Consider the following 550060-nt stretch of genomic DNA (forward strand, 5'->3'; position numbering starts at 1 on the left):
CCTGTCTCGGCAGGGAGAGAGCTCATCCTCGTCGCCAACTATCTCTGAGACCATTTCACACATGAGGTTTTATGGCCTCTCCACTGGAAAACTTCTGTTACCTATTTTTAGTGCAACAAAGCCAGCCATTGTTTCTGTTGTCGGAACCCTCTGGAGGTTTTCCCCTCTCTGTCAAGGTCAATTTTGTGTACAGGGAAAAGAGGAATTTGGTACCATGCAGGGATTTTGGGTAAGACTGGAATGTGGCCATAAACCCTTTTCTGCGCTCCCCAAGGATGCCATCACTGTGAGAAAATATGCAAAGAGCACCAGGGAGATTGTGCTCAGCATGAGAGAATACGCTGTTTAAAAATGCTCCTCACATGCAGGGAAATGAGGTAAAGGAGGAATGGGATCTGTAAAACAACATAAACAAATCTGTGTCCAAAATAATTAAAAAAATTTATTGGAGATAAAAGGAAACCTTTCACAATTAAGGTCAGAACAGATGTGATCTGAACTTAACACCACTGAACAAATTTGCATTTATTACAGATAAGACTGTTCATTTACTAATTTATTCATTCCAACAGGACAGCAGATGTTCTTTAGGACTAGCTTCAGAAACACCATCGTAATTGTCCGATAATGTATGCATAATGAGGTTCAGCTTCTGGAAAGGCTTTGTGTTGCAGAATTTGGATAATGATTTCATCATCTAACATAATGAGAGAAAGCGAATATGAATAAAGGACTTACTTTTTTTGTATTGCTGAAAAATGTTAACACTTACACAACAGACACACAAACTTCACATGAAGGAAGTGAATGATCATATTCCAACATTTCAGTCAGGTCATGCACATTTGTTTTCATATATGATTTTTACACGTGGTTTTTGCTCATGCAGTTTAATTTTTAGACGTGACGTTTGCATATGAATTATACTTTTTCACATGCAATCACGTTATTATGATATTATATAATGTGCTTACTTGAGCTCATATGCGCAGGCTATAACATGTTGAAATGCATTTTTTTTCCAGATGATCATATATTAACAATTATTTACCGATATTCACTGAGCCTGAGCTGGATAATAGTCTTAGTATAAATACACTGGTGATTTTGTTTTAAATAAAAAAAAAAAAAGTATTAAAAAAAACATTTATTTCAAACGGTGGTGTAGTGGTTAGCGCTGTTGCCTCACAGCAACAAGGTCCTGGGTTCGAGCCCAGCGGCTGACAGGGGCCTTTCTGTGTGGAGTTTGCATGTTCTCCCCGTGTCTGCATGGGTTTCCTCTGGGTGCTCCGGTTTCCCCCACAGTCTAAGGCCCTGTCCACACGGCAACGGATTCAGGTGAATCTGATAAAATTGTTTATCGTTTCGGCCTGGCGTCCACACGGCACCGGCGTTTTGGGTGCCCCAAAACGAAATCTTTTGAGAACGGGTTCCAGAGTGGAAAAATCTGGCAACGGCCCCGTTGCGAAGTCGTCTGGATGAGTAGAACGGATTTGTTTACGATGACGTCACAACCACATGACTGTCAGTGCTTCACGCCGGGTAGAAGTGTAACAAACTCGATGCGAGTTGTCAACAAATCCTATAACTAGTCCAAACACTGCGGAAGCAGTAACCAAAACCGCGCACCGCCCGTGCACTTTCCAAAAACAAAACCAATCCCGCCAGCAAAAATAGGGAAAAAAAGGAGCGATCTCACCTCTTCAGATGTTGGTTTAAGTCCGACAATACATTCCTCAAAAAGGGCGTAGAAGAGCAAAGTAATCCATCAACGTGTAGCATTCAATTTACTCCGGACCATTAAAGAATTCTGGAGGATCTCAGAATGTTGGCGTACCGGCTTCCATCTACCCCCATTCATTCCTCTTTCCGCGTCTTTCGTTTTATGCTACTGATTAATAATCAAAACTTTATGTGGCTAATGCTACAGAAGAAGGGGTTTATGCGCATGCATCTACTTCTTCTTCTATTGTTCTGGTGTCTCCGATGGGACCATCTTACAGCGCACCTAGAGGTGTGGCAAGTGTATTGCATCGTTTTCAGCAAGCGTTGTGTTGCCATATGGACCTGAAATTTAACTGATCCGTTGCCCATGTGGACGCGATATTTAAAAAAAAAAAATCTCGTTGCCGTTGTCGTGTGGATGTAGCCTAAAGGCATGCAGGTTAGGTTAATTGGTGGCTCTAAATTGACCGTAGGTGTGAATGTGAGTGTGAATGGTTGTCTGTGTCTATGGCTACATCCACACGACAACGGCAACGAGATTTTTTTTTTTAAATATCGCGTCCACATAGGCAACGGATCAGTTACATTTCAGGTCCATATGGCAACACAACGCTTGCTGAGAACGATGCAATACACATGCCACACCTCTAGGTGCGCTGTAAGACGGTCCCATCGGAGACACCAGAACAATAGAAGAAGTAGACACATGCGCATAAACCCCTTCTTCTGTAGCATTAGCCACATAAAGTTTTGGTTATTAATCAGTAGCGTAAAACGAAAGACACGGAAAGAGGAATGAATGGGGGTAGATGGAAGCCGGTACGCCAACATTCTGAGATCCTCCAGAATTCTTTAATGGTCCGGAATAAATTGAATGCTACACGTTGATGGATTACTTTCTTCTACGCCCTTTTTGAGGAATGTATTGTCGGACTTAAACCAACATCTGAAGAGGTGAGATCGCTCCTTTTTTTCCCTATTTTTGCTGGCGGGATTGGTTTTGTTTTTAGAAAGCGCACGGGCGGTGCGCGGTTTTGGTTACTGCTTCCGCAGTGTTTGGACTAGTTATAGGATTTGTTGACAACTCGCATCGAGTTTGTTACACTTCTGCCCGGCGTGAAGCACTGACAGTCATGTGGTTGTGACGTCATCGTAAACAAATCCGTTCTACTCATCCAGACGACTTCGCAACGGGGCCGTTGCCAGATTTTTCCACTCTGGAACCCGTTCTCAAAAGATTTCGTTTTGGGGCACCCAAAACGCCGGTGCCGTGTGGACGCCAGGCCGAAACGATAAACAATTTTATCAGATTCACCTGAATCCGTTGCCGTGTGGGTATGTGTCAGCCCTGCTATAACCTGGCGACTTGTCCAGGGTGTACCCCGCCTTTTGCCCGTAGTCAGCTGGGATAGGCTCCAGCTTGCCTGCGACCCTGTAGGACAGGATAAGCAGCTACAGGTGATGGATGGATGGATGGACAGACTTATTTCAAACTTCAAAAGCGGCATGCAAATGTAGTAAAGGCACGGTGTAGACTTGTGTCACTTATCAATGCTGACTCACATAAAATACTTTGTTTTGAAATGGATAAAATAAATCACAATTCCGCCTGACCTTTGAATAGTTTTAAACCAAACTTCATAGCATCTTTAATGCTTTTAGGAACAGAATTTTCTTTCTTGATTTCTAATTCTTCCTTATGGTGACAAAGCGATTGGCTGCTATTTTGCCGAATCACTTGAGGTGATTATAGAAAATCACATGCGCTTGGTCGAGAGATTCGGACTATTTCTCGATAATCACCTGTGTATTTATATGAATATATAAATACATAATCACTTCTAAATATATGTGAAATGTATGTGATTTTTCTTTAAGTACATAGACTTTTAAAATGATTCACCTGGTCCTGGAATTTATATCCACAGTGCTATATGCATGTTTGATCATAAAAATGGCTTCATAAACAGATTGTAAGTTCAGCTGGCATGTGTGGGTGGAAGCTCAGCCCAGTGCCATTTGGTGTTTTTCTTTCTTAGTCGTCTTTTTTTTTTTTTAAATGTTTGGGTATATGATATCTTTATAATTTCCCCCTGCTGATTATTCATATGAAACATTGAGTTTCTGACTCCATGGTGGTTTTTACATGACTAATCAATGTCTATTTCAGTTGACATTTTGATGTCTATTTCAGTTCGCATCAAATCAGATATATCATTTTATCAAGTATTTAAAAGAGAAATAGCTAAAAGAATATTTTTTCCCCAATATCGCCTGTTCCACACTCCAGCCCAGTTGATGGCGGTAATGCACCTTTATGTTGGTTTGTCAACTGCCAAAAAACCCTAGAGAAGAAGAAAACGCCAGCGCGTTACTGAACCAACCGAGGACAACATAAAAACTCTACTCGAAAACAAACCCCCCAAAAATACAAAAAAAAAAAAAAGAAACAAAATATGCAATGAAAGTATTTGATGGTAAGAAGTATCTTTTTTTCAATAATTATTATTATTATTATTATTATTATTATAGCAGTTTCCACAAAATGCTACTGTCATTTCACCAGTTTGTTTATATTCTAAGCAGAAATGATTTTGTCGGATGTTTTGTACAAAGTTTTTATTTATCAAATTTGCAAAAAATACAAATAAAAATGTTCTGTTTCTCAAAATCCAGTGAATGTGGATAGAATAAAACAATTATTCCACTCAGTCTCATCGCACATGGCTTATAGCCAACTCGGCGCTACGTGCCTCATCAGCTATCAGCTCGTACGACTTGATTTCGTGGAATAACTTAAATAATGTGCTCCATGAACTTTTCTCTAAATAATGATTCTACACTGCATTGTTCTGCCTCAGACCACAGACTCCTACTGGATACACCTCAATCATTAGAATACAGTTTAAACTATAGTCATATAGTAAACAGTTCACCTTCCTGGACTAATTGTTACTCATAAACAAATACAATGTAAGGAACAAGCTCATTAAGCCACATAAATTTTACTGATAAGCAGTGGAGCGGAAGAGTACTCTGCTTCTATTGTTGCCCATTCTGTCAGTATATGCCAGTTAATTAAATCATTGAAAAGCAAACAAGACTGTAACCATCGCAACATGACAAAGGCCAAGGAACATGACTCAACATCAGTTGAAGTTACCCAAGGGCACGGTTATAATACTGAGTTTCTAGGTGATCTGACAGCTGTCTGTTGTTATCCTTGTGGTTTGCTGCACTGAGCTGGGTATCTTTAATTAACATCGGAGTTCTCTCTTTTCCAGGCAGCCATTTTGGAGATTTGTGGTTGCCAGGTGCCAGAGTAAGAGTGGAAACCAATTACTGCAGGTGTCTGGGCCTGTTATTCACTTCATTGCATTTAACAGTGTGGGAGATAGTGAGTATGAACAGAGAGGGAGTGTGTGTGTGTGTGTGTGTGTGGTGGTGGTGGGGGGTTAAATACCCTGGAGTAATTTTATGTCAATTAGTCTTCATGTGTTTGCATGAAGTTATAAAACCTTGCATGCTGATTTTTTTGATATCCCTTCATTTTCTTGTGTGTCTCAGCAAAACCAATCTGTGCTAATCATTGCCATTGTTTTCGATTCACATTGGCCGGCTCTGTTCAGATATCATTGTGGAGTCAGATTAAAATGCACTTGCCTGAATACCGTGTTGTCAGCTGAAAAAACTACAATCATTTATATGCAAAGGTTGCACAGGATGTTCACTGCAGACCCAGGCATTTATATTCAGATTCTCTTGTGTGTGCCATTTCTCTGTTCGTTTCAGTAAGACTTAAAGAGACATGGCTTCTTTTCTGCAGGTGACAACCCTTCAGAGCAGATTCAATAACAGTGAAATATTTACTTCCAGTCTTTCAGTGAAAACAATGGACATTCCGTGAATAAAATGATGAGGTGGAGGAGTGAAAGAGTAAGAAGACACACAGGTGATACATCAAGCCAATATGTCTATGTACACTGATTAGCCATAACATTAAAACTACTGACAGGTGAAGTGAATAACACTGAGTATCTCATTATCATGGGACTTGTCAAGGTCAAAGGGTGAGATATACACTACCGTTCAAAAGTTTGGGGTCACTTTGAAATGTCCTTATTTTTGAAAGAAAAGCACTGTTCTTTTCAATGAAGATCACTTTAAACCAGGGGTCACCAAACTTTTTTCTTTGGGGGCCATATTGTCGTTCCTGACTGTGATGGGGGGCCGGGGTCGGGTCAGCTATATAACATAGAATTGTATGACCCAGACAAATATGACCACCAGCAGGCCTCATTGTGTAGTAGAGATTACTAGCCTAGCACAGCCATCCCCACTACTATATCCCCACTACTATATCCCCACTACTATATCCCCACTACTATATCCACACTACTATATCCCCACTACTATATCCCCACCACTATATCCACACTACTATATCCACACTACTATATCCACACTTGATTCCTGGCACATATTTGTTTATCTTTACTAGTGGTTTGCAAAAGTAGTAATTGAGTCTTCACACCCTGTTTTAATTTGAAATACCACAGATATTCCATTTATTTATTTTCTAATAAAAATAACATCAAAGCTGTCAAGGTAAGAAACATCTGCCTAGCTGAGGTGATTGACACTGGCAAAGGTGAGTGGAAAATTATAAATTGTAAGTAGGCCTGTTGAGATTATTAATAATATTAATAATAATTGTGTGCAGCACTTAATAAAGGTCAAATAAATAGGCCTATAAAATAATACATTTAAAAAAAACAGTGAAATTATAATAATATGAGCAATAGATCAATAGATCACAGCAGTTGTGCTGTGTCCTGCACGTCATTGCTCTCATCCATGGCCAAAGCAAAAAACTAGAATTCTGACGCTCTCTCATTCGGCTGGTCATACACGTTGTCCCGCAAATCTTCGGTTTGCCTGGTCATAGTAGGTGCGGAGAGACTCACCGCGTTGAGCACATCCTTCTTGTCGGGACACACCTCCTTGGCCACAGCAAGCATGCATACTTTAACAAAGTCCCCATCAGTAAACGGCTTTCCATGGGTAGCTAGTAGGTGAGCTACCTTATAGCTAGCTTGGACAGCAGCCTGGTTGATTTGGGTTTGGCGAAGGAATACATTCTGTTGTGCAGCCAGTCCGCATTTCATCCTCCGAATCCTGTCTTCTCTTGTTTGCCCTCGCAAACTAGCATACTCTTTGTGGCGGGTTTCGTAGTGACGATGCAGATTATATTCTTTGAAAACCGACACACTTTCTTTACATACAAGACAAACTGCACGGTCCTTACACTGAACGAAAAAATAATCGGTGATCCACTGTTCTTTAAAAACTCTGCACTCTCTGTCAGCTTTTCGCTGACCGCTCGCCATTTTGCTGTCCTGAACACTGACAGTTCTCTGCGCGTGCGCTGCCTGTCACTGCTTGATCACGAGCATATGATGAAAATTCGGAAAATATGAATAGTTCATTTTATAACTAAATATCAATTTTAATTGATAAAATCAACAAAATACAAGATGCAGACATGTTGTTATTTGCCAAAAAGCAATTTAAAAAAATAGGCCATGACCACTTTTGGGGATTGCCTCATAAGGCCGGTTCAAGTGGTGGGGGGCAGAGGGGCTGGGGGGCTGGTCAAAGGGGGGTGGCGGGCCGGAGTTGGCCCGCGGGCCGTAGTTTGATGACCCCTGCTTTAAACTAATGAGAAATACACGCTATACGTTGCTAATGTGGTAAATGACTATTCTAGCTGCAAATGTCTGGTTTTTGGTGCAATATCTCCATAGGTGTATAGAGGCCCATTTCCAGCAACTCTCACTCCAGTGTTCTAATGGTACAATGTGTTTGCTCATTGCCTCAGAAGGCTAATGGATGATTAGAAAACCCTTGTACAATCATGTTAGCACAGCTGAAAACAGTTGAGCTCTTTAGAGAAGCTATAAAACTGACCTTCCTTTGAGCAGATTGACTTTCTGGAGCATCACATTTGTGGGGTCGATTAAATGCTCAAAATGGCCAGAAAAATGTCTTGACCATATTTTCTATTCATTTTACAACTTATGGTGGTAAATAAAAGTGTGACTTTTCATGGAAAACACAAAATTGTCTGGGTAACCCCAAACTTTTGAACGGTAGTGTATTAGGCAGCAAGAGAACAGTCAGTTCTCAAAGTTGATGTGTTGGAAGCAGGAAAAATGGGTAAGCGTAAGGATCTGATCGAGTTTGACAATGGCTAGATGACTGGGTCTGAGCATCTCATTGGTGGCACAAGGGGGATCTACAGTAAAGTAAATTTAATTTATAAAGCACATTTAAAATGGTTTACACTGACCAAAGTGCTGTACATAGGGTAGCTAGGAAATCAGAAGTAAAATGCATAAACAAACACAACACAAAAGAAAAGATTGACAGATAGACAAAGAGGCCAGAATTACACAAACAACAAATGAACAACAACATTGAATAACACCCACTACAAAAAGAACTAGGGAATGGACAGCTAAGAGGTTGCAAAAGCCAGTGAGTAGAGATGAGTTTTGAGTCTGGATTTAAAAGAGGAGATAGAGGGGGCGAATCTAATGTCTGGGGGCAAACAGTTCCACAGACTTGGAGCCGCTACTGCAAATGCCCTATCACCTTTTTGTTTAAGGCGAGTCCAGGCCACATAGAGGAGACCTTTATCAGCAGATCTAAGGGACCTAGGTAGGGACCTGTAGGGACCACCTACAATGGTGCTTGAAAGTTTGTGAACCCTTTAGAATTTTCTATATTGAAGCATAAATATGACCTAAAACATCATCAGATTTTCACACAAGTCCTGAAAGTAGATAAAGAGAACCCAGTTAAAAAAATTAGACAAAAATATTATACTTGGTAATTTATTTATTGAGGAAAATGATCCAATATTACATATCCGTGAGTGGCAAAAGTATGTGAACCTCTAGGATTAGTAGTTAATTTGAAGGTGAAATTAGAGGCAGGTGTTTTCAATCAATGGGATGACAATCAGGTGTGAGTGGGCACCCTATTTTATTTAAAGAACAGGGATCTATCAAAGTCTGAACTTCACAACACATGTTTGTGGAAGTGTATCATGGCACGAACAAAGGAGATTTCTGAGGACCTCAGAAAAAGCGTTGTTGATGCTCATCAGGCTGGAAAAGGTTACAAAACCATCTCTAAAGAGTTTTGACTCCACCAATCCACAGTCAGACAGATTGTGAACAAATGGAGGAAATTCAAGACCATTGTTACCCTCCCCAGGAGTGGTCGACCAACAAAGATCACTCCAAGAGCAAGGCGTGTAATAGTCGGCAAGGTCACAAAGGACCCCAGGGTAACTCTAAGCAACTGTGAAGGCCACTCTCACATTGGCTAATGTTCATGAGTCCACCATCAGGAGAACACTGAACAGCAATGGTGTGCATGACAGGGTTGCAAGGAGAAAGCCACTGCTCCTCAAAAAGAACATTGCTGCTCGTCTGCAGTTTACTAAAGATCACATGGACAAGCCAGAAGGCTATAGGAAAAATATTTTGTGGATGGATGAGACCAAAATATAACTTTTTGGTTTAAATGAGAAGTGTTATGTTTGGCGAAAGGAAAACACTGCATTCCAGCATAAGAACCTTATCCCATCTGTGAAACATGGTGGTGGTAGTATCATGGTTTGGGCCTGTTTTGCTGCATCTGGGCCAGGACGGCTTGCCATCATTGACGGAACAATTAATTCTGAATTATACCAGCCAACTCTAAAGGAAAATGTCAGGACATCTGTCCATGAACTGAACCTCAAGAGAAGGTGGGCCATGCAGCAAGACAACGACCCTAAACACACAAGTCGTTCTACCAAAGAATGGTTAAGGAAGAATAAAGTTAATGTTTTGGAATGGCCAAGTCAAAGTCCTGACCTTAATCCTATCAAAATGTTGTGGAAGGACCTGAAGTGAGCAGTTCATGTGAGGAAACCCACCAACATCCCAGAGTTGAAGCTGTTCTGTAGGGAGGAATGGGCTAAAATTCCTCCAAGCCGGTGTGCAGGACTGATCAACAGTTACCGGAAACGTTGCAGTTATTGCTGCACAAGGGGGTCACAGCAGATACTGAAAGCAAAGGTTCACATACTTTTGCCACTCACAGATATGTAATATTGGATCATTTTCCTCAATAAACAAATGACCAAGTATAATATTTTCGTCTCGTTTGTCTAACTGGGTTCTCTTTATCTACTTTTAGGACTTGTGTGAAAATCTGAGAATGTTTTAGGTCATATTTATGCAAAAATATCAAAAATTCTAAAGGGTTTACAAACTTTCAAGCACTACTTAGTGTACACATTATTAGGCAGGTGGTTTTAATGTTATGGCTGATTGGTATACATATCTATTTTCCATTAACATTTACATCATGTACACTTATGAGTACAAGTGCTGCTACTCTAATAATAATTCACTTGATTAAAAGTAGTGATAAAGAAAATTACTCAGTTCAGATTAAATATGTCATCTGGTGGAACAACCCCGTTTCCAAAAAAGTTGGGTCCCTGTGTAAAATGTAAATAAAAAAACAGAATATGATTATTTGCAAATCATGGAAACCCTATATTTCATTGTAAATAGCACAGAGACAACATATCAAATGTTGAAAGTGAGAAATTGTATAATTTTTTTGAAAAATATATGCTCATTTTGAATTTGATGTCAGCAACATGTTTCAAAAAAGTAGGGATGGGGCAACAAAAGACTGAAAAAGTTGTGTCATGCTAAAGAAAATTATTGTTAGAATATGAATCCATCCATTTTCTTGCTGTGAGGCAACAGTGCTGTCCACTGTACCACAGAGATTAGGTTAATTAGGCACACAACTAATTTGGTTAATTGGCAACAGGTCAGTAACATGATTGGGTATAAAAAGAGCATCCCAGAGAGGCGGAGTCTCTCAGAAGTAAAGATGGGGAGGGGTTCACCGCTCTGTGAAAGACTGCGTGGGCAAACAGTGCAACAATTTAAGAATAATGATGCTCAATGTAAAATTGCAAATAATTTGGGGATCACATCATCTATGGTACATAATATCATTAAAGATTCAGAGAATCTGGATAAATCTCTGTATGAAAGAGACAAGACTGAAAACCAACACTGGATTCTGTTGTGGAAATCACTCACGGGCTTAGGAACACTTCCAAAACCCACTGTCTGTGAACAGAGTTCATCACTGCAGCCACAAATGCAAGTTCAAATTCTACCATGCAAAGAAGAAACCATATATTAACAATATCCAGAAACACTATCCCTTTCTCTGGGTCCGAGCTCATTTACAATGGACTGAGGCAAAGTGGAAAACTGTCCTGTGGTCTGATGAATCAAAATTGGAAATTATTTTTGTAAATCATGGATGCTGCGTCATCTAAGCTAAAGAGGAGAGGGACCATCCAGCTTGTTATCAGTGCACAGTTCAAAAGTCAGCATCTGTGATAGTACGGGGTGTACTGGTGTGTGTGTGTGTATACACACACTTAGGTTTTGGAGCAACACGCATGTCTTTTTCAGGGAAGGCCTTGCTTATTTTAGCAACACAATGGCAAAACGCAGTGTGAACATATTAAAACTGCATGGCTCTGTATTAAAAGAGTCCAGCTGCTAAACTGGCCTGGCTGCAGTCCAAACCTGTCTCCCACGGAAAACATTTGCCGCATTATGAAGCTAAAAATACAACTACTCTGAACTGTTGAGAAACTGAAATCCTGTATCATCAAGAATGGGCCATTTCACTTTCAAAACTGCAGCAATTGGTCTCCTCAGTTCCCAAACATTTACAAAATGTTGTGAAAAGTAGAGGTGATGCAACACAGTGATAAACATGCCCCTGTCCCAACTTGGACAGGAATCAAATAAAAAATAAAATAAAATTCTCAGTTTCAACATTTGATATGTTGCCTTTGTATTATTTCCAATGAAGTACAGGGTTTCCATGATTTTGAAATCACATTCTGTTTTTAATTTATATTTTACAAAGCATCCCAACTTTTTTTGGAAAGTGTTCTTTTGTCTACCATTGACAGAATTAAGTAAGCTATGCTGAAGTGAGCACCACCATAATTATCAATAGTGAGGTAAAGGTAAAATTAGCTTGCTAGCTAAATTAGGCTACGTTTACATTACGTCGAATCAGCGGATCATCAGATTAATGTTCTTAAAATGATTCGCGTTTACACTAAAACCGTTAGCCGTGCACACAGCAACACCAATACACGGATACGCTCGGCTCCGCAGGCATCCTGCGCTCCAAATCACTCCGCCCTGAACAGCAAGTGCCCTCTGGAGGGTGCACACTCCGGCCCTGCGCAGCTCACACAGCGCGTGAGTGAAGTGAACAAGCTGTGATTCGGGACTGAGCCGCTGTGTGTGTGATCCCAGCGCATATCACTTACTACTTGCAAGTGGAAGGATGGCAAGCCTAAAGACAATCATAACTACACAATGGGCAGTATTTGCATCAGTATTTGCAGTATTTTCATACTTTTATACTCTTTAATGAAAGGTGATACAAGGCGGAAGTCCGCGCCGTTTTTCAGCAGTCGCGTCACATGACCAACGCCAGCGAATCAGGAAGGTGGATGTCACAGTGACGTTGTCCAATGAGACGCCAGCTAGAGCTCAGCACAGCGTATTCGCGTATTCTCAATGTTTACACAGCACCGGACCAGATACAATCTAGATTGAATACGTGGACGCTGGCGGATTCCCGTTTCCCGGCTTTTCCAGGTGGTTTAATGTAAACGGACAGTGCATCCGCGAAGAAAACGAGACAGATACGGTCTAATGTAAACGTAGCCTTAGCCAAATACTGTTTGGATTTTAATAGCTTGCGATGTTTGTTAGATAGCTAGGTAGCTCATGTCAATACATAGCTGTCTAACAATGATGGGCCCTATACATTATTCTAAGCTATAGGCCATAGCAGTACTTAGATAAGTTTTACCCACACAGGCTATCACTCCTGGACACTGAAGTGACAGCTGAAGTTTAATACAAGCTTTTATCATGTAAAACATCAAATGAACTGGCTAGCGAGTCGCACTCACTCAGCTAGCTAATGGTTTACCTTTACATGTTTACATAGTTGGATGTTGAGCTGTGAAATGCCAATGTCTCCATGGGTTTTCGTTCACATAATTTGTAGATCATTATCATGCTGTTTCCTTTAAAGCATTTCAAACAGAAGAAACCAGATAAACTGGTCCAGGGACGCTCATCTGTCTTCACTGTCTCAAATATTGCTGCTGCTGCTGCTGATGATGATGAAGCATTTGGCTCCTGAAATGTAGACTTTCAGCAGGAATCTGTTTTACTCTGAGTGGCTCTCGAAATTTGTACACACTGTCTTTTTACTCAGAAATGGAACAAAGTTGAATATTATAATTTAAAAAAGTCACTTTTTGCAGTGTTTTAACATTGTTGTCCTGTGTAATCTTTCATACTGATGTTTTAAACCTTTGTATGCTCTCCATTAACATCTATTCTGTACACATGAGCTGAATGAGGATAACTGAGCTGCTTCATTCTGCACCACTAACAGAGCGCCGGTTATGTTCGGCTGCTTACTCACTACATGGACGTGAACTTCAAGCTGCTAACATGACTGTAAGGTGTGTGACTCACAGAAGAAGGACAAAGCCATGCATTTGAAATAAAGAACCTGTGGAAAAAAGTGAGCAAGGCTAAATCACATCATAAGTCAGACTCCATATGACTAAGATATGCACCAGACATCAACTTTTTCAGTAATGACTGTAAATAGCAGCACAATTTTCTCTATTTTTTTTTCTGGCACACTGGAATTGTTCAAAGAATTATTGATTTGTGCTGCAGCCCAATTATTTTGCTGTTTTCACTGAATGTCAGTGCCATGAGTTCTATGACTTGTACTTTCTGTAATTCTGTGACTACATCACCAAGGTGATATGAAGGACATTTTGCTTCAGCATCCTATTTAAAGAAATACAGTACTATATACACCACTGTGATGCATTTTAAGTAGCACTGCCCTTTAGATTTTAATCTATACACTGTTAGAAATAGGGGTACATTAGGAGTTAATTTCTGTCCCCCAAGGTACAATCTACACTAATGTACCCCCTAGGACTCATTATTAGACCTCAAGGTAATCATGTGTACCTTTTTAGGACCGAAAAGGTACATATATGTTCTCAAGCAGTATATAAAGGTTACTAATAATATAACTAACAACCCCCCCCCCCCCCCCCCCCATCTGTCCCTCTGAGTTCCATGTCAATCCTGAGATTGAGATGTTGTCCTCTTCTGCTCCTCGGACCTGCCTGCCTGATCCATCCTGATGCCCTATGTCTGGCTGGAGTCTCATCATATCGCTCCTGTGGAGGACGGCCCCATATGGACAGTTGAAAGTCACACTTGGAAGATGCTCTGGACACTTACAGTAATGCTTTTATGGCTGAGGACTACAGTTGACTTGCTAACTTTAGGACTGCAGTTGTCATGAACAGTTTTGCACTCAAATTTCTATCAATGAAGAGTTATAACATCAACAAAACAGACTTCAGACTAACCTAACAGGTTAGGTTAATATGGGATGGCCTTGGGCTGAGGTGCCCTTGAGCGAGGCACCTAACTCCCAACTGCTCCCCGGGCGCTGTTAGGATGGCTGCCCACTGCTCTGGGTATGTGTGTGTGCTCATTGCTCACGTGTGTGTGTGTGTGTGTGTGTACATGTGTGTGTGTTCACTGCTTCAGATGGGTTAAATGCAGAGAGGAATTTCACAAGCGTGTGATGAATAAAGTTGTTGTTGTTGTTCTTCTTCTTCATGTTAAAACTGTTAAAAATTTTATAATCACATTGTTATCACCCAAATGAGGATGGGTTCCCTTTTGAGTCTGGTTCCTCTCGAGGTTTCTTCCTTATGTCATCTGAGGGAGTTTTTCCTTGCCGCTATCGGCACAGGCTTGTTCATTGGGGATAGATCAGGGATAAAATTAGCTCATGTTTAAAGTCATTAAAATTCTGTACAGCTGCTTTGCGACGATGTGTATTGTTAAAAGCGCTAGAAAAATAAACTTGACTTGACTTGACTAATAAGTACCTTTGAGGGTACTGCCCCAGTGACAAGCCTCTATACCCCTAAAGGTACAATAATATACTTTATTTTCTGAGAGTGTAGGCAGGTCTATGTGTGCTGTCATATAGTCTTTTCTTATATGAGGATTGGCTGAATATGTCCCATTTTAGTGCATTATTCCATGTATGAAACGAGAGAGAGAGAGATTATTTTAGCTGACACAGTTTCCTTTGTGCTGTGCAATTCTCTATAGTGTGATTTCCATTGATCCACAGTCAGAATGCAGAAAACCTGAATACACCATACCTCGAACCCTCGAGATCCACCACATTTCAAGACAAACGGTAAATATTTTGCCAAAAAGCCCAAGGTGGTGGAATGAACTTATTGAACTCCTGGATGTGCAGATGTGCAAAAAAAAAGTCACTTACTGCCTTCATATAAAGGCTGAAGACCCATTGCTTCAAGACAGAGCATTAATACTCATCTCATTATCTCTAGCCGCTTTATCCTGTTCTACAGGGTCGCAGGCAAGCTGGAGCCTATCCCAGCTGACTACGGGCAAAAGGCGGGGTACACCCTGGACAAGTCGCCAGGTCATCACAGGGCTGACACATAGACACAGACAACCATTCACACTCACATTCACACCTATGGTCAATTTAGAGTCACCAGTTAACCTAACCTGCATGTCTTTGGACTGTAGGGGAAACTGGAGCATCCGGAGGAAACCCACACGGACAACATGCAAACTCAACACAGAAAGGCCCACGGGGCTCGAACCCGGCCCTTCTTGCTGTGAGGCGACAGCGCTAACCACTACACCACCGTGCCGCCCCAGCATTAATACTGTTAATAATAATTAATACTAATCATAAACTTAAACGAAACTATTTTACATTTCTAAACACTGACTCCTATTTTAAGTGCTTTTACGACAAAACCAGAAGGATTTCTTTTCCAAATAGATGTTTTAGAAAGCATCTCTGTATTTCAGTGAGTCTGGCTGAAGTGTGTCCATACATATTCTAAATCTAGACATTATTTTCTGGGCTGATTTCACAGCCACCTGGCTGTGCACTTCTCAGTAATACGGCAGCTGAGAGCCGAGTGCATCAACCTCCCAATTCCTTTATTCACAGCAATTTCGGATTTTTTTTTTTTGGAGTGACCTTTTCTGGTGCTGCTGTTACTGCAAAGCATTCCAACTGCAATCAGCCTAAAGTCAAAGAGTGAGCCCATGGCAACTGTCGCTAAGAGGAAGTCCTAAGATGGACAGAAATATCAAAACCAAAGGCAGCAGAGCTAGGTTATTCAAAATCACATTACTCGATGTACACAGGAAGTCTAGTGGTGCTGCTGGTTAATGGACCAGTTGGTCGAGGAGCTTATGAGCAAAAAATGAAGAGAGAAACATACAGAAAAGCCAACTGGGTTGTTTTACTCATGTTGTAATTTATTTGCTTGTTTTCAGCATAACGTGAGTGTGAATGGTTGTTCATCTCTGTATTAGACCTGCGATAGACTGGCGACCTGCCCAGGATGTACCCCAAGTCTCGCCTGAAGTCAACTGGGATTGGCTCTAGCTTCCTCCTCGACCCTGACAGATAAGCAATAGATAATGGATGGATATTTTAAACATCCCTATGCCATAGTGGAGTTTGCATGTTCTCCCCGTGTCCACGTGGGTTTCCTCCGGGTGCTCCGGTTTCCCCCACAGTCCAAAGACATGCAGGTTAGGTTAACTGGTGACTCTAAATTGACCGTAGGTGTGAATGTGAGTGTGAATGGTTGTCTGTGTCTATGTGTCAGCCCTGTGATGACCTGGCGACTTGTCCAGGGTGTACCCCGCCTTTCGCCCGTAGTCAGCTGGGATAGGCTCCAGCTTGCCTGCGACCCTGTAGAACAGGATAAAGCGGCTAGAGATAATGAGATGAGATGAGCTCAAACAATGATGCCAGATCACATATGTTAATGCACTCTTTCTAATATGCTATCATTTAACAACTCATTCACAGGGACTTGTACGACAGATATTTCTTATAATATTTCTTATTCCTTAAGACTACGTATTATCAGATCCAAACAATATTTAACAAAAGACGTGCAATCACTGAGAGCGTGCTCAACTTGCTGACACTGGAAATTCATTATCCATCCATTATCCGTAACCGCTTATTCTGTGCAGGATTGCGGGCAAGCTGAAGCCTATCCCAGCTGACTATGAGTGAGAGGCGGGGTACACCCTGGACAAGTCACCAGATCATCACAGGGCTGGCACACAGAGATACACAACCATTCACACTCACATTCACACCTACGGTCAATTCAGAGCCACCAATTAACCTAACCTGCATGTCTTTGGACTGTGCGTGAAACTGGAGCACCTGGACGAAACCCACACAGACACAGGGAGAACATGCAAACATGCAAACTCCACACATGCAAACTCCCCCATCAGCCACTGGGCTCAAACCCAGAACCTTCTTGCTGTAAGGTGACAGTGCTAACCACTACACCACCGTGCCACCCTGAAATTCATTATATAAATGTTAAATAAATAGCTATAGTATCACAGTCTGGTCCAGTTCATCCATGCCTGAGTTTGTGGGACTTCCACGCCGGCTCCAGGTCGGATCCGGGACAGGAATTCAGTCCTGCCCTCTCCCATCAGCCAGGGCCTTCTTAAGAACTGTTTGGAGCTACTCCAATTGCCAGACTGTCTCTTGTAGACTTTCCTTATCTTGCTACAACCCTTTGGTATTGTGTCTTCTTGATTCCCCCTGCCTGACTTGTTCCTTGTTTTTTGTCTAGTCTTCTGTCCAGTGTTTTGCCCTTGTTTTACCTGCTTGTTCCTTTGGATTGTGTTTTTGCTTCCTCTGCCTGGATTTCCCTTGTCCCTGTGTTCTTGGATTTTTGTTAAGATTTTTCTGTCCTGTTTTTGTCCCTGACCGTGCTTACCTGCTCCTCTGCGTTTTTGACCTCCTGGAACCATTTTTTGACCACTGATTTTTGCCTGAGCCCTACTGTACCTCTGCCCTCTACTTCATTAAAGAAGCTTTTCTCTGTACACTGCCTGTCTTGAGTCTACTCTTGGGTCCTCACTTCACCTCAGCTTGCCATTTCTGATATATACCGTAGAATGAGTTTCCAGTGTCAGCAAGCTGTAACAGTCAGTAGGTTTTCCATGACAGGAGAGTCTATAGGACACAGGACTTTGCACTTTCCAGTTTCTCAGTAAGATTGTCTTCAAAAGAAAAAAAAACAGAGGCTGGTTAAGGAACAACTGTTTATAGCTGCTATAAAGTAGGTGATAGCAGGAAACGATGTTTCGAACACTAACTGTGACTATAAACAGCTAAAAGCATGCTGCGTTGATCCTCAGTCAATAAACAAAGGTAATTGTTGGCAAAATTGCTGCAATATACGAGGAATAAAACACTTCGTGTTGTACTGTTATTGAAAAATAATCACCTTCAGGGTGGTAAAACTCTTCCATTTTGGCCTGCAACACACCACCATGTCACTGAGTGATTTTTTAAAATTATTATACTAATAGCACATCCAGTTGTATTATATTCCTAATTTAATAGTTTTTATTATTCATGAGAGAGGGATTCTTAAAGGGTTCACTCCATTTTTAAGGATTCTAGCTTCCTAAAGGGCGTCGTGTTGGACCAGTGTCTGTTGTTGGATTGTACCTTCCTCTGCCTCAGCTCGAGTAGTTACCAGCTACACTCATCCAGGCGGTTGCTTTTTAACGTCCAGTGGATTTTGACAGATACACTGCATTGGGAAAACTGCATTTTCTTTCTATGCACTTTGGACATGGAATAATTTGCAGAAATAGATAAAATTAGACATATTTATATCCTAGGCTCCAACTTGCCTGTGACCCTGTACAGGATAAATGGTTACAGATAATGGATGGATGGATGTATATTTATATCCATATCATAAAGAATGTGCTGAATGTGACATTTGGTTGTTTTTCTTGAGAGGCCTTTGAGTTCACATAGTTGTTCTTTTGTGGGATTTGTATATCATGTTGTGTGTGATGGGCAGCACGGTGGTGTAGTGGTTAGCACTGTTGCCTCACAGCAAGAAGATCCTGGGTTTGAGCCCAGCGGCCAACGGGGGCCTTTCTGTGTGAAGTTTGCATGTTCTCCCCATGTCTGTGTGGGTTTCCTCCGGGTGCTCTGGTTTCCCCCACAGTCCAAAGATATGCAGGTTAAGCTAATTGATGGCTTGTGTCAGCCCTGCAATGATCTGGCGACTTGTCCAGGGTGTACCCCACCTCCCGCCCATAGTCAGCTGGGATAGGCTCCAGCTTGCCGGCGACCCTGCACAGGATAAGCGGTTACGGATAATGGATGGATGTTGTGGGTGTGGTATTTTATATTGGGGATGTTGTCTTTTAATATGTTCTGAGTTTGTATGGCTGCTGTCTTGGCCAGGTCTCTCTTATAAAAGATATTTTTGATCCCAGTGGGACTTTGCCAGAGGAACATTCTAAAAGGTTGTAGATTTAACCTCTTTTCTAAAATTGTTTACTCTACAAAATCCATCATTTAGGTTCAGATAAAAATGACTTCATCTCCTATCTTAAAGTGAATTTGTGCACTGTCATGGAATAAAGATTCAGTTCTCTGGAGTTATCGCCTTCATCGACTGGTCTTATTTTAGCTCCCTTGATCAATACGACCTAAAAAAGAAACTCACTTCATGTTGCAGCAGCCAGTTCAGCTCGAGCAGCATTTGTCTTTGTGCTGAATAATGCTGAGCACACTGTAGAGGAGAAAGATCTTGTTTAATCTTGGTTTTACACTGGTCAATACGGAACCGAGAACTTGGAGCAACTTAATTTACAGTCTGAGATTTACATCCTTTCTCATCTGTCTTGCTTAAAATTGAGTCTCAGTCTCACTGGCATTCAGTTTTTCTAGTCTGACTATTGGACTGTTTCTGTATTTTGCGTGTATGCACCAGTATATTAGATGTTTCTTACCATTCGTGAAAAGTACTAAAAGTACTATCAAGACTGTCTTAAGTTCTTAAGTGCCTTATAACCTAGTCTTCTTCTTCTTTTGGCTGGTCCTGATTAGGGGTCGCCACAGCGGATTTCGTCTCCATTGCGCCCTGTCTTCCGCATCCTTCTCTACCACACCTGCCACTTTCATGTCCTCTCTCACCACATCCATGTATCTCCTCTTTGGCCTTCCTCGTTTTCGTTTGCCTGGCAGCTCCATCCTCAACATTCTCCTTCCAACATGCTCTGCATCTCTTCTCAGGATGTGCCCATACCATCTCAGTCTCATCTCTCTTAGCTTAATTCCCAAGCTCTCCACATGTGCTGTCCCTCTGATGTGCTCGTTCCTTATCCTGTCCAACCTTGTCACTCCCATCGCAAACCTTAACATCCTCAACTCCGCCACCTCCAACTTACATCCATCTCCAATCCATACATCACAGCTGGTCTCACTACTGTCTTATACATCTTCCCTTTCACTTTTGCTGGGACTTTCCTATCACAAATGACTCCCAAAATCCTTCTCCAACTGCTCCACCCTGCCTGCACTCTCTTTCTCACCTCACTATCGCAGCCCCCATTTTCTTGCACAGTTGATACTTGAATTCACCAACTTTCTTTACATCTGCTCCTTGCATCTTCGCTACACTCTCATCCCCATTCTCACTGATGCACTTCCTTCTTTCCATCATACCTGCTAACTCTCTCGCTCTACCAGTCAATGTTCCCACATTCAGTGTTCCTACCCTCAATTCTAAGCTCCTTCCCTTCCATCTTTCACGCTCTCTCCTAACACGCCTCCCCCCTCTCTTTCTCCTTCTAGTCCTACACAGTAAAAATCATAGTGTCAATTTTACTCTTTAAGAGTTGAATTTAACTCTCTGTCAGATAACATTTGGTCCCACTCAAAATCAGTGTAAAATTTACTCTATAGCCAGTGTAAGATTTTTAGAGTTAATTTTACTCTATTTTGTGTCAAAATTAACAATGAGGTGTGTAAAAATATTTAACACTATAGATAGTGTAAGATTTTCAGAGTTAATCTGACTCTATATTGTATTTTCGCGGGGAATCATCACCCTGCAGAGTAGATTTTGTCGTTGTGTGCAAGTGGGAATTAACTCTCACTTTTGACACTACCATTTAGACGATTTTACTCTGCATAGTGTTATAACTACTCTATCCAGAGGAAAGTAGGTTTACACTGCAATATTGACACTCCATTTTTTACTGTGTAGGGGACTTTCCTATCATAAATGACTCCTGAAATCCTTCTCCAGCTGCTCCACCCTGCCTGTACTCTCTTATAACCTGGTGACTGCAGGTGGGCGGCACAGTAGTGTAAGTGGTTAGCACTGTCACCTCACTCACAGCAAGAAGGTTCTGGGTTCGAGCCCAGCAGCTGGTGAGGGCCTTTCTGTGTGGAGTTTATATGTTCTCCCCGTGTCTGTTCCTCCGGGTGCTCCAAAGGCATGCAGGTTAGGCTAATATTGGGCTGAGGTGAGCCTTGAGCGAGGCACCTAACTCCCAACTGCTCCCTGGGCGCTGTTACATGCCTGGGTTGACTACTGCAATGGCCTTTTCACAGGCCTGCCAAAAAAGACCATCAAACGACTTCAGGTGATTCAAAATGCAGCGGCTATATATAACATAGATCTTCGTTTTCCTTGTTAAATGTATAGTTACATGGTACTTGGTTAATTCATTGCAACTGATTGAACCAAATGATAAGACATAACTTGGTTTAAAATTTGGTCTCCCAGTGAAGCTGGTTTGGCATTGACTAGTGCCGCTTTTCCACTACAAACGCGGCTGAGTCGGGCTGAGCCGTGCCGTGCTGAGTCGGGCTGAGCGGGGCTGTTGGAGTTGCATTTCGACTACAACCGCGCTGAACCGTGCTGGCTGGAAGTGGGTGGACACATTGGGTGGAGTTAGCGAAAGTGGGTGGACGTCACGTGATGTCGTTAAGCGGCGCAAACAGTGACATCAGTGATCTTTTAAGCGGTAGTCTCACGACCCGAATAGTAAACAATAAACATGGAGGACATGGAGTCGTTAGTGTTGCTGGTCTTGGTGCTGTGGCTTGTTGTCACCGACAACGCCAACAGATACTGGCAAGAGCGTATAGATGAGGCGAGGCGCATAAGGCTTCATAATTCTCGTAATTCTCCTTCTTCCGGGTTTGCGGTGTTTACAGAGCCCAGCGTGCTTGCGGGGCGTGTGTGGGCATGTGAGGACACTCCTCCTCACCAATCAGTGCACAGGGGAGGGTCTCCTCATGCCCCTAGCCTCACTCGGCTCGGTTTGGCTCGCTTCAGCCCCACTCCAAAATGGTGCGAGTTTTAGGGGCTAAGCAGGGCTGAAGCGAGCTGAGTCGTGCTGTTTTTTGGTAGTCGAAACGCGAGCCGTGTCGGGCTGAAGTGAGCTGAAGCGAGCTGAAAAAGGGCCATAGGAGACCAAATCTGGCCACTGGGAGACCATCCCAGTAACTCTCTCTCTCTCATTATCTCTAGCCGCTTTATCCTTCTACAGGGTCGCAGGCAAGCTGGAGCCTATCCCAGCTGACTACGGGCGAAAGGCGGGGTACACCCTGGACAAGTCGCCAGGTCATCACAGGGCTGACACATAGACACAGACAACCATTTACACTCACATTCACACCTACGGTCAATTTAGAGTCACCAGTTAACCTAACCTGCATGTCTTTGGACTGTGGGGGAAACCGGAGCACCCGGAGAACATGCAAACTCCACACAGGGAGGCCCTCGCCGGCCACGGGGCTCGAACCCGAACCTTCTTGCTGTGAGGCGACAGCGCTAACCACTACACCATCGTGCCGCCCCCCATCCCAGTAACTATATTAAAAAATGCTCTGGATGCGACGCAGTAAGTTTGGACGAGGTCCCATTTCGAAAGGCTCTCAAAAGAGGCGTGTCCAGACAGAGTGCAAGTACACACCCAATCACACACCCAACGATTCTCTCTCTCTCTCTCTCTCTCACACACACGCACACACTCGCGCGCGCACCAGTAGTCAGTCCAGCACCGGAGCGTTTAACTACTTCACTCCATTTCAGACTTTACGCACCGAGTGCTCGCGTTTAAAGTTGTATAAAGGTTTTGTAGCGTTTGGAGCAGCTTTGTTGAAAATGTAATCTGAGCGTTAGGACCTTTAACTCGCCTTTTCCCCCCCGACTCCTTTTTGGGACGCGATGGAAAAAGCTGTCCGAGGATCGGTGTTTGTTCGCTGCAGCTCCTGAGCGCGGGATGAACGGGGTGCGGGCGGAGGACGCGGACGGTAGCGGCGGCGCGCAGGAGCGCTACGGCAGTGTGGCGTATGACACGGCGCTCAGCACGCTGCTGGCTGTGGCCGTGTACGTGGTGGTGAAGGGGAGCGTGGACGGGCTGCGACAGTGGCGCGCGCGCATCTCACTGCTGGTTGTGGGCTCCGGCCCGGTGGGACTGACGGCGGCGCTGGTCGCTGTCCGCAGCGGGAAGGTCCTGAAGCTCACCGTGCTGGACGAGCGCACACGCAGCGCGCTGCTCTGCCGGCCGCAGCAGATTGCCCTGGACCCCCGCAGCGTGCGCTTTCTGCTCAGTCTCGGCGTGGACTTCGACAACATGGAGGGCTGCTGGCACAACGAACACTTCTTTACGCGGATCGGTGTGTTTCAGGAGTACCTGCTCAGCGTGCTGGAGCAAAAGAAGCAGAAAGTCGACGTCAGAGTTCACTTGGGCACGAAGGTCAGTGAAGGCTTGCGCTCACAAAATAGATGATTCTTTATCACACAGGCGGCGTGGCCAGATGTTAACACGAAGAAACAGAGCAGGTGTGTCGCAAGACAGGTAGAAAACCAAGGGTCAGGACAGACGGGGCCAAAGAGAGCCCTCGTTAACAAATTTTCAGGAAAATTCTCGGTTATTACCACACATTGTAGTTCCTACACGGTGTTTATTTTGGGGTCCCTGGTAGAGCGAAGAAATATGTGCTAAATTTGTACATTCATTCATTCGTCTTCATTATCTGCTTCAATTTAGTGGATCTGTCCCTTATTCACGGTGGTGTAGTGGTTAGTGCTGTCGCCTCACAGTAAGAAGGTTCCGGGTTCGAGCCCCGGGGCCGGCGAGGGCCTTTCTGTGCGGAGTTTGCATGTTCTCCCCGTGTCCGCGTGGGTTTCCTCCGGGTGCTCCGGTTTCCCCCACAGTCCAAAGACATGCAGGTTACACTGTAAAAAATGTCCGTAGAATTAACAGTGAATTTATGTAAAATCATGACATAAAAAAACTGTAAATACAAAAACAATGAAGCAGTGTGTAATTTACATCAATATACTGTAAAACTCCTAACCAAATGCCACTGTTAATTTAACAGTAAGAATATGTTGAATTGATCATATTTTTTTGTATAATTTACAAATTGTTGTATTTTAAACACAGACAAACTGTAAGACTAAAACAGAATGTGATGGTTAAAATTACATCATTGCCCTGTTAAAAAAACAAAAACATGCCCACCATTGTGGCTCAGTCAACTAAGGTGTCATACAATGAATCTGGGGACCTGGGTTCAATTCTGACCTGAGGTCATTTCCTGATCCCTCCCTGTCTCTCTTTCCAGCTCATTTCCTGTCTCTGCACTGTCCTATCCAATAAAGGTGAAAAAAGCCCCAAAAAATTCTAAAAATATATATCTGTCTAGTAGATCATTGCTTGTAACCATCATTTTGAATCACTGTTTATTGTACAATGAATATCCGTAAAATTAACAGTTATGTACTGATTATTGTACATTGAATACCTGTAAAATTGAACATTTTCAAACTGTTGTTTTTACAAGTGTTGATATACCTTACTGTAAAGCCATATACACTGTCACTGTATTTTTTACGGTGAAAAAATGGCAACCACAGCTGCCAGTTTTTCACTGTAAATTTGACAAGATTTTTTTTTACAGTGTAGGTTAACTGGTGACTCTAAATTGACCGTAGGTGTGAATGTGAATGGTTGTTTGTGTCTATGTGTCAGCCCTGCGATGACCTGGGTGTACCCAGCCTTTCGCCCGTAGAAAGCTGAGGATAGGCTTCAGCTTGCCTGCGACCCTGTAGAACGGGATAAAGTGGCTAGAGATAATGAGATGAGATGAGACTATCCATCCGTTATCTGTAGCCGCTTATCCTGTTCTACAGGGTCACAGGCAAGCTGGAGCCTATCCCAGCTGACTATGGGTGAGAGACGGGGTACACCCTGGTCATCGCAGGGCTGACACATAGACACAAACAACCATTCACATTCACACCTACGGTCAATTTAGAGCCACCAGTTAACCAAACCTACATGTCTTTGGACTGTGGGGGAAACCGGAGCACCCGGAGGAAACCCACGCAGACACGGGGAGAACATGCAAACTCCACACAGAAAGGCCCTCGCTGGCTGCTGGGTTCAAACCCAGGACCTTCTTGCTGTGAGGAGACAGTGCTAACCACTACACTACCGTGCCGCAGTGTAAGACTACAATTATTATATTTTCATGATAATCATTTAAGTCTAACCATTGAAATAAGTCTTGTGACAAACACCACTGAGAGGTTAATTACTCCTAATCCTAATCCATTTAAATCATATCAGTGTTGATCTAAATCGTTGTCGCTCTGTAAGCAGTCAGTTGTATATTAGGAACCATGAAGCTGATACTAATGCAACATTATTTTTTGGTTTGCAGCTGTCATCATTTAATCCGTTTATTGCCACCACCTCCCACTGGCCTGCTTCCTTTTCTCTTACTTTTACTTCATCTTTCTCTTTTTACTTCCTAATAGTTACATTTCCTTCCTTTTGACAGGACAACGTACATTTGACATGTACATTCATTTCACACAGATTTGACAGATAATATACTAATGAGATAGGCTTGTGTGTGTGTGCATGCGCACGTGTGTGTCTTTTTGAGATAAGAACATCTGAGGTTTAAGGAAAGGCCCAACATTCGGGCATTTCACATTTTGTGGAGCAGTCATTGGCATTCCTGTCAGTGCCCCAGGCCCTGTGAAATTCTTACCTGTCATGTAGCTACACATCTGAGTGAGGTATTTCCTCATTGCACTGTTAGGCTTTTGATGTTTTAATGTAATTCTGGAAAAGGAACTGTGGTGAAAGGTGTGGTTTAAACCCCACAATAAAAATCAAATCAACTTTGCTTCACAAAGCAGTGAGCTGAATTAGCACGCATGCAGGTCTGTGGTGCGACATACAAGATCACTGTACAAAACCATTCAGCTGAAAGTAAAATAAGAAGCAAACGCCAGTTGTCAAAACACATGGTCATTTCGAGTGACAGATTAAGTAAAGGGCAGAGCAAAGGCCGCTCCTTTATGTAAACAGTGAGCAAAGCTGTCAGCAGCTATTACCCATTCGGCACAGATTTTACACACATAGTTCAAAGCAACGTCTTAAGAAAGTATTGGTCTTTGTTATGAATTCACATGTACTGCTGCTCAAATCACATGTAGTGTTGCAAGCTGATCATATCAGTCATTTGACATAAGTCAATCTCTTTCAGGTTTTACAGCAATCACCGAATTGCAATTATTTTATTTATATATCTGATCAGGATTAAGCATGGTGGTGTAGTGGTTAGCGCTGTCGGCTCACAGCAAGAAGGTCCTGGGTTTGAGCCCAGCAGCCAACGGGGGCCTTACTGTGTGGAGTTTGCATGTTCTCCCCGTGTCTGCGTGGGTTTCCTCGGGTGCTCCGGTTTCCCCCACAGTCCAAAGGCATGCAGGTTAGGCTAATTGGTGGCTCTAAATTGGCCGTAGGTGTGAGTGGTTGTTTGTCTCTATGTGTCAGCCCTGTGATGATCTGGCGATTTGTCCAGGGTGTACCCTGCCTCTCGCCCATAGTCAGCTGGGATAGGCTCCAGCTTGCCCGCGACCATGAACAGGATAAGCGGTTACGGATAATGGATGGATGGAGGATTAACTATTAGCTTTTACAATCCTTGTTCTATAGAAACATAAACTTTTTTTTTCCTCACTCGATAAACGTCTATGAATGAGACTAAGTGTTGACAAATGCCAATATTTAATAAATTACTACAGAATAGAGTATTTTAAAAAAAAGTTTTGGTTACAATATGTTATTTATTGTCAGTAAATGGTTTTTAAAGGGCTAGTCTTACGAAAATCACATCACCCCTGGAAATTCATCTCATCTCATTATTTCTAGCCGCTTTATCCTGTTCTACAGGGTCACAGGCAAGCTGGAGCCTATCCCAGCTGACTACGGGCGAAAGGCGGGGTACACCCTGGACAAGTCGCCAGGGCTGACACATATGGCCCTTTTCCACTACCCTTTTTCAGCTCACTTCAGCTCGCTTCAGCTCACTTCAGCCCGACACGGCTCGCGTTTCGACTACCAAAAACCAGCACGACTCAGCTCGTTTCAGCCCTGCTTAGCCCCTAAAACTCGCACCGTTTTGGAGTGGGGCTGAAGCGAGCCAAGCCGTGCCGAGTGAGGTTGGGGGCGTGAGCAGACACTCCCCTGTGCACTGATTGATGAGGAGGAGTGTCCTCACATGCCCACACACGCCCCGCGAGCGCGCTGGGATCTGTAAACACCGTAAACCCGGAAGAAGAAGAATTACGAATTACGAGAATTTCTGAAGCCTTATGCGCCTCGCTTCATCTATACGCTCTTGCCAGTATCTGTTCGCGTTGTCAGTGACAACAAGCCACAGCACCAAGACCAGCAACACTAACGACTCCATGTCCTCCATGTTTATTGTTTACTATTCGGGTCGTGAGACTACCGCTTAAAAGATCACTGATGTCACTGTTTGCGCTGCTTAACGACATCACCTGACGTCCACCCACTTTCGCTAACTCCACCCAATGTGTCCACCCACTTCCAGCCAGCACGGTTCAGCGCGGTTGTAGTCGAAATGCAACTCCAACAGCCCCGCTCAGCCCGACTCAGCCGCGTTTGTAGTGGAAAAGCGGCAATAGACAACCATTCACATTCACACCTACAGTGAGTCACCAGTTAACCTAACCTGTATGTCTTTGGACTGTGGGGGAAACCGGAGCACCCGGAGGAAACCCACGCGGACACGGGGAGAACATGCAAACTCCGCACAGAAAGGCCCTCGCCGGGGCTTGAACCCAGACCTTCTTGCTGTGAGGCGACAGCGCTAACCACTACACCACCGTGCCGCCCCGTGGAAATTATGCCTTATAAAACTAGACATGTTAAATAGTACCGAGATCATACTAATTCATTATTCTTAAATTCAAAATGTTTAAAATTCAGGGATATTATAGAATATAAAACTACCTTAATAATGTACAAAGTAAGGAATTATAAAGTACCAAGGAATATCCAAACAATGTTCTCGGATAGAGAGGGGGGCTATAATTTTAGGGGGAAATTGAAATTTAAAATTCGCAGTGCTAGGACAGCGTTAAAAATGTTTAGTATTTCTATTTGTGGCGGCACGGTGGTGTAGTGGTTAGCGCTGTCGCCTCACAGCAAGAAGGTCCGGGTTCGAGCCCCGTGGCCGGCGAGGACCTTTCTGTGCGGAGTTTGCATGTTCTCCCCGTGTCCGCGTGGGTTTCCTCCGGGTGCTCCGGTTTCCCCCACAGTCCAAAGACATGCAGGTTAGGTTAACTGGTGACTCTAAATTGACCGTAGGTGTGAGTGTGAATGGTTGTCTGTGTCTATGTGTCAGCCCTGTGATGACCTGGCGACTTGTCCAGGGTGAACCCCGCCTTTCGCCCATAGTCAGCTGGGATAGGCTCCAGCTTGCCTGCGACCCTGTAGAACAGGATAAAGCGGCTACAGATAATGAGATGAGATTTCTATTTGTGCAGTAAAGCTATGGAACAGTTTGAATGTGGAGCTCATGAAATGTACAACTATAAACCAGTTCAAAAAAAGGTATGGACCCTTTTCACGTGACGTCACGACAAACGCGGCCGCCATTTTGGACATGTACTACCAGTAGTTTACCACAGCCAGCATTGAGGAACGGCAGCAAAGAAAGTTTTTACTTTCAGCAAGATTTCCATCATGCCACTATATTGTTGTGCACCTGGATGTAATAACCATCAACAAACAAGGCAAGGTTTATCATTTTATCGGATCCCGACGGAGAAGATGGATAGCGGCCATTAACAGATTGGCAGCCCTCGGCATACCAACGCTTGTGTAGTGACCACTTTGTTGGAGGTAAGACGAATAAAATTAGCCAGAAAAGGCATTACATTGGTGTTAACATTCTGTGGCGGCGAGTGTGTAACCAAATAGGCTAAAATAACCCATTGTAACCTCTTTGTTCTTCTGTAGTAGCTATTGTTGACTAGCTAATGTCAACAAGTAGCTAGTATGTTACTGTAGCAATGTTTACGTTCAGTCATTTGGATGACTGTTAAAACCTTTCAGTCTCAAGTTTTTCCTTTACTGTATTTACTAGTTTACTGTAATTATGATCCGGCAGCTATTTACACCGGGTCCAGTATAAATAGCTGCCGGAGCCAACGTCCGAGGTTCCGGAGCGCGCTACGGCTTGCTCTCCCTCAAATTAAGCAGCGCGCGCCGGCTTGCTCCCGGAGTGCTCCGGCCGAGGTTCCGGAGCACACTCCGGCCGAGGTTGCCCTCAAATTAAGCAGCGCGCTCCGGCTTGCTCCTGGAGTGCTCCGGCCGAGGTTCCCCTCAAATTAAGCAGCGCGCGCCGGCTTGCTCCCGGAGTGCTCCGGCCGAGGTTCCGGAGCACACTCCGGCCGAGGTTGCCCTCAAATTAAGCAGCGCGCGCCGGCTTGCTCCCGGAGTGCTCCGACCGAGGTTCCGGAGCACACTCCGGCCGAGGTTGCCCTCAAATTAAGCAGCGCGCTCCGGCTTGCTCCGGAGCAAGCCGGAGCGTGCTCCGGAACCTCGGCCGGAGCACTCCTGGAGCAAGCCGGAGCGCGCTCCGGAACCTCGGACGTTGGCGTGTATGTGTATGGCATGGCGATGGGTTTTTAATGACATAGGTATGCAGATCATGTGGGCCGAAGTCAGGTAAAGACGAGGGCTTCGTGTACTTCCATACGTCAGTGAACAATCCTGGTGGAAGCAGGTAAACGTCGTTCTCTAAGCCTGCTAACCTCACTTTTTGCAAATATCTCTCGCCCTGTAAATGCCCTACGTCGCTGGATAGTGAAGGTGTTTTCTGCATCTCGCTCCTTTTTCTTTTATGTTTTTCGTTTGTCGCCTTCCTCGCATTCAAACTGATTCGAGCCGAAGTCCACTACATGTCCAAAATGGCGGTCGCGTTTACGAAGGTCACGTGACTGAAAAGGGTCTATAAGGAATAGATCTTTATGAGGTATAGGGAGGAGGAATTACAATAACATGCTATATATGTGTATATATGTGGGCATGGGTACATACGGATATATATATTATATAAAATGTGAGTATGTATGTGTATATATATGCATAATTGTATATAATATATAAGCATAATATGCATAATTATGATATGGGTGTCTGTGTACGTATGGATGTGTATAGTTATAGGTATGTGTATATATATGTATATATGTATATATGTACTGTATATATGTATTGTATGTGTGTATATATGCATAAGTATCTGTATATATGATTTGATTTGGTCGATATTATACCATGTCGGTATGTCTTGGTATGTTGGTATGTTTTCTTTTTTGTTTGCTGCTTTTGTTTTCTTTTGTATATATAGTTTATTATGGCAGAAAGTGACGTTTGATTAGCGGTGGTATAGAGGGTTAGGATTTGATAAGTTATTACTTCTTCCTAATCCTTTCCGAACATTACTATGTTATTGCCTTGTGGCTACGCTATTCTGTTTGTTTATGACGATGTTTTGATTATTGCATTTTTTTCATATCTTCTTTACTGTTTGGAATAAAGCAATCAATCAATCAATCAATCAATCAATAGTTTACTAAATTGTATTTTAATACAAGACCAGGAACATGTTCTGTTTAGCCCGTAAAGTTTGGCTCTTTGAGTTCGCCATTACACGAATGCATTCCTGGTAAGTTACTCAGTGCGTTTACATGCACATAGAGAAAATCGAATTTCTGCCGTAGCTCGACTGAAATCGAAGTTCTAAATGCCATGGAAACACCTTAGCTCGGCTGAAATTGAACCGAACTTGATTCCTCGCAATCGAGCTACACGACCTAGATTATGCGATTTTTGCCGAGCTACTTAGTGCATGTAAACCCTATCGAGATACCAGTGGCGGCTGCTGGTTTTTAAAACAGGGGAAGCCCATTTTACGCATTCATCGTAAAACCTGTAGGCCGGATATCAAAGCATAGAAAAGTGTGCCCCATTAGCACAGTGAACTAGACAACCCTACCTAGTTTCAGAAAGTATTTTTGCTTGTACATTTCATGTTATAGTCTGGCTTGCCAGGCTAGTGCCTCATATCCTTAATCAAAAATATCAAACATTCAAAAACCACTGGCTATTCAACGAAGAGCCTTGAACATCATACCCTGATATGCAACACAGGGTCTTTAACACAACACCCAGCTGTGCAACACATCCTTGAACATCTTCTGCAACACAGTCTGGAAATTCATAACCAGGTAGGCTATGCAACACACAGAACCTTGAATATTATACCCAGGTATAACCTATAACACAGAGCCCACCATTCTCTTAACATTACTGAACAATATACACACTTCAGATTCATGAACATTATATGATGCACACTATTTATACACAAATTCTGCCCTCCGCTCCTTTTCCAGAAAATGGTCTGTGACCCTGTCATACCAGCTGGTTGTGCTTTCCAGAGACTTCACCAATTTCTGTTAGCAGCTAGCACTGCAGATCCCAATAAGGCTCAAGCTAGCCTACAACCAGATTGAACTACAAATGAAATAAACGAGTGAATTCGCGAATGATCAAACTGATAGAATGGATGAAAGTTAACGGAGCACAACGAGTAATATTTACATTTATTTACAGAGTAATGTACAGAGACATCAATGAGAAGAACCGTTTATATGAAAAGAAATTCGGACAGCACTTTGGCACACGACTACACTTTCTCGACATCCGCTAGGGACTGATCATACTTCCGTGTTCCTCGCCGAAGTACCGCCCTCCTCATGTCTTTCAAACACCACCTCCAATAATCCTTTATCAGCCCAGCTTCTTGTCCCTCCCACTGTCTCGTTTAGTCCCAGAGAAGCCCGGCTTCCCTGGAAGTGACGATTTTGTTGATTTTAACCAATAACAGCTAGCCGAAATTGGCTGTTCAGAGCCGTCTCGTAGACTGCAACGGATATCCGGCTGCCAGTCAGTGTTGCCAGATACTGCTGACGTTTTCCATCCCAAAATATATTCAAAACCCGCCAAAATGCACTTAAAACCGCCCAATCTGGCAACACTGCTGCCAGTCCATAGAGCCCATTGAAATAAGAAAGGTTACAGCCTGGCAGCAAAGGTGATTCTCGTAGCGAACTGCAAGTTCGTCAGACATCACTCAAATAAGTTACAGGATAGTTATGAACATAAATACAATCTTGGGCATATATTATGTTATGCAAGTTATTGTTTTAATGAGAATTCAATGTCGTAGACGCCGCAGTTTGGGGAGAGAATTTTAGGGGAAGCTCGGCTTCCCTTGTTGTCTCTGAGAAATCGCCCCTGCGAGATACGTAGTCGAGCTGCTTACTTCAGCACTGCCCCTTCCGGAAGTGACGAGTGACGAGACCACAAGCGGGAAACACAACAGCCTCGGTCGGGGGAAAAAAAAAAACAGCCTTTGTCGGCATGACACTTCACCTTAACTGCCACTTTATTAGGAACACTTGTGTCTGGGCATGTACGCACCCATTTCCAATTAGTTGGTAAGTTATTAGCATGTTAGCAGGCTAACAGTTAATATGTTCACCATTACAGATCAACTTCAACTTAGTGGCCATTTTATTAGGAACACTTCTGTTCGTACATACAAACTACAAACACTCTTCTTGTGAACACGGAACTGATAACTTTGTTTATATACTCTTGAACAGTGTTGCCAGATTGGGTGGTTTTAAGTGCATTTTGGCAGGTTTTGAACATATTTTGGGCTGGAAAACGTCAGCAGTATCTGGCAACACTGCTCTTGAATAGCTCTTCTTCATGACGACAACCGGAAGTGTACCAACACAATGGGGCGTGTAGCGCCACCTGTGGCTCGGGTGCACAGTGTACCTCACAATAGCTCGATTTCCTTGTGTGCATGTAGGATTGGATTTCTCTGGCACCCCTGCTGGGACCCTTTGCTCGATTACCGACAGCAGCTCGATTTGGATGTGCATGTAAACGCACTGAGTGTTAATTCAAAGGAAGTGACGTCATACGCGCAACGCTTGAAAGTTCACAGCATTTCTGGCTTCGTCTGCTTTGCAAAATGTAGCATGTTTTTAACAATTTTTTATTCCAAAACAAAATTACAACCAAAGCATGTCTCCTAAGAGGTGTTTCATTCAAGGCTGTTCAAGTGTAGCTGATAAAAAAAGCGGAATTTTGATCCCTTATAGCCCAAAGTTGGCAGGACACTTACGGAATGAATGGGTTCGATTTGTACAGACAAAGAGAGGCAACTTCAAGCCGACAGGACGGTTTGGTGTCTGCTCCATACATTTTGAAAAAGATACATTTGTGAGGCAAATACACATAGAAGGATTTGCGCGACATCTGGTACACGGATCAGTTCCTACGATCTGGAAACAAAAGTCAGAAGCCACATCACAAAGAGCTCACCGCCGCAAAGGAAGTGTCAAGCTTATGTTTAGCCTGTTGCTTGAATTGATTAGTTGTTCTTAGTCAGATCAATAACGTTCTAAGGTAGTTTCTATGTGGCCAAATATAATACTTAGATAGACGAGACAATTACTGATCTAAAAGCAAACCAAAACATACTTATTCACTCTGAGTCACTTCTTCGTCCTTGTTGTCATAAAGTTGTGTAGAGAGCTTTACAAAAGAAGGCAGTTGCGCATATGAGGTCACACATGCAGCGCCGCTGACCCAAAAAAATCGCTGCGATGTAATGGCGGACAAGCTTTTCGTGATTTTTGGAACAGAATTCAGATGCAAAAATTTTCTTTTTCAAACCAATTTTTTTTTATTTATTGGTGAACTTTACAACCTATTTAAGCATATCACACACAGAAAACTTGGGATTTTATGATGGAATTTTCGTAAGACTAGCACTTTAAGTTTTTTTTTTAAATATGTATTTGTCTTTACTTTGGTTTTCTTCCAGTTTATAAGGCAAACACATTTCTAATTTGCGAACATGTTCATTACTGATAAACTTGGTGGTGTTGTGTGTATTATTCAGATTAAAGATCAACATTAGGAAGATTAAATCTATCAGATTCAATGCAAACAATCAAAATAACTTAAGCATAAACAATGAACAAATTGAAGAAGTTGATGAATTCCTATATCTTGGTGCTTCAATCAATAAAAATGGAGGTGCTGACAATGAAATAAAAACTAGAATTAATAAAGCCAAAATTATCTTCAGAACACTTAGGAAGGTTTGGAGCAGCTCAGCATTTCATCTAGAAACAAAGCTCAGAATATATAATGCTTGTGTAACATCAGTATTACTTTATGGTTCTGAGACTTGGAAAGTAACGAAAAGAGACGAGAACATATTAGATAACTTCCAAAATAAATATTTAAGGATAATTATCAAGATATTCTGGCCAACAGTTATAACCAACAATGAGCTTAGAGAAAGAACTGACACACTGAATATAAGCCGGATCATAAGACATAGAAGGTGGAAATGGATTGGTCACATACCAAGAGATAACGACAGAAACAAGAACCCTTCAGTCGCTCTTAGATGGACACCAGACGGTAAACGCAAATGAGGAAGACCAAAAGAGACATACAGTAGAGATGTACCATCGAGAAGGAAAGAAAATATCTTGGTTGGAATTCATGGAACAAAGTAGCCAGACAAGCATGCAACAGGGACGGGTGGATGGAAAACATCCAAAGACTAATGGCCCTTTTCTCTAACGGAGACACAGGGTAGAAGTGTGTATTATTACACAAGGGCAGCACAGTGATGTAGTGGTTCGCACTGTTGCCTCATAGCAAGAAGGTTCTGGGTTTGAGCCCAGTGGCTGACGGGGGGCCTTTCTGTGTAGAATTTTGCATGTTCTCCCCGTGTCTGCGTGGGTTTCCTCCGGGTGCTCCAGTTTCCCAGACAGTCCAAAGACATACGATTAGGTTAACATGGGGCGACCTTGGGCTGAAGTGCCCTTGAGCAAGGCACCTAGCCCCCAACTGCTCCCCAGGCGCTATAGCATAGCTGCCCACTGCTATGTGTATGTGCTCAGTGCTCACTTGGGTGTGTGCATGCATGTCTTCACTGTTGGGTTAAAGGAGAACTGAATGCAATTTTTTTATTATCAAAATTCTATTTATCTCATTTTATTAAATATAGGAATGCATTTTTGATAGCTATTTTGTCACTGCTATAGCGAGTTCTGAGTGTTTGAAATATGCTCTGTAATATGTCAGTCCATATGTCAAAGCAACGGCCGTAAACGAGATTCGTTGAGACCTGTGCGAGACATCATAGGACGGAAATAAAACGTACAGCGGAAATCAAACTGACAAACATCTGCCAACATTGTCAAAAGATGCGCGCGCCCTCTTTCGAATGCTGATGTAATCAAGCCGGAAGTTTTGTTTTGATAGCAATCAGGAAAGTTTGAAGAAAGTAGGCAGTAATCGTCATTTAAACTCGTTTTTGTCCAAGATTTCGTTTGGAAAACAGTTCATTTGGTGGAATAAACGTGACACAAGATGCCGAGGACACCTGGCTGACACTTCACGTTTCGAAGTCTCGCACAAGTCTCTTGAAGATCGTGCGGATAAGCCGTGGACCAAACGAACTACATTCAATATGGCTAAAAACCGAATAGGCCGATAAGTATAATATTTAATTGCAATTAGTTGCCAATACGAGTCACGTTATAAGGTTACTAAAACCGAAAACATAATTGAATAACACGTTAAGAAATAAAGCAAGTTTAAAAATGACTTCAGTTCTCCTTTAAATGCAGAGGACGAATTTCACTGTGCTTAAGTGTGCATGTGAAAAAATATTATTATTATTATTATTATTATTACAATACTGTTATCTTTTTTTACAGATTTGTTAAGCAAGGTGTTATGTAATGTGAGCACACCTTTCATCAACCAACAGGAATGTGAACAAAGTCCTGATCAAGCCTGATATTACATTTTATTGGGGCCCACGGCGTCCAGATACTGAGTGTGTTCACTGTCTACTCGTCACTTTATTTCAGAATGTGTTGACCAACTTATTTTCAGAATCTTTTTTTATCAATATTGAAAATTGCTAGTTTAGTTTTATTTGCGGCGGCACGGTGGTGTAGTGGTTAGCGCTGTCACCTCACAGCAAGAAGGTCCGGGTTCGAGCCCCGTGGCCGGCGAGGGCCTTTCTGTGTGGAGTTTGCATGTTCTCTCCGTGTCCGCGTGGGTTTCCTCCGGGTGCTCCGGTTTCCCCCACAGTCCAAAGACATGCAGGTTAGGTTAACTGGTGACTCTAAATTGACCGTAGGTGTGAATGTGAGTGTGAATGGTTGTTTGTCTCTACATGTCAGCCCTGTGATGACCTGGCGACTTGTCCAGGGTGTACCCCGCCTTTCGCCCGTAGTCAGCTGGGATAGGCTCCAGTTTGCCTGCGACCCTGTAGAAGGATAAAGCGGCTACAGATAATGAGATGATGAGATGAGTTTTATTTGCTAGATTAATTTAAATAACTTTAGTTTAATGACTACTTTATTTCACTCGTTCTTACTATCTAGCATGGTGAGGATCACCTAGATACTGTCTTGTACATGTCCACATGCATTTCAAAACCTTCCGGAAAATCACAAAGTGCAGTATGATGCAGTATTATTAATATATACCACTGTCACACAGTCATCTTTCTCTTTCTTCTTCTTGCCGTGTACACGTCAGACCACATGCACACCATATGGAGCTATCCTGCCCATTTTAACATTCTCATTCTCATTATCTCTAGCAGCTTTATCCTTCTACAGGGTCGCAGGCAAGCTGGAGCCTATCCCAGCTGACTACAGGCGAAAGGCGGGGTACACCCTGGACAAGTCGCCAGGTAATCACAGGGCCGACACATAGACACAGACAACCATTCACACTCACATTCACACCTATGGTCAATTTAGAGTCACCAGTTAACCTAACCTGCATGTCTTTGGACTGTGGGGGAAACCGGAGCACCCGGAGGAAACCCACGCGGACACAGGGAGAACATGCAAACTCCGCACAGAAAGGCCCTCGCCGGCCACGGGGCTCGAACCCAGGACCTTCTTGCTGTGAGGCGACAGCACTAACCACTACAACACTGTGCCACCCCATTTTAACATGAATAAGTACAAAAATAACTGTGGACTAAGGCTATGAACAATGTGTTAGGGGGAAAAATAAGCTAATTAAGAAACAATAAGCAAACTCAGTAACTGGTTTTGCTTGAGGTGGTTATAGGTGTGTCGTTCATGCAGGGCTTGCTAGTTCATAGACTACATTTTAACATGATGGCTAGCATTAATATGTCTGATATTACAGCTCCTGTTACTGTATGACAACTTGGAAAAGTTTTAAGCCTTAAACTGATGTGTTCTGTTTTATTATCACCTGTTTTCTAGTATTTATATTTTCCTTTTTCCACTGCCTAGAGGAGACGTGAATGTAAATGAAACTGAAACAGAGTAATCTGTTGATCCGCTGATTTACTGGAGGAATTTTCCTTTATTTATTTAAAACATTTTGAACAAATAAGGCCTGTAAACCTGGAGAGAGAGAGAGAGAGAGAGAGAGAAGAATGCAATTTGGAGTCTTGGAGACAGATATTAAATAGGAGATGAAACAATGTCCTGCAAGCTAATATTTGAACAGACTGTCAAAAATGGCAGACAGGTGAGTAAACAGTGGCTAAGCAGGGTCTGATAGTGTTACTCATTTCTGAGGAGAACATAGATAAGCATTCTAAATAGCTACATTTCTTTGGCTAAAATTGTTAGTGTCAGCTAATCCAGGGGTGATATCTAGTGTGGAAGGCAGAGAGTAGAGTAGACAGGGGCCCAGGCATGGCCTGGGGGAAAAACACTGTCCAGGTCAGGGGCCAAAAAAGTCCTACTGGTGCCCCTAAGCCAATGCCAATTAACTTTTCTTTCTTTTTTTAAAATTAAAACAGTGTTATTATGTTCCTATAATCTCATCTCATCTCATCTCATCTCATCTCATCTCATCTCATCTCATCTCATTATCTCTAGCCGCTTTATCCTGTTCTGCAGGGTCGCAGGAAAGCTGGAGCCTATCCCAGCTGACTACGGGCAAAAGGCGGGGTACACCCTGGACAAGTCGCCAGGTCATCACAGGGCTGATACATAGACACAGACAACCATTCACACTCACATTCACACCTACGGTCAATTTAGAGTCACCAGTTAACCTAACCTGCATGTCTTTGGACTGTGGGGGAAACCGGAACACCCGGAGGAAACCCACGCGGACACGGGGAGAACATGCAAACTCCACACAAAGAGGCCCTCGCTGGCCACTGGGCTCAAACCAGGACCTTCTTGCTGTGAGGCGACAGCGCTAACCACTACACCACCGTGCCGCCTGTTCCTATAATAATGGTATAAATTGAAAAACAAGCAGAGATATGAAGTGATTGTTTCGGCCATCATTCTGTTACATTCAACATGACACATAGAACCTGAGTCACTGACTGTATAACCACAGGATCTGAAATAAATTTGGAAGGTTATTGATGTGTGGGTCTGGATTTGTAACAATAAGCAGTCAGTTACGTCCTGCTCTGGGGCTTGATAAAGTTATGCAAAAATGAAACATAGATAACTATAAACCTATACTAAGTTTGTTGAACTAAAATGGGCCAAAGAAGGTTCAACATGTGGTCACTGCTGGCCATTGAGTTGGAGCTTGTTAAAGAACTGGACATTGAAGATTTGCTGGATGAGTTTGTGAGGTAAAATGGGTGTGTAATTTGTGTAGTATGGGTAAAATGAGTGTGTAATTTGTGTAGTATGGGTAAAATGGGTGTGTAGTGTGTGTAGTATGGGTAAAACGGGTGTGTAATGCACACTCTTTATTTGGTACGTGTTGCGTTGTGGAGTGGGGAGGTGTGGCTCCTTGTATTGGTTTGTACATGATGATGGGGTGGGGAGGTGGGTCTTGTATGAGTTCCTGCCTCGTGATTTATTAACCCATCTCTGGTTCTATATGAGCCTTTGCCCCTCAGGGACCATATTCCGCTCACCCATAAAAAGTTCTTTTTCCCTAGTGCCTGACAAATTAGACCCAACTCAAAGTACAAGAGATTAAAGATTAACATGGCTTTGATGCTTCTTGGCACATTTTTAAAAAAAGTAATAATCATGTCAGCATGACTCTCAGATCATTCCCTGGGATCAGGATAAGTTTCAGATGAAATGTTGCTTTGTGCTCTTTTTGTATTTTTGGATGCTTTCCCACCATCAAGGTAATAATTGGCTTTCATGCTGTGATGACTAAGAACAAAGTAACAAAACTGGATTAATGGTGGACTGAGAAATGGGATAAATGAAGGCAGAAGAGAAAGTGAAACTATTTCTCTCAGTGCGGATTTGGCCATCAGGACAGAATGATTGGCAGCTTCCAGGAAGAATTGGAGAAGCCATGGCCTAAAGGTTAGAGAAGCAGCTTTGGGACCAAAAAGGTCACCAGTTCAGTTCCCTAGACCAGCAGGAATGGCTGAAGTGCCCTTGAGCAAGGCTCCTCACCCCCAGCTGTTCCTCAGGCTGCTCTGGGTATCTTGTATGTCACTCTGGATAAGACTGTCTGATAAATGCCAATAGCTTGGTTGTTATGTGTTTCCCAAAATTACCAAAGGAGATAATTACAGTACTGTTTTTTTATTATTATTCCTTTGTGTTTTGAATGCTTCTGTAAAGTGCTTTAGGTTGAGTCGCATCTTAGAGCAAGGACTAGGACTAAAGTTAGGATCAGACTCTACACTATGCAATAACCGTTCAGTGACATTTTATTTTGTTATATTGTCAGCATTCATAATATTGGATGTACTGTATGCTGTCTTATAATCTAACTTATCTCCTCAAACACCATGTCACTATTTAATTCTTAAAATGCTGAGCTGTTAATATACTTATACATTGCCTTTGGATATATATATATATATATATATATATATATATATATATCCCAGCTGACGGCGGCACGGTGGTGTAGTGGTTAGCGCTGTCGCCTCACAGCAAGAAGGTCCTGGGTTCGAGCCCCGGGGCCGGCGAGGGCCTTTCTGTGCGGAGTTTGCATGTTCTCCCCGTGTCCGCGTGGGTTTCCTCCGGGTGCTCCGGTTTCCCCCACAGTCCAAAGACATGCAGGTTAGGTTAACTGGTGACTCTAAAATTGACCGTAGGTGTGAATGTGAGTGTGAATGGTTGTCTGTGTCTATGTGTCAGCCCTGTGATGACCTGGCGACTTGTCCAGGGTGTACCCCGCCTTTCGCCCATAGTCAGCTGGGATAGGCTCCAGCTTGCCTGCGACCCTGTAGAAGGATAAAGCGGCTAGAGATGATGAGATGAGATATATATATATATATATATATATATGTGTGTGTGTGTGTGTTATTTACCAGCTGGGAAGGTCCGTATTGTGAAATACCATGACCGAGGTCTTGAAAGTACTGAGCGAAGCCCTCTGGGCCGAGGTCAGTATTCAAGGCCGAGGTCACGGTATTTCACCATACGGACCGACCTTAAGCTGGTAAATAATATATTTATTTTTTTCTTTACCAAATTCTAACAGAAAACGAGAGCGCCCAAAAGGGAAAACCGAGCCGAGCTGCCATTTTGAATCCTCATTCACGGCTGTAATGCAAATGGCTTCCTCCTCGGTATACAAGTGCACTTCCATGGCAGGAAAAAAACTACATTTTGCTGCCTATGTAGTCCCCTATTTATACAAAATTGAGTCATTCAGGATTCAGCCATATTTTTGCTCGGCGTTAGCAAGTTAGAGGTTTTTAGCTTTCTCCTGAAATGTTTTCTTTTATTTCTTCTTCCTCAGGGTAGTAAAACTCGCTTTCGCTGTGAACACTGTCGTTATCACTGTCCATGATGTAAAATTAATGCTATTTTGAATCCTCATTCACAGCTGTAATGCAAATTGCTTCCTCCTCAGTATACAGGTGCACTTCCATGGCACGAAAAAACTACATTTTGCCGCCTATGTAGTCCCCTATTTATACAAATAGGAGTCATTCGGGATTCAGCCATGTTTTTGCTTGGCATTAGCAAGTTAGAGGTTTTTAGCTTTCTCCTGAAATGTTTTCTTTTATTTCTTCTTCCTCAGGGTAGTAAAACTCGCTTTCGCTGTGAAGACTGTCGTTATCACTGTCCATGATGTAAAATTAATGCTATTTTCCTGAGAAATGCTGGCAAAAATTTATAAGATTTTTGATAATCTTATAAATAAATCTTATTAAAAAAAAGATGAATGTTGACAAAAAATGCTACTATGTTTGTTGTTGTTGTGAACGAGTGAGTTGCCAGAGGTCTGTAACCGGGGTCCTTAACTGGGGTCCGTATCGTAGGATAAGAACCCGCTTGCCAGCCAATCAGAGTGCAGGATTTGATGGAAACCGGACTGCGAAAAAAATAATCTGTGTTATTCTATGCACATTCACTGGATATGAGCAATCACACACTCTGATTGGCTACTCTACTACAAGGATATCAGCTCATATACCGTGAGTAGAGTAAAACAAAATGGTGGAGCGTGTTGCTGAACCAACAGAAGATGAAATAAAAACTCTGGTCGAAAACAAAACCCCAAAAAATACAAAAAAGCAACAAAATATGGAATAACAGTATTTGATGGTAAGACCATATTTTTTATTTTTCAAAAATTATTATTAAAGCATTTTTCATAACTTGCTACTGTCATTTCACTGGTTTATTTACATTCTAAGCGAAAATGATTTTGTCAGACGTTTTGTATAAAGTTTCTATTTATCAAATTTGCAAAAAAATAAAAATGCTCTGTTTCTCAAAATCCAGTGAATGTGGATTGAATAAAATAGTTGTTCCACTCAATCTCATCATACATGGCTTATAGCCAACTTGGCGCTATGCACCTCATCAGCTATCAGCTCATGCATGACTCGATTTCGTGGAATAACTGTTAAATGTTATGGGGAAGTAGTTCATAGCTAGCAGTAGAAAACAGTGTTGCCCCAGGAACAAGATTATACAAGATCAGTAAAGACTTGAGCCTTGAGCACTAGAACTGTCTGGCATGCAGAGAAATAATGTCCTTTCAGAGAAATTTTGCAGATATAGAACACATGCGGAGAAGGGAATGCTCAAAGCATTTCACAGTGACCTCCGGAAATTGCTCCTTGCTCTTTCTTGCAGGAGGAACACCTGATGAATGTTCGAGCCTGGCTGTATTACTCATTTCATGTATGTTAGATGGAGAGTTCTGTCACAGCCGACATGGAGTGAAAATAATATGTTATCCACTTTAACCCTTTGATGCAAAACATATGCACACCCCTTCTAATGCACAACATGGGTCAAAAATGACCCGCATTCATTTTCCAGGTTATTTCATGCTGACTGAGTTTTTCTTTGCTCTATCTTTTGAAATCAATTTATTTTATGATTGAATATTCCAAGTATTATTTAAATATCTTGTTTTTAATTACCACAAATCATTAATTTAATTTTTTCTTTCCTACTTTATGAACAAAAATACTTTTTATATTACTATACATGGGTCATCCAAGTGCGATTTAAAATTACATGTCTTAATACTATAATAATAATTTGTTTCAAGTAATTACTTTAGCAGTGAATGGGGCCAGTTATTTATTTATTAACTATGTAGTTAGCTAAGCCAACTACAATAAAATTAGCTAACTAAAGTAGAATATGTCAACAGCTTGGTAGCTAATAGTAATTACTTGTAACTTTCTGACAAGTAATCTACTCACTCTCAAGGTAACCTAAACATAATCCATTTTTTTCTAAGGTAATGTTAGAACAATTGAAAAACATTACTTCCATGTATTAGATGGGCAAAGGGCGCTGTGCTGAGCTGTGAAATGTCTGACACAAGCACAATTCCCACCAAACGCTGTAGTAAATGCATGCGGGTCGGTTCTGACCCATGTGTGTAAACTTGATGTAGAATTACAAAAGCTGTGCTTGTTCATAACTTAAGAAAGGAAAAATAAAAATGATTTGTCTCATCTCATTATCTCTAGCCGCTTTATCCTTCTACAGGGTCGCAGGCAAGCTGGAGCCTATCCCAGCTGACTACGGGCGAAAGGTAGGGTACACCCTGGACAAGTCGCCAGGTCATCGCAGGGCTGACACATAGACAACCATTCACACTCAATTTAGAGTCACCAGTTAACCTAACCTGCATGTCTTTGGACTGTGGGGGAAACCGGAGCACCCGGAGGAAACCCACGCAGACAACATGCAAACTCCGCACAGAAAGGCCCTCGCCAGCCACGGGGCTCGAACCCGGACCTTCTTGCTGTGAGGCGACAGCGCTAACCACTACACCACCGTGATGATTTGTGCTAAACAAAAACAAGATATTTACTGCATATTTGGAAAAGTAAATGACAAAATGAATTTATTTCAAAAGTATATCATAGAAACACTCAGCCATACATGAAATAACCTGGAAAATGAATGCAGGTCGTTTTTGACCCATGTTGTGCATTAGAAGGGTAGTGATACAAAAAGGGTTTTTATTCAAAAAGTAAGGAAGGAAAAAATAAAATAAGGATGTCTGATGATCAAAAACAAGTTAATTGAGGAATACCTTGAATACTGAATGATGGAATTAATTTATTGCAAAGATATCGAAGATAAAAACTCAGCCGGGTCACTTTTGACCCATGTTTTGCATCAAAGGGTTAAAATGACAGAATTAAAATCACAGTATCGTGCAGTCTCATTAGCAGCACACTCGCAGCAGCTAGCATGGAGCTGGTTGGGATGGCCGTTATGTACAGGTGATTGTGCTCAGTAAAGCCTGCGTAATGGCACTGACGCAGGAACAAGGCAAGCAAGAGCAGTAAAGCCTTTTAATAGATTTGCTGTTCCCTTTTGGTATTTCTACCAGCCTACCAGCTTCTCTCTCTCTCTCTCTCTCTCTCTCTCTCTCTCTCTCTCTCTCTCTCTCTTTCTCTGTTATTTTGTTGGTTTCAGATCAGAGCTGTGACTGAGAGTTGACCTGCTGCTTTCCTTTCCTTCATCCTGTTCTTTTGTAAGGGCCAGTTGTTTTCATTGCCTGCTGTAAAGTCCTTGTTGCTGTCTGGAAATGAAAAAGCTTTTATTTTTAATCATGACAGATTTTGTTTGGGTTTCCTTCGTCTTCTTATCTCTAGCTCACTCTGCTGGATTACTGATCCAAAGCCTGTGGGGGGAAAATATTAAAGACCGTAATCTTTGAAAAAAGTTTTATTCCTTTTTCATACAAGTATCTTTTAATGCCAAGGTCACATGTTTATTAAACATAAAGCTAACAGTTTATTCATAAGTGGCTGAAGTGCTTGCATTTGGTCTGTCTGCTTTATGCAGCCTTAAAACGAATGTGTTGGAAATCAACACATCTTTTGTGCAAGTTTAATTTCAACAAGAGTTGTGTTATATTTCAGAAATGTTTAACACCAAAGTTTAATTTCAACAAGAGTTGTGTTATATTTCAGAAATGTTTAACACCAAAATTGCACAAATAACAAATAATGTGTTAAAATGAACAAAAGTTCTGTTCTCCCAATCTGGACATAGAGATGTGTTAAAAAACAACGCAAGTTGTGTTATTTTCAACACATGTGTTTTAAGAGTGTTGTGTTATTGTTGTTGTTGTTTTTGCCTCTGCTGGGCCCTACGAAGCGGGTTTTCTGGCTTACCAGGGTAACTTCGAGAGTAACTTGATCACGTGCAGCGTAACTTCCCGATTAACCCATACTACGAAAGTTGGCTATGTTCAAACCGAGGTATGCTGCCATGGCAATTTACGCTGCATCTCAAACCTGCTCGTCTCAGGTTATGTTCTTGGTTAACCCGAGGTTTCCGATTAACCACACCCTTTTTAAACACCACCTCTCCACCGACATTTCCTCTAGAGACAATGCCAGCGTACCTGGATGACCCGTGCGATATCGGAGCGCAGATTAGAGATGGGATTTATGGCTCTTTTAAGTCGTTCCCACGCTTTATTTTTTTATTCACCATGTCCCCTCTACGGCTCCGTAGGGGGGGACCGAACAAGGTGAATTTAAATCTGGGTGGGACGAATCCCCCCCGTCCCCCCCTCTATCTGCGCCCATGCTTTGATGGGATCCACATCTTTGTGATCCGGTTCTTTGAAAAGAGCCGTTCAAAAGACTGGCTCATTTGGCTCTTTTTAAATATTTATTCAGTTTTAAGAAGACAGCGTCTAAAGAAGCCAGATCCCTCTGCTTAGACAGTGACAATATTTCTGGACATACCTTTTATATAAAGCAACCTAGACTTACATTATTGTAACCCCTAAACGCTCATAAATAACCATTAAAAAACAATGAGGGCTTCAATGAATGTCCATGCAGAACGGCTTTTCTGTAAAAAAAAAAGAACCCACTCAAGAACATAGTTATCAAGAACGCAAGAATATTTTATAGAAAAACACTTGTTTTACAAAAATATTTAAGTCTGAGATATAAAATAGATACAACTACAATAAATATAACACAAGAACATTTTAATAGAAAAAAAACTTATATTAAAAATATTGAAATTGTAACAAAAATAGATACAACTAAACAGTCAGATAAATAGATAAAGTTATAACAAGAACACAAGATTATTTTAATAGGAAAAAACAATTAATGCAAAAATATATTATTAGAAAAATAGATACAACTAGACAAACAGATAAATAAATAAAATACACAAAAATAGAACAAACAAAATGACGATAGAATAAATTAAATGAACGTCCATGCAAAGTAGTTTTCCCACAATATTATCATTAATATCACACAACTACATTATAAACTATATACAAAACAATTTGAACTATTAGGCAAACAGATAAAACTTGAATAAATAAAAGGCAAATGCTGTTTAGCCTACTTCTTGTCCTTGGGCAAAAGCTTTTCATCTGAAACACAGTACAGAAAAAGAACGACACACACACACACACACACACTTACCATTATGAATGATGTTTTTATATTTCATTTTCACCTGTTGCCAGGTGCGTTTGGCACTGCTGTTGCCTCTGAAATGTTCACAGGACATACACCAACTTAGTCAAAGGGACTGAACAGTCAGTCATCCTAATTCATGTGACTCTGTGCACAGATCAGCTTAAGTAGGCTACTCCATGAATTTACCATACCAAATTTTATTCAGGATTTTTCGGACATTAAACAAGCTATATATGACTGGGGCCACGTCGAAGGACCATTTTCTGTGACTTGTGATTGATCATGAAGCTTTCTCTCATCCTATACTTCTGTTCTGGAACATGTAGAAGGGAGAATGTACTTACGCATTTACCCGATCGGCAATTCGTTGCCAACATGCTTGCCGCTCCTTATTGGCAGCCGCTGTGTTAGATTTTGCTCTTAATGTTGTTTTGAACTCCTCGTAGCTTTGCATTATGACAGCGCATTCTTCCTCCGTGAAGTACGGCGACCGTGCCATTGTGAACAGTGGTGATTTGCGCTGATAACCTCCCCTTTAACGTGAATGCGCATTAACCCTGATTAGGTTAACACAGGTTCAACAAATCAACTTCATAACTGGCGTCGTAGTACCGTTTAACCCCAAACAAGATAACCAGGTTTTGTCAACCCCGGTTTAGCGGGGGAACCCTGGGTTACTTCTGGGTAGGTTAACCTCCGTTCGTAGTACAGGGCCCTGATGTGCTGAGGATCTCATATCCAATAAAACAAACTAGAATTGAGTCTGATTGAATTTAATGGCACTTGGCGTGACAGGATGTCAATCTGGTTCAGTGAGTAAGATGTTCTACACTGCAGAGAGAAGATCAGCTGCAAAACTGTACTCAATTAACAGTGGAGTCAGCAGTACAAAATGGATAAGTGAAGGTTAAAATGTCCACACTGGTTCTAGTCAAGTACCGTATGTAAAAGTACATCAATGATCTTAACTAATTTGTTTATTTGTAACTATTCACGCGACTCAGCTTGTTAGAAAAGATACAAAGGTTGAAGTTTAAGGGTGGGGTTAGGATTTGTACTTTTCCTTAAATCTTCATTTGTATAAAATAAACAAGGTTTAACTATGTTGCCTGTGTTCATACAAATTCAAACAAATTTTTAAAGTAACATCATGCACAAACAGCAAGTCAGACTAATAGACAGTATTTGCACAAAGGTTTGGTTGGGGCTTGTGTACAAATTGTTATGGTTTTAATTTAATATCGTTTTTAACAAAGTTCAAATGCACAGAAATCTGATGGAGTAAAACACAGGGAGTAAAATAGTACAATTAACAGTTGTTCCATGAAATCGAGTTGTACGTGAGCTGATGGCCGATGAGGCACGTAGCACCAAGTAGCCATGTACGACGAGATTGAGTGGCATAATTGTTTTATTCTATCCAGATTCACTGGGTTTTGAGAAACAGAGCATTTTTATTTTTTGCATATTTCAGTAAATAAAAACTTTTATACAAAACGTCCAACAAAATAATTTCCGCTTAGAATGTAAACAAACCGGCGAAATGACAGTAGTAATTTGTGAAAAATGCTATAATAATAATTCTTGAAAAATAAAAAAAGATGTTCTTACCATCAAATTCCATATTTTGTTGCTTTTTTGTATTTTTTGGGGGGGTTTGTTTTCGAGTAGAATTTTTATTTCGTCCTCGGTGGTTCAGCAACACGCTCCGCCATTTTGTTTTTCTCTACTCATGATATATGAGCTGATAGCCTAGTAATAGAGTAGCCAATCAGAGCACACGATTGTTCATATCCAGTGAATGTGGAGATAATAATTATTAATTATCCTAAGTACATTTCAAATACTTAATAATAATCTTAATTGTAGTATTATAATAATAATAATAATAATAATAATAATAATAATAAAATTGGCAGCATGGTGGTGTAGTGGTTAGCACTGTCACCTCACAGCAAGAAGGTCCTGGGTTCGAGCCCAGCGACCAGCGAAGGCCTTTCTGTGCAGAGTTTGCATGTTCTCCCCGTGTCCACGTAGGTTTGCTCCGGTTTCCCCCACAGTCCAAAGACATGCAGGTCAGGTTAACTGGTGACTCTAAATTGACTGTAGGTGTGAATGTGAGTGCTTGTGTGTCTCTGTGTCAGCCCTGCAATGATCTGGCGACTTGTCCAGGGTGTACCCCGCCTCTCGCCCATAGTCAGCTGGGATAGGCTCCAGCTTGCCTCGCCCCTGTAGACCAGGATAAGTGGCTACAGATAATGGATAGATGGATGGATAATTAAATGGTATTCGCATGTATATTGTATTATCATATTCAGGAAATTTGACATTTGTTGTCCATAAAATTCCCATGAAATTGGTTGTTTTTTATTTATTTACTTACTTATTTCATAAAACTAAGAAATTCTACTTCCAATGTTGATATGATAGGTGGAGAGATGTAGCTCTGCCTTAAAACCTGTTTAAACACCAAATGCATCATTGTTCTTAAAGATAAATCATATTGGTTCTGAAATGCTTATAAATCACTTTAAAAAGCTTCTTATAAAGCAGCTTGAGCTCTAATCCCTCAATCCCTCAGCAGGCACATACACATCAAACCCCAAAACACACTAAATGAAAACATCTGTCTTGCTCTGTCTTTAGTTCACAGATGAATATCTGAGGAGGATCCCCAGTGGTGAATGGCCTCGGGTTATTGTAGTGGCCGATGGCTCCTGTGGCGACTCCTGCTCTGTATTGGGAATCAGTTCGGAGTACATCGTAGAGTCCTGTCATGCATATGGAGCTAATGCCACGATAGAGAGACTGGACCAAAGACAGGTCAGTCATAAAGATGCTTAACTCATTAGTGATGGTGGATGCAGGGAAAGAATACACTGGTATAAGAAGCATAAACGTGATCTTTAGAGCCTGGTTTTTCAAAAGAGATCACCATGCTTTTTTAAAAGTTTTTTGTACCACATTTTAAAGAAATGGACTAACAATTTTACTAACAAGCACAGTAAAATTACATTAAGTATTTCCATGTGGCCTGTAATAATATCTGATTAGTTATTTGTTTCAACCTCTTCATGTTTTTGTACAATGATCTCCCTTCCTCTTGGATCAGTTTAACATTAGTGCATTATTATCATCATTATTTTAGCTTCGCAGCTGTTGGCTGGCCCTGCCATTTATTTAAACATGAATTCTGTGCAGGAGCTTGTGCTTATCTTGCAGTGTATCTGGAAGCTACTAGGGCTGTCACAAATGTGCCTTTTTTTTTTTTTACATATTACCAATGAAATTTCCACATCAAAGCTTCTGCTGAGACATCGTACATGATGAAAAACAAAGGCCTAGCAAAGGGAACAATCTGATATGAGATGAATGAACATAAGATATATCGTAGATGTAATTTTCTGTAGTTTGTTTATTCATTTCTGAAATCTTAGCGACCGCTCTGCATTTCCAGCAAAGCCACAGAGACGACAGACAACACATCATCGACTCATTTGATACCTTGCTGTTTATAACATCAAACCCGTCTGGCATTACTGGTGGCACTGGATCTTTGGACTCGTTGGGTCTTTGAATATTAGATGCCTAAAGGCTTTTTAGCCAGAAAACAACCTCAGTACACTCTCCAGCTGCTGCCAGTGAGCCAGAACTGACTGAGATATAAATAGAAGTTGATTAATAGTCATTGGCATACAGTGACACATAGGAAGAAGACAAGTTCAAGGAAAGGTCTGCGCTGGCCTTCATGTGCATACACTCCCACACGACGATACACACTGAATCTCTGGGAATTGGCTGGAACAAGTCTATTCAGTCAGTGTTTTGAAGGTTACAGTCTCTATATTGTTTAAACATTGTGTAACACTACATTTGATTTTACAAGAGATTGACTTGTGTGTGTATGCACATGAAGGGAGATTAGAGTTATCTGAGGCCAGAGACTCAACGTCTCATTTCCAAGTCTTCATTCCAGCTGAAATCATGATCATTTCCTTATGTGACCTCACTGGGTCGTACTGCACTGTGATTCTGTGAGTTAGTAATTGCTCATCAAATGGATTCTGCCTTGCATAGAAACCGTGATCCAGCACTCAGATCTCCAAGCCTCATTGCATCAGTGTAAACCACGACCAATTAAGGTGTGATTAAGTTAGGAAAGAGTAATGGCCCCTTGTTTAGACTACGCACAGCCTCTGCCAGAAATAGAAGAGACAAAGCTTGACCTTTCATTCATAATAAAAAACATTCTGTGCCATTTTCCTTTTCTTTCCAATTGTACGAATGCTGGTGAATCAATGTATGAAGCCATTTGTGATTTGATTTAAATTGCACTTACGTTATACTGACATGAAATGACATGTGGAGAACAAAGTACAGTACAGCGGAAAACATCGGACCATTTCTGTTGTCCTGAATTCACAAAATGCTTGTGAAGGAAGGAAAGGGCATATTTATTAAATGTTGGATTATTTCTGCTGGTTGGTAAGTTGTAGATTTTTGGGGTTTTTTTTTGTGGCAATAAGAAATGACAATACTGTATATTTTGCCTCTTCTCTATAGGTCCCCACACCAGAGATCAGGGCTCATAACCTGTACTTTGACCTGTCAGCATACGGCATTGACGCTGTTAAAGAACCTCGCAACTCATCAACCTCATCCAAGCCTGGTTTTCACCTCAAGATCTATGGAACATATCGGAACCGATACATGGCCCTCGCCTGCACGTCTGCAGACTCAAAAATGCTGCGTTTCCTGCGTCACACGGCCAACTCCTCAGTAATAAACCTATAAATAACACTCTGCTTCGGTTTCACAGGTTTTTAAAGCATCTTTTGCATGCCACAGGATTTCAGTTCAGTTTTTCCACTATTTCATGATTATGATATTAAAAAAAAAATCACATCTTCAGCCCCCAAACCATCCTCATCCCCTGTGCCACAAGTCACATTTTAGGGAAAAATCCATACTGAAATAAAGATCACTGTCTCAGTTAGGGGTGGTGTAAATTTTCAGATCCTTTACACATCAATATTATAGTCACAGTTATCCTAAAATATCTTTAGCTATGTACAGTATATTTGGATGGTATTACTGTATGTTACAACTTTGAGTGGGGAAATTCACATCTTTTACAGTGGCTAGTCTCTGTGATTTTATCTGTCTTGATGGATCAGCAATGCCAAGAATTCATCAATGGTCTGATCATTCCGGTCCAATCTGCATGCATCCAGAGTAAATACATCTGGCAGTCCTAAAATAATGGAACTGGAAAAGATTCAATTTAGTTGCTATGGATCAGATCACTTTGTCTCCATGCAGTCTATGAAAGAGCTGCTAAAAGGGAAAACAAAGAAAGAAAGAAAGAAAGAAAGAAAGAAAGAAAGAAAAGAAAGCCAATAAAAATAGTGTGATTTGCAGGCTGATTAAATTGGTATTTACAATTATTAAAACAAAACTTCTGTGTGTGAAAATATAAAACGAGTCCTTGTAACTAATAATAAATACCAATTTAATCAGCCTGCAAATCACACTGTTTTTATTGGCTTTCGTTTCTTTCTCCTTTTTTTTCCTTTTAGCAGCTCCTTCACAGACTGTATGGAGACGAAGTGATCTGATCCATAACAACTACAACTCCAATTCCAAAAAAGTTGGGACGCTTTGAAATTGTAAATAAAAATAGAATGTGAAGATTTGCAAATCATGGAAACCCTATATTTTGTTGAAAATAGTACAAAGACAACATGTCAGATGTTGAAACTGAGAAATTTGATTGTTTTTTTGAAAAATATATGCTCATTTTGAATTTGATGTCAGCAACACATTTCAAAAAAGTTGGGACGGGGCAACAAAAGACAGAAAAAGTTATGTAATGCTAAAAAACCCCAAAACTAATTTGATTAATTGGCAACAGGTCAGTAACATGATTGGGTATAAAAAGAGCATCCCAGAGAGGCGGAGTCTCTCAGAAGTAAAGATGGGGAGTGGTTCACCACTCTGAAAGACTGCATGGGCAAACAGTGCAACAATTTAACGTTGCTCAATGTAAAATTGCAAAGAATTTGGGGATAACATCATCTATGGTACATAATATCATTAAAAGATTCAGAGAATCTGGAGAAATCTCTGTATGCAAGAGACAAGGCTGAAAACTGACATTGGATGCCTGTGATCTTCAGGCCCTCAGGAGACACTGCATTAAAAGCAGACATGTGTCTGTAGTGGAAATCACTGTATGGGCTTCAGAAAACCATCGTCTGTGAAAACAGTTCATTACTGCATCCACAAATGCAAGTTAAAACCAAATATAAACAATATCCAGAAGCACCACCACCTGCTCTGGGCCCGAGCTCTTTTACAATGGACTGAGGCGAGGTAGAAAATTGTCCTGAGGTCTGACGAATCAAAAGTAGAAATCCTTTTTAGATATCATGGACACCACGTCCTCCAGGCTAAAGAGGAGAGGGACCATCTGGCTTGTTATCAGTGTGCAATTCAAAAGCCAGCGTCTGTGATGGTATGGGGGCATTAGTGCATATGACATGGGTAGCTTGTACACCTGGGAAGGCATCATTAATGCTGAATGATATATACATGTTTTAGAGCAATATGCTGCCATCCAGACAAAATCTTTTTCAGGGAAGGTCTTCCTTCTTTCAGCAAGACAATGCCAAACCGCTTTTTGCGCATATTAAAACTGCATGGCTCCATATTAAAAGAGTCTGGGTGCTAAACTGGCCTGCCTGCAGTCCAGACCTGTCTCCCATTTGAAATATTTGACGCATTATGAAGCACAAAATACGACAAAGGAGACCCCAAACTGTTGGGCAACTGAAATTGTATATCAGGCAAGAATGGGACAACAGTTCTCTTTCAAAACTACAGCAATTGGTCTCCTCAGTTCCCAAACAGCTACAGAGTGTTTTTAAAAGTAGAGGTGATGTGACACAGTGGTAAACATGCCCCTGTCCCAACTTTTTTGAAATGTGTTGCTGTCATCAAATTCAAAATGAGCATATATTTTTCACAAAACAATCAAATTTCTCAGTTTCAACATTTGATATGTTGTCTTTGTACTATTTTCAATGAAATATAGGGTGTCCATGATTTGCAAATTATCACATTCTGTTTTTATTTACAGTTTACACAATGTCCCAACTTTTTTGGAATTGGGGTTGTAGTTGCTATGGATCATATCACTTAGGCCCTGTCCACACGGCAACGGATTCAGGTGAATCTGATAAAATTGTTTATCGTTTCGGCGTTTTGGGTGCCCCAAAACGAAATCTTTTGAGAACGGGTTCCAGAGTGGAAAGATCTGGCAACGGCGCCGTTGCGAAGTCGTCTGGATGAGTAGAACGGATTTGTTTACGATGACGTCACAACCACATGTGCTTCACGCCGGGTAGAAGTGTAACGAACTCGATGCGAGTTGTCAACAAATCCTATAATTTGGTTCATGAAACGCGCTTACAAAATATTTTCACTGTGAATATTTATTGTGTAATGGTGCAAAGAGAGAGAGAGAGAGAGAGAGAATAGCCCTTAGGGCAGAGTCAATCCCGCCAGCAAAAATAGGGGAAAAAAAGGAGCGATCTCACCTCTTCAGATGTTGGTTTAAGTCCTACAATACATTCCTCAAAAAGGGCGTAGAAGAACAAATTAATCCATCAACGTGTAGCGTTCAATTTATTCCGGACCATTAAAGACGCCGCCTTCCGCGTAGAATCATACGTCATCCTCGCCGCCATATTGGATAGGTCAAAGTGGAGAATAAAGATGCCTCATTCATGTGCTGCGTTTAACTGTACCAACAGATTTGCCGTCCAAACGAGATCACATGGGATTACCTTTCACAGGTGAGACTGGAAAAATACTTTTCATTGTATTTGGTCATTATAATGTAATTTTACGAACAGATTTTTCTGACTGTGGCTAATATGAAGTCTCGCGCATAATAGTTTATGCGCATGCGTCCTTACTTCTTCTATTGTTCTGGTGTCTCAGATGGGACCGTCTTACAGCGCACCTAGAGGTGTGGCATGTGTATTGCATCGTTTTCAGCAAGTGTTGCGTTGCCATATGTACCTGATATTTTACTGATCCGTTGCCCATGTGGACGCGATTTTTTTTTTTTTTTAAATCTCGTTGCCGTTGTCGTGTGGATGTAGCCTTAGTCTCCATACAGTCTATGAATGAGCCGCTAAAAGGAAAGAAAGAAAGAAAGAAAGAAAGAAAGAAAGAAAAATAGTGTGATTTGCTGGCTGATTAAATTGCTATTTATAACTAGACAGGGACACTCTAACGAGTGCAAACCCCGCCTTTTCCCTATTAAAATACATTGGGCGAAAATTTCGAAGTTCTGCCATGACCTTGACCTTTGACCTCCAAAATTTAATGGTTTCCTTCCTGGGTGATTGGCAACACGTACAAAATTTGGTCCAAATCGATCCATTGGTTCTTGAGATATCTTGCAGACACACAGACAGACAGACAGATACACACACACACAGACTGACGCAGGTGAAAATAATAACCCCTCCGACTACTGTCGGCGGGGTTAATTAGTTACAAAGACTTGTTTTATATTTTCACACACAGAAGTTTTGTGTTAATAAAGTATTGATGTAATACTCTAATTATAACCATATTAGATACAAAATCTTAGCTTTAGAGGAACCGAAAGCTGCTTGAAAAAAAATGATAATAGATAATATTCCATATATTACCCTGAGAAAGTGATACAGTTTGAATGGGACTTATTTTATTATCGGCCTCGTTTGAGAAATTACAGACTGCATCAAATGTCAGATTTCCTTGTGCTCTATCCTGTACAGTAGGGATTTCAATTAAAAAAAAAAAAAGTCTGGTGCTTTGGTAAGGCATTTCTCACACATGGTCATCTGATCCTTCAGGTATCTGATGCAGAGAAAGAAAGCACGCTGAAAAAATGAGCCGCACCAAAGTAGAGAGAAGTGCAACGACTCCAGTTGTTGTGCATCAATTTGCTTGCAGTTATTTGATATTAACCTGCTACTTTTCTGTCTATTAGACATGTAGATTACAAGCTGCACAAGTTAGTATCTTTACAAATACTCGATGGCGGTTTAAATTTAAAGTGCAAGTCAGTTGCTTTCTCTCACTGCTGCTAAAGCATTGCTGAATGCAGCACTAACGGGGGAAAAACAGTTGGGGATGAGTCAATTGAGGACAAGAAGCAAGAACATTCCATCTTGCTGAGACAAGACACAGGTCCATAGGATACGCATTCATGGATGGAGTGTGTGTGGCTGCAGAACGAAAAGGAAGCAGAGAGTACAAAAGAACACAGGTCAGGGCTGTTTCACTCGAAAGAGTTGAAGGAAAAAATTGTAGAAGAGAAGTACTGAGGGAGAAGGAGAGAGAGAGATGGAGAGTGAGACAGTGTGAGGAGGTTTATTAAGACAGTGGCACCACAGTTCAAAGCCGATCGTGTGACAGAGTACGTCATTCAAAGAAACACATGCTGTTACCTGGTTACAGCAAGGGAGTGTGTGTGTGTGTGTGTGTGTGGAGGATAGGGAGCCGTTACTAAGACACCACAGGAGGATGACAGGGGCAATGATGTGACTTACTTCTTTATGTTGGCTCGTGTAAACATGGAGAAGTGTTTTTGGTTTATAGCTCAATAAACACAATCCAAGTTGATTTTTTTCTTCTAAATGTCCATATTTTACATGTTTACGCTTTCTACCGAACATCGGTGTCATTAGACCCTGTGAAGCCTGGAGGTTTTTGTTAACGAGACACACATTCACACACGTCTTTAATGATTTTCTCTCCAATGATTTTTCTTTCATCTCAGATAATGAAGAACATCTTTCACCAATCCTTTAACGCTTATAAGACAGATATTGAGCCCCGGGTGAGTGAGCTGACTCTGCACCGGATGCAGTGCAGCCGCAGGCTTTTCGAGATCATGCTGTCTCACCGACGCATCAGTGCAGCCTACATTGAGGGTGACAATGTGGCTGTCACCGTGGAGGGGGAGGCAGCCCGCATGCTAAACTTTGATACAGGTAAGTTTGTTTCCCGTTGTCCACTCAGATTCGGATCAACCTCTAACTGTAAAATATACTTCCAATTGCCAGATACACTACTACTGTCAGAAATACTGATTATCTGGCATATTTCCTTCTGTCTGTCAGATGTACACTATATGGCCATAAGTATTTGGACACCTCACCATCATACCCAATTGTGCTTGTTGAACATCCCACTCCAGATTTAGCCCCAGACATACTTAACAGGGCAGCGCAGTGGTGTAGTGGTTAGCACTGTCGCCTCACAGCAAGAATGTTCTGGGTTCAAGCCCAGTAGCTGACAGGGGCCTTTCTGTGCGGAGTTTGCATGTTCTACCCGTGTCTGCGTGGGTTTCCTCCAGATGCTCCGGTTTCCCCCACAGTCCAAAGACATGCAGGTTAGGTTGATTGGTGGCTTTAAATTGACCGTAGGTGTGAATGTGAATGGTTGTGTGTCTCTGTGTGTCAGCCCTGTGATGATCTGGCAACTTGTCCGGTTTCCCCCACAGTCCAAAGACATGCAGGTTAGGTTGATTGGTGACTCTAAATTGACCGTAGATGTGAATGTTTGTGTGTCTCTGTGTGTCAGCCCCGTGATGATCTGGCAACTTGTCCAGGGTGTGGAGTTTGCATGTTCTCCCCATGTCTGCGTGGGTTTCCTCCGGATGCTCCGGTTTCCCCCACAGTCCAAAGACATGCAGGTTAGGTTGATTGGTGGCTTTAAATTAACCGTAGGTGTGAATGTGAATGGTTGTGTGTCTCTGTGTGTCAGCCCCGTGATGATCTGGCAACTTGTCCAGGGTGTACCCCGCCTCTCACCCATAGTCAGCTGAGATCAGCTCCAGCTTGCCCCCGACCCTGTACAGAATAAGCGGCTACGGATAATGGATGGATGGATATACTTAACAGGGGCAGCACGGTGGTGTAGTGGCTAGCACTGTCACCTCACAGCAAGAAAGTTCTGGGTTTGAGCCCAGTGGCCGACTGGGGCCTTTCTGTGCGGAGTTTGCATGTTCTTCCCGTGTCTGCGTGGGTTTCCTCCGGGTGCTCCGGTTTCCCCCACAATTCAAAGACATGCAGGTTAGGCTGATTGGTGGCTCTAAATTGACCGTAGGTGTGAATGTGAGTGTGAATGGTTGTCTCTATGTGTCAGCCCTGCAATGATTTGGTGACTTGTCCAGGGTGTACCCTGCCTCTTGCCCATAGTCAGCTGGGATAGGCTTCAGCTTGCCTGCCACCCTGCACAGGATAAGCGGTTACGAATAATGGCTGGATGGATATACTTAACAGTTATTCCACAAAATCAAGTAATACATGAGCTGATAGCGGCTATAAGCCATGTACGACAAGCTTGAGTGGAATAACTGTTTTATTATATCCACATATAAGAATAATTCTTGAAAAATAAAAAAAATATATACATTCTTAGCATCAAATACTTTTATTCCATATTTTGTTGCTTTTTTGTATTTTTTGGGGTTTTGTTTTCGAGTAGAGTTTTATTTCGACACGCTCTGCTATTTTGTTTTTCTCTACTCACAGTATATGACCTGATATCCTAGTAGCAGAGTAGCCAATCAGAGCGCACGCGATTGCTCATATCCAGTGAATGTGGATAGAATAATGTCATATATATTACTAACTCTCAGATATGCAATCACATATGCTACTACATTTGCTACTACTAACCTTCAGATATATTACTAACTGGCACATATACATACTTCAGATGTAGTAATAACTTTCAGCTATATTACTAACTGTTAGATACAGTTATATTATATGTAGACTGTTACATATACTATTAACTTTGAGATATTATACTGTCACATATAATATATAAGAATATCAAAAATGTGTATGATGTTAGCACCCTGTATTATACACTTCATATCAGTTCAAGAAAGTAGTTAGGAATTAGGGCGGCACGGTGGTGTAGTGGTTAGCGCTGTCGCCTCACAGCAAGAAAGTCCTGGGTTCGAGCCCCGGGGCCGGCGAGGGCCTTTCTGTGCGGAGTTTGCATGTTCTCCCCGTGTCCGCGTGGGTTTCCTCCGGGTGCTCCGGTTTCCCCCACAGTCCAAAGACATGCAGGTTAGGTTAACTGGTGACTCTAAATTGACCGTAGGTGTGAATGTGAGTGTGAATGGTTGTCTGTGTCTATGTGTCAGCCCTGTGATGACCTGGCGACTTGTCCAGGGTGTACCCCGCCTTTCGCCCGTAGTCAGCTGGGATAGGCTCCAGCTTGCCTGCGACCCTATAGAAGGATAAAGCGGCTAGAGATAATGAGATGAGATGAGTTAGGAATTAAGTTGTTAGATGTGTTCAGTATTATGTACATACAGTGCAGTAGATGCTACCGAAATAAATGAGAAAGCTTTGTAGTACTGATAATCATGTCACAATGAAACAATGACTGGTGAATAAAATATGACAGACAACTTTCTACTTATGGACAGTACTGTGAGTATTTTTTTTTTTACTTATGTTAGGACAGTTCGTGTAACTAATGTTATTTTCTGAAAGGTTGCGGGGTGAACCTTGGCATGAGGGGCTTGGAGTCTTTGGGACTGTTTATCTACAGAACTGCCACTGCTCAGGATCAGAACGATGTGTTTGAAGCTCTTTCAGCCAAAATCCAGCACTCCAAACATGTGGCCGAGAGCTTCAGACAAACTGGATTGGCTGCAACGATGTTTGAATGAATGGATGTGTGAGATGTGCGAGAGTTAGATGCCGGGGAAACAGTGTTGTCTCTAAAAGCTTATCAATGTCATGGTTTAAGTGAAGTGTATTGTCATGCTTTCGTTGTAATAAGAATTGATGTAAGCGCTCAAAGGGAACCAAAGTTTGTGTAAAAGCTTTAGCTCTGTGAAGACTGAAGTGAAAATTTCCTTGCATTCAACAATAAGTGTGTTGTGTGGAACAGAAAAATATCTGTGGTATTAAAGTGGAGGATAATGTGATCTAAAACTTAATATTAAGTTTTAAACTTAAGTTCACACACACAGTACTTGACTGTATTTAGTACTAGGTACCACATCTTCTCAAATTGACCTTATGAATGTGTTTATTCTTTTTTTTTAATCACCATGCTGTTGATTGCACTGATGCTTGTAATTTCAAAGCTTGACGTTTTCAGATCTACACCATTTCAGCTCTGCTTTCTGCTTTCTATCATGATCACTCAGGCCAAAAATTAATCACATGAATTGGATCATAAATCAATCAGTAACTGAATTTCTGTTGGCTTGATATTGTACAGAAGTGCCTGGCAGATAGTTAAGAAACCACAAATGGATACATTTCCATTGTTTAGAATATTTTGTATGTATAAATTGGATCGTATAGATTTGTAATGTTTGTTAATAAAAATGAATCATGCATCTTGTATTCATGGGTGCAGTGTTTTTGGTTGGGGAGATGGAGAAAATTGGAGGTTAAAATGATGTTCGTAGTAAGCAGTAACATTTAACGTGATTATTTGAAAACGCTTAAAAGGTGCATTTGGTAAGATTTGTACATCAATAAATTATACATCTTTAATCAACTTTATTGTCCCCAAAAGGGGCGATTGAGGTGGGGTTTACATTAGACCGTATCAGCGGATCATCAGATTAACATTTTTAAAACGATTCGCGTGCACACAGCAACGCCAATACACGGATACGCTCGGCTCCGCAGGCATCCTGCGCTCCAAATCACTCCGCCCTGAACAGCGAGTGCCCTCTGGAGGGTGCGCACTCCGGCCCTGCGCAGCTCACAGAGCACGCGAGTGAAGTGCACAAGCAGTGATTTGGGACTGAGCCGCTGTGTGTGTGATCTCAGTGCATGTCGGGCATGCGCGTCACTTACCACTTGCAAGTGGAAGGATGGCAAGCCTAAAGACAATCATAACTACACAATGGGCAGTATTTGCATCAGTATTTGCAGTATTTTCATACTTTTATACTCTTTAATGAAAGGTGATACAAGGCAGAAGTCCGCGCCGTTTTTCAGCAGTCGCGTCACATGACCAACGCCAGCGAATCAGGAAGGTGGATGTCACAGTGACGTTGTCCAATGACGACGCCAGCTAGAGCTCAGTACAGCGTATCCGCGTATTCTCAATGTTTACACAGCACCGGACCAGACACGATCTGGATTGAATACGTGGACCCTGGCGGATTCCCGTTTCCCGGCGTTTCCAGGCGTTTTAATGTAAACGGACAGTGCATCCGCGAAGAAAATGAGACAGATACGGTCTAATGTAAACTTGGCCTGAGTGTGCAGCAAGACAACATAAACACATATAGACAACACATAACAGGACAGACCATAAAGTGCAATTGGTCATTAAAAAGTTAAAAGATTAAAAGAAAATTAAAAAAATCATAATAAAATAAAATCATCATCACACCATAAAATGCCATAAACAACACCAGAGATCAAGTCAAGTGATCAGTGAGGATCTGAGTTTAACAGGGAAATGGCACTGGGGACAAATGAAAATCTAAATCTGTTGGTTTTGACAGAGGGGAACCTCAAGCGTGAACCAGATGGAAGTAGCTGGAATTCAGAGTGGAGAAGGTGGGCAGTGACAGATAAAATAGACTCAGCCTTCCTCAAGGTGGCTTTCTTGTACAGGTCAGTGAGGCTGCTCTGCTGGGCACCTATGATTTTGCCACTGACCTTCACAATTTTGGCGAGGGAGTTTTTGGCTTTCGCACTGAGGTTATTAAACCAACAAGATATAGAAAATGATAAAACTGATTCAATGTAGGATCTATAAAAAAGAGTCATCATGGTTTTGTCAACATTGAATTTGGCTAGCTTAAGTAGACAAAAAAGACGTTGTTGGCTTTTTTTTTACATATGTGTTCTATGTTAATATTAAAATTTAACTTATTGTCAATCCAACTACCCAAGTACTTATAAGAGTCTACCACACCCACAGCCTGCCCCTTGATGATGGTGGTCAGAGCAGGGAGGGGGTTGCGCCTGAAGTCAATGACCATGTCCTTTGTTTTTGTGACATTCAAGTGAAGGTGAGAACTGTCGCACCAGGCAATAAAATCATCTAAAACTAGACCATGATCTATTTCATTTCCATGGAGAAGGCTAAGAATAATTGAATCATCTGCAAATTTCAGTATGTGTCGGTTTGCATACTGGCTACGACAGTCATCAGTATACAGGATGTAAAGCAGAGGAGACAAAACGCATCCTTGAGGTGATCCTGTAGAGGATGTCATTCTTTCAGAAAATACCCCATTTACCCTCACCTGCTGGGTTCTGTTAATTAAAAAGTCCAGAATCCACCCCACTAAGCCATGGTCCAACTTAAAATTGCTAATCAGCCTATCAACTAAAATATGTGGTAAAATAGTATTAAAAGCAGATGAGAAATCCACAAATAAAATCTTTGCATGTGTGTTGCTGCCCTCAAGATGTTTAAATAACATGTGTAGTAAAGTGGCAATGGCATCCTCTACCCCTCGTTTGGACCTGTAAGCAAACTGTAAAGGGTCCAGAAACCTCTCTGTGCCAAGTAAAATAAACCTTTTCATAAGTCTTTCAAAACACTTCATAACCAAGGAGGTCAGGGCGACTGGCCTAAAATCATTCAGGACCCTGGGGTGGTTGTGTTTAGCCACTGGGACAATGATGGAGTGTTTCCAGGTTTTGGGGACTCTCTGTTGACTAAGAGAGTCAATGGTTAAATGGGTGGAGCTGAATAACATTTGAATGACACCCCCTCCCAAAATCCCATGTACACAAAGCTCCACCCTGATAACTTATGGTAATTCAGCTATTACTCACTGAAAGTCAGATTACAACTCCATAAGCATATAATGTCTCAATGATTTAGGAGGACATAAAGGGGCATATCTATCAAATGACTGACAAAAGATCAATCCAAATATGCTGGCATTAGCATAACAGTGATGTGGTCAGAGGCGCTGATGTGGCAGAGGGAAAGGGCTTTGTAGGCTCCTCTCAGGGTGGTGTAAACTTGGTCCACTGTGTTGTTTCCCCATGTTGGAAAGTCTATGTGTTGATATGTCTTGGGAAACACACTCTTTAGATCTGCATGATTGAAATCACCAGCCAAGATGAGAAAAGCATCTGGGTGGGCTGTCTGCTGCTCACTGATGTGCTGATACAGTTCATTCAGTGCTTCACTCCTATTATTGAGGTATTTCACCCACGTGACCAAGTCATGTGATGCTGCCATTTTGGACGGCACGGCTCGAATCAGTTTGAATGCAAGGAAGGCGACAAACGAAAAACATAAAAGAAAAAGGAGCGAGATGCAGAAAACATCTTCACTATCCAGCGACGTAGGGCATTTACAGGGCGAGCAGAGGGAGAGGTATTTGCAAAAATTGAGGTTAGCAGGCTTAGAGAACGACGTTTACCTGCTTCCACCAGGATTGTTCACTGACGTACGGAAGTACACGAAGCCCTCGTCTTTACCTGACTTCGGCCCACATGATCTGTATACCTATGTCGTTAAAAACCCATCGCCATACACAGGTATTGATCTGAAAGCGTATAAGAGTTTGGATACCTACAAATATTTTGTGTCAGGCTGGGTAACGCCTACATCAGCGGGTCGTCCCTGGAGCCGGTGGTCGCCATCTTATTACAGCTAAGGTTTGTTCACATTTTCATTTACTTTCGGTCCTCAGGATAAACAAAATGTTATTAAATGTCATTGAAATAACTTCTTAGTCTGTTGAGACATGGCCCGTTATAAATTTGCTGTTACCAGGCAATGACCAAGAACTGTATTATTAGGGTCGGTGTAGTTGTAGCAGTGTACTAGCAGCTAGCTGTTAGCACTAGCTAATGTCAACAACAGTAGCTAGTATGTTACTGTAGCAATGTTTACGTTCAGTCATTTGGATGACTGTTAAAACCTTTCAGTCTCAAGTTTTTCCATTACTGGATTTACTAGTTTACTGAGCTAGCGCGCTCGGGCAAGCTGGGAGCTAGCGCGCGCTAGCCTGCCTACTGTTGTTGACATTAGCTAGCTTGACGTTCAAAATGGCGGACACCGGGGCGTCACGTGACCCTGTGACGTCAGGTGAAATACCTCAATAGAGTGCTTCGAGGTCAGCGCGAACCCAGCGGCAGCCATATTGGAAGTCAAAGGTCGCCTGGGTCAGGCTGTGTCGGTGCATTGTTGTTGTTCAGCGAAGCAAAAAGGGGTGACAATGCCGAATACGTGTGTCATTGTTGGCTGTAGTAGCCGGGGGGAAAAGGGTGGCAAAAGCTTCTACAGACTCCCTAAAGTCGTGACTAATCAGGGAATTGCAGCACAGGAGAAAAGCGAACGGAGGAGACGACAGTGGCTGGCTGCCATCAACCGCTCAAATTTAGGACAACTTGACTGTATCCGGATTTGTTCTGATCACTTTGTGACAGGTAGGTTAATATTGTCTTGAATTTCATAGTTACTAAAATAAATGTGATACAATATTATCTTTTCTATGTACTTTCAGCAATGATTAATGGATATATTTGTCACATTAGGTAGCTTATGTCTACTGCAGTGCATTGTTGCATCAAATGGCATTTAAGATCTAGGCCTAGTAATGTTTATGTACACATGCTGTTAGTACAAGTTACATACTAGGCCTACATTTTATTCACTGACTAAAATAATTGATAATAATTAGAATAGTTTTTCAAACATTATTCAGACAAAAATCTATCGTATGCTTCCATACTCTTGTAGTTCTGGAAATCCTTGAGTTCACAAAATGGACTTGGGTGAAACACTAGATAGTTCACAAGATCGATGTATGTCACATGTGGCAACAAGCTGGGGTCAGCTTTCCATTCCTTCTCACTAACAGTGTATGGATCTACATTCCCAATGAAACGTAACTTCTCAGCATAACGCTCCCGTGCCTGCTTATCTAAACTATCACAGTAGTGCTCCATCACTTCAGATGTCTAAATTCTTAAAAAATCCAAGCTTCTAAGCCCTCTAACGCGGAAACGAATCGGTGAATGTAAATAGCTGATGTGTACTCTATGAGCGCTCTGGAACGAGTGACTTCCAAGATGGCCTCGCAGACCGCAGTGTTACTATTTTTAGCATCATCTCGGAGCACTCTATAGTTATTGGAGCTCAGAGGGATGCAACGATTATAACGGCTGTAAATTCTCTCGGAAGATAGAATAGTCGGCACTTAATAACCATAAACTCCACTAACGGTGAACAGTGTTTGCAGACCACAGCAGCATCGCGACACCAGGCATCATTGATGTAAACACAGAGCTCCCCGCCGCAGGTTTTACCCTCTTCAATGAGATCTCTGTTTGCTCGATAGCATGTTAGCCGCTCGAGCTGAACGGCATGGTCCGGGACGTTGTTGTTGAGCCATGTTTCCGTAAACACAAACGTCTCTCACAGTCTTCTGAGTTGATCATAGTAGACGTATGTAGTCCAACTTATTGTCCAAAGAGCGCAAGTTAACCAGTACCATGGTGGGAATGGCCGGCTTGTGTGGGCTAGCCGCTAGCCTAGCTTGGATAGCACCCCGCTGACCCCTCTTTTGCTTCCTCAGGTTTTCAAAAAACTTTTCAGCTTCAGAATACACTTGAGACGATGGTTTAATTTATTTGTTAATTATTTCAACAATCTTCCACATCATTTGTACAAATGTCATATTGACAGCTACACCTTTAAAAAGTACAGGTTTAAAGCAATGCTTTTGATTATACTGCCACCTACTGACATACTTTAAAGTGCATTGCTTAGATTTAGTAAAGTGCATACCCAGCAGTGGGTATCCAAAACAGGAGCTTCTCCAGGCTTGAACCTTCATTTTCCTGATTAGATAAGGCACGATTTACAGGAAATTGCAAAACAGACTTAATTATATAAAGTCAGCCACAGATGCTAGGACTTTCCTCTAGAGAAACCTATGAAATCCTTAGAAACCATTGCGCAAACAATAATTAGTAATCTAGTTTAACATTATCAGTATAATTCCCATTAGTATCTTAATGCTTTTATTATTTGTTACACATTCTTTTTTTCACCTCATTATACCATCACTGTTACATTTATACTTATCAGGTAATCATATCATTTAATTCCTTCACTTTGTGTCAGATTTTTCCCCAATTAGTGTCATGGTATTGCTCAAGTTTCAAATATCTCTAATATTAAGTTTTTGGGGTTTTTTTGTATCTCAGGCTAGGAACTTTCCTTCTCTTTTATATTTAGTATTATAAGCTTAACAATATTTATATCAGGTGAAGAGCCATTTGTGGGAACTCTGATGTTAAACTATTATTATTATAACAATACAACAAGCAAGCCAGTTTCTTCCTTTTGAAATAAAAGGACAATTCTCAAATTTTGTTTCTTAAGCATTAAATAAAATAGCAGCCACTAATATACAGAATTGCTATCAGTGAATGGTGTCTAATGGTTTTAAAATGCACAACACACACCTTTTGGTTTAGTAGGCCTTTATTTCACAATCTCTCCAAATGTACAAAAACAAGATATGGTACAAAAAAAGCAAAGGGAAAGTCCTAAATCATTCACCAAACCCCCCTCCCCTTTTCCATCAGAAAGAAAATGTGACTGGACTTGGTCTCAAAACCAAAGTGCATCAGTTAGAGGTACAGCATGGGGGAAGCGAATTGATCTTAAATTTGACCATACTGTACCTGTTTGACATTATTTAAAAATCACACAAAGGCCTGGTCATGACAGCTTTCCACAGTGTCCCCAGAGCAGCTGGCCCAAGAGAGAGCCGACTTTATGTCAGAGCATTCGTTGTTCACTAAAGTTGGAATATAATTTATGTCCCCTACGTGACTCCCGTCAGATTGTTTGCCATTTGATGACTTATAACTCAGACTTCTTCTTCTTTGACTTCTTCTTCTCCTCATCCTCCTTTACCACCAGTGGGTTAGACGCCTCCTTCTTCAGATATGAAATGAAGTCGCTGACTTCACGACCTCCCTGAAAGCAAATAAATCAAGCTTGATTAACTTAAACCACACCTACCACAATTCTCAAATGTTCCTTGTGAATTCAACACTGTACTTGCTCAAAGAACAAACCTCATATCTCTTTGGACTCTCTTTCTGACCAGCTGGTGAGAAATAGATAGTGGGGAATCTGAAAAAGAAAAACATCAGAAAAGGTCACAAGCATGGAACAGAGTGTACACGGTCATAAACAGGGGTACAGTAGGCATCCATTTCTGTCCCACAAGGGTACAATCTACACTAAATGTACCCCCCAGGGTTTATTATTGGACCTCAAGGTAAATCTGTGTTCCTTTTAGGGCCAAAAGGGTACATACATGTTCCCAAGCAGTATACTTTAAAAAAAAGGGTGCAAACAAGTCCCTTAGAGGGTACTGCCCCAGTGACAAGTCATTGTACCCCTAAAGGTACAACACCACACTTTATTTTCCAAGAGTGTAGTGTTTCAGTGCAACATGGGTCTTCGTTCTGGAATTCTTAACTCCATGCCCGAGCTGCACAGTTTAAAGTTTTCCCTACTGCTGAGACACCAAAAGCAACTCATCAGCTAATTATTAAGTTCTTAAATGAGTTGGGCCAGGGGTTTGGAAATAGAAAATAAATAAAAATCAGACTGTGCAGGACAAGCACAAAAATCCCAAAGCCTACTGTACATACCCTCTGACTTCATATGGAGAGGGCACATCATTAGCTGTGGCATCCATCTTGGCAATAACAATGTTGGGATCATTGGAGAGCTGTAAAGTGATTATAGAAGGTGGTTAGGGTCAGGTCTTGATATTCAGATCCATGTTCCCCTGCCCCACCCCCCGTCCACATTATCATCTATTTAACCTAGGAGCCCAAGACATCTCACAGGGATGAGAATGAAAAATATTTTAAAAGTCTGAAAAAAGAAGGGGTTTGGAGGCCGCAGGCACCCAGCGGGCCCCAGGGGCAGAGCCCTGGTGGGGGCCCAGTGGGCGGGAGCTAATGATTTTTGGCTGTTTTTTTTTTTAACCCCAAAAACATTAATTTATCATCAGCAAAAAGTTGCAATTTATTTGGAAATAAATTCCCCTTCTTGGTGGACTACCAGGTGAAAATGATCAATATGGTACAAGAGACTTGTTTTTAACCAATTCACATTTGATGATTTCAAAAAAAAAAAAATAATAATCAATGCACCTTTTAATATAAACGAGCTCTACAGTATTATATTTCTGCATTTTTGCTATTCATGTATTTGAATACTCTAATCCTTTAAAATGAAGTGCAAACCAGAAAAAAGTTCGATCATATAATTCTCTTAAGGTTTCTTCTGATGTTATCATGGTAGCAGGAGGTCTTGCATATCAAGCAGGCAACATTCAACATCACTTCCCTTTCAACTGTTGTGTGTACTAACTAGGTTTTATCTGGACAGGATGTTGTGTAATGTAATGCATATACCATATGGTCAATCTAAAGATCGAGATGGTGATTTTGAATTAAAGAACAGGCATGTACAATGGGCATTACATATTGGAAATTTTTTTTTTTAAATCAAAAACTACAAGTTCATCTCAGCCTAAAAAATTTGGGCAGACGCTCCTACGTGGCACATCCCAGCAATTCCCCCCCATGAAATGAGCAATAAGGAGGAGAGTTATACATGGTATCATACCTAAAATTTTATCAGAAATATAGATATGATACTATGATTCTCCCCAACATGCTACATTAAATAAGCTAACCCCATTTATAAAAGATACACACTTACATATGGTATTTGAGATATATATTTTTCATACATTGTTACTTTACGGAAATCAATAAGTTTGGTCTTTTCATGACAGCCTGTCGTAGACCTAAATATAATGCACATGAAATGACACTCCTCACTTCAACATGTCTTTTACAATCATTTAAGCCACCATGGGCAATGCTGAAATCACTGTTGCAAACAGTACATCGCGCGAAACTGTCATTATTTTTGACCCTTATTAGACAGGGAGATTCTTTTGTGTAAATCTGAGGTGAAGTGGGTTTTGTATTTTTGTTTTTTGGGACGCGTGCTCTCTCTCTGCCATGATGATCCTGTAGGCTGCACTGACTCAACTGAAAACTTCGGTCCTCGAGAAAAGAGATAAAAGCCCGCCCACACTGAAAGCTGATTGGCTTATTTTGCTGAGTAAACCAATCAGGATGCTCTTTGTCTAGCATGCGCTACATGAACAGGCACACACACCTCTCGCGCTCCCTCGTGCACTCCGTCGTATGCGCACATTCTAAGATGCGCAATGCAGACATTAATGTTTCGTGTGCACGCTCTTGCTCCAGATTCCGGGAGATATTATCCAATTTGCGGGCATCAGAGAGCCACCATCAATATGCAGGTGTCTCCCGGAACTTCCGGGAGACTTGGGATGTCTGCGTTATAAAGTGACCACAGATCGTTAACCATACACCGCCCCCCGAAAACTTCTCAACAGATTTACATCGATCTCAAAAATGATCATTTTGACCTGAAAAAGTCGGAAATCCACCAACTAGCGGAAAATTCTCATCCCTGATCTCAGTGCCATTAGGTTTTTTTTTTGGTTTTAAATTCATTAGTTACCTGGTGAACAGTTAGCCTCAGTAAGCTATTATCCACCAGCATTTTTAACTTCTCTCCTATATTCAGTTTAATTAGCATTTCACTGATAACATTCTTTTCAGAAATCAGGAACATGCAGTTATATGGAACGCTTTTAGAAAAAGGATAATGGCTGAGTCATCTCTTACACAGGAGATATACTCATTCGTGTATATTAAACACACTTAACTAGCTAGCCTACCATGTTTTATTACATTAAATCAGCTACCAACTTGTTTCCCAGGCAACAAAAACACAAGCCTAAGAAGCACACTGGAGCTTTTTCTTTGCTGATGCACACGCTAATAAATTTATGATTTATTCACCCTGGTGTCACACTAGTAGTCTGCTGAAAAAGCCTAAAATAACCTTCACTTTAGAGAATACTAATGAGCAGCTCAACACTCACCTTCTCACCAAGTTCTTTGTATTTAGGTTCAAGGCTCTTGCAGTGGCCACACCAGGGTGCGTAGAACTCAATGAGAACATCCTTGTCCTCCTCATTCACAATGGACTCAAAGCTCTCAGCCACAACCACCTAAACAATGAACCAGGTTAGTGCGGAAGTGAAAAAACTGGAAACGTTAAACATTAAAATGAAGTTGGAAGGGGAATTTAATAACTGGCACACTCACTTTGACTGGGCCATCATTGCTCTCAGGAACAGGTTCAGATTTCAGGTAACGCTTCAGATTTCCATCAAAGTAATCTTGAAGGAATTTCTCCAAGGCCTTCCCATCACGGCTGCATTAAACATTCCCAATGCCTAATTAATATGCTACTATACATTGAGATCTTTACAAAACTGATAAGCAAAAAGTCTTTCCACTGATTTAAAGCATCAGACTGAAAGACTGGACAAAAGATGCAAATCGTTGTAACGAGAGAAACTGTTCAGACTGACTTAAGGTAAGGCAACAGATCATAAACCTTAGATTGCAGAATTTAGCAGGACTTACGTAAACTCCTCCTGCATGACATATTTATCGCCCTTGGCAGTTCGAATGCCAATGACCGGCAGCTCTCCACTGCTGGAGTCCAGACCGAGCTCAGACACATCATGGCTGAAGAGGTTTTTATTGGCCACTGCAAAGTTCAGAGTCTTTCCCTGATCCAGGAAACTCTTGGCCACCTTCATGACCCTGCATACAGAGTAAACGTCTGAGAATGATCTGACTGTGACCGACAGGCATAGAGGAGCCATTTGTTGCATTTTAAGACTTAACTGTATAATGGTAGCTAAAAATTATAGACTAGCCATTGATGCAAGATGCTATGGTAAACATGTCTATGTCAAGTCATGATTACACGTGACATTAAAGTGAACAGGAAGGTGTACCTGTTCCTCCAGTAGTTGGAACCTTTGGGGTTTTTCTCATAGTCCACATCGTAATAGGCTACCAACAGGTCTTTGCCTCTCAGCTGATCTTTGTTGTCATCAGTCATATGAGGGCATATACCAAAACTGCCACACACACACACACGTTAATTTAACAAAAAAAAAAAAGCTACAATTAATCAAATGTTCACATTAAAAATGATACTTACATATTGTCTTGAATGAACTTCTTGATCTTAGCGCTACTGAATTTCTCACTGAATTGAACACTGCCGTCTTCAAATTTGTTAGCAAGGTGAGGTGGGCGGAACAGGAGGACACCCCTGAAAAACAGGAACCGATCAGGAAACAAAAGCAGAATACAACAAAATACCAGTATGCCACCAGTTAAAGCAAACAAGTCACTGAAAAGTCTGAACGGTACATGAATGCTTTGTGAATATATTTAGACTCATCAAAAAGCAAAAGTGAAAGCAAACTGCAGCAAGAAAAACAAGGCCTACTTACTCCCCCTCAATGTTGTGCTTCTTTAGAATTGCGTCCACATTTGTGTGAGCAAAGCGGTACGATTCCCTTAGAGCATTGGCTGACTTCAGGAACTCGCTCTGCGCAGCACTTCCAGCATCAGCAAAGAATCCTTAAGACATGACCGTGTTTAAGCACTATTTCTCTTCAAACTCCAGAATACAATGTCTAATAAAAGTATAAATATACAACAGGTCAGAAGACATAAAAAAAAACCAAAAATATGCTCACCCACAACGCTGGCATCATGGTTTGCAATGAATTTCCCAAATTCCTCTTCGGATTTGAGCTCGACCGACGCTGGACCTGCCTGCTTTTTAAGGTGGCTCACAATCCCATCTAAGAAACAAAATCAAGAAATGGCATACAAGAGCTCAAAAATCAAAAGTATCTAGGTCACAGTCTCCACATAGCAGAGCTGTCAGCCCAACCCATTTCTTCTAACCACAAATCAAATCGGGGGAGTGAGTGGCTTCATATCTAGCAAGACCACTTTTTCAGGACAACTTTACAGCTCCTCATCCTGTATACCGAGTTCAAATAAGGAGCAATTATTACAGGTATGTTTAGAATACTAAAAGGAAAGCTACTCGCAGAGAATGATAGAAAAACAGACAAGACCAATAAAAAGATGAAACGTGAGTGTCATACCTGCACTTCTTGGACCATCATAGGCCCCAGATTCCTCTCCATCTCTGAAAATCTTCAAGGTTGGGTAGCCACTCACACCATACTTACTGCACACGTTGGAGTTGGCTGTACAGTCCACCTAATCAACGGCAGATAAGACAATACCAAGCTGATGTTACACTTCAGTGACCTCAGCTTAAAACTGGGTTTACACTGAAAGCAGTGCAGTACAAAGATCTTAAAGATATCTGATGGCAAAACGCAGATTAAAAAAAAAAAAAAAAATTATATACAAGTGATTCCACGCTTATGGGTACTGAAATGGGGACATGAACTTATTTTTAAAAATTCTCCTAAAACCATTTCTTTTTTTACCATCAGGTCACAAAACATGTAATCTTTAATGAATGATATGTTAAAAGATAACTTTAATTTTCTGAGATGTAATAAAAACATATTTATATGCCAAAGTCAGAACGTAACAGAAGTGTTGTGGACATATAGGCCGAATCCCATTTCACCCCTTGGACCAACCCCTTGGCCCTTCCCCTCCATTTTGCACGTTCACGTGAAGGGGTAGGGGTATCCCAATCCCAGTTAACGCGGAGGGGTAGGGCTTCTGTACCCCTCCAAACGGAGATTTTCCTGGAGCTGACTCCGAACGAAGGGGTTTGAGTGATTTCCCACAATGCCATGCGGATTTCAGAAAGATGGCGGTTCCCGCGGCGAAAGATTGCCATAAATGTATTTTCTCCATTATTTACGTGTTTTAAGTTGTTATCCAGAGGAAACACGCCGCTTGATTCGCTTTCGAGCTGAGAATGAGCAGCAATTTCTGAAATCCAAGCTGCTGCTAAAAAGCTTTGGGAGTGAGTATTGTTTTCGGTTGCTTGACTGCGTACGTTTTGTTCTGTTATTCTCGCTTTTATTGTTTACATGAGTGTTCTGACACCTCATTCTGTCGGATGTGGTGCACGAAGCGCCAAAGATATCCCATTCAGTGGTGTTAGTTAACAAATCACACCCTGCCAGCAGAGATTTCTGGTTCTGCCTCTGGCTCTGACTGTAGCGGCTGGTCGCAGCCAATGACGCATTTGGTCGCGTTTTGCTAACGTAAACGCTGACGGAGGTACGCGATGACGTATGCGATCGTTGAAGGGCTATCCCAATACGTAAGGGTTGAATTTCAAGCCCTATCCCTTGTAGCTCAGTTTCAAGGGGAAGGGCCAAGGGGAAGGGGGAGGGGTAGAAATTAGAATTGGGATTGGGCCATATATTCTCAATTTTAACAATGTAGAATTACTTTTTGAAACATAGGAAGGTGATGTTTTAGCAAATATAATTAATAAACATGTGTAGTAGAATAAACATACACATTCTTTCAATAAGATTAACATGGTATATAGCTAGATTGTAATTAATTTGTAACAGACGCGAGATGGACAATCGTAACAGAAGTAATGTAACAGACATCATTTTGGAACTCATAGGCTTGACTTTGGCATATAAATATGTTATTACATCTCAGAAAATTAAAGTTATCTTTTAACATATTCATTAAAGATTACATGGTTTGTGACCTGATGGTAAAAAAAGAAATGGTTTTAGGTGAACTTTTAAAAATAAGTTCATGTCCCCATTTCAGTACCCATAAGCGTGGAATCACTCATATTTTATATATATATATATATATATATATATATATATATATATATATATATATATATGGTGTAAAACCAATGAAGTGGACAAGTTTTACCTTGGCAAGTGGGACAATGCCTTTCAGGCGAGTAGCAGCTGCCTCATACTCTGGAGCAAGTTTCTTACAGTGACCACACCTAAAAGTGAAAATAATACAGGACTTATTGCTTTGTGGTGTTCAACATTTGTAAGTCAGTCACACTACACACAATTCATCATAGACTTGGATAAATCTACACAAAAAGTCTCCCAGACAAACACAGTAATCTTATTAGCTGTCCATATTCTGTGTTTAAGTGAAGAGTCTCTTCCAAACTTATAAGTTCTGTCGTCATCCTGCTGCACCACGAATTCTCAAATATGAGCAAATCAGAGACGGCCAACGAAACTTCACGGACCAATCACAGCGTTACAACATGAGGACGCCACGCCTCCAAACAGCTACTGTTGCCTCCCTCCGTGAAGTGGCAGTGAATTGCTAATTTCTAAACTTATTAGCTATATAGTGAAGAACAGTGCTGAACTTAGCAACTTTGCTAATATGTTCCACTTAAAAGTGCACAATTCATACCAGTATACAGCAAAATACTCAAACTATGAACCTAGTTAGCATTGATACGGATAATTTTAAACTAAGTTTATTTGTAATTTTATACCAAGTTAGCATATTAGGCCTGAAACGAGCAAATAAGAATGAAGTAAATCTGTGTAACAGTTAGCCCAATGCTAACCGGAAGTAACGTCAGCTAGGTATGCTAGCTAGTCATGGAGCAGCCTATTTATTGTAGCTAGATACAAATGTCTTATAATAAAATCACAGTTAAAACATAACCAGCCTTTAAGTAAGTCAATAATAGGTTTTAAAAGATGTTATTATTATTATTATGGAAAAAAAAAGTTATAGCTGGCTGACAAATGCTAAGCTAGCTAGCGCTATCAAACCATTCCATACAAGTGAAGAAGATAAACAGACTGACGGTCAAAAATATCAAGAAGTACCAAGACTGAAACCGAAAGCAAAGTTATAAAACAAAAGGCTTCAGGGATATTAATGTAGGCCTTAACATGGACGACGACATGTTTTGCTAAGTAACCGACGATGTGCATTGAATTAATTCGCTAAAGTTGACTTTAAAATGAAAGCATTTTAAATTACATTTTACAGACCTCACACACTTACCAGGGTGCAAAAAATTCAACAAGGATTAATTCGTGGTCTGTAATTCTGCTCTCAAAATCATCATCTGTAAACTCCAACACATCACTGGCGCGCGCGACTCCGGCCACAAAGGCGAAAAATAATAAAGGCAACATTATGAAAAATAGAAAGATTTAATAAGATTTTGGATTTGCGTTCGAGCCTGGAGAAAGAGATCCCGTGCACAGAACAGAAAGACACACAAGCAGTACAAATGTACGAACCCGGAGCTCCTCAAAGTAACCAGAGTGTGGCACATCACTATTGGACTGTCCTCCACATGACACTATCCCAACCAGCCAATCAGAGAAGCGCATTCAAACAGTTCCTTGTTAAAGAGTCCCTCCTTCTGTCAATAATATAGGCACAGGTTCCTGGTCCTGGACCCTCTTCCCTGCACATCCTTTATTTTATTTATTTATTGAATGAAGGTGAGCAGTAGCAAAACAGAATACATGTGCATCAATGAGAATGGTGATGAGAGTGTAGTGAAGATGCAAGGAGTAGATGTAAAGAAATTTGGTGAATTCAAGTACCTGGGGTCAACTCAACTCATCTCATCTCATTATCTGTAGCCGCTTTATCCTTCTACAGGGTTGCAGGCAAGCTGGAGCCTATCCCAGCTGACTACGGGCGAAAGGCAGGGTACACCCTGGACAAGTCGCCAGGTCATCACAGGGCTGACACACAGACAACCATTCACACTCACATTCACACCTACGGTCAATTTAGAGTCACCAGTTAACCTAACCTGCATGTCTTTGGACTGTGGGGGAAACCGGAGCACCTGGAGGAAACCCACGCGGACACGGGGAGAACATGCAAACTCCGCACAGAAAGGCCCTCGCTGGCCACGGGCTTCGAACCCGGACCTTCTTGCTGTGAGGCGACAGCACTAACCACTACACCACCGTGCCGCCCACCTGGGGTCATCTGTGCAGGAAAATGGGGGCTGCGATAGTGAGGTGAGGAAGAGAGTGCAGGCAGAGTGGAGCAGTTGGAGAAGGATTTCGGGAGTCATTTGTGATAGGAAAGTCCCAGCAAAAGTGAAAGGTAAGATGTATAAGACAGTAGTGAGACCAGCTGTGATGTATGGATTGGAGACCGTACCCTTAACGAAGAGACAGGAGGCAAAGTTGGAAGTGGCGGAGTTGAGGATGTTAAAAGGATAGTTCGGGATTTTTGACATGAATCTGTATGGCATCCCCATCAATATTGTCGTGCAAATACACTGACTTACCCCTGACAGCATCCTGTGAGTCCAGTTCTTGTCCAGTTTTGGTCCAGACGAAAGTAGTCCGGCAAGTTTGTTGGGGTCACGAAAGTAAAACGTTTTTCGTCTCAAAACAGTATGTGTTCAAAAGAGTGATATGTTTGCATCACAAAATCGTTGTCAAATAAAAAGTCAGACCTCGAAATCGCTTGGCACTATTTTCTCTCCCTTCTTATCACTGCGCGCTGCCGCCAGGTGACAGCCACGGCTGTTTCATTCATTGTTTCTAGTGATGGGAATTTCGGCTCTTTTTCGGGAGCCGGCTCTTTTGGCTCTTCTTACTATAAGGAGCCGGCTCTTTCGGCTCCCAAACGGCTCCTGAGATTTTATTTTTGATTTAATTGCTGCAATTAACTAGTTAATTAATTACATTATTATTTATATTTTATCAATAGGATGTTTTCCATTTTATTTTTTAGTTTTTGTAGCCATTGGAAAGCTTTGTAAAGTATAGCAGTGTAACAATGTTCTAGCTATAGAAATAAAACTTACTTACCAATTAATAAATTATTTTCTCACAAACATAATGCAAAACTGTGTTATATTACCAATATAAAATACACAGAAGACATCAACTGTTTATCCTTTATGGCTTTATTTCACACTCGACCTTGAACAAAATGCCACAAAATAAATTATGAAGTATAAATCAGGCCTAAGAAACTATGAAGCAAAGTTGGAAATTATTTTAACAAACACAGAACAATGTGCAACAAAATATGTGGCACCTTGAGCGCATGTAAAAAGAGAAAAAAGTGCCGCACTCTGCTCCACCAGTAATGAGAAGCTGCTGGAACAGCAAATATGCTCCTGTTATAATGACTGCTGTCTCGTTGTATACCGCAGATTAATCTGGCCATGCCAAGGCGGTTGCCGACTGAACCTGTCAATTTATGAGCGACAATTTATATCATGAGCTTTAGGAATTCACGGCAACAAAACAATGATCATGGTTGTCAAATAGACAATCATCCTTCAGCTGAGCTGAACTCTGTCTCTCTCTGTCTCTCTCTCTGTCTCTCTCTCTCTCTCTCTCTGAGGCACCTAAGGACAAAAAACTGATTCGGTTCCCCAACTTGGCTCCCACCGAAGAACCGGCTCCCGTCGTTCACTTCAAAGAGCCGGCTCTTTGAACCGGATCGTTCACGACCGACACATCACTACGTTGTTTACTGCTAGCAAAGTTAGCGACAACATGTCTGACTATGACGGTGAAATGTGTGCGGAGATTCAGCCACATCTTTGTTGCTACAGCCTGGATAGTCGCAAGTGCGCACCATTTTCACAAATATATTATTGTATAGGTTATAGAAGGTGATAAATTTGTCGCTGTTCTTGCTCTCAAATTAGCTTGTTAGCGCCGCTGATCTGAACTCCTAATCACTGCCAAACAATGGGAAAGGTGTTGATTCCTGCGCAGATGTCAACATGACAGCGCGCAGTGATACTGAGGGAGAGAAAATAGTGCCAAGCGATTTCGAGGTCTGACTTTTTATTTGACAACGGTTTTGTAATGCAAATATATCACTCTTTTGAACACATACTGTTTTGAGACGAAAAACGTTTTACTTTCGTGACCCCAAAAAACTTGCCGGACTACTTTCGTCTGGACCAAAACTGGACAAGAACTGGACTCACAGGATGCTGTCAGGGGTAAGTCAGTGTATTTGCACGACAATATTGATGGGGATGCCATACAGATTCATGTCAAAAATCCCGAACTATCCCTTAAAGGTTTGCGATGGGAGGTTGGACGGGATAAGGAACGAGCACATCAGAGGGACAGCACATGTGGAGAGCTTGGGAATTAAGCGAAGAGAGATGAGACTGAGATGGTATGGGCACATCCTGAGAAGAGATGCAGAGCATGTGGGAAGGAGAATGTTGAGGATGGAGCTGCCAGGAAAACGAAAACGAGGAAGGCCAAAGAGGAGATACATGGATGTGGTGAGAGAGGACATAAAGTGGCAGGTGTGGTAGAGAAGGATGCGGAAGACAGGGAGCAATGGAGACGAAAGATGCGCTGTGGCGACCCCTAATCAGGAGCAGCCAAAAGAAGAAGAGATTTATTGATTGATTGAATAACACTTTATTGAAAAAGTACAAAACCAATATAACAACATCATCATGTTATCCATCCATCCATCCATCCATCCATCCATCCATCCATCATCTGCAGCCACTTATTCTGTTCTACAGGGTCGCAGGCAAGCTGGAGCCTATCCCAGCTGACTATGGGCAAGAGGCAGGAGACACCCTGGACAAGTCGCCAGATTATCGCAGGTCTGACACATAAAGACAAACAATCATTCACATCTACAGTTAATTTAGAACCACCTGCATGTCTTTGGACTGCAGGGGAAACTGGAGCACCCGGAAGAAACCCACACAGACAACATGCAAACTCCACACAGAAAGGCCCTCACCAGCTGCTGGGCTCAAACACAGGACCTTCTTGCTGTGAGGCAACAGTGCTAACCACTACACCACCGTGCCACTGAAAACAATCATACGTAAAGAATCTTCGACCTGTATTGCATTAAAAAATATATCACATTATGTGATGTTTCACCTCATGAATTCGATTGTGTCTTTTTCTTCAAAATAAACACTTATTTCAATTTTGATTCTTGCAACACATTTCAAAAAAGTTGGGATGGTAAAGCATTTACCACTTTGTAATGTTGCCATCATGTTATCATTCTATACATATAGGGAAGAACAAAGAAATTATCAAAGGGAACAATCTGATAAAAATCTAGTACAAACAACTTATAATACAGAATTGAAAATAAATTATGTAGGAAGTGTTGTAGTTAAAGATGTACATGGATAGAAAGAAAAGAAGAAAAGTAAACAAGAAAGAAAAAAACTAATAATAATAATAATCCATCCATTATCTGTAACTGATTATCCTGTACAGGGTCACAGGCAAGCTGGAGCCTATTCCAGCTGACTATGGGCGAGAGGCAGGGTACACCCTGGACAAGTTGCCAGATTATCACACGGCTGACTCATAGAGACAAACAACCATTCACACCTACGGTCAATTTAGAGCCGCCAATTAACCTAACCTGCATGTCTTTAGACTGTGGGGGAAATCAGAGCACCCAGAGGAAACCCATGCAGACACGGGGAGAACATGCAAACTCCACACAGAAAGGCCCCTGTCAGCCACTGGGCTCGAACCTAGAACCTTCTTGCTGTGAGGCGACAGTGCTAACCACTACACCACGATAATAATGCAAACTAATTTAAAAATACATACAAGGGGAAATAATTTTATCTCAGTTACCTAATTCAGTTGGAAAATGTTTTAAAATATCATACAATCTTTCTGTTTTTGCTCCTTTTATAAATCTTTAAGGATCTTCAGTATAATTTTAACTAAATCAAGAACGAAACAAGGGTGGCACGGTGGTGTAGTGGTTAGCGCTGTTGCCTCACAGCAAGAAAGTCTGGGTTCGAGCCCCGTGGCCAGTGAGGGCCTTTCTGTGCAGAGTTTGCATGTTCTCCCTGTGTCTGTATTGGTTTCCTCCGGGTGCTCCGGTTTCCCCCACAGTCCAAAGACATGCAGGTTAGGTTAACTGGTGACTCTAAATTGACCGTGAATGGTTGTCTGTATCTATGTGTCAGCCCTGTGATAACCTGGCGACTTGTCCAGGGTGTACCCCGCCTTTCGCCTGTAGTCAGCTGGGATAGGCTCCAGGTTGCCTGCGACCCTGTAGAACAGGATAAAGCGGCTAGAGGAGATGAGATGAAGAAAGAAACAAATTTGGGGGATGATTTTAGGACTTTGTTCTTGTGTATAAAAACTTATCCAGGCATAGAATTATTTTACATTATAGAAAGTTCATCATGTTTGTTTTGCAAGATCATACCAAACGTTATATTGTCTCTCAAAACAGAATCTGGAAATGATGAGACTTCGTTTTAACCATTTGTGAATGTCAAGCCAAAATGTACTGTATGACACCACATGAGAAAAATATATGATCTGTATTTTCAATATCATTTTCACAAAATGAACATAAATTATCACCAAATGTTAAAACAGTCTAAATAATTTTTTAGAAGGACAAATGTCATTCATAATTTTAAAGCGTGTTTCCTTAGTTTTGGGGGTTATCAGGAATGTTAGATACATAGTTCTTAGTCCATTCTCTGCACATCCTAGTGCTTTCCTTGCTCTAACATTCAAGATTCAACTAATCACCTAATTAACAGCCCTTCTTGTGTGATTTGTTAGCCCAGAGAAAACACTATCATGTGAGAGACAATCACAGAGAGGTACTCCAGGACCAGGGTTGAAAATGTGTAACATAACACGGGTTGTCAAACTTTTTTGTGGCCCCAGGGACCCCCTTATGATCACAGTACAACAGGGTGAGAATGTAGCATCATTTTAATTTATTAAAGCAATTAGACCTTTTTGTTGTGGTTATATGACCATTAATATGATTTATACTTGTTTTTAGTTATCAGATTTTTGGAAGTCCTTCTTAATTTTAGGTAAACTAATAGTTGGGCTTACAGCTGTGATAACTACATACAGTGGTGCTTGAAAGTTTGTGAACCCTTTAGAATTCTGAATTATACCAGCGAATTCTAAAGGAAAGTGTCAGGACATCTGTTTCCTGTACATCTCCGTACGCTGTTCTGTATGGAAGAATGGACTAAAATTCCTCCAAGCCGGTGTGCAGGACTGATCAACAGTTACCAGAAACGTTTAGTTGCAGTTATTGCTGCACAAGGGGGTCACACCAGATACTGAAAGCAAAGGTTCACATACTTTTGCCACTCACAGATATGTAATATTGGATCATTTTCCTCAATAAATAAATGACCAAGTATAATATTTTTGTCTCATTTGTTTAACTGGGTCCTCTTTATCTACTTTTAGGACTTGTGTGAAAATCTGATGATGTCTCATCTCATCTCATTATCTCTAGCCGCTTTATCCTGTTCTACAGGGTCGCAGGCAAGCTGGAGCCTATCCCAGCTGACTACAGGCGAAAGGCGGGGTACACCCTGGACAAGTCGCCAGGTCATCACAGGGCTGACACATAGACACAGACAACCATTCACATTCACACCTACGGTCAATTTAGAGTCACCAGTTAACCTAACCTGCATGTCTTTGGACTGTGGGGGAAACCAGAGCACCCGGACAAAACCCACACGGACATGGGGAGAACATGCAAACTCCACACAGAAAGGCCCTCACCGGCCATGGGGCTCGAACCCGGACCTTCTTGCTGTGAGGCGACAGCACTAACCACTACACCACCGTGCCACCTATTATTATTATTATACAACCCCAAATCAGGAAAAAGTTGGGATGGTATGGAAAATGCAAATTAAAAAAATAAAGCAGTCATTTTTAAAATTACTTTGCCTTGTATTTCATTGCAGACTGTCTGAACCCAAGATATTTCATGTTGTTTCTGGTCAGCTTAATTTCATTTGTTTATATACAGCCATTCTTGTGTTTCAGACCTGCAACACATTCCAAAAACAGTTTGGACAGGGGTAATTTAGCACTAGTAATGAGGTAAAACAATTAAATAATGATGTGCTTTGAAGCTTATGCTTGTAATCATGATTTAGTATCCAGGAAAGGCCTAGTCTTTGAAGAGCAAAGATGGGTTGAGGATCTCCAGTTTGTCAACAAATGCATGAGAAAATAATTGAAATGTTTAAAAACAATGCTTCTCAAAAAAGATATGAAGGGATTTGGATATTTCACCCTCTTCTTTGCATAAAACAATGTGAGGAATCTGGAGGAATTTCAGTGCATGAAGGGCAAGGGCGCAAGCCTAAGCTGAACACCTGTGATCTCTGATCCCTCAGACGGCACTGCATCAAGGACCGTCATTCATCTATAGCTGATATAACTACATGGGTTCCGGACTGTTTTGGGAAACCTTTGTCAAGCACTTTACTGTGCAAAAAGGAAGTCATATATTAACTGTGTCCAGAAGTGCCGTCAACTTGTCTGGGCTCTGAGGCATCTTTGATGGACTACCCCACAGTGGAAATAGTAGAATCAGTATTCTAAGTCTTTTTTTTTGGTAATAAATAGATGTCATGTGCTCTGGGCCAAAGTGGAAAAGGACCATCCAGACTGTTGCCAGCAACAAGTTCAAAAGCCAGGGTGTGTCGTGGTATGGGGTTATGTCAGGGAACTTGGCAAAGGTAACTTCCACTTCTGTGATGGCGGTATTAATGCAGAAAAGTACATTCAGATTTTGGAGCAGCGTATACTGCCTTCAAGACAACATCTTTTCCAGGGATATTTCAACAAGACAATGCAAAACCACATCCTGCACACATTACAAAGGCATAGCTATGGAAGAAGAGGGTGTCTGTCCCCTCTTGCTTGGCAAGTTTGACAAATCAGAAGCTGCAATATCATTTCTGCCATAACCAGCACCCCCAGGGGCGAAAGTGCACAAAATTTGGCGTACATGTCAGGTGAGCTATGAAGAGTTTGCGTATGAAGTTTGATGACAATTGAGTAAATAGAAGATGAGATATAGATTTTTATACAGAATGTGTGGAGAATTTTGAAATGAAAAATATGACAACGATGATGTCATATTGTTGCACACCTTAAGACATGTTTACAGGATGAATGGGACAAAGCAACACCTGAAACGCTTCATCACTTGGTCTCTTCAGTCCCTAAACATCTTTTAAGTGTTGGGAGAAGGAATGGCAGTATTACAAAGTGGTAAATGCTTTACCATCCCAACTTTTTTGAAATGTGTTGCAAGAATCAAAATTGAAACAAGTGTTTATTTTGAAGAAAAAGACACAATCAAATTCATGAGGTGAAACATCACACAATGTGATATATTTTTTAATGCAATACAGGTCGAAGATTCTTTACAGATGATTGTTTTCAGTTTGGGGTGGCACGGTGGTGTAGTGGTTAGCACTGTCGCCTCACAGCAAGAAGGTTCTGGGTTCAAGCCCAGCAGCTGACGAGGGCCTTTCTGTGTGGAGTTTGCATGTACTCCCTGTGTCTGCGTGGGTTTCCTCTGGGCGCTCTGGTTTCCTCCAAAGACATGACCGTAGGTGTGAATGGTTGTTTGTGTCTATGTGTCAGCCCTGTGATGACCTGGGGACTTGTCCAGGGTGTACCCTGCCTCTTGCCCATAGTCAGCTGGGATAGGCTCCAGCTTGCCTGTGACCCTGTACAGGATAAGCAGCTACAGATAATGGATGGATATTTTCAGTTTTAATTTCAATTTCAACATACCATCCCAACTTTTTGCAATTTGGGGGTTTAATTTTTTTCCCTTCAGAAATCAATCAGTTCCTCAATTATCCTAATAACACAGAGTTAAATACTTTGAAAATACTTTGCCTAATTATTAGGTTAAGTATTTTCAAAGTATTTAAACTTGTGTTAATCCTCAGACACTCAGGGAATGATTGTTTTATTTGGCTCCATATACTGTAAGGTGTTATTTCTGGCGCCCACATAGACTTATTTGTAGTTCACAAATGTTTCAAAAAGGATTTTATTTTATTTTATTTTATTTTATTGGAGTTTTAACCGGTTGCAACAGCACCACCAGGGGTCGTAAATAAAACACAGAAAATAATAAGAATAAAGCCGTGGGCTAAGTCAGTTGTTTTAGCAATAACGCCACACCAGCAGGTGGTGCTAAATCATCACAATTCACCAGGTTTTCCCTGCAACTTCAATGAAATAAACGAATACACGTGTTAACAGGATCAAATGGAAATATTTTTCAGTTTTATTAATAGGCAAAGCAGGGCTTTCCAATGGGGTCGCGAGAGAAAGTCACAATATCCTTTTTTGTTTCATTCATTCATTCATTCATTCATTCATGTTAGAAATTAAGATTCAAAACTATCAAAAATAGATTTTATGTGGAGATATTTTGAAATATTGCTTGCAGTCACATTCAAACAAGCGACATTTAAATTAATAGGGTACATGTTATTTCCGTCTTCTCACTATCATGCCACTGTAGGCCTAAAAAAATGAAAAGAAAAAAGAGGATAAATTTCTCCATCCATATATTTCTGCTAGTGTTGGGTTTCAAATCATTCATTCATTATCTCTAGCTGCTTTATCCTTCTACAGGGTTGCAGGCAAGCTGGAGCCTATCCCAGCTGACTACGGGCGAAAGGCGGGGTACACCCTGGACAAGTCGCCAGGTCATCACAGGGCTGACACATAGACACAGACAACCATTCACACTCACACCTACGGTCAATTTAGAGTCACCAGTTAACCTAACCTGCATGTCTTTGGGGGAAACCGGAGCACCCGGAGGAAACCCACGCAGACAACATGCAAACTCCGCACAGAAAGGCCCTCGCCGACCCCGGGGCTCGAACCCAGGACCTTCTTGCTGTGAGGCGACAGCGCTAACCACTACACCACCGTGCCGCCCTTATAGTTATATATTCTAGACCATAATTGAATACTAACAGTGCCAGTTTTCCTATTTATGTTTAGTGTTTGATTTTTTAAACCTCTCAAACCTACTGAAAGCTCTGTTTGTGTATCAGAAAGTCTAGAATGTATTTGTATGCTTTAAGATTTCCTTTCACTGGAAACCTGTTCCAGCATGACAATGCCCCTGTGCACAACGCAAGCTCCATAAAGACATGATTTAACAGATTGGTGTAGAAGAACTCCAGTGGGCTGCATTGTAATTTAGAGCATGGATTAAAAAAATCACTTGGTAGGTCAAATTTGAACCTTTATCCCGGACCTTGAGATAGCTGTTTGGAGCCCATGTGTTAGATCATGTATCATAATTTCGACAATACTTTGTTCATAAGGTTGGTTTACCTGAAAAAAAGAGTTAGCTGTTGTATCACATAGAAGTGAACACCATTCCCTGCTACCTGTTTCTGATCCTATTGGCTCTTTAGTGTTTTAAACCTTGTACAGACATTTTTGTTGATCTCATTGATTAGGAACGTTCTTTCCCATTTAATGAAACCAGTTCAAATACTGTTGTATAGTGTTTTTTCTTTTAAATTTGAAGCAATCTTGTCAAAGATGTGCAGCAATTGAAATCAAGCAAAAACTGCACTGCACTTAGTCTTGTGTACAAGGTGTCACTCAGTGTTATTTGTTTTTTACAATGATAGATAGATAGATAGATAGATAGATAGATAGATAGATAGATAGATAGATTGATTGATTGATTGATTGATTGATTGATAGATTGATTGATCCCAAGCTGGGAAATTATCTCATCTCATCTCATTATCTCTAGCCGCTTTATCCTTCTACAGGGTCGCAGGCAAGCTGGAGCCTATCCCAGCTGACTACGGGCGAAAGGCGGGGTACACCCTGGACAAGTCGCCAGGTCATCACAGGGCTGACACATAGACACAGACAACCATTCACACTCACATTCACACCTACGGTCAATTTAGAGTCACCAGTTAACCTAACCTGCATGTCTTTGGACTGTGGGGAAAACCAGAGCACCCGGAGGAAACCCACGCGGCTGGGAAATTATATGAGAGATAATTAAAATTTGCACTTTTGTGCAGATTTACCACTTGAGCTAAAATGAGGATTTCCTCTCCAGCCAAGAGGCCCAAGCTTCCACCTGACCCAGGCAGTGTCAAACATGCAGCACTAGACTAGGAGACATTCATGAAGAAGAACCTGTATTTGATGTGGAACTAGAATGAGTATGAGCTGGTTGTCCAGCCCATGGACTTACTCTTCAAGTATTTTCATTAGGAGCTCCAGGTGCTCCAGGTCATGTATGATATGGGAGTAATGTGACTGGAATTTTACTGTGACTAGTCCAGCTGGTTCATTCTGGTTTCTAAGGAGGTTGGTTTGGTCCGGTTCTGTGTGAAGTTTAGAAAAGTTAATGTGCTGTCTAAATTTGACCCTTACCCAATGTCACACATTAATGAACTGCTTACTCGATTAGGTTCAGCTTGCTTTTATTCAGCATTGGATTTGGCAAAGAGATATTTGCTTATTCCCTTGACTCCAATGACCTTTTCCACTCCGTTTGGGTTATACCAATTTGCCACCCTTCCATTCAGCTTGATAGGCGCTCAGGCCACATTTCAAAAATGTGTTTGGGGTGGTGGTAGCTCAGTGGGTTAAGTCTCTGAGTTACTGTTTGGCAGGTCGGTGGTTCAAGCCCCAGGACGTCTTTGTTGTCCCCCTGGGCAAAGCCCTTAACCCTGTCAGTTTGACGGCATGGTGGTGTAGTGGATAGCACTGTGCCTCACAGCAGGAAGGCTGTGGGTTTGAGCCCAGTGACTGATGGGGGCCTTTCTGTGTGGAGTTTGCATGTTCTCCTCATGGCTGTGTGGGTTTCCTCCAGGTGCTCCGGTTTCCCCCCACAGTTTAAAGACATGCGGTTAGGTTAACATGAGGCAGCCTTGGCCTAAGGTTGGGCTAAAGTGCCCTTGAGCAAGGCATCTAACCCCCAATTGCTCCCCAGGCACTGTAGCATAGCTGCCCACTGCTCTGGGTATGTGCATGTTCTCATTGCTCACTTGTGTGTGCATGTGTGTGTTCACTGCTTCAGATGGGTTAAATGCAGAGGAGAAATTTCACTGTGCTTGAGTGTACATGTGACTAAAAAACTCACTGAATCACTCATAATCAAGTATATCTCACTGCCTATTTGGGTGATATTATTTACAGTAATGTGCAATGGCACATCCAACAACCTAAAGCTGTCCTGAGATTCTGGAGACTGGCAGGACTTACAGCAAACCCAAAGAAGTGTGCAGTTGGATGGGTGGAAGTATGGTGTCTGGGTTTTCACTTGGGCCATGGGCAGGTGTGTCTCCAAATTCATAACATTGATAGTGGCCTGTCTGAGACCAGCACTGCTCTTGCTCATGCCTGCCTACAATCTCCTTAAATTCCCTCATACCCACCATGGTATCATAGATACTGCAATATTTGCCTTTGGTTACATGAATTCATGAAATGGTTTAAGAGTATTAGACTCATATTAAGAAGGATATGAAATAACTGTTCTTTTTAAGAGGCATGCTGCATAGAATATATCCTAGTTCCCACTGTGCACCTGAATAGGCTTATCTGACTTAGCATCACACAGTGCCTTGGCCCATTACTCTCTGTAAAACAGCTGTAACTGAAACTTCCCTGAGTGAAACTGCTTCTCGAAAAAAGAGAGGGAGCCTGAGAATAGGCCTATTCAATGTCACCTTGGCAGCGGTGTGTGTGTGTGTGTGTGTGTGCAGGTTATGGAGAGCTCAAGGGAACTGTAACACAATAGAGGCAGATAAAGGCTATCTTTGGTCACATGACAGCTGAACTTTATCCTGTTCTAATTAGTGTTCAGCACTAGCATGTGCCTGAATTAGGCTCATAGACCTTAGAGTTTTAGCTTCATTTTCAAAACCCCTGCCAATCCACATACCCTGTTATCACAGTTCACATGTAGCCGTGGATAAATAAAAAGTACTCAAGACAACAATGTTAATCTGTCAATAAAGCGCTTTATGTAGTTTAGCATTTTCTTTCTGAAAACCCCCCCAAACATTGACATGATTCTCTACTGCTTAGAATTTGAACAATTCTCAAAGGTTATAATACTCTTATTGCAGCACGGTCAATATAAGAGACAGTGGTATGTTAAAGAATGGCAATGCCACATCAACACAATCATGTCATACAGTACATTCACTCCTGTTGTACAGAAGAGTGGAGCTGCAAAGACACAACACACTAAAAGCATGCTGTTTGGAATGGAGTATAGAGTACCATAATTATGAGGAAATAAGGGGATGAGGTTCAGTTTCCGTCTACTTCCTTATGCGAATAGGATCAGGGATCTTGATGTCTTGGCCTTTTTCTAGTTTCTTCTCACACTCAATTAGGTAGTTTACTCCATCGATAACCGTCTGGACCAGCTGGACCTAAACACGCACAAACACACATATATTTTCCCTGTCTGTTCTGTGTTGTAATAAACTGATACCAAATTATCAGAATACATGACTGACCTCTGACTGGCCAAGTCTGTCCAAGTTAGAAATATCAAAGGTGCTCCCCACGGCTGCTGTGTCAACTCCACCAGTGCCTCTTTTCTGCAGCCGTAAGTTATCAAGGATCTTGGGAAAGCGAGGGTCCTGTGTAGACAGAGAGAGTAGCACTCTAAAAAACTGAACATGGGGCTCCTGAGTGGCACAGCAGTAAAGCGTTTGCTTTAAAGGATCCTCCAACATTTATTTACAAGCTTATTTGAAGTAAAAGTAGTCACAGATTTCAAAAATCAAACTTTCATTTTCGGAGACCAAATAGTCATCTCATCTCATTATCTCTAGCCGCTTTATCCTGTTCTACAGGGTCGCAGGCAAGCTGGAGCCTATCCCAGCTGACTACAGGCGAAAGGCGGGGTACACCCTGGACAAGTCGCCAGGTCATCACAGGGCTGACACATAGACACAGACAACCATTCACACCTACGGTCAATTTAGAGTCACCAGTTAACCTAACCTGCATGTCTTTGGACTGTGGGGGAAACCAGAGCACCCAGAGGAAACCCACGCGGACAACATGCAAACTCCACATAGAAAGGCCCTCGCCGGCCACGGGGATCAAACCCGGACCTTCTTGCTGTGAGGCGACAGCGCTAACCGCTACACCACCGTGCCGCCTGAGACCAAATAGTGTTTGAGAAAAATTAATTTTCTTTAAAATGCCAGATGGGCTTCCTGCGGTGGTGACATGTGTGATGACGTATTGTTGTGGTCGCTTGGAGCAACTCAGCTGTTTATATTCTCTGTTTACATCGTAGTTCTGCTAGTTTTACGAGCATTTTTACTGAATTTATCAGTTTTTAAATAACTATGCCTCATTGTGTAGCAAATAAATGCCACAATGATGCTAAAAAGAAAGCACAAGCTGGAACCAGATTGCATTTCCACAGAGAAAATGTAAAGTGTGCTTGCTCAGCTGGAACACAGGGTCACCAACAGTAACTAAATCAGACATGAGACCTCACACTGCAAAATCTTTTTTTTTTTTACATGATCTACAGATAGTGTGTGTGTGTGGCAAAGTGTGTGTAGTGTGTATAGTGTGTGTAGTGTATATAGTGTCTCTGAGTGTAGTATGTGGTTGCGCGCTCTAAAATCTTGGTTTAAAATGGCTCAACTCGCAGCGTGACATGACACTTCACGGTCTAAAATCTCTGTTTTAAACCATGGCACACACTCTCTTTGTTAATCTACCCAGCACCATGTAGCTCATTTAAAAAAGATTTTGCAATGCAAAGCCTCATGTCTGGTCCAGTTTCTGTTGGTGACACTGCCACAGTTGAACAAGCACACTTTGCATTTTCTTTGTGGAAATGTAGTCTAGTTCCAGCTTGTGCTTTCTTTTTAGCATCACTGTGGCATTTATATGCTACACAATGAAGCAAACTTATTTATCCATCCATCCATCCATCCATTATCTGTAGCCACTTGTCCTGTCGTACAGGGTCTCAGGCAAGCTGGAGCCTATCCCAGTTGACTATGGGTGAGAGGCGGGGTACACCCTGGACAAGTCGCCAGGTCATCGCAGGGCTGACACATAGACACAGACAACCATTCACACCTACGGTCAATTTAGAGTCACCAGTTAGCCTAACCTGCATGTCTTTGGACTGTGGGGGAAACCGGAGCACCCGGAGGAAACCCACGCAGACACGGGGAGAACATGCAAACTCCGCACAGAAAGGCCCTCGTCGGCTGCTGGGCTCGAACCCAGGATCTTCTTGCTGTGAAGCGACAGTGCTAACCACTACACCACCATGCTGCCGCAAACTTATTTAAAAACTGATAAATTCTGTAAAAATACTTGTAAAACTAGCAAAACTATGATGTAAACGAAGAATATAAACAGCTGAGATGCTCCAAGCGACCACTACCTGACGTCATCATGTACGTCACCACTGCAGGAAGCCCATCTGGCATTTTAAAGAAAATTCATTTTTCTCGAACACTATTTGGTCTCCGAAAATGAAAATTTGATTTTTGAAATCTGTGACTACTTTTACTTAAAATAAGTTTGAGAATAAATCCACTGGAGGATCCCTTTAAATAGCAAGTCTGAATCTTGAAAATGCCACAGCCATGTATGATTATGGAACAAATAACAGAGAGCAAAACTGGCCATGCTCTCTAGGTGGGAGGGATGGAGTTACTCTCGCCCCTGTCAGTCAGGGGCTGTCTACCCTGTGACACAGCAAGAATACAGAGACTTGCTGTACATATCTTGGAGGAAGCACATGTTAGTGTTGGGAGTGTGATGGGGAGAGTTAACTAGTTGAACAGGAAATGGCAAGTTCCTGCAATAAATATCAGTCAGTATTTGTCTTACAGTATTTATATAAATTATTATTCTATCTACATTCACTGGATATGAGCAATCGCATGCTCTGATTAGCTACCCTACTACTAGGCTGTCAGTTCATATACTGTGAGTAAGGAAAAACAAAATGGTGGTATCAAGAATTTAAAAGAAACACTAAGAGCTAAAAGAATATTTGCCTCTTTCACATATCCCACAGTCCACTGCGGGGTAGGGAACTTCCTGTGGCCAGGTCCAGGCTGCTGATAACGGTATAAAAACCAATACTGGGCCATATAATCAGTTTCAGTGTTCAAATATTGGATGTTCAAATATCGGACGTTCAAATATTATTACAGGTTTACATGGTCTCACAGATTTTTTCAAGATTAATACTGATCAAAATGATTGCACATTTACAATTTATCAATGTAAATGTACACTGTTAATGTTGTTGGTCAGAATTATAGTGCTGAGTAATTGGAACATGTATTTCATGTAAACAATGCAGAGAGTGAAAGGGCTGTATGGGCGATAATATAAGGATGACCAATTAAAAGTTTCTGTGCTGATGAAAAATACCATGGAACCAGTAACTAAACATATAAAAGCTATCTAATAACATCACATTTCAGCTTGCATCCGATATTTGAACACTGAAACTGATTATATGGTCCAATATTGGTTTTTGTGCTGTTATCAGCAGCCTGGGCCTGGCCACCAGAAGTTCCCACCCGCACAGTGGCTTGTGGGATATGTGTAAGGGGCAAATAGTTTTTTTTTTGTCCCCCAATATCTCCTGTTCCACACTCTGGCCCAGTTGGTGGTGGTAATGCACCTTTAAGTTGGCTTCCCAACCGTCAAAACAACCTAAAGAAGAAGAACAACAAAATGGCGGCACGTGTTGCTGAACCAACCGAGGATGAAATAAAAACTCTACTTGAAAACAAAACCACAAAAAATCCAAACAAGCAATAAAATATGGAATAAAAGTATTTGGTGGTAAGAATGTATCTTTTTTTAATTTTTCAAGAATTATTATTATAGAATTTTCACAAATTGCTACTGTCATTTCGCCGGTTTGTTTACATTCTAAGCGGAAATGATTTTGTCGGATGTTTTGTATAAATTTTTTATTCATCAAATTTGCAAAAAATAAAAATAGAATGCCTTTATTGTCACTGTACAAATGTACAACGAAATTTAGTTAATCACAGGAGAGCAAAGCCGCTGCATACGTATGTATGCGTCGCCACTCATGGGCACTTCAGCCCAAGGCCGTCCCATAAAAATGCTCTGTTTCTCAAAATCCAGTGAATGTGGATGGAATAAAACAATTATTCCACTCAATCTCGTCGTACATGGCTTATACCTGCTATCAGCTCGTGTACGACTCGATTTTGTGGAATAACTGTTAAATCTGTATTAATTATATCTTATAGTCCTGATCATATCTAGTAAGTTTAAATGAGTGAGAAGCTGTGATAGTTTTGTTGTCATAATCACATTATAATCATTAAGTGAATCATCAAGTATTCATCACCTTGCTGAGGCGAGGCAGTTTAACATGGACGCCAGCGCGAAGACCTGTGCCCAGGTTAGAAGGGCAGGTGAGGATGTAACCCAGATGCTCATTCCACATGAACTCCCAGCCTTTCTCCTGAATCAGCTTTTCCACCTGAGCAGAGCAGACAGACACACAGAAACACACAATCACTTTGATGACTGGGCACATTTGAAAAAGCAAATGTCATGCAGATCTCCACAAATTTATGGTTCAGCACAAATTTTTTTTTCACCTACACCAGCAGTGTAATGTTTGCACATGCTAGGTTGAATTCATATTTTTTCATTCTGTGAAGATCTCATCTCATTATCTCTAGCCACTTTATCCTGTTCTACAGGGTCACAGGCAAGCTGGAGCCTATCCATAGACAACCATTCACACTCACATTCACACCTGTGGTCAATTTAGAGTCACCAGTTAACCTAACCTGCATGTCTTTGGACTGTGGGGGAAACCGGAGCACCCGGAGGAAACCCATGCGGACACGGGGAGAACATGCAAACTCCACACAGAAAGGCCCTTGCCGGCTGCTGGGTTCGAACCCGGAACCTTCTTGCTGTGAGGCGATAGCGCTAACCACTACACCACCGTGCCGCCCTTCTCTGAAGATATTTTAAGAAAAGCATAAAATGAAAAGACAAATGTAAAGAGTGACATTATTGTATTATTAAGGCGGCACGGTGGTGTAGTGGTTAGCACTGTCACCTCACAGCAAGAAGGTTCTGGGTTTGAGCCCAGCTGCCGGCGAGGGCCTTTCTGTGTGGAGTTTGCATGTTCTCCCCGTGTCTGCGTGGGTTGCCTCCAGGTGCTCCGGTTTCCCCCACAGTTCAAAGACATGCAGTTAGGTTAACATGGGGCGGCCTTGGGCTGAGGTGCCCTTGAGCAAGGTACCTGACCCCTGACTGCTCCCCAGGCGCTGTAGTGTGGCTGCCCACTGCTCTGGGTGTGTGTGTGTGTGTGTTCACTGCTTCAGATGGGTTAAATGCAGAGGATGAATCTCACGGTGCTTGAAGTGTGCATGTGACAAATAAAGGTTTCTTCTTCTCTTCTTCTACATTTATTTCTGAGTCAAAATGTATTTTTAAAGTTGTTAAGAAGAAGAAACCTTTATTTGTCACATGCACACTTTCAAGCACAGTGAAATTCATCCTCTGCATTTAACCCATCTGAAGCAGTGAACACATGCACACACACACCCAGAGCAGTGGGCAGCCACACCAGAGCACCCAGGGAGCAGTCAGGTACCTTGCTCAAGGGCACCTCAGCCCAAGGCCACCCCACATCAACCTAACTGCATGTCTTTGGATTGTGGGGGAAACCAGAGCACCCGGAGGAAACCCACACAGACACAAGGAGAACATGCAAACTCCACACAGAAAGGCCCTTGCCGGCTGCTGGGTTCGAACCCAGAACCTTCTTGCTGTGAGGCGACCATGCTAACCACTACACCACCGTACCGTCCACCGTGCCACCCACACGGCCACTCTGTTATTAATAATCAGAGGTGGTAAAATTACAAAAATTCTTTACTTAACTAAAAATCCAATTAATCTGAAAAACAGCTTCAGATTCTTCACTTTAAAGTAGAACAATATAAATCCTATATAAAGTATGAAACAATTGCTAATCTCTCAAGTTATCTAGCATGACAATAAATTTACTAATACAAACTAGCTGCATGCTAAGGGTTAGCTGTCACAATACAAGCTGCCATGATAAATACAAAGTGTACATAGCAACAGATAAATTAGAGATGGGTATTAGGTCTCTCATTCATGTGGTCACATCTTTAAAAATTTAAACTTCTTAGGAATTGAGATGTCTGGTGCTAAAAAGTCACCTTATTATTCTTTACATATACAGAAATGTAGTGAGTAGAAAGTCATGATCATTGTTTTAAAACGTGAGTAGAAATAATTTAAAAATCAAACATGCTGCAGACCAAAGATGGCTTAAAAATAATTAAATGAAATGTTTCAACATGAAAACAAAATACTGTAAACAGCAGTAAGCCGTAATAAATGAAATAAAGTCAGTATTTGGTGTGAGACAACACTTTGCTTTTAAAAAAAAATAGTAGTCTCAGGTACAATGAGTGCAGTTTTATAAGGAAGTGAGCTGTAGGTTTTACTGAGTAGCTTGCAGAACCAGCCACAGTTCTTCTGGACACTTTGACTGTCACACTCGCTTCTTAATTTTGCAGCAAAACCCAGCAGCCTTTATTATGTTTTCTTTTTTAATCTGAAAAGTGCTCTCTTGTGGAATATGCTGCTCAGATACAAACATTTTTTTCTGTAACAGTTAATTTTGTGCTGGAAAACGAACGTTTGGACTCTAAAATGTTTTTGTACTGACTGGATAATGTAGAAGTCATAAAATAGAAATCTATAACAAAGTTTGTATGAAAAAAAATAGGAGGCCTAAGACTTGCACAGTAGTCTGTGTGTGTGTATATATATATAAATATGAGAGAGAGAGACATCGAGATCCATTATCTGTAGCCACTTATCCTGTACAGGGTTATAGGCAAGCTGGAGCCTATCCCAGCTGACTATGGGCGAGAGGTGGGATACACCCTGGACAAGTCGGGGTGTGTGTGTATATATATATATACGTAGATATATATACACATACACACACAAACACACACAAACACACACATTTATATATATATATATATATATATATATATATATATATATATATATATATATATATATAATGTGTGTGTGTGTTTGTGTGTGTATGTGTGTGTGTATATATATATCTACGTATATATATATATATATATATATATATATATATATATATATATATATATATATATATATATATATACACACACCCCGACTTGTCTAGGGTGTATCCCGCCTCTCGCCCATAGTCAGCTGGGATAGGCTCCAGCTGGCCATATATATATGTAATGTGTGTGTGTGTGTATGTGTGTGTGTGTATATATATATATATATATATATATCTACGTGTGTGTATGTGTATATATATACAGTTAGGTCCATATATATTTGGACACTGACACAAATTTAGTTTTTTTTACCTGTTTACTGAAACATATTCAAGTTATAGTTATATAATGGACATGGACATAAAGTCCAGACTTTCAGCTTTCATTTGAGGGTATCCACATTAAAATCGGATGAAGGGTTTAGGAGTTTCAGCTCCTTAACATGTGCCACCCTGTTTTTAAAGGGACCAAAAGTAATTGGACAATTGACTCAAAGGCTATTTCATGGGCAGGTGTGGGCAATTCCTTCATTGTGTCATTCTCAATTAAGCAGATAAAAGGCCTGGAGTTGATTTGAGGTGTGGTGCTTGCATTTGGAAGATTTTGCTGGGAAGAAAACATGCGGTCAAAGGAGCTCTCCATGCAGGTGAAACAAGCCATCCTTAAGCTGCGAAAACAGAAAAAAACCCATCCGAGAAATTGCTACAATATTAGGAGTGGCAAAATCTACAGTCTGGTACATCCTGAGAAAGAAAGCAAGCACTGGTGAACTCATCAGTGCAAAAACACCTGGACACTCACAGAAGACAACAGTAGTGGATGATCGCAGAATAATTTCCATGGTGAAGAGAAACCCCTTCACAACAGCCAACCAAGTGAACAACACTCTCCAGGAGGTAGGCGTATCAATATCCAAATCTACCATAAAGAGAAGACTGTATGAAAGTAAATACAGAGGGTTCACTGCACGGTGCAAGCCACTCATAAGCCTCAAGAATAAAAAGGCTAGATTGGACTTTGCTAAAAAACATCTAAAAAAGCCAGCACAGTTCTGGAAGAACATTCCTTGGACAGATGAAACCAAGATCAACCTCTACCAGAATGATGGAAAGAAAAAAGTATGGCGAAGGCGTGGTACAGCTCATGATCCAACGCATACCACATCATCTGTAAAACACGGCGGAGGCAGTGTGATGGCTTGGGCATGCATGGCTGCCAGTGGCACTGGGTCACTAGTGTTTATTGATGATGTGACACAGGACAGAAGCAGCCGGATGAATTCTGAGGTATTCAGAGACATACTGTGTGCTCAAATCCAGCCAAACTGATTGGTCGGCGTTTCATAATACAGATGGACAATGACCCAAAACATAAAGCCAAAGCAACCCAGGAGTTTATTAAAGCAAAGAAGTGGAATATTCTTGAATGGCCAAGTCAGTCACCTGATCTCAACCCAATTGAGCATGCATTTCACTTGTTAAAGACTAAACTTCAGACAGAAAGACCCACAAACAAACAGCAACTGAAAATCGCTGCAGTAAAGGCCTGGCAGAGCATTAAAAAGGAGGAAAAACAGCGTCTGGTGATGTCCATGAGTTCAAGACTTCAGGCAGAAAAATTTTGCCTCTGTCCAAATATTTATGGACCTAACTGTGTATATATATATATATATATATATATATATATATATATATATATATATATATATATATATATATATATAAAATATGACAAGAGCTGCACCAGATGTTGTCTTCTGCTGTTGTAGCCCATCTGCCTCAGGGTTTGACATGTTCTGTGTTTTGAGATGCTTTTCTGTTCCACAGTGATTATTTGAGTTACCACAGCCTTCCTGTCAACTCTATCCAGTCCAGTCCTCTAATGTCTCTCATCAACAAGGCATTTCCACCCACAAAACTGCTGCTCCACTGGATGTGTTTTGTTGTTTGCATCATTTTCTCTAAACTCAAGAGACTGTTGTGTATGAATCCCAGGAGATCAGCAATTTCTGAAATACTCAAACCAATCCATCTGGCACCAGCAATCATTTCACGGTTAAAATCACTGAGATCACATTTTCCCTCCGTTCTGTTTGATCTGAACATTAACTTAAGCTCTTAACCTGTATCTGCATGATCTTTTTGCATTGCACTGCTGCTGCCTGACTGACTGACTCATCTCATCTCATTATCTCTAGCCGCTTTATCCTGTTCTACAGGGTCGCAGGCAAGCTGGAGCCTATCCCAGCTGACTACGGGCGAAAGGCGGGGTACACCCTGGACAAGTCGCCAGGTCATCACAGGGCTACAGTCATAATGTTAGTGATAAAAGCAAAGTCCCATAACAAATATCGCTATAAGTTTTCAAAAGTGTCACAAAAGCAGCTCAAAACAATTTTGGAAGATGTGGTCTGTCTAATTCGGAGTAAATAACAATCCTGCAGGACAGTTTATCTTACTGCTGTATGTATATTCACAAAAGGCTCCACACTGCTGTAAACACAGCTGAGTTACATGTTCCAGATTGCTGTTGAATAAATAATAGAAGCTTGTGTTCCGTCAGTGTGGTCAATGAGAGACGAGTGAACTCACCTCTTTGAGGCCTGTACAGAAACGCTCAAAGACCCTCTTCATATTGCCCCCTTTCTCCATGGAGATCACCCGAGTGTGGTCCTCTTCATTCACCCACACCAAGAATGTTTTCTCATTGTTATGCCTGTAAAAGAGCCACAGTATTAAAACCTACAGCTAATAATACTGTACAGCTGAATTAAAAAAAAAAATTTCAGTTGCAACCTGACTGTGCCCAAGAACTGACCTACAACATTTAAGAAGCTTTTTTTCCAGAAAGTCTGTGAAAAATGAAAAATATTTGAGAGTATTATACTAAGATTGTTGACCTTTAACCAAACTAGTAAGATGCTTATGCAAATGTGTGCTACAGACAAACCCAAACCACTTTTTTACTGATCTAGTAATCTTCTCTAAGTTCAAGATTTGACTTGAGCTAAATTAGGAGCCGGATGACAGGGAGTTGAAAGCTGTCTGCTCTGGAAGCCAGGAAGGCACAGTGAGAAAGAAAATCAATCAGGAAAGCTACTCAGACAAGGACGTGAGTGATCAATCTTGGATGAGTGTACAGAGGCTGGGCTTGGATGAGTGTACATAGTGTACATAGCTGGGCTCTGACATTCATCTCAAGACTGAGCAGTATTAGCAACTAAAGCATTATTTGTTCCAGCCCTTCAGCCTCCTGCTAAAATGCCTCTCTTACCAAATGCCTCTGGCATCAGGCCAATCCCGTGCCATTCCTGCACATGTCAGAAGGGGTGAAACTGGCTTATCAAACAGGAAATGATCCTGCAGGTCCAAACAGATGCGTATATAGAATGTTAATTTCATAGAACAGTATAATTATACATTATATAATTAACATGAGAAGAAAATATGGCAAAGTGCCCTAGCTTCCTGCGATGCAAACTTTAACTTTTAAAGGTCCCATGGCATGAAATTTTCACTTTCTGAGGTTTTTTAACATTAAAATGAGTTCCTCTGACCTTCTTAAGTCACCCCAGTGGCTAGAAATTTCATAATGTGTAAACCAAACTATGCCCAACATTTGAGAATGGCACGTCAAAACGGCGCGTTGATAAGCTCTTCCCTTTACTACGTCAGCAAGGGAGATGATCCCCACGCCCCCCCTCTGGATTCCCACCCACTGTATGGATTGCCCGCCCAGTTGTAGTGAGGAGACCATAGAGGACACAACATGGCATCACCTAAGCGAGCGAAACATGGAAATTGCGCTGTACATGGATGTGACAACACAGAAAAGAGTCTGTTTTTACTGCCGACGGGAGAACCCCTGAAGACGCAGTGGCTTAATTTTATTTACTTCAATAATACGCCGTCGAGTCTACCTAAGACGGTGTATGTTTGTCGGAAGCATTTTCCTGAGGAATGTTTCCACAACTTGGGACAGTACAGGGCAGGTTTTGCACATCAACTGTCACTGAAGCCTGGGTCCGTACCAAGCATCCCTGCCGCATCAGCCACAAACAGCGAACAAGTAAGTGTATAACTGTTAAGTCGTTTTGCCGTGTTTTAAAATCGGTGCCACGTTAGCCTTGCAATGGCTACATTAGCTGTGCAGCTAACCGCTTCCTGCAGTTAGCCAGGTACTCTGCGCTACAAAACCAAAAAGCATGCAGCATGCTCTGTTATAATAGCCAATCAAAACAGTTTTTACAAAGACACCCACATTCTTTTTTTTAAGTCACTCGTTCATTTTATTTGTTTGTTTGTTCAGTAAAAACCCAAACATTTGTTGAATTTATTTTATTTCCTCGCGTCGCACCTTAATGACGTCAGCGCGCGGTATTTTTCCCTTCGCGGTTTGTTCCTTCTCTCTCGCCATAGTAAGACACCCACATCCGCTTGTTCTGACCCACTGGAGGTAGCGTCACAGTGCTGTTAGCCAATCAGAGGTAGCACGTTTACATGTCATGAATATTAATGATAAGACCTGCCCCCACCCTCTACCCTTCCCCGCCTCCTGTTTCTCATTAGCAAAACAATGCACTGGGAAAAGCGCTGAAATGGGGCTTTCTCCCAGGAGGCTATATCTACGTGCCGAGGGTTCATTTCGAGAAAGGCTGCGGATATAACATCCGGAAACCTCCACGAGCCCGTTTAAAGCATCAACAAACCACCATGCCATGGGTCCTTTAAATGAAAGACATCAACAGCAGGTGCTGTGATGTAATAATTTATAACTGTCCTGAACATACAGTAACGTGATGATTATAAAGATTTGCGTAAAAGGTCAGATACACACGTCGATGAGCTGCTGCTGTTCCTGTTCGGTCATCTCAGTCAGACTGTAGTATTTGCCCGCCAGGCTACCCTGCAGGCCAGCGAGGGCATTGACCACCACCCGCTCCACCTCTCTGCGCTCAGCACGTGTGCAGGCAGGAGGCAAACTCAGACCTCGAATACTGCGGCCTGTCCGCACCCGTGACGACAACACATACTTCTCATCGAACATACCGCCTCGTATCTGAAAGGAAAACATATTCATTTTAAAAAACCCACTGCATTAGAGCGGGCATGACTGCAATGCATTTAATAGCAGTCTTATAAGGTATATAAGTAATGCAGAGTTGTGTACCAGGTATAAGATCATTGTCAGAAGTTTCTTATACAAAATGCTGGTACTGGAATTACAGTGGTATGCAAAAGTTTGGGCACCCCTGGCCAAAATTGCTGCTACTGTGAACAGTTAAGCAAGTTGAAGATGAAATGATCTCCAAAAGGCATAAAGTTAAAGATGACTCATTCCCTTTATATCTCAAGCAAAAACAATTTTTTATTTTCATCTTTTACATTTTCAAAATGACAAAAAAGGAAAAAGGACTGAAGCAAAAGTTTGGGCACCCTGCATGGTTAGTACCTAGTAACACCCCCTTTGGCAAGTATCACAACTTGTAAACACTTTTTGTAGTCAGCTAATAATCTTTCAGTTCTTACCTGGGGGATTTTCACACATTCGTCCTTGCAAAAGGCTTTCAGTTCTACAAGTTTTTTGGGCTGTCTTGCATGCACTGCTCTTTTGAGCTCTATCCACAGATTTACAATGATGTTTAGGTCAGGGGACTGTGAGGGCCAGGGCAAAACCTTCAGCTTGTGCCTCTTGAGGTATTCCATTGTAGATTTTGAGGTGTGTTTTGGATCATCATCTTATTGTAGGAACCATCCTCTTTTTAACTTCAACTTTTTTACAGATGGTGTGATGTTTGCTTCCAGAATTTGCTGGTATTTATTCAAATCCATACTTCCCTCGACCAATGAAATGTGCCCTGTGCCACTGGCTGCAACACAACCCCAAAGCATGATCGATCCACACCCATGCTTCAGAGTTGGAGAGGTGTTCTTTTCCTGGAATTTGGCACCCTTTTTTCTCCAAACATACCTTTGCACATTGTGGCCAAAAAGTTATATTTTGATTTCATCAGTCCACAGGACTTGTTTCCAAAATGCATCAGGCTTATTTAGATGTTCATTTGCAAACTTCAGACGCTGAATTTTGTGGCTAGGACGCAGGAACGGTTTTCTTCCGATGACTCTTCCATGAAGGTCATATTTGTTCAGGTGTCGCTGGATAGTAGAACAGTGCACCACCACTCCAGGGTCTGCTAAATCTTTCTGAAGGTCTTTTGCAGTCAAACAGGGGTTTTTATTTGCCTTTCTAGCAATCCAATGAGCAGTTCTTTCAGAAAGTTTTCTTCATCTTCCAGACCTCACCTTGATCTCCACTGTTTCTGTTAACTTCCATTTCTTGATAACATTACAATCTGAGGAAACGGCTACCTGAAAACACTTTGCTACGTTCTTGTAGCCTTCTCCTGCTTTGTGAGCATCAATTATTTTATTATTCAGAATGCTAGGGAGTTGCTTAGAGGAGCCCATGGCTGTTGATTTTAGGGACAAGTTTGAGGAGTCAGAGAATTTATACAGCTTTGAAATCTGCATCATCTGACCTTTCCTAACGAAGAATTTGAACAAGCCACAGCTCGATAAGCTAATTAAGGTCTGGAACCTTGGTAAAAGTTACCTGAGAACTCAAATGTATTGGGCTGCCCAAACTTTCACATGGTGTTCCTTTTCTTTTTTCACTCTCCAATTGTACAAAACAAAAATAATACACAAATCTTGCAGAAAACGCTGAAAAGAAATGTCATCTTTACCTTTATGCCTTTTGGTGATCAGTTCATCTTCTGCTCACTTAACTATTTACAATAACAGATATTTTCAGTAAGGGTGCCCAAACTTTTGCATGCCACTGTACAGTATGCAATTATTTGAGTTAAGGAAAAAGCAAGATATTAAAGGGCTGATGACACGAACATGACTCTATGCAATTTCTTAAATAAACTATACAACATGGCAAACATGTTAGATTTCTGTTATAATTACGTGAAAAGAAGCTGTTGTTACGCGAATATCCAACTTTTAATTGCACAGCGCAAGAAAACTGGGTCCGTGGCTCGTGGCAGTGCTGTGACGTCAGCGGAAGAACACGCTGCGGTTCACTGACTGTTCTACTCTGGTTCTACTCAGTGGAAATGGCGCATGAAAACGCCGGTGAACTCTCTAGTGCTAGCTCTTCCTCTTCTGGGAGTCTAGAATTGTGTTGATCTCTTCCGAATAGAATCTATGATAGCCTACCCTCTTTACCCTTTGCCTCTCGTTGCTAGGCGGCAGTTACATGAAAGCCACAAGCTTTCACAAGCAAATACATGACTGATATCACGCCGACTTTATGATTACATTTATGATTATCATGTAGAATCTATAGCTCTACGTACCTTTATCTTATGTCGTTTCACAACACATGTTCTGACAGGAGGACTGTCTTTGGATCCGGCATAGCTACTAGTAGACCCCCTCCAGAATACTGGCAGTGTTGCCAGATTGGGAGGTTTCCCGCCCAGTTGGGCAGTTTCAAGTGCATTTTGGTGGGTTTTGAACATATTTTGGGCTGGAAAACTTCAGCAGTATCTGGCAACAGATACTGCTGACGTTTTCTAGCCCAAAATATGTTCAAAACCCACCAAAATGCACTTGAAACCGCCCAACTGGGCAGGAAACCTCCCAATCTGGCAACACTGTGTAGGCACTGCTGATGGTAGTAACACACGTTTGTGCTGAACTGAACACCCAAGAGATTCTTTTAAACTGGGAAGGGTGTCAAAACAATCCAAATCGAAGTGTTCAGAGCACAGGACGGATGCTGGTGAGGGCTCCCACTTGTCACGAGTGCTCCTGACTTGCTTCACCTACTTCGCATGCAGCTCGGGATCTCTGGGAAACTTGAATAAACTTACCCCATTCTTATGGGTTTTGGAGCAAAAGCCGGCAACACAACGCGAAGGCATAATATATATATATATATATATATATATATATATATATATATATATATATATATATATATACGTGTATATATATATACATATATATATACGTATATATATGTATAATAATAATACTAAATAATGACAAACTGAACACCTGTCGCATCAACAACAAACTGGTAAGTTAGGACGAAGGTTCTTTCGCTGACGTCATATAGCTCCTCCTCCTGTTTCGTCTCCTGGGTGCTGCAGCCCTGTCAAATTTGCCCAAATAGCCGCGTTTTTTATCATAACTTGTAAAATAGGCGCCTTCGTGAATTAATATATGGATCATCGGGAATTACTTTTTATGTTATAAAACATCGCCAAAGATGTCAAAAACGTGTCATCAGCACTTTAATGCTTGTTATACTGTAGTTCCAAGTACCTTACTGGAATCCAGGTCAGTGGGATGTTTCATAGTGCGTGGGTCATAACCATTGTGTCTCTCTGTGATGACAGGATCAAAAATATCAGCAAACACCTGTCAGGAACAAAGATTTCTCAACTTACAAGAAGAAGCCTCAGCCTTTAAAAAAGCCTTTAATTTTTAATTTAATTTAATTTTTTTTAGTATTTTGGATATCTCTAGTCTCATATCATCACCATATGGACAGTACTGGGAGTTTTCTCCAGTGTTCTGCAGTATTTCTGGGGACATGGTGGTACTGTTCATATTTAATCCATCCATTCTGTAGCCGCTTACTCTGTACAGGGTCGCAGGCAAGCTGGAGCCTCTCCCAGCTGACTATGGGCGAGAGGCAGGGTACACCCTGGACAAGTCACCAGGTTATCGCAGGGTTGACACATAGAGACAAACAACCACTTGCACTCACATTCACACCTACGGTCAATTTAGAGCCACCAATTAGCCTAACCTGCATGTCTTTGGACTGTGGGGGAAACCGGAGCACCCGGAGGAAACCCACGCAGACACAGAGAGAACATGCAAACTCCACACAGAAAGGCCCTCATCAGCCGCTGGGCCTGAACCCAGAACCTTCTTGCTGTGAGGCGACAGTGCTAACCATTACACCATCGTGCCGCCAGTTTATATTTAATAATAATAATAATAATAATTTAAAAAAAACATCCAGTATAGGCCACACCTATTTATTCAAATACATAGATTTTGCCACTTTTACTACTTTCGATTATTACTTTATTATTATTATTATTATTATTATTATTATTATTATTATTACCTCGCCTGGGACGGAGTCCACCAGGGGGTGAGGTATTGTTTTCGTTTGGGTTTCTTTGTTTGTTTCTTTGTTTTTTTGTTAACGATATTACAGGAAAATGGCTGAATCAATCTTCATGAAACTTTCAGGATAGATGGGCATTGGTCTCAAATAGAACCTCCTCCAACATTTTGAGGGTCATCCAGTCAAGGTCACCAAAAAGGTCAAAATCGTTTTTGTTGTGGCTACTGCCTCATATAGCTCCTACATCATCAGGCTGTAAGAATGTAAGAGTGTAACAGTCGTGCACTGCGCATGCACATACACGTGTTGTGATTAAAATGTCCAGTGAGTGTATACAATTTGGTTCACTATTCGAAATAAATGGACTAGACTAAAGAAATCATTTTCAGACATGTTTATGCTTATTACAGAGGGAAAGTGCATTCCACTGAGCTCTAGCGCCGGGCCATTTCTGGGAAATAAGAGTTTGGGTCATGGTGACAGTGTGTGTGTGTCAGCCTCGTTCGGAGGTTTCAGTTTTGAAAACTGTAAGAGGTAAGAGTAGAATAATATAAAATACAGACACTTGGTATATTTTACTTCTGTGGTTTTTAAATGGTTCATTTTTGGATTATGCTTCATTTTTGTGGCTACTGCCTCATAGAGTAAATATATACGCTATATTTACTGTATGGACATGGGATCAGAAAACAATTTTATTCATAGGCAGTAGCCACATGTACCCATTGGGTACCTATTTTTTCATGATATCTTCCTTCATATTCATCCTAAGCGCTACCGGGCAAGGTTTGTTTTGCCTGGCAACACATTATTATTATTATTACTTTATTACTTTATTTATTACTATAGACTTGTACTACTTTTTATTTCTTCTTTAGAATCATTCACCCCCCAAAAACACCCAATCATTTTGGAATACTGTGCAACAAGAAAAAGAGATTTATTTTAATGGCTAAGGTGGTACAGTATTGTCTCAACCATGTGAACCATATTAGATTTGAAAATGCTCATTCTGATCCATTCATTACAGCATATTGTTTGATGCTACATGCAGTGATCTGAATAGCCTCTGACCTCATAGGACTCCTCATCTCCAGCCACCATGCCCACAGTCTTGATGAAGGGATGCCCAGGGTTGTCCACGCCCGTCTGAATAGCCTCATCCAGTGTGAAGCCATTTGGAGTGGCTTTGTCACACAGCTTGGCATATATAGCAGGTGTCAGTTGATTGGACATGCAGTTGTTGTGTTTTCGTAAATCTGGGTATTCCGCACTGTTTGAGAACAAAGACTACTGTTTTATGGAGACACAGCGTGTAGCCCTTACAGAAAACTTCACATGTGAAAAATGTGGAAAATTAATATAAGTTCTAAAAAATAGAACTTCACATTTTGGAATTCATGCATTTTTTTTCACATGTAGTGCATTTGCTTTGACTGACAAATGGGTGGCAGGATAGTGCAGCAGGTAGGGGAGAGCGGGGAGACTTGGGACACCTTCTGCGCGCTTCGACAGCGTATTGATACCGTTACTCCTGAGTGACGGTATCAATGCGCTGTCGAAGCGCGCAGAAGGTGTTAGTACGCCTGTCATTATAGTGCGGACTTTCCATAGCATAGAAAATCGCCACGTTTCAATTTGTGTAACTGAACTTTGTTTCATATCACTGGTCATATAAACCTATGTAAACAGCAAAAATGTGGAAGAGTTTGGTCGCATCTAACTACAGCCCCCAAAAATACCATTGGCCATGCTGAGCCTAGCTACATTGCTAACAGGAGTGACAGTGCGTCTGACTGACTGGGAGGTCGCGCAAAGCTCGGAGAGGTACGGGGCAGCTCGTCTCAATTCAGATAAGAGCATATTTCATTATGGAAGTACGGTGGACTGTTCCTTTAATGCTCATGCAGGTACACGGCCACATTTTAACAAACATTTTTAAACAATTTTATATTTGTAAACCACAAGAAAAAAAACCTGTAGCATGACGAACTGTCCCAACTCTCCCCATCTGGCCATTTTGAAAAAAAAAAATCATTAAATTTTTTCCCCCCAGAATTTAAGTTTAATAAATAATACTATATATGGTAACTCTAGGCTACATAATTTAGTTCCTAACAAATTCCCAACTCACCAGCATACATTACACCATAGAATGGAGGTGGATTAAAGTAGAAAATACTGTACATGTTTTGGTTGGCAAAAATATTGAACTGCACAGACCTTACTGCAGTGTCCAGCTTCATGGCTCCAAAGGAAGTAGATTACTCTAAGGGACAAGATTTAACTTCTGATGTGATCTAAAACCTGATTGTCTCATCTCATCTCATTATCTCTAGCCGCTTTATCCTTCTACAGGGTCGCAGACAAGCTGGAGCCTATCCCAGCTGACTACGGGCGAAAGGCGGGGTACACCCTGGACAAGTCGCCAGGTCATCACAGGGCTGACACATAGACACAGGCAACCATTCACACTCACATTCACACATACGGTCAATTTAGAGTCACCAGTTAACCTAACCTGCATGTCTTTGGACTGTGGGGGAAACCGGAGCACCCGGAGGAAACCCACGCGGACACGGGGACAACATGCAAACTCCACACAGAAAGGCCCTCGCCGGCCATGGGGCTCGAACCCAGACCTTCTTGCTGTGAGGCGACAGCGCTAACCACTACGCCACCGTGCCGCCCAAAACCTGATTGTTTGAAATTAATTTATGGGAATACAAACTGTCCCGAGTCTCCCCGCTCTCCCCTACTGTTGCTGCCTCAGAGCCCCAGGGTTATCAGTTCGATCCTGAGCTGGGGTTACTGTGTGTGTACTGCCTGTAACCTCCCAAAAAACATGCAAGTAATTCAGTTAAGCACATGTTGATTTTTCAAACAGAGGTTATGCAGTTTTATCAAGTGGTTTTCTCATGTGATTCGTTTACCATGTGTGGTTTGATACTGTTCACATGATGTCACATGTTTACTTGAAGGCACGTGCACAGTTTCAGGGCACAACATGGTACAATGCACCTTCACATATATACTCAAATATCACTCGTATAATCACATGCACATAAATATATGGCAGCTGGGTGTGGATGTGGAGTGGACAGAATAAAAATGGACAAATGTAAGCAATGTCGTGCAATTACCAGTCGTGAAAAAACATCATGTAAGGCGGTATTAAAATGCACTGTGGGTTTTTATGTGTCAGATGGATGCAGATTTTAGATTCAATCACTAATCACCACATATTGGTTTTGCCATTTTGATCCTATGGTGCAGTATGTAAGAATTCAGCACTACAGTGCAGTGGCATCTCCAGTGAATCGTGATAATCATTCTGTACTGCCTAATGAATCGATTTCTTTCCTACACACCTATCTATCTCATCGATGCTGCGCAATTACAGTTCATGCATGTGCCAGATAGAGACCCTGGTAGGCTTTTAATCCTGTTGTTGCTCCTGCAGATACAGCATTTCCTGCAGGAACAGTATGCATCTTATAAACAACTCGTTTATTATTATTTGTGTGTGCACCTGAAACCTGGCTATCCATCTTCCTCTATAATTCAGATCTGATATAAAGATGATGCAGATAATCAAGTGCACTGTTTATCTGGATGAGATGCATGAGGGGAAAGTGGACATACAGTAGGTACATGCATATAGGACTGGTGACATTGCTCAAGACATGGGATACGTCCCAAACCACATACTGCTGTGTCCAGTACACTAACTAGCACCTATTATATAAAATAGTGCACTGGCTTACTGGTTGGAATTTAAGACACAGTCATTAACAGAAGATATCTATTATTAAAGCTCACCTGGCTGGGTACCGTCTCCGGACCTGTGATCCTGCGCTCACATGCTCTCTGCTCAGATACAATCCTACACTGAGAGATCCAGCACCCACCAGAGACAGCAAACCCACACTCCTTCTGGAGGAGAGAATCCTTGCGAAGCTGCTTGCCATGATGATCCTGTGGCCTGTGCAAAGTGAAGCCGTGTGCAGGAGCAGGAGGAGGAGGAGGAGGAGGAGGAGGATGGATGATGAGACCTGCCAGTGGGTGAAAGGCTGAGATGAGATGCAGAAGAATGCAGAGCTCTGCTCAAACACTGTGATCAGACTCCCTCCCCCTAGTGGAGTATGTGCAATACAGCAACGTGAGGGAAATAAATCACACGACACAGAGGGGAAAAAAAACCCCCACTGTCCCCACCCTCATGTATTTCCTGCCTCATCGTCCTGCTGTAGTCAAATTATGGCATTTCTTTTGTTCACATTTATTCCACGAATAAATAAATAAATAGTGTTAGATGATGCATGTGGACTAAAATATCCAATCTTCATTAAAACTGCAAGTGTAACCTGTAATGATATGCCCACTTGTGGACACATGAGCAAGATGGGCCCTCTGCCAGGTCCCGTGAATGTGCATGCGCTCTGAGGTACTTTGACTTAGTTTCTCCATTTTGGCGATTTATTTTACTAAATATTTCAGGGACAAGTCGATGTTTCATGCATATCCCACTTACTCTAAAAGTAATTAATCAGCCAAGAAATGTTTGCGTTTCCAAAAGTCCTTCTGAAACAATATTCCAAACAATAAACAAACATGTTAGCATCATGCAAACTTCTTCTTTTTCTTTTGGCTGCTCCCGATTAGGAGTCGCCACAGCGGATCTTTCATCTCCATTGCTCCCTGTCTTCCGCATCCTTCTCTACCACACCTGCCACTTTCATGTCCTCTCTCACCACATCCATGTATCTCCTCTTTGGCCTTCCTCATTTTCGTGTAGCTCCATCCTCAACATTCTCCTTCCAACATGCTCTGCATCTCTTCTCAGGATGTGCCCATACCATCTCAGTCTCATCTCTCTTAGCTTAATTCCCAAGCTCTCCACATGTGCTGTCCCTCTGATGTGCTCGTTCCTTATCCTGTCCAACCTCCCATCGCAAACCTTAACATCCTCAACTCCACCACCTCCAACTTTGCCTCCTGTCTCTTCGTTAAGGGTACGGTCTCCAATCCATACATCACAGCAGGTCTCACTACTGTCTTATACATCTTACCTTTCACTTTTAACATGTGGATTGAAAGCATCATGCAAACTGAACCACATTATTAATGACATATCAGAAGTCCATATTTAACATTTAACACACAGAAAGTTTATACAGAATGTATGTGGACCATATAAATTGAGTAATTTTGGGTTTTAAATGACTACCATTAACTCGCTTCTTGTAGCTTATGTGAGGTCACTGCCATGTAGAGCATAGTTTTAACCCTCCCATTTCCAGGCTTGGAAAACAACCATTCACACCTATGAACAATTTAGAGTAGTCAGTTGCATGTCTTTGGACGAAACTAGGGTGGCACGGTGGTGTAGTGGTTAGCGCTGTCGCCTCACAGCAAGAAGGTCCGGGTTCAAGCCCCATGGCCGGCGAGGGCCTTTCTGTGTGGAGTTTGCATGTTCTCCCTGTGTCTGCATGGGTTTCCTCCGGGTGCTCCAGTTTCCCCCACAGTCCAAAGACATGCAGGTTAGGTTAACTGGTGACTCTAAATTGACTGTAGGTGTGAATGTGAATGGTTGTCTGTGTCTATGTGTCAGCCCTATGATGACCTGGCGACTTGTCCAGGGTGTACCCCGCCTTTCGCCCGTAGTCAGCTGGGATAGGCTCCAGCTTGCCTGCGACCCTGTAGAACAGGATAAAGCGGCTAGAGATAATGAGATGAGATGAGATGGATGAAACTGGAGCACCCGGAGAAAACCCACACAGACACATGCAAACTCCACACAGAAAGGCCCCCCAGTCACGAACCCAGAACCTTCTTGCTGTGAGGTGACAGTGCTAACCACTGCACCACCATGCTGCCCAAGTGACTACCATTAACTGTTTAACATTTATTATGTATTATTCCTGCTTGAAAAATCCAGCTATTGGGGTTCAGCGGGTTATAGGCCCTCGGTTGCCACTGTTGGACCCTTGATCAAGGCCCTTAGCCCTCTCAGCCGAAACACATTAACCCAACGTAGAGATGGAAAAAAAGATGTAAGAAGAAAACTCTGGTCAACTATCACTTGCCAGATGAGTCACAGTCTGAGCTGGTCTAACTGTCAACCATCTGCTGATAGACTCTTTTCCCAGCTTCCTTATTGCTTGACTAAACTGAGCAATAAATGATGTCGTACTAATGTAGCATTAGTAGTAGTGATCAGTGTTTTCTTTTCTTTCAGCATTTACACTAAATAAAGATTTCCTCCCAGTGTCACGTCCACACTTGTTTGCACTCGGAGTGCACAGTGGCACACCTCGGACTGCAACTCACATTCACACCATGCACATGCTTAATCAGACTTATCAATGCCAAGCATCTGTTCCTGATTACAGCGCAATCAAGGCCCGTACATATAAGAAAGACTCTCAGGTCACACAGACTTTGCGAAGTATACGATATGTTCCTTGTTTCCGATGTTACCAAGCCTTTTGACACACGTGCTGATTCTGCTTGTTCGACTTTGTGTTTTTGGAATTCTGTTTTTGATATGACCTCTGACGTCCTGTTTGTGCTTCACCTGATATTTTCCTGTCGCCGTTTATCCTCTTTGCCTCAGGCTTTGGTGTTGTTTAACGGCTTGCTTTGAATGAACACTTCCTGTAATTGCATCAGTCTATTGTCTACTCATGTGACAATGAGTTTAACCAGCTCTTATTATTTTTTTAGCAGCTGGTCTGAACAACTAAGAGTTTTCAACAGGACCTTTTAAAAATGTTAAATGTTAGCAAATATGCCTGAAACAACATTTAGACACATCAGGAGTCATAAGAAATAGTTGTCCACGTGCACATCAGATTAAAACTGAAGTCTGACCTGCAAACGTTATCAGAGAATAAACTCTATAACCATAGACCAGTTTAGATTAATGCCAAATATATGTATTTTTAAACTGTAGACCAAATTGAGGGAAATAAGATTTTCAGATTTACATAAGGCTTCTGTGATGGACAGCATTTTATTACAGGGTGTAAGTCTTTGCTTGGATTAAAGCAGGAAGTATGAATAGGCTAATCTGTTGATCAGTGTTCAAGTATCTGCAATACAGTGAGATCCTATTTCTATTTCTTTGTCAATGCATACAATAAAGTTAGGCTGAAAATGTATGAACCTAATATGCAGAAATCTTTTAACTGTTTAACTGGATGGCAAGTACAGTCCTGAGGAAAAGGCTGGAGAACTTCAGAATAGCTAAGCAGAAACCAGAACGGAAGAATCAACAATGCAATGTAACAATGAACATTTTGAAACAGAACAGTAAAGATTGCAATTTCGTAGAAACTAGCTATTCACTTACTGTCCGTGGAGGTGTGATCTGATACAGTAGGTGCTGATGAACAGGTATGAGCATGTGTACTTTCTCACTATCACAGTCTACAGTGACTCAGTAGTGTTTTAACCATTAATATGCCAACCCAGTTTAAAGTCAGGCTCTGACTGATGGCTGTCTTCATAAAGCATCATCCGCTTGTGATAGAATTTACAATACACTTTGACTTTATACAATAATAATAATAATAATAATAATAATAATAATAATAAGGAAATAATGCACCAATAGGATTTAGTCATATATGTCTGGGTTTTTTAACAAATAAAAAGACATTTAAAATTCCTCATTTCTTTCTCACAACTTTATCACTAGCATAGCCCCTTGATGGCCCAAATTTAGAGGTTTATCATGATATTTGCCTTGTGAAAGCCAATTATTATTAAGAAGGTTACTGTTTAAAAAAATATAACCTTTCTGATAAACACTATCACAGTTTATAGCAATTCAATAAATGAGCTACTGGATCATTGTGGCCCTTTCCTCCATCTTCATGGGTTTTTCTTCTGAGAAAAACAAAGACAAAGAAGGTCTTCAGTTTACTTCGTCAAAAGCACTTTTCATCACCCACGCTCACTCCCAACTGTTTCATCTGATTTGACTTTTAGTTTTCTCTGCTTTCATCCGAGAAAGCTGGTTAAAAAAAAAAAGTCTGTATTCTAATAGTGTTCCTATGAACGTTCTGTGTGAAGAGAAAATGCTGTTTTACTTCTTAATACTATTACATATATCCATATATTACCTGGTGTTTATATTATAAGCTTGATGTTATTCTTGTACAGTGGTGCTTGAAAGTTTGTGAACCCTTTTGAATTTTCTATATTTCTGCATAAATAGGACCTAAAACATCATCCGATTTTCACACAAGTGCTAAAAGTAGATAAAGAGAACCCAGTTAAACAAATGAGACAAAAATATTATACTTCCTCATTTATTTATTGAGGAAAATGATCCAATATTACATATCTGTGAGGGGCAAAAGTATGTGAACCTCTAGGATTAGCAGTTAATTTGAAGGTGAAATTAGAGTCAGGTGTTTTCAATCAATGGGATGACAATCAGGTGTGAGTGGGCACCCTGTTTTATTTAAAGAACAGGGATCTATCAAAGTCTGATCTTCACAACACATGTTTGTGGAAGTGGATCATGGCACAAACAAAGGAGATTTCTGAGGACTTCAGAAAAAGCGTTGTTGATGCTCATCAGGCTGGAAACGGTTACAAAACCATCTCTAAAGAGTTTGGACTCCACCAATCCACAGTCAGACAGATTGTGTACAAATGGAGGAAATTGAAGACCATTGTTACTCTCCCCAGGAGTGGTCAACCAACAAAGATCACTCCAAGAGCAAGGCGTGTAATAGTCAGCCAGGTCAGAGAGGACCCCAGGGTAACTTCTAAGCAACTGAAGGCCTCTCTCACATTGGCTAATGTTAATGTTCATGAGTCCACCATCAGGAGAACACTGAACAACAATGGTGTGCATGGCAGGGTTGCAAGGAGAAAGACACTGCTCTCCAAAAAGAACATTGCTGCTCGTCTGCAGTTTGTTAAAGATCACATGGACAAGCCAAAAGGCTATTGGAAAAATGTTTTGTGGACGGATGAGACCAAAATAGAACTTTCTGGTTTAAATGAGAAGCATTATGTTTGGAGAAAGGAAAACACTGCATTCCAGCATAAGAACCTTATCCCATCTGTGAAACATGGTGGTGGTAGTCTCATGGTTTGGGCCTGTTTTGCTGCATCTGGGCCAGGACGGCTTGCTATCATTGATGGAACAATGAGTTCTGAATTATACCAGTGAATTCTAAAGGAAAATGTCAGGACATCTGTCCATGAACTGAATCTCAAGAGAAGGTGGGTCATGCAGCAAGACAACGACCCTAAGTACACAAGTGGTTCTACCAAAGAATGGTTAAAGAAGAATAAAGTTAATGTTTTGGAATGGCCAAGTCAAAGTCCTGACCTTAATACAATGGAAATGTTGTGGAAGGACCTGAAGCGAGCAGTTCATGTGAGGAAACCCACCAACATCCCAGAAATGAAGCTGTTCTGTATGGAGGAATGGGCTAAAATTCCTCCAAGCCGGTGTGCAGGACTGATCAACAGTTACTGGAAACGTTTAGTTGCAGTTATTGCTGCACAAGGGAGTCACACCAGATACTGAAAGCAAAGGTTCACATACTTTTGACCCTCACAGATATGTAATATTGGATCATTTTCCTCAATAAATAAATGACCAAGTACAACCCAATTCCAAAAAAGTTGGGACAAAGTACAAATTGTAAATAAAAACAAAATGCAATGATGTGGAAGTTTCAAAATTACATATTTTATTCAGAATAGAACATAGATGACATATCAAATGGTTAAACTGAGAAAATGTATCATTTAAAGAGAAAAATTAGGTGATTTTAAATTTCATGACAACAACACATCTCAAAAAAGTTGGGACAAGGCCATGTTTACCACTGTGAGACATCCCCTTTTCTCTTTACAACAGTCTGTAAATGTCTGGGGACTGAGGAGACAAGTTGCTCAAGTTTAGGGATAGGAATGTTAACCCATTCTTGTCTAATGTAGGATTCTAGTTGCTCAACTGTCTTAGGTCTTTTTTGTCGTATCTTCCATTTTATGATGCGCCAAATGTTTTCTATGGGTGAAAGATCTGGACTGCAGGCTGGCCAGTTCAGTACCCGGACCCTTCTTCGACGCAGCCATGATGCTGTAATTGATGCAGTATGTAGTTTGGCATTGTCATGTTGGAAAATGCAAGGTCTTCCCTGAAAGAGACGTCATCTGGATGGGAGCATATGTTGCTCTAGAACCTGGATATACCTTTCAGCATTGATGGTGTCTTTCCAGATGTGTAAGCTGCCCATGCCACATGCACTAATGCGACCCCATACCATCAGAGATGCAGGCTTCTGAACTGAGTGCTGATAACAACTTGGGTCGTCCTTCTCCTCTTTAGTCCGAATGACACGGCGTCCCTGATTTCCATAAAGAACTTCACATTTTGATTCGTCTGACCACAGAACAGTTTTCCACTTTGCCACAGTCCATTTTAAATGAGCCTTGGCCCAGAGAAGACGTCTGCGCTTCTGGATCATGTTTAGATACGGCTTCTTCTTTGAACTATAGAGTTTTAGCTGGCAACGGCGGATGGCACGGTGAATTGTATTCACAGATAATGTTCTCTGGAAATATTCCTGAGCCCATTTTGTGATTTCCAATACAGAAGCATGCCTGTATGTGATGCAGTGCTGTCTAAGGGCCCGAAGATCACGGGCACCCAGTATGGTTTTCCGGCCTTGACCCTTACGCACAGAGATTCTTCCAGATTCTCTGAATCTTTTGATGATATTATGCACTGTAGATGATGATATGTTCAAACTCTTTGCAATTTTACACTGTCGAACTCCTTTCTGATATTGCTCCACTATTTGTCGGCGCAGAATTAGGGGGATTGGTGATCCTCTTCCCATCTTTACTTCTGAGAGCCGCTGCCACTCCAAGATGCTCTTTTTATACCCAGTCATGTTAATGACCTATTGCCAATTGACCTAATGAGTTGCAATTTGGTCCTCCAGCTGTTCCTTTTTTTGTACCTTTACCTTTTCCAGCCTCTTATTGCCCCTGTCCCAACTTTTTTTAGATGTGTCGCTGTCATGAAATTTCAAATGAGCCAATATTTGGCATGAAATTTCAAAATGTCTCACTTTCGACATTTGATATGTTGTCTATGTTCTATTGTGAATACAATATCAGTTTTTGAGATTTGTAAATTATTGCATTCCGTTTTTATTTACAATTTGTACTTTGTCCCAACTTTTTTGGAATCGTGGTTGTATTAATACTGGCCTCTTATTTATTTATGTATTTATTTATAACAATGTTTATACAGGAGACTCTCATCACTGTGGTGTTTTTCAGAGAGGTCCTGCACATATATAATCATAACTATCTAATAAACAAACTAGAGACCTGCTTTTTTGGAATCGGGGTTGTATGATATTTTTGTCTCGTTTGTTTAACTGGGTTCTCTTTATCTACTTTTAGGACTTGTGTGAAAATCTGATGATGTTTTAGGTCATATTTATGCAGAAATATAGAAAATTCAAAAGGGTTCACATACTTTCAAGCACCACTGTAACAGCGTGAGGATATATTTTTCAGTACAAATGACAGCACATTTCTGTAAGTTGCTCTGAAAAAGAATATCTTTTAGTCTAAATAATATAGTTTTGTATTTATGTCACTAGAGGATATGATTATTTGAACTGATTATTGATCTAACCAGCAAGCAATACTCATCTCATATTGTACATTGGGCACACTGTAAATTATAATTAGATCATTATATTAAATTATATATCATTTATTATGGGTGGTGTAGTGGTTAGCGCTGTCGCCTCACAGCAAGAAGGTCCGGGTTCGAGCCCCGTGGCCGGCGAGGGCCTTTCTGTGTGGAGTTTGCATGTTCTCCCTGTGTCTGCGTGGGTTTCCTCCGGGTGCTCTGGTTTCCCCCACAGTCCAAAGACATGTAGGTTAGGTTAACTGGTGACTCTAAATTGACCGTAGGTGTGAATGTGAGTGTGAATGGTTGTCTGTGTCTATGTGTCAGCCCTGTGATGACCTGGCGACTTGTCCAGGGTGTACCCCACCTTTCGCCCGTAGTCAGCTGGGATAGGCTCCAGCTTGCCTGCGACCCTGTAGAAGGATAAAGCGGCTAGAAATAATGAGATGAGATGAGATGATAAGCGATGCAAAGTTGTCCACGTTTTGTATTTTATAGTTTTTAAATGCATGTTTGTTTGAGAGCACATGCATCCTTTATTTTTCCACTGAAATGTGTGTCCTTTCATGCTTTTATAGCCAAATATGCCACTTAAAATTCTGTAGCTTTAAAAAGTCCACAGCTGTGCACACAGCGATAGATTGGTCAACGTGAACTCGACTACAGTCTACTTGTATAGAACAGTATTGGTATTGTATGGGTTAATACTTCAGTGCAGCTCCACATCATGAAGAAAAACGTCACAGTATAAGCAAAGGCAAATGCCATAATGATTTACTAGATGGCATTAGTTTTCTGAGAAATCTGAGATGGCTTATCTAAACAGACCAACTGCTATAAAACAAAGGCCACTAGGCCACTGTGCTTGACACACCCTTTCCAGTTCAAAAGTAAATATAAGTACTGGATATGCTGCACGTAGGCAGACGGAAGTATACAGTCACTGTGGACTGTACAGTAAACTACAATAATTAATGGTCAACATTATTTTTATGGAGTAAAATAATTAATACAGTTTTACTGAGTAAACAGATGAGTTGGATATGTTGAAAATCTAACTATGTAAATATGTAGTTACATATGTACCTCAAAAAAATTATATATATATATATATATATATATATATATATATATATATATATATATATATATATATATATATATATATATATATATATCGCTGTCGCCTCACAGCAAGAAGGTCCAGGTTTGAGCCCCGTGGTCGGCGAGGGCTTTTCTGTGCGGAGTTTGCATGTTCTCCCCGTGTCCGTGTGGGTTTCCTCCGGGTGCTCCGGTTTCCCCCACAGTCCAAAGACATGCAGGTTAGTTTAACTGGTGACTCTAAATTGACCGTAGGTGTGAATGGTTGTCTGTGTCTATGTGTCGGCCCTGTGATGACCTGGCGACTTGTCCAGGGTGTACCCCGCCTTTCATCCGTAGTCAGCTGGGATAGGCTCCAGCTTAAAAGCCCCTACTTAAAAAGAATAATCTAGATACTTCAGTATTAAACAACTACAGGCCAATATCAAATCTACCATTCATCGGGAAAATCCTTGAAAAAATTGTCTTCAATCAATTAACTGCCTTCTTGATATCAAACAGCTGTTTTGATAACTTTCAGTCAGGATTTCATGCCAATCATAGCACTGAAACAGCGCTGATTAAAGTTATAAATGATAGGGGGCGTCGTGGCTCAGGTGGTTGGGGCGTCATGCCGTGAATGCGGGCGACCCGGGTTCGATTCCGGCCCGAGGTCGTTTCCCGGTCCCTTCCCGTCTCTCTCTCCTGCTCGTTTCCTGTCTCTGCACTGTCCTGTCCAATAAAGGTGCAAAAAGCCCAAAAAAATATCTTAAAAAAAAAAAAAAAAGTTATAAATGATATACGTCTTAATACTGATGCAGGCAAAACATCGGTCCTGGTGTTAGCTTTTGATACTGTTGATCACAACATACTGCTATATCGACTTGAACACTGGGTTGGGTTGACTGGTAAAGTTATCAATTGGTTAAAATCATACTTAAAAGATAGAAGCTTCTTTGTTACCATGGGAAATTGTACCTCAACATCAATGTCCTTGACCTGTGGTGTCCCCCAGGGGTCGATTCTTGGACGATTACTATTCAACCTTTATATGCTCCCACTTGGGCAAATTATCAAGAACAACTCAATTTTGTATCACTGCTATGCAGATGACACCCAAATTTATTTTGCTCTATCACCTAATGATTATACCCCCCTTGAATGTCTCTACCAGTGTATCAACCAACTCAATAACTGGATGTCACAACATTTTCTTCAGCTGAACACAGATAAAACAGAAGTAATTCTATTTGGGAAAAAGATGAAAGACTCAGGATTACCACTATTCTTGACACAAAGGGGATTAAAACAAAAGAAATGGTTAAAAATCTTGGTGTTTTCATTGACAGCGAGCTAAACTTTGACAGTCACATGAAAGCAATCACTAAAAAGGCATTATATCACCTAAAAAACATTTCCAAACTAAGAGGACTTATGTCAAAAAATGATCTGGAAAAACTTATACATGCCTTCATCTCTAGTAGGGTTGATTACTGCAATGGCCTTTTCACAGGCCTGCCAAAAAAGACCATCAAACGACTTCAGCTGGTTCAAAATGCAGCGGCTAGGGTTCTCACACGAACAAAAAGAACAGAACACATTACTCCAATTCTAAGGTCCCTTCACTGGCTTCCAGTGAGCTACAGAATTGACTTTAAAGCATTGCTGAAGCAGCTTTTAGCTATGGAACCAACTGCCAGAGGACATCAAAAATGCTCCTGCTGTTGGCAGCTTCAAATCTAGATTAAAGACCTGTTAGGGTTTTGCTGGGATTCGAACCTGGTTCGTTGGTGTGATAATCCAGCAAACCCCCACTAGGCCACCAGGGGGATGACTCAAATGCAGAGGCGTGAGGCGGAAGTAGAAAAAGAATCAAAAGGTTTATTTAAACTATATACACTATATACAGGGCAAAACAAAAGACAAAAAAAAACCAAAGAGTATAATCCAAAAGAAAAGCAAAGTGCAAAAATTCAAAAGCTAAGAAGATCAAAAAACACAGTACAAAGGAAACTGGAGATAAACATAACAGCACAAAGACTCCGTGACAAGAGGACTGAACTCAGGGGTATAAATAGACAAACTAATTAAGGACACAGGTGAAGATAATTAGGCAATTAACACAAACACAAGACACAGGAACAGTGGCGGCCTCTAGAGGCCAAAATAAACACGACATGAAAAGGAAATAACAGCGGCCTCTAGAGGCCAAAACAGTCCTAGTCCTAACAGGACCCCCCCCTCTAGGAGCGTCTCCTGACGTTCCCAGGGCGATCCGGATGGGCTGAATGGAAGTCCCGACATAGTTCTTTATCAAGGACATCCCGAGCAGGAACCCAGCAGCGCTCCTCAGGACCATAGCCCTCCCAGTCCACCAGATATTGCAACCCGCCGCGGACCCGGCGGGAGTCAAGCAGGCGATTCACAGTGAACACAGTCTGCCCCTGGAAGATGCGGGGGGGTGGGGGGTTCCTAGGGGCAGGGGCATACGTAGACGTCAGTACGGGCCGTAACAGGGAAACATGGAAAGTGGGGTTGATCCTCAGAGTCCGGGGCAACTGGAGCCGGTAGGAGACAGGGTTCACCCTGCGCACCACCTTGAAGGGGCCAATGTAGCGAGGAGCAAGCTTGCGGTTCTCCACCCGCAGTGGAAGGTCCTTAGTGGACAGCCAAACACGCTGCCCAGGGCGGAAAGCGTGTGCAGGTCTTCTATGGCGGTTGGCCTGAGTCTGGTTGGTTCTGGAGGTCTGTATGAGGGTCTTCCTGACCTTGCTCCAGGTCTTGCGACACCGTCTCACATATTGGTTGACCGAGGGCACCCCCGCGTCCTCCTCCTGGTCCGGGAACAGAGGTGGCTGGAACCCGAATTGGCACTGGAATGGTGACAGCTTGGTGGCCGATGACTGCAGGGTGTTGTGGGCGTACTCTGCCCATGGCAGCCAGGTGCTCCACGATGTCGGGTTATCCATAGCCAGGCCTCGCAGGGTGGTTTCCAGGTCCTGGTTGAGCCTCTCCGTCTGACCATTGGACTGTGGGTGAAACCCAGAGGAGAGGCTGGCAGTGGCTCCGATGACCTTGCAGAACCCGTGCCACACTCGGGAGGAGAACTGGGGCCCTCGGTCTGAGACGATGTCCTGTGGAAGACCAAAGACTCGGAAGACATGATTAAACAAAAGTTTCGCAGTTTCAAGAGCAGAGGGGAGTTTGCACAGTGGTATGAAGCGGCAGGCCTTGGAGAATCTGTCAACTAAGACCAAAATGACCGTGTTACCTTGTGACTCAGGGAGACCCGTGATAAAGTCGACTGCCACGTGGGACCAGGGACGCCGGGGAATGGTCAGAGGATGCAGGAGACCCTGGGGACGCTGTCGTGGGTTCTTGGTTCTGGTGCAAACCTCACAGGACAGGACAAATGACCTTACTTCCTTCTCCATGTTAGGCCACCAGAAGCGTCTTTTCAGGAAGTCCAGGGTCCTCCGAGCTCCCGGGTGGGCGGTGAGAGGGGAAGAGTGACCCCACTGGAGAACCTTGGCCCGGGCTTGATGTGGGACGTACAAGAGGCCTGGTGGCCCCATCCCAGGACCGGGGTCCTGGCGTTGGGCTCGTCGGACAGCCTCCTCAATACCCCAGCGGACAGGGGCCACAATCCGGGACACAGGGATAATAGGCCCGACTTCATTCTCCCTGTTAGTGGCAGAGAACAGTCTGGACAGTGCGTCAGGTTTGGTGTTCTTGGAGCCGGGGCGGTATGAGAGGGTGAAGTCAAACCGACTGAAAAACAGGGCCCACCTAGCCTGTCGAGGGTTCAGTCTCTTGGCTTGCTGGAGGTACTCCAGGTTCTTGTGGTCAGTCCAAACCAGGAATGGATGTTGTGCTCCCTCCAGCCAGTGCCTCCACTCCTCAAGGGCCAGTTTGACCGCTAGCAGTTCTCGATCCCCCACATCGTACCGGGACTCAGCAGGACTCAGGCGGTGGGAGAAGTAAGCGCAGGGGTGCAGCTTTCCTTCCGAACGTTGAGAGAGCACCGCGCCGACACCACTGTCCGAGGCGTCCACCTCCACGATGAATGGTTGGGAGGTGTCCGGGAGAACCAGAATGGGTGCCGTGCAGAAGCGGTCCTTGAGGTCTTTGAACGCCTTTTCTGCCTGAGGAGACCAGCCATAAGATCCACCTGTCCCTTTGGTGAGGTCTGACATGGGTGCTGCCACAGAACTGAAGTTCCTGATGAACTTGCGGTAGAAGTTAGCGAATCCTAAGAACCGCTGAACCTCCTTAACGGACTTGGGAGTAGGCCAATCCCGGACGGCCAGGGTCTTGGCAGGGTCCATTTGGAGTTGGCCTGTCCGTACAATAAATCCCAGAAAGGAGACCTCGGGAACATGAAATTCGCATTTCTGGGCCTTGGCGAACAGATTGTTCTGTAGCAGCCTCTGGAGAACCTGGCGGACATGGTGGCGGTGCTCCTGCACGGTCTTGGAAAAGATAAGGATGTCGTCGAGGTAGACAAAAACGTATAGGTTAATCATGTCCCTTAAGACGTCGTTGATTAGGGCCTGAAAAACAGCTGGTGCGTTGGTGAGTCCGAAGGGCATCACCTGGTATTCGTAGTGCCCAGACGGGGTGTTAAAGGCAGTCTTCCACTCGTCTCCCTGTCGGATACGGATGAGGTGGTATGCGTTCCGTAGGTCCAACTTGGTGAAGACGGTGGCGCCTTGGAGCAGGTCGAAAGCTGTGGACATCAGCGGAAGGGGATATCGGTTGCGCACAGTGATCTTATTCAGGCCCCTGTAATCAATACATGGTCGGAGCCCCCCATCCTTCTTGCCGACAAAGAAGAAGCCGGCTCCAGCAGGTGAAGTGGAGGGTCGAATAAACCCAGAGACCAGGGCATCTTTGAGGTATTCCTCCATGGCCTTGCGTTCTGGCTGAGAGAGTGAAAACAGTCTGCCACGAGGAGGGGTAGTCCCAGGGAGCAAGTCGATGGCACAGTCGTAGGCCCGGTGCGGAGGAAGAACGGCGGCCCTGCTCTTGCTGAATACCTCCTTGAGATCCCAGTACTCTGTGGGAACTTGAGATAACTCGGTGAGATCAGGGGGCTCGGCAGGAGACACAGGAGAGCTAGAGAGCAGACAAGAGGCATGGCATGCAGGGCCCCATTCCACAACCTGGCTTGTTACCCAGTCTATGCGAGGGTTGTGGCGAGTAAGCCAAGGAAGGCCTAGAATAACTGGGAACTCAGGTGAAGGAATCAGGTGCAGGGATATTTCTTCCTTGTGACCTTGAGACTGGAGGAAAACTGGAGAAGTAACTTGGGTGACTCTTCCATCACCTAACGCTTGGCCATCGAGGGCAGACACAGACAGTGGGACTTCAAGAGGTGCAGTCGGAATATTGATGCTTTGGGCGAAGTGAATATCCATAAAGTTCCCAGCCGCCCCTGAGTCTATCAAAGCTTGACAAGAGTGGACAGACTCACCCCAGGAGATGGAGACCGGGATGTAGATTCCTTGGCCAGGGAGTCCGGGAGAGAGGGTAGGCCCCGTCACAACCCTCCCTCGGCTGGACGGGGCGGTCCTTTTCCCAAGAGTTCGGGACATGATGCTCGGAAGTGACCAGGCTTGCCACAGTAGATGCAGCACTTGTCCCTCCTTCTGCACTCCCTCTCAGATGCGGAGAGGCGAGTACGACCCACTTGCATGGGTTCTGGACAGTCACTGAAGGAGGTAGACGGTCTCCAGGTAGAGGTAGGGAGGCTGGGGGGGCTCAAGGCTTGGTGGCGTTCTCTCATCCTGTTGTCCAGACGAATAGCATGTGAGATGAGGGTTTCGAGGTCACTTGGGCATCCAATAGAGGCCAGACCGTCCTTGATGGGGTCAGACAGACCATGGTGGAAGGCTGACACCAGGGCAGTCTCGTTCCATCCACTTACTGCTGCGAGTGTTCGGAACGAGATGGCGTAATCTGCGACGCTTCCTCCTTGCCGGATGGACATGAGCTTTCGGGCTGCGTCGGTACTGATGTCTGCCTGATCGAAGACCCGAAGCATCTCTTCAGAAAACAGCTGGAAATCAAAGCACTCAGGTCCCTGTCTTTGCCAGATAGCAGTAGCCCAGGCTCGCGCCTTACCAGCTAATAAGGTGATCACAAAGGCAATCTTGCGGCGATCCGTAGTGTAGGTGGTAGGCTGAAGCTCAAAGGTGAGTTGACACTGGGTAAGGAACTCTCGGCACTCACTGTGCTTGCCGTCATACCTCTGTGGTGCAGGAAGGCTGGGTTCGCGAGGTGAAGAAGGCAGCATTGCAGGAGGCACTGGAGCAGGAGTGGGAGCTGGATCAGGAGCAGGAACTGGATCAGGAGCAGGAGATGCAGGCAGAGATGTCAGCTGTGCCAGGGTTTTCCCAATTTGCTGAAGCAGTTCCTCGTGGCGAGCGAGGGCCTCACGTTGGCTGGTGAGCGTACGTCCATGAGCGTCCATGGTCGCTCCGAAGCGTGTCAAAGCTGCCATAATTCCCTGAAGGTTGGCCGGGTAGACAGTTGAAGCAGCCTCTGCTGAGTCGGTCATGACGGAGTCTTTCTGTTAGGGTTTTGCTGGGATTCGAACCTGGTTCGTTGGTGTGATAATCCAGCAAACCCCCACTAGGCCACCAGGGGGATGACTCAAATGCAGAGGCGTGAGGCGGAAGTAGAAAAAGAATCAAAAGGTTTATTTAAACTATATACACTATATACAGGGCAAAACAAAAGACAAAAAAAACCAAAGAGTATAATCCAAAAGAAAAGCAAAGTGCAAAAATTCAAAAGCTAAGAAGATCAAAAAACACAGTACAAAGGAAACTGGAGATAAACATAACAGCACAAAGACTCCGTGACAAGAGGACTGAACTCAGGGGTATAAATAGACAAACTAATTAAGGACACAGGTGAAGATAATTAGGCAATTAACACAAACACAAGACACAGGAACAGTGGCGGCCTCTAGAGGCCAAAATAAACACGACATGAAAAGGAAATAACAGCGGCCTCTAGAGGCCAAAACAGTCCTAGTCCTAACAAGACCAAGCTGTTTTCAGATGCTTTCTGCTAAATTATTAATATTGTCATCTCTACATGTTTTAAACTCTTAACTTTTACAGTCTTTGCATGTTTTAAATTTTACTTAACTTTTATTCTATTTTATTCTGCTGTTTTTTTTACTGAACTTTTACTTCATTTTATTATTTTATTTCTACTATTGTTTAATTCTTATTATTTTTCTTCCCCATTTATTTTATGTAATTTTATTTTCTATTGTTTACTGTTTTGCTTTTACTTCTGTAAAGCACATTGAACTGCCACTGTGTATGAAATGTGCTATATAAATAAACTTGCCTTGCCTTGCCTTGCGACCCTGTAGAACAGGATAAAGCAGCTAGAGATAATGAAATGATATATATATATATATATATATATATATCATCTCATTATCTGTAGCCGCTTTATCCTTCTACAGGGTCGCAGGCAAGCTGGAGCCTATCCCAGCTGACTATGGGCGAAAGGCGGGGTACACCCTGGACAAGTCGCCAGGTCATCACAGGGCTGACACATAGACACAGACAACCATTCACACTCACATTCACACCTACGGTCAATTTAGAGTCACCAGTTAACCTAACCTGCATGTCTTTGGACTGTGGGGGAAACCGGAGCACCCGGAGGAAACCCACGCGGACACGGGGAGAACATGCAAACTCCGCACAGAAAGGCCCTCGCCGGCCCCGGGGCTCGAACCCAGGACCTTCTTGCTGTGAGGCAGCAGCGCTAACCACTACACCACTATATATATTTTATTAAGTAGGATAAACAATGTGTAGTAGATATGTAGTAAATTCATGCTCAAAACCAGGACTGCAAAAAAGCATTTTTGGGATCATTATGGAGGATTTAGAAGTTCCATCCATTATCTGTAACCACTTATCCTGTGCAGGATTGTGGGCAAGCTGGAGCCTATCCCAGCTGACTATGGGTGAGATGCAGGGTACACCCTGGACAAGTCAGCAGATCATCACAGGGCTGACACAGAGACAAACAAACATTCACACCTACGGTCAATTTAGAGCCACCAATTAACCTAACCTGCATGTTTTTGGAGGAAACCCACACAGACACAGGGAGAACATGCAAACTACACGCAGAAAGGCCCCTGTCAGCCACTGGGCTCAAACCCAGAACCTCCTTGCTGTGAGGCAACAGTGTTAACTATTACACCACCATGCCACATGGATTTTGACGTTTTGAAGCATAATTTCAGTCATCATTTTAAAATCGCTGTCTGACAAGAGAGCATGAAAAGAGTTCTCTAGGCTTAGCAGCCAAAAGTTTTTAGGTCAGTGCATCCATTCTCTCAGTGAAACAACAAATAAACAGCTGGAGCTCTTGAAGTGAGCAAATAGTCACCAAAACTGTCTTCAGGGAAACACATGGGTACATGTTTAATAGGTAGCTTAAAACAAACAAAAACCCTGCTCTGTTGAAGGCAGTAACATGGGTGGGGCCCATATTACTTCAGATCACCAGTCTAAAGGCACACCTTCTAAGTCAATGGTTTTTCTTTAGCTGTATTAATAAAAAAAAAACACTTCATGTCTTAAAGTAATGATGGGTGTCGTTTTTCTTCACTTAGTTGAGCGGTTCTTGACATGCGTGGAATGGGGTTATTTACTGTATTTTATTATGTACTATTTGCTGTTTGATCTCAGATGCATTAAGAAGGCAAGAAATTGCACTAATTAATTTTTGACGAGGCACAGCTGTTAATTGAAAAGCATTCCAGGTGACTACCTCATGAAGCTGGTTAAGATAAAGATGTTTAGGGTTTTTTTTAAAACACTTTTTTCTTTACCACATACTGTAATTCCCTATATATCCCAGATGTTATTTCATAGTTTTGATGTCTTCAGTATTGTTCTGCAATGTAGAAAATAGTCAGAATACAGAAAACCCTATGAATGAGTAGGTGTGTCCAAACTTTTGTCTGGTGCTGTAAATCTCAGACACGTTATGATAGTATTATGGAACTATCACTGGGAGTGTCCTTTTCAACTGTTCAATCCAGCTTGACCACAAAGGATTGTGTATCAACTTTTAGTGTACACAGACAGAAGAAGAGGGTTGTGTAAATTTGTAGAAAAGCAGGTCTGTTGAAGGTAAAGACAGAAGAAGAGGTAGCAAAATGCTGCTTCCTATTTAGGATTTTATACTGGCAGAGGCGATTCTAGAATCTGTTGTGGCCCCAAGCAAAAATTTCCAGGGGGCCCTTCTGACCAGTGTTCATCACCAATATGTTATAAATAATCTGACACCAACGAAAAATGTATGAAACCAAAGTTTTTTAAATTCCAAATGTGAAAATACAATGGTAAAGAACAATAAAAAAAAAAAAAAATAAATAACTAAATAACAACAAGGTTGTTACAGTACATTGTAAATAATTTGGCATCATATAAATATAAAATAAAAATATAAATAAAATAACTAACTTCAAAATAGCCTATATAAACTTAGTATAAAATATACATTGCACTGTAAATAACCCACATCAGTGCAGACTAAACTGTGCTGAAATGAACAAGTTTTCAAATCAGTAGAAAGCATCATGTACAGTACAACAATAAACAATGGAACAATAAAATGGTTTAAATAACTTGAAAAAAACCCATATAAACTTTGTACAAAATATAAATACGCAATTCTTTTCAGCACCTTGTACTGTAAGCACTGCCTCTAGAAATGCTGCTTACAGGCCTTGGATAGAGCAAATGCAGAAACTATTTCCTCCAGATCCAAAGCTCTTCACACACTGCGCTCTATAGTCATGAGAGCCAGCCCTGAAAGTCTCTCCTGTGACATGGTGGATCTGAGATAGGTCTTAATGAGTTTTAAGGAGGAGAAACGTCTCTCTCCAGAGGCAACATTGACCGGAACAGCAGTCATTTACTGTTAATGTTATGCTTATATCATTATCTGCTCCACTTACCACTGTCTTTCTTTCTTTTTTCTTCATTCTCTTTTTTCTTCCTCTTCTCACTACCAGATGGATAACTCCTCTTCATTTTCCCTCAGCTTCCTTTCCATTGCAGTCCGTTAACATCACACAGGTTAATGTGAGGTGGGATTGACGTGGGGCCCCGCTCGGGAGGTTTCCTACTGAGATGATGTCATTGCAAATCGCCCATTGTTTTTTATTTGATTTAACCTTTATTTTTAACAGGGAGGTTGGTTGAGAGCAAGCTGTCTTTTTCAATTCTCTCTGTCACTGTTTTTTCAAACATATATTTTTTTCAAATATATATATTTTTGAGACATTTTGGTACATAAAACAGCCCTCGGGCCCCGACTCTCAGGGGCCCCTGGGCCAGGGGGCCACAAGCAGTTGCCTGCCTTGCCTGTTCACAAGCTGCGCGCCTGTATACTGGATAATAAAAAGGTCCTCAGCTCGATCCTGAGCTCAAGTTATTGTGTGGAGTTGTGTGCGTGTTCTCCCTGTGTCCATGTGAGTTTCCTCCAAGTTGTCCGGTTTCCTCACAGAAACATGCTAGTACATGGATTTACTATGCTAAATCATTTCTAGATGTGAATAAGTGTGTGGATGGGAGTGGACACAATGTGCTTTGATGGACTGGTGTCCAATCCAGGGTGTATTCCCTGCCTCACACCCAGTGTTCCCATAAACTCCTGATCCACCACCACCATGACTAGAAGAAAGGGCTTCCTTAACACGACTGACTGACTGAATAAATGAATCAACTGTGTTGCACCCTCTGCTGGACATCCACGGTACTCCATGTTCCTTAGATAAGATAAGATAAGATAAGAATACCTTTATTATCCCACAATGGAAAATCTCCTGTACAGTGGATAGCAGCAGAAGAGGACATATCAAGCCACACAAGTGTGTGTGTGTGTATACACACACTGTCTCATTATCTCTAGCCGCTTTATCCTGTTCTACAGGGTCGCAGGCAAGCTGGAGCCTATCCCAGCTGACTACGGGCGAAAGGCGGGGTACACCCTGGACAAGTCACCAGGTCATCACAGGGCTGACACATAGACACAGACAACCATTCACACTCACATTCACACCTACGCTCAATTTAGAGTCACCAGTTAACCTAACCTGCATGTCTTTGGACTGTGGGGGGAAACCGGAGCACCCGGAGGAAACCCACGCGGACACGGGGAGAACATGCAAACTCCGCACAGAAAGGCCCTCGCCGGCCACGGGGCTCGAACCCGGACCTTCTTGCTGTGAGACGACAGCGCTAACCACTACACCACCGTGCCGCCTACACACACTGTATAACCTTTAAATATTTTTGTCATGAGCTCTTACTTAGATCATTATTTTACTGTAATTTTTTATCACCAATGTTATTTATGTCTGAACCATAGTTTGTATTACTATTTTTAGGCAAAATTGTTATTTTGTTCCAGTGTTACACTACATCTTGCACAATATTCCACAAGTCTATACAGTATGTAAAACATGTGCAAGACAACATTCCAATTTTATTTTCTACAGCATGATAAGATAAGGGGCGGCACGGTGGTGTAGTGGTTAGCGCTGTCGCCTCACAGCAAGAAGGTCCTGGGTTCGAGCCCCGGGGCCGGCGAGGGCCTTTCTGTGTGGAGTTTGCATGTTCTCCCCGTGTCCGCGTGGGTTTCCTCCGGGTGCTCCGGTTTCCCCCACAGTCCAAAGACATGCAGGTTAGGTTAACTGGTGACTCTAAATTGACCGTAGGTGTGAATGTGAATGGTTGTCTGTGTCTATGTGTCAGCCCTGTGATGACTTGGTGACTTGTCCAGGGTGTACCCCACCTTTCGCCCATAGTCAGCTGGGATAGGCTCCAGCTTGCCTGCGACCCTGTAGAAGGATAAAGCGGCTAGAGATAATGAGAAGATCTCATCTCATCTCATTATCTCTAGCCGCTTTATCCTTCTACAGGGTCGCAGGCAAGCTGGAGCCTATCCCAGCTGACTACGGGCGAAAGGCGGGGTACACCCTGGACAAGTCGCCAGGTCATCACAGGGCTGACACATAGACACAGACAACCATTCACACTCACACCTACAGTCAATTTAGAGTCACCAGTTAACCTAACCTGCATGTCTTTGGACTGTGGGGGAAACCGGAGCACCCGGAGGAAACCCACGCGGACACGGGGAGAACATGCAAACTCCACACAGAAAGGCCCTCGCCGGCCCCGGGGCTCGAACCCAGGACCTTCTTGCTGTGAGGCGACAGCGCTAACCACTACACCACCGTGCCGCCCTATAAGATAAGATAAGATAAGATAAAACTTTATTAATCCTGAGGAAAATTCTTGTGCCAGAAGTCGCTCTATAACAAAACACTATTGATTAAAATACAACAGTACAAGCTGGAGGGGGAAAAAATCATTTTCTAAATCAATGTCATGCATGCTTTCATAAACGCCAAAATAATTACCGGTCCACTCAGTCCCTAGAGGAAGCAGGAGATCATGTACTCCACCTTGTGTGTGTGTGTGTGTGTGTGTGTGTGTGTGTGTATCTTTCAAACACTAAAATGACACTGAAATGGGATGCTAAATCAATTATACCCATAACATTCCTGGGCCAGTCCTTCCTATATTCCATTTAGCCTCTTCATTTCAACATGGCCCTGAACATAATGCAATATTGAAAGCAGTGTGTTATTTCCCAATACTGTAGAGTTTTATAGATTTGGCTTATAAATTCGGAATGCATATAGAAAGCTCGGTTACTTATGCCTTGAAAGCACAGCTCATTACTAAATTCATTGACATGGATCAAATAAAATAGCATAGTTTCCTTCATATTGATTGGATTTTATAGATTTAAAAATGGTAAGCCTCTCCACCCATGAGCAGACACATACAGCTGTTTAAAAGCATCATACGTTCATAAGTATTTAATAATAATAATAATAATAATAATAATAATCATCACCATCATAATAGCAATAACAATAATAATAACAACAGCAACAATAATCATAATCACAGCAACAACAATAATAATAATTATTATTAATGGGTGACACGGTGGTGTAGTGATTAGCACGGTCACCTCACAGCAAGAAGGTTCTGGGTTCGAGCCCAGCGGCTGGTGGGGGCCTTTCTCTGTGGAGTTTGCATGTTCTCCCCGTGTCTGCATGGGTTTCCTCCGGGTGCTCCGGTTTCCCCCACAGTCCAAAGATATGCGGTTAGGCTAATATGGGACGGCCTTGGACTGAGGTGCCCTTGAATGAGGCACCACTCTCAACTGCTCCTCGGGCGCTGTTAGCATGGCTGCCCACTGCTCTGGGTATGTGTGTGCGCTCATTGCTCACGTGTGTGTGTTCACTGCTTCAGATGGGTTAAATGCAGAGAGGAATTTCACAAGTGTGTGATGAATAAAGTTGTGCTTTCTTTCTTTCTTTCTTTCTTTCTTTCTTTCTTTCTTTCTTTCTTTCTATTATTATAACAGTAACAGCAATAATAATAATAATAATAATAAATGTTTAATATTATTAATATTTATTAAATATATTATTACTTTTATCTGAACTTTTCACCACAGATGCACGTCCTGCAACTTTAAATGCTGCTTTCAGATGTGATTGGTTCATTGTTGCCATCCAATCAGAGTGCGGAAGTAATCCGACCAATCGCCTTAGCAGATTCTGCCACGTGGTTTCCGCATTCTCATTCCTGGTTACACGTGTTTGCTATAGAGGTATGTTTTCACCCGGTATTTCCAAACGCACTTAAAAACATCATCTGTATTATATTCACAGCATGTCATTTGTTACCAAGTTTTTATGAATATCCTCGATTTATTGTAATATTGTTTTTCAATTGTTTCTCAGTAAACTATCTATGTGCATGTAATTGACTGCTGGACACGATAGTCAGCCATTAGCTATAAAATCAGGATCAAGTTTCGAACCATTATTCATTGTCCTGATGTCCAAAACAAGCAGAAAGTAGCTGCCTGTCTTCAGACCTGTCTCCTTTTGCTTGGCCACAATGTTAAGGTTTATGATTATGTTCCACACTGGTAGCTAATATCACGTGAGCTCAGTGTTGGATAACAGTCTAGCCATCATGTTACATGTAATCTTAATCAAAGTATTCATTGCGACATGAAGAGATTCCAGCTTGTCATTGTCCTGTTTTCATTCATTTTTCTCACAGGTTTAGCTAAGTAAGAAATGTCAGCATTACAGCCTCTCAGTAACAGCATGGCTGCCCAGACTGGTTGTGGCATCAACACAGAGTCCTCTGCTCTGTATTAACAAAAACCTTCAGACAACGAAAAGCAAAGAAGAAAAAGAACAGCTTCATGGAATGCCAGAAAATCTGCCAGGCACTCAAACGAAAGTGGAATGAGGTGCTGGAAGACCACGTGTCCTCAGACTCCCCACTGGGAAGCGCACAGCCTTGGAAGGAAAAAAGGATCAAAACTCTTGGTAATACAAAAGAGTCCGAATGTGCAGGTTCACCCAGTGACACCTGGGAAGCGGACAGTGGTTTCTCATCAGAGAGCAGTCCTCCCACCAGTGGCCGGAGTTCTCCCTGCGTTGGGGTTCAGCCCTCCATGCTGCTGGCCATGGACTGTGAAATGGTAGGGACAGGTCCGAATGGACAGTTTAGTGAACTGGCCCGCTGTAGTCTGTTAAATTACTCTGGGACTGTGATCTATGACAAGTATGTCCTCCCTCGTCAGCCTGTCACGGACTACCGGACACCATGGAGTGGCATTAAAAAGGAGCACTTGATAAATGCTTTGCCCTATGAAGAAGCGAGAAAGGAGGTAGGGCAAAAGGGCACAATTTTCTTGTTGTTAAAAAGATTATATGGTGTAAATAATATATCTTTATTAACAGTGTAATAGAACAAACACATCATTACAAATTAACTGGCATCAAATCCAATGATAAAAGTGCAACAGGTTTCCAACAAGTCAACTTTTTTTGTTAAACAGTAGAGCCTATTCCCCACAGGTATCGGGCAATAAACCCAGAGCGGAAGAGTCCAACTTTCTATTTAATTTTATTGGGTTCAGTTCACAGGTTCTGATTGACTCCTGAGTAATCTGCAATAATGTCTGACATGCTGATAATAAATTCCATGCATTTTCAATGTACTGGGGCCGAATAACACCCCATAGGGCCTTATGCCCCACTTTCCCCTCCAAACATTTCTAACTTTTATGACTAACATTTCAGCGTATTATAATAATAGTTGTTACAATAAAAAATTTTTTAGTCTTTAATTAGGCACATTTCTAATTATTGATTCCTAATTATTGATTCATCATTATTAACTAAAATATTAACTCTGTGTCTCAGATTTTGCAGATCATTAATGGGAAGGTTATAATTGGTCATGCTCTGCATCACGACTTTGCGGTCCTGGGAATTAGCATACCACATCGCATGGTTAGGGACACTGCGTCTTCCCGTCTCCTGCGACAGCTGTATGGTGCTTCTGCAGGATGTCTGTCTCTAAAGAAATTGACCAGGAAGCTTCTCAAAAGGAGCATACAGGTATAGTTTATTCATCTTCTTTACTAAATGTTTCGAAAGACAATTACAAAATGCCATGAGAGAAAATTCCAGACTAATGTAAACATATGATAGATAGATTGAATAGTGTTAATTACACTACCGTTCAAAAGTTTGGGGTCACTTTGAAATGTCCTTATTTTTGAAAGAAAAGCACTGTTCTTTTCAATGAAGCTCACTTTAAACTAATCAGAAATCCACTCTATACATTGCTAATGTGGTAAATGACTATTCTAGCTGCAAATGTCTGGTTTTTGGTGCAATATCTCCATAGGTGTATAGAGGTCCATTTCCAGCAACTATCACTCCAGTGTTCTAATGGTACAATGTGTTTGCTCATTGCCTCAGAAGGCTAATGGATGATTAGAAAACCCTTGTACAATCATGTTAGCACAGCTGAAAACAGTTGAGCTCTTTAGAGAAGCTATAAAACTGACCTTCCTTTGAGCAGATTGAGTTTCTGGAGCATCACATTTGTGGGGTCGATTAAATGCTCAAAATGGCCAGAAAAATGTCTTGACTATATTTTCTATTCATTTTACAACTTCGTCATCGTCGTGGTGCGGGATGACTCAGGGGGGCTGAGCGTCCGTGGCCCGTCGCACAATATCCCTCCAGCTCTCTTTGTCTTTCACCGCGCGGGCAGCAGTCGAAAGCCCCATCCCGGTCAAAGCCACCACTCCATCCATCACTCACGTCTTTTGCCGGCCTCTTCGTCGCGTTCCGAAGATCATGCCAGTGATGAAATCGGCCACTATTCCCTCCGCTCTCATAACATGGCCAAAATACCGCAACTTCAGCTTGTCACAATACTTCATCAGATTCCAGCTGCCTCCAATCTGTTGCCTCACATAGATGTTCGATTTCTTCTCAGTCCAGCTAATCCTTAACATTCTGCGGTAAGACCAGTTCTTAAAAGCTTCGATTCTCTTCCGATCAGACTTTTTCAGCGCCCAAGACTCGGCCCCATAAGTGGCAATCGGAAACACCAGTGACCGGAGGAGGCATAGCTTTGTGCGTTGACAGATGTTCCTATCCGTCCATACAGGGGCCAGGCTGATAACTGCCGTCTTCGCAATCACAAGTTGCCGCCGTATCTCGGTTGTCTCATTGCTGTCAGGGTTGATCATCACTCCTAGGTAGTTAAAAGCCTCGATCTCTTCCACTACCTAGCCATCAACCACCAGCGTCTCCAGTACAAATCTGTTATCATCGTCAGTGCTCGCGTCCTTGCCGACCACCATCAATTTCGTCTTCTGCACGTTCAAGAACAGACCAGCTTTTTCACTGGCTTCCTTTACACGTCCCAGTAGTTGTTCCAGTTTGCGCATAGAGTTCGCCACCAGAGCCACGTCATCCGCATATCATAAGTTGGTGATACGCCTGCCTCCCACATAGATCTCGCCGGTGAAATCCTGCAATGCTTCGTGCATGATTCGCTCTGAGTACAAGTTAAAAAGGCCGGGCGACGCCACACAGCCTTGTCGAACGCCCTTTCCTATGGAGAACCAGTCTGAGAGACCATAGCTCGTCTGAACTGCAGCCAGCTGGTTTTTGTACAGTGAGCGTAGCAATTGTATCACGTGGCTAGGGAATCCCATCTCACACATTCCGGCCCATAGCCGCTCGTGTTCAACCATATCGAACGCTTTTTTGTAGTCATTAAAACAGATGTAGAGTTTTCGTCGACGCACACGATGTTTCTCAATCAATAACTTTAGACTAGCTATTTGATCCTGCGTGCCCCTCCCAGGTCTAAAGCCCACTTGTTCTTTGGACATCTCGCTTTCCATCTTCTGCATCAGGCGCGCCACCACAATCCTCAGCAGAACCTTACTCGCATGTGGTATCAAGGCAATTGTCCTGTTGTTTTCACACTTCAGCACGTTGCCCTTTTTTGGCAGCACCACGAACACTGACTTGGTCCAGTCTTCTGGCCATGTCCGTGTGTTCCAGATGCGCATGCACAGCTCATGCATGGCGCAAGCGACGCTATCTCCACCAGCTTTCAGCAATTCGGTGGGTATGTCATCTATTCCGGGGCATTTGCCAGACTTTAGGTGCTTCAATGCCTGTTCGACCTCGCTGAGGAGTGGAGGCGGCTCATCGGGTTGATCCGGGACCTCCGCGACAGTAGGGTCGTCAGTCTTTTTGTACAGGTTGAAACAGTATTCAGCCCAACGATCCTTGATGCCTTGTCCCTCAGAAATGACACATCCACTTTGGTCCTTCACAGCATCCACTCGGGGTCTGAATTTCTTTGTGATATTCTTCACTCCCTTGTACATGTTGCACGAGGCTGCAGTGGTAGCGTGGTTTTCGATCGCTTGACACTGGGCCTCGATATTTCGCTTTTTGTCCCGTTGCACGAGCCGTCGAACCTCACGATGACAATCCCGATACCGTTCTCATTTTACAACTTATGGTGGTAAATAAGTGTGACTTTTCATGGAAAACACAAAATTGTCTGGGTGACCCCAAACTTTTGAACGGTAGTGTAGGTCATTTTGTTTTGGGGCAGTTCTAGATAGATGCTATTTGGTCACAGCATTTACAATCTTTGCTGTCTCCTGAAGGATTTTTAGTGTGATTTTGGATAACACTCAGTGCTGGTGTTGTTTCTACACAATAAAGGCACTTGAAGGTAACTTCTTTCGTGTATGTGTATTTTTGGCTAGTTTTGAGGTTCAGACATCCACGACGGGAGGAAGCCTTCATGGTTGGTAGCTGTTGGGTGCTGAGAGTGGGGATTGCCCATGACTAATGTGGCACCCCATCAATATTTAACATTTATTCGCTGAAGGCAAGGTGAAGATCGATGAATAATAATCGAGACGAAGTCAAGAAAGACCTGTACAGACTAGCTAGGCAGAGAAACAGGGAAGCAAGGGATGTACAGCAGGTAAGAGTGATGAAAGATGTAAATGGAAATGTGCTGACAAACAAAGAGAGTGTATTAAGAAGGTGGAAAGAGTACTTTGAGGATTCATTAAATGAGGAGAATCCAAGAGAGAAAAGGTCAGATTCATTGGATACAGCAAATCAGGAAGCAGAGTTGGTTAGTAAGGATGAGGTGAGGGCAGCCATGAAAAGAATGAAGACTGGGAAAGCAATCGGACCAGATGGTATCCCAATTGAGGCTTGGAGATGTTTGGGTGAGACGGCCGTGGAGTTCCTAACGAGATTGTTTAATAAGATCCTAGAGAATGAGAAAATGCCGAATGAATGGAGAAGGTGTGCTAGTCCCAATATACGAGAATAAGGGAGATGTACAGAGCTGCAGTAATTACAGAGGAATAAAATTGATGAGCCACACCATGAAGCTATGGGAAAGGGTATTGGAGGCGAGATTGAGAAGAGAGGTAGCAATCTGTGAACAGCAGTACGGGTTTATGCCAAGGAAGAGCACGCTGGATGCAATTTTTGCTTTAAGAATGTTAATGGAGAAGTACAGGGAAGGCCAGAGAAAGCTACATTGTGTGTTTGTAAACCTGGAGAAGGCATACAATAGAGTGCCGAGAGATGAGTTATGGTATTGTATGAGAAAGAGTGGAGTGAATGAGAAGTATATTAGAGTGGTGCAAGACGTGTATGAGAACAGTGAAACAGCAGTGAGGTGTGCAGTTGGAACAACTGAATGGTTCAAGGTGAAGGTGGGACTCCGTCAAGGATCTGCTTTGAGTCCTTTTTTGTTTGCCATAGTGATGGATAGCTTGACGGACGAAATGAGGCAAGAGTCACCATGGAACATGATGTTTGCGGATGATATTGTGATATGTGGTGAAAGTAGAAAGGCGGTTGAGCTGGGTTGGGAGAGATGGCGGTATGCATTGGAACGAAGAGGAATGAAGGTGAGCAGGAGCAAAACAGAATACATGTGCATCAATGAGAATAGGGATGAGTGTAGTGAAGATGCAAGGAGTAGACATAAAGAAAGTTGGTGAATTCAAGTACCTGGGGTCAACTGTGCAGGAAAATGGGGGCTGCGATAGTGAGGTGAGAAAGAGAGTGCAGGCAGGGTGGAGTAGTTGGAGAAGGATTTCGGGAGTCATTTGTGATAGGAAAGTCCCAGCAAAAGTGAAAGGTAAGATGTATAAGAGAGTAGTGAGACCAGCTGTGATGTATGGATTGGAGACCGTACCCTTAACGAAGAGACAGGAGGCAAAGTTGGAGGTGGTGGAGTTGAGGATGTTAAGCTTTGCGATGGGAGTGACAAGGTTGGACAGGATAAGGAACGAGTACATCAGAGGGACAGCACATGTGGAGAGCTTGGGAATTAAGCTAAGAGAGATGAGACTGAGATGGTATGGGCACATCCTGAGAAGAGATGCAGAGCATGTGGGAAGGAGAATGTTGAGGATGGAGCTGCCAGGCAAACGAAAATGAGGAAGGCCAAAGAGGAGATACATGGATGTGGTGAGAGAGGACATGAAAGTGGCAGGTGTGGTAGAGAAGGATGTGGAAGACAGGGAGCAATGGACACGAAAGATCCGTTGTGGCGACCCCTAATCGGGACCAGCCAAAAGAAGAAAAAGAGCTGTCTCCTGGAGGATTTTTAGTGTGATTTTGGATAACACTCAATGCTGGTGTTGTTTCTACACAATAAAGGCACTTGAAGGTAACTTCTTTCGTGTATGTGTATTTTTGGCTACTTTTGAGGTTCAGACATCCATGACGGGAGGAAGCCTGCACGGTTGGTAGCTGTCGGGTGCTGAGGGTGGGAATTGCCCATGACTAATGTGGCACCCCATCAATATTTAACAATTATTCGCTGAAGGCAAGGTGAAGATTGATGAATAATAATTGAGACGAAGTCAAGGTTATTATTCACTGATATTCACTGAGCCTGATGCAGATAATTGTCTTAGTATAAATACATTGGTGATTATTTAAAAAAAATATATTTCAAACTTGAGCGGCACGGTGGTGTAGTGGTTAGCGCTGTCGCCTCACAGCAAGAAGGTCCGGGTTCGAGCCCCGTGGCTGGCGAGGGCCTTTCTGTGCGGAGTTTGCATGTTCTCCCCGTGTCCGCGTGGGTTTCCTCCGGGTGCTCCGGTTTCCCCCACAGTCCAAAGACATGCAGGTTAGGTTAACTGGTGACTCTAAATTGACCGTAGGTGTGAATGTGAGTGTGAATGGTTGTCTGTGTCTATGTGTCAGCCCTGTGATGACCTGGCGACTTGTCCAGGGTGTGCCCTGCCTTTCGCCCGTAGTCAGCTGGGATAGGCTCCAGCTTGCCTGCGACCCTGTAGAACAGGATAAAGCGGCTAGAGATATTTCAAACTTCAAAAGTGGCTTGTAAATGTAATAAAGGTGTGCGCAGACTTGTCACTTATCTATGCCGAGTTACATAAAACACTTTGTTTTGAAATAGATAAAATAAATCACAATTCCACCTTAGCTTTGAATAGTTTTAGACCAAACTTCTTTCATAATTTCTAATTCTTCCTCACTTACGGTGACGCAGCAATTGGCTGCCATTTTGCCGAGTCACTGGAGGTGATTATCGAGAAAGTGTTTGAATTTCTCAACCAATAAGTTTGCGCGATTTTCTATAATCACTTCTATATTTATACTAATGATCAATATTGACTGAAATGAAACATTTAATCAGTGTACAGTGTAAATGTTCAAACATTAATAAGAGACCAAGTACAATGTCTTTGTTCATTTGGGTTCTCTTTATATACTTTTAGGACTTCTAATGATGTTTTAGGTCATGTTTAAAATTCTAAAGGGTTCACAAACTTTCAATTACTACTGTACATGAAAATGTCATTCATGAATATAAATTGCTGCATGCAAATATTACCAAGAGGCTATTGCTTTAAAATATGCACATCTATATGGTATTTCTTGTTCATTCAGTTTGACAGGACTGGGCATTGCTCTGTAGAAGATGCTCTTGCTGCTCTGGACCTCTACAAGCTGGTGGAAGAGCGGTGGGAAAAATCTCTCCAACCTTACGCCCAAAATTCATATCCAGCCACTGAGTCGACGTCCTCTCTGGAGCACTACATGCAGGATGAATACTGGCCTGATAGTTTAACCGACTGCAATGAGTGAGAGACCTGTACGGCAGAGAAGCTCGGACTGAAACCTCACTGAACTTGCGTCGGTCTACTGTTTGGGCTGCTGACAGAATTTGTTGTTTTGAGAAATCTGTAGCAAACCTTGGGTATGTTTGAGTGATAGTACTATGGCCAACTTTACTTCACAGATATGGAGATATTAATCCTGTGGTTAAAGCAAGGAAGCGAGCAGCGTTAAAGTAATGACGTTCTTACAATTACTTCTAAACTACCTTATGCAGACTTGTTCTCATACAAAATCACAGGTTATTGTGATTTTAACTCACAAGTTTTGTAAAGATGCCTGAGAGTAACTACAGTGTAGCTCAGTCTGTGTATATTTATATAATTTATAGGTAATTGTGCAAAAACGTTGTAACCGTGGTTTATTAAAGATTACATCCTACTCGATTTTTTTTGTCTTACTCGTTTTCCTTTATTAAAGCAAAACTAATGTGTTGATAATTTCAAGTATATTAAATAAATTACTCACTATCCACTTTATTAGGAACACCGATACACCTGCACATTCATGCAGCGCTTCAGTTAATGTTCTCATCAAACATCAGAATGAAGGAAGTGTGTGATCTTTGTGACTTTGATCGTGACATGGATCAAATTAACTGAAGCGCTTGACCTGTATCTGCATGTTTGTTTGTTTGTTTGTTTTTCTCCCCCTGCCACATGATTGGCTGATTAGAAAACTGCATGAATGTACAGGTGTTCCTAATAAAGTGGATGGCAAGTATCGTGTGGCTCTATAGATCATGATGATGTGCATGCGGTATTTTCGATAAGCCTCGTTTTGTGAATGGATTTATAAAGTCTGTCAACTTTCCTTTAAACTCAACACCTATACACATTTAACGCTAGTCATGGGATGAGTCGAGGCTTGAGAAGTTTCTAGTCCTTTACAGAAACTACAGAATTTTTGCTCATGTAGGCTTTCCATAAGGAATAAACCATGAAGGGTGGGCGCTGTTATAGGAAAATAATCACTGTTGGTTATTATAAAGGGTTGGTGTGCTGTGGCTTGATATGAAGCAGAGTTACTGTTACCACCTCAAAGTGCATTATTTTCCCAAAGCAGCATGTCCTGAAGTGTTTGTCCTCTTATCCCATCGCAAATTAACAACAATCGCAAGTATTTTAATTAAGTATTAAATTTATTCATTTATATTTAGTGTCATAAAAGCTATAAACGGGCATGCCTTTGCCAAAACACAGCTTCTTGTGTTACAAAAAAAAAATCCCTTCTCTGTTGGAAAGCCTACAGACTCTTACAAAGTGCTGATGCTGGAGACTCCTTCAAGAAACGACTGATAAACATTTCCTCGTAGACAACTTTATCCTTTCCATAATTACACATATTTTTATTCCAATTATATTGAGCCATTGGTGCCATTCGTATCCCTGTGTGAGTTGTTACTGTAGACACAATAATCTATTAGAAAGAGAGTATTAATATAAACCTTGCAGTTGGAACCTGTTATAGAAAATTACTCAACACCTGGCGAATCAGAACAAAGCATTCAACAGCGCTGTGCATAAATATATGTGTTGGGTTCCTGAAACAATACAGTTCGGTTTTATTGTGTAAAGAGAGATGTGGCATGCTTTCTTAGGGTTTCTGTATAATCCCAGTTACAAGGGCCATATATTTTATTTGACCCTGTTGTAAATTTCCTTCCTTGACATAATTTCTGGCTGCAATTTTGCCTAAACTAGAAGAGTAAATGGTGAACCGTAAATAATCATGAACAATGATCAAAATCCCAAATATAAACCAAGGGAGAGTGAGATGGAATAAATCGTACACTGTAGTACTTACAGTAAGTGCACATCAAGATTTCATCACCCATCTAATGTTCTAATTTAGTTCTCATTCACCTTTGAGCCACAAGCTGGACGCTTTGCCATCTTGATCTGAGCTGGAATGGAATTATGACACAACACCCGATTGTTACACTTGTGTGAAATCCTTTTAACACCTTCACTGCAATAGTTGCAGAATACAACAATAGGTTAAGGATCTAAGCTCTAGTTGTTCAAAAGGGTTTCAATGAAGCAGCTTCGTTGACAGTGTTAAATGTTTTGTGGAGGCTCCAATGACATTAGAACCTGCACAGTGCACTTTTCCAGCTATTGGACACCCAAAAGGTGCAAAAGTGTCCTACACATGTCCTCCAGAGTTTTGGGCAGCACAGTGACCAGCATTGTCTTGCCAATACCATGCCTTAGGTACACAGACCCCCTCTTTGATAGGCTAAATCCTGGTTTAAAGGATTACAGCTCTATTCCTTCTTGCATCAGGGGGAAACATGCAGTGATGTGAGAAAGAATGGAATGGGTACTCTTGGCTATGGCAAACACAATACAGTTAATTTTCACTAGAGTTTATTATTGATGTGAGCTATTCTATGATCTGGTCTCGGCAGGTGCTTGAAAGTTTGTGAACCCTTTAGAATGTTCTATATTTCTGCATAAATATGACCTAAAACATCATCAGATTTTCACACAAGTCCTAAAAGTAGATAAAGAGAACCCAGTTAAACAAACGAGACAAAAATATTATACTTGGTCATTTATTTATTGAGGAAAATGATCTAATATTACATATCTGTGAGTGGCAAAAGTATGTGAACCTCTAGGATTAGCAGTTAATTTGAAGGTGAAATTAGAGTCAGGTGTTTTCAATCAGTGGGATGGCAATCAAGTGTGAGTGGGCACCCTGTTTTATTTAAAGAACAGGGATCTATCAAAGTCTGATCTTCACAACACATGTTTGTGGAAGTGTATCATAGCACAAACAAAGGAGATTTCTGAGGACCTCAGAAAAAGTGTTATTGATGCTCATCAGGCTAGAAAAGGTTACAAAACCATCTCTAAAGAGTTTGGACTCCACCAATCCACAGTCAGACAGGTTGTGTACAAATGGAGGAAATTCAAGACCATTGTTACCCTCCCCAGGAGTGGTTGACCAACAAAGATCACTCCAAGAGCAAGGTGTGCAATAGTCAGCGAGGTCACAGAGGACCCCAGGGTAACTTCTAAGCAACTGAAGGCCTCTTTCACATTGGCTAATGTTAATGTTCATGAGTCCACCATCAGGAGAACACTGAACAACAATGGTGTGCATGGCAGGGTTGCAAGGAGAAAGCCACTGCTCTCCAAAAAGAACATTGCCGCTCGTCTGCAGTTTGCTAAAGATCACATGGATAGGCCAGAAGGCTATTGGAAAAATGTTTTGTGGACGGATGAGACCAAAATAGAACTTTTTGGTTTAAATGAGAAGCGTTATGTTTGGAGAAAGGAAAACCCTGCATTCCAGCATAAGAACCTTATCCCATCTGTGAAACATGGTGGTGGTAGTCTCATGGTTTGGGCCTGTTTTGCTGCATCTGTGCGAGGACAGCTTGCTATCATTGATGGAATAATGAGTTCTGAATTATACCAGTGAATTCTAAAGGAAAATGTCAGGACATCTGTCCATGAACTGAATCGGGTCATGCAGCAAGACAACGACCCTAAGCACACAAGTTGCTCTACCAAAGAATGGTTAAAGAAGAATAAAGTTAATGTTTTGGAATGGCCACCCTTACAGAAAAAACACATGAATTTTCCATGTATTTCACCTGATCACGTTACCACATGTGATCACGTTACCACATGTGGTAACGTGGAATACATGGTATCAGATTTTGTAACGTGTTACCATATAGAGCACATGTGTAAAACATTCCCACATGTGATTCACATAAAATTCGGCCAAAACCACATGTTTCCCATGTGCAAAACACATTTCCACATAGTTCACATGTGAAAAATCACATGTGAAGTTCATGTGGTTTTTCTGTAAGGGCAAGTCAAAGTCCTGGCCTTAATCCAGTCGAAATGTTGTGGAAGGACCTGAAGCGAGCAGTTCATGTGAGGAAACCCACCAACATCCCAGAGTCGAAGCTGTTCTATACGGACGAATGGGCTAAAATTCCTCCAAGCCGGTGTGCAGGACTGATCAACAGTTACCGGAAACGTTTAGTTGCAGTTATTTCTGCACAAGGGGGTCATACCAGATACTGAAAGCAAAGATTCACATAATTTTGCCACTCACAGATATGTAATATTGGACCATTTTCCTCAATAAATAAATGACCAAGTATAATATTTTTGTTTCATTTGTGTAACTGGGTTCTCTTTATCTACTTTTAGGACTTGTGTGAAAATCTGATGATGTTTTAGGTCATATTTATGCAGAAATATAGAAAATTCTAAAGGGTTCACAAACTTTCAAGCACCACTGTATATACAGCATAGACAGACTACATGGTCAATTTAACACTTATTCCATGAAATCGAGTCATACATAAGCTGATAACTGACGAGGCATGTCGTGCTGAGTCAGCTATAAGCCATGTATGACAAATTGAGTGGAATAATTGTTTTATTCTATCCACATTCACTGGATTTTGAGAAACAGAGCATTTGTATTTTTATTTTTTTGCAAATTCAGTAAATTAAAACTTTATACAAAACATCCAACAAAATCATAACCACTACACCACCGTGCCACCCCTGTAATAATAATTCTTGAAAAATAAAAAAGATACGATCTTCCATCAAATACTTTCATTCCATATTTTGTTGCTTTTTTTTTTGTATTTTTTAGGGGTTTGTTTCCAAGTAGAGGCGGCACAGCGGTGTAGTGATTAGCACTGTCGCCTCACAGTAAGAAGGTTCTGGGTTTGAGCCCAGCGGCCAACGGGGGCCATTCTGTGTGGAGTTTGCATGTTCTCCCTGTGTCTGTGTGGGTTTCCTCCGGGTGCTCCAGTTTCCCCCACAGTCCAAAGACATGCACGTTAGGTTGACTGGTGGCTCTAAATTGACCATAGGTATGAATGGTTGTTTGTCTCTATGTGTCAGCCCTGTGATGATCTGGCGACTTGTCCAGGGTGTACCCCGCCTCTCGCCCAGTTAGCTGGGATAGGATCCAGCTTGCCCGCGACCCTGCACAGGATAAGCGGTAACGGATGGATGTTTTCATTTCGTCTTCGGTTGGTTCAGCAACACGCTCCGCCATTTTGTTTTTCTCTACTCACGGTATATGAACTGATAGCCAAGTAGTAGACAATCAGAGCATGCAATTCCTCATATCAGAATCAGAAATCAGAATCAGAAAAAGCTTTATTGCCAAGTAATTGTTGCAACTACAAGGAATTTGGCTTGGAGTTAAGGTGCTCAATAAATAAATGCTAAATAAAGACAGTCTATTCTAATAAAGGAGCTACATAAGAACAGTCTATTCTCATAAAGGAGCTACATAAGAACAGTCTATTCTAAGATATTAAGAAATAAGAACTAAATAAACAAGATAAAAATAAGATAAAATAAATACACAGCTGTGCAGGTAAACAAATTAGGTAAACAATCAGATAAAATAAACAAATATGCAAATCAGGTAAACAACTGGGGGCAGAGTAAATGGGGTCACTGGTCTTATTTATTGAGGTGGGGGGGCAAAGTGGGTCAGGAGTCTGAGGTATGGTACTGGCGGGGGGAGGGGGGGGGCAGAGAAAGTGGGGGTCACTAGTCATATTTATGAGGCCAGCAGCGGTAGGAAAGAAACTGTTTCTGTGGCGTGAGGTTTTGGTCTTGATGGACCGCAGCCTCCTGCCGGGGGGTGTCTCAAAGAGTTTATGTCTGGGGTGGGAGGGATCAGCCACAATCTTTCCTGCTCGCCTCAATATCCTGTGTCACATCCTATCCAGTGAATATGGATAGGATAAATATGGATATGCATACTCTATTATCAATAGTACAGAAGATAACCATTCATTCATTCATTCATTATCTCTAGCCGCTTTATCCTTCTACAGGGTCGCAGGCAAGCTGGAGCCTATCCCAGCTGACTACGGGCGAGAGGCGGGGTACACCCTGGACAAGTCGCCAGGTCATCACAGGGCTAACACATAGACACAGACAACCATTCACACTCACATTCACATCTACGGTCAATTTAGAGTCACCAGTTAACCTAACCTGCATGTCTTTGGACTGTGGGGGAAACCGGAGCACCCGGAGGAAACCCACGCGGACACGGGGAGAACAGAAGATAACCATTTATGATTAAATCTCACTGGTTGAGTAGCTCACCACTTATAATGCTCCTCAACTGGGAATGATAATTATCCTTTATGAAATCTAATTGAAGTAAATTTAATTGGGGGACTTGAAGTGGTACCTTCCAACACCAAAATCCAGAGTTCAATCCTTAAGGTTTGCATTTTATCCCTATATCGGTGTCATTTGGTTTCCTCCAACCTCCTAGTTTGCCACTAGATGTGAATGTGTGTTTGTAGTGCCCTGCTATAGACTGACGCCCCACTGAGCATGGGATCCACTGTGACCTTGACCAGCATAAAGTATTTTCTGAAGATGAATGAATGAGTTGATTCTGTATTAGCAAAAAAAGGGCAAAATCAAGCCTTGAAGCTTTTCTTGAAGCTTGAGGTTTTGGTAGTCACATTATGAATTGGGTACTATGAAGCCATCCTTGGTTCAATGTAATTGTGCAACTTATTCTTTAAACTTATGACTATTGGTCACTCATTCTTCTTTCCTCCAATTATTTTTGTTCTAATTAGCATAAAATCTGCTCCATGTAATCCTGTGTGACGGTATTCATCCAGAGGGAGGGGGTACCACTACAAATGGTTAAAAACAGCAATATCTCTCTTCACTACAGTGTTGGGGACAGACCCTTCAGCTGCACGGCATCGTGTGAAGTAAGTCAAGAGTAAACTTTGGCCTGGAACAAGCTTTTGCTTTGATGATAAAGTGTTTAGGTTTTGTGTGCTGCATTTTTCTGCCACATTGAATTGGGATTTCTTCTAATGACTTGAATAAGAAGCTGCTTGTCGCTGATGAGTGAGTCTTGGATGAGAGAAGGAATATTTGTTAATGCTACAACAGGTTGAGAATGATCAGTTTGGTTGTAAGATTTTATTTTTAATTATAGGGCATTGTAAATATTCTGAAGAAATTGAGAATCGCATTGAAAAAAGTTTGTATTTGAGACACATCAGGGTGAATATGTATCAATAATTTTTTTTGAGTGAGAAAAGTTAATCAGTCTGCATTCAGGTCATAAATGTATAGGAATATAAAGGTTTGATGTTTTTTAAGAATGTATACTGAAAAAATATTTTGGTAATAGGTACAATACGAGCAGTCTTAAAGTATTATCTTGGCACTATCTTGGCGCTACTTCCGATTTTCTCAAGATTGTACTGATCTTCTGGATCAATGGCTATTATTGTAAGTACATATGAATTTTTCTTTATTGTTCTTCGCTCTCCTTATACAACATAATAGACTGCATGATTAGAGATCATATTATGATGTATACAGCATTGTTGATCTAAAATGACTAAACGTGAGCTTGTTTTAGAAACCACTTCCTACTTCAGTCCCACCTAAATAAGCTCTTGGATTTCCATTGTATTCATGCAAACAATTTTTTAAAGATATTTTCAACGGTGTCCACTCATATGTTAAGTATAGTATAGTATAGTATAGTATAGTATAGTATAGTATAGTAAGGAGGTATTGCCAGCTCTGAATACCAGATTGAGACTGCTAGCTCTGACCTCTGGGAATAGTTTTAATTTTTTTAAACCAGGCTTTACTGAATTCATGTGAGCCAGCTTAGTGTTTCCACATAGTTCTACTCATTCTTTGGGCTTGTGCCTCAAGAAAACAAGGGCTTAGGATTAGTGTGTTTTTCAGAGCTGATATCTTTGTACAGGGTGGAACGTTCCGCATGGTGTCAGAGGAAGAGCAGACGCTCAGGGCCAAATTGGAACATCTCACAATCAAAGACCACGGGCCAGTGTTTGGACCTTGTGCCAAGCTCCCTGACCACACTGTGCAGAAGGTGTGTCTACAAACCCATGGCAGTGATTAAACCACTGCTGTCTGTATCAGTTATCTACATGAGATATATTATATTTTATTCTATCCACATTCAATGAATATGAGCAGTCACGTGCTCTGATTGGCTACTCTACCAATCTCTAGGATATCAGCTCATATACTGTGAGTAGAGAAAAACAAAATGGCAGCGCGTGTTGGTGAACCAACCGAGGATGAAATAAAAACTCCACTCAAAACCAAACCCCCCCCAAAATACAAAAAAAAGTAATAAAATATGGAATAAAAGTATTTGATGGTAAGAATGTATCTTTTTTTATTTTTCAAGAATTATCATAGCATTTTTCACAAATTGCTACTGTCATTTCGCCGGTTTGTTTACATTCTAAGCAGAAATGATTTTGTCAGATGTTTTGTATACATTTTTTATTTATCGAATTTGCAAAACATAAAAATAAAAATGCTCTGTTTCTCAAAATCCAGTGAATGTGGATGGAATAAAACAGTTTTTCCACCCATTCTCATCATACATGGCTTATAGCCAACTTGGCGCTACGCACCTCATCGGCTATCAGCTCATGTATGACTCGATTTCGTGGAATAACTGTTAAATGTCCATTGCAGCTGTTGCTTTGTATATGACTGTGGTATTTGCTGGTCATTGTAGGCTAAAGATGAACTGAATGAGACAGAGGAGAAAAAAGTGTCAGCAGTGAAGGAACTGAAAGACATCATTAAAGAGAAGGCAGACACCGGAGATGACTTGGTCAAAGTGGTGCAGGAAACGTTCATGGAGAAACCTGATGTTCTGTTTCTTAGGTTCATTCGGGCCAGAAAATATGATGTGAACAGGGCTTTTGAGCTTATGAAGGGTGAGATAACAATCCTAACTGTTCATGTAAAGGCCATATAACAGTCACAATCCAGGTGTTTATGCAGTATAGTCAGTAAAAGTGGAGCAAAAGCATACTGTGCTTCTTGAACGCACTTCCTGATCACATTGATAAATAGAACCTTTGGATTGTTTCAGGTTATGTGCGCTTCAGACGAGATTACCCTGAGCTCTTTGAGAACTTAAGCCCAGAGGCTGTACGCAGCACTATTGAAGCCGGTTACCCAGGGATCCTCTCTAGCAGAGACAAATATGGCCGTGTAGTGCTGCTTTTCAACATTGAGAACTGGGACTATGAAGAGATCACTTTTGATGAGGTGAGAATTAACTTGTAAGTTTCTCAATTTTAGGAAAAGGGGCGAGTATTAAAATGACTCAGCTTAAATGGTGTACATTTGTCATCTTCTTGTTCGGGCTTTATTATTGTTATGAAAGTGATATTGAAGACATATAAAACTATAGCTCTTTGCTGTAGATCATCAGGGCTTACTGTGTGATCCTGGAGAAGTTGCTAGAGAATGAGGAGACTCAGATCAATGGCTTCTGCATCATTGAAAACTTTAAAGGCTTCACCATGCACCAAGCATCTGGTATCAAGCCCACAGAACTAAAGAAAATGGTAGACATGTTGCAGGTAATTGCCAGAACATGCTACATTTTGTATTTACACCACTTCAGGAATCAAGTACTTTAAAATATTGTAGATCCATTTTATAAAACATATGCACATACCTCATTGCTCTACCTTTTTTCTGTTATGCACCCTTAAAGGAACAGTCCACCGTACTTCCATAATGAAATATGCTCTTATCTGAATTGAGATGAGCTGCTCCGTACCTCTCTGAGCTTTGCGCGACCTCCCAGTCAGTCAGACGCAGTCAGACGCGCTGTCACTCCTGTTAGCAATGTAGCTAGGCTCAGTATGGCCAATGGTATTTTTTGGGGCTGTAGTTAGATGCGACCAAACTCTTCCGCGTTTTTCCTGTTTACATAGGTTTATATGACCAGTGATATGAAACAAGTTCAGTTACACAAATTGAAACATAGCGATTTTCTATGCTATGGAAAGTCCGCACTATAATGACAGGCGTACTAACACCTTCTGCGTGCTTCAACAGCGCATTGATACGGAGCTGGCCGTGCCCGAAGAGGAGTGAAGGTATCAATGCGCTGTCGAAGCGCGCAGAAGGTGTTAGTACGCCTGTCATTATAGTGTGGACTTTCCATAGCATAGAAAATCGCTACGTTTCATTTTGTGTAACTGAACTTGTTTCATATCACTGGTCATATAAACCTATGTAAACAGGAAAAACGTGGAAGAGTTTGGTCGCATCTAACTACAGCCCCAAAAAATACCATTGGCCATACTGAGCCTAGCTACATTGCTAACAGGAGTGACAGCGCGTCTGACTGCGTCTGACTGACTGGGAGGTCGCGCAAAGCTCAGAGAGGTACGGAGCAGCTTGTCTCAATTCAGATAAGAGCATATTTCATCATGGAAGTACGGTGGACTGTTCCTTTAAGGACTTGCATATTAATCTTCAGAAGCATCCAAGTCTTAATTTGTAATGGAGTTCTGAGTTTACTTTTTTAGTTTGTTTTTCATTGATATGTTGGTGTACTTTCACTTTGGTAAATGGTTTCATATATTACTCACAATGCTGTTCAAATACCTTCTAATAGTGGTGCCAGTGAGATTTAACCCTTGCTTCATCTCTGCCTAAAGAGAGTGATGCATTAGCACTTACTCACTATAGTTCTGACCAGCATTCTCAACTTGTCATCTGTACACTCTGCTCAAACAGATCAGGTTTCAATGCTTCAATTTTCATGTTAAAGCTACACGGCTTTTCGATTTCATAAAATCGGTGAAATTTAGTTCCCTCTGAAATTTGGTCATTATGATATATGATTATTTCTGTAATATCTCAAAAACACAGGCCATTCTGTGGCTGGGAAGTTATTTAATGTGAGGGGATTCCCTAGCAAATAATGTGCATGAAATCGCTCGCTTCGTGCAGTCAAGCAGACAGAGGAAGTCCGTGTGCGCATGTGCAGGTTTACCTTCTTCTTCTTTTGGGTTTTACGGCAACTGGCATCCACAGTGTTGTATTACTGCCATCTACAGATTTACCTTTGACCGTGCACTGACAGTTACATCATTCTTTCACTAAATGAACAGCTGATCACACCGAGGTGCTCGATGACCGTCGATATTTATTAGTTTGGTCCTGCATTTCCTTTTCTTTGCAACATAATGTCTTTTCTTCTCGCTTTCCGTTACTGTAGTCGGTCTTTCACATTTCATTCGCACACTGTCCTCCATTTTTCTCTCCTGTTTCAAATTTGTATCCCACAATGCCTTGTGTGGATGGGGAAAACCCACCACATGATGCATGACGTAGTATCTTGAATTGGGTCATGGTGAAGCAAGAAAAAATAGCGGAGAATTTAGGGCCATGTGGCCCTAAATTCATTAATTGTTCAAAAAAAACCAAAACCCTGATAAAATTGGAATTCTGTGATTCGAATTCAGAAGCTTTCGGTCCACTAAACAAAAATAATTGGGTGTCAGAGAAAAATTCTTTTTATGACCTACACTTGAAAAATCTGAAAGGCAGTCTACTTTTAAAGGGAAAATTTAAGATTTTTAAACTTGGGCCCTATTTTCCCATCTTTTTGAATCCAGATTTTTACAAGGGACAAAAATGATTGGAATCAGTCCAGTATTGAGTTAGAATGCTATATGAGGAAGCCATAATGGTTAGAGAAGCAGCTTTGGGACCAAAAGGTCACTGGTTAGATTCCCTGGACCAGTAGGAATGGCTGAAGTGCCCTTGAGCGAGGCACCAATTGCTCCCCAGGCTGCTCTGGGTATGTTGTACATCACCCTGGAGAAGCGCGTTTGCTAAATGCTGTTAATGTAATGTAATGTAACTGGCAGCCACAAAATGGCTATACACTGTAATCCTATGGGGCAAACATCCGCATCAAAGTAAAGTGCTTGTTTTAACCACTGACAGGCTCATAATGTTATTATAAGTGTCTAATAACATGGAAAGGATACCTACAGAGATACACCTGTGTCTGTTTATCTCAGTAAATGTAAAGAAACTGTAGAAAATGACTGTTTCTATACTCATTGTTCTATCTTTCTTGTCTTCTGATCTCTGATACAGAACCCTATTCAGTGCCAATAGTCAATTTTCACACAGGGTTGTTTTTTGATGTCCATAAAAAGGATCCTTTCCATGTTGTCAGACACTTATAAGAACATTATGAGCCTGTCAATAGTGAAAATATGTGGTTTGCTTTGAAATGGATGTTTACCCCATAGTATTACATTGTATAGCTGTTTTGAGGTTGCCAGTTATAGTGTTCTAACTCGATACTGGAGAGATTTCAATTGTTTTTGTTCCTAGTAAAAATCTGGATGCCAAAAAATGGGAAAATAGGGCCCTGGTTAAAAAAACCTCACAAAGTTTCTCTATCACTGTCTGAGTCTCTGCTGCCATATAGCTGCATTGCATTCTGGAATTTTGAGTCCAGTGTGTGTGCTATCTCCACTGCAGTGGCATGGTGGCGCAGTGGTTAGCACTGTCACCACATAGCAAGAAGGTTCAAACCCCATGGCCGACAGGGGCCTTTCTGTGTGGAGTGTGCATGTGATCCCTGTGTCTGTTTCCCCTACAGTCCAAAGACATGCAGATTAGGTAAAATACCCAGCCACTGGGGGTACACAAGCCAGTGCCTACTTAGTGCCGGTCCCAAGCCCGGATACACTGGGGAGGGTTGTGTCAGGAAGGGCATCCGGTGTAAAATCTATGCCAAATCAAATATGTGGAACAGATCCGCTGTGGCGACCCCTAACAGGAGCAGCCACTACTTCAGTGTAACATCATTAATATGATGTTGCAATAGAAAATGAGTGAGAAAAGAAATGTGTGTGTGTTTTTTAAAGGACCTAACAGCAAAATCTGACTAGCAATGTCCCCCTGTGATGCCAATGTGCTATCTTCTCAAGGAATTAACTAAAATTGAGCACTAACCAACAAATTAACACCATAAATCACTAATTCCATCACAAATATTTCAATATAAATATATCTAATGTGTATCAGGGTGGAGTTTTCCATGAAATCAAGACTGAGCTTATGTTTGGTTTAGGAAAATAAGAAGTCATCGTCAAAAATTCAGAACTCTAATGCTACATCTCTTCCCTTGGCCAGGACTCTTTTCCTGCTCGCTTCAAAGCAGTGCATTTCATCCACCAGCCCTGGTATTTCACCACCACCTATAATGTGGTCAAACCATTGTTGAAGAGCAAACTCCTGGAGAGGGTGAGCACCTGAGGATCTCAACAAAAGCGCTCCTCTTAGTATAATAACATGGTGAAGATTGCATTGGAAAGGACATCTGATTCTGACTGAGCGTTTTACCTGTTTTATATGTCTGAAGGTGTTTGTCCATGGAGAGGAACTGGAGAGCTACTACAAGGAGTTTGATGCTGAAATCCTGCCTGCAGAGTTTGAAGGGAAGGGTCCCAGCTATGACGGCAAGGCGACAGCAGCAAAACTTTTCGACTGAAAAATACAACTGTCACGAAATACTTCTGTAGTCATTCTGTATGTTATAGAATTATAGCATACAGAATAAAGTGTGTGAAAATGTGTTTGTAAGTCATATCCAATGTAATTGGCCTGAGGGAATAAGGAAATTATGTAATATCTGTGCTGAGGAATTGCATCATTTAAAAGTACGGACAAAAAAAGTTTGAAAAGTTTAACATTTTTAATAATATACAGTATTTGTGTACCTGGTGTACACACCATTATTAAGTTACACTCACTAGCCACTTTATTAGGAACACCCATCCACCTACTGTTTTATGCAGTTATCTAAACAGCCAATCCCTTGACAGCAGCACAATGCATAAAATCATGCAGACACAAATCAAGAGCTTCAGTTCATGTTCACTTCAAACATCAGAACGGGAAAAATTGTGATCTCAAAGTGTGACTTTCACTGTCGCATGGGTGTTGGTTTGAGCCAGATGGACTGGTTTGAGTATTTCAGAAACTGCTGATCTCCTGGGGTTTTCACACACAACAGTCTCTAGAGTTTACACAGGATGGTGCGAAAAACAAAAAACATTGAGTAAGCGACAGTTCTGTGGGTGGAAACAAATGCCTTGTTGATAAGAAAGGTCAAAGGAAAATGGCCAGATTGGTTCGAGCTGCCAGAAAGGATATAGTAACCCATAGCAACTCTATAACTGTGGTGAACAGAAAAGCATCTCAGCATGCAACAGCAGAAGACCACATTGGGTTCCACTCCTGCCAGCCACGAACAGGAATCTTAGAATCAAGAACAAGTTCCTATTAAAGTGGCCGGTGAGTGTATATCATAGCATAATAAGCTATTAACAGTTCAAACTGCAAGAATATGTCGCTATATTTACATCAAAATCTGTGTATCAGTGTAAAGGACTCTGGATGGTCAAAGATGCTTGATGCATTTCACTATCCACTTAGTTTGATTTATCGCTGAATGATGTAGACTGTAATCATATTCAAGCACAAAAAAAAAGCCCTCTACTGTCATATGATACTTTTTGAACTGTCTTTTCTGGGTTTTAAATGTACATCAACACAAAATACTAACCCCATCCTATTATCCACTTCAGATTCTGAGTCAAAAAAGAATTCATCTTGCTCTATGTAAAGAATACAACACAACAAGGTGTGCCGTGATAGGAAAATAATCAACGAGACCGTCAATGACAACATAGCTCACTCCGGCCCTGTGTAGTTCAGAAGGAACGATCTAAAGTGGGCCACCTTGCATAATAAATTTTGCAAGCTATATACAGTGGTGCTTGAAAGTTTATGAACCCTTTAGAATTTTCTATATATCCATCCATCATCTGTAGCCGTTTATCCTGTTCTACAGGGTCGCAGGCAAGCTAGAGCCTATCCCAGCGGACGATGGACGAGAGGCGGGGTACACCCTGGACAATTCACCAGGTCATCGCAGGGCTGACACAGAGACAAACAATCATTCACACTCACATTCACACCGATGGTCAATTTAGAGCCACCAATCAGCCTAACCTGCATGTCTTTGGACTGTGAGGGAAACCGGAGCACCCGGAGGAAACCTATGCAGACACAAGGAGAACATGCAAACTCCACACAGAAAGGCCCTTGCCAGCCACTGGGCTCGAACCCAGGACCATCTTGCTGTGAGGCGACAGTGTTAAGCACTACACCACCGTCCCGCCCCCAGTTAAACAAATGAAACAAAAATATTATACTTCCTCATTTATTTATTGAGGAAAATGATCCAATACTACACATCTGTGAGTGGCAAAAGTATGTAAACCTCTAGGATTAGCAGTTAATTTGAAGGTGAAATTAGAGTCAGGTGTTTTCAATCAATGGGATGACAATCAGGTGTGAGTGGGCACCCTGTTTTATTTAAAGAACAGGGCTCTATCAAAGTCTGATCTTCACAACACATGTTTGTGGAAGTGTATCATAGCACAAACAAAGGAGATTTCTGAGGACCTCAAAAAAGGCATTGTTGATGTTCATCAGGCTGGAAAAGGTTACAAAACCATCTCTAATGAGTTTGGACTCCACCAATCCACAGTCAGACAGATTGTGTACAAATGGAGGAAATTCAAGACCATTGTTACCCTCCCCAGGATTGGTCAACCAACAAAGATCACTGCAAGAGCAAGGCGTGTAATAGTCGGCAAGGCCACAAAGGACCCCAGGGTAACTTCTAAGCAACTGAAGGCCTCTCTCACATTGGCTAATGTTAATGTTCATGAGTCCACCATCAGGAGAACACTGAACAACAATGGTGTGCATGGCAGGGTTGCAAGGAGAAAGCCACTGCTCTCCAAAAAGAACATTGCTGCTCATCTGCAGTTTGCTAAAGATCACGTGGACAAGCCAGGAGGCTATTGGAAAAATGTTTTGTGGACAGATGAGACCAAAATAGAACTTTTTGGTTTAAATGAGAAGCGTTATGGGGCGGCACGGTGGTGTAGTGGTTAGCGCTGTCGCCTCACAGCAAGAAGGTCCTGGGTTCGAGCCCCGGGGCCGGCGAGGGCCTTTCTGTGTGGAGTTTGCATGTTCTCCCCGTGTCCGCGTGGGTTTCCTCCGGGTGCTCCGGTTTCCCCCACAGTCCAAAGACATGCAGGTTAGGTTAACTGGTGACTCTAAATTGACCGTAGGTGTGAATGTGAGTGTGAATGGTTGTCTGTGTCTATGTGTCAGCCCTGTGATGACCTGGCGACTTGTCCAGGGTGTACCCCGCCTTTCGCCCGTAGTCAGCTGGGATAGGCTCCAGCTTGCCTGCGACCCTGTAGAAGGATAAAGCGGCTAGAGATAATGAGATGAGATGAGATGAGAAGCGTTATGTTTGGAGAAAGGAAAACACTGCATTCCAGCATAAGAACCTTATCCCATCTGTGAAACATGGTGGTGGTAGTATAATGGTTTGGGCCTGTTTTGCTGCATCTGGGCCAGGACGGCTTGCCATCATTGATGGAACAATGAATTCTGAATTATACCAGCGAATTCTAAAGGAAAATGTCAGGACATCTGTCCATGAACTGAATCTCAAGAGAAGGTGGGTCATGCAGCAAGACAACGACCCTAAGCACACAAGTCGTTCTACCAAAGAATGGTTAAAGAAGAATAAAGTTAATGTTTTGGAATGGCCAAGTCAAAGTCCTGACCTTAATCCAATCGAAATGTTGTGGAAGGACCTGACTCGAGCAGTTCATGTGAGGAAACCCACCAACATCCCAGAGTTGAAGCTGTTCTGTACAGAGGAATGGGCTAAAATTCCTCCAAGCCGGTGTGCAGGACTGATCAACAGTTACCGGAAACGTTTAGTTGCAGTTATTTCTGCACAAGGGGGTCACACCAGATACTGAAAGCAAAGGTTCACATACTTTTGCCACTCACAGATATGTAATATTGGATCATTTTCTTCAATAAATAAATGACCAAGTATAATATTTTTGTCTTATTTGTTTAACTGGGTTCTCTTTATCTACTTTTAGGACTTGTGTGAAAATCTGATGTTGTTTTAGGTCCCATTTATGCAGAAATATAGAAAATTCTAAAGGGTTCACAAACTTTCAAGCACCACTGTACACTATATACAAGCTATATATAGACACTATAGACACCCTAGGAATACCTACCTATTTGCCAGAAAGAATCCAAAATGGCAAGGAATTGACCGAGAAGAAGCGATTTTTGTTGAACTGCTCATTAAGGGTTAATTAGTCTATAATTTCATTAATAATTGTAATTAAGCAAATCTGGGTACAAGTTATATGCACCCTAGGCAGACCTACCTTTCTGCCAAAAAGAATAAAAATCAGTGAAGAATTGAGAGAGAAGTGATTTTCATGAAATGTGGATGACGACAGACAACACATGATGGTATAAGTTCATCGCCTGTCGGCTGGATGAACTAACAATGGGGCAATGTGATGAAACATGAGTTACTGTCACAATTCCAAGCTTAATTACTTTCCTATAGCACCAAGTCCTGAAGTGCAGTTCCACTTAAATATACCACAGAAATTTGCCAACCATAGCTGTTTTATTTATTCAAGCGTTTTTATTCAATTATAGTTACATTTAATGTTGTGGGAAGTGCACACTAAGTTTTTCTGTTATAAACTACAATACAGCAAAATTTCAACAGCACTTTGGTATTTTAAGTGAAATCCTTTACATTCAGCGTCAGCTAACAAAGGGTGACACTGTCTCACAGAGGAAAGCACACAACCTGAATTTTATCTCACAGAGATCTATCTTGCCATATCAGTTTCTCTTTTCCAGCCAGCAAACAGTGACTGCAGCAATCTCATTAGTATGTAAGACAGTAGGATAAACTAGTGGTCAGGGTGCAAACTCAATTCACCTTCAAATCCTCCAACCCATTTTTAGACAATGAAGTCACTGTGTAAATGTTTTCATCTTATTAACAAAAAATGAAGGATGCAATTTATTTTTTAATGCACTTATAGACTTATGCTCACTTCAGTACCAGAAACAAACTCATACAGTATACTTATGAGTATATGAGCCTTCTTAAGCCTATTGTATAGCTGTCCTTAGGGAACAAGTATTGTAGAGAAATTCTGTTAGTTACAGAGATACAGTATGTGTCTCCATGAGACCGTTTTTTGCTTTGTGTTCAGTATACACTCAGACAAGTGAGTCAGCTATCGAATGCATTTTAGTTGCACTTATGAGTGAAAAGAGGAGCATGCCTGTCCTGGACTTTGCTAAGCTTTGCCTTTGAGTTCTGTACAGTCCATGGCTTGGTGGTACTGCGGGTACTCCTTCTTCCTCTGGCAGATGGCATTAGCATAGCTGATGATGACTTTGTCCATCCAGGTAAGAGGCTGAGGGAAGAGCATGGTGCCTTCGAAGAAGCCCATGTGCCCTCCGTGCTGTGTCAGCACAAAGATTACGTTCTCTTTTTGTTCTATGGGGCTCAAAAGTGGTTTAGCATTAGTATGTGAATGCCAAATACTACATAAAATACTGCAATACTGTAGGTTTCTCTTTGATTAAAGAGGATATAATCACAGGTTTACAATTTATCCTCGATCCCAAAGTCCTTCCTGCCTTTCAGTTTGCTGCCAGAGACTCATCAAGACTCTATTAAGCCATTCAGCATGATCTGGAGATCAGTTCTCTTTCTAGCCAAAACAAGGGTTGCTGTGAGCATCACGGCTATCAGGACGGACGTAGGTGGACATGTGATTACAGATCCATATGGAGCCCCTGACAAAAGGCTAAACAAATGCATGCTGAATGAGAAATGAGAGCTGCACCATGACATTTGGCTCTATAGTGAAAAAACACACTCTGAAGCTCCATGTCTCAGCACCCAGTATGCACCAAGCAGATAAGATCCCATCCCATCCCATTATCTCTAGCCGCTTTATCCTGCTCTACAGGGTCGCAGGCAAGCTGGAGCCTATCCCAACTGACTACGGGCGAAAGGCGGGGTACACCCTGGACAAGTCGCCAGGTCATCACAGGGCTGACACATAGACACAGACAACCATTCACACTCACACCTACGGTCAATTTAGAGTCACCAGTTAACCTAACCTGCATGTCTTTGGACTGTGGGGGAAACCGGAGCACCCGGAGGAAACCCACGCGGACAACATGCAAACTCCACACAGAAAGGCCCTCGCTGGCCACGGGGCTCGAACCCGGACCTTCTTGCTGTGAGGCGACAGCGCTAACCACTACACCACGTGCCGCCAGCAGATAAGATAAAACTTTATTCATCCCGAAGGAAATTCTTGTGCCAGAAATCGCTCCATAACAATACAGTATGTTAGAATCCAACAATACAAGCTGAAAATACTGGACAAGAAATAAATGCCTAAAAAAAAACCCACAGTGCCTAATAGAACAACAGAAAAACAGAATATAAATACTGTAGATTACATAAGAGCTAAACTGTAAACTAAGATGAAAAAATAGGAGAGAATTAGATCTGAAAAGGTGCACTCTGGAGAAAAGGTGAATCCTTCATAGACATCATTGTCATCAGTACCTGCTGCTCAATAATTAGGATCTCTTCTCTGTTAAAGGATTATTCCATTATTTCTAAAGCTAACATCTGTCTACCAGATCTGATGAGCCATAATTTCTCTACACTTCCAGTACTGACCAAAAAAAAAAAAAAAACCTCCCTTATCCTCAAAACTCACTCATAATAAAAGTCTAAAGACAGATGTTGGGGTGTCAATAAATGTTTACACGAGAACTCATTTTTGTAGCATGCTTTCATGAATTCTTCAGCTGAAATTATTTATAAATCAGGCTCCAAATCAGCACCTGTGCTAATCTAAAAATAATCAGAGGAGCTCCATTTAAGCATGACACAGAAGACTTTATTTTACGGATAAAGCGGTCTTTTCTGCAAAAAATTTGCTTGTTCTCAGGAAATAAAAACTGCATGATGTCCATGAAAATGATCACCATTCCAGCCAATATAAACTGATTTGGGGTTTGTAAATACTTTAAGTCACAGTGCATTCCTGTGGGACATGCAGACAGGATATAATCTGATCTCGGGGCACACTGTGTCTGTACTGGCTGATAAGATCTGTTGTGGAGAAGGGAAGTGCGTACTATGTGTACCATCTAATAAATAATCACACGGGGCAAATGGATCGCATGGCCCTGAAATATTCAGCACCAGCGTCTGAGCACAGAGCTTCTGCAACACACACACACACACACACAGTTTACAGCCCGAGTTTGCTTTAATGGAGTGAGGGGGGAAAGGGCTGCAATACACTTTTTATCCTGTTACAGTGCTGACTGAAAGAAATATTCTGTGCTTTTGGAATTAGCCTTAACAACCAGAGCAATGATTACTTTCTGCATTCATGGACTTCGTCATCGGAATATACTGAATGTAATGTTTGCTTAAAAGTTATACGTTTTTATTTTTAAATATGAACGCTACAGGAGATACATATACCCTTTTCTTATTAAGTAATACATTTGTGGAAGCGTTACCTGCTAGGGAGTGAGGTATGGTCAGAAGAGACTCATGGACAAGTGGGTCATCTGATGAATTAATCATGAGAAGAGGAACATTAACCTGACAGGTGCAAGATAAATTACATAAGCATTATTATTATTGTGCCATTTACGTTACTTGCAATAATGTTAAGTATAACTACAATGATCTCTTTTTAATAATACATCTTACTTACATTGTGAATGTAATGGACACAGCTTTCCTTCTCATAGAACTCTTTTAAAGAATTATGACCGTGGAACTTTCTAAGGAAAAAGAAGTGAACAGATAGTAGCATACACAACTAACCCTTTTCCACCAACAGGGAATGGGTTCTATTCTAATTCGCACACCAAATTTTGAACCGTTCAGAGGATTTCAACCAAAAATTAACTGGGTCAGAACTTGAAAAGTTGGTTCCCAGCTGGAACCAAAACATAGATGATTTTTTCAGCGCAGCCCATGATATCAGTGGGCGTGTCATTCATTTGGAGAGGAAGCGGAGCGCAGCAATGGAGAACGCAACGGAAAAGGATACGGTACATCTTCAGAAAAAAATGGAGTGAAAACAAATATCTGCAATAACAGAAAAAAAGCTTTCAGGTAATCAATGTGCACCGCCATCTCGCTATTACTGTTTACTCCTGTTGTGAATTGTGCAACACCCTCTGTTCATGGCGCATCCTTGCTTACAATGGTTCCACTCAGAACTAGTGAAAAGGTGGGCTGGTTCACTAGCTGACACCAAGGTTCCAAGAATCCTGAACAGAACTGGTTCAAGAGCTCATTCCCTGTTGGTCAAAAAGGGGTAAACCTGAAAGTACACTATGGCTTGGTCAAAGCCATCAACACCTTTAGCAAATTTCAATGTCATCAAATGAGTTTTCCTTGTTCCAAATGCTTTAGTAAACCATTCCCTTACTGTAAAGCCGTTCTTGCCGAAGACTAACTTCAAATATTCTGTACAACTACAATTGACACTAACACACAAAACAACACCAATGAATTCAAAACACACTGAAAAACAAAGATTTGTAATTAAACTGGCTTTAATCAAATTGTACCTCATAATACAGTCATCAATCTGCATAAGCGATGTGGCCATGTAGAGACACTTTAAATCCCCAACGTCCAGTTTGCCAGACTGTTGTCCAAACAAGCTTTTTCTGCAAGTGAACACACTAACATTAGTTATTTTATAAACATTTTATTTCATTATTTTCCCGATACAATAAAGCATGACCACTTTAACAGCAGTAATAGTAGCAGACAAGAGAAGAAGAAACCTTTATTTGTCACATGCATACTTCAAGCACAGTGAAATTCATCCTCTGCATTTAACCCATCTGAAGCAGTGAACACACACACACACTAGAGCACCCAGGGTCGAGTACCTTGCTCAAGGGCACTTAAGCCCAAGGCCGCCCCACATTAACCTAACTGCATGTCTTTGGACTGTGGGGGAAACCAGAGCAAACCCACGCAGACAATACGCAAACTCCACAAAGAAAGGCCCTCGCCGGCCGCTGGGTTCGAACCCAGAACCTTCTTGCTGTGAGGCGACCGTGCTAACCACTACACCACCATGCCACCCAAGAGCAAAAACAAAAGGACAGAGCAGAAGATTTAAAAAATTACAGGGAATTATATGCAAGTAATTTGCACTCAATGGAAAAAAGAAAGAAAGAGATAAAGTTAAGTGAATAGAATCAGGTCAGCCTATCAACTCATGCACAAAATTTGATGTCAAATTGTTGAGAAGGATAGGTTCTCCACATAATCAACAAAGGGAAACCAGGTTCTGTTATGCTACATTACATTAATAGCATCTAGCAGACGCTCTTATCCAGAGAGACGTACAGCCTGAGGAGCAGTTGGGGGTTAGGGGCCTTGCTCAAGGGCACTTCAGCCATTCCTGCTGATCCAGGGAATCAAACCAGTGACTTTTTGATGGTCCCAAAGCTGCTTCTCTAATCATTAGGTCATGGCTTCCCCATGGCTTTTAGATATTTAAAGTGAACCATTCAGAGTGAATCTTAGTTTCTCCACTTGGAGACACATCAGGACTTCTTTGATCCATCATATAAAAGAAGGGGGACATGCAGCCTTCTATGTGATTAGGACTAAACAACATGCTAACAGTTACGCAAATCCTATAGCATTTGACTGATCTGAAGTGATGTTATGCTCTGTTAGAGGTACACCAAATACAGTATCGCCATATATGGATTAGGATATATTGTTTTGTTGCAGATATATGATTATACCTCAAATATTGAGGTCCAGAAATTATTTAATTAGTTACATGACCAGAACATTATGGCCCATTGTTGCTGGTGACTAGTGACCTCTCAGACAGCTGGCATCAGAAATTGAAGACATTTTTGACAATTTAGCTCAAGTAAAATAGAGATGATGAGTAACTGAAAAGTAGCAAAAACTGGTGGATGCAAATAGATGAGGAAGAAATGCAACTAAAGGGGTGCAGACACAGGAAGAGATGAGCAGCGATGTGGTGATCAGAGAGCATGGAATATCAAGGAAAATTGGCAACTTTTACGAATGACAGGTGAAATAACTCATGGCAACACAAAGTGGGCAGGTACTGAGTTAAACTAATCTCAACTTTGCAGTGACACGATTGAGGTAACTACCAATTAGAGCTCTGCACTCCCGCGGGAGTCCCGCGGGACCCGACGCAAAGCAGTGCGGCACGGGACAAATTTTGAAAGCTCATTGCGGGCGCGAGCGGGAGGGGGAGTGCACAATGCGGGCGCGGGCGGGAGAGGTGATAAGCTGCAGTCCCGCTAACTAAAAACGTGTTTAAAATAAAATTTATAAATTATTAATTTATGTCTATCGTATATAATTTGTGCTGGATATTTTATTTGGCATTAATAAAAACATTTTAAGATGCCTAAATTTGCGGATGTGGTCTAATCTCGCGTACGTTTCCGATTCCTTTCCGCTCTTCCGTGTTTGAGAGCTCTGATCATGGCAGAAGAGCAGAGCTCCTCTAGTGAAGCTCGCAGTGCTTCAGAAGTGCTGCTTTAAAAAGAGGTACATTCACCGTTAAAAAGTCAAGAGTATTAGTCCTAAGTATTAAAAAGTATTAAAAAAAGTATTAAAAAGTATTAACTAGCAGGGCCGGTTCTGCCCTAATCTGGACCCGGGTGCAACATTGCGCAACCCCCCCCAACACACACACACACACACACACACACACACACCAGTCTAAATCAGGACAACCATCACATAACTATAAACATTTTACATCAACTATTTTAACTAAATGGGCTATAATAAATAAGCCTGCAGCCACGGCGGGCTGCCTTAAAAAGTAACCATTCAATGACAACTGACAGCTTGTGCAGCCATGGCGGGCTGGCTTAAAAAGTAACCATCCCTGTGTCCTCGATTTCTTCTGTTCGTCTACTAAGTCAAGAAGTATATACTCGTTTTGCATTTTCTGCCTCCTTTTTTGTATTTTCGACCCTGCGTTTATTTTCTTTCCTTTTCTGAAAACCCGATTTGTGTCCAGACATTTTGTTCTGCTACCAGTGAACTAACTCGTCAGGTCTCGTCTCTCGAGCCCGCGATGATTCCCGTGGGAAGGGCAACAATTGATACATTTTTACAAACAACCAATAAACAGCCAATAGGGAGGTTGCAACGTTCAGGCTCTCCTTTGCTCAGAGACACTCAGTAATGCACTTATTCAGGAACAGAGAGAACTATTTTTTATTTTATCTTATTTTTTGGGGCCCCTCTCCACACCAGTGCAAATGCTACCGTTGCTACCCCTCCAGAACCGGCCCTGTTAACTAGTATTAAAAAGGACTGTGTATCGCACAGATTGTTCAATTTAAAGCTAGAAATAGACAGTGTATAATCTGAGGAGCTGGTTGTGGTTGCGCAGCACTTCATATGAGAGGAGAATGAAATCGCGGTTGGAATCATAACGCCACAGACTCGGAAGTGGGAGTGCGAGTGCGCAAAGCAAGAGCTGTCAATCAAAGCGAGAGCTGTCAATCATGAGTGCACGCAGCGCTCAACTTGGAATGTGTCAGCAGAATGTCAGAGTCGAAACAATAAACTTACAATAAATGAAGGATCGGTCAGTGGAGAGCTCAGCTAAGCTCAGCATGTTTAATTCCCCAAGGCAATGACAAGAACTTTCGTGAGAAATAACGCGAACGTCTGCATCATGCGGGATTTGCGGGTGGGAGCGGGACAAAATATGGCAGGCGCGGGCGGGAGCGGGACTGAAAATCATAATTCTTTGCGGGAGCGGGACTGCACAATGCGGGAGCGGGACTGAAAATTCTGTCCCGCGCAGACCTCTACTACCAATGGGAGCAAAGTATACCATTGACTGACAGATGATGCCAACACTGAGTTATACGTAATTATTCTATCCACATTCACTGCATATGAGCAATCGCATGCTCTGATTGGCTACTCTACTACTAGGATATCAGCTCATATACCATGAGTAGAGAAAAACAAAATGGTGGAGCATGTTGCTGAACCAACCGAGGACGAAATAAAAACTCCACTTGAAAACAAAACTCCAAAAATACAACCAAAAAAAAAAAAGCACCAAATATGGAACAAAAGTATTTGATGGTAAGAACGTCTCTGTTTTTATGTTACAAGAGTTATTATTATAGTATTTTTCACAAATTCAAAAAAACTCGGCACTACGCTCCTCTTCGGCTAACAGCTCATGTACGACTCGATTTCATGGAATAGCTGTTAAATAGCTGTTATAGCCAAAGTGATAACAGGAACTAACTTGTTTCATGGATGTTAGCCAACTTCAAATGTAAATGTAAACTGATAAAAAGAATGAAATGTCAGTCTTTATTAAATAAAACTAGTAAATGTTGTCAAATTACTGTGAAGTAAGAGGAATAAAACATTTTGCTATGACAGTACTATCTAATCAACTTTAGTGTGATAACAGTAACTCTGCTTCATGTCTGGCTGCATCATATTACGTCACTATTGATTATTTTTCTATAACGGCATGCTTGCTTGTATTTTATTCCTTATTTATTAATGCTTACTTGTGGGACAGGATGATCTTTTTCATATTGTCAGCCATGAAGAAGTTATAAAGTCTCCTGCATTGGTCCCACTGTAGAAATGTTTCATGGGCCCTGAAACAAACAAACAAACAAACAAACAAACAAACAAAACCAGAATGAAAATGTAAAATGAAAATTGATGAAAATAAAAGTCATATTGTTTCCTCAAACAGACAAACAATGGTGAATGCATTGTAAGCATTAAAACTGACCTCTGAGCACAATAGCCTTGACAGACACTGACACAGCACAGCACCTTGTCCTGATTGGCTTGGTTCTCTCCCAGAAATTTACACACGATGTTCCCACCTAGACTGAAGCCCACCACAATGAGCGAGGTCTGAGGGAATGTACGTCTGATGTAGCTCACCATGGCTGAAAACTCCCAGGTGCAGCCTGTAGCACAGAAATAGACTGATATATCCAAAAATGGGAATGACTTAGCTGTGTAAAAAAAAAAAAAGTGTTGATAATAGCTAGAATTTTCTTCTCTGTGTGATAACTATATATGGTAAAATAAATAAAGACTGCTAGTCCTATTACTAGAGTGTTGCATCACCAACTGCCCTAACATTTTGGACGATGGAACTGCATATCAAATAGCCAGGCACCCAGAAAAAGAATGCCAGTCCACCAACGTAATGATGAAATAGGTGTAAAATCTTTCCAAACAATCGTTTCCCATGGGAAGGTACTTCATTACACCAACAATGGTCTTACCATAGGTGAACATCCGTGGGGATGTGAGTTCAATGTTTGGCAAGGCCCCAAGGTGGTTAAGCACAGCACATCTGTAGCCCTGCTTCTGGGAGTAATCCACAAAGGTACGGATATAATGCTTCTCACTGTGGTTACCGATCCCTGGGCAGATCACCATGGTTATGTCATCTGTGAGAATACATCACACAAGTAGTTAGCCATGAACAGCACAGGTCCCTATTATGTTCCTCATTGTCTCTCTTAATACACCTGAACTTGATGATGGGCAGTTTATAGCCCTTAAAACCATGGACCAGTTTAAGTCAGTTTATATCAGTGAAATACACCAGGTTGAAAAATTTAAAGATTTACCACGACCTTCATATAAACTGTACAATCCAACAAATAATTAGTTATGCAAGTGTGTTATGTATTAGACATCTTATCTCATTATCTGTAGCCGCTTTATCCTGTTCTACAGGGTCGCAGGCAAGCTGGAGCCTATCCCAGCTGACTACGGGCGAAAGGCGGGGTACACCCTGGACAAGTCGCCAGATCATCACAGGGCTGACACATAGACACAGACAACCATTCACACCTACGGTCAATTTAGAGTCACCAGTTAACCTAACCTGCATGTCTTTGGACTGTGGGGGAAACCGGAGCACCCGGAGGAAACCCACACGGACACGGGGAGAACATGCAAACTCCGCACAGAAAGGCCCTCGCCGGCCATGGGGCTCGAACCCGGACCTTCTTGCTGTGAGGCGACAGCGCTAACCACTACACCACCGTGCCGCCCTGTATTAGACATATGTTGTTTTACTGTTTTTAGTGTTTAACTGAGCCTTGTGTAACCTCAGCAATTTTGCGATCATATTTGGTGCAAGAAAGATCAGTTCTCGCATTTCCTCAGTGGTTGTTGGCTTTTCACACTTCAGCAATGCACTGAGAATGGTATAATAAGGAAAATGGGCAGAATTGTGTCAAATCAGTGTGTAAAAATGTCATCTCAGAATGCACCACTTATCTAACTCTGCCTCAAATAGGTGACAACATGCAAAGAAAAGGAGGATAAGCTGGAAGGACCTGTGGGAGATGGAGGCAAGCAGAATTAGCTTTTTGCTCAGAGCAACATATGACGTCCTTCCTTCACCCAAAAACCTCCAGCAATGGCTGAACGAAGATCCATCCTGCCCACTATACTCAACTCCAGCTACCCTCAGACACATCCTCACTTGGTGTAAGGTGAGTCTCTCCCAAGGCAGGTACACATGGAGGCACAATGAAGTGCTGAAATGCCTGGCAACAGCGATTGAGACCAAGAGAACTGCTAACAATGCCCTGCCCCCCCCCCCCCCCGAGCTTTGAGCACAGTACCAAGGACACTATTTGTCTGAGAAGAAGAGGGGCAGAGAGGGCCTACTCCATTAACCAATGCTGGTCAGCTGGAAGGAGCCCAAGACTGGAAAGTGCAGGCTGATGTAGGCCAGTGGCTACATCACCATCACCACCCTAAGACCAGATCTGGTACTCTAGCCCAACACCCTGAGCATTGTCTACTTCAACGAGCTGACAGTACCCTGAGAGGATGCAGTTGATGAGGTGAATGAGAGGAAGAGGCTGTGGTATGTGGAGATGGCAGCTGAGGCAGAACAACAAGGCTGGAAAGCAAGAGTTTGGCCAGTGGAGGTTGGCTGTAGGAGCTTTATTACAACATCTACCATCAGGTTGCTCAAAGAGCTGGGAATTCAAGCACAAGCCCAGCGCCAGACAATAAAAGAAACATCAGGGACTGCAGAACGCTGCAGCCAGTGGTTGTGGATCAAAAGAAAGGACCCCATCTGAGCCCCAAGATGTTAGGGACACACACCCAGGTCTGATCAGCCTGTGGTAGGCCTGCCTTAGCAGAGGGTGTATTGTGATTAAAAGACCAAAACATCCAATGACACTATGGTGTACAACTGATGAGGTGTCCCTAACATCTTTTGGTGGTTACTAACATCTGTGAGTGGTTGGCATTTTAAAGTCAGTATAGTGTGGAGGGCTTCATACAAGGGACTATCAACATCTTGTCCTTAGTCTTAAAAAGACCGTTTTGGGTTAGCAGTGCAAAAGAGGAAAGCATGCCTACAGAGGGCTTAGGAGTAATTAGACCACTGAGGACTGCTTGGTCAGGTACATCCAGGTTCCTTTTGCATCATGCTTATGGGAGGATCAGAATTCATAGAGTCATTCTGTCTGAGGTGGAGAACATTGGTAGCAGTGTAATGGTGTGGAGGATGATTGCCTGGCATATACAGTATTCGCACCCCTGATACCCTGAATGGCACAACATATCTAAAAATTATTCTTAAGTTCAACCTTCCACAGTCTTGCACACCAAACCTCTAGCATTTGCTATAGAAACATAGCCAACAACTGCCAACTTTCACACAAAGAGGCATTTTGACCAGCATGGCAGATAGCCAACTATAGACCCCCTTAGCTCCTTGGCAAACACACATCTTGTTTAAATGTAAATCTTGCTCACTTCAAAAACTCAAGACTATACCTAAATCTGAAAGTGTATTGTGGTATTCAAACTTGTTTCAATGCTGGAAAAGTGCTGAATGAAGGTGTGCATATACCAAGCAAGGCAGAGAGTCAATCAGATTCTGAAGCTTGAAGACAGAAAAGTGTACAAAACATAAACACTATGTGACTTGTAGGCAGAGCATCTGTCGCTGAGAATAATCCCTTCATGGCTACAGGTTATTCACACTTAAATGGACATTTCCAGCATAATAATGCACCATGTCACAAGGGATGTATTGTTTGAAAATGTTTCCAGGAATACAACAGTGAATTTTCATCCACAGTCCCTGGATCTCAAGCCTATAATGTATCTTTGGAATGACATAAAAAAGGTCTATTCACAGCTAGACTGTGCAACTGTCTAATTTGCAGCAAGTGTGAAATGCGCAACATCTTTTCGAATCCCTGGTGAATTTATGTTCTTCTGAAGGCCAAAGGAGATTTAACACTCTATTGAATTGCCACACCTAATAAACTGCCATATTTTTGTATATTAGTAATGTTCGTACAGGCTCTTTTTATCTGAAATGAGGGAAAGGACTAGTGTGGACCACCAGGCATGATAAAATCTTAGCATTTTGCTGGTACCTTCACATACCCTCTGAATATTTGAGAATGTTAAAGCCATCCCTCAAGAATTACCATCAACTCAAAGCCTAGTCGATCTGCTCGACCTGATAATCTACAAGAACATTGGTATGCATTTGATACTATTTAAATAAATAAACTTACCACCCGTTACATGATCACCAAGTGGCTCAAAAAGGTCAAACGTGGCCATAGCCCCATCATGCATTGGAAGATACAAGCGCATGCCACAGGGCTGAGGACAGTCCACTCGGCCCATCTTTCCATACAGCGCAGTTTGAAAATGTCCACTCTTACCCCACAGTAGTGGTGGAACGTACCTGCAGATACATACATATATTATTGTAGATGTATGATGTATCAAATTGTAGGCCAGCTGCTAAAAGGTTGGCTAAAGACCGTGGAATTGATTTCATCTGATATCCTTTCCTTGCCCTAACTTCCTTTAAGGAAACTAGAGCAACTTAGTGGTTAAGTTTCTCCAGAATATCAACTAAACAACAAAGGATCGACTATGTATTGGATAAATATAAAAAAATGCATGCAAAGACTCACTCTTTGGTTAGAATGGAGCAGGATTTGAGCAGGTAGTGATTAAGAGGTGTATTCCGACAGGTGATTTTAGGGGCTGCTGAGGGACTTGTTAGGTTGAGGCAGCGCACTATGATGTACAGCACAGTAGCTACTGCAGCCAGCTTCATGCCATCAAAGACAGCTGGCATCTCTGGTCTGAGGGTCTGGGCATGTTGTTCCATATGGGTATTCATGATGAAACCAATAACCCTGTCAAACATATTAAAATTTTTTTCTTTGTTAGAGCTGACATTTGCCACTAAAGAACTTTTAAAAGTTTTGAAATTTACCTGATAGTTGCAAATATATTGCAGCTCCTCGGCTATACTTCTTAAGTGGTAATGCAAACCCCATTTCCAGAAAAGTTGGGATATTTTCCAAAATACCATGAAAACAAAAATCTGTGATTTGATAATTCACATGAACCTATGTTTCACTGACAAAATTACAAAGAAAAGATTTCCAATAGTTTTACTGACCAACTAATTGTATTTTGTAAATATAAATGAAGTTAGAAATTGATGCCTGCAACACAGAAAAAGTTGGGACAGAGACATTATTGCCATTGTATTACATCACCTTTCCTTGGGAACTGAACTGAGGATACTAATTGTTGCAGTTTTGCAGTTGGAATTTTTGTCCATTCTTGCCTTGATGGCAACATATGTCTCTCTAAAATCCCAATATACGTCTCCGCATCAATGGTACCTTCGCACACATGCAACTCACCCATGCCATGGGCACTGGTGCACCCCATATCATCACCAGAGATGCCCACAAGCACTGGTGACCAGCAGTTTTCTCCACCTACACAGATGGTCTGCGCCAGCTACTCAATCCCAGAAAAAAAAAAATGTAAAATTGCCTTTTGATGTTCAAGCAATTTATATCATCTCTGCTGCCCATAATTTGCTGCAAACCCAATTATTTCACCACGAAATTGTCTTCAATTCGGGTCATGACCGGAAGTGGCGCTATATTTGTTGATTGGTTCTTGCACTCTGATTGGCTGAGCTGGACCACATGACCAGAGCATAGTGTATGTAGTTATGTTACACCATGTAGTTATGTTACCATGCCAGGCAGCATACTACAGAGGGTAACTGAGAAAGCCAAGCACTAATACATCTGGAGGGAAATTTCATATAATTTCATACATTTCTGGATGCAGCAGTGGACAGTGTTAAGTGACAACGGTTTTCCAATGTACTCCCGAGCCCACGTGGCTATATTTATTACATTAGCATGATGGTTTCTCAGGCAGTGCCGCCTGAGGGCTCGAAGGTCACGCACATTCAACAGTGGTTTCCAACCTTGCCCTTTACACACTGAGATGTCTCTGAATCTTTTCACAATATTATGTACTGTAGATTTTGAAAGATTTAAATTCTCTGCAGTCTTGCATTGAGAAATGTTCTTTTTGAATTGGCGAACAATTCTCTCATGAATTTTGGCACAAAAGGTTGAGCCACGATCCATCCTTATTTGCAAAGACTGAGCCTTTGGTGCATGCTCCTTTTTTACCTTCACCTGTTACCAATTAACCTATTTATTGTGGAATCTTCCAAAATTATCTTACTTCAATATCCTAAACATTTCAGTCTCCCAACATTTTTTTTGTGTGTGTTACAGGCAACAAATTCTAACTTTGTTTAGATTTATAAAATACAATTAAATTGGTCACTGTGGGTGGTAAAAGAGAGCAACTGGACTTGCTTGAAGATTCCTGAAGACGTTTCACACAGCTGTTTTCAGTGTCTCACAAGAGGACAGAGAGAATCAGCATTCCATTGATCACCTTAACAGGCAATCCATTAATCACCCTAACGACTCTTGAGGCCGTTCACATCCAGCCCCCAGTGACCCACACCAACAGGATGACTCAACGACACCTTAGATGAGCTTTTCATCCATGAGAGGATAAATACCTGATACTCCCTACTAGTCAGACAGAACTGAAGAAGCCTTTCGGATGAGAGGTGAAATGTCTTCAAGAATCTTCAAGCAAGTCCAGTTGCTCTCTTTTACCACTCACAGTTACTATGACCTGGATGACTGAGAATCTTCACAGACAAATTAAATTGGTCAGTAAAACTATCGAAAATCTTTTCTTTGTACTTGAGTCAGTTAAATCAAGGTTCACATGAATTAACAAAATCACAGATTTTTGTTTTTATTGCATTTTGGAAAATATCCCAACATTTCTGGAAATGGGGTTTGTATTTAGTTCTGAAAAAGAATTGTGCTGACGATGTAATACCATATCCTGTAATACTTGCAAAGAAATATCAGTTGCTTGCTTGAGTTAAGAAGAAGAAGCCTTTATTTATCACATGTACACTCAAGCACAGTGAAATTCGTCCTCTGCATTTAACGCATCTGAAGCACTGAACACACACAACGTGAGCAATGAGCACACACACACAGAGCAGTGGGCAGCTATGCTACAGTGCCCAAGGAGCAGTTGGGGGTTAGGTGCCTTGCTCAAGGGCATTTCAGCCGAACCTCAGGCCATGGCTGTCCTATGTTAACCTAACCGCATGCCTTTGAACTATGCGGGAAACCGGAGCACCCAGAGGAAACCCATGCAGACATGGGGAGAACATGCAAACTCCACACAGAAAAGCCCCCATCGGCCGCTGGGCTCGAACCCAGAACCTTCTTGCTGTGACTACACCACTGTGCTGCCAAATCTCTCTTTTAATCCCTCATTGTCATCCTGAGGCTATATAAAGCTGATTTGTCTGCAACTAAATTTATTGAACCCTTTTTGATCCATCAAAGTGTCCTTAGAGACACTCATGGTAAAACTGCTAGATCTGACAAGTGCTATTAAAGAATGCTCATTTAGGCTTTTTCACGCTTTAAAAAAAAAGTTTAGAAATATACCTGATTCTTGCAGGTCCTCTGATTTTAGATCAATTTCTTAAATAAGCTCATTAAATCTGTCTTGAGTCCTCACTCTCATCCTGGAACGAGGCTATACAACTGCAACCATTTTATTTATCCCATTTTTAGTGAGTCAGGTTTGCTCTTCATGGGTCACCATGCTCTGCTGGTTAAGTCTGAGATATGCAGAAATGCAAACATAAATGGATGGTTTGTATAACTGATACTAAAAATGATTTAATCTCTAGTAGTTACACAGTTCAGACAGTCCCCCAGTGATGACACAGCTCTGAGTCGAGAAGTCTAGACAATTTGAGTACCAGACAGACATTCAAAATACTCTAACAGGGATTAAAGTAAATTAAAGAAGCAGTACGCACCGATTAGTGATCTCAGAGCTTCGTGTTGAGCCAGTACAGTCCTTGTCAAACTTTATTTTAATCACAGGACGCCTGCCTTGTCTTCAGTAACGCAGAGCATTAGGAAACTTCATCCTAACACACTGCTCGACTGCAGAGAGGCGTCCTCCGGTTGCTTAGCAACTGCCTGGCGTCTCTGATTGGAGCAGAGCGACTATAACGTTTTAAACAATGATTGGCTGGAGCCACAATGGCGGCCTGCTTCCCAGGTAAGTCCTGCAGGTTACAGGTGGTATAAATGATGACTTCCAGACAGGGCATTATACACTCATTGGCCAGTTTATTCGGTGAAGATCCATCCATCCATCCATCCAACTTAAACCCACCATACAGATGCACTTGGCGTGTTTACAGTTACTGACTGCAGCCTATTTGTTGCTATGCACAATATCTCCGACCTCCAACAATAAAAAGGGACGACTATGGCATGCATTAAATGATAGTGACCACAAGGGGGAGCCAAAGAGCTGAAATTGCTCCACGGCTATTTTGAACCTTCGCCATATGATGTAGGTTCACTTACCACTTCCTGATACAAGTTAAAAGGTCATCTGTAACTCCTCTCATTTGAAGTGTAAAATCAGCCCAACTCTTCACAATTTCCGGGGTTTTCTTTGCCAGAAAATCCTGGCTTATGAAAGGCTTATCAGTGCAATCCTTGATAACACAAGATCCAGCCCCAGGATGGATTTTCTTTTAGCCAGCATCCATTATATTATTAGACATGAAGAGGCTCCATTGGAGGACAATCACACTCACTTTATATTCAACCAAATCAAATGAGATTGCTAAATTGAATGAGGACGAGCATTTAAAAGACTCTCAGTCAGAGAGCCTGGAGTTACATTAATGACCTGCATTTTCTTTTGTTACAGACTTAATTTCATTATGCACTAAATTGTAGTGCAGCCGTGCATGCACATTATGTCTCTCCTTGCCTTGAATTGTTGTTGTGCGCAGAGTTAATGTGATTGTACTGCTTTAGTGTGCTATACATAGCTATTGCAGCCGTTGCACATGACTGCATCACAAGGATGCTGACACACAAATATTAAAGATTAGTAACTTTTTTAATTGAACAATTAACATGTGTACATATTCATCCATCCATTATTTGTAGCTGTAGCTGCTTATCCTGTTCTACAAGGTCGCAGACAACCTGGAGCCTATCCCAGCTGACTACGGGCGAGAGGCGGGGTACAGCCTGGACTAATCGCCAGGTTATTGCAGGGTTGACACATACTGTAGAGACACACAACCATTCACATTCACACCTACGGTCAATTTAGAGCCACCAATTAGCCTAACCTGCATGTCTTTGGACTGGGGGGAAACCGGAGCACCCAGAGGAAACCCACGCAGACACGGGGAGAACATGCAAACTCCACACAGAAAGGCCCTCGTCGGCCGCTGGGCTCGAACCCAGGACCTTCTTGCTGTGAGGCGACAGTGCTAGTGTACATATTCATCACACTTATACAGGACTTTGGTCACCCAGCACTCATTATATCCAAACCTTTAGAAATAAGTTTGCTGTAGTTTAATTGTAAAAGATCTGTTTTGCACCTACACTCTCAGAAAATAAAGTATATTATTGTACCTTTAGGGGTGCAATAGTTTGTCACTGGGGCAGTACCCTCTAAAGTATTTATTTGTACCCTTTATATACTGCTTGGGAACATATATGTCCCTTTTTGGCCCTAAAAGGTATACATAGTTACCTTGAGATCCAGTAATGAACCCTCGTGGATACATTAGCATAGATTCTACCATGAGGTACAGAAATGGATTCCTACAGTACCCCTGTTTCTGACAGTGTTTAGGAAAATAGTCCAACTCTCAAACTGTGTTTGATATAGGAACATGATTTGCACACAAATAATTTGTACTGCTGTTATTATGGTCCTCTGGTTCTTGCACAAGCCACTTTCTCTGTACAATATTGAAAATCCATTTGTCATGTGCATATGAGCGTGTGAATGTTTATGTTGGGGTTGGCACAGTGGTGTAGTGGTTAGTACTGTCACCTCACAGCAATAAGGTCCTGGATTTGAGCTCAGCGGCCAACAAGGGCCTTTCTGTGTGGAGTTTGCATGTTCTCCCCGTGTCCGCGTGGGTTTCCTCCGGGTGCTCTGTTTTCCCCCACAGTCCAAAGACATGCAGGTTAGGTTAACTGGTGACTCTAAATTGACCGTAGGTGTGAATGTGAGTGTGAATGGTTGTCTGTGTCTCAGCCCTGTGATGACCTGGCGACTTGTCCAGGGTGTACCCCGCCTTTCGCCCGTAGTCAGCTGGGATAGGCTCCAGCTTGCCTGCAACCCTGTAGAAGGATAAAGCGGCTAGAGATAATGAGATGAGATGAGTCCAAAGACATGCAGGTTAGGTTAACTGGTGACTCTAAATTGACCGTAGGTGTGAATGTGAGTGTGAATGGTTGTTTGTGTCTATATGTCAGCCCTGCGATGACCTGGCGACTTGTCCAGGGTGCACCCTGCCTCTCGCCCATAGTCCGCTGGGATAGGCTCCAGCTTGCCCGCGACTACAATAAGCGGCTACAGATGATGGATGGAATGTTTATGTTGACTATGTTTGATGTTGTGTTTGTTTGTTTTATCTGTAACCGCTTATCCCGTGCGGGATCGCGTGAGGCAAGCTGGAGCCTATCCCAGCTGACCATGGGCGAGAGGCAGGGCACACCCTGGACAAGTTGCCAGCTCATCGCATTGCTAACACACACATAGAGACACAAACAACCATTCACACTCACAGTCAATTTAGAGCCACCAATTAACTTAACCTGCATATCTTTGGACTGTGGGAGGAAACCCATGCAGACACATAGAGAACATGTAAACTCTGATGTTGTGTGATGGAGCCAAACACCAAGAAAAATCTTTATCTATCTGGCAGTGATGTGGCCGCTCTGACAGCTTCAGCCATCAAAGTCTCTAGGGAAGAATTACAGTAGTGGTTTCCTGTTGCATTCTACTGGATTATTATAGAGGTTTTCTCCTCTCAACCATTCTCACACACACACATACACACCTATAGACAATTTAGAGTAGCCAGTTAACCTAACCTGCATGTCTTTGGACTGTGGGGGAAACCAGAGCACCCAGAGGAAACCCACGCACACACAGGGAGAACATACAAACTCCACACAGAAAGGCCCTCGTCGGCCACTGGGCTTGAACCCAGGACCTTCTTGCTGTGAGGCGACAGTGCTAATCACTGCACCACCATGGCATCCCAAGAAAAATAGCACATTTTAATGTGAATGGTGAATATTCTTGATTAGGTATGGATTTTATTATTATTATGGACAATTTACAGTAGGGCAGCACGGTGGTGTAGTGGTTAGCGCTGTCGCCTCACAGCAAGAAGGTCCTGGGTTCGAGCCCCGGGGCCGGCGAGGGCCTTTCTGTGCGGAGTTTGCATGTTCTCCCCGTGTCCGCGTGGGTTTCCTCCGGGTGCTCCGGTTTCCCCCACAGTCCAAAGACATGCAGGTTAGGTTAACTGGTGACTCTAAATAGACCGTAGGTGTGAATGTGAGTGTGAATGGTTGTCTGTGTCTATGTGTCAGCCCTGTGATGACCTGGCGACTTGTCCAGGGTGTACCCTGCCTTTCGCCCATAGTCAGCTGGGATAGGCTCCAGCTTGCCTGCGACCCTGTAGAAGGATAAAGCGGCTAGAGATAATGAGATGAGATGAATTTACAGTAGAGTAGCCAGTTAACCTAACCGTATGCCTTTGGACTGTGGGGGAAACCAGAGCACCTGGAGGAAACCCACGCAGTACATATAAACTCCACGCAGAAAGGCCCTCACTGGTCACTGGACTTGAACCCAGAACCTTCTTGCACTGCACCACCATGTCGTCCCAAGAAAAATAACACATTTTAATGTGTATGGTAACTATAGTGACTCTTGATTAGGTATGGATTTTATTATTATGGACAATTTAGAGTAGCCAGTTAACCTAACAGTATGTCTTTGGACTGTGGGGAAACCAGAGCACCCGGAGGAAACCCATGCAGTACATATAAAATCCACGCAGAAAGGCCCTCACTTGAACCCAGAACCTTCTTGCACTGCACCACCATGCCGTCCCAAGAAAAACAACACATTTTAATGTGTATGGTGAATATAGTGACTCTTGATTAGGTATGGATTTTATTATTATTATGGACAATTTAGAGTAGCCAGTTAACCTAACCTGCATGCCTTTGGACTGTGGGGGAAACCAGAGCACCTGGAGGAAACCCACGCAGAACATATAAACTCCACACAGAAAGGCCCTCGTTTGAACCCAGAACCTTTTTGCATTGTACCACCATGCCGTCCCAAGAAAAATAACACATTTTAATGTGTATGGTGACTCTTGATTAGGTATGGATTTTATCATTATGGACAATTTAGAGTAGCCAGTCAACCTAACAGTATGTCTTTGGGGGAAACCAGAGCACCCGGAGGAAACCCACGCAGAACATATAAACTCCACACAGAAAGGCCCTTGCCGGTCACTGGACTCAAACCCAGAACCTTCACGGTGGTCTAGTGGTTAGCACGGTTGCCTCACAGCAAGAAAGTTCCGGGTTCGAACCCAGCGGCCGGCGAGGGCCTTTCTGTGTGGAGTTTGCATGGTCTCCCCGTGTCTGCGTGGGTTTCCTCCACAATCCAAAGACATATAGTTAGGTTGATGTGGGGCGGCCTTGGGCTGAGGTGCCCTTGAGCAAAATACCTGACCTCTGACTGCGCTCTGGTGTGGCTGCCCACTGCTCTGAGTGTGTACATGTGTTCACTGCTTCAGATGGGTTAAATACAGAGGATGAATTTCACTGTGCTTGAAGTGTGCATGTGACGAATAAAAGTTTCTTCTTCTTCAGTGCTAATCACTGCACCACCATGCCGTCTCAAGAAAAATAGCACATTTTAATGTGAATGGCGAATATTTATTATTATTATTACATATTTCACTGGCGGCACGGTGGTGTAGTGGTTAGCGCTGTTGCCTCACAGCAAGAAGGTTCTGGGTTCGAGCCCCATGGCCAGCGAGGGCCTTTCTGTGCGGGGTTTGCATGTTCTCCCCGTGTCCGCGTGGGTTTCCTCCGGGTGCTCCAGTTTCCCCCACAGTCCAAAGACATGCAGGTTAGGCTAACTGGTGACTCTAAATTGACCGTAGGTGTGGATGTGAGTGTGAATGGTTGTCATACCTGTCAACCCTCCCGTTTTTCCCGGGAAATCCCTTATTTTGACTTATTTCCCGCTGTCTTCCCGTTTTTTTATTTTCCCGAAAATATCCCGTATTTTCACATTATATAAAAGTCCCTTATTTTCACAATATAAAAAAGTCAGTAGCTCCAGAATTCATGACGCGCCTCTGACAGGAGTTTACAGCAGGAAGTCGGGCCATGAATTCACGTCCCCACCCTCTCAGGCATCAGTAATTACATAACTATGTCCGGAGGCGAGGCTGAACAAGTGATTAGGTCCAGTGTTGCCAGACTGGGCAGTTTCCCGCCCAAGTTAGGCGGTTTCAAGTGCATTTTGGCGGGTTTTGAACATATTTTGGGCTGGAAAACGTCAGCAGTATCTGGCAACACTGATTAGGTCTGAGGTGAAGATGGCGATGCTAATAGCTAAGAAAAACATTAGCCTCTCTTTCTTTGATGATTTCAACAAGTGCGTGGCTGGAATGTTCCCAGACTCTTCCATCGCAAAGAAATTTTCCATGGGGAAAACGAAAGCCTCCCAAATAATCAAAGGTAAGCTACACATGTTTACATTATGTATGTCCTGGCTAAGACCTCATAAATAGCCTAGTGTAAACTAATTGGTGTATTAACTGTTTTATCCACTCATTGTCTATTTTATTTTCTATCTGAAACTTACACATTTTAAATCACTCTTGGTTTAATATCTTATATTACTCTTTATCTATCTATCTATCTATCTATCTATCTATCTATAGTGTTCCGAGGCCATGCCTATGGTGAAACCATAATAAATTGCAATGGAATTGAATTTATTGACTGGTTATATAATGACCTTTCTTATTTTAACATAAGATACGTATTTTAGCCCTTAATTTGGGAAATAACTGGTACCACTGAAAGCAAATAAAAATAAATGTATAGTTTATTCACAAATGCACTCTATAAACCATAAGCATATTGAGTTTGGGTCTTGGCTATCACCAACATGCACCAGAGTACAGGAAATCACAAATACTAGATAGAAAATTGCCCCCCATTCAACTACACACCCACTTTTGGTGAAGGGTATGACTTTCCGAAATTTTCCCTTATTTTGAGTTAAAAATCTGGGAAATATCCCTTTTTTTCAAACCTCAAAGTTGACAGGTATGATGGTTGTCTGTGTCTATGTGTCAGCCCTGTGATGACCTGGCGACTTGTCCAGGGTGTACCCCGCCTTTCGCCCGTAGTCAGCTGGGATAGGCTCCAGCTTGCCTGCGACCCTGTAGAACAGAATAAAGCGGCTAGAGATAATGAGATGAGATGAGACATATTTCACTTGTTTTATTTACACTCCATGCATTGTGCTGCTGTTGCACCGCAGAGCTATTTTTCGACTGGTCACGCCCACGTGGGCGTGGTTACAATTTTAGAGCAGGGCGTGATTGGCTAAAAGGACAAGCACACGTGCGGAGCGCAAACAACACGGCCTGCCCCCTCGCGCTTTTTAATCTGGAGCGCAGGCGTGAAGATACCGAGCTTCACATCGACACCAGAGATAGTTAGAGAGGGACAACAAACAGCACCATGAGAACTTACCCGACCTTCTCACTTCCTTTAGCACTTTTCACCACTTGCTTTCTTTGTGTTTCTTTCTCTGCAGTGAGAGGTGAGTGCTTTTTATTCTGTGTGTGTGTGGAATTATGAGAGAGGTGTAGTGGAAGTGGAGTGTGTAAAGAGGCGAGGGAAACCCAGCAGCATGGTGTGAGTGATCAGTGGGCATGTTGGGAAAAATGCGCATTCTGTCAAACCATTAATTAAAGTGTGTTTGGGATGGGATCAGCACGTGGAAGCATGGATTTATCAACATTGGCTTGGGCCAACATGGAGCTTCTTCACTGCACACATTGCCAGAAATATTTTGAAAGGGACAGACACTGGACTGAAGCATTAATAACTTAAAACAAGGATCTGTTCAGCTTAAGAATAGTATAATCTGCTTTCTGTTAAATAATTAATATTCTTTTTTTTAATTATAATTTTTACTTTCTCTGCATGTTTTAAATTTACTTTAATTTTAACTCTTCTATTTTATTCTTTATTCTATTCTGCTGGTTTCTTTTTTTTTCTCCTCCTCCTATTTCTACTTTATTTTATTTCTACTATTGTTTAATTCTTATTATTTTCTTTTAATTCTTTTAATTAATTGTTTTAGAATAAAAAAAAAAATTATTTTATGTAATTTTATTTCTCCATTGTATACTGTTTTTGTTTTTACTTCTGTAAAGCACATTGAACTGCCATTGTGTATGAAATGTGCTATATAAATAAACTTGCCTTGCCTATAAAGCTTGGACCAAGCAGTCTGGTCCCTGGACAATGGTCTGCCTTTGAAGAAGAAGAAATAAAGGTTTCTTCTTCTTTTAAGGATTACAGAACTACAATGTCTCTTAGAAATGTCAAGTTTAGTGTCTAAACTCATCTCATCTCATCTCATTATCTCTAGCCGCTTTATCCTTCTACAGGGTCGCAGGCAAGCTGGAGCCTATCCCAGCTGACTACGGGCGAGAGGCGGGGTACACCCTGGACAAGTCGCCAGGTCATCACAGGGCTGACACATAGACACAGACAACCATTCACACTCACATTCACACCTACGGTCAATTTAGAGTCACCAGTTAACCTAACCTGCATGTCTTTGGACTGTGGGGGAAACCGGAGCACCCGGAGGAAACCCACGCGGACACGGGGAGAACATGCAAACTCCGCACAGAAAGGCCCTCGCCGGCCCCGGGGCTCGAACCCAGGACCTTCTTGCTGTGAGGCGACAGCGCTAACCACTACACCACCGTGCCGCCTAGTGTCTAAACTTAGAGTAAAAATTGGGCTTTTACTTTAGGAATAGGTCTTGCGTCTCTCTTGGAGCCAGGAAACGCTTCATGTCAGCAACCTTTCTTCCACTGCTTGATGGTGATGTACTGTACATGCATGCACCAGTTACATGTTTACGTTCTCTGGATACTGTATCATTGTGCTCTGAGGTTTGTCACTGGATGCAAGAATCTGACCCATCATTGCACTTTGTACAAAAAAGCTGAATGGTCATCCCTGTCTGTTAGAAGATTCACTCATTGGTTGACTTTTATTTATAAGGCTCTACTTGGTATGGTCCCATCCTGTCTTGGAAATTACTTTGTTAGGAATCATGGACATTATAGCCTACGATCCACTGGCTTTTTTTTATTCTGACTGTCCGTCGTGTCTTCACAGAACTGGGGAAAAGGCATTTCGCTTTGCTGCTCCCTCTGCATGGAACTTTCTGCAAGGTGAATTAAAATTGTCGGATTTGAGTCCTCTTGATAGCTTTGTTAGAATTCTTAAAACCTAAGGAACTCGAAAGCATTGGGCTTTGTCATTGTTTTTAATTCAGATGTTAAAATGTGGGGCGGCACGGTGGTGTAGTGGCTGGTGCTGTCAGGTCCGGGTTCGAGCCCCGTGGCTGGCGAGGGCCTTTCTGTGTGGAGTTTGCATGTTGTCCACGTGGGTTTCCTCCAGGTGCTCCGGTTTCCCCCAAAGACATGCAGGTTAGGTTAACTGGTGACTCTAAATTGACCGTAGGTATGAATGGCTGTCTGTGTCAGCCTTGTGATGACCTGGTGACTTGTCCAGGGTGTACCCTGCCTCTCGCTCGTAGTTAGCTGAGAGGCTCCAGCTTGCCTGCGACCCTGTAGAACAGGATAAAGCGGCTAGAGATGATGAGATGAGTATGATTGCTATTTGTATTATTGTTTGTACTATAAAATCTGCTGCCTCTTGGCCAGGTTGCTTTTGAAAAAGATATTTTATATCTCAATAAGCTTTACCTGGTTAAATAAAAAAAGTATCCTCTATTCTGTGAGCTCATAACATTTCAGGACTACTTAAAATGTCCATATAGATGCAAAGCCCTAGGTCAGACTTTGCATCATGTCCCTGATCCAGGGCTTTGCATCTATATGGATGTTTTTTAAACTCAGGAATCCACAGTCCTGATTTCCATTGAAATAGAAATTATCTTGAGGCATGGAGGACCATTACATGCTCTTTGGGCTGATGTGTAGGAGATGTTTGTGTAGGTTCTTTTTTCCAAACTTATTTAGGTCCAGTTTTGGGCTGCCAAGATTCAGGAAGTGATTCATTTTTGTAACTTTTAGAAGATTCAAATGACTGAACAGGACTTAAAGAAGGTGCAGAGTATGTGTCTTCGTTTTAAATGAATGTTTTCTCACTTCCTGTTCAGTGTTTTTTACATGATCTAGCTTTTCCATTTTCTTCAGTGTTGACTGAGGTCATCCGTTTGGAATCAGTTTGTGTTGTGTGGAATGAAGTGCCGTTATGCCTGAGGCCATGTCTTGGCTTAAATTTGTAGGTGTGGTTCAGAGACTAAAACACTGAGTCATTTCCAGTGGCGGTGGCCATCAAAACGTGTAGTGGAGCTCAAAGGCTCGACATTTCCTACCACTAATGACCAGTGCGGCAGAGCTTGCGTGTCCTTCCTACTAGCGTGGGCTGACTTTGCTTTGCAGATTTGGAGTTTTTGGCAAGTGCTGGCTCTTACAGCTGCATGTAGGTCTTGACTTAAAAATGTCTTCACAATAGCTGCCTTGGAGTTTTCTTTAGCACTGTGTTGCATTTATGGGATTTAGTGGGCACCCTTGTCCAGAGCAACTTGCATTTATCTCATGTATACATCTGGGCACTTGGGGGGTGGTCAAGGGCCTTGCTCAAGGACCCAGTAGTAGCAGCTTGGCTTTGCTAGAATTTGAACTTGCAACCTTCCAAATTGATGTCCAGTGTCTTAAGCACTGAGCTACCAGTGCCCACTCTTTTCACTTATGGTGAAAAGTCCTGTGCTGTGTGCCATGGCAGGCTGTGGATTTTTTTTTTTTCCCTGTCTCTTTTGTGCACATAGTTGAGGGAGGTGAAACGAACACAAACCTCTCCACTTAGTCAAGAGAGTGAAGTCTAAATATAGACCTAGTGACCATACAGCCTTTCACGCCTCTCTTTCGCAACCATTTCAAAACTGTTGTATGGCCTTTGCCATCTGGCAGAGGGGTCTTGTCCTTAGGGGATGACCTCATTTGTTCTGATGACTTCACTTCTAACGCCAAGCCCAATCAGACCATTTTTCTTCCTGATTAATTTTCTATAGTGCCTAATCAATGTTCCAGATTTAGCTTCAGCAACATGGCATTTCTCTTTCGAGCCCCCTCTATCTCAGTCTCTTGTCCCACTTTCCAATCTGCTGTACTGAATTTTTAAAAATGATTATTCCCATGCTCCAGATGCCTCACAAACTTTGGTGTTTTTATTTTGATTCTCTACTAACATGTCTTGTTTATTTTTAGTCTAGACAAGGTGGTGTATGAACGTGAGGTTATGTAAACTCCTGTACATGTGCCACAATAAGAGGAGTTGGTATCCCTACCAAAAAGGTTTCAGGTGCTGTGGTTTGTCAGAGCAGATAAATGTGCTGTTCAGAAGTTCTTGCTGAAGATGAAGTTTTGTGGCCTTTATCTCTGTAGCTTCTGTGCTTTTTATTTATTTATTTATTTATTTTTTTAAACTTGTTTCTACATGAACACTTTATACTTTGAATGTGTCGTGGTGCTGAAACTTAAAATGCCCCGGTGCTTTTAAGTTGCTCTGTGAGGTAAAGGGTGAGCTAGCTTGGGCAGTATGCTGTGACATTTCAGGATGTTGAGTGGTGTCAGAGGGGGACTGTCGGGGCCTTCAGAGAAGGCCCAAACATCAGTGTTTCAAATGTTATATTTAATTTTTTATAATTTCATTATAATTATTCTCTTCTAACTTAGCCTCATTTTCTATCAAACTTGCTTCAGAAATGAAAGGGTTACTGTCCTGAAAACATTAAAATCGAGTTATCCAATGAGTTATTTTTTGTCTCTAGGCTGAGAAGAGTTTAGAGTTGGCTCACTCGTTGGTTAGGACTTCATTGCTGGGTCAGAAGGCCATGGCAGTGTATGTTTATGTAGGAAGTGACAGCTGAATTAACCAATCAGATTTTGATTTATAGTGGTAGGGACCAAAAACTTATCGCCCTCAGCCTTCTTGAAGGCCAACACAAGCTTAACCGTGAATCCACACCATCAGTGCGGCAGTGAAGTTACCTTCCAGCCAGTGTAGCGTTCATCAGTAGTGCTGGTGAATGCTAATAAAGCGGTCAAGCCAGTGTTATCAAGAGCAAGTAGCACAGGCTAACAACCGAGAAACTAAGGCTACATCCACATGACAACGGCAACGAGATTTTATTTTAAAAAATATCGCGTCCGCATGGGCAACGAATCAGTAAAATATCAGGTACATATGGCAACGCAACGTTTGCTGAAAACGATGCAATACACATGCCACACCTCTATGTGCGCTGTAAGACGGTCCCATCGGAGACACCAGAACAATAGAAGTAGGACGCATGCGCATAAACTCCTTCTTCTACCCGGCGTGAAGCACTTAAAGGAACGAACAAACACGACAAGAAGAAGATGGCTGTGACTACGCGAGGAAATCGTGCCTTCTGTGTGTACAAATTAGTTTTATATAACTTAATTTTCTTATTGTGTGTGAACATTTTGAAAAGCATTTTTATATAATTTCATCTCATTATCTCTAGCCGCTTTATCCTTCTACAGGGTCGCAGGCAAGCTGGAGCCTATCCCAGCTGACTACGGGCGAAAGGCGGGGTACACCCTGGACAAGTCGCCAAGTCATCACAGGGCTGACACATAGACACAGACAACCATTCACACTCACATTCACACCTACGGTCTATTTAGAGTCACCAGTTAACCTAACCTGCATGTCTTTGGACTGTGGGGGGAAACCGGAGCTTTATATAATTTATATAACTTTTTTTTTTTTTTTTATATTGTGTGTGAACACTTTGAAAAGCAGTCTTATCCAATAAAAAAAAGAAACTCAAGAAATGGTTCAGTTACTTGTTTATTTAAAAGAAAAGCTGTATATAAAAGTGAATGCAATGCAGTGGTTCATACAAAACAGCGAGAGTGCTGCTTGTTCTAGTCATGTGGTTGTGACGTCATCGTAAACAAATCCGTTCTACTCATCCAGACGACTTCGCAACGGCGCCGTTGCCAGATTTTTCCACTCTGGAACCCGTTCTCGATTTGGGGCACCCAAAACGCCGTTGCCGTGTGGACGCCAGGCCGAAACGATAAACAATTTTATCAGATTCACCTGAATCCGTTGCCGTGTGGGCAGCCTCTAATGCCGCTTTTCCACTACAAACACGGCTGTGCCGTGCTGAGTCGGGCTGAGCGGGGCTGTTGGAGTTGCATTTCGACTACAACCGCGCTGAACCGTGCTGGCTGGAAGTGGGTGGACGTCACGTGATGTCGTTAAGCAGCACAAACAGTGACATCAGTGACCTTTTAAGCGGTAGTCTCACAACCCGAATAGTAAACAATAAACATGGAGGACATGGAGTCGTTAGTGTTGCTGGTCTTGGTGCTGTGGCTTGTCACCGACAACGCGAACAGATACTGGCAAGAGCATATAGATGAGGTGAGGTGCATAAGGCTTCAGAAATTCTCGTAATAAGTAATTCTTCTTCCGGGTTTGCGGTGTTTACAGATCCCAGCGTGCTCGCGGGGCGTGTGTGGGCATGTGAGGACACTCCTCCTCACCAATCAGTGCACAGGGGAGTGTCTGCTCACGCCCCCAGCCTCACTCGGCACGGTTTGGCTTGCTTCAGCCCCACTCCAAAACCGTGCGAGTTTTAGGGGCTAAGCAGGGCTGAAGCGAGCTGAGTCGTGCTGTTTTTTGGTAGTCGAAACGCGAGCCGTGTCGGGCTGAAGTGAGCTGAAAAAGGGTAGTGGAAAAGGGCCATAAGATTTCTGTCTCCAGACTCTTCTTCCATGCATGCTCGCCACAGCCCCCCCCCCCCCCCCCCCCCCACACACACACACACACACACAAGTATTCATTTCCCTGTGTAATTATTTAGTTACTTTTTAAAATCAACATCGTCAACTACACACAACGGAGCTACCTGGCACCCTGCCTCTAATCCCTTGCAACATCCTTTGCTTTTTTTGGTGTCTCGTTAATTTTTGGCTGAGCTGAAGTCCCAGCTCTGATAGTAACGGTTCACTACTGAGTGGTGTGTATGTGCATCTAAGCTACTGCACTGTTCAGCACATAGTTCTTTCAACATCAAAACTGATTAAGAATTCTGTTGAACACTTATAGTTACGGATGGAGGCATAAAGAGAACAAAACCTTCAAGCTAAATGTAGTTTCTTGAACTGTTTGTGCTACTGAAACTCCACTAAATCTGGTTCTTGCTCAACATGATGTCCAATGTGACGACAATTCTCAAACTAACTCAAGGGTTGAGGATAGAAACAAGGCCACCACTCACCACTTGACAATCTTAAGGGTCCTTGAAGGCTGAGCGGTTGTTTGGGCCAAACAAACCCCTCAATTATTCCAGTGTAACTTGTTTCTTCACTGTAGCATGCATCCTATTTCCTGTCTCTACTCTTGGCATGTTGGCAGCGTGTTCGGAAGGGTGTGCTCTTTCATTTTCAATGTGTGTATTGTTTATTCTGCGCTCCACAATCAGGTTTATATCTAATTTTTCTACTTGTTCCTAATACGACAGTGGAAGGTTTTCTGTCTGGCAAAGCCTGCATTGTGCATGACTGAAGACTACTTTGTAATTCTGATTCTGGTGAAAAGCTTTTGGACATTTTATTCGTTCTTTTAGGGGGAGTGCTGTTTCCTGCTTTATCAGGGTTTTGACGAGTCTGGAGCCTGTCTGAGGAACACTCCCTTCAAGGATGGGATGCAACACACACATTCTACAAGTGCCTTGTGTCCTTTTATTATATAACAGCATCAGAGCCTCTTATTGTTGGACTGCTGAGAAGAGACATTTTTGCCCACTGACTGGCACACGAATGTGCGTTAGTCGCTTGGGATATCTGAACACTACAGTGTAGAACAGCAAACTATGAATAAACCTCAGAAAAGACAAACCAAGGCAAAGACCTGTACAAATTCTGTCAGCTGTGTGAGGATTGTCTAGCAGATCTTGCTGGCAGGCAGTCTAAATATCTGGTAAAATACAAAAGAGGATATTTTTTACAAAGTAATAAAGTTGCTCTTTGTTTACTTGTATTTTTCCTGGCTTTTCCATCTGGAGTAACGATATTATGAGTCATATAGCGTGAGAGGGTTTCATAGCATAATTGTTCCTCAGCACAGTGAGAACATATTACTCATCTGGTCTATTTGTCCCTGATCTCCACTGAAGCCCCTTTTGTCCCGTTCTGTATCCAAGAAAGAAATGAACACACCTGTTGAATTCATACATGCGAGCTTGCCATTACTTGTATCCTGTAGCAAAAGTGTTTTACCATGTGGTATGCTTCAGGTGAAAAGAGAATTAACCAGGATTTTTTTTTCTTTTCTCCCTCTCTCTCGACTGACTGCAAGCTGATGGCATGCTGATTAAATGTTTCATCTAATCAAACAAATTTTACAGCTGATATGTTTGCTGTAATGCACTGCTGGTGCCTGTGGCTTTAAATGACAAGGGAAGCTTGTGTATGCAGTGAAGAAAATGAATGACTGACTGGGGAGGAAAAACGTATTAAAATTATATAAACACCTTGTAATTATTAGGCTACTTATATATAGTTATTTTTCCCAGACCTTGAATGTGTTTGATGTTTTCTGTGTTAACTGTAAAAGTATTAATTATTGATGAATGAATGCCATGTGGCGGCACGGTGGTGTAGTGGTTAGCGCTGTCGCCTCACAGCAAGAAGGTCCGGGTTCGAGCCCCGTGGCCGGCGAGGGCCTTTCTGTGTGGAGTTTGCATGTTCTCCCCGTGTCCGCGTGGGTTTCCTCCAGGTGCTCCAGTTTCCCCCACAGTCCAAAGACATGCAGGTTAGGTTAACTGGTGACTCTAAATTGACCGTAGGTGTGAGTGTGAATGGTTGTCTGTGTCTATGTGTCAGCCCTGTGATGACCTGGCGACTTGTCCAGGGTGTACCCCGCCTTTCACCCGTAGTCAGCTGGGATAGGCTCCAGCTTGCCTGCAACCCTGTAGAACAGGATAAAGCGGCTAGAGATAATGAGATGAATGCCTTGTGCTTCTTTGTTTAAGCAGTGGTGAAGGTATTAGAGCTGGGACTTGAGCTCAGCCAATACTTGGCCAGACACCAAAAAAGCAACAGGATGAAGGATTTTTGCAAGGGATTAGTGGCCGTTGTGTGTAGTTGACGATGTTGATTTTTAAAAGTAACTCAGTAAATTACATAGGGAAATTAATACTTAACTTGGAGTGAAGAATACTGTAGTGAGCATTCAAGATGTTTATTTGTCATATACACAATAAGACAGCGGTTTATTATTGGGTAATGAAATTCTTATTTTGCAGCTACCCGACCAAACTATGCTTACTAATATATAAAAAGAAATAAGTGCATATGCAATGCAAAATATAAAAGTAGAATGAAAATAAGTGGGGAAAATGTGTGGGAAAGAGTCTGGAGACAGAAATCTTAGTTTCTCGGTCATTAACCTGTACTACTTGCTCTTGATAGCACTGGCTTGACTGCTTTATTAGCATTCACTAACACTACTGATGAATGCTACACCGGCTGGAAGATGACTTCACTGCTGCACTGACGGCGCCGACTCATGGTTAAGCTTGTGTTGGCCTTCGAGAAGGCCGAGGGTGACTTACGTTTTTGGTCCCTCCCAATGGTTATTGGTTAATTCATTTGTCACTTCCTACATAAACATCATTGGCAGGACAGAAGGCCATGGCAGTGTAGGTTCTAACCAATGAGTGAGCAGCTCTAAACTCTCTTTTCAGCCTAGAGACAACAAACAAAAATATCTCCTTGAATAACTCGATTATGTTTTCAGGACAGTAACACTTTCATTTCTGAAGCAAATTTGATAGAAAATGAGGCCAAATTAGAAGAGAATAATTATAGTGAAATTATAAACGAAATTAAATAACACTTGGAAATGCTGCTGTTTGGGCTATAAATATAATTAGTAATGACTAAAATGAATTAAAGCAGGGGAAAAATAATTTTATCAAGCACAAAACTATCGATAAATCGTGACTTCTGGATCCCGGAAAAAGGCAGCCTTGCCTCAGGGCTAATCCAGCATGATGTCACTTGTGGAACCCTGGTTATCTGGGTCATTTTGGGTCATCTGACTTGGTGCTTTGTTTACTTGCTGAAATTGGATATTGTTGGAATCTTACAAAAATAATTATGGGAAAGCGCTGCATTGTTTGGATGTTCAAATCCATATACCAGGGGTTCCCAAACTTTTCCATGCCAAGGCCCCCCAAACAGCATTAGCTTCTGGCCGGGGACCCCCTTTGCAAACCCACAGACAGTGCTACAAAATATGTAAAGAAACATCAGCTTTTAGAATGTTTTACTTTTATTCAATAGTCAATAATTGTTACATTTGTTCAGTGTAAGAATATTATTAACTAACATGTTTTCAACACAAATATTTTCGCACTGAACAATAAACTGTAAAACCTCCTGTAGTACCTGATTCAACTCGTTATCCATCCTTTTTGCGACCAGTGCCTCGCGATGGAGCATGCAGTGTGTGGCCACTACATGCAGGGCCTTCTGCTTAATGAGAGCGGTCACTCCACTGATCTTCCCGGTCATTGCCGCGGCTCCGTCCGAACACACCCCCACACAACGGGTCCAGTCCAATCCGTTAGACTCGATGTAATCGTCCAAAACTTGAAAAATGTCTTTCCCAGTAGTTCTTCTTTCAAGTGCTTTACAAAATGGTATTTCCTCCACAGATCTTTCCTGTGAAATAAATCTGATGTACACAAGCAGTTGGGCCTCATTGGATAAATCTGTGCTCTCGTCCAGCTGAAGTGTGACGTATTCGCTGGCTCTCACCTGCTCCAACAGCTGAGCAGATACGTCTTGAGCCATGTCACCAATCCGTCGACTCACGGTGTTATCAGAGTGGGACAGCATTGTGTGTGTGGTGTGGTGTTTTTTGGCAGCATCCTCACCAAGCAATTCTCGGACAATGTCTTTGGTGGCTGGTAAAATCAAATCTTCTCCAATTGAGTGAGGTTTTTTAGCACGAGCAATGTGGTACGAGTCTAAAAATGATGCCTTCAGGGCCCGCTCGGGGACAGTAGCTTGCTGGGTGAATGCAGCAGATTGCCTGACCAAATGCTCTTCTTTGCATCTGAAGAAATCTACTGTTTTTTCGGCATCTGTCGGATGTTTTTGTACCAAGTGACGCTGAAGTTTCGAAGGTTTTAAGCACTCGTTTGACAGGGTCTCCAGACAGAGGACGCATTTCGGGCAATCATGGCCATTTTTCTGTATGGCTGTAAAGCCATACTTAATGTATGTTGCCTCATATTTTTGGATTTTAGTTGGCCAGGATTTCTTAGTTTTTTTTCGCAGCAGTGTCGTCCACAGCAGGGCTGTTGGTTTGTTCCTTCGGTTTCTTCAAAAACCTGTCCATTTTGCACTAGCAATACGCTAGCTTGAGGAGCAAAGCAGCTTGATAAATGGCGCAAACCGCAACGTCACAGGCAATTGGAGAGATGAGCATGGCAAACAACGTTTCGATATGTAGTATTATTAATAATATTTTATAATGATTAAAAAACTAATTACAATATATTTAATAATTTAAAAAAAAAATTTCCACTTTTTTTTTTTTTTTATCATCCCTCCAACTTTCTGAGGCCCCCCTAGCGCCCCCTGGCGGCCCCCACTTTGAAAACCACTGCCATATACAACCGGACATTTCAGTTTACGAATTTCCAAGAAATGACACTAATCTAAAGCGACAGTGGATGAAGTTTATGCAAATGAAGTGGGCAGATTTCGTGTCACCTACTAATAATAAATCTGATTCAAGTGTTCACCACCACCAGAACAACCGCATGGGAATTACTGGTGCAAAAAGAAACCCATTTATTTAATAAAGGACCTTTTGATCTGACATTTGGACAGTTTGTCGATTTCCTCTATCTGCACCAGACGCAGGATTATGAGCAACATTTACAGTAGTGCTTGAAAGTTTGTGAATCCTTTAGAATTTTCTATATTTCTGCATAAATATGACCTAAAACATCAGATTTTCACACAAGTCCTAAAAGTAGATAAAGAGAACCCAGTTAAACAAATGAGACAAAAATATTATACTTGGTCATTTATTTATTGAGGAAAATTAGCCAATATTGCATATCTGTGAGTGGCAAAAGTATGTGAACCTTTGCTTTCAGTATCTGGTGTGACCCTCTTGTGCAGCAATAACTGCAACTAAACGTTTGCGGTAACTGTTGACCAGTCCTGCACACCGGCTTGGAGGAATTTTAGCCCATTCCTCCGTACAGAACAGCTTCAACTCTGGGATGTTGGTGGGTTTCCTCACATGAACTGCTTGCTTCAGGTCCTTCCACAACATTTCCATTGGATTAAGGTCAGGACTTTGACTTGGCCATTCCAAAACATTAACTTTATTCTTCTTTAACCATTCTTTGGTAGAACGACTTGTGTGCTTAGTGTCGTTGTTTTGCTGCATGAACCACCTTCTCTTGAGATTCAGTTCATGGACAGATGTCCTGACATTTTCCTTTAGAATTCACTGGTATAATTCAGAATTCATTGTTCCATCAATGACGGCAAGCCGTCCTGGCCCAGATGCAGCAAAACAGGCCCAAACCATGATACTACCACCACCATGTTTCACAGATGGGATAAGGTTCTTATGCTGGAATGCAGTGTTTTCCTTTCTCCAAACGTAATGCTTCTCATTTAAACCAAAAAGTTCTATTTTGGTCTCATCTGTCCACAAAACACTTTTCCAATGGCCTTCTGGCTTGTCCATGTGATCTTTAACAAACTGCAGACGAGCAGCAATGTTCTTTTTGGAGAGCCGTGGCTTTCTCCTTGCAACCCTGCCATGCACATCATTGTTGTTCAGTGTTCTCCTGATGGTGGACTCATGAACATTAACATTAGCCAATGTGAGCGAGGCCTTCAGTTGCTTAGAAGTTACTCTGGGGTCCTTTGTGACCTTACCGACTATTACACGCCTTGCTCTTGGAGTGATCTTTGTTGGTGGACCACTCCTGGGGAGGGTAACAATGGTCTTGAATTTCCTCCATTTGTACGCAATCTGTCTGACTGTGGATTGGTGGAGTCCAAACTCTTTAGAGATGGTTTTGTAACCTTTTCCAGCCTGATGAGCAACAACGCTTTTTCTGAGGTCCTCAGAAATCTCCTTTGTTCGTGCCATGATACACTTCCACAAACATGTGTTGTGAAGATCAGACTTTGATAGATCCCTGTTCTTTAAATAAAACAGGGTGCCCACTCACACCTGATTGTCATCACATTGATTGATTGAAAACACCTGACTCTAATTTCACCTTCAAATTAACTGCTAATCCTAGAGGTTCACATACTTTTGCCACTCACAGATATGTAATATTGGATCACTTCCGTCAATAAATAAATGACCACGTATAATATTTTTGTCTCATTTGTTTAACTGGGTTCGCTTTATCTACTTTTAGGACTTGTGTGAAAATCTGATGTTTTAGGTCATATTTTTATGCAGAAATATAGAAAATTCTAAAGGGTTCACAAACTTTCAAGCACCACTGTACATGCTTGCGACATCCAATCTCATCATATCTGATGCACTTCAACAGGAAAAAAAAAATGCATGTGCGCAATCAATTATTAACTGAAACGTGTTAAATGCTCTCAGGTTGCAATATTGCAAGGCTCTGTTTTTATCTCCCCCCCCCCCCCCCCCCCCCCCCCACTGGCCGAAAGGCCTGAAGGGGGATTATGTCGTGGTAATGTTCGTCTGTCCCGGGAAGGGTGCTCACCTTCTGAAATCAACTCCTCTCTCAATTTTTAGAGGAATTTCATGAAGCTTGGCAGGATTCTTTGTTCTATGTCGGTAATACACATATTGTAATTTCGTTAAATTCGGTCACATTTTACCAGAGTTGTGGCACTTGATTAACAACCTTGTACTTTCATGAAGGTGTGCTTGCCTTCTGACATCAACTCCTCTCAATTTTTGGACGAATTTCTTGAAGCTTGGTAAAAGGCCTTGTTATATGACAGTAATACGCATATTGCGATTTAATTTCGTTTGTGAAAATTTTCCCAGAGTTTTGACCCTTGATTAAATAACTTGCACTTTGACAATTTCGAGTGTGTACATTCTTCTGAAATCGACTCCCCTCTCAATTTGTGGAGGAATTTCACCAAACTTGGCAAAAGGTTTTGTTATATGACAGTTATACGCATATTGAAATTTAACTTAATTTGGGCAAATTTTACCAGAGTTATGGCCTTGATTATTAATTAACTTGTACTTTGGCAATTTCATCAAGGTGTGCTTGCTTTCTGAAATCAACTTCCCTTACAATTTTTATCCCCTGCTGCCCGAAAGGCATGAAGAGGGGTTATGTTGTGGCGATATCCATCCCAGGAAGGGTGCTCACCTTCTGAAATCAACTCCTCTCAATTTTTGGAGGAATTTCATGAAACTTGACAGGATTCTTTTGTTATGTTGGTCATGCTCATATTGCAATTTCATTCAATTCGGTTACATTTTACTAGAGTTACGGCATAGTTGCCAGGGAGGGATATTGTGCTCTTGGAGCACTCTTGTTAGTTTTGTTCATGATGAAAGGTAACCACTGCATTCTGCACATCTCTATCTTTCCAATTCTTGTGCGCTACAGAGGAAGTCTGTCGTGACCTGGCAGTTTCTTGTCTTGAGGGCTCAAGGACTGTTTACTCCAGAATATCCTTGATGATCATCAGCCCCTTCATCCGACATTAAAAATCACCATCGGAATTCTCTCCAAAGCATGATTCCATATCGAGACTGGTCTAACCACTGCTGTGCACGGGAATGAAATTGATACCTGAATTGTTACATGTGTGACGTCACGCACCCCCTTCTGGCTTTTCCAGTTCAGACTTGGCAGATTCCGTGAAAATCGACTGATCTTATTGATTTTTTTTTTCCTATTATTTTATGGCCTTTGGGATCAGCTATGGTTCAAAAAACACATGGTCAGTCAACATAACGATTGTTGCTTTGTACAAGAAAAAATGTGGGGTTTAGAGGCATTCCTCTTTTACACTTTTTAAGTAAAAGAGGAATGGCATTTCCCTGCTTTTATCAAATCCATTATTAAATTGTGAATTACAACCAGTGTTCCTCATGTGCTTCCAGGAAGAGTTCTGTGAATACTATTGTTCTCAGGTCGGTCTGTCTTATTTACCTGCCTACCTTTTTAGAGAGTCTCAGGAGGTTCTCATGCCTATCCTATATGATAGTTTTTAATTCTTCTGAGGAATGATTTCATGTTATGGAGTCATGGGGGTTGAAATTCATCCTCCGCTCTTGGGTGTTGCAGTACATTCAGTTACTCCTAAACAGACTTTTAATGAATGATGGTTATTTCCAAGGCCATGCCATCCTTCCAGAGAGAATAACCTCCAAGGAATGCTGTGAGTCTGCAACGGAATGAGAAACTTAAGTCAACTGTAATTAAGCCTCCAATTATTTACAAATTATGACAGTTTAGGATGGATGTTACCTTGAAAAGAATTGGTGTATCAAGGCCTGGTATTTTGAGAGCGTGCCAAGGGAGGACAGGAAGATCTTCAGATGTTTCACATTCATGATAGATTTGTGGGAATGTAGCTTCTGCATTAAGGTGTCTAAATAGACCCACCTGTCCTTGACTGGAGAAAGATAAAGCATTTTGGTCAGAACCTCCCTGGAGCGTTTTTCATTTAATTGTAATATAATTAAATACACGTCTGGATTTTCTCAAAGGATAACACATCCAAGGAATATAAAATGAAACTTATTTTCTGGTGGAGAAAAACACATCTTGGAATACTGTTTGTCTCTAATACAACCCCAATTTCAAAAAAGTTGGGACAAAGTACAAATTGTAAATAAAAACGGAATGCAATTTACAAATCTCAAAAACTGATATTGTATTCACAATAGAACATAGACAACATATCAAATGTCGAAAGTGAGGCATTTTGAAATTTCATGCCAAATATTGGCTCATTTGAAATTTCATGACAGCAACACATCTCAAAGTTGGGACAGGGGCAATAAGAGGCTGGAAAAGTTAAAGGTACAAAAAAGGAACAGCTGGAGGACCAAATTGCAACTCATTAGGTCAATTGGCAATAGGTCATTAACATGACTGGGTATAAAAAGAGCATCTTGGAGTGGCAGCAGCTCTCAGAAGTAAAGATGGGAAGAGGATCACCAATCCCCCTAATTCTGCACCGACAAATAGTGGAGCAATATCAGAAAGGAGTTCGACAGTGTAAAATTGCAAAGAGTTTTTGAACATATCATCTACAGTGCATAATACAGGGATCCCAGACATCCACTATTTAGCGGAATTCCGCTATTTTCTAGTGAAAGTGTTGGGTTTGGTTTTTTTTTTTTTTTTTTTTTTTTTTAAATCTCTTGTATTTCCATTAAAAATATGTTTAAGTAAAATGACCAGCAGAATACATTCTGATTTTGGTTTGCTTGTTTAGCGATGTTTTCGTCAGCTTCGTTTGTTCTCGTTGACATTCGGGAACACTCGGAAGTTAAATTGATGTAAATACCGCGAGCAGTGTTGCCAGATTGCACGGTTCTCCGCCCAGTTGGGGGGTTTCAAGTGCATTTTGGCGGGTTTTGAACATATTTTGGGCTGGAAAACGTCAGGAGTATCTGGCAACACTGACCACGAGACTGTACGCGATAGAACAAGAAAACAATATGGCTGCGCCCATTTGGTAGAAAACATGTTTTAACTCCGTTCGTGCTTTTGTTTCTAATGCGTTGAACTTAATTCAGAGCACTGCAGGAACATCAGAAAAGCAGAAGGAAAGATCAGAGAAACAAAAGCAGAGCAAACTGGAGGAAAGACAGAATGCACCCCAGAAAAGAGCATTAAATTCCTTTGCAGTGAAACCTTTCAAAAAGAGAGGTTTAAATCAAATATCTCCAGTATTTGCTGTACATATGTATATACCTAATATTACTGAATCATTGATTTCTGCTCATATGCATGATTTTTGAAAAATGAATGTGGCTTATATTAGACTAGTTTTGACATTAGCTTGAAACAAAAATAAACAAATGAGATGAACTATGGATACTATTGTTATAACAAAATCAGTGGAATATTTAGGCAAGTATATTCTTCAAAGCTACATTTTCGTCATTATTATTATTTTTTTTGCCACTTATCATTGATTACAAAATATGGCATCAAATAGATACACATTATGGATACACAAATAGATACACAAATTCTGTTGCTTTTCTGTGTTAAATCTATGTAAAAAATGTGTTCTATAGCATCTTTAAATGTTAAAATCTCAACAGCTTCAGGCAGCCCCCTTGACCCCTGCTGATAGTTTCTCATCTCATTATCTCTAGCCGCTTTATCCCTCTACAGGGTCGCAGGCAAGCTGGAGCCTATCCCAGCTGACTACGGGCGAAAAGCGGGGTACACCCTGGACAAGTCGCCAGGTCATCACAGGGCTGACACATAGACACAGACAACCATTCACACTCATTCACACCTACGGTCAATTTAGAGTCACCAGTTAACCTAACCTGCATGTTTTTGGACTGTGGGGGAAACCGGAGCACCCGGAGGAAACCCACGTGGACACGGGGAGAACATGCAAACTCCGCACAGAAAGGCCCTTGCCGGCCATGGGGCTCGAACCCGGACCTTCTTGCTGTGAGGCGACAGCGCTAACCACTAGCCTACACCACCGTGCCGCCCGGTGATAGTTTCTTACATTCCTCTATTTTTTTTTTTCAATTACTGCTGGGATCCCTGATAATATCATCAAAAGCTTCGGAGAATCTGGAAGAATCTCTGTGCATAAGGGTCAAGGCCGGAAAACCATACTGGGTGCCCGTGATCTTCGGGCCCTTAGACAGCACTGCATCGCATACAGGCATGCTTCTGTATTGGAAGTCACAAAATGGGCTCAAGAATATTTCCAGAGAACATTATCTGTGAACACAACTCACCGTGCCATCCACCGTTGCCAGCTAAAACTCTAGTTCAAAGAAGAAGCCGTATCTAAACATGATCCAGAAGCGCAGACGTCTGCTCTGGGCCAAGGCTCATTTAAAATGGATTGAGGCAAAGTGGAAAACTGTTCTGTGGTCAGACGAATCAAAATGTAAAGTTCTTTATGGAAATCGTGGACGCTGTGTCATTCGGACTAAAGAGGAGAAGGACGACCCAAGTTGTTATCAGCACTCAGTTCAGAAGCCTGCATCTCTGATGGTTTGGGGTTGCATTAGTGCGTGTGGCATGGGCAGCTTACACATCTGGAAAGACACCATCAATGCTGAAAGGTATATCCAGGTTCTAGAGCAACATGTGCTCCCATCCAGACGATGTCTCTTTCAGGGAAGACCTTGCATTTTCCAACATGACAATGCCAAACCACATACTGCGTCAATTACAGCATCATGGCTGCGTAGAAGAAGGGTCCGGGTACTGAACTGGCCAGCCTGCAGTCCAGATCTTTCACCCATAGAAAACATTCGGCACATCATAAAACGGAAGATACGACAAAAAAGACCTAAGACCAGTTGAGCAACTAGAATCCTACATTAGACAAGAATGGGTTAACATTCCTATCCCTAAACTTGAGCAACTTGTCTCCTCAGTCCCCAGATGTTTACAGACTGTTGTAAAGAGAAAAGGGGATGTCTCACAGTGGTAAACATGGCCTTGTCCCAACTTTTTTGAGAGGTGTTGTCATGAAATTTAAAATCACCTGATTTTTCTCTTTAAATGATACATTTTCTCAGTTTAAACATTTGATATGTCATCTTTGTTCTATTCTGAATAAAATATGGAATTTTGAAACTTCCACATCATTCCATTCCGTTTTTATTTACAATTTTGTACTTTGTCCCAACTTTTTTGGAATTGGGGTTGTAAACATACCTAGACTCTGACTAACCAGCTGACCGGTGGTCATAATACTGTGGTGTTTGTGGAAGCATCGAGCACTTGGTCAGCACTCGCAGCAACCAAACACGCACACACATCATTCTTGTTCCAAACATTAGAGCACATTGTGATGACATGCTGTTTTTTGCTTCTCTTTTCCTGGTAAACACAAAACTCCTTCCTGGGTTTGTGTTAATTATCACGGAAACAGTTGCTCACCACCGCACTATGGTGGTCATATAAATGGCTGGTCTGGAAAAACCCATCGGATGTCACTGTGGTGGAATTCTGACATGGGTGGAAAAATCAAATTTTGGCCGCAGTTGAGTTTTCTGCTAATTGTGTACATCTATCTATCCATCCATCCATTATAGTTTAAGAAAAAGATATTTTATTAAAATCATACTGATATCACTGAATTAACTTAATTACATAGGCAGGGTGTCTTTCAGCATAATTAGAACTCTTTAAATGAAAATGAGCTATACTGGTTGAGATCAGTGACCGTGTATGTATGAGTGGACAACATTTGATAATTCGTGTACAGTGTGGGGCAGCACGGTGCTGTAGTGGTTGGCACTGTTGCCTCACAGTAAAGGCCTCTGCATGCTCTTGCGACAAAGCTTTCGCAGATAGCTTTTCGCAGACAGTTGTAATTTATCGTTGAGCGGGGAGTAATAGGTGTGCGCAATGTTATTCACCGCCACAACGCAAGGGGGCGCGAAGTCGCGAAATCGCTAGGAGTAGTTGGTGGGTGTGGTTAGTGGAGTGTTTATCCTCCGGTTGCTTATAATGACTAGAACTGGAGTCGTATAGATGTACGTACTTCCTCAATCAACCGCTCTTCGTGCTGCTCCATCTTCGCTCGTGTTTTTTAAAATGGCGGCCGTGAAAACAAACCAAACCGGGGAAGTAGGGAAGCGGAAGTGCGTGTACAGCAGATGTAGAGTGGACCAATCAGAGCCCTCTTGCCTGCGAGGCTTCTGCGGTGGTCACAATTTTTGGGAGGTGCGCGCAGAGTGTCTGCGAAGGTGGGGGGGGGCTACGCAGACACTATCTGCGATGCCGTCTGCGAGGACTGGGTTGTCAGCATAAATTGGCCTTTGGTCCTGGGTTCAAGCCCAGTGGCTGACAGGGGGCCTTTTCTGTGTGGAGTTTGCATGTTCTCTCTGGGTGCTCCTGTTTCCCTACAGTCCAAAGACATGTAGGTTAGGTTAACTGGTGGCTCTAAATTGACCATAGGTGTGAGTGTGAATGGTTGCTTTGTCTGTGTATCAGCCCTGTGATGACCTGGCAACTTGTCCAGGGTGTAACCTGCCTCTCGCCCATAGTCAGCTGGGATAGGCTCCAGCTTGCCCCAACCCTACACAGGATAAGCGATTCTAGATAACTGATGGCTGTCCGTTGTGCATTTTTGAAGCCTTTTGGGGTTTAAATGGGAGTCTGGGCAGTGGATACAGCCAGACAGCATTGGGTCTGCCTTTCAGCCGACTCATGCAACCTTTTATACACATGTATGATCTCATCTCATCTCTAGCCGCTTTATCTTTCTACAGGGTCGCAGGCAAGCTGGAGCCTATCCCAGCTGACTACGGGCGAAAGGCGGGGCACACCCTGGACAAGTCGCCAGGTCGTCACAGGGCTGACACATAGACACAGACAACCATTCACACTCACATTCACACCTACGGTCAATTTAGAGTCACCCAGTTAACCTAACCTGCATGTCTTTGGACTGTGGAGGAAACCCACGTGGACACAGGGAGAACATGCAAACTCCACACAGACAGGCCCTCGCCGGCCACGGGGCTCGAACCCGGACCTTCTTGCTGTGAGGCGACAGCGCTAACCACTACACCACCGTGCCGCCACACATGCATGATGTATCAAAAATAAATGAACTGTGCTTCAGCTAACTCTGTAGTCAGTACAGTGTGCTTGATTTTCATTTGCAAAATGCTAAACTGTGGCTGTATAATTCACTAAAGGAAAATTTCGATGAACTTGAGCTAGTTTTAAACTTGGTTTATACCATCACTTCTTTTACTCATGTTGGTTATATTAGTCCAAGAAGCTAGTTTAGACATCAAAATGAGAAACGTGCCAGGAAAAACTGCAGAGTTCCCTGCTGAAGGTCTGTTAGAACAGTTTACAGCAGAACAAGACCTGGCTTTGCTACAGAAGTGTGTAGAGCTTTAGGTGCGTGGGCATGCTGGTTTTCAAGACTCCCTCATAATAGCTGAAGCGGTCACTCACCATCAATTATGCCCTTTTATATCACCAAATAAGTCTGATCATGAGGAAAATTATTGGGGGGGGGTTGTTATCAAGGTCGGATGAACTTGACCTTGAAAACACTGCTCCTAAAAGTAATTTGTGGAGCTGTAACTTTTAAAATGACAGTTGTGCTCTCCATTCAGTAACATGGGAATGGGTGGGATTGAAAATGTGTACAGCAGCCAGCCACTAGAGCACACTTTGTTTACTTTCCTATCCCGGTCATGATGTCCATTCATACTGTATTCATTCTTTGAGAGACATAAAGAGAAACGATATTTAAGTTCAGGAAAATCTGTAAAAATGACCTACATGAAGGGTTTTCCCAAGCCACGACATAAACGTCACATCAGTGCAGTCATTCAGTGAAATTATTTACTTGGGGGGGGGGGGGATGAGTAAACAGAACTGAAAGAACCTTTTTTACCTCCAATTTCACAGGGGATTCCTGTAAAGTGAACGTGTGTCAGAATGGTGGGACGTGTGTGACTACAGTAGAGAAAGATTCCTTTATCTGTATCTGCTCAGACGGTTTTACAGGAGATACTTGCAACGAGACCGAGACTGGTAATGTATTTTAACAATTGCATGTTGTGAACCGTGCTAGATCTAGACCAACAGAGTGGTGTGCTTGCTTTTATCTCTTGTTAGATTATCTGTTCTCTCACATGTTTTGACTTTCGTTCACAGGGCCTTGTCATCCTAACCCCTGCAAAAATGATGGTGTCTGTGAGCCGCAGAGAGGGGACGTCTTCGAGGGATATTTGTGCAAGTGTCAGAAAGGCTTTGAAGGCACTCACTGTGAAAACAGTAAGAATCCTCTTCCAGTCTAAACGTCTTTATGAACCATAAGGAAAACCATAACATGGTATTGCAGTCTGATATTCAGTACTGATAACGAGAGGAAGGGTGGGTATGATGAAACCAGCACAATCTTATCAGCATAAGAAAATATTTGGAGAATAACAAGGGTCTGGAATCTGATGCAGATGTTCCCGTTCTGCAAATTTTAACTGATAACAGTGAAATGCTGAGGCCTGTGTTTGCTCCAGTGGGTCTTGGGATATTCCAGTGGTAGATGTGGATAATCCTCAGCTGTCCTCACTTTACGTCACTGTTGGTTTTTATTGCTGGTGCACGGGCAGGACGGGCAAAACAAACCTGCTTCCGTCAGCAAGAATAATCACAGCTTTGAAACTACATTCCCACAGCCATGTGGCCTCAAACACACTCCAGATAAAGATAAAGCTACAGATTCTATGCAGAGGGTCCTAATATGAATTTTTATTTTAGAGTCCACTGCTGTTAAAAGCAGTATTTTGTACTTGGTAGAAAGCATTTTAGTGCAATTTTATCTATATTAAAAATGAAATGGTTGATCAGTTCCCCCCCCTTCCCCCTCCCATCCTCTTGTTGACTTTGAGTGAAAGGGCGCCTGGTGGTGGAATGACCACTTTTACTCGTTTAAAGCTGCTGCAGCTGTTGATAACAGGAACCAACTTGTTTCATGGACATTCCTCAACATTAAATGTAACCATAAACGGATCAAAAAGCATGACATTTTTAAGAAATAACTGCAATCACTGGCATAATGCTGTGGTGTAAGAGCAATAAATCACGTGACATGCAGTTATTGGAAAATAATCATCAGGATGGCAACAGTAATCCAGTCACTGATTATTTTCCTATAACTGCCTTCTTGCCGAGTTTTATATTATTGATTGTATGCATTTGCTTAAAAATGGTTTTCATATACTGGATAAACATTCTCCACAGAAGAAATCATTTAGTTAGAAAAGATGAGGGTAGAAATAATCCAAGTGTTACTTGCACTTCCTTTATCCACTCAAGATTAAGTTAACAGCATAAGCTCACTAACGCCTCCAGCACTAATGACGGAGCAATGACCTTCCATGTCCATTTGTCTCGAGTTTCCAGCTGGTAGTGTCAATTATAATGATTTGATTTGAGCTTCGTTACGTGCATGTGGGTGTAAACAAGCCTCATCCTTAGACTGTAGTTACCTTTTGTAGTTGAAGATCAAGAAGACTGTGGATTTTCATGGTGAATATTTTGAAGTGAGACAGAAAAAGCATCTGTTATCTTTGCGTTCAAGGGAAGGCAAAAATGAATAGTTCTTGGGCAGAAAACAAAGCATAGTTTTAAGCTGATTCATAATTCATGGATCTGGTTCAGCCGTGAAGAAGTGCACAAGCTCCTTATTTATAAATATTCATGTCTCGATTGACCACTGTTATTACCTCGCCCGCGACAGAGTCAGCGGGGCAAGGTAATGTAATCAGTGCAGTTTGTTTAACAGTCACACAATCAGTGTCTAGACAGTTGCACCGATTGACTTAAAATTTTCAGGGTAAGTGGGCAATGGTCTGTAGATTACCCCCAAAATATAATCCGGTCAAGGTCACCGGAAAGGTCAAAAAAGTTTGGGGTTTTTTTTGGGGGGGGGGGGTAACTTTCTTCAAATTAATAACTTTGATTTCAAACCAAAATGTGCATCTTTCAGTTCTGCTTCCAACCATATGCTGCATGATTGGGTAGCTTGGGCAGTCTCTGTAGCAGTTGGGGGTTAAAGGTGGGAGGGGGGGCAAGGTCTCATCTCATTATCTATCTCTAGCCGCTTTATCCTGTTCTACAGGGTCACAGGCAAGCTGGAGCCTATCCCAGCTGACTACAGGCGAAAGGCGGGGTACACCCTGGACAAGTCGCCAGGTCATCACAGGGCTGACACATAGACACAGACGACCATTCACACTCACATTCACACCTACGGTCAATTTAGAGTCACCAGTTAACCTAACCTGCATGTCTTTGGACTGTGGGGGAAACCGGAGCACCCGGAGGAAACCCACGCAGACACGGGGAGAACATGCAAACTCCGCACAGAAAGGCCCTCGCCGGCCACGGGGCTCGAACCCGGACCTTCTTGCTGTGAGGCGACCGCGCTAACCACTACACCACCGTGCTGCCCTAGGCGGTGTGTATGACTGGTAATTACTAACACTGGCCACTAGGCAGTGTGTATGAGTGGTGGTACACGGACAAACCACAAAAAATCGACTCGATGGGTTTACCATTTTTTCTTAGGTATGGTGCTCCGCTCGCGCAGGCCGATGAGCATATAGGAACTCCCATATGGCCTTTCATTTGGCACCATGATCTTTGACCTTGAGTGGCCTTGAAAGGTCAAATCCAAGGTCACATTTTCAGTGGGCTATAACCTGAAAATGGTTGATGGTAGACAGATATTTGCCATCATCAACTTATAGGAAGTGTCATATGGGCTTTCATTTGGCACCATGATCTTTGACCTTGAGTGACCTTGAAAGGTCAAACTCAAGGTCATGGGTTTTCAAAGGGTTATAACCTGACTGCTGCTGATTGAGCAATATTACCATTATCAACATGGGTATAAAATAAGTGCTGCTGGGCGAGGTTTGTTTTGCCTGGCAACACTTGTTTCCATTAAACTCCAATTTATATTAAAGGCCCAACTGAGCCATTGAATGCACAGCATTTATGTGAAATGTTATTGTTACAGATTAAGTAGAAAATCCTTGCTATAAATAATAGGATGGAATTAATTTTTGCTCCCTTTATTACTTGCATTTGGGCAAATTTGTTTATTTTTTGCTGTTCTAACGTCTTTCCGGCGGCACGGTGGTGTAGTGGTTAGCGCTGTCGCCTCACAGCAAGAAGGTCCGGGTTCGAGCCCTGTGGCCGACGAGGGCCTTTCTGTGCGGAGTTTGCATGTTCTCCCCGTGTCCGCGTGGGTTTCCTCCGGGTGCTCCGGTTTCCCCCACAGTCCAAAGACATGCAGGTTAGGTTAACTGGTGACTCTAAATTGACCGTAGGTGTAAGTGTGAATGGTTGTCTGTGTCAGCCCTGTGATGACCTGGCGACTTGTCCAGGGTGTACCCCGCCTTTTGCCCGTAGTCAGCTGGGATAGGCTCCGGCTTGCCTGTGACCCTGTAGAACAGGATAAAGCGACTAGAGATAATGAGATGAGATGTCTTTCCATCACTCCTAACTTGTTGCTGCTTTGTGACTTTTTTTTTTTTTTTTTTTTAAATGACCCCCTTCATAGGTCCGTGGCTCTTAAAACACCACCATAAATACCTGCAATTTGGCATGATGAGTCCTTTGATATTGACTCCCTGAGCTGGGTGTTTTACCCAGACCACATACTGTTTATAAAATTTGCGCACACTTTTTTTTTTTTTTTTTTTTTTTTTTTAAATGTTAAGCTCCGTTTTGATAGCACACCTTTTGAAGAATAAAAGCTAATGTGTGCATGAGTGTGCGCGCACACACAATCTTTGTACACTTTTAAAGAAATTTCTTCCCAGCACAAAGCCAGTGCACATGCCTGTGCCACACACACATCCACACTGTAAAAACACACACACGGTTGTCCAGCCAACAGGGAAAGGCCTACTGCGTATCACACCCACGCCATCACACGCTCGCCTTGTTGCTGGGGTAAAATGGAGTTGGAGGCGGAAGAGTGAATTAAGTCAACTCTGACACTGTCACACACTTTCCTCTTGGTTGATGGGATTGTTATGTTGCTGGTGTGAAATCACCCTGAAAGCTTGGTGAGAGACCATGAAATCGGTGTCAAAAGCTTTTCTATGGTGAAGTATTAGCCACATTAACTCGCCTAAAATAGGATGGAACCTGTTGTAGACTTTCAGCATGAGAGCAGTTTTGGAAGTAGCGTGCCTTCCTGTAAGGAAGTGTGGAAGAATGATTTGGAAATTCTGGGTGTTTTTTGAGTACAAATAGAAATCTGTAATTTGGCGTCTGAGTTCTTTACCAGGACTGTTATGTGGCTGCGTGACTGGACTCCATGACTGGCCTAATCTTGTGTTCTGCTGCTCGGTCTCTGTTTGAAAAACTTGGTCTTGGATTCTTTTGGAATGTTTACTTTGGTCTTTGCGCTGTCTTTCCTGCTTCTCTCTGTGTGCCTCTTCACTTCTGCTTGTCAAAATCCCTTGCCAAGACCCTTTAGAGCCAAAAGAGGAGCCAGCCTTAAATTTTTATGGGTGAATAGAGACATCTGTGTGATGATTTACAATACATTGGCTTTTGGTTGGGTGCCAGTTTTATAAATGGAGTAATGCAGCATTCAAAGCTTTATTGCAGATGTGTCATTGTGTTAGTCTTGGTCTCGTGTTCCTTGTAAAGCACATCCTAGAGGGAAACCTTTTACTGTAGGCAGTTAGACTGAGCTTTGTGTTTGTCACCAGAAGATGCCTGTTCAGCTGGACTGTTCTCTCAAACGCTGCTCTTCCTCGTCACGTGCAGAAGCTCGTTGGCCTCGTCTCATATTGATTCAGGTCAAAGTGCATTATGAACCCAGGATCAGCTTTCGTTCTATGCACCATCCAACATTTCCGATTGATGTTCACTCAAATAACCTCGCACACCAGTGCGTTTAAATTCCCTGCTTCAGTGAAGCAGCTGTTCTGTATCTGCAGCATGGTTATGAGCTCTGTGTTGGAGCATATACCATCCTTAGAGCTCAATCATTTTTATTTCTATGATCATGTACAGTGGTGCTTGAAAGTTTGTGAGCCCTTTAGAATTTTCTATAGTTCTGCATAAATATGACCTAAAACATCAGACTTTCACACAAGTCCTAAAAGTAGATAAAGAGAACCCAGTTAAAATATGAGACAAAAATATTATACTTGGTCATTTATTGAGGAAAATGATCCAATATTACATATCTGTGAGTGGCAAAAGTATGTAAACCTCTAGGATTAGCAGTTAATTTGAAGGTGAAATTAGTCGGGTGTTTTCAATCAATGGGATGACAATTAGGTGTGAATGGGCACCCTGTTTTATTTAAAGAACAGGGATCTATCAAAGTCTGATCTTCACAACACATGTTTGTGGAAGTGTATCATGGCACGAACAAAGGAGATCTCTGAGGATCTCAGAAAAAGTGTTGTTGATGCTCATCAGGCAGGAAAAGGTTACAAAACCATCTCTAACGAGTTTGGACTCCACCAATCCACAGTCAGACAGATTGTGTACAAATGGAGGAAATTCAAGACCACTGTTACCCTCCCCAGGAGTGGTCCACCAACAAAGATCACTCCAAGAGCAAGGCGTGTAATAGTCGGCAGGGTCACGAAGGACCCCAGGGTAACTTCTAAGCAACTGAAGGTCTCTCTCACATTGGCTAATGTTAATGTTCACGAGTCCATCATCAGGAGAACACTGAACAGCAATGGTGTGCATGGCAGGGTTGCAAGGAGAGCCACTGCTCTCCAAAAAGAACATTGCCGCTTGTCTGCAGTTTGCTAAAGATCACGTGGACAAGCCAGAAGGATACTGGAAAAATGTTTTGTGGACGGATGAGACCAAAATAGAACTTTTTGGTTTAAATGAGAAGCATTTTGTTTGGAGAAAGGAAAACCATGCATTCCAGCATAAGAACCTTATCTCATCTGTGAAACGTGCTGGTGGTAGTATCATGGTTTGAGCCTGTTTTGTTGCATCTGGGCCAGGACGGCTTGCCATCATTGACAGAACAATGAATTCTGAATTATACCAGCGAATTCTAAAGGAAAATGTCAGGACGTCTGTCCATGAACTGAATCTCAAGAGAAGGTGGGTCATGCAGCAAGACAACGACCCTAAGCACACAAGTCGTTCTACCAAAGAATAGTTAAAGAAGAATAAAGTTAATGTTTTGGAATGGCCAAGTCAAAGTCCTGACTTTTAATCTAATTGAAATTTTGTGGAAGGACCTGACTCGAGCAGTTCATGTGAGGAACCCCACCAACATCCCAGAGTTGAAGCTGTTCTGTACGGAGGAATGGGCTAAAATTCCTCCAAGCCGGTGTGCATGACTGATACACAGTTACTGGAAATGTTTAGTTGCAGTTATTGCTGCACAAGGGGGTCACACCAGATACTGAAAGCAAAGGTTAACATACTTTTGCCACTCAGATATGTAATATTGGATCATTTTCCTCAATAAATAAATGACCAAGTATAATAATTTTGTCTCATTTGTTTAACTGGGTTCTCTTTATCTACTTTTAGGACTTGTGTGAAAATCTGATGTTGTTTTAGGTCCTGTTTATGCAGAAATATAGAAAATTCTAAAGGGTTCACAAACTTTCAAGTACCACTGTTGCCTAAGTACTAGTTCCTGTTCTGCAAAGCCCATATAAGGAGAGTTATGCTAGATAAACAGTGCAGTCTTTCAGGTGGCTGAATTTCCAAGCTTTATTTATTTAAGACTAATTTAAATGTACTGCCGTGTTGTCCATCAGGCAATAAAACTTGGACCAAAGAGGAATTAGGTAGTCAGCAGGTAGGCAAGTGCTGGGTCTCTTTGTTTGTGACAGTCCAAGAAGTGTGAGCCAAATGCCATAGCTGAGGTCAAAACACAGGTGGTCCGGTTCAGCAGAGATAAATCCAAAAACGGGCAGCGGTCAAAAGCAGATAAGCAAGAGCGCAGGAAATCTAGAGGTCATTGAAAAACTTGAAAATAGAAACCAGTACATTCCAGGGTTTGTGGGTGGCTTTTTTTTTTTTTAATATAAAGATTGTCCCAGTATTGGAATACATTATTTTTGTAATGTCGATGAACTAATCAAGAAATGATGTGTCGTAACCATGGTATTTGCAACACCTGCTAAGGAACAGCAGGTGTGTGTGTGTGTGTGTGTGTGTGTGTGTGTGTGTGTGTGTGTGTGAGAGAGATAGATATGTGCCGAGTTTAGTTTTACAGGCAGGACATAAGTTTGGTTTCATTTCATTTTTTCAGTGGATTATTGGAGCTTTTAGAAACTGTTACCGTTTCAGTTTTGCCCTCAGTGTTTGAGTTCTCTTTCAGCTTGCGCTGTCTTGGCTCCGGTAGTGTGTGACCAGTCACGCACACCATCTGCGCACTTGGTCACATACTCCCTTTTTTTTTTTTTTCTTTTTTTTTTTTAAATTTCCTTCATTTTAATCATTGCATGCTTTTGCTGGACTGACGGTAGAGTGACGAGACTATTATTAGTGCATGGATTTTATAGTGTTGTATGAATTATGGTGAGATGTCGTGTCTGTGTCCATCAATGATGTAGCCAGGGAATAATTTCAGGAGGAATGAAGAATTTTTACTTAATGAAATCATGTGATCTAAATAATTAAAATGGTAAGTCAGATGTACTGATGTGTTTTTGGGTGGATGTCAGACAGTAGATGAAGTGGTGGGAGGTATTCAGAATTTAATTATTTTAAAACCTCATGCTACCATCAACCAACCTTGCTACATTAATAAAATTTATGAAATATAAGATTTATGAAAGTTCCACATATAATGACTAAAATGGGAGAAAATTACAGTTGTACGCCCCCCAATTCCACCTGCAGTACTTCAGTCGGTTCCCTCAATAGCCCTCATTGCTTAGAGAGCAGTGTTTGATAGTTTTCTGTGCTGTTTATTCTTAATTTTCTCAGTTACACACCGGAACAAGTGGAGTCGGAGTTCATGGCACTGTGTGTAAATTTGTAATGCCATGGTGGTTTGACTTTCCATAATTACTGTTCATAATCAGCACAATAATATTCTACTGATAGACAGAAAGAAGAGCTTGCCATTCTGTCACTTGATGCAGAAAAGGCATTCGACCAAGTCGAATGGCCTTACCTGTTCGAAACCTTAAAGATTTAAATTCGGTCAAAAATTCATTTCAATGGTCAAGCTCCTATATAACAGCCCTTCGGCGCAAATCCTCACAAATCAAATATCTCCTCGTTTCCATCTACACAGAGGCACAAGACAAGGTTGCCCCTTGTCTCCCTTGATCTTTGCCCTTGTAATTGAACCTCTTGCTGAGAGCATTCAGACCCTTTAATTTATGGTCATATATCAGAAAAATCAATAAATAAAATATCATTATATGCTGATGTTCTTTTGTATATTACTCAGCCGGAAACCACTATTGCAAAAATTTTAGAGAAAATCAATATATTTGGGACCTTCTCTGGGTATAGGATAAATTGGAATAAGAGCGAGCTAATGCCAATACATATGCAAGATGCCTCTTGGTTATAGACTCTCTCCCTTTCAAAATATCACTGGACAAATTTACATATTTGGGAATCCAAATTACGAAACACCACAATACGTTATTCAATGCAAATTTTCCTCCATTACTGTCTGAACTACAGTCAAAAATACAATTTTGGATGACTCTTCCAATATCACTACTGGGCAGAATTAATGCTATTAAAATGGTATTCCTACCCCAATTATTGTATTTATTTCAGAATATCCCAGTGTCTCTTACCAGCTCATTCTTTAAACAATTAGAGACGATTGTAAACACCTTTTTGTGGGATTACAAAACACACAGAATTGGCAAGAGGCATCTCTGCAAATCTAAAGGAGAGGGGGGCCTTGCACTCCCAAATTTTCTCTTTTATTATTGGGCTTCAAATATTATGATTATGACACACTGGTTAGATGACACAACATCTCCACCAAATTGGCTTAAGTTGGAACAAGACGCATGTCAACCCTACTCGTTGGGAGCCATCCTTCTGTCTCCGTCCGTCATTGAAAAGTCTGTATATAAGAGCAGTATAGTGATCCACACCACTTTGCGTATTTGGAAAAAAATTAGATCACACTTTAACTTGCCTCCCATATCCTATGTCCTACCCATTGTTGGAAACCCTAGTTTTCCACCATCTAATCTGGACTGTGCTTTTAAGCTTTGGAAAGGGGCAGGCATCCACACAATAGGAGACTTGTACATTTGGAGATACATTTGCCTCCTTTGCACAACTACAGAGTAAATATAAGTTGCAAGGGATTGACCACCTTAGATATCTGCAAATAAGAGACTATGTAAGGAAACGCCTACCAAATTTTGAGACCTTTGCAGGTTCTAATCTAGATGGATGTCTCCGACTCGCATCATGCTCGGTTAAAGCAATATCTTACATATATAACACCTTACAATCCCTTAGTCCAGTTGATTCCAACCGGATAAAATCGAAGTGGGAGGAAGAAATGGGCATTGTGATCTCTGATATAACATGGAAGGGAGGGTTGGAGCACGTCCATCGGTGCTCTAATAATGAAAGACACTGCTTAATTCAATTTAAAATCCTACATCGTCTTCACTATTCCAAGGAGAGATTACATAAAATATATCCTGAGCTTTCCCCGATGTGTGACAAATGCCTGTCAGCAGATGATACACTACTACATAGCTTTGTTGACTGTCCCAAAGTTCAGGCTTATTGGATCAATATTTTCAAATCAATATCTGAAATACTTCAAATCCAATTGGAACCAGACCCACTAATCATTTTAGGTGTGTCTGATCATACTATGAAGTTGACCAATGCTCAGCAGTGTTTCCTTTCCTACAGTCTTATTACTGCAAGGAGGTTGCTTCTCATGCACTGGAAAGAGAAGGAGGCCCCTCCTACAAAGTTGTGGCTCAGTGCTCTTATGAACACACTCCACCTAGAAAGAATATGATACACTCTTATGGACAACCTCCCCTACTTTGATAAGGTGTGGTCACCTCTAATTAAGTATCTGGCAAATTAAAATCATGGTACACTTAATGTCAACAAGCTTGACGGAGGAATGGGGTGGGGCTGGAGAGAGTCGGGAATAGAACTCTGAGACTAAATTAATGGAGAGGGTGTTGTTGTTTTTTTTTGTAAATTCATGTTTTTTGTTTTCTTTCGTTCTATTGTGTTTTGGTCCTGTGAGTATTTTGTGTGTGTACGGGTGTTCATGGGGGAAAAAAGGAAAAAGAGCAACAAATGATGAAACATGTGCGTGTGAAAGATATATATATATTGCTCAAATAAAACATATTTGAAACATAATCGGCACAAAAGCTGGTTGTCATGATGTATAATCACTCCGGTTCTGAATCTCCGAGCATTGTAGAGGACCAAGCACAATATCCGAACAGAAATTCTTCTTTTTCCTGTTTTGAGAGCGTGAATGGATTTGACAGTCTTTGGAATGGATGACGTGTGTTACTGATGACGAGTGCCATCTGTAGCTCAATTGGAGAAGTGCACCAAATGAAATTTGAATAAATATTGAAGATTGATCTTGATCTAATGTTGAAGATCTCATGAGCCATCTCTTTTACAGATGTGAATGACTGTGCTGCTCAGCCATGCCAAAATGGGGGGTTATGTCAAGATCTTGATGGAGATTTCTACTGCAAATGCCCATCCCCTTATGTTGGGAAGTACTGCCATCTGCGTGAGTGGACTTCTGCATTGCTTTAGTTGATGAACTGCCACATTAGGATAATTGCAGGGAGTTTTGTTATATAAGGATTTAAGCAAGAATTGTATTGTTTCCAGTTTTCCAATATTCTTTAATTACAAATGTGTAGCTTTTCAGCTCCAGTTTTTGGTGACCTCATCACTTCTCCCCATGAGTGTGACCCTCACACTGTTAGTCCATCTGTCTGTCTCCTATGTTTGTGGACAGGTTGTTAATGTGTCACTTTGTTTTGCAGGCTGTATCTCTCTGTTGGGGCTGGAAGGTGGTGGCATCGCTGAGTCTCAGATCACTGCCTCCTCTGTGTATTACGGTATTTTGGGATTACAGCGCTGGGGACCTGAGCTGGCTCGTCTCAACAACAAAGGCCTGGTGAATGCATGGACCTCAGCGACACATGACAAGAACCCTTGGATTGAGGTGTAGAAGTTTTTGGCTTTTAAAATGAGAATTGGATATGTAAACATGATACTAGGCCTTATTTATCATTTTATATTTGGATATGTGTAAATGTTTCTGTGAACCAAAAATGAACTAAAAGTTCCCACCAGATTTACAAACGTTTTGAACATTTTTGATTTTCTTCATGCTCACATTTTTTAAAGATTTTTTTGGGGGGGGGGCTTTTTTCACCTTTATTGGATAGGACAGTGTAGAGACAGGAAATGAGCTGGAGAGAGAGAGACAGGGAGGGATCAGGAAATGACCTCGGGTCAGAATCGAACCCGGGTCCCCGGATTTATGGTATGGCGCCTTAGTCGGCTGAGGCATGGCGCCCCCTATGCTCACATTTCTAAGTTGAATACCAATCACCTGTAAACCACTGCACAGCTGATTTTGCATTTAATGGTGACTTAAAAACTCTAAAAAGCAAAGCTCACAGAGTGAAAAATGCCAGTTACCCCTTGCTGCAGAACCAAAAGTCCAGGGGGGTGGAGTTGGACTTGATCCAGCTCCTCCTTCCTATGTGGAGTCGAATCAAAAGTTCAGAGTTGGAGAAAACACGCTGGAGTTTCAGTCTGTAAGTGTGTTTTGGGGTTAGGTTTATAGCAGGTGTTGGATCAGGTCTAATACCTGGGCTATTTGTTCTGCAGCAAGGACTCTGAAACTAAACCGTGAAGGCACACCTCCTAAGCACAGCATGCACTAAATCTTTCAGTGATTCAGCACTAAGTCTTTGTAGTGCATCCTTACCATAGGCACAAACTAACTCTGACTCTTTGTATAGGGCGCCTTTTCTTTGTTTCTGTTTGAAATGGATAGTCTTAATTTATAGATTTGTATTGGATTTTTCTTTCACATGTTTGTGTAACGGGCGGCACGGTGGTGTAGTGGTTAGCGCTGTCACCTCACAGCAAGAAGGTCCGGGTTCGAGCCCCGTGGCCGGCGAGGGCCTTTCTGTGCAGAGTATGCATGTTCTCTCCGTGTCCGTGTGGGTTTCCTCCGGGTGCTCCGGTTTCCCCCACAGTCCAAAGACATGCAGGTTAGGTTAACTGGTGACTCTAAATTGACCGTAGGTGTGAATGTGAGCGTGAAATGGTTGTCTGTGTCAGCCCTGTGATGACCTGGCAACTTGTCCAGGGTGAACCCTGCCTTTCGCCCGTAGTCAGCTGGGATAGGCTCCAGCTCGCCTGCGACCCTGTAGAACAGGATAAAGCGGCTAGAGGAGATGAGATGTTTGTGTAACTGGAATCCAGCCACTGGGGGTGCATAAGCATACTCTTGGTGCCGGTCCCAAGCCCAGATAAATTGGAGAGGGTTGCGTCAGGAAGGGCATCCGGTGTAAAACTGTGCCAAATCTAACATGCAGAATGAAAAGAGAAATACCATACCGGATCGGTCGGGGCCCGGGTTAACAACGACCACCTCTGGTACTGTTGGCCAACAGGGTGCTGGTGGAAAGTGTGCTACTGTTGCGCCAAAACGGAGAAGGACAAAGAGAGGGGGGGGAGGCGTGTTAGGAGAGAGCGTGAAAGATGGAAGGGAAGGAGCTTAGAATTGAGGGTAGGAACACTGAATGTGGGAACATTGACTGGCAGAGCGAGAGAGTTAGCAGGTATGATGGAAAGAAGGAAGTTGGACATTTTGTGTGTGCAGGAGACGAGGTGGAAAGGAAGCAAGGCCAAGAACATTGGAGATAGATGCAAGTTGTTTTATTATGGAGTTGATGGAAAGAGAAATGGTGTTGGTATTGTTTTGAGGAGAGAGTTGGTCAACAGTGTGATTGATGTGAAGAGAGTGTCAGAGTGATAGGCATGAAGTTGGAGATTCAAGGAGTGGTAATCAATGTTGTGTGTGCGTACGCCCCACAGCTTGGATGTGAGAATGAAGAGAGTCTTTCTGGGAAAAGATGGATGAAGTGGTAGAAAGTATACTGAGGGAGGAGCGTGTGCTGATAAAGAGCAGATTTCAACGGACATGTTGGTGAGGGAAACCTGAGGAGATGAGGACGTGATGGGCAGATATGGTGTGAGAGAGAAATGTGGAAGGGCAAATGGTGGTTGGCTTTTTTTTTTTTTCCCCCAAAGAGGGTGAATTTGGCAATAGTCAATACATACTTCGAGAAGAAAGAGCAGCACAGGGTGATGTTTAAGAGTGGAGGAAGATCTACACAGGTGGACTACATACTCTGCAGAAGGGGTAACCTGAAGGAGATTGGAGACTGTAAAGTGATGGCAGGGGAGAGTGTAGCTAGACATCAAGTGGTCGTATGCAGGATGAGCTTGAAAGTGAAAAAGAGGAAGTGTGAAATAGTGGAAACTAAGAGGTTGAACATCAGAAGGAGTTTGGGGAAGAAATGAGACGAGCATTGAGTGGTCATGGAAGTCTGCCAGAAGATTGGAATACTACTGCTGTACTAGTAAGAGAGGCAGCAAGGAAGGTGCTAGGGTGGTCATCGGGAAGGAGGAAGGAAGACAAGGAGACATGGTGGTGGAACAAAGAAGTGCAGGAAATTATAAAAGAGAAGAGGCTAGCAAAGAAGAATTGGGATGATCAGAGAGACAAGGAAAGCAGGTGGTTATACAGAGAGACGAGATGGAAGGCAAAAAGAGCGGTAGCGAAGGCAAAAGCAGATGCATACCAGGAGTTGTACGGAAGACTAGAGACCAAAGAAGGAGAGAAAGACCTGTACAGACTAGCTAGGCAGAGAAACAGGGAAACGAGGGATGTACAGCAGGTAAGAGTGATGAAAGATGTAAATGGAAATGTGCTGACAAACAAAGTGTATTAAGAAGGTGGAAAGAGTACTTTTGAGGACTTATTAAATGAGGAGAATCCAAGAGAGAAAAGGTCAGATCCATCGGAGACAGCAAATCAGGAAGCAGAGTTGGTTAGTAAGAATGAGGTGAGGGCAGCCATGAAAAGAATGAAGACTGGGAAAGTAGTCAGACCAGATGGTATCCCGATTGAGGCTTGGAGATGTTTGGGTGAGACGGCTGTGGAGTTCCTAACGAGTTTTGTTTGTTTGTTTGTTTAATAAGAGCCTAGAGAATGAGAAAATGCCGAATGAATGGAGGAAGAGTGTGCTAGTCCCAATATAAAAGAATAAGGCATACAATAGAGTGCTGAGAGATGAGTTATGGTATTGTATGAGAGAGTGGAGTGAATGAGAAGTATATTAGAGTGGTGCAAGACATGTATGAGAACAGTGAAACAGCAGTGAGGTATGCAGTTGGAACAACTGAATGGTTCAAGGTGAAGGTGGGACTCCATCAAGGATCTGCTTTGAGTCCTTTTTTGTTTGCCATAGTAAAAGAAAAAGAAAGCACAACTTTATTCATCACACACTTGTGAAATTTCCTCTCTGCATTTAACCCATCTGAAGCAGTAAAACACACACACGTGAGCAATGAGCACACACCCATCCCCAGAGCAGTGGGCAGCTATGGAGCCCAGGGAGCAGTTGGGAGTTAGGTGCCTCGCTCAAGGGCACCTCAGCCCAAGGCTGTCCCATATTAACCTAACCTGCATGTCTTTGGATCATGGGGAAAACCAGAGCACCCGGAGGAAACCCACACAGACACGGGGAGCACATGCAAACTCCACACAGAAAGGCCCTTGCCGGCCGCTGGGTTCGAACCCAGAACCTTCTTGCTGTGAGGTGACCGTGCTAACCACTACACCACTGTGCCTCCCGATGAATAGCTTGATGGACAAAGTGAGGCAAGAGTCACCATGGAACATGTTTGTGGATGATATTGTGATATGTGGTGAAAGTAGAAAGGAGGTTGAGTTGGGTTTGGAGAGATGGAGGTATGCATTGGAATGAAGAGGCATGAAGGTGAGCAGTAGCAAAACAGAATACATGTGCATCAATGAGAATGGGGATAAGAGTGTAGTGAAGATGCAAGGAGTAGATGTAAAGAAAGTTGGTGAATTCAAGTACCTGGGGTCAACTGTGCAGGAAAATGGGGGGCTGCAATAGTGAGGTGAGAGAGTGCAGGCAGGGTGGAGCAGTTGGAGAAGGATTTCGGGAGTCATTTGTGATAGGAAAGTCCCAGCAAAAGTGAAAGGTAAGATGTATAAGAGAGTAGTGAGACCAGCTGTGATGTATGGATTGGAGACCGTACCCTTAACGAAGAGACAGGAGGCAAAGTTGGAGGTGGCAGAGTTGAGGATGTTAAGGTTTGCGATGGGAGTGACAAGGTTAGACAGGATAGGGAATGAGCACATCAGAGGGACAGCACATGTGGAGAGCTTGGGAATTAAGCTAAGAGAGATGAGACTGAGATGTTATGGGTACATCCTGAGAAGAGATGCAGAGCATGTTGGAAGGAGAATGTTGAGGATGGAGCTGCCAGGCAAACGAAAACAAGGAAGGCCAAAGAGGAAATACATGGATGTAGTGAGAGAAGACATGAAAGTGGCAGGTGTGGTAGAGAACGATGCGGAAGACAGGGAGCAATGGAGACGAAAGGTCCTCTGTGGCGACTCCTAATCGGGAGCAGCCAAAAGATGTTTGTGTAACTGGAAAAAATGAGCTCTAAGCTTGGGTGGTATAGTGGTTAGCACTGTCGCCTCACAGCAAGAAGGTCCTGGGTTTGAGCCCAGCAGCCGGCGAGGGCCTTTCTGTGTGGAGTTTGTATGTTCTCCCCATGTCTGCGTGGGTTTCCTACAGGTGCTCTGGTTTCCCCCACAGTCCAAAGACATACAGGTTAGGTTAATTGGTGACTCTATATTGACTGTGGGTGTGACTCGGTACGTTTACATGCACATCCAAATCGAGCAAAGGGTCCCAGCAGGGGTGCCAGAGAAATCCAATCCTACATGCACACAAGGAAATCGAGCTATTGTGTGAGGTACATTGTGCACCCGAGCCACAGGTGGCGCTACACGCCCCATCGTGTTGGTACACTTCCGGTGGTCGTCATGAAGAAGAGCTATTCAAGAGTATAAACCAAGTTATCAGTTCCGTGTTCACAAGAAGAGTGTTTGTAGTTTGTATGTACGAACAGAAGTGTTCCTAATAAAAATGGCCACCAAGTTGAAGTTGATCTGTACTGGTGAACATATTAACTGTTAGCCTGCTAACATGCTAATAACTTACCAACTAATTGGAAATGGGTGCGTGCATGACCAGACACAAGTGTTCCTAATAAAGTGGCAGCTAAGGTGAAGTGTCATGCCGACCGAGGCTGTTTTTTGGGGTGGTGTTTTTTTTTTTTTTTTTTTTTTTTTTTTCGACCAAGGCTGTTGTGTTTCCCGCTTGTGGTCTCGTCACTTCCGGAAGGGGCAGTGCTGAAGTAAGTAGCTCGACAGGGTTTACATGCACTAAGTAGCTCGGCAAAAATCGCATAATCTAGGTCGTGTAGCTCGATTACGAGAAATCAAGTTCGGTTCAATTTCAGCCTAGCTAAGGTGTTTCCATGCCATTTAGAACTTCGATTTCAGTCGAGCAACGGCAGAAATTCGATTTTCTCTATGTGCATGTAAACGCACTCAGTGTGAGTGGTTGTTTTGTCTCTGTCAGCCCTGCGATAACTTGGCGACTTGTCCAGGGTGTACCCTGCCTCTCACCCATAGTCAGCTGGGATAGGCTCCAGCTTGCCTGCGACCCTGCAAGCAGTTATAGGTAATGCATGGAAAAGTTTGCGTAACTAGAAAAAAATGAGCTCTAAGCTTGGGTGGCGTGGTGGTGTAATGGGTAGCGCTGTCGTCTTGCAGCAAGAAGGTTCTGGGGTTGAACCCAGCAGCCGACAGGGGTCTTTCTGTGTGGAGTTTGCATGTTCTTCCCATGTCTGCATGGATTTCCTCCATAATCCAAAGACATGCTTAACAGGTTAACATGGGGCGAGCCTTGGGCTGAAGTGCCCTTGAGCAAGGCACCTAACCCCCAACTGTTAGTATGCACTTTTGGCATGGCTACCCACTGCTCTGGGTATGTGTGTGCTCATTGCTCGTGTGTGTGCGCACGCGCATGTTTATGTTCACTGCTTCAGATGGGTTAAACGCAGAGAGAAATTTCACAAGTGCATGTGTGAAAGTAGTTCTTCTAAGCTATAAATTTATACCAAGTCATCTCAAATATAAGGTTTGAAGCTCAACAGTTAAGGCTTGCCCAAACTGAGGAGCTGACAAAGGACACACATTTCTGAATGAATTGGATTATCAGGAATATTCTAGTTCTTGTATGTGCTCTTGTGACTGGTTTTACAGTATGAATAAATTAATTCATATCCAGCTTGAAAACTGAAGCCCATTGTGTTTGTGACTTCACAATGAACAGTTATCATTGGTTGTGTTTGTGTAGCTCAACATGCAGAGGATGATGCGTTTCACTGGGATCATCACTCAGGGTGCCAGTCGTGTTGGCACTGCGGAGTTCATCAAACACTTTAAGGTGGCTTACAGTTCAGACGGACGCACATACACCATGTACAGAGGCAATGGTCAGAAGAAGGATGTGGTGAGCTAAACATTCACACAGTTCTCTACTCCGTGATGTGCTCTTTGGATTAACAACACCTGCACATCTCTAACCCAAATTTTGCTTCCTCCTGGCAGGTTTTTGTGGGAAATGTGGACAATGACAGCACAAAAACCAATCTATTCGAGCCACCCATAATCGCTCAGTACATCCGCATTTTGCCCACCGTGTGCCGCAGAGGCTGCACGCTGAGAATGGAGCTCGTGGGCTGTGAACTTAGCGGTACACTGAAATGCAATGCACTGTATCCATGCACTTTTTTAAAATAAACATTTAAGAACACAGTTGCTTAAAGAAAATGTCAGGAAGTTGTTTAAGTCATGGGGAATGTGATCTAATCCACGGAGAAGTCCAGTCTTGTAAAACAAAATTGTATGAAATAAAATCCAAACTAACATGGCAGACTTATTCCATATTCGTCATCGTGACCATGTGATTAAAGTTGAGCGGCTCTTTGGCCTGAAGAGCCAGTTAAACAGCTGAGACTTTGCCCAGCCTGGGAGTCTAGCCAGCTAATATTTCTATGTGCACAAAAATTGTCAGGCATTATATTTATTTTGAGAACATGGCTAAAATATTGGAACAGAACTAACCACTGGGTATAATAAATCACATCCTATGATGTGAGGTACATTCCATTGTGGTTATTCCAAGCTTCCTGGGTTTTTTTTTTTTTTGCTAATGTCTGGTCACAAACACAACATAATTATTGTTCTTGGACACAATATATTTTGTATAAGGTTGACAGTTTTCTCATTATGCACCTATTTGCATGCATCACGCGCACTGCATGCTCTCGTATACATGCAGTTCATATACACTCCATCATCCATGCTGCAAACCTGTATAAAGACTTGAAACCCTTTTTATTTATTTATTTATTTATTTAGCTTCAGGCAGCGCTATAGTCCTTCTGATTTTGTCCTTGCAGGGCTGATGGGCTTCACGTCAATTTACAAATCTCATCCTGTCTCTATCCTTGTTATTATTCTCATTATATAGTTAACTGATGGCCCAATCGGAATAAACCTCATGTATGCACCTCCATTGGAAGAGTAAACTGTGTGAGACCAATCCGCTCTGATAGAATGACTTGGGTAATCCTTTTAATAATCCATTAAATAGAAGAATAATGGTCATGTGATCCTTTGTATCGGATTACTTTCACCACTGGAATCTGCACGTGCGTTCCCAATGTATGCCTTCAAAGCAGTCTACTCTGAAACCGTTAAAATAATTGTGTGGTTGGAATATTTTGAAGGAGGTGCATGATGTAAATTGACCTCAGAGTTGGCTCAGTATTTGAATTTGTTAGACGTTTGTCAGGAATAATAGAACGGGGAATGTAGACTGGACTCGCGTGCTCATGGTTGTTATAGTAACATTGCCACTTGACAACCTTATTCTTTGTGTCTACATAATTTTTTTTTTTTTTGATCAGGTTACATGTGTAGCATTTATACAAACAGATTTTCTACAGACTCCCCAGTTTAGGATGCATATAAACAGTATATTCATTATCTGCAATCAGATTTAATTCCTTCAGATTGGTGAAAATCTTTGCATGCATTCATGGCAAATCTGTTTCAATGCCACAGGTTGCTCTGAGCCACTGGGTTTCAAGTCACGGCTGATTGGAGACACTCAGCTCACTAGTTCTAGCTCCTTCCGCACGTGGGGCATCGAGGCCTTCACCTGGCATCCACACTATGCCCGCCTGGACAAGCAGGGCAAGACCAACGCCTGGACTGCAGCCACCAACGATAGATCAGAGTGGTTACAGGTGACTGTGGCACTTTGTACATGCATAACTATAATGGTTAGATGGTACAATCAATAGCTTGAATTATGTCCAATTTTACATCCAGTATGGAACAAATCATCCTAGAGCTAAGCATCCTAAGGCCAGAAGCATATTCTGTGGAAATATGCAAACAAGTGAAATCATTGAAGCATTTATTGTAGCGTCGATACAATTCATGGTGCGACACAAGTGTTGCAGGAAGAGCCGATAGCATGAGAGAGGTGGGTTCTCACTCATGTAAGACATGATGAAGAAACTCATAGTTCACAGCTGTCATCCTGCAGTAACCTTGAATGACGTTTAGCAGACGCTCTTATCTAGAGCGATGTACAAGGAGTGCAAAAGTTGGGTACACTTAATGCTGAACTTCTAGACAAGAAAGTTCTAGTGACAACAATATGGAGTGTAATATTCTGTTGGATTACCAATACTCAGCCAAGGAAACAAACTAACCATATAAAGTACAACTAAACGGAGAACAGCAACAGCTAACCCCAGGCTAGACAATACACAGCCTGGGTTGGTCTAGACCAATGCGCAGTTACACAGTGGGCAGGGAAGTAGGAGAGGGGTGCAGTCTGAAGAGGTGAGTCTTCAGTCTGCACTTGAAGGTGGTCAAGGAGTCGGCAGTTCTGACCTCAATGGGAAGGTCATTCCATCAACGGGGAACCAGGACGGACCGTAGTATTGAGCAGAGAGGAGGAGGGGCCAGGCGACCAGTAGTAGCAGAACGTAAGAAGTCTTTCCCCTCATTTAACCTGTAATATGAGCCAGATTCAGGCCTAACTTCTGGTTTACTGACACTTTCGTGCCCCCTTGAGTGCTGAGGCTTATAACTGCTGTTAGCATAACCCTATATTCACACTAGCTCAAGCCATTTGTCCCTTGTGTGACTGCTACTGTTGTTAATTGTGGGATTTTTCACTTTTACTGCATCATAACTTATTTGCATAGAATTGAAAATTTCAATTAAATTGTCAATGTCACAGTGTGCCTCTGTCACACGTACATAGAAATTAAATGGTTGCGTGAATTTAGGGTAAAATGCAAATTGAGTATGTAGACCAGGACTTGCAATAGTATTTACATGCAGATATTAAATAATTCTAAGAAGTAAAGATGCACCTTCACTGACTGGACTTTAGGCTTAATCAGTTTTTATAATTTTATTTATTTTAAGCTCACCAGCCATAGGGTGATGAGCTGTTGCCATCAGCGGTGTCTGTTGTCCGTCCACAATTCACAAAAATTGCTACTCCTGCCCGAGTTTTCTATGGATTTTGTTTTGAAGATCAAATTGTTCTCATGAAGAGCAACTTGGCTAGTTATAAAAAACGTCTGGTTTCTCATGGTACAGCCGTGTGAGCTACTGTGTCGCCGACTGTATTTATTTATTTATTTATTTATTTATTTAAATGTTGCATTAAAGAATATTTTGCTCTAGCGGTCATGTTAAATGGTGTTTTTGTAATTTCATTAGGTGGACTTGCTGTCCCCTAAGCGGATCACAGGAATCGTCACTCAGGGAGCAAAAGACTTTGGAAGTGTGCAGTTTGTTTCAGCCTACAAAGTGGCTTATAGTGACAACGGCCAGAACTGGACTGTGGTAAAAGATGACAAAAAAAACACCGACAAGGTCAGTCACTCCTCTATTACACTGGAGACCACTTTATTTTCAAGATTTTGTGCTTCTCTGTGGCTATTGGGGAAATGATTTAACGATTTAAGTACTTGCTGGTTTTCATGCATGTGAAAATAAGTATGGAGGCAAAAGAGAAATGTGAAGTGAAATGTTCTGAGTAACCACCTGTTCTGAAGAAAGTCACAAAGCCAGCAATCAGACGCATGCACACAGCCTTTTCAGTCAGGAATTACTAGGTTTCTTTCCTTCTGCATTTAATTTTTCTTCGCTCTACCTGCAGATCTTCCCTGGCAACAGTGATAACAACGTGCACAAAAAGAACGTGTTCGACCCGCCTTTCTACGCCCGATTTGTCCGCGTGCTCCCGTGGGAGTGGCATGAGCGCATCACACTGCGCATGGAGCTCCTGGGCTGTGAAGATTAAATCACCACCTCCCTGCTCTCTCCTTTAAACCCTTCCAGCCCTCCTTCCTGAGCCACTTAATGCACTGCCTCACTACCAACACCAGAGGGCCCTAAGACCACATCAAGAAACAATACCCTAACAACAACAGCAGGGAATTGAGCTTACCAGCACTTCAGGGATCTCCTCTTTATAAAGACAAACCATGCAGTGTAAGTTCTTCTCAACTCACTAAGCGGTGAGGTATTTTTGGCGTGATGGATAAAACTGGTAGTGTAAACTGAAGTCATCCCCTCAAAAAAAAAAAAAACCCTTTCACATGAACCATTTAATATACTTGTCATACAAAATATTACAGAAACTTACATAAACATTTATGCTCCTTTATCTAGGCTGATGTACAGACAGTGGCCCATTTTTGAAGTAGGTTGAAATGTATAAATGAAATGTGTTTGGTTTACGGAGTTATTGTACAGAATAAATGGGTCACATTTTAAACAGTCTTAGGTGTGTGTTTCGTTATAAATTGCCAATTGTAGTTCTTTAATTTTGTGAGGTAGTCCATAGAAAGATAATATATAAATAAATATTTTCCCCTGCCAAAATAAACTTATCAAAATAGTACTGCATCAATGTCATATGAAACAAAGGAAGGTGTAATCAGTTGCTCAGTGTTATTGTATATTAATGCTTTGGCCCAACACTGCCACGGATCTTTCTCAGGTAGAGTTGATTCAATTGCAATGTGCTACTGATTTGTATTTGTTTTTTTTGTTTTTTTTTGTGTGTGGGGTTTTGTTTTGTTTTCTTAAATCAAAAACATATTTCTGAAATGAACATTGTAATTGCATAATACCAAAGTGATTTTTGAAATTTTTTTTTTTCCATGTTAATTCAGTGAAGTAGAAAGTGTCCTCTTGCTGCTTTGAACATTCTTCTACATTCAGTCAGATAAATTGGGTATATCTAATATATTCAGTCATACATCAACATGATTTGAATTTATAGTGGCTTCGTAGCAAAAATAAAGCTGCTTATTAAAACGGGCCCCAGTAAAGGGGTGGAAAACTAATTTTGCATGATTTCTAAGGTTTGCACTAAATCTCTCCGCTCTCCCCAATCTACATAATGCTCTCATGGTGCTGTGCTGTGACCCTCCTACCCAACGACCCTCTATGAATTATAAATTATGGGTTTGTGCAATATGATCCAAGCATTAATATTAATGGGATATACCAAGGGGGAAATTTTTAAAAAGATGACGATTGAGACATACAAGTAGATGGTTTATAAATAAATAAATGAGCACTAGTATGACCATTTTGAAAATGGTTGTGAATTTAGGATGTGGGAAGGATTTTTAAAAATCCAGAGTATTTTGTCGCCAATGTTAGCTTAAGATTTTATCGGTGGTTTTCAACTTCACAATGAAAACTTCGTTAACCGTATTCAGTATGTTCTTTTGTTTTTTATTTAGTGTGTTTTTTCATTTTTTTTGTCACATTGTATAACATTGCTAAGATTTGAGTCAATTCTTCAGTTTTTTTTTTTAAATATTACGTGTTCTTAATAACTAAAAAGGAATAAAGAGCGAAAATAGATAATGCTATTCTTTGAGTCCTGAATTACCATACATTGACCTTGGCACATATCCAACTGAGCTGAATTGGTCCCATGTTGTGAATGTAGTTTTTTTTTTTTCTTTTTTCCCTTCCCCTGCCAAGTCTCACTGTCTGTGCTTTCATTGCCTTAACTTGTTGTGGAGAAGCCTGGCTGAAACAGGATATAAAGATTTCTGTGTGCTGTGATTTCCAAAAGAACCAGTGTTCTATTGTCTGTCATATGTTGATTAACTAGGTGCAGTATATAGGAGCCTTGTCCCAAAGCTGAAGCAGGAAGAATGGGGGTCTAGCGAAGGGCAGGAAGATGTCAGTTTGAGCATGGCCCTTTCAGGAAGGACTCATTCCTGGAATAACAAAGTTATGCTGAACCAACTGAGGCACTATTTTAGCTGGAAAACCACTAAACATGTCTATAGAGGAAGTCATCCATTGTTTTGTAGACTTCATGGAGGAAATTCACTCACTCACTCCATTCCTGTATTTTGAAACGGACCTGAACTAGCTCAGATTTTGGGGCCATAAATAGCTGGCATGTTTATCTACTCCCTGAACCTGTCCATCCATTATCTATATGCTGCTCAGCTCAGGGTGACGGGGGGGGAACTAGAGCTAATCACAGCTGACTTCAGGTAAGAGGCGGGGTACACTTTGGACAGGTCACCAATCTATCTTAGGTCTAACACAGACAAACAGCTGTTCACACGCATCTCTTTGGACTGTGGGAGGAAACCCACACAAGCAAGGGGAGAACACACAAACTCCACACAGAAAAGCCATAGTCAGTTATGAGGTTCAAACTCAGAACCTTCTTGCGGTGAGGTGACTGTGCTAACCAATGTCCTGCCCTGAACATGACCATTTTTCAGGTTTCCAGATCTTCAGTTTAAATACTTCATTTTAGAAAGTTATTCCACGAAATCGAGATGTACGTGAGCTGATAGCCGATGAGGTGTGGAGCACGGAGTTGGCTATAAGCCATGTATGACAAGTTTGAGTGGAATAACTGTTTTATTCTATCCACGTTCAGTGGATTTTGAGAAATGGGGCATTTTTATTTTTGCAAATTCAATAAATAACTTTTATACAAAATGTCTGGTAAAATCATTTCCGCTTGGAATGTAAATAAAGTGGTGAAATGACTAGCAATTTGTGAAAAATGCTATAATAATTCTTGAAAAATAAGATGCATTCTTACCATCAAATACTTGTATTCCATATTTTGTTGCCTTTTTTGGTATATTTTGAGGTATTTCTTCTTTAGAGTGTTTTGGTGGTTGGCAAACCAACTTAAAGGTGTATTACCAGAACAGGAGTGTGTGTTTGTTTTTGTTTTTTTTGGGGGGGCCTATATTCTTTTAGCCATTTCTGTTTCTTTTAAATACTTGATCATTTTTGGGGTTTTGTTTTCGAGTAGAGTTTTTATTTCATCCTCAGCTGGTTCAGCAGAGAACACTCTGCCATTCTGTTTTTCTCTACTCACAGTATATGAGCGGATATCCTAGTAGTAGAGTAGCCACTCAGAGCACATGATTGCTCATATCCAGTGAATGTGGGTTAAATAAATATACTCACTAGCCACTTTATTGGGGTCACATTCATGCAATTATCCAATCAAGTAATCTTGTGGCAGCAGTGCAATGCATACAAGCATGTAGCTATAAGTCAAGAGCCTCCAATTATTATTCAAAGCAAGCATCAGAATGGGAGGGGGGAAGATGCCATCACAACTTTGTGCCATATTGGCTGGTTTGAGTACCAGATGTCAGTCCGGGATTTTTACACACCACAATCTTTAGTTTACACAGATTAGTGTGAAAAACCAGGACAGAAACACCTTATTGTTGGCGGAGGTGAATGGCCAGTTGAAAAAGCCCCCCCCCCCCCTTCCCCCCCCCTTCCCAAATCTTCAACTGTCTTGAGTCCATGCTCACTGGAGCCTTAAATTCTTGTTCTTAGCTACCGGGAGTGAAGCCTAATGTGGCTTTCTGCAGTCTTAGCCCTGGCTCAAGGTTTGACGTGAGTTCCGCTCACCATAGTTATAAAGAGTGGTTATTTGAGTTACCATAGCCTTCCTGTCTGCTCTGACCTTCTTCCCAGAGAACTACCACAAAACTGGATGTCTGTTTGTGATTTTTTTTCACCATATGTTGTAAACTTGAGGGAGAGAGAATTCCAGGAGATCAGCATTTTCTGAAATACTCAAACCAACCCGTCTGACACCAACAACCATTCCACAGTCAAAGTCGCAGAAATCACACTTTGTCCCCATTCTGATGTTTTATGTAAACCGTAACTGAAGCTGTTGACCTGTATTTGCATGATTTTATGCATTATTCTCCTGCCACCTGATTGGCTGATCAAATAATCGCATGAGTTATAAACTGTATCAAAGTAGCCAGTAAGTGTAAATCACAAATGTAGATCATACATGAGAGGTCCTACATACTCTACATACACAACACATCATCTTCCCAAACATGAGAAAAATCTGTAATAAGCACAAGCAAACATTCAGGCGGCAAGAATCTGCAATCTTACCGCCTGCAATCAAACAAGTCCTGGAAGGAAATGTTTTACAGAGTAAATGAAAGATCACAGTAGGGAAAGCAGGTCTGACCTTGTCATCAAAGGCCAGTTTCTAAACCAATGAGCACTGAAGTTTATCCCAGTCAGGAAACAGTTCCCTGACAGAAGTGTAATTATTGTGAGAATAAATGACCTTTGCTGCCTTCTTCCACTTCATAACACTTCTTGGCAACGTGAATTATAAGCTTTTTATTGTACAAGTACAGTGTACAAAATGCACTGAAGTTCCACGGCCAATTTAACTGTGTTTAAAAGTTTTGTGTTGTACTGAGTACCCAGGACTTAACACATCACCAATATCTTAGAACTTTTTAAGTTAATGTTTTCCAGGTGTTCATTAACTAAATTTAAAGCTAGACGCCCTTTCGATTTCATAAAGCCAGTGAAATTTAGTTCCTCTGAAATTTGGTCATGGTGATATATGTTTATTTCTCTAATATCTTAGAAAATATCAGGCCATTCTGTGGCTGGGAAGTTATTTAATGTGAGGGGATTCCCTAGCAAATAATGTGCATGAAATCACTCGCTTCGCGCAGTCAAGCAGACAGAGGAAGTCCGTGTGCAGGTTTACCTTTGACTGTGCACTGACAGTGGCATCATTTTATCGCTTAACAAACAGCTGATCACACCAAGGTGCTTGCTGACCGCTGATATTTATTAGTTTGTTCCTGCATATCCTTTCCTTCACAACATAACATCTTTTCTTCTCGCTTTTTGTTACTGTAGTCGGTCTTTCACGTTTCATTCACACACTCAAGTCCTCCATTTTTCTCTTCTGGTTCAAATTTATATCCCACAATGCCTTGTGCAAAGGGGGAAAGCCCACCACGTCATGCATGACTAATGGCCCTTTTCCACTACCCTTTTTTCAGCTCACTTCAACTCACTTCAGCTCACTTCAGCCCAACATGGCTTGCATTTCGACTACCTCAGAGCGGCGCGACTGGGCTCGCTTCAGCCTTACTCAGCACCCAAAACTCGCATGAGTGGGGCTAGGGGCGTGAGCAGACACTCCCCTGTGCACTGATTGGTGAGGAGGAGTGTCGTCACATGCCCACACACGCCCTGCGAGCACGCTGGGATCTGTAAACACCGTAAACCCGGAAGAATTACGAATTACGAGAATTTCTGAAGCCTTATGCGCCTCGCCTCATCTATACGCTCTTGCCAGTATCTGTTGGCGTTGTCGGTGACAACAAGCTACAGCACCAAGACCAGCAACACTAACAACTCCATGTCCTCCATGTTTATTGTTTACTATCCGGGTCGTGAGACTACCGCTTAAAAGGTCACTGATGTCACTGTTTGTGCCGCCTAACGACATCACGTGACGTCCACCCACTTTCGCTAACTCCACCCAATGTGTCCACCCACTTCCAGCCAGCACGGTTCAGCGCGGTTGTAGTCGAAATGCAACTCCAACAGCCCCACTCAGCTCGACTCAGCCCAACTCAGCACGGCACGGCTCAGCCCAACTCAGCCGCGTTGGTAGTAGAAAAGCGGCAATAGTATCTTGAATTGGGTCATGGTGAAGCAGGAAAAAAATAGAAGAGAATTTAGGGCCATGTGGCCCTAAATTCATTAATTGTTCTATTTAAAAAAAAAAACTAATAAAATTGGAAGTCTGTGATTCAAATTCAGTAGCTTTCGGTCCACTAAACACAAATAATTGGGTGTCAGGGAAAATTCTTTTTATGACATACACTTGAAAAATCTGAAAGGCAGTCTAGCTTTAAATGGGATTCTGAAAGTCTGTTTTGGAGTACTGTTTTGTATGTATTTTATGTCTCAAAAAGTACTGGTGTAGAAATGGCCCATAGATTTGGCTAAATTCTCTTCACCTCCTTCTGTTTGTTTCATTGAAATAGCTGGCTTCTTTTGCTTCATATCCCTTTTAATTTGTAATGAAAATTGACGAGTGTTTAGGGAGAATCCAAAGAGTATTCTGGATATTTTCATTTTGACCAAACTATTAGCATACGGTGCTATCTTGTCTTGGTGTCAACAGTCAAAATTATCCTCGTCTTCCATCCCCTGCTATTCTGAGGCAGTTGGCATTCCTTGCCCCAGGCGAGAGCTTTCATCTTCGCTTTGGAAATAAACTGTCTGGGATCTTCAAACACATCAATAATGGGTCTTGGTATCTGTGAAAGCAGTAAGGTAAATCTGTCTCTTGTTATGTGTGAGAGTGAAAAGCATGAGATCATAAGCAGAAGAGGGTTTGATCTGTGTTTTGCTCTGTGCCGTAATGCTGAGTGAAGAGTCAGCCCAACATCCTGCTGTCACCAAAGGCCGCTGAGCAGCCCTTTCCTCTTTTCCCCAGCTACTGGTGAGCTGGCATAGTGATCACTGATACTAAAACAATACCTTCGTCAAGCATGGAAGACTACATTTAGGAAGAAGAGATGGCGAAGGTTACTGAATCCAAGTGATGAAATGGCATGAAAGGACATTTGATCAAATCTTCAGAGACGGTGTGCATGTGAAAGAATGGGGAAAAAATATCTCATATCTTTGAGGATACCTATGCCATCCTCTATTGACTCTGGAAAATGAAACGGCTTTACAGGCCTTTGGGGAAAAGTGGAATTCTGGTTTCAGCGTTTTCCATAAGCAGCTGTATTTTTGAGAGCAATGTCAGAGTTCAGGGTGTTTAGGGATAGGCCTGTAGCTTCAGATCAAATTTCTGTTTTTCTTTTGAGTAAATTATGCTGTGTTTATTTTATTTAAAGTATGTAAAAACACCAAATTAAACTATAAAGTTTGCTTAAATAATGTCTGCATAACAAAAATAAACAGAAGTCCAGAGCTGAGCAGATGTCTTTGCTTATTTATCTTTGCTCACGGCACTAAAACTGAATACATTCACTTTTAAAAGCAAGGTTAATAATCCATCCATTATCTGTAACCGCTTATCCTGTGCAGGGTCGTGAGCAAGCTGGAGCCTATCCCAGCTGACTATGGGCGAGAGGCGGGGTACACCCTGTACAAGTCGCCAGATCATCGCAGGGTTAATCATACAGTCTTAGAAAAATAATGATTCTTTAAGGGGAATTTCGATAGTGGACTCTTCTCAGATGTGGAAACATTCTATTGTAGGGTTCTTTATAGAAGCTTTAAGAAAGTTCTGGGTTCAAGCCCAGTGGCTGATGGGGGACTTTCTGTGTGGAGTTTGCATGTTCTCCCCATGTCTGCTTGGGTTTCCTGCGTGGGTAACATGCAGTTAGGTTAACTGGCTACTCTAAATTGACCATAAGTGTGAATATGTGTGTGTGTGCGCGCAGAAAGGAACCGGCCACCCTACTGCAACAATTCTTGCCAAGTCAACCAAACATAGTTCGCCTCACACCTGGATTGGGTTCGGCAGTGACAATTATGATATAAAAACTTTAAGAGTTCTTTAACCATGTCCCCTTATAGTGATGCAACAGATTTCTAACAATGAAAAGGAATTTTATGCATGAAAAGCAAAATATAAATGACAAAACAGGGTGGCACAGTGGTGCAGCTGGTAGCATTGCTGCTTCTAGGTTAATCCTGAGCTTGCGTTACTGTCTGTTTGGAGATTCTGCACATGTTCTCCCTCTGTCTATGTGGGTTTCCTCTGGGTTCTCTGGTTTTCTCCACCTCTCAAAAACCTGTGAATGTGCGTGCATGTGAATGGGGCGGCATGGTGGTGTAGTGGTTAGCACTGTCACATCACAGCAAGAAGGTTCTGGGTTTGAGCCCAGTGGTCAGCGAAGGCCTTTCTGTGTGGCATTTGCATGTTCTTACCATGTCTGCGTGGGTTTTCTCCGGGTGCTACGGTTTACTCTCACAGTCCCAAGACATGCAGATAGGCTAATTGGCTACTCTAAATTGTCCATAGGTCCCCATCCATTTCGGGTCACCATGCTGGCTATATTACTCCAGCCCAGTGTTGTGCACAAGCTCCTGCCGGGGGGTGGGGGTGGGGTGGGGTGATCTTCTCAAGGTCCTCCTGTGTGCATTGCTCTGGTAGTTGCAGGCAGACAAGTAGGTGTTTCATTGTCTGCTCTGCTCCACAGTCACGTGCTGTTTGTTCATCATTGTTATATCCCCATTTCTTCATCAGGACTCAACATCATCTGGTTTCAGTTCTAAGACATATATGACCGGATATGGTTCTGCATGTGTCATTTAAGGCTGAGTCCAGGTTTGTGGTATGAGCTGATCTGCTCCATACGGGGGATGTCTATTCAGCTGTAGAGAAACAGAGGGCAAGAGCTGTAGTATGGATGGTTTTGGCATCTGTACCCCACTTGGTGTTTGTGAGCTTCTTCAGGAAGAACCTATTGTCCATGGGTGTGAACGGTTGTTTCCAGGGTTGCAGCAGGAAGGGCTTCTGGGTGTAAAACTATGCTCCAATTAGTATGTCATGTGGATCAGTAGGGTCCACAGGGACCCTGACCTGGGAGCAGTGCTGGATAAGGAAGAAGAAGAAGTGTGTGCATGTGAATGGTGTCCTGTAATGGATTGGTGTTCCATATGCATCAGTGTTCCTGGGATCCACCCCTGACCAGGATAAAGCAGTTATTAAAGATGAGTGAAACAGTGAAAAGATATTTTACAATTGTGTTCTACTGATTTGTGTGTAACAGGGCTGGATCCAGCTCTCACTAACAGGGTGGGCCAGGAAGATTTGGGGATGTGGGGGGGATATATATATATATATATATATATATATATATATATATAATCTCATCTCATTATCTCTGGCCGCTTTATCCTGTTCTACAGGGTCGCAGGCAAGCCGGAGCCTATCCCAGCTGACTACGGGCGAAAGGCGGGGTACACCCTGGACAAGTCACCAGGTCATCACAGGGCTGACACATAGACACAGACAACCATTCACACTCACATTCACACCTACGGTCAATTTAGAGTCACCAGTTAACCTAACCTGCATGTCTTTGGACTGTGGGGGAAACCGGAGCACCCGGAGGAAACCCATGCGGACACGGGGAGAACATGCAAACTCCACACAGAAAGGCCCTCGCCGGCCACGGGGCTCGAACCCAGACCTTCTTGCTATGAGGCAACAGTGCTAACCACTACACCACCATGCCGCCCGTATATATATATATATATATATATATATATATATATATATATATATATATATATAACCCCGATTCCAAAAAAGTTGGGATAAAGTACAAATTGTAAATAAAAACGGAATGCAATAATGTGGAAGTTTCAAAATTCCATATTTCATTCAGAATAGAAGATAGATGACATATCAAATGTTTAAACTGAGAAAATGTATCATTTAAAGAGAAAAATTAGGTGATTTTAAATTTCATGACAACAACACATCTCAAAAAAGTTGGGACAAGGCCATGTTTACCACTGTGAGATATCCCCTTTTCTCTTTACAACAGTCTGTAAACGTCTGGGGACTGAGGAGACAAGTTGCTCAAGTTTAGGGATAGGAATGTTAACCCATTCTTGTCTAATGTAGGATTCTAGTTGCTCAACTGTCTTAGGTCTTTTTTGTCGTATCTTCCGTTTTATGATGCGCCAAATGTTTTCTATGGGTGAAAGATCTGGACTGCAGGCTGGCCAGTTCAGTACCTGGACCCTTCTTCTATGCAGCCATGATGCTGTAATTGATGCAGTATGTGTAGTTAACTATATTTAATATAAGACATAATGAACGTAATCGAAAGAAAAAGAGAAAGAGAAAGATGCAGTATGTGGTTTGGCATTGTCATGTTGGAAAATGCAAGGTCTTCCCTGAAAGAGACGTCGTCTGGATGGGAGAATATGTTGCTCTAGAACCAGGATATACCTTTCAGCATTGATGGTGTCTTTCCAGATGTGTAAGCTGCCCATGCCACACGCACTAATGCAACCCCATACCATCAGAGATGCAGGCTTCTGAACTGAGCGCTGATAACAACTTGTGTCGTCCTTCTCCTCTTTAGTCCGAATGACATGGCGTCCCTGATTTCCATAAAGAACTTCAAATTTTGATTCTTCTGACCACAGAACAGTTTTCCACTTTGCCACAGTCCATTTTAAATGAGCCTTGGCCCAGAGAAGACGTCTGCGCTTCTGGATCATGTTTAGATACGGCTTCTTCTTTGAACTATAGAATTTTAGCTGGCAACAGCGGATGGCATGGTGAATTGTGTTCACAGATAATGTTCTCTGGAAATATTCCTGAGCCCATTTTGTGATTTCCAATACAGAAGCATGCCTGTATGTGATGCAGTGCCGTCGAAGGGCCCGAAGATCACGGGCACCCAGTATGGTTTTCCAGCTTTGACCCTTACGCACAGAGATTCTTCTAGATTCTCTGAATCTTTTGATGATATTATGCACTGTAGATGATGATATGTTCAAACTCTTTGCAACTTTACACTGTCGAACTCCTTTCTGATATTGCTCCACTATTTGTCGGCGCAGAATTAGGGGGATTGGTGATCCTCTTCCCATCTTTACTTTTGATAGCCGCTGCCACTCCAAGATGCTCTTTTTATACCCAGTCATGTTAATGACCTAATTGCCAATTGACCTAATGAGTTGCAATTTGGTCCTCCAGCTGTTCCTTTTTTGTACCTTTAACTTTTCCAGCCTCTTATTGCCCCGTCCCAATTTTTTTGAGATGTGTTGCTGTCATGAAATTTCAAATGAGCCAATATTTGGCATCAAATTTCAAAATGTCTCACTTTTGACATTTGATATGTTGTCTATGTTCTATTGTGAATACAATATCAGTTTTTGAGATTTGTAAATTATTGCATTCCGTTTTTATTTACAATTTGTACTATGTCCCAAGGGCGGCACGGTGGTGTAGTGGTTAGCGCTGTCGCCTCACAGCAAGAAGGTCCGGGTTCGAGTCCCGTGGCCGGCGAGGGCCTTTCTGTGTGGAGTTTGCATGTTCTCCCCGTGTCCGCGTGGGTTTCCTCCGGGTGCTCCGGTTTCCCCCACAGTCCAAAGACATGCAGGTTAGGTTAACTGGTGACTCTAAATTGACCGTAGGTGTGAATGTGAGTGTGAATGGTTGTCTGTGTCTATGTGTCAGCCCTGTGATGACCTGGCGACTTGTTCAGGGTGTACCCTGCCTTTCGCCCGTAGTCAGCTGGGATAGGCTCCAGCTTGCCTGCGACCCTGTAGAACAGGATAAAGCGGCTAGAGATAATGAGATGAGATGAGACTTTGTCCCAACTTTTTTGGAATCGGGGTTGTGTGTGTGTGTGTGTGTGTGTGTGTGTGTATATATATATATATATATATATATATATGAGGGCGGCATGGTGGTGTAGCGGTTAGCACTGTCGCCTCACAGCAAGAAGGTTCTGGATTTGAGCCCAGTGGCTAACGGAGGCCTTTCTGTATGGAGTTTGTATGGACCTAGCAACTTGTCCAGGGTGTACCCCGCCTCTCGCCCATGGTTAGCTGGGATAGGCTGCAGATTGCCTGTGACCCTGTAGGACAGGATAAGCGGCTACAGATAATGGATGGATGGATGGATGGATGGGGCCAGATCCAGCTCTCACTAACAGGGTGGGCCAGGAAGATTTTTTTTTGGGGGGGGGGATATATATATGAGGGTGGCACAGTGGTGTAGTGGTTAGCACTGTCGCCTCACAGCAAGAAGGTTCTGGATTCGAGCCCAGTGGCTGACAGGGGCCTTTCTGTGTGGAGTTTGCATGTTCTCCCCGTGTCTGCATGGGTTTCTTCTGGGTGCTCCAGTTTCCCCCACAGTCCAAAGACATGCAGGTTAGGTTAATTGGTGGCTCTAAATTGACCATAGGTGTGAGTCTGAATGGTTGTTTGTCTATGTGAGTCAGCCTTGCGATAACCTGTTGACTTGTCCAGGGTGTGCCCCGCCTCTCACCCGTAGTCAGCTGGGATAGGCTCCAGCTTGCCCAAGACCCTGAACAGGATAAGCGGTTACAGATAATGGATGGATGAATGCATATATATCTCATTATCTCTAGCCGCTTTATCCTGTTCTACAGGGTCGCAGGCGAGCTGGAGCCTATCCCAGCTGACTACGGGCGAAAGGTGGGGTTCACCCTGGACAAGTCGCCAGGTCATCACAGGGCTGACACATAGACACAGACAACCATTCACACTCACATTCACACCTACGGTCAATTTAGAGTCACCAGTTAACCTAACCTGCATGTCTTTGAACTGTGGGGGAAACCGGAGGAAACCCACACAGATACGGGGAGAACATGCAAACTCCACACAGAAAGGCCCTCGCCGGCCACAGGGCTCGAACCCGGACCTTCTTGCTGTGAGGCGACAGTGCTAATCACTACACCACCGTACCGCTATATGACTTCTTTTTTTGTAATTGGATGGGCCAGGCCCACCCTTAACACCTCCCCTTCGTAGAGCCAGGCCCGGTGTGTAATTAACATGTTAGGAATTGCACAGTATGCTGTATTAAGGATAACTTCCTTTGAGTTTATGCATTCCTCCTTCCTTTCCTTTTTTGTTTAGTTTATTTTTTTTAAATTCCTGTTTCTCATCTCATTATCTCTAGCCGCTTTATCCTGTTCTACAGGGTCGCAGGCAAGCTGGAACCTATCCCAGCTGACTACGGATGAAAGGCGGGGTACACCCTGGACAAGTCGCCAGGTCATCACAGGGCTGGCACATAGACACAGACAACCATTTGCACTCACATTCACACCTACGGTCAATTTAGAGTCACTAGTTAACCTAACCTGCATGTCTTTGGACTGTGGGGGAAACCGGAGCACCCGGAGGAAACCCATGCGGACACGGGGAGAACATGCAAACTCCACACAGAAAGGCCCTCGCCGGCCACTGGGCTCGAACCCTGACCTTCTTGCTGTGAGGCAACAGCGCTAACCACTACACCACCGTACCGCTATATGACTTTTTTTCTTGTAATTGGATGGGCCAGGCCCACCCTTAACACCTCCCCTTCGTAGAGCCAGGCCCGGTGTGTTATTAACATGTTAGGAATTGCACAGTATGATGTATTAAGGATAACTTCCTTTGAGTTTATGCATTCCTCCTTCCTTTCCTTTTTTGTTTAGTTTATTTTTTTTTAATTCCTGTTTCTCATCTCATTATCTCTAGCCGCTTTATCCTGTTCTACAGGGTCGCAGGCAAGCTGGAACCTATCCCAGCTGACTACGGGTGAAAGGCGGGGTACACCCTGGACAAGTCGCCAGGTCATCACAGGGCTGGCACATAGACAACCATTCACACTCACATTCACACCTACGGTCAATTTAGAGTCACAGTTAACCTAACCTGCATGTCTTTGGACTGTGGGGGAAACCGGAGCACCCGGAGAAAACCCACGCGGACATGGGGAGAACATGCAAACTCCACACAGAAAGGCCCTCGTCGACCACAGGGCTCGAACCCAGACCTTCTTGCTGTGAGGCGACAGCGCTAATCACTACACCACCGTACCGCTATATGACTTTTTTTTCTTGTAATTGGATGGGCCAGGCCCACCCTTAACACCTCCCCTTCGTAGAGCCAGGCCCGGTGTGTAATTAACATGTTAGGAATTGCACAGTATGATGTATTAAGGATAACTTCCTTTAAGTTTATGCATTCCTCCTTGCTTTCCTTTTTTGTTTAGTTTATTTTTTTAATTCCTGTTTATTTCTGTAAAATTAGTAATGCGCCCGTGCTGATGTTTCAGCATCAGTCTCGAGGATGCCTCCGTGACGTCATCGCGGCTCTCCAGCACGCGCAGAGGGGGAGCGAGTGTATTAAACCCAGGCGGAGTGTGAACATGTGAACACATGAGGAACTGTTCAGAGAATGCACCGAGCACAGCATCGTCTTCAGTCGGTAAGCAGCTCTTAATGAACGAAATGAAGTCATTTTTTCGTTGCAATTTGTGACAATTTAGCAAATTAACATGAGTACGCTTGATGTGTGGCTATTTCTGCATGCATTTGGAAGTAAAACAGATCATTTTAGGCTCCATTCCTGTCTTAGGTTATGCCTTCACACAGTGGGAGAAAGAACGTGAAAATCCGTTGCGTAAATAATATTTGCAGTTTGCAGAAAGAAAAGAAAAGCACTTTATTTGCCATGTTTGTCAGAGCTTTATATGTCTGACTATCTGATCTTGATCTTGATGTCAAGTAGATATTAGTCATTATAGCATTCTAAAAAAAAACAAACAAAACTGTGCAAATTGGCATCAATAGCACCAATTGAATATTGAGAAATAAATATGTGCAAAATATCAGAATGTAAGCATCACCATACAGTATAAGTATATGAGTGCAGTGTAGGTGTAAGGGATGACAGCACTGCAGCAAACTGTGATCAAAGTGTAAAATATTACTAATCAACCTCATGATACGACGTGCTCTTGTGTAGGATGTTGTTTTGGAAAGCAGAGGTGTGGCGAATATGAGGATGAAGCGCCCCCTGCTGTTGATGCTGCTCCTGCACCTTGTGCCTGAGAGTCAGGCGCTGCGATACTCCAACAATTACTACTACCAGGACTTATCACCTGATGGCAATGGAAACGGAGAGAGTATGTCTGCTTGTGTTATTTCACTTCACGTTATGAAAGTTGTACGCGATCTATTAATAAAATTGCACTTTTGTTTCCAGCGTAACTTATTTTTAGTTCCTTCTTGCAGATATTTTTACAACCCCGATTCCAAAAAAGTTGGGACAAAGTACAAATTGTAAATAAAAATGGAATGCAATGATGTGGAAGTTTCAAAATTCCATATTTTATTCAGAATAGAACATAGATGACATATCAAATGTTAAAACTGAGAAAATGTATCATTTAAAGAGAAAAATTAGGTGATTTTAAATTTCATGACAACACATCTCAAAAAAGTTGGGACAAGGCCATGTTTACCACTGTGAGACATCCCCTTTTCTCTTTACAACAGTCTGTAAACGTCTGGGGACTGAGGAGACAAGTTGCTCAAGTTTAGGGATAGGAATGTTAACCCATTCGTGTCTAATGTAGGATTCTAGTTGCTCAACTGTCTTAGGTCTTTTTTGTCGTATCTTCCGTTTTATGATGCGCCAAATGTTTTCTATGGGTGAAGGATCTGGACTGCAGGCTGGCCAGTTCAGTACCCGGACCCTTCTTCTACGCAGCCATGATGCTGTAATTGATGCAGTATGTGGTTTGGCATTGTCATGTTGGAAAATGCAAGGTCTTCCCTGAAAGAGACGTCGTCTGGATGGGAGCATATGTTGCTCTAGAACCTGGATATACCTTTCAGCATTGATGGTGTCTTTCCAGATGTGTAAGCTGCCCATGCCACACACACTAATGCAACCCCATACCATCAGAGATGCAGGCTTCTGAACTGAGCGCTGATAACAACTTGGGTCATCCTTCTCCTCTTTAATCCGAATGACACGGCGTCCCTGATTTCCATAAAGAACTTCACATTTTGATTTGTCTGACCACAGAACAGTTTTCCACTTTGCCACAGTCCATTTTAAATGAGCCTTGGCCCAGAGAAGACGTCTGCGCTTCTGGATCATGTTTAGATACGGCTTCTTCTTTGAACTATAGAGTTTTAGCTGGCAACGGTGGATGGCACGGTGAATTGTGTTCACAGATAATGTTCTCTGGAAATATTCCTGAGCCCATTTTGTGATTTCCAATACAGAAGCATGCCTGTATGTGATGCAGTGCTGTTTAAGGGCCCAAAGATCACGGGCACCCAGTATGGTTTTCCGGCTTTGACCCTTACGCACAGAGATTCTTCCAGATTCTCTGAATCTTTTGATGGTATTATGCACTGTAGATGATGATATGTTCAAACTCTTTGCAACTTTACACTGTCGAACTCCTTTCTGATATTGCTCCACTATTTGTCGGCACAGACTTAGGGGGATTGGTGATCCTCTTCCCATCTTTACTTCTGAGAGCCGCTGCCACTCCAAGATGCTCTTTTTATACCCAGTCATGTTAATGACCTATTGCCAATTGACCTAATGAGTTGCAATTTGGTCCTCCAGCTGTTCCTTTTTTGTACCTTTTTACTTTTCCAGCCTCTTACTGCCCCTGTCCCAACTTTTTTTGAGATGTGTTGCTGTCATGAAATTTCAAATGAGCCAATATTTGGCAAGAAATTTAAAAATATCTCACTTTCGACATTTGATATGTTGTCTATGTTCAATTGTGAATACAATATCAGTTTTTGAGATTTGTAAATTATTGCATTCCGTTTTTATTTACAATTTGTACTTTGTCCCAACTTTTTTGGAATCGGGGTTGTATTAACACTTGCCCTTATTAACACTCTCCAACCTTCCCTAGTATATTTCAGTGGTGTGCGTCTTCACGTGGAATCTCCACAATCTTTGGTGTCTGCTGTACAAGGAGGCAATGTGACTCTTCCGTGTGTGTACCGGTATGAACCGGCGGTCAGTTCGCCTCGCAGGACAAGGGTGAAGTGGTTCTGGCAGCCGAACATAGGTGAAACCAAAGAGCTGCACGTCATGGTGGCTTTTGGGTCCCGTCACAGGAGTTACGGTGACTTCCGGGGTCGCGTGCGTCTGCGTAGAAGCTCTCCAGGCGACGCGTCTCTGGTCATCAACCCGCTGCTGAGCGACGACACTGGGCGCTACCGTTGTGAGATTATCGACGGCCTGGAGGACGAGAGCGTCACTGTGGAGCTTCAGTTTCGGGGTGATGTAATCATCTGTAAAAACATATTTGGAACTAAGTGGCCATTTTACTGACCGTTCTATAAGGTGCACCACCTTAATACGTAGACAGTTACTGACTAGACAATCTGTTGTTGTGCTTAAAGGAAACGTTCACTCCTGAAATATATTAAATGTATTTATATCACAAAAATTTGTGATTTGCTTAGTGATTTTTGGTGCTGTTGGGGTGGCACAATGATACGGTGGTTAACAAGAAGGTTCTGGGTTTGATCCTTTCTGTGTGGAGTTCTGTGCATGCCCTCCTCATGATGAGTGGGTTTCCTCTGGGTGCTCCGGTTTTCTCCCACAGTCCAAAGACAAGCACATTCGGTCAACTGGCTACTCTAAATTGTCCACAGGTGTGAATGTGAGTGTGTGGTTGTTTGTCTCTGTGCTAGCCCTGCAATAGACCTATCCAGTATGTCCTCTGCCTCTCGCCCATTGTCAGCTGAGGTTGGGTCCAGCTTTCCTGTGACCCTGACAGATAAGCAGGATGGATGGATGGATGGATTTGGTGCTGTATTTTCTTTATTCCAGAGACATTGGTGATTCTGGGCTGCACTGATTTTGCAGGACAAAATTCTTACTGCAGTTACAGAAGTGTTCAATATTCTCCCTATTTTGGTCTTGGTCAGTTCCCACACATCAGTCAGCATTCCTCTATCATGCAACAACTACCAATTAGGTTGGGTGAAAGCTAGCACTTCCTTCCTCCAAGACACACGAAGCAAGCCAACCACATATTTTCATACTACTGCTCATGTTGTATCACAGGACAGTGTAACACACTCAGAGAGTGCTATCCTCTCTCTTCTGACTTCTGAATACATGAGCTCACAGACACCTACTATTAGCTAATGTTACTGTGATTGACAGGGGAGAGAGTATGCCATCCATCCCACTCAGAGAGCATGGCCAGTTTGGCCCTCATTGGACTCCCAGTTGTGGATGGCTGTGGCTGTGGAATCTGAACTCAAGATCTCCAGACGATAGGACAATTGTTTTTGTGTTGGGAGTTGAAATAGGAGAACAAGTTTAAAGGGTCTGTTAGATTTTGCTCTTAGATGCTAAAAATAATGAACAAGAGCTTCTTGTCTCTATCATCAGGCAGTCGAATGGCATTGTGAGAAATGTAGGACACTATTAACCAAAAAGTGAAAATAGATCAACATGTTGATGAAAGAATTCCATTATGTAATCTTTTCATTTTAATTTTTCATGCCACTAAGTGTCAAACACTGGTCAAAATCTAAATAATTAACAGTTATTCCACGAAATCGAGTTGTACATGAGCTGATAGCTGATGAGGCGTGTAACGCCAGGTTGGCTATAAACCATGTACGATGAGACTGAGTGGAATAACTGATTTATTCTATCCACAATCACTGCATTTTGAGAAACAGAGCATTTTTAGTTTTTTTGTAAATTTGATAAATAAAAACTTTGTAGGGCGGCACGGTGGTGTAGTGGTTAGCGCTGTCGCCTCACAGCAAGAAGGTCCTGGGTTCGAGCCCCGGGGCCGGCAAGGGCCTTTCTGTGTGGAGTTTGCATGTTCTCCCCGTGTCCGCGTGGGTTTCCTCCGGGTGCTCCGGTTTCCCCCACAGTCCAAAGACATGCAGGTTAGGTTAACTGGTGACTCTAAATTGACCGTAGGTGTGAATGTGAGTGTGAATGGTTGTCTGTGTCTATGTGTCAGCCCTGTGATGACCTGGCGACTTGTCCAGGGTGTACCCCGCCTTTCGCCCGTAGTCAGCTGGGATAGGCTCCAGCTTGCCTGCGACCCTGTAGAAGGATAAAGCGGCTAGAGATAATGAGATGAGATGAGAAAAACTTTGTACAAAACGTCCAACAAAATCATTTCTGCATTGAATGTAAACAAACCAGTGAAATGACAGGAGAAATTTGTGAAAAATGCTATAAGAAAAATTCTTGAAAAATAAAAATGATACGTTCTTACCATCAAATACTTTTACTCCATATTTTGTTGCTTTTTTGTATATTTGGGGGTTTTTGTTTTTGAGTAGAGTTATTTCCTTCTTGGTTGGTTCAGTAACATGGTACGCCATTTTCTTCTTCTTTAGGGTTTTTTGGTGGTTGGCAAACCAACTTAAAGGTGCATTACTGCCACCGACTGGGCTGGAGTGTGGAACAGGAGATATTGGGGGGGGGACTATCCCTATGTCCGAAATCGCTCCCTATTCATTATATAGGGTACTATATAGTGGGGACGCCATTTTGTAGTCCTGTCTGAAACCTTAGTGAGGATTATTTACACCCTATTTAGTGCACTCAAAGTATCCCACAATGCATCATGAAAAGTAATGTACAACTGATGGTCACTATCTAATCTGAGCTGATGGTCACTAACCAAAGCAATATATCCCATCATGCATTGCAGTTGCGCTGAAAGAAATCAAATTAAAAGTCTCAAACTTGATTTAGTAAAAGGCAGCAGCAAAGAAGAAAGTATTCAGCCTTGATTTAAAAAAAACCTGAAAGGTACTTTGTAATGATTAATGTGGGAAATACGCTCAGTATAATATGTACTTATCACAAAAATACATGCATGTATTTATTATTTTGAAAACCCACCGGCCAACTGATCTGGTACGTTTTAATTGTGCGAAAGTAATGATGTAAATAACGGCACGGTGGAGTAGTGTCCAAAAGCGTTTTTTCATTTTATCAATGAGCTCACTATATTGTCGTCTATATTGTAATTTCCTATATAGGGAGTAGGGAGTAGTGAACGAGTGAGTGATTTTGGACACAGGGTATATTCTTTTAGCTATTTCTCATCTCATCTCATTATCTCTAGCCGCTTTATCCTTCTACAGGGTCGCAGGCAAGCTGGAGCCTATCCCAGCTGACTACAGGCGAAAGGCGGGGTACACCCTGGACAAGTCGCCAGGTCATCACAGGGCTGACACATAGACACAGACAACCATTCACACTCACATTCACACCTACGCTCAATTTAGAGTCACCAGTTAACCTAACCTGCATGTCTTTGGACTGTGGGGGAAACCGGAGCACCCGGAGGAAACCCACGCGGACACGGGGAGAACATGCAAACTCCACACAGAAAGGCCTTCGCCAGCCCCGGGGCTCGAACCCAGGACCTTCTTGCTGTGAGGCGACAGCACTAACCACTACGCCACCGTGCCGCCCCTTTAGCTATTTCTGTTTCTTTTAAATACTTGATAACAAGGTGATACATCTGACTTGATGTGCGCCATCATCTGTTTTTCTCTACTCACGGTATATGAGCTGATAGCCTAGTAATAGAGTAGCCAATCAGAGTGTGCGATTGCTTATATCCAGTGAATGTGGATAGAATATTTATGCATATTCAAGATTGGTTTTTCCTTTAATTGGTCACCTCTCCATGTCCTGTCCTTCACTGAAAAGGAACCATCATAGGACAACCACTGACCAGATATTATATAGGAATTTGGTAATGAGTGCTGTGGTGGTGATATTAGGCACAGGTCGACTTTTAACCTTCATCCTACCAGCCAATTTTACATACACAAACTACCAGGCGGGGTCCGTATGGACCCCAGGAGGGAATACCTTGAAATCAATGCAGTAAGAACCAATTCAATGCAGCAAACAGACATAACTTTATTGAAGAACAAAATCCATCTTCTGGCATACCTATAGTTAGTTTTTTTTTTTTTTTTCTTTTTTATCAGACATCTAATTTTTGGGTTTGTTTACCTGACATGTTTCGACGTACAACTTCCGTCTTCCTCAGAGTGTCACCGGATGTTAATTGGTGACGCATCTTTTATCAGCTGCTGTTTCTGAAGGCGTGGCCTTCCTGTCTGGTTTGACAGGTCGGTCACGCCTTATACTGTCTGTTCGTCCCCTGCAAGATGTGACTCCAGGTATGGGAGAGCATACCCAACTGGCTGGGCTGGGCTCTCCCATACCTGGAGTCACATCTTGCAGGGGACGAACAGACAGTATAAGGCGTGACCGACCTGTCAAACCAGACAGGAAGGCCACGCCTTCAGAAACAGCAGCTGATAAAAGATGCGTCACCAATTAACATCCGGTGACACTCTGAGGAAGACGGAAGTTGTACGTCGAAACATGTCAGGTAAACAAACCCAAAAATTAGATGTCTGATAAAAAAGAAAAAAAAAACTAACTATATTTAATATAAGACATAATGAACGTAATCGAAAGGTTCTGGCATACCTGTTTGTCTCAGGAACTACAATATCAATCATCTCAGGTGTCATATACAAAAGAAAGGCCTCTTCAATACTTGCACATTCAGCTTCATTAGTGACACCAGGTCGGTTCCTAATGATGTCTTGAGCCTGTTGACGTCCACCTGGAGGAGGTGCCTGTTGCCATACAGTCCCATTTCTTCCTTGTAGTACACCTTGCTGGTTATTCTGTTGGTCTTGATCCAATGGATGAGCAACTTGAGCAGGTTCATCACCTGGATGTTCCCCTTCAGCATCCCCTTGTGGCTGGGCTTGTCCCCTACCTCGTCCTTGCCCTCTACCATGGCCATGGCCACGGCCTCTACCGCAGCCTCTACCACGCCCTCGGCCTCTTCCAGGGCCTCTGTTTGGAGCAGCTGCAGCACCATGGTTCCCTATTTCTTCTGGATTTTGATCAATGGGTCTGTTTTCATCTGCATGTACTTGTTGCTGAACTACTACTTCAGTGTCACTTAGATCTGAGGCTTCAGAGATGTGATCTGCCTCGGATCCCGATAAGTCACTAAATTCACTGTCCTTAAAGTCATTGTTTGTGTTCAGAATCTGCCTTAAAGGAACAGTCCACCGTACTTCCATAATGAAATATGCTCTTATCTGAATTGAGACGAGCTGCTCCGTACCTATCCGAGCTTTGCGCGACCTCCCAGTCAGTCAGACGCAGTCAGACACGCTGTCACTCCTGTTAGCAATGTAGCTAGGCTCAGTATGGCCAATGGTATTTTTTGGGGCTGTAGTTAGATGCGACCAAACTCTTCCACGTTTTTCCTGTTTACATAGGTTTATATGACCAGTGATATGAAACAAGTTCAGTTACACAAATTGAAACGTAGCGATTTTCTATGCTATGGAAAGTCCGCACTATAATGACAGGCGTACTAACACCTTCTGCGCGCTTCGGCAGAGCATTGATATCTGAGCTCCGTATCAATGCGCTGCCGAAGCGCGCAGAAGGTGTTAGTACGCCTGTCATTATAGTGCGGACTTTCCATAGCATAGAAAATCGCTACGTTTCAATTTGTGTAACTGAACTTGTTTCATATCACTGGTCATATAAACCTATGTAAACAGGAAAAACGCGGAAGAGTTTGGTCGCATCTAACTACAGCCCCAAAAAATACCATTGGCCATACTGAGCCTAGCTACATTGCTAACAGGAGTGACAGCGTGTCTGACTGCGTCTGACTGACTGGGAGGTCGCGCAAAGCTCGGATAGGTACGGAGCAGCTCGTCTCAATTCAGATAAAAGCATATTTCATTATGGAAGTACGGTGGACTGTTCCTTTAAGGCCTCTGCTGCTGTGTATCTAGCTTGTCTTTGTCTGTTAGCCATTATGAATCTGAAACAACCAAAAAGAAGTTAACTTTCAGTGTGCTATTCAATTATAAAATGAAAGAGATAAATTTTACTTTGGGGTCCGGATGGACCCCAGTAACAAATTAATTATACCTTCACAATGCAAAAAGCTGATCTTCCGGTGCTTTAGTGTTTTAATTAAGACATAAATTCCAACAAATTCATAAAACAGTGAGGCAGTATGTCACATATTTTTAAAATGGCAAACAAATATATAGGTGCGGGGTCCAGATGGACCCCACTTGGTAGGATGAAGGTTAAGCACCTCAACAGGAATGTGATGGTCAGAAAGTTGATATGGGGCTTGTAGGTGACTCACACAGTTAGTGCATAGAAAAGCTATAGTCTCTAATTGTACAGTGCCTTGCAAAAATATTCATCCCCCTTGGTGTTTGTTCTGTTTTGTCGCATTACAAGCTGGAATTAAAATGGATTTTTGGAGGGTTAGCACCATTTGATTTACACAACATGCCTACCACTTTAAAGGTGAAACTTGTTTTTTATTGGGACACAAACAATAATTAAGATGAAAACAGAAATCTGGAATGTGCATAACTATTCACCCCCCAAAGTCAATACTTTGTAGAGCCACTTTTTGCTACAATTACAGCTGCAAGTCTCTTGGGGTGTGTCTCTATTTGCTTAGCACATCTAGCCACTGGGATTTTTGCCCATTCCTCAAGGCAAAACTGCTCCAACTCCTTCAAGTTAGATGGGTTGCATTGGTGTACAGCAATCTTCAAGTTATGCCACAAATTTTCAATTGGATTGAGGTCTGGGCTTTGATTAGGCCATTCCAACACATTTAAATGTTTCCCTTAAAACCACTCCAGTGTAGCTTTAGCAGTAGGTTTAGGGTTATTGTCCTGCTGGACCATGAACCTTCGTCCCAGTCTCAAACCTCTGGCTGACTCAAACAGGTTTTCCTCCAGAATTGCCCTGTATTTAGTGACATCCATCTTTCCTTCAGTCCTGACCAGCTTTCCTGTCCCTGCAGATGAAAAACATCCCCACAGCATGATGCTGCCACCACCATGCTTCATTGTAGGGATGGTGTTCTCAGGGTGTTGGGTTTGTGCCACACATGGCGTTTCCCATGATGGCCAAAAAGTTCAATTTTTGTCTCATTTGACCAGAGAATGCTCTTTCATGTGTTTAGGGAGTCTGCCACATGCTGTTGGGCAAACTCCAAACGTGTTTTCTTCAGCAATGGCTTTTTTCTGGCCACTCTTCCATCAAGCCCCACTCTGTGGGGTGTACAGCTTAAAGTGGTCCTATGGACAGATACTTCCATCTCCACTGTGGATCTTTACAGCTCCTTCAGTGTTATCTTTGGTGTCTTTGTTGCATCTCTGATTAATGCTCTCCTTGCCGGGTGTGTGAGTTTTGTGGGCGGCCTTCTCTTGTCAGGTTTGTAGTGGTGCCATCTTCTTTCCATTTTGCTGTAATGGATTTAATGGTGCTCCCTGGGATATTCAAAGTTTGGGATATTTTTTAGAACCCGACCCTAATCTATACTTATCAACAACTTTGTCTCTGACCTGTTTGGAGGCTCCTTGGTTCTCATGTTGCTTGCTTAGTAGTGTAGCAGAGTCAGGGTCCTTCCAGAGCAGGTTGATTTATACAGACCTCATGTGACAGATCATGTGACACTTTGATTGCATACAGGTGGATCTTAATCAACTAATTTTGTGACTTATGAAGTGAATTGGTTGGACCGGCTCTTATTTAGGGGTTTCATACAAAAGGGGGTGAATATTTATGCACATTCCAGATTTTCTGTTTTTTCCTCTTTATTATTGTTTGTGTCACAATTAAAAAACAAGGTGCACCTTTAAAGTGGTAGGCATGTTGTGTAAATCAAGTGGTGCTAACACCCCCAAAATCCATTTTAATTCCAGCTTGTAATGCGACAAAACAGGACAAACACCAAGGGGGATGAATACTTTTGCAAGGCACTGTACACCTACAAGATGCACAAACATGAAGTGTTAAGTAAATGCCCACAGTTTTTGTAAAACCTCATGTGCCGGATACACTCATACCAGCATCACACACATTACCATGTCACCTTCATATCAGTATCAGTGCTGTTTTGAGAATGATCCACCAGTGAAATAATATCTGTGGTGGACCCTTTCTGTTGACAAACAATGGAGAGAGAGGATGGTAGACTGTGCATTGGAACTGATTGGCTACAATCAGTAATTATTAATTAATCAGTAATGTGTTTAATATGACTTGAACTCAGTTTGATTGCCTCCCACAGGTGTTGTGTTCCCATATTACTCTCCCATGGGTCGCTACAAGTTTAACTTCCAGGAAGCTCAAGAGGCATGTGAGCAGCAGGGTGCTTGCTTGGCCACCTTTGAGCAGCTGTTTGCAGCTTGGGAGGAAGAAAAACTTGACTGGTGCAATGCTGGCTGGCTAGCTGATGGGACAGCACAGTACCCTGTTTCAGTGCCTCGAGATGCCTGTGGCGGTACAGACCTGGCACCGGGCGTTAGGAGCTACGGCATACGCAGCAAAACCACTGACCACTTTGATGCATTCTGCTTTATTTCTTCAATCAGAGGTGATTGCTTTGCTTTACCTCTTACAACTGTGCAAATGGCATTATATCACACATCCACTTAATTAGTAACACCTAAACATCTGCTCATGCAATTATCCAATCATCCTGTCCTATGGGTTCCACTCCTGTCAGCCAAGATCAGGAATCCGAGGCTACAGTCAGTGGACATAGGTTTACTGAAAGTAGACAGTTGAAGACTGGAAAAATATCACCTGGTCTTTTTCCAATTTTCACTGCCCAGTTCTGATGAGCCTACTGGTGAAGTAGAACACAATGTGGTCTTTTGCTGTTTTAGCCCATCCACCACAAGTTTCGTAATTTTTGAGAAGCTTTTCTGTTCACTAATTTTTGTAATGAGTGGGTATATAAGTAGCCCTCCTGTCGCCTCGAACCAATCTGACCTCGAGAGACCATTATACGCAAAAATGACAGAAGAGCTGCAATTTCTGAAACACTTGAACTAGCCCATCCGGTACCAGCAGCCGCAGTCAGTCACTGAAATCACATTTTTTTTTCCCCTTTCTTATGCTTGATATGAACATTAACTGAAGCTCTTGATGTGTATTTGCATGTTTTTATATGCTGCACTGCTAGACACATTATTGGCTAATTGGATAATTATATGAATGAGTGGGTGTTGCTGTTAAGTAGCCAGTGAGTTAATTATATAATATACACTCTTAGAAAAAAGGGTTCATCAAAGGTTCCTTAACCTTTCATTCATTTGATAATTAAGGGTTCATAGCCTCTACTTGGAACGTCGTCTGATCGCAAAGCACTGTTATTCACCCAATACACATAATTATAGACATTGGCTTTAATATTTCTTTTTTTCCTGCAAAAATCATCTGAGCAATTCAGATAAGCACTGAGTTTAACAATGGAAAAAGATTTCCACACTGTAAAAACACCAACAGGTGCTTCAGGATTCCAAGGGAGCATATGACTCATTACAGCTGGGGCAAAATTACACGTCTCCACCCTGCTACAAGGGCTGAACTGGAAAACTATTTGCACTTCTGATGAAGCCAGTAGATCATGCATATCAAATACACCCTGGCCTTCAATTAGTAAAAAAATACAACTGGCCTTGGCGTTGATCTCTAAAATTCTCACGAGTCTCAGTCTTCAAAGCTTTCTCAGATGGCCTTCTGAGATAGTCACCTCTCAGGAATCTGTGCTCTGACTTGGATCTTTTGCTGAACTAATTAATCTAACATTAACACGTCATTATCGCTTTGACAAGCAATCCATTTTAAAGCTCAAAGCTTGTGTCTTTTGGACATAGTCGAGGATAGAATTTGCTTGCACTTTATTACAAATGATGGCTTGACTCTCTTGCCTTTAATGGATTTCAGCTGCACATTTTTGCTATGTAATTTACACAAATAAGCATACATTTATATTACCTTTTGCAATATAGTATATACATTATAACCTTTTATTCATACCACTGGTGAAAATATAGTGACATGTCTGTTTCGTTTGTAATTACAACCTATCCTAAAGAGAGAACTGAGGGTGATTATTGTAGCCTATAATTTTGTTAACTTACATTGTTTCCTGACAAACGCTTCATAGCATAACTGGTCTTTAGTAATACTGTGAGTCACTGTATTATAAAGAGATTAAGTTAACAAGACCTTCATTTTTCATACAAACTTTGTTATAGATTTCTATTTTATGACTTCTACATTAAGAGCGGCACGGTGGTGTAGTGGTTAGCACTGTCGCCTCGCAGCAAGAAGGTTCTGGGTTCGCGGTCGGCGAGGGCCTTTCTATGTGGAGTTTGCATGTTCTCCCCGTGTCTGCGTGGGTTTCCTCCGGGTGCTCCGGTTTCCCCCACAGTCCAAAGACATGCAGGTTAGGCTAATTGGTGGCTCTAAATTGACCGTAGGTGTGAATGTGAGTGTGAATGGTTGCTTGTTTCTATGTGTCAGCCCTGTGATGATCTGGCAACTTGTCCAGGGTGTACCCCGCCTCTCGCCCATAGTCAGCTGGGATAGGCTCCAGCTTACCTGCGACCCTGTAGAACAGGATAAGCGGCTATAGATAATGGATGGATGGAGTTCTACATCATCGAGTCAGTACAAAAACATTTTAGAGTTCCAAACGTTCGTTTTCTGACACAAAATTAAACATTACAGAAAAAAAAGTTTGTATCTGAGCAACATATTACATAAGAGACCACTTCAGATTAAAAAAGAAAACATAATGAAGGCTACTGGGTTTTTCTGCAAAATTAAGACGTGAGCGTGACAGTCAAAGTGTCCAGAAGAACTGTGGCTGGTTCTGTAAGATGCTCAGGAAAACCTAAAGCTCATTTCCTTATAAAACTGCACTCATTATACCTGAGACTATTTTTTTTTAAGCAAAGGGTCGTCTCACACCAAATATCGACTTTGTTTCATTTATTATGGATTACTGCTGTTTATAGTATTTTTTTAAATGTTGAAACATTTCATTTCATTATTTTTAAGCCATTTTTGGTCGACAGCGTTCCTAGACCTTATAGTAAGCTGTTACCTCCTCACTTGAGAAATTCTTGGAGTTGCTCTAAATGGTTGGATAAGAAGATAACAGTGCAACCTGTTTTAATGAATGCGGGGCAACAACAAAAGGAGTTGAATGCTTGTTCTGTTCCTGATTTCAGGTGAGGTTTACTTCCTGGAGCACCAGCTCAAGCTGAACTTCTCTGAGGCAGTGGAGGAGTGTGCGCAGGATGGTGCTCAGATTGCTAAAGTGGGTCAGCTGTATGCAGCGTGGAGGTTTACAGGGTTGGATCAGTGTGATGCTGGTTGGCTGGCTGATGGCAGTGTGCGTTACCCTATCACCAAACCCAGAGCCAACTGCGGCCCCCCTGAACCTGGTGTACGGAGCTTCGGCTTCCTGCCCCAGCACTTAAAATATGGAGTTTACTGTCACAAAGTCAGATGGTAAGATTCTGACACAACTGTGGTCATCGATTTAAAAATCAACCAACACAAATGTGAATTCCGGCAGATGATATATGCTTTGATGAGTCACCTTCTAATTCTTGTAATACAAATGAAGAGTGTCAAAGCTGTTCCTGTGTATCTGCAAGCAGCTTAGTTGTGATTTAAACGGACTGATTTGTCTTCCGTGATTTTACATTTTCTGATTTTATACATGCATTATATGAAATTAAACATTAAACCAAGTGTCACTCAGGGAATAGGTCTGCAGAAACTGCCCTTGGTAAATTCTCTCACATCAACTAAACCAATGGACTTCACTGTACAGTATAATACACATAGTGTGTTCTACCATCACATGTACTCCAGGAATGTACTATATCATATAAATGGTGTCTATATTCACATATAGTCTATATGTACAGGAATGTGTATGTGTGTATATTTAACAGTTATTCCACAAAATCGAGACGTACATGAGCTGATAGCCGACATGGCGCATAGCGCAGAGTTGGCTATAAGCCATGTATGACGAGATTGAGTGGAATAACTGTTTTATTCTATCCACATTCACTGGATTTTGAGAAACGGAGCATTTTTATTTTTATTTTTTGCAAATTCGATCACTTTATGCAAAACATCATTTCCGCTTAGAATGTAAACAAACTGGCGAAATGACAGTAGTAATTTGTGAAAAATGCTATAATAATAATAATAATGCTTGAAAAATACAAAGAGATATGTTCTTACCATCAAATACTTGTATTCCATATTTTGTTGCTTTTTTTGTATTTTGGGGGGTTTTTGTTTTCGAGTAGAGTTTTTATTTTGTCCTCAGTTGGTTCAGCAACACGCTCCACCATTTTGTTTTTCTCTACTCACGGTATATGAGCTGATATCCTAGTAGTAGAGTAGCCTATCAGAGCACACGATTGCTCATATCCAGTGAATGTGGATAGAGTAAATGTATACACATATACACATCACCTTTGCAAATTTATGTGTACTGTACCACCTTTACATATAACACCTTTATAAATTTCACATACTTACATATACATGCATCAAAGCAAGCCATAATGGAAGTTGATCTTTTCCCAAAGGTCTGTGATGTATTTTTGCTCAAATGACAGAAAACTTTGCATATGTAGTATCCTACATATAGTCACTTGTTTAATTTCACTAACTGTGTTTATGCCATAGTCCGTGCATGTTTGCAGTTTATTGTGTTTAAACAAAAACAACATGCAGATGTCTTATTAACTACCATTTTAGATAATAAAAGTTTTTTCCCCCTGAAAAATAGCGCTGATTGATTGTTAATAATCATATTTTAGTAATTTATTGTCATAAATGGTATGGTACGATGCACTCAAAAAAATAAAACACTGGATTTACTTAACCGAGTTATGGCAACCAGTCCCACGAAACTGTGTTAATTTAGATGTATTGAATACAGTTATGTTTTGAATAACTCAACATAACTGTATTCAATACATCTAAATTAACACAGTTTCGTGGGACTGGTTGCCATAACTCAGTTAAGTAAATCCAATGGTTTTTTTTTTTGAGTGTGGTGTAGCGTGGAGCATTGCTGCCACACAGCACCGGGGTTCCTGGCTTGATCCTGAGCTCAGGTTACTGTCTGCTTGGATTTTTCCATGTTCGCCTTGTGTCTGCATGGGTTTCCTCAAGGTTTTCTGGTTTCCTGCATAAAAGCATGGTGAGAGGTGGATTGCTGACTCTAGGTGTGAATGAGTTTGTAACTGTGTGTGCATGAGATTAGATGTGGTATCCTGAGATGGACTGGTCATCCCATCCAGGGTGTATTCCCATTTCACATTTAATATTTCCAGGAGAGGTTTCCCATCCACCTCAGCTCTGACTGGTATAAAGCAAAGATGAATGAATGAAACTTAGATATATACGCCTGCCATTTGACACTATATTGAACAAATGTGTAAAACAACTTGCTATCAGTTGATATTTTACAGGTTGTAAATCGATTGCTACAACATGAAACTGATCAACAAAGCAGTGTTCTTTTGAAGGAAAAGTATTTGTGGTCCTTAGTCCTTACCTATAGAGCGATTTTACAATTCGCCCATAAAATGAAGAAGCCGCCGCCCTTCTTCATTTTATGGGCGAATTATAAATAGCTCTATAGGTGTAGTGGTGGTGTAGTGGTTAGCACTGTCGCCTCACAGCAAGAAGCTCCTGGGTTCGAGCCCAGCAGCCGACGAGGGTCTTTCTGTGTGGAGTTTGCATGTTCTCCCCGTGTCCGCGTGGGTTTCCTCCGGCTGCTCCGGTTTCCCCCGCAATCCAAAGGCATGCAGGTTAGGCTAATTGGTGGCTCTAAATTGACCGTAGGTGTGAATGGGAGTGTGAATGGTTGTCTGTGTCTGTGTGTCAGCCCTGCGATGACCTAGCAACTTGTCCAGGGTGTACCCCGCCTCTTGCCCATAGTTAGCTGGGATAGGCTCCAGCTTGCCTGCGACCCTGTAGGACAGGATAAGCGGCTATAGATAATGGATGAAAAAGAAGAATGAAGAGGCCTTTATTTGGTCACATGTACACTCAAGCACAGTGAAATTCCTCATTTGAATTTAACCCATCTGAAGCAGTGAACACACGCATGCACACACAAGTGAGCAATGAGTACACGTACATACCCAGAGCAGTGGGCAGCTATGCTACAGTGCCCGGGGAGTAGTTGAGGGTTAGATGCCTACCCTCAAGGGCACTTCAGCCATGATACAGATGCAAGGGAAAGGAGGGAAAGTGCTGTTCGTTCATTCATTCACTCAACTCCCCTCACATTTTTCCCGTCAGTCCCAGAAATCAAACCGACAACCCTTTGGGCCCAAGGCTGCTTCTCTAGCCTTCAGACCATGGCTGCCCCTGATAAAATGTCATGAACACCAAACTCATCACTAATGACCAAATGTAAGATCTCAGTTCAGTGTTTAGGCTTATAGTGCAGACCAGGCATTGATTTTATAGTTAATAAAAACTCTAGTTATTCACCTATTTTGGTTTAGTGCTGAATTTTAAACAGTTAATCACAGTATTCTGTTCAATTGGCTTGACATCTCTGACAAAGCGATAGATCCAATTTAAATACTGCACTAGAAAGTCATTTCCACACACTGCTGAGTTCTATACATAACTTTAATTTTTAACACACTATACAGTAACAGTCAAAAGTTTGAACACCCCTACTCATTTAAAGGGTTTTCTGTATTTTGATTATTTTCTGCATTGTAGAAAAATACTGAAGACATCAAAACTAGGAAATAGCATACGAAACATATGGAATTATGTGGTAAACAAAAAAAGGCACAAAAAACAAAATACATTTCACATTTTAGATTCTTCAAAGTAGCCACCTTGATGATGTTTTACACACTATAGGCATTATCTTAACCAGCTTCATGAGGTAGTCACCCGGAATGCTTTTCAATTAACAGGTGCCTCGTTGAAAGCTAATTAGTACAATTTCTTGCCTTCTTAATGCATTTGAAATCAAATAGTAAATAATAAAAATACAGTAAACAGCCTTATTCCACAGCTGTAGTAATCCATATTATGTGAAGAACCGCTCAACTACAGTAAGTAAAGACAAACGACCTCCATCATGACTTTAAGATATGAACTGTGCTTTGTTGTTGTTGTTGTTGTTTTATCTGTAACCGCTTATCCCATGCGGGGTCGTGAGTGGCAAGCTGGAGCCTATCCCAGCTGACCATGGGTGAGAGGTAGGGTACACCCTGGACAAGTCGCCAGGTCATCGCAGGGCTGACACACACATAGAGACACAAACAACCATTCACACTCATGGTCAATTTAGAGCCACCAATTAACCTAACCTGCATATCTTTGGACTGTATGAGGAAACCCATGCAGACACGGGGAGAACATGCAAACTCCACACAGAAAGGCCCTCGTCAGTTCGAACCCAGAACCTTCTTGCTGTGAGGCGACAGTGCTAACCACTATACCACCGTGCCTCAACTGTGCTTTCATTAATAAAAATAATTGAATTAGGTGTGTGTGTGTGTGTGCTTACATTATTATTAATTAACAACTGTGGCATTTTCCCATCTATATGCAGATGACACACTATTATGGATCATCTTCTTATTATAAATTAATAAGCAGTCCACTCATGGCCAAAACTCCATTAAGAACCAATGACTATTTTCAAAAATCACATTACTGATTGTGATTCTGCAATTTGGAATTATAGTGTATATAGAGTTTCTGTGCAAGTTCTTGTGTCTGTTCAGGTTTCCTATGGGTTCTCCAGTTTTTTTCCCCACCTTCCAAAAACATACAGTGCAGACGGTAGATGGACTGGTGACCCTAAATTGCTACTAGGTGTGAACACGTGCGTTATGGTGCCCTGCAATGGATTGACATCCCATACAGTGTGTATTCCTGCTTCATGCCCGACTTTGACCAGGATAAAGCAGCTCCTGAAGTTGAATGAATGAATGAATGTCTAAAACAACACTTCACCTTGACTGCAAAGATGATGATAATGATGATGATGATGAACCTTCAGCAAAGTCTATCAGTCGGAAAAAGTTTTGCTGTATTAATGTATAATTTTCCACATGATGTGATCAGTAGAGGGCACACTTAACTCTGTGTGAAGAATCTTGGATGAGGAGAGAGAGCCTCTGCTGGACCTCGGATTCAAGCCATTTGCCACCCTGTCTGAGCTGGCTAGAGAGCCGTGAGGTACTCTAATGCATTTAGGCAAATATAACGACCAGTAATTTTCTCATTCCTCTAACTCATAGATATCCTATTTTACACCTGCTTTTCCAAACATGGAAAAGGTGTGTGTTTGGGGGTGATGTTAGAATGAAAAGACAGTAGTGTTGCTAAACTCGTCATTTTTTTTTCTCTCCTATGCTCTGCATGAAGGTTCATACTGTTACCTATGAAAGACATATTCATGGGTCTGTCGGTTTTTTCCTCTTCAGGAATCTCTGAGATAGGTTTGTTGAACTAAATAGGCTGTTTGTGCAGAAACTTTACGGGGATGAATGAATGCAAGTGAGCTGTACAGTATGTCTCTTAGTAGTTAACGGTACTTATTTAGACGTGGATGTATATAACATCTGTTTATAAAACTGCACTATTACATAATTGAAGTGCTGCTATATTAAATAATTATATGATTCTAAAAATGCAACAAACTAAAAACAACGATTCAAAACAGACATAACAAGACAGGCCTGGAAACACACACGTATTTAGTCTCTGTTTATTCAGTGGACACAGGTGTGGCACTCAGATAGCTATGAGCTCAGTGTAACAGTTGACAGCAAGACAATGGCATATAAATGTGAAGGCTAATACTCTGTATGACTAAAATATAAACCAGTGCAATAATCACCGCTTACCTTACAGAGACAGCTCTGGGTTACCCAGCTAAATTTTGGCATGTGGACATGTTAATATTTGTGCCATCTTCCATTATCAACACTGGAATTTGTTGTCGTTGTTTGTTTGTTTGCTTGCTTGTTTTGGCAGGCGGCTCTATGCAATTAGCAATCCTCTGTCTCTCTGTAATATAAGCATTGCTTCGTATGTGGACTAGCGTTCCTAAATGAAAATAAAATTAAATGTGCTTCAAGCTTTTAGTCCTTAATAAATAATGTTTTCATTTCTGCTGTTAAATGATATCGTGAATTTAAAAAATTTCCAGTGAACAGAAACAGAAATGAAAGTGATGCGTAATCTTTCACAGTCTCACTTGCTTTCTGTGATGAAGCTAGTCATACAAACAAAGGACAAACAACAAAGACAAAACAAGAAGAAAAAAACTTGTCCTCAGAATTAATTTTAAATACTTTTGAGTTTATTATATCCAGCTGTAGTCACTGAAGCCTTTTGTCTTTTTATAGAAGTGTTACTCTTATGCCCGCCATACAATCACTCACTCTTTCTCTCTTTTACTCACTCTCATGAAAAAGCAGAGAAAATGGCGCAAAACAGGAAGAATAAAGTGACCAACAGTGTCACCAGGTGAGCATAAAGCATACTTTTTTGTTTCTAGCAGTTTGTTTCCAGGGCTTCGTTTTTTTCCCCCCAATCTCCACAAAGATTCAGCCTGTTGTTGATTAAAACCATCTAAAATTATCTATTTTTAAAAATGATTATTCCCCTCCCCTCACCTTTTAGTTGTTAAACTTGTACCCACTGTCTGGTCCACTCAATTTTAACTTTTCCAACTACATGATATTCAAATTAGTTTCACTGCAATTGCTACACAATTCCAAGTAATATGCTGGGATTTGAGGGGGTTAACTTTGGGTTAAACATTGGGTTGTATAAGAAATAAAACTGCTTAATGGTGGGAACATATTCTTTCCTTGAACTCTCACTCAGAAAACTCATTCCTTCTTCTTTTTCCCCAAACAGCAAGGCACTGAGTAACACTCGAAAATAAATCAGCCAGGCAGACTACAGAACAGAACAGAACGTAATGTGCATTATTGTATAAAGTGGACCCTGTTACCGAGGCTACTGGATTTCTTCTGGGCAAATAAGGCTTGTGCAGAGATGCTTTTTACTAACAACAGTCCTCTAGATGATTTGAAGTGCGTGCCTTGTGTCCTGTTTAGAGGACCTTTCATGTTCGACTGCTGACTGCTTTGGGATGCCGCTTGAGAGATCTTTTTTGTAGTCTGTTTGTTGCAGTGCCTATTAATGCAAGAAAATAGTACATAAAACATGATATGGTGAAATATTATGTTCAAGCTGTCATGCAATATCATTTGTAATAAGAAAGCTCACACACACACACACACACACACACACACACACACACACACACACACACACACACACACAATGAAATGTTTCAGCATTTAAAAAATACTATAAACAGCAGTAAGCCATGATAAATGAAACAGTCAATATTTGGTGTGAGACGACCCTTTGCTTTAAAAAAAATAGTAGTCTCGGGTACAGTGAGTGCAGCTTTATAAGGAAATGAGCTGTAGGTTTTACTGAGCATCTTGCAGAACCAGCCACAGTTCTTCTGGACACTTTGACTGTCACACTTGTTTCTTATTTTTACAGCAAAACCCAGTAGCCTTCATTATGTTTTCTTTTTTAATCTGAAAAGTGGTCTCTTATGTAATATGCTGCTTAGATACAAACTTTTTTTTCTGTAACATTTAATTTTGTGCTGGAAAACAAACGTTTGGAACTCTAAAATGGTTTTGTACTGATTCAATAATGTAAAAGTCATAAAATTATGACTTTTTTTCTGCATAATTTGACCTAAAACATCATCAGATTTTCACACAAATCCTAAAAGTAGATAAAGAGAACCCAGTTAAACAAATGAGACAAAAATATTATACTTGGTCATTTATTTATTGAGGAAAATGATCCAATATTACATATCTGTGAGTGGCAAAAGTATGTGAACCTTTGCTTTCAGTATCTGGTGTGACCCCCTTGTGCAGCAATAACTGCAACTAAACGTTTGCAGTAACTGTTGATCAGTCCTGCACACCAGCTTGGAGGAATTTTAGCCCATTCCTCTGTACAGAACAGCTTCAACTCTGGGATGTTGGTGGGTCTCCTCACATGAACTGCTCGCTTCAGGTCCTTCCACAACATTTTGATTGGATTAAGGTCAGGACTTTGACTTGGCCATTCCAAAACATGAACTTTATTCTTCTTTAACCATTTTTTGGTAGAATGACTTGTGTGCTTAGGGTCGTTGTCTTGCTGCATGACCCACCTTCTCTTGAGATTCAGTTCATAGACAGATGTCCTGACATTTTCCTTTAGAATTCGCTGGTATAATTCAGAATTCATTGTTACATCAATGATGGCAAGGCACCATGGCCCAGATGCAGCAAAACAGGCTCAAACCATGATACTACCACCACCATGTTTCACAGATGGGATAAGGTTCTTATGCTGGAATGCAGTGTTTTCCTTTCTGCTACATAACGCTTCTCATTTAAATCAAAAAGTTCTATTTTGGTCTCATCTGCCCACAAAACATTTTTCCAATAGCCTTCTGGCTTGTCCACGTGATCTTTAGCAAACTGCAGATGGACAGCAATGTTCTTTTTGGAGAGCACTAGCTTTCTCCTTGCAACCCTGCCATGCACACCATTGTTGTTCAGTGTTCTCCTGATGGTGGACTCATGAACCTTAACATTAGCCAATGTGAGAGAGGCCTTCAGTTGCTTAGAAGTTACCCTGGGGTCCTTGTGACCTTGCTGACTATTACACACCTTGCTCTTGGAGTGATCTTTGTTGGTCGACCACTACTGTGGAGGGTAACAATGGTCTTGAATTTCCTCCATTTGTACACAATCTGTCTGATTGTGGATTGGTGGAGTCCAAACTCTTTAGAGATGGTTTTGTAACCTTTTCCAGCCTGATGAGCATCAACAATGCTTTTTCTGAGGTCCTCAGAAATCTCCTTTGTTCATGCCATGATACACTTCCACAAACATGTGTTGTGAAGATCAGACTTTGATAGATCCCTGTTCTTTAAATAAAACAGGGTGCCCACTCACACCTGATTGTCATCCCATTGATTGAAAACACCTGACTCTAATTTCACCTTCAAATTAACTGCTTATCCTAGAGGTTCACATACTTTTGCCACTCACAGATATGTAATATTGGATCATTTTCCTCAATAAATAAATGACCAAGTATAATATTTTTATCTCATTTGTTTAACTGGGTTCTCTTCATCTACTTTTAGGACTTGTGTGAAAATCTGATGATGTTTTAGGTCATATTTATGCAGAAATATAGAAAATTCTAAAGGGTTCACAAACTTTCAAGCACCACTGTATATACAGACAAAATGAAGCAAAATAAAATGCATCACCAAGCTGTCATATACCTCCCCTGCTTACACAATGCTGCCAGCTCATGATAAAACATATTGAGGAAAAAAAAAAGCTAGTTAGACTTGAATACTATATTTTTGTGTGATGTGAAACAAAAGCCTTACAGCTCATAGCCTAATGTTGATGAACATCTTGCTGAGGTTTTGGTGTGGACACAAACACGATGTACTACCTCAGACACTTAGATCATGACTATGGTTGAGTGGTTCTCCTACACAGGAAGTACGTACTTGGCTGTATCCATATTAATGCACTTAACTCACTACCTCGCTATATCTTATTACATTATATTAGCTACCATTTTTAGCCTAGACAGTTGGGATTCCGAGCAACCAAACATGGGCCTTGAAACCACATTAGCTCTTTCCTTACAGTACAAAATGTTGTACTCAAATTCAGTGCTTGTATCTGGAAACTTTAGACTTACTTGCTACACATTCCACTTTAGGCTCTTCCCATTGGCCATCTGGCATGCAACGTATCACAGAATGGTGCCGCTGTGTGAAGCCAGGGTCACACTGGTAGCGGATGATGGAGTTGACTGGGTAGTACTCCCTGCTACTTCCTAACATCCTGGCATTTTCAACCTCAGGAGGTGTGGAGCATTTGACTGGATGAGGAAATTGGAAGATTTAATGGCCTAATTCTGCTTGACTGCTTCTACAACATCCAAGGCTTTCAAAAACATAAAACTATACCCTCAGTGTCAAGATATGGTCATCAGGTATAGCCATAGAAATTTCTGATCAGGAATTTGGTTTCACTTAGTAGAAGCTTATTCATGTGTAGATGCGTACTGTTGTGTTAGATTCTTTCTTTCTACTTTACCTGTTTTGATATATATATAACACTAAAGGCCATAAAAATAACACAAGACACATAGACTCATATAAAACTGACTCATATACTGTGTCAAATTAAAACATCATCTTAAAGTACTTACCAGATCTGCTTTTGCATGTGAAGGGCAGTTGGTAGGCACAGGACACATCATTCCATTGGCCAAACTCGTGAAAAATCATTGCTACACACTCTTCTGGAGCAGTATGATAAATATTTGGTCTCCAATTTTCATATTCCTGTCGAAAAAGTGATAATCAATTAGGCTAAGTCATGCATTTATGTAGTACATTTACATTTCACTGTGCATCAGTAAAATCATCCATGAGTTATAACTAAATTATTAAAGATTTAGACTTCACCAAAGGGCTTCCATCTGTCCAGCGGAACTCATTTTCATGGTTTCTGCGAGTGAGTCCAATCCACTGGTAGCCCCAAGTGTGATCTAGGTAGGTTTTAAATTGGATTCATATTGAGAATGGCAACAATCCACCTATCACAGATTAGCTCAACTCATTCAATTCTATACTTACTGTTGACAAACATTTGCTCTTGCTTGGAAGTGATGCTTAGCAGATGAGAGTTTAGCTCTTGGCAGTGCAGTTCAGCATTCATCCAATCCTTTTTTTCACTGAAGTGGATATAGCAGTTACCCTCAAATTCCACCCAGTCATCTGCACATCCCTGGGCTGCTAAAATATCATCCAAGTTTGGTCAAATTAGTTAGTGTATATTCGTTGATGCTGAAAATGAGCAGCCTAGCAAAAATGTAATCTTGGGTCAAGGCTTGTACAGTAGTTGAAGCAGTGGTGTGGTTATACTAGTGCATCTCAAACAATTAGAATATCATGATAAAGTTCAATATTTTTCATCAGTTATTTAAGAAAGTGAAAATTTAAGATATTCTAGATTAATTACTCAGTTTGAGTAAAACAGTATAAATACCATGTATCTCTCAGTCTAGTTCAGTACACACAATCACAATCATGGGGAAGACTGCTGACTTGACAGTTGTCCAGAAGACGATCATCGATACCCTCCACAAGGAGGGTATGCCACAGAAGGTAATTGCTGAAAAGACTGGCTGGAAAAGGTGTACAAGCAACAAGGATGACTGCAGCCTTGAGAGGATTGTCAAGAAAAGTCGCTTCAAGAACTTGGAAGAGTCTCTGAAGGTTCTCAGTCATCCAGGTCATCGTAAACCATCGGTGCTGAAGAAGGCAACTGGACTTGCTTGAAATTCTTGAAAACATTTCACCTCTCATCCGAAAGCCTTCTTCAGTTCTGTCTGACTAGTGGGGAGTTCCAAGTATTTATCCTCTAGTGGATCAAAAGCAACCCTAAAGGGAGTGGTTGAGGTCACATGGGTCATTGACCCTCTCAGTCATCCTGTAGGTGTTAGGGTCACTGGAGGCCGGGTGTGAATGGTGTTAGCAGCCAAGAGGGTTGTTAGGGTGATCTGTGGGTCATTGGCTCTCTCTGCCATCATGTGAATCGTTGAAGTCAGCTGAGCCTTGGTGTGGATGTGTATTCAGTTTTCTAGGAAGTGCGCCAAGCACTGCATTGTAGGTGGCTGATAAGTGGTGTCTACAAACACAACATCCCTGTACACTTCAGACCAAGTAACACTCTGAGGCAGATATTGGTCCACCCTAAAGAGAGAATACCCAGACACAAACAGGACAATGTAATGTATGCAGTTCAATGCAGTGAGGAATGCACAGACCTGTACACTGGGGAAACAAAACAACCACTTCACAAGTGCATGGCTCAACACAGAAGAGCCAGTTCCTCAGGCCAGGACTCTGCAGTCTATCTTCATCTCAATAACAAGGGACACTCATTTCAGGACTGCAATGTATGCATTTTAGCCAGAGAAGACCAGTGGTTTGAAAGAGGAGTAAAAGAAGCCATCTTCATCAACCTGGAACAACCATCACTTAACAGAGGAGGTGGTCTGAGACACCACTTATCAGCCACCTACAATGCAGTCCTTGGCGCACTTCCCAGAAAACTGAATACACATCCACACCAAGGCTCAGCTGACTTTGATGACTCACATGATGGCAGAGAGAGACAACGACCCACAGATCACCCTAACAACCCTCTAGGCTGCTAACACCGTTCACACAGCCTCCAGTGACTGTAACATCTACAGGATGACTGAGAGGGTCAACAACCCATGTGACCTCAACCACTCCCCTTAGGGTTGCTTTTGTTCCACTAGAGGATAAATACTTGGAACTCCCCACTAGTCAGACAGAACTGAAGAAGCCTTTCAGATGAGAGGTGAAATGTTTTCAAGAATTTCAAGCAAGTCCAGTTGCCTTCTTTAGAACCTACAGTTAACTTGGGAGAGCTTCACAAGGAGTGGACTGAGGCTGGTGTCAGTGCATCAAGAGTCACCACGCACAGATGTCTTCAGGAAAGGGGCTACAACTGTTGCATTCCTAATATCAAGCCACTCTTGAACCAGAGACAACATCAAATGCGTGCTATCTGAGCTAAGGAGAGAAAGAACTGGACTGTTGCTCAGTAGTCCAAAGTCCTCTTTTCAGATGAAAGTAAAATTTGCATTTCATTTGGAAATCAAGGTCCTAGAGTCTGGAAGAAGAGTGGAGAGGCACAGAATCCAAGATGTTTGAAGTCCAGTGTGAAGTTTCAGTAGCCTGTGATGATTTGGGGTGCCATGCCATCTGTTGGTTTTGGTCCATTGTGTTTTATCAAGTCCAAAGTCAATGTAACCATCTACCAGGAGATTTTAGATTACTTCATGCTTCTATCTGCTGACAAGCTTTATGGAGATGCCAATTTCCTTCTCCAGCAGGACTTACCACCTGCCCACAGTGCCAAAACTACTACCAAATGGCTTGCTGACCATAATATTACTGTGCTTGATTTGCTAGCCAACTCGCCTGACCTGAACCCCACAGAGAATCTTTAGGGTACTGTCAAGAGAAAGATGAGAAACACCCGACCCAAAAATACAGACGAGCTGAAGACTGCTATCAAAGCAACCTGGGCTTCAAGAACACCTCAGCAGTGCCACAGGCTGATTGCCTCCATGCCACTGGGACACTGGTGCAGTAAGCTTTGGTAAAGGAGCCCCACCCAGGTATTGAGTGTATAAATGAACATACTTTTCAGAAGTTGGATATTTCTGTATGGTAAATCCTTTTTTGATTGATCTTAGGAAATATTCTAATAATTTGAGATACTGGATTTCTGATTTTCATGAGCTATAAGCCATAATCATCAAAATTAAAACAAAAAAGGCTTGAAAGATTTCATTGTATGTGTAATGAATATAGAATATATGAAAGTTCACCTTTTTGAATTAAATTATGAAAAAACTTTTTGAACTTTTTGATGATATTCTAATTGCTTGAGATGCACTAGTAGCTAGCATGGCCTATTGTTTTAATTTTAAATTTCCAACTACCTTAAAATTGAACAATAAGTGAATGGTTTTACCTTCGGTAACAGTGGGCTGGTCCATGGTACCTGGTCTCTGGTACATTATAAAGGGACTGGATGTAAAAGTTAATGCGGCTATACTGGTGGTATTGATAGATGATACATTGGTGGCATTAACTTCCTCCAAGTCTAGAAGCAAACCTCCATTTGGTGTGACACTTGTATCCTCTCTATATGAAAGACCAGAAGACAGAACAGTGGATCCAGAGGTTGTTCTGTGAACTTCATTAAATCCAGAGCCATTCATCACATCACCACTATAGATGCCATTGAATCCAGAGCCACTTATGACATCACCACTGGGCACTGCACTGAATCCAGAGCCATTTATGACATCACCACTGGGGACTGCACTAAATCCAGAGCCACTCATGAGATCACCACTGGGCACTCCACTGAATCCAGAGCCACTTATGACATCACCACTGGGCACTCCACTGAATTCCGAGCCACTCATGACATTATCAATCAGCTCGCCAGTGAATTCAGAGCCACTTCCACTGCCAGGTCCAGATGGCAGACCACCAGACCCACTTCTATCCTGTCCAGATCCAAACACATCACCTGATCCTGAGTAGTCCCCACTGATGTCTCCAGATTCCATTCCCAAGGTATTAAGGACTGCACTCCCTTCTGTTGCTTCTTGAGGGCCTCCTATGGTAGATCCCACTCCTGAGAGCATGTCTACTCTCTTTGTGAGGATGACAAAGATGCCTGATCCATCATCACTCTCACCAGACCCAGACACACCCCCACTGGAGATTGTGCTGCCCAAATCATTGCCACTGGGGAAACCACTACTTGAACCTTCAGCACTGGCAAGACCACTGCCGGATACATATCCACTTGGAAAGCCACTGCTGGAACTATCAACACTGAGAAGGCCACTGCCAGATTCATATCCACTGGGGAAGCCACTGCTGGAACCATCAGCACTGGGAAGGCCACTGCCAGATTCATATCCACTGGGGAAGCCACTGCTGGAACCATCAGCACTGGGAAAGCCACTGCTGGAACCATCAGCACTGGGAAAGCCACCTTCTGCCACAGTTTCTGGAGAGACAAGCAGAATTAACTGAAGAACATCTCATCTCATCTCATTATCTCTAGCTGCTTTATCCTGTTGATCTATGGTCTTGTTTTACATTTTTGCACTGATGTGGCCTGTATGTATGTAATACCTCTAACACAGTAAGCATCATATCTGGAGTCAGGATCTGGGAATGCAGTCTGGTCAGGGGCAGCATAAATGGTGTAAACTCCTATTTTATTTACGCCACAGCCAATATCTGGAGTTTGAACAGGGTATCGGACACTGCCATCAGACAACCAGCCTGGGTTGCAGTTATGGAAACCCTGACTCCAGGCTGCATATAGCTCCCCTGTGGAGGCCAGGGTGGCATTCTGGCTATGGCAGAGATCTTCTGCCTCTTGGTAGGTAAGGTTTGCCAGGGAATTGACATGAAAGATGTCCCCTAAAAACAGTGAGAAATGCAATAATAGGTAGCACTTTACAACACTGTTCCATAACTCATCGACATTTATGCAGGTGTTAAGCAGGAATGAATGAGTAGTTCCTCATTAACACATCTTATTCCTAATAACTATTAAAAACTACTACTTAGTTGCTCAGTAAGTATGTTAGGAGGAGTTCACTATTTACGTTATAGCAATTACTGAGTCTTAAGCAGTAATTCCTAGGATACCCTATGTTAGTGTTTTGCTACTTAAAAGGAAATTAGTTACAACACTTTTGAAAGTATGTCAAGAGAGAATATTTGTTACTCATTGCTACATTACAACATTGTATGCTTGTAGGTTATTGCTGTCTGTTTCTCTCTGAAGGCTTTTACTGGCAAAATAAACCAACACACCAGACATGTGTTCCTCTGAAGAGACCTGTTCCTGTGGACCATAAAAACGCATACATAGACATTTTAGACACTGAAGTATTGGAATAGGTTAATGTACTGTACAGTGCTCAGCGTAAATGAGTACACCCCCTTTGAAAAGTAACATTTTAAACAATATCTCAATGAACACAAACAATTTCCAAAATGTTGACAAGACAAAGTTTAATATAACATCTGTTTAACTTATAAGGTGAAAGTAAGGTTAATAATATAAACTTAGATTACACATTTTTCAGTTTTACTCAAATTAGGGTGGTGCAAAAATGAGTACACCCCACAACAAAAACTACTACATCTAGTATTTTGTATGGCCTCCATGACTTTTAATGACAGCACCAAGTCTTCTAGGCATGGAATAAACAAGTTGGCGACATTTTGCAATGTCAATCTTTTTCCATTCTTCAACAATGACCTCTTTTAGTGACTGGATGCTGGATGGAGAGTGATGCTCAACTTGTCTCTTCAGAATTCCCCAAAGAAAATAATTTCTTTACACCACAAAGGTGAAGGCTACAAGAAGATCAGCAAAGCTTTACTTATCAGTCAGAATACTGTAGCAAAAGTGGTACAAAAATTTAAGAAAGGTGGAACTGCAACCATCTCACAGAGACGTCCAGGTCATCCACGGAAGTTAACACCTCAACAGGAGCGTCTTCTGATGAGAAGGGTTGAAGAAAATTGGCATGCAAGTTCACTGCAGTTATCTAAAGAAGTAGAAGGCCAAACTGGGGCGACTTTTTCCCGTGACACAATACGGCGTACACTGCAGAGGAATGGCATGCATGGATGCCGTCCACGAAAGAAGCCTCTCCTAAAGCCCAGGCACAAAAAAGCCCACTTAGAGTTTGCCAGGGCCCATGCTGACAAAGACGAAGACTACTGGGACTCTATACTTTGGAGTAATGAGACCAAGATAGATGTTTTTGGAACTGATGACTTCAAAACTGTATGGCGTCGCAAAGGTGAGGAATACAAAGAAAAATGCATGGTGCCTACAGTGAAACATGGTGGTGGCAGTGTCCTTATGTGGGGCTGCATGAGTGCTGCTGGTGTCGGGGAGCTGCATTTCATTGATGGCATCATGAATTCACAGATGTATTGCTCTATACTGAAAGAGAAGATGCTACCATCACTCCGTGCCCTTGGTCGTCGTGCACTTTTCCAACATGACTAAACACACATCTAAGGCCACTGTTGGATTTCTGAAGAAGAACAGGGTGAAAGTGATTCAGTGGCTAAGTATGTCTCCTGATCTGAACCCAATCGAACACTTATGGGGAATTCTGAAGAGACAAGTTGAGCATCACTCTCCATCCAGCATCCAGTCACTAAAAGAGGTCATTGTTGAAGAATGGAAAAAGATTGATGTTGCAAAATGTCGCCAACTTGTTCGTTCCATGCCTAGAAGACTTGGTGCTGTCATTAAAAATCATAGAGGCCATACAAAGTACTAGATGTAGTAGTTTTTGTTGTGGGGTGTACTCATTTTTGCACCACCCTAATTTGAGTAAAACTGAAAAATGTGTAATCTAAGTTTATATTATTAACCTTACTTTCACCTTATAAGTTAAACAGATGTTATATTAAACTTTGTCTTGTCAACATTTTGAAAATTGTTTGTGTTCACTGAGATATTGTTTAAAATGTTACTTTTCAAAGGGGGTGTACTCATTTATGCTGAGCACTGTATATTAGGTAGTCGATCTCCCTGAGAATGGTAAGGCTTTGCTATTGAATACCAATGTGATCATCCATCCATCTATCCATCATCTGTAACCGCTTATCCTGTACAGGATCACAGGCAAGCTGAAGCCTATCCCAGCTGACTACGGGCGAAAGGCGGGGTACACCCTGGACAAGTCCCCAGGTCATCGCAGGGCTGACACATAGACACAAACAACCATTCACACTCACATCTACGGTCAATTTAGAGTCACCAATTAACTTAACCTGCATGTCTTTGGACTGTGGGGGAAACCGGAGCACCCGGAGGAAACCCACGCGGACACAGGGAGAACATGCAAACTCCACACAGAAAGGCCCTCATCGGCCACTGGGCTTGAACCCAGGACCTTCTTGCTGTGAGGCGACAGTGCTAACCACTACACCACCGTGCCGCCCGCCAATGTGATCATCTCATCTCATCTCATTATCTCTGGCCGCTTTATCCTGTTCTACAGGGTCGCAGGCAAGCTGGAGCCTATCCCAGCTGACTACGGGCGAAAGGCGGGGTACACCCTGGACAAGTCGCCAGGTCATCACAGGGCTGACACATAGACACAGACAACCATTCACACTCACATTCACACCTACGGTCAATGTAGAGTCACCAGTTAACCTAACCTGCATGTCTTTGGACTGTGGGGGAAACCGGAGCACCCGGAGGAAACCCACGCGGACACGGGGAGAACATGCAAACTCCGCACAGAAAGGCCCTCGCCGGCCACGGGGCTCGAACCCGGACCTTCTTGCTGTGAGGCAACAGCGCTAACCACTACACCACCGTGCCGCCCCCAATGTGATCAGTACTTATTATATCAGTAGTTATTATAAAAGAGCTATATTTCGCTAGTAGTTTGGCAGGAGATGTAAGTCTTTGGAATTACTGGTTAAAACTCAGTAGTTACTATAAAGTGAACTCCTCCTAACATACTTACTGAGTAAACAGATAGTAGTTTTTAGTAGTTAATAGGAATAAGATTATTGCTAATGAAGAACAATTCACTTTGTTCTTGTTTAGTTCCTGCATAGTTACCTATGAGTTATGGAACTGTATTGTAAAGTGTTTCCAGTTAATAATGCCCAACATGTATGCATTTGGCACAATCAAATCCTACAAATCCCACATTTTCCCTACGTGAAGCCACCTGTTGGATCTTTTCAAACTGCTGCTCATGGTATGTCTTAGGGCAGTGTAAGACACAGCTAATTGCTTCCTTCCGCATGCATATGTTTACAGTTACTCATAATTTTTTTGTGATGTTCTGATTTACAGGGGAGAGAGTAATGTCATCCTTACCACCCAGAGAGCACAGCCAATTTTGCTCTCTCAAACTGCCCATAGACATTGCAGTTGCATTGTCAGGATTAATTCTAAATCTTCTGATGATAGGGCAAACACTTTTCTGTTGCTCCACTTGGGAAATGTATCAAAATGTTTTTGAAGCCACTTGTCGTACAAGCTTCTCCCAAATTGCCAAATAAGGCATGTTTAATTGGTGTTAAAGATATCTTGCATCTACAGAGTAAATATATTAGGCATGATAATCATACCCTCTATTTGGTCTACGTAGCAATACACATCATAGTGTTCATGTGCAGGCCTAAGCCCAAGAGAGATCACCCCAGAAGCGTTGTTTTGATCTCCAAAGCACTCCTCAGGATAGGCATTTGGGTACCTGCCCAGAACACAAGGGGGGAAAACAGGAGTAACTTACCACTATCCACAGAACATATTTATCATTACACAACAAGCACAATGACTTCTGATTAGGATAAAAATATTTATATTTGTTACTCTTGCACATTTTGGTCTGTAATTGCTAATTTTATAGTCAACTTGCATGCTGTTTGCTAATTATTTTTGCAGTTATTGTATGCATGGGGGATGCAGAATAATGGAAAAAAGTAAGCACCTGACAGACTGGTCCTTGAGCCAGCCAGCATTGCACTGATGCAGGCCAGCCTCATAGGCTGCCTGCAGCTGCTTGGGCGTGGCTATTTCAGCTCCCTGCACCTGACAGCTCCTCTGAGCTTCATGGAAGGTGAAAGCATAGCGTGTTGAACCTAAGTGGTAGTAGAACACCACTCCTTTAAATTCTGGAACTTAGAAAAAAAAGATAGTGTTAATAAGCATTTGGATTATTTAAATTTGAAGTCACCTAATAATTTGTAGATAATCGTATAAGCTCAGAACACGTTTTTAACCCTAGTGACGGGACCCCAGTCTGAGTCTGGACTAGAATCATGAGGAGGTTCTTGCATTTAAATATTTTAACATTTCAGCCACTTGCACTCACTCACTCACCAGTACTGACATTTTCTCTGGGTGCTTCAAGGTCCAGAGCAGGCTGAGTTGCAGCTACAACAACCATATCCTGAGTGAGAGTTTCCATTACAGTAGGAGACAAGGAAGGGGGTGGTACTATGGTGGTAATCGAGGGCTCATGAGTTAAAACCGTCCCTCGAGCTTCACTCACAGTGGTGATACTCTCAGGATAGGCGACTGGGCTGGAGGTGATGGTGCCTACACTAAACTCAGTGTCTGTAGGCATGGAAACGTCAGGTACTTGGGAATGGAAGTCTGTGGTCATGTAAATGTCAGGTACTGGGGATTGGAAGTCTGTGGTCCTGGAAATGTCAGGTACTTGGGATTGGAAGTCTGTGGTCACATGTACATCAGGTACTGGAGGGTAAGGACTGGGTACTATAGCCTCTCCTGAGCAGTGAGAGACATTCATTATTTTCAGTGGTGTATATGTATACGTACAAACATGATATTACAAAATGACACGTTTGATGTGGCCATTGTACTTACCCTCATAGCAGATAGCATCATAGTGGGAGTCTGGGTGGGGGTAACCTGTCTGGTTTGGAAAACGATACACAGTCCGTACACCCAGGAGACCCCCGCCACACTGAGGGCGGTGAATGTTGATAGGGTATCTCACACTCCCATCTGCTAACCAGCCAGCATTGCACACATCCATTCCTGCTTTCCAGGCCAAGTACAATTGCCCCGTGGTGGCCAGTTGGGCTCCGAGCTTCCCACACTGTTCAGATGCCTCCAAGAATGTGAACTTTTTCATGGACATGGAGTAGAAGACTCTGCCTAGGGATCACATGGTTGAAGTTGTAAAGTGAAAACTAAAGTAAAGCATTAAGAGCTTTGAATAAATATCTAATAAATATCTCTTTGTTACCAGACATTTTCTCTGCAAAGCAGTACACATCATAGGTCTCATTATCATCTCTGACTCCGTATGTTCGTATACCCGGAAAATTTTCCTTGTCTCCATAGCAAGGCTCCCTGGGCTCATGAATGGGATATCTGAGGAATATATCAACAGTACATTCTTATTTATAAAAGTGTCCAAGACAATTATTTGAAGGGATTTCAAAGAACCATTGCTGTTAGGTAAAGAAACATTTTTGTTTCACAAAATAACTGCTTGGTTCAAAATATTTCAGAAAATTAACAGAAAAATCATTTCCCTCACAAAGATCTGTCTATATAATGGTAACATATACAATGAGATTTTTTTTTTGTTGTTGTTGTTGTTCTCTTTGGCAGCAAAAAACCCCCCCGATAAAACAACCAAAAGGTAATTTAGGAAACCAAAAATATTCTTAATGTCATCATTCTAAAGAACTATTTCTGGCACATTTAAGAATGTAAACATTAATGAATGCTTGACCTAATGTACTCCTTATTAATGCTTGAGCTTTTAACATTGATCCATTGATTTACTTACATAATTATTATTGTGGTAGTACTGTATTATCTTTACAGTTTTTTTCTTTAGGGTAAAACTGCAGACATTCAGCAAACAAATCCTTTGTAAAAGGAAATGGGCAGACACACAATACCTAACAGTTCGATCTGAAAGCCAGCCTGCATCACACTGGTGAAGCCCATCATCATAAGCAGCTTGCAGCTGTTCAGGGGTCGCAATTACAGCACTGTTCTGGATGCAGGCTGCCTTTGCCATGTCAAAGGTCAGGGTGTAGCGGCTTGTTATGGCCCGGTAGTGGAACACGATGCCTGTGGAAAAGAATGGCTGCCTCCTTAATATTCCACAGACTTCAGCATCTTAGGAAATACTAACAGGTCATATGATACAAGACTCGAAATATATTTTCTCTTGTAAGAAATTTAAAGAGAGAAATATAGCCAGAATATGAAAATACCAAAACATTACTGTAAAGGATGTGTGGTGTTGCCATCAGGCTATATATATTTAACAGTTATTCCACAAAATCGAGTCGTACATGAGCTGATAGCCGATGAGACATGTAGTGCCGAGTTGGCTATAAGACATGTACGACGAGATTGAGTGGAATAACTGTTTTATTATTTCCACATTCACTGGATTTTGAGAAACAGAGTATTTTTATTTTTTGCAAATTCGATAAATAAAAACTTTGTAAAAAATGTCCGACAAAATCATTTCCGCTTAGAATGTAAACAAACTGGCAAAATGACAGTAGCAATTTGTGAAAAATGCTGTAATAATAACTCTTGAAAAAATATCCATTCTTACCATCAAATGCTTTCATTCCATATTTTGTTGCTTTTTTTGTATTTTGGGGTTTTTTTTCGAGTAAAGTTTTTATTTCGTTCTTAGTTGGTTCAGCAACACATTCCGCCATTTTGTTTTTCTCTGCTCACGGGCTGATAGCCTAGTAGTAGAGTAGCCAATCAGAGCACATGATTGCTCATATCCAGTGAATGTGGATAGTATGTGTGTGCGTGTGTGTATAATTTAATATTTTACTTTCTGTGAGATGTCTGGAGTTTTTACCTTGAACGTGCATCTCCACTGAGTCATAGTTGTCCTCAATGCCCTGCATGACCTCACATCGGTATGTCCCGGAATCGCTAGAGCGCAGCTCTGAGATCTCTATGGTGACGTCTGTGGGTACTGAGGGATAGTTCACCATGGTGACTCGGTCCAAATAGTCTGGTTCAGTGTATATTGTCCCCCCAATTGCCACCAGGATGAGGCTTATTTTGCCTTTGTAAATGTAGCTCCACTTGATGCGTTGTGATAGAGGAGCAATGGTAGGGGCTCCAGGGTCATGGATTGTGTTGTCCTGGAAATAACATGGGATGACCATCTTCCCACCTAGCAGGGGGCGCAGCGGCTGCTCCACGGGGATGCTAACACTAAGCATACTGTCCTCATCTGGCAAGACAGGTTTACTGACCACTATTACACATACAACTACAGTGAAGTACACCATAATTCACAGTTCTTTGTAATAGCCCAATGACTGGTTTCTATCTAATACAGTAAATCAAATGAATTTATGAATTTTAAATTTAGTACACGACAGATATGACAGATGTATAAATGTCCACAAGAATGCACAATAATAATTCTGTATGTCCAAAAAAATAACCCAGACCAATAGTGCAGCACAGTCAATGTCACAGAAAGTGAAAACACATAACTCACCATTTATTTCTCCAAGCATTCTCACTGCAGAGGAGACACCGAGGCAGGCACACAGTAGAAGAAAAGCAGTCATGGTTCACCTGTTGGGCAACACAAAAGATGCAATACCCGCCTCATTTAATTATACATATTAAATAGATCAATGTAAGTAAATGTTCATACTGTAGTGCATGACCATCTAAGAGATGAAAGATAATCAGCTTGAAAGACTGATTTTAAATCATGCTATATGTATATTTAAAGCAGAAAATTAATTTTTGCTTCCCATGTACTTTAGAAAACATAATCTATTTCATGATAAAGGCTTCTCTGTCCAAAACCGACCGCCTGGCTATAGCTCAGTTTCTGCCTGAATAAAACTCTTTTAAATGCACTGAGCAACTTTCCTTTGGCAGGATCTTCACGGAGCTTTCTGTCTCAGAATCCTAATGGTACCGGAAGAGGCTGGTGTTTCCTGGCAAAGGATCAACAGCATCTAAATCAACTATCACACACTGATGCCAGGGCCCTATCGAAATTTCCTTGGTTTTATCACTTTTTCTTTAAAAAGTCTTTAAAAAGCTATTCAGTTTACTCTAACCACAAACTACAGGCTACAGCCTCTAACTAAATCTAACACTAAATGTACATGTGTTTAAAAGATCATTTTTTTCTTGTGAGGTTTAGCAAAATATCCCAACTAATATGGAAATCCAGGCCAACAGCTAACTGGCTTTTAGAGAAAACACATTGTCTGAGTTCCACATCCTTTGGGATTTCACGGCTCACTTTTCTCTGCCGTCAGAGATTGTTGGTGATAAACTTTAGTTTACCTTACTGACTGACTAACAGGTGCAGCTTGAAGACGTGAGCAGTTGTTATTGTACTGTCATTAATAGAAATGAACGGATTAAAAAATAATCCATGCTCTTTAAAAAGACAGCATTGATTAGGCTACTTGCTTCAGTCAGAACTGGAGCCAGACAACAGAAGGAAAATTCAACGGATCAGAAAGGAATTTATCATGCAATGAAAACAACAGCTGCATGAAAATAATTTTTCCTTTTCATGTCTAATGATTACTCCAAGACAGCAGACTGGACATGTATTTAAGCTGGAGAATGAGCTTCATTGTTAGATAGCACATCCTTGAGATGGCATGCAAGATTCATATCCTAGAGCTTGATGATAACAGAGGTATTTCATGTAAAATAAATAAATAATAAAAAAAAATCCTATTTCTTTCGTAAGACATCTGATATAATGGAAAGTTGAGCTGAGCTCAACTGCCCTGCCTTAACTACTGGATTTGGTTTCAGGTTACAAGCCCTTCTTAGCATCTAGTCAGCAAATATGGCCAGCTATGTGATATATGCTGACTGTTTCACGTCTAATGAACAGTCCCACTCACTCAGAGTTCAAAAAATGCTACTTCACGTCTAGGCTTGCATTTGGAGCTCATCGGGATAGGGAGGAGCAAGGGGTTGGGCTACTCTACAGTGTCTTCATTCACACGGTGTGGTGTGTTCTTTTCCCATCAGGTAAAGGCCAATAAGCAGAGGTCTGTTTGAGTATGGGCTGAGGACTGTGTGATGGCCAAGGTAAACACCTCACTGTGTTCCAGAGGAGGCCCTCACCCAAAAAAAGCCCCAGGAGACCGACATGCTCAGAACACTGTCAACATTCACGTACACACACACACACACACGCGTGCGCGCACGCACGCACGCACACCTCAGAGTACACCAGCCAGCTTCAGGACCATTTACAGTGGCATGTTACACTGATAAATATAGATCTATGTAGTTGGGAAAATCAGCTTTTATAGGTGCCTGTTTGTAAGTTGCTTACTATGAATAAAATGTTTAATGTTACACAAAGATAGATTTTGATCTAAAGTGAAATTCTGTGTGAGTATAAGGTGATTAATGCTGATGGTAAATTTTGAAGTATCTTTACAGAAAAATGGAGACAAAATAAAGAAACTGGTTAATAAATCTGTCATTACTTACAATTACTGACCAAACACTTGGGCACTTGGGCAACAGTCTTTTTATACGTCAAGCTAGATATAAATTAAAACTTTAAAAAAGATAGATAATCCTAACCCCCCAAAACATTCATTAACAGTGTATGTGCTTGTGATACATATACATGTATAGTTTTGATCATTTGTTGATCAAAACCATGTATATATGGTTTGATCATGGTTTTGATCACTTTGATCAAGTGCCCAAGTGTTTAGTCAGTAATTGTAAGTAGTGACAGATTTATTAACTAATTTATTTATTTTGTCTCCATTTTTCATTTAGAAAAAAAGATTTTTGCTGCATGGAGAAATTAAAAAGAAAGAAGGAAAGAAAGAAAGAAATCCCAAGCAAATACTGTATCTGCAGCAAATAATATATAATGATACTTTGTCAAATCTGGTGAAAATGGATCAAGTGACATTGATCCTACCATACAATAATAAAATACAGGTGGCATTTTACTACTGCAGGTAACTACGTATAATATAAATAAAGTCCTGATAACTAACTAAGAAGTTACTGAGACGATAGATAGATAGATAGATAGATAGATAGATAGATAGATAGATAGATAGATAGATAGATAGATAGATAGATTTAGGTCAATTAAATTAAAAAATACTTTAAAAGATAAAGATATTCAAATATATTTATTCAAATGGAATATGGGAAAAATGATTTTATCAAATTAAAAAAAATACAAATCAATGTGCATATCACAGAAACTCACCAAATTATTTCTGTCCTCTAACCCGTTCTCTTATTGCAGTGCCTTAGCTCCTTACAATGATCCAGGCTTAGAAGCAGCTTGCTGTTGGTTTGCTGGTCTTTTGGACTGCTCGCCTCCCCTGTGTGTGCTGTGAGCAGAAAGAGGTCTTTTTCAAATTGGGCACAAGTTTAGCAAAGTGAGAGAGAGAGAGAGAGAGAGAGAGAGAGAGAGAGAGAGAGAGAGTTTAAAAAACAGGGAGTGCTGTTAACTGCTCCTGAGTTTCGTTAGTTGTAACGGTTTTTCATTTTTTCAGGGTTCAGTTTAGATTCAAAATGAAGATTTTTTTTTTTTACACAGTTTAGATTTAAATACAACCAATTGGGATGTAAAACAAATGATCAAAACCATACATGTCCATGTATCACAAGTACATACACTGTTAATGAATGTTTTCAGGATTAAGGGTTATGAGTGTACAGTTTCTTATATTTTATTGCAATTTTATCACTGTTAGTGCCACAAACAAAACAAAAGAATACAGAATGGCTAATTAAGTAAGGAGAAATACTAAACAAATGCCCCCCCAACAACAACAAAAAAAACCCTCAAAAACAAATAAAAAAACCTGAAATATTAGGATTTAAGGACTTCATAACTGGCACTTCATCAGATTTCATGAGTGCTTTATTATAGGCAGGTGCATTTGCAGGATAAACTGGTTAAACCTATTGTTAAAAAATCAACTGTAAGACAAATGTATGTTTTTACAGATGCTTAGTTCGATCAATCAAAATCGAGGCCTTTTCCAATTCCATCTCGATTGTTTCCACAAAACACAACTGTAAGTTGCTTTTATTCCTTTGTTAGATTTCCTCATTTATAGAGGATATCTGTCAAACATATGTCCAAAAACCTAATGACAGCATGTATATGCATATTTTCTACTTTTTACATATTGTATGCAATATATATTCTAATAATTACTAAAGATGCTTTATACACTCACTGTGCACTTTATTAGGAACACCTGTACACCTGCTTGTTTGTGCAGTTATCCAATCAATTAATCATGTAGCAGCAGCAGCAACAGCACAATGCATAATATCATGCAGATACAGGTTAAAAAAAAACCTCCGTAAATGTTCATGTCAAACATTAGAATGGGGAAAAAGTGTGATATCTGTGTCTTTAACTGTGGCATGGTTGTTGGTGTCAGATGGACTGGTTTGAGTATTTCAGAAACTGCTCATCTCCTGGGATTTTCCACACACAACAGTCTCGAGAGTTTACACAGAATGTTGCAAACAACAAAAAAACATCTTGCGTCCAGAGGGAAACACCTCGTTGATGAGAGAGATCAGAGGAGAATTACCAGCTTGGTTTGAGCTGACAGGAAGTCTATAATATACGTGGATATGCTATATATTATATTATAGTAACTCAGATAATCACTCTTTACAACTGTGGTAAGCAGAAAAGCATCTCAGAACATACAACATATCAAACCTTGACGTGGATGGGCCTAGAGACTGTTGTGTGTGAAAATCCCAGGAGATCAACAGTTTCTGAAATGCTCAAACCAGCACACCTGCCACCAACAACCATGATACGGTACTATCAAAGTCACAGAGATCACACTTTTTCCCCCATTCTGATGAGCTTGAACATCTCATCTCATCTCATCTCATTATCTCTAGCTGCTTTATCCTGTTCTACAGGGTCGCAGGCAAGCTGGAGCCTATCCCAGCTGACAACGGGCGAAAGGCGGGGTACACCCTGGACAAGTCGCCAGGTCATCACAGGGCTGACACAGACACAGACAACCATTCACACTCACATTCACACCTACGGTCAATTTAGAGTCACCAGTTAACCTAACCTGCATGTCTTTGGACTGTGGGGGAAACCGGAGCACCCGGAGGAAACCCACGTGGACACGGGGAGAACATGCAAACTCAGCACAGAAAGGCCCTCGCCGGCCACGGGGCTCAAACCCGGACCTTCTTGCTGTGAGGCGACAGCGCTAACCACTACACCACCGTGCCGCCCCGAGCTTGAACATGAGGTTGAATATTAACTATAACTCTTGACCTGTATCTGCATGATTTTATGTGTTGTGCTACTGCTACATGATTGGCTGATTGGATAATTGCATGACTGTGCATCTGTATAGGTGTTCCTATTAAAGTGGACAGTGAGTGTATATGGACAGCAGAGGGGAACCGTCAGGGCCTTCTAGGCCTTCAGAGAAGGCCCAAACATATCAGCATTTCAAATGTTATATTTGAAGAGTTTGGTTCCAAAATGCGATAAACGCCAAATTCGAAAAATTGAAACTCCCGCCACCAAACCATCAGCAATTATCATATCTTACTCATATCATATTCAGTTTTCGCTAAAACACGATATCTGCCATTGATTTACACACTGCATTACGGCCTTTCATTCCAAAACGCAACAAGCGCCATCACAGATTTTTCTCAAAACCAGACATATCCATTTGATCAATCAGAGGCCGCCATTGGCGTGAAGTCTTCTAAGATGGCTGCACCCATGAAGTAGGAAATTGCTTCGTCACTTCTCGCATTTATTGGACAAGTTCATGCTGAATTATGAATAATTTCGATGGAATGGAGGAGGCCGTGATGGTTTCACCAGTAGGGAAGAAACGTAAGCCGTCAAAAGCAAATCATAATCGAGAACACATTAAGAAAATGCGGCATTCGGGTGCTGGGAAAATACCAGACATTGTGTGCGCGCATAAAGCACATACTTGTGTGTTTTGCCATGCTGATAAACTCACACCGGCTGACATTGCCCATTTTTCAGGATAATAAAGCACATTATATATCCAATTTCAGATATATCTGTCATGAAAGAACACGGTTAAATGCACTTTAAATAGAAAGGGATAGGTAGCATTTTGGGGGAAAATGCCATGGTATGGATATGTAGCGACTTGACAAAAAAATAATTACTTGCTTCAGTTAAAAGCTGTTAATTAGTTCTGGATTTCATTTTTGAAGTTTAGTATCATTAAGGATTTATTCAATAAATTTTAAAACAGGATAGAGTGGTTTTCCTTTTATCACTTCCTGTAATCAGAAAAAGTGATAAACAGTGGAAATGGATATATAGCGTTTTTGAACCAAACTCTTCATTTAATTTATTTCATTCTTTAATTGCTTTCATTCTTTCATAATTTTATTATAATTATTCTCTTCTGATTCTAATTTGGCCTCATTTTCGATCAAATTTGCTTCAGAAATGAAAGGGTTGCGGTCCTGAAAACATTAAAATAGAGTTAACTTATCCAATGAGATTTTTTTTGTTAGTTTATTGTCTCTAGGCTGAGAAGAGTTTAGAGCTGGCTCACTCATTAGTTAGGACTTCATTGCCAGGACAGAAGGCCATGGCAGTGTATGTTTATGTACGAAGTGACAGATGAATTAACCAATCAGATTCTGATTTATAGTTGGAGGGACCAAAAATGTATCGCCCAACGTGAGCTTAACCTCGAGTCGGCGCCATCAGTGCAGCAGTGAAGTCACTTTCCAGCCGGTGTAGCTTCATCAGTAGTGTTAGCGAATGCTAATAAAGCGGTCAAGCCAGTGCTATCAAGAGCAAATACAGCAGCATAGGCTAACGACCGAGAAACTAAGATTTCTGTTTCCAGACTCTTCTTCCACGCACGCTCACTACAGTATTTTTCACTCAGACTTAAGTATTCATTTCCCTATGTAATTTATTTAGTTACTTTTAAAATCAGCATAGACAACTACACACAACGGAGCTACCTGGCAGCCTGCTGCTAATCCCCTGCCAAATCCTTTGCCCTGTTGCTTTTTTGGTGTGGCTGGCTAAGTTTTGGCTGAGCTCAAGTCCCAGCTCTAATAGTAACGGTTTGCCAGTGATGTACAGTATACTGTATATACTGCTTTGGTTAAACAATCTTCTTTAAACTCCAGACTGACAGTAAAACTAATGGAAGCTCACTCAGGTGAAAGGGCACATTGACACTGCCTGTCTAGGTTTACACATACACTCACGCAAGCACATGTACATAGACATTACTCACACTAAAACAGATTGGATAGATTTCCAGTAACAGGAGCTTATGAATATCATCAACATCTCTATATTATGCATTATGATGATTAGGGTCCATGCCCTTGCATTTGAAGTAATAAGACATGTGTTACTGTATTACTGTAATGTATTAGTACAGCAATGTAGTGGACAGGAATATACTGGGTCATATTTATGAGTGGCGGCACGGTGGTGTAGTGGTTAGCGCTGTCGCCTCACAGCAAGAAGGTCTGGGTTCAAGCCCCGTGGCCGGCGAGGGCCTTTCTGTGTGGAGTTTGCATGTTCTCCCCGTGTCCGCGTGGGTTTCCTCCGGGTGCTCCGGTTTCCCCTACAGTCCAAAGACATGCAGATTAGGTTAACTGGTGACTCTAAATTGACCGTAGGTGTGAATGTGAGTGTGAATGGTTGTCTGTGTCTGTGTGTCAGCCCTGTGATGACCTGGCGACTTGTCCAGGGTGTACCCCGCCTTTCGCCCGTAGTCAGCTGGGATAGGCTCCAGCTTGCCTGCGACCCTGTAGAACAGGATAAAGCGGCTAGAGATAATGAGATGAGATGAGATAGCATTCAATTGACCAACCATTGACTCAGTTATTCATTTGTACTTCATTAAATACCAAAATTAGAACAATTTTCCAAATTCAGCATGGTGTATAGATGAAATATGAGGAAGTGGTGGATAGGTACATAAAACACACTTGAGAAGAATTCTCAACTAAACATCAGTCGACTTCTTATGGGACAGATATTTTTCACACTAAGCCTACAATCATCCTCTGACACCCTTCTGACTCACCCATCCCAAAACTCTAGCTTTCCTATTATGCATCTTCGGAACTCTGGGAACTCCAGTCATGCACAATTTACACTCACCGGCCACTTTATTAGGAACACCCATACACCTGCTGTTTCATGCAGTTCTCTAATCAGCCAATCTGTTGACAGCAGCACAATGCATAAAATCATGTAGATACAAATCAGTATGTTCACTTCAAACATCAGAATGGGAAAAATTGTGATATTAAAGTGTGACTTTCACTGTGGCATGGGTGTTGGTTTGAGCCAGATGGACTGGTTTAAGTATTTCACAAACTGCTGATCTCCTGGGGTTTTCACATACAACAGTCTCTAGAGTTTACACAGAATGGTGCAAAAAACAAAAAACAAAACAAAACACTGAGCTAGCGACAGTTCTGTGGGTGGAAATGTCTTGTTGATAAGAAAGGTCAAAGAAAATGGCCAGATTGGTTCGAGTTGCCAGGAAGGATATAGTAACTCATAGCAACTCTTTACAACCGTGGTGACCAGAAAAGCATCTCAGCATGCAACAGCAGAACACCACATTAGGTTCCACTCCTGCCAGCCAAGAACAGAAATCTTAAAATCAAGAACAAGTTCTTATTAAAGTGGCCGGTGTATTTACATCATGTTCTCTCTGTTCTAATACACAGTGTGTCTGAAGAGGGTTTTGGAAACATGTTGAATCAGGCCTGAGGAAGCAAGAGAAACACTGGGACATTAGGATTAGGAAGCACTGTCAATACTGTACGGCTGAGCTTCTGAAATCAGTACTGAGTTTCCCCTAACCTTTCTGTACCAGTGAAGAAGAAGAAACCTTTATTTGTCACATGCACACTTCAAGCACAGTGAAATTCATCCTCTGCATTTAACCCATCTGAAGCAGTGAACACACGCGCGCACACACCCAGAGCAGTGAGCAGCCACACTCGAGCACCCGGGGAGCAGTCAGGGGTTAAGTACCTTGCTCAAGGGCACTTCAGCCCAAGGCCACCCCATATCTTTGGACTGTGGGGGAAACCGGAGCACCCGGAGGAAACCCACACAGACATGGGGAGAACATGCAAACTCCACACAGAAAGGCCCTTGCTGGCTGCTGGGTTTGAACCCAGAACCTTCTTGCTGTGAGGCGACCGTGCTAACCACTACACCATCGTGCCGCCTGACAGAACTACTATTACATAATACACGCAAACATGCGTATGTAAACATTACCTTAAAGAAACAGTGCATTTTATCAGTATCAGGTGATCAGGACTAGTCAGAGAACCTCAGTCTTCAGCTTCATCTCATCTCATCTCATTATCTCTAGCCGCTTTATCCTTCTACAGGGTCGCAGGCAAGCTTGAGCCTATCCCAGCTGACTACGGGCGAAAGGCGGGGTACACCCTGGACAAGTCGCCAGGTCATCACAGGGCTGACACATAGACACAGACAACCATTCACACTCACATTCACACCTACGGTCAATTTAGAGTCACCAGTTAACCTAACCTGCATGTCTTTGGACTGTGGGGGAAACCGGAGCACCCGGAGGAAACCCACGCGGACACGGGGAGAACATGCAAACTCCACACAGAAAGGCCCTCGCCGGCCCCGGGGCTCGAACCCAGGACCTTCTTGCTGTGAGGCGACCATGCTAACCACTACACCACCATGCCGCCCGACAGAACTACTATTACATAATACACGCAAACATGTGTATGTAAACATTACCTTAAAGAAACAGTGCATTTTATCAGTATCAGGTGATCAGGACTAGTCAGAGAACCTCAGTCTTCAGCTTCATGTTTGACTCAATATGTTCTGACATCCAGGACCTAACAGATTGCAGCGAAGTTCCAGCATCAGGACCTTGCCTATAAAAACATTTGATGTAACACACAAACCAGTCTCTGTTGGTACTATGCCTAAAATAAAAAATACAGAGCTCATATATGGTAAAAAAAAAAAAAAAAAAAAAAAAAAGGGCAACTGTGTTATTTTAAACTCAGTCCCCTTTAGGAACAAAATATCTGCTTTCCTGTGGATAACCATAACTACACGTTTCTCATTCTATTAAAAACATTATGGCATACCATGGCCCACTTAGTGGCTTTTTTTGTTATATTCAAATGTGTAAAATGTAAGAAATGCATCAAAGTCTTCAATTCTTTTTTGTAACAAAAGCATAATTTTTGAGTGAAATAACTCATTAAATAACTAAAATGATAATGAATGACTAAAACAGCACATAAATGTGACTTAAATATTTAAGGAAACCTTTTCAGGTATCTATGAATTTGGAGAAAGTCTTGGCTAAAATCAGGTCAGTAGATGAGGCAGTGTTGAATGCCTTATATGACTGCTTTGTGCCCTAGCCACGTTTCTCATCTTGTTCAGTGGCTGTGAAATTAGCAGAGGAAAACATTTTCACTTTTTCCTTCTTCTCACTCTCTCTTACTTCATACAGGAAATATCTAACAGCCTAGTCACTTCTGTCCTAATGACTCTCCTTTTCTGTGTTGTCAAAGTAGCTAGGTTATGTCAAAATAAAGATGCTTATACATTTTATACCAAGATGATATCTTAAATATTTAAAAATAGAAAAGGATTTAGTCACGTCTATAATGCAATGTAGTGAATACAGGCCACAGACTTCAAATGAGCCATTTGCTCCATTTCACAGGGTAATACTGCATAAACCTGACCTGCTGCTGAGTGAGATCACGATGGACTATTTGTCATGAAGCTCATGTGCAAAAAAGGAAAGTAAATTAGATGTAAAAGGTCTGGAAAATTTCTCGTTTCAGTGTCTAGCTGTATGTGATATCACAGTGCTTCATTGTTTGAAAAATGAGGCGGTTGGAAAATTTAATAGCCTGGAAGGCCCAATGATGGAGCCTGACTTTACAGCATTATTAATGACAGTACACTGGCCTTGTAAACACATAGAGGGTTTTATGGCGTCAAAAAGGTGACTAGAGCAAAAATTGGCGACCCCTGATCCCCTACCCATTACTGCTTTGTGTGTAAGTCATTATTGTATGCGTTTGTGTGCTATAGGTGAAAGAGTTCATTGGGACCAAGTATAGGGCCCAGGAGAGGCTTAAAAAGTTACAGACAAAGAATGTCTAAAGATCAGCCAGACTGTGCGTAAATAATATTTATGTTCACATGTTCACACTGTGTGTGTGTGATACACACACAGTGTGTACCTTTTGAGGCAAACCTGCCGTACGTACCTCACATGTTTTTCATGATTACTCAGAAATCATCATAAGTCCTTCCCACAGCAGAACCTGTTCTTCCCAGGCAGTCTCCTGTCCCAGTATTAACGAGGCCCTTGAGGCACATGGGGTGGTGCTGATCTCTGTTTCCATAGCCCTCGGCCTCTTGCCTATACAGCTAGGGTTACAGTGGGGGGCTAGTCCTCTGGTAACCGCGAGAGTTTGACTCCCTACTTGCATCTATATTGCAGTGTGCCTTGCCAGACGGCAGTAGGTGCCATTTTTATGATGGTCTTTGGTATGAGCCAACCGCAAGTAGAACTCGTGATCTTCCAATCGAGAGGCAGACACGCTAACCACTAGGCCAGCTCGTGGCCATGATTACTCATACTACTCTAATATTATTATTAGAGTGAATTATGGATCAAAATTGTAACATTTCTTGATAGCTTTGTAATTAGATTTTATTCTTAATCTGCCCTCACTACTGATACATATCCCAACACTTGTGCTTAGTTGTTGCTCTGTCTGTTCCTCTCACAAATAATTTGAATTTGCTTTTCTATAATTAGTGGAAAATTTTAGTTTCACGTCCTAATTACATGTGCCTGACCTCATAGTTGCACATAAACTTTAGTTTGGCCATATTAAGTAAGAGATTTGGAAATAAATTTGATATTTGACTGTGATTACCCTTACATGTTCATTATGTCAGAGCAAGATGGTTTGAAGGCCAATTCCCAGGTCCAGGTTGGTAACACTGTATTTGTTTAGGAACAAATTAGTCATTTACTAGGTTATAAGGGAAGGCCATGGCCTAATGGTTAGAGAAGCAGCTTTGGGGAAAAAACGTTGCTGGTTTGATTCCCTGGATCAGCAGGAATGACTGAAGTGCCCTTGAGTAAGGCACTTAACCCCCAACTGCTCCCCAGGCTGCTCTGGGTATGTTGGACATCGTTCTGGATAGGAGCATCTGCTAAATGCCTGTAATATAATGTAATGTTATAGAAACTGGGGTGATTTAAGACACCAAAATAGATCAGTCTACATAGCTAACTAATTAATTAGCATTACTGGTACATTTAAAGTTCTTAATTACACTAGCCTAATTAAAAGGTGGAAAATAGGACAATCCAAATGCATCTAAAGCTGGCATTTAGTCATCCAATATGAATAAATATAATTGTAATGTAATCCTAAAGCCTATTATTCAAGTATTCACTTTAAAACATATTACTCAGTAACTCTAGTGAAAAGAATAGGAAACGGTACAGTGGATATAAAAAGTGTATACAGCCCATTAAAATGATAGGTTTTTATGATGTAAAAAAAATGAGACAATGATAAATAATTTAAAAACTTTTCCCACCTTTAATGTGACCTATAACCTGTACAATTCAACTGAAAAACAAACAAATCTGTTGGGGGAAAAACATAAAAAATAAAAAACATACAGTAAGCCGGTTGCATAAGTGTGCACACCTTTAAACTAATACTTTGTTGAAGCACCTTTTGATTTAATTACAGCATTCAGTCTTTTTGGGTTCACACCTGCCATCAATTAAAACGACTCTGATTAACCCCAAATAAAGTTCAGACATTTACTCAGTTGCATCCTCCAGCAAAAGCCAGCGTTCACAGAGAGCTTACAAAGCATCAAAGGGATCTCATTGTCGAAAGGTAAATTTCCACAGCATTAGATATACCATGGAGCACAGTGAAGATAGTCATCAAGAAGTGCAAAAAATATGGGACAACAGTAACATTACCGAGAACTGGACGTCCCTCCAAAATTGATGAAAAGACAAGACAAAAACTGGTCAGGGAGGCTGCCAAGAGGCCTACAGCAACACTGAAGGAGCTGCAGGAATTTCTGGCAAGTACTGGTTGTGTACTACATGTAACAACAATCTCCCGTATTCTCCATATGTCTGGACTATGGGGTAGGGTCGCAAGAAAGAAGCCTTTTCCTACAAAGAAAAACATCCGGGCCCGGCTACATTTTGCAAAAAAATACATCAACTTTCCCAAAAGCATGTAGGAAAATGTATTATAGTCTGATGAAACCAAAGTTGAACTTTTCGGCCACAATTCCAAAGGTATGTTTGGCGCAAAAACAACACTGCGCATCACCAAAAGAATGCCATACCCACGGTGAAGCATGGTGATGGCAGCATCATGTTTTGGGGTTGGTTTTCTTCAGCTGGAACAGGAGGGAATTATAAACAGTTCTATAATACCAGTCAATTTTGGCCCAAAACCTTCAGGTGTCTGCTAGAAAGATGAAGATGAAGAAGAATTTCATCTTTCAGCATAACAATAACCCCAAGCATACATCAAAATCAACAAAAGAATGGCTTCACCAGAAGAAAATTAAAGTTTTGGAATGGCCCAACCAGAGCTCAGACCTAAATCCAATTGAAAATCTGTGGGGTGACCCGAAGAGGGCTGCGCACAAGAGATGCCCTCGCAATCTGACAGATTTGGAGCACTTTTGCAAGGAAGAGTGGGCAAATTTTGCCAAGTCTAGATGTGGCAGGCTGATAGACTCCTACCCAAAAAGACTGAATGCTGTAATTCAAACAAAAGGTGCTTCAACAAAGTATTAGTTTCAGGGTGTGCACACTTATGTAACCAGCTTATTGTACATTTTTTTTATTTTTTATGTTTTTCTCCCTAACAGATTTGTTTGTTTTTCAATTGGATTGTACAGGTTATAGGTCACATTCAAGGTGGGAAAAGTTTTGAAATTATTTATCATGGTCTCATTTTTTTTACATCAGAAAAACCTATCATTTTAACGGAGTGTGTACACTTTTTACATCCACTGTATGTAGAAAAGAATATGTAGTTACAAGCGTGAGGGATGGATGTACTGTATGTAAAGTGGTAATTGTTTAACAAAAAGGGTCAAAGTGATGGGTCGTGTCATCTTGTGCTCTAAATGCAGTGGTCGAGATATACTCTGTATTCCTTTGTTCTTTTACTTTTAAACATGTTACAAATAATTTCTTTCTCTCTATCTTTCTCCAGTGATACAACATTTCAGCAGATTCAGGCCAAGTAGTAGCACAGTAAGAAAAGGTCTGATAAACAGGCTGATTAAGCCACAGACAAAGCCTCCTCTCTTTTCAAAGCTCTACAGTGTCCTCAATACACTTAACACACTGCTGGTGGTATAGATCTCTGTGAAAGTCTTCACGCTTATATAAATTATAAATAAAAAGATTTTTAGATGTCTGTCTCAAAATAAAATCATTTCTGTTGTGAAAATTGAGAGTGAGTGAAGCAATCGGAAGATGTCTCATGTGGAAGTGGTATAGACTGTTTAAAGGGGCTGATCTCCTCGAGGTGGCAAATTTCAAGCTTGTGGAAAACTGCTGATCTGACATTTTTTTCAAGTCTTAAGGATGTTTGCATATGATATAGATATAGTGTCAGGTTTTGGCTGTCTATGACAACACTGGAAAAGTAGTACATGGTGATTGAAAACCGTTTTATACAGACATTATTTATTTGAAATAAACAGTTCTGTTCAAACAGGAAAATATGATGAGGGGAGAACAAGAAAAAAAACAGTGGACACATAAGAAAGAGGCAGCATGGTGGTGTAGTGGTTAGCACTGTCGCCTCACAGCAAGAATGTCCGGGTTCGAGCCCCGTGGCTGGCGAGGGTGTCCGCGTGGGTTTCCTCCGGGTGCTCTGGTTTCCCCCACAGTCCAAAGACATGCAGGTTAGGTTAACTGGTGACTCTAAATTGACCGTAGGTGTGAATGTGAGTGTGAATGGTTGTCTGCGTCTATATGTCAGCCCTGTGATGACCTGGCGACTTGTCCAGGGTGTACCCCGCCTTTCGCCCGTAGTCAGCTGGGATAGGCTCCAGCTTGCTTGCGACCCTGTAGAACAGGATAAAGCAGCTAGAGATGAGACATAAGAAAGAAACTTCCATTTTTACTAGCCTCAGTCTCACTTTATTGCAGCTAATGTCAAACAAGCTTTTTCATTAAAAGGCTGACATTGCTCCAGTAATAAAATATGCAAGTAACTACACAAACAAAAACTAATGAAAATAAAAATAATTTCTTAGAAATCAATTAATTTATCAAACTTCATGGTCAGTATTCCATATTTTATAATCAAGTTTCATACCTTATAAATGCGCATACTGTAAAATGGTTCCTTCAAGCACCTTAAAGAGTTCTTAGTTTTGTCCCTGTACAATATCATTAATTATTATACATACAGGACACTTTTTCAATGGAATAAAAACATGTATTCTGTTCTCTTCTAGCAGGTTTCATCCATTTGGTTTGATAGCATGCAATATTGTTTGCATATCACTTATCCTACGTGTATTACATCACTCTACCCAATGGAGAATGAGCGTTGAATATGGTTTACAATATTGCATGGTTGTCAAGACAACATGACATCACACATCGGAGATATAAAACTTCTGCGCTAGTGAGCGACTGTGACAATTTGTAAACAAACATGGCTGCCAGGTTTGCTTTGTTACATATGGAAGATTTTGAGAGAATTTTGAAAGAAAAAGACGCGTTGAACACCTGAAAAGGAATGTATAATAATAATAATAATAATAATAATAATAATAATAATAATAATAATATTGACTGGCTTTTTTGTGGTATATCAGATATATTCCATTCAGCTAGCATGATATAGAATTCAACTTCGACTCGTTCAATATCATGCTAGCTGAAAGGAATATATCTGATATACCACTCAACACCAGCCAATATTATTTAAAGGTTCTATGTAGAACCCTATAACAGGGGGTTCCCTTTTCATGAAAAGTTTCTGCAGAAACAGTAGAATTCCCTTAGAAAGTGAGAAATATTAACTTTCCAAAGAACCCTTGAAGAGAGAACTCCTTTTTCTAGTATATGAACTATATATTTATGACATTCAGCTAAAAATAAAAAGAAATTATTATTATTATTATTATTATTATTATTATTATTATTATTATTATTATTATTATTATTATTATTTATTGTAGTATAATGAAATGAAAACAATTTGATTACACACTGCTATGGTTTCAAATCCAATTTGACATCCCCCAAACCCGATTTTAACACAGTAAATGAGCTCTTTGTTGTCTAAAGAGCTGTGGTACATACTGCTCTATAGATGTGTGTCATGTTTTTACTGGATGACATAGTGTTGTGTTTATCCATGTTTAGAGCAGAAATAGCTGAGAAAGCACTAAAACAGCCTACATATATGGTTTCATGTTGAATTCAGCACTCCTAACACAACCTTTTATTAATACTTTGTAAAGAAAAAAGAAAATGGTTCATTTTGGCTGTAAATATAAATGCCAAAATCTGTAATGAAAGTCCCGTACTGTATGTGAAAAATGGAAAAATGAAGAAGTGACTCAGTCTGATAAAAGGAAATGCCAAAATTGGGCTTAAAAGCCCAATAATTGAGTTGCTTTGAGTACCACGATTATCTTCACAGAATCAAGCACATTTTCTTGGACCTGCTCACGTCTTTTCCATGGTGATCAGCAGATGAAAAAGCTGTCCTCGTTCATCTTTCGCACGTAAATCAGCTATAAGCAGGCAGCTCTCTCACTCTCTCTTCTCAAGCCCTCTCTCCTCCAGCCATCACTCATCTCCTGAACAGCACAGAGGTGTTGTGCCACTAAACAGACTCTCTTTGACTTATTTCCCAACTCTTCTGCTCACTAGGGAATTGACACAGTCCATCAGGGGAAAAGTGGTCTTTTACAGTGTTCCATTTAAAATGAATAGAGGCTTTATGGAAATGGTGCAAGAGCAGAACCCTGTTACTGTACCTGGTCCTGAAGCAAATGCCATACAGGATATATTGAAGCTGATTTTCAGTCATGTATGTTAATATACTGGGTGGGGAAAAACAACTCTTCAAAATTCACTGGCCTCTTATGTAATTATCATTAGAAAACTGTTCAGGAACAGGAAGGATTATAACTCTTTATATATTTTTCGAGAAAGACACCTGCAGGGTAGAGATTAATTAATTAATTCATTCATTCATTCATCATGTTCCTGTGGTCAGTAGTGGATCTGGAGCCGATGAATATTGGTCATGAGAAGAGGACTGAGATTCAAGGCAAATACATACTTGGTTGCCAAGGCCATATGAAATATTGTGCAAATGGAGCCCTCTGCTGCTCCCTTAGGGCTAAGGGGAAAGAAAATGCACTTCAGTGAAACCAAAACTACCTTACTGTAGGCAATGTTACATAATCAGAGAGAGAGAGAGAGAGAGAGAAAGAGAAAGCTATGTATTGTGCAATAGCCACACTTTGGGTAATACCTACTTTGATGTGAGTAACCTAAGACTAACTACTAACTGGTGGCATGGTGGTGCAGTGGTTAGCACTGTCACCTCACAGCAAGAAGGTTCTGGGTTTGAGCCCAGCAGCTGACTAGGCCCTTTCTGTGTGGAGTTTGCATGTTCTCCTCATGTCTGCGTGGGTTTCCTTCGGGTGCTCCGGTTTCCACCCACCGTCCAAAGACATGCAGTTAGGCTAACTGGCTACTCAAAATTGCCCATAGGTGTGAATGTGTGTGAATGACTGAGAGGAAATAATCCAGTAGAAAGCAACAGGAAACCACTACTGTAACTCTTCCCGAGACACTTGGACCTGCCATCAGGCAGAACACTAAAAAAAAAGGCTGAGAGAGAGAGCTATGTATTGCGTAATATCCACACTTTGGGTAATACCTACTTTGATGTGAGTAACCTAAGATTAACAACTAACTGGCGGTGGTGCTGTGGTTTGCTCACAGCAAGAAGGTTCTGGGTTTGAGTGCAGCGGCCAACTGTGCCCTTTCTGTGTGGAGTCTGCATGTTCTCCTCGTGCCTGTGTGGGTTTCCTCCAGGTGCTCTTGTTTCCTCTCACCGTCCAAAGACATGCAGATTAGGTCAGTTGGCTACTCTAAATTGCCCACAAGTGTGTGTATATGTATACCTGCCACCACATGAAGGTTTGGGCCCCTCTGGTGTGCTATAATCACCCAAGAGAATTCATGGAAGCTAGTTGATGGCTTCCTGGATCGCTGACCCTCAGCTATGAGGATGGCAAAAGACAGACAGATTTTTAATCTGTCTTCTATTAACTAGGCAATCCAGCCACTGGGGGTGCATAAGCATACTCTTGGTGCTGGTCCCAAGCCCAGATAAATTGGAGAGGGTTGCGTCAGGAAGGGCATCCGGCGTAAAACTGTGCCAAATCTAACATGCAGATTGAAAAGAATACCATACAGGATCAGTCGGGGCCTGGGTTAACAACACCCGCCTCCGGTACTGTTGGTAAACAGGGTGCCGGTGGAAAGTATGCTACCGTTGCGCCAAAACGGAGAAGGGAAAAGAGAGGGAGGAGGCATGTTAGGAGAGAGCATGAAAGATGGAAGGGAAGGAGCTTAGAATTGAGGGTAGGAACACTGAATGTGGGAACATTGACTGGCAGAACGAGAGAATTAGCAGGTATGATGGAAAGAAGGAAGTTGGACATTTTGTGTGTAGACAAGGTGGAAAGGAAGCAAGGCCAAGAACATTGGAGGTGGATACAAGTTGTTTTATGATGGAGTCAATGGAAGGAGAAATGGTATTGGTATTGTTTCCTTTTGTGATAGGAAAGTCCCAGCAAAAGTGAAAGGTAAGAGTAGTGAGACCAGCTATGATGTATGGATTGGAGACCGTACCCTTAACGAAGAGACAGGAGACAAAGTTGGAGGTGGCGGAGTTGAGGATGTTAAGGTTTGCGATGGGAGGTTGGACAGGATAAGGAACGAGCGCATCAGAGGGACAGCACATGTAGAGAGCTTGGGAATTAAGCTAAGAGAGATGAGACTGGGGGCGGCACGGTGGTGTAGTGGTTAGCGCTGTCGCCTCACAGCAAGAAGGTCCGGGTTCGAGTCCTGTGGCCGACGAAGGCCTTTCTGTGCGGAGTTTGCATGTTCTCCCCGTGTCCGCGTGGGTTTCCTCCGGGTGCTCCGGTTTCCCCCACAGTCCAAAGACATGCAGGTTAGGTTAACTGGTGACTCTAAATTGACCGTAGGTGTGAATGTGAGTGTGAATGGTTGTCTGTGTCTATGTGTCAGCCCTGTGATGACCTGGCGACTTGTCCAGGGTGTACCCCGCCTTTCGCCCGTAGTCAGCTGGGATAGGCTCCAGCTTGCCTGCGACCCTGTAGAACAGGATAAAGCGGCTAGAGATAATGAGATGAGATGAGATGAGATGAGACTGAGATGTTATGGGCACATCCTGAGAAGAGATGCAGAGCATGTTGGAAGGAGAATGTTGAGGATGGAGCTGCCAGGCACAGGAAAAACAACGAAGGCCAAAGAGGAGATACATGGATGTGATGAGAGAGGACATGAAAATGGCGGGTGTGGAAGACAGGGAGCAATGGAGACGAACGATCTGCTGCGGCGACCCCTAATCGGGAGCAGCCGAAAGAAGAAGAAGAAGACTTCTATTAACTAGGCTATAGCTTTGAAAACTAAAAACGGACATAGGCAACATAATAAGAGAAAGAACTGTATTTATCTTTTCACATAAACTTAGTGGATGGATGTTTGAAGTGCAGGGACTTACTACCTTCATCGCCCGTGCTGTAGGTGGCAGTCATTTAGTCTGATAGGAAGTATCTGTACTCACTCACATGCCTACCTCAAAGGAAAGAACACACACACTACTATACTAAAGAGTATCTTGAACCATTGCACCGTGTACTATTTTTGACACACTCTTTAGTAGGGTAGTGTGCGTTTCTGATTCTAGTCATAAGTCAGTCCATGTGTGGGGGATTTTTTTTTTTTTCTTTCTTGAAGTTAGTTGGTGTGCTTCAGACATTTGGCAACAGACAAGGAAGTTGTCGCTGTCATCAAAACAAGCCATCACAGTAAGTCAGTACAGTATATTAGACTCTTGTTAACTTGTTGCTGTGCTCCTCCTTATTCTTGTCAATGATGTCATGTGAACTTTTTTTTTTTGAAGTGGAACTAAAATGATTTGCATTGAGATTTGGCAATTAAGTTGAGTGGTTTGACTTCTAAAATAACCAAGTACTAGATGATCAAGTTGTTGTGATTCTTTATGGTAGCCAGGCAACCAATTTGCCCCTATTCATTCATTGTTTCTTAGTTTGTTTAGTATACAGTCATTTATGACAATGTTTCCATGAAGCAATTTCCTCTTTGTCTGTCTTAACAGTAGGATAGAAATCTTTCTTGAAGCTGATGTGCAATTTCATAAAGAAAGAAAGAAAGAAAGAAAGAACAAGCTTGCAGATTAGTCCTGCCTAAATGTCATTCTGATAGAAAGACGCCAGAAACAATGTCAAATGGCACCGCACCCAAGATATAGTGCACTAGGTAGAGTACAGGAACCATAATTTCACACCCTATGTAGTGCACTCTCATAAACAGGAGGAAGTCACGAGCGCTTCAGCTCAGCTCAGCTCGTCCAGATCCGCGCGTGCCACCGAACCGAGCAGCCGCACGCGCCACTCTACGTACATCCGTGTCATCACTATCATCGCTGCACGCGCTGTCATTCGCACGCGCGTATTAATAGGCAATAGCTAATCTCATCTCATTATCTCTAGCCGCTTTATCCTGTTCTACAGGGTCGCAGGCAAGCTGGAGCCTATCCCAGCTGACTGTGGGTGAAAGGCGGGGTACACCCTGGACAAGTCGCCAGGTCATCACAGGGCTGTAAACATAGACACAGACAACCATTCACATTCACATTCACACCTACGGTCAATTTAGAGTCACCAGTTAACCTAACCTGCATGTCTTTGGACTGTGGGGGAAACCGGAGCACCCGGAGGAAACCCACGCGGACACGGGGAGAACATGCAAACTCCACACAGAAAGGCCCTCGCCAGCCCCGGGGCTCGAACCCAGGACCTTCTTGCTGTGAGGCGACAGCGCTAACCACTACACCACCGTGCCACCCGCAATAGCTAATCCCTTACGAAAATTAACCATCGTTTTACTATGAAAACTAACCATGGTTTTACCATGGTTTATATTCATGGTTTTCATGGTTTTTTGGGTAACCCTGAAAACCATGGTGCATTTTACCTCAATGTTCACTTAAATTTTTAGGATCTAAAGGGCCCCATACACGTTCAAAAAAGTCAAAATCTCATCTCATCTCATCTCATTATCTGTAGCCGCTTTATCCTTCTACAGGGTCGCAGGCAAGCTGGAGCCCATCCCAGCTGACTACGGGCGAAAGGCGGGGTACACCCTGGACAAGTCGCCAGGTCATCACAGGGCTGACACATAGACACAGACAACCATTCACACCTACGGTCAATTTAGAGTCACCAGTTAACCTAACCTGCATGTCTTTGGACTGTGGGGGAAACCGGAGCACCCGGAGGAAACCCACGCGGACATGGGGAGAACATGCAAACTCCACACAGAAAGGCCCTCGCCGGCCCCGGGGCTCGAACCCAGGACCTTCTTGCTGTGAGGCGACAGCGCTAACCACTACACCACCGTGCCGCCCACAGTTCGTCAAAATTTTGTATCAAAATTTTTTGATGCAAAATTTTGATGTAAAATGTCCACACACGATTCAATGTTTTTTCTATCAAAAATTCAGTATTGTCAAAAACTTTGACATGGACGCAGCAGTGGCCGTAGCACTTGTGTTCGCTTTGGACAATGAACCGCCTCGGCATCGACGGAAATGGTCGAAAGACTGGTTTTTGAAACGGCGAACGTACGGTCACGTCAACCTCCTCAGAGAACTTCGTCTCAAAGAACCAGAGGACTTCCGTAATTTCCTTAGGATGGATGCCCCATCCTTCGATAAATTATTGGACCTTGTCAAGCCATTGATATTGAAAGAAGACACTGTGATGCGTTCATCTATACCACCGAGTGAACGCTTGTCCATCACACTGAGGTACCCGGCATTTGGAAATTCTTTTGAAGACTTGAAATTCCTGACTGCAACGTCTCCGCAAGCAATTGGAAAGATAGTTATTGAAACTTGCGAGGCCATCATCTTTTGTCTGAAGCGTCAACAAACAATAAAGCCCCCCACACATGCATCAATAATTTGACGACTCTTCAAAAAATATCAAAGTGATTTGATATGTCAAAATTTGGGTTCAAAATTTTGACATCAAATTTTTGACATCAAAACACCCTACACACGATCAAACTTTGTATCAAAATTTTGATATCAAAATTTTGATACAAAATTTTGCCGACTTTTTTGAACGTGTATGGGGCCCTTAAGTAAATGTTAATGTATCTGGGCTGTTACTCGAGATCCTTCTCTACAGCATTGACTGTTGGACGAAAGCATGGTAATACTACAGTTAGTGCATCCTTTTAAAAACCATACTATCCCTTTTTAAACTAATTTCGTAGTTACTATGACCTATTACACATACAACTATGATGCTACCACAGCTACTGCAGTACTATGGATAAACCACAGTAATGCTATGGTTGGTTCATAGTACTTAGAATCACCATGAAATACCATAGTAGATCCATGGTTACTACCATGGATGAACCATAGTAATACTATGGTTGGTTCATAGTACTTAGAATCACCATGAAATACCATGGTAGAACCATGGTTACTACCATGGATGAACCATAGTAATACTATGGTTGGTTCATAGTACTTAGAATCACCATGAAATACCATAGTAGAACCATGGTTACTACCATGGATGAACCATAGTAATACTATGGTTGGTTCATAGTACTTAGAATCACCATGAAATACCATAGTAGATCCATGGTTACTACCATGGATGAACCATAGTAATACTATGGTTGGTTCATAGTACTTAGAATCACCATGAAATACCATAGTAGAACCATGGTTACTACCATGGATGAACCATAGTAATACTATGGTTGGTTCATAGTACTTAGAATCACCATGAAATACAATAGTAGAACCATGGTTACTACCATGGATGAACCATAGTAATACTATGGTTGGTTCATAGTACTTAGAATAACCACGAGATACCATGGTAGAATCATGGTTACTGCATAAAAACCATGGTAAAACCATAGTAAACCATGGTAGATTTTTGTAAGGGCTAGCACATTTACAAAAGAGTACAGATTGGTAATTTGTGGCTAGTTTTTCAAGGTATGACCTAAACATACACCACCGTTCAAAAGTTTGGGGTCACTTTGAAATGTCCTTATTTTTGAAAGAAAAGCACTGTTCTTTTCAATGAAGCTCACTTTAAACTAATCAGAAATACACTCTATACATTGCTAATGTGGTAAATGACTATTCTAGCTGCAAATGTCTGGTTTTTGGTGCAATATCTCCATAGGTGTATAGAGGCCCATTTCCAGCAACTATCACTCCAGTGTTCTAATGGTAGCTACAATGTGTTTGCTCATTGCCTCAGAAGGCTAATGGATGATTAGAAAACCCTTGTACAATCATGTTAGCACAGCTGAAAACAGTTTAGCTCTTTAGAGAAGCTATAAAACTGACCTTCCTTTGAGCAGATTGAGTTTCTGGAGCATCACATTTGTGGGGTCGATTAAATGCTCAAAATGGCCAGAAAAATGTCTTGACTATATTTTCTATTCATTTTACAACTTATGGTGGTAAATAAAAGTGTGACTTTTCATGGAAAACACAAAATTGTCTGGGTGACCCCAAACTTTTGAACAGTAGTGTATAGCAGGGGTGTCCAAACTGATCCATAAAGGGCCGTGTGGCTGCAGGTTTTCATTCCAGCCATGCAGCAGCACACCTGACTTGGCTCATTCAATCAACTGAACTGTCTTCACACAGTCAAATACTTGCAGCCACACCCACCCTTGATTAAAGGGTGGGTGTGTCAGTTGATTGAATAAGCCAAATCAGGTGTGCTGCTGCATGGTTGGAATGAAAACCTGCAGCCACACGGCCCTTTATGGATCAGTTTGGACACCCCTGGTGTATAGACTAAAACTGTCACAGTATCAGGCTAACCGTTTCAAAACACACAAGCCAAAAGTGAAAATAAAAGCAAAAGCTTTACAGCACTCTCAGAAAATAAAGTACGTTGTTGTAACTTAAGGGGGTACGTTGTCAGTGGGGCAGTTCTTTTGGCTGCTCCCGATTAGGGGTCGCCACAGCGGATCTTTCGTCTCCATTGCTCCCTGTCTTCCGCATTCTTCTCTACCACACCTGCCACTTTCATGTCCTCTCTCACCACATCCATGTATCTCCTCTTTGGCCTTCCTTGTTTTCGTGTGCCTGGCAGCTCTGTCCTCAACATTCTCCTTCCAACATGCTCTGCATCTCTTCTCAGGATGTGCCCATACCATCTCGGTCTCATCTCCACCCATCCCTTGTCTGTAGCTGCTTATTCTGTTCTACAGGGTCGCAGGCAAGCACATTCACACCTAATTTAGAGCCACCAATTAACCTAACCTGCATGTCTTTGGACTGTGGGGGGAAACCCATGCAGACACAGGGAGAACATGCAAACTCCACACAGAAAGGCCCTCGCCGGCTGCCGGGCTCGAACCCAGGACCTTCTTGCTGTGAGGTGACAGTGCTAACCACTACATCACTGTGCCACCCAACAGTCTCATCTCTCTTTTCCCAAGCTCTTCACATGTGCTGTTCCTCTGATGTGCTCGTTCCTTATCCTGTCCAACCTTGTCATTCCCATCACAAACCTTAACATCCTTAACTCCGCCACCTCCAACTTTGCCTCCTGTCTCTTCGTTAAGGGTACGGTCTCCAATCCATACATCACAGCTGGTCTCACTACTGTGTTATACATCTTACCTTTCACTTTTGCTGGGACTTTCCTGTCACAAATGACTCCCAAAATCCTTTTCCAACTGCTCCACCCTGCCTACACTCTCTTTCTCATCTCACTATTGCAGCCCCTATTTTCCTGCACAAATAGGAAAATGGGGGCTGCGATAGTGAGGCACACAGGCACTGGGGCAGTACCCTCTAAGGTACTTATTTGTACCCCTTATATACTGCTTGGATATGTATCTTTTAGGCCCTACAAACCTACACATAGTTACGTTGAGGTCCAATAATGAGCCCTAGGGGGTACATTAGTGTAGCTTGTACCTTGTGGGACTGAAATAGACTCCTACTGTACCCTTATTTCTGACAGCAAAAAGGACACAAAAGATCAAGTCTTTCTTCAGAAGATAGTTTTGCAACTTACTTTATCCATAAAATTGTAAGTATTTATAAGTGAGGGGGGCGGCACGGTGGTGTAGTGGTTAGCACTGTCACCTCACAGCAAGAAGGTTCTGGGTTCAAGCCCAGTGGCTGATGGGGGCCTTTCTGTATGGAGTTTGCATGTTCTCCTCATGTCTGCGTGGGTTTCCTCCCACAGTCCGAAGACATGCAGTTAGGCTAATTGGCTACTCTAAATTGCCCATAGGTGTGAATGTGTGTGTGAATGGTTGTTTCCCAAGCCCAGAAATGTTGTCATCCAGTGTAAAACTATGCTCCAATTAATATGACATGTAGATCAGTAGGGTCCACATGGATCCCGACCTGGCAATAGTGCTGGACAAGGAGGAAGAAGACTTGTGAGTGAGTGAGTGAGTGAGTGAGTGAGTGAGTGAGTGAGTGAGTGAGTGAGTGAGTGAGGAAGGGGGTTATGATAGGGGGTTATGATATGAAAGAAAGTCAGACACAAAAGGGAAGAGAATCACTGGAGTGGGAAAAAAAATAAAGGGTGCATGGTAATATATGGAAATGTATTTTATTCGGTATTTTGAAGTCAACAGAGATAAATCTCTGTGCCTAGTTTCCCAAAAACCTCTTAACGCTAAGAGCGTCTTAACTAGGGAACGTTTTTGGAAAACTTGGTGCTGATCATATACAGTGCATGACTAACTGTGAAACTGTGACACTGTAACAGCCCTACTGTGGGCCTATATCAACTATTATTGTCACATTAATTTTTAAACGAAATTAATCTACAGTTTAGGCACATCATCCCAGCCAGTTTTTTTTTTTTGCTAGAGTCCTTGTGAGCACCCTGTCTTCCCTGGGCTCTTAGAATCAACTCTCTTTATCACACCACTACATAATTTACTACATTAGACAAAAAAGAAATAAATGTAGTCATTTTAGCTATAAAGGAAGTGGTGGTCCTCCCCATCTTTTCAAAGAATTGTAGTATTTTTCTCAGATATAATTGATTTCTCGTACTTAATTATAGGCCTTCACTTAACATCGATCAGTAATTCATAATAAATTCAGAGATCCCACTTAATAAGATGAGTTAGTAGATATTTTAATCTGAATAAGGGTAAGAGAGTACAACAGTGTGAAAGGCCCAGTGAAAAAGCAGTAGAAATCAATACAAGCCTTTGTTGTGCTGCAGAAACTACGTATTTCCTCAAATAGAACTGCTCAGGGTTTTATTGTCTTTATTAATTTAGTCATACATTTTGTGCTTTGTTACAAAAAAGTGTTCAAAGGAATGTAAGTGAGATTTGGTGGTTTGATGGTTGGATAAATAACCTTGGAGAGGCGAAGGGTGCTTTTTCAGCAGCTGCTTAGCTTCCCATGATTTCAAGGGCAGGACATCAGTACAATCCAAGTTAAAACGAATAACCACATTGTGACACCTACTACCTCTATTTGTCTTACTGTTTGATTACATCACGTTATGTTGCATTAACTGTGCTATTGCATTAGTAGTCTGGCTCGCTGGCTATCGAACTACCTAATCCCCTTCAAACAAAACCCATCATTGTCCTTGAACAATATTCACAGTTCAACCAGTGCCTATTTCATTTTTAATAGCTACCAGAGAACCTTATTATTTCTTGTTTCCTAATCTCAAATGACTAATTACCAATTGTCGTTGCTCCTCTCCACTTTTTGTAGGAGCAGCTCTGTATGATTTCATAGCTGTTGAGGCACTGGCGGTCTTCCTAATGATAATTGAGTTGTTTTGCAGGATATGATCTCAAAGGCCACGGTGTTTGGCTGAGATTGGCAGGTTGCTTTGTGTGCAGCACTATGGCAGCACTTTAGTCTATGGCATGTGGTTAAACTGGCTGCTAATCTTCCAGAAAAAGGCTTGCAGGCAAAGATTGGGATTTTCTAATTTATAAAGATTGGAGAACAATTACATGCTGTCATGGAATTTGTTTCCTGAGGAAAGGCTGGGTCTCTGTAAGGTTGGAAAATTACAGAAAAATAACAAACACAATATGTTTTGAACATGGCATAAATGGCTACTTAGATACTTTGAGATGTTTGTTTTTGGTTATTTCGCAACGTCAACTCAGCACTGCCAGCTCAGAGTAAACGCAGAAAGGGCAGGACTGTTCTGAGTGTACACAACGAGAAGGCTATCTTTTGAATTCATTTATTTACCTTTTTATTTTCTATCTTTTCATACTGAGAGCCCATCTAAGGCCAAGATTTTATTTACACTAGTTGTGTATGTCGTGTCAAACATTTAAAAAGACATTATTCAGTATAGTAGTACAAAGGTCACATTGTGAAAAGGCTGCTTTCTTCAAGATGTTTTGACATGATTTAGTGGAATTACGTTCTGTATATCAATGAACGGTGAAATTTTAGGTGGGTGATAATTGAGTGAGGGGGTGGCACGGTGGTGTAGTGGTTAGCGCTGTCACCTCATAGCAAGAAGGTCCTGGGTTCAAGCCCCGTGGCCGGCGAGGGCCTTTCTGTGCGGAGTTTGCATGTTCTCCCCGTGTCCGTGTGGGTTTCCTCCGGGTGCTCCGGTTTCCCCCACAGTCCAAAGACATGCAGGTTAGGTTAACTGGTGACTCTAAATTGACCGTAGGTGTGAATGTGAGTGTGAATGGTTGTCTGTGTCTATGTGTCAGCCCTGTGATGACCTGGCGACTTGTCCAGGGTGTACCCTGCCTTTCGCCCGTAGTCAGCTGGGATAGGCTCCAGCTTGCCAGCGACCCTGTAGAAGGATAAAGTGGCTAGAGATAATGAGATGAGAATGAGATGAGATGAGATAATTGAGTGAGCGTGTAAAATCAAGTCTACATTTTCCAATGCAAGTAGATAAGTAATGGTTTGTGGTGAGGTTCACATATTGTTGTAAAAAGCTCGCCTTCATCAATCAGCTCCACATCCCACAATCACAACAATCTGCGGCTTTGTTAGAGTGCCCAAGGGAAATCAGCCACATGAGTTTTGATGGACACTTTAAAGGCGATCTGGTTTCTTTATGAATGTTGGTTAGCCGTAAGTCCTTCTCCCTTTATTTATGACTAGGTTTATTTTGGAATCTTTAATTGTGTTAGTGTTTGTAGGCCACTAGCTCACTCGGAACAGCTCACCCTCACGTTAATATTGCCTGTTAGCACTTGGATAGGGTGATGAGTTATGTTTGGGAACCAGAGACATTTGATTCATTTGATCTTTCTCCCTTCCCCTCCCCTAGTTTGCTTCACTGAGGGTGTTTTGAGTTATTTCTAAGCTGTGTGTATGAATCACTGACACACTCATACTCACACAGACTGAGTGACTGTTCTCTAAGACAACTATAGCTTGGCACATATAGGCACAAAAACAGAATGGCCTGCAGTAATTGTAAAAAAACAAAACATATATAGTTTATTTCTATCCACATTCACTGGATATGAGCGATCGTGCGCTCTGATTGGCTACTCTACTACTAGGCTATCAGTTCATATACCATGAGTAGAGAAAAACAAAATGGCGGCGTGTGTTGCTGAACCAACCAAAGACGAAATAAAAACTCTACTCGAAAACAAAACCCTGAAAAATACAAAAAAGCAACAAAATATGGAATAAAAGTCTTTGATGGCAAGAATGTATCTTTTAAAAAAAATTTCAAGAATTATTATTATCGCATTTTTCACAAATTGCTACTGTCATTTCGCTGGTTTGTTTACATTCTAAGCGGAAATGATTTTGTTGGACGTTTTGTATAAAGTTTTTTTTTTTTATTTAATTTGCAAAAAATAAAAATGCTCTGTTTCTCAAAATCCAGTGAATGTGGATAGAATAAAAGAGTTGTTCCACTCAATCTCATCATACATGGCTATCAGCTCATGTACGGCTCGATTTCATGGAATATCTGTTAAAATATAGATTAGATTAGATTAGATTAGATTAGATTAGATTAGATTAGATTAGATTAGATAAAACTTTATTGATCCCTTTGGGCGGGTTCCCTCTGGGAAATTAAGAAATACAGGATGTTTAAAAAAAATTGATATTATTTGAGATGTAAATATCCCAGAAACTACATAGTCCAGGCAATTGAAACTGAACAGGCTTAATGTTGAGCAATATAAGATTTATTCCTCAAAATTAGAGTGTGAGTGTGAGCAGAGAGTGGTTGTTGAAGCGTTCTCATTCTTTTATGAACCCCCAAAAATCCCTTTTAAGAATGTTCACGTAGGTAAATCTAGAATCACCTCGGTATATTTAGAATCACCTAGATGAATTCAGATGCACCTGATTTCAAAAATCACCTGTAGCATGTATATTGTATATAATATTTATATTAGTTATTGGAGATGACTTATTATATTGTGTAATGTCTATATTGCCTATATTGTACATGGCATATACATACATTTTTCTTATATACATATCTTGCATATAAATATATTCACACTTTTTTCCCCTCCCCTGTATCACTAGAGAGACACCAACTGCTGGAACCAAACTCCTTGTGTGTGTCAACATACTTGGCCAAGAAACATTATTCTGATTCTGATTCTGATTTTTCATGTATTGCAGAATGACACTTCGCACACTATAATTTACTCCCATTTTTCCTGAGCACTGAACCATGGAAAGATGATCCTGGAAACAGATCAGACGATCAGTACAGAACACTTTGTTAAACTCACCTGCTGAGAAGAAACAAAAGTTCCCCTTCTGTACCCTGATTATTTGGACCACACGTCTCATTCCTGATGGTGATTGCTGGCATGTGATGGTACAATGGAGCTTGGAGTGTTTACCTGACTCGTGCATGGCATGTCAAAGTCAGAAGGACAGGAGGAGGAGGAGAGGGAGGTCTGTAGTGAGGTTCCCCATTTCCTGGTAGGTTTTAAGGACCATGTGTGTGGAGAACTGGAGTGTGGAAACATGAAGAATATTTCAGAAACCTATGATGAAGAGGAGGAGGATGACGATCTGGTAAATACATTACAGTTACTCATCTTAAGAGGTGGTCAGGAGGAGAGAAATGTAGTTTTGGGAATTAGTATGCAGTATAATACGAGGGATCGGGATATGACAAAAATATGTCGCAATTTTTCAGAGATATTTTTACATGGCATGTATTACAATCCATAGATTATCTGAGAAACTTCAACAAAATACATTTTCAGAGCCTTTTTAAAAAGTAGACGGCCTTTGGATTTCATAAAATCGGTGAAATTTAGTTTCCTCTGAAATTTGGTCATTGTGATATATGTTTATTTCTGTAACATCTAAAAAAAACCAGGCCGTTCTGTGGCTGGGAAGTTATTTAATTTGAAGGGATTCCTTAGCAAATAATGCACATGAAATCGTTCGCTTCGCGCAGTCAAGTAGACAGAGGAAGTCCGTGCGCAGGTTTACCTTTGACCGTGCACTGACCGTTACATCATTCTGTTGCTAAACGAACAGCTGATCACACCGAGGTGCTCGCTAACCGCTGATATTTATTAGTTTGGTCCTGTGTTTCCTTTCCTTTGCAACATAACGTCTTTTCTTCTCGCTTTCCGTTATTGTAGTCAGTCTTTCATGTTTCATTCGCACACGCACGTCCTCCATTTTTCTCTCCTGTTTCAAATTTGTATCCCACAATGCCTTGCACAAACGGGGAAAGCCCACCATGTCATGCATGACGTAGTATCTTGAATTGGGTCATGGTGAAGCAGGAAAAAATAACGGAGAATTTAGGGCCACATGGCCCTAAGTTTATTAATTGTTCTATTTTTTAAAAAAAATGAATAAAAGTGGAAGTCTGTGATTCGAATTCAGTAGATTTCGGTCCACTAAACACAAATAATTGGGTGTCAGGGAAAATTCTTTTTATGACCTACACTTGAAAAATCTGAAATGCAGTACGGATTTAAAATGAATGTCTACTGTATAAACATGAATCTTTTTACAATGAAAATAAAAATCTGTAAAATCTATATCTCAGAAAAGCTGATGTCATAAATTTTATCACAAAGTCAGTATTGTATCATCATATTGCTCAGCCCTGTATACTAACACTAGACTACCAAATTTTTACATTCAGTTGTTATTAAACATCAATACACATATTTAACAGTTATTCCACGAAATCGAGTCGTACATGAGCTGATAGCTGACAAGTCACGTAGCACTGAGTTGGCTATAAGGCATGTATGACGAGATTGAGTGGAATAACTTTTATTCTATCCACATTCGCTGAATTTTGAGAAACGGAGCATTTTTATTTTTTGCAAATTCAATAAATAAAAACTTTTATACGAAACGTCTGACAAAATTGTTTCCACTTAGAATGTACGTTCTTACCATCAAATACTTTTATTCCATATTTTGCACCTTTTTTAAAAAAGTTTCTATTTATTTATTTATTTATTTATTTATTTTATCTATCCATCTGTTATTTATTCATTTTTAATGTTGGGGGTTTTCTTCTTCTTTAAGGTTTTTTTAGGCAGTTGACTTAAAGGTGGTTAACTTAAGGTTGGTTAACTTAAAGGTGCATTACCGCCACCAACTGGGCTGGAGTGTGTAACAGGAGATATTGGGGATATATTTTATATATATAATTTTTTCTGTTTATTTTAAATACTTGACAATTTTTGGGTTTTTGTTTTCGAGTATAGTTTTTATTTCATCCTCAGTTGGTTCAGCAACACGCTCTGCCATTTTGTGTTTCTCTACTCACAGTATATGAGCTGATAGCCTAGTAGTAGAGTAACCAATTAGAGTGTGCGATTGCTCATATCCAGTAAACGTGGATAGAATAAAAATAGTTATATAGACAGAAAGACTGTTGATAGCTTTAACATAGTGCAATATCATTAAGACTGATTAGGATTGGTTCACTATATTAGTCTATCAGTCGTAGTGGAATAAGATGTGTGTTATTATCAGGCACTCCTGTGAAATTTTGTGAAAGCAGTGATGATATTGTCCTCTCAGTTCACTCACTATACATTTGCAACAGGAAATTGGGCAAAACTTTGTAGGACTTGATATACCGTAGCACAAGGTATTGCAATACCAGATTATGCCATGTTTTCACCCCTAACATCAGGCTTCAGAGCGTCAGATTGTTGTGGGGATCTGCTCCATGATGAAGAAGTCCAACTCCAAGCCTATGACCGAGATCATGGAGCGCCTTTGTAAGTTTGAGTACATCACTGTGGTCATCTTCCCTGAGGACGTCATACTCAACGAACCAGTGGAGAACTGGCCTCTGTGTGACTGCCTTATCTCCTTTCACTCCAAAGGTTGCACACAGACACACATGCTACATTTGAGTACTTAATAATCATTAGTAATACAGTACTTAATTAATGATGATGATCCTATTGCTGTAATTCATTGTTGCTCTTTTTTCATGTACGTGAAGGATTTCCCCTGGACAAAGCAGTGAGTTATGCCAAATTAAGGAACCCGCTTCTCATCAATGATCTCAACATGCAGTATTTCATTCAGGACAGGTAGATCTGTCGAAATCTCCAGAGGCTTAATGGTGTGCTATTCCTAAATCTTAAAATAGCCTTCTGACTTCTGAATGTTGGTGATTTTAGGAGAGAGGTTTACCGCATTCTGAAGGAGGAGGGCATTGACCTGCCACGTTTTGCAGTGTTGAACCGGGACCCTGACAGACCAGAAGGTAAATGCAATGCATCCAAAGTACAGGAAGAAATCTTCGCCTTCCGGCTCTCAAATGCATGTGATCGTGTTTGTTTTAACTCGTACATAATCCCATGTAACACTACGAATATCTGTGGCTTCCTCAAAGTCTGACTAGAGTCATATGTAGGACCTTTTTATAAATTCTGTGTATTGCTGTTTCTATAGAAAACTACCCATTGTCACACCCGCACACATTGGCGCACGCAACAGACTTTCCCTCACACACACTCTGAACAGTGCCGCGTAACAAGCTAACACTCTCACACGCTCTGAACAGCGTGCCCCGCTAATGACTATCACCTGTGTCGGATTAAGATGCAATCAGCATGCTCGTATAAGGACGCTCAGTACTCGTTCACTTTGCAAAGTATTGCAATCCTAGTCACACAAGCCTTGCTACAGTATCTTGTAGTTTTCCTGGTTTCCTGATTCCTGTTCTGTGTTCTTGATTGTTATTGTCTAGCCCTGTGTAGCCTGTTTGTGCCTCACCCGGCCATTTGCCGATTGCTGATTTTGGACTTTTTGCATGTGTGTCTCTTTTTAATAAAGACTCTCTTCTGCACATGCATCCTCCTGAAAGTATACTTGGCCTCAGTTACAGAATGCCTCGCCTGACTGACACCCATGTCCACCTGCTGTCACTGTTAACTTGAATAGGAAAGAACTTAAAACCTTAAAATGGAGTTAGCAGTTAATTCAACATTTCTGAACTTTGGAAACAAACATAAAACAAACAGATCAGCTATGGATTTTGAGTTCTAAAAAATAAAACACAGGACCTGGAAATTATTAAGCAGTGGTCATACTGGCTATGATCTTTCTCCTTGTAACATCATCTATATTTCTAACTTTTTGTTTGCCCTGCGGGTGGCACGGTGGTGCAGTGGTTAGCACTGTCGCCTCACAACAAGAAGGTTCAGGGTTCGAGCCCAGTGGCTGATGAGGGCTTTTCTGTGTGGAGTTTGCATGTTCTCCCCATGTCTGCGTGGGTTTCCTCCGGGTGCTCCAGTTTCGGTCTAGTTGATGTTTATGGAGAAGTTTTCGGTGTCCAAAGACATGCAGGTTAGGTTATAATTGGTGGCTCTAAATTGACCGTGAGTGTGAATGGTTGTCTATGTGTCAGCCCTGCAATGACCTGGTGATTTGTTCAGGGTGTACCCTGCCTCTCGCCCATAGTCAGCTGGGATAGGCTCCAGCTTGCCCGCGACCCTGCATAGGATAATGGATGGATAGATGGATGTTTGCCCTGCATGAGGATAAAACTTTCCCACTCCTGGAGCACTGAGTACTAGTACATCCTGATGCAAAGCTCTAAGCCCAATTCTGTATAATATTAATAATTATTATTATTTTTAATGTGTGTGTGTGTGTGTGTGTGTGTGTGTGTGTGTGTGTGTGTGTGTGTGTGTGTGTGTTTCAGAATGTAACCTGGTAGAAGGAGAGGACCATGTTGAGGTGAATGGGGAAGTGTTTCAGAAGCCTTTTGTAGAGAAACCTGTCTCTGCAGAGGACCACAATGTGTACATCTATTATCCCACTTCAGCCGGCGGAGGCAGTCAGCGCCTCTTTAGGAAGGTGCCGTAATGTCTGTCTATCCTCTTTATGTCAGGAGTATTTGAAATGTGTGTTTTTTGCTATTACTTCTACCCCAGGATGAATTCTTTCGTTGTGTTATATTCTCTAGATTGGGAGCCGCAGCAGTGTTTATTCCCCTGAGAGCACTGTTCGTAAGACTGGATCTTACATTTATGAGGAATTCATGCCTACTGATGGTACAGATGTAAAGGCATGTCTAATTTTAGGTCTATTTGTTCCTGCTTGTCTTATTAAATGGAAGGTTAAAAAGTTAATACAGTGTTTGTCTCTGGTGGCATAACAGGTGTATACAGTAGGGCCTGACTATGCCCATGCAGAAGCTCGTAAATCTCCTGCTCTGGACGGGAAGGTGGAGAGAGACAGCGAGGGGAAGGAGATTCGATACCCAGTCATGCTCACTGCCATGGAGAAGCTTGTGGCTCGCAAAGTGTGTATAGCATTCAAGGTATGTTGTTTATCAACACTAGTTGATGTCCACCGTGGAAGTTTGGAGTCGAATGACACTGATATCTTCTCACCACAGCAAACTGTATGCGGTTTTGACCTCCTTCGAGCAAATGGCCACTCCTTTGTTTGCGATGTAAATGGATTTAGCTTTGTAAAGAACTCCATGAAATACTATGATGACTGTGCCAAAGTCCTGGGGTAGGTGAGACTTTTTTAAGCTCAGATTTTGGTTTGTTCATTTATTTATCAGTCATATTCATTTTCAACACATCTCAGCACATCATCTTAAGTTTTATCATGCTTGAACACAGATGTAATGCATTGGTGTTGCACTGAAATTCCTCCCACAGAAACATGGTGATGCGAGAACTGGCTCCTCAGTTCCACATCCCCTGGTCTATCCCCATGGAAGCGGAGGACATCCCTATAGTCCCTACTACCTCAGGAACCATGTGTGTACTATTCAGTACCTTTATCCATTTTACCCTGTGTCTCTTTTGTATTAGTTGTTTATCAATGCACTTGTTCTAACACGTTATCATTTCTATAGTGACCTCTACAACACAGGGACTTGTATAACTAATGATCCACAGAATCAAAGTCTAATAAGAAACAGATTAAAAAATGTGTTCTTTAACAACAAGAAAAAAACATTGTTTATATGGTGACGGTTGTATGAAAGGAGAAGTCTAGTTGACGTTTATGTCAGTGCTTTGTTACAGTCAGTCAGTTTACACATTCCACAATAGTAATTGTAACTAATTAACAGTTATTCCACGAAATCGAGTCGTACATGAGCCGATAGCCGATGAGACACGTAGCGCCGAGTTGGCTATAAGCCATGTACAACGAGATTGAGTGGAATAACTGTTTTATTCTATCCACATTCACTGGATTTTGAGAACCAATATTTTAATTTTTTGCAAATTTGATTAATAAATACTTTATACAAAACGTCCGACAAAATCATTTCCGCTGAGAATGTAAACAAACCGGAGAAACGACCAGAGCAATTTGTGAAAAATGCTATAATAATAATGCTTGAAAAATAAATAAAAGATATGTTCTTACTGTCAAATACTTTTATTCCATATTTTGTTGCTTTTTTTTTTAATTTGGGGGGGTTCTTCTTCTCCTTTTTTAGGGTTTTTTTTGGTGGTTGGCAAACCAACTTAAAGGTGCATTACCGCCACCGACTGGGCTGGAGTACTAGAATTTGGCTATAAAATGAGCGTCCTCTTGTCGTGGTTCACTCGGTCGTTGTTAAAATTTTAACGTGTATTACCATTTCGCTTCTAGGAGCACCAGCAAAATTATACGATAAAAACAATCCAGACTGGGCACCCACTCAGAAAATGGGCTATGTTTCGTCCAAGATCGGACTTGATTCTTCGGCAGCCAAACCAGATAAAACGTGATATCTGGGTACTCGATGGTCGGTAAAAGCGTCTTATCTTCAGAAAAGTCTGACTTTTTTAAATAATATGGATCCAAACCACAGACATCTATCTTCTTTGTATCGAATCTTCACTCGACCATTCAAATCATCGTAATACTGAGAAAATTCAGCATTGTTTACAGACACGCTGCCATCCTAGTTGCTTTGTTTATCCACCATCATGGTGGACGCTCATGACATGGCACATTTTGATCGCGTGGTTACAAGTCATCTATATGAGCTGATATCCTAGTAATAGAGTAGCCAATCAGAGTGCGCGATTGATCATATCCAGTGAATGTGGATAGAATAAAAACTGATAGCCTGCGACCCTGTAGAACAGGATAAAGCAGCTAGAGATAATGAGATGAGTCTGTTATTGATTATTTTCCTGTAATAACATACGCTGTCCTGTTTCTTACTTGGCTAGAAATTTGATATAGTGCTGATCAACAAAGACAGAGTAGAAGTAATGCCCCTTTTATCCACACTAATGTGTTGTAGTTAGAATTTAGCATCATACTTTCTCCTAAACAAAGCAAGTTTCAACCTTAATATGTTTTTGCTGGAAAATAAAACATGCCTAAAACGGATAACTGAAATACAACTCAAATTGTATTTACTGCATGTTGCAGTTATGGGGCATTTTACAGTGTTTATACAAATGCACATTATAAATGCTACACGGTAAAATTCTCATATCCATCCATTGGCTCTCTTTCAGGATGGAGCTCCGTTGTGTGATTGCAGTGATCCGCCATGGAGATCGCACACCCAAACAGAAGATGAAGATGGAAGTGAGGAATGCTTTGTAAGTACTATTTGTGCATCTGACTTCATGCCAGAGCTGTTTTCTGTGGTGTTATTACCTAAATTATGTCTCTTTCTTTCAGGTTCTTTGATCTGTTTGAAAAATATGGTGGTTACAAGACAGGCAAACTCAAACTAAAGAAACCAAAACAGCTCCAGGTGGGTATAAATGTTAAACAAAGAGGGCTGTAAAGTAGACTGAGTGTTCTGGATCGAGCATAATTAAATAATATTGGCTGGCTTTGAGTGGTATATCAGATATATTCCATTCAGCTAGCATGATATTGAACGAGTCGAAAACAAGTTGAATATCGTGCTAGCTGAATGGAATATATCTGATATACTATTAAAAAAGCCAGCCTTTATTATTATTATTATTATTATTATTATATATAATTACTTAGCGAGGGCCGACGCTAGCTTAGCTGCGACTCGGTGCTGTTAGCACCGCCGTCCAGTTAGCTTCCAGCCGGTGTAGCAGTAGCGTTAGTGAAGGCTGATGCTAGCTTACCCGCTACTCGGTGCTGTTAGCGCGTCAGTCCAGTTAGCTTCCAGCCGGCATAGCAGTATCATTAGTGAAGGCCGACGCTAGCTTACCCGCGACTCGGTGCTGTTAGCGCAGCAGTCTAACTAGCTTCCAGCTGGCATAGCAGTAGCATTAGCGAAAGCTGATGCTAGCTTACTTGTGACTTGGTGCTGTTAGTATGGCAGTCTAATTACCTTCCAGCTGGTGTAGTGTTAGCGAAGGCCAACGCTAGCACAGTCAAGCCAAACATTATTATTATTACCTCCGCCAAGGAGATTATGCTTTCGGTAGTGTTGGTTTGTTTGTTTGTCTGTTAGCAACATTACGGAAAAAGTTATGAACGGATTGCTCTGAAATTTTTTTCCAGAGGTGTGACTAGGCACAATTAACAATCCATTAAATTTTGGCGGTGATCCAGATCACCTTCTGGATCCCGGATTTTTTTAAAGGATTCTTGGTGGAGGTCTGCGCTCTCTGAGTGCTTTTCTAGTTATTATTATTATTATTACTATTATTATTATTATTATTATTATTTTCCCTGTGTAATCGGCTTAGTTACTTTTTAAATCAACATCAACAGCTACACACAACGGCGTGACCTAGCAGCTAAAATTCTCTCAAAATCTTCCGTGAAGCAAACCTGGTGGCCATGTTTGTTTATAAATTGTCATAGTCACTCATTAGTGTGGAAGTTTTACATCTCTGACGTGTGATGTCATGTTGTCTTGACAACCATGCAATATCGTAAACCATATTCAACTCTCATTCTCCATTGGGTAGAGTGATGTAATACACGTAGGATATGCTAACAATATTGCATGCTATCAAACCAAATGAATGAAACCTGGTAGAAGGAAATAGAATACATGTTTTTATTCCATTGAAAAAGTGCCCTGTATGTATAATAATCGCTGATATTGTATGCAGGTTGCAAGCTATTTGATTTTTATAGCGATAAAGAGATTTGCTTCCAGCCTTTGAAAACCAACCCAAGTGTGACCAGAAATACTGTATACATAAACAAAGAATTCCTACTACGTTAGTGTTGAATACCTAATGAATTCCTAATGTCCAGTCAGGTCTACATGTATACATATTTCTCTGTATAATTCTAAAAAATTATTCTAAGCACTGCCCAGTTTAATCTATCGACTATCCAGTTTATAATCAAAATATTCACTGCTCAGTTAAGTCAAAGACAGTGAGCTGTGTCCTTCAGATCACCTTTACATGGCCTCTGGAATGTTGAATGTGAGTGCTGTGTTCCGTCACAACATATAATATTAATGCACACACAGCTGAGGAGACTCGGTGGTGCCTCATAGCTCCAGGTTCCTTGGTTCAATACTGGGTTCAGGTTACTGTGTGTGCAGTAGGGTAGGAGTGCTGGAATGTGTGTGTGCACGGTGCTCTGCAATCCAGGGTGCATTCCTGCCTCTCACACAGTGTTCATGGGATACATTGGTGAGGATGAAGTGGTTACTGAAGATGAAAATGGATGATAGCTGAATTGTTCAGAATGGATCTTATATCAAGCTGATCATTAGCTCACCTGGCCATAAGGCGTGTCGTCCGTCTGTCGTCCACAATTCAGTTAAATCGTATCTCCTCCATCAGTTCTCCATGGATTTCTGTTCTGGTTGTTTTGTTTGAAAGAACTCCTCACGTCACACAAAACTTGGTCGTTGTTTTTCAAATTTTTTGCTAACGAGTTAGTAATTAGGCCAAATTAACAAATTTTCCAGGCTCACTCTCGTTTCTCATCTGATTTGTTTATTTTCAGTTAAATCATATCTCCTCCCTGTATTCTCAATGGATTTCAGTTCTGATTGTTTTATTTGAAAGAACTAGACCTTCTGTACAAAACTTGATCATTGTATTGTCAGATTTTTGCTCACGAACTGCTAATTAGGTCACCTTAACAAATTTTTGGACTTTTCACTAGGATTGTATCTCCTCTTGCAGTTCTTACCCGATTTCAGTTCTGATTGATGTTTTGGGTAGATCTTCCCTCGAGGAACAAAACTTGATCATTTGTTGATTGTCTTGTTGTAAACAATTTGTTTACAACTTTGTTTATTTTCAAATAAGTCATGTCTCCTCCTTCTCTCAGTTCTCAGTGGATTTCAGGTCTGATTGTTTTGTTTGAAAGAACTAGACCTTCTGCACAAAACTTGACCATTGTATTGTCAATTTTTTGCTAACAAATTGGTAATTAGGTTAACTGAACACATTTTCTTCTGACTGGAACTGTATCTCCTCTCTCATTTATTATGCAAATTCAGTTCTGATTGATGTTTTGGGTAGATTTTACTTCGGGGAACAAAATGTTGTCCTTTGTTGGTTTTCCTGTTGTAAACAATTAGTCGTGGAGGTTGGTGCTCTCTCACATCGTCACATTTCAGTTCTGTTTGATGTTTTGGTAGTCATGGTTGTTTATGATGGCAGGCCAGATGAGCTACTACGTCCTTGACATTGTTTTTTATCACCTTTTATATTTGAACCAGGGGCGATTTCTCAGAGACAACAAGGGAAGCCGAGCTTCCCCTAAAATTCTCTCCCCAAACTGCGGCGTCTACGACGTTGAATTCTCATTAAACAATAACTTGCATAACATAATATATGCCCAAGATTGTATTTATGTTCATAACTATCCTGTAACTTATTTGAGTGATGTCTGACGAACTTGCAGTTCGCTACGAGAATCACCTTTGCTGCCAGGCTGTAACCTTTCTTATTTCAATGGGCTCTATGGACTGGCAGCAGTGTTGCCAGATTGGGCAGGTTTTAAGTGCATTTTGGCGGGTTTTGAACATATTTTGGGGTGGAAAACATCAGCAGTATCTGGCAACACTGATCGGCAGCCGGGTATCCGTTGCAGTCTACGAGACGGCTCTGAACAGCCAATTTCGGCTAGCTGTTATTGGTTAAAATCAACAACATCATCACTTCCAGGGAAGCCGGGCTTCTCTGGGACTAAACGAGACAGTGGGAGGGACAAGAAGCCGGGCTGATAAAGGATTATTGGAGGTAGTGTTTGAAAGACATGAGGAGGGCGGTACTTCGGCGAGGAACACAGAAGTATGATCAGTCCCTAGCGGATGTCGAGAAAGTGCAGTCGTGTGCCAAAGTGCTGTCCGAATTTCTTTTCATATAAATGTTTCTTCTCATTGATGTCTCTGTACATTACTCTGTAAATAAATGTAAATATTACTCGTTGTGCTCCGTTAACTTTCATCCATTCTATCAGTTTGATCATTCGTGAATTCACTCGTTTATTTCATTTGTAGTTCAATCTGGTTGTAGGCTAGCTTGAGCCTTATTGGGATCTGCAGTGCTAGCTGCTAACAGAAATTGGTGAAGTCTCTGGAAAGCACAACCAGCTGGTATGACAGGGTCACAGACCATTTTCTGGAAAAGGAGCAAAGGGCAGAATTTGTGTATAAATAGTGTTCATGTTCATGAATCTGAAGTGTGTATATTGTTCAGTGATGTTAAGAGAATGGTGGGCTCTGTGTTATAGGTTCTACCTGGGTATAATATTCAAGGTTCTGTGTGTTGCATAGCCTACCTGGTTATGAATTTCCAGACTGTGTTGCAGAAGATGTTCAAGGATGTGTTGCACAGCTGGGTGTTGTGTTAAAGACTCTGTGTTGCATATCAGGGTATGATGTTCAAGGCTCTTCGTTGAATAGCCAGTGATTTTTGGATGTTTGATATTTTTGATTAAGGATATGAGGCACTAGCCTGGCAAGCCAGACTATAACATGAAATTTACAAGCAAAAATACTTTCTGCCACTAGGTAGGGTTGTCTAGTTCACTATGCTTTGATATCTGGCCTACAGGTTTTACGATGAATGCGTAAAATGGGCTTCCCCTGTTTTAAAAACCAGCAGCTGCCACTGATTTGAACCCACAGAAATACGGTGCTTGCAGTAATGAAATGTCTATTCTAAAGTCCCATAGTGCTTTAATAGTGATTATTCATGAATTGGTCCAGATCCTGAATTGTGAAAGGATTTTTTTCTTAATTACTCTGTCTGGTCATAATTTCATGCTATGATGAAACTCCATAATTGAAACCATCTTCTAGGAGGTGCTGGACATTGCGCGGCAGCTGCTAGCTGAATTGGGGCAGCACAATGATTGTGAGATTGAGGAGAAGAAATCCAAACTGGAGCAGCTGAAGACTGTGCTGGAGATGTGAGTACACAACAGGTGAACACTTCAGGCTAAGAGATTAGTATTAACAGTGTGTGCCAGGCTTATCACACGGCACTGTAGCACTGCACATTATGAGTAACACACACTGAGCTCCACGTAAAAATCTGGAGAGCTCATAGCCTATTCCCTGCTGTAGAAACGAGTGAAGCCATCTGGCCGCAATCTTACCGTTCACCTCGCGTGTATTTGGCTTATGTGTTAAATTGTCATATCCGATCAAATTTGCTCCAAGAAAAGTATTTCCTGACTTTTGTTTCCTTTCATTACCTCTTCTTATTTTCTCAACTTTACCCACATTCCTTATATATTATGAAACAGGACTGAACTGTAACACCAACTGTCTATACCTCTACATGCCTACCTCTTACCTAAATAGTATGTTTTTACAACCACATGCACCTTGTTCTCTCGATCACATATATTTATTTATTGCTCCTGCTGAACTGCACTCTGTCAACATGGGCAAATGTGCAGTTACCATGCCTAATTGTGCAATACGTTCACTTATCCCTGTGCAATAACCCACTGACTGATCGTCATGCTGTATCCTAGGTCACACCCTAGATACATACAATTACATGTATTTTTTTTAAGCAGTTCTTGTATAGATATGTTTATCTTTTTTTATTGACTTACAGTCAAGCTGGAAAGTCTGCATACCCCTTTCACCTTCTCCACGTTTTATTACGTTACAGACTTATTCTACAATAGATTGAGTTCATTTTTTGTCACAAAATAGCCCATGGCGGCACGGTGGTGTAGTGGTTAGCGCTGTCGCCTCACAGCAAGAAGGTCCGGGTTCGAGCCCCATGGCCGGCGAGGGCCTTTCTGTGTGGAGTTTGCATGTTCTCCCCATGTCCGCGTGGGTTTCCTCTGGGTGCTCCGGTTTCCCCCACAGTCCAAAGACATGCAGTTAGGCTAATTGGTGGCTCTAAATTGACCGTAGGTGTGAGTGTGAATGGTTGTCTGTGTCTCTGTGTCAGCCCTGTGATGACCTGGCGACTTGTCCAGGGTGTACCCTGCCTTTCGCCCGTAGTCAGCTGGGATAGGCTCCAGCTTGCCTGCGACCCTGTAGAACAATAAAGCGGCTAGAGATAATGAGATGAGATGAGAAAATAGCCCATAATAACAACGTGAAAGCAGGCTTTTAGAAAATATGCAATTTTATTTTACTGACAAAAATAGGTTATTTAGGGGTTACATATCTGTACACACCCTTAGCCTAATACTTGGTTGATGCACCTTTGGCAGCAATTACAGCTTCAAGGCATCTTGGGAAAGAAGCTATGAGTTTGGCACACTTATTTCTGGACATTTTTGCTCGGTCCTCTTGGCATATCCTTGCAAGCTCTGTCAGATTGGATGGGGAGCATCAGTTCACAGCCATTTTCAGCTCCTTCCACAGATGTTCAGTTGGATTCAGGTCTGAGCTCTGGCTGAGCCACTCAAAGACATTCACAGACTTTCTCCGAAGCCACTCCTTTGTTCTCTTGGCTGTGTGTTTCAGGTCGTTGTCATGTTGGAAGGTAAACCTTCGCCCCAGTCTGAGGTCCAGAGTAGAGCCCTGCACTCCCGCGGGAGTCCCGCGGGACTCGTGGGACCCGCCGCAAAGCAGTGCGGCGCGGGACAAATTTTGAAAGCTCATTGCAGGCGCAGGCGGGACCGGAAGTGCACATATGCGCGTGCGGGCGGGAGCGGGAGTGCACATATGCGGCGTGGGCGGGAGCGGTGATAAGCTGCAGTCCCGCTAACTAAAAACGTGTTTGAAATAAAATTTATAAATTATTAATTTATGTCTATCATATATAATTTGTGCTGGATATTTGATTTGGCATTAATAAAAACATTTTAAGATGCCTAAATTTGCAGAGAGAGTCAGATTGCCAGATTGAGTGAGGAATGGCATCTTAAATTTGCCATTGATCACCCTAACGGGAAATCCTTTGATCACTCTAATGACTCGCCGTTCACACCCAGCCTCCAGTGACCCACACTAACATGATGCCTCAATGACACCTTAGATGAGCTGGTCATCAGAATTCTGATTCTGATCCAGGAGAGGATAAATATCTCTCGTTCGTTTCTCGATTCTTTTCCTCTTCCGTGTTTGAGATCTCCGATCATGGCAGAAGAGCAGAGCTCCTTTACTGAATCTCACAGTGCTTCAAAAGTAAGTGCTGGTTTAAAAAGAGGTACATCTACCGTTAAAAAGTCAAGAGTCCTGAAATCGGACATTTGGAAGTCGTTCTCACTCGTGTACGACGCGGATGGAAATCAGCTGCCCTTTGCTTGCTGTGATAAGTGCCAAAAGGTTCTGACATACAACATACAACTTCCTTACTCCAAAGCTGCGTCATCTTAGGATGATCAATGCAAATGAAAGACAATACGTGATGGAAGCTGTGAAAGAGATGACCGAGGAGTTGGGGTTTGATGTCCAAACTGATGAAAGCGCGGAGCCACCTCTACCTAAAAAGGTCACTTTTCGTGAGTTTGAGGAATGGGAGGATGTCGGTGCTACGGGTGCTGAATCGAAGTCTGTAAACTCCGAGATTGATGATTATCTGAAAGTGAAACTCATTGGATCCGAATCACACCAATCTAAAGATATCCTGCTGTGGTGGAAAAATCACTGCTATGACTTTCCCACACTTGCCAAACTGGCACGGCATGTACTGGCCATTCCAGGTTCCAGCGCACCATCCGAGCACGCGTTCAGCATATGTGGTCGCATACTGGAGGAAAGGCGCAGTATGTTGAAGCCCTCAACAGTGAACAATTTGCTGTTTCTCCATAGCTGTTCAAAGAACCCAATATCCTAAGCAATAGGCTTAGTTGTTTCGTTTACCTGCGTTTGATTTTCTCGTTTTTCTTATTCATATTCAAACAAGGTCAGCTATGTTATAGAGTTTAGCACTTGCACGGAGGCTCAAGCCCAAATAGTTTTAGAAATGTGCAACCATAGCCCTATAATGTCTACAGTAGCCTATACTGTCGATTTTTTGTTGTTGTAGGCTAGGACTGTGTTTTGTTATAACATTTATATATGCTATGCTTATAGGGTATTCTATAGGATATTCTAGTTAGAAATGCGTAACAAATGTAAACTGGGTTAGCCTAATGTTTTGTATGGCTGAACAATAAATATACCAAATTTCCACTTGGAATTACGTGCTTGCCTGTCTTTTATTATTATTATTATTATTATTATTAGTGCTGTAAAAAATGTCGCGTTATTATCGCGTTAACTTGACTCAATTTTAACGGCGATAATTTTTTTTATCGCGAGATTAACGCTCTGTGACATGATGTAGGTTTTTCATAAGCTTTTGAAACTAGTAGAGATGGGATTTATGGCTCTTTGATGGGATCCGCATCTTTGTGATCCGTTCTTTGAAAAGGGCCGTTCAAAAGACTGGCTCATTTGGCTCTTTTAAAATATTTATTCAGTTTTAAGAAGACAGCATCTGTAAACTCAATGCTATCCCAGAAATCCTTCCTGTAATATGCAAATTTGGCCGCCTCTGATTGGACAGCGCGACGCATCAACAGGCAGAAAAAGTGTAAAAGTACGAAATGTGTTAAGTGAGATGAAACAGTAAAGATCAGATTCAATGCAATATTTATCAACGAACAACTTAAAGTTAATATAATAGTGTATTTTAAAGATATTTTTTTTTGGGCTTTTTGCACCTTTATTGGATAGGACAGTGTAGAGACAGGAAATGAGCGGGAGAGAGAGAGACGGGAAGGGGTCGGGAAATGACCTCGGGCCGGAATCGAACCCGGGTCGCCCGCATTCATGGTATAGCGCCTTAACCACCTGAGCCACGACGCCCCATAATAGTGTATTTTATATTATAATCAAGCATGTCAAGCCTACCGTCACTGTGTAACCTGTCTCTCTGATTAGAGTTGTAGACTAACTCAAGCAGTAAATCACTTCACTGAGTGAAGTGGAAGAAGAGTGAAGTTCACTCCTCTTGCTAGCTCTGCTTTGCAATAAAAAAAACCACCATTGGTACAAAGCAAGCCCATTCACTTTTTTATGCTGATCAGAGAATTACAATGGTTTCTCATGTGATAAAAATGTGCGATTCGCGATTAAATATTTTAATCGCTTGACAGCACTAATTATTATTATTATTATTAGAGACACTACATGCTGAATTCAGAAACAAGGTAAATAATAACAAACGTGAACGTGAGCTGTAGATATTTATGCTCAAATCCACTCAAAGTAGGGGGCGGGGCACCATCACGCTGTGTCAAGACAAGAACTTTCCTGAGAAATAATGCGAACGTCTGCATCATGCGGGATTTGCGGGCGGGAGCGGGACAAAATATGGCAGGCGCGGGCGGGATCGGGACTGAAAATCATAATTTTTTTGTGGGCGTGGGCGGGAGTGTGACTGAAAATCATAATTCTTTGCGGGCGGGAGCGTGACTGCACAATGTGGGCGCCGGCGGGAGCGGGACTGAAAAATCCGACCCGCGCAGACCTCTAGTCCAGAGCGCTCTGGAGCAGGTTTTCTTTAAGGATCTCAGTGTACTTAGCTGCATTCATCTTTCCCTCTATCAGGACTAGTCGTCCTGTTCCCGCTGCTGAAAAACATCCCCACATCATGATGCTGCCACTGCCATGCTTCACTGTAGGGATGGTATTAGCCAGGTGATGAGCGGTGCCTGGTTTCCTCCAGACGTGACACTTGGTATTCAGGCCCAAAAGTTCAATTTTGCTTTCATCAGACTAAAGAATCTTGTTTCTCATGGTTTGAGAGTCCTCTAGGTGCCTTTTGGCAAACTCTAAGCTGGCTGTCATGTGCCTTTTACTAAGGAGTGGCTTCCATCTGGCTACTCTACCTTAAAGGCCTGATTTGTGGAGTGCTGCCTGGATGGATGATCTTCTGAAAGGTTCTCCCATCTCCACAAGGATACACTGGAGCTCTGTCAGAGTGACCCTCGGGTTCACACTCACCTCCCTGGCCAAGGCCCGTCTTCCCCGATCACTCAGTTTGGCCAAGCAGCCAGGTCTAGGAAGATTCTTGGTGGTTCCAAACCTCTTCCATTTACGAATGATGGTGGCCACTGTGCTCTTTGGGACCTGTAAAGCTGCAGCAATTTTTCTATACCCTTCTCCAGATCCATGCCTTGACACAATCCTGTTTCTGAGGTCTGCAGATAATTCCTTTGACCCCATGGCTTGGAGTTTGCTCTGACATGCACTGTCAACTGTGGGACCTTATATAGGCAGGTGTTGGCAATCCCCAATCATGTCCAGTCAATTGAATTTACCACAGGTGGACTCCAATTAAGTTGTAGAAACATCTCAAGCAATATCAGTGGAAACAAAATGCACCTCAGCTCACTTTTGGGTGTCATATCAAAGGGTATGCACACTTGTGTACATATGATATTTTACATTTTGGTTTTTAATAAATTAGCACAAATGTCTAAAAACATGCTTTCACTTTGTCATTATGGGCTATTTTGTGGAAAAAAATGAACTCAATCTATTGTAGAATAAGTCTAACATAAAACATGGAGAAGGTGAAAGGGGTGTGCAGACTTTCCAGCTTGACTCCATCTATCTATCTGTCTATCTTGCACAGATTTGTTTATCTTTTTGCTTGAATGTTTATCTTGTACAGATCTGACTATCTTTTTTTTTTTAAATACTGTTTGTATGAATACACCGACTGGATTGCTTGCTTCAGTTTCACTGTACTGTACGGTGCAGTGACAGTAAAGGAATCTTGAATATCTTTATAGCGCTCCCCTTCACTGTTATTGTTTTTTTTCCTTTTTTTAGTTCAGTCTCTGATGTTTTTTTTTTTTGAACGGCTCTTTTACTACTGCAATTATTTTTATGGAGATTATTTTAGTTTTTCTTTGTATAGGAAATCATATATCGGACACCGTCCAGGAAATAAACCTTATTGTCCCCCTCTATTTTTTTGCTGTCCTGTTCACATTATGTGCTAATATTCTTTTTAGGTGGAACATTTTGACATTATTATTTTCCATATGTGTGGCAGTCTGGGAAATCCCACTGGCTGTTGCTATGGTTGAATTCTTGCAAAAAAAAAAAAAATTAAAAACAAGTGTTTCCAGGCAAAACAAACCTCGCCAGATAGCATTTATGATGAATATGAAGGAAGATATCGTGAAAAAAAATAGGTACCGTATGGGTACATGTGGCTACTGCTTATAAATAAAAAATTTTCTGATCCCATGTCCATACAGTAAATATCGCATATATATTTACTCTATGAAGCAGTAGCCACAAAAATGAAGCATAATCCAAAAATGAACAATTTAAAAATCACAAAAGTAAAATATACCAAGTGGTACTTTATATTATTCTACTCTTACCTCTTACAGTTTTCGAAACCGAAACCTCCAAACCAAGGTTGACATACACATGCTGTCACCATGACCCAAACTCTTATTTCCTGGAAATGGCCCGGCGCTAGAGCTCAGTGGAACGCACTTTCCCTCTGTAATAAGCATAAACATGTCTGAAAGTAATTTCTTTAGTTCATTTACTTCGAATGGTGAACTAAATTGTATACACTCACCGGCCATTTTAATCGGAACACGTGTATGCGCAGTGCGCAACTGTTACACTCTTACATTCTTACAGCACGATGTAAGAATGTAAGCGTGTACACGATGACATAGTGGTTAGCGCCTCTATATGAGGCAGTAGCCACAATAAAAACGATTTTGACCTTTTTTGGTGACCTTGACCGGATGACCCACAAAAAGTTGGAGGTTCGATTTGAGACCAATGCCCATCTATCCTGAAAGTTTCATGAAGATTGATCCAGCCGTTTTCTTGTAATATCGTTAACAAAAAAACAAAGAAACCTGACCGAAAACAATGCCTCGCCCCCTGGTGGACTCCGTCTCGGGCAAGGTAATAAGGTTTTAGCCACATTGTTTTTTTTTATTTTTTTGTTTGCCTATAATGATACTTTGGTACCTCCACCTTAAGAAACTCTCATTGTTTCACCTAAATCATGTCACAATCCTTTTATTTATTACTTTTTATTCTTACATAGGCATCTTTCCACAGTTGTCATATTGGGTTAAGCACCAGTTTAACAAAGTAAACAGTCTGTCTGCCTAAAGTCAAAAACCATCCTTGATAAGTGTGAATAATGTGAATGTAAATCAGTTCAGAATATAATCAGATTCCAACCTGAAAAATATCTGCAATGCTCCTGCACCACAGACGCAATTTAATCTTCAAATGCGATTTTCACTTATGCAGAACAGAAACTTATTTCATTTCTCAAAACCCTTCTCATTATGTGAAAGCTTTTCCCAGACCACCACACATATTAAATTATTTGTATAGTCACGATCAGACACATTTTATGCATATCTTCCTAGTAGATGTGGTGTAATATCTTTGGGCTGTATTCGGAGTTTGAAACTTATTTGAGGAAGATTCAGAGGCATTTTACGCATGTTCTTGGTCCCCATTTAGATTATGCAAATAACCTTTATGTGGCTCTCACCACCGAGGTTGCCAGATATTTTATTGAATAGAAGTCTGAGATGGGTTTTCCAATAGCACTATTTATAATCCTCAAGAATCAGAGACAGAAAATGCAGATTAAAGAAGGAAATGAAAATGACACAATATATGTACAGTATATGAACAAGAAGACGATCGACATTGAATAAACATCTAATAAGAGACTAGCATATTGCCGCATAAATAGCTGTAGTCGTAATTATAATGCTAATTACTACAAATTTGGTTTATTTTAACTCTTTCATATTTTCCACTCTTATGAAAAAGCACTTGATGCAGCACATCCTATTTTTTGTACTTAACTTGCACATAAAATAACCTAATATCAGATTTTGTCTATTTTGATGTCGTCAGTGGGGAAAAAAACAAACTCTTTTTGTGGTCTTCAAAGGGACGATACTAATAATTAATTAATTAATCATATTTATGTACAGCCCCGATTCCAAAAAAGTTGGGACAAAGTACAAATTGTAAATAAAAACGAAATGCAATGATGTGGAAGTTTCAAAATTCCATATTTTATTCAGAATAGAACATAGATGACATATCAAATGTTTAAACTGAGAAAATGTATCATTTAAAGAGAAAAATTAGGTGATTTTAAATTTCATGACAACAACACATCTCAAAAAAGTTGGGACAAGGCCATGTTTACCACTGTGGGACATCCCCTTTTCTCTTTACAACAGTCTGTAAACGTCTGGGGACTGAGGAGACAAGTTGCTCAAGTTTAGGGATAGGAATGTTAACCCATTCTTGTCTAATGTAGGATTCTAGTTGCTCAACTGTCTTAGGTCTTTTTTGTCGTATCTTCCGTTTTATGATGCGCCAAATGTTTTCTATGGGTGAAAGATCTGGACTGCAGGCTGGCCAGTTCAGTACCCGGACCCTTCTTCTACGCAGCCATGATGCTGTAATTGATGCAGTATGTGGTTTGGCATTGTCATGTTGGAAAATGCAAGGTCTTCCCTGAAAGAGACGTCGTCTGGATGGGAGCATATGTTGCTCTAGAACCTGGATATACCTTTCAGCATTGATGGTGTCTTTCCAGATGTGTAAGCTGCCCATGCCACACACACTAATGCGACCCCATACCATCAGAGATGCAGGCTTCTGAACTGAGCGCTGATAACAACTTGGGTCGTCCTTCTCCTCTTTAGTCCGAATGACACGGCGTCCCTGATTTCCATAAAGAACTTCAAATTTTGATTCGTCTGACCATAGAACAGTTTTCCACTGGGTTGTCAGCATAAATTGGCCTTAAGGGCCCGAAGATCACGGGCACCCGTTATGGTTTTCCGGCCTTGACCCTTACGCACAGAGATTCTTCCAGATTCTCTGAATCTTTTGATGATATTATGCACTGTAGATGATATGTTCAAACTCTTTGAAATTTTACACTGTCGAACTCCTTTCTGATATTGCTCCACTATTTGTCGGCGCAGAATTAGGGGGATTGGTGATCCTCTTCCCATCTTTACTTCTGAGAGCTGCTGCCATGCCAAGATGCTCTTTTTATACCCAGTCATGTTAATGACCTATTGCCAATTGACCTAATGAGTTGCAATTTGGTCCTCCAGCTGTTCCTTTTTTGTACCTTTAACTTTTCCAGCCTCTTATTGCCCCTGTCCCAACTTTTTTGAGATGTGTTGCTGTCATGAAATTTCAAATGAGCCAATATTTGGCATGAAATTTCAAAATGTCTCACTTTTGACATTTGATATGTTGTCTATGTTCTATTGTGAATACAATATCAGTTTTTGAGATTTGTAAATTATTGCATTCCATTTTTATTTACAATTTGTACTTTGTCCCAACTTTTTTGGAATCGTGGTTGTATTAATACTGGCCTCTTATTTATTTATGTATTTATTTATAACAATGTTTATACAGGAGACTCTCATCACTGTGGTGTTTTTCAGAGAGGTCCTGCACATATATAATCATAACTATCTAATAAACAAACTAGAGACCTGTGCAGGTCTGAGCTCAGCCTTTGACTGATTCAGAAGTGGAAGCTACGGTACATAAATAGAAAAAATAACCCGCTCAGGAATACATCAACGCCAGGATTCAAACCGATGTTGCAAAAACTGTTCTATTTCTGGATAGCACTTGAGACCAGTCAGCCATGGAGGATTACATTGTAGTGTGAGGTTATCTAACATGGCACTTACAAAGTCAGTACGCAGCGGCGCCACACCGTGACACTGGAATTGCTACCTGGGGCTGGCACGCCAATTACAGTCTTAAACACGCTCGAACTCGGTTAAACATACTCATACAGATAGGTGCCTCTGTAGGCCTCAGCCAAAGGCTGAGCCAATAATACGAATGAAAGTAATACAAATAGATGACTTGTAACCACGCGATCAAAATGTGCCATGTCATGAGCGTCCGCCATAAACAAAGCAACTAGGATGGCAGCCGCTGAAAGCGTGTCTGTAAACAATGCTGAATTTTCTCAGTATTATGATTATTTGAATGGTCGAGTGAAGATTCGATACAAAGAAAATAAATGTCTGTGGTTTGGATCCATATTATTTAAAAAACTCAGACTTTTCTGAAGATAAGGCACTTCTATCGACCATTGAGTACCCAGATATCACGTTCTATCTGGTTTGGCTGCCGAAGAATCAAGTCCGACCTTGGACGAAACATAGCCCATTTTCTGAGTGGGTGCCCAGTCTGGATTGTTTTGATCATATAAATTTGCTGGCACTCCTAGAAGTGAAATGGTAATACACGTTAAAATTTCAACAACAACCGAGTGAACCACAACAAGAGAACGCCCATTTTATAGCAAAATTCCAGCAACAAGAAATAATTAATAATAATGAGGATATGGAGTAATTAAGCCCTAATGAGCAGTTTCCACCCAAATCACTTCTCTCCCTCAATTTTTCACCGATTTTGATTCTTTCTGGCATGAAGGTAGGGGTACCTAGGGTGCATATAACTTCTACCCAGATTTGCTTAATTACAGTTATTAATGAAGTTATGGACTAATTAAGCCTTAATGAGCAGTTCAACAAAAATTGCTTCTTCTCAGTCAATTCCTCGCCGTTCTGGATTCTTTCTGGCAAATAGGTCAGTATTCCTAGGATGTATATAGCTTGTATGGTATATAGTGTATATAGCTTGCAACATGGGGTATATAGCTTGTATATAGTGTATGTACCGTAGCTTGCAACATGGGCCCACTTTCGGTTGTTCCTTCTGGACTAGACAGGGCCGGAGTGAGCTACGACGTCATTGACAATTGTAATGTGTCAAGTGAGCGCTAAGCAGTAGTACGTGCCTAACGCGGTGCAATATGCCAAGCCTCTGACAGACTTTTGTACTTAGGGCATCTATATGATCAGACCAGGTGATATTTTCATTTTGTGTAACACCTAAATATTTAAAAGATTCTTTGCGCTCAAGTGGCTGACCATTAACTTCCAATGAAATATTACTCAAAGAGCTAAGCTTATGTGTACTACCAAATATTAAAAATTTACATTTGTCTATATTTAAATTTATATGACATTCCATATATTTTCTTTTGTATATTTACAGGACAAAACATACATTTCTACATGACATATTATGAATACATCAAACAGCCAGACAGTGGCATTGGAGTTAATAATGCTCTTTTCGTTGTGTCAGTATCATGGAAAGAAAATGACCTCAAGCTGAAGGTCAGAATTGTGCATAATTCAGGTGTTTTACCGTAAGTAAGACAAATACCTCTGAGCGTATGCAAATCATGTGCAACTTCTGAATAGAGTTTGAATCTGTTTATATGTTTGAAGTCTGAATAACGGTATGTGCTTAACTCCACTCTAAACCCGCTTAACTTTGAATAAGGCCCTTTGATAGCTAAACTACTTTGTGCAATATTTTAATATTGAGCATGGTCCAATGTAATTTGTGGTTTATGAGAAAAAGCTCACTGTGATGTATCCCCCATGAGCTTAGTTTCTTATTCATTCCTCTCTTTTCTTCTCTTCCCCTCCCCTACATCTGTTCTGCCCACTCTCTCCAAAGGGAATCCAGCCTGAATGATAATCAGTATGCACTGCAGAAGTTCATTCATCCTTATGAAGGCCATTGAGTTCATAGTTATTAACCCGTAGCCTTGTATACTTTAACGACAAGATAATACGCGTTCCTTGATTTGCTGTAATTCCCTCGCATTGAGGGCAGCAGGACTCATTTATGCATTTATGATGCATGTCACCTCAGGCATGTTTTAAATAACTGACTCCACTGCGAAAGAAACTCAATCCCTCTTTAATCCTTCATGCTTCCTCAGCCCATTTCAAACAACACACTTGCTATGCATCATTTAGGATCTTTGATTCATTAACACACTGGTGAGAACGCTACTTTTAGCAAACACTTATAAGATTTTAACCTTTAAGGAAGTGCTTGGCTTGAAATCTGGAAACCTTTATGTACAACAGTTGTAAAATGCTTTAAAACGTGTTCAATGTCAGTTTGGGACTCTCTGATTAAAGACTGACTCCTTTTACATTGTCACGTGATTCCATAGCAACGGTAACTACACCGCCATGACAGGGGGCTTGTAGTGCTTCATTCAACCGAGTTGTTATTGATCAGTATGGGAATGTTTTGCTGTGTTTTTGGGTATGCAAATCATTTTGAGCGAAACAAAGAGATCAGATTTTTTAATTTACCAAAAGTAATTCATCGGGGGGAAAAAAACTCGAGAAATTGCTAAACGTAGAAGGGAAAAAATGGGGAAAAAACATTCAGCGGGACTCGGTGTTGAGTGGAGAGGTCAAAAACCCGATGGTATGCTCACTTAATTTCCATTAAGGTAAGAATAAGAATTCCCCCCAAAACATGTATTTCACAACTGCAGTAAGGTGCTCATTCTTATACAATGAAATGAACATGAGCAACACAGCAGAGCCTCACCTTCACCGAGACTTGAAAAGTGTATTACAATTCAGGGATCCTTCGGAGCATGTTGTGCGCCCGCTTGGGACCCAGTCATTATGGGAAACACCTGATGTTGATTTGAGTGCAATCAGCACACTGTTTTCACAGAAACTTTGTGAAGTATTGTGCCAGGTATGTGGCGGTAGACGGGTCTAAGTGCAGGAAGAGTGTTTATTAGCAGGCATGATATTTACCAAACGCCCCCCCGAAAGCAGAGTTTGTAGAGTCATGGCTACAAACAAATGTGACCGTGATAAAGATAATACTTCACAAAGCCTCTGTGTCCTTAAAGCACATGCCGATTGCTCTCAAATCAATATCAGGTGTTTCCCATAATGACTGGGTCCCAAGCACGTGCGCAACACGCTCCGATGGATCCCTGAATGTAAATGCATTTTTTAAGTCTCAGTGAAGGTGCGGTGATGCTGAGCCTCTGTGTTGCTCATGTTCACATCACTGTATAAGAATGATCACCGGGCTGCAGTTGTGAAATAAATTTTTTTTAATTCTTACCTTAGCGGAAATGAAGTGAGCATACCATAGGGTTTTGACCTCTCCGTTCAACACCGAGTCCCGCTGAATGTTTTTTTTTTCCCTTCTACGTTTAGCAATTTCTCTATTTTCCCACTGGTGATGAAATATTTTTGGTAAATTAAAAATCTGATGTTTTTGTTTCATTCAAAAGGATTTGAACATCCAAAAATGCAGCAAACCTTTCCCATACTGACTCAACAACTAACTCAGCTGAATGAAGCACTACAAGCGTGCCCCTGGCACCGTAGTTACCGTTGCTATGAGGTCACATGATGGTGCAAAGCCTCTATTAAAGCATTTTAGACTGTTGATATCTGATAATCTGATGCTGGGTAATCAGATGTCGATCTCTTTATTTTGGTATTCCTTTTGTTGGCAGGTGGCTCTGAGTTGTAGTGGTTTTGGTTCAAACTGCCATGTTTCATTCAGCTTTTGAACTGTTTTACAGTATAGAGGCAAAACAGTGTATTATTATTTGCATGGTGGTCTGGAAAAACCCAACAAACACTTAATTCTGTGGCTGAATTCTGCCGAACAGCTAAAAATGATGAAAAATCAGGTTGGCGCATCTTTACTTTTATCCAGTATAGGCTATCTTCCAGTAGAGATCATACTGAGTAAGAAGTCTACAACCTTGCTAGCTAAGTGTGATTTCCTCATACACTGAATGTCATGCTTTGATCAGGTTATTGGAAAGTTGTGTCATGTGCATTAACAAAATGGACACAATCCTGATCACTATGGTCTTTTCAGATAAGCAGAAATCAGAATCAGGATAGTACAAAAATAAAGTTAAGGAAAGCTGATAGTTTTTAGAGCTGTTTAATGGTAAAAAAAAAGAAAAGTGAAAATTTCACCACAGTGTAGCGTTTTCCCAGGCCACCAGTAGTGACAAAGTGCCATCAGATTTTCGGCAGTGTTCACTTATATCCCTTTAAAACATGGAGGACAAAAGGACTAGCAATGGCATGACACACATGGAAGATATTAATGGGCCCAAGCCACTTTGAAAAGGTCAACCTGACACGTTTTCAGAAACATGACAGCTATCGAGCACCTGCTAGCAAATGATAAGCCGTGCTGTGGCCTGTGGGTGTTTGTGTGTTATGTGTGACAGTATGACAGTGATGTCTGCACTCCGTGTTCTGCCTTGTGTTGTATTTAAGGTACGGACATTTCTCTGGGATAAATCGCAAAGTACAGCTGACCTACCTGCCCAATGGCCAGCCTAAAGCATCGAGTGAGGAAGAAGGTGAACACATTTGTTAAACTAAAGACAGGAGTTTGGAAGATTGATCTAATACACAGATTTATATTAAATAATGTGTGAATATGTGTGTGTGTGTGTGTGTGTGTGTGTGTGTGTGTGTGTTTAATATTAAACTTTGGTGTGTGTGTATAAAGACTCTCAGAAGAAAGGTCCTTCTTTGCTGTTGGTGCTAAAATGGGGAGGCGAGCTGACTCCAGCCGGTCGTGTGCAAGCTGAGGAGCTAGGGAGAGCTTTCCGCTGTATGTACCCTGGAGGACAAGGTACACACACACACACACACACACACACACACTTAACGTGACTAATCTGGAGGACTTTATCCAAACATACATACATTCCTTTAGTTCATTGCTTTATGACTTAATTTGAGACACAAATAAAGTTTTCTGTTACCTTTGACATCGTAGCAAAGTGCACACAACATTTCCAAGAATATAATACAACTTGGCACTGTGCCAGCTGCCGAAAATGTCAGTGTAAATTATTTTTCAGAAAAGTAGATAGTACACATTTTATAAAAGAAATCACTGAAATGTATAGAGTATAGACACTGTTGGATTCTATTCTTCTGTCATTAATATTGCTAATGTAGACAGTCAGTAATCAAATATACCATGCACCAAGAGCAGAGCTGGCCCGTGGCATAGGCAATACAGGCAAATGCTAAGGGCGCTGCGTCCATCCAGGGGCGCAGAAACGGGGGGAGAAAAATTATGACTTCCACTATTCTGAAAACAAGTCAGCATTATAATGTCTTAGCCTAATTTAATTGTACAGCAAAGCATGTAGTCAGGGTGCGATTTGTCAAAAAAAGCGGGGCGGGGTGGGGTGGTGGTTGTTAATCATGAAACAATAAGCGCTCAACAGTGGTTCGCCCGGTCTATAGTGTGTCTTCGGGCGCGCAAGTGCGCATCCGCGGCTATTCTCTGTTTTGGCCATGTAATAGCCTAAGTGTTGTTGGCTAAACAGTGTTTTTGCATAACGTAGATAACTGACATAGATCTGTTGCTTGTTTTGAATATGGCTGCACTTGGAGCAGTCTGTCGGTGTCGTTGAGCAGTCTGGGCTGAAGTAAAGGTCTTTTATGCACCGAACATGTTTCGCAGCGAGATATTCCAATGGTGCCTGGCACGTTTTTTTTTTTTTAATAAAACAAAGTTGCTTTGTTGATCTGTGTTCTCATTAAAATGACAGTTTAGCAGCTCATTCAAGCAACCATGTTGCGAAGAGCTTCCTGGAGGAAAATATAATAAACGCGTTGAAAACAAGAAACAATCTCAGTGCGTCAAGACTGCAGGGAAACGAAACAAGCACTCAGATGTGTTCTTTTTACCAGCACCGGCGATTGCTATAGGCGACCTAGGCAATTGCCTAGAGCGCAAAGTGTGCCCAGGGGCGCCAAGGGCGACCAAAACCCCACCAAAAAGGAGGGATGGAGTTATTGAATGGAGATGTTACCAAGTGCATCAGTGGTGTACAGTGTTTTCACCCACTGTGCTGCCGAACTCTAGTACCGTGGAACACTAGTGTGCCGTGAGAGATCACCAAGTGTACCGTGGAAAATTATAGAATGATGTATATTGTAAATATTGGCAACAGCGTTTTAGTTTCAGTCAACATTTTCTATTGGTGATGTGCCTTGAGATTTTTTCATTGAAAAAAGTGCGCCCTGGCTCATGAAAGGTTGAAAACCTTTTTTACAACACCTCTGATGCGGCTGGGGATGTAGAAATACGCGCTCCTTACCTCTGCTGTTACACTACCTGTGACAGTAGCTTCTGCTGAAAGAAGCTTTTCAAAATTAAAACTGCTGAAGACATACTTAAGGTCAACAATGGGTCAAGAACGTCTGAATGGGCTTGCTCTGATGAGCATCAACCAAGATATCTCGAGAAATATCATTTGATGATATTATCAAGGAATTTGCCATTAGGAAGACCAGATGAGTCCCATTGTAATGTTACTTCAATAACAAAGTACCCATAATAGCACTTTTGTTTGAAAATACAGCCCATTGATGTCCTAACAGGGTGCTTAAGTTTGCACAATTTAGAATTGTAGAATTTTTTATTCATTTAATTTGTTAATTCTTCAGAGATGACTTAACTTTTAATAGCAAAAAAGAAACTAAAAATAATTTCTTATTTATTGTCCATGCACTACACTTTGAACAGGGTGCGGAAGAGTTTTTGCCCATTATATGGAGATATGTATTGAATTTGTGTGGTCATTTTACTTTGTGACACTTTATGTGAATAATGATAACAATAATAACAATAATGAAAAAGATAAAAATGACTTCTTGTTTATTGTCCATGCACCGTACATTGTTTAATAGTAATAGAATAGAGTGATTAGATTAAAGTTAGGGTTAGGGTTAGATGTTTAACCCTAACCCTAGGTTTAGATGTTATTAGAGGGTTTTTTTTCTTGGGGGGGGGGCGCCAAAACTCAATCTCGCCTAGGGCAGCCAAAGACCTAGAGCCGGCCCTGACCAAGAGGCTCCAGTTGAAATCATGCATTCTCTGAGGTGACTGGCATAGGACTGTTTTGTGAGAGGCACAGCCCTGAAGAAAATAGTCCTATGCCAGTCACTGAAGAGAATCTATAATTACCGGGGCCTCTCAGTGCATGGTATATTTAACAGTTATTCCATGAAATCGAGTCGTACACAAGCTGCTAGCCGACGAAGTGCATAGTGCCGAGTTGGCTATAAGCCATGTACGATGAGATTGAGTGGAATAACTGTTTTATTCTATCCACATTCACTGGATTTTGAGAAACAGAGCATTTTTATTGGTATTTTTTGCAAATTCAATAAATAAAAACTTTATACAAAACGTCCGACAAAATCATTTCAGCTTAGAATGTAAACAAACTGGTGAAATGACAGTCGCGATTTGTGAAAAATGCTATAATAATAATTCTTGAAAAATAAAAAAAGTGCTTACCATCAAGTACTTTTATTCTTTTTTTTTTTTTTTTTTGCTGTTTTCTTCTTCTTCAGGGTTTTTTAGCTGTTGGCAAACCAACCAAGGTGCATTACCGCCACCGACTGGGCTGGAGTGTGGAACAGGAGCTATTGGGGGGGAAAACAAACAAACTTTTAGCTATTTCTGTTTCTTTTAAATACTTGATAACAATTTTGGGGGTTTTGTTTTCAAGTAGAGTTTTTATTTCATCCTCAGTTGGTTCAGCAACACGCTCCGCCATTTTGTTTTTCTCTCCTCAGAGTATACAAGCTGCTAGCTTAGTAGTAGAGTAGCCAATCAGAGCATGTGATTGCTCATATCCAGTGAATATGGACAGAATAATTGATTTTATATCCCTCATCAAAAAATTCCAAACTGAAAGTGTTAACTACAAAGAATTAGAAATAAACCTGAAAAAAAATAGAGGTCTAACTCTGCCTCGCTAGGCATGATCATGATGCATAGATCTACACACACAGAAATGCTCGCGGAGCCACAGCTGTAACTCGGGTTGGCCGTATAGCTTGAAATTGTGACATCAGTTCATGGTATATCCAGGATATACCATGACTGACTCACACCATATCCATTTTTTTTTGGGGGGGGCAATCACGAGATATATTGCTTAATCAGTGATGGAACTGTTTTATGTCACATGCGCCATCCTTGGCCAATCCCTGTCTGGGAATTTTTTGATGAGGGATATAATGTCTTTTTTTTGTCATGTGGTTCTGAATTTGTAATGGAGTAGTACTGTCTTAATAACATCTGGACTTTGATATACAGTGCCTTGAAAAAGTATTCATACCCCTTGAACTTTTTCACATTTTTCCATCTTACAACCACGAACTTAAAAGTTTTTTATTGAGATTTTATGTGATAGACCAACAGAGTAGCACATAATTGTGAAGTGAAATGAAAATGATAAATGGTCTTCAAAATTTTAAACAAATAAAAATCTGAAAAATGTGATGTGCATTAGTATTCAGCCCCCCTGCGTCAATACTTTGTAGAGCCACCTTTTGCTGCAATTACAGCTGCAAGTCTTTTGTGGTATGTCTCTACCAGCTTTGCACATCTAGATACTGAAATTTTTGCCCATTCTTCTTTGCAAAATAGCTCAAGCTCAGCCAGATTGGATGGAGAGCGTCTGTGAACAGCAATTTTCAAGTCTTGCCACAGATGCTCAATGGGATTTAGGTCTGGACTTTGACTGGGCCATTCTAACACATGAATATTCTTTGATCTAAACCATTCCATTGTAGCTCTGGCTGTATGTTTAGGGTCATTGTCTTGCTGGAAGGTGAATCTCCTTCCCAGTCTCAAGTCTTTTGCAGCCTCCAACAGGTTTTCTTCCAGGATTGCCCTGTATTTAGCTCCATCCATCTTCCCATCAACTCTGACCAGCTTCCCTGTCCCTGCTGAAGAAAAGCATCCCCATAGCATGATGCTGCCACCACCATGTTTCACAGTGGGGATGGTGTGTGCAGGGTGATGAGCAGTGTTAGTTTTCCGCCACACATAGCGCTTTGCATTTAGGCCAAAAAGTTCAACTTTGGTCTCATCTGCCAAAGCACCTTCTTCCACATGTTTGCTGTGTACCCTACATGGCTTCTGGCAAACTGCAAACGGGACTTCTTATGCCTGTCTTTCAACAATGGCTTTCTTCTTGCCACTCTTCCAAAAAGGCCAGATTTGTGGAGTGTACGATATAGTTGTCCTGTGCACAGATTCTCCCACCTGAGCTGTGGATTTCTGCAGCTCCTCCAGAGTGATCATGGGCCTCTTGGCTGCTTCTCTGACCAGTGCTCTCCTTGCTCGCTCTGTCAGTTTAGGTGGACGGCCATGTCTTGGTAGGTTGCAGTTGTGCCATACTTTTTCCATTTTTGAATGATGGATTGAACCGTGCTTCTTGAGATGTTCAGAGCTTGGGATATTTTTTTATAACCTAACTCTGCTGTAAACTTCTCCAGAACTTTATCCCTCACCTGTCTGGTGAGTTCTTTGGTCTTCATGATGCTGTTTGTTCTTCAGTGTTCTCTAACAAACCACTGAGGCCTTCACAGAACAAGTATATTTATGCTGAGAGTAAATTACACACAGTAGGACTCTATTAACTAATTAGATGACTTCTGAAGGCAATTGATTGCACTGGATTGTATTTAGAGGTATCAGAGCACAGGGGGCTGAATACTAATGCACACCACATTTTTCAGATTTTTATTTGTTTAAAATTTTGAAGACCATTTATCATTTTCGTTTCACTTCACAATTATGTGCTACTCTGTGTTGGTCTATCACATAAAATCTCATTAAAAAACTTTTAAGTTTGTGGTTGTAAGGTGGAAAAATGTGAAAAAGTTCAAGGGGTATGAATACTTTTTCAAGGCACTGTAGTGTAAAATACATGCACAACTGCTTCTGAAGCGGTGAGACATGTTATGCGTGAAGCAGCACATACCCTATATTGTAAATAATGTGCTAAATGCAATAAACAGTGATAGCTAAAGATAAGATAAAGTATACTTTATTGTCCCCAAAGAGGAAGTTCATCTTGGGCTCCAGTCACTGCATCACATACCTACATAGCGAAATTAAATGTATTGACATACACTGAGCTTTATTGTAGTCTTTAGGAAAATCTCATGTTCACTTTTTGAAGCACTTTTTAAAGATGAAGCTGTTAATGTAATTGTAGTGTTTACAGCAGCTATTTGTTTGGATGATTCTAATTAATAAAATGGACATTAAACAAGTGTTGAGCTTTTTAAACACTTGATAGTGGTGTCGTGATCACTTCTTGAGTTTACAGTGTAATTTTGCCGTTCTTTTTTTTTTTAACACCTAGAGATATTTCTATAGACCCCTTCGCATGTTTGTAAACAAACCGACCGTTGCCAGGATGCATGCGCAGCCTGGACTCAGAAACAATGGCGCTGCCCATAGACCGGCATTATGAGCTGTCAGATTATGTAAAACAATTGTCGTTATAAGATCGAGAATGCTACATAAATAAGTTAACTCTAACAAGTGGACATCGCCTACCGGATCCGTATTTAATTAAAGAGTGGACGGACGATGTTAGTAAGTTTTCCTCTGATACCTGAAGGCAGTCATACTATTTACAAAAAAATGTCAAACTCAAAAAAAAAAAAAAAACTATTTACAAAAGTAGCCTGCCATCAACATTCTGGTTACAGCGAGACTACAACTTGATTAACAATGGGACATTCATATTCATTTTGTTTTAATCAAATTATGCCAGTGATGTGATGGCAATGTGGCTTTAGCTACAACAGCAAATACCAACACTAAACAGCAATTTGCAGGAGGTAATGGCATGAAAGGAATGATAGTGTAAAGAGTGCAGCTAAGAGAAATCAGAGCTGCGTAAAAAGCGAGAGGCAGAGACCAGAAATGAAACTGAACGGGGCGGGAGCTAGGTTAGAGCAATCAACGTAAGTTGGCATTTAGAGTGAGGGCACACAATTTTACCTTTCCATCCTTGCTTTAAAATTGTGATTTTCGGCATACACAAATAATGATGGCACAAAATCTGGACTGCTTGAGTCAAGCGAGACCTCTCCTACAAACAAAACTGCATGCAAAGCTAAGTTAACATGCTAACAATATTCATTACATTGTGTAACTATGACCCAGCTAATCAGACAAACGTTACCAAAGTATTTTGCTACATCAATAAACGAAGACTAGAAAGAATAAAAAAGAAAGATTTAATAAATAGCCTGATCTTACCTGTGATGAAGTGGGCGCTGCAAACCCGCGCATTTTTGATGGTGCTTTCATCCCAGTCTACACGTTTGATGGCTTGTAGCCATAGACGTCAGCGATTTTTTTGGAATGGGTGAGATCCTGCTGGAATTCTGTACATTTTAACCCCATCACTGCTACGATTCTGACACCCGACAACACAACACCTAGGCATTTCTTCCAAATATTTCTTCTCGTCTCTACCGTCGCTGAGTCTTTTTTGGGTCCAGGCTGCGTGCGCAATTTCCTCTTATGTATGAATGACGTTTACTGCGAAGGGGTCTATATATTATATATTTTATATATATATATATATAAGCAGAAAAAACTGTTGCGAGCTTGCACCACTACATGAACAAAGAAGTGCTAAAACATCGTTTCTCTCAAAGTTGCGTGCATGTTTATAATCTCCTGCCATGCCATGAAGAAAGGGCTTTTTTTTTTTTTTTTGAGGGTTCATACATTTTTTTGGAGTAAACAGGAACTATCCATGGCCAAACTGTTTCCTGTTGTCTCGCTGAGTCATATTCTGCTGTTGGAAAGAGAGTAACACTGTGTTAGTGTTACTCACTGATTTGCTCTTCTCTTGCCTTGAATTATAAACTAGATAATCGCAGATCCCTGGGCTGTGAGTCCCCTACTGACTGTGGTAAGAAGGGCTTTCAAGTGTGCGAATGATATTGAGCTTTCTGTGCTACTTTTCTCATTATCATTTAATGCCCGATGTGTTGCCTGTGGTGTGTGCACTGTGTGGTGTGTCCCTAGCTAGATTAGTTTACTAGTTATTTCTAGGCAGTGTTATATCCTTCGTATGTATTAGATTTTTTTTTACATGTATAACTTGATTTCTGTGTGTGATATAAATTATTGATTATTGACTTCATAACATCGCATAAGACATGAAAAGACTCCATGATATTAGTCTTCATGACTGTAATAAAGCTTTGTGTAGTTTCTTAAGTAGTGTGAAGTACACAAGTCTATGGTGTGCCTTGGTTGTTCAGAGAAATGGTGCTGCTTTTAATCTTAATTGTTGAAAATGGACATTTAAGTGATGTGATCCCAGGTCTGTGTTGTCTTGTAACACTCACATATTAAAAAAAAAAAGCCACGGAGGCATTTGTCTTTCGTGCCTAAGGTTTGCATGAATTAGTCTTATTTTGCAGACAAGCTTATCTTTTTTAAGAGATATGACATTGTTTATTCTGTCCACATTCACTGGATGTGAGCAATCAAGCAATCTGACTGGCTACTCTACTACTAGGCTATCAGCTCATATACCATGAGTAGAGAAAACAAAATGGCGGCACACATCGAGTCAGATATATCACTTTGTTATCAAGTATGTAAAGAGGTGGCACAGTGGTGTAGTTGTTAGCACTGTCGCCTCACAGCAAGAAGGTTCTGGGTTCAAGCCCAGTGGCCAACAGGGGCCTTTCTGTGTGGAGTTTGCATGTTCTCCTCGTGTCTGTGTGGGTTTCCTCTGGGTGCTCCAGTTTCCCCCACAGTCCAAAGACATGCAGGTTAGGCTAATTGGTGGCTCTAAATTGACCGTGAATGTGAGTGTGAATGGTTGTGTGTCTCTGTTGCCCCTTTTCCACCAAAGCGGTTCCAGGGCTGGTTCGGGGCCAGTGCTTAGTTTGGAACCAGTTTTTCTGTTTCCACTGACAAAGAACTGGCTCTGGGGCCAGAAAAACTGGTTCCAGGCTAGCACCAACTCTCTGCTGGGCCAGAGGAAAGAACCGCTTATGTCAGCGGGGGGGCGGAGTTGTTAAGACCAACAACAATAACAAGACCGCGAAAGATCGCCATTTTTAAGCGACGAGAAGCAGCAGCTGTACAAATGCGAAGTCATCCATTATTATTATTATTATTATTGTTGTTGCTGCTGCTTCTTCCGCGTTGTTTTTGCTGTGATATTCGCTCCAAGGTTTATGTAAACTTAGCGCCGTAACTTCCATATACAGCGACATAATGACGTATACAGCGACGTAATGACGTGGCTCCGCTTAGCACCGCAAGCGATGGAAAAGCAAACTGGTTCTCAGATGGCTCGCAAGTTGAACGAGTTGTGAACCAGCACCAGCACTGGCCCCGAACCAGCCCTGGAACTGATTTGGTGGAAAAGGGGTATGTGTCAGCTCTGCGATGATCTGGTGACTTGTCCAGGGTGTACCCCACCTCTCACCCATAGTCAGCTGGGATAGGCTCCAGCTTGCCTGCGACCCTGTAGAACAGGATAAGCGGTTACGGATAATGGATGGATGAATCAAGTATTTAAAAGAAACAAATAGCTAAAAGAATCTATTCCCCCCCCAGTATCTCCTGTTCTACACTCCAGCCCAGTCAGTGGCAGTAATGCACCTTTAAGTTGGTTTACCAACTGCCAAAAAACCCTAAAGAAGAAAATGATTTTGTCGGATGTTTTGTATAAAGTTTCTATTTATCGAATTTGTAAAAAAATAACAACAAAAATGCTCTGTTTCTCAAAATCCAGTGAATGTGGATCGAATAAAACAGTTATTCCACTCAATCTCATTGTATGTGGCTTATAGCTGACTCAGCGCTGCCTGCCTCGTCGGCTATCAGCTCATGTGTGACTTGATTTCATGGAATAACTGTTAATTATACATACATTAGTGTTTTTAGCAATAAACAGGAACAACAGGGAAAACTAAAACAGCACATGGCAAATACATGGTGAATGGTATTCATTCGTGTTTGTTCTTTTGCTAAAATACAAGACTATACTTTCTTGTAGGAGACTATGCTGGCTTCCCTGGCTGTGGCCTACTCCGTTTACACAGCACCTACCGCCATGACCTCAAGATCTATGCGTCAGACGAGGGCCGGGTACAGATGACTGCTGCTGCTTTTGCAAAGGTACCTGTCTGGACATATTTGTGTGCTTTTTTTCTGCCAGTATATGTCACATCCACTACATATGGAGTGTGTGCTTTAGGGGCTGTTGGCTCTGGAGGGTGAGTTGACCCCGATCCTGGTACAGATGGTTAAGAGTGCCAACATGAATGGCCTGCTGGATAGCGACAGCGACTCGCTCTCAGACTGCCAACAGCGTGTCAAGGCTCGGCTCCACGAGATCATGCAGAAAGGCCAAGACTTCATTGAGGAGGACTACCAAAATGTACAGCATATTTCATTACCAGTGACTTTCCTCATTTACACATGTCTAAAAGGTGTGCTTTGTGTGTTTGACTTTCTCTTGATGACATTTGTTCCAGCTTGCCCCAACTGGAAGCCCCTCTCTGGTCAACTCTATGAAGCTCATAGAAAATCCTGTCAAAATGTGTGACAAGGTTTTTGCTCTCATTCAGAGCCTCACACATCAGATACGCAAGCGGCTAGAGGACCCCAAGTCTGCTGGTATGGTTACTTCTCCTTTTGATTGCTTTAAAGCCCCAGAAGACTTCTAAAAATAGCCTAGAAACTGTGTGTACACTATAATTTTCATGCAAATGTTCAAACCTCTCAGAACACAGTAAACTAGCATGAGGTATTTAACTACAGTAGTAGTAAACTAGTTCTCAAGTAGGCATGGATAGGCTTTTCATCTTGATTTGCATTTTCATAGTCTCAATTAATTTTTAATAGCACAAAAAATACACGGGGCGGCGCGGTGGTGTAGTGGTTAGCGCTGTCGCCTCACAGCAAGAAGGTCCTGGGTTCGAGCCCCAGGGCCGGCGAAGGCCTTTCTGTGTGGAGTTTGCATGTTCTCCCCGTGTCCGCGTGGGTTTCCTCCGGGTGCTCCGGTTTCCCCCACAGTCCAAAGACATGCAGGTTAGGTTAACTGGTGACTCTAAATTGACCGTAGGTGTGAGTGTGAATGGTTGTCTGTGTCTATGTGTCAGCCCTGTGATGACCTGGCGACTTGTCCAGGGTGTACCCCGCCTTTTGCCCGTAGTCAGCTGGGATAGGCTCCAGCTTGCCTGCGACCCTGTAGAAGGATAAAGCGGCTAGAGATAATGAGATGAGATGAGAAAAAATACACCTCAACAATGAAAACTACTTTGTTTATTACTAACATTAGCTACAGTCGCTAGCTTAGCACACATGCTCTACAGCTTCCCAAATATTTTTTTAGAAAGAACTAAGAAAGTGTCTATTTTAACCTTCTGGGGTCTGAGGGTATTTTCTAGCACTAATGATTTTGGTATGCTCTGATGTCAGTTTCAACAAGTCTAAGCAGTATTTTCAAAGTCATATGACTTTTTTTTGTATTCAGCACAAGTTCAGCTACAATAATATCCATGACCTTACCGATTGTGACGAACCGTTTTGGTCACTTGAGGTGATTCTGTTCAGTTTTAGGAATGTATTAAGCACAAAAACTTAAATCTGCTCCATTGAGTTGGACAATTAACTGGCCATCAAAAAAATTATGTCCTATTGTTTTGGGATAAAGGGTTGGCAGCGGGAGGGGTATTCAATGAGAAGAGTAAAAAATTCCATTCCATTCAACGAGAAGAGTGAAAATCCTTCCCACTGCCAGCTCTTAATCCCATCAGGTCAAGTGATCAAAATGATTCATCACAATGGGTAAGGTCATGTTTTTACACACATTCCAACACAGTTCTAAAGCTGCTTTTTACAACATCTTCATTTATCTGGTATTTTTGTAAAAAGTACAGCCATGACAGACATACTACTTTTGTATTATTGTAGCTGAATTGTGCCAAATACAAAAAAGTCATATGACTGCTTAGATTTGTTGAAATTGACAACAATATCAGCGCATACCAAAATCATTAGAGTGCCAGAAAAAGATGAAGAAGAAAACAGAGCAAACAAGCACCAGTACACATTTTATTTCCTCAATGACAGTGCACGTTTTATTTACTCAAGAAGCGTGCACAGATTATGCGCTACACCGCACACATATCAACCGATATGCTCATAAGAAACAGAAGAAATATTTACTCGGGTTGATCTTCGGCTGGATCGAGTCGAAGTTCAAAATGACACCGTTCATCATCGGTGTCAGAGTTCTCAAGATCTGATGAACTGCTGAAATTGAATCGCTGTCCTGAATCATCCGAAGCACCTCCTGAGCATCAAATCGCCGTGCCATCTCGCAGCAAGTTTTACCTCCAAACAGGTAGCCTAAACTATGGCTGACAGATTTTATCCTGTTTACAGTGGACGTTCCCACCGCAAAAAAGAGACCAATCGAAACCGAAGGAGTGAAAATGATTATCATGCCGTTAGCATGTGAATAGTCTTTTATGAATATGTAAGTAGGCGCTCAGCACTCTGACTCCGGTGTGACTGAGTAAGGTGACAAGTTTTATGTTTCATCTAATTTAAGTAATTAAAAAATATATTATTTGGCAGTGGGCACATAGGAAAGTGTAAAGTATAAAGTTTCTGTTAATATGTTTATCATGGGCAGCACGGTGGTGTAGTGGTTAGCGCTGTCGTCTCACAGCAAGAAGGTCCGGGTTCGAGCCTCGTGGCCGACGAGGGCCTTTCTGTGCGGAGTTTGCATGTTCTCCCCGTGTCTGCGTGGGTTTCCTCCGGGTGCTCCGGTTTCCCCCACAGTCCAAAGACATGCAGGTTAGGTTAACTGGTGGCTCTAAATTGACCATAGGTGTGAATGTGAGTGTGAATGGTTGTCTGTGTCGATGTGTCGGCCCTGTGATGACCTGGCGACTTGTCCAGGGTGTACCCCGCCTTTCGCCTGCAGTCAGCTGGGATAGGCTCCAGCTTGCCTGCGACCCTGTAGAACAGGATAAAGCGGCTAGAGATAATGAGATGAGATGTTTATCATGCTTGTATGATAAAAACTTGTGAAGATATTAATCTATATACTGTACATGACCTACTCATTCTAAACCTCCCAAGCTTCGCTGGCGAAGCTCTCAACCCCAGAGAGTTAAATTTGACTTTTGCAGTGTGTTTAAAAAATTTTGGGTTATTAAAAAAAGAATACTTTCATCTCTTGTAATCCATTAAACCACTCATTTTGTCTAATCTAATGTGATTTGACTCATTTGTATCAGATCTGCAGCTGTACCACAGTGAGACTCTGGAGCTCATGTTGCAGCGCTGGTCCAAGCTAGAGAGGGACTTCCGCATGAAGAATGGCCGCTATGACATCAGCAAAATTCCTGATATCTACGACTGTGTGAAATATGACACGCAGCACAACAGCTCTTTGGGCCTGGAGAACATGCTGGAGCTCTTCCGGCTGTCTCGCGCACTCGCTGACATCATCATTCCTCAGGTGGAGCAGCTGAGAGATTTTTATTTGTTTGATTCTTGTCTGTATTTTTTCCCCTCCATGTTTTCTGTCTCTCATACAGTATGTGCTTACTACCTCAGGAGTATGGGATAACTAAAATGGAAAAGTTGGACATTGCTAGTGCCTACTGCCTACCTCTGGTTAAGAAAATCCAGCTGGACCTGCAGAGGACACATGAGGACGAGGCTGTCAACAAGCTCCATCCACTGTGAGCCTCTGGACCTTATTACAGTAGAATACGCAACGTGATTATCTCCTTAAGCCGGTGTGATTTTGTTGTTTAGTGATTATAATGCTGTAGAAAGTACTAAAGTGGTCTTGGCTCAAGTCGAACCCATGAAGGCTACTTAGAATACAAAGCGTGATTTGTGTTTGGACAAAAAAATATATATTTTAATGAGTCAAAACATCCTCAATATACAGTAGGTGAATATCTAATATTTAAATAATATTGGGTGGCGTTGAGTGGTATATCAGATATATTCCATTTGGCTAGCATGATATTGAACGAGTCAAAGACGAGTGCTAGCTGAATGGAATATATCTGATATACTACAAAAAAGCCATTATTATTATTATTATTATTATTATTATACATACACATTCAATGAACCAAATATAGATTTTACAAAATGTTTGTTTCCAAATTGTCACAGTCGCTCACTAGCACGGAAGTTTTACATGTAATACGTATCTTATAGCATTTTCAATTCACTGCGACAGTTTACTGTGGGCGCCACCAGCGAACAAAGAAATGCTTCTGCGCATACGCAGCAGAAAACTCTCTCACTGAATAGTCACATTGGCTCTGATGTGTGACGTCATGTTGTCTTGGCAATCATGCAATATCGTAAACCATATTCAGCGCTCATGCTCCATTGGGTAGAGTGACGTAATACACGTACCGTAGGATAAGCGATATGCTAACAATATTGCATGCTCTCAGACCAAATGAATGAAACCCATTAGAAGGGAACAGAATACATGTTTTTATTCCATCGAAAAAGTGTCCTGTATGTATAATAATTTCTATTATGTGATTACTGTAAAGCAAAAATAAGATTATTAAACTTATTTATTTAACAAATCTAGTTCACAGATCTTTTTAAATTATTTTATTTTACTAGCAGATTACTTTGCTTATTTCAAGCATTTATTTTTTCAAAAGAAGCAAAATGATTTGCCAAACCATACAAAAAAAAATTAAAAACTTTGAGCCAACAATATAAGACCGTTTTAAAAATGCATTTTGTTTCAGAAATACATTTATGCATGGTCATTTACTCTTAACTTTTTTCTTCTAAGCCAGTTTCAACCTTTATTGAAATGTCTAGGCAATGAAGAATATACAGTGCCAGTCAAAAGTTTGGACACCCCTACTCATTCATAGGTTTTTCTGTATTTTGTATTTTCTACATTGTAGAACAATACTGAAGACATCAAAACTATGAAATAACATCTATGAAATTATGTGGTAAACGAAAACGTGTTTCAAAAAACAAAATATGTTTCATATTTTAGATTCTTCATCGTAGCCAGTGTTTACCTTGATGACACTTTCCACACTATTGGCATTATCTTAACCAGCTTCATGAGGTAGTCACCTGGAATGCTTTTCAATTAACAGGTCTGCCTCACCAAATAGTAAATAATAAGTAATAAAAATGCAGTAAACAGCCCTGTTCAACACCACAACTGTAGTGATCCATATTACGGTATGTCAAGAACCGCTCAACTAAGTAAAGAGAAACGACATCCATCATTACTTTAAGACATAAAATGTCTTTTAATTAATGTAAATAATGAAAAAACATTGAATTAGAAGATGTGTCTAATTTTTATGCCTCTGCCACCTTAAGGTGCAGGAGGCATTATGTTTTCAGATTGTCCATCTGTCCGTGCGTCCGTCCATCCGTCCGTGCATGCGTCCGTGCGTGCGTCCGTCCCGAAACCTTGTGAACACGATATCTCAAAGGCTAATGAAAGGAATTTCACCAAACTTTCACCATTTGTGCGCTTTGGGACAAACATTAACTGATTAGATTTTGAGGTTAAAAGGTCACAGGTCAAGATTACTGTGAGGTCAAACGTCCATCCCCAAATCACAACTTTATAAGGCGTGTAGTCTACCAGGCGGAGGCATCCCCATCAACGCCGTTGGCGTCGAGTTCTATCTAGTTTTTTACTGGTACTGTATATTCATTCAGGTGTGTCTAAACTTGTGCATGAGACAGGATTGTTAAAATTGGAGTATATTATATCATATTTGCAATATTTCACAGTATATTTGTTTTATAAATTAATAGAATGGAACAACAAATGCAGGGGCGGCACGGTGGTATAGTGGTTAGCGCTGTTGCCTCACAGCAAGAAGGTCCGGGTTCGAGCCCCGTGGCCGGCGAGGGCCTTTCTGTGCGGAGTTTGCATGTTCTCCCCGTGTCTGCGTGGGTTTCCTCCAGGTGCTCCGGTTTCCCCCACAGTCCAAAGACATGCAGGTTAGGTTAACTGGTGACTCTAAATTGACCGTAGGTGTGAATGTGAGTGTGAATGGTTGTCTCTGTGTCAGCCCTGTGATGACCTGGCGACTTGTCCAGGGTGTACCCCGCCTTTCGCCCGTAGTCAGCTGGGATAGGCTCCAGCTTGCCTGCGACCCTGTAGAACAGGATAAAGCGGCTAGAGATAATGAGATGAGATGAGAACAACAAATGCAAGCACGTAAAATTAGTCAAAAACATTTGACAGCAAACTTTAAGAATGTTACATTTGTTTTATAGTAATGTCATTATTAGGAATGCTGCATAAATTCAGCTATATTCAAAATGTTTTGCTTGCTGACATGGCGAGAGCAGGGAGACTTGAGACAGTTTGTATTCCCATATAATTAATTTCAGCCAATCAGGTTTTAGATACCATCAGAAGTTAGATGTTGTCTCTTAGAGTAATCTACTTCCTTTGGAGCCACAAAGCTGGACACTGCAGTAAGGTCTGTGCAGTTCAATATTTTTGTGAACCAAAACATGTACAGTATTTTCTACTTCACCTCCATCTCCATTCTATGGTGTAATGTATGCTGGTGAATTTGGGATTTGTTAGGAATTAAAATATGCAGCCTAGAGTTACCATCTCATCTCATTATCTCTAGCCGCTTTATCCTGTTCTACAGGGTCGCAGGCAAGCTGGAGCCTATCCCAGCTGACTACGGGCGAAAGGCGGGGTACACCCTGGACAAGTCGCCAGGTCATCACAGGGCTGACACATAGACACAGACAAACATTCACACTCACATTCACACCTACGGTCAATTTAGAGTCACCAGTTAACTTAACCTGCATGTCTTTGGACTGTGGGGGAAACCGGAGCACCTGGAGGAAACCTACGCGGACACGGGGAGAACATGCAAACTCCACACAGAAAGGCCCTCACCGGCCACTGGGCTCGAACCCGGACCTTCTTGCTGTGAGGCGACAGCGCTAACCACTACACCACCATGCCGCCCACAGTTCGTCATGTTACAGATTTTTTTCTTGTGGTTTATAAATATAAAATTGTTTAAAAATGTTTGTTAAAAATGTGGGCGTGTCCCTACATGAGGATTAAACTTTTTTCATTCCTTATTGAGAATGGAACTGTTTTGTCTCGTCAGGTTTTGGGTAAACTGACATTTTTCTATCGCTGTACCAGCATTGTGTGTTCATACAGTTCATATGGTACAGGTTTTGATAATAAATACAAATTAAACATGTAGGCCTAGGTATTTTATTTTTGTTTCATGTCTCCCTACTATGTCCCAAGTCTCCCAACGTAATATCCCATATCTCCCTTAATGTCTCATGTCTCCCTGCAAAAAATAATGACACAAAAAGTGAATCCTGAAGGCCAGTATATGTGACAAGCTGAGAAACTAATGTTGTGGTAAGAGGGTTTAGTAAATCCTCTCTAATGCAATATAAATGTGATGCTACCTGCAAAGAATTTCACACAGTCTACAAAAGCTGAAAACTTGTCCCAAGTCTCACTGCTCTCCCTGATCATTTTTGCAAAACTGACGTGAACTTTTGTGAGTGATCAGGTTGTGTTTTTATCTCCTCCTGGTGGTTCAGGTATTCGCGGGGGGTGATGTCTCCGGGTCGGCATGTGCGGACCCGGCTTTATTTCACAAGCGAGAGTCATGTTCATTCCCTGCTCAGCATCTTCCGCTACGGAGGCCTTCTTAATGTCAGTATGAGCCAGACAGACACCCATAATGCATATAGAAAGCTGTTGCTCTGAATCCAATTTTAAAACGAGTCTGTGTTCATGCTGTTGTGTTATAGGAGGAGAAGGACGAGCAGTGGAAGCAGGCCATGGACTACCTCAGTGCTGTATCTGAACTTAACTACATGACTCAGATCGTCATTATGCTGTATGAAGACAACAATAAGGTAAAAGCCTTTGTCCTCTTATATGTATCTTGTGCTCCTGTATGCCAGTGTCCTTATAGCTGTGTGTGTATATATATGTGGACAGGATCCGTCTTCAGAGGAACGTTTCCATGTAGAGCTGCACTTCAGTCCCGGGGTCAAGAGCTGTCGTGATGAGGAGAATGCACCAATGGGCTTTGGGTTCCGCCCTGCCTCTTCTGAGGTGTGTGTGTGTGTGTGTGTGTGTGTGTGTGTGTGTGTGTGTGTGTGTGTGTGTGTGTGTGTGTGTGAATGATTATCTTTCATAAAGATATTTCTACACTGCTTTGAAATAAGAATAAAATGGTTCAAGGTAATGTCTGATGTGAATGCAGAACCAGGAGAAGCAGGAAAACCTGGGCAGTCTGGAGAATTTGTCTCAGGATGAACCTGATCGAGCCATTCACGCTGAGCCCGTGAACATTCACAAAAAGTCCCCACTGATTCGGAACCGAAAAACCGGTTCCATGGAGGTACTGTTCTTTAACACAGCCTCTAGCCTCAGTCTGCTCACATCCAGCACAGTCCTTCTAAGACATGGATAGAACAGTATGCCAGCTGTTCTGGAGTTATATATTGAGAAAGGCAGCTAATGATCTGCTAAGGCAACTTGTAAACCATAAACAGCAAAACATAAAACATTTTGTATCTGCTGCTCTATAAACAACAGGTCACTCAAAGTGAATTTCCTATTGGTTTATGTTAATAGTTTGTGCTCACAGTGAATTTAGAGGTCTGGCTTGCCATTCATCTGAAGCCATGGATTGTTTTTTGTTATTACTGGCTAAGATAATCTTAATAGTTGGGCTGGTTTTGATCCACAGGTTGATATTTGCTCAGACCCATTTGATGGTTATAATTTGATTAAAAAACAAGTATTTTAAAAGAATACGTTACACCAGTCAGTGACACAGTTAAAAAAATGTGATTGGCTTTGCATGTCTCTTAGGAAGCATGTGTTAAGGCCGGGTCCCACAATAACTATAACTACAACTATAACGATAACTATAAATAAATCAGTCCCCTGCAGTTTATATGGTTGGTGGTCACACCAGACTGATAATGATACCTATAGCCCAGGTCTGGGTTTATCCGTATCGGTGAGGTTGCTTCTGGAGCAATTTTTCCAGGCTTGGACCTAATCCAATAAAACATCTGACCAATCAGGTAATTGTTTACATGTGACATTGTCTGAGCAAGTACTGTTTTCCCCAGGCATCTTTGTACATCCTTGTTTTGCATCATGAAGTCACGGAATACAGATTTGCGGAAAATAAAAAACATAATACAAAGCACAGATCTTTTATTCATGGATTTGTGATTTTCCCTGAAATATCAGTAGTAAATTAATAAAGTAAACATATAAAAGCATGTAAAATATTTTAATTATGAACTTCGGCAGTCCAAATATTTAATTGTTTTAGACTTCTTAATTTTTTTTATCCGTGATGCATCATCCATATGAAATTGATAACCAATCTGTAATACACTGAAACGTCTGTGACCAATCCGTAAATTATTTGCATCCGTATTAAAATCCATAACCGCTCTGTATTTTGTATTCTTTTTTATTATATTTCTGTAGTGTGTGACCTATCTGTATTTTATCAACCACCGGAGTATGTGTATGGGTTGTTTTGAAGTCCAAGCTGTATAGTATGACCCGGAATAATGTGCTACTACTTGGAAAAAACTTCCATGACTATTCCTAAGTTGCATGCATTTATTTACCTGAGTGCCAGGACCTACTGATATTATAGTCGGGATTATAATTGTGGTGTGACTGCTCCAGACTGGAACTAAATTCAGGCAGAGGTATAGTCATAGTTGTAGTAAAAGGTATAGTTGTACAGTAGTTATCTGTGTTGTGGGACTGGGTCCTTAGTCTTCACCCTCCCTCAGTGCCGGTTCTAGCTTGTATGGCGCCCTGGGCGAACCCCGCCCCTTCAGCAACATGGGCTGCACATGTTGCCCATACCTAAATCCACCACTGCGCTCCCTAGTTTGTAGCGGTCATATAACAGAGGAGACCTGACTGGTAGGTGGGAATTGGCCAAGACTAAATTAGGGAGAAAATTTTTCGGAGGGGGGAGGCAATTCATTAGCAGTTTTGACAAGCTGAAATAAACAGTGTCATAGGGCTTGGCAATGTGAAACACAATATCAGCGTGATGCACAATATCACAATTCCAACAAGTTGCTGGAATGTACAATTTTTCTACAAGTTAAATATATTTTCATAGCATGCTCAAAGTAAATACAATGATAGCAATTGTATATTGTAAAAATGTCTACCTGTATACCATTATAGTGTCAGAAAAAAAAGTTTGAGATGTAGAATATAGAAGAAAATTAGCTTGTTGTTAAGTTTCTTATTGCCTGCTTTAGCTTCATATCTAGCATGTACGTATGTGTATTTTGCATGCAGGTCCTCTCAGAGAGCACAACCTCCTCTCGTGGTGCTGCTTATCGTCTCTTTCCTTCATATTCACGCCAACCCTGTGAAGTCAAATTTGGTGGCCTTGGTATGTATCAAATGCTAATCTCTCGCATACAGACAACAAACCGTTCCGGGTCATTCCATGCCAAATCAACAAGAGGCTATGCTCGACCATCTCAGATTTCAATGAAATTTGGAGGGCTCAGAGATACTATTAAAAGAAGTTAATCCCCAAAACTTGAGCTTCCTATCACCAATAGTTTCAGAGATACAGGCATTTGAATTTTTCGATTTTTTTGTTTTTTGCTCAAAACATGCATATTTCAAAGTGCAATATAATCTTTATTATGCAAGATAGAAACCTAAAATTTTGCACAGAGAGACTCAATGTCTTGTACTACAAGCTTCAACTTAGAATTTCAATGGTCATTGTATATTAGATGGTGATTTTAACAAGGAAATTAAAAAGACAAATTTGCATTTTTTGCATTTTTAACTCATTCTGGAAGCTTGCCTGTGGCAGTAATGCTTAAACTAAGAATGTTATTCAAATCTACACAGAAATATCTACCAATTTCAGTTTTACCAAGTCTCCACTATTCCTAGTTTGTCTGTAATAGGGTTTTGAAATTCACCGATTTCTAAAACATGCCATTTTCAGTAGCAAGAAATCCATTGTGGGGTAACAGTTAGGAACTTGTACATTTTTTTCAGTAATCCCCAAGACCCATATTTTATATTTCCAAATTTTTGTTCTGTGTCTCTCAAGTATTTTTAAACTACAGGGGTTTAAAAAATCCATTTTCACCAAATTCAAATTTTTGATATATTTTCATATAACTGATATTTGAGGGTTAATAAATGCTTCAATAAGGTTCAAGTAGGTTAGGAGACATGTTTCTTCCTCAATTTTAAATAAAATTTCAATTAATGCTCAGTATTAATTATTTGTAAATTGATTTTAATCTAAGACTGTGTAACATTAGAAATCAATGACCAGCTATTGTGTACCAGTCAACAGCCAGCTTTATCAATATCAACACAGCACAATAGGTGACCTTTGATACCAGAACAGGTGGCTCATATCTTATAGTTTTACACTACGTTCAGACTGCAACCTGAAACGACCCATATCCGATTTGTTGTGTAATCCGATTTTTTTGTTAGGCCGTTCACATTACCAATTATATGAGACTTGTATGCGATCTCCAATATGAATGGAAAACGACCCAAAAGTGTCCCGCATGCGCAAATTGACACATAATAAGCACATCTACGTAATACGTAAACAAAAAAAAAAAGCGCACTCTTCAAGTTTGCAAGTAAAGCATGGAGAGAGATGAGGCGAGACCTGGCGATGTGGTTTTTGTGGTGGCGGCGGAACTCACACAATAATCTGATTAATGTGGGCAGCAGACTAATGAGACCGAAGGTGTCAAATTACTGGAAATTTCCAGAACAATCTTATAATCGTGTAATACAGGATGATTTAACATCCAGGTCCCTACCAAATCCACCATTAGCTTGATCAATTCTATAAAAGTCTATTTAAATTCTGAAAACTGTACAAATGTTGTTGTTTTCCACCAAAGAGACGGGATTAGCCAACGCAGGATAGTGACGCTTGTCTCTTGTTGATGACGTGTAGGTCGCATGAATGCGACCTGTCCGGTCAGACTGCAGTCACATGTGAAAATAACGGATATGCATTGGAATTAGGACCACATATCCAAGCGGCCTGGGTCGCATGTGAAAAAATCGGATCTGTGTCGTTCAGATTGTCAATAACAAATCGGATACAGGTCACATATGGGCAAAAAAATCGGATATGGGTCGTTTCAGGGTGCAGTCTGAATGTAGTCTTAGAGTCTGTAAACTGCATACTTGTTCAGATAACATTATATTGCTTGGATTATATTAAATACATTGTAATACAGAGCACTGAGAAAATTTACCAATGTTATTAACTGAATGTGTTTCTTTGCAAGGATTGGATATTTTGAATAGTTGACTAGGGAATTTAATTGTAGTTGCTTTCAATTTGAGATCAGTATAAATGAGTTTGTTCTTAGACATCTAGAAATGGCTGAACTTCCTCCCTGTTCTATAGGAATTGGACTAAAGAAAGATTCTGACTGCCATAAACTAACATACAACAGAAATTGTAAGTTAAGTGATTTATATGAAAAATGACTGACTTCTTTAGTTTTTATATATATATTTACTGAAAAATGTTAAATGTTCATATTTAGCTTATTTCAGAATGATAATATTTTAAAACCATATTTCTGTGACATGAACACAAGTAAAATGTTTCCTTATCTATACAAATCATTTAGTTGTATTTATCAGTCCTTAATCATCAATAAAATGGAAATAATATCAAAAATTCGAATTTGGAAAAAATGGATTTTTTAAACACCTGTAGCTCAGAAATACTTGAGAGACACAGAACAAAAACTTGGAAATATAAAATATGGGTCTAGGAGATTACTGAAAAAAATTTACAAGCTCCTAACTGCTATCCCACATTGGAATCCATGCTACTGAAAATGGCATGTTTTAGAAATCGGTGAATTTCAAAACCCTATTACAGACAAACAAGGAATAGTGGAGACTTGGTAAAACTGAAATTGGTAGATATTTCTGTGTAGATTTGAATAACATTCTTAGTTTAAGCATTACTGCCACAGGCAAGCTTCCAGAATGAATTAAAAATGCAAATTTGTCTTTTTAATTTCCTTGTTAAAATCACCATCTAATATACAATGACCATTGAAATTCGTCTCTCTGTGCAAAATTTTAGGTTTCTATCTTGCATAATAAAGATTATATTGCACTTTGAAATATGTATGTTTTGAGCAAAAAACAAAAAAATCGAAAAATTCAAATGCCTGTATCTCTGAAACCATTGGAGATAGGAAGCTCAAATTTTGGGGATTAACTTCTTTTAATAGTATCTCTGAGCCCTCCAAATTTCATTGAAATCTGAGATGGTCGAGCATAAATTTGTCAGATATTTTGTTGATTTGGCATGAAATGACCCTTCCATCAGCAGTGTCGGTCATCAGATCACATTTCTCTCTCTCTCTTTCTCTCTCGCTCTGTGTGTGTGTCCTGTGGATGACCTAAATACTAATAAAACATTAACGTTTTCTGCACAGCACCTATGAGGTCCTTATGTGAAAGGTCAGACCATACCTGGCACATAGTGTGTCTAAAAGTAGTTGTTGGTATCACAGTGAGTGTTATCCTGGCCTGTCCTATTCCTGTCAGGGAAAAAAAAAAAGCTGGAGTAAAACAATGCAAACAGTATCTCAGGCTACAAACCAGTGAAGCACTTGAAACTTGTCTAACTATTATCTACACACACTTGTCATGAACAATAAAAAGTTAATATTCCTTTGAAGGAAAGATGAGGGCAGCACGGTGGTGTAGTGGTTAGCACTGTCGCCTCACAGCAAGAAGGTCCTGGGTTCGATCCCAGTGGCCGGCAAGGGCCTTTCTGTGTGGAGTTTGCATGGTGTCTGTGTAGGTTTCCTCCGGGTGCTCCGGTTTCCCCTACAGTCCAGAGACATGTGGGTTAGGCTAATTGGTGGCTCTAAATTGACCGTAGATGTGAGTGTGAATGGTTGTCTGTGTCTATGTGTCAGCCCTGTGATGACCTGGCGACTTGTCCAGGGTGTACCCCGCCTCTTGCCCATAGTCAGCTGGGATAGGCTCCAGCTTGCCTGCGACCCTGTAAGACAGGATAAGCGGCTACAAATGATGGCTGAACAATGATAGATTTGCCAATTTATAGTTCTGAAAGAGATTTTCAGTTCCTGAAAGGCATAACATCACAACAGGCATAGCATCACACAAATAATTCATCATTAAGCCAATATACAGTATGAAGTCCAAAATTAATGTGGACTTTACATTTTAAACCAGTTAAAGTTGAGTATGTACTGCTGTATTTATACTAGATATGAAAATGTTAAAAAAAAAAACGTAGACATGATTTTGCTGTCTAAATATAACGTCAGTTTAAATCAAATCCATAAACAGTGTTTCACTTTGTAGAGGACTTGTTAGTAATGATGCGCGTGTTGCATCTGGTCCATCTCTGCCACTGGGGCAAAAATAAACTTGACAACCCGTCTGTGACTAGCAGTTCATGGGAAATATTTGGAATGTCCCACACGTCACACAGCTCTGAGTTTTCCTTTTGCTCTTCCAGAAACCAGTTAGTTTTCCGTTACTCAGTGTTTAAACACACAAAGTTTCCACTGAACAGTTTGTAATGATTTTGAGTTATGTGTTTTTCTGCACACACACACACACACACACACACACACACACACACACACACACACACACACACACACACACACACACACCGAGGTTTGGTGCAGGACAGAAAAAGGTTGTGACTTGATTATTATATTAGCTGCTAAACTACCATAATTTAGCATAATGTGATGCCAAAAAAGTGCCTCCAGTGAGCTCAGTGCTGTGCATGAAAACCATTAAACCATTAAAAAGATGCTGCATGATCAGGAGTGAAAATTAACCACCATAACCCCTTTTCTTTCTAACACCCCTCTCTGTCCCCTTCATGGTCTTTCCCACCCCCTCACAGGCTCCCTGTTCGCTGGCCTCTTCAGTTCCTCCTTCTGGGGAGCGTCCTCCAGTGCCCCCAACCTTCAAGAGCTGGCCCGAACCCAGCGCAAAAAAGCCACATCCCCTCAGAGGCGAGTCAGTAAAGAGGGTATGTTCTCTGTCCAATTGCGCCTTCTATCTTCAATGAAGCAAGCTGATCAAAAGAATACACTCAGTTCCTTAGCAATATTCCTGATCTGTTTCTATTGCTCTTGGTAATCCATGCTTCCCGATCATTTCTCTCCTCCTCTATTGTTAAAACCTCACCTCTCCCACATATAGACTTTTTCGTTTTGCACAGACTTGGCTAAAAGCTGCACTGCCGTTTCGATTTCTGTCTATTTCCAGCTTCTTTCTAAAGCCTGGGCTGTGCTTGAAACTCTTGGTTTCATCTGACCTTGACCTTACTTCCCTGTTGATTTTCTTTAGGCTGGTTGAATGATAAAATTACACCTCCTAACCAACCCTCTGTTCCATCCAGCTGGTCACTTTAAAGCTACCCGGCCTTTCGATTTCATAAAATCGGTGAAATTTAGTTCCATTTGAAATTTGGTCATTGTGATGTATGTTTATTTCTGTAATATCTCAAAAAACAAGCCATTCTGTGGCTGGGAAGTTATTTAATTTGACGGGATTCCTGAGCAAATAATGTGCATGAAATCGCTCGCTTTGTGCAGTCAAGAAAACAGGAAGTCCGTGTGCGTTTACCATGTGCAGGTTTACCTTCTTCTTCTTTTGGGTTTTACGGCAGCTGGCATCCACAGTGTTGCATTACTGCCATCTACAGGTTTACCTTGACTGTGCACTGACAGTTACATCATTCTGTCGCTAAACGAACAGCTGATCACACCAAGGTGCTCGCTGACCACCAATATTTATTCGTTTGGTCCTGCATTTCCTTTCCTTTGCAACATAACATCTTTTCTTCTCGCTTTCCGTTACTGTAGTCAGTCTTTCACGTTTCATTCACACACTCACGTCCTCCATTTTTCTCTCTCGTTTCAAATTTGTATCCCATAATGCCTTGCGCGAACAGGGAAAGCCCACCACGTGATGCATGACGTAGTATCTTGAATTGGGTCATGGTGAAGCAAGAAAAAATAGCGGAGAATTTAGGGCCACGTGGCTCTAATTTCATTAATTGTTCTATTTAAAAAAAAAACTAATAAAATTAGAAGTCTGTGATTCAAATTCAGTAACTTTTGATTCACTAAACAAAAATAATTGGGTGTTGGGAAAATTCTTTTTATGACCTAAACTTGAAAAATCTGAAAGGTGGTCTACCTTTAAATTCACCTTGGCATATTGATTTTATGATTCATTTTGTGTGACATTTATTAGACACTAAAACTTCTAGGCTGATGCATGGCATGTTGGATTTTAACCAGCACCTCAATTTGTGCTTGCAAGCCAATTTACTGAGTGAGTGGGTGTGTGAGTGGGTGTGCATTATAGACACACACGTACAGTATAAGGATATTATTGTAGTATAAGTAATAATGTGTATCTTGTTCCTTTCTTATCTGAATGTTTGTATGATATGTGTTGTGGTCCCCTTTGTATTTGTGCCCTTTTTTGAAAGCTTTGTTATACTGTATATTTGTGAATTTGTACATAAATTATTCAAAATCGGCTATGTTTGTTATCACCTCCAGAGGGCACTATTTTGCTTGTTTTGTAAGCATGGCATGACTGATTTTATCTACATGATGTCATTTTTATTAGCTTAGTTGAGGATTGGAATATATGTGACAGTTCAATTTAGTGACTCAAAACCTTTAAGTCTGTAGACACTTGCCAGTTTATCAGGTACACCTACTTTGTGCCTCTGCTTGATAGCCATTTGTCTGTTATAACTACTATATTGGCTAATTTGTATGTGTACATACCTGTCAGTAGCCCCATGTGTCAGTCCCCTCTTCTCTGTCCATCAATAGCTATGGACCACCATAGGACCCATCTCATCTCATTATCTCTAGCCGCTTTATCCTGTTCTACAGGGTCGCAGGCAAGCTGGAGCCTATCCCAGCTGACTACGGGCGAAAGGCGGGGTACACCCTGGACAAGTCGCCAGGTCATCACAGGGCTGACACATAGACACAGACAACCATTCACACTCACATTCACACCTATGGTCAATTTAGAGTCACCAGTTAACCTAACCTGCATGTCTTTGGACTGTGGGGGAAACCGGAGCACCCGGAGGAAACCCACACGGACACGGGGAGAACATGCAAACTCCACACAGAAAGGCCCTCGCCGGCCACTGGGCTCGAACCCAGAACCTTCTTGCTGTGAGGCGACAGCGCTAACCACTACACCACTGTGCCACCCCACCATAGGACCCTTTAATTGATAATTTTACATTCAGGTGACAAATCTATCCAAATCTAGTTACAATTAAGGATACAGTTGATTAGTTGGTAGTTATGGATCTTGTTCAAGGACTCATAAGTGGCACTTTGGTGCCCCTATCACTGGAGCACCACTGATCAAATGTGTTTGGGTGTTTTTTTTTTCCATCAAATGGCAGTTTATCTGTCATTTTAGTGCTGCTTTACATTACAGGCATTCAGCAGACGCTCTTATCCAGAGCGAAGTACACCAAACCCAGAGCAGCCCATGGAGCAGTTGGGGGTTAGGTGCCTTGCTCAAGGGCACTTCAGCCATTCCTGCTGGTCCAAGGAATCAAACTGGTGACTTTTTGGTCCCAAAGTTGCTTTTCTAACCATTAAGCCATGTTGTCCCTCGTATTAGTGGGTGTTTCACTGGACCGAGTTTGTTAACCACATTGGCTTTGCTGGCCACTTTATTAGACACCTATCTTGTTGGGCCACACTAAGTGTACAGTTAGAAATTAATGTTCTTCCATGCACAATTTGTGCTAATTGACCTCTAGCGCTATAGTGGTGATCCTGTGGTGGACAGATCAATAAGATAGAGAAGGGCTCATAAACTGTGTACAGCTAAGCTACAGTCCATAACTGTGTTTCACTGTTAATTAACTCATCCGGTCAACGGGCAATGAGCTTATGCCATCATGTGTTGTGCTGTCCTTCATTCATCCGGCGTCGTCCACATTTCACGAAAATCACTTTTTCTCTCTCAATTCTTCACTGATTTTTATTCTTTTTGGCAGGAAGGTAGGTCTGCCTGGGGTGCATATAGCTTCTACTCAAATTTGCAGAATTGCAATTAATAATGAGGATATGGAGTAATTAAACCCTAACTAACGAGCAGTTTCCACCCAAATCACTTCTTCTCCCTCAATTCTTCACCGATTTTGATTCTTTCTGGCATGAAGGTAGGGGTACCTAGGTTGCATATAACTTCTACCCAGATTTGCTTAATTACAATTATTAATGAAGTTATGGACTAATTAAGCCTTAATGAGCAGTTCAACAAAAATCGCTTCTTCTCGGTCAATTCCTCGCCGTTTTGGATTCTTTCTGGCAAATTGGTAGGTATTCCTAGGGTGTATATAGCTTGTATATAGTGTATATCGCTTGCAACATTTATTGTACAAGGTGGCCCACTTTAGATTGTTCCTTCTGGACTAGACAGAGCCAGAGTGAGCTACGACGTTATTGACGGTCTCGTTTATTTTTGTTGACATCGTATAAAAGTATCATGAAATTCCTTTTAAAGTTTTATTTTTAAAATTGCAACACCCTGTTTTGCTGGGAGTTTACAAACCAAACCTATATGTAATAATACATGATATGTATCGTAGAAATGTCTTCATGTACTGTGAGATGATATTTTTGTAATATCACCAACCCTGACCTACAGATGTGCCTATGGTAGGTGAACCTGATAAACAACCATGCCAGGATATGTAGCTGAAGTTTAATGGTAATGAAGTAAACCTTTCCATGCTTTTGCTAGATAAATATACGCCTTCACTTCCTGGCCTGTTCCACTTAATTACATCTCTATATTCAAAGCCATCTGCAGGTTTAATGGTTTAGGACTAAATTGGCTTTTATTGAAAGCAGGTTGCATCAGTGTTGTGGATGATGGAATTTTGTCCACAGGGTGTCACTGTATGATTGGGCCTGAGGTCTGGAGTATATTAGACCACTAAGATTATGCCTGAATTACTGCCTGGTCATGCTGCTCCATGGAAATGAGAGGAATGAGGCTAGTGTTTATATTATATAAGTTTTATATACAGTTGCTTTTATATGTATTTTGTAAGGCTGTTACTTTTGGATCGAGGGTTTGGGGGTTCTGCTCATACCATTCGGTTAGTTCTGGGTCTAAATGCACCAGAGTGACAATGCTTTTTTTATTTCCTCAGAGTTGCTCTCAATGCCGGCTGTAAAGAGGTTTTCTGTGTCATATGCCAGGCATCCAACTAATGGTATGAATGTTGTTTAGAGTCCTTGTGTTCAGATACATGCATGCCCCTGGGAGTCATTTCAACAGATCAATTAGTAATTTGTTGGCATTTTGATGTCATGACCCTAATTTGCAAATTTTGTGAAGTCCATTATTTCTTCTCACAAATGTTCTAACCCATTCTATTAGGATTTACAACCTACAGCATTACAGTTTTGGACTTAATTCTTTCCTCACTCATTTCTTTGTAGATAAGTGCATGTCATTTTCTTGCATATATCTCATATTATTCTGTCCACATTCACTGGATATGAGCAATTACGCACCCTAATTGGCTACTCTACTACTAGGATATCAGCAAATATACCGTGAGGAGAGAAAAACAAAATGGCAAAGCGTGTTGCTGAACCAACTGAGGACAAAATAAAAACTCTGCTCAAAAACAAACCCCCCCAAATTATCAAGTATTTAAAAGAAACAGAAATAGCTAAAAGAATATAGTCCCCCCCCCACACACACACACACACATATCACCTGTTCCACACTCCAGCCCAGTTGGTGGCGGTAATGCACCTTGAAGTTGGTTTGCCGACTGCCAAAAAAAAAAACCCTGAAGAAGAAGAAACCCCTAAAAAATACAAAAAAGCAACAAAATATGAAATAAAAGTATTTGATGAGCCCTGTGATGACCTGGCGACTTGTCCAGGGTGTACCCCGCCTTTCGCCCGTAGTCAGCTGGGATAGGCTCCAGCTCGCCTGCAACCCTGTAGAACAGAATAAAGCGGCTAGAGATGATGAGATGAGATGAGATGAGATGAGTATTTGATGATAAGAATGTATCTTTTTTATTTTTCAAGAATGATTATTATTATGGCGGCACGGTGGTGTAGTGGTTAGCGCTGTCGCCTCACAGCAAGAAGGTCCTGGGTTCGAGCCCCGGGGCCGGCGAGGGCCTTTCTGTGTGGAGTTTGCATGTTCTCCCCGTGTCCGCGTGGGTTTCCTCCGGGTGCTCCGGTTTCCCCCACAGTCCAAAGACATGCAGGTTAGGTTAACTGGTGACTCTAAATTGAGCGTAGGTGTGAATGTGAGTGTGAATGGTTGTCTGTGTCTATGTGTCAGCCCTGTGATGACCTGGCGACTTGTCCAGGGTGTACCCCGCCTTTCGCCCGTAGTCAGCTGGGATAGGCTCCAGCTTGCCTGCGACCCTGTAGAAGGATAAAGCGGCTAGAGATAATGAGATGAGAATGAGATTATTATTATAGCATTTTCACAAATTGCTACTGTTATTTCACTGGGTTGTTTACATTCTAAATGGAAATTACTTTATCGAACGTTTTGTATAAAGTTTTTATTTATCGAATTTGCAAAAAAAAAAGCTCTGTTTCTCAAAATCCAGTGAATGTGGATAGAATAAAACAGTTATTCCACTCAATCTCGTCATACATGGCTTATAGCCGACTCGGTGCTACACATCTTGCCGGCTATCAGCTCATGTACAACTCGATTTTGTGGAATAACTGTTAAATATTTTTATTTATTTATTTATTTATTTATTTATTGCACTGTTATGTTATCTTTTAAGCTCAATCCAAATGGAAAAATCATTAAACTTTCCATCATTGTGCTTTAGTATTAATGATCACTGTTAATTCCCATTTCCATTTTGAACTTGCTGTAGCTATTCTATAACAAGATACTGAACAGCAGTGATTTATTACACGTTATGAATAAAGCTGATAATGAAGGCAAGGGTTACCGAACTGTTTTCACAGTTTTTGCTAAGATGCACTGTGGATCTTGTCTGTCCTCACACATAGTGGCTGACATCCTCACAGCTGATAAAAGAAATCTTGCAGCAGTACCCTGAAAAACAGTAGGTTGTATTTTATGGCCACAAACATGTCATGTTTCCTTTCCATCTGTTTATATTATTAGCTTAGGAAGCAGACTTTCAGTGGTTTTAAGGCCTGCGCTGTCTGTTTATCTACAGCTTTGGTAGAGAAGGACAGAAATGGAAATAGATCTGTTTGTTTTATAGAAGCTTTAGCTCTGGGAAGTTATTGGTATTTCAGGACTTTGGTAATTTTACTGGAATGAAATTGTGCAGTTTTGAGAATTCTTAACTAGCCAAGTGGAAAACTTTCACCCTATCATCAAAAGATTGTGGATTTGAATCCAGAGAATGCCACAGCCATCTATAGCTGGGGGTGCAAGAGTATGTACGGCTGTAAATGTACAGCAGTTTCAAAAGATGCAGTGGCTGGCTTAATGTGTCTCAGAGAAAGCACATGGGCCATTCTCAGAAAATGTGACGTTCAGTTTTAAACATGAAGGTTTTTTTTTCTCTATAACCATTAATCCAGGCCCTCTATTATACTTTTTTTTTTTAGATTTTTTCACCTTTATTGGATAGGACAGTGTAGAGACAGGAAATGAGCAGAAGAGAGAGATGGGGAGGGATCGGGAAATGACCTCGGGTCGGAATCAAACCCGGGTCCCTGGATTTATGGTATGGCGCCTTATCCACCTGAGCCACGATGCCCCCGTACATTTATTTTAATAAAGAATTTTACTGAGCAGTAAAAAAAAATTTATTGCGACAACTTGTCTGTATTTGCAAAAGTCTTATTTAGTCTAAATATACCAAAATGTCATTACTGTGTGTCTACATGAGGATTAGTGAAATTTGAATGAAAATAATTCCTTTGTTTTTTAATTTTATTTTCATTTTTCTTTCTGAAATATTACCTCTATACCCTCACTTTTTATTGTGGAAAATATGATCTTTCCTTCAGCGGTTTTTGGTGTACAGCCTAAAATATATGCCCAAGAATGTGCACTTTCTTGATGTCTTTACCATTACCCAAATGGTAAAATCATGCTGTAACTCAGGGCTTTGACAATAGAGGTCAAGTAAATATGAAATTTCGAGATGTCAGGGAAATGAACTGTCTTTGCCGTTACCCCCAAATGATAAAGATAATGATGCTGCATATTGAAAAAGTTTAGTTAGTCAAGTAGCAAGGTAGGATGGGATAATAAATGCATAATTTGTTTATCTTTTTTTCTTCACTCAGTGACCCAAAAATGGCATGAGATGTCTTTACCATTACCCAGTGTTGTCTTATCATTACTCTATAGGGTAACGGTAAAAACAATAAGTGGCCATTATTTTTTTCATAATAATTATGTCTCTTGCTTTGTGAATTCATGAAACATGCTTGTTTTTGCTTATTAAATGTATTTAACAGGGTTGTAACTAAAGTTAGTGTATACAAAATTTTTTGAAATGTCTTTACCGTTACAAATCACATTTTCTGAGAATGGCCCACATGCTCTCCTTCACCCTCCCCGGTTGGCATCTGTTGCATGATGAGGGGAAAATGTAGCTAGTGGGTGGGAAATGACCAAATTAGGAGAAAATGGACTAAAGAAAGAAAGAGAGAGAAATATTCAAATGCCGAATATGATTTAGCCCTGTTATCAGCCATCCCAGTCATTACCATTTAAACTGTCTCATATAAAAATAATTTGGTTTCTAGTCAAGCATCATCCAGTAGAGACTGAATACTAGTAGAATACTGAATCTGCTAGGCACAGTGCAGTTCAAAGCGTTGATGGAAAGAGCTAAAGGCAACTTCTCAATCAATTTCATGTGCCAGTTTTATTAAATAAATAAATAAATAAATAAATAAAATTGAGTGAATCAGCCTCAGGGGACTATACCAGTCCTGAGCTGTGTGTCAACTCACTAGCTTTGGCCTAGTACTTTAAAATTTGAAGCTTAGACATAGAACATCATTTTAAGCATGTTCATACATGATAGTTTTATATTGATTAGTTATGCTAAAATGCATATGATGTAAGTAGCATTATATTGCGTTCAATGCTACTTGATGTAAACTGGTTCTGTCCGTTATCTCCTATGAGCTTCATGTGTGCTTTGTTTCGGGTGTTAACTACTTACTATAAACATTGTAGTCTTCTTACTATAGCACATTATTTTTGCATTTCTCAGCATGAACACACCAGAGATTTAAGATTTAGTGCTCAGCTAAAGCCACATGGTGAAGGGATCGCCTCATTATTTTATAGGTTAGGTCTTGTGTCAGAGTGATTGAACACAGTGTAATCATAATGCTGCTATGCACCCTAATGCAAAAGACATTTAAAGGTCATATATAAATTGTGCACTGAATTGAACAGTAACAAGATGAACTGTCTGCTCATCAATGTTAACGCCCCATTCAGACAAAATCACAGGTTAGGTGGTTTTAATTACACCGCATTCTTTTTTTAATTTTCTCTTTGACGTGTGAATTAGTGGCTGCAGTGCTGCAATGGCTCTCCTTTTAGTTTGGAAATGCTCCGCTGTAGTTGGTAATTTGTCTCGCTTGCTGACTCGCTGAGCTGAATCCAGCATACTGTACAACAAGATTTATTTATCTTCTTCATCCACGTCCCTTCAGTATTACTCTGTCCTGGAGAGTTTCTCCCGCCATTACTTTATCAAAACCCTTTAGTCACAATCTAACACTCCTTCCTGTACAGTATGTTCCCTTTTCTATCATCCCTTTCCCTTTCTTTTCTCTTCACTATGCTTCTCCTTTCTTCCTCCTTCCTCTCGGAGTCTGCCGAGAAGCAGCAGCATGTCACTGAATTGCTGAGTTGGTTCTCAGCTGATCCTGTGTTCACACACAACCTCCATCGCTGCTTTCGCACCCCCCACATGTTCACCTGCTGGCTCCCATTCGCAGCCCTGTGACTGATTTCAAGGCAGCACTCCACCCACTCAACCACCCTTTTTCTGCTACATCCTCATCCTTGCTCTCTGCTCTCTGAGTCTCGGAAACAAATAAGAACATGTCTTGCATCTTGTGGTGCAGTTCTGTCTAAGAGTATCCAATGGAAAGCCAGAATATGGTTATGTGTCACATAAAGTGATGGGTCCACTATAAAAAGCCACTATAGTGGAGCTGTTCTGACTGATATGGCCAGTTTTAGCACAGGAACCACAGTTAAGGCATTTTACAATGATAGAAAGCTACACTGCTGAACTATACACACCAGTGTGGAACCGTTACTATTAGAGCTGGGACTTGAGCTCAGCCAAAACTTAGCCAGACACACCAAAAAAGCAAAAGGGCAAGGGATTAGCAGCAGGCTGCCAGGTAGCTACAGTGGGGCAAAAAAGTATTTAGTCAGTCACCAATTGTGCAAGTTCTCCCACTTAAAAAGATGAGAGAGGCCTGTAATTTTCATCAAAGGTATACCTCAACTATGAGAGACAAAATGAGAAAAAAAATCCAGAAAATCACATTGTCTGATTTTTAAAGAATTTATTTGCAAATTATGGTGGAAAATAAGTATTTGGTCAATAACAAAAGTTGATCTCAATACTTTGTTATATACCCTTTGTTGGCAATGACAGAGGTCAAACGTTTTCTGTAAGTCTTCACAAGGTTTTCACACACTGTTGCTGGTATTTTGGCCCATTCCTCCATGCAGATCTCCTCTAGAGCAGTGATGTTTTGGGGCTGTTGCTGGGCAACACGGACTTTCAACTCCCTCCAAAGATTTTCTATGGGGTTGAGATCTGGAGACTGGCTAGGCCACTCCAGGACCTTGAAATGCTTCTTACGAAGCCACTCCTTCATTGCCTGGGCAGTGTGTTTGGGATCATTGTCATGCTGAAAGACCCAGCCACATTTCATCTTCAATGCCCTTGCTGATGGAAGGAGGTTTTCACTCAAAATCTCACGATACATGGCCCCATTCATTCTTTCCTTTACACGGATCAGTCGTCCTGGTCCCTTTGCAGAAAAACAGCCCCAAAGCATGATATTTCCACCCCCATGCTTCACAGTAGGTTTGGTGTTCTTTGGATGCAACTCAGCATTCTTTCTCCTCCAAACACAACAAGTTGAGTTTTTACCAAAAATTTCTATTTTGGTTTCATCTGACCATATGACATTCTCCCAATCCTCTTCTGGATCATCCAAATGCTCTCTAGCAAACTTCAGACGGGCCTGGACATGTACTGGCTTAAGCAGGGGGACACGTCTGGCACCGCAGGATTTGAGTCCCTGGCGGCGTAGTGTGTTACTGATGGTAGCCTTTGTTACTTTGGTCCCAGCTCTCTGCAAGTCATTCACTAGGTCCCGCCGTGTGGTTCTGGGATTTTTGCTCACCATTCTTGTGGTCATTTTGACCCCACAGGGTGAGATCTTGCGTGGAGCCCCAGATCGAGGGAGATTATCAGTGGTCTTGTATGTCTTCCATTTTGTAATAATTGCTCCCACAGTTGATTTCTTCACACCAAGCTGCTTATCTATTGCAGATTCAGTCTTCCCAGCCTGGTGCAGGTCTACAATTTTGTTTCTGGTGTCCTTTGACAGCTCTTTGGTCTTGGCCATAGTGGAGTTTGGAGTGTGACTGTTTGAGGTTGTGGACAGGTGTCTTTTATACTGATAACGAGTTCAAACAGGTGCCACTAATACAGGTAACGAGTGGAGGACAGAGGAGCCTCTTAAAGAAGTTGTTACAGGTCTGTGAGAGCCAGAAATCTTGCTTGTTTGTAGGTGACCAAATACTTATTTTACTGAGGAATTTACCAATTAATTCATTAAAAATCCTACAATGTGATTTCCTGGATTCTTTCCCCCCATTCTGTCTCTCATAGTTGAAGTGTACCTGTGACGAAAATTACAGGCCTCTCTCATCTTTTTAAGTGGGAGAACTTGCACAATTGGTGGCTGACTAAATACTACTTTTTTGCCCCACTGTATGTTGTTTGTAGCTGTCGATATTGATGTTAAAAGTAATTAAGTAAATTACATAGGGAACTGAATACTTAAGTCTGAGTGAAAAATACTGTAGTGAGCATGCGTGGAAGAAGAGTCTGGAGACAGAAATCTTAGGCCCTGTTTACATTATTTCGAATCAGCGGATCATCAGATTAACGTTTTTAAAACGATTCGCGTGCACACAGCAACGCCAATACACGGATACGCTAATCACATGACTAATTAGACGGCACGTCACATGATCCCAGTGCATATCGGGCATGCGCAAGTCACTCACCACTTGCAAGTGGAAGGATGGCAAGCGAGCACCTTCTCCAGCAGATAAACACACCTGGCTGTGATGTTCATGTTCTCACTGAGTTTAAGCACCTGAAGGAGGTTGAAATGTGTAAATAAACCTCAGTGCAGCTCAGCGCTTCCTCCTGCGCTCCAAATCACTCCACCCTGAACAGCGAGTGCCCTCTGGAGGGTGTGCACTCCGGCCCTGCGCAGCTCACAGAGCGCGCGAGTGAAGCGCACGAGCAGTGATTCGGGACTGAGCCGATCCCAACGCCAGCGAATCAGGAAGGTGGATGTCACAGTGACGTCCAATGACGACGTCAGCTAGAGCTCAGCACAGCGTATCCGCGTATTCTCAATGTTTACACAGCACCGGACCAGACACGATCTGGATTGAATACGTGGACCCTGGCGGATTCCCGTTTCCCGGCGTTTCCAGGCGTTTTAATGTAAACGGACAGTGCATCCGCGAAGAAAACGAGACAGATACGGTCTAATGTAAACTTGGCCTTAGTTTCTCGGTCGTTAGCCTGTGCTATTTGCTCTCAGGAGCACTGTCTTGACTGCTTTATTAACATTTGTTAACACTACTGATGAACGACTCATAGTTAAGCTCACGCTGGCCTTTGAGAGGCCTAGGGCGATAAATTTTTGGTCCCTCCCACTATAAATCAAAATCTGATTTGGTCAATTTATCTGTCACTTCCTACATAAACATACACTGCCATGGCCTTCTGTCCCGGCAATGAAGTCCTAACCAATGAGTGAGCAGCTCGAAACTCTTCTCAGCCTAGAGACAACAAACAAAAAAAATTCATTGGATAACTCAATTTTAATGTTTTCAGGACATTTAACCCTTTCATTTCTGAAGCAAATTTGGAGGCCAAATTAGAAGAGAATACTTACTTACTTACTTACTTACTTAGGCCTACTGCCCATCCTTGGGCATAGGCCACGGACTAGATCCCTCCATCTCATGCGGTCCTGGGCCCTCTCTACCAGCTGTTCCCATGTGTAGCCAGTTGCCCTCACATCAGCATCCAGGTTCCGCCTCCATGTGTTCTTTGGTCTTCCCTTCTTCCGCTTCCCCGGGGGGTTCCAGGTGAAGGCCTTTCTTGTGATATTTGTTACTGGTTTGCGCAAGGTGTGCCCTATCCATGTCCAGTGTTTACATAGAATGACAGTCCCTACTGGTTGTTGCCCAGTGCGGTGCCACAAGTCCTCATTACTGATGGTGTTAGGCCAGTAGATTCTAAGAATTTTCCTAAGGCAGGTATTTATGAAAGCTTGTATTTTCCATGTCGTGCTGGCTGTTGTTCGCCATGTCTCTGCACCATACAATAGAACATGTTTTACCATTGTGTTGAACATCTGGATTTTAGTACTGGTAGTCAGTTCTGATGATCTCCAGACTTTATCCAACTGATGGAAAGCTGTTCTTGCCTTTCCTATCCGTGCCTTTACATCTGCATCTGTCCCACCTTGTTTGTCAATGACACTTCCTAGGAGGTTAGCACTCCGATTTAAACCCCAGAAGAGAATAATTATAATGAAGTTATGAAAGAATGAAATAAATTAAATCAAATAAGATTTGAAATGCTGATATGTTTGGGCTTTCTTTGAAGGCATAGAAGGCCCTGATGGTTCCCCTCTGTAAATGGATGTATTACATGCATATACACTCATCAGCCATTTTATTTGGAAAACCATACTAATACTGGATAGGACCCCCATTTGCTCTCAGAACAGCTTCAATTCTTCACGGCATGGTTACAAGAAGATGTTGGAAACATTCCTTTGAGATTCTAGCTCATGTTGATATGATTCTATGACATAGCTACTGCAGATTTGTCAACTGCATAGTCATGCTATGAATCTTCTCTTCTACCACATCCCAAAGGTGCTCTATTCAGTTCTGGCCACTGGGAAGGCTCCTGAAATACACTGAACTTACTGTCATGTTCATGTAACCAGTTTGAGCTAATACAGTACTGTATGTGCTCTATCATGGTACCGGAAGTCACCGTTATAAAATGGGTAAATTGTGAGTATTGACCGCGAGTTGGCCTAGTGGTTAGCGTGTCCGCCTCTCGATCGGGAGATGGCGAGTTCTACTTACGGTCGGGTCATATCAAAGACCATCATAAAAATGGTACCTACTGCCATCTGGCAAGGTACGCTGCAATACAGATGCAAGTGGGGAGTCAAATTCTCGCGGTTACCAGAGGACTAGCCCCCCACTGTAACCCCAGCTATGTAATAGGCGAGAGGCCAAAGGCTACGGAAACGGAGATCAGCGCCACCCTATGCGCCACATGGCATAGGAAGGACTTTGATTTGAAATTGTGAGTATAAGGTGATGCACATGGTCAGCAACAACACTCAGATAGGTTGTGGCATTCAAATAATGATTGACTGTTAATAAGTTCCCAAAGTGTGTTGCCAAATTCTGAGCCAACCATCTGCATATCTCAGCAGAAATCTAGATTCATCATACCAGGTGGTATTTTTCTTATCTTCAACTGTCCATTTTTGATGAATCTGTGCCCACCGTAGTCTCAGATTCCTGTCCATAACTGACAGGAGTGGAACCTGACGTGGTCTTCTGCTCTTGTAGTCCAACTGCACGATTCAACATGTTGAGATTCTGAGATGCCGTTCTCCTTACCATGCTGGTACAGAGTGGTGGTTTGAGTTGCTGTACCCTTCCTATCAGCTCTGTCTGGCCGTTCTCAGACCTCACTCATCAACATGGTCTTTCCACCTGGAGAAATGCCTCAATTGCTGTTTTATTTCTACATAAACTGTAGACAGTGTTGTGCATGAAAATCCCAAGAGATCAGCATCTTTTGAAATAGTCCAATTACCCCACCTAGCCTAGGATGACCAAAATCACAGGATCACTTTTCCCCCTACTCTGATGTTTGATGTGAACTGAAGCGCTTGACCTGTACTTGAATTAACCTGTGCATGTGTTCCTAATAATGTGGCTGTTGATTATATAATATATATGTTATTTACCAGCTGGGGGGTCCATATCGTGAAATACCATGACCGAGGTATTCAAGGCCGAGGTCACGGTATTTTACCATACGGATCGACCTTAAGCTGGTAAATAATATATTTATTTTTTTCTTTACCAAATTCTAACAGAAAACGAGAGCGCCCGAAAGGGAAAACCGAGCCGAGGCGAGCCGCCATTTTGAATCCTCATTCACGGCTGTAATGCAAATTGTTTCATCCTCAGTATACAAGTGCACTTCCATGGCAGGAAAAAAACTACATTTTGCTAGCCTGGGCCCGCCCATCCTAAGCGTGACGCAACACGAGGGCCTGTTGCGAGCTTAGTCTGGCCAGGCAAGCTATCTACAGCTTTTCCAAGCTCCCGAAAAATCGGGAACCAATCAACTTTGAGCATCTCCAACGGCCCTGGGTAGAGGCGTGTTCAAGGCACTGACGTAGTAGAACTGCGACCGGAAGCCATAGATTGTTTACAGAATCTATGCCGGAAGCGCTTCATTCACGCTTCCGCATCTATTACGCATAGATGCTGTATTGAAAGCATTCAACGGGAAGTTCTCATTGAAAACGGAGCAAAGAGCAGCCCTGGAGGTATTTATTGAAAGGAAGGACGTTTTCGCCTTGCTCCCGACCGGCTTCGGTAAGAGTTCAATCTACCAGTTAGCCCCGTCGCGTCGCATACAGTGGTGCTTGAAAGTTTGTGAACCCTTTAGAATTTTCTACATTTCTGCATAAATATGAGCTAAAACAGCATCAGATTTTCACACAAGTCCTAAAAGTAGATAAAGAGAATCCAGTTAAACAAATGAGACAAAAATATTATACTTGGCCATTTATTTATTGAGGAAAATTATCCAATATTACATATCTGTGAGTGGCAAAAGTATGTGAACCTCTAGGATTAGCAGTTAATTTGAAGGTGAAATCAGAGTCAGGTGTTTTCAATCAATGGGATGCCAATCAGGTGTGAGTGGGCACCCTGTTTTATTTAAAGAACAGGGATCTATCAAAGTCTGATCTTCATAACACATGTTTGTGGAAGTGTATCATGGCACGAACAAAGGAGATTTCTGAGGACCTCAGAAAAAGCATTGTTGATGCTCATCAGGCTGGAAAAGGTTACAAAGCCATCTCTAAAGAGTTTGGACTCCACCAATCCACAGTCAGACAGATAGTGTAGAAATAGTGGAAATTCAAGACCACTATTAGCCTCCCCAGGAGTGGTTGACCAACAAAGATCACTCCAAGAGCAAGACGTGTAATAGTTAGCGAGGTCACAAAGGACCCCAGGGTAACTTCTAAGTAACTGAAGGCCTCTCTCACATTGGCTAATGTTAATGTTCATGAGTCCACCATCAGGAAAACACTGAACAACAATGGTGTGCATGGCAGGGTTGGAAGGAGAAAGCCACTGCTCTCCAAAAAGAACATTGCTGTTCATCTGCAGTTTGCTAAAGATCACGTGGACAAGCCAGAAGGCTATTGGAAAAATGTTTTGTGGACGGATGAGACCAAAATAGAACTTTTTGGTTTAAATGAGAAACATTATGTTTGGAGAAAGGAAAACACTGCATTACAGCATAAGAACCTTATCCCATCTGTGAGACATGGTGGTGGTAGTATCATGGTTTGGTTCTGTTTTGCTGCATCTGGGCCAGGACGGCTTGTCATCATTGATGGAACGATGAATTCTGAATTATACCAGCGAATTCTAAAGGAAAATGTCAAGACATCTGTCCATGAACTGAATCTCAAGAGAAGGTGGGTCATGCAGCAAGAAAACGACCCTAAGCACACAAGTCGTTCTACCAAAGAATGGTTAAAGAAGAATAAAGTTAATGTTTTGGAATGGCCAAGTCAAAGTCCTGACCTTAATCCAATCGAAATGTTGTGGAAGGACCTGAAGCGAGCAGTTCATGTGAGGAAACCCACCAACATCCCAGAGTTGAAGCTGTTCTGTACGGCGGAATGGGCTAAAATTCCTCCAAGCCGGTGTGCAGGACTGATCAACAGTTACCGCAAACGTTTAGTTGCAGTTATTGCTGCACAAGGGGGTCACACCAGATACTGAAAGCAAAGGTTCACATACTTTTACCACTCACAGATATGTAATATTGGATCATTTTCCTCAATAAATAAATGACCAAGTAGAATATTTTTGTTTCATTTGTTTAACTGGGTTCTCTTTATCTACTTTTTGGACTTGTGTGAAAATCTGATGATGTTTTAGGTCATATTTATGCAGAAATATAGAAAATTCTAAAGGGTTCACAAACTTTCAAGCACCACTGTACGTCAGAGGAAAGAGTGATGTGATTGGTTTAAGCTTCGTCACAGCCTTTTCTGGCTTCGACCAGTAGCAAAGTGAGGCATTTCAGGGAGGCGGGTCAACCACGGGCTCTGGGAAACGGTTGGGCTTAATATCTTGGCCAGACCAATAGCTCGTAGAGCTTTGTCGCGTTAGCCAGACTAACATTTTGCTGCCTATGTAGTCCCCTATTTATACAAAATTGAATCATTCAGGATTCAGCCATGTTTTTGCTTGGTGTTAGCAACAGTTACAGGTTTTTTAAATAATATATTTATTTTTTTCTTTACCAAATTCTAACAGAAAACGAGAGCGCCCGAAAAGGAAAACCGAGCCGCCATTTTGAATCCTCATTCACGGCTGTAATGCAAATTGCTTCCTCCTTGGTATACAAGTGCACTTCCATGGCAGGAAAAAAAACTACATTTTGCCGCCTATATAGTCCCCTATTTATACAAAATTGAGTCTTTCAGGATTCAGCCATGTTTTTGCTCGGCGTTAGCAACAGTTACAGATTTTTAGCTTTCTCCATAAAATGTTTTATTTCTTCTTCCTCAGGGTAGTAAAACTCGCTTTCACTGTGAAGACTGTCATTATCACTATCCATGCTGTAAAATTAATGCTATTATGCTGAGAAATGCTGGCAAAAATTTATAAGATTTTTGATAATATTATAAATAAATCTTATAAAAAAAAGATAAATGTTAACAAAAAATTCTACTATGTTTGTTGTTGTTGTGAACGAGCGAGTCACCAGAGGTCCATAACCAGGGTCTGTAACTGGGGTCTGTATCGTAGGATAAGAACCCACTCGCCAGCAAATCAGAGCGCAGGATTTGATGGAAACCGGACGGCGAAAAAATAATTAACAGTTATTCCATGAAATCAAATCGTACATGAACTGATAGCCAACGAGTCGTGTAGTGCCAATTCGGCTATAAGCCATGTATGACGAGATTTAGTGGAATAACTCTTTTATTGTATCCACATTCACTGGATTTTGAGAAACGGAGCATTTTTATTTTTTGCAAAATCATTTCCACTTAGAATGTAAAAAAAAAACCGGCAAAATGACCATAGCAATTTGTGAAAAATTTTATAATAATAATAATTCTTGAAAAATTAAAAAAAGATATGTTCTTACCATGAAATACTTTTATTGCATATTTTGTTGCTTTTTTTTTGTTTGTTTTTTTTGTTTTGTTTTGTTTTCGAATAGAGTTTTTATTTTGTCCTCGGTTGGTTCAGCAACATGCTCTGCCATTTTCTTGTTCTTCTTTAGGTTTTTTTTTTTGGCAGTTGGCAAACCAACTTAAAAGTGCATTCACGCCACTCGCTGGGCTGGAGTGTGGAACAGGAGATATTGGAGGGGACAAACAAACAAAAATCCTATATTCTTTTAGCCATTTCTATTTCTTTTAAATACTTGATAACAAAGCTCCCATTTTGTTTTTCTCCACTCACGGTATATGAGCTGATATCCTATTAGTAGAGTAGCCAATCAGAGTGCGTGATTGCTCATATGCAGTGAATGTGGATAGAATAAGTATTATTATACATACAGGACACCTTTTTTGATGGAATAAAAACATGTTCTATTCCCTTCTAGCAGGTTTCATTCATTTGGTTTGATAGCATGCAATATTGTTAGCATATCGCTTATCCTACATGTATTACGTTACTCTACCCAATGGAGAATGAGTGTTGAATATGGTTTATGATATTGCATGGCTGTCAAGACAACATGATGTCACATATTGGAGACGTAAAACTTCCACGATAACAAGCGACTGTGACAATTTGTAAACAAACATGGCCACCAGGTTTGCTTTGTTAAATACGAAAGATTTTGAGAGAATTTTGAAAAAGAAAGATGAGTTGAACACCTGGAAGGAATGTGTATGTATAATAATAATAATAATGGCTTTTTTCATGGTATATCAGATATATTCCATTCAGCTATAATTCATCTTCGACTCGTTCACTATCATGCTAGCTGAATGGAATATATCTGATATACCACTCAACGCCAGACAATATTATTGAAATATTAACAGAAATATTAACGACATTCTTTCCATACCTCTTGAATGATCCTGTAACTTGGCCAAACATCTGACCCACTAAATTCACCATATATCATTTAAACTGAGGACATAAATGTAGGCGGCACGGTGGTGTAGTGGTTAGCGCTGTCGCCTCACAGCAAGAAGGTCCGGGTTTGAGCCCCGTGGCCAGCGAGGGCCTTTCTGTGCAGAGTTTGCATGTTCTCCCCGTGTCCGCGTGGGTTTCCTCCGGGTGCTCTGGTTTCCCCCACAGTCTAAAGACATGCAGGTTAGGTTAACTGGTGACTCTAAATTGACCGTAGGTGTGAATGTGAATGGTTGTTTGTCTCTGTGTGTCAGCCCTGTGATGACCTGGCGACTTGTCCAGGGTGTACCCCGCCTTTCGCCCGTAGTCAGCTGGGATAGGCTCCAGCTTGCCTGCGACCCTGTAGAACAGGATAAAGCGGCTAGAGATAATGAGATGAGACATAAATGTACATTTCTATCTACATAGACTGACCCCGAGAGTGTTTTGAAGTGGAGTTGAATCAAAAATGGATTACAAGCAAGTTGGAACATTTGTTTGCTATTTTATTTGCAATTAGTGCAAAATAGCTTTTAAAGCAGCCAGAGACACACATAATATGAAAACCCCTTAAATTTGCTTAGTTAGTGTTATTTACCTTTGAGAATTATCTCTCTTTCACTCTCATTCTCTTTCACTCTCATTCATTTTAAAGTTTTCCTATTCTCTCCATTTATTTTACACTCACCTCCGTATCATCTGGTTCACTGTGGAACTGAACTGTGCACTCTAATATATTGGATTCTCTCTGCTGTAATCTATGTGCAAGCCAAAATGCTTGTGAGAAGCATAAAAAAGGATGAATTGTCCTCAATATATCCAAGGTGCTCATTCTTCAACATGCTAGATTGCATTCTAGACAGACTTTTTAGTATAACTGAATTAACTTTTTAGTATTACTTGGTTCTAAATTAAACACTGTGACTTTCCTCACCTCCAAGATATCATATTTTCATTTCGCAGACGCATCACTTCATCCTTTAAAGCGGCATCAACCCCTGCAGTCTTATAACGAGAACAGACCAAACCAGATTATGTACAGTGATGAAACTCTGTGAGGAGTGTTAAGAGTTATAACTATTTCAACTCTGTTAAATTGGTGCATTACTCAGTCCAGCAGTTTGTCAGTGCACAGAGCCGTGTGGCTCTTCAATTCCTATGAGGCTCATGGTGATTTATGAGGCAAGGTGTTAACTGTGAAGTGTTATCACTGACCAAACACATGCAGATTAGTGTGGAAATTCTGGGATTGACCTTGGTATTAGGAGATTTGGGAGCAGACGGATGCATCTCTTTTATATTCGGAGGGTTTTGGTTTGTTGCCAGGTTATTGGAGGATTGTTGTTTGGACTATAAGACTGTTGGCAAGTCTGTATCGCTGTAGCTGTCCTATGTTTCGTAAATGTTTGCACTAGACATTGACCTTTTTGACATTGATTTTTGATTTAATGCATTTTATGTGATTCAGGATTTGAAGGCTACTCCATGGTGCCATCTGTATACCCCCTGGAGACCCTGCACAACTCTCTCTCGCTGAAACAGGTAGACGAATTCCTCAACAAGGTGTGTGAAAGCCGGAGAGAGACACTCGCCAAGACTCTGAAAAGTACGTAGATGCAGGTGGTTGCAATCATGGATATTGTGCTTGGTATTTTGGGAATCAGTAGCTATTTAACAGTTATTCCACAAAATCAAGTCTTACATGAGCTGATAGCCGACAAGATGCATAGCACCAAGTTGGTTATAAGCCATGTACAACGAGATTGAGTGGAATAACTATTTTATTCTATCCACATTCACTGGATTTTGAGAAACGGAGCATTTTTATTTTTCGCAAATTCGATCAATAAAAACTTTTTATACAAAACGTCCAGTAAAATAATTTCCATTTAGAATGTAAACGAACTGGCGAAATGACAGTAGCAATTTGTGAAAAATGCTATAATAATAATTATTGGAAAAAAAATACGTTCTTACCATTAAATATCATAGCATTGGATACAGTATTTTGTTGCTTTTTTTGTATTTTGGGGGGTTTTGTTTTCAAGTAGAGTTTTTATTTCGTCCTCGGTTGGTTCAGTAACACGGTATGCCATTTTCTTCTTCTTCTTTAGGGTTTTTTGGTGGTTGGCAAACCAACTTAGAGGTGCATTACTGCCACCGACTGGGTCGAAGTGTGGAACAGGAGATATTGAGGGGGAAAAATATATTCTTTTAGCTGTTTCTGTTTCTTTTAAATACTTGATAACAAAGTGATATATCTGACTTGATGCACGATTTTATTTTTCTCTACTCACGGTATATGAGCCGATATCTTAGCATTAGAATGGCCAATCAGAGTGTGCGATTGCTCATATCCAGTGAATGTGGATAGAATAAACTCTTTTATATATCCTACTATATTGCATTTTAAAACTTTAATCATCCGACCTTTTATTCTAAGTTTTTGCTTTTAAAAAAAAAAAAGGCTTTAACTGAAAACAATCCGAAAGGATGTAATCAAGCTTTGTGCTCTTTCCTTTTTTGTATCTTTCAGCTCTGAAAGCAATGTTTGACTCTCAGATTCAACCTTCCACAGAACCTGAGAGTCAGGAGCCAGCTCGGTCTTCTTTAGCTTCTGCACTACCATAACAGCTAGCCCAGACTCGAGAGTGTGTGTATCTCCTCCAATATAGCAGCTTTCCAGGACTCCAGGAGCAATTCATCATCCTGATCATGTCATCATCCGCACTAATCTCCTGGAGTCAGGAGCTGTCCAAAATATGCAGCATTCTTGAGTGTCTGCCACCAAAGAGACAAAGATGTCAGTCTATATAGGCCTTAAACTGTCACAGGCACTCGACACACACTGTCTTCTTTTAAGCCCATCTGTTAAGCTCAATGCTGGCTCTACTTAACTATATCCCACCCTCATATTGAGATTTTTAGTGTCATCATATCTTGTGTGAGTTGTGGTTTGATTTATGTTGGCAGTGTAATAGATCTAGATTGACTTCAGCATCAGCTCTGAGCAATTCTCCTTACCGTAAATAGGTTGCCTGTTGTATGTGGCATAACTTTGATTTTTTTTTTTAATAATCCATTTACTGTGTGTGTTTTTTTTTTTCATGCTAGGCACATGCTTTAAGACAAATGTCCTACAGTTTAGAAGTGTTATTCTGCCTGTCACTACATAACTTGTTTTACCATTTGGGGCATTTCTTTCTAGGCCAGTACAGTCAAAGTCCTTCTCGTGCCAGGACCTGGTCTTCCCAGGCAGTCTCCCATCCCAGTACTAACCAGGCCCTAAAGGCGCATTGGGCGGTGCCGATCTCCGCTTCTATAGCCCTCGGCCTCTCGCCTACACAGCTAGTCCTCTGGTAACCGTGAGAGTTTGACTTCCCACTCGCATCTGTATTGCAGTGTGCCTTGCCAAATGGCAGAAGGTACCATTTTTATGATGGTCTTTGGTATGACCTAACTGCAAGTAGAACTCACAATCTCCCATTCGAGAGGTGGACACGCTAACCATTAGGCCAGCTCAGTGGCCAGTATAGTAAATAAGAAAACATTAAAACAACATATGGTTGATTTGCCTTCTTGAGCAAGCTTTAAAAAAAATGAAATGAATCACTAGTACTGAACTGTACTATCTCATCCTTAGATGCCTTGGCCCACAGAGCATTTAAAATATTTTCTACACTTAGCTGGTCACAGGCTTGACGCCCCAGTTTCTGAAAGGAAAATTAATTTTTAGTTTGAAAGAGCTATTGGCTGGTAAGCATGGTTGATCCTTTACATGGCCACTTCCTGTGAAAATAGGTGGGTCTTGGTTACATTTCTGGGAAAAAAAAGGACCACACTCTTCAGCAAAAGCTACATTTCTGATTTGTGAGTCTACTATTTGCTAAACCAGTGCTTTTCCTGGGACATTTTGTATCCTATGTGCCTTAGCAAATGATTGTGCCTCTGTCTGTCAGAAGATGCCAGCACTCTATCCGTCACTGTCTCCAGTTTAAGACCTTCAGCTTGGTCAGTGGCAGGACCTCAACACCTGAGCGGCGAGTAAACCTCCAGACCACAGACTGTCCGCCTGCACTGATCCTCATATTGCTTATTTATTCTGATCTGAGATCAGCTTTATACTTTGCTTTACAGTACAGCAGGTGGCTGGTGCTGAATCAAGAACACCATTTTGTGGTGTAGCTTCTGCCATATACCACCACCGAGACTCCACTTGCTGATGTACTTTTTTTTGCACTTGCTGTATTTTGTCCAGGTATGCAGAGTCCTGAAAATCAGCAGAACACTGAATCCAGCAATTAGTTGCACTTTTATACCTCTGTGATCAGCAGGAGTGAGATTGAACTATAGCTTATTCTGAGCTGTGTGAAGATAAGAATGCACACTAGTAATTGTGTGTTCTCTCAGCTGTTGTCACAGCTTCTTATAGCCGAGCAATTTCATTGGACAGCGTAATGTCGCTCTGTATCAGGCAATGCCTAAGAGAAGCAGGTAGACCAATCAGATCAGTGGTGTGTTCAGTGGTGATGTTTCCTTCTCCAGAACACACATCCAGCTGAGTCACTGTGCCCGTAAAGGCATGAATTGAATGAAAAATGAAAGTAATTATTCTGCAGCCAGATGATCAAGCACAATATTTCTAATTACTGATTTTATGTTGTATGAAGTATACTTTTGAATATTGGAGATTGTCTTTTTTTTTTAGTATGAATTACATAAGTTGTTATAATGAGAGGAAAACTTGAATGAAATAGAATTATTTGTATACGATATCCAGTGTAATCATGATTTTATTTGAAAATGCATTTTTGTCAAAAGCAGTGCCTTATTACTATTTTAAGTATTGCAACTGTTTTTACTGAACTTCTCAGACAGTACTGATTTAAGTACTTACCTCTAATTACTCTGGTAGTGTCCTGCTTAAGAATGGTTATGATCTGCTGTCTTTAAAAAAAACAAGTTATTTTATTCTAAATCTTTGAACAATTTAATTTTAGAGATTTCAATATTGTTATTAAAATTGTGTATATACAATCTCTTTTGAGTTATTAAGGTACTGTATCTTCTGACAATCCGAGACTGTTATAAATACATTTATGAGAGATAAAATTAGCTCGTGTGTTTAAAGTCTTTATTTTTTCTGTAAAGCTGTTTTGTGACCATGTCTGTTGTTAAAAGCGCTATACAAATAAACTGACTTGACCTGACGAGTTTAATAATCCGGATCTGAAAGTAAGACTAAAGTCTCACGGTTTTACTCAGGGTGCGATGAACCCAGTGATGACTCATGCTTTGTCCTTAGCTGTACTGCGTTACTATGGTGATGAGTCCTGATGCCTATTGACTTCTTTGAAAGCTTGGCTGAACCTGCAGCTGTGTAACGTAGGAGAGGGATGGAGACAAAGAGAGGATTTATTCAGAACAAGTCTCAGCCAGGCTTAAACAGGAAGCCAAATGATGATGTCATTGCGACTGAGTGTTCCTCACAGACATTCAATATATCTACATTGTGTCCCAAATTAAAAAGAGTGCCCTGATTCTCTTTTCAAAGTAATGGCAAATGTAATCCATTTGCCAAATTTCAGCCATTTGCTACATTATATACTGTCTTTCTAATTCAGATGCTATGTGTTGACTAAAGATTGTTCTTAACTACAATTACAGTATTTTGCGATCGTTTCTGTTCATTTAGTGTTTACTATTACAATCAGCTCTTTTAACAGCTGTATGCTTGGTTTGGATTGTAGTTTGACTTATTCAATAATCACTGGAATGTACAACCCCAATTCCAAAAAAGTTGGGACACTGTAAAACATAAATAAAAACAGAATATGATGATTTGCAAATCATGGAAACCCCATATTTCATTGAAAATAGTACAAAGACAGCATATCAGATGTTGAAACTGAGAATTTTTTTTTTTAAGATATATGCTCAATTTGAATTTGGTGTAAGCAATACCTTTCAGAAAAGTTGGGACGGGGCAACAAAAGACTGAAAAAGTTGTGTAATGCTTAAAAAAACCTAATTTGGTTAATTGGCAACAGGTCAGTAACATGATTGGGTATAAAAAGAGCATCCCAGAGAGGCGGAGTCTCTCAGAAGTAAAGATGAGGGAGGGGTTCACTGCTCTGGCTAAACAATATCCAGAAACACCGCCACCTTCTCTGGGCCCGAGCTCTTTTACGATGGACTGAGGCGAGGTAGAAAATTGTCCCGAGGTCTGACGAATCAGAAGTTGGAATTCTTTTTAGAAATCATGGACACCACGTCCTCCAGGCTAAAGAGGAGAGGGACCATCTGGCTGATCAATGCACAGTTCAAAAACCAGCATCTGTGATGGTATGGGGGCATTATGGCACATGACATGGGTAGCTTGGACATCTGGGAAGGCGTCATTAATGCTGAATGATATATACAGATTTCACAGCAATATGCTGCCATCCAGACAAAATCTTTTTCAGGGAAGACCTTCCTTCTTTCAGCAAGACAATGCCAAACCACTTTCTGCACATATTAAAACTGTATGGCATAGTTTTTAGTAGTAAAAGAGTCCGGGTGCTAAACTGGCCTGCCTGCCATCCAGACCTGTCTCCCATTTCAAACATCCATCCATCCATGATCTGTAGCCGCTTATCCTGTTCTACAGGATCGCAGGCAAGCTGGAGCCTACTGGTTTCCAAAGTTCCCAAATGTTTATAGAGTGTTTGTTAAAAGTAGAGGTGATGCAACACATTGGCAAACATGTCCCTGTCCCAACTTTTTGGAAACATGTTGCTGACATCAAATTCAAAATGAGCATATATTTTTCAAAACACAGTTTCAACATTTAATATGTTGTCTTTGTACCATTTTCAATGAAATATAGGGTTTCCATGATTTGCAAATTATTGCGTTCTGTTTTTGACAGTTTACACAATGTCCCAACTTTTTTGGAATTGGGGTTGTAAATAATGACACAATCAGTCTCCACTTAAAGTGTAAAATATACATTGGCATAGCATAGTTTTTAGTCGCTCTGAAACAGCAAACCTATTGTCAGTTCTGTTTGACTTTCCAGTTCAAATATACAGTTATATAAATCTAAATAGTTCAAAAATAAATAAATAGGTAAGATAATTGAATCTTGAAAAGACAACATGTATTATCTACATTCTTAAATTATCTGATAATTGTGTGTGAAAACAAAGATGACACTGTCAGAATTTAAGGTTTTTTTATTATTATTATTGTTCATGATGACTAGGATGGTTCCGTTTTACAGTAAGCAGAAATCTAAGTTTGTGTTTGGATTTGAAAGAGCTCATTTGTTATATTGCACTAAAGAGGAACAAAATTAAGACACATACAGCAGCAAAAAACAGGAACTATCACAGCATCTTCTCAACAACGTCTTAGGGCAAACAGAAGCAAAGCCCAATAATATGCATATTTCAGTACTATTAAGACAATTAGCTTGTTCAAATATACCTTTTAAAATAGTGTTCTTGTTTTAGTTATTAAAGAAGTACATTCAGGATTATAACTAATAAGATCACATGCAGAAATTGATGCGTTGGCGTGATGTAAGGGCGGATAAAGCCGTTCATTTTGGAGAATGGACTCAGGAGTATGGAAATGAACCAAAAGAGGTATCTTATTTCTGAAGTCTTTTTTGTTTTCCCTTTTTGCAAAGTAAATTTCCACTGATGCTAAAATGCTCCAAAATGAAAATGCTTCACAAGAGTAAGTTTGTATCCATTTGCTATTTTGATTGGTGTCTGTAAGTGTCCGTAAGCAGAGATGTTGCACTGCTTTTTAGATTTTGTCATGTATAATTCAAGTCATTCAGGAGAAGAAAACTTCGTAACTGTAGTCTGTATGAGTCTTCTGGTATGGAGAGAGTAATGCATCATTACTGAGATCGGTAATATCTGATTGAGTTTACAGTTATGTTTTTACATATAAACTTATCACAGTCTTGTCATCATTTCGCTCAGAGTTCACTGTACCATATGCATATTTGCTAGCTCTTTGTTTTGTTCAAGCAGCATCCAGCAAAGCAACTTATACATTCAATAATATGAAGTTAGTGCATACATTGCACAGAGTTCTGTGCACAGCAATCACACATAATCAACAAGATCAGACAGTATTTGTTCCTAAGGCCAAATATTAAAATATATCCATACCTATGAACATACAGTACACAATCCCATTTTTAGTACAGTTCACCTATCAAAAATACATATTGTTCTTGGTGTATAGTTATATGTTCATGGTGAGATTAGAGAGCATTTCAGTCATTTAGGCTCATGTCATTTATCAGGTCGACAGGACCAGAGGTAATTTCATTGCTTTGGACTTGAAGCATTAACCATCCAGGAAAACAATGGCACTATGCCTGAACAAAAAAAACAAAACTAATCAATTTCCATTTAAAAAAAAAAATAATAAACTGACTTTGAAACAAAAAATACAGTCAACTGCAGTCCATAATACTGAATCAAACATTTCTGAAGTAAGCAATTAAGACATGAACTTAATTGTCCGTTTTAAGATCCCAGGTGCTATAGTATTAGCTTGGCTTTGTTTCTTTAAGTGAAGAAACTGGCATAAAAATTTACCACAAAAAGATTGTTCAAATGGATTTAGAAGCTTATAACAAAATTGCAGCAAATTGCCTGTCACAGGAATTAGGACTTAAATCTTTCATACACGGTCCCTGACTTAATCTCAGTCTGTTCTGCAAACAGTAACTTACCACAATAGTAAATATGAATAAAACGCTGGCTAATTTTTTTTTTAACAAACAGAACTAATAAGCATTTACTTTAACATATACACTAACAGAGATGTAGAGACATTTGTATCATGTTTTAGAAAATTAAATGTGAAAATTAACGAAAATGACATCAAAACACTCCGGTAAATACAAAGGTAATACTGAAGCTGTCAAATAAATATAAGTAAAATTAACTTCATTCAAAACAATGTCTATTAGTGATGTTGTTCTAGGGATTTTAGATTATTTGTACTCAATCCACGACTTCCAACTCACTCACTGAATGTACGCATATACACAGACACACATGATTATACATGATCATACATTTAGGATGCCATACTAGAGTCAATCAATTATGTTATATTCAAGCTTCGGTAAATATTAGAAGTACCTCTCAATAAATATTTCTCTTTAATTAAAATAACCTAATAATCCCAATGTCGTTTATGCAAATATTTACACGCATTTTATCTACCCATACTCCTTTGCTGTAATGGCTCTTGTTCACATTTAAAAAACTGCTATCTTTCTCTGTGCAAAATAGTGAACTATTTATAATTTTGCATTGTTTGGGATACACTTTAGAATAGGACAGTCCATCATGTGTCACTGTACATGTGGTATAAGGCTACTAAGGACTTTTAAATCCTCATTGTCAAAATCTGTTTCATGTTCCAAAGTGCTGTATATTTTCCATGTGATGTAAAGTGTTTCAGCATTTTTCTGTAAACCCTTATTCTGTCTCTAAACGGTTAATGCAGAAGGCACATGACAGGGGCCCATGTTCTCCATTTCTTCAGTGTATAAGTGAAGTGTATAAGTGAAATAGTGCTCGCTTCTCATGCAAGCCATCATTTACACACTCACATATAATACTGCTACATAAACCGCCGTCACTTCCATTCAAAGCAAAGCTAATGAATGGTTCTGGCTATAAATAATGTGTAACTGTTGCCTTAACAGGATTATCAGAATCAGAGCATTGTGCTGAACCATACAAAGATACTTCTGAACTAAAAACCTCATCTGAGCTCTTGAAAATTAAAAATTATAAAATTGACAATAACGTACCATAGACCCTATCAGAAGTCATTCTTATGTAAAGTCGAGGAATACACAAAGAATTATTACATTATAAAAACAAAACCCTTAAACACTGCACCATCTGAGAAGCTGCGCAAGCATCATGCATTAATGAAACTAAAACCAATGTATAACCCTTTTACACTGTTAGCGGATTTCAGTTCTTAACAGATTTTTTTTTTTAACCTCACCCACAACAGGTATACAAGAGTCAGCCAAATACCACAAAGCTGCTGGTCATCTATATATAGTGCCATATCCTTAAAGGCACAAACGTACTACATCAACAAACCCCTGGTCACAAATTAAATTATGAGGAACACAAAAATTTGGATTCATCTCACAGAATACTTTAAAAAGCGTCTTTTAGCTGTGGGAATACAGAATTTAGATTTGGCACTTGCATAAGCTTTATACGTTTGTTTGCTTGTTTGTTGGCTGGTTGCTAGCTTGTTTTTGCTGGTATGTGCAGAGTATGTGCCTTTTCAGAGTAGCATGATTTAAGTCTTTGAAACTTACTGTATATACACACACACACGCCTTTGATACCTTACTCACACCTTTTCTCTGTTTTGTTGTCTGAAATAGAGGGTTATTCGATTTCTGCAGACAAATTACTCCTACAGGATTCATGTTACAATAAATGTGTAACAAAGCATGTTAACTTTCATAATGAAGAAAATCTGTGGATTGGATTGGATTGATGTTCTACAGTAATAAATTGCAGAGGGTATTTTGTGCTTCAAATTCATATTTAGGGCATCTGAATGTGAACATGTCTCTCAAAGATTACCACTGGGAATATGGAAATAAACTAAATATACAACAAACAAAGGAAGGCTTTTGTCATAACCTCTGTTAAATTAACCTCACAACCTCACAGTCTTTGCCTAGGTCTTGCAAGCCCAATGAAATAGCACACAACATAAAATCAGGATTCTAAACCAAAGCTTATTTGTAAGGCCTTGGAGCACAAGGATCTGCTGCTGTTGCAGGCTAAGATACAAACTATAAATGGCAGTCAGTAGGATGCAACGCTGTGGGTGGTAAGGAATACACTGTCTTAATTAGTCTTAATTAATAAGGAGAAATTATATGTCCCTAAATACAAAGCATGCCTAAAATTCTATTTTGCAGGCAGGGAAAGACTCATCTTGCATAACGACTGTGCTGCTACTGGCCAAGACCATTATGTTCAGATCCTGTTGCTTCTTGTGAGTCTGCTGGTACCAGTCACGAGTCACCTCCGTGTCATGGGTAGGAATCAGCGTCACCTATTGAAAGGGTAATGATGTTATCGGTAAAAGAAAAATATTAACATTATTAACGAGTTCAGTTGTTCAATTTAAAGGTAGACCACCTTTCAGATTTTTCAAGGGTAGACCATAAAAAAAAATCCCTGACACCCAATTATTTTTGTTTAGTGGAACGAAAGCTGCTGAATTCGAATCACAGACTTTCAATTTTATTAGGTTTTTTTTTAATGGAACAATTAATGAATTTAGGGCCACGCGGTTCTAAATTCTCTGCTATTTTTTCCTGTTTCACCATGACCCAATTCAAGATACTACGTCATGCGTCACATGGTGGGCTTTCCCTGTTCACGCAAGGCATTGTGGGATACGAATTTGAAACAGGAGAATAATGGAGGATGTGAGTGTGCGAATGAAACGTGAAAGACCGACTACAGTAACGGAAAGTGAGAAGAAAAGACGTTACGTTGCAAAGGAAAGGAAACGCAGGACCAAACTAATAAACATCGGTGGTCAGCGAGCACCTCAGAGTGATCAGCTGTTCGTTTAGCGACAAAATGATGTAACTGTCAGTGCACGGTCAAATGTAAACCTGCGCATGCGCACACAGACTTCCTCTGTCCGTTCGACTACGTGAAGAGGGCGATTTCATGCACATTATTTGCTCGGAAATCCTCTCAAATTTAATAATTTCCCAGCCATAGAATGGCCTGATAGTTTGTGAGATATTACAGAAAAAAGCATATATCAGAATGACCAAATTTCAGAGGGAACTAAATTTCACCGATTTTATGAAATTGAAAGGCCATCTTGCTTTAAAACCATTTAGAACTTTTATAGCTTTATCTGGCTGCAGTCTTTAATTTTAACAATGATGAAGCAATATGACAAAGGTTCATATTGGCTGCATACCTGCAGATTGGTTCCCCACTGTGCTTTGCCTTCAAGTAGCGAATCCAGTACGCCACGACTTGGTTCTCCACTGCCTGGGTCGTTTCCACTCACTACATAGTAAGCAGCACGCACCCGTTTGAAAAATTCTTGGTCTACATTTTTAGCACTGCAGTGATTTGGAATGTAGGCAAGGTCAACATAGAAAGCTGGTCCAGGGGAAGCTCCAGAGGTGGACTTCTGGTTCGAACCTGAAAGGACAATGATTAAAAACAAAGAGGTTAGATTTTTATGTCTAGCACTAATTCTGATTTTTTTTTTTTGAAAGAACTTGCTGGGTAACATACCTGTATTGCTCTTTACACCATTGACAAGTCCTTTTCCTGGATAGTTGTCTCCCTTAGAACCCTGTGTCTCGAGCGTGCGAGACACACGGAGGGTCTTCTCAGAATCTAATCTTTTAATAGAAGGGGGATGAGGTGAGGAGTCCTTAGATGTCTGTTTTACAGGCGTTGTGGACCTCCTGCTCCTTCCGTCACCTTTACGTGCTGGAGATGCAGACTTCTGCTTCCCTAAAGTTTTCCTCAACCCTTTGTTGGTTTTAAGCTCTTTCTTCATAGGTCTCTCTGTGTGGCTTTGCCCATTTAAAACCGCTTCTGGGTCTACCATGCACACATCAGGTTTGGGGGGTTGAGGGACAGAGTCTTTCATCGGGGCAGGTGGAGGATCATGGGTCCTTGGAGACGATGAGTGGAGACCACCTCCACTTCCACTAGTAGCTGACGTTTTGTCCACTGGTAAATGTTCTGCATCCTCATCAGAGTCAAGGTTTCCTTCAGCTGTGATGGATGGACACTCCTCTGTCTCGGGTGGTACGTCTGAGTCAGACTGAGAAGGAAGAGACTCGCTCAGAGAGGTTGGAGGAGTTTCTTCTCCTGCAAGTGATACTCCATGTCCACTTGCCATGCCACTCGAAGGAGCATGGACTGCTTCCTTGCTGTCTCCATGGTGGATATGAGAATGATGACGCTGTTGTTTGTGAGATCGCCTTTTAACAGAGTGTTGCTCACGTTCATCGTCAAAATCATCATCATCCTTTGAGCGATCACTTCTAACATCCTCCTCTTCCTCCTCACTGGATAAATGATGTGGGCTTGGATTAATGAATGATGGTGAAAGTTCTCCTTTGCGATGTTTGTACAGTGAAGGTGAGTGAGAGGAGCTGGTGTCCATGCTGAGTGCAGAAGGTCGAGTAAAATCTACCTCTGATTCAGTAGTAGTAGTAGTAGTAGTAGGCTTAGAGATCTGTTGACTTGAATGAGGCACAGTTAGATCTTTCTGCCCTTTTAAGTCATGTTCTAGCTGTTCTTTCTTTTCTTTCTCCTCTTGCAGATGTTTAGACACATCCAATGTTTTGTCAGGTACAGCTGTCAAACATGTAGTACTAGTCTCCTGAGTCATCTCAGAGGCAGAGGTGCTTTTTTGAATTGACTCATCTCCATCTGTTTTCTTGGTATCTTTTTCTGGCAAATCTACCTGCACTGGTTGCATTCTCTCTTCTGTCTTGCAGTCAGATTCTTCTTTGACTGTTCCCATCTGTTCTTTCTCTTTGAACTCATCTTTTACTTCTTTCATAAAATCGCCCATTTCTTTACTCTCTTTCTTTTCTTCAGATTTTTCTTTAACTTGCATTTCTTGCTTCTCCTCTTTCATATCAATCTTTTCATATTCCATCTTATCATCCTCCTTACTCTTCTCTTCTTCTTTTCTCTCTTTCTTCTCATCCATCTTCTCTTTTCCTGGGATTGTCTCCTCTACCTTCGACTCTTCTTTTTTCTCCTTCTGCTGATCCGCTTGATCTTCTGGCTTTTTTGGAGCACAAGCTACCTCATGATCCTTTACATGATCTTTCTTCTCTTCTTTCTCTTTTTCCACCTCTGCCTGTTTTGGCTCTGGTAGGGAAGTGGCACCAACTTCATCTGCTTTACTTGAAACTACATGAGAATCTGTACAAACTTCTGTTGGCCCATTGGATGACTGTTCTACTGACAAATGAGGTGACTGTATCTCCAAATTAGACTGAATGGAGTGCATGGTTGAGGTAACATCAACATGTTGCCCAGGCAATAACTCTGTGCTTCCTTTCTGATCATGGGGTGTAACTCGGTCACATTCAATTCTACAAGGTAAGGTCCCTTCTTCTTGTTCAATCTCAGTGGATTCTTCATGGGATTGTTTTTCTGATGAGTCAGCTTTCTTTAATGGAGCAATATCAAACATAGGAGGTGAAGTAGAAACTACTTCAAGCTGCTGAGGTGCAGTTTTGGAAGAATCAGGGACTTTTGAGCACTGTAGGTCAGTCGCCAACATGTCTTTTTGGTCAGATGGCTGATCTTTGTCTGATTTAATACTTGCTAATTCTTCCTCTGACTTTTCCTCTGCTGATGATGCCTGGTCCTGAAGGAAAGATTTAGTCTCCTCCAGGGGACTGAGTGGAGAAAACCTTGCAAGACTGGACACAGACTCAGCTGTTGCAGATGTGATCCTTTCAGAAACTTCCATGGCTTCATCTCTTGATTGTACCCCAGAGCTTAAATAGGATGAATCTATTGCAAGAGATTCCTCTTCTTTGAAAGAAGAGTACTCAAAGGATATACTATCTGCATCAGTCCTCAAATGAGCACTGGGAATAGTAATAGGAGTCTCTAAAAGTCCCTCACCAAAGTGTTGACCTGTAGAATAGGAGGCAGAGGTCGACGAGGAATAACTGTAGGATGAAGAGGACGAAGAATGAGTTGTATCTAACATGACAGTTTGAGCACTTGCTCCCTCGTGCTTTTTATCAGAGGCCTTCTCTAACTCACATTCATGCTTATGCTCACTAGTCTTGCTTAGATCGGGATGTGGCAAACTGCTGTCTTTTTCCTTTGACTGCTCAATGCTTGTGCTTACCACCTCATATGTAGACGCAAGACCTGCTGTAACAATGTCTTTAGTAAATGATTCAGCTGTCTCCCCCTGTAAAGGATCTTTTGAAGCTATTGATACAACATCCTCCTTCTGGCTTTCATTAGAAGAGTATTCTGCTACACATGGCTGCTCTTGTTTTTTCTCACTTGATTTCTGATCCATTGCATCAGATACAGCTTTGGATTCTTTCTCAGAAATCTCTCTGGCACCTTTTTCCATACCCAAATCACTGGTCTCCTCCTCTTCTTCACCTTCCTCTTCCTCATCTTTATATTCACCTCCTTCTTTTGCAAAAATCTGTTCACTTTTGACTGGGTATGTTTCTGTTTCTCCACTTGCCAGCTGTGATTTGCTGGTCAGAGAACTTGAAACAGTTGTGCACTCTGACGCAAGGGCGTTGTCCTGCACATGCTGCTCCTCAAGAGGTGAATCAGAAACATGGCTGCTTACACCTACAGGAGTTGACTGACTGGGCAGGAGCATTTTCTCTGGTGGTGTAAGTCTACCAGAAGAAGTTTGGTCTTTTTTGCTGTCTGATGAAGCTTCTTCTACTTGCTTTTCTGACTTTATGTCTACCTTATCTTCACTTGTTTTGGTCTGACTCTCTGGTATGTTCTCAGTCTGATATGAGGTTGATTGTATCGTTGTGGTCTCTAAGATTTTCTGATCTTGTGAAACCAGCCCATGTTTGGAAGTCAGAACATCTACATGCGTCTCAGCTTCAAGAGATGTCATAGTAATATCAGAGACCTGTTTATGTGATGGAGCCACTGTCTCTTCTATCTTTACATCCTTCACTTTCTCATTAGCAGTGTCTAACTTTTCAGGCTGTGGCAGACTGGATACAGATGGACAAGGTAGTTTTGATGACAATTCAGAGTAAGTATCTTTTTCTTCTTCTCTACGGAAAGATGTGTCCTCTCTGGCAGGTTCCTTCTCTTTCTCTTTCTCTTCTCTTTCTAATTTCTCTGATTTGTCTTGGACTTCACTGGAAGTAAATGAACTTGACCCAGCTACAGGGGTGGTTTTGCTGTCAGAACTCTTGTCTACTCCCATGCTAGCTATTTCTTCTTGGTAGCTTGCCTTATTATCTTGCTCAGAGCAGGTACTTGGTCCACTAAAGACACTAGTCTTCATCTCTGAGAAAGACATGTCATAGTCAACCTTGCTGAATGATACTGGTTCTTCATCACTTTGTTCGTCTATTTGACATGCAGCTCCCTGCAGAGATGACTGGCTAACTCTACTACTGTCACCTGCATTTATGTCAAGGTTCGTTTTAGAAAATTTGTCTTTGTCCTCTCCGTCCTTCTCAAGCTCCTTTGAGACTGGTTTTTCATAAGGCTCATATTTAGAAGCTTCATAGCTCCATTTTTCTGTTTGATAGGTGCTGCTGATATCCATTTTCTCTTTTTCTGTTTTTGTCTTTTCATCAGTGGTCTTTTCAGAACTGTCTACTTTTTGCAAATATGACAAGGATGTTTCTAACACTGGAGAGACCGTCTCTCGCTCTCTTTCCATCTCCCTCTGCACTTCCTTCTCAGGTTTGACAGTGTCTGTAGAGGAAGGCAGTGTTTCAGTTTTTTTTAACTCCTCAACACTTGCCTGACTGGATGCAGGAGTTGATAGGTCAAGTACTGATGCAGTAGTACTATGTTCTGAAGGAGCAATGGTCTTGGACTCCTTGCTGTCTTTCTCTGACTCCGGTGAAATCTTAGTTAAGTCTTTCAATACATTTTTGTCATCTAATGGAGTTGCCAATTCATCTTTTAAAGTGCCTGCTGTAGATGGGATGTGTTCAGTGGAACTTTCCTTACTTTCCTCTAAGACCCGTGGTTCTACTGACAATGGTCTTGAACCTGCACCCCCCATGCAGACAGCATCTCCTTCATCTTCTTCAGTACTTTCTTCATGGTCTGAGTATTTTGTTGGAAATTCAGAGCCCAGTGGTGTTTTTATGCTACTGTCTGTTTTTTCTGTTACTGAAAATAAAGCTCCGGTTTTAATATCCTCAAGACATTTTTCTTTATATTCTAAATTCAACTTAGCACCAATGTCTGTTTTCACTGATACTGAAAGGAAGGTTTCTGTTTCATAGGTTGACAGGTGCTGATCATCTCTGTGCTGTTGTGTTCTATCTATAATATCGGTCTGATCGTCCACATCTTCTGTCTCTGAGCTTGACATTGAAATTTGTTTTGTTTCTTCTAGAGCTGATTTCTCCAGCTCTTTTTCCAATGGTGCTGGGATCACTAGTTTGGGGGCATCCTCACTTCTAAGTTCTTCTTTGTATGGTAAGTCCAGTTTTGAATCCATTACTTTATCGGATCCAGATAAAGGAGTTTGCTCAGATAATGATTTGATGGGACTTTCTCTGGATTCCAATTCAGGTTTTGAAGAGTCTCTTTCATCAGATACTTCAGATTGAGTCACTTTTAAAATGCCATCTGTCCTTTGAGAAGATGATTCAAGATCTTGTGTTTTGCTGTCTTCTTTAGGTATCTCTTTAGTTTCTTTATCTTTGTCAGTTACACCTGTTATTTCTGAAGTGGACGTGGGTATGTGAACTTCTTTCATCTGACTCTCTTGTTTCTCTTTAGAGTACTGAGCTTCTTTGTCTACGGAATCAGTTTTCTCAGAAATAGGTTCGAAGGCTTTGGATTTGTCATCTTTTGTATCTTTATCTTTTGGTTCATGAACAGTTTCTGGAGAAACATCAACTTTTCCCACAACTGATTCTGTTAGCGTAACATCTTCCTTGATCTTAGCTTTATCTGTGGGTAGTTCAGATGTGCTTAGTTTTTCATCTTTTGTTTGATCTGGTTTGTCATCTTTGGAAAGTACTGCTGTCTTTTCTGAACGAAGATCTGCTATAGAATCTGATTTCTCTTCATGTTTCTCTATAGATTCTTCATCACTTTTGCATGTTATGTCGGACTTAAGCTGAGCCCCAAATTCCTCTGAAGGTACCTGGAAGACTTCAGGCTGGCTTTCTGTTACATGTTTATCTTTAGATTCAAGGCCAGATTTTAGTGTTTCGTCCATTTTTTCATCCACAGGCTTCTCCTTAGCTTTGTCTGATAAATATGTTTCATCCAGAGTGTGTATTTGTTCTGATTGGTCTTCCTTAGATTCTTGAACTTGTTTTGGTACTACCACTGTATCTTTTACTTCTATAATCGACTCAGTATCCATTACATGCTTCTCTGTTACTGGGGAAACATGTTCCAATGAGTCTGGGTGCTGTATTTCAGGGTACATGTCTTCCTTGGTCTTTTCTTTGCATTCTCCTTCCAGTTTTGTTTTGTCTTCTATCAATGATGTCTGGGAAAGTTTCTCATCCACACCTTCTTTTGAGGTTATGTCTGTTTTTTCCAAAGTTAATTGTTGTGTTTGAGGCTTAATGACTTCTTTCTCTGTTTCTTCAGACTTTTGTTTAATTATATGATCTACATCAACATCTTGTGAAGTGGACAGCAGTGTTCCAGTTTCAGTAACTTCTGATTTTTTGTCCTTTATCTCATCTAATGTATGTATTTTTTCTGGTGCTGTCAATTCACTGTCTAGCTGCTCCTTCTTTCTATCTTTTGTTAAAGATTCATCCAATAATTCAACTTGTGTATGTGGTAATACTTTTAAGTCTTGAGTTTGTTCAATGACCACATCTGTCGCTTTCATTTCATGATCCAGTTTGATAGGGAAGTCAGCCTTTTCTGGTTTTGACTCTGTAACCTGAGGCTGAATTTCCTTATCATATTTAGTTTCTTGATCTTGCTTAGTGTCATGTTCTGTCTTATCACACACTTTTTCAGACACCTCATCATCTTTAGGAAGCAAATCTATTTTCTCTGATCCTGATACTATATCTTGCTGCTGTGCTATTTCTGTCTGTTTTTCTTTAGATTCTACTACTGATACATCTGAGACTTTCTGTATCTCTGGGAGAGATATTTGCTTATAATCTTCTTGTTTCTCCTCCTTTTCTTTCTCATCTTCATAAAGCTCCTTTTCTTTTTCTCTTTTCTCATCTTTAACTCCAAGTGTTTCATCAGTGTGATCATGAACATCAAGAGACCCACTTTCTCCTACTTCTACGGTTTTGGCTTGGAAAATATCTTGATATTTCTCATCATCTCCACTTGTCTTCACTCCTCCTTTGATTACATCTTGATCTACTGGTAAATCTCCCATTTTCAATGAAACCTCCTCCTTTGCTGTCAGTGGGGTTGTTATAGTGGTGGGCAACTTTGCATCTTGAGATATTTCCTCTTCTTTCACCAATGACTGTTCCGATTGTTCCTTCTGTTCCTGAATCTGTAATTCTTTTTTATCAGGTTTTGCAATTGTGTCTGATTTGTACTCTTCTTCCTTGTCAGTTTGTATTATTTGTTTGTCACTTTCATCAATTTTAAGCTCTGAGGGGAAGGTTGGTTTCTCCTGTTCTTGCTGCAACGGTTCAGGGAACGTCTTGGCTTTATCTTCCACTGGTGATAGACGAAGAGGGGAGTGGGTGGCACTAGGTGGGCCAGACTGAGTAGGAGAGGCCATTTTCACAGTGCTGTCATCCGGACTAAAGCATCGATCTTCAGTCTCTGGAAAACCACCCAAATCTGAAACTATTGTTTTAGAAATTACATCTCTAATTGGTGAGACTGTTCTTTCCTCCAACTCAGGAGAGGACAACTTTTTGTCCAGTGTAGACTCCAAAGCAGCAGGTTCAGGGCTCTTGGGCTTGTCGCTTTCTTTGGCTTTCTCTTGCAGTTTCTGGGATACAGCATATCCTTCCTGTAGTTTTCCAAGGGAAATGTCAATGTTTGGTGTTTGATCTCCATATTCATCCTCCTCATCTTCATCATGGTGAGCAGTGATCTCAAGTTCCTCTGTTTTCCCCTCCAGGGGAAGTGGTGAACATTCCTCTGAAGGAGGTGATTTGAAGCATTTGTCCTCCTCCAGGGAGGACGTCGGAGAGATGGTTCCAGCAGAGTGTAAGTAGTCTTTTCCTTGACTAGCTTCTGTTTGTATTATGGGATGTACAATGTTAACTGTGTCCAAATCTAGCGAGCTCTTTCCAGTGTCTTCAGTCTGAGGTGCTGTGACAGATGCCACTGACTGATCATCAGTAACAGAGGTCGGAAAAGAGGAAACTTTTTCATACTCAGTGATGGATGTTGCTGAAGAAACATGTTCCTCCTCTGCCAGTGGAGCAGCAATTATACTGGTGTACAGAGAAATAGCAGGTTCTTGGATACCCATAAATGGTTTTGCTGTTTCATCACCCATTGCTTGCATCACCTTCATGCCATGGATTGCATCAAATGAACCTGGTTGGTCTGGTACTGAGACATCATATGTGCTGACTTCATATTGAAGATGGTGTATTCTGTCCTCTGCTTCCTCGTGAATCTCTTCATCTGAGATTGTCTGCTCAGTTTCTGAGTAACCAGGTATGGTCTCATCCTGAATATAGGATAAACTCTCTGCTGCAACAGTTCCTTGGACTTTGGATGCAACCTCTTCCACTTTGGCTGCCTGAGTATCCTCCCCTGTTTTGTACTCCCATTCCTTTGTAACTTTTTCATCAGCAGTATCTTTGATTTCTTCATCTGCAATAGCGTCCAAATCTTCTGCCTCCTCCAGCTCAGCCTTTTCAATTACATATTCATCTTCAGTTTGCACTTCCTCAATTTCTGTCTTTGTTATGTCTGTAAGCTCTTCCCTGCTTTTGTGTTTTTCCATTTCCTCCACTTCATGTTTTCTGTCAACTCCCTCCATATCTTTAGTGTCCTTTGCCATTGATTCATCTTCTTCATCCCCTATTCCCATATCCTCTTCCTCTTCGACTGTTTTCTTCTCAACTGTCAACACTTCTTCTTCTTCTTCTTCCTCATCCTCTATAGCAGTCCCTTCATCTTCAAATTTATCACCCTCTTGTACCTGGCACTCATCTGTAGTTTTTTCAGGTTCTCCTTTGATCTCTGTTGGCACTAGTGCTTCATCCTTATCTTGAGGTCTTGGTTCCTGGGGTTGTCTTGCAGTCTGAGAATCAAAGACTTCCTCTTTCTCAGCAATAGTATCAGGGATTGGTCCAAGTTCTTCCTCTACTGCTGTTTTTGAAGGTTCACTGGCAATTTCCTCTGGCTCAGCTTGAGTTATCTGCATGTCATTTTCTCTAAGCTCCTCAAAATCTTTTGTCAGATCTTCTGGAGTTGAGGGAACAGATCTAACCTCTGCTGTTTCATTCTCTTGCATTTCAGACTTGGCTTTCTTGGAATCTGGTTCTGCAATAATCTCTACCTTAGGAGTCTTACTCTTAGTTGTTTTGGGTTTCCCTTGGGTTTTTGCCTTGTGAAGAGTCTTTCTGACTTCTGGTGTGAATGGTTTTAGATCAGGTTTGGTTATTCTCCTCAATTCTGGTTTTAAACCATCTTTGCTCTTTATTTTTTTGTCATCTTTTTTCACAGAGTCATCTTTTTTTAGGTCATGTTTTTCTTTCTTGATCTCTTTCTTTTCCTTGTCCTTTTTCTCATCCATTTTAGTTGCTCTTTCTTTGGTGTATTTTTTAATTGATTTTTCCTTTAATAACTTTTTCTTTTCTGTTATCTCAGTTTTTGGTTTCAGTGGTCGGGTGTGTTTTTTCTCCTCTTTCTTCTCAGGTTTGATCTCCTTAACAGTTTCAGTCTTTGTCTCAACAATAGGTGTGTCTTCTTCTTCAGGTTCCTTCTTTACAACCTTGGTAGGTGTGTGTGTCTTGGGTGATGACTTAAGACTTTCTTTGCTCTCAGCCCTTTGCTTTAATTTTGGCTGTTTTATAACAGAGGGTGAGACGCCTGAAGCAATGTCCTTTTGTGTAGCCACTGGATATCGCAAAAAGTCCAGGTGTTTTAGCTTTTCTAGCCCCTCAAGAATTTTGTTCTGCGGAGCATTGCCAGGGAATAGAACTCTAACAATCTTCTCTGTTGGACTGGCAGGAAGCCACACCACTAGAGCTGTAATGGATGTTAAGTACGGCACAGATATTTCTCCTTCCTTTCCATTGGGAAGAACAATCCCAGTTTTTGCTTTGCTGTTACCAGCCCACTTCTGCATAAGAAACTGCATCTCCTTACTGTCTTTCACAGGATTGAGGACAAACATTTCTAACCTGCCCACACCCATTTTATGAAAAAGAGTGATAGGTTCAATTGTATTACTAACTACTCGGAAAAGAGGTTCAGGTGTCATTCCAAGCTTGTCAAGGTACTGCAAGGTCAGAGAGGCCTCTTCAATACTACGCTTGACTTTTAAGTTTGATTCAGATGTGCGCAACTTCTCTGGTACATTGAAGAACACAACTCCGAGCTCTGGTGAGATGAGGTTCTTCATCCAGTCACTGTAAGTGGTTGAGCCTTGTGACTGCTCTTCCTCTTGTTCTGCTATCTTCCTTTGAAGCAGTCCATTTATACCAGGGAGGTTGTCAGCACCAATGTGCGTGAGAAGAATGGAATCAATACGATCCAAGTGTCTGACAAGCTTCCAGAAGCATGACCTTCTCTCAGATCCACCATCAATCAGAATATTGAAGCCATTGACTGCAAACAGAGCAGAGTCCCCTCTACCACCAGGGAAGATATAGCAGCAAGGCTTGGATAGCTTAAGGAATCCTCCAGATGTGGGTGGCTCGAGCAGATCAAATGGGGATGGGACATCTACAGTCTCAGAAATGTATTCTGTGAACTCTGTGACGCCTTCCATTTTGGGGAGTATGGGCTCTGGATTCAATTTGAAGTCCATAACCTCCTTCAAATGCTGTCCCAGGGATGTCCAACCTGCCTCAGCCTGGCAAGACACAGTGAGTGTTGCCCGCTGCCCTGGGACTGCTTTTTCCAGGTTAACAACCTACAGTTTTAACAAAGAGAGACAGTCAGATTGAATACTCACCATGAGACCAATAAGAAATATCAGTTCAATGATTTTAATCAGTTCTTTAATCTGTTGTATCAGTCATGCCTGAGTTTCCCAAAAGCATCATAGCACAAAGATCATCGTTAAATGGTAGAGCGAGGAGCACAGTGAACACTCTCTCTCCTAGTTAAGATGCTCTTAGCTTTAAGAGGCTTTTGGGAAACCCGCCCCATATCAGTATTTATAGCACTGTACACTGACAATGCATGTCCACAGGCCCATTTGTTGCCATTTATTGCCTATTCCTGTCTGCTAGTGGGTGGTTTTGCGGCATTCACATGGATATTGTGAATTGTAAGTGTTTTCTTTCATTAAGCCCTCACTTCATTGACTTAATGCAATGTTGCAAGGTTCGAAAGAAATAGAATACCAAGTTTCGAGTGGGCATGTACTATTAATTGCTAGTTTATCTGGTAAAGCTATCTTATACCTATGTATATTGGCCATTTTATCAAGTACACCATTCAGGTGCAGCCATCTACTGTAATACAAAATGTTTCAACCATCCTCTACCCCATAGGAACACATTTAATAACAGTGAGATGGTAGTGTGCGCTATGGTAATTTTGATAAATGATACGAGTGTATCAGATGAAGCAGTGATGCTGGGGTCTTTCAAACACCTCAATATCATTGCTGAGTTGAGAATTTAAAAAATATCCAGTCAACACCAGTCCTGTGGTCAGAAACTGACCACTGATTAAGGCTTAAATGATTAACATAAATTGATACAGAAAATAAACATACACTCCAACTGTACACCTATGGATAACACCAACAAGGTAGTTTTTTGCTTTTTAAAATCTCAACAACACTGTTATGCTTGGTACACTTGTACCAGCACAACCACTAACATGGCACTATCATGTCAGCATCATTGCTGTACTGAGAGTGAGCCACCCAAAATATCTGGCAATACGGTGGTCCTTTTCAGTAATGAACGTGTAGCTGACAAACTGTGCACAACAACAGATGGGCACACATTTTATTTGTGTATCTGGTTCAAAATATGAGTGCCTAATAAATAAGAACTCAATGTGTTTTTGACAGGAACTACATTTCAGTTGATTGCTGAATTAGACATAAATTGAGGATTCAATGTTAAAATGTCTCTGACTTACCCCAGGATCAGCCAAGACACGTGAGACGGCTCGATGAGTAAAAACCCCAGTTTGAAGAACCAGGTCACCTTGGTCCGAGTTCTGCCCACTCAGGACCAGTAGTTTGTGCACAGCTGGGTCAGACACAAGAGACCGGATCTAGGACAAAGATAGAAACACAAAGGGTATTTAAAATACAGCCAAGAACTGCTTTGACTTTGTTTTAGCAAGTCATGGATACTTACCTTGTGCAATCATGTTAGAAAATATCTTTCATCACATTTGTGTTTGATCAGAATTGCATGTAGACAATTTCGATAAAACGGAGTCAGTTTTCTACCATGAGAAAAAGAAACCTACCTCTGAAAGAACCGTATCTTCTGATGGATTGACTAAGACAACTGTTTCAAGTACATCACTTCTGTGGTGTAGAGTCCTTTGCCCTGTAAGAAATATACAAAGGTTTTAACTGCTGATAGTAAGGAAGTTGACTGAGGTCTATGTCCAATTTTTGGAAACGTCATTCAGTCATAGATATTCTTATAGGGAATGTGTTTTGTACTCCTGTAAATCTACAGAACTTACTTACACTACTTACCTTTAAAAAGATGTACATATAACATGTATTTTGAACATGTAACATGTCTTGTCAACCAAAATAATACATAGAATAATAATAACAGAATAGAATAGTATAGAATGGAATAGAATATATCTTTGTCATTGCACAGTCACACTGTACAACGAAATTGGATGCAATCTTACTAGTAACATAACATAACACATATATACTTTTTAGAGGACAGCACTAAGTGGAGGGAAACAGTTTAAAAATGAAAAAAAAAATCAAATAAAGTTAGTTGTTGCCATTCCGTAAACAAACCATTCATCCCAGTTTAACCAGTAACACATTATGTGCATGTCAGTTTTAACTGAATCGTTGTCTTTAACATCAGCCACTGATGTGATGCATATTCACTTATTACTCTTCAGTAATAGGAACATTTAGGAAAAGACTTGTTTGGTTAATCATATTCAAGTATCCATGGTGGCAGCAGCAGCATAAAAATATTAAATCAGTCAGCATATTCTCCAGAAACTCCCAGAGAATAAATGTCCTGAATGCACTTTATTCTATCCACATTCACTGGATATGAGCAATCGCTCGCTCTGATTGGCTACTCTACCGCTAGGTTATCAGCTAATATACCGTGAGTAGAGAAAAACAAAATGGTGGCGCATGCTGCTGAACCAACTGAGGGTGAAATAAAAACTCTACTTGAAAACAAAACCACAAAAAATACAAAAAAGCGACAAAATATGGAATAAAAGTATTTGATGGTAAGAAAGTATCTTTTTTTATTTTTCAAGAATTATTATTATAGCATTTTTCACAGATTGCTATTGTCATTTCACTGGGTTGTTTACATTCTAAGAGGGTATATTTTGTCGGATGTTTTGTATAAAGTTTTTATTTATTGAATTTGCAAAAAATAAAAATGCTCTGTTTCTTAAAATCTAGTGAATATGGATACAATAAAACAATTATTCCAATCAATCTCATCATAGATGGCTTGTAGCCAACTCACTGCTACACGCCTCGTTGGCTATCAGCTCATGTACGACTCAATTTCGTGGAATAACTGTTAAATATCTCATTTGAATTTGCAATAGTTCTGCAAAGCACCTGTCTTAATACTTACTAGAGAATTAAGTATAAATAACTGGCTGGTTATTAATAGGGTGAAATCACACAGGTGTTGTTAAATGCCAAAACTTCAATATCATACCTTTTCCTTTGCCAAGCCGAACCAAGCTAGATCTTTTGTAGTTTAAAAAAGTCTGTTAGAAGATGAAACTGCATCTGAATAAGAGTACTGCAGATGGTTTCCCAACTGACCTCCACCCAGAGTGGCCTTAATTTTCAGATTTGTTTGTTGCTTGCATCAGTTTTGAATATCAAAGCCATGTCACTTCCTACATGAGCTGTCTACCTTAATTACAGATGAGACAACATGCTTTTTTTTTCTTCTTTGAGGAGATCAGTGAGGTTTCCATGCTAATAGTTATTATTATATTGCTACACTTAATGGAGTATTGGCTTTTTGAAATTCCTTCTTTAGACATTACTCTTTCCTTTGGAGCAGTCAATATTACCAATTATTTTCTGCAAGACCAATTACTTAGAAACAATTAGAAACATACAATTCAAGGCCTGGGTGATTAAATGCATTAGTGATTAATCACCTGAGTGGTTAAATGCATTTTGAATCTAGAGGATCATCCTGATTTAAATTGCAGTATATTGATGGCCACCTAAGGTGTACAGTTAGAGCTAAAAGTTTTCAATAGTATTCAAAAATACTAGGTCTCACACAAACACTCATTCAAACACCCCACTTCTGTGAGTATTTTGCATACCGTATTTCCACTGTCCTGCCACCACACCCTGTCCTCCACTCAGCTGTATTTTCTACTTGCAGGAAATACTGGACTATTCTGTGATTATTCTACAACATATCAGTGCTGCAACGTCAAATGAAGATGTTCCTCAGTGCTTCCACAAAATAGCCATTTCTGTAGCACATCAAATAATCGCACCACAGTCCTACCTCAATTGACCTGTTTGATATAAATATCCACTCATGAACACTCAAAACGGGAGCACTATGTTAAAATAAGCTCAAACAGAACACTGACAGAACACAGACCAAGCCACTGCACTGCTCCAGATAGTTTGCTCCAGAAATAATCACCCCAGAGGAAGAGGCCTATGGAAGTTGGGAATGAAATCACCTCATCTGACGTGATGCGACGATAAAAACGGCTTCTCATCGCATTACCTGGTAGCATAATGTCATAAGTGCATTTTTTTGCTTATGTAAATTTAGACCTTGCTGTGGTGTATGTGGTACAAAGCACTGCATATTATGTTTCAGCTGTTTCACTGCGAAGTCTTTTCTTATTTCTTTGATCACATGGTCAGACTAAAGATGATTCCTGACCAGACTGTGGAATTTATTGCTCTCTTAAATACTTACACAGACCATACAACAGTCCATGGCCTTCTGGATATTCCTACAAGACTGAGTACATAATGTTTATCTCTTGAAGAAGGGGTTTATTGTAATTTCATTTTCACAAGACTGCTATTCAATCTGGATCTAGAGTAGTATTAGAAGAGACAGATGTGGCAATAAATTGTAAATAAATAAATAAATCTCTACCAGAGTTTAATTGAGTACAATTTTTAATTAGTCATATCATTAGTTAGTATCTGACAGCACAACAAAGCATATGTCTTCTTTCACCGCAAAATACCTTTAATCTCATCTCATCTCATTATCTCTAGCCGCTTTATCCTTCTACAGGGTCGCAGGCAAGCTGGAGCCTATCCCAGCTGACTATGGGCGAAAGGCGGGGTACACCCTGGACAAGTCGCCAGGTCATCACAGGGCTATACCTTTAATATTTACTGGTTTTATTAAACCATTCAAAATTTTCATGGCATCTAGATTTAACCTTCCTTTCTACTGTACCTTCAAACACAACGACTGTCCTAGTTTCTTAATGTAATCCTAGTCCTGCGACTTGGCAGCACTGCTCGATTCTGCCATTAATACAATTAAAGCCTATAAGTTCATTTCAGGTGTGTCACTGAAACTAGGACTATCAACCAGGCAAAGATACAGTCATGCCTTCAGGCACTGATATTAAAACCACAGTCTCTACGTGAATGTCATGTAATAAGGATACAGTAATTCTCGCAGTAAACTGAAATGACTCGACTGTTTTATCAAACGCCAGCAGACACCTAGAAGACAGGAAAGCTAGGTATGGCAATCAATAAGACGAATGGGAAAGACATGACACAATGAACAAAATGGAGGAGTGCACAAATCAGGACAGGAATGTCTATAATGGTGACAAAGCAGACAGAAGAGAGGAGAACATACTTGATACACTACCATTGTTTCCTAGAGACAAAAACTACAGGCTCAACCTAAGCTAAAGATGAGCTCATCTTTACGCCCTAACCCAAACAATTTCCTTCACATTTGTTCACTATTCTTGTTCTTTTTTTAATGCTTATTCTTTATGCTTCACTGTCTATTGTTAAACTTTACAGGAACAAAAGAAGAAAACTTGGATGCAATCTGTTGGAACGGTAGAGTGAGAGTAAGTACAGAAAAAGTAGCACCAGAAGCTGATATTACACCATAACTCTTTTATAGCATCTTGAAATCCAAATCAGGAGTCACTAAATTTGCCTACTTTATTGCACTGCTTTATCTGAAACTAGCATGGTTCCTTATTGGCATTAAACAAGAAAATTCACATAGGAAATAAAAATACATAGTGTATTGAGACATTTCATAACCTAATACATATATGTTGTTTACCAGCTGGGAGGTCCGTATCGTGAAATACCGTGACCGAGGTCTTGAAAGTACTGAGCGAGGCCCTCTGGGCCGAGGTCAGTATTCAAGGCCGAGGTCACGGTATTTCACCATACGGACCGACCTTAAGCTGGTAAATAATATATTTGTTTTGTTCTTTACCAAATTCTAACAGAAAACGAGAGCGCCCGAAAGGGAAAACCGAGCCAAGCCGCCATTTTGAATCCTCATTCACAGCTGTAATGCAAATTGCTTTCCCCTCAGTATACAAGTGCACTTCCATGGCAGGAAAAAACTACATTTTGTTGCCTATGTAGTCCCTTATTTATACAAATAGGAGTCATTCAGGATTCAGCCATGTTTTTGCTCGGTGTTAGCAAATTACAGGTTTTAGCTTTCTCCTGAAATGTTTTCTTTTATTTCTTCTTCCTCAGGGTAGTAAAACTCGCTTTTGCTGTGAAGACTGTCGTTATCGCTATCCATGCTGTAAAATTAATGCTATTCTCCTGAGAAATGCTGGCAAAAATTTATAAGATTTTTGATAATCTTATAATTAAATCTTATACAAAAAAGATAAATGTTGACAAAAAATGCTACTATGTTTGTTGTTGTTGTTGTGAACGAGCGAGTCGCCAGAGGTCCGTAGCCAGGGTCCGTAACTGGGGTCCGTACCGTAGGATACGGACCCACTCACCAGCCAATCAGAGCGCAGGCTTTGGACCGCAAAAAAAAATACAAATACTTATTTTCAGCTGAATTATTTTCAAATACACAGAAGCCGCAGACAAAGATGTAAACGTGATAAATCTTCTTTGTACTGTTCTGTACACATTGCATTTTTCACAAACTCTAGTATCTTAACAGTTGGACTTTACGCACAGTTTGAAGGTAAATTTTTGATGCGATTTGTGTATAAACCTTATTAACCAGTAGTGCAACAAAAGCTTTTAAACATGCTAACGTGTTGTGTGTCAGTACATATGATATTGAGTGGCACTGGAATTACTTCTGATTAGCTTTAAAAGCTGGTTTAATATTTTGTAAAGTTCAAGCAAGGCTTACTTTCCATTGCAAGGCACTCCAGATGAATCCATTTTTGTTTCAATCAAAAGGCTGTAATATTCGATTAAAATGAAAAGGAAGATATTTTGAGCATTCTGTTCAAGAGAACTTGATTTGATGCATGCACTCTTGCATTATTATTGGCAGTGTTATTTGCTATGTCTGAGTTAATAAAGATATATTTTTTAAATCTCCGAAATAAAAGGTGAATTGTGGTTTAAATAGCAGCCACATTATAGTCAGTCCTTTTTTACTTTAGTAAGCCACAACCAGAACCAGGAAACTAAGCATTCTCTGGCACAAAAAAGAAAATGCAACTATGCATTATTTATTTATCATATCAGTAATAAATATAGGAATAAAACAAGGATTTAACATCCCTATATGGCATCTTCTTTAAGGATGAATTGTGCAGAAAGGATTTTGATACAAGCATACAGTTAATCTTGAGTATTACATAAAATGTAGTGGTTAGATTCCTATACTAATGACTAAACAGTGCAAGTCTATGCATAGTAAATTGCATGCCTTCATAAATAGCTGAGACCTAAGACGTAACAATAATACCCAGTCAGCCAGTGGGAGTGGTCCTTACTGCACAGTGCTGCAGTGCTCAGTGCAGGAGAGACGCCCTCATACAACAGAATAATACTGGTGTTTAGCTATAATGCCAGTTTGTTCAATCTCCCACCAACACAGTCGCCCACTAACAGGGATGAAAGGCAAAATTATTTGAAGTGTGTAATAGAGAAGGAAGAGGAGGAGATTGCTTTGAAAAAGAGATGGCACATGTGCACGAGAGAGAAAGAGAGAGATGCTTTCACCTCACCGTGACCGACGACTCTCAACATCTCTCGCAGCAAATGAAACCCTGACACAACACATCAGATCACTTTAGCACCTTAAAGACCTCAAAAAAATGTTCAACCTAAGGACATTTTTCCTCAAGTAAATTTCTATAATAACTCTCCAGTCCATTTAATGTGTTAGAAATGGCAACCTAGAGGCTGTAATAAACAGAAGTGAAGGCCAAGCTGTCAGCCAATGGCACTTTATGTTTATTTATGCCACCTATGGTACGACTCTTGATGCAGAGAATACATTGATGGTTGGCCAAGTCTTCTCCAACCCAAACATTGGGGATGGAACATTTATTGTTGCCCAATAATTAATATTGTGAGCCCATCAGGCAGTGCAGAAAATTCCAGATAGGTATCTGTCAGGTGAAGCACCTTTGAGCTCATTAATCCCCCAAAGAGTGCCACAACAAGCGGCTCCTAATGCGGATTAAGGAATAATCACAGAGATGCAGTTGCTAATGTAATGGTTATCATTTAGTAGACTAACACAATGTAAGTGTTAGCAAAGAGGTCATGTTGTGTCCTTGATTTCCCCCTAGATGCAAGTAGAACAAGCAGACTGAATGAATGACTCAGTAAAGCCAGGGCTCTGACTGTCACTGTCTGCCTGTTCCCTCTGTGTCCCATTTTAACACTCAGTCTAGCAGACATGCCCTTCAGGGTCTATTTAGCCTGCCATGTTAACTTTATCACAAAGTCTAATAGGACATGAGGCTGATCCATCTGAACACACAGACATGATGTAGTGGGTACAGGACAACGATGACAAGCAGAAATTCGAATGCAAGTCATCACAACTCCGAAAAGACCTGCTGAACTCAGAGCTCGGGATTGTTACCCTGTCTGGCTCGATCAGGAAGTGCAATGAGGTGCCCCAAATACCCCAGAGTTCCTGCAAGCCCAGTCAAGAAGCTTCTAATAGCCTTCACCACAAGTTTGGCGTGAAGATAGGGTCTGAGACAAAGAGTACTGAATGGATGCCGTATTAATTCCTTACACACTATGTGAATGGTTTAGAAAAGTACTGACTTTTATATAGATTGACACATACAGTCAGTCTGTCATACTCAGAGTTGAATCTGCTGTCTAGATGCTTGGTTTCTGGATGGATATTTCTGCTGATCCCCAACCAGATTTCCTACTTAGGCTTCCGTGTCTTATTAACCTTGATCCAACACTGCTTTCAGGTCAGTATAAACTGACAGGCTTTTGCACTGCCGTTGCCTAGACACCATTTAGGCTACTGTAAGTGGGAGCAAAATGAAACAGTGACTAAGCCTCCATGGCAGTATACTTGCTGATGTGAGCTGTTATTCCCCTGTGAATTATTCCGGGTACTGCTAACATTTCAGGTGGCACCGTGAAATAAGAGATCAACTGCATTTGATAAACATGTCAGACACCGATAGTGATAGACAGAAAACTGATAAATTATAACGTGAGTATTATATTATGTAGTATAGATATTAGCCTGTTATAAGTGTACAATTAGCATGTTATTTGTGTTGGATGAAATATAAGTTTAAGGAAGTCTTGAGAGGAGAGGAGAGGAGAGGAGAGGAGAGGAGAGGAGAGGAGAGGAGAGGAGAAAATCAAAACAATAAATATTGCCATGTTTGGTTGGCATCTCTCTCTCTCTCGGATTTAATGTTGCGACACAGACAGAAATGATGAAGCGATGGAGAAGGCGGTTTAAGCTGAGTCACTGACCACCTAATCAATACATGGAATTATTTTGACCCCCCCCGGATTTCCTCTATGCGACGCAGACAATATAATCAATCAATCAACCATGGACCAGGATTTTCCATGCGCACTTTCACATTCCCATCAATATTGCACTGAGATGTTAAGTTACAGTCTATAAGCTATTTATTTTTGCAGCTTGAAGGAATAATAAATAAATATTTTTTTACGGATAGCACAGCCAGTATAGCCTACACAGCGACACAAAACAAACTAAATACCTGAAAGCAGTGCTGAGTCTCTGCGCCTTGCTGCATTGGTGCGTCATTCGGGACGTTTGAGTCAAAGGATGGTGAAGCTCTTCTTAACAACATGCAATCACTTTATATAATAAACTCCTACAAGTCTCTGTCCGAGCCATGCAAAGCATCTGACATTATTCACTCGTTATACAATTCAGCCAGAACTTGGTTAATGTGGTCAGCAGGCTGAATGAACCCGACCCTAAATTAATCCACTTAGTTTGGATAAGGGATGAGAGTGCGCCAGTGCGCGCGCCTCTCGCACCCGTGAGCATGAATTGAACAGAAGGTTTAATCACTTAATTCTGACTTCAGGGCTGATAAAGTCACTAAAACGCGGTCACGAAAGGATAAACAGCCGGCTTGTGCATTTAAAGACGTCATTGTTTCAGTAGCCAGAGAGAGAGAGAGAGAGAGAGAGAGAGAGGTTCACTACATAACAGCGCCGCAGTTACAGTCACAACGCCCTGTTCGTGAGAAGCTCCAGATAGATAGATAAATAGATAGAGAGATAGAAAGTGTGCACACAGCTCCATACATACCGTTAGTGATGCGGGCAACTTCAGCCACGGAGCCGCCCGTGAGTGCTGTGTGGAGGGAGTGTGTGCGGGTCTGATGACAGAAGAAGGCAGGGCAGGGAGGGAGGGAGGGAGGGAGGGAGGGAGGAGCGAATTGGACGGAAGCTGGAGAATTGGGATACGACCACAGCGCCACAGCAAGAAAATGAGATCATTGCAACACAGCTGCATGCTAGTTCTGATCTCAAAGGGTGAGATGATCAAAATCACTCAAGCACTCCATTTAAAAAATAAATAAAATTTGCTCTGAAACTTAATAGCTTTTTACAAAAAGTCATTTTGGAGGTTCATATATCAATTTTTAAATGTACTGACCCCACACCTCTGATGTGGTTAAAATTAGGGCAATTGATTTTCGAAGCGGGCAGCACGGTGGTGTAGTGGTTAGAGCTGTCGCCTCACAGCAAGAAGGTCCGGGTTCGAGCCCCGTGGCCGGCGAGGGCCTTTCTGTGTGGAGTTTGCATGTTCTCCCCGTGTCCGCGTGGGTTTCCTCCGGGTGCTCCGGTTTCCCCCACAGTCCAAAGACATGCAGGTTAGGCTAACTGGTGACTCTAAATTGACCGTAGGTGTGAATGTGAATGGTTGTCTGTGTCTATGTGTCAGCCCTGTGATGACCTGGCGACTTGTCCAGGGTGTACCCCGCCTTTCGCCCGTAGTCAGCTGGGATAGGCTCCAGTTTGCCTGCGACCCTGTAGAAGGACAAAGTGGCTAGAGATGATGAGATGAGATTTACATTTCTCAACTGAAATTCTCTTTACATCCAAAGAGCAATGAGTTAAACCAAATGCTATGATAACTCAAAAAAAAAAAAAATCTGTTATCTGAGGCAGGCTGTGAAAACTCGTCTGATCATTTCATACATTGCGAACGATGGCCTACCTGCCTGTCTACTTACCTACACTCTGCTTGTGCAGTCATTGCATGTGAGCAGTTTTCCACGAGGCGAGGCGAGGCAAGGCGAGGCGAGGCAAACATATTGCAGACATGTTCAATTCAAGTACCCCTTGATGGGGCGGGGTGGTCGGAGCACACTTACTAAATATACAGTAGGGGTTATAACATACAAGGGTTATGGTTAGAGTTAGGATGTATCTTGTGACTGTCCTTATTTATGGTAAGTGTGTGACATCTTGCTCCGACCACATCCTGCCCCGCCCTGTTCCGCAGGCTGCAGTGAGGATATTGCTAAAGCTGTGAGTACTAACAATAGCAGTGTTCATTGTTTATGGTAATGTTAGGTGTTTTCTTACATGTGAATGAGAGATAAGGTAGTTGGATATGACAACTATGCACTACGCTCCTCTCTCCAACACTAACACCATCTCTCATGGACTCGTCCTCCAGCAGTAGGCAAGCAGTGTGCGTTCATGTGTTTTGGAGGAGTGGCTTTGGAGGAAGGCCTGAATTGAGAGGGTTGGGATTTTTTCAGTTGAATCCTTTCAAAAACTAGCAGCATCTCCCTGGTTTCTCCAATGTTACCTACCCTAGTTTTAAAGATCTCTGCAGTGTTCTAGACAGACAGCATTATCCTAAATGACTCACCTTTCATTATAAATAAATTCTTACAGTGTTAATTTAACTCCTAGTCCTTATGTGTTGAATTAGCATCAACGGAGTTGAATTATGTTTATATGTATTGGCCTTTACGCTTATATTATCATGTTGAATTTAGTTACAAAAAATGTATACATTTGTAGAAAAAAAAAGTCAAAACTAGAACCAAGGAATCTTTGGTTTTCCCTCTAGGGAGGTTTTCATCCCCTACTTCCTTGTTTTTTCTTTTTTTTCCCAAGCCTTGAACTTGTTTAGGAGTCTAAAAAATGCTTAATCATGTAAACCATTGCTGATCAGAAAGTTGAGGGTTAGAGCCCTAGGCTTGCACTATTGAACTCTTGGACAAGACTTGTAACCCTATCTGAGGTGGGAAAAAGATGTACTGAAGATAACCAACCAACCAACCATGTAAAGAACCACTGAAGATCACTCAATCAGAATTTCTATAAGCTGTGAACTTACCTTGCATTTATTGTGGTTGTGTCACCAAAAAAATACTGTTTTGTTTTAGCTTGATAGTCCATTTGACACTGGCATTGGTAAAATGTTGCTTATAACAGGTAAACGAGTTTCATATTGGGTACACTAGATTGAAGATATTTTAATAAAGCTTGAAATTTGTTTCTAAGACAAATGTAAGCAATTAAGTTAATGTCCATTTTTACTATTCATGTATTTATGAATCAATATACAAAACACATTGTTAATTAGTAGTTTCATTCATTCATTCATCTTCAGTAACTGTTTTATCCTGGTCAGAGCCCTGGTGAATCCCGAGCCTATAACTTGGGAACACTGGGCACAAGACAGGAGACTTCACCCCGGATGTGACGTTAGTCCATCACAGGTCACCATGCATACACACAATCACACACTCATATACACCTTATGGCAATTCAACATATCCAATCCACCTACCTGCTTGTTTGTAGGCACTGAGAGGAAACCCATGTAAACATAAGGAGGACATGAGAAACACTGCACAGACAGTAACCCAAGCTGAAGACGAATCAAAGAGGCGGCAACTCTGCACACAGCCTCACAATTTACTTGACAAGTAAATTGTTTCCCTAAACCAGTCATTTTATTTAGAACTTAAAATAAGCAGTGAGGCTAGAGGCGTAATTTAGAAACTTGAAGAAAGCCTCAAGGTGAAGCTGTTGAGATCACATTTGAACCATGGTTTAAAAGATATTAATGTATTTGGGCATGGAAGACTGTGTTGTGCAGATATGAATGTATCAGGTACAGTAACACCAGCAGATTCTTAAATCCTTCAATGTTATTGTTTTAAAACTGAAGAATCAGCTACAACATATGGAGTTATAATGCTCACACAAGACCTGAATTATTTTTCTATAGCAGCTGATGAAATTATTAGTCTAAGTAGAAAATTATCCACAAAATGGTTTATAATCCCTTTCTTTATATTTAAGCAATTTAACAAGTCCACGAGAGTCTGTTTTCATTTCACTTGATGTTAATAACAATGCACCACATAAGGTAAAATGTGTTGTCATTGAAACAGCCCATCTTTAGTCATATAACTAACCTGTAAATAATAATACAGGCATGTAATCTGTTTTATATTTGATACCGTAAAGAGTGCTGTGGTGAGGGATTTACGGCCTGGAAAAAGGCCTGAGGGAGATAGATATATCCCAGCGAGCAGTTTTTGGTGTAGAAGGTTTAGTGCTATGTCACTTCCTTCAGACAAGCTATTTATTCTGTCCTTCCCTGTGGAACAATGACATCTCAATGATTTATTAGATATGATGCAGTTGTAGTGACTGATAGGGATTTTTTTCTTATGGAAAAATGTCCATAAGGATAAATATAAATATTACAACAAGTGCATGGTCCAGACAATTTAATTTATATGTCTTTCTATTTTATCACAACTTTAAGTGTTATTAACTCTTATTGTCATATTTTATCATGCTTGGGTATATGTTAGTCTTGGTACTGATATTATTCATTGTTGTATTGTCTACCCAATCTGCGATGACCTGGCAACTTGTCCAGGGTGTACCCCGCCTCTCGCCCATAGTCAGCTGGGACAGGCTCCAGCTTGCCTGCGACCCTGTACAGGATAAGTGGCTACAGATAAGGGATGGATGATGGATTATCTACCCAAGGTACAGATAAACAGAAGTGGACCTTTAGGTGTGGGGTACCAGCACCAATGTCCATACTACCATGATAGCGTCCTTAAGCAAAGCCCTTAAGCCCTTAACTACTCAAGGCCACCCTGAGCTCTGACCCTGCACTCATATGGAATGGGCATTGGGATAAGCAAATATAAATGCTAGCAATATAAGAGCCAAACAAACAAACTAACAAACAAAAAAAGCTGCACATTCGCATTTAGCACTGTAAAAATATTCACCATTCAAAATCAAAAATCAAAATAAAATGCATTAATAGATTTTTTCAAATACAGTTCCATTTCTAACATTGACTGACTGAATGAGCACACATATTAATGCGTGTTGATGGGCTTAGTGTCCAGTGCCACTGATTCCTGCTTGCTCTCACAACACAGGTAAGATTATGCTTTCTTGCACGTGATCGCCATAGTCATGCAAAATTTTCCCGGTGAATCAATGCCAGAGGACCTTGACAGAGTGATGCAAAGCCAGCTCTCGGAACCAATCTGCAGTGATATCAATATCCAAACTCTAAATTATTCAGCACACTCCATTATGTACAGTGCCGAAGAAGTCTACACAATTCCCTGCATGAGCAACCCTGAAAACCCCCATGGGTATTAGATTTATGGAGTTGTTATTGTCAGGAATATGTGAGTTTAAGTCTGAAATCTAAACCAAAAATGCATGTAGATGTAAACCCATTGTTTATATAATGAAGACGGAGAAGAGAACTGTGTTCCCTTCAGGCTATATTCTAGCTTGATTAATCTTGATTAAAGCTAAACACATTCAGAAAGAGATTATATCTCTCAACACATAAGCAAAAGATTAGAATGTGTAATTACTACAAAAAAAAAATCAAAACCCAGTTTTCACATTAAAGACCAACAAATATGAGTGGCTCATATGGGAAAAAAAAACAAACAAACAAAAAAAACATCAAATGCATTATAATTAATAAGAGCTTTGATGCCGGTGTAATCAGCATCTACAAATATGAATGTGCAAGTTGAAATATTAATGTAATTCAACCTCAAACACTTGTACTGATCACGATTCCAGGAAGAGCCAATTGATCTACTGTCTTGCTTGCACTGGGTACCTAAATGTATTTACCTTTTCAAAACGTTTACGATTTCTTCATCCATAATGTATGATCTCCCCCATGGGTCCTCTGTGATCTTCTGAAATACCAATGCGTTTACATTACTTATCCTTTGACCTCAAAGGAACAGTAGTTTTGTCAGAATAGCCAGAACAGCATACTGTATGCTCAAACATTCATTAAAATTAACCACTATAAAAAGCTTTACTTATTTCATATAAAAAGGTACAGTATGTGTTCTGTACCTTTACATGATATAACCAAGGCATCTGCCTCTGAATGTTTCACCTAATGCTAGAAATTGGGCTGCCATGAGTTCAAATGTGGATCATTTTTTCTTTATCTCTCAAAAGTTGCTGAGAGACTCTGAACCTCTTAACGCAGTGGAAAACCATTTATACAGAAAGACGTCTGAGAGCAGCTCTTGAAGCTTATTGCATTGCATCTCCAAAATATGACATCAGCTACGGGGAGAATTAAAAAGAGCTGCGCAGAATGACACAGCACATCAGAGCTCCCTGTAGTCTACGGGCCTGAATAATCAGTGCAGTCCTGAAGTATAAATAAATGATTAAACCTTGAGATGCACTATAAATAGATTACTTAAAATGATCAGATTATGCTGACCATGGTCATTTTCGCTATCGTTATATAAATTATAGTGACCTACAGTTTAAGACTAAGGCCCTGCTCACAGCTGTAATTTAAACACTGATGTTTTCTACTCATATTTGCATCAGGAGGTGAGCAGGCACAGGGAGAGAGAGAGAGCGAGAGAGAATGAGATTAAGAGACACAGTGTAGGTGATTTGCCATGGTCACCCTTGTTGCCAGCACATGAGTATTTTTGCACAATATTGCATCTCAATGACCTGCTGTCAGCACTCTCCACTAGGGTAAAATGCCTATATAACTCACTCAGATGAATCACACAAAGGATTATATAACATCTGGTAATGGAGCAATAACGAGAAGTGCAGTCGAATTGATTCCATCCTGATGTAGGAGACCAGGGTCGCAGGTTAAAACTGTCCAGTCTAATATGATTTGGCTGTGCAGGCAATTTTGCTCAGCATTACTCTTCTCGGTGTCATCTAACTTCTCTTGTCATCTAATTATAATTAACACACAGTCTACTAAACATCCACGTGCACAGTGTTTGTTCTGCACACTATCTCTATATTCTATACTGTACAGTCTACCATTTTTACTCTTTTTGGGAAATAAATGATACAAAAGTAATAATCTTATAAAATACTCATTCTACACAATTAAGAGCTTAAAAGAATAAACTACTTACCTTTCATATAAGAACGTCTTATAGGAACTTAATTTTTTTTAAAGAAATAGTGATGCCTCTCACGAATACATGTGGCAAAATTAGAACGCGCTAAAGCAAACAAATTAACATCCTTGAAAATGTTCTATTATTTTTACATTTCTCCACATGAATTATTTTTTGAGTTTAAACATTTCCTGTTTCCCCAAAGTATATGAGATTGTACACATGTAAAAATCTCTATCATTTATGTCCATAAGGAAAATCAAAACAGACATGATGTTGACCTGCAAAAGTCAGGCAATGGATATAAAAACATATAAGCAATCAAAATGACATTTATCACAATCAAAACCAGGAAAATAGTGTCTAGTCAAAACATTTACCACCAGGACACGATATACAACACAAAGAGGACACATGACCGTTCTACACCGTAGACTCCAAAAATCTTTGGGAAAAAAAATAGCATCAATGAGGCTGTAGCTTCTGTCTATCAGCCTTTGTTGTTGTGTAGGAGTTTGACATCCGATAAATCCTGTAGGAGGAGTAGCGATTTTTGTGAAATTGCATATGACCCCTGTGTAGCCGCATCCATGGTAGGTGGTGCCACCTGGTGAGCAACTCTTGTTGGAATATGTCTTTAGAGTCTTCTGGGTGAGTTTCAGTGAAAAAATCTTAGCAGTTTACGAACAGTAGTGTTTGGTGTGACGAGTCACCCAAAGTTTTCAAACGCCCATAAAATGTAAAATATGACAGGTGGCACCACCGTCTTGACAACTTTTATACATACCAACCTGGGGAACATTCCATACGAGTTTGATCAAAATCTGATCACTCCGGTAGGAGGAGTAGCAATTTTTGTGAAATTGCATGTGACCCCTCTGTCATTTCATCTATGGCAGGTGGCGCCACCTGGTGAGCAATTCTTGTTGGAATAAGTCTTTAGAGTCTTCTGGGTGAGTTTCAGTGAAAATGTCCCAGCAATTTACGAAGAGTAGCATTTAATGTGACGAGTCACCCAAAAATTTCAGACACCCATAAAATCGTAAATATGACAGGTGGCGCCACCATCTGGACAACTTTTATGCACACTCACCTGGTGAACATTGTATGTGAGTTTGATCAAAATCTGATCAATCCTGTAGAAGGACTAGCAATTTTTATTAATTGTGGACGGACGACGACAACAGACGATGGATGGATGACAGACAGATGACGCGTGATCGCATAAGCTCATCCGGCCTGGCCTGCAGTTGGATGAGCTAAAAATAAACTCCTTTACACTGATCGATAATATCCAAACAAGACATATTCAATTATTCAGATGTTCATATTTGTACCCATATATTGTGTACAGATTGTTTTTCTCTTATAATAAAACTTCCCTGGGCACTGCCATCTTACTTTACTAGGTTCAAATATCACGCTCTGAGTGCAAATTACATGAGTAAATCCGAGATTGTGACATCACTTACTCACCACATGACCTACTTTATAACTCATGATCTAGTGGTTTAGATCGAGTGGATACATCACTTCTAAATTGTTGTAAACAACCCTGAAGGTGCCCAAGTGTCAAGTGTTTGGATGTAAAAATAAGCCTGAATGTCGCTAAGAGAAATCGTTTTTTACCATCCCCAATCTTCAGATATTACTTTGAAGGAGCAAGCAGCAAAATGGCTGCATTTCATCACTTCCAGTATCACTGGAATCACTTTCACTGTTTGTTTCTTATTCCCCAGGTGCATATTCTGGCTCAAACATATACGGTACAGTTGAATCGCTATTTGTTTATGAACATTTTCTATGTTTGCACAGCAAAGCAACGAAAAAAAATTACAGAAAATTTCTCAGTCGATGGCTCTGTGTTACTCAGGCAAACAAATTGTTGTTATAAAGTTTTATTTTTAATTAAAATGTGTGTGTGTGTGTGGGGGGGGGGGGGGGGGGGGGGGACATCAGGGCATTTGCCCTGATCAGCAGACTGCGTTTATGTTTTGGGTTATGTTTAGCTTTAAAATAGCACACATTGCATACATTGTTCATTTTAAGTGAAGGATGCCAACATGTTGACTGTAACTAGAAAAAAGTCAGCTTTGTGGAGGATTCTGTGCCATGCAACTGGTTCAACATGACAGAAAGAATGCCGTAGTTCAAATTTTATCAGTCTGCTTTTTCTTCTTCCCTATTGAACAGAATGTTCTTGAGGATTAGGGCTGTCGCAAACTGATAATGTAGAGAAGGACAGTCATGACGAGATAGATATTAACCCAGAAAGCAAATAATTCACTGCTGGCACAAGCTTATCATTTTCATTTGGGTCCCCATAATGCTGTGAAATTATGATGATGCACTAATCCGAAACTCAGCCTCAATAAATCTACATCTCGGATGTGATGTGGGCCAGAATTTATGAAATGCTGCATAAGCACTGGATATGGTTAGTGGCCTTTGGACTGCTTCTGGCCCAGATTCCATAGGCTGTGAAAAACTTATGCGGTTGCTTACAGCCAGCTTACAGTTCTATCGCAGACCTTTATGCATCAACCCTATTTCACCTGGAATCACCTGCTTCCTGTGGATTAAATCCTCAGAATTTATACAAATAATCCAACACTTTGACTTGAATGAACTTGCATGAAATGATTAACCCATCTGAAATAGAAACAGCTTCTTAAATCCTGCTTATCTCCTAATTTAATTGTGTATTGGTGCATTAAAGGTGAGAAAACATCAGAGATGTTCCTTGTTTTTCCCACAAATAAGCAATTTAACGTTTATTTCCATGCAGAACACATCTAAAAGGAGAGACAGGAAAGCAGGCTGAGATGCAATTCAGCAAAAACAAAGCCCATCAATCAATGTGCCTCATCTGAGTTCCCCTAAAACACACACACACACACACACACACACACACACACACACACACACACACACACACACAAGAACTCCCTGAGGTAAAGTCACAGACAGAGAGACAGCGAGACAGAGAGAGAGAGAGAGACTTTGTTGCTGATCTGGGTCGCTCCCACTCCATTAGGGAATGGTCATATTTATAGCTACTTAATGCTGCACTAACTTTTGTGTGTGTTCAAACATTCTCCTATCAGGAGGATCTGAGCTCTACTTGTCTGCAAGTTAATTAAATTTGGATGAATAACTGTGTTAATACAGCCAAAATACAGTTTCACACACACACACACACACACACACACACACACACACACACACACACACACACACAAGTAAATAAACATACATATAGAAAGGTTTTTATATATATTTCAATGTAAATTTTGGTATAAATAATATGACAGCTACATATTATATTACTTAAATAATCAAAATTATACAATTTGGAATATTAAGGTCAGATACATCCAATTTGGCTCCATAGATAAATTATTATATTTATTTTCAATCCTATGCTATAATATAATACCGAAGCTCCTAGAGACCTTCAATAGCTGGATGAGTAAATAATATACAAGACCTTGTGCTGCACTGCATGTGATTTTCCACAAGAGGGCACCACATCATGAATTACACCAAATGTATTTAAATCCCAGTCATACTCTCTTGTTCTGGTTCACATCGCTGACATTAACTACAGCATAGAAGTCCACTTAGGTCTACAATAAACCTTCTACCAGATAGTTTCTTTAGCTATCTAAATCACTAGCATGTTTTTGAAAAGTAATGTTTAACTACATCCAATTACGTCCACTTGAATTATTATGTACTCCCTCTTACGCATTTAAATACTGGTGCATTTACGTAAATTATGTTGATGTTTCTGCATGGTGGTCTGAAATGAGATAAAAACACTACCGCCCATTTATCCTAACTTAAAAATCAAAACAGATGAGTGGGAAACAAGATCCCACTCACCCACAGGTCACACTCTACCCACTGTACTGCCTACAGGACAACAATTTGTGTTCAGGTGAACTGAAAATATGATATGGGATCATTTATTAAGGCTGTGGTATAACGTGGTGAGACTGAGAGGTCACTGAGGTCAGATATGGCCCTTTTCCACTACCCTTTTTCAGCTCACTTCAGCCCGACACGGCTCGCGTTTCGACTATCTCAGAACAGCACGACTCAGCTCGCTTCAGCCCTGCTCAGCCCCCAAAACTCGCACGGTTTTGGAGTGGGGCTGAAGCGAGCCAAACCGAGCTGAGTGAGGCTGGGGGCGTGAGCAGACACTCCCCTGTGCACTGATTGGTGAGGAGGAGTGTCCTCACATGCCCACACACGCCCCGCGAACACGCTGGGATCTGTAAACACCGCAAACCCGGAAGAAGAAGAATTACGAATTACGAGAATTTCTGAAGCCTTATGCGCCTCGCCTCATCTATACGCTCTTGCCAGTATCTGTTGGCGTTGTCGGTGACAACAAGCCACAGCACCAAGACCAGCAACACTAACGACTCCATGTCCTCCATGTTTATTGTTTACTATCCGGGTCGTGAGACTACCGCTTAAAAGATCACTGATGTCACTGTTTGCGCCGCTTAACGACATCACGTGACGTCCACCCACTTTCGCTAACTCCACCCAATGTGTCCACCCACTTCCAGCCAGCACGGTTCAGCGCGGTTGTAGTCGAAATGCAACTCCAACAGCCCCACTCAGCTCGACTCAGCCCAACTCAGCACGGCACGGCTCAGCCCAACTCAGCCGCGTTGGTAGTGGAAAAGCGGCAATAGAGCGACAGATCAGACCATGAGCATGCTCTTCTGTGTGGTTCCTGTGCACTGATCCACACATTGTAACACTCCACTGAAGAGTACTTCAGCCGGAGCACTCAAATCATGCAAAGGGCAAAAAACACTTTCTAAGTGAAATGCTGCTATTGTGAATAAGTAAATACTGATGCGCAAATTGCAAGCCTGTTTGAACTTGAACCTTTATGCAAAGATCAGGGATTAACATGCAGGCTACTTGAAATGTAGTTGGTGCTAGAGGAAAAAAAAAAACCTGATATCCAGTAAAAGTGGTCAAAAAGTTCAAATTAGACTTGTGTGATATTAAGTTTCTCTGCAATTTAGCAAATAAAATGCCATAATCAACTTAAAATCACCAACAATGTAATCATCCGACACAGATAAATGAGCATTTCTACTAGTTCAGGAGAGTAGGGGAGGACATAAAAATATTATCAGCTGTATAGGACTTTCTTTTCTTTTTTAAAATACATTTTTAATATAATCCTTTGACAAATTGGATGTCTAATGTCTACATAGATGACAAAAACACGCATTTACACACTTTCTAATTATAATCGCCATTAACATTATTTGTAAATTGTTAGATCTGAAATTTCATGATAGGTTTATTTAATATTATATATTAGGTAAAAGATTTGGCCGTTTTTCTCTTTTTTCCCCTCTTTCTCTTTTAAAATTTTCAGCGACATCCCTAATACAGTAATTATAGTTTACTCATATTAAATGTATACTTGTTGAATGTTAGCTAAGTCAAACATTAAATGAGTTTTATTTCACATTAATAAACGCTTGTAAACTCTTAATAAACAATGTCCATTTAGCTTGACAAAAAGCAACGACGCCCTGCAAGACCCGAGAGCTCAGAGAGCATGTGAGATGAAGGAAGATGACGAGGCTTCCAGGCAGTAACAGTTAACACTGGAGAGTTCAAACCACCTGCACAAATCATTCCAGATTCAAAATGCTTAAAGGTTGTCAGGTCTGGTAATATAATATATTATTCTATACACAATCACTGGATATGAGCAGTCGCACACTCTGATTGGCTACTCTACTACTAGGATATCAGCTCATATACCGTGAGTAGAGAAAAACAAAATGGTGGTGCGTATTGCTGAACCAACCGAGGACGAAATAAAAACTCTACTCGAAAAAAAAATACAAAAAAAAGCAACAAAATATGGAATAAAAGTATTTGATGGTAAGAGCATATCTTTTTTTATTTTTCAAAAATTATTATTATTATCGCATTTTTCACAAATTGCTACTGTCATTTTGCCGATTTGTTTACATTCTAAGCAGAAATTATTTTGTCAGACGTTTTGTATAAAGTTTGTATTTATCAAATTTGCAAAAAATGAAAATAAAAATGCTCTGTTTCTCAAAATCCAGTGAATGCAGATAGAAGAAAACAGTTATTCCACTCAATCTCATTGTGCATGGCTTATAGCCGACTCGTCGCTACGCGCCTTAATGGCTATCATCTCATGTACGACTCGATTTTGTGGAATAACGGTTGAATATAATCAGACCAATGTCACTGGATAACGTGGCATGTAATATTGTGCAGGGATGATAAAAATCATTACATTATACAAACCTTGTACTAATCTTGAAAAAAAAATCCTAAAGTAAAACCTATAACTGTCAATAAATTTCCACTGCAGAACGCAATGCTCCAATGCCCCTGCAAACTGAGAGATACCTAAAAGCTGATTTCAGAGTAAAATGAAACAGCAGCTTGTTCCTACATATTCAGAAACATGACTCACATCTTAATACAACAACCCAGATGCTAATATTGCGGAATTTATCACAACGCCATCTGCAAAACAACTAGAAATGCTCATTCTTTGTGGTCCAAAAACAAGGAAAAAGAAAAACAAACACTTCTGTATTCAAATGCACAGCACTGCATACTGGAATAATTTTGATGTTGCACCTTTCTGATGTATTTTTAGCCCCTTTTTTGTACCATGGATGTCTCAGAAGTATTCAGCGGCTATGTGATATAACGTGTCCATAAAAAAAAGAGGATCAAAAGGATCAAAATATCCCTGCAAAAGAGGATTAAAAAAAACTTCATGAACATGAGTAAGCCTTATTTAACTCAGACACAGACTAAAGGCCTAAGCCAGCACATACACTGCAGTAGGAGAGAGTGACTCTGCAGCTCCCCTCCTCCTCACACTGCACTCTAATGACTATGGAAGACAGTGCAGTGCGCTATCCTGCAAACACACATGCAGAGAGATCCTTCTGGAGCAGATGGAAGAGAATCTACAGTCTGCTCATGTTTACAAGACATACAGTAGCCACAAGCTGCAAAGTCTCATGTGTAATTACAGCATGTGACCTTGGAGCAGTAATATCCATCAACAAAACATGTGTTTCTGAAATATTGTGTGCTGGTGAGACAGAAATGATATTTGATGCTTCCTGGCATCATAGTAATGAAATTAGAATAATTGGTTTGGTTAAGAAGAAGATGACAAGTCCAAAAAAAACCTTACAGAACCTCTTTATTGCTGCAGTTAAGGCCCAGTTATCCTCCCAGATTAGACCCATGACTGACCTCTGACCTCTGCAGAAAACTGGGCGGAGTGTCTAGTTATGAAGAGCTGAAGCTGTTTGTTCAGATCACATTCTTCGAGGCTGATGTTCCAGGAGCAGATCCCTGCAAGCACAAGGGAAAACGATCTATTTTACTGCATGCATCCTTAAAACACACACAAAGAGAAAGCACCTGTACTTTGTAAAGGGAAAAAAAAACATTTTAACAGCTTTAACCTTCATCCTACCAAGTGGGGTCCATCTGGACCCCGCATCTATATGTTTGTTTGCCATTTTAAAAATATGTGACATACTGCCTCACCGTTTTATGAATTTGTCAGAATTTATGTCTTAATTAAAACACTAAAGCACCGGAAGATCAGCTTTTTGCATTGTGAAGGTATAATTAATTTGTTACTGGGGTCCAACCGGACCCCAGAGTAAAGTTTATCTGTCTTTCATTTTATAATTGAATAGCACACTGAAAGTTAACTTCTTTTATTTCTTTTATGTTCCATAATGAAACTACCAAGGCATTCCTTCTTGGGGTCCGTGTGGACCCCACTGCTGCAATAAGCACAGGCTGCAAAACAAAAGCCCTAAATTATTTTACAATTACTTTTTTGTTTTAAATTCTGTAAGAAAAGACCTAAGTTGTAATCCAGAATATTTTACAGCTGCATGAGCTGCAAAAATCATGTATATAATGCCAATTTTTTTTGTGGCGCTATAATTTGCTACATGTATGCTAGTTATTGCAATATTATTGCAATGTTATTGCATTTATAATACATTATTGATATTCAGCCATAGTGGATTTTGTTCTTCAATAAAGTTATGTCTGTTTGCTGCATTGAATTGGTTCTTACTGCATTGATTTCAAGGTATTCCCTCCTGGGGTCCATACGGATCCCGCCTGGTAGTTTGTGCATGTAAAATTGGCTGGTAGGATGAAGGTTAAGTGTGTTCTTTATGCCTTGGGCCCTTTAGTGTATTGCTGTTATTAATACAAGATGTTCTGAACAAAACTTATCTGGTGATTTTGTCTTTATAAGCTTTAATTTTAAAGAAAAGTATTGGGGTCCAAACGGACCCCACATGGTAAGATTAAGGTGTAAAATAGAATGGTAGGATGAGGGTTAACTGAATGTTTCTTGTAACTCTATGATATCTGACACACACAAAAAATGGAATATGATATGGACATAAGAATTCTGTGCTAAAACAAAGAAGACTAGATAGATACTGTGACTAAAGTCACAGTGATTTGTGCTAGCTCTTACAAACCGGGATGTCTAGTCACCATACCCTAAAGATCCAGAATGGTAAGAGATAGAGAATGATGCTTAGTTAGGGAAAAAAGCCTGTTTTTCATGGATCATTCTGGTTCGGTGATCCGGATCAGCACCAAAAGTCATAGCAACTTAATTCAGCCCAGAGAGATTCTTCATGTGAAATTTGGTGATGATTGGTTGAAAACTGAGGGAGAAATAAGTGATTGAAAAAAAGCCCATTTTTCATGGATTATTCCGGTTTGGTGATCTGGATCAGCACCAAAAGTTATAGCAACTTAAGTAAGCCCAGAGAGATTATTCATGTGAAATTTGGTGATGATTGGTTGAAAACTGAATGAGAAATAAGTGACTGAAAAAAGGCCATTTTTCATGGATCATTCCAGTTCGGTGATCCAGATCAGCACCAAAAGTCATAGCAACTTAATCCAGCCCAGAGGGATTCTTCATGTGAAATTTGGTGATCATTGGTTGAAAACTGAGAAAGAAATAAAGGATTGAAAAAATGCTAATTTTTCATGGATCATTCCGGTTTGGTGATCCGAATCAGCACCAAAAGTCATAGCAACTTGATTCAGCCCAGAAGTATTCTTCATATGAAATCTGGTGATGACTGGTTGAAAACTGAGGGAGAAATAAGTGATTGGAAAAAAAAGCCTGTTTTTCATGGATCTTTCCAGTTCGGTGATCCAGATCAGCATCGAACTGCATAGCACTTAATTAAGCCCAGAGAGATTCTTCATGTAAAATTTGGTGATGATTGGTTGAAAACTGAGGGAGAAATAGCATCCTAAAACATTAGAAGAAGAAGAAGAAGAAGAAGAAGAAGAAGAAGAAGAGAAAAAGAAGAAGAAAGTAGAAAGATCCTGAGTGAGAGTAACAATTTGTGCCGGTGCTGCTAGCACAAATTAATTACATATACAAGCTAATTTACGGGCTTGTCCCAATTTGGGGATTATATTTGCAAGAAGTTGTAGTGAAGTAGTGTCTTACTTCACGATCACAGCTGCTACAACTTCGGTGAGATTTTTTAGTTGTTTAATAAATATTCATGGAATCTCTTTAAGTATTATGCAACAATGGACAAAAGCGCAGATGGCTCACAATGCTCTGTGGCATAACCCTTTCAACATAGCACATGAAGCATTAGAGGATGAATTCAAATCCCCATGCACCTCTCCTACTTTCTATTCTTCATTATATCTGCCTTTCCTTTAGAATGATTCAAAGATTTTTTTTTTCCCATCAGATGCTGTTTTGCTTAGAGGCTACTGAGCAAATATTGCACACTATGCAGTTTCCAGCTTACATACAGTACATAAATATGCAGATGAGACTCCAAGCAGGTTGGTTCCATTTCAAATTGTAATTGCTACCGAAAACTAATAAAAGCCGAGAAAAGTACCTTTGGGCCAAGCATCCAAATATCAGTTAGACTGAATGACTCCGGGTGTTGTGACAGTCTTGAGTCTTTCTTACCAGCATTACATATGAATCATTAATCCTGAATTGTAAGTTCTGTAGTTTAAGTTTGTAGTTGGAAGTGTACCAAAGAAGAAGCCTGTGTTTTGTTTTGTTTTTTTTTAACCGCTACGTGAATGAGGCCTGTGTTTGTTCAGTATCTTAAAACAGTGCCTACAGCATCTGAGAAAAGCCAAGTGAGCATCTTCTTTTTTGGTACACAGCCAAGACCAGTCTTCCACACCTGCCCTTACTTTTAGATTGCCTTTGCATTTTTTGTTCCACAGCATGGCATGTCACTATGGGCCAATTTTTCCTACACAGGTATGCTCAGTTCTACACTATTGTAAGATTAAATCCGTTTGAGAGAGAGAAAGCTAAGCTTAATGAGTTTTTGACAGCCTCGAATACACGAAACAGCTAAGCTAGTGGTACTATGTAAGCTATGTTCATGCATAAATAGATAAATTGGACTTGCAATTTACCAGTGCTCACAAAGAAGGTCTTAAAACAGCAATAAAGTCGCAATTTTCTTTTGCATAAGAGGACAGCATTTCCTCCATGATTGCATTACTGTGATACTTCAAGCTTGATTTGGTTTGTGAAGATGAAGTGCTCTTGAAATGCTCACAGCTTCACATCAGATAAGATTAGATCAGGTGTCTAATTATCTGATATTTTAATATAGGGACCACACCACAGGATCAGATAAATGAATCATTCTTTCTATCTCAGAACCCCGGCAACCTGCCATACAGTTAAAACACATTTCTGGCACCAATTATGGGGAGACAGTGTCCTGGTTTTCCTCACAACATACCTGATCCAGCAATTCTGAACAAGTTGGATCAGGTGCATTAAGAGCAGAGAAAACTTCAAACCTGTAGTGGATCTCCACTGACTAAAACTCTTGAGGAGGCATTTGAGTGGTGGATCATTCTCAACACAGCAATGACACTGACACATTGTACTGCTCGGATATCCAGCCACTTATCCTGTGCAGGGTCGCAGGCAAGAGACGAAAGGCTGGGTACACCCTGGACAAGTCATCAGATCATCGCAGGGTTGACACATAGAGACAAACAACCATTCATACTCACATCTATGGTCAATTTAGAGCCACCAATTAACCTAACCTGCATGTCTTTAGACTGTGGGGGAAACCGGAGCACCTGGAGGAAACCCACGCAAACATGGGGAGAACATGCAAACTCCACACAGAAAGGCCCCCGTCGGCCACTGGGCTCGAACCCAGGACCTTCTTGCTGTGAGGCGACAGTGCTAACCACTACACCGCCATGCCGCCCCACTGCTGTGATGTATGTAATATATTTATATCATGTGCAATAGTGGTATATGGTTTGTAAACACCTTACTGTCACTGTTGGGTTAAGATTAGTCCATCAACTGAAAATATCTGGCTAGCAATATATGCTGTGGTCAGAAATTGGCCACTGATGAAATGCAAGAAGATGAATAATGAAAACTGTATGGAAAATTGAACTGTAGTCTCTAACCATATACATACAAGATTACCTAACCTGGCAGGTATGTCTAATTAAAGGTGTATTAGGTAAGATTTGTGAATAAGTCTCTAACGGTTAAATGGGTATAGCTGAATAAGATTCAAAATGGGGTTTTTTTACTCATTGAGCCTGCCCCATTCACGTCCATGTACACAAAGCTCCACCCCAAAACTTATGGTGGTTCAACTAGAGTTGCCATTATTGAGGACTGTTGTGACATCTTTTTCACATGCACCCAGACATTCGGTTGGTTAGGTTGAAGAAGTTGGTTAGGTAATACACTTGTTCTGAGACAATGGCTTAAACTCCATCCATCCATCCATCCATTATCTGTAACCGCTTATCCTGTGTAGGGTCGTGAGCAAGCTGGAGCCTATCCCAGCTAACTATGGGCGAAAGGCGGGGTACACCCTGGACAAGTCGCCAGGTCATCGCAGGGCTGACACATAAACACAGACAACCATTCACACTCATATTCACACCTACGGTCAATTTAGAGCCACCAATTAGCCTAACCTGCATGTCTTTGGACTGTGGGGGAAACCGGAGCACCCGGAGGAAACCCACGCAGACACAGGGAGAACATGCAAACTCCACACAGGAAGGCCCCTGTCAGCCACGGGGCTCAAACCCAGAACCTTCGTGCTGTGAGGCGACAGTGCTAACCACTACACCACCGTGCCACCCACAATGACCTAAACTATTTTTTTTTATCATTTCTACATGATCTTCCACTTGATTTGAACCAGTAAGAAATGAGAAAAGAAAAAAGATTCACTGTGGCACCATCAAGTGGTCAATACCGGTAAGTATACCATGTTTTAAAACCCCAACAATGCTACTGTGTCTGATACACTTTAATCAGCACAACGCCTTCTACCATATCAGTATCACTGCAGTAATAAGAAAGAGCCACTACCCAACTAATGTCTGGTCAGCGGTGGTCCTCTGATAGTCCCTTTCTGGACTGGTGGACAGGGAACAGCAACAGATGGGCACCTATAATAGTAGGTGGACCTGAAAAAGTGTCCATTGAGTGTATTACACACTAAACAAGTTTGCTCTAATAACCTCATCTCATCTCATTATCTCTAGACGCTTTATCCTGTTCTACAGGGTCACAGGCAAGCTGGAGCCTATCCCAGCTGACTACGGGCGAAAGACGGGGTACACCCTGGACAAGTCGCCAGGTCATCACAGGGCTGACACATAGACACAGACAACCATTCACACTCACATTCACACCTACGGTCAATTTAGAGTCACCAGTTAACCTAACCTGCATGTCTTTGGACTGTGGGGGAAACCGGAGCACCCGGAGAAACCCACGCAGACACAGGGAGAACATGCAAACTCTGCACAGAAAGGCCCTCGCCGGCCACGGGGCTCAAACCTGGACCTTCTTGCTGTGAGGTGACAGCGCTAACCACTACACCACCATGCCGCCCGCTCTAATAACCTGAGTCTCTATATTCTATATACTACAGGCCACAACTGTATCTAGCTATTAGCCAGATAAACACTCTTTCAGGTTCCAAAACCAGGTACACCATTCAAATAATTTGACAATCCTTGGGTAGCATGGTGCTGCAGTGGCACCTCACAGCAAGCAGGTTCTGGCTTTGAACCTGCTGTTTGACTGGACCTTTCTATGTACATGTTCTCGTGCCTGTGTAGGTTTCCTCCAGGTGCCCTGGTTTCCTCCCACAGTCCAAAGAGATGCAGATCAAGTCAACTGGCTACTCTCGAAGTGTGAATTGCTGTCTCTGTGTGTTAGTCCCACAATAGACTAGTGACTGGTGACCTGTCCAGGATGTACCCAATGCTTCTCACCCAATGTCAGCTGGGATTGGCTCCAGCTCATCCACGACCCGCAATGGCCCTTGCTCAAGTGCTGTACTGTGGAGACAGACTGTCAGTTCACTGCGATTTCAGTAAGCAAACATTTATTATAGCTTATAATGATTACTCATGGCGGCATGGTGGTGTAGTGGTTAGCACTGTCGCCCCACAGCAAGAAGGTCCGGGTTCGAGCCCCGTGGCCGGTGAGGGCCTTTCTGTGCGGAGTTTGCATGTTCTCCCCATGTCCGTGTGGGTTTCCTCCGGGTGCTTCGGTTTCCCCCACAGTCCAAAGACATGCAGGTTAGGTTAACTTGTGACTCTAAATTAACCGTAGGTGTGAATATGAGTATGAATGGTTGTCTGTGTCTATATGTCAGCCCTGTGATGACCTGGCGACTTGTCCAGGGTGTACTCCGCCTTTCGCCTGTAGTCAGCTGGAATAGGCTCCAGCTTGCCTGCGACCCTGTAGAACAGGATAACGCGGCTAGAGATAATGAGATGAGATGATTACTCATTGGTAATTAATTTAGTTGTAAGAGCGAGGTACCAGAAAGCAGTCTTCCCAGTCATTGATGTCGTCCCTGATCCAAACCGTGTTTGGTTTACTTGGCCAGAATTGCAGCAGTAGGGTGGCCAGTTCCTTTCTGCACACTCATACACACCTATGGGCAATTTAGAGTAGCCAGTTAACCTAACTGCATGTCTTTGGACTGTGAGGGAAACCAGAGCACCCAGAGGAAACCCACGCAGACACAGGGAGAACATGCAAACTCCACACAGAAAGGATCTCGTTGGCCACTGGGCTCGAACCCAGAACCTTCATGCTGTGAGGCAACAGTGCTAACCACTGCACCACCATGCAGTCTCAGTATCACATTCCAGTGTACATTTGTGTTGTGATACTGGGAATACTGCCTTATGGTACCTCACGCTCTTCTGACAGTGTATTAAATAAAACATCGGTGTCTGTAGTACAACTAAATTAATGGCTAATCATTATGGGTGGCACGGTGGCGTAGTGGTTAGCACTGTTGCCTCACAGCAAGAAGGTCCTGGGTTCAAGCCCAGGCGAGGGCCTTTCTGTGTAGAGTTTGCATGTTGTCTGCGTGGGTTTCCTCAGTTTCCCCCAGTTAGGTTAGGCTAATTGGTGGCTCTAAATTGACCATAGGGGTGAATGGTTGTGTGTCAGCCCTGCAATGATCTGGTGGCTTGTCCAGGGTGCACCCCGCCTCTCACCCATAGTCAGCTGGGATAGACTCCAGCTTGCCTGTGACCCTGTAGAACAGCTACAGATAATGAATGGATGGATGGAGTAATCATTATAAGCTATAATAAATCCTTGCTTCCTGATGTCAGAGGATGGGTTTGTCTGCATGTATTTTGATATTGCTTTTGAAGCCAACATCTGTCATAGAGCCAAAATAAATTGGGCTGAAGCAAGACAAATCGGACATGCTACGTTTCTATGCCCACTCGTCTTTCTCCATGAAACAAATCAACACATGCAGCAGTTCTATTAATCGGAAAAAAGAGACATGGCGTGCATCCAAACTGGTGGCGCAGTGCTCGATCAGGTCGCGCGAGGTCGCCGCAGTGTGCATCACAAACAAGCCTGGTGCCTCCGACCGTGTCGTATTTCACTTCAGGTGGAAATAACATCTCATAACATTCCTGGACTGGACCATTACTCAGCATTATAGAACAATATTCCTAGGTTTAAATGCAAATGTGCAGCATAGGCTATATCAGATCCCACCTCCCAGTGTTGCTCCATCATCTCCAGAATCGAAATCAAAACATGATCCAGAAGGAATTTCTGGGTATCGTACACTTCTTATAGCTACTCGAACAGATGTTTTGATTGGTTTTGCTTTTTAATGAACAGCCATATGGATCCTTCTGAAGGGAAAAGTGCGTTGCATACAGCCTACAGTAGCCTATACCTATAACAGAACCAGGCAGTCATGTAAAACCCTGCGGATTTGTCTCGCAGGCTGTGAATCATTAAGTTTGCAGCACCACGCACTGCTTCAGTGATACAGCACAGTCTGTGCACTGCATCCTTCGTGCATGCAGGCAGCTGTGGGAAATGGCGTCGCGTCTCGCTAGATGGCGTCACTCACCGCGCTCGATGTGCTGTTTGGCGATCTGCAGCTGGTGGTCGGTGCTGATGTCTCCGATCACTATCAGCATGGAGAAGTTCCCGCCGTGGTTGCTGCGGTGTCGGTGCAGCTCCTCGCCCTCATCCTCCTCTACCGCGGAGAGCGAGTTCCGGACCCGAGTCCCCATGGCAACGGGATTCGGAGAGGACACTGGGCCCAAGTCGATCTCCATGACAACTGCCGCTGCTGAGAGCTCAGAGTGCAAAGTTATTAGTAGGAGGCAGCGGGGAGGCGGGGAGAGGCACGCGCATGGTGGGGAGTGATTTGCGTCTTCCTGATAGGCCACCTGAGTGACGTCACAACAGCCGCCCAAAAAAAAAAAAAAGGTGGAAGTCGGATAACACAAACATATTCATACTATGTATACTGATAAGTTAAACAGTTTTCATATTTGCTTGTTAAACGTAGATCTATCTATCTATCTATCTATCTATCTATCTATCAGTGTGCAATAGTGAGTCTGTGTGTGTGTGTGTGTGTGTGTGTGTGTGTGTGTGTGTGTGTGTGTGTGTGTGTGTGTGTGATTGATTGCAGTTTATTATTATCTATCTATCTATCTATCTATCTATCTATCTATCTATCTATCTATCTATGAGTGTGTGTGCGCATGCACATGTGGGTGAGATTGCAGTTTATTTATAATAATAATAATAGGGGTGGCACGGTGGTGTAGTGATTAGCACTGTTGCCTCACAGCAACAAGGTCCTGGGTTCAAGCCCAGGCGAGGGCCTTTCTGTGTAGAGTCTGCATGTTGTCTGTGTGGGTTTACTCTGATTTCCCCCAATTAGGTTAGGCTAACTGGTGGCTCTAAATTGACTGTGTGTGAATGGTTGTGTATCTCTGTGTGTCAGCCCTGCGATGATCTGGTGACTTGTCCAGGGTGTACCCTGCCTCTCACCCATAGTCAGCTGGGATAGGCTTCAGCTTGCCCATGACCCTGTAGGACAGGATAAGCGGCTACAGATGATGGATGGCTAATAATAATATCTATCTATCTATCTATTAGTGTGTATGTCAAGTTTATTTCTATAGAACTTTTAACAATAGACATTGTCGCAAAGCAGCTTTGCAGAATTTGAATGACTTTAAACATAAGCTAATTTTATTCCTAATCTATCCCCAATGATCAAGCCTGTGGCGACGGTTGCAAGGAAAAACTCCCTCAGACGACATGAGGAAGAAACCTCGAGAGGAACCAGACTCAAAAGGGAACCCATCTTCATTTGGGCGACAGCAGACAACATGATTAATACATTAACAGTTTTAGCATGAAGTCAGTTTCGTTGATAGATAGATAGATAGATAGATAGATAGATAGATAGATAGATAGATAGATAGATAGATAGATAGATAGATAGATAGATGTGAGTCTGTATGTGTGTGTGTGTGCGTGTGTGTGTGAGATTGCAGTTTATTTATAATAATAATATCTATCTATCTATCTATCTATCTATCTATCTATCTATCTATCTATCTATCTATCTATCTATCTATCTATCTATCTATCTATCTATCTATCTATCTATCTAAAGCCTTTAGATTAATTTGACTTGGCCTTTTTATTTTCTTTCCCAAGCCAATACCAGCAGTAAAGGATAAGCAAAGGATACAGCCAGATGGACAGCCCTCTCATATTTTAAAAAAATGGATAAAGGAAAAAGACAGGCTTGTTTTGATGACTATGCTCAGCTTCTGGAACCTTAACATGGATTTAAAACTTCAGTAATTTCTGAAATGCTCATACTGATATGCACAAATATCCAACCATCCATTATCTGTAGCTGCTTATCCTGTCCTACAGGGTCGCAGGCAAGCTGGAGCCTATCCCAGCTGACTATGGGCGAGAGGTGGGGTACACCCTGGACAAGTCACCAGGTCATCACAGGGCCGACACATAGACACAGACAACCATTCACACCTACTGTCAATTTAGAGTCACCAATTAGCCTAACCTGCATGCCTTTGAACTGTGGGGGAAACCGGAGCACCCGGAGGAAACCCACACAGACATGGGGAGAACATGCAAACTCCACACAGAAAGGCCCTCGTTGGCCGATGGGCTCGAACCCAGGACCTTCTTGCTGTGAGGTGACAGTGCTAACCACTACACCACCATGCCGCCCCATGCACAAATATAAACTGTCTTAATAAGTTAAACATAAAAATAAGTCCATTTTCAAGTTCCTTTTAGTCAGGGATTTGTTTAAAATATGCTGCTTCTCTCAATATATGCTGCATCTATGAAAGCAGCTTTGATCTACTGGTTTAAATCCAAGAATGCAGAAATTTCCCTCTCAGATATTTGCATTTTGAAGTGATGGTGTGTGTTGTATTTAACTGAAAGGTAGGTCTCTGTATGAATTTTAATATCAACCTACCACATGCTTCAGTTCACCTTTTAAGTGTGTATTTTATCCAGAAAAAAAAAACTGATTAGCAGCAAGACTCGGCCCAGAGCAATTTCTTTGATGATATGCATATAGAGTGAGAGGGACAGAGAAATAGTGAGACATAATCTGCAGGAAATATAGTTGTCATCCAAAATAATCAGAGTCAATCTTTTATGGCACATTTGTGCTTTAACCCTGAGCATGTGGGATCTTCAATATAAACAACTGATTCAAAACATGATTTCCATATTCTCACTGTCATCTGCATCATCTGGTTTGTTTTCATCCCTCCTGCTGCGTTGGTGGCTGGTGGTGTGATGGTGCAGTAACCTTGTTTCACCATACACAGTCCTGCAGTGAGTCAGCAATCTGATAGGCCTCAGACTCTGAACTCTTACTGCCACTTGCTGGCTACAATTAGAATCTACCATGGCTTTGTTACCAGAGATAATTTCTTTATTTAGCAATTTGTGTAATTTTAGATTTGATCCATTGTGTGCAATTTACAATGCCAATCCTGAAATCAACAGTATATCAGAAACAAAACCTCACATGCTTAAAGTGGGAGAAAGTTCCAGCATTTTTGTAAAACCCATTTACTGATGCTGGTGCTTTCTAGGTGCCAGGAGCTACTGTTTATTGACTGTGAGTGTGTGTCAGCCACAGCGATTACAATCTGTCTGTTCTACTGCAAAGTCATCTAAAGGTTGGGATCTAAATTTAGGAGTAGAGAGATGTGATCTGCAAACAATCATTACTGCAGCCAATTTCACCCATATAAATATATATTACATCTAACTAAGCACCTGTCAAGGTTTTCACTGATAGAGAGATTGATAAATCAATAAACAACCCAACCAGCACCTATATTGCCACGAAAGCAGATATAAGATGGACACTTTATAAATATAATTTTCCCCTCAGGACCTTTTCAAATATTGCCATCATCCTATGTTATATTTGGGCGGAGTCCACAAAGGTAGGCAGTATTATTGAACACTACACCCATTAGTCATAACATTAAAACCATTGGCAGGTGATATGAATAACATTGATTATCTCATTACAATAGGCACCTGCATAGGAGTGCGATATGTCAGGCAGTAAGTGAATCATCACTTCTCAAAGTTGATGTGTTGGAACCAGGAAAAATGGGCAAGCATAAGGATCTGAGCATCTTTGACAAGGTTATCCATTATCCATTCAAGAAAACTAATTTTATTCTATCCACATTCACCGGATATGAGCAATCATGCGCTCTGATTCTACTACAAGGCTATCAGATCATATACCATGAGTAGAGAAAAACAAAATGGCGGAGTGTGTTGCTGAACCAACTGAGGACAAAATAAAAGCTCTACTCGAAAACAAAACCCCAAAAAATAAATTAAAAAAGCAGCAAAATATGGAATAAAAGTATGTGATGATGAGAACGTATCTTTTTTTTCAAGAATTATCTCATCTCATTCCCATCTCATTATCTCTAGCTGCTTTATCCTGTTCTACAGGGTCGCAGGCTAGCTGGAGCCTATCCCAGCTGACTACGGGCGAAAGGCGGGGTACACCCTGGACAAGTCGCCAGTTCATCACAGGGCTGACACATAGACACAGACAACCATTCACACTTACATTCACATCTACGGTCAATTTAGAGCCACCAGTTAACCTAACCTGCATGTCTTTGGACTGTAGGAGAAACCGGAGAACCCGGAGGAAACCCACGCAGACACGGGGAGAACATGCAAACTCCGCACAGAAAGGCCCTCGCCGGCCACAGGGCTTGAACCCGGACCTTCTTGCTGTGAGGCGACAGCACTAACCACTACACCACCGTGCCGCCCCTTTGTAGAAAGATTTTATTTATCAAATTTGCAAAGAATAAAAATAAAACCGCAGTTCAAAGACACGCGGTTAGGTTAATATGGGATGGCCTTGGGCTGAGGTGCCCTTGAGCAAGGCACCTAAATCCCAACTGCTCCCCAGGCGCTGTTAGCATGGCTGCCCACTGCTCTGGGTATGTGTGTGCTCATTGCTCACATGTATGTGCATGTGTGTGTTCACTGCTTCAGATGGGTTAAATGCAGAGAGGAATTTCACAAGCATGTGATGAATAAAGTTCTTCTTTTTCTTAAAATACGCAATATGGACTCTGTCAGTAATATGTATGTGTTTATGTAATATGGACTCTGTGTGCATGTGGGACTGATTGTTAAAATGTTTGTGTCTTTGCTGCTGTAGCAATCTACTGTAATTTCCTGCCAAGGATCATTAAAGTATATCTTATCTTAAAAATGCTCTGTTTCTCAAAACCCAGTGAATGTGGATAGAATAAAAAAATTATTCCACTCAATCTTGTCGTAAATGGCTTATAACCAACTTGTTGCTACACACCTAATCAGCTATCAGCTCATGTATGACTCGATTTCATGGAATACCTGTTAATTATCTTGTCAAATAAGCATTTCCACACTATTTCATCTCAAACTTTCAAGTTAAGATAACTTTACCTATATTCATCTCAATTTCCATTTTAAGTTAAGAGTACTAATGTTTTAAAATAGTTTCTGCTTAGATTTATTTCTCATCTTGAATAAGTTTGCAAGTTTCCTTAAACTTCACACTGAATCACTTCTGTAATGGCAACTTCTCTGTATTTCCTGGTATTTCACCAGCATCAACCCTCTTTGAAAAGGACCTTTCGCTTTTTATCCCCCACCCAAACAAAGTTTGGCGGGGGATATACAGTAGAAACAGATTCCGTCCATCCGTCCAGTCATGTTTTCGTTTCCGGGCCATATCTTTAAAACTACTGAAGATATCTTCATGAAACTTTGTATACATATCAAGCAACATGTGAACTGGTGCCTTTTGCTATTTTGGATTTTTGAAAAAAGTATTTTTCAAATATTTACATAAAAAATAGATTTTGACTTAGTTTCTAAGAGCAATGCTCGTTTCCAGAGCATATCCAAAACTATTCATGATACGGATTTGAAACTTGGTGTACATGTTAACAAGGTGATGTAGATGTGCCTTTTCATACTAAGAAATTTGAGAAATTTTAATTTTTCATGTTTCCATGGAAACTAGTCTCTCAGGTTAGTCTTGGGGTAGGTTTTATTTCCGGAGCAGAACTTGAAAACTATGAGTGCTATGGTCTTGAAAGTTGGTATATGTGTTGATTAAGTAATGTATATGTGCCTTTTGATACTAAGAAATGTGAGAAATTTTTATTTTTAGCTCACCTGGACCAAAGGTCCGGTGGGTTTATGCCATGGGCTGCTGAGGTCAGTGTAAAGAGGTAAGGTTGGTTTCCTGCAGCAGAACTTGAAAAATGTGACAAATAATATTTTGAAACTTGGTATATAGTTGGTATATAGGGCTGGGGATATAGATGACTCTGTCTTCTTGTTCAACTTATAACTTACAGACATGAGTTAAATGAACATTAACAACCCAGACAAAAGACAATGGATTGCATTAAGTTGATTTTTTTTAAACTTATAAACTTGAGTTCAATATCTAAAACTTGTCTTGACAGTTGGAGTTAGAGAGAAGAAATAAGCTCACAAAACTTAATGAGCCTATAATTTTTTACAGTGTAGGTGTAGAGTTAGAGGCTACAGCAATTTTACTTTATTTTATTTCTACCTGGGTAACACACACTAACATGCCTTCTCCAATTCAGTGTCACTGCTGTGATGGAGAAAGTAGAAGGGGTCTAGCAAATTGTGGATGACAACAACATACGGGCTGCAGTCATTAATTGTCTGCCAATAAACTGCACTTGGATGGCTAGTGAATGCAGGTGCAACACAGGTATACCTCAAGTGGTAACTGAGTGCATATATTATGAATGATATTAAAGTTACTAGTTTTTTGGTATAAGAACTGAATATAGGAACATGCCTATAGCCAAGTTACACACTGTGCCTTTTAAGTCAACATATTTATGGGGGAAACTGACTCATTTCCAAAATTATACAACCCCAATTGCAAAAAAGTTGGGACACTGTGTAAAACATAAATAAAAACAGAATGTGAAGATTTGCAAATCATGGAAACCCTATATTTCATTGAAAATAGTACAAAGACAACATAGCAAATGTTAAAACTGAGAAATTTTATTGTTTTTTGAAAAGTATATGCTCATTTTGAATTTGAAGTCAGCAACACACTTCAAAAAAGTTGGGACAGAGGCAACAAAAGACTGAAAAAAAGTTCTGCAATGCTAAAAAAAAAAACTAATTTGGTTAATTAGCAACAGATCAGTAACATAATTGGGTATAAAAAGAGCATCCCAAAGAGGCAGAGTCTCTCAGAAGTAAACATGGGGAGGGGTTCACCGCTCTGTCAAAGACTGTGTGGGCAAACAGTGCAACAATTTAAGAATAATGTTCCTCAATGTAAAATTGCAAAGAATTTGGGGATCACATCATCTACGGTATATAATATCATTAAAAGATTCAGAGAATCTAGAGAAATCTCTATGCAAGAGACAAGGCTGAAAACTAACATTGGATGCCTGTGATCTTCAGGCCCTCAGGCGACACTGTGTTAAAAGCAGACACGTGTCTGTAGTGGAAATCACTGTATGGGCTCAGGAACACTTCAGAAAACCATCTGTGAAAAGAGTTCATTACTGCACCCACAAATGCAAGTTAAAACCAGACATAAACAATATCCAGAAATACCGTCACCTTCTCTGGGCCCGAGCTCCTTTAGGATGGACTGAGGCTAAGTGGAAAATTGTCCCAAGGTCTGACGAATCAAAAGTAGAAATTCTTTTTAGAAATCATGGACACTACGTCCTCCAGACTAAAGAGGAGAGGGACAATCAGTGCACAGTTCAAAAGCCAGCATATGTGATGGTATGGAGACATTAATGCACATGACATGGATAGCTTGTACATCTGGGAAGGCATCATTAATGCTGCACATATTTCTGCACATATTAAAACTGCATGGCTCCATATTAAAAGAGTCCGGGTGCTAAACTGGCCTGCCTGCAGTCCAGACCTGTCTCTCATTTAAAACATTTGGCGCATTATGAAGTGCAAAATATGACAAAGAAGACCCTGAACTGTTGAACAACTGAAATTGTATATCAGGCAAGAATGGGACAACATTTCTCTTTCAAAACTACAGCAATTGGTCTCCTCAGTTCCCAACTGTTTACACAGTTTTGTTAAAAGTAGAGGTGATGCAACACAGTGGTAAACATGCCCCTGTCCCAACTTTTTTGAAATGTGCTGCTGACATCAAATACAAAATGAGCATATATTTTTCAAAAAACAATAAAATTTATCATTTTCAACATTTGATATATTCTCTTTGTACTATTTTCAATGAAATATAGGGTTTCCATGATTTGCAAATTATCGCATTTGGTTTTTATTTACAGTTTACACAGTGTCCCAACTGTTTTGGAATTGGGGTTGTAGTATAAATGAAAGACTAGGATTTAATTTGCATTTACATATGATGTTACTACATGTGCATATGCCTTCCTCTGTCATTTGTCATGATTAACACTACTTTTTTCTTCAGCTTTTTTATAAGAACCCACTAAAATTTTTGTGTATCCTGAAACAAAATATATAAACTGATAACTTATACAATAAATGAACATAATGTCAATAAACACAATGTCTTTTGACACTGCACCTATAAATATGAACAAAAATGTATCCAGACACACCACAAACTACCAACATTAGTACATTGCTGCAAAGCTGTTATTGGCAGTTACAGCTTCTAGACATCTACAGTAAAAGGTAATTAGATTTTTTTTTTTACAGTATTCTTGTTCAATTTTGGCCCATTCCTCTTGCTGAATTGTCTTCAATCACCCCAAGTTTATAAGGGTCTCTCTGACTGACTCACAATTTCAAAATCCGTACAAGTCAGGACATTAGCTAGGCCATGCAAGGCCTTCTTTGGCTGTGTGTCTGTGCTCTTTGTCCTGTCGAAATGTCTATCTTCTCCCCAGATTCAGTTTCTTGGGAGAGAAGATTAAATTCTCTCCTAATATTAGATTCAGTTGAACTTTATGATCATCTTACAGAGTACAAAGCCAAGGTAATGCATTTAGCATCTATCCAGAAGTGCAAACAGCACAATTGCATTGAGTGTGATGTAGCACAAAAAAAGAGAGAAATGAGGTAGGATGGTACTAAAGTGCAAAGCAACAGATAATGCAAATGGCATGATACCGGTATATGAATAAACATGAGTCCAGAGACATGGATAAATGTAATCCAAGACAGTACAATTGGACATAGGCATAAATCGATCCAGTAATATGAAATGAGTGGAATCTAAGACATGACAGTACAACTGGAAGTAAGGCGCAAATAGAAAAATGTGCAGACTGTATATAGTTGGTCCATGAGCAACTGGGGGGGTGGGAGGAAGGGGATTAGTACCACTGTGAGTTTTTCAGCAGATTGACAGCCAAGAGAAAAAAGTTGTTCTCTCGTCTGCTGGTGCAACAGCGGAGGCTCCTGTTGATGTAGCCCCATTAGGTGCTTTTGGAACAAACTGTTCTTGGGGCTTATTTGAAAGGAACTACTCATTGGGGAGCTACGCATCTTCAAGGGCTTTTTTCTGTTTGCATTTGCACTGCCAGTAGGAACACTGACATGATGTAGCTGTTGTTTACATGGCTAACGTTATTATTATAATAATTATTAAATTTGTATTAATTAACAATTATAATTATAATTATTATTACAACAATTGTTAAGCAATTTGTTATATAAAAGTCCTTTACACATCTTTCAATGAATTTATTTTATAATCATGATTTATTTATTTAATATACATGTATTTATCAAAAGTGAGGTGATGTTGGGTGCGGGAGGTTTTTGCATGACCCAATAAAAATAACTTCAAAAAAGTAATATATGAGTAAAAGTTCACCAAATGCAACATCAGGAAAGTAGAAATTTTGAAAACACTTTCACAGTCATAACCCTACTGTAGGCGTGAATGTGAGTGTGAATGGTTGTGTGTCTGTATGTGACAGCCTTGGTGACTTGTCCAGGGTGTACCCCGCCTCTCACCCATAGTCAGCTGGGATAGGCTCCAGCTTGCCTCCGAACCTGTACAGGATAAGCGGCTACAGGTAATGGATGGATGGATGTTGACAGTGCTAAAAGCTGAAATGAAATCGATGAATAGGATCTTAATGTAGGAGTTGTTATTTTCTAGGTGGGTAAGGGCAGAGTGGAGTGCTGTGGTAACGGCATTCTCTGTTGACCCATTGGAGTAGTAGGTAAACCGATAGGTATCCAGTGTTGAGGTCAGGTAGGATGTCAGATGGGAAAGAATCAGCCTCTCAGAACACTTGGCAAGGATGGGGGTGATTGCAACAGGACAGAAGTCACTGAGGCTGTGTCTACATTAATACAATTAAGTTTTAAAATGGCGTTTTAAAACAAAAATGATCAATGTCCAGATGAGCATTTTTAGCTCCATATCAGAAATAATCTTCATTCATACTAACACGCCTGAAAACATCACATCACATGACCATTCACACTTGCCAGCATAACATAAGCCAGTTTGTTTTCTTCCAGAAAATGGTCACGTGATAGAAGCATGGTGAATCAGGGAAGGATACATCATGACTGAGAAGACCCAATCAGGAAGCAAACATGGGTGTCTGTGTCATCCTTTCCAAAATTCTCCATTTCTGTCCAACCAGGTTAAAAACGCCACAGAGTTTTCAACCTAAAATGTGGCCAGCAGTGTTTCCAAAAGTCTCCATTTTAGGGACTCAAAAACTCCAGAGTAGTATGGATGCCAGGTATAAATATAGCAAAAGTGATGTGTTTTAAAACAAAATGCATGTTATGTAGTGTGGACGTAGCCCAGACAACTGCTCTTTGCAAGCTCTGATCGCTCAGCTCTGGATGCCATCAGTGCCAGCAGCTTTGCATACATTCCCTCTGCTCAGGGTGGAGCACACATCACTAGTGGAGAGTGTGAGTGGCAGGTCACCTGGTGGGAGCTCAGCTTTGATGGTAGGTTCTGTGCTTCCCTGGACATAGCGAGGATAGATGATGTTGAGCTCTTCAGGGAGGGAGGCATCAATGATTGAGAGAGAAGTGTTGATAGGTCTGTAATAATATGTCACAGTACATCCATCCATGGAGGTGGGATGGTGGTGTAGTGGTTAGCACTGTCACCTCACAGCAAGAAGGTTCTGGGTTTGAGTCCAGTGGCTGATGGGGGCCTTTCTGTGTGGAGTTTGCATGTTCTCCCCGTGTCCGCGTGGGTTTCCTCCAGGTGCTCCGGTTTCCCCCACAGTCCAAAGACATGCAGGTTAGGCTATTTGGTGGCTCTAAATTGACCGTAGGTGTGAATGTGAGTGTGAATGGTTGTTTGTCTCTATGTGTCAGCCCTGCGATGACCTGGCGACTTGTCCAGGGTGTACCCCACCTCTCGCCCATAGTCAGCTGGGATAGGCTCCAGCTTACCCGTGACCCTGTAGAGGATAAGTGGTTACAGATAATGGATGGATGCATCATCTATACCACTTATCTGTCAGGGTCATGGGGAAGCTGGAACCAATCACAGCCAACTTCAGGCAATAGGGAAGTTGCCAATCTATCCCAGGGCTAACACAGAAACAAATAAACAATCATTGGGAGAAAACCAAAGCACCTGGAGAAAACCCACACAGGCACAGGGAGAACATACAAACTCCACACAGTCAGCAGCAAAGTTTGAACCCAGAGCCTTCTTACTGTAAAGCAACAGTGCTAACCACTGCACCATCATGCCATACAGCACTCTATTCGTATTTCCTTTGATGATGTGTAATGCCCCAGTACCATTTGCAGAAAATCATCCCCTTATCATTATGCTCCTACTTCTGTATGGTGTCAAAAGACATTATGTGTGTAAATTTGAAGTGGACATGTGCAAATGTATTTCCTCCGACTGTAAAAGTAATAGGATAACTTTATGGATATTACTCATGATTAACTGGGTAAATTTGAGCCTTTTTTAAACTCATTGTCTTCAAAAGGTTGAACTCAGCCAAAGGATTTGGGATCTGTTTGACATTCCTGCATTTGAAAAGTTACCATTATTTGTTCCAGAAATATGTGGTGCATTTGTTTGTTTTTCCCCAAGGGCCAACAGCTCAACTCTCTCTCTCTCTCTCTCTCTCTCTCTCTCTCTCTCTCTCTCTCTCTCTCTCTCTCTCTCCTTTCACATCAGACCTTTAAGGTCTCATTCTAGTAATATTCTAAAAAGTTATTTTGAGCAATGTTTCTTTCTGTAGTGGCATGACAAGCAAGATCTCATCAAATATGAACAGGACTTTTAGAGACAGTTTCCATAGCAAGGTTGGCAGTGACTACAGTGATGATTTTTATTTGCCACAATTGTAGGCATGAAAGTTCACAATAAGGGTCTGTGAAACACTCCAATGACTCTCACGAGTGATTTGACAATGTTCTTTACATAACATTTCTCATGGAAAAAGTCAGCCATTGTTATGTGAAAAGCAGAAAGACCATTAATAATGAAAAAACATCAAAGCAGGAAGCCAAATGGCTTTGACTTACTAAATGGAGCACTGAGCTCAAGTCCTACATCTTGAAATATTCATTATGAAACCTCTTACTCATATCTTTAGGAAAATTTTAGCAGACATATATTGATTATTATGTATGATTATAAGGGAAAGCAAAATGTTGAGAATTACCCATTATATCCTCGAAAATGTTGCATGATATCTAAAGACAGACCTGTCTGAAACCATTTTAGACATATACAGTTGCTTAGAAGAGTATGTTCTTTGAAGTTTTTTATGAAAACAAAGCTACAGCTCATAGCCCTCTGATATTTTTTCTTTTTTTTTTCACTGTAGATTCTCTTTGTTGTGCCTGATTATATCATGATGATTCTACTTTACTGACAAAAGTCCACAGTATGATGTAATAAACTCATTTACAATACAATACTCAGAGGCAGCATTTTTCTATTTAGTATTCTTCTTGTTTTTTCCCCTTTGGTTTATTTGACAGACAAATATATATTAAGAACTCTTACTTTACCCTAGGCATTAATAACAAGTGCATGGACCTTAACTGCAAGTGGCAGAGAAACAACACCGTTTATGAAGTATGGTCATCATTCATGCACCCAATCCACATTTTACATGGGATTCAGTGTGCAGATCAGATTCTGCATCACATTAAATATATATTCATTGATACAATGTCTCTTGGTTTGCTATGGTTTCTCTGTTTGCTTGCTGCTATTCACAGATGTTATGTTCATATGATAATGTCTTAAGAAAATAGGTCACAATAAATGACTTAGAATTTTTTTTCCTGTTCTGGACAATCAATATTTTTGGTGATTCAGAAAAGGATCTAACCCAGTTCATTGGTATTGGAGACATTTATACTATTTGAATGATGTTATAATTGGCAAATTTATGGAGGAGAGAGAAATTTCCCCTGATATATTATATATTCAGGAAACAGAGACACATTTTCAAACATGATAATCTGCATAAGAAAATCCCCAGTGTTAAATTATACATCATAGTGTTTATATTTGAGTCCACCTTGACAAGACTAAGAATTTAGTCAACACTGGGCATTTTTCACTGATCAATTAGGTTTAAAAGAAAGTTGTCAGGACTTTCAGTTTAAATTTTCTGTGTCCCCCAACTGCGTCGTCATTTGCATTTGTGGATACTGCATGATTCTTAGCTTGTTAATCAACCTATCATTTTTATCCCCTAAGTAACAGATACACAAACTACTTTACAAAAGAAAGTACGGTGCACTTTAATACACAAAACATAGACGTGTTACATCTTCATGACATTATTATAGGCGTGCAGTGCATGAACAGATAAACAGGACTTTACACACACACGCGCACGCACACACATCTCTTGCACTTAAAAAATATCTATACAGATCAATTCAATACTTTAATTTAATACATCAATTAAGCCGCTCCAAAATGCTGCCTCTTCACAGACATTTCAGAAGGAAAAAGTTGCAGAAGGCTCCCCGCGGGCAGTCGCACATTTTGCCGATTCTTGAGCCTTTGCGGATTGCGCACTGCTCTCCCACATCACACTGAAAAGATCAAACAACTATTCAGATCAACTGAGTCATTATATAGCGGTTTAAAATAAATCAATGAAATACCGAACAACAATGCAATGATGCAGAGGTCATAAATGCATTATCAAAACATCTGCATAATGCATAGTGAATTTGTCAGTTTAACTCTTATTACAGATTTACATGCAGTTTGAATTGCAGGAGCATCCTATTACCATAGGAACCTGTCCAAATTTCTTCTCCCAAGGTGGAATTCTTTTCATCTGAAGCTTTTCCAGAACTTCATGGAGAGCCCCAAGCTGGTAAAAAAAAAAAAAAAAAGGTTTCAGGAGCATTAAAGCAAAGTAAAACATTGCAATCAGTAGTTCAGTGAGATTTGATCCACCTACATGATGGATTAAATAATAATACTTAAAAAAAAAAAAACTTTTCAGTATGTGTTTCAGATTTGTGCTGCTCACCAGCTGTTTTTCGCTGGTCAGATTGGGGTCTTTGGGATAGAAGTCTCGGATGGCTCTTGTGTCCAGGTCCACTTCGGTGTCCTCGTTGTCCGCTTGTGCACAACTCCGCAGCACTAACAGCAGCAGCAGCAGCAGAGCGCGCGCGGCGGTGTTCGAGCTCTCCATGGTGCTGATCGAAAGGAATTAATTTTTTTGTTTTTTGTTTTTTGCACGAAGGCGCGCGACGCTCAAATTCCCAGCTCAGGCTCGCGCTGGGCTTTTTATGCGCTCCGCTGTTTAACGGGAGTCGCCCCGCCTCGCGCGCTTATTTCTCCTTCGTACGTAAGCAAGAGTTCTCTTTGCGCAATGAGCTGTCATCGAATGCGTTAATAATACCTCCAGATTGGTGTGTGTGTGTGCACTCCATATCCCCCCCCCCCAAAAAAAAACCCTCCCTTAAACTTCTCCAAGGGCATATTCATCAGTGAGTTTGTTTTGTGATAGTTGTGCGTAAGTATAGACAGATTGGAGCATCTTTTGTGTGCAAACACCTGACATGTCTTTCACCTGGTGATGAGTTTGAATGTGGATCTCACTCAAAAACATGTATCATGAATCAAGATAAACAATAAGCTACCGGTATAGAGAATGGAGTGATGGTTGATGGTGACAGAGGGCAGTTTATGTTGTTGGCTGTAGGCTAATGAAAGTCCACTCAAGACTCAAGGAACATGGGGTCGATCAGTTCCGCCAGCATCTCAGGATCTGTGATCCTGAAGCCTTTTGCGCTTGCATATCATTTTGAGTTCATAGCCTATTTCTATTTTCCTATCTCCCTAATAGCTTTGGGAACAATAAGACAAATTGTGATAAATGACTCAGAAAATTCATAATTACATTTTCTGATTTGCATCAGGGGTAGCATGGTGGTGTAGTGGTTAGCACTGTCGCCTCACCGCAAGAAGGTCCTGGGTTTGATCCCAGCGGCCGGCGAGGGCTTTTCTGTGTGGAGTTTGCATGTTCTCCCCGTGTGGGTTTCCTCTGGGTGATCTGGTTTCCCCCACAGTCCAAATGCATGCAGGTTAGGCTAATTGGTGGCTCTAAATTGACCGTAGGTGTGAATGGTTGTCTGTGTCTATGTATTAGACACAATGAGATGACCTGGTGACTTGTCCAGGGTGTACCCTGCCTCTTGCCCATAGTCAGCTGGGATAGGCTCCAGCTTGCCTGCGACCCTGTAGGACAGGATAAGCGGCTACAGATAATGGACGGATGATTTGCATCAGGACTTTTGAATCTTAATAATATAGTAAAGTATGACTTGTCCTGTTTCGCTGACAGGGCAAGACGGTTATCTTGTTGTTTTGTCTCTCAGAATAAAAATACATGGTCAAGCAGCCAAGGTATAAAAGAGCTTGGTATCTGAATATGTGAATTACAGCACAAAAGGCATGACATGACATGCATGACACAATTGCAGTGCTTTTATATAGTGTCTACATTTTTGAGGTTGTTGTTGTTGCTGCTGCTGCTGCTGTTGTGTCCAGATGTAGGACTAATATTACAGAATAGAAAGCCTCTTCTGAGAGAATTGAAAAGATATGTGATGTATTTTTAAGGTAGAGTAAAAATGCAATCTTTGTTTTCATTTTGCCATTTCAGGAATTTCTGTAAGGAAACAATAATTAATTTCCTGGTTACGCGGGTGTGCTTTGTGACTATAGAGGACACAGTTATAGAAGTGAGTTACAGTGGATATAAAAAGTGTACACACCCCATTAAATGATAGGTTTTTCTGATGTAAAAAAAAAATGAGACCACAATAAATAATTTCAAAACTTTTCCCACCTTTAATGTGACCTATAACCTGTACAAATCAACTGAAAAACAAACAAATCTGTTAGGGGGAAAAACATAAAAAATAAAAAAATATACAATAAACTGGTTGCATAAATGTGCACACCCTTAAACTAATACTTTGTTGAAGCACCTTTTGATTTAATTACAGCATTTAGTCTTTTTGGGTTCACACCTGCCATCAATTAAAACAACTCTGATTAACCCCAAATAAAGTTCAGTTGCATCCTCCAGCAAAAGCCAGGGTTCACAGAGAGCTTACAAAGCATCAAAGGGATCTCATTGTTGAAAGGTATCAGTCAGGAAAAGGGTACAAAATTTCCATAGCATTAGATATACCATGCAGCACAGTGAAGACAGTCATCAAGAAGTGGAGAAAATATGAGACAACAGTGACATTACCGAGAACTGGACGTCCCTCCAAAATTGATGAAAAGACAAGGCAAAAACTGGTCAGGGAGGCTGCCAAGAGGCCTACAACAACACTGAAGGAGCTGCAGGAATTTCTGGCAAGTACTGGTTGTGTACTACATGTGACAACAATCTCCTGTATTCTCCATATGTCTGGACTATGGGGTAGGGTCGCAAGATGGAAGCCTTTTCTTGCAAAGAAAAACATCCAGGCTCGGCTAAATTTTGCAAAAAAAAAAAAAACATCAACTCTCCCAAAAGCATGTGAGAAACCGTGTTATGGTCTGATGAAACCAAGGTTGAACTTTTTGGCCACAATTCCAAAAGGTATGTTTGGTGCAAAAACAACACTGCGCATCACCAAAAGAACACCATACCCACGGTGAAGCATGGTGGTGGCAGTATCATGTTTTGGGGTTGTTTTTCTTCAGCTGGAACAGGGGCTTTAGTCAATGTGGAGGGAATTATGAACAGTTCTAAATACCAGTCAATTTTGGCCCAAAACCTTCAGGTGTCTGCTAGAAAGTTGAAGATGATGAGGAATTTCATCTTTCAGCACAACAATGACCCCAAGCATACATTGAAATCAACAAAAGAATGGCTTCACCAGAAGAAAATTAAAGTTTTGGAATGGCCCAGCCAGAGCTCAGACCTAAATCCAATTGAAAATCTGTGGGGTGACCTGAAGAGGGCTGTGTACAAGAGATACCTTCACAATCTGACAGATTTGGAGCACTTTTGCAAGGAAGAGTGGGCAAATTTTGCCAAGTCTAGATGTGGCAGGCTGATAGACTCCGACCCAAAAAGACTGAATGCTGTAATTCAAACAAAAGGTGCTTCAACAAAGTATTAGCTTAAGGGTGTGCACACTTATGCAACCAGTTTATTGTATATTTTTTATTTTTTATGTTTTTCCCCCTAACAGATTTGTTTGTTTTTCAATTGAATTGTACAGGTTATAGGTCACATTAAAGGTGGGAAAAGTTTTGAAATTATTTATAATGGTCTCATTTTTTTGTGTGTGGGGGGTTTACATCAGAAAAACCTATCATTTTAATAGGATGTATGCACTTTTTATATCCAGTGTATTTATAATCATGTTATATTGCTGTTATCACCCAAATGATGATGGGTTCCCTTTTGAGTCTGGTTCCTCTCAAGGTTTCTTGCTCGTGTCATCTGAGGGAGTTTTTCCTTGCCACCATCACCTCAGGCTTGCTCATCAGGGATAGATAAATTTACTAGGAATCAAATTAGTTCATATGTTGAAAGTCTTTATTTTTCTGTAAAGCTACTTTGCAGCATTGTCTGTTGTTAAAAGTGCGATACAAATAAACTGACTTGACATGATATAACCCCGTATTTGAAACAGTGGTAACGTAACTTTACCTTACACTGTCTATGGCCAATCTCTCATAGACAATCTCTCATTTTTGATTATTTGCTCTAGACACCCAGACATGTGATATCTTTTATAGATCTCAAACACAATGTGTGTATCAAGAATACTGAATTAGTTTGCATAATTATGGTTAATGAGTGTTTGGGGTAATGGAATGTTCTTTGTTTTTCCTCAGTTGATGACTCTCACCATCATTTAATGCTAATTGGAAATGAATCCGGATGTTTAGGACCCTCTTGGGAAACTGAAACCGAGTTTTTGCAATGACTAAAACTCACATTAAGCATCACATATTTTATAGAAAATTATTTTGAAAAATGTCCCCTATGAGTATGCATAAGTTGCTTTGCTCAAATTTGGGTAGAAATCATCTGCAGGCATACAAGTGTCTTATAAATCTCGGCTTCAAAATCGTTTCCTCTATATATGACGTCACAACCGGGTAAAGATATCAGCCTATTACAGTCTTTTCCCCCTCTCAAATAAATTCCTATTTACATGTGAGTAAGGCTATCACAGTCTAGACATGTTTCAATAGCGGGGCGTCGACAGTTTTCCTGAGGGTGCAGATGCTTCCCAGTGTCTCTAATACTCTAAGGTGGCTGTGGTGCTGCTTTTTAAAATATGAGCGCATTTGTATTCATATAGACACTGTGCAGTACCTCTCTGTGCTAAGATTAATCTTTTATCACAATAGCTTTATTGTTTTCCATGCTTTTATACGGACATAAAGGAAATTATTTATACACATTTCAAATTGTTACATAGTGAAGATAAAAATAAAGAAGAAGCCTCTTCTTCTGTAATGTTAATATTGACATCTACCAGTGTTCCACGCCCTGAGTGTAGCGACATACACAGCCCCTTAGGCAGCTTTCCAGAAAAATCTTTCCTTGGTAATGGTCCTTTAACCTGGTTCCGTAGCCTGTGAACTACAGCTGCCTGAATTCATCCAGTCAACCAAAGTTAAGAATCCAGAGTATTCTGAGAAATCTAGTTGGTTAACAATAAAAGCATAAAAATAAGACAGCTTTGTTATATAATTGGTGAATATGTCTACACACGCTGCTGATATGAGTAATGCAGTATAATGATATGTTCTGACAGCATCCACATGCAAATCCACATAAAGTAGCATTAAGCAGAATCTGCCACTGACACATCTGCCTAAAGCTCAGGCAACAAAGTGGTCTCAAAGCTATTGCAGTGAACTGCATCTTGCTATATATAGATGTGCAAAGCATTTTGAGTTAAGGGGTTTAAAATCTTAAATCGGACACATGTTCCCCTGCCATGTTCAGTTTTTCTCGGGCATGATTCAGGTCCATTTTTGTTCCTTTGGGATCAGCTTATGTCTGTAGCTGAGCAAAAACCACTGAGCATGCAGTCGTGTCTTGCTTTGCCCACCCTAAATAAAGCCTCACTCCCGTGAACCTCCATGTCAGCTCATTCATTTGAAATACTCATTAGAAAACAAAGTTAATCTAACTTTTTGTGATGCTGAAAATTACTGAAACTAGTGCAATTAATTTGTCGTCAACTTATATTGGATCTCATTCTTAAACTGGAGTAATCAAAAGTTGCATCCTTGGACTTGCAATAGCCCAAGAGACTTGCACAAGCAGGTGTACTCTTTTACAGATATTATTGCATCATTTAAGGTTACAGAAAAATAGTATCAAGTTTTCATTCAGCTTCCATCCTTGTGTAGAAAAAACAACACAGATTTCTTCATTTCATTTAATTTCTTATGCATTTAGTGCCATTTGCAGCAAGTTGCAATTATGCCCAAGGCAGAAGAGAAAGATCAATTTTTTTAATTTCATTATCGATCAGAAGGCAATATCACAGGACTCCTCAGCTTAATGAAGAGGTCAACAGACTACCTATCAGACTTATTGTGTTTAACGTCTAATTACATCTTGCTAATCTTGTCAGTAAAATAAAAGCTGACAAAGCTGGTTTGATAACAAAATACTGGTATGTGAACATCTGTTTTTCAGAGAGCAAAAATAAAAGCATTAGACAAGCAAGAACAATTTAATTTCAAGTCTGTGAAACATTAACATTATGGGTGAAATTGAACAAAATTACAGATAGGAGAGCTTGTTTCAGGTGATAATTTTGCCCCAAACACGCAGATGGTTTTAATTACTGGCCATCTAAATTACTTTCCGCTACTAATCATGGTGTCCTTTGAAAGAGGTTTTGCTTTACAAAATACTCCAATAAAATATAGTTTAATCTTCTCATGATCATATCTTTGAACACAAACTGTAATGACAAAGTGGTAAGAGGGATTAAAGGTCAAGCAGCACATAGAAATATCCAGAAAATCAATGAATTTCTCCCCAGGCAGAACTATAAGAGCTAGGCTTGTTTAAAAGTCTTGACTTGTATCTTTGTGAGTACAAGCTCTGTGTACTAACCACAGGAGAGATGATGTTCATCCCGGTGCAGTCCGGAGGATAATGCAGGGCAAATGTCTCTAATTTAAAGGTTATGTCTCTGACAGCTCTCTCCGAAATCTGCCCAATTCCTCATCCTGACAGGCAGCTCATTCTCAGTAACAAGGGGCTTCTGGGAAATTACATCACCTCACTGCTGGAGCAGTTGAGCTGCTGCCATTCCTATGTTTGTTTTCTTGTCAGTGTTTTGTTTCCAGACCACATTCAATTCTTTTAGATTTAAACTGCTTTGCCAGATACAGTCTTTTTACTGGCCCCAAAAAGGGTTAATAAAGTTTTGGCCATGATTAAAGACGTGAATACCTTTTAGAAGATCAGAGAAATTCTTCAAAGCCCTATTTTTAATTATTGCCGAGCCTTCTGGGCAATGTGACATGAGTCTCTCGAGAGCTGCAGTATAGTCCAAAATACTTTAGAAGTGGTGCTTAATATTTCCTGCACATGTATATGCATGAGAAAGAAAGTAATAGAAGAAAGTGAGCATCAATATGTTATCCTACTTAAGGATTTATTTACCAAGATCCATGACTGTGTGTTGGCCCTTTGAAGGCAAATAACAGCTGAAGGACAGAGAGACCTACTGTGTGGGAGAATTCAGTTTTCATCATTCCCCAACGCTTTCTTTCTCTGCTTTCTCAATAAGCTCTTAAAGATTGCTTTCAGTCAAATATTCAGATTTCTTCTGGCCATGAAACTGTCTCACAAATCTCCCTTGTTCTATTGCCCTCATCCAGCTGCTCCCTTTGTGTGGGTTTGTGTCTCCACTCCTGTCTCCTGAAATACATATTGCACCAGTGGAGATGGAACAAGATGTCTATAGTCAGAATAAAAGGCCTCTGACTCAGCAGAGAAAACAGATGGCTGTGGAGGTGGAGATTATAATGGTTATTTAGCCCCTTTTGTTTTGGTATCAACTAAGACCACTAGCTAAAATAGTGGCACAAAATTAAGGTCTTCTTTGTCTAATCAAGTTCTATTTCAATAAGAAGAGTTTCTGATTTTGTATCAACAATTACTTCACTGTGCTAAACGAAGTGTAGTTCCATCCATCCATTATCCGTAACCACTTATCCTGTGCACGGTCACGGGCAAGATGGAGCCTATCCCAGCTGACTATGGGCGAGAGGCGGGGTACACCCTGGACAAGTTGCCAGGTCATCGCAGGGCTGGCATATAGAAACAAACAACCATTCACACTCACATTCACACCCATCCATCCATCCATTATCTGTAGCGGCTTATCCTGTTCTACAGGGTCACAGGCAAGCTGGAGCCTATCCCAGCTGACTATGGGCGAGAGGCGGGGTACACCCTGGACAAGTTGCCAGGTCATTGCAGGGCTGACACATAGACACAGACAACCATTCACACTCACATTCACACCTACGGTCAATTTAGAGCTACCAATTAGCCTCACCTGCATGTCTTTGGACTGTGGGGGAAAACAGAGCACCCGGAGGAAACCCACGTGGACACGGGGAGAACATGCAAACTCCACACAGAAAGGCCCCCGTTGGCCACTAGGCTTGAACCCAGAACCTTCTTGCTGTGAAGCAACAGTGCTAACCACTACACCACCGTGCCGCCCAACTAAGCGTAGTGAATTCCGTTAATGAGGTATAGTACTGTGCAGAAGTCTTAGATATATCCAAAGAAAGGTAGCAAAGAAAAAATGCCTTTAAAAACAATTGTTGCCAGGCAAAACAAACCTTGCCCGACAGCACTTATTTTATACCAATATGTTAATAATGGTAATATTTCTCAATCATCAGTTGTCAGGTTATAGTCCTATGAAAATCCATGACCTTGAGTTTGACATTTCAAAGTCATTCAAGGTCAAAGGTCATGATGCCAAATGAAAGCCCATATGACACTTCCTATAAGTTGATAATGGTAAATATCTAAAATAATAGGCAATTGGTGCAACTGTCTAGACACTAGATTGTTAACAGACAAACACAAAAACAAACAAACAAACAAACAAACAAACAAACAAACTGCAGTGATTACTATGCCTCACCCCACTGACTCCGTCGCGGGTGAGGTAATAATGAAATTAAATCTTTCTACAATAAAAAAAGTATTATACAGAGCAGTAATAAACTAAGCAAAATCAAGTATTTATTGTGACCATTTGCTTTGAAAAACATCAGTAGTCTTGGGTACATTTTGTGCATTATTGGGAAGGTTATATTATATTATATTATATTATATTATATTATATTATATTATATTATATTATATTATATTATATTATATTATATTATATTATATTATATTATATTATATTATATTGATTGATTGATTCCGAACAGTAAAGAAGATATAAACAAACAAACAAAAAAAAAAAAAATAAAAATAAAAAATGCAATCATCAAAACATCGTCATAAACAAACAGAATAGCATAGCCACAAGGCAATAACATAATAATGTTCGGAAAGGATTAGGAAGAAGTAAATAACATCAAATCCTAACCCTCTATACCACCGTTAATCAAACGTCACTTTCCACCATAATAAACTATATATACAAAAGAAAGCAAAATCAACAACAACAAAAAAAAACATACCAACATACCAAGACATACCAACATGGTATAATATCGCCCAAATCAAATCATATATATATACAAATACTTATGCTATGCATATATACACACATACAATACATATATACAGTACATACATATACACATACCTATAACTATACACATCCATACATACACAGACACCCATATCATAATTATGCATATTATGCTTATATATTATATACAATTATGTAATACACACACACACACACACACACACACACACACACACACACACACACATATATATATATATATATATATATATATATATATATATATATATATATATATATATAAATACTCACTTTTTATATAATCTATCTGAATGTACCCATACCCACATATATACACTTATATCATCAATAGCATGTTATTGTAATTCCTCCTCCCTATACCTCATAAAGATCTGTTCCTTATATCTTTTTTTGAACTGGTTTAAAGTTGTACATTTCATGAGCTCCACATTCAAACTGTTCCATAGCTTTACTCCACAAATAGAGATACTGAACATTTTTAACGTTGTCCTAGCACTGCAAATTTTAAATTTCAATTTCCCCCTAAAATTATAGCCCCCCTCTCTATCCGAGAACATTATTTGGATATTCCTTGGTACTTTATAATTCCTTACTTTCTACATTACTAAGGCAGTTTTATATTCTATAATATCTCTGAATTTTAAACATTTTGAATTTAAGAATAGTGAATTAGTATGATCTCGGTAACCAGCACTATGAATTATTCTTATAGCTCTTTTTTGAAGTATAGTTATTGCATGAAGTGAACATTTATACGTTGTAGGTGTAATTAATGATTATGTGTATGTAGATTGGTATTAAGTGATCAATCTTTAATAATTAAATGGATTCAATCCCATTGAATCATTTAATTTGACTCATTTGAATTGAATCCTACCATGGAATCAGTCTCAGTGAATTGGTTGAAGTGAATCATTCAAATGAATCATCCAGTGAGTCATTCGGTGAATCACTCAGTGACTCATTCAGTGAATCATTTAGTGAATCAAGTGAATCATTTAGTGAATCGTTTAAAGAATCAATTGAAGAATCGTTTAAAATTTGATAATTCAAATTTATCACTTACCAAACTGCATCTAATTATTCATACACCTTAAGAGTTCTTTTGCGATGTGGGCGACTTCAAAAGTATTTAGAACAGCAGATAGACACCACACAATTTCAATAATAATGGAGTTTATTATAAAAAGATAAAAAAAGGCAATTAATAAAAAAAGGAAAAAATAAGAGTTTAATAATTGAATGGCAACAGAATGAAATCTTTATAACAGAGTAGGTCTCTGTGTATGTGTGTGTGTGTGTGTGTGTGTGTGTGAGTGTAGCCGAGTGATTAGCTATATGGCTACACTAGACACCATGTGGTCGTGGCCTAAGGCCACGTGTTTAGCTTTGTGGCTAACAGACAAAGAGGCTAGGCCTAGTGGTGATTAGCTTTGTATGCTAACTAGACAAAGAAAAGCTAGGCCTAGTGAACTATGTGTGTCAAAAACCAGAAATTAATGATTAAAATACATTCAAACAGTCATCTGTAGTTTATATGGCTTTAAATGTAAACAGGAGAATTACTATCAAGGTTGAATTAAACTTAGGACTTATGGTATTTATCTAATACTGATACAGAGGAGGGTTGGCTCCTGTGGCTAACTCCACGTGTTTGTGGGGGAGGAGTTAAGACCCCCCCCCCAGGAATGTGGTCGTACCAGGCAGAGCCAAGGTGATATTTATCTAATCTGAGATCCAGAGGACCTCGTGTTTAAGAACAAAGGGAGAGGAGGAGGGGCTCTTCCTAAGCATGCAAAGGCCCTTTCTGGAGGCAAAACATTCTGAAATCTTAATGAGGTCACAATATGACTGAGTTAAATGAAATTAGAATGTTAGGAGAGAGAGGGAACATGCAAAACTTATTGATTAACCAAATTAAAATCAATAGTACCAAATAATAGAGAATCAACAATAATACAGTGTGCACACTTATTCCTGAATATAACTTCACACTTAGTGAATTAATTACTGTCTAGACTAATATTATTTTGCCCAGTGCCAGCCTTAATTCAAAAGTCTCGCCTTTCTGTAGAAAGCGGAGAATCTCTGACGAATCAGATGTTCACAGGAGCCTGGAGAGGTTCTTTGGAGAAGCTTCGCAGTTCGTGAGGAGAAAGTTCTGATCAGACAGGGTTAGGACGGTCCAGCCGCTCCCAACACCAATAAACTGCCTTTTTGGTTGCAGTCTAGTACGTACTAAAAATAATTGAAAAACCGGTTTATAACTCACTTGAGTTAAGGCGCACGTGTTTCTGGAGTCCACCGTAATCAAGGGTGGATAGAAGGAGGAGAACATTCTAAAACGTGTCTCTTGCCGGAAAGAGTCGTGGTTTCGGACGGTCCGATGGTGGGCGTCCCTCTATGGTCTGTCCTTTACTGAGTTCAGACACCAGAGACAAAGAATAATGGAGTTTCCAAGTCTCTTATGTGAAACCTGAGGAATGATGTACGTGATCCCACCCAGGCGTGACGTAGTCAATGCGGAAGTTGGCTGGGAGTTGTAGTTCTTAGACACAAGATGGCGGCATGATACCTACAACGTATTTCCCCACACCACTGAGCAATAATTTAAGTATGGTAAAACCAGGGAACAGTAAAGAATGCGGAGTGAATTATAGTCCAGGACATGCTTAGCTTTACTCAACACAGATATGCTTCTTGATAGTTTCATTAGTATGTATTTTATATGTGATTTCCAAATAATTCTATCATCTATTATTACCCCAAGAAATTTATTATTAGAAACTCTTTCAATATGAACACCATCTACCTGTACATTTATTGCCCTATTTATTTTATAATTATTAAATAACATGATTTTTGTTTTAGACAAATTTAATGATAATTTATTTTGATCAAACCAACGTTTTAACCTGCACAATTCTGAAGAGATTATGTTTTCTAACTCATGTAAATTTGTTCCAGAACAAAACATATTTGTGTCATCTGCAAATAATACCATCTTAAATATCTTTGATACATTGCACATATCATTTATATAAAGAATAAACAGTTTAGGACCCAATACTGACCCCTGAGGGACACCACAATCAATATTCAAATGAGTTGAGACAGAGTCACCCAACTTCACAAATTGTGTCCTGTTGCTCAAATAACTTTTTATCCAATTTAATACAACTCCCCTTATCCCATATTGTTCCATCTTATTAATTAATATATCATGATTAATAGTATCAAAAGCTTTTTGAAGATCAATAAATATCCCAGCGACATGTTTCTTATCATCTATAGAGTTACTGATTTCTTCAGTTGATTCCATTAGTGCCATCTCTGTTGATCTATTTGCTCTAAATCCATATTGACTATCACTGAGTAGTTTATATTTTTCAATGAATTTATCTAATCTGTTATTGAATGGTTTTTCAAGAATTTTGGAGAATTGAGGAAGTAAAGAAACAGGTCTGTAATTTGTGAAGTTGTGTTTGTCCCCAGATTTATACAATGGAATTACTTTTGCTATTTTCATATTGCTTGGAAATGTACCGGTTTGAAATTACAAGTTACAGATGTATGTTAATGGTTTAGAAATCCCCCCAATAATAGTTTTCACTAGTTTCATATCAATATCATTACAATCTGTGGATATTTTATTACTACATTTATTAACTATATCAATAATTTCCTTCTCATCTACTAGTGTAAGAAACATAGAACAAGAATTCCTCTTTATAATATTATCTATACAATCATCATTTGTTACTGGATCAGAGATATTTTGAGCTAATCTTGGTCCAACATTAACAAAAAAATTATTAAAACTATTAGCAACTACATCGGGCGGCACGCTGGTGTAGTGGTTAGCGCTGTTGCCTCACAGCAAGAAGGTCCTGGGTTCGAGCCCCATGGCCGGCGAGGGCCTTTCTGTGTGGAGTTTGCATGTTCTCCCTGTGTCCGCGTGGGTTTCCTCCGGGTGCTCCGGTTTCCCCCACAGTCCAAAGACATGCAGGTTAGGTTAACTGGTGACTCTAAATTGACCGTAGGTGTGAGTGTGAATGGTTGTCTGTGTCTATGTGTCAGCCCTGTGATGACCTGGCGACTTGTCCAGGGTGTACCCCGCCTTTCGCCCGTAGTCAGCTGGGATAGGCTCCAGCTTGCCTGCGACCCTGTAGAAGGATAAAGCGGCTAGAGATAATGAGATGAGATGAGATGAGCAACTACATCCATGTTATAATTTTCGATACCTTTGTCATTAAAGTATTTAGGGTAATGTATTTGTCCAGAACCATCTTAAATAATACTATTTAATATATTCCATATTCCTTTAATATTATTTTTGTTATTATATATTAATTTACCATAATAATCCTTCCTACATCTCCTTATGATACTTGTTAACTTGTTTTTATATTTTTTATATTTATTTTCTGCCTCTTTGGTTCTTAATTTAATAAATTCTCTATATAGAGTGTTTTTCTTCTTACAGGCATTTTGTAATCCCTTAGTAATCCAAGGTTGGTCATTATAGTTTTGTTTTGTACTATATTGCTTCAGTGGTCAATTTTTATCATATAATAATTTGAATATACTTAAAAAGTTATCATATGCTCTATCAATGCTATTCTCTATATAAACTGATTCCCAGTCTTATATTAATAAATCATTATTTAATGCAAACATGGCTTCCTCAGTCCTAACTCTTCTATACTTAAGTTTATGGTCTGTCACATTTCTCTTATAATTACAGTCATAAATTGTAAAAACTGGTAGATGATCACTAATATCATTGATTAATATTCCACTTATAATGTTATTATCTATATCATTGGTAAATATATTATCTATTAAGGTAGCACTATGGTCAGTAATTCTGGTGGGTCTGGTAATTTTTGGGTGGAGACTCATACTGTACATGGTATTAATAAATTCCTCAGTCATACGGTGCTTATTAGGGTTCAACAGATCAATATTAGTATCCCCACAAATGAAGATAACTTTTTTATTATCTACTGTAAATGTCTTTTCTACCCAGTCCTTAAAAGCCTCTATACTAGTTTCTGGCACTCTATATATACAGCTAATTAATACATTTCTATTTTTTCAATATTAATTTCAATTGTTAAACATTCTAATAAGTTATCAATCACTGTTGTCATGCCATTTTATTATATTATGTTAAAGCGGGGGGCGGCACGGTGGTGTAGTGGTTAGCGCTGTCGCCTCACAGCAAGAAGGTCCGGGTTCGAGCCCCGTGGCCGGCGAGGGCCTTTCTGTGTGGAGTTTGCATGTTCTCCCCGTGTCCACGTGGGTTTCCTCCAGGTGCTCCGGTTTCCCCCACAGTCCAAAGACATGCAGGTTAGGTTAACTGGTGACTCTAAATTGACCGTAGGTGTGAACGTGAGTGTGAATGGTTGTCTGTGTCTATGTGTCAGCCCTGTGATGACCTGGCAGCTTGTCCAGGATGTACCTCGCCTTTCGCCCGTAGTCAGCTGGGATAGGCTCCAGCTTGCCTGCGACCCTGTAGAACAGGATAAAGCGGCTACAGATAATGAGATGAGATGAGATGTTAAAGCGGCTAGAGATAATGAGATGAGATGAGATAATCAGGTACATTATAGGAAAGTTGGTTAGTAAGTTTTACTGAAGGTTTACTACAGTACGGACAGACTCATTGAAACTAGATGTAAAAATTTTATTTTATAAATAACATTTAAAAAAAACTTTGGCTTGTCTCTGTCCAGTTTTCTGTTGTGTGATGTGTTGTGCATTCGGAGATGCTTTTTTGCTCAACACAACTATAAAGAGTGGAGATTTGACTTATCATTATCAGGGTGCAGGCACTTACAGATGCAGGCACAGGGGAGAGCGTGTGTCACAAACTGGAAACCAAATCCAAATCGAATGATTGAAGACGTAGTCAGGGCCAGGCAAGGGTCTGTCTGAACTTAGACTTTCAGCGCTATTACTGACAATTGTAACCTTCCTGTCAGCTCAAACCAGTCTGGCCATTCTCCTCCAAACTCTCTCATCAACAGTCTCTCCATAGAACTGCCACTCAACAATTTTTTTGTATTCACACTATTCTGTGTGGCGGCACGGTGGTGTAGTGGTTAGCGCTGTCGCCTCACAGCAAGAAGGTCCTGGGTTCGAGCCCCGGGGCCGGCGAGGGCCTTTCTGTGCGGAGTTTGCATGTTCTCCCCGTGTCCGCGTGGGTTTCCTCCGGGTGCTCCGGTTTCCCCCACAGTCCAAAGACATGCAGGTTAGGTTAACTGGTGACTCTAAATTGACCGTAGGTGTGAATGTGAGTGTGAATGGTTGTCTGTGTCTATGTGTCAGCCCTGTGATGACCTGGCGACTTGTCCAGGGTGTACCCCGCCTTTCGCCCGTAGTCAGCTGGGATAGGCTCCAGCTTGCCTGCGACCCTGTAGAACAGGATAAAGCGGCTAGAGATAATGAGATGAGATGAGACTATTCTGTGTAGGGCTGCATGGTAGTGTAATGGTTAGCACTGTTGCCTCACAGCAAGAAGGTCCTGGGTTCAAGCCCAGTGGCTGACAGGGGCCTTTCTGTGTGGAGTTTGCATGTTTTCCCCGTGTCTGCGTGGGTTTCCTCCGGGTGCTCCAGTTTCCCCCACAGTCCAAAAACATGAAGGTTAGGCTAATTGGTGGCTCTAAATTGACCGTAGGTGTGAATGTGCGTGTGAGTGGTTGTTTCTGTGTCAGCCCTGTGATGACCTGACAACTTGTCCAGGGTGTACCCCGCCTCTCGCCCATAGTCAGCTAGGATAGGCTCCAGCTTGCCTGTGACCCTGTACAGGATAAGCGATTACAGATAATGGATGGATGGATGGACTATTCTGTGTAAAATCTAGAGACTGTTTGTGAAAATCTCAGGATATCAGCAGTTTCTGAAATACTCAAACCAGCCAATATGCTACCAACATCATGCCACAGTCAAGTCAGTGAAATCACTGACATTTTTTCCCCATTTTGATGATTGACGTGAAGATTAGTTGAAAATCTTACATAAAATCACTGCTGATGTGGAGCTTATGATTGGCTGATTGAATGATTGCACAAATTAGCAGGTGGTAGTGTATATTATTATTAACTTCAATATGTGGTGCCAGAGGCAATGAAGCAGCAAAAGACTCTCTACTTTTTCCACCCTTTTTTAAACTTACATTCTTTATTCCTAAGCTTTGATAAAACACCAAACACCAACGTTAATAACAACAAACTAGGAACACAGCTCTACAGGAGATCTGTTAGCCGAGCTAACTCAGGTTGGCTAGCTTCCTAACTAATAGCCTGCTGGGTTAAATAGATAATCCATATAGCTGATAGTAGATGGTTAAATGTAAACTATAAATACAGATTTAAAAACCAGCTTTAATTTAAAATTGTCTGCTCTGTCCAATAAAAAACTAGACTAACATTACATCCTGCACCTATAATGTAATCAAGAACTACAGTTAATAGCTGAGGTAACGGTAACATAGCAATTTATAAACAACAACAACAGGAACAAGGAAAAAATGGAAGGGAAAAAAGAACAATAAAGAAAAATATTTCATCTCTAATGGAGATTACAGACTAACAGTAAAAAAACCTGAAATATTTAAAGAGCAATTAGGTTCTCCAAAGAATTGCAACATCAAATATGTACTGCTTATCTGTCAGGGTCACAGGTGAGCTGGAGTCAATCCCAGGTGACTCCGGGTGAGGGGTGGGGTACATATCGCCAATCAGTCACAGGGCTAACACAGAGAGACAGACAGTCATTCCCACTCTCAGCCAATTTATAATAGCCATTTGTCCTAATCTGCATGTCTTTGGACTGTGAAAGGCAACCGAAACCCATGCAAGAGAATATACAAACTCCACACAGAAAGGCCCCAACTGGGTGTGAGGTTTGAACCCAGAACCTCCTTGCTGTGAGGTGATAATGCTGACCACTGCACCACCCCAGAATTGCAACACAGCCAGCTAACTGCTAGCTACTCAAAAAACCTACTGAAATGTAATAGTGACTTAAACACATTTGTATATCTGGGTTCAAACCATCTTAAACCTAGCTCATTTTCTTTTGCTCCATCAAGCCAGAAACCAGAAATAAACCACATCCATCTGATTTATGGTAGGCTGTAACATTTTATTTACTGAATGAGATTTATTTGTGTTTTTCATGTATTAGTGAGATTTATCATACTCAGCATCAACAATGTTCCCCAAAACATAACCCTCACCCTGCAAACCTGAACCCGAATGTATAATTAATTCACTGACAAGATTTTATTAATGCTGAAGCGTAAACAAATAAAACCAGAATCACTAGGCCTTGCACTGTTTTGTTTTTTTCGGTGATCATTTAAAGTACTTTTTGGCATGGGGTGTGTGTAATAATTTTTTATGATCACCATTTACTTTTTTATTTGGTGGTATGAATAAAACTGTCTCACAGCTCCAGGGTCTGTGGTTTAATTAATTCTCAGCTTCTGTATGGACTTTTTAAGCATGTTTACCCCATAGTAGTTCTTTGATTTCCTCCAACCTCCCAAAACATATCAGTAGGTGGACAGGCTACTCTAATGTGTCCCTAGGTGTGAATATCTGAATGTGTGTGTGTGTGTGTGTGTGTGTGTGTGTGTGTGTGTGTGTGTGTGTGTGTCCCCATCATGAGCAAGCTTGGCTTTATTTTCAGAGTGTGTGCTCCCCTAGATCCACCATGTCTGGTTACTGACAGGACAGTCTTAGTCAAGTCAGTATAGCAGGGTCACCTTGGACAGGATGTGGCTCTTCACCACACATGGGCAGCTTTGATCCTGCAGCTAAAGGTGTCTGGTGCTGCAGGACCCTGAGTCATATTACAGGCCCTTGACCCAAAAGCAATGGCAGCATGCCACCAAATGAGGAACATCTGGAAATCCAGTCTCCAGCCTGAGCTCAAAAAGCATCTGTTTACAGCCACCATGGAGTCCATTCTACGCTATGGCTCAGAGACATGGACCTTGACTCAATAACTGTCCAAGAAGACAGATGGCTGCTGCATGAGCATGCTCAGGATGGCTCTCAATGTGAACTGGTGGGAGCGGCGCACTAACAAAGATGTCTATGGTGAGCATCCCAGAGCAATACAAAAGATCAGATAATGGCGTATGAGACTGGCAGGACATGTAGTGTGGCACGAAGATCTACAGTGGTGCTTGAAAGTTTGTGAAGCTTTAGAATTTTCTATATTTCTGCATAAATATGACCTAAAACAACATAATATTTTCATACAAGTCCTAAAAGTAGATAAAGAGAATCCAGTTAAACAAATGAGACAAAAATATTATACTTGGGCATTTATTTTTTGAGGAAAATGATCCAATATTACAAATCTGTAAGTAGCAAAAGTATGTGAACCTTTGCTTTCAGTATCTGGTGTGACCCCCTTGTGCAGCAATAACTGCAACTAAACGTTTCCGGTAACTGTTGATCAGTCCTGCACACCGGCTTGGAGGAATTTTAGCCCATTCCTCCGTAAAGAACAACTTCAACTCTGGGATGTTGGTGGGTTTCCTCACATGAACTGCTCGCTTCAGGTCCTTCCACAACATTTCGATTGGATTAAGGTCAGGACTTTGACTTGGCCATTCCAAAACAATAACTTTATTCTTTTTTAACCATTCTTTGGTAGAACGACTTGTGTGCTTAGGGTCGTTGTCTTGCTGCATGACCCACCTTCTCTTGAGATTCAGTTCATGGACAGATGTCCTGACATTTTCCTTTAGAATTTGCTGGTACAATTCAGAATTCATTGTTCCATCAATGATGGCAAGCTGTCCTGGCCCAGTTGCAGCAAAACAGGCCCAAACCATACTACCACCACCATGTTTCACAGATGGGATAAGGTTCTTGTGCTAGAAAGCAGTGTTTTCCTTTCTCCAAACATAATGCTTCTTATTTAAACCAAAAAGTTCTATTTTGGTCTCATCCGTCCACAAAACATTTTTTCAATAGCCTTCTGGCTTGTCCACATGATCTTTAGCAAACTGCAGATGAACAGCAATGTTCTTTTTGGAGAGCAGTGGCTTTCTCCTTGCAACCCTGCCATGCACACCATTGTTGTTCAGTGTTCTTCTCATGGTGGACTCATGAACATTAACATTAGCCAATGTGAGAGAGGCCTTCAGTTGCTTAGAAGTTACCCTGGGGTCCTTTGTGACCTCACCAACTATTACACGCCTTGCTCTTGGAGTGATCTTTGTTGGTCGACCACTTCTGGGGAGGGTAACAATGGTCTTGAATTTCCTCCATTTGTACACAATCTGTCTGACTGTGGATTGGTGGAGTCCAAACTCTTTAGAGATGATTTTGTAACCTTTTCCAACCTGATGAGCATCAACAATGCTTTTTCTGAGATCCTCAGAAATCTCCTTTGTTCGTGTCATGATACACTTCCACAAACATGTGTTGTGAAGATCAGACTTTGATAGATCCCTGTTCTTTAAATAAAACAGGGTGCCCACTCACACCTGATTGTCATCCCATTGATTGAAAACACCTGACTCTAATTTCACCTTCAAATTAACTGCTAATCCTAGAGGTTCACATACTTTTGCCACTCACAGATATGTAGTATTGGCTCATTTTCCTCAATAAATAAATGACCAAGTATAATATTTTTGTCTCATTTGTTTAACTGGGTTCTCTTTATCTACCTTTAGGACTTGTGTGAAAATCTGATGATGTTTTAGGTCATATTTATGCAGAAATATAGAAAATTCTAAAGGGTTCACAAACTTTCAAGCACCGCTGTAGTAGCCCACATGCGATTCCTCTGGGAACCTCTCCATGGACACCGCTCTTGAGGGAGACCACACCTAACCTTTGTAGATACATTCCCCAGGGACACTGGACTTGACAACACTGGCGAGATAAAGGTGCTTATGGCTGATAGACTGCTGTGGCAGAACACCATCAACGCTCAGTCCTGGAAGACGCCATAAGTCAAGTCAGTGTGTGTGTGTGTGTGTGTGTGTGTGTGTTTTAGTGGTACCCGGCAATGGTACTAATGGTGTCTAATCCAGGGTGTGCTCCCAAGATAGGCTTCGGCTCCTCCATGACCCTGACCAGGATAAAGCAATTACTGAAAATGAATGAATGAATGTAAAGATGGTAAAGTTCAGCTCTGATTTCTAGTGACCAATTTTTCAAAAGCAGACATGCAAATGGAACAACAGAGCAAGCTGAGGCAATCCAAGTCTCGTCTCGTCTTCTTCCGCTTATCCGGGGCCAGGTCACAGAGGCAGCAGTCTGAGCATGGAAGCCCAAACTTCCCTTTCTCCAGACACCTCGGCCAGCTCCTTGGGAAGAACACCGAGGCGTTCCCAGGCCAGCCGAGAGACATAGTCCATTCAGCGTGTCCTGGGTCTTCCCCAGGGCCTCCTCCCGGGGAGACATGCCTGGAACACCTCCCCAGGGAGGCGTCCAGGAGGCATCCGAAAAGATGCTCGAGCCACCTCAGCTGATTCCTCTCGATGTGGAGGAGCAGCGGCTCTACTCCAAGCTCCTCCCGAGTGACTGTGCTTCTCACCCTATCTCTAAGGGAGCGCCCAGCCACCCTGCGAAGGAAACTCATTTTGGCTGCTTGTATCCGCGATCTTGTTCTTTCGGTCATTACCCAAAGCTCATGACCATAGGTGAGAGTCGGAACGTAGATCGACCGGTAAATCGAGAGCTTTGCCTTTTGGTTCAGCTCCTTCTTCACCACAACAGACCGGTAAAGCGACCGCATCACTGCGGAGGCCGCACTGATCCATCTGTCGATCTCATGCGCTATCCTTCTCTCACTCGTGAACAAGATCCCGAGATACTTAAACTCCTCCACTTGAGGCAGGACTTCTCCACCAACCTGGAGAGGGCAAGCCACCCTTTTCCGGTCAAGAACCATGGCCTCTGACTTGGAGGTGCTGATTCTCATCCCAGCCAGTTCACACTCGACTGCAAACCACCCCAGTGCATGCTGAAGGTCCTGGTTTGAAGAAGCCAACAGGACAATTTAATCTGCGAAAAGCAGAGATGAAATCCTGTGGTTCCCAAACAGGATTCCTTCCGGCCCCTGGCTTTACCTAGAAATTCTGTCCATAAAGATTATGAACAGAACCGGTGACAAAGGGCAGCCCTGCCAGAGTCCAACATGCACTGGGAACAGGTCTGACTTACTGCCGGCAATGCGAACCAGACTCCTGCTCCGTTCGTACAGGGACCGGACAGCCCTTAGCAAACAGCCCCGAACCCCATATTCCCCCACAGAATACCACGAGGGACACGGTCGAATGCCTTCTCCAAATCCACAAAGCACATGTGGACTGGTTGGGCAAACTCCCATGAACCCTCGAGCACCCTATGAAGGGTATTGAGCTGGTCCAGTGTTCCGCAACCAGGACGAAAACCACATTGTTCCTCCTGGATCCAAGGTTTGACTATTGGCTGAATTCTCCTCTCCAGTACCCTGGAGTAAACCTTCCTGGGGAGGCTGAGAAGTGTGATTCCCCTATAATTGGAGCACACTCTCTGGTCCCCTTTCTTAAAAAGAGGGACCACCACCCCAGTCTGCTACTCCAGAGGCACTGTCCCCGACCGCCACGCGATGTTGCAGAGGCGTGTCAGCCAAGACAGCCCCACAACATCCAGAGACTTGAGATACTCGGGGCAGATCTCATCCACCCCCGGTGCCTTGCCACTGAGGAGCTTGCTAACCACCTCAGTGACTTCGACTTGGGTAATGGACGAGTCCACCTCTGAGTCATCAGCCTCCGCTTCCTCAATGGAAGACATGACAGTGGGATTGAGGAGATCCTTGAAGTATTCCTTCCACCGCCTGACAATGTCCCCAGTCGAGGTCAACAGCTCCCCACCCACACTGTAAACAGTGTTGGCAGAGTACTGCTTCCCCCTCCTGAGGTGCCGGACGGTTTGCCAGAACTTCTTCGAGGCCAACCGATAGTCCTCCTCCATGGCCTCACCGAACTCCTCCCAGTTCCGAGTTTTTGCCCCGCAACTGCCCGAGCTGCGGCACGCCTGGCCTGCCGATACCCATCAGCTGCCTCAGGAGTCCTGGAGGCCAACATGGCCCGATAGGACTCCTTCTTCAGCTTGATGGCATCCCTTACTTCTGGTGTCCACCGTCAGGTTCGGGGATTGCCGCCACGACAGGCACCGGAGACCTTGCGGCCACAGCTCTGAACAGCCGCGTCGACAATGGAGGCAGAGAACATGGTCCACTCAGACTCAATGTCCCCTGCCTCCCTCGGAAGCTGGGAGAAGCTCTCCCGGAGGTAGGAGTTAAAGACCTCCCCGACAGAGTGCTCGGCCAGACGTTCCCAGCAGACCCTCACCATACGTTTGGGCCTGCCAGGTTTGTCCGGCTTCCTCCTCCACCAGCAGATCCAACTCACCACCAGGTGGTGATCAGTTGACAGCTCAGCCCCTCTCTTCACCCGAGTGTCCAAGACATAGGGCCGGGGATCTGATGAAACGACAACAAAGTCAATCATCGACCTCCGACCTAAGGTGTCCTGGTGCCACGTGCACTTATGGACACCCCTATGCTTGAACATGGTGTTCGTTATGGACAAACCGTGACTAGCACAGAAGTCCAATAACAAAACACCACTCGGGTTCAGATCGGGGAGGCCATTCCTCCCAATCACGCCCCTCCAGGTGTCACTGTCATCACCCACATGAGCGTTGAAGTCCCCCACTAGAACAATGGAGTCCCCAGTCTGAGCACCTCTCAGTATCTCTCCCAGGGACTCCAAGAAGGCCGGATACTCTATACTGCTATTCGGCCCATAGGCACAAACAACAGCAAGAGCCCTCTCCCTGATCCGAAGGTGCAGAGAAGCGACCCTCTCACTCACTGGGGTAAACTCCAACACATGGCGGCTGAGCTGGGGAGCTATAAGCAAGCCCACACCAGCCCGCTGCCGTTCACCATGGGCGACTCCAGAGAAGTGGAGGGTCCAGCCCCTCTTGAGGAGCTGGGTTCCGGAGCCCAAGCTGTGCGTGGAGGTGAGCCCGACTATCTCTAGCCGGTACCTCTCAACTTCCTGCACAAGCTTAGGCTCTTTCCCCCCCAGCGAAGTGATATTCCATATCCCAACAGCTAGCCGCTGTGTTCGGGGATCAGGTCGTCGAGGCCCCTGCCTTTGACTGCCACCCAATCCACACTGCACCAAACCCCTACGGCTACCTCTGTGGGTGGTGAACCCACAGGAGGTCAGGCCCACGTCACCGCTTTGGGCTGAGCTTAGCCAGGCCCCGTGGCCAAAGGCCCAGCCACCAAGCGCTCGCATACGAGCCCCAACCCCGGGCCTGGCTCCAGGGTAGGGCCCCAGCTGCACCATACCGGGCGACATCACGGTCCTTGATAGATTGTTATCCATAAGGGGTTTTGGTGAACTGCTCTTAGTCTGGCCTGTCACCTAGGACCTGTCTGCCTTGGGAGACCCTAACAGGGGCGTAATGCCCCCGAAAACATAGCTCCTAGGATCATTCAAGCACACAAACCCCTCCACCACAATAAGGTGGCAGTTCTAGGAGGGGAGCAATCCAAGTATTTGAGCAATTCATATGTTAATATTTGAAGGAAATTACAACAATTTTTGAGGTAAATCATATCATATTATAGTCCGTTGATGATTTCATGAAAAGATAATTGTAGGGTTTGTCGTATAAGTTACAATTTAATTGGACCTCACAGAAGTAAAGCATAGAGCTATAGTTGTTGTCTAAAGCAGTGTTTTTCAACCACTGGGCCAAGCACCCTCTCGTGGGCCGCGATTTATTTTTTTCCCCAAGTTGAAGCTAATTTTTTCCTCATAGTAGATACAATTGCTGGGTTGCATCCAACGTCACATCCACCTCATTAAGCTACGGTCACACTCTAGCTCGCGATGCTTTTCTATGGATTATCAATGAAAATGAGGCATTTTAGTGCTAATGCTTGGCGATATACAAGTGAGCTAAAAGTTGTGGTCACACAGCATGCGAACACTTGACCGTCATGCCTTCATGCACTTGAGTCTGGCGCAGCTCGAGCGGCCGTGTGCGCTCATGGAGCATGTTGTGTATGCGCTTGGGACCCAGTCGTTATGGGAAACACCTGATACTGATTTGAGTGCAATAAGCACATACAGATCCGGACACTGTTTTCACAGAGGCTTTGCAAAGTATTATCATGGTCATGTTTGTAACGCTGTTTAAATACTCTGCTTTATGATTCTGCTTTGTTTTGCTTTTGTTTTTGTAAATATCACGCTTGCTAATAAACACTCTTCCTGCACTTACATCCGTCTACCGTTGTCTATCTTGTAGTGTCCTGATCCCCAGATCTTTAACCCAGCCACATATAAAAGGTTGTACTCCTCTATGCTCTTCCAGGTATTCATCTGTGTGTCCATGTACGATGTCTGCAGCACCAGGTAGTTTGAGATTTCAGGGAACTCAACGGATGGATAATTTTCCAATTCATAGGAAAATCCTTCTTTATTAACGTGTAAGGATCTAATCCCATTGAGTGGTTTCTATATCCACTTCTTTTGAGTGTACTTCTTGGTTTTAATAACTTGCTTGTTTGCTGTACACAAACATGGCAATAAGTTCTTGTGTTAATCGACCAGACTCCACTTTTGGATCATTAATCCCTTTTGAGTGAGAATGCCCTGCATGCATGGTTTTATTTTGGCTTCTGGCACATCCATACAGTTTTAAATACCATACCTACAATTAAAAACAGCTTGCTTTTATTGCATTTATTTAATTCCTGGGCTTCCATCTGTAACAGGGCGTGATATTGCATCCCATTAATACACTTTACAATAGATTATTAGATTCTAATAGAATAGATGAGCCAAAATAATTGGGGGATCTTTCTTAATGGGCCTTGACTCATTACAAGTATGAATAGATGGGCCTTAAAGTAGAAAAGGTTGAGAAAGCCTGGTCTAAAGTACTTTTTAAAATCAAAATATTGAAGAATATAGACTATAAAGTTAGATGATCAACCATGCCAAGACTTTTGATAACTTGGCTTAAGTCATGGAAAGTTACACCTAAATGTTTTCTTCTTAATATTGCTTTATTAAAATATTTTAATACTGGAATGAAGTCCCGTCCACACTTGTACACTCTGGGTGCAGCTATACACATCCAGCCCCTGTGGCTTATTAATCACTGTTTCCGTCCTCATGAACCCGTTCCATATTCAACACAATCACCAAAGACTATAAAAGGATTTCCCAGGTTGGTCATTCCTGGTGAGGGCTTGCAATTTCATTTGATTGGGCACTGTTGAGCTGTTTGTAGTCCCTCTGTAAATCCAGACGACTGGGCTAGAATGTTTGCTCAAGAAGTATTCATCAGCAACAACTTCTAAGAAGGTCGGTTCTACCAGCGCAAAAATAGTATTCCTCTAATGTTTAAAAAAAACTGCCAGAAGAATGATTTATTTCACAATATTGTTATTCATACAAAATTTCTAGTTGGACAAAAAATAATAATATGGAAATGTCGTGTGGCGGCACGGTGGTGTAGTGGTTAGCGCTGTCGGCTCACAGCAAGAAGGTCCTGGGTTTGAGCCCCGGGGCCGGCGAGGGCCTTTCTGTGTGGAGTTTGCATGTTCTCCCCGTGTCCGCGTGGGTTTCCTCCGGGTGCTCCGGTTTCCCCCACAGTCCAAAGACATGCAGGTTAGGTTAACTGGTGACTCTAAATTGACCGTAGGTGTGAGTGTGAATGGTTGTCTGTGTCTATGTGTCAGCCCTGTGATGACCTGGCGACTTGTCCAGGGTGTATCCCGCCTTTCGCCCGTAGTCAGCTGGGATAGGCTCCAGCTTGCCTGCGACCCTGTAGAAGGATAAAGCGGCTAGAGATAATGAGATGAGAGATGAGATGAAATGTCGTGTCCTGAGAAGGAAAAAAATCAGAAGTGTTGTAAGAATGTTTGTTTGTTTATAAATGTTATGTCGAAACATTTTCACAGCTTTCAGGAAATCAGATTGTTTGTTCACAAGTGTCCACAAGGATCTACGCATTTCGAGAATCATAACCTTTAGAAAGATCCTGTTAATGTAAAAAAAAAACTAGATAGAACTCGACGCCAACGACGTCGATGGGGATGCCTCCGCCTGGTAGACTACACGCCTTATTAAGTTGTGATTTGGGGATGGACATTTGACCTCACAGTAATCTTGACCTGATGAAATTACTTGTATTAGCCTTGGAGATACTGTGTTCACAAGGTTTTCGGACAGACATTTGACCTCACAGTGACCTTGACCTTAGACCTTTTGATATCAAAATCTAATCAGTTTATCTTTGTCCCCAAATGCACAAATGGTGAAAGTTTGGTGAAATTCCTTTGATTTGCCTTGGAGAGCTTGTGTTCACAAGGTTCTCAGACAGACATTTGACCTCACAGTGACCGTGACCTGAGACCTTTTGACCTCAAAATCTAATCAGTTCATCTTTGTTCCCAAATGCACAAATGGTGAAAGTTTGGTGAAATTCCTTTCATCTGCCTTGGAGATATTGTGTTCACAAGGTTTTCGGACAGACATTTGCCCTCACAGTGACCTTGACCTTAGACCTTTTGATCTCAAAATCTAATCAGTTCATGTTTGTCCCAAAGCGCACAAATGGTGAAAGTTTGGTGAAATTCCTTTAATCAGCCTTTGAGATATCGCATTCACAAGGTTTCGGGACGGACGGACGCACACACACACGGACGGATGGACAGACGGACAACCCAAAAACATAATGCCTCCTGCACCTTACGGTGGTGGAGGCATAAAAAAATTGCTTGCTAGTTGACTTTTTACATTATATTATTGTGGGTTATGTTTTTGGAATAGACCCCATTTTCCTTTATACACCAAGTCTTGGTGTTACACCTGATATATAACCATGATGAAATGGGAGCCAGAAATGTGCAGGGTTTTATGTAGGTCCCCCCCCCCCAAAAAAAAAAAATGGTTGGCAGTATGGCAGCTGGGCAACACAGTGGTGCAGTGGTTAGCACTGTCGCCTCACAGCAAGAAGGTTCTGGGTTTAAGCCCAGTGGTTGACGGGGGCCTTCCTGTGCGGAGTTCTTATGTTCTCCCTGTGTCTGCGTGGGGTTGCTCTGGTTTCCCCCACAGTCCAAAGACATGCAGTTAGGTTAATAGGTTACTCTAAATTGCTCATGGGTGTGAATAACTCAGCTGTGTTTTGTGGTCAAACATGAGTAGTATGGCGGCTGCCTGCAGTGCCATTGTATGCCTTCGACTCCACCATATTGAGCCGTATCCTTCGTAATTCAGCTGCAAGAAAGGATAATTAGCCACTCCAAACATTTTTGGACTCATAACATATTTTTTTTGGGGGGGCATGGCTCCTTTTACTCCTCCCCCCCCCCCAAGTGCAACATTACTCACTAAAGCCAAATTTGCATAAACAAACAAACAAACATTTTTGAAACACCAGAACATTTCTTTTTGCACATTTCAGCTTAACATTTGGTTTTCAAAGATGACAGAAGAGCTATGCTTAGAAGCTTAGGGAGAGCTGCAAAATGAAATTATTTAGACATGCATTTCAAATCTGCCACACTTACTTTAACAGACCAGAGTGTTTAAATCTCTGCATATTGCACAGGAAGGACACAGACTGCATTACATCACCTTAACAAAAAGGAGTGATCTCAATTCCTACACCAACATTTCTTAATGAAAAAACTTTCTGCTCTTTAACTACTAGGAGCTGCTTACCATACATCATTTTGTGCCTTGTAACAGCACTTCCTGTACCGTATGTCTTTGATGACAGCACAAATGACAACTTGCGTCTAAGCTTTAACAGCTGTGCCTGGCAATCAAATTTGTCATTCAGGAGTACATTGATTCTACTTTACATGAAGTGTGACTCATACAGCTAATCAGAAAAGCCCATACTGTACTTGTATTAATTTATGTTACAACATAAATGTTCTTACTAGTCACATATAAAACTGAGACATGGGCAACACTTTTCTCTGAAACCTTCATTTAAACCTTTTAATGTACAACCCTGATTCCAAAAAAGTTGGGACACTGTAAAACATAAATAAAAACAGAATGCAATGCTTTGAAATCCTTTTCGACGTGTATTGTCAAGCAATCGAGCAAGAATGGGAATGAATGTCACATTCAAAACTTCAACATTTGGTGTCCAGAGTTCCCAAAAGCTTACTGAGAGTTGTTAAAAGTAAAGGTGATGTAATAAAACAGTGGTAAACATGCCCCTGTTGCAGCTTTTTTGGAGCACGTTGCAGGCATCAAATTCACAATGAGTGTGTGTGTGTGTGTGTGTATATATATATATATATATATATATATATATATATATATATATATATATAAAGTTTCAGTTTGAACAATAAATGTCTTTGTATCGTATTCAATTGATTTACAGGTCGAAAAAGATTTGCAAGTCATTGCATTCTGTTTTAATGTACATTTTGCACAGCGTCCCAGCTTTTTTGGAATCAGGGCTGTAGTTTGTTAAAGTATTTTTCCCTTTCTCTAATCGACTGAGATGCACTTGTTAGTGTGCATCTACAGGGTTTTGTTCTAGCCAAATCAGAGCCACATTGAATAGTTGAATATTTTTTTTAAAGATCAGATTGATTAGACAGGTGTAATCAATGTGACTCCTGCTTGGCTGGAATGAGAACTTGCAGCTATGCTGGTCCTTTGCAGGAATGATCGATTAACTCCGAATGTATCTGTAAAAGTGCTGCATCAACTGACTCCCGACTCTTTTATGATCCAAACATTTGTAATCCACTCAATATGACATTGGTACTAAAACCAAATAATCATATTATCAAATTGGTAGGCTTTAACACTTAATAACTGATTAATACAAAAATGTATACTGTAGGTCTTGACTGATTTCTTGACTGATTGAGAATATGCTTGATAGGTTTTGAAGTGGAGAAAAGCCATTCTGAATGACAGTAATTAATGCTACAAACTGCATATTCAATGCCGTGTGATGAATTGCAACCATGATTCAATAGGAATTGGTTTCCTTGGGCTCCCATGATAAGATCTGATAAATGTTCTCAATCACTTTAGCATTAGTCACCATCTTGAAAATTCTGCTCTAACGAGACTGTTGTCAGTTAAAGCTGCAGAGAATATTATATTGATTTCTTACTTTGTGTTAATGTATTCAAAGATGATAAATTAGCAGCTATCGGTAAGGAATTTAAATACCCCTTCACTCATATTAAAGGTTTCAAATCAGAAACCGAAAATGTTTTGGAAAATGCTAGACTGAGGGTGCTTTACATTACACAATATAAGTAAATCATAGTTACCGTTTTGTTTTATGGCTACATAAAGATAGCTTGTGTAATACTATCACTAATTACAGTTAATATATTGTGGGCCAGGCTGTGACAGGAGCACTGCAATAAACTCCTTTAAATGGAGTGATATATTGGTGGGTCTTAATGAAAATTGTCTAATAGAAAGACTCATTATGCCTATCTTTTAACAAATACATTAGTCACAGACAGAAGCAGCGAGGCACTGCAAGTCACAGAGGTTTAAAGGAGATGAAAAAGACTTCGATCTCTTTTCAGCACAGCAAGTATGCAGTGAATAAGGCGTTTCTCAAAAGCTAAGTCATACATTAAGTTTCTCTGGTCGCACTGAAGCAAGCTGATTTCACACAGAAAAGGCAACAAAGACAAAACAGGACTGCTTAGCTTTTTTACTGACAGTACATGTATAACGCTTGTGACAGTTGTAGAAGGTACACGTAGGGCTTCGTAAGTGTAAATGTAAATTGGATTATCGCTTTAGATTGTGGACATGAAAAATCATTCAGTTTGGCTGGCATATTGGCTTTATAAATAATAAGCTGCATGACAATGAGGCTCCATAATTATTTTAATACAAATGGACTAAGCATTCAGTTCCATGCTTCTGTAAGAATTAGATAACACAGTACTAGCAAAAATGTGTTTTTTTCCTTTCTTCTTTTCCCATATCTTATTCTTTTTTATATTTGTATGTGTAAATACTTAATTTAATTTATCTAGAAGTTTTCTCTATTTTCCATTCTCTGTTTATCCTGTAATGATGCTGCTGGAATTTTAATTTCCCTGAGGGAACCCTCCCAAAGGGATCAATAAAGTTCTATCTAATCTAAACTCTATCTAACCTGCCATCTTACCTTTCGTGAGGTGTACTTATGGTATCTACTTCTTATAAGAGCAAGGAACTGGATGCATAATCTATTTGTATTAAAATATAGTATATATATCCATCCTAAAAGTAACCAAAAATCCTTCAGTGCAGTGGTTCTCAAAGTGGGGTCTGTGAGACATGGTCAAGGGGTTAGTGATTTATTGTTTTTATTTAGTTACAGTGGTGGAAATCACATGGCACCATTATCAGATGTACTCTATATGGCTAAAAGTTTGTGGACACCTGACCATCACACCCATTTTTTTTTAATTATTGTATGTTAGCGACAGAGAGAACTCTGAACTTTCCGCTGTATAGTTCTGTTTAGAACCCTGGTCCTCGTCCTCCTGTCACTTTGCACCTTTAGAGTTTACTTGTCTTTATTTATCTATCTATCTTCTTTTCAATATTGCCACTTTTGTACAGTTTTTATATTCATTCAGCTCAATTCTTGTTTTTAGTACTATTAATGCATATTCACCTGTACAAAGCACATACATAGATATATTTTTTATTGTTACATTTTTATCTTTATATTGTATAGTTGGCTTGTTCTGGGATATATTTTCATTCTACTTTACGTTGTACAGGTTTTTTTTTTTTTGGTATGTCTGATAACTCGCTGCTGTAACATAAGTTCCCAGCTTGGGATTAATAAAATCAATCTATCCATCTACAGTATGTGCTTTGAACATCTCATTCCAGATGTTCCCCTTTGCTGTTATAATAATAACAAACAATATAATCTCCACTCTTCTGGGAAGATTTTCCACAAGATGGTGGAGCATGGCTATGGGGATTTGTCCATTCAACCACAAAAACATTAGTAAGGTCAGGACCTGATGTTGGATGAGGAGGCCTGGGGTGCAGTTAGCATCCCAGTCCATCCCAAAAGCGTCAGTGAGGTTGAGGTTAGGGATCTGTGGGTTCAAGCCACTCAAGTTCTTCCATTTCAACCTTAGTAAAACATGTACATGGAGCTTGCTTTGTGCACAGGTGTGTTGTCATGCTGGAACAGGTTTGGGCTTCTTAGTTCCATAATAAAGGAAAATTGTAATGCTACAGCATACAAAGACTTATAGAAATGTTTGGTTCCATCTTTGTGACAAGTTTTGGGAAGAACTACATATGGGTGTGATGGTCAGGTGTCTAAAAACTTAGACCTAATGTGTTCTGTCAGGAATCAAATGGCGTCATTACATTACAGGCATTTAGCAGACACACTTATCCAGAGCAATGTACAACATACCCAGAGCAGCTTGAGGAGGAGTTGGGGGTTAGGTGCCTTGCTGAAAAGCACTTCAGCCATTCCTGTTGGTCCAGGGAATCAAACCAGTGACCTTTTGGCCATGGACAAAATATTACTGTACACACTGCAAATAATATTCATGAAATAAATCGTCACATAAAAGATGTCCGAGAGTACAAAGTGTCTGAGAACTCTTGCTTTAGTGCTGAGCTTCAGCCAGCAGATTCTCGCTTCAGTCTCTCCAGAACCTCCTCTTGACTAATCGATGCAGTGACTTTAATGACTTTTTCTCTGGATTTACTGCCCTGTAATAATACAATAATGCAAAGAGAACAGGATGATGAAACAGATCAGGGAATGCAGATAGATATCCACGCCTATTTGCCACTTCATTGATGTAGGTGTACCTTATCCAGCAGGACTTCACTCTTCTTCAGAGCCAGTACTTTACACAGGTAGCGCACAAGCTCGGCGTTGGCCTCGCCGTCTGTAGGAGGTGCAGCAATAGCGACTCCCACTGCCTCTGAGCTCACATCTACACCCAAAACACTGTGATTACACCAAGGCAGGCAACATGTGCACTTAAATCTGGTGGAATAAACCCCAACCTGTGACGGCGTTTTGTTTTGCTCCAGGCTTGGCATGTACTGCTATTGCAAGCCCGCCATCTTTAAGCATAGAAACTGGACCGGTCGGGGTTTCTGGCTGCTTCTTTGTCTGAGTGTTTTTGCTCTGATGATGGAATATGAAGGAGGAAAAAAAAAGTCAACGATCCAAAAATTTAATAAGCACATCTGAAATTAGCTATTTCATCCACAGTAATGAAATCTGATTATTCAGATCCCATCCTGTGTTCTGATTAAAAATCCACAAAGTTTACATTAATTAGTTTTGATTTGATTTATTTGGCAATAGTACAGTACATAAAAACACACAATGTAGCTTTCTCTGGCCTTCCCTGTACTTCTCCATTAGGCAATTTTTGCATTAAGAATGTTAATGGAGAAGTACAGGGAAGGCCAGAGAAAGCTACATTGTGTATTTGTAGACCTGGAGAAGGCATACGATAGAGTGCCGAGAGATGAGTTTTGGTATTGTATGAGAAAGAGTGGAGTGAATGAGAAGTATATTAGAGTGGTGCAAGACATGTATGAGAACAGTGAAACAGTAGTGAGGTGTGCAGTTGGAACGACTGAATGGTTCAAGGTGAAGATGGGACTTCATCAGGGATCTGCTTTGAGTCCTTTCTTGTTTGCCATAGTGATGGATAGCTTGACGGACGAAGTGAGGCAAGAGTCATCATGGAACATGATGTTTGCGGATGATATTGTGATATGTGGTGAAAGTAGAAAGGAGGTTGAGCTGGGTTTGGAGAGATGGAGGTATGCATTGGAACGAAGAAGAATGAAGGTAAGCAGTAGCAAAACAGAATACATGTGCATCAATGAGAATGGGGATGAGAGTGTAGTGAAGATGCAAGGAGTAGACGTAAAGAAAGTTGGTGAATTCAAGTACCTGGGGTCAACTGTGCAGGAAAATGGGGGCTGCGATAGTGAGGAGAGAAAGAGAGTGCAGGCAGGGTGGAGCAGTTGGAGAAGGATTTCGGGAGTCATTTGTGATAGGAAAGTCCCAGCAAAAGTGAAAGGTAAGATGTATAAGACAGTGGTGAGACCAGCTGTGATGTATGGATTGGAGACCGTACCCTTAACGAAGAGACAGGAGGCAAAGTTGGAGGTGGTGGAGTTGAGGATGTTAAGGTTTGTGATGGGAGTGACAAGGTTGGACAGGATAAGGAATGAGCGCATGTCGAGAGCTTGGGAATTAAGCTAAGAGAGAGGAGACTGAGATGGTATGGGCACATCCTGAGAAGAGATGCAGAGTATGTTGAGGATGGAGCTGCCAGGCACACGAAAACAAGGAAGGCCAAAGAGGAGATACATGGATGTGGTGAGAGAGGACATGAAAGTGGCAGGTGTGGTAGAGAAGGATGCGGAAGACAGGGAACAATGGAGACGAAAGATCCGCTGTGGCGACTCCTAATCGAGAGCAGCCAAAAGAAGACAGTACATAAAAATGATAAACATAAAATAATCATGAGTATAAAAAATACAAAATACTGTAGATATTGCCGGGGATAACACAAAAAAGTTAATAATTTATTGCCATTGTGGTCCCTATAATACAAGATGTGACATGAGAGATATAAACCTAATACTAATAAAAATATACGAAAATTGGATATATTTATATCCATTATTGGAAATAGTTATATATTTTCATGTCATTAAGCTGAGACACAAAATGGAAGTGTAAATAAACACCTCAGCTAATAAAACCCTACCGTTTTTTCTTTCTTCGGCATCTTGTTTATAAGAGAAACTCCTCTACTAAGAGACTTCACTGTAGCCGAAGAACATAAACTTCCCCTACAGCTACTTTCACACAGTGTAAATAATGTTATTCTTATAAAACCATGACGCAAACTTTGGCAGTACATGAACTATTCTAAAGCAGGCAAACCATATAATAAATAAAACACCAGACGATACAAAAAAAGGATAATAATAATAAAACAAAACTATCTAGGTCGCTAAGTACTGCTAACTGTAAGCTTAAAGCTAACGCAATGCGCATGCGCCGAAAACGTCACAATTGTGCGCCATTCGTATGCACAAGCGTAAACATTAACATAAACCATAAATAAATAACATAAAACAATATTATTTTTACAGTCTGTGATATAAAAACACTAATGCAGGTATTCTCAAACTTTATTCAGTCATTAAAAGAAAAAAAAGAAAAAATACAGAACCCTTTAGGAACATGTGATAAACCAAATAATCAAATAACACATTCTGCTTGTACCATCAGATTTATTAGCTGTATTAGATTTTTATTACTGAATTTTCCATACAAAGAATCAAAACAAGTTACAGTTACCAGCATTCATACATTCTTTTTTATATTTTGCTATATTATATTTTATATACTTTTATATCCTACAGGGTCTCTGGTTCCATCCTGAGCTTGGGTTATGCATTTATATCCAATTTTTGTTTGTGTGTTCTCTTTTCCCCCCTACAAAAACTTGCAAATACAGTACGTGGATTGGCCAAGCTGTATTGCCTGTAGAATCAGAGTCAGAAAAACTTTATTGTCTGTGATGACAGAAAATCATCTGTCATCATGACATAAATACACCAATGCAGGTATTCTAAAACTTTATTCAGTCATAAAAAGAAAAAAGAAAAACACGGAACCCTTTAGGAACATGTGATAAACCAAATAATCAAATAACACATTATGCTTGTACCATCAGATTTATTAGCTGTATTAGATTTTTATTACTGAATTTTCCATACAAAGAATCAAAACAAGTTACAGTTACCAGCATTCATGCATTCTTTTTATATTTTGCTATATTATATTTTGTATACTTTTTATTTTATATCCTACAGGGTCTCTGGTTCCATCTTGAGCTTGGGTTATGCATTTATATCCAATTTTTGTTTGTGTGTTCCCTCTGTGTTCTCTGTTTTTCCCCCCTACAAAAACATGCAAATACAGTATGTGGATTAGCCAAGCTGTATTGCCTGTAGAATCAGAGTCAGAAAAACTTTATTGTCTGTGATGACAGAAAATCATCTTAGACGTGGCTCAACAACATACAAAAACTACAACCAGACAATTAACATACAATATACAACATATAACATAAGATGTGTGTGAATGTGTGTGGTGCCCTGTGATAGAGTCATGTCCTATTTGGGGTGATTTGGGTGAATGCAGGGTCCTATCCTGCCTTCTGCTCAGTGTTACCAGGATAGTCTTTGGATGCACAGATCCTGTGCAGGATAAAGCTGTTACTGAAGATAAATGAAATTATGTCAGGTGTATAAAAATTGCAGGTAGATTCAGTTCAAGATTACTTAGACCTGTTGTCAAGTCACAGAATCTTGGATTTTTGACATTTCATTCATTTATTCCTTGTCTATGGCACTTATCCATTGTGGGTCACAGGTGAGCTGGAGCCAATCTGAGCTGACAGTGGGTGAGAGGCAGGACAGACCAGGTCGCCAATTTATCACAGGGCTAACACAGAGAGGCAAACAGTGATTCACACTCATGGGCAATTTAGAGTAGCTAGTTGACTTAATCTGCATGTCTTTGGACTGTGGGAGGAAACCCATGCTGGTAAGGGGAGAACATGTAAGCCCTAAACCACCACAACCCCACAACCAGCATGTTCCAACCCAAAAACTTCTTTTGCTTCTTTGCTTTTGCTTCAGGACAAACTGAACAGGATGCGAGTGGACCCCTGCCTGGTCACCTGGATCTCCAGCTACCTCACTGACAGGCCGCAGTACGTCAGGCTGAAGGACATCACATCTGACACTGTGATTAGCAGCACTGGAGCACCCCAGGGCACGGTGCTGGCCCCTCTTCTCTTCACCCTGTACACCGCGGACTTCTGCTACAACTCGGAGCTGTGTCGCATTCAGAAGTTTGCCGATGACACAGCCATCGTTAGGTGTATCAGTGACGACAGAGAGGAGGAGTATAGGAGCCTGGTGAGGGACTTTGCTGTGTGGTGCAACAGGAACCATCTGCAGCTCAACACCTCGAAGACCAAGGAGCTGGTCATTGACTTTGGGAGGTCCAGACCAAGGTCACGACCAGTTCTGATCAATGAAGTCGAGGTGGAGGCTGTGGATTCCTACAAGTACCTCGGGCTGTGGCTGGACAGCAAGCTGGACTGGACTTGCAACACCAATCACTTATACAGGAAGGGACAGAGCAGGCTATACTTCCTTAGGAGGCTGCGGTCCTTTAACATCTGCAGGAAGCTCCTGTGGATGTTCTATCAGTCTGTGGTCGCCAGTGTCCTGTTTTACACCGTGGTGTGCTGGGGGGGCAGCACATCCAAGAAGGACACATCCAGGCTGGACAAACTGATCAGGCGGGCCGGCTTTGTGGTTGGCATGAAGCTGTACTCTCTGGTGACGGTGGCAGAGAAGATGTCTATGGACAAACTATTGAACATCATGGACGATGCCAGTCACCCTCTGCACACCGTCATCAGCAACCAGAGGAGCCTGTTCAGTGACAGAATGCTTCCCAAGTGCAGGACGAACAGACTCAAAAACTCCTTTGTCCCTCATGCCATCAGACTGTACAACTCCTCTCTGGGGGGGAGGAGGGGTAACAGGAGGACAGAGGATGGGAAGGAGCAGTAGCCTAGCCTAACAATAAGCAATACCGGACAATGTGCAATATAATGTGCAATATAAAGTGCAATATCTCTCCTGCTGCCCCCTTCCCTTTTTTCCTCCTCTCTCTCCCCGCTTCCTCTCTTCCCCATATCTTATTCTTTTTATATTTGTATATGTAAATACTTAATTTAATTTAATTTAATTTATCTAGAAGTTTTTCTCTATTTCTTTTCTCTGTTTATCTGTAATGATGCTGCTGGAATCTTAATTTCCCTGAGGGAACCCTCCCAAAGGGATCAATAAAGTTTAATCTAATCTAATCTAATCTAATCTAATCTAATCTAATCTAATCTAAAAACTACTTGTTGTGAGGCGACAGTGCACCACCATGCTGTCCAGATTTTGAAATTTGAAAAAGTACATTTGAAAAACTTCCAATAATTGTGACTGATATAATGTTAAATCTGTTCAACTAAGTTAACTAGTCAGTTATATTATACAATTAGACTGTAGCTATCTTAACTAATTAATAACCATGACAATAGCCATTGTAGGGGCGGCACGGTGGTGTAGTGGTTAGCGCTGTCGCCTCACAGCAAGAAGGTCCTGGGTTCGAGCCCTGGGGCCGGCGAGGGCCTTTCTGTGTGGAGTTTGCATGTTCTCCCCGTGTCCGCGTGGGTTTCCTCCGGGTGCTCCGGTTTCCCCCACAGTCCAAAGACATGCAGGTTAGGTTAACTGGTGACTCTAAATTGACCGTAGGTGTGAGTGTGAATGGTTGTCTGTGTCTATGTGTCAGCCCTGTGATGACCTGGCGACTTGTCCAGGGTGTACCCCGCCTTTCGCCCGTAGTCAGCTGGGATAGGCTCCAGCTTGCCTGCGACCCTGTAGAAGGATAAAGCAGCTAGAGATAATGAGATGAGATGAATAGCCATTCTAAGTAGTTAACTGTAAGCTTCACAGGGAAAAAAATGTATTTTTTCACATCGTTAAATAATCATGAGAATCGCAGACCATGGCAATATGACCACTATTCTTGAAAATCACTATCTTAATAAGACCAATGCCACTGTGAACTATTTAAGACTCTCTCTTAGGACCATATGTCTGTTTAAGTAGTATTAGTTCTGGAAGACAATAATATAAATCTTTCATCTACTGTATTACTCCTGCTTTCTTGCTCATTTTTTCTAACTTGTATATATAATGGTCTCCTTTTCTATCTTAAACTTCGTAACTATATTTGAGATCCCGCCTACTTCTTTAAATATATGCTCTCCTGTCCCTCCTCCAGCCTGTGCAGGAGAGACACAATGGTTCAAGCAACAAACACTTTCACTCACTCCACAATGTCTCAACTTCACAGAGTCTTCAGTATATATGCATGAGACGTGCTTTTTCCCCCCAGTCTAGCAACTTTAAACATCTCTTGCATATGTGTGATGCAGTTTAAGTTACAGATTAAACTATATAAACTATAACTATAAAAAAGATAGTCCTAATGGAACACATTTCAAGCCAAGAAGCAGATGAAAATCCTTATCTCTGGTAAGGCTTTGAGGTTTTTTTTCTACTTTCTACATTTTTTCATGCATTATTCAGCAGACACATAATTTTTACTAGACTACTAAACCTCTTTGTAGGAGTAGCTTAAAGCAAGGTCAAAACTTTAGAAAACATGAAGGAATATTTGTAATGAAGGGGGAAGTATTATGTTGTGTCAAGATGCTTAGTATTTATCCTTCATGAGTAGACTTGTCTCAGCACAGATACACAGTCTCTAGTCCCTAATTTCATTTCTGTGGTTCACCTTTTAACTTATTAGTTTTATTTTACACTGTCAACAAGTAACAGGATTTCTTCTATTATGTTGTTTACAAGTGTAAGCAATGATGAAATTATCACAGAGTATATGAATTTATATTAATGCCATTCACTGGCCTATATTACATGGCTTTATATTAAAAACAAATAGCATTCAATGTATAATTATAAATGTTTTCTTCTTAGTTTCCAGAGAACACCATCTCTTCGTCGTAAATGGAGAAAACGCTATGGAGGTTTGGATGGCAACAAATTGCTGGAGCCGAATAAGGAGGAGGACATGAGAGGTATAGGACTAAAATATGCTCTGCTCAAATGTATAATTTGGAAGTGATCTGTGTGGCTTTACATGCTGTGATTTTCAATGACAGTTCCTGTAGTTCCAGTTATAAATTTTCCTTTCTCACACATCTGGAGCCAGATGTCTTGAACCAAATCCCATTTTTAATTATTACAAGAGAAAGGCTGATCCCTGATCGGCAAAAATAAGGATGTTTAGCAATAAAGAATACGTTCTGGCTGGAACTAGAGGAATGCTGCTATAGAGAACATCTCATTTAACTGTGCTTGTGGTTTGAGTTTGGGAAAACGTGGGTGTGTTAAGGAGCAAAATCAACACAACATAGTAGTGTGGTGTCTCATTTCTTTTTAGTCTGAGTGTAAATAAGTAATCAGTCACATTTTATATCGTTGTTGTTGTTGTTGTTGTATTGTTTTTGCTTCTTATTATCCTTTAACCTGAATGATGAGTCATAATTGATTGCATGATAGGACTTTTTTTGATTGATATGAATATTTTTCTGCCTTTGATTGCACTCAGTTATGAGTTATCCATCCATTATCTATACCGCTTATCTGTTAGGTTCATAGGGCAAGCTGGAGCAAATTCCAGCTGACTTTGGGCAAGAGACAGGTTACATCCTGAGCAGGTCTTCAATCTATCACAGGGCTAATGCAGAGACGAACCGCCATTCACACTAGTTATGAGTTTTATTCATTTTTATTATTCAATATACATACCATGGTTGACTAATTACAATTAGAATCTTCTTATTGATTTCTCTATTGAGTTGTCCTGTTTTGCTCAGAGGTCCAGGACCTCTGAAAGTAGTCTAAAGATTTTAGATTTCCAAGTTAATGGGTTGAATTCAAATGTGGTATTCTAATTATTAAATATTTTGAGCTATCTGAGATGAGTAATCTCTTTATGAGCTGTTCCTCCTTTGTATTTATTCTGTCAAACCGAGAGCCCAGACATTGGCAGTGCTGTTTAATTAAATGTCTGGAATACACCAATATAGCCAGGCATAAAAGCATCTTTCTGCAAAGGGATTATTTGATGGGTTATTTTTGGTCCTTTGAAATGCTTCTATAGCGCTCGTATATTTTTATTATTATGTTATTATTGTTGACTGGTCAAAGTGTGAAAATTAAAAAAAAAAACATCAGAACAGTGGTTTCACTCCATTCTTTATAGAAACAGTGAGGGGCTTAAAATCTTATCAGCACTAAAGCAATCATACAACAGCGAAGCAGAAAGCAGATCCAAGTAATGATTTAAAGAGAATTTCAGAACAAGATATCCAAGACAGTAAAGGCATATAACCCACCTAAGCTTTATATATAGCGTACTCTGATTTCAGTCATTAAACAGAGAATGATGTAAAGAGCCCTGTTGAAAAATGGTCAGAGGTTGAATGTGGAAAACGAGGCAGCTTCAAGAATTGACGAAAATAGATCATAAATCATAGAACAAAGTGGTTTCACAAAACCTTGTTGCTTTAACAGCCACTTTCATACTTTTCCTTTGTACAAGAAAATTTTACAATTGCAGCTGAGAGTGAAAATAGAAATTACAATCATAACCCACACACCAAGCTCTGGAAGTTTGTACTTGTATTATGCAATTGCTTGGAATTCAGAGGTTTTGGGAGTGGACCACATCTTGGCTAACAGTATCTGAAAACTTGTGACCTACATTGTACAATGACCTAGCTGTATATTCTTCCACCAAATCCTCTAAGTCTTAAGTCTCGTTCTTTTTCAAGAAAGGCATTTTTAGAGCTCTGCTTGTGAAGTAAAAAATATCAGAGAATTCTTCCTCTTTTTTTAACCTCGTTTAGAGAATGGTGTGATGACAGATGGCCTTTCTGAAAGGAATGCTGCCCCTGTGAAGAGTGCAGAAGCCCAGGTGCCTGTGTACAAGCTCTGTCCTGCTCACCCTGCCACTGCTACATAAACACTCATTCGATCCAGATAAAGCTAAAACATGGGCATGGAAAATACATATCTTGTTAAAACCCTGAGGGATACAAGCAATAGGAGATGAGTATGCTATTTCAGCACAGCCATAGGCTATTTCTTCCTGTACTGTTTTATATAAAACGAGATTCTAAATATAAAACACAAAAATTCCCCACTAGAAGTTTCAGTGGATACCCATGTAATAATGAATTGTAATATACATGGCACAAAGCAGCATTGTTGGTGGCATCATATAAACCTAAAGAAGCCTGCCTGTGCAAGAGACTAAGCTGACATGTCCTGAAATAAAACCATTGCCCCTGGCACTTTTTGTTGCTGTTGTCAGCCAGCAACATACCTCAGCGATCATGTTACCTTGTAAAGGTAACAATTAGTTTTTCCTTGCACACTACCTGCATTTATTTAGACATCAAAGACACCAAAGTAAGTGTCTGGTTGTGGTCTTAAAGACTGCCGATTGTGTACATTATAAACAGTGTGGATTTAAGACACTGTAAACACTTTAAATGTGCTAATTTGTGTCTCAGATTTATATCTAGACCTACACTAGCCCTAGTTTGTGATTAAAAAAGAAAAAACTTGGTAAAATCTTGTGCCATTTTTCTGAAAGTAGTAGGGGTACCATGAAATGTTACTTCCCTTTATAGCTTTGCCTTGAGGGTCATGTTGTTATGAATGTTTCCAGGAGACCAGTCTTGCAGAGAATATTTCAAACTCTGTGCCAAGAAAAGCTGTGCCATCTCAGAGGCCTGTCAACTTTGTGGCTCCAGGATCAACAGGTAGATCTCTAAAACAGGAATGAAAGCTGTGGAAAAAAAAATCTACTGTATGCTTCACCAGTTTCTAGTATACTAAGGTATCTGTAGGGTGGCATGGTGGTGCAGTGGTTAGCACTGTTGCTTCACAGCAAGAAGGTTCCGGGTTCGAACCTCATGGCCGATGAGGGGCCTTTCTGTGTGGAGTTTGCATGTTCATCCATGTACTTCTGGGTGCTCTGATTTTCCCCCATGGTCCAAAGATATGCAGGGTAACAGTCTCCTCTAAATTGTCCATTGATCAAGCTTGGAGAAGGATGGACTCCCTTGACACACCAATGATGGACTGTTAAAATGTCATCAGTGGTGCCCTTCCTGGCTATGGGGAGAAGAAGAAAGTATCTGTTCATGACATCTTACAGTATTTTGCAAAAAGGACATCATTGAAGCAACACTCCAGCATTTTCCAGCTTATTATCTCTCCACAGCATTTGTATTTTTATGAGTTTACCACAGAGTAGAATTTCAACCTGTTTTCTTTGTACTGATGAAAAAAAAACCTTTTGCTTGAATATTTTTGCAGTTTTCAACAATTTCCACCTGAAAATAATAATGTTTTACTGTTAGTACTAATACTAATACTAATATATTTTTTCTAAAGCTATATAACGTCCTTTGTTTTGTCAACCTTTCCTATATGTTTTCTAATTGGCTAAAATAATATGCCACAATCATGATAATAATACAAATAAGAATACATTGTCACTCAGAATGCTATAAATGTTTTAAATGTGGTCTTATAGACACAGACTAAACTTACTTTCAGATCAAATTTAATTTCCGTCACAAGAACATGCCTTAAATTTCTAGTATCACCGAATTACAGTTTTGCCCACTGTTGCCCAGCTTTATCAGCATTTATCAGCAATGGTGGCACAAAAGTCCTGCAGGCAGAACCAGAGCGAATGCTCGCTGCCCAGCCCTGGTCAAGCATCCGCAGGACTGAGGCCCCGCACAGCCAATCCAAGAGAAAAGTGTGAGTCTCATGTCTTGTTTACAAAATATTGTAGGCTTTCACACTGTTGTTAAAATCTGCTTTAGGTAACTGTATTGTCACCGACATGTTTTTGTGACGCACATCTTGTCCTTGGGTTTCTGCAGAGCTGCTGACATGCTATTCGACAGCTTCGCCTCCGGAGGAAGAGTCAGCACCAATCAATTCTTTGAGGTATTTGAGAAAGGAATAACTCACCATTCCCTAAATAACACCCCTGTTTAGGAAATATTATATGCTCTTTTTTTCATCAATAGACCCTGTGGTGGTCTGGCATTTTAAGAACTGACCCACGGATTAAGGATTGCTATGCACTGATGAAAAAACTGCAGGATGCCGATGGAACAGTGGACAGAAACACTTTCCAAAGGTCTTTAGCCTCATTAAACAGTCATAGACCTGTGTAGTCATTAAACACAAATAGAAGTTGTGGATGTTATCTACTTATCAGACCTTGTGACAATGACCATACTCTTTTGTGGACATCTCACAGGTGTGTGACAGGCTTTGTATCTTTCATTCTGAAAGCAGTGCAAGGCAGATTTGTCGTTCCAGATTTCTGTATGTTTGCTGAAGAGACCCAGAAATTGTTCATTAAATGTAAACAGCTGTCTTCAGTAGAGGTGTGTATGTAATTTCTGCTATAATCAATTAGGCTACTTTGGTATTATTCCACGAAATTGAGTCATACATGAGCTAATAGTCGACGAGGTTGGCTAAAAGCCATGTACAACAAGATTGAGTAGAATAGCTGTTTAATTTTATCCACATTCACTGGATTTTGAGAAACAGAGCATTTTAATTTCTATTTTTTGCAAATTCATTAAATAAAAACTTGATACAAAATGTCAGACAAAATCATTTCCGCTTAGAATGTAAACAAATCAGTGAAATGACAGTAGCAATTTGTGAAAAATGCTATAATAACAAGAAGACAGAGTCATCTATATTTCCTGCCCTATATACCAACTATATACCAAGTTTCAAAATATTATTTGTCACATTTTTCAAGTTCTGCTGCAGGAAACCAACCCTACCTCTTTACGCTGACCTCAGCAGCCTATGACAAAAGCCCACTGGACCTTTGGTCCAGGTGAGCTAAAAATTAAAATTTCTCACATTTCTTAGTATCAAAAGGCACATATACATTACTTAATCAACACTTATACGAACTTTCAAGATCATACCACTTTCAAGGTCTGCTCCGGAAACAAAACCTACCCCTAAGACTAACCTGAGAGACTAAGTCTGAAACTGTTTCCATGGAAACATGAAAAATTAAAATTTCTTAAATTTTTTAGTATGAAAAGGCACATCTACATCACCTTGTTAACATGTACACCAAGTTTCAAATCCATATCATGAATAGTTTTGGATATATGCTCCAGAAATTAAGATTGCTCTTAGTAACTAAGTCAAAATCTATTTTTTATGTAAAAAAAAATTTTTTTTCAAAAATCCAAAATAGCAAAAGGCACCAGTTCACATGTTGCTTGATATCTATACAAAGTTTCATGAAGATATCTTCAGTAGTTTTAAAAATATGGCCCAGAAATGAAAACGTTGCTGGAAGGACGGATGGATGGACGGACGGACGGACCCTGTTTCTATATCCCCCGCCAAACTTCATTTGGGCGGGGGATAATAATTCTTGAAAAAATAAAAAACATACATTCTTACATAAGAATGTAAGAATGAAAAAACATACATTCTATTTGGAAAAAAAGATGAAAGACTCAGGATTACCACTATTCTTGACACAAAAGGGATTAAAACTAAAGAAATGGTTAAAAATCTTGGTGTTTTCATTGACAGCGAGCTAAACTTTGACAGTCACATGAAAACAATCACTAAAACGCCATTTTTATCACCTAAAAAACATTTCCAAACTAAGAGGACTTATGCCAAAAAATGATCTGGAAAAACTAATACATGCCTTCATCTCTAGTAGGGTTGATTACTGCAATGGCCTTTTCACAGGCCTGCCAAAAAAGACCATCAAACGACTTCAGCTGGTTCAAAATGCAGCGGCTAGGGTTCTCACACGAACAAAAAGAACAGAGCACATTACTCCAATTCTAAGGTCCAGCTTCACTGGCTTCCAGTAAGCTACAGAATTGACTTTAAAGTATTGCTGCTGGTATTCAAATCTCTAAATGGTACAGGGCCCAATTACCTCTCTCATATGTTGCAGCGGCCTAACCCAATCAGATCTACCAGATCAAAACAGAAAAATTTACTATTAAAACCAAAACAAAGTATGGTGAAGCAGCTTTTAGCTACTATGCAGTACAGCTATGGAACCAACTGCCAGAGGACATTAAAAATGCTCCTGCTGTTGGCAGCTTCAAATCTAGGTTAAAGACCAAGCTGTTTTCAGATGCTTTCTGTTAAATAATTAATATTGTCTTCTTTACATTTTTTATAATCTTTACTTTCTCTGCATGTTTTAAATTTACTTTAACTTTATTAGGGCCCGAGCCCTATGGGCGAAGGCCCTATTGTTCTTGTAAGAGTTCACTATTATTATTCTTCCGTCTTCTTCTTCTTCTTTATTTTTCTCCGCTGTTGGGCCATTTTCGGGGCGCTTGCCATGGGCGAAAACGCACGAAATTTGGCACCAGTTCCGAGAATTGCCACCGCTACTCAGAACCAAAAGCCCAAACTTGGCCGGGGCTCAGGGCCTCTATAGCGCCCCCTAAGTCGTTGTGATTTTGGCCTCCCGCATTAAGGTGCCTGGTTGCCATATAGTTTGTAGTAGTGCCATGCCATTTGGTATGCATATGTATCTCACTAAGCCGGACAAAAATGTAATGCCAATGCATTAGCCACGCCCAACAGGAAGTGAGGTGATTTCACTTTGGTGCGAAATGCATGGCCACGAAGACGGCGCAACTCCTCCTAGACCGTTCGTAGGAATGTCACCAAAATTGATACACATCATCTACGGACATGGCTGACAAAAGTTACTAAATACGTTTCACGTAGGATTAACCGTTCAGAAGTTATACGTCAATCAATTTTCACTTCAAAATTTTACATGCTAAAAAATTCATAACAAATCTTCTAATTGCTCAAAACTGCTCATTCTTCACACACAAATCACTCATTGGGCTTCTGACATGTTACCCAAATTCTGTGATATTTCGCCACTGGGGGCGCTATTTTTGGGCAAAAAATCCAATCTTTCCTCAAATTTGGTCAAACTTCACGGCCACCCTCTTACTACCTCCCATGTCATGTATACCACATTTTGGGAATTTTCGTCCATGGGGGGCGCTGTTTTTGGCCGACGCAATTTCTCCAAAACGGGTTTTTGGTAAATAATTCCATTATGCTTTTCCTTCACACCAGCACCTTGTGATAGTACATTGCTGTTGTGGACACTTATTTTTCCATCTCATAATCGCTCATGTACAGCATAGCGCCACCTACTGACATGGGAAAAACCAAAAAATTTATTCTTCAAAAATCTATATCTCATCTTCTATTTACTCAATTGTCATCAAACTTCATACGCAAACTCTTCATAGCTCACCTGACATATACGCCAAATTTTGTGCACTTTCGCCACTGGGGGTGCTGGTTATGGCAAAAATGATCTTGCAGCTTCTGATTTGTCAAACTTGGCAAGCAAACTCTATACAAGACCCTTTTTGGGGCGCTTGCCATGGTCGACAACGCACGAAATTTGGCTCCTTTTTCTTAGACTGCCACCGCTACTGAGAACCAGAAGCCCAGATCCAGGCGGGCCTCAGGGCCTCTTTAGCGCCCCCTAAGTCGTTGTGATTTTGGCCTCCCGCATAAAGGTGCCTGGTTGCCATGAAGTTTGTAGTAGTGGCATGCCATTTGGTACCCGTATGTATCTCTCTAAGCCGGACAAAAATGTAATGCCAATGCATTAGCCACGCCCAACAGGAAGTGAGGTAATTTCACTTTTGTGCGAAATGCATGGCCACGAAGACGGCGCAACTCCTCCTAGGCCGTTCATAGGAATGTCACCAAAATTGATAGACATCATCTAGAGACATGGCTGACAAAAGTTCCTAAATATGTTTCACGTAGGATAAGCCGTTCAGAAGTTATACGTCAATCAATTTTCGATGCAAAATTTTACATGCTTAAAAATTCATAACAAATCTTCTAATTGCTCAAAACTGCTCATACTTCACACGCAAATCACTCATTGGGCTTCTGACATGCTACCCAAATTCTGTTATATTTCGCCACTGGGGGCGCTATTTTTGGGCAAAAAATCCAATCTTTCCTCAAATTTGGTCAAACTTCACGGCCACCCTCTTACTACCTCCCATGTCATGTATACCACATTTTGGGAATTTTCGTCCATGGGGGGCGCTGTTTTTGGCCGACGCAATTGCTCCAAACCGGGTTTTTGGTAAATAATTCCATAATGCTTTTCCTTCACACCACTACCTTGTGATAGTACGTTGCTGTTGTAGACACTTATTTTTCCAACTCATAATCGCTCATGTACAGCATAGCGCCACCTACTGACATGGGAAAAACCAAAACATTTTTTCTTCAAAAATCAATATCTCATCTTCTATTTACTCAATCTTGATCAAACTTGATACGCACACTCTTAACAGGTCACCTGACATATCTCCCAAATTTTGTGAACTTTTGCCACTGGGGGCGCTGTTTTCAGGCAACATTTTATATCTCGGCTTCTGATTGGTCAAACTTGATCAAACTTGACACAACAACTCTTCATAGGTCCCTTGACATGTATACCAAATTTGGTGAACTTTCACCACTGGGGGCGCTCATTGCGCTGTATCAGTTGCAGGAGAGGTGTTTACAATCATGAGGCACCAGGAGTATGTTGTTTTGGTTGCCTTAAACACACATGACTTGTGGGGAATGGGTAGGCAGTCGGGAGCAGGTGTTGTAGCGTTACATACAGACTAATAGATGTCTAACAGAAGACAATCCTATGTAGCTATAGCTTGGTGACTGATGAGGTAAATACATTACTTTGGTTGGGAAGCCATGGCATTAAATGTTCTGTCCATGACAACATCTCAGCGCACCGTGTACTCTGTGTCCGATTCTGTGCTTTGTCGCCATTGTGGGAGTAATGTCTCTTGCCGAAGAAGCTGTGGAAGGTATTTCGCGGGGACGCATGCCCCCGCCCCCCTTGGCCGCTGGCGCGAGGGCCCGTCGAGGCCGCTTGCGGCTTTAATTAGGGCCCGAGCCCTATCGGGCGAAGGCCCTATTGTTCTTGTAAGAGTTCACTATTATTATTCTTCCGTCTTCTTCTTCTTCTTTATTTTTCTCCGCTGTTGGGCCATTTTCGGGGTGCTTGCCATGGGCGAAAACGCACGAAATTTGGCACCAGTTCCGAGAATTGCCACCGCTACTGAGAACCAAAAGCCCAAACTTGGCCGGGGCTCAGGGCCTCTATAGCACCCCCTAAGTCGTTGTGATTTTGGCCTCCCGCATTAAGGTGCCTGGTTGCCATATAGTTTGTAGTAGTGCCATGCCATTTGGTATGCATATGTATCTCACTAAGCCGGACAAAAATGTAATGCCAATGCATTAGCCACGCCCAACAGGAAGTGAGGTAATTTCACTTTTGTGCGAAATGCATGGCCACGAAGACGGCGCAACTCCTCCTAGACCGTTCATAGGAATGTCACCAAAATTGACACACATCATCTAGAGACATGGCTGACAAAAGTTACTAAATACGTTTCACGTAGGATAAACCGTTCAGAAGTTATACGTCAATCATTTTTCGATGCAAAATTGTACATGCTTAAAAATTCATAACAAATCTTCTGATTGCTCAAAACTGCTCATACTTCACACGCACATCACTCATTGGGCTTCTGACATGTTACAAAATTTCTGTGATATTTCGCCACTGGGGGCGCTATTTTTGGGCAAAATTTCCAATCTTTCCTCAAATTTGGCCAAACTTCACGGCCACCCTCTTACTGCCTCCCATGTCATGTATACCACATTTTGGAAATTTTCGTCCATGGGGGGCGCTGTTTTTGGCCGACGCAATTGCTCCAAAACGGGTTTTTGGTAAATAATTCCATAATGCTTTTCCTTCACACCACTACCTTGTGATAGTACGTTGCTGTTGTAGACACTTATTTTTCCACCTCATAATCGCTCATGTACAGCATAGCGCCACCTACTGACATGGGAAAAACCAAAAAATTTATTCTTCAAAAATCTATATCTCATCTTCTATTTACTCAATTGTCATCAAACTTCATACGCATACTCTTCATAGCTCACCTGTCATCTCCACCAAATTTTGTGCACTTTCGCCCCTGGGGGTGCTGGTTATGGCAAAAATGATATTGCAGCTTCTGATCTGTCAAACTTGCCAAGCAAACTCTTTACAAGACCCTTATTGGGGCGCTTGCCATGGTCGACAACACACGAAATTTGGCTCCTTTTTCTCAGACTGCCACCGCTACTGAGACCCAGAAGCCCAGATCCAGGCGGGCCTCAGGGCCTCTATAGCGCCCCCTAACTCGTTGTGATTTTGGCCTCCCGCATTAAGGTGCCTGGTTGCCATGTAGTTTGTGGTAGTGGCATGCCATTTGGTACGCATATGTATCTCACTAAGCCGGACAAAAATGTAATGCCAATGCATTAGCCACGCCCAACAGGAAGTGAGGTAATTTCACTTTTGTGCGAAATGCATGGCCACGAGCACGGCGCAATTCCTCCTAGACCGTTCATAGGAATGTCACCAAAATTGAAACACATGATCTACAGAAATGGCTGACAAAAGTTTCTAAATAGGTTTCACGTTGCATAAACCGTTCAGAAGTTATACGTCAATCAATTTTCACTGCAAAATTTTACATGCTTAAAAATTCATTACAAATCTTCTAATTGCTCAAAACTGCTCATACTTCAGACGCAACTCACTCATTGGGCTTCTGACATGTTACCCAATTTCTGTGATATTTCGCCACTGGGGGCGCTATTTTTGGGCAAAAAATCCAATCTTTCCTCAAATTTGGTCAAACTTCACGGCCACCCTCTTACTACCTCCCATGTCATGTATACCACATTTTGGGAATTTTCGTCCCTGGGGGGCGCTGTTTTTGGCCGACGCAATTACTCCAACACGGGTTTTTGGTAAATAATTCCATAATGCTTTTCCTTCACACCACTACCTTGTGATAGTACGTTGCTGTTGTAGACACTTATTTTTCCAACTCATAATCGCTCATGTACAGCATAGCGCCACCTTCTGACATGGGAAAAACCAAAAAATTTATTCTTCAAAAATCTATATCTCATCTTCTATTTACTCAATTGTCATCAAACTTCATACGCAAACTCTTCATAGCTCACCTGACATATACGCCAAATTTTGTGCACTTTCGCCCCTGGGGGTGCTGATTATGGCAAAAATGATATTGCAGCTTCTGATTTGTCAAACTTGGCAAGCAAACTCTTTTCAAGACCCTTATTGAGGCGCTTGCCATGGTCGACAACGCACGAAGTGCGAGACCCTATTGTTGCCATGTGTCCAATTCTGTGCTTTGTCGCCATTGTGGGAGTAATGTCTCTTGCCGCAGAAGCTGTGGAAGGTTTTTCGCGGGGACGCATGCCCCCGCCCCCCTTGGCCGCTGGCGCGAGGGCCCGTCGAGGCCGCTTGCGGCTTTAATTCTATTTTATTCTTTATTCTATTCTGCTGGGGGTTTTTTCTCATCCTATTTGAACTACTACTTCATTTTATTATTTTATTTTTACTATTGTTTAATTCTTATTATTTTCTTTTAATTCTTTTAATTATTTTAATTAATTGTTTTAGAATAAAAATAAAATTATTTTATGTAATTTTATTTCTCTATCGTTTACTGTTTTTAGGGCCCGAGCCCTATGGGCGAAGGCCCTATTGTTCTTGTAAGAGTTCACTATTATTATTCTTCCGTCTTCTTCTTCTTCTTCTTCTTCTTCTTCTTCTTCCGTCTTCTTCTTCTTCTTCTTCCGTCTTCTTCTTCTTCTTTATTTTTCTCCGCTGTTGGGCCATTTTCGGGGCGCTTGCCATGGGCGAAAACGCACGAAATTTGGGACCAGTTCCGAGAATTGCCACCGCTACTCAGAACCAGAAGCCCAAACTTGGCCGGGGCTCAGGGCCTCCATAGCGCCCCCTAAGTCGTTGTGATTTTGGCCTCCCGCATTAAGGTGCCTGGTTGCCATATAGTTTGTAGTAGTGGCATGCAATTTGGTACGCATATGTATCTCACTAAGCCGGACAAAAATGTAATGCCAATGCATTAGCCACGCCCAACAGGAAGTGAGGTAATTTCACTTTTGTGCGAAATGCATGGCCACGAAGACGGCGCAACTCCTCCTAGACCGTTCATAGGAATGTCACCAAAATTGATACACATCATCTACAGACATGGCTGACAAAAGTTACTAAATACGTTTCACGTCGGATTAACCGTTCAGAAGTTTTACGTCAATCAATTTTCGATGCAAAATTTTACATGCTTAAAAATTCATAACAAATCTTCTGATTGCTCAAAACTGCTCATACTTCACGTGCAAATCACTCATTGGGCTTCTGACATGTTACCCAATTTCTGTGATATTTCGCCACTGGGGGCGCTATTTTGGGGCAAAAATTCCAATCTTTCCTCAATTTTGGTCAAATTTCACGGCCACCCTCTTACTACCTCCCATGTCATGTATACCACGTTTTGGAAATTTTCGTCCATGGGGGGCGCTGTTTTTGGCCGACGCTATTGCTCCAAAACGGGTTTTTGGTAAATAATTCCATAATGCTTTTCCTTCACACCACTTCCTTGTGATAGTACGTTGCTGTTGTAGACACTTACTTTTCCAACTCATAATCACTCATGTACAGCATAGCGCCACCTACTGACATGGGAAAAACCAAAAAATTTATTCTTCAAAAATCTATATCTCATCTTCTATTTACTCAATTGTCATCAAACTTCATAGGCAAACTCTTCATAGCTCACCTGACATGTACGCCAAATTTTGTGCACTTTCGCCCCTGGGGGTGCTGGTTATGGCTAAAATGATATTGCAGCTTCTGATTTGTCAAACTTGGCAAGCAAACTCTTTACAAGACCCTTATTGGGGCGCTTGCCATGGTCGACAACGCACGAAATTTGGCTCCTTCTTCTTAGACTGCCACCGCTACTGAGAACCAGAAGCCCAGATCCAGGCGGGCCTCAGGGCCTCTATAGCGCCCCCCGAGCACCGTACAGTGCGAGACCCTATTGTTGCCATGTGTCCAATTCTGTGCTTTGTCGCCATTGTGGGAGTAATGTCTCTTGCCGAAGAAGCTGTGGAAGGTTTTTCGCGGGGACGCATGCCCCCGCCCCCCTTGGCCGCTGGCGCGAGGGCCCGTCGAGGCCACTTGCGGCTTTAATTAGGGCCCGAGCCCTATAGGGCGAAGGCCCTATTGTTCTTGTAAGAGTTCACTATTATTAGGGCCCGAGCCCTATAGGGCGAAGGCCCTATTGTTCTTGTAAGAGTTCACTATTATTAGGGCCCGAGCCCTATAGGGCGAAGGCCCTATTGTTCTTGTAAGAGTTCACTATTATTATTAGGGCCCGAGCCCTATAGGGCGAAGGCCCTATTGTTCTTGTAAGAGTTCACTATTATTATTATTAGGGCCCGAGCCCTATAGGGCGAAGGCCCTATTGATCTTGTTCGGTTTTTTATTATTATTATTATTATTATTATTATTATTATTATTATTATTCCTTAGTCGCGGTCGCTGTTCGGCCTTTTTTGGGGCACTTCCTGTGGACGAAAACGCGCATATTTTGGATCATTTTATCGGCATCCCCTACGCTACTCAGATCCAAAACCCCAGATCTGGGCGGGGCTCTGGGCCTCTATAGCGCCCCCTAACGCCTTGAAAATTTTGCCTTTTTTCGAAGGCTCCTGGTTGCCATATAGTTTGTCGTAGAGGAACGAAATTTGGTTCACATATGTATCTTACTGAGACGAACAAAAAAAGTTCTATGAATGCATAGCCACGCCCAACAGGAAGTGAGGTAATTTTACTTTTGTGCGAAATGCATGGCCACGAAGACGGCGCAACTCCTCCTAGACCGTTCATGGGAATGTCCCCAAAATTGATACACATCATCTACAGACATGGCTGACAAAAGTTACTAAATACGTTTCACGTAGGATAAAACGTTCAGAAGTTATACGTCGATCAATTTTCACTTCAAAATTTTACATGCTAAAAAATTCATAACAAATCTTCTAATTGCTCAAAACTGCTCATACTTCACACGCAAATCACTCATTGGGCTTCTGACATGTTACCCAATTTCTGTGATATTTCGCCACTGGGGGCGCTATTTTTGGGCAAAAAATCCAATCTTTCCTCAAATTTGGTCAAACTTCACGGCCACCCTCTTACTACCTCCCATGTCATGTATACCGCATTTTGGGAATTTTCGTCCATGGGGGGCGCTGTTTTTGGCCGACGCAATTGCTCCAAAACGGGTTTTTGGTAAATAATTCCATAATGCTTTTCCTTCACACCACTACCTTGTGATAGTGCGTTCCTGTTGTGGACACTTATTTTTCCAACTCATAATCGCTCATGTACAGCATAGCGCCACCTTCTGACATGGGAAAAACCAAAAAATTTATTCTTCAAAAATCTATATCTCATCTTCTATTTACTCAATTGTCATCAAACTTCATACGCAATCTCTTCATAGCTCACCTGACATGTCCGCCAAATTTTGTGCACTTTCGCCCCTGGGGGTGCTGGTTATGGCGGAAATGATATTGCAGCTTCTGATTTGTCAAACTTGGCAAGCAAACTCTTTTCAAGACCCTTATTGGGGCGCTTGCCATGGTCGACAACGCACGAAATTTGGCTCCTTTTTCTTAGACTGCCACCGCTTCTGAGAACCAAAAGCCCAGATCCAGCCGGGCCTCAGGGCCTCTATAGCGCCCCCTAACTCGTTGTGATTTTGGCCTCCCGCTTTAAGGTGCCTGGTTGCCATGTAGTTTGTAGGAGTGGCGTGCCATTTGGTACGCATATGTATCTCACTAAGCCGGACAAAAATGTACTGCCAATGCATTAGCCACGCCCAACAGGAAGTGAGGTAATTTCACTTTTGTGCGAAATGCATGGCCACGAAGACGGCGCAACTCCTCCTAGACTGTTCATAGGAATGTCACCAAAATTGATACACATCATCTACAGACATGGCTGACAAAAGTTACTAAATAAGTTTCACGTAGCTTGAACCGCTCAGAAGTTATACGTCAATCAATTTTTAATGCAAAATTTTACATGCTTAAAAATTCATAACAAATCTTCTAATTGCTCAAAACTGCTCATACTTCACACGCAAATCCCTCATTGGGCTTCTGACATGTTCCCCATTTTCTGTGATATTTCGCCACTGGGGGCGCTATTTTTGGGCAAACAATCCAATCTTTCCTCAAATTTGGTCAAACTTCACGGCCACCCTCTTACTACCGCCCATGTCATGTATACCACATTTTGGGAATTTTCGTCCATGGGGGGCGCTGTTTTTGGCCGACGCAATTTCTCCAAAACGGGTTTCTGGTAAATAATTCCATAATGCTTTTCCTTCACACCACTACCTTGTGATAGTGCGTTGCTGTTGTAGACACTTATTTCTCCAACTCATAATCGCTCATGTACAGCATAGCGCCACCTTCTGACATGGGAAAAACCAAAACATTTATTCTTCAAAAATCTATCTCTCATCTTCTATTTACTCAATTGTCATCAAACTTCATAAGCAAACTCTTCATAGCTCTCCTGACATATCCGCCAAATTTTGTGCACTTTCACCCCTGGGGGTGCTGGTTATGGCACACACGATGTTGCAGCTTCTGATTGGTCAAACTTGGCAAGCAGACTCTTTACGGTATTTCGCGGGGACGCATGCCCCCGCCCCCACTGGCCGCTGGCGCGAGGGCCCGTCAAGGCCGCTTGCGGCTTTAATTCTTTATTTTTCTCCGCTGTTGGGCCATTTTCGGGGCGCTTGCCATGGGCGAAAACGCGCGAAATTTGGCGCCACTTCCGAGAATTGCCACCGCTACTCAGAACCAAAAGCCCACACTTGGCCGGGGCTCAGGGCCTCTATAGCGCCCCCTAAGTCATTGTGATTTTGGCCTCCCGCATTAAGGTGCCTGGTTGCCATATAGTTTGTAGTAGTGGCATGCCATTTGGTATGCATATGTATCTCACTAAGCCGGACAAAAATGTAATGCCAATGCATTAGCCACGCCCAACAGGAAGTGAGGTAATTTCACTTTTGTGTGAAATGCATGGCCACGAAGATGGCGCAACTCCTCCTAGACCGTTCATAGGAATGTCACCAAAATTGATACACCTCATCTACAGACATGGCTGACAAAAGTTACTAAATACGTTTCACGTAGGATAAACCGTTCAGAAGTTATACGTCAATCAATTTTCACTTCAAAATTTTACATGCTAAAAAATTCATAACAAATCTTCTAATTGCTCAACACTGCTCATACTTCACACACTAATCACTCATTGGGCTTCTGACATGTTACCCAATTTCTGTGATATTTTGCCACTGGGGGCGCTATTTTTGGGCAAAAAATCCAATCTTTCCTCAAATTTGGTCAAACTTCACGGCCACCCTCTTACTACCTCCCATGTCATGTATACCACATTTTGGGAATTTTCGTCCATGGGGGGCACTGTTTTTGGCCGACGCAATTTCTCCAAAACGGGTTTTTGGTAAATTATTCCATAATGCTTTTCCTTTACACCACTACCTTGTGATAGTGCGTTGCTGTTGTGGACACTTATTTTTCCATCTCATAATCACTCATGTACAGCATAGCGCCACCTACTGACATGGGAAAAACCAAAAAATTTATTCTTCAAAAATCTATATCTCATCTTCTGTTTACTCAATTGTCATCAAACTTCATACGCAAACTCTTCATAGCTCACCTGACATGTACGCCAAATTTTGTGCACTTTTGCCCCTGGGGGTGCGGGTTATGGCAGAAATGATATTGCAGCTTCTGATTTGTCAAACTTGGCAAGCAAACTCTTTACAAGACCCTTTTTGGGGCGCTTGCCATGGTCGACATCGCACGAAATTTGGCTCCTTTTTCTTAGACTCCCACCACTACTGAGAACCAGAAGCCCAGATCCAGGCGGGCCTCAGGGCCTCTATAGCGCCCCCTAACTCATTGTGATTTTGGCCTCCCACATTAAGGTGCCTGGTTGCCATGTAGATTGTAGTAGTGGCATGCCATTTGGTACGCATATGTATCTCACTAATCCGGACAAAAATGTAATGCCAATGCATTAGCCACGCCCAACAGGAAGTAAGGTAATTTCACTTTTGTGCGAAATGCATGGCCACGAAAACGGCGCAACTCCTCCTAGACCGTTCATAGGAATGTCACCAAAATTGATACACATCATCGACAGACAGGGCTGACAAAAGTTCCTAAATACGTTTCACGTAGAATAAACCGTTCAGAAGTTATACGTCAATCAATTTTCAATGCAAAATTTTACATGCTTAAAAATTCATAACATATCTTCAAATTGCTCAAAACTGCTCATACTTCACACGCAAATCACTCATTGGGCATCTGACATGTTACCCAATTTCTGTGATATTTCGCCACTGGGGGCGCTATTTTTGGGCAAAAAATCCAATCTTTCCTCAAATTTGGTCAAACTTCACGGCCACCCTCTTACTACCTCCCATGTCATGTACACCTCATTTTGGGAATTTTCGTCCATGGGGGGCGCTGTTTTTGGCCAACGCAATTGCTCCAAAACAGGTTTTTGGTAAATAATTCCATAATGCTTCTCCTTCACACCACTACCTTGTGATAGTACGTTGCTGTTGTAGACACTTATTTTTCCAACTAATAATCGCTCATGTGCAGCATAGCGCCACCTACTGACATGGGAGAAACCATAAAATTTATTCTTCAAAAATCAATATCTCATCTTCTATTTTCTCAATCTTGATCAAACTTGATACGCACACTCGTAACAGGTCACCTGACATATGTGCCAAATTTTGTGAACTTTTGCCACTGGGGGCGCTGTTTTCAGGCAACAATTTATATCTCGGCTTCTGATTGGTCAAACTTGATCAAACTTTACAAAACAACTCTTCATAGGTCCCTTGACATGTATACCAAATTTGGTGAACTTTCACCACTGGGGGCGCTCATTGCGCTGTAGCAGTTGCAGGAGAGGTGTTTACAATCATGAGGCACCAGGAGTATGTTGTTTTGGTTGCCTTAAACACACATGACTTGTGGACCACTGGGGGCGCTCATTGCACTGTAGCAGTTGCAGGAGAGGTGTTTACAATCATGAGGCACCAGGAGTATGTTGTTTTGGTTGCCTTAAACACACATGACTTGTGGGGAATGGGTAGGCAGTCGGGAGCAAGTGTTGTAGCATAGCGCCACCTACTGACATGGGAGAAACCAAAAAATTTATTCTTCAAAAATCAATATCTCATCTTCTATTTTCTCAATCTTGATCAAACTTGATACGCACACTCTTAACAGGTCACCTGACATATGTGCCAAATTTTGTGAACTTTTGCCACTGGGGGCGCTGTTTTCAGGCAACAATTTATATCTCGGCTTCTGATTGGTCAAACTTGATCAAACTTTACAAAACAACTCTTCATAGGTCCCTTGACATGTATACCAAATTTGGTGAACTTTCACCACTGGGGGCGCTCATTGCGCTGTAGCAGTTGCAGGAGAGGTGTTTACAATCATGAGGCACCAGGAGTATGTTGTTTTGGTTGCCTTAAACACACATGACTTGTGGACCACTGGGGGCGCTCATTGCACTGTATCAGTTGCAGGAGAGGTGTTTACAATCATGAGGCACCAGGAGTATGTTGTTTTGGTTGCCTTAAACACACATGACTTGTGGACCACTGGGGGCGCTCATTGCACTGTAGCAGTTGCAGGAGAGCTCTTTACAATCATGAGGCACCAGGAGTATGTTGTTTTGGTTGCCTTAAACACACATGACTTGTGGGGAATGGGTAGGCAGTCGGGAGCAAGTGTTGTAGCGTTACATACAGACTAATAGATGTCTAACAGAAGACAATCCTATGTAGCTATAGCTTGGTGACTGATGAGGTAAATACATTAATTTGGTTGGGAAGCCATGGCATAAAATGTTCTGTCCATGACAACATCTCAGCGCACCGTGTACTCTGTGTCCAATTCTGTGCTTTGTCACCATTGTGGGAGTAATGTCTCTTGCCAAAGAAGCTGTGGAAGGTATTTCGCGGGGACGCATGCCCCCGCCCCCCTTGGCCGCTGGCGCGAGGGCCCGTCGAGGCCGCTTGCGGCTTTAATTCTTCTTTATTTTTCTCCGCTGTTGGGCCATTTTCGGGGCGCTTGCCATGGGCGAAAACGCGCGAAATTTGGCGCCACTTCCGAGAATTGCCACCGCTACTCAGAACCAAAAGCCCACACTTGGCCGGGGCTCAGGGCCTCTATAGCGCCCCCTAAGTCGCTGTGATTTTGGCATCCCGCATTAAGGTGCCTGGTTGCCATTTAGTTTGTAGTAGTGGCATGCCATTTGGTACGCATATGTATCTCACTAAGCCGGACAAAAATGTAATGCCAATGCATTAGCCACGCCCAACAGGAAGTGAGGTAATTTCACTTTTGTGTGAAATGCATGGCCACGAAGATGGCGCAACTCCTCCTAGACCGTTCATAGGAATGTCACCAAAATTGATACACATCATCTACAGACATGGCTGACAAAAGTTACTAAATACGTTTCACGTAGGATAAACCGTTCAGAAGTTATACGTCAATCAATTTTCACTTCAAAATTTTACATGCTAAAAAATTCATAACAAATCTTCTAATTGCTCAACACTGCTCATACTTCACACGCTAATCACTCATTGGGCTTCTGACATGTTACCCAATTTCTGTGATATTTCGCCACTGGGGGCGCTATTTTTGGGCAAAAAATCCAATCTTTCCTCAAATTTGGTCAAACTTCACGGCCAGCCTCTTACTACCTCCCATGTCATGTATACCACATTTTGGGAATTTTCGTCCATGGGGGGCGCTGTTTTTGGCTGACGCAATTTCTCCAAAACGGGTTTTTGGTCAATAATTCCATAATGCTTTTCCTTCACACCACTACCTTGTGATAGTGCGTTGCTGTTGTGGACCCTTATTTTTCCATCTCATAATCACTCATGTACAGCATAGCGCCACCTACTGACATGGGAAAAACCAAAAAATTTATTCTTCAAAAATCTATATCTCATCTTCTGTTTACTCAATTGTCATCAAACTTCATACACAAACTCTTCATAGCTCACCTGACATGTACGCCAAATTTTGTGCACTTTCGCCCCTGGGGGTGCTGGTTATGGCAGAAATGATATTGCAGCTTCTGATTTGTCAAACTTGGCAAGCAAACTCTTTACAAGACCCTTTTTGGGGCGCTTGCCATGGTCGACATCGCACGAAATTTGGCTCCTTTTTCTTAGACTCCCACCGCTACTGAGAACCAGAAGCCCAGATCCAGGCGGGCCTCAGGGCCTCTTTAGCGCCCCCTAACTCATTGTGATTTTGGCCTCCCGCATTAAGGTGCCTGGTTGCCATGTAGTTTGTAGTAGTGGCATGCCATTTGGTACGCATATGTATCTCACTAAGCCGGACAAAAATGTAATGCCTATGCATTAGCCACGCCCTACAGGAAGTGAGGTAATTTCACTTTTGTGCGAAATGCATGGCCACGAAGACGGCGCAACTCCTCCTAGACCGTTCATAGGAATGTCACCAAAATTGATACACATCATCTACAGACACGGCTGACAAAAGTTCCTAAATACGTTTCACGTAGAATAAACCGTTCAGAAGTTATACGTCAATCAATTTTCAATGCAAAATTTTACATGCTTAAAAATTCATAACATATCTTCAAATTGCTCAAAACTGCTCATACTTCACACGCAAATCACTCATTGGGCATCTGACATGTTACCCAATTTCTGTGATTTTTCGCCACTGGGGGCGCTATTTTTGGGAAGAAAATCCAATCTTTCCTCAAATTTGGTCAAACTTCACGGCCACCCTCTTACTACCTCCCATGTCATGGACACCACATTTTGGGAATTTTCGTCCATGGGGGGCGCTGTTTTTGGCCAACGCAATTGCTCCGAAACAGGTTTTTGGTAAATAATTCCATAACGCTTCTCCTTCACACCACTACCTTGTGATAGTACGTTGCTGTTGTAGACACTTATTTTTCCAACTCATAATCGCTCATGTGCAGCATAGCGCCACCTACTGACATGGGAGAAACCAAAAAATTTATTCTTCAAAAATCAATATCTCATCTTCTATTTTCTCAATCTTGATCAAACTTGATACGCACACTCTTAACAGGTCACCTGACATATGTGCCAAATTTTGTGAACTTTTGCCACTGGGGGCGCTGTTTTCAGGCAACAATTTATATCTCGGCTTCTGATTGGTCAAACTTGATCAAACTTTACAAAACAACTCTTCATAGGTCCCTTGACATGTATACCAAATTTGGTGAACTTTCACCACTGGGGGCGCTCATTGCGCTGTAGCAGTTGCAGGAGAGGTGTTTACAATCATGAGGCACCAGGAGTATGTTGTTTTGGTTGCCTTAAACACACATGACTTGTGGACCACTGGGGGCGCTCATTGCGCTGTAGCAGTTCCAGGAGAGGTGTTTACAATCATGAGGCACCAGGAGTATGTTGTTTTGGTTGCCTTAAACACACATGACTTGTGGGGAATGGGTAGGCAGTCGGGAGCAAGTGTTGTAGCGTTACATACAGACTAATAGATGTCTAACAGAAGACAATCCTATGTAGCTATAGCTTGGTGACTGATGAGGTAAATACATTAATTTGGTTGGGAAGCCATGGCATAAAATGTTCTGTCCATGACAACATCTCAGCGCACCGTGTACTCTGTGTCCAATTCTGTGCTTTGTCACCATTGTGGGAGTAATGTCTCTTGCCAAAGAAGCTGTGGAAGGTATTTCGCGGGGACGCATGCCCCCGCCCCCCTTGGCCGCTGGCGCGAGGGCCCGTCGAGGCCGCTTGCGGCTTTAATTAGGGCCCGAGCCCTATGGGCGAAGGCCCTATTGTTCTTGTAAGAGTTCACTATTATTATTCTTCCGTCTTCTTCTTCTTCTTTATTTTTCTCCGCTGTTGGGCCATTTTCGGGGCGCTTGCCATGGGCGAAAATGCACGAAATTTGGCACCAGTTCCGAGAATTGCCACCGCTACTCAGAACCAAAAGCCCAAACTTGGCCGGGGCTCAGGGCCTCTATAGCGCCCCCTAAGTCGTTGTGATTTTGGTCTCCCGCATTAAGGTGCCTGGTTGCCATGTAGTTTGTAGTAGTGGCATGCCATTTGGTACGCATATGTATCTCACTAAGCCGGACAAAAATGTAATGCCAATGCATTAGCCACGCCCAACAGGAAGTGAGGTAATTTCACTTTTGTGCGAAATGCATGGCCACGAAGACGGCGCAACTCCTCCTAGACCGTTCATAGGAATGTCACCAAAATTGATACACTTCATCTACAGACATGGCTGACAAAAGTTACTAAATACGTTTCACGTAGCATAAACCGTTCAGAAGTTATACGTCAATCAATTTTCAATGCAAAATTATTCATGCTAAAAAATTCATAACAAATCTTCTAATTGCTCAAAACTGCTCATACTTCACACGCTAATCACTCATTGGGCTTCTGACATGTTACCCAATTTCTGTGATATTTCGCCAGTGGGGGCGCTATTTTTGGGCAAAAAATCCAATCTTTCCTCAAATTTGGTCAAACTTCACGGCCACCCTCTTACTACCTCCCATGTCATGTATACCACATTTTGAGAATTTTCGTCCATGGGGGGCGCTGTTTTTGGCCGACGCAATTGCTCCAAAGCGGGTTTTTGGTAAATAATTCCATAATGCTTTTCCTTCACACCACTACCTTCTGATAGTGCGTTGCTGTTGTAGACACTTATTTTTCCAACTCATAATCGCTCATGTACAGCATAGCGCCACCTACTGACATGGGAAAAACCAAAAAATTTATTCTTCAAAAATCTATATCTCATCTTCTATTTACTCAATTGTCATCAAACTTCATAGGCAAACTCTTCATAGCTCACCTGACATGTACGCCAAATTTTGTGCACTTTCGCCCCTGGGGGTGCTGGTTATGGCAGAAATGATATTGCAGCTTCTGATTTGTCAAACTTGGCAAGCAAACTCTTTACAAGACCCTTATTGGGGCACTTGCCATGGTCGACAACGCACGAAATTTGGCTCCTTTTTCTTAGACTGCCACCGCTACTGAGAACCAGAAGCCCAGATCCAGGCGGGCCTCAGGGCCTCTATAGCGCCCCCTAACTCGTTGTGATTTTGGCCTCCCGCATTAAGGTGCCTGGTTGCCATGTAGTTTGTAGTAGTGGCATGCCATTTGGTACGCATATGTATCTCCCTAAGCCGGACAAAAATGTTATGCCACTGCATTAGCCACGCCCAACAGGAAGTGAGGTTATTTCACTTTTGTGCGAAATGCATGGCCACGAAGACGGCGCAACTCCTCCTAGACCGTTCATAGGAATGTCACCAAAATTGATACACATCATCTACAGACATGGCTGACAAAAGTTACTAAATACGTTTCACGTAGCATAAACCGTTCAGAAGTTATACGTCAATCAATTTTCAATGCAAAATTTTACATGCTTAAAAATTCATAACAAATCTTCTAATTGCTCAAAACTGCTCATACTTCACACGCAAATCACTCATTGGGCTTCTGACATGTTACCCAATTTCTGTGATATTTCGCCACTGGGGGCGCTATTTTTGGGCAAAAAATCCAATCTTTCCTCAAATTTGGTCAAACTTCACGGCCACCCTCTTACTACCTCCCATGTCATGTATACCACATTTTGGGAATTTTCGTCCATGGGGGGCGCTGTTTTTAGCCGACGCAATTGCTGCAAAACGGGTTTTTGGTAAATAATTCCATAATGCTTTTCCTTCACACCACTACCTTGTGATAGTACGTTGCTGTTGTAGACACTTATTTTTCCAACTCATAATCGCTCATGTACAGCATAGCGCCACCTACTGACATGGGAAAAACCAAAAAATTTATTCTTCAAAAATCTATATCTCATCTTCTATTTACTCAATTGTCATCAAACTTCATACGCAAACTCTTCATAGCTCACCTGACATATACGCCAGATTTTGTGGACTTTCACCCCTGGGGGTGCTGGTTATGGCAAAAATGATATTGCAGCTTCTGATTTGTCAAACTTGGCAAGCAAACTCTTTACAAGACCCTTATTGGGGCGCTTGCCATGGTCGACAACGCACGAAATTTGGCTCCTTTTTCTTAGACTGCCACCGCTACTGAGAACCAGAAGCCCAGATCCAGGCGGGCCTCAGGGCCTCTATAGCGCCCCCCGAGCACCGTACAGTGCGATACCCTATTGTTGCCATGTGTCCAATTCTGTGCTTTGTCGCCATTGTGGGAGTAATGTCTCTTGCCGAAGAAGCTGTGGAAGGTATTTCGCGGGGACGCATGCCCCCGCCCCCCTTGGCCGCTGGCGCGAGGGCCCGTCGAGGCCGCTTGCGGCTTTAATTGTTTTTACTTCTGTAAAGCACATTGAACTGCCATTGTGTATGAAATGTGCTATATAAATAAACTTGCCTTCCCTTATTCCATATTTTGTTGCTTTTTTTATTTTGGGGGTTTTGTTTTCGAGAAGAGTTTTTATTTCGTCCTTGGTTGGTTCAGCAACATGCTCCACCATTTTGTTTTTCTCTACTCACGGTATATGAGCTGATATCCTAGTAGTAGAGTAGCCAATCAGAACGTGCGATTACTTATATCCAGTGAATGTGGGTTCGAGCCCCGTGGCCGGCGAGGGCCTTTCTGTGCGGAGTTTGCATGTTCTCCCCGTGTCCGCGTGGGTTTCCTCCGGGTGCTCCGTTTTCCCCCACAGTCCAAAGACATGCAGGTTAGGTTAACTGGTGACTCTAAATTGACTGTGAATGTGAGTGTGAATGGTTGTCTGTGTCTATGTGCCAGCCCTGTGATGACCTGGCGACTTGTCCAGGGTGTACCCTGCCTTTCGCCCGTAGTCAGCTGGGATAGGCTCCAGCTTGCCTGCGACCCTGTAGAACAGGATAAAGCGGCTAGAGATAATGAGATTTTATATATATATATATATATATATATATATATATATATATATATATATATATATATATATATATACTTTACACTTACATACAGACCAAAAAACCAATATGAAAATTCAGTATAAATGTGTTATCAAATACAGGACATGCAATATTTATAATGTTCTTAAACAATTCCTTCAAATCAGTTTAAGGGAAATTCAAAGGAAAGAATTGTGTCATTGGAATTAAAATATTAATGACTTAAGAATACTTCAGCAATATAATAAATCTTTTTTTTTTGACAGGAGAAGGAAGACAGAAGCAAAGCCAGTGGAAAGTGGGGGATTTCAATCTGCACAGTGGATGGCCAGAGGTATTGAAGTGAAACCATTTTACAATATGTTTCATCAACTCACCAATTCAAGATTTCCACATAAAAACCCTAGCAATCTTAGATTATTTTCAACCCACAGCAATCTACGCTCAATTGGTAATTGTTATATAGTTGAAATGTTCTGAGTTGATGGATGAGACTTAGATTATGCTGAAATACAATGTAAATATGATGCCTTTTGTGTTATTTTGGCTCTAGGCTCTCTCTCGGGGACTGGAATGAGCCGTGTGTGTTGGGAGAGATTGCCTGGCCACTTGTTTACGGACTTGCCGTGGATCAGCTTGGAGTTGACCATGTCCATAGACATGTAGGAGTGGAGGAATATGCAAAATATGAGTCCCCCTTTACCCTGAGTGAACAAGGTAACAACAAACAACAAACAGTGGAATATACATTGATGCGACAGTTTGATCCAATTTGTAGGACTGACTCAATCCCTGTCTGTGTGTAAGGTTGTTTTTGTTTTTGTTTTTTGGTGACAGAATAAGTCCAATCCTAGACTAAAGTCTATTTTCAATATATATTCTTCAAGAAATGTAGAATTTAATACATCAGCTCAGCTTGATTGGTGTTTGGAAACAGTGAAACATGTAGACTATTGAAGTGGTTATTTGAATCAATACCTATTATATTAAATATGATGTTGCATTACAGGTGTCCCTCACACTCCGCTGACAGAGACAGGAGCTATTATATGTGCATCACTGCTGCAGGTGTGGACTTGTTTAGATCATTGTTATCATGTGCATTGATCATACACATCACATCATCAAATAACCATCATAAGATACCCACAAAATCATTCACTCTGCTTGTTGGTTGTTTCTTCCTTTTAGCAGTTAACATTTAAGCAATTTACAGAGGAAGAGGAAAAATATGAGTCGGTACGCATGCTACAGGCAAACCTGAACATTTTACATTCTAGTATTTTAGACTTTTAATTATTGTTTTAAATCTTGTAGTTCAATTATATTAAAATATTGTTAATGCTTACTCTAGTCTTAACCCTAAAATTCATCCTCAGGTTTTGAATACTGTAAGAAGATTATGTAACAAGGAACATGCTAATTTAAACTGTACAAGGTAAGTAGTCTGAAAATTTATTTGTAATATTTAATAAAATGCTCCATTTGATTTCATATTGTTTATATATCTTCAGCTATCAAGCCTTGAGGAAGAACATTATTCGCCTTCACGCACTTTCATTTTATCTCCAAGAAAAGAAGGTAAGCATATTTTTACATTATGTCAATCAGGATTGTTGGTGAAACAGAAACAAGACTGGAGTTGAAATAGGATAATGAATTATAAAACTCCTGCTGCTCAAATCTTAATTACTTGACTCATTATAGTGCTTTCCAGAAGCCATTGATATAAATGCTACATTGGATCTGCTGTTACAGGTACTCGATTTAACCAGTTCACTTTTACAGTACATGGTCCACGCTCTCATCTCTCATAAACTGATTGTTTTCATGGTTTTTAGTGTTTGTCTACAGAAGTCACGTGTGAGTCTGGAGCAGCGTTGGCCGCAACTTTCGCTAATGGTGGCCTCTGCCCTATGTCAGGTGACCAGGTCCTCTCCACTGCAGCAGTTCGCAGTACTTTGTCTATAATGCAAGTGGCAGGAATGAATGATTATTCCAGAATATTCCATTTTAAGGTGATTAAGATGTCTTGGATGTCTTTGTGTGTATGATTTAATTTGCTGTATATGTGATTGGGATATGCAATGCTAGTTCATATTACACATTGTGTGTCACAATTAAGTAGTCTATATTAACACTGTACTTGATATACTGTAGTAACCTCATTAATAGAGATAGAGAGGCAGAGGAAAGGACTTGCATCATCCTTTTAGGAGTCTTGAATCACTCCCTGCTGGTGAAAGCCAAAAATTTTCATGCATTTCAATTCTATTATATCATAAAATACTGTATTTGTTTTAATGGTGGAACAAGATTCAACATCCAAACATAAAGTATGCAGCATGTGATTTAATTCGACACTAGGGATGTAACCAAATATGAATGCATTATATGAAATGAACAGATACAAATAGGAGGTATACTATTGTTTGTTTGTTTGTTTGTTTGTTTTGAAAGACCAGAAAAGTGAGCAGTTACATATGAAGCATGCAGAACAAAAAAAGACTTGTGCAATGCATTCACAGCATTCATTCATTATTAGTAACTGCCTGGTCAGAGTCGCAGTGGTTTAATTAGGCTGCTAGTTTGTTTATATTTTGGGAAAATTTGTTAAAAATGGTCCTGACAGAGATCAATTATGAACTTGAGTGATGCAGTTGAAGTTCAAGTTCACTCTGTAGTCAAATGTAAACAGGAAACAATACAATTTTTGTATCACAGAGGTGCGTCAAACAAAGAGACAGAATACAAGACAGCAACACCAATAACATGGGGAAGTCATGGCCTAATGGTTAGAGAAGCAGCTTTGAGACCAAAAGGTTGCTGGTTTGATTCCCTAAACCAGCAGGAATGGCTGAAGTGCCCTTGAGCAAGGCACCTAACCCCCAACTGCTCCCCAGGGCACTCTGGATATGTTGTATGTTGCTCTGGGTAAGAGCATCTGCTAAATGCCTGTAATGTAATATAACGGGGGGGAGATTTCACAACGGTGGGAGAAATGATATCCAACAACTCAGATTGCATGTGGAATGAATAGTGCAGATTAAGCAATACAATTTAAGAGTTTTAATAAATGGAGGGTTGAGAGCCAGAATTCACAGACCATGCTGGCAGTACTGCTATTTCATCCTCTGTTTTTTTTTTTCAGTGTTTTCCAGTGTTTCTGGCACATATTTAATTTCAAAAACACAAAACAAAACAAAAAAATGCAGGCCACACCCATTCTGGGTCTAAATTCGATTTACAAACGGATATTTGGAGCACTAAACACAGATAGTGATATTGTATTACACCACTAGTAAAAATGTGAGTTTTATTTGTGCACGCCTCAAGTTAAAGTGACTCATAAATTCCTGTGAGGTAAGAGATCATATTAATCAGGAAGCATAATAGCTCTCACACTCCCTCTCAGACATCCATGCCTGCCAAATCCAGCAGCTCTGGTGTTGTGCTGATAGTAGTTCCTGGAGTGCTGGGCATCACTTGCTGGTCACCAGAGTTGGATGCATTTGGAAACTCCTGGAGGGCTGTGCATTTCTGTGAGGTAAAGACCCATCTTACAAATAGGGATATAGGACCTGTGAGGTGGCTGCAGGTGTAATGCTAATCTTCTGTCTTTGTTTCAGGAGCTGGTGTCAATTTTTCAGCTGCACAGCTTTGATATCAGGACTCCGTTCAGGCAGGTGCTTTCCTACAGGCAGTGGAAAGTGGAGTCTGAGGTCAGCTAAACTACATTAGAATGATTGCATGGAGACAATAGTTAGTTTGTTGTATAGCGTAGACAACCCTTTATCATTTACAGTGACATGTTTCCTTTCTCTGTTCTTATAGGGCTACCAAATCATGAACATGCTATTGGCTGCTTATCGCGGGGACATGCAATCGTTACGGAGGTAAAGATATCATACTGTGCTGATTGTCATTAAAGGTGGACAAAAGGATTGCTGTTTGTTTGTTTTTTTTATGAACAATTAAATGGGACACACATCAGTTAAGTCTAATTAAGGTAACTCCAGAATTAATCTCCTAGAAGAAGGGTACCTGTACTTGATCTCATATTTGATCTAAGACAGCAATATAGTGGGTCAAAATCAATATAGTTTCTGGATACTAAGAGCTGTTATGAAATGAATTTCATATGATATGATGGTTTGTTTGTTAGTGTAAAGGAAAGTCTGATTGATTATGCATCATGAATCATCGTGAGTAATATTTTCTACAATTATTTTTGTCTGTTCTTTTAAAGGGTGCCAACAATTCTGGAATTGACATGTATATGAATATGAAAATTAACAGGACTGACCACTCTAAGTCTGCTTTTGAAAAAAGGCCGTCACCTGCCATATTTCTTTTCTGATCTGTAAAATGCTTTAAAAAGACCTTCGGTTTCTTTACATCATACAAAATAAGGCTTTTGCATGAGTTATTTTAGCTGGCCAAAGATTTCAAAACAATATTTAAACAACACAGATGGTCCAACACAATGACGTATGACTGCATCACTCTTTATCACTCCACACCCATTCCAAGGACCTCTCACACCACGTAGTAATCAGGATGCATGGCATGCTAAGATGTGTCATTCCTCACCTCGGCAGGTATTTCCTCTCGGGAGCAGACGTAAATGCTGTTGATTATGATGGAAGATCTGCACTTCATGTGGCTGCCTCAGAGGGGCGTCTGGAGGTCATCAAGTTTCTGTTGGAGAGCACTGGAGCCAACTGCACACTCAAGGACAGGTAAAGTTAAAAATACAACAGTGATGAGTGTGATGCATCATGCAAGTTGATACATTGAAATAGATCACTCTTTCATAGAGGTATACACATTTTACAGATTATCTGTGATCTGACTTTGTGTTAATATTGACAGATGGGGAAACACGGCTTTGCAGGAGGCTATACGATGCAATCAAGGACCTGTTGTGCAGCTCCTCGCAAAGTACACAGACTACAAGGAAATGTTATAGTGCACCAAGCCTTGACATATAACCCCAGACATTCTGGTTACACATTGCAATTACATATATCCATCCATCCATTATCTGTAGCCACTTATCCTGTCCTACAGGGTCGCAGGCAAGCTGGAGCCTATCCTAGCTGACTATGGGCAAGAGGCAGGGTACACCCTGGACAAGTCGCCAGGTCATCACAGGGCTGACACATAAACACAAACAACCATTCATACCTACGGTCAATTTAGATCCACCAATTAGCCTAACCTGCATGCCTTTGGACTGTGGGGGAAACCGGAGCACCTGGAGGAAACCCACACAGACATGGGGAGAACATGCAAACTCCACACAGAAAGGCCCTTGTCGGCCACTGGGCTCGAACCCAGGACTTTCTTGCTGTGAGGCGACAGTGCTAACTACTACACCGCCGTGCCACCCCCAATTACATATATATATATATATATATATATATATATATATATTTGTTTTTGTAGTCCCTGATTTGAGCTTTAAATAGCTCATGATGTATTTTGATTTAGACCTTGAATTTAAATACAAACCTGGATTTTGTGGGTTTGAACAGTTAATATAACTGATCTGTCATACCTTGGTGTAACTGAACAGAAGATGCATCTGTAGTACCTGGGCATTAAGGAATGTACACATGATTTGGTGAATCTAGAAGTGCTGAAAGCTTGTACAGCAAAGTGGGTTCAGGAGGTCTTCTGGTAGCTCAATTTATTTTGCAATTACCAAGACATATCCATGAAAGCAACATTGATTGTTCAACAAAGAATGTTGTCTTATGTCTAATATATCTACTTGTTAAAGGGCTTAATGATAAAAGCAACTGCAGTGCACTTCAGCAGAGGTGGTAAATGTTAAGAGTAGTACACAAAGTTTCCCGTGAAACAAAAGGTTTCTGATCTGATTTCATTACAGCCTCAGAAACTGCTTACACAGCTGATGGAGGAATTTTATCCAAAATGCAGATTCCAATAACAGTAAAGGAGAGAAACAAAATGTCACACTTCAACTTGCATTATCATGGACAGGAAGCTCTCAGAGGTTCTGCAATGGCCAATAGAGCACTACATGTAGAGTGAAGCTAATCTAGGAGACATCTAGAAAGTGTTCAGTTCTAGTTCAGCGTAAGGAAAAGAAACCTGGCAATACATAACGCATTCTAATAAAATGTGATTTGAATTGTACCCATAACAAATTCTGGTTACCAACAAGAGCTTGGTGATCTTGGTGACAAGATCTTATTTTGTTTCAGAGAAGCAGTATAATATTGTGGCAAAGCTAGCAATGCATTTTGCTTTATGATTGGAGTTTGTTATGCAAAGTGAACAAATTTAAATTAACTATTTTGAATGTTTAAACAATGCAGAGCAGTTTTGTTAAGTAGCGTGAAATGTGCAGATTAAGAGATCGACATCAACAGACAAGCTGTTGATCCTGTAACAGATATTGTATTGCATTGCTGCAGGCAGAAATATTGCACAAAGAGCAGTAAATATATAAGAATAAAATAGTAGTGATATAAGTATATAAAATATATAAGTGATAAAATAGTAGGGGAGAGTGGGAAAACTTGGGATGGGGGAGACTTGGGACAGTTTGTATTCCCATAAATTAATTTCAGCCAGTCAGGTTTTAGGTTACCTCGGAAGTTAGATGTTTCCCCTTTAATCTACTTCCTTTGGAGCCATGAAGCTGGACACTGCAGTAAGGTTTGTGCAGTTAAATATTTTTATCAACCAAAACTTGTATTTTCTACTTTGCAATCCATCTCCATTCTATGCTGGTGAATTCAGGATTTGTTAGGAATTAAAGTATGTAGCCTAGAGTTACCATATCTAGGATTATTTATTAAACTTAAATTCTGGGGGGAAATCATTTAAGGAATTTTTTTTTCAAAATGGCTGGATGGGGAGAGTTGAGACAGTTCATCAAGTTACAATTTTTTCTTGTGGTTTACAAATATAAAATTGTTTAAAAATGTTTGTTAAAAATGTATGTGTGTGTGTGTGTGTGTGTGTGTGTGTGTACCTGCATGAGCATTAAGCTTATTTCATTCCTTCTTGAGAATGGAACTGTTTTGTCTCGTCGGGTTTTGGGTAAACTGACATTTTTTCTTTCGCTGTACCAGCATTGTTTGTTCATACAGTTCATGTCTTACAAGTTCTGATAATACAGTGGGGCAAAAAAGTATTTAGTCAGCCACCAATTGTGCAAGTTCTCCTACTTAAAAAGATGAGAGAGGCCTGTAATTTTCATCATAGGTACACTTCAACTATGAGAGACAGAATGGGGGGAAATAATCCAGGAAATCACATTGTAGGATTTTTAATGAATTAATTGGTAAATTCCTCGGTAAAATAAGTATTTGGTCACCTACAAACAAGCAAGATTTCTGGCTCTCACAGACCTGTAACTTCTTCTTTAAGAGGCTCCTCTGTCCTCCACTCGTTACCTGTATTAATGGCACCTGTTTGAACTCGTTATCAGTATAAAAGACACCTGTCCACAACCTCAAACAGCCACACTCCAAACTCCACTATGGCCAAGACCAAAGAGCTGTCAAAGGGCACAAGAAACAAAATTGTAGACCTGCACCAGGCTGGGAAGACTGAATCTGCAATAGGTAAGCAGCTTGGTGTGAAGAAATCAACTGTGGGAGCAATTATTAGAAAATGGAAGACATACAAGACCACTGATAATCTCCCTCGATCTGGGGCTCCACGCAAGATCTCACCCCGTGGGGTCAAAATGATCACAAGAACGGTGAGCAAAAATCCCAGAACCACATGGGGGGACCTAGTGAATGACCTGCAGAGAGCTGGGACCAAAGTAACAAAGGCTACCATCAGTAACACACTACGCCACCAGGGACTCAAATCCTGCAGTGCCAGACGTGTCCCCCTGCTTAAGCCAGTACATGTCCAGGCCCGTCTGAAGTTTGCTAGAGAGCATTTGGATGATCCAGAAGAGGATTGGGAGAATGCCATATGGTCAGATGAAACCAAAATAGAACTTTTTGGTAAAAACTCAACTTGTCGTGTTTGGAGGAGAAAGAATGCTGAGTTGCATCCAAAGAACACCATACCTACTGTGAAGCATGGGGGTGGAAACATCATGCTTTGGGGCTGTTTTCTGCAAAGGGACCAGGATGACTGATCCGTGTAAAGGAAAGAATGAATGGGGCCATGTGAGATTTTGAGTGAAAACCTCCTTCCATCAGCAAGGGCACTGAAGATGAAACGTGGCTGGGTCTTTCAGCATGACAATGATCCCAAACACACTGCCCGGGCAACGAAGGAGTGGCTTCGTAAGAAGCATTTCAAGGTCCTGGAGTGGCCTAGCCAGTCTCCAGATCTCAACCCCATAGAAAATCTTTGGAGGGAGTTGAAAGCCCGTGTTGCCCAGCGACAGCCCCAAAACATCACTGCTCTAGAGGAGATCTGCATGGAGGAATGGGCCAAAATACCAGCAACAGTGTGTGAAAACCTTGTGAAGACTTACAGAAAACATTTGACCTCTGTCGTTGCCAACAAAGGGTATATAACAAAGTATTGAGATGAACTTTTGTTATTGACCAAATACTTATTTTCCACCATAATTTGCAAATAAATTCTTTAAAAATCAGACAATGTGATTTTCTGGATTTTTTTCCTCATTTTGTCTCTCATAGTTGAGGTATACCTATGATGAAAATTACAGGCCTCTCTCATCTTTTTAAGTGGGAGAACTTGCACAATTGGTGGCTGACTAAATACTTTTTTGCCCCACTGTACAAATTAAACATGTAGGCTTAGGTATTTTATTTTTGTTCCATATTTTCCTGCAGAAGATCCATCCATCCATTATCCATAACTGTTTATCCTGTACAGGGTCACGGGCGAGCTGGAGCCTATCCCAGCTGACTATGGGCGAGAGGCGGGGTACACCCTGGACAAGTCGCCAGATCATCGCAAGGCTGACACATAGAGACAAACAACCATTCACAGTCATGCTCAATTTAGAGCTAACAATTAGCCTAACCTGCATGTCTTTGGACTGTGGGGGAAACCGGAGCACCCGGAGGAAACCCACGCAGACATGGGGAGACTGTGTAAACTCCACAAAGAAAGGCCACTGTCGGCCACTGGGCTCGAACCCAGAACCTTCTTGCTGTGAGGCGACAGTGTTAACCACTACACCACCATGCTGCCCCATGCAGAAGATAAAGACAGAAAAAATGAAGTCTGAAGGCCAGTATATGTGACAAGCTGAGAAACTAATATTGTGGCAAGAGGGTATAGTAAATACTCTCTAATGCAATATGAATGTGACACTACCTGCAAAGAATTTCACACAATCTACAAAAGCTGAAAACTTGTCCCAAGTCTCCCCGCTCTCCCCTACAATAAATATATGAGTCATAAAAATGCAGAGGTGGACAGTAATGTAGGTGAATTTGGGTAATTGAGTGATCAATCTCATTAAATCTGAAGGTTAATAATTAAATTGAATCAGTCTCATTTGAATCATTTTCAGTGAATCATTTTCATTGAATCAGTCTCATGTTATCATTAAATCACTCATGGAATCAGTCTCATTAATCAGTCTCATTAATTAATACCATTAATTTTGGTGCTTAATAATAAATTATCAAACAGCTAAATTATGGTATATTCCAAATTATTATGATCACTTACCATATTACATAAATCATATGCACCTTTTAGAATTCTTTGGAGATTGGGGACTTCAGAGATATTGGAACACAAATAAACACACAGTTTCAATAATAAATGAATTTATTATAACAAAGATAAAAATGGATAATGGCAGTTGAAATATATACAAACAGTGAGATGTGTGTGTGTGTGTGTGTGTGTGTGTGTGTGTGTGTGTGTGTGAGTGAAAGGCCCTATGGCCTGAGCAGAAGGCTAGCGTGGGATGCTAGCTAGGTATGTTCGTGTGTGTCCACATGGTGTAGGGATCACCATGTGGGATTTGAGGAGAACAAAGGAATTAACCTTGTATGGCTAAGCTAAGACAAAGGGAAGCTAGCTAAGGTGTGTTTGTGTGTGGGGAGAGAGAGAGGCCTTGTGTGTGGCCTACAAAAAGGATTAGCTCTGGTAGCTAACTCCACGTGTGTTTGTGGGGGAGGAGTTAACCACGTGGTAAGGCCTATGGCCTAGCAAAAGAAATAAGCTAGTGTGGGATGCTAACTGATGTGTATTTGTGAGGCCAGGTGAGGCCTTTGACCACGTGTTTGTGTGTGTGTCAGGCCTGGTGACCACGTGTTCGTGTAGGCCTAGATTAACCTCGTGTGGCTAAGCTAAGACAAAGGGATGCTAGCGAAGGTGTGTTTGTGAGTGGGGGAGGACCGCCACGTGTTTCTAAGACAATACACTTAGCTTTGGATGCTAATGGGACAAAAGAAATTAGCCATAGGCTAATTTCACTAGCTTATAACAGTACTAAATCCACTGAAACCTTGATAAGGTCAAAATGTGTGATAAGGAAATTAAAGTGTTAGTCAGGAATAAAGAGAAGCATGCACAGCCTATCTATTAAAACAACTGAGAGATTAAAACAAAACAATAAATCAATTCAACACGCTGCATGTTTACAGTGTAACAAACCGTTCCTGAGGTTAAATTCACACTACTTCAATAAAAGCTAATTCCTAAGACTAGGTTTTGCCCAAATGCCAAGTCTTACTCAGTATCTTGCCTCTAGCAAGATTATGAAGAGATGTTCCGAGACTTTTGGAGTTTCGCCGTTGTGGAGCACGTGAGTCGCTTCCGTGAGGCGCAGAGAATTTCCTGGTCCGACGCGTGGTCGCTCGTGATGAAAAGAAAAGTCTCTGATTAAATACTGTGCACAGCTTTTGAGTTAAAAAGGATCCAGTCGCTTCTTAACTTTAAAATAACTGCCTGGGCTGCAGTAGTGCGTACTTATAAGGAACAAATGAAAAACCGGTTGTAACTCAAGCTGAGTTTGAAATCGCGCGATCTTAGAGTCTACCGTGGCCAAAGGTAAACAAAGAAAAGCGCGAAACTCTGATTCTTGAGGAAAAGAAAAGACGTCTGTTCTTGGGTTTGCTCGGCGGAGCAAATCTCTTTGTGTCTGGATGGCTTGAAATCCGGACGAGAGAGGAGGAAGCGGAAACGTGTTCCGTTACTTATGCCTTCATGGTGGATGTGACGTTGGTGATCCCGTCCCCGCGTGACGCAGGTCAACGCGGAAGCTGGTGATGGGAAATGTAGTCCTTAAGGGGACTGTTGTGGTTCTTAGACGGACTGTACCTACAGTAACGAAGTACATTTACTTGAGTACTCTACTTAAGTACACTTTTTAAGTATCTGTACTTTATTCGAGTATTTTTTTTTTGGAAACTTGTGACTTTAACTTCACTACATTTAAAGGCAAATATCAGACTTTTCACTCCACTACATTTCTGTCAAGGTCCTCCTTACTCGTTACTATGAAGCAGCTTTAAAAGTGGATGGGTTTTTTTTTCCTTTTCTTTTCTAAAACGTGAGTGTTTTTTTCGCAGGTGTCACTGAGACAGTCTATCAGTAATCACTAGGGTCATGTCACATCCATGGACTGTATAATATCAAGTTCAGTGATTTCTCAGCAGTGTTATTTGAACACTTTCAGTTGATGGCAGAATGGAAGGAAGCGGTTCTTCTGGAGAATCCACACACACCCGTGGCCATACCTAGAACCCATGTTTCAGTTTTCTGAAAGGATTAAAGATTAATTTTGTTTTAAATGTTTGCTTTGTTTGCCGAAAACGAACCACATCACAGCCTACAAAAACTCACCGTCCAACCTGCAGAAGCATATTGAGGTATATAAATGTTTTATTCCAAGAGAAGCTTGCAGTGAAGTTGTTCGTGCTTTTAGAGCTAACGATAATGTTGCAATAGATGTGCAGTCTGGTTAGTTAAATGACTTTCTATGGATTTGCCCACCAAGTTGCCGTAGCCTTGTCCACGGCTAACATTAACATATAGCTAGTTAACGTGAACACAGTTAGCATGTAAAAACAGAGTTATGCTAACATGAATAACATTAACTTATCTGAAGTCCTTTCAGAAATATGTTTTAGCATAATCTTGCCAAATAAACAGAATGTAGAAATCTTTCTTTTCTAGTAGTCTTAGCTACCCAATATGATTTTGAGTTTGAAAAGAGTTTGCTAGCATGTCAGGCGGAGCTTCACTGACTAGCTAGCTTAACATTCAACCACCATGATGGCACAACATGCGTTCATTTTGTAAATCCAGTAGGTTGCTTCAGAGGCATTAAGTTTTGTGGCAATAATACAACAATGCTTTGACAGAAAATGTACTTTTAATACTTAAGTATTTTTAAAAGCAAGTACTTCAGTACTTTAACTTAAGTAAAAATTTGACTGGACAACTTTCACTTGTATCGGAGTAACATTTGACCAGTGAGATCTGTACTTTGACTTAAGTAATGAAGTTGGGTACTTCGTCCACCTCTGTAAAAATGTAATCTTCTGGCTGCTCCTATTAGGGGTCGCCACAGTGGATCTGTTCCACATATTTGATTTGGCATAGGTTTTACCAGTGGTTTTCAAAGTGGGGGCCGCCAGGGGGCGCTAGGGGGCCTCAGAAAGTTGGAGGGATGATAACAAAAAAATTGCGAAAAAAATATATACTTTTTAAAAATAATTATTAATAAATATATTGTAATTAGTTTTTTAATCATTATTATAAAATATTATTATTAATAATAATAATACATCATATCGAAACGTTGTTTGCCATGCTCATCTCTCCGATTGCCTGTGATGTTGCCGTTTGCGCCATTTATCAAGCTGCTTTGCTCCTCAAGCTGCTTTGCTCCTCAAGCTAGCGTATTGCTAGCGCAAAGTGGACAGGTTTTTGAAGAAGAGACCGAAGGAACAAACCAACAGCCCTGCTGTGGAGGACACTGCTGCGAAAAAAACTAAGAAGTCCTGGCCAACTAAAATCCAAAAATATGAGGCAGCATACATTAAGTATGGCTTTACAGCCATACAGAAAAATGGCCATGATTGCCCGAAATGCATCCTCTGTCTGGAGACCCTGTCAAATGAGTGCTTAAAACCTTTGAAACTTCAGTGTCACTTGGTACAAAAACATCCGACAGATGCCGAAAAAACAGTAGATTTCTTCAGACGCAAAGAAGAGCATTTGGTCAGGCAATCTGCTGCATTCACCCAGCAAGCTACTGTCCCCGAGCGGGCCCTGAAGGCATCATTTTAGCCTCATACCACATTGCTCGTGCTAAAAAACCTCACTCAATTGGAGAAGATTTGATTTTACCAGCCGCCAAAGACATTGTCCGAGAATTGCTTGGTGAGGATGCTGCCAAAAAAATCAATGCTGTCCCACTCTCTGATAACACCGTGAGCCGACGGATCGGTGACATGACTCAAGACGTATCTGCTCAGCTGTTGGAGCAGGTGAGAGCCAGCGAATACTTCGCACTTCAGCTGGATGAGAGCACAGATTTATCCAATGAGGCCCAACTGCTTGTGTACATCAGATTTATTTCACAGGAAAGATTTGTGGAGGAAATACTATTTTGTAAAGCACTTGAAAGAAGAACTACCGGGAAAGACATTTTTCAAGTTTTGGACGATTACATCGAGTCTAACGGATTGGACTGGACCCGTTGTGTGGGGGTGTGTTCAGACGGAGCCGCAGCAATGACCGGGAAGATCAGTGGAGTGACCGCTCTCATTAAGCAGAAGCCCCCGCATGTAGTGGCCACACACTGCATGCTCCATCGCGAGGCACTGGTCACAAAAAGGATGGATAACGAGTTGAATCAGGTACTACAGGAGGTTATACAGTTTATTGTTCAGTGAGAAAATATTTGTGTTGAAAACATGTTAGTTAATAATATTCTTATGCTAAACAAATGTAACAATTATTGACTATTGAATAAAAGTAAGAGAAAACATTCTAAAAGTTTATGTTTCTTTACATATTTTGTAACATTGTCTGTGGGTTTGCAAAGGGGTCCCCGGCCAGAAGCTAATGCTGTTTGGGGGGCCTTGGCATGGAAAAGTTTGGGAACCCCTGGGTTTTACATCAGATGCCCTTTCTAACACAACTTTCCCCAGTCTATCTGGGCTTGGAACCAGCACTAAGGATACACTGGCTTGTGTAAGCCCAGTGGCTGGGTATTTTACCTAACATGCATGTCTTTGAACTGAAACCAGAGTACCCAGAGGAAACCTACGCAGACACAGGGAGAACATACAAACTCCACACAGAAAGGCCCCTGTCGGCTGTCGGGTTCAAACCCGGAACCTTCTTGCTGTGAGGTGACACTGCTAACCACTACACCACCGTGGTGCCACAGTAATAAAATTGTAATAAAAAAGAATAAAAATGTTAGGACTGAGACTGTTTTGGCCTCTAGAGGCCGCTGTTATTTCCTTTTCTTGTCATGTTTGTTTTGGCCTCTAGAGGCTGCCACTGTTCCTGTGTTTTGTGTTTGTGTTGATTGCCTGTTTGTCTTCATTATCGTCACCTGTGTTCAATTTATTTTGTGTATAAATACTCCTCTGTTTGTTCCCTAGTCACAGAGTCTTTATGCTATGCTGTTAGTGCTAGTTCCCTCTGGCCCATGTACCTTGCCTGTGTCTTAGTATTCTTGGTTTTTGTTACTTTCTTTTGGACTTTGTGGATTTTTGTTTTGACCTTTGGATCTTCTGAGCGTTTGAGTTTTTGCCTCTTCTTTTCTGAGTTGGATTTTGGACATTGAACCTTTGGATATTTTTATTTTTGTATATCTTTTGAGCTTTTGGATTATCCTTTTGTTTTTTCCTTTGGATTGTAAATATTGTAAATAAACTGTTTTTGATACTCTACTTTCGCCTCACGCCTCTGCACTTGAGTCATCCGCCTGGTGGCCTAGTGGGGGTTTGCTGGATTATCATACCAACAACCTGGGTTTGAATCCCAGCAAAACCTTAACAGAAAGACTCTGTCCAGCTGAGGGAGGGTTGTGATGAGGCCTACCTTCTCTCCTGAACTTCCTGGCCAAGGAGTCTACATCCTGGTCTGCATCTCCTGGGGTGAGTCCATCAAGCCTTGTTAGACTCCGGGGTGGCTGGAAACTTTATGGATGTCAACTTCGCCCAAAGTATCAATGTCCCGACTGCACCTCTTGAAGTCCCACTGTCTGTATCTGCCTTCAATGGGATGGCCAAGCGTTAGGTGATGGAAGAGTCACCCAAGTTACTTCTCCAGTCTTTCTCAAGGTCACAAGGAAGAGATATCCCTGCATCTGATTCATTCTCCAGAGTTCCCGGTGATTCTAGGCCTTCCTTGGCTTACCCGCCACAACCCTCGTATAGACTGGGTAACAAGCCAGGTTGTGGAATGGGGTCCTGCATGCCATGCCTCTTGTCTGCTCTCTAGCTCTCCTGTGTCTCCTGCCGAGCCTCCTGATCTCACCAAGTTATCTCAAGTTCCCACAGAATACTGGGATTTGAAAGAAGTGTTTAGCAAGAGCAGGGCCGCTGTTCTTCTTCCGCACTGTCCCATCGACTTACTCCCTGGGACTACCCTTCCTCGGGGCAGACTGTTCTCCCTCTCTCAGCCAGAACGCAAGGCCATGGAAGAATACCTCAAGGACGCTCTGGTCTCGGGGTTCATTCGACCCTCCACCTCACCTGCTGGTGCCGGCTTCTTCTTTGTTGGCAAGAAGGATGGGGGTCTCCGACCATGTATTGACTACAGGGGCCTGAACAAGATCACTGTGCGCAACCGCTATCCCCTTCCGCTGATGTCCACAGCATTCGACCTGCTCCAAGGCGCCACCGTCTTCACTAAGTTGGACTTACGGAACGCATACCACCTCATCCGTATCCGACAGGGAGACGAGTGGAAGACTGCCTTTAACACCCCATCAGGGCACTACGAGTACCAGGTGATGCCCTTCGGACTCACCAACGCACCAGCTGTTTTTCAGGCCCTTATCAACGACGTCTTGAGGGACATGATCAATCAGCATGTTTTCGTCTACCTCGATGACATCTTAATATTCTCTAAGACCTTGCAGTAGCACCGCCACCATGTCCACCAGGTTCTCCAGAGGCTGCTACGGAACAATCTGTTTGCGAAGGCCCAGAAGTGCGAGTTTCATGTTCCCGATGTCTCCTTCCTGGGATTTATTGTACAGACGGGACAACTCCAAATGGACCCAACCAAGACCCTGGCCGTCCGGGACTGGCCCACTCCCAAGTCCGTCAAGGAGGTGCAGCGGTTCTTAGGATTCACTAACTTTTACCGCAAGTTCGTCAGGAACTTCAGTTCCATAGCAGCACCCATGTCAGATCTCACCAAAAGGACTGGTGGATCTTATGTCTGGTCTCCTCAGGCGGAAAAGGCGTTTAAAGACCTCAAACACTGCTTCTGCACGGCACCCATCCTGGTCCTCTCGGACAATTCTCAACCATTCATCGTCGAGGTGGACGCCTCGGACAGCGGTGTCGGCACGGTTCTGTCCCAACGCTCGGAGGGTAAGCTGCACCCCTGCGCATACTTCTCCCACCGCCTGAGCCCTGCGGAGTCCCGGTATGATGTGGGGGATCGGGAACTGCTTGCGGTGAAACTAGCCCTTGAGGAGTGGAGGCACTGGCTGGAAGGAGCGCAACATCCATTCCTGGTTTGGACGGACCACAAGAACCTGGAGTACCTCCAGCAAGCTAAGAGGCTGAACCCACGACAGGCTAGGTGGGCCTTGTTTTTCAGCCGATTCAATTTCACCCTTTCGTACCGCCCGGGCTCTAAGAACACCAAACCAGATGCGCTCTCCAGGCTGTTCTCGCCCAACAACAGGGAGAGTGAAGTTGGGCCTATTATCCCTGTGTCCCGGATTGTGGCCCCTGTCCGCTGGGGTGTTGAGGAGGCCGACCGACAAGCTCAACGCCAGGACCCTGGTCCTGGGACGGGGCCACTGGGCCTCCTGTACGTCCCTCGTCAAGTCCGGGCCAAGGTTCTCCAGTGGGGTCACTCTTCCCCTCTCACCGCCCACCCGGGAGCTCGGAGGACCCTGGACTTCTTGAAAAGACGCTGCTGGTGGCCGAACATGGAGAAGGAAGTGAGGTCATTCGTCCTGTCCTGTGATATCTGCACCAGAACCAAGAATCCTTGACAGCGTCCCCAGGGTCTCCTGCATCCTCTGCCTATTCCCTGGCGTCCCTGGTCCCATGTGGCGGTCGACTTCATCACGGGCCTGCCTGACTCTCAAGGTAACACTGTCATTTTGGTTATAGTCAACAGATTCTCGAAGGCCTGCCGCTTCATACCACTGTGCAAACTCCCTTCTGCTCTGGAAACAGCTAAATTAATATTTAATCATGTCTTCCGAGTCTTTGGTCTCCCACAGGACATCGTCTCAGACCGGGGGCCCCAGTTCTCCTCCTGAGTGTGGCACGGGTTTTGCAAGCTCATCGGACCCACTGCCAGCCTCTCCTCTGGGTTCCACCCCCAGTCCAATGGCCAGACGGAGAGGCTCAACCAGGACCTGGAAACCACCCTGCGAGGCCTGGCTATGGATAACCCGACATCGTGGAGCACCTGACTGCCATGGGCAGAGTACGCCCACAACACCCTGCAGTCATCGGCCACCAAGCTGTCGCCGTTCCAGTGCCAATTCGGGTTCCAGCCACCTCTGTTCCCGGACCAGGAGGAGGACGCTGGGGTGCCCTCGGTCAGCCAATATGTGAGACGGTGTCGCAAGACCTGGAGCAAGGTCAGGAGGACCCTTATCCAGACCTCCAGAACCAACCAGACTCAGGCCAACTGCCATAGAAGGCCTGCCCACGTTTTCCGCCCTGGGCAGCGGGTTTGGCTGTCCTCCAAGGACCTTCCGCTACGGGTGGAGAACCGCAAGCTTGCTCCTCGCTACATTGGCCCCTTCAAAGTTGTGCGCAGGGTGAACCCTGTCTCCTACCGGCTCCAGTTACCACGAACGCTAAGGATCAACCCCACATTCCATGTTTCCCTGTTGCGGCCCGTATTGTCGTCCACGTATGCCCCTGCCCCTAGGAATCCCCCGCCCCCCCGCATCTTCCAGGGTCAGACTTTGTTCACTGTGCATCGCCTGCTTGACTCCCGCCGGGTCCGCGGTGGGCTCCAATATTTAGTGGACTGGGAGGGCTATGGCCCTGAGGAGCGCTGCTGGGTCCTAGCTCGGGACATATTAGATAAGGAACTTTGTCGGGACTTCCATTCAGCCCATCCGGATCGCCCTGGGAATGTCAGGAGACGCTCCTGGGGGGGGGGGGGGGGGGGGGGGGTCCTGTTAGGACTGGGACTGTTCTGGCCTCTAGAGGCCGCTGTTATTTCCTTTTCTTGTCATGTTTGTTTTGGCCTCTAGAGGCCGCCACTGTTCCTGTGTTTTGTGTTTGTGTTGATTGCCTGTTTGTCTTCATTATCGTCACCTGTGTTCAATTTATTTTGTGTATAAATACTCCTCTGTTTGTTCCCTAGTCATGGAGTCTTTATGCTATGCTGTTAGTGCTAGTTCCCTCTGGCCCATGTACCTTGCCTGTGTCTTAGTATTCTTGGTTTTTGTTACTTTCTTTTGGACTTTGTGGATTTTTGTTTTGACCTTTGGATCTTCTGAGCGTTTGAGTTTTTGCCTCTTCTTTTCTGAGTTGGATTTTGGACATTGAACCTTTGGATATTTTTATTTTTGTATATCTTCTGAGCTTTTGGATTATCCTTTTGTTTTTTCCTTTGGATTGTAAATATTGTAAATAAACTGTTTTTGATACTCTACTTTTGCCTCACGCCTCTGCACTTGAGTCATCCGCCTGGTGGCCTAGTGGGGGTTTGCTGGATTATCACACCAGCAACCCAGGTTCGAATCCCAGCAAAACCCTAACAAAAAAGATATGCATATCAAAATCTCTATAGAGGATCATGATCAGTGTTTGAAGTTCTTTCCCAGTATGTGGAATAGTTTGAGTTGCATAAAGCAATTAACTCCTTTAATCACATCTATGCAATTCGTAGACTGAATGAATCATAATTAGCTTGTGCTGATGTAAATGACTCTAAATTGCAGCTTTGTAGATGTTTCGACCCAAATCCCTTCACTCTCACACTGTGCCCAAAATCACTCACTATATAGTGGATTATATAGTGAGTTTGCCACTTTGTAGTGCTGTCTGAATGTATAGTGAGAATTATTACACCCTATATAGTGCACTCAAAGTATCCCACAATGCATCGTGAAAAGTAGTGTGCAACTGATGGTCACTAACCCAGCAATATATACCATCATGCATTACGATTGCGCTGAAAAAAAAAAAAGTGTGTTGGGGGTGAATGTACGGAGGAAGAAACACATTATAAATGGACATCCAATTACAATTAAAAATAGTAAAAGAATAGAAAATAATCTAAAATAGAATAAGACAGATAAAATACAAGAATAAAAGTTACAGTGCAGAGTGAGGAATTAATCAAAAACCTCAAATTTGATTTAATAAAAGGCAACGGCAAAGAAGAAAGCATTCAGCCTTGATTTAAAAGAACTGAAAACTGCAGCAGGCACAAAGTACTTTGTAGTTATTTATTAATGTGGGAAATACACTCAGTATAATATGTATTTATCACAAAAAATACATGCATTTATTTTTTGGTGCTGTGTCCGAAATCAGTCACTCATTCACTACTCCCTACTCACTATATAGGGAATTACTACAGTGGATATAAAAAGTTTACACACCCCGTTAAAATGATAGGGTTTTCTGATATAAAAAAATGAGACCACGATAAATAATTTCAAAACTTTTCCCACCTTTAATGTGATCTATAACCTGTACAATTCAATTGAAAAGCAAACAAATCTGTTAGGAGGAAAAACATAAAAAATAAAAAACGTACAATAAACTGGTTGCATAAGTGTGCACACCCTTAAACTAATACTTTGTTGAAGCACCTTTTGATTTAATTACAGCATTCAATCTTTTTGGGTTCACATCTGCCATCAATTAAAGTGACTCTGATTAACCCCAAAGTTCAGACATTTACTCAGCTGCATCCTCCAGCAAAAGCCAGGGTTCACAGAGAGCTTACGAGCATCAAAGGGATCTCATTGCTGAAAGGTATCAGTCAGGAGAAGGGGACAAAAAAATTTCCACGGCATTAGATATACCATGGAGTACAGTGAAGACTGTCATCAAGAAGTGGAGAAAATATGGACCAATAGTGACATTACCGAGAACTGGAAGTCTCTCCAAAATTGATGAAAAGACAAAACGAAAACTGGTCAGGGAGGCTGCCAAGAGGCCTACAGCAACGCTGAAGGAGCTGCAGGAATTTCTGGCAAGTACTGGTTGTGTACTACATGTGACAACAATCTCCCGTATTCTCCATGTGTCTGGATTATGGGGTAGGGTCGCAAGAAAGAAGTCTTTTGCTACAAAGAAAAACATCCAGGCCCGGCTACATTTTGCAAAAAAAAAAAAAATGCATCAACTCTCCCAAAAGCATGTGGGAAACTGTGTTATGGTCTGATGAAACCAAAGTTGAACTTTTTGGCCACAATTCCAAAGGTATGTTTGGCACAAAAACAACACTGCGCATCACCAAAAGAACACCATACCCACGGTGAAGCATGGTGGTGGCAGCATCATGTTTTGGGGTTGGTTTTCTTCAGCTGGAACAGGGGCTTTTAGCCAAGGTGGAGGGAATTATGAACAGTTCTAAATACCAGTCAGTTTTGGCCCAAAAGCTTCAGGTGTCTGCTAGAAAGATGAAGATGAAGAAGAATTTCATCTTTCAGCACAACAATGACCCCAAGCATACATCAAAATCAACAAAAGAATGGCTTCACCAGAAAAAAATTAAAGTTTTGGAATGGCCCAACCAGCGCCCAGACCTAAATCCAACTGAAAATCTGTAGGGTGACCTGAAAAGGGCTGCGCACAAGAGATGCCCTCGCAATCTGACAGATTTGGAGCACTTTTGCAAGGAAGAATGGGCAAATATTGCCAAGTCTAGATGTGGCAGGCTGATAGACTCCGACCCAAAAAGACTGAATGTTGTAATTAAATCAAAAGGTGCTTCAACAAAGTATTATTTTAAGGGTGTGCACACTTACGCAACCAGCTTATTGTACATTTTTTATTTTTATGTTTTTCCTCCTAACAGATTTATTTGTTTTTCAATTGAATTGTACAGGTTATAGGTCACATTAAAGGTGGGAAAAGTTTTGAAATTATTTATCATGGTCTCATTTTTTTACATCAGAAAAACCTATCATTTTAACAGAGTGTGTACACTTTTTATATCCAACAGAGGACTATATAATGAGGTATACAGAGGACTATATAATGAGCTCATTAATAAAATTTAAAAAACGCTTTTGGACGCTACTCCGCCGTGCCGTTATTCACGTCATTTCTGTTGCACAATTAAAACGTGCCAGATCAGTTGGCTGATGGGTTTTCAAAATAATAAATACATACATACATATCAGTGGCGGCTGGTAGTCTTTCAAACAGGGGAGGCTGGTCGGTTACGATATTTCCAGATTTTAAAAGAAAAAACACATCAATTTTGCCCATACTCTTGCCTCTGATCTGGCTGATTGTTGGCAGGGTCACAAACTGTGAAATAACAGGTTCTTTTGGCCCATTAGCCTACTGTCCAATATACATGATGGTGGTGTTGGGGGGGTATATTTTAACATTTTATATTTTAAAATTGTGGCATGTTGTTTAAAAATTGACCTCGGCTGTGTTTTTGTTTAAAAATGTTTTCCAAATTGTAGCGGTGTTTAATTCATATCCAGAAAAACATATATTCCAATATAATATACTCAGCATAAACATTTTAAATAGATTCTATATTTTTGGTCCATCCATGACATATTACTAAAGTAGCCTATTTACTGTTGTTGATGTGGGTCACTTGCTGTTAGCCAATTCACTTTCTCGTACCAGGAGAGCTGAAAGGAACGAGTATTATTCCCTACCTTTTTCACCAAGTCAATTTGAGGCGTTGGTCTACCCTGCACTTTAATTTTAATTTTTTCCTCGAAAGGAAGACTGCAAATGGCTTCGCCAAAATTAAATAAGCAATGCTTGGCATCCGTGCGTAGCTTTCTTGCTAGCTGACTAGCCCCCTCAAATTCAAGTTCAGTCACTCAAATAAACGAAATTTCTGGAACTAAGATAGCAAACTTGACAACACTATATTTACACTTTATTTACAATGAAAATATATACAAACTAAAAAAGCTGGTAGAAACCGTATGTAATGAATGAAATCGAAATGTAAGCCGATCTCTTACAATACACCACAGCACTTGCGAATCCGCATGGAACTGAACTGATGTTGCCAGATACTGCTGACGTTATCCAGCCCAAAATATGTTCAAAACCCGCCAAAATGCACTTAAAACCGCCTAATTGAGCGGGAAACCACCCAATCTGGCAACACTGTACCGCTGCCTGTCTATAGTTGAAACGAGCTGTCAATCAAAGAAAATATCCGGCCGCTTTCACCAATCACCAGTCTCCTCGCGGAAACTGCCATGTCCCTCCCATGTGAGGCTCGGAGTCCGTGGGCGGGCATTTTCGCAGTATTTGTCCAATAACCGTCTTGCATTTTGAGATTGAAAAGCGCATTGCTCCCAAATGCCGTTGAAGTCCACTGAGGCTGGGAGTCTGTGAGACTCCGTGGGCGGGCGGTTTCGCAGTATTTGTTCAATAATCGTCTTGCATTTTGAGATTGACAAGCACATAGCTCCCAATCCACTGAGGCTGGGCTGCATCGCGCTGTCACGAGGGGGAAAAACTCACGCACACATTAGGCGAACTGGGGAAAGTTATAACGGAATGATTTTGCACTGTAGTTGGGTTGAGCACATATATTTCTATGATTCTGGATCTGAAATAGCAATGTTATAAGGTCGGCTATAACATAAGCCTAGCGCAATTCATCCTACACAATGTTCGTCATTGTTAGAGGAGGCTGAGCCTCCCTCGTTGTCTTAGAGCAATCGCCTGTGATACACACATATATATATATATATATATATATATATATATATATATATATATATATAGTTTACCATCTGAGAGATCCAAATCTTGAAATACCGTGACCTCAGCCCAGAAGCCTCGGTCAGTATTTTCAAGACCTCTTTCATAATATTTCATGATACGGATCGACCTTAAGCTGGTAAATAATATATTTATTTTTTTCTTTACCAAAGTCTAACAGAAAATGGGAGTGCCCGAAAGGGAAACCATATTTAGAACAAACCTGTTACAAGCTCGTCAAAAACCTGTCTGACGAGCTACGTCAGCTAGTAATTTTCCAAAAATAAAAAACTTGATCTAGGCGACAAAACCAGGTGCTTTCACTTTTGCTGTGAACACTGTCATTATCGCTATCCATGCTGTAAAATTAATGCTATTATACTGAGAAATGCGAAAATAAATGTTGACAAAAAAATTGACCGAGGCCGCCCCACATCAACCTAACTACATGTCTTTGGACTGTGGGGGAAAATGGAGCACCCGGAGGAAACCCATGCAGACAACATGCAAACTCCACACAGAAAGGCCCTCGCCGGCCACTGGGTTCAAACCCGGAACCTTCTTGCTGTGAGGCAACCATGCTAACCACTACACCACCGTATAAGCAATACCAGACAATGTGCAATATAACGGTGGTGTAGTGGTTAGCGCTGTCACCTCACAGCAAGAAGGTCCGGGTTCGAGCCCTATGGCCGGCGAGGGCCTTTCTGTGCGGAGTTTGCATGTTCTCCCCGTGTCCGTGTGGGTTTCCTCCGGGTGCTCCGGTTTCCCTCACAGTCCAAAGACATGCAGGTTAGGTTAACTGGTGACTCTAAACTGACCGTAGGTGTGAATGTGAGTGTGAATGGTTGTCTGTGTCTATGTGTCAGCCCTGTGATGACCTGGCGACTTGTCCAGGGTGTACCCCGCCTTTCACCCCATATCGTATTCTTTTTATATTTGTATATGTAAATACTTAATTTAATTTATCTAGAAGTTTTTTTTCTCTATTTTCCATTCTCTGTTTATCCTGTAATGATGCTGCTGGAATTTTAATTTCCCTGAGGGAACCCTCCCAAAGGGATCAATAAAGTTCTATCTAATCTAATCTAATCTAATCTAATCTAATCTACTTTTAGGACTTGTGATGATGTTTCAGGTCCTATTTATACAGAAATATAGAAAATTCTAAAGGGTTCACAAACTTTCAAGTAATGTTAGTATGTCTCTTTTGATTTTACACCAAGGAACAAATGCAACTTTGTTATGCCAGCTTTGTGCTCTTACTTCTCTTTTTCCATGTCATATCAATAATCTGGACACTCTGCACAGTAATACAGTGTATGCATGATAATTTTGCTCCATTGCACCCTGCAGAGCAGCAAAGTGAGTGGACTCTGTCCAGTGCTCTGTAAAGTGAGCTGATTGCTGTGAGATTGTGGATAAGCGACGTCTTTAAACTCAGCCCACGTGCTGTGTAACGTCACCTGAGGAACTGCTTCTCGCTCTGTGCGCATCCTCTGCGTGCTTCTACATAATTATGCTATTTAGTTTATTTGTCCATTTTTTAGAATAATAAATAAAACCTCTGTAAGGATTAGAGTATGTATGGACTGTTTCGGTTCTCAGTAACGTCATATGGGTGTGACTGTGGACTCTGACCTTACTGTGTTCTTAAAGTCGCTGCTGCGTGCTGGAGTCGATTTGATTTCGCTTCTTGTTGGACTTCTTTTTTTTTTTGGACCTTTTGGTTTGTGGACGGAAAGTAAAACCTATACACGACTGTTTTTGTTTTTTTACTCGTCGATATTTCTTGGTCGTTTTTTTTTTACCTGAATTAGGAAAAGGACGACGGTGAAAAGCATGAAACATGTCCATGGCAGGACTGAAGAAACAGTTTCACAAGGCAAGCCAGGTAATGAAGAGAAGCGTCCAGTCACGTGATTGTTTAATTTGTGTTATTAATAAGGTTTTGAAACAACAAAGAATTTACTCTTTCGAAAATACATATGTTCAAGTCGGTTTTCTCTCCATGCTGGGTTTGCATTTGACACCACGTATGAAACTAATCTAATACAGAAACATTATACAATGCTTTTATTAGCCTAACTTAGGGACAGTGTTTGGAATTCGAATCCGAAGTGAATCACAGGTCCTGCAAGTTACTTGTCCTATTGACGAGCGATACGAATGTGAATCGGTTCATTTGAACGATTCTTTTAAGTGAATCTGGCGAATCGAATTGCAAAATCAAGAGGGTTTTTTTTTTTAGACTTACACAATCTTTATTGTCATTCATTATGCAACAAGTGTACACCGAACAAAATTTCGTTGCTGTTTGGCTCAGCACAGAAATAAATATGAAGTGTATTAAATTAAATTAAATTAAATTAAATTAAATTAAATTAAATTACGCAGCAGAAAAAATTTTATAAAATGACCTGTGGAATTAGGAAATGTTCAAGTTATAAATATTGGGTGGTGTAGTGGTTAGCGCTGTCGCCTCACATCAAGAAAGTCCGGGTTCAAACCCAGCAGCCGGCGAGGGCCTTTCTGTGTGGAGTTTGCATGTTCTCCCCGTGTCCGCGTGGGTTTCCTCTGGGTGCTCCGGTTTCCCCCACACTCCAAAGACATGCAATTAGGTTAACTGGTGACTCTAAATTGACCGTAGGTGTGAATGTGAGTGTGAATGGTTGTCTGTGTCTATGTGTCAGCCCTGTGATGACCTGGCGACTTGTCCAGGGTGTACCCCGCCTTTCGCCCGTAGTCAGCTGGGGTAGGCTCCAGCTTGCCTGCGACCCTGTAGAACAGGATAAAGCGGCTAGAGATAATGAGATGAGATGAGCAGAAAAAATGTTATAAAATGACCTGTGGAATTAGGAAATGTTCATGTTATAAGTTCGGCACGGTGGTGTAAGTGGTTAACACTGTCGCCTCACAGCAAGAAGGTTCTGGGTTCGAGCCCAGTGGCCAACAGTGGCCTTTCTTTGTAGAGTTTACACAGTCTCCCCGCGTCTGCGTGGGCTTCCTCCGGGTGCTCCGGTTTCCCCCACAGTCCAAAGACATGCAGTTAGGTTAATATGGGATGGCCTTGGGCTGAGGTGCCCTTGAGTGAGGCACCTAACTCCCAACTGCTCCCCGGGTGCTGTTAGCATGGCTGCCCACTGCTCTGGGTACGTGTGTGTGCGCTCATTGCTCACATGTGTGTGTTCACTGCTTCAGATGGGTTAAATGCAGAGAGGAAATTTCACAACTGTGTGATGAAGTGTGTGCTTTCTTTCTTTCTTAGAAGTTTGGGTTTGGGGCAGCATGGTGGTGTAGTGGTTAGCACTGTCGCCTCACAGCAAGAAGGTTCTGGGTTCGAGCCCAGTGGCCGACAGTGGGCTTTCTTTGTGGAGTTTACACAGTCTCCCCGTGTCTGCGTGGGTTTCTTCCGGGTGCTCCAGTTTCCCCCACAGTCAAAAGACATGCAGGTTAGGCTAATTGTTAGCTCTAAATTCAGCGTGACTGTGAATGGTTGTTTGTCTCTATGTGTCAGCCTTGCGATGATCTGGCGACTTGTCCAGGGTGTACCCCGCCTCTCACCCATAGTCAGCTGGGATAGGCTCCAGCTTGCCCATGACCCTGTACAGGATAAACAGTTATGGATAATGGATGGATGGATCTTCTGCGGGGAAATCTCATCTCATTATCTCTAGCTGCTTTATCCTGTTCTACAGGGTCGTAGGCAAGCTGGACCCTATCCCAGCTGACTACGGGTGAAAGGCGGGGTACACCCTATCAGAACTTGTAAGATATGAACTGTATACACAATGCTGGTACAGCGATAGAAAAAATGTCAGTTTACGCAAAACCTGATGAGACAAAACAGTTCCATTCTCAAGAAGGAATGAAATAAGCTTATTAATGCTCATCACACACACACACATTTTTAACAAACATTTTTAAGCAATTTTATATTTGTAAACCACAAGAAAAAAACTGTAACTTGATGAACTGTCTCAACTCTCCCCATCCGGCCGTTTTGAAAAAAAAATCCTTAAATGATTTTCCCCCCAGAATTTAAGTTTTATAAATAATCCTAGATATGGTAACTCTAGGCTACATACTTTAATTCCTAACAAATCCTGAATTCACCAGCATAGATGGAGATGGATTGCAAAGTAGAAAATACAAGTTTTGGTTGATAAAAATATTTAACTGCACAAACCTTACTGCAGTGTCCAGCTTCATGGCTCCAAAGGAAGTAGATTACTCTAAAGGGGAAACATCTAACTTCTGAGGTAATCTAAAACCTATCGAGCCCAGCGGCCGGCGAGGGCCTTTCTGTGTGGAGTTTGCATGTTCTTCCCGTGTCTGCATGGGTTTCCTCGGGTGCTCCGGTTTCCCCCACAGTCCAAAGACATGCAGGTTAGGTTAATTGGTGGCTCTAAATTGACCGTAGGTGTGAATGTGAATGGTTGTTTGTCTCTGTGTTAGCCCTGCGATGACCTGGTGACTTGTCCAGGGTGTACCCCGCCTCTCACCAATAGTCAGCTGGGATAGGCTCCAGCTTGCCTGCGACCCTGTAGGACAGGATAAGCAGCTACAGATAATGGATAGATGGAATTGTAGGTTATTTAAGTGCCTTAATGTAGGTTTGTTTCAGATATTTTGCTAGATATCAAAATTTATCCTCCAGATAAAGTGAAATTATCAGAACCCCACCTCTCGCTCATAGTCAGCTGGGATAGGCTCCAGCTTGCCTGCGACCCTGTAGGACAGGATAAGCAGCTGCAGATGATGGATGGATGGGTAGTGAATCAAATGAATCAACATCTCTGATTCGGTGAGTTATACAGATTTGTTTGATGAAAATGAATCAGTGATGTGAATGGTAAAGTAATCAAAGCCAATGCAAACACCTCACTAACTTTGTTTACTCACAGAAGAACTGAATGAATTACTGCAGTGCGACATGAGAAATATTTAGACATTGCAGTGACTTTACTGACAGGAAATCAAATATAAAATGTAAATAAAAACAGAATGCAATGATTTGCAGATCCTTTTTAACCTATATTCATTTAGTTATAATACAAAGACAAGATATTTAATGTTCAAACTGATAAACTGCATTGGTTTTTTTTTGTAAATATGCACTCATTCTGAATTTGATGCCTGCAATACATTCCAAAAAGTTAGGACAGGGAAACAAAAGACTGGGAAAGTTGTGAAATGCTCAAAAAAAAAAACTGTCTGGAACATTCTACAGGTAAACAAGTTAATTGGTAATTGGAAGGGCTCAAACATTCACAAGCATTGATGGGGTGAGGTTCAGCACTTTATGAAAAACTGCATGGGCAAATAGTCCAACAGTTTAACAACAATGTTTCTCAATGTACGAGGGTTTTAGGGATTTCACCAGCTATAATTCATAACATCATTAAAAGATTCAGAGAATGCAGAGAAATCTCTGCATGTAAGGGGCAAGGCCGAAAACCAACATTGAATGCCCATGACCTTTGATCCCTCAGGCGGCACTGCATTAATAACTGACTTGATTGTTTGAAGAACATAACTATATGGGCTTGGGAACATTTTGGAAAACCATTGTTGGTAAACTAACAACCGTTGTCAGTTTGTCACTACATTTACAAATGCAAAGCAAACGCCATATATCAACAACATCCAGAAACAGTACCAAATTCTGTGGGACTGAGTTCATCTGAGATGGACTGACACAAAGGCCAAGTTTACATTAGACCGTATCTGTCTCGTTTTCTTCGCGGATGCACTGTCCGTTTACATTAAAACGCCTGGAAACGCCGGGAAACAGGAATCCGCCAGGGTCCACGTATTCAATCCAGATCGTGTCTGGTCCGGTGCTGTGTAAACATTGAGAATACGCGGATACTCTGTGCTGAGCTCTAGCTGGCGTCGTCATTGGACAACGTCACTGTGACATCCACCTTCCTGATTCGCTGGCGTTGGTCATGTGACGCGACTGCTGAAAAACGGCGCAGACTTCCGCCTTGTATCACCTTTCATTAAAGAGTATAAAAGTATGAAAATACTGCAAATACTGATGCAAATACTGCCCATTGTGTAGTTATGATTGTCTTTAGGCTTGCCATCCTTCCACTTGCAAGTGGTAAGTGACGCGCATGCCCGATATGCACTGAGATCACACACACAGCGGCTCAGTCCCGAATCACTGCTCGTGCGCTTCACTCGCGCGCTCTGTGAGCTGCGCAGGGCCGGAGTGCACACCCTGCAGAGGGCACTCGCTGTTCAGGGCGGAGTGATTTGGAGCGCAGGATGCCTGCGGAGCCGAGCGTATCCGTGTATTGGCGTTGCTATGTGCACGCGAATCGTGTATTGGCGTTGCTGTGTGCACGCTAATTGTTTTAAAAACGTTAATCTGATGATCCGCTGATACGGTCTAATGTAAACCCCACCAAAGTGGAAAAGTGTGCTGTGGTCTGACAAGTCCATCCATCCATTATCTGTAGCCGCTTATCCTGTTCTACAGGGTCGCAGGCAAGCTGGAGCCTATCCTAGCTGACTATGGGCGAGAGGCAGGGTACACCCTGGACAAGTCGCCAAGTTATCGCAGAGCTGACATGGAGACAAACAACCATTCACACTCACGGTCAATTTAGAGCCACCAATTAACCTAACCTGTATGTCTTTGGACTGTGGGGGAAACCGGAGCACCCGGAGGAAACCCATGCAGACACGGGGAGAACATGCAAACTCCACACGCCAGTCGCTGGGCTTGAACCCAGGACCTTCTTGCTGTGAGGTGACAATGCTAACCACCACACCACCGTGCCACCCCGGTCTGACAAGTCAACATTTTGAATTGTTTTTGGAAATCATGGACATTGTGTCTTCTGGAATAAAGAGGAAAAGGACTGTGTTACCAGCACAAAGTTCAAAAGCCAGCTTCTGTGATGGAATGGGGGTGTGTTAGTGCCCTTGGCATGGATAACTTGCACATCTGAGAAAGTACCATTAATGTTGAAAGGACATACAGGTTTTGAAGCAACATATGTTGCCATCCAGACTACGTCTTTTTCAGGGATGTCCCTGCTTATTGCAGGAAGACAATGCCAAGCCACATTCTGCACATGTTACAACAGCATGACTTCATAGTAAAAGAGTGCAGGTGCTAAACTGACCTCCCTTCATCCTTTTGAAAATGTGTGGGATATCATGAAGTACAAAATATGACAACAGAGACCCTGGACTGTTGAGCAACTGAAATTGTACAGACCCTTTCCAAAAAAATAGAATATCATGGAAAAGTTGTTTAATTTCCATAATTCCATTCAAAAAGTTAAACTTTCATAGATTATTGATTCAGGGCCCACAGTTTAAATGATTTCAAGTATTTATTTGTTTATTTTTACATAATTTGGGCTTCCAGCTCATAAAACCCACGAAAACAGGAATTCAAAAAATTAGAATACTGTGAACAAATCAGCCCAAATTTTGCAGGGCATGAATGTTTTAAACTGAGTGTCACACACTAATCATCTACTAAACTCAAAGCACCTGCACAGGTTTCCCCAGGTGTCATTAAATTGCTTCAGTTTGGTTCAATTGTCTCAGTTCGGTTCAATATGGGGAAGACTGCAGACTTGACAACTGGCCAGAAGACCATCATTGATACCCTCCATAGGATGGGTAAGCCACAAAAGTTCATAGCTAAGGAGGCTGGCTGTTCACAGACTGCTGTGTCCAAGCATATCAATGGAAAGTCTAGTGGAAGGGCAAAATGTGGCAGGAGAAGATGCACCAGCAAAAGAGATGACCATGGGCTTCAGCAGATTATCAGAGAAGATTCAAGAATCTGGCAGAGATCCAGAAAGAGTGGAATGAGGCGGGAGTCACAGCTTCAAAAACCACCACATTCAGACGCATCCGGGAGATGGGCTACAACTGTCGGGTTCCTCGGGTCAAGCCACTTCTGAACCTGAGCCAACGTAGGAAGCGTGTCAACTGGGCCAAGGAAAAGAAGGACTGGACTGTTGGCCAGTGGTCCAAGGTCCTCTTTTCCAGTGAAAGTAAAGTGTGCCTTTCATTCGGGAATCAAGGTCCAAGGGTTTGGAGGAAGACGGGTGAGGAACAGAACCCAAGCTGCTTGAGGTCCAGTGTGAAATATCCACAGTCAGTCATGATTTGGGGTGCAATGTCCGGTGCAGGTGTTGGTAAACTCTGCTTTCTTAAATCCAAGGTCACCACAACAGTCTACCAGAATGTTTTAGGGGACTTCATGATTCCTTCTGCTGAGGATCTGTATGGAGATGCAGATTTCATCTTCCAACAGGACCTGACCCCTGCCCATACCGCCAGAAGTACCAAAACCTGGTTTGATGCCCATGCCATCACAGTGCTTGACTGGCCAGCCAACTCGCCGGACCTAAACCCCATTGAGAATCTATGGGGTATTCTCAAGAGGAAAATGAGGGGCACCAGACCCAACAACAAAGAAGAGCTGACAGCAAGCATCAAGGAAATCTGGGCTTCCATAACTCCCAGGCAGTGCCACAGGCTGATTGCCTCAGTGCCATGTCGCATCGAGGCAGTGATTAAGGCAAAGGGATTCCCAACCAAGTATTGAAGATTGACGTATTGTTTTGAAAGTACCATATTTTGATTGATTTGATGTGATCCTAATTTCTTTCTTTTTTTTCTGCAAAAACTGAGAAGTAAATGGTGATTTGTTCACAGTATTCTAATTTTTTGAATTCCTGTTTTCGTGGGTTTTATGAGCTGGAAGCCCAAATTATGTAAAAATAAACAAATAAATACGTGAAATCGTTTAAATTGTGGACCCTGAATCTATAATCTATGAAAGTTTAACTTTTTGAATGGAATTATGGAAATTAAACAACTTTTCCATGATATTCTAATTTTTTGGAAAGGGTCTGTATATCAAGCAAGAATGGGAAAGAATTACTTCAACATTTAGTGTCCTCAATTCCCAAACAATTACTGAATGTTGTTAAAAGAAAAGGTGATATATGTAACACAGTGGTAAATTGGCCCCGTCCCAAATTTTTTTGGAACATGTTGTAGCCAAAGGCAGCACGGTGGTGTAGTGGTTAGCGCTGTCGCCTCACAGAAAGAAGGTCCGGGTTCAAGCCTCGTGGCCGGCGAGGGCCTTTCTGTGTGGAGTTTGCATGTTCTCCCTGTGTCCGCGTGGGTTTCCTCCGGGTGCTCCGGTTTCCCCCACAGTCCAAAGATATGCAGGTTAGGTTAACTGGTGACTCTAAATTGACCGTGAGTGTAAATGGTTGTCTGTGTCAGCCCTGTGATGACCTGGCGACTTATCCAAGATGTACCCCGCCTTTTGCCTGTAGTCAGCTGGGATGGACTCCAGCTTGCCTGCGACCCTGTAGAACAGGATAAAGCGGCTAGAGATAATGATTATTAGATGTTGTAGCCATCAAATTTAGAATGAGTGTAAAGTGTATTTACAAACATACAATCCAGTTTATTCATTTGAATATTAAATGTCTTTCTATTGTATTCAATTGAATATATATATATATATATATATATATATATATATATATATATATATATATATAAAATAAATTCCAAATTATTGCATTCTGGTTTTATTTATGTTTACACAGCATCCCGACTTTTTGGAATCAAGGTTGTATCTAATATATTAGATTAGGTATTTCTAATTTGTGAGGAAAAAAACAAACAAATTTTATTATTATGCAATAGTGAACATTCTTCACTGAACAGGGAAGGTAAAAATGTGCCTTGTTCATCAGTCAGCTATATGCTTAGTGTTCAGCAGTTAGCATATTTATACATAATTCACTTTTCATTCTCCCTGCTGTAGGAATATCGAAAGGTGACCTATAAATTTTACTAAATGAACAGCAGAACAGAAAAGTGATGTCAGATTTTAATCAATGAAATATCAAAAAGGGACCAGAATCAAGTTTATTGTCAAGTACGTTCTCACATACAAGGAATTTGCTTTGGTGACTGGTGCTTGAACAGTTAAGATAGAAAATTTAGCAAAGACCAAAGTAGCTAAATACCTAGAATAAAACATAGAAGAATCTGACATATACAAATTTGAAAAGTGGACATATTTAAGGGGTACGTGCATGAGTTGTTGAAGTCCAAGCTGTACAGTATGTCCCAGTATGTGCAAAAATAGGTCAGATGATGAAGATGAAGGGTCATGATATGAATGTGTGAGAGAAAGAGAATATGTGCATTGGGTTAAATAAATAGCCAAGTGTACAGTGTGAGTCGGAATGTGCAATAAAGGTTCACAGAATGAAGATGTATGACATGACCTTGGAATGTGCAAAATCGCAGTTCAGAGACAAAGTGCATTAATATTACTGATTGAAGTGTGAGGTGAGAGTCAGTGGGGGTCTCTGACCTTATTGATGAGGCAGCTGCAGTGGAGAAAAAGCACCAGCGTGTTTTCCTCTCCTCCAGCATCTCATTGAGTGAGCAAAGGTGAGAGCACCTTTGACCAGAATGTCCAATATTTCCATGGGTGACACCAGAAAAGTTGGTCCGCTGGAGTTGTTCCCCTAATGTTCAAGAGCTCTCCTCTGGTGACCAGGTATCTTCACAAATATAAAGAGAGAACCATGATGGTTTCCTCCTTGAAGAAAAGATACAAAGGTTTTATTGCTGATAAACAGTCTTAACTTCCTTACAGCTTAACGCATATTGCACCATTTTGAACTTTGTCTTCTTTCAGCACATTAAAGCCACAAACTAGAACATATAGTACTACTATATAAATATTTTATTTCACTATTATCTTAAAATATGTCACAGCCCGATGACCTAGCGACTTGTCCAGGGTGTACCCCGCCTTTCACCCATAGTCAGCTGGGATAGGCTCCAGCTTGCCTGCGACCCTGTAGAAGGATAAAGTGGCTAGAGATAATGAGATGAGATGAGATGTCACAGCCCATCAAGGGGTCATCGTAGAGAATTATTAAAGTTATATCTTCAACTCCTTAATCACTTTTAGTGGTTCTTCTTTTCTCATTGTTGGGTTGGAATGGAAAGAAAGCAATCAAAACTATTAGACTTAACATTAAAAGGGATTTAATATTGCAGCATGCTGTGTTTCAGTTTATTACTCATTTATAAAGTTTATAAGTTTTGCTCATGCTTCTAAACAATAAATCACCTTATTCTTTAGAAGCCCATGCATGACCAATTGTTTATCCATTTTTGCCTTCATGTACTCCACATGTCATCAGTCTTTATTATACTTTTTATCAATTTAGTTGCTCAAGGAAAAGATCGGTGGTGTTGAAGGAACAAAGCTGGATGAGGATTTCATCAGAATGGAAAAAGTATAACTTATATTGTTTTCACATCATTCAAAGAAAAAGTTGAAAATGAAAAGATGTAAAACTTGGCCTTACTCTCAATGAAAATGTATTTTCCCTGCTTTATTATAGAAAACTGAAATCACCAACAAGCTGACTGTTGACCTTATTACAAAAACAACAGAGTACCTTCAGCCAAACCCAGGTATTTCCAATTTTATGAGCATTTATTCACTTTTAAGGTATTTATATGTGGAAATTTCATTATTATTCATTCGCCTCCTGCCTGATGTGTTTGATTCCTAGCATACAGAGCAAAACTCAGCATGCTGAGTAAAGTGTCCAAGATTCGTGGAAATGTAAGGCCGGTTGGATATCCACAGACAGAAGGAATACTGGGGGACTGTATGTTAATCTCTGGAGCTCAGCTCGGGGTGGAGTCTGCATTTGGTAGGTTTATCAGCTGGAATAAAACTCCATTGTAAAAAAAAAAAAAAAAGAAAGCTTCATGTTTAAACAAAATGAAGTGTTTTAGTTAGTCCATGACTTTCTAAACTTTATCGCTGCAAAATTAATGAAAAAGTCCAGTACTGTCACTGTTCATAGAGAAGCGTTTGCATAGGTGTTACAGATTATACATTAAAGAAAAGGTCTGGTTTATGACTTAATCATTACTTGTTTAATGAAGGTGGGTGAATACTAACACTATTTATTTAGTGTTCAGTAACATGTAATATGTTTGAGTAGATTTCTCATACACAGCTTGAACCCAAATTTAATAGTAATAGTATTATGTAGCATAGTATTATAGTCTTCTGTATGCACGATGTGAAAGGGCATTGTGTAGTGGTGCAGGAGATATTATTGTAAATCATTAGTGCAATATTGGACTTCAGAATTGTGAAATATGCAAGCAAGTCTAATAAACAATCAATAAAGGCTTTATTACATGTTGTAATATCTTTGCATCAATGTTGTTTAACTGCAAGAATGATTACAGTTACAATATGTATCAGTATAATTGTAGTATAGTATTTTGTCTTTTGCTCAGCTCTACCATCCAGAAATAGCACTGCTGTAATTTCACTTCAGTCCAATATTTAGTCTATTACCCTGAACTTAATCATGAAGTTTTCAATTAGGTAGTGCACTGGTGGACATGGGAAAGGCCTTAAAGCAGATGGCTGAAGTCAGAGACAGCATGGACGTGCGTGTGAAACGCAGCTTTATCGATCCACTTCAGATGCTACAGGAGAAGGAGCTTAAGGAAATTGCAGTGAGTCTTGTCAGAGTATTATGAATAATAGAGAAAAATAGAATCAGTGGAATGTTTTAAGATGGTAATTTAGTTAGTTAATCCCATCACCCTTCCTGAGGGTCGTCACCAAGAGATTTCCACAGTCCTCTATCCAACAGAGGAGAGGTTGGAAATTTTCTTGTTGACGTTTCAGTAGCCTAAAGGGATTTTACCAGGTGGGGGGCTAGTCCCACTCCCAACCCTCTCGTTTGCATCCGGGCTTGGGACCATCATAGGCGGAGTTTTAAGATAATCGTGTCCCATTTTGTGTAAGTCTCTGTAAATTTGAGCAAAAAAAAGTATAAAACAACCAAGCACAATAACCGACTGTTTTATACATAAATGTAATCAGCAGAAAGCTGTAGGTTATATTGGTTTTAACTGAAATAATTATGTAATGTACATATTTACCCATTTCTTTTCTGTTTGCAAGTTCCATCTGAAAAAACTTGAGGGTCGCCGTTTAGATTTCGACTACAAGAAAAGTTCCAAAAGGAGGTTTCCAGAGACAGAGCTTAAAAAGGCATTCGACAAGTTTGAGGAATCCAAAGAGCTGGCAAAAAGAAGCATGTTCAACCTCTTAGAAAATGATGTAAGAAAGTTGGAAAAGAGTAAGACATTGAAGAGAATTTTCTTTCTATATTTTTTTTTGCATAAAACAGGAGTCAAATATGTATTAGTGATGATTAATTTGCCTTAGGTGGATCAAGTACAACAGCTGTTAGGCCTTGTTGAAGCCTCGATAGATTACCATCAGCAATCCCGGGACATTCTGGAGAACCTCAGAAGCTGTCTGCAGAACAAGTCAGCTTTGTCATTTACATAACATGGTTATCTAATTTCAGCATTTTAGGTAGGTAATTTATGAAAGTGTCTTCTTAATTTTATTCAGGATTACTGATACTAGCAACAAACCAAAGAGAGAGTTCAAATCAATGTCTAATGCAAGTACAATGCGCTGCACGGACACTTATGGGTTTTCCACAAGCTCATCTTATGGTCAGTAATATATATATATATTTTTTTTTTTATGTTGCCACAGTGCTAAATCATTATATAATTTCTTTAATTATACTGATGAGTGTACAAGGCATGATTTTACCATTGACCCTTTCATTTTTCAGACACTGAGATAACTCAAGAGCTGAGTGAAAAAAGTAAGTATGCTTTCATCCAAAAGTAAAATCTACACTCGCTGGACATTTTAATAGGAACACCTGTTCATTCATGCAATTATCCACTCATTCATTCAATATCTAATCATGTGGCAGCAGTGCAATGCATAAAATCATGCAGATACAGGTCAAGTCTCATCTCATCTCATCTCATTATCTCTAGCCGCTTTATCCTTCTACAGGGTCGCAGGCAAGCTGGAGCCTATCCCAGCTGACTACGGGCGAAAGGCGGGGTACACCCTGGACAAGTCGCCAGGTCATCACAGGGCTGACACATAGACACAGACAACCATTCACACTCACACCTACGGTCAATTTAGAGTCACCAGTTAACCTAACCTGCATGTCTTTGGACTGTGGGGGAAACCGGAGCACCCGGAGGAAACCCACGCGGACACGGGGAGAACATGCAAACTCCACACAGAAAGGCCCTCGCCAGCCCCGGGGCTCGAACCCAGGACCTTCTTGCTGTGAGGCGACAGCGCTAACCACTACACCACCGTGCCGCCATACAGGTCAAGTACTTCAGATAATGTTCACAGCAAACATCAGATTGGGGACAAATGTAATCTGAGTGACATAATCTCAGTGAAGGGACAGTTGAAGATTGGAAAAAAAACAGTATGTTTTTCTATTCTTCTGCTGTCCAGTTCTAGTGAGCCTGGGGCCACTATAGCCTCAGATTCTTGTTCTTGGCTGATAGGAGTGGAAACCGATGCGGTCTTCCACTGTTGTAGGCCATCTGCCTCAAGGTTTGACATGTTGTGCATTCTAAGATGCTTTTCTGCTCACTGTGGTTATAAAGCTTGGTTATTTGAGTTACCATAGTCTTCCTGAGAGCTCAGACAAGTCTGGCCATTCTCCACTCACGTCTCCCATCAACAAGGTGTTTCTGCCAACAGAACTGAAGCCCCCTCGATGTTTTTTGTTGTTGCTTTTCTGTGAATTCTGTGTAGACTGTAGAGACTCCCAGGAGATCAACAGTTTCTGAAATCCTCAAACTAGCCCATCTGGTATCAACAACTAGTCACTGAGATCAGATTTTTTTTCCCCCATTCTGATGTTTGATGTGAACATTAACTGAAGCTCTTGACCTATATCTGCATGATTTTATGCACTGTGCTGATGCCACATGATTGAATTATTGGATAACTGCATAAATGAGCAGGTGTACAAGTGTTCCTGTTAAAGTGGATGTTGAGTATATAATATCCTCTGAAAGTATTGAAACAGCAAGGCCATACCATATGATGCAAACCACCTTTGTTTTTGCTATACCCTGAATACATTTGGGTTTGAGATCAAAATATGAATATGAGATTATCCTAATTTCAGCTTTCACTTCTTAATATTTGCATCTAGATGTATTAAACAATTTAGAGTATGGCACCTTTTGTTTGAACCCACCCATTTTTAAGTGATCAAAAATATTGGAACATGTTACTAACAAGTGCTTCTTGATGCCCAGGTATGCCCTGTTTGAGTGATTGCTTAAGCAGTTAATAGCAATGAATGTCTGCTGTTGGTTTGAGCCCTGGATTGTGTCTGTGAATACTGTATTTGTTGTTAAAAAGGACCAACATGTAGACCAGAGAGCTGTATATGGGTGAAAAGCAAGCCATTTTGAAGCTGTGAAAAGAGGGAAAATCAACCAGAGCAATTGCACAAGCATTGTGCATAACCAATACAACCATTTGGAGTGTCTTGAAAAAGAAAGAAACATTGGTGTGCTAACAACCAGACATGGAACAGGCTGGCTAAGAAAACAAGAGCAGTTGATGACAGAAACCTAAAACAACAGTCAGTGACCACCAGCAACCTCCACAGAGCAACAGTGAAGGTATCACAATCCACTGTTTGAAGAAGATGTTGACAGCAGAAATATAGAGGCCATACCATATGATGCAAACCACTCATCAGCAGTAAGATTCAGAAGTCAAGGTTGGAATTTGCAAAAAAATACAGAGTTGAGCAACAAACATTCTGGAACCAAGATTAACCTCAACCAAAGTGATGGAAAAGCCAAAGTGTAGAGAAAGAAAGAATATGTTCCTGATCCAAAACATATGGACTCATCAGTCAAGCAACATGGATGTAGTGTCATGGCTTGGGCTTGCATGGCTACTTCTGGAATGGGCTCACTAATCTTCATTGATGATGGGACTCATAATGGTAGCAGCAAAATAAAATCTACAGAAACATTCTGTCTGCCGTTTTACAGAGAAATGCATCCATTTTAATTGGGAGGAGCTTCATCATGCTGCAAGACAATGACCCAAAACACAACACCAACACAACAAAGGACTTCATCGGGGGAAAAAGTGGAAGGTTTCAGACTGGCCATGTCAATCACCAGACCTTAACCGTCATGCATTTCACCTCCTGAAGAGGAGACTGAAGGGAGAAACCCCCCAAAACAAACAAAAAGAACTGAAAGAAGTTGCAGTACAAACCTTTAAAATCATGACAAATGAAGATTCCAACAGCTTGGTGATGTCAGTGGGTCACTGATTTAATGTAGTTTTCACAAGCAAGGGATATGCATCCAAATATTAAGTGTTATTTACGTTAAAACTGTGTTCCAGTACTTTTGCTCATCTGAAAAATTGGGTGCCATGTTCCAAGTTACTTAACACATCTGGATGTAAATATTATGAAATGGAAGCTGAAATTCTATCATATTCATCTTTTGAGCTCAAATTCAGATGTATATAAAAAAAAATTATTGGCCATGCTGTTCCAATACTTTCAGCACCACTGTGCCTCATCAGCATGAATCCATGTGAATATTTGTTCTACAGGCAACTGTAATGCTTCACTGGCCCAGCCTTGCTGTCGGGCACTTTTCAGCTTTACCCCTGAAAATGAACGTGAGTTAGGCTTCAAGAAGGGCGACGTCATTATTCTCACTAACCAGGTTGATGAGAACTGGTATGAAGGGCTGCTCAATGGAGAGTCTGGCTTTTTTCCTGTCAACTATGTCGAAGTCCTTGTACAACTACCACAATGACAGAAGGTCCCAAGTTCACTGAGCCATTACACAAACTCTTAAATTTTTTGATGCTTGGTCAAAACTATGCATTTTATTGATCAACACCTTTGTCTGATGAATGTGCTTCACACTTCACAACTGTTCTCTTGGGGTTTTTTTCCACTATGCAAGTGTATCTATATATTATCTTGATCTCTGCTTTGTATTTTATTGTTTATAATAAAAAGACCAATGATGCAGAGTCTAGTATGCAACTCTTAAAAGTTGGTTGGTGGTATGAGAGTAAGAGTGATATGATTATTTCTTATACAGTATGTGGTATTTAACACAATTTACTAACTTCTTAAATAGGTGAATGTAGTTTCTGTATATAGTCTCGCCACATCCTACAAAGAATATATGCAATTAGGCAGCAATATTGCTATCGCTTTTTGGGAAAGTGATGCTGCTTTTTTTTTATTATAGCTATACTGAAAACTGCAGTATGTAGTTAATAATGAATGCATTTGCTATTTGTTTTAGAGAATAATACTTTGTAAATGAAATAAATAAACTTGAATGAAAGTTGGCAAATAAAAGTTGTAATACACATCATCATTATTGTGTGATTGTGAAATTCCGGTCCACCTAGTGACTGTCTTTCTAGATTTGATGACTTTTTAGTGACTTTTTTGAAGTGCCTAGTGACAAAAGTAGCAAGTGACTGCTCTGCACTTAGTATGAGTCTTCAGCTCATGTCATAGGTATAGCATGTTGAGAGAGAGAGAGTAGGTTCGATTGACTCAAAGCCTGATTGAGTTGGACTTGTGCGAGCCGATTTAACCACCAAGCAATCGCCGATCTCCATTGTTTGTTCTACTGTTGCATATCATTTTTCTTTGTTTTAAACTGTTTTCTTGGTTTTATTTCTAAGCCATAAAAGCAAGTTATTCCATATGTAACTCTTTACTTTGTGTTTGATATGCATATACAACCCCTGGCAAAAAGTATGGAATCACCAGTCTTGAATGAGCACTCATTCACACGTTTTATTCTGTAGAACAAACTCAGATCACAAACATGATACAATAATAAAGTCATTCCAAGTGCACCTTCTTGGCCTTCAGAAACACTAAAAGAAATGAAGAAAAAGCATTGTGGAAGTCAGCAAATGTTACTTTTATAGACCAAGCATAGGGAAAAAAAATATGGACTCACTCAATTCTGAGGAAAAAAATATGGAATCATGAAAAACAGACAAACAAAAGAACATTCAAAACACATCACTAGTACTTAGTTGCACTACCTCTGGCTTTTATAACGGCTTGCAGTCTCTTAGGCATGGACTTGATTAGTGACAAACAGTATTCTTCATCAATCTGGTGCCAACTCTCTTTGATTGCAGTTGCCAGATCAGCTTTGCAGGCCGGAGCCTTGTCGTGGACCATTTTTTTTCAATTTCCACCACAAGTTTTCTATTGGGTTGAGATCTGGACTATTTGCAGGCCATGACATTGACTGGATGTGTCTTTCACCAAGGAATGCTTTCACAGTTTTTGCTCTATGGCACGATGCATTGTCATCTTGGAAAATTATTTCATCATCCCCAAACATCTTTTCAATTGAAGGGATAAGAAAACTGTCCAAAATGTCAATGTAAACCTGTGCATTTATTGAAGAAGTAACCACAGCCATCTCCCCAGTGCCTCTGCCTGACATGCAGCCCCATATCATCAAGGATTGTGGAAATTTGGATGTTTTCTTCAGGCAGTCCTCTTCATAAATCTCACTGGAACGGCACCAAACAAAAGTTCCAGCATCATCACCTTGTCCAATGCAGATTCGTGATTCATCACTGAAGATAACTTTCATCCAGTCATCCACAGTCCATGATTGCTTCTCTTTAGCCCATTGTAGTCTTGTTCTTTTCTGTTTAGGTGTCAATGATGGTTTTCTTTTAGCTTTCCTAGATGAAAATCCCATTTCCTTTAGGCGATTTCTCACGGTTCGGTCACATACATTGACTCCAGCTTCCTCCCATTTATGCTTCATTTGTTTTGTTGTACTTTTTCAGTTTTCAAGACATATGGCCTTAAGTTTTTTGTCTTGACGCTTTGATGTCTTCCTTGGTCTACCAGTACGCTTGGCTTTAAAAACCTTCCCATGCTGTTTGTACTTGGTCCATATCTTAGATACTGCTGACTGTGAACAGCCCACATCTTTGGCAACCATGCGTGAAGAGTTACCTTCTTTAAGAAGTTTGACAATCCTCTCTTTTGTTTCAAGAGACATCTGTCTTGTTGGAGCCATGATTCTTGCCAATCCACTTGGTCCAGCAGCCCTCCAAGGTGTGATAACTGCACTGTTTCTAACTGCAGACTAACGAGCAGATCTAATCTGAGGCAGGTGTCAATTTAGGGAAAGGAAATTGACTGAGTGAGTCCTTATTTTCTACCTGAAAATTGAGTGATTCCATATTTTTTTCCTCAGAATTGAGTGATTCCATATTTTTTCCCTGTGCTTGGTCTATAAAAGTAACATTTGCTGACTATCACAATGTATTTTCTTCATTTATTTTAGTGTTTCTGAAGGCCAAGAAGTTGCACTTTGGAATGACTTTATTATTGTATCATGTTTGTGATCTCAGTTTGTTCTACAGAATAAAACGTCTGAATGAGTGCTCATCCAAGACTGGTGATTCCATACTTTTTGCCAGGGGTTGTAATATCCATCCATCCATCCATTATCTGTAACCATTTATCCTGTGCAGGGTCATGGGCAAGCTGGAGCCTATCCCAGCTGACTATAGGCAAGAGGCGGGGTACACCCTGGACAAGTCGCCAGGCCATCACAGGGCTGACACACAGAGACAAACAACCCTTCACACTCACACCTATGGTCAATTTAGAGTTACCGATTAGCCTAACCTGCATGTCTTTGGGGGAAACCGGAGTACCCAGAGGAAACCCACGCAGACAGAGGGAGAACATGCAAACTCCACACAGAAAGGCCCCCGTCAACCGCTGAGCTTGAACCCAGAACCTTCTTGCTGTGAGGCGACAGTGCTAACCACTACACCACCGTGCCCGCTTATAGTATTATACATGTAATGAAATAGGCTAGTATAACAGTTATTTTTGTTAGCCTATGTTGCTTTCTTGCTTGCTATGCTATTGTACATAGTGTGACAATATTCTGTTTCCTGTCCAACTAGCTTACATAGCAGAGGATATAATTTCACAGAGGTTCAGCATGATAATGTGTGTAGCCTGCAGAAAAACAATTACAACCTAACTAGTACATTACTGATTATTAATTTCATTGAGCGGACATCATAAATGTTTTCTGTGATTGTACTGACTTGGTCCTGAGCTTAGTAAGGGCAATTTCCAAAGATGTATGCAAACTTAAAAGATGTCTATATTAGGCTGATATTTTGTATATTTTGTGATATATTGACTTTTGCTGAGAATTAGCTGAGGTCGTAAGGTTCCTTTGGTTCCTATTCTGAAAGTTTGAATGGTCCGATTATTGATTTGTGTTGTGATTTGTGCTGGGATCCCCCAGGGCACTATACAAGCTAGAACCGCTGCTGCATAAACTTCTTTTTCCCTTTCTGTGTAAACACCTTCCCTGCTGGGAAACTTACACCTGAGATGAGATTCTTCTGTAAATGTTAAATAAATGTCTCCTGAATTATCGTACATTATGCTTTGTTAAACAACACATTGTTTAAAACCCAGTTAGACTTAGATTACAGTATGTGGAGCATCTGTCATACAACCCCGATTCCAAAAAAGTTGGGACAAAGTACAAATTGTAAATAAAAACGGTGATGTGGAAGTTTCAAAATTCCATATTTTATTCAGAATAGAACATAGACGACATATCAAAAACTGAGAAAATTTATCATTTAAAGAGAAAAATTAGGTGATTTTAAATTTCATGACAACAACACATCTCAAAAAAGTTGGGACAAGGCCATGTTTACTATTGTGAGACATCCCCTTTTCTCTTTACAACAGTCTGTAAACGTCTGGGGACTGAGGAGACAAGTTGCTCAAGTTTAGGATAGGAATGTTAACCCATTCTTGTCTAATGTAGGATTCTAGTTGCTCAACTGTCTTAGGTCTTTTTTGTCGTATCTTCCGTTTTATGATGTGCCAAATGTTTTCTATAGGTGAAAGATCTGGACTGCAGGCTGGCCAGTTCAGTACCCGGACCCTTCTTCTACGCAGCCATGATGCTGTAATTGATGTAATATGTGGTTTGGCATTGTCATGTTGGAAAATGCAAGGTCTTCCCTGAAAGAGATGTTGTCTGGTTGGGAGCATATGTTGCTCTAGAACCTGGATATACCTTTCAGCATTGATGGGGTCTTTCCAGATGTGTAAGCTGCCCATGCCACACGCACTAATGCAACCCCATACCATCAGAGATGCAGGCTTCTGAACTGAGCGCTGATAACAACTTGGGTCGTCCTTCTCCTCTTTAGTCCGAATGACACGGCATCTCTGATTTCCATAAAGAACTTCAAATTTTGATTCGTCTGACCACAGAACAGTTTTCCACTTTGCCACAGTCCATTTTAAATGAGCCTTGGCCCAGAGAAGACGTCTGCGCTTCTGGATCATGTTTAGATACGGCTTCTTCTTTGAACTATCGAGTTTTAGCTGGCAACAGCCCATTTTGTGATTTCCAATACAGAAGCATGCCTGTATGTGATGCAGTGCCGTCTAAGGGTCCGAAGATCACAGGCACCCAGTATGGTTTTCTGGCCTTGACCCTTACGCACAGAGATTCTTCCAGATTCTCTGAATCTTTTGATGATATTATGCACTGTAGATGATGATATGTTCAAACTCTTTGCAATTTTACACTGCCGAACTCCTTTTTGATATTGCTCCACTATTTGTCGGCGCAGAATTAGGGGGATTGGTGATCCTCTTCCCATCTTTACTTCTGAGAGCCACTGCCACTCCAAGATGCTCTTTTTATACCCAGTCATGTTAATGACCTATTGCCAATTGACCTAATGAGTTGCAATTTGGTCCTCCAGCTGTTCCTTTTTTGTACCTTTAATTTTTCCAGCCTCTTACTGCCCCTGTCCCAACTTTTTTGAGATCTGTTGCTGTCATGAAATTTCAAATGAGCCAATATTTGGCATGAAATTTCAAAATGTCTCACTTTCGACATTTGATATATTGTCTATGTTCTATTGTGAATACAATATCAGTTTTTGAGATTTGTAAATTATTGCATTCCGTTTTTATTTACAATTTGTACTTTGTCCCAACTTTTTTGGAATCGGGGTTGTACAAGTCCTTGGGTATGAATGTGTTTTACTGCAGATTCGACACATTCACACCTCTCCCCCCTTCAGTCATTAAAGACCCATTACACCCCCTGCCATTCTGCCACCCCCCACCTCTGATTCCCCACCAGCACTCAAGATCTGTGAAGAGGATGTCTGTCAGCTTTTCCACAGACAAGATCAGGAAGGCACCTGGCCCAGATGGTGTGTCACCCTCTTGTCTGAAGGTCTGTGCTGACCAGCTGGCTCCCATCTTCACCCAGATCTTTAATAGATCCCTGGAGCTGTGTGAAGTCCCCTCATACTTCAAACGCTCCACAATAATCCCAGTTCCTAAGAAAACCAATATCACAGGACTGAATGACTACAGGCCTGTTTCCCTCACATCTGTAGTCATGAAGTCCTTCGAGAGACTGGTGTTGTGATACCTGAAGGACATCACAGACCCCCTGCTGGACCCCCTGCAGTTTGCCTACCAGGCAAACAGGTCAGTGGATGATGCAATAAATATGGGTCTACACTACATCCTGCAACACCTCAACACTGCAGGGACATATGCCAGGATCCTGTTCGTGGACTTCATTTCGGCATTCAACACCATTGTTCCAGACATCCTCCACACCAAGCTCACCCAGCTCACTGTGCCCTCCTCCACCTGTCAGTGGATTACAAACTTCCTGACTGACAGGAAGCAGCAGGTGAGGTTGGGGAGTATCATATCCAGCACTCGGTCTATCAGCACTGGCGCTCCCCAAGGGTGTGTGCTCTCCCCACTGCTCTTCTCCCTTTATACCAACAACTGCACCTCAAGAGACCCGTCTGTTAAACTCCTGAAATTTGCGGACGATACAACGGTCATCAGCCTCATTTGAGATGGTGACGAGTCTGCATACAGACGGGAGGTTGAACGGCTGGTCTGGTGGTGCGGTCAGAACAATCTGGAACTGAACATGTTCAAAACTGTGTAGATAACAGTGGACTTTAGGAGGATCCCCCCACTCTGCTGCCCATCACCATCACCAACAACACTGTGACTGCTGTTGAAAGCTTCAGGTTTCTGGGTTCCACAATCTCTCGGGACTTGAAGTGGGAGACTAACACAGTCACTATCATCAAAAAGGCTCAGCAGAGGTTGTACTTTCTGTGCCAGCTCAGGAAGCTCAACCTGCCTAAGGAGCTGCTGACACAATTCTACTCTGCCATCATTCAGTCTGTTCTTTGCTCTTCCATCACTGTTTGGTTTGGATCGGTCACCAAACAGGAGAAGAACAGACTGCAACGGACAATAATGTCTACAGAGAAAATTATTGGCGTTAACTTGCCCTCCATCTAAGACCTATACCTGTCCAGAGTCAGGAAACGGGCAGGTAACATCTCTGCGGACCCATCACACCCTGGTCACAATCTGTTTAATCTTCTCCCCTCAGGGAGGCGATATAGATCACTGTATGCAAAAACAACCAGACACAAGAATAGTTTTTTTTTCCCTCAGGCTGTCTCTGTGATGAACAGCTAAAATCCAGATTCATATATCAGTAATATCACTTGCAAAATATCTGCACACTCATACTGTCATTCTGTGCTCACTGTTACTCATATTTATATTTATACTTATTTATATTTACTATTTTATCTTTGCACTATGCACCATATTGCACCAAAATGGAAAATCCTTTCTGTGATGAACAGCTAAAATCCAGATTCATATATCAGTAATATCACTTGTAAAATATCTGCACACTCATACGGTCATTCTGTGCACACTGTATACTTTTTTTATTTATCTATTCCATACTTGACTTACTTGGATTACTTTGCACTATGCACCTATTGCACCATTTTTTCCCTGTTTGTTTGTTTGTTTGTTTGTTTTGTGTATGCACTTTTTATCTGTTTTGTACTATGAGAGCTAAGTGAAACTGGAGTCAAATTCCTCGTGTGTGTCCACATACCTGGCAATAAAAGTGATTCTGATTCTGATGAACTGACACTCACTCACCTCTTCCAGCTTATCCCACTTATGAGTGTGGGGTTGCTGCCATGTGGACCCTATTGAGCCACATGTCATATTAACTGGAGCATAGTTTTACTCTTTCCTGTCACAACCCTCCCATTTCCAGGCTTGGGAAACAACCATTCACACCGATGGAAAATTTAGAATAGCAGTTAACCTTACTGCATGTCTTTGGACTGTGGGGGAAACTGG

The 550060-nt window shown here is 41.3% G+C and overlaps 15 protein-coding genes across 26 annotated transcripts; 8 read left to right on the plus strand and 7 right to left on the minus strand.

The window, feature by feature from the left end:
- Positions 1 to 22877: 22877 nt before the first annotated feature.
- On the plus strand, positions 22878 to 59629 carry si:dkey-234i14.6 (uncharacterized). The gene is made up of 5 exons (XM_060927012.1): positions 22878 to 23612; positions 48868 to 49044; positions 50785 to 51000; positions 56066 to 56279; positions 58806 to 59629. Exons 1-5 carry the CDS (start codon positions 23136 to 23138, stop codon positions 58982 to 58984), a joined length of 1263 nt encoding a protein of 420 aa, XP_060782995.1. The 5' UTR covers positions 22878 to 23135; the 3' UTR covers positions 58985 to 59629.
- Positions 59630 to 65739: 6110 nt separating this feature from the next.
- pdia3 (protein disulfide isomerase family A, member 3) lies at positions 65740 to 74542 on the minus strand. The gene is made up of 13 exons (XM_060928103.1): positions 74262 to 74542; positions 73140 to 73218; positions 71402 to 71519; positions 70982 to 71089; positions 70733 to 70862; positions 70435 to 70548; positions 70226 to 70351; positions 69846 to 70028; positions 69522 to 69630; positions 69296 to 69424; positions 66945 to 67024; positions 66360 to 66417; positions 65740 to 66258 (listed from the first exon to the last, which is right to left on the minus strand). Exons 1-13 carry the CDS (start codon positions 74393 to 74395, stop codon positions 66142 to 66144), a joined length of 1485 nt encoding a protein of 494 aa, XP_060784086.1. The 5' UTR covers positions 74396 to 74542; the 3' UTR covers positions 65740 to 66141.
- Positions 74543 to 87043: 12501 nt separating this feature from the next.
- Positions 87044 to 110838, minus strand: ckmt1 (creatine kinase, mitochondrial 1). The gene is made up of 10 exons (XM_060928104.1): positions 110732 to 110838; positions 107197 to 107429; positions 104449 to 104647; positions 102555 to 102650; positions 99049 to 99270; positions 97486 to 97571; positions 96804 to 96927; positions 91446 to 91580; positions 87571 to 87696; positions 87044 to 87483 (listed from the first exon to the last, which is right to left on the minus strand). Exons 1-10 carry the CDS (start codon positions 110783 to 110785, stop codon positions 87370 to 87372), a joined length of 1389 nt encoding a protein of 462 aa, XP_060784087.1. The 5' UTR covers positions 110786 to 110838; the 3' UTR covers positions 87044 to 87369.
- Positions 110839 to 130379: 19541 nt separating this feature from the next.
- isg20 (interferon stimulated exonuclease gene) lies at positions 130380 to 138217 on the plus strand. The gene is given in 4 exon segments (XM_060927013.1): positions 130380 to 130427; positions 130430 to 130981; positions 131520 to 131717; positions 137604 to 138217. Coding segments are annotated over 4 exon segments (996 nt in total). The 3' UTR covers positions 137802 to 138217.
- Positions 138218 to 145108: 6891 nt separating this feature from the next.
- rlbp1b (retinaldehyde binding protein 1b) lies at positions 145109 to 151214 on the plus strand. Its single transcript, XM_060927014.1, has 7 exons — positions 145109 to 145120; positions 145611 to 145739; positions 146403 to 146607; positions 146766 to 146944; positions 147103 to 147261; positions 150857 to 150967; positions 151086 to 151214. Exons 1-7 carry the CDS (start codon positions 145109 to 145111, stop codon positions 151212 to 151214), a joined length of 924 nt encoding a protein of 307 aa, XP_060782997.1.
- Positions 151215 to 155281: 4067 nt separating this feature from the next.
- On the minus strand, positions 155282 to 184819 carry abhd2b (abhydrolase domain containing 2, acylglycerol lipase b). 3 transcript variants are annotated; one of them, XM_060928106.1, is made up of 10 exons: positions 184701 to 184819; positions 167738 to 167965; positions 167327 to 167502; positions 164039 to 164206; positions 163531 to 163714; positions 163298 to 163390; positions 159290 to 159391; positions 158422 to 158491; positions 158222 to 158306; positions 155282 to 156155 (listed from the first exon to the last, which is right to left on the minus strand). In XM_060928106.1, exons 2-10 carry the CDS (start codon positions 167947 to 167949, stop codon positions 155953 to 155955), a joined length of 1293 nt encoding a protein of 430 aa, XP_060784089.1. In that variant the 5' UTR covers positions 167950 to 167965; positions 184701 to 184819; the 3' UTR covers positions 155282 to 155952. The 3 variants fall into 3 exon arrangements, 2 of the variants coding, with proteins under 2 accessions (XP_060784089.1, XP_060784090.1); XM_060928107.1 differs by having other exon boundaries at positions 156071 to 156155; positions 158222 to 158272; XR_009655244.1 differs by lacking the exon at positions 155282 to 156155 and having other exon boundaries at positions 158255 to 158272; positions 158422 to 159205.
- mfge8b (milk fat globule EGF and factor V/VIII domain containing b) lies at positions 177780 to 223414 on the plus strand. The gene is made up of 10 exons (XM_060928105.1): positions 177780 to 177926; positions 199092 to 199217; positions 199341 to 199460; positions 209815 to 209928; positions 210191 to 210372; positions 216704 to 216859; positions 216958 to 217102; positions 218479 to 218663; positions 220165 to 220320; positions 220607 to 223414. The coding sequence occupies exons 1-10, from the start codon at positions 177845 to 177847 to the stop codon at positions 220748 to 220750; spliced, it is 1410 nt and encodes a 469-aa protein (XP_060784088.1). The 5' UTR covers positions 177780 to 177844; the 3' UTR covers positions 220751 to 223414.
- Positions 223415 to 234678: 11264 nt separating this feature from the next.
- Positions 234679 to 250019, plus strand: hapln3 (hyaluronan and proteoglycan link protein 3). Its single transcript, XM_060927015.1, has 5 exons — positions 234679 to 234762; positions 235303 to 235462; positions 237227 to 237598; positions 245486 to 245791; positions 248445 to 250019. The coding sequence occupies exons 1-5, from the start codon at positions 234733 to 234735 to the stop codon at positions 248729 to 248731; spliced, it is 1155 nt and encodes a 384-aa protein (XP_060782998.1). The 5' UTR covers positions 234679 to 234732; the 3' UTR covers positions 248732 to 250019.
- Positions 250020 to 253989: 3970 nt separating this feature from the next.
- On the minus strand, positions 253990 to 273912 carry acanb (aggrecan b). 4 transcript variants are annotated; one of them, XM_060928110.1, is made up of 16 exons: positions 273790 to 273912; positions 271051 to 271130; positions 270394 to 270777; positions 269459 to 269633; positions 268792 to 268919; positions 268407 to 268700; positions 267897 to 268307; positions 267505 to 267688; positions 267143 to 267267; positions 263138 to 263431; positions 261954 to 263009; positions 259013 to 259171; positions 258842 to 258924; positions 258583 to 258718; positions 258067 to 258249; positions 253990 to 255447 (listed from the first exon to the last, which is right to left on the minus strand). In XM_060928110.1, the coding sequence occupies exons 2-16, from the start codon at positions 271121 to 271123 to the stop codon at positions 255377 to 255379; spliced, it is 3756 nt and encodes a 1251-aa protein (XP_060784093.1). In that variant the 5' UTR covers positions 271124 to 271130; positions 273790 to 273912; the 3' UTR covers positions 253990 to 255376. The 4 variants fall into 4 exon arrangements, with proteins under 4 accessions (XP_060784093.1, XP_060784092.1, XP_060784091.1 ...); XM_060928109.1 differs by having other exon boundaries at positions 259013 to 259168; positions 267505 to 267694; XM_060928108.1 differs by having other exon boundaries at positions 267505 to 267694.
- Positions 273913 to 290566: 16654 nt separating this feature from the next.
- On the plus strand, positions 290567 to 376147 carry ppip5k1b (diphosphoinositol pentakisphosphate kinase 1b). Of its 6 annotated transcripts, XM_060928118.1 has the most exons (30): positions 290567 to 290787; positions 300645 to 301049; positions 303157 to 303352; positions 303475 to 303565; positions 303656 to 303741; positions 305185 to 305339; positions 305449 to 305550; positions 305644 to 305805; positions 305884 to 306005; positions 306158 to 306259; positions 307970 to 308056; positions 308139 to 308214; positions 312676 to 312785; positions 327012 to 327097; positions 327250 to 327375; positions 334466 to 334507; positions 336620 to 336741; positions 336821 to 337003; positions 337101 to 337242; positions 339879 to 340097; positions 340196 to 340328; positions 344212 to 344335; positions 344434 to 344541; positions 344627 to 344743; positions 344895 to 345032; positions 346988 to 347084; positions 351624 to 351752; positions 355947 to 356009; positions 372000 to 372137; positions 373068 to 376147. In XM_060928118.1, exons 2-30 carry the CDS (start codon positions 300888 to 300890, stop codon positions 373160 to 373162), a joined length of 3513 nt encoding a protein of 1170 aa, XP_060784101.1. In that variant the 5' UTR covers positions 290567 to 290787; positions 300645 to 300887; the 3' UTR covers positions 373163 to 376147. The 6 variants fall into 6 exon arrangements, with proteins under 6 accessions (XP_060784101.1, XP_060784096.1, XP_060784095.1 ...); XM_060928113.1 differs by lacking the exons at positions 334466 to 334507; positions 355947 to 356009 and having other exon boundaries at positions 290567 to 290791; positions 373068 to 376145; XM_060928112.1 differs by lacking the exons at positions 334466 to 334507; positions 355947 to 356009 and having other exon boundaries at positions 373068 to 376145.
- A 1624-nt stretch (positions 376148 to 377771) lies between these two features.
- map1ab (microtubule-associated protein 1Ab) lies at positions 377772 to 425160 on the minus strand. Of its 2 annotated transcripts, XM_060928119.1 has the most exons (7): positions 425055 to 425160; positions 416833 to 416934; positions 394900 to 394982; positions 394561 to 394698; positions 382876 to 393373; positions 382550 to 382779; positions 377772 to 381658 (listed from the first exon to the last, which is right to left on the minus strand). In XM_060928119.1, the coding sequence occupies exons 1-7, from the start codon at positions 425122 to 425124 to the stop codon at positions 381503 to 381505; spliced, it is 11277 nt and encodes a 3758-aa protein (XP_060784102.1). In that variant the 5' UTR covers positions 425125 to 425160; the 3' UTR covers positions 377772 to 381502. The 2 variants fall into 2 exon arrangements, with proteins under 2 accessions (XP_060784102.1, XP_060784103.1); XM_060928120.1 differs by lacking the exons at positions 416833 to 416934; positions 425055 to 425160 and adding an exon at positions 403392 to 403464.
- A 13336-nt stretch (positions 425161 to 438496) lies between these two features.
- Positions 438497 to 439218, minus strand: cart2 (cocaine- and amphetamine-regulated transcript 2). Its single transcript, XM_060927016.1, has 3 exons — positions 439054 to 439218; positions 438808 to 438891; positions 438497 to 438604 (listed from the first exon to the last, which is right to left on the minus strand). The coding sequence occupies exons 1-3, from the start codon at positions 439216 to 439218 to the stop codon at positions 438497 to 438499; spliced, it is 357 nt and encodes a 118-aa protein (XP_060782999.1).
- Positions 439219 to 468567: 29349 nt separating this feature from the next.
- On the minus strand, positions 468568 to 472921 carry c8h15orf40 (chromosome 8 C15orf40 homolog). The gene is made up of 4 exons (XM_060928121.1): positions 472652 to 472921; positions 470919 to 471042; positions 470718 to 470845; positions 468568 to 470615 (listed from the first exon to the last, which is right to left on the minus strand). The coding sequence occupies exons 1-4, from the start codon at positions 472805 to 472807 to the stop codon at positions 470523 to 470525; spliced, it is 501 nt and encodes a 166-aa protein (XP_060784104.1). The 5' UTR covers positions 472808 to 472921; the 3' UTR covers positions 468568 to 470522.
- A 4036-nt stretch (positions 472922 to 476957) lies between these two features.
- On the plus strand, positions 476958 to 509043 carry glsl (glutaminase like). Its single transcript, XM_060928124.1, has 21 exons — positions 476958 to 477068; positions 477531 to 477631; positions 479468 to 479535; positions 480295 to 480388; positions 481271 to 481400; positions 481526 to 481592; positions 481676 to 481788; positions 481912 to 482041; positions 502998 to 503065; positions 503285 to 503448; positions 503741 to 503799; positions 503923 to 503970; positions 504111 to 504169; positions 504246 to 504312; positions 504439 to 504489; positions 504573 to 504749; positions 506147 to 506278; positions 506361 to 506453; positions 506566 to 506627; positions 507333 to 507473; positions 507607 to 509043. The coding sequence occupies exons 1-21, from the start codon at positions 477022 to 477024 to the stop codon at positions 507701 to 507703; spliced, it is 1968 nt and encodes a 655-aa protein (XP_060784107.1). The 5' UTR covers positions 476958 to 477021; the 3' UTR covers positions 507704 to 509043.
- Positions 509044 to 527255: 18212 nt separating this feature from the next.
- sh3gl3b (SH3-domain GRB2-like 3b) lies at positions 527256 to 543139 on the plus strand. The gene is made up of 10 exons (XM_060928122.1): positions 527256 to 527685; positions 537053 to 537121; positions 537230 to 537302; positions 537404 to 537547; positions 538240 to 538373; positions 538828 to 538986; positions 539095 to 539198; positions 539287 to 539393; positions 539519 to 539551; positions 542371 to 543139. The coding sequence occupies exons 1-10, from the start codon at positions 527641 to 527643 to the stop codon at positions 542577 to 542579; spliced, it is 1077 nt and encodes a 358-aa protein (XP_060784105.1). The 5' UTR covers positions 527256 to 527640; the 3' UTR covers positions 542580 to 543139.
- Positions 543140 to 550060: the final 6921 nt, after the last annotated feature.

This window comes from Neoarius graeffei, chromosome 8 (genome assembly GCF_027579695.1).
Source record: "Neoarius graeffei isolate fNeoGra1 chromosome 8, fNeoGra1.pri, whole genome shotgun sequence".
Taxonomy (NCBI): Eukaryota; Metazoa; Chordata; class Actinopteri; order Siluriformes; family Ariidae; genus Neoarius; species Neoarius graeffei.

Excerpts from the sequence above, each read along its gene's own strand:
- abhd2b (XM_060928106.1), bottom strand. The coding sequence starts at position 167,949 with ATGAATACCCATATGGAACAACATGCCCAGACCCTCAGACCAGAGATG. Across the intron at positions 164,207-167,326 it reads TGGTGATCATGTAACGGGTG|ATGACATAACCATGGTGATC; the intron begins GTAAGTTTATTT and ends GTATTCTCACAG. Across the intron at positions 159,392-163,297 it reads AAGATCATCCTGTCCCACAA|AAAAAGCTTGTTTGGACAAC; the intron begins GTAAGCATTAAT and ends GTTCACTTGCAG.
- mfge8b (XM_060928105.1), top strand. The coding sequence starts at position 177,845 with ATGAGAACTTACCCGACCTTCTCACTTCCTTTAGCACTTTTCACCACT. Across the intron at positions 210,373-216,703 it reads ACAAGAACCCTTGGATTGAG|CTCAACATGCAGAGGATGAT; the intron begins GTGTAGAAGTTT and ends GTGTTTGTGTAG. Across the intron at positions 216,860-216,957 it reads ATGGTCAGAAGAAGGATGTG|GTTTTTGTGGGAAATGTGGA; the intron begins GTGAGCTAAACA and ends TCCTCCTGGCAG.
- pdia3 (XM_060928103.1), bottom strand. The coding sequence starts at position 74,395 with ATGTTGCCTTTATTATTTTTCGCCTTTGTGGCCGGAGTCGCGCGCGCC. Across the intron at positions 70,549-70,732 it reads AAGCACAACATTGAGGGGGA|GGGTGTCCTCCTGTTCCGCC; the intron begins GTAAGTAGGCCT and ends CCTGTTTTTCAG. Across the intron at positions 70,352-70,434 it reads AAGTTCATTCAAGACAATAT|TTTTGGTATATGCCCTCATA; the intron begins GTAAGTATCATT and ends TGTGTGTGGCAG.
- rlbp1b (XM_060927014.1), top strand. Across the intron at positions 145,740-146,402 it reads CTGACCACACTGTGCAGAAG|GCTAAAGATGAACTGAATGA; the intron begins GTGTGTCTACAA and ends TGGTCATTGTAG. Across the intron at positions 147,262-150,856 it reads AAATGGTAGACATGTTGCAG|GACTCTTTTCCTGCTCGCTT; the intron begins GTAATTGCCAGA and ends TCCCTTGGCCAG.
- c8h15orf40 (XM_060928121.1), bottom strand. The coding sequence starts at position 472,807 with ATGTACTGCCAAAGTTTGCGTCATGGTTTTATAAGAATAACATTATTT. Across the intron at positions 471,043-472,651 it reads TGCCGAAGAAAGAAAAAACG|AGCAAAAACACTCAGACAAA; the intron begins GTAGGGTTTTAT and ends TTCCATCATCAG. Across the intron at positions 470,616-470,717 it reads GTGAAGTCCTGCTGGATAAG|GGCAGTAAATCCAGAGAAAA; the intron begins GTACACCTACAT and ends GTATTATTACAG.
- map1ab (XM_060928119.1), bottom strand. The coding sequence starts at position 425,124 with ATGCTGATAGTGATCGGAGACATCAGCACCGACCACCAGCTGCAGATC. Across the intron at positions 416,935-425,054 it reads CAAACAGCACATCGAGCGCG|GGATCTGCTCCTGGAACATC; the intron begins GTGAGTGACGCC and ends TTGTGCTTGCAG. Across the intron at positions 382,780-382,875 it reads TGGTGTAAAGAGCAATACAG|GTTCGAACCAGAAGTCCACC; the intron begins GTATGTTACCCA and ends TTGTCCTTTCAG.
- cart2 (XM_060927016.1), bottom strand. The coding sequence starts at position 439,218 with ATGGAGAGCTCGAACACCGCCGCGCGCGCTCTGCTGCTGCTGCTGCTG. Across the intron at positions 438,892-439,053 it reads TGACCAGCGAAAAACAGCTG|CTTGGGGCTCTCCATGAAGT; the intron begins GTGAGCAGCACA and ends TTTTTTTACCAG. Across the intron at positions 438,605-438,807 it reads AATTTGGACAGGTTCCTATG|TGTGATGTGGGAGAGCAGTG; the intron begins GTAATAGGATGC and ends TGATCTTTTCAG.
- hapln3 (XM_060927015.1), top strand. The coding sequence starts at position 234,733 with ATGCACCGAGCACAGCATCGTCTTCAGTCG. Across the intron at positions 234,763-235,302 it reads CACAGCATCGTCTTCAGTCG|GATGTTGTTTTGGAAAGCAG; the intron begins GTAAGCAGCTCT and ends GCTCTTGTGTAG. Across the intron at positions 237,599-245,485 it reads TGTGGAGCTTCAGTTTCGGG|GTGTTGTGTTCCCATATTAC; the intron begins GTGATGTAATCA and ends TGCCTCCCACAG.
- ckmt1 (XM_060928104.1), bottom strand. The coding sequence starts at position 110,785 with ATGCTCATACCTGTTCATCAGCACCTACTGTATCAGATCACACCTCCA. Across the intron at positions 107,430-110,731 it reads AGATCACACCTCCACGGACA|GTCTCATCATCCATCCTCCT; the intron begins GTAAGTGAATAG and ends ACCCACTGGCAG. Across the intron at positions 97,572-99,048 it reads AACAGCAGCAGCTCATCGAC|GATCATTTCCTGTTTGATAA; the intron begins GTGTGTATCTGA and ends TTGGACCTGCAG.
- si:dkey-234i14.6 (XM_060927012.1), top strand. The coding sequence starts at position 23,136 with ATGAACGGGGTGCGGGCGGAGGACGCGGACGGTAGCGGCGGCGCGCAG. Across the intron at positions 49,045-50,784 it reads AGAGACTGGACCAAAGACAG|GTCCCCACACCAGAGATCAG; the intron begins GTCAGTCATAAA and ends TCTTCTCTATAG. Across the intron at positions 51,001-56,065 it reads GTCACACGGCCAACTCCTCA|ATAATGAAGAACATCTTTCA; the intron begins GTAATAAACCTA and ends CTTTCATCTCAG.
- ppip5k1b (XM_060928118.1), top strand. The coding sequence starts at position 300,888 with ATGTCAAAGTCAGAAGGACAGGAGGAGGAGGAGAGGGAGGTCTGTAGT. Across the intron at positions 303,353-303,474 it reads TATCTCCTTTCACTCCAAAG|GATTTCCCCTGGACAAAGCA; the intron begins GTTGCACACAGA and ends ATGTACGTGAAG. Across the intron at positions 303,566-303,655 it reads CAGTATTTCATTCAGGACAG|GAGAGAGGTTTACCGCATTC; the intron begins GTAGATCTGTCG and ends TGGTGATTTTAG.
- sh3gl3b (XM_060928122.1), top strand. The coding sequence starts at position 527,641 with ATGTCCATGGCAGGACTGAAGAAACAGTTTCACAAGGCAAGCCAG. Across the intron at positions 538,374-538,827 it reads AGGAGCTTAAGGAAATTGCA|TTCCATCTGAAAAAACTTGA; the intron begins GTGAGTCTTGTC and ends TCTGTTTGCAAG. Across the intron at positions 539,394-539,518 it reads TTCCACAAGCTCATCTTATG|ACACTGAGATAACTCAAGAG; the intron begins GTCAGTAATATA and ends TTCATTTTTCAG.
- glsl (XM_060928124.1), top strand. The coding sequence starts at position 477,022 with ATGGAACACATTTCAAGCCAAGAAGCAGATGAAAATCCTTATCTCTG. Across the intron at positions 506,279-506,360 it reads GGGCTGTGCATTTCTGTGAG|GAGCTGGTGTCAATTTTTCA; the intron begins GTAAAGACCCAT and ends TCTTTGTTTCAG. Across the intron at positions 507,474-507,606 it reads AACTGCACACTCAAGGACAG|ATGGGGAAACACGGCTTTGC; the intron begins GTAAAGTTAAAA and ends TAATATTGACAG.
- acanb (XM_060928108.1), bottom strand. The coding sequence starts at position 271,123 with ATGACTGCTTTTCTTCTACTGTGTGCCTGCCTCGGTGTCTCCTCTGCA. Across the intron at positions 269,634-270,393 it reads AGTGGAGATGCACGTTCAAG|GCATCGTGTTCCACTACCGG; the intron begins GTAAAAACTCCA and ends TCTTTTCCACAG. Across the intron at positions 259,172-261,953 it reads CCAGCCCACTGTTACCGAAG|CAGCCCAGGGATGTGCAGAT; the intron begins GTAAAACCATTC and ends ATGATATTTTAG.